The 576,716-nt window shown below is 41.5% G+C and overlaps 8 protein-coding genes and 1 long non-coding RNA gene across 27 annotated transcripts; 2 read left to right on the forward strand and 7 right to left on the reverse strand.

Moving 5' to 3' along the window:
• Positions 1–17,056: 17,056 nt before the first annotated feature.
• INHBB (inhibin subunit beta B) lies at positions 17,057–22,515 on the reverse strand. The gene is made up of 2 exons (XM_054209059.1): positions 22,113–22,515; positions 17,057–19,443 (listed from the first exon to the last, which is right to left on the reverse strand). Exons 1-2 carry the CDS (start codon positions 22,513–22,515, stop codon positions 18,668–18,670), a joined length of 1,179 nt encoding a protein of 392 aa, XP_054065034.1. The 3' UTR covers positions 17,057–18,667.
• A 787-nt stretch (positions 22,516–23,302) lies between these two features.
• On the reverse strand, positions 23,303–36,714 carry LOC128912348 (uncharacterized). Its single transcript, XM_054208061.1, has 3 exons — positions 36,497–36,714; positions 28,161–28,385; positions 23,303–23,990 (listed from the first exon to the last, which is right to left on the reverse strand). Exons 1-3 carry the CDS (start codon positions 36,712–36,714, stop codon positions 23,303–23,305), a joined length of 1,131 nt encoding a protein of 376 aa, XP_054064036.1.
• A 5,321-nt stretch (positions 36,715–42,035) lies between these two features.
• Positions 42,036–91,208, reverse strand: RALB (RAS like proto-oncogene B). Of its 3 annotated transcripts, XM_054210337.1 has the most exons (6): positions 67,765–67,900; positions 61,163–61,235; positions 50,289–50,445; positions 48,937–49,145; positions 45,961–46,138; positions 42,036–43,942 (listed from the first exon to the last, which is right to left on the reverse strand). In XM_054210337.1, the coding sequence occupies exons 2-6, from the start codon at positions 61,168–61,170 to the stop codon at positions 43,823–43,825; spliced, it is 672 nt and encodes a 223-aa protein (XP_054066312.1). In that variant the 5' UTR covers positions 61,171–61,235; positions 67,765–67,900; the 3' UTR covers positions 42,036–43,822. The 3 variants fall into 3 exon arrangements, with proteins under 3 accessions (XP_054066312.1, XP_054066314.1, XP_054066313.1); XM_054210339.1 differs by lacking the exons at positions 61,163–61,235; positions 67,765–67,900 and adding an exon at positions 91,056–91,208; XM_054210338.1 differs by lacking the exon at positions 61,163–61,235 and having other exon boundaries at positions 67,765–67,923.
• A 14,944-nt stretch (positions 91,209–106,152) lies between these two features.
• Positions 106,153–125,083, forward strand: LOC128913191 (leucine-zipper-like transcriptional regulator 1 homolog). 6 transcript variants are annotated; one of them, XM_054210335.1, is made up of 9 exons: positions 106,153–106,251; positions 106,702–106,898; positions 116,255–116,516; positions 117,260–117,339; positions 118,134–118,212; positions 119,792–119,838; positions 121,330–121,450; positions 122,360–122,546; positions 123,128–125,083. In XM_054210335.1, exons 3-9 carry the CDS (start codon positions 116,354–116,356, stop codon positions 123,570–123,572), a joined length of 1,122 nt encoding a protein of 373 aa, XP_054066310.1. In that variant the 5' UTR covers positions 106,153–106,251; positions 106,702–106,898; positions 116,255–116,353; the 3' UTR covers positions 123,573–125,083. The 6 variants fall into 6 exon arrangements, with proteins under 6 accessions (XP_054066310.1, XP_054066306.1, XP_054066305.1 ...); XM_054210331.1 differs by having other exon boundaries at positions 106,154–106,251; positions 106,702–106,963; positions 122,882–125,080; XM_054210330.1 differs by having other exon boundaries at positions 106,154–106,251; positions 122,882–125,080.
• Positions 125,084–127,549: 2,466 nt separating this feature from the next.
• EPB41L5 (erythrocyte membrane protein band 4.1 like 5) lies at positions 127,550–188,544 on the reverse strand. Of its 3 annotated transcripts, none has more exons than XM_054210327.1 (26): positions 188,408–188,544; positions 187,029–187,213; positions 176,190–176,294; positions 170,737–170,779; positions 169,528–169,606; positions 166,934–166,978; positions 166,561–166,613; positions 163,750–163,870; positions 163,264–163,351; positions 162,543–162,631; positions 160,967–161,036; positions 160,081–160,250; positions 158,809–158,915; positions 158,088–158,115; positions 155,616–155,658; positions 154,387–154,502; positions 143,748–143,914; positions 143,091–143,185; positions 137,785–137,913; positions 137,151–137,212; positions 136,395–136,505; positions 135,732–135,825; positions 134,712–134,789; positions 133,984–134,025; positions 133,459–133,592; positions 127,550–132,804 (listed from the first exon to the last, which is right to left on the reverse strand). In XM_054210327.1, exons 2-26 carry the CDS (start codon positions 187,206–187,208, stop codon positions 132,747–132,749), a joined length of 2,307 nt encoding a protein of 768 aa, XP_054066302.1. In that variant the 5' UTR covers positions 187,209–187,213; positions 188,408–188,544; the 3' UTR covers positions 127,550–132,746. The 3 variants fall into 3 exon arrangements, with proteins under 3 accessions (XP_054066302.1, XP_054066303.1, XP_054066304.1); XM_054210328.1 differs by lacking the exon at positions 188,408–188,544 and adding an exon at positions 188,200–188,319; XM_054210329.1 differs by lacking the exon at positions 134,712–134,789.
• Positions 188,545–191,160: 2,616 nt separating this feature from the next.
• On the reverse strand, positions 191,161–311,797 carry PTPN4 (protein tyrosine phosphatase non-receptor type 4). 2 transcript variants are annotated; one of them, XM_054210358.1, is made up of 27 exons: positions 311,635–311,797; positions 268,575–268,729; positions 260,111–260,218; positions 256,183–256,225; positions 256,007–256,085; positions 251,502–251,546; positions 251,217–251,269; positions 248,885–249,005; positions 247,679–247,766; positions 246,468–246,556; positions 240,439–240,502; positions 233,703–233,875; positions 229,571–229,639; positions 222,435–222,569; positions 220,995–221,153; positions 216,350–216,509; positions 213,282–213,365; positions 213,142–213,198; positions 211,622–211,778; positions 209,986–210,152; positions 208,476–208,566; positions 208,327–208,388; positions 207,401–207,547; positions 204,921–205,049; positions 203,279–203,427; positions 200,059–200,194; positions 191,161–197,821 (listed from the first exon to the last, which is right to left on the reverse strand). In XM_054210358.1, the coding sequence occupies exons 2-27, from the start codon at positions 268,710–268,712 to the stop codon at positions 197,735–197,737; spliced, it is 2,790 nt and encodes a 929-aa protein (XP_054066333.1). In that variant the 5' UTR covers positions 268,713–268,729; positions 311,635–311,797; the 3' UTR covers positions 191,161–197,734. The 2 variants fall into 2 exon arrangements, with proteins under 2 accessions (XP_054066333.1, XP_054066334.1); XM_054210359.1 differs by lacking the exons at positions 191,161–197,821; positions 200,059–200,194; positions 203,279–203,427; positions 204,921–205,049 and adding an exon at positions 205,155–205,769 and having other exon boundaries at positions 311,635–311,792.
• Positions 311,798–314,012: 2,215 nt separating this feature from the next.
• Positions 314,013–354,616, reverse strand: TMEM177 (transmembrane protein 177). Of its 8 annotated transcripts, none has more exons than XR_008467815.1 (8): positions 354,557–354,616; positions 353,819–353,998; positions 329,569–329,662; positions 324,739–324,842; positions 324,201–324,265; positions 323,200–323,299; positions 319,626–319,848; positions 314,013–318,044 (listed from the first exon to the last, which is right to left on the reverse strand). XR_008467815.1 is itself a non-coding variant. In XM_054209892.1 (3 exons), the coding sequence occupies exon 3, from the start codon at positions 351,205–351,207 to the stop codon at positions 350,272–350,274; it is 936 nt and encodes a 311-aa protein (XP_054065867.1). In that variant the 5' UTR covers positions 351,208–351,221; positions 353,819–353,998; positions 354,557–354,616; the 3' UTR covers positions 349,491–350,271. The 8 variants fall into 8 exon arrangements, 2 of the variants coding, with proteins under 2 accessions (XP_054065868.1, XP_054065867.1); XR_008467817.1 differs by lacking the exon at positions 319,626–319,848 and adding an exon at positions 321,622–321,765; XR_008467814.1 differs by adding an exon at positions 321,622–321,765 and having other exon boundaries at positions 314,013–319,848.
• A 52-nt stretch (positions 354,617–354,668) lies between these two features.
• LOC128912721 (uncharacterized) lies at positions 354,669–370,485 on the forward strand. The gene is made up of 3 exons (XR_008467731.1): positions 354,669–354,813; positions 360,126–360,211; positions 367,758–370,485. It is a non-coding gene; the product is annotated as an uncharacterized LOC128912721 (long non-coding RNA).
• Positions 370,486–398,492: 28,007 nt separating this feature from the next.
• Positions 398,493–440,138, reverse strand: MRAS (muscle RAS oncogene homolog). Of its 2 annotated transcripts, none has more exons than XM_054209421.1 (7): positions 440,038–440,138; positions 439,586–439,751; positions 417,043–417,253; positions 407,524–407,677; positions 404,019–404,118; positions 402,604–402,683; positions 398,493–399,439 (listed from the first exon to the last, which is right to left on the reverse strand). In XM_054209421.1, exons 3-7 carry the CDS (start codon positions 417,233–417,235, stop codon positions 399,340–399,342), a joined length of 627 nt encoding a protein of 208 aa, XP_054065396.1. In that variant the 5' UTR covers positions 417,236–417,253; positions 439,586–439,751; positions 440,038–440,138; the 3' UTR covers positions 398,493–399,339. The 2 variants fall into 2 exon arrangements, with proteins under 2 accessions (XP_054065396.1, XP_054065395.1); XM_054209420.1 differs by having other exon boundaries at positions 417,043–417,256.
• Positions 440,139–576,716: the final 136,578 nt, after the last annotated feature.

The raw sequence follows: 576,716 nt of genomic DNA on the forward strand, positions 1-576,716 counted from the left end.
AGTCTCCAGTCCTGCTTTCTGTGTCTATTTAAGTGTTAAGCTCTGTCCTATTCATTAAAGAAATTAATATATTCATGTTAAAATGAGAAATGCAGGTTGAGCTTTTACAGTCAAATTCTGCCATGAAACAAATAGTTAAAATCATCACCAAACACACTGAACTGTTTCCTTACCCACTGAAATTACTACTGTTTCTCAACAGTGTCTTCCAAAATACTATGCCGTTCCTACAAAAGTTGTAGGTAAAATCTGGGAGAAGAAAAGAAAGCGAAACATCAAATATTTATTTTAATTCAGTTGCAAGTTGCTTTCTACTTTAACTCGATCTCTTTGCCCTGGTCACACGTCCATTGTCCTCCTTTCCTCACGTGCTGGCCACCTCCAAAGGCAGCCTAGGCACATCTTCGCGACTGGGATTTTTAGGTTTTGTCTCCGTACTTTCTCTCTCGCTTTGTCATTTTCTCTAGGGCCAGCTTTGCTCCTCCAGGGTAAATCAGCCTGACTTCCTACAATCTCAGTCATTTTCTGGGAATTTTTGGCACTCCTTCAGCCTTCCCTCCACACATTTCTTCCCATGCAATTGCAGCACTTTTTTCCCCCCCAAAAACAGGCAAAGGTACAGTGTGGTTTCATCATGTTGCAACCCCCTCCTTCACTCTGCCAGTCTGAAAGGTTGAAGTCTTGGCACACCTTTCCTATGGAAATGTGAAATTCAGCCTTGAACAGTCATCAACACCTGTACAACAGCAGAAACGCACTTCTCTTCTTGAAGTCTTGTCTGCCCTCAGTCCCCATGACACCGGTCCTCCTTAATCACTTCCACTGCATCCTCTTTATCACTTTCTTTCCATCCTGCGTCTCCCCAATTCCAGTTTCTAGGAAGGAAGATTGCCTGGGCCTTCACTGCCTCTCCTTCTTGCTATAGGACGATGGCACAACACATACATTCAGGTCCAGCAGTGTAACTTCCCAACCAGTCTCTCTGCTGCACCAAGCAAAAGTCTCAGCCTCTGACTGACTTGTCTTTATAGGTGAGGAAGCTCAGCATGGATAGAAACACCCTGTTAGCCTTCTTGGAAGTGATCCTTGCTATCTCTCTTACCAGTCATTTTGGGCCATCCTTCCTGTATGATCCAGAGGCCTTTATCTAGACCTCAACTTCATCGTCCTAAATCCTCATACTCACACGAGGCCGTACTTGCAGATTCTTCCCAAATAATCTAAGATGCAGCCTTCCCTGAACCTCTGCACAAGTGTAACATAGACCCCTCTATAATGTCAGTAGGATAAATATGTGTCATTATTGTGTGTGCCATCATTTTATATACTCAGCTTTGATCCACTGGTCCCCTACAGTATTCTGCTGCAGAGATCAATGGATCATTAACTACATTTTGTTCATAAGCTCTTTGGGAAGGCACCATATTTTGTTGTCTGCCTGTGTAGTGCCTAGAGCAATAAGGTCCCTTCACACCATAGCAGTGTCGATAATATATACTCCCAACTGTGCTAGGTGCTATACATACATACAGTGACACGTAGTAGATTGGTGCTACCACTTTTGTCTTTGTTGTCTGCTAGTCTAGGTAACAGATGATTACAAGATAGAAGAATAAATGACCCTGCATTATATGATTTCATGTCCCAAACATTTAAAACCAACACATATTTGTAAGCAATTTGGCTGAAGAAAGCACAAGACACTACCAATGGAGGTAATCTGAACAACAGAAAGTACAGGCGCACTATCATCAGAGGAATAACTAGAGTAATTTGTAATATTTTCCAATAAAACAGAGATTTTTGTTAACCTGTATACTGTAGGCACCAAGATGTGGTACGATACCCAAGATACAGAGGAAAAAGAAATGCTCTTCACTAGGGCATACAGCAGCAGCCACGCAATACAAAAAAATTTGACCTCCAGTTTACCACTACGGGGAGATAATTCCCCAGGGTTGGGGTATCTACCCCTACCTAGTCTCTCTCCATGGGCCTCTCCACAATGGACTGTGGAAATAAGACACATATTCCTCTTACCTTTACTAGAGAACAATGATTAGGCTGCTTTGGTTTTGTTGCGGAACAAACATGACTAAACTCTAACCAGAAGTGCCACCCCAGCAGCACACACGCATACCCATAAGTTAACATTACCTTCCCAGTGATAATGTCCCACCCGGGGGTCAGAGACAACCAAACCTCAGCCCTCTTACAGGTTCTTCTAACACAGCTCTTGCAGACCACAGATCAGGCTGCAGAGGGGCTCAGAGCTGTGCTCACTGAAGCACCCACAGCCTACGAGAGACTGGGACCACTCCTGCCATGCCCAGCGTCGTCTCCTGGAGCGACTGGCCAGCACTGCCTGGAGTACGGCCAAGTAGCACATACTCGCTTTTCCCAAACTCCTCCCAAGCATGAGATCAACTTTTCATTCTTACCCAATGCATAGATGTTTGCCAGAGATTAAAATAAACATTGCTGTGCTTTCTGTTAGCATCAAATCACGAGGACTGTCAGGTGCTCATGCTTGATGTGGAAGGCCCGTCTGCAAGGCCACCTCTCCTCCCAGCTAATCTTTGTCTCAGTGTATTCTCCTTAGGATTTTTCATATTTTTCTGCCGCTGCTGTTCTTCCGTGTTACCTTTCACCCAAAATCATTACGTTGCAGTCAAAGACACCGAGAAAACCCTCAATTCAATAGTTCCTGTGCTGCAGGGCAGAGGTTAAAAGCAAACCCTCCTGGTACCCAACCCTTCTTAGCTGGCTGTATGAGACCTCCCGAGCTGTGCAGCAAAAACGTATCTGGGATTATCTCTGCCACCAGAGTTACCAGAGTTTTATTACAGTTTTTTTCCCCCCATTCCTGGAGGCAGGAGCATGAAAGGTCTCACACACTAGCAAGTCTAGCTCCCCATCTCCAGCGGCCTGCAGCAGAGGGTGTGACAGCACACCTCTGCCATCATCAGTTCTTGAGGAACATCCCCGTGGGAAAGGCACCTGAGTGAGCACAATTCTCTATTTGATGCTCTGATCACGGAAACAAAGCTTTTGATCTTCTTCACATCATGCTGGCTTTTCACTGTATGAGGGGAAAGAAAAAAAAAAAATAAAAAATCTTATCTAAACTGAAGCAAAAGCCAATTCCAGGCTGCCGCTTTCCTCAAAATACACACCTCTTAGGCACACAAAGATGTTTCACAAACACAGGCCAGTTTCTGAACCCATTACATTAACATTAAAGAAGAATTACTCCAGCAGAGGTAAAACCAGCGTAAAACAAGCACAAGTGGGATAAGAATCACACCCTTCATTTTAGTCTCCGTGTAGCCCTTTTTCCCCCCCTTACATAAGCCTCAACACTCCAAGTTCAAGGCAAATGCTTGCAATATTTCTGTGTTATCCTCAGTAATGTGACAAGAGTAATTACAGAGCCCAGGGAAGCTAAGTAACACTGCTAAAACAGTGGGTGGTCTAATGGCTTGAATGGCTCCTGTGCACTAACGTTGCAGTGGCAGTCCCTCAGACCCCCACTTTGAACCCCAGGTAATTCAACCGCGCTCTGCAACACTGGCCTTTTTGTCCAGGACATCTTGGCACCAGAGTCGCTTAGCTGTCTTGAGACGTACCCAAGTTCTTTCAGGTGGTCTGCAAAGTTAAGTCACCCTTAAAAAGTTTGTCCTTGGTACCCACCAGATCTCCTTCATTCTCCATTTCGGTTAAAAGCTCTAGGCAGAAGCATACAGATCATTTTGCAAGGAAAATCTGCTCAGAGACAGCTATTCCAGGTGCACAGGCTTTTGCTGAGTACAGCATTATTTGGGGTATTCTCTGGAAAAAAAAATATATCTACTTTTACAGTAAAAGAGCCATTTGCCATGTGCAATGCGCTGAAATACTTTGCCACAGCAAAGTCTGGTCTAAACATGTTGTTGGCCAATAAAAGGGGGGAAACACGCTGCCAGTAAACATTTGCGTGGTATGTCTTTGAAGGCTTCAAGGCAGACTAAATGGAATAATTGTGAAGACGTATTATTTATAATACAACAAATCTTCCCCACAAGATATAGGTCTCCATTAATCTAGTACCCAACTGCTTTTAAGTGCATTTTTTAATGTGTTTACCCTGCTAAGGGAGTTATGTTTTATTATCTCCATTTTGCATTTGGGGAATTGAGGTACTGGGAGATTAATAGATTTGCTCGAGGTTACATAGCAAATCTCCAGCAAAGCACAAATGCAGACCAAGTGTCCCAGATTGTTCTTCTGCACTGGATGTAGCCATCGATATGCCAGGACACATTAAAACATCAAAGGTATCTTGGGATGCGAGTTGTTCCTATATATATAAAAAAAGGCCCATCTCATGCAAGCAAGCAACATTGCATTGGAGTCAACAGAAGTTCATCTATTTACATGAAAGCTGAAGCAAAGTCTGGAGCTGTTATTGGAATATCCTCATTTTTCTATCCATCCAATGCATTTAACCCAAATTCACACATATCTTTTCGCTGACAGGACCTGCTGCATCTGGCAAACAACCTATTCACTGATAAAGATTGACTGATACAGTCTTACATTTCACATAATACCGTCTAAAGTCAGATATTGCTTCATGTCTCACTCAAACTTAGTGGAACTGCAGGGGGGTTCAGCTTTTGAAAGTCTGCCCGCATACCAAAGCTGCTAAATGTGGATTTGGGACCCTTACTGTGGTACAATGGCTTTCTGTATTGCGTGGTTTGGTTTTGGTCTTGACTTACGAGAAAAAACGGTGGCAATTAACATCTGAATCTTTCACAGTACTCTACACCAGAAGCCCTTTGGGTGAATGGTTTTACGGGATTCAGTAGGAGAAAAATCTCTCTCCTTATGTCCTCTTCGCCAGCTCTCCACTAAGTCAGCCTCCCTGGAGATGGGACCTATACAGGTCTCTAGTCCATAGTGGAGTTTGGGGAACTGGGAACACTGCAAGTCCCTCTCTCCTATTCCCCACATGCCAGCTCAGTCCCCTCAGTGCAACTGGAATGTCGAAACTTTCAAGAGGATGATGCTTCCATTAATTTCCAAGCCCCAGTTTAAACCCAAGCGTAAATGGAATTTGAATGAGTAGGGCTGATAGCAATGGGAGCAGGATAATCTGTGCTTCCAGATACCTACGCGTGCCCTTGTCAGCACATAGATGGAGGTATCATAAAACCTCTATGTCCCACCACAAAAAACAAAAAAATAGCAAAAAACCAACACCACAAAAAAACACCAACAAAAAAACCCCCAAGGGCTTTGCCTAAAGCATCTTGCCTGGGGAAGGTAGCCATGGGAGCTTAGATTATTCATTTCCAAGACTAAAAGCTCCCTTTGGTGCAGCGAAGTGAGCTGCACCAAAGGAATTCTATGGAGAACATGGGACTGGTGACCTGTTTCTCCTCAGCATGGACTATGGGCCCATTTTAGCTCACAAAAACATCAGTGGCATAGCTCAGTAAGTTTGCTCTGCAAGTCATCGCATCTAAATCAGTCTCATGACTAGAGCAAGCAAGATTTAGTCCTCACTGAAAAGCTGCCACCAAAGAGCCTATAAGAAGGTTTCATTTAGTGAGCAGCAAGTACTTTCTCACAGCAGGGGCAGATTTTCTTTTCCATTTAAGGTCAGGAATACGCACAGGTAAACAGCAGCGATGCACCTTTAGGCTGCTCCATGCCTCAGCTCACTTCGAATAAGGCTACCCCAGGGAGGGGAGGTGGTTTTGAGGCAAAATACAAGACTGAGGAACTCGGATATTATTATCCTTCTTCACCAAGGTAAGCCACGTGCAGAACATGATACTCTGCCTCCAGCACAGAGTTTGGGCTGCTCAAGACATGTTCGACATCCCCCCCTCTTAAAGATCGTTCAGTATCAAATGTTCGCCAGTGTTTTGAACAGCTAAACAATGAATTTTCCCACTGCCTCTCCTGCTAATGACGAGCGAATAAAGAATCCCCTAGGGAATTTCCCTTCATCTGCTCACGAGTGCCACTTCGCTAGTCACATTTATCTGACAAATCTTACAGATGGCTTGGCACGAGCTTGCAACAAGCACACCATCTTTGGAGCTGGGATTGGCCGCCCGAGCCACGCGACGCTTTCTGTGGCAAATTGGGCAAGCCTGCGGGAGAGCCCCATACCAGCAATCGCTACTGGAAAAATACCCCTAGCAAATGTAAAGCTTCATCCAGAGCTGTTTCAGGAGAAGACACCAATGAAGGTGATAGCATTTCCGACACCGCAGCCGCCCCACAATGAAAAGAGTCTCTTGGCACAGGCAAAGTTGTGCTCTGACCCAGACAGAAAGACATCCTGGAAAATGACTCCCATTGAGTCATTTTCCTGCTGTTATTGTGCTGAATGCCTTTCTGTTAAAGACGAATTTTCCCCGTTAAAATAATGGGGAAGAGAATATAAAGACCCATCTGCAGACCACATTTTCAGAGGGGTTTTTGTTTGTTTTCCAACATTGTCTGTGAAATGTTGGTTAAGTCTTTCGAGCTCTTTCCAGATGTGTACTCTCCTTATGCTATGTACCCAACTCCAATTGCAGTTTGAAAGCTGTTTGACTCAGGCAAACGAATAGCAGAATTTCAAAACAGCCACAAACAGTAAAACCAGGGCTTTGTACAATCCCATAGGTACTATAGATGGGACCATCCAAACACAGACCCTTCTAATCCACCAAGAAAATGCCCTTAAGACCTGTTCAGAGCCAGACTTAAACCCATAAAATCCAGGAAATTCAGAGATAAGCCTGGATATCTGGACTGATATTCTGTCCTCAGTTCACCTTACTGGGTAAATGTTAATGAATGCATTTGTTTATTCCCTACACTTCTATGCAGAGAATATCAACAATCTGATATTATGGGAGGAGGTGAAATTTTTTCTCCTGTATGTATGTGTGTAGGAGTTGCTCAATATAATTTATTCTCTTTCACAATAAGACTTTACAGCTCCTTGAGCCTTTCAGAGCTCTGAAGCTATGCAGGGTCTGTCTTGTAAAGCTTCGGAGGCCTCGAAGGAAAATCAGTTATTACAGGAAATGGAGCCGATTTTCAGTACTCCACAGCCTCCCTCCTCTGTTCATATTAAGCAGGTATTCCATCACAAAACATCATCCAGATGCATTTCACTGAGCATCTGAACCCAGACCCTCACAGGCAACACGAGACCAAGTTCCCCAGACCGAAGGACAACTGGAGCACATAACACCTCTGGAGCAGTGACTTGTGTCCACCCGCTGCAACAACCTGCGTAGCAGAATTGCCACGTGGATTACAAGTGGAAGAACGGCCACACCGGTCCACCTAGCCCAGCATTGAGTCTCCTGTAGTGGTCAGACAGCCAGAAAACAGTAGAAGCACAGCAACTACTTACGCTATTTCCCTCACATTTCTGCTAGCCTCCAGCTATTTTCAGATCAAGGTATTTCCTAAGCCAGATGTGGTTTCTAGCTACTTAGTAATCCTCCATGCATTTCTTTACACAAACTTGTCCAGTCATCCTTTGAATCCTAATAAGCTTTTAGCCTCCACAGCCACCTTTGGCAGTGAATTCCTGGTGTCCACTACCAGTTACACAGAGAACATCTCCTTTTGTTTGCTTTCAGCCTGGCTTCTTCTAGTTTATTTATTGACCTTAACTGATGTACTGCCACAGAACAAACAGTCCCTGCCCACCTTCTGACTGATGCTGCTGCCTTGCAGAATTCACTCCTGCCCCACCAAAGTCTCTTCTCCAGGCCAAGGAGTTTCAGCCTAATTTATTGTTCCTCACATGTAAGCCGTTCAGCTCAGCATTTTTATCTTTCTCTCGACTATTTCAAGTTCTGCTATGTTTGAGATGAGCAGTCCAGAACTGCTTGTGCTATTCAAGGTAGCGGGAAATATGGCTGAAGTATAAACCATCTCCTTTTCCTTTTGAGCTCCTAGTATGACTGTTTCACTTCACACTCAGGAAACACTATGCTTCTCATCTTAGAGGCAGTACAAAGTAGCTAAAAGGCTCATCCTTAGTTTTATAAGAAACCTGCAAAGTATCAGAGAAGTAGACTAAAATCTCCAGGGTCTATTCCAATAATGGGAAGTCTGGCGATACTTTCCAATGCTGAATCTTAGCCCTGGTGACTTGGCAAATTCCAGTTTGGACAAAGTTTGCTTACAATTTTTTTTAAATTGTATGAAGCAGTCTTAATTTGAGTTATAAAATTATGTACAGCCCTACTCTTTCGCCCCATCAATGGTGAATACCATGACTGATGCATACTTTGGGTCTTGCTACATTCAAGAACATGTGTCTGACCTTCCAGCTGGGCTCTGAGCAAAACAAGTCCCAAGGTCCTGACACTCTCAATCTAGATACTACAACTGTGAAAGGAGGTTACTGCAGAAAGGTTGAATAAAACCCGTAGCCACAGCCATCTCTACCCACCTACAGAGCACCATACATCTTTGCTACCATCAGCTGTTCTTCTCTCCCTGTCCCCAAAATACACAGTGCAAATAAGTTCAGCCTGAGCAAAGACTTCTGCAGCATGAGAAGGCAGATGTGTCAGAGACTCTGTGAAGTCTGCTGAAGGTTTTGCTATTGCCAGCTAATTTGATGTAGAAGATATGCAGATAGTATTGTGATGGGCAGCCCCACAAGCCCGTAGGATAGATAAAACTTCCAATTATGACAAAATTCGTCCCTGGTAAAAATGGCACTATTCCATCGAAATCAATAAGGTTGCACCTGTGAATGCCAGCTGTGAATTGAGTCCATGGTTCTCAAATGATGTAAAGTGCTTCAGGAGGAAAGATGCTATATTTAGGTGCCATATTATTGCTATGTAGACATTTTCATAACCCCTAATTATGGGGCTTTTTTTGCAAGCTCTGTAGTATTAACTGGATTGGATAAATATATAATTAGAGAGTGTTTCAACATGCACACTCTTGATGCTAGAAGCTTTATCAGCTCTTTCTTTCCTTCATGATCTGTTTTGCTTTTCTTTTAAAGCTGTTTCTATCAATTACGGCAAGATTTACTCAGAGCCCCAATAAAGGGTCACTGCAGACATCCCAGCGGAATAGAAGAGCACTACATTTGTGTTCCAGAACTCTTCTGTTTTCCAGAAAGACACCTCTGGGTTGTCATTGTATAACAACATTGCCAGAAGCTAAGCTGATCAGACAGAAAAGAAAAAACACAACAACAACAGAACAACAGCAACAACGAACTTTTTCAGATGTTCCCTGACCCCAAATTATTTATAGGCTAAGGGTTCCTACTCCAACAGCTTCAACAGAAGGTCTGCTGCCCAAATATTAGCTGGATCCTGCTCCTCTCTTCTGCCAGTGGACAGAAAGGAAGACCCAAGGAGGTTCTTCATTTTCTGCACGGTGCCAGAGATGCACAAATAGCTTCAAAGATCTCTAGATAGGAGGTAGATACACCCCTGCCTAAAAGAACAACCACCCTGACAAATTACTAAATTAGTTGACAGGGAAAAGGCAAGTTACCTTTTTTCCCAGCATCCTGCTTTGTCAAATTAAAATATACCATTAACATTTAAATCCAACTAGTCCTACAAGAGTGGGGGAAAAAAAAAAAGTAGCACCAGCGTTTTCCTTTCTAGGTGTTGATGAAGCCTGTATTATCATTTACTGCTAACCAAAAAAAGCCTTAAACAAATACACTGCTTCTCCCTTTTCTGATCAGACAAGGCCAATAAGTTATTTGCCAGATTCTTTCAGATGTGTTTATGAACTTTTTCCTCTTACACCAGCTTACACCCAGCGCGAATTTGAAAAGCTAAATTACAAGTATAAACAATTCCAAACAGAAGTTAATAATAGAAAGAATTAAGAACATTGCTAGAGTGACATGACACGGATGCTGTATTATTAAACAAACGGCACACAATGGTGTTATGACATGAGTCATAATGCCTGATGCCGTGAACATATTGCAGAAAAGAACAATAGCTTCTATCACCAGCTACGGAGGTACACAGAGCACAATATCGGGAGCCTGACTGCTGACTGATCTAAAGCAAGGGTTTTGTCTACAAGCCAACAAGGATAAATTCACACCTGGTGCAAAGAGGTGCAACTGAACGGAAGTTCACGGAGTTGCAGCATCTTCAGCTAGGCTCTGATATCGCACGGAAAGCGCTACGGGCTTTGCTCTGTGCAGTCCTGCAGCCTGTTTATGACTGTAATTGACTGGGGAATTCTGATTTGGTAGGATTTTGAATCCACTTTCCACAGGTGTGAATAACTAAATCTGGCCCTACATTAACACCAGCAGATTTTTAAGCCCAGCAAGTCACAGAGCACATCTGAATGGTTGTAATGTTCAACGTCACCACAAGAAAGCCTGTCAGAGACAGAAAACTGGTGGCCATCAGCACACGGACTTGTTTGCCATTCCTTTTGTTGTTATATCCAGTAACTGTGGACTGCAACTGGTGATGCTGAAGATTCTTGTACGAGTTGGCACATTCACAAGCATGGAATCAAATCCCAGAGTGCACTTACAGTATATGCTTCCTGTAATTAAAAGTCTATTTGTGGCACACAGAGTAGAAAAAGCTTTCATTTGGGGTAAAACTTAAACGTAGCTTTACTTTCCCTGCTTGATGCAGTAACCCAATTCGAGGAGATACGGTCTGGAAGCAATGTTGTCGGAGCTTCACATGTCTACAGTTGTCAGGGAAAGGGGGCAAGAAAATGAGAACAATGTAAAGGGAACCCACCTATAAATTAAATATAGGGCTTGATTCATTGTCATGCACTGTTAATGTAGCGATTCCGACCACTGTGGTGGGCAGCTAATATAAACAGATCTGGCTTACACCCTAAGTCTCTGTGCCTATCATGTAGCCAGCGAGAAACACTGTCCACTTAGATGGGGTCGACTCTGCCTGAGTGTCACGCAGCAGCTCGCAGTATAGGAAGCACGGCCCAACCGAGGATGCGTGACCAGAGCACTATGATGTTCTGGCTCTCTCTCAGCTTTTACAGCAGCACTCGGGACCCCTGGCAGCTGTCCTAAAGGCAGCCTCAAGGTTGCTCCGAACTGTGCTAAAGACCAAACCAGCTTCTGAACAATTTCAAAACAGGGGTTGAGCAAACGTGGTTTGCTGTGCTCTCTTGGATGTGGAGCTGGCTGGAGCACAGCCACATCTGAGAAGAGGCTGCCTTCTCTTCAGCCATCACAAGGGCACCTACCTACCACATACTTAATGGCAGACAACATACTGAGGATGAGATACTCGAAAGTCAAGAAATCTACTCAAACCAGTGGGTAGTTACCCTGCATTACCTCCAGTCTATCATCAGGGTCCCCCAAAATACATTTTATTACAGAGGTATTAATATGGTAGAAGTTGGTTTGCTTAGAGAAAGCCTTGCGTTTCTTGTCTGTGTGTGTTTACACATAAAATGCCTGCTCACCCATGCAAACATGCCACCCCAATCAAGCCAAACATACACAATGCATATAAAACATAAATAAATACTTATGAGTCACCGATAACCACCTCATAAATTACATGGTCTTACAAAGTATCACTGCTAAAGATAATTCATACAATTGGATACAAAATACACACATACGACTCTCATTAAGACAGATAAGAGTTGTTTGTTTCCTTTCACAAGGGCCCAAGACCTTAATTTACAAGGTCCTGAATTATTTTTTTTTAAGCTTGGAGTCCCACAGCTAGGTCAGTTCCAAAACCTGACCCAAAAACAATCCAGAAGAGACCAAACCTGATTACAGAGAACATAGTGAATAGGAGATGGGACACAGCAGGGTCCAGAAGTCCAAAAGCCCAGCCTGCACCAGCTCACAGGAGCTGGATCTGGCAGCATTTATAACCCTTTATCTTCAAATGGATGTCACTTCAGCATCCACCTCTCCTACCTCGCTCCTGCCGCGCTGCCCAGGACTGGCTCCCCCATCACCCAAGCGAGGAGCTGAGCTCTGACCGCAGGAAAGCGTGGCCACTGCAGCTCTTCCACAGCTCGTGACAAACTCTTCTGTGGGAACAGGCACAAGCCACCCCATCCGACAAAGCAGAGAGGGGCAAGATCAGCCCTGCAGCCTCCCCTCAGGCAAAACCGAAATGCCACTTTGGTACCACTTGACTGACACAGCCCAAACACGGCGTGTTTGTTTTGCTGACACATAGGTTTAAGTTTGCTCCCCAGCCACATCTTCTTTCGCCTTGGATACAATAGTCATCTTCATAGCACTTATTATAACATATTGCAGCAATAACGTGCAATTATCCTCAAAAACAAAGCAAAAGCTCAAGATAAAAATAACAGGCACTGAGCACACTTACCAGCTGGAGGAAGGCAGCGAGGCAGCACTAGCTGCAGCCCTAAAATGGCTGTGCTGTAGTAGGCTACAGCTGCCTCTCCCGGCCTGATTTGAAAGGCCAGTCTGCAGGAGGACAGGCGGGGACGTGGGTCCTCTCCAAAAGCAGGTCCAAAGTGAGAAGGAGCAGGCAGCAGCCAGGCCCCGCAGGGCTGTCGTTAGGTCAAGTTGTGCCTCACCTGGGGCCTGTGCACTTTGCAGCTGGGTTCAAGGATGGCGTTTGGGCCAGGCAAGAGCTTGAAACGCTCGGCACCTGGGAGGGCTGATCCTTTCGTTAGGGGAAGCCCATCAGGTGCTCAGCAACTCCAGCTCTCACGCTGGGTCTTCTTCCTTGATGGTGATGTCTGACCCAGGGAAATCAATACAGCTCTTGGATTTTCTTTTCGCCCTTTTTCCTGTTTTGCTGGCTAGGCCTACTTTGTCTTTGCCCACGACAGATTCGTACACTGACCCCTCTATCTCCTCGCTTTCACAACAATGTACCCTGAAAGCAAATTATAGTGGGGGGAAAAAAAAACACTTTCAAGGACCAAAAAGAGGGAACCGATGAATTTAATAAAAGTACTGGTGTAAAATTCTCCGTGGCAGACCATAAAGGTGGCAAATCTGATCAAGTGTAAGGAAGCTATACACATATCTTAGGCCTGTGATGGCTTCACAGCTCTCAGGTTGTGGCCTGTGTGTCAAAACTTGACATCTCTGCTTTGTTCAAGGAAGACCGGTTAGAGCTGCACACATTCAAGGAGGGCCTCTGTTGAATAGAATTGGCCAAATCAGATTAAAAACCCAATATCTATGATGAAGGCTGCAGGCTGCCTGCTCAGAGAGGTTCCACTGATGTGAACCAGAGGCTTCTTGCATGTGGTTAGGGCCTAAATTTGACACTGGAATTTAAAAACAAATTAAGATTCCCATGTAATATTGACTTCTTTTTTTTTTCTAGAGTAAAAGATTTTACAGCATGGAATGCTATATGCAGTGGTTACATGAGTCCAAGTAATTGTACCAATTATATAATTTGATATAATTGCACTAATTACATAAACACATAATAATGAAATATAAGTTATTCCAAGAGCTAAACTGGAAGAACATTAAAGAGCCTAAATCTGCTCCCACTTATTCTAGTACAAATCAGAAACAATTCCCCTGAAATCAATGAAGTTACCCAAATAAAATTGGCCCCTACCATTACAAGCAGCCAGGTAAATCCAGCTTTTGGTTGAAGGGCACCAACTGGGCAAGCAAATGAAAGCTACTGGGGTATTTTGTACTGACAGAGACTGCTAATTCCTGGACAAATTCCAGTGTTTGCAGGGAAATTCTCCCTGTGTTCATGACCAGATTAGGAGTCTTCTCCTCTTGTTCTGATCTGTCACACAGCATCTGTGGGTTTTGCTAAATCTTTTAGCTGCCGATGCTAAAGCAAAAAAAAAAAAAAATTTTTTTAGAAATACTGAGAATTAGCTGGGTGCAACCAAGAAAACCAGATTCAGGTATGTCTTTAGTTATATTGGTGCCAACCTGAATTACATCTGCAGATTTTAGGAGAGCTACCGCAGAATGACACCAGTATTAACAGAAACAGACTCTCCTCTTAGACAAAAATTTGTACTTCTGATCCATTTTGTAAAACTTTCTTCAACCCTTCACACTAGAAACCACCCCAAACAAAAATTATTCTTAAGAAGGATTCATTCGGTGAGGGGTTTCACTCTTCTCCTAAGGCAGGGGGAGCGCAGCAATTAATTTCAGCTGCTGACTTCATCTCTCATAAAGTACCAAAGCAAAGAAGGTAAGACCTGGCAATTTTGGAGCAGGTGTCTATTATGTGTGGAAATGCGTGACGTATGCAGAGTTAATCCACCAAGTGCTCTGTTGCACCACAGCGTGACAGTCACCCCATTCACACCATCCTCAGTAACACCAGTGGGAGACCCAGGCGCAGGGACGGGGGTTTGCCTCTGTTAGAATATTTTGAAGGACAACAATTTCCCAGCTGCAGAGATTGATTCTGCTGCATGATAGAATACAACGATTTAGCATTTATAGGACCAAATTCAAAGCCTATCAGAGACAAGGGAGAGACACGTAGTCACCTTGGCGGGGGGGGTATAGACCTGACCCAGATGGTTTTGTAGACACGGTACCTAACTTAGCATAAGGCCATGAAACTGGATGCTGAATTTTATAAGGATGGGAATGACAGACAGGAAAATAAAACCAAAAGTTTTCAAAAGCAGACATCAAGTTTGGGCATCTTACTTTTCATTTTGCCTGATTTCAAAAATGCAGGAGGTGGAAGCTGCAAAAAAATGGTGTTCCTGCAGCCCCCTGCAAAAAACGAGCAAGAGCAGTAGCTTTGTCACATCTCCCAAAAATCAAGCCCAAACTGTCTCAGATCGGTCCCTCAAAATTAAAGGCCTTTTTAAATTTTATTTCATTTTAGCCTTAGAAATCTTTTGACAGGTTGCCATTGGCACCAGGACTCAGGAATTCCTCACTGTGTGCAGGGTGCTGAGCAGTGAGTGACTCCACACTGCAGAAAACTCAAAGTGTGTTCTGTCCAGATTGATTTCCAGAGATTGTCTCACACAGAATACAACGACTTGGGAATCTGGACTATGGGTCTTCCACTCCCGGATGATGCCCCTCACACCATACTGATTCATGCTCTTCTTTCCAGTTCTGTTTCTGCCCATGAACATCAGGGCCAGAGCTGCAAATGGGGTGCAGGGAAGGAAGGGGAAGAAAACTGTGGAAGCTTTCTACCAAGGAAAGGGGTGTTCTTTGCTGGTCGTTGAGAAGAGTTCGGGATCCTGGAGCTGCTTGTGGGTTTGTGGAGGGACGCAGAGCACAGCTTGCTCTTGCTCCCGATGGCATCCTGCCTGCCTGCAGTTCCCGGCTCCCTGGGGCTGCGGGTCCAAATCCCACGTGGAGAGACTCTGGTCTCCTCCTGGGAGGGCCCACAAGTCTCAGTGTCCCATGCAGGGCTTGGCTTTGACCCCAGAAAGCAACGACTTTCAATTAAGAATGAAACCCAACTGGACCCAGCCTCCGGGGCCTTGCATTCAATGGGCAATATGTCTTAATATAACCCATTTTTAAAAGTGCAGCCCAGTCTTATTAATGAAGACTGTGTCATATTAGGTCAAATGTGCCTTCAGACTGATGGGACGTGTATTTGCCACTGATTTCAAGGGGAATTTATTGAACTTACCAGTAGCACAGTTGACCCAGGGAACAAAGACAGGGGAGAAGGCTGCCAAGAGATGGAGCAGGAGCAGCGAGCAGTGGCTTTGACAATGAACGTGCCGTTTGAGGTTGTGAGAAAGCTATGAAATATTCAAAAAATTTGGTCTGGGGAGCAAAGTTCTGCGCAGCAGGTTGTTGACACAGCTACAGCAAATTGCTCCTAGAGGTCTCCCGAAACAAAGCCATTTAACCCCAGTGTCTGGGTTTAGTGGGGAGGGGGGGGCAGGCAGAGCTGCGCCTGAATGTGAATTGTAACTAGAACCCATCATTAGTTGCAAGAACTTGCTTCTTCAACACTTTCCAAGTCTCAGGGTCAGATGCAACGTTTGCTAAGTCAACAGAGGTCCTTCTGTCAGCTTCAGCTGGCATTTGCTCAGGTCTCCAGGAGGAAGAATTTATCTGTGAAGATCAATGAAATCAATATCTGGATATATGCGCAGCTGATGAGAATTTCTACAAGTATTTTTCAACATTTTGGGGGTTTATTAGTTAAAGGGGACATGATTTAACTCAAAAACCCTCTCCTTGGTACCAACTAATTAGAAAAAAAAAAAGCGGTCAAACTTAGTATTGACGTCTTTTTCCTGGAAGTGCTTTCCACATTATTTTTTTTACCTCTTGTAACCGCTCAGGGAGTGACCTAGACAAGGAGTAACATTCTTACGCAGCAGGTGAACCAGGAACTGGCTGTGAAGGACCTGCAGGTATGTGGAACAGCGCTGCTCCCGCGCCCGGAGACCCTGCACGCAGGCAGATAGAAAGCAGCAGATGCTCACATGTGTAGACAGCAACAAAACTAGAGCGTAACATTTTTAGGATCGCAGCTGAGCTCTCAGACAAGGCTTTCTGCAATGACTAATTCAACTACGGTCTACTGCGACAGTTCACCGGCTGCAGCCGCATTCGGTCCCGAAAGTAAGCAAGTTTCTCCAGATGTTACACGCTGATAAAAAAAAAAAAAAAGCAGAAAAAAAAAAAGCACATCCAGTTTTCAATCTTTTTATTTATTTAAACTGTACACAGATGTAAAATACTTCAACAGCAAATCTAAGTGAAAATTGTTTGGTTTAAATTATTATGGAACAGAACCTAAAAGGAACTTTATTAAATAAACATAAAAATTGGATTTAAAGGATGCACATATTGTAATGTATTCTACAATAGTCTTTTTTTTTTTTTCACTCTACGTTCCATGTGCGTATGGTATAGAAAAGACACTGAATAGAACAAACAGAATCCATTTTGTACCCTGAAACAATTGGTAGGCCTCGTGAGGGATTGCTCAGTATGACTACATGATATATGATGGCTTTGCCATCTCATAAAAATTATAACTAATATGTTGGCCTCTTTGGTTCCAAAATTTATGTATAATACATTTAACTGTATTCATTTTTTGCTGCTATAAAAATAACATTTTTTTCAAATGGCAGTTTTTTGACTAATCATGCAACTAAATCAGTGCAAACATTAAAAGCAATCATTCGCTTTAAAAAAGAAGCAAAAGATTTAATTTCAAGTATAAAAAAATATAAAAAAGTCATATCATAAGTCCAGTTTTGTCTAGTATGGGTCAACACTTTAAATTGCATAGCTCATGCGGCACCTGTTTACCTAGATAGTGAGCAAAGATAAGTGCACTATCAAGTACCACTTTTCAAGGCATTGAAATTTGCAAGTGCTATTATACGTGCATTCAAGCAGTTTGCAAGTGCTATGCTGTATCATTATTTTCTGATCTTTATGGCCATCCTCGACACCTCCTGGTAAGGAAATTGAAAGCACTCTCCTCTCTTCTCCTTTCCAAGACTTGTTAAAACGTTCCTCTCCTGTTATTTAAAAGCACTGCATTTTTCAGAACGTCTCCGCTCTGTTACTGTCACTCCTCTTTAGGGTTCATTGGTTTAGTCGTGGTGGCGGTTGCTTGTTTGCTCATCCCCCACGTGACGTGCTCTTGCCGAGTCCCCCGTTGAAGAACACAGGTGATTGAAACTTTGACTTTTCTTTCTCCCAACAGTGAGAGATGCCAACGGTCACCACAGTCCAGATGTGTTATCGGATCCCCTTTTCCAAGACACGGTGGGAATAGCCATCCACAGGTCGCCAGTGGGCAGTTAAAGCATCGGATCACGCCAGCCCAGCTTGTGACTTCGCAACGGTCGGATGTTAGAAATACAGCAGTTGCTTACGCCTCTGTCCCCTTTTCTCTCTCTCTCTCTGATGGTACCACGCGATTCCTTACTGGAAGTGCTGTAGGAAGATGCGCGTATCTGTGATGTTTATATTTAGATAAATTTAAATTAAGAGGAAGTGATCACCTCCCAAGGCAGGTGTCCTGCAGCTTCCCATTAGACCTAAGAGGTGACAGTCGACTTTTTTTTTTTATTATTATTTTTTTATCTTTTTTTTTTATTTTATTTTCTAAGTTTGGTCATTTTCGACACCTGCGTGCAAGAATACGTCGTGTTCTCGCAGTCTGTGCTTTTGCCTGAGCAAACGGAGCTCATTTCGGTGTGACTTCACCGGCAGGCGGGGAAAACAGCTGCTCAGCCGTTCACTCGTACTGGCAGGCATTTAGGTCCGTCGTCACTGGTCACTGACTTTCTGTGCTCATGTCCCTTTTCCGAGCTGCCTCATATGTGTGTGTGTGTGTGTGTGTGTGTGTGTGTGTGTGTATGAGCGCGTGTTTGTGTGTGTGCCCACGTTTTGTGTGTGTGTGCGCACGTGTGTGTCTTTAAGATATTTCATAGCATTAACTTATAAGTGGTAGAATATATAAGTGTCCAAGATCCACAAACTGCCACTGTCCTGACACCAAAGTGAAATGATTTTTTTTTTCTTTTTTCTTTTTTTTTTTTGTCAAACTTTTCCACAGTGACTTTCCAACACTGATGCCTGGATACACAGTGAAACTTCCTCCAACACCATCTCGTACGGGAATGTTTCTCTCTCTCTCTCTCGCCCTCTCTCTCTCTCTCTCTCCCCCCCAAAAAAACACACCTTAAATCAAGCACAACCACATTCTTCCACAATCATATTGGGAACGTCCCTTTTCACAATGTTGTATTCATCATCAAAGTACAGCATTGACATTGTGCTAAGTTTGGTTGGAATGCAACAGGAGTTCACGGTGCCCGGGTTCAGCCCCCGCATTCGGTACTGATTCACGACGGCGGTGTGAAAGGAGGAAGCCGACCCCGGGACGCCGGCCAAGTAGGCCGGGCAGCTCCCTTCACAGTAATTCCCATAGTAACCTGATGGTGCTATGATCCAGTCATTCCACCCAATGAGTCTAAAGTCAATGTAAAACTGTTGCCTGCAACATAGATTGGTCCTGCCATCGCACTCCAGGCCTCTTTTCCGGATCCTGTGTTTGTTATCGGCGAGGCGGGCTTGCACCACTAAAAAAGGCCGGTGGGATTCCTCCCCGGGGTCCACATAAATTGGCAGCACTGAATACTCTTCACAGCCCTCACATTGAACATCCAAGTTCAGTCTCCTTTCTCCTCTCTCAAACAGAGCCTGGATCGCCTCTGTCATGGGAAAAGTGTGCCAACCACTTCTTTTGAGATCAACTTTCTTTTCAACCACATTCCACTTGTTGCTAGTGTCCGGGTCTTGGAAATAGACTTTGACTCTTACTTTTCGCCTGCTGCCTTTCTCTAAGACATATGGAAGCAGCTTCAAGTAAAGCCACAGGCTGGCTTGAACGACAAACAAGTTCTGGTTCCCTTCATTCGAGATGAAGAAATAGAGGCGGACTCTAGATGAGGCCAGATCGTCTGCAAGATAAGGAGAGATCAGCAAGATTAAGTCAAAAAGGAAACGTTAGCTTGTGTGCCATTCGGGATTCGGGGAGAAGGCTAGAGCACAGCGGACCGAGGGAGCGGCAGCAGGGCTGTGCCGGCCAGAAGGCACGCACTGAATCAGATATCCCCAATTTGCAATCGAAACGCATTGAAAAGGGACTTCCCACAGCAACGGTCATCACCAGGCTGCAGTCGGATGTGTCAGACCCACAGACACCAGTAAGAGCTCTCCAGAATATGGGGTTTTTCCAGCCAGCCCAGCTTTAAAGACGCTACAGCAGCATCTTGAAAAGACCAGCACTCGGACTCTGCTATCTCATCGGTTTAAGAATAGTTTTAACTTTCAGCTACCCGCCGATTCTCACGGGGACAGCCCTTTCAATAACCACTGAAACGCCAATGCCAAACCAGGGATTCTCTTTCGATTTTCACATATTCTCGATGCAGTTTAACAGAGAGGATTCATGAGACGGAGGGGAAAATATTTCAGTAATGTGCCTGCTTGTCCAGCACATCAAGCTAACCCCCACTTAGTCTGGTAGAATATCTGCTACTATTAATTGTTTCGATCTCTGCCTTTTCGCCCCAAAACGATAAACTCCCATACACGGCGAGGCAAGGAAGCGGTTGCTCTCGCTGTAACGCCGTTACTGGCTGTTCTCAATACGCTTTTCAATAACACCAGAATTAAAGGAGCGAAATTATCACGGAAAAGCAAATGTCACCAAATGTCTGACATAACCCCTTATTTGTAAACAAAAGAGCCTGCTGCATCAAATGTTTCAGAAATACCAGCGGCCCCACTGCAATTTTGTACTATAGGTCCTAACCGAATTTGGCGTAGGTGATAAATGTGCGAGCTGGCCTTTACGGCGGAGATTGTAATTCTGGTCCTTGAATGAAAGCCTCCCAATCGCTATTTAAAATTATTGCTGGAAAGGCATTTTCTCATCTGCCCTTATCTGTTTTCGCTTCTTTCTGTACAGTGCCAAATGTAGATTTTTTTTTCTTCCTTCTCTTTTCCTAAGAATCTTTATTATTTTTGCCAATCTCTGAATGGGATTTTTTGCATGGTCGGTGTCTTCATTTGTTACCCTACATGCCTTTCAAATGTGCCTCCAGGGCCCATTCGGTACCTTGTAATATTTCAGGGACAAAAATTTTCACTGTGTTTCCCTATGTTTTACATAAAGTCGATTTTGGAAGTGTTACAAAAGCCAGCAATTGATTGAATACTAAATGGAAGTACGAGCCCACCCCAGATCTCCCCAGAACAGCCTATTTAAAAATAATAAACCCAAACAGGTACCCTAAGAAAGCCTTTTGCATGTTAGTAAACATACAACTTCTTTATAAACTGTGGCGACAGTGACAGAAAAAGAACAGTACGGTGTTGCTGCACCGATCCACATCACTTGTGTTGTGTGAGATTGTGTGTGCCCATAAATTTTGTATGTGAATATAACAAGCATATGTATAATGCAACAGATCCCATAGATACTGTAAATGTATATGCCTTTGGTAAGTGGGAGGGTAGATAAAGAAGATGAGTGGGCAGTATACAGGATAGAAAGAGATTTATTTTGCGGACAAATGATATCTAGATGCCACAGGAAGATAGAGAGAGAAAAAAATGAACTGAGCGATGGAGCGATGAAGGAAAGGAGAGATGGGCAGATAGACAGGAGAGAGCTAATTTGCAGAGTGACGGTGCTATGGCCAGATGTGCAAAGTTCACAAGCACAGCGGCTGCCTGGATAAACTGCTGGAATGTTACGCTGAAGGGATTCAGTGACACATAACTGCAACGGCTGGACAGGACTGAGATGGCTGGTACCGTGGGGATGGATGGCACAGTTAGTAAACGGACAGATGGATGGACAGAGAGGAGACAGGCACACTTGGGAGGAGGCTGCACGCAGTGGACGAACAGACAAGGCCAACACTACAAATGAAAGCTAAATAAATGGGAAACGAATGGAAAGGGAGGACGGGCGAACGCAAGCCTCAACAGACAGATGCATGCAGTGAACCAGATGAATGTGCCGGGCAAGCAGATGAGGCAAGGGACACAAGAGATGGAGCAGGACAGGCGGAGAAGGGACAGTTGGGACACACAGGGACAGAGGCAAGCCATGGTGCAGGTGGAAGGTCCGCCAGAGGGAAGCCGGGGAGCACAGAGGCCACAGAGGGATGGAGAGAGGCAGCGAGGGGAGATGCAGGGCACAACCCAGGGGAGAAGCACAGGGACACAAGCAAGGAGGACGGGAGGGAGCTGGCAGGGCCAGGGCGAGATGGTGCGGGGCAGAGGGGAAAACGGATGAGGCGGAGGCCATGCAAGTGAGCCCGGCAGCAGGCAGGGGGACAGGCAGGGGACACAGGGGGTCAGGCAAGGAGGACAGGCAGGGGACACGGGGGGGTCAAGCAAGGGCGGTCAGGAGAACTGCCAGGGGTCAGGCAGGGGGACAGAGAGGGCGGACAGGAGGGCAGGCAGGGCAAGTGGGAGGCCTGACAGGGGTCGAGCCGGGGGACTGCGAGGGGTGGCGGCAGGACGGGCAGGGAGCGCGGCAGGGCAGGGGCCCGGGGCCGGCCCGGGCAGGGGCGAGCGGGCGGCGGGGGGCGCGGGGCCGGGCGGCGCCCACCTGTCTCGGCGAAGCTGATGATCTCGGAGACGGGGTCGTGGGCCGGGGGCCCGGCGCTCGCCTGCCCGTCCAGGCTGGGGATCTCCACGCGTCCGTCCTCCCGCACCTTGCCGGCGTGCAGCTTGCGCAGCGCCGTGACCATGGCCGCCTTGGGCACGGCGTGCGTGATGTTGGGCCGGTCCCGCATCTGCAGCCGGCTCAGGATGTGCCTCTTCACCGCCTCCAGGAAATCCCCGTCCACCTTGCCCGGCTCCTCGGGCCGCCGGAAGCCGCAGGAGGTGCATGTGTCCTGCGGGGAGCCGCCGGCGGGGGCCGGCGGGGTCGGGGTGGCCGCGGCGCCCAGCAGGAGCAGCCCGCAGGCCAGCAGCGCGGCCAGCACCCCCCGGCGAGCCGCCCCGTCCATGGCGGAGGAGCGGGGGGCCGAGCTGGGGGCCGCCCCGAAGCGCCGCAGGGAGCCCGTCTGCAGGCAGCGCCGCTCGGTGCGCTCCGCGGAGCGGAGGGGGCGGTGGCAGCCAAGCTGGGGGGCCGCAACCGCTCCGCGCAAGGGGGGGAGCCGCGGCGGAGGGAGGGGGGCGCCCGGGGAAGCGGCGTGTGCCGCCGGGGAAGGCGGGGGGGGGTGGGGGGGGGTGGGGGGGTGGGGGAGGCTGCACGCGCAGGCACCGAGGGCGAAGTTGGGGGGTGGAGGGGTGGGGGGGGGAACGGGGAGGGGGGCAGCAGGCTTGGCGTGCACGGAGAGCCCGGCTCCACGGGGGAGGGGGACGGCAGCAGGTGAGGGGGTGGCTGCGGAGCCCGGGGAGGGGGAGCCGGAGGTGCGAGGGGAGCCGAGGAGCAGGGGGAGGAGGCGGCGGACGCGCTGCCCCGGTGCCCCGTGGCGCTTCAGAGGGGCATCCCCGGGCGCAGCCGGTCCTGGTCCATCGCTCGCTTCGGCAGGTCCTGGCGGGCCGCGGAGAGGAGCTCCTTAGTCCAGCGTCATTGAGGGGGGTCAGGGGAGATAAACGAAGCAGATTTATATACAATCCAATTTATAGCCTGGAAGGAGGGGGGGTGGGGGGTGTGGGGGGGTGGGGGGGGAGAAATGCCACTTGTACCCCCCCCGCCCACTCCGCCCCCGCAAGACAACAATCCACAGGCCGTGGGTGCAGGTCTCTCAGCAGGTCGGCTCCGCGCCGCGCGGCTCGGTTGTCCCCCCTTCAGCGCCCGCCGCTTCTCAACGTGCCATCAAAGTTGACCCGGAGCATAGCTGGGGAGGGGGCCGGGGGCGGCGGGGAGGGGGTGCGCGGCTGGCAGCTCCACAGTTGCGAGTCTTCTCCCCCCACCGCCCCGCTTATTATTAGCGAGATGCTTTTATTTTCAAAAGCAGCCCCGCGGAGGGTCCGGAGTCCGGCGAGGATGATGCTGCGGCGGCGCCCGGCGCGGCCCCCCCCGGCCGCGGGCAGCGGCACCGCACGCTGCGCGGCCGCGGAGCGGAGCGGGGAATCGGCGCGATCCCGGCGATCCCAGGAGAAGCTGCACGGATCCACTCGGTCGGACCAGCTCTTCGGCTCGCTCCCTCGCTCGCTCTTTTTAAACAATATCTCCCTTGTTGGTGGTTTGGGTTTTATTATTATTATTGTTATTATTATTTTAAGTGTGATTTTTGTTGTTGTTGTTGCTGCTGCTGCTCCAGTTAATCTGTCTCTCCCTCTCTCTCCTTTCTCTCTCTCCGCGTCTTTTTGATCTTTCGCTCGCCTTGTGCTGGCTTGAACGCTGTGTTTTGTTTTGTTTTGTTTTTTTTTAACGCGTCTGATGTTCTCTCTCGGATCTGCAGTGGAAGGTCTCGGGGAAGCGGCTCGCTCCTCGCTTATCTTCCTCTGATCTCCTCCTGCTAATTTTCCCCCCCTGCAAAATCACGACATTGTGGCACTTTCTACTGAAACTTTTATACAGGAGTTAAAACCACGTGGGAACTCCAACCTATAACAGAGACGCCATGGGTTCCTCACTATTTAGGAGATTAAGTTAAGTCTTTTGCCCCCTGGGCTATTACAGTAACTTCCTGATGTGGAAATATTAACTATGCTGTTTCTTTAACTCCCCCCCCCACCCCCACCCCGTCCCCTCCCTCCCTCCCGGTTCCTGCAAACACACCCACGGCACACCGACCCGCGTCCCCCGTCCCGTCCCCCGGCAGGACGGACGCATCCCGAGCGGCAGCAGCCCCGGTGTGTCGTGTCCCCCCTCCAAGTCCCCCCCCTCCTCGTTGTTCCTTGCCTTTTAAGCACTTGAAAGAAAGTCATTAGAAAGTTTACCGTCGGGTTGGCTTTTGCGACGGGGCGGGTTTTTGTTTGTTTGTTTGTTTGTTTGAATGGGGCGGGTGGCGGGAGTTGTGTGCGTGTGCGCGCGTTTTCCGTGGGGCAGGAGGGACGCGGAGCCGGGGATGGGGCGGGGGGGCGGCTCGGTGCGGAGGGGAGATAACGGGAAATCCGCGCTCCCGTAGACGCGGTGGGGCAGCAGCTCACCTGCGCGGTGCCCCCCGGCCCCGGGGATGGGGGGGGGGCTGGGGGGGGGGGACCGAGCGGACGAACGTCCGCTCGGTCCCCCCCCCCCAACCCCCCCCCCCAGCCCCGGGGCCGGGGGGCACCGCGCAGATGAGCCGCGGTGGCTTGCGCGTTCCTCCGCGCTGCTCCGCGGCCGCTGCGCGCCGCCGCCGCGGGGAAGCCTGAGCAGAGGGCGCCCCCTCTGGGCCGCCCAGGGAAACGGGCGGCGTGTTGCCGGGGGGGGGGGTGTGCGTGTCCCCGGGGAAGCGGTGATGCTCAGTACTGGGGGACAGTCGGGAGCTGAGCATCCCTGCAGGGAACGGGGCTGCCGGCTGCGCTAACTACGTCTTCTATTTATTAATATTTTTTTTTTTCCTTTTAATAAAGAAAATTCTCCCTCCAAGAATGAAAGCAAATCTCAAGACCTTCCTCTTTTTTTTTTTTCACTGCGCCGAATGCTGGTTTTCAAGGGGCAGAAGCAGGACGCCCAGCTTCTGTGCACAGAGCCTTCTGTGCATTTCGGTTTTTAAAAGAAGAATAAAACTTCTTATATATTCCTGGACTGCACACACACGTGAGCTCTGTTAGTTGTCACTAATACAAGCAACACAGGAGCGGAAAGAGGGTCAACTGGAGGATCAGCTCATCGCTGCGATTTAAGAATGAAAGGGACAAACGCTGTTCTCATCATAAATATTTTCCTTCTTGTTCTGTGCTGCAAAAGGAAAGACGCTTAATGCCGTGCTTCAAAATCACATTGCAGTCCCAATCTGATTGTTCCTCTTGGTTTTAATATAAACACGGTCTAATTGCATATACAGCATTGTAAATCAAATCCTCAGTATCACTGGAGCTACCCTGATAGGAGATCAGCATTAGATAGAGTATTTCCTCCCTGCCAGTAACAGCTTTTGAATGGAAAGACTGGAATGTAAAAAAAGAAATAATGCTAAAAATCCAATCACTCTGACATCCTGTGAGCTAATAAGAGCACGTGAATGCAACAAGCTTAGTACTTCACAGTAATTAATTTGACAGCAAAGAGCTAACAAGAAAACAACAGGCAGAGCAGTGATGACTGGTTCACAGAGGTCACTGTCAAACAAAAAATAGGTGCAAACACAGTCCCTCTCGCTTTGAAAACAACTATTTCATTGCCCCAGTGAGAATGAAATGCCAAAAGGGACAATATTGTGTCTTTGGTACGGATGACAAACCCGGGAAGGTATTTCTAGTAGTAAAACAAGGTAGAGGTTTTCCTTTTTACATACAGTGATTTTTAATCATCGCTGTTACTCACTGCAGTGGCATGTTTTGGCTTCTTTTTTTTTTTTCCCCCCTCTTTCTTTGGGTTAGCCAAAGCCATTTTGCATATTCAAATATTGGGAAGACTTATCTTCTCTAGCAATAACTACAAACTAATACACTAATAACCTCTACTGTTATTTAAAATGTGTCCAACAGCATTCTAGAGGCAGCTCTCACAATGGACTTTCTCTGGCTTCCTCCTAGAGAGGAACTTAATCAAACCTCAGATGCTTTCGGGCAGAAGAGCCTACAGGGAGAGCAAACAGGGTTAAGAGAACGAAATGTGCCGTTTGATTTGTAATCTCGCTCAGGGAGCACGGCCTATTGACTGAGCCATAAAGCTCGGTTAATTTTAAGATCTCCTCAGCTTTCAGTCCTTTTCCCTTGGGCACAAACTTGTTGCTTACACATAGTGGCTGAACTATCAGGGGAAGGGTGGCTTCGCACTCCCCCCCCACCGCGCCGCGCTCCTCCCCTTCTCCCCTCTATTCTATTTGTTCTGAGCTCATCTGTGTGAGGATACATTTTCACACACACCTTCTCAAACCGGCTGCTATTCATCTGATTCAGGGTCACACTTTTCCATACATTAAATGCAGGGGAAAACTGGGAAGGAAATGGCTGGGATTTGTGCTTAATGGGCAAGCGCACAGTTAGCCCGGGAGCCCCGCTGTGAGAAGGTAGGGTATCGGACGGTATTTTCTGTAGAAACATCAAGTGTCATGACTGGAATCTGATGCTTATTAAAGCTACTAGTATAATGAAATTAGTATAAACTGAGATCCTCAGCCAGAATCAACTGGCTTGTTTTCGAGGCATCAAACGGCTACAACTCTTCCTCTATAACCTAGATATCTGCTTATGCACATTTATCTCAGGGGGGGCGGCAGACGCCCAAGTCACACTTTTGGAGAGGCCAGTCAGCGCAGCCCTGCGCCGTCCTGAGCCGGGGGGAAGCTCCAGAAACCGTGTAGACAGCGATGGCACGAGGCAGCTCCCTCACCTTTCTATGCTTCCATGACACCCTCAGTGGGACCATAACAATTTACACTAGCAAAGGATCGGGCCCCTCACACATTGCTCTTAAACCATTAATAATATCTATTAGGTAACCTTACTAATCCCTTTGAGGAAGGATTTTCTTTACTGTACCGATGGCTGAACTGCATAGAGCTTCATATATAAGAGGCCTGGTTTGCACTAGAAATGCTTATCCTTTGATAACCAGCAAATACAAGTTCTACTAGCACAAGCATCTTTTTCTGCAAGCATTTCCCAAATAAAATAGGCTATACTGGCAAAAGCACTTTTTTTTTTTTTTTTTTTGCTCATATAGCTGCATCTATATGGGGGATTTTTGCACGTAGTGAAACGCAATCTGTTTTAAATGGCACTTCAGAAGAGCATTGCTATCCTGCAGAAGTTTCAAGGCTAGACCTTGAAGTATAAACTTCTGCCTTGTATCTGAAAGCGCTCTTCACAAGGTAGCCATTGTCATCTTGCTGGAAATACAGAGAAACTGAGACGCGCGGTTACAGGGGCAGGCTGGGAGCACTGTGCTCTATCTGGAATTTGTATCCACGCCATTCTTTTGCCTCAGACGGAATTATGTATCCGTAATCAGACTGATTCCTCACTATGCATGAATACTTTTTAAACAACTGCAACAAAAGCAGAGGATGTTTCAAAAGCACCGTAAATCTGTAGAAGGAAAAGTCCTATTGAAAATCAAGTAGGTAAATGCTGTTTTGAGAGACCTGGACATTTTCTGAACTGGCAAAAGTAGACCTAACTCATGAAAAAATAAACCCACTAAGAGGTTAATCTGGCTCCTTTGCTTGTGCCCATGCTTCTTTAACTGAAAACTGCCTGTTAACAGATATTTGCCCTCTCTCGAAAAAAAGGGTCCTATTGTGAACACCGCTTGGAACAAGGGGCTATATCAGGCAGAAACAAAGTACCTGACCAAACTGGGAACTCCTCATCTAAAGCAGGTACAACTGAGAATCTGGAAGATGAGCCACAGAGAAATAAAATAGAGCCCTCAACATGTTTTGAAGAGCACCTATTGAATGCCAGCTCCTCGCACAAGTGTCAGGGAGGACGGGGACATGGGGCAGGCGGCAGTGCAGGGCTGCAGGGATCATACTCACAGCCTCAGCCTCCCATTCCCACTGCACCTGCTTTAATGTGGCTGTAGTCCCGCTCCCTCCAGCTCAGCTACCTGCTGGTGCCTCCCGGGCAGCATGTTGGCCGATCGGTCCTCTTCAGTGGCCCCTTTGCGCTCCGTGAAGGTTTGCATCCAAGCTCCCAGATTCGCTGTAGGGAACAAAGCGCAGGTGGATCTCGTGCACCATCATGAAGCAATGCAGTCAGGTACCTCGCCTCAGGCAGGTCTCCGCACAAAGCAGCATGCGTGCCCTTTGGCAAAGGGACTGAGTTCAGGGATCTGCTTCAATTTCCAAAGTAAAGGGACCGAACACCGTCGGGCAGATACCCCATGTGATATTCAAAAGCTATCCCCTGCTTGGTGACAGCCCAGAAGTGCTCTTGTTTTCCTCGCACAGTCTGTCCTCTGCAGTCCAAAGCTGTAGCCTTATAACCAGGCGGTGACTTCCTCTGAAGTTGCTTGTATTGACCTAAATAGGTTGGGGCGGGTGAGGACACACAGACAACATGAAAAAGCTGTGCTGGTTGCCCAACAAAGAAGTGTCTGCTTTGTGGTGAGCACTTTTAACATATAAGCACTTTTAACATACTGTTAAAGAACATGATTTTCATGTTTGTTTAAGTTCACACCAAAAGCCTTGCAAAGTAGCAAAGTGAGTAAAAATAAAATCTGCATTTAAGTGGTAAACAAAATAGTTAAAACTTGACTTCTCATAATTTGAACTCTCCTTACTGAGACAATGCATTTCAAAGTCGACTGGTGCAATTCTTCTATGCATCCAGCTGTGACTGACACATCTAATAGATCAGGAAAATGAACAGTAGGATGCAGCAACTTTAAAATCATCTCTCATGAGAAAATCAGTGATTATAAGGGGGTGGTGACAAGATGGAGAGGTTTCCCCCCAGTTTTAAATGGAGCTCAGAAGCAAAAAATCACAGGTACCTTTGCAATGCCATGGGAGAAATGGGATGCAGAAGCTCAAGTCATCTCATGATGGACAACCAGTAGCACCTGACAAGTACCTGAACATAAGCTACCTTCTCTTTTCTACAAGCAAGCAGCACAGTGTAGAAGCAGCGTCTACACCTACTGCCTGTGGGACAGGCTGCAGCCAGAAGACCTGTGCTTAGGCCTGAATTTCTTCCTCTTTACCCCATTTTCACCAGCTGTAAGTTGAGGATGACGGCATTCAACCCTCTGTAAACTGCTTTGAAATTAAGTGGAGAAAAACAGCGTACAGGAATTCATCCTCTTCATGGAGCTCGACACTAACCGCACGGCCCTGGTGCTATATGTCAAAAGTTGTTTTCGGTCTCTTCATACTTAATTGTCCAGTTTTGTTTCCATGAGTCTTTTGATATATCAAACCAAAACTGTTGACTGTTTGCACAAGAACATCAGAGTGCGTTTTTAAAGATGATTGCGATCTGGTTGACTGATTCACTCACTGCTGGGGCCAGGAGCAAGGGGCTCCTGTAACAGCACCAGAATCCCCCAGTTCAAGCAAGGAGGATCTTCCACTGGGGCAGAGCAGTAGCATTGCCACAGCTAGTGGAGCTCCGTCGATGTATCCCAGCTGAGAGATGGCCCAAGTGACTTATAGTCATTTGCCCAGTGCTATTTAGCCATTGAAGGCCTCTAGCAAGCACGTTCAGGATGTCTCACCACCCACGTTTGCTATGTTGACATCAGCTACAAGCAAGGTCCTCTGCTACCACACGCTGCTGATATTCCAGTGTTACTAGATTACATGAGAGGGTTATTAACAAAAAATTTGGGATCGCCTTCTGCCCTGCTCAGTATTAATCATTTAAGTCATTGCTGCCTGTCGCCTCATGAATGGCTTGAATGTGCCATAGGATTAAACCAAAAAGGACTGCAAACTCTATACAACTTGGGTGCTGACCCAATGCTGCCATTTCTTCCTAAAAGCCTGAAAAAGCACATACACCGTGACAGCTCAGGCTGCCCCCTTGACTGAGATGTCCCCTCAAAAGGGTTTTAAGATTATGGAAATTTTTCACTCCCTGGGTTACAAGCTGTTCATATTGTTCTGTTATCTCCCTGCCATGATCTCCTCAGAAGTGGAGCAGCTTATTAACACAGAATAACCTTAAAACTTCCCCACAACTCTTTGCTGTTTCTGAGTAATAGTCTCGCCCCCCAACATTTATTGCTGTGGTTTAGATCCTTACCAAGAGCATTATTAAGAATAAATCATAGTATGTGGAAATATTACTGTGAAATACACTGGTACTATTGTACAAGGATAAGAAAACAAACCACCGCTCCGGAGACAGCAGGAACAGGAGCACATGGATCATATTAAGCAGACTTGGGTCTACCAAACCTACACAGGTACCGGAGTGTTAGAAGGGTGCAGAGCTACAACAGGAAAGCGCGTTGTTCTCAGGTTTTTTGCTTAAAAGATGAGAGACAGGGCCTAGGGGAGGGGAATGCATGAAAAAGAAAAGGATGAACTTTTTTTTTTTTTGGCTACTCCAGATGGGGTTTTCCTCTGTTTAAATGCTGAAGGACAGAAAGATTTTAAATTAAAATCTTAATAAATATAGCCCTGAGGCTAGTAACATTATTACATCCAAGATGATTACAGCAACCAAGCCACAAAAGAAATATATATATATATATGTATTTATTTGAAGCATAATAAGCCTCAGTATTTAGTTAGAAGAAGGCTAGGCAGCTAACTGACTTCCAAACTAGTGAATTTTCCATTCCGCTCTGCTGAAAGGATAAACCAACACGGCACGTAATTTGCAGAGCTTGGTTTAATTTCTGTACAAGATAGCATTATTACTGCTTATACTTTATATATACACGTATAAAAATTACAGTTGCTCAGATCACGCGCATGAAGGTTGGCAGGAAAGAACCCCAAGTTTGCAATATGCTGTAGCAGGTATGGATAATTAGTGAGCTTCATTGTGAAAGAACACTCCAGGTCCCCCGGCTTGCTTGAGTTACGCATGCTCTCCTTGAGACATTTGCCTGTTTCAGTTGATCCTACTCTGATGACAAGGTACTGCACTTTACTTGTTTGTGTAGAGTTGTTTTTGGTGTTTTTTTTTTCTTTAATTATGGGAATATTTTAATAAAGGATACAGGGAAAATGCAAGGATACAAAGAAAAGGATACAAGCTGATAAAGATGATTAAATCATAGAGCGACTGCGGAGTGGGTCATGAAGTGTTATAATCCCCAACTCCCCTCTGCTTTCTGCCTCAATGTGTTAATGCATCACACTTTAGTACAGTGACACTTTCAGCCCTAGGTGGAAATTCACACATGATGAAGAGGTGGAGGAGGATTTCCAGATGGTCAGACCTCAGGGAGTGCGAAAAGGTGGGGGGAGGAAGGGAGAAACTGCTGAAGGGAATCGGACTTTGGTCACATCAGTAATTTCCAGCTGAAAATGGAATATTAAAAAAAACAAACCCAAAACCAAAAAACAAGCACCAATGATCCCATACCAGAGCCAGGTGCGTTCAGGTTTGGATGTTATGCGTGATAAATCCTTACCATCGCCGGTTATGAAAGATCCCTTGGAAATATTGGTTTATTTGTGTGCAACAGTGAAAGGTGTGAGCTTCATTCCCTTGGCCAAATTTCAGCATGGGTACTAAAGCATCCCGACGCAGACCCAATTAGTTGTTTTATTCTCCACAGCTTGTCTTTACTAGAGGTTATTGTAAAGTGGTACTTGCCCTGAATCACGCATGAATTTTCCCTCCAGCAGAGGCCGTATTTGGCTGCTGCACATCCTTTGGGACCCTCTTCTGCAGGGCCACCTCTCCAAGAGCAGCGAAGGGCACTGAGACAGAGAAAATGCAAGGCTTGCAGCCAGTTGGTCCCCTCACACCCCAAAACAGGCCCCACTTTCCCTTTAGGGGAGCATAAGGCAGCAGCTGCTATCACACAGCTGGACTCCTCTAACACGACCTCATTTACTGTGGCCTTTTGGGGGGAATGGGAAGGTAGTCATGGTCCAGAGTTCAAGGGGTCTGGTCCTTCAGGGTGAGAGGTGCTACGGCTGTATAAAGAATTAGCAATAGATGGTATTTTGTACAGCCACAGCTCTTGCCAGATGTCACGCTTAGGGGAAATTTGACATAATCAATTATTTAGGCATAACAGTACCCCTATATGTGTGTGCGGGGAAGATACTCCGCTCGTGACATAAATAGCAAGCATTAGGTACGATGGCTCACACTGCGCTTCTGAGGGCTCTTGCTTCATTTTCTTAGGTGTCCCTTGGGTCAGAGCATTTCCCCTACCACAAAATGGACACTAGAGATGCCAATGGTGTGTAGTCACAATAGAAAGGAATATTTTGTTTAATATCACCAGGATGATTGTTATTTACCTGTATTTCCTGGATGGCAACGAAGTAAATTGACCACAGCATGATGAACTACTTGGACAAATATCACAAGAAATGAGTTTCCACTTTGGGGAAATGTTTATGTCCACTCCCTGTCACTCCCAGTACAAACCATGTTGTGCATACAGGTCAAGAAAAAGCCCAAGGAGACAGAAGACATGGCTTTGCCTTATTCGACTTCTTCTAGTGCAACTTCAAATCCGTGATTTTAACTGCTGCTGAATTCCTCCTCACATTAATTGACTTTATATGTTAAAATCACTTACGTCATAGAAAAACGCAGAGAAACTTTGGGCATCTGATGTGGTAGTGACTCCCACGATGATCTATTCAAGATGTCCAGGTGCCTATCGCTAGCTTTAGTGACAAACCAAAAGCCTTATAAAGCCTGCAGCATCCATCTCTGACTTGAATCCTTTACAATGACTAGATGAACATCTCTTTCTTCCCTAAAGACTCAGTGCAGCAGGTGTTTTCAGTCTGCCCACCTTCCAGATCAGGTGTCCAAAAACACAGCAATAAATATAATTTTTTTTCTTCCCTTTTTCTAAAAGAGCTCAAGGTGGGTGGAGGGGATGGGCATAGGCTTTTTTTATTCGTACCTTAATTTAGTCAGTAGTCCAATGGTTCATTAGAGAAGAGCTGGGCTCAGTGCCCTTCCCTGCCTGACAAGAGTCCCAGGGAGCATAAGGCGGGTCAGGTCTCCTCAGAAGGAGCAGGCTATGGGGTGATGCTGGGACAGGAGCACTCTCCAAGCCTCCAGCTGATTTGGTGCGTGACCTAAGGGAACATGATTCCGTATAGCTCTCTACGTAGGCAGTTCAGAGAGGCAGAAGGCCAGGCCTCCCTGCTTCCCACCCTGCTAGCCAAAACATCTGGAACTACCTAATCCACATGAGACTAGCTTTAAGAGGACAGAGGCAGTCCCTTCCCTGGCATGGAGCATACCCTGGTAAGTGCACTCTGCTGAGAGAGGAGACATACACGCTCCCCGCGGTACAAGGGAATTGAGCCATGTGAAATTCCCCGTGTTCGGCACTAGCCTTTTGAGCGCTGAGCGTAGTATATACAAAACATCGCCACGCTGCCAACCACCCTGCCTTGCCCTTGCAAGAACAGACCCACGCTCTGTTCCTGGAAGGAAGCCAAGAGAGAGCCTAAACTGTGAAGCCCAAGGGATCCTCAGCCCCCAGGCAAGGTAGATTGAAGAAGCTGTGTTCCCCATCACTCGCTCAGGCAGCGAAGCAGCCTCTTCGGTTTGGTGGCTGCCATTTTGAGGTGGTGCATGGCACAGGAAGCTTCGCTATGAAAGGCAAAGATATGGAGTTTGTGGTGGCTGTCAAGAACAGACATTGCAACACTCCACAGTGATGCCCAAGACCTTTTGTAAGTCCCTCAAACCAAAACATCACTGCTGTTGCCATGCTGGCCATCCACAAAGCAATAGCTGATGGAGTCCCCCCAGAGTTCAAATCACTGCACGATAAATGCCATACAGATCCAGGTCTGGCCAAATAGTGGGCATTACAGAAGAGCAGAGAGATCCCGAGTTAAAGTTGCCAAGTGACTCCTCCCCCTCTCTAAGCGACAAGGCACAAACAAACTTGCAGGATTGAGCCTGTAGCAAGATTGGTTCCTCTGTAACTTATCTTCTGCCCAGGTAACAGGGCTGAATTTGTTTAAGAGTAGTGTTAAAGAACACTAGAAAAACACAGGTGTAAGTAAGGGTGGATTTAGACAAGGCAAATACTTAACTGTATGTATTAAGATTGGGAAGTAAACAAGTGATTGATAGCAGTTGATGGAGACTGTTCTTATAGCAGAAGTGGAAGAGTAGAATTGAATAGAAAAGCAAATAGAAGCAGAGTATTTGCCCACAAGAGGATTGCTGCTGTGAACTACTACAGGCATGCAACAAGGAAGGAGCAAACAGGTTCCCATCCCCGTGGCTGGGATGCTTTGTTATTTAGCAGAGAAGACTTCATCTTCTTACTACAGACTTTCAAGCTTTAGAGGCAATATTCTGGTTTTGGTCTTCTGACACAAAAATACATGCCTAGCACCTTTAATCGGGAAGCCAAAACTAACAGTCTTGTTAAGACACCTTTCCTACTCCTTGGGTTAGCTCCCAAAATGAGAGGAATCTCAAAGAAGCCTGTGACAGCCAAAGGGGAGAATCTGCCAGCACAGAGGGAAGCAGGAGTCACTCCATGCGTGCGTCACTTGCCGCAGCCTGTCTGGGTGACAGTGTTGTCAGCAGGAAAGGGTTACCAGGAGAGGTGGAGCTGCTTGGAAACGGCCTGGATGCCGCAGAGTTTTTCACCTTTCGCTTCCTTAGCTTTTCTGCAGCTAGGAACAGGCTGCGAGCCCATTCCAATTTCTATGTTCAGGATAGGTCTCTATCAGCTTGTTTAGTTCAAAGTCCTGGGGTTTTTTTTAGGAAGAAAGAAAAACAATAGGAAGTAAAGCATGCATCCCTTTGTCATAGACTTGCATTTCAAATGCTCCAAACCTATTTAATACATTGGACTTTACCCGATTTTTGACTCATGGGGAAGACTGTTTTCCTGGAACCTATATCCCCATTTCTTTCCAAAAAAGAAGAACAAAAGATAAGTTTTAACTTGGTGTTGATGCAATATTCACCCCACCCAGAACACTGTAACCAACTTTGAAAGCTCATGTAAAAAACATGAAGAGTAATTTTTACTTAGCTCTTGTTATGAACAATTCAGAGATAAGAAACAAGGCAAGACACGTCTCAGCTGCAAGTGTGAACATGATCTCAACGCTGCAACATTTTCCTTGCCTGGCTAGAGATGGGTTGGCAGCATGAGGTATATGAAGGTAGGTTACAGGTGACAAGAATGTAAAATGCCTATTATTAAACTAGGTGTAAGCAGTCTTGAAACTTCATTAGGGCCAGGGAATTCAGCCCTGGACATTGCACCTGCTTGATTATTCACTGGAAATTAACATTAAACAAATGCTGTAAACTTGAAGCTAAGTTGGAGAGGATTCAGATGCAGCTTTCCCTGCCTTCCGACTGGGCAGCGGATGCAAAGCTGTCTGTTTCATGGACAAACTCCACATGCTTCCCTCTTTCAGGAGAGAAGTGAAGTCTTCTCCATCACAAGTTTTCACCAGGTGCCGAGGATAGGTCATTTGCTGTCCTCCAACTGCCACTATATAAGAGTGAACTGCAGAACTGCAGTGTGTTAAAGGTACATTTAAGCACTGACCTATTTTTGTTCATTTGCCATGGGAGAGACATGTGGAAACATTGTGGTTTGATGGGTTTGATTAAAAATATGCTAATGAATAAAGAAAATTAAGTGCATCCCTTGGGCTCCTGGCAAGCTGCCAAGGCAGACACTGGGACCACCAACAGGGGGTCCTTATGCTTCAGCTTTTGCAATCCTTCAGATTCCTACTGCGGAGGATGGTGATCCAGCGGAAACAGGGCTTAAAGTTGAGTGTTTTGCGTGTCCTGCCTCCACTCCTCTCCAAATGCCACAATATTTGAAAATTTATGCCCCAGGTGCTGGAATCAGCAAGCACAAGAACATCTTTGTTTTCATTGAAAAAAAAAAAAAATACTTCTACCATCATTGTTGAAGAAAGCAAGCTTGCAAACACGAAGCAAGTGCACTCAAAAGGCTTGGAAACAAAAAGACTGTGAAAGAGAACTCCAAGTTCATTTTCTAAAGCATCTCATTATTTCTAAACCAAATGTAGTTTTGGAGGCCTGACTTATGGTTTTCAAGCTCCTGAGGCAAAGCTGCAAATGTGGCCTTTATTCCCACGCAGGAGAAGCTCTGCCTGCCCTCCTCCTTCCATATTCTTTTTTTTTTTTGGAGGGGGGGCCACAAATCAAAACAACTCAGAACAGGCACAGTGTTACCCTCTGCTCCACAACTGTTCGCTGCACTACCATCACTGCCTAAATGGATTTACTCAAGGTACCACATAAGAAAGGTCTAACCTGGCTGCAGGAATAGGTGAATCACATACTCCACTGCTGTTCCTCAGGTAGGAAGCAGCTCTCATTAGCAAAGTCTGAAGTGTCCAGCTCTCCTGGTGCTCATAATCCTTCTGTGGGTACTTGTTCTTTCCGTAGTGTGATTCACTCTCTGTTGACTTGCAGTCTTCAGAGCTGGAACAGGGTAGCTGACCGTAGTTGGGGATGCAAATGCCTGTCATCCAGTGGCACTACTCAGCACGTAAGTGGAGTACAGTCACCAGGAGTGAAAGGAAAGAAGGGCTCATAGTTAATTAAGCTGTCTGAACCCAAGTAGAACTAGGAATATTTGAAACCCTAGGGGTAAAGATGGGCATCCAAGGACAAAGAACCAAGTAGGCCTATGAAGAAAAGAAAACTGAGACCCCAGAGTAAGAGAGGTTCTTCCACACCCATGACCAGGGCACTAACTAGAAGAACAGTCTAAACACCAAAACCAAACACCTAGTCCACCCTGCAGGCATTTGTTCAACAACCTGGAAGATTTTGGTTTTTATAACTACACCTTGCATGCAGGAAACAAAGTTTTAACTTTGATTTCTGAATCCTGTCATTCTGGGCAAGGATACATCTATCAGGGAGATCTGTGTCTGACCAGGACCATCTTTCTCAGGTTCTCATCAGCCTCTCTAGAACTGAAGAGCCACACAAACTTTTAGGGGCAAAACTGCAGGCTATCTCAGGCAATGTTGCCATGATGGTTTTCATTTAGAAACACGAAAGAATGTGGCTATTTTCTAGATAATTACTCCTTCCCCCAGTCCACAGTTGTTTTCCTTGTTTATACATATAGAAGTGTAACGCCGTCATTTTGTGGGAAGGGTAATCACTTTACAGAACGCTCTTACAGACCACAGGTTGAAAAACACTCATCTAAACAGCAAGTTCAGTTTGTTGTATGTGTTTTCCTTTTAAAACAAAAACAGAGCACTATTAAACAGTAGGGAGTAACTTTCCTTGTCTCTCAATGCTACATGTATGCACAAGTTTGTCCTTGAATTCTGGTATTTGGCCTATGAAGCCAACATGCATAAAGCCTCTGATACCCTGAACACTAGACTTTAAAAACAAACTCTATAAACTCTGATTATATCAAAAACATGATTCTGCCTCAAAGCCAACTAACAAAGCTCGTTGAAGGGAACTTACTGTAAACTCTGGAGATTAATCAACTTTATCAGGAAGGCAAGTGCAAAGCATATGGTCCCAGTCTCACCTCAGCATTTTACCTCCAACCCCCTTCGGAGTTACAAGGCTTAAGGGGCCATTTGCTGGTATTTCCCTAGTAGATCCTATTCCCACAACAGACACTAAGCAGTTTAGGGGGAGGAGAGACTGAGGGGCAGGGGAAAAAAGAAAAAGAGACTTTTAAATGGGATATTCCCCCCCCCTCCCCCAATTAAGGCTTTATATTTCAAAGAAAACCCAGCATCTTTAGTCACCCTTAGAAACAAAATGTTTTGTGAAGTACTGCACAGACCCATGGAACAATAAGTATTCTTTCTGGCATGCAAATCAGTGCTCAGTGAGCAGAACAAACTTACACTTGCAATGCAAACTGGTTTAATGCCATAGAAATCGTAAAGCCACCATCCTCATGAGAAATTGGGTGTTCTGCTACACGCTAGAATGTTTAGGGAAGAATTAACATCAGCATTTGCATGCAAAAGGAAAATTTTAATTTAGAACAAGGTCTCCTACTGCATGAGAGAAGCATACGGCAGAGCAAGGAGAACAGAAGAATCTAGTTAGTGTGGATTTCTACGTGTAATTCAGGTAGCAGATTAATAGCAGCTACTCATATGCTCGTCTGAGCATGCTGAACGGCCCCTCTCCATGGTAGAGCTTCTAACTCTTAAAGCCACAAGATGGAGCCAACAGTTCTCAGGAAGAGTTGCCTGTAACCATCCAAGGTATCCTCAGAGCATTCAGCACACAGACCCACACTAGTTAAGTGTTCTGGTTGGGGCAGAACCCGGGCAAGCACGAAGGCGGAAGCCACGCTATGTATGCACGCTATGTATGTGCGATCATTCTTCAGTTTCATCCTGCTGCAACTTATGGAAGGCCTGTTCCTCACAAGCATCCACAAAGTATCTAAAGAAAGAGGTGCCATTCTGTGTGCAGCTTGTAATACAGCTGCGCTCAGAACCCTCTCCTGCCGCCTACACACCACTTTTCATGCTACCCTTTCTCTGCTGCAGAATATTTAAAAAAATTACTTCACTGGAGAGCTACGTAAACTATTGTGGCAATTTGAAATACAAGGCAAACACCAGGCAAGCACCGTGTAAACAAGATTATGCAAACTGCTGTAATCCTTGGCCAGAAGTCATCAGAAAGGGGATGTTCTGCTTCCAACTTGTACAGCTGTAGCAGGAGAAACGGCACCCAAAGTTTACTGTGAATCCCATTTCTATGCCACTCCAAATTAAGCAGAATAACAATGCAGTGAGTCTGTCCTGAACCATCCTGCCTCAGAGGCATCGCAGCTTCTCTGCTTGTTTGTTCATCTGCTTGTTCATTGCAAACCAACACAGGGAATGGAGTCTGGCACGCTCCGAAGACTAAGGATTGATATTTCCACACAATGTTTCTTATTCTGTTATTTGAGCCACAAGACTGAAGGAGGAAAGCAACTCTACCATCTACACAGCTGATACAAGCTGTCTGATCCAATTAGGTTGTGGAAAATTATCCATGAATGCATCAAACTATTGTACCAGTTCAGGCCCAGAACCATTCCTGGAAAGCCAATGATGAGGTCCTCAGCCTCCTCCTCCTCCCCTCCCTTCCCACAGTCTGCAATACAATCATGTTAGAGTTGATACAAAGGTTAGTTCCACACACTGGAAGTCAGCGGTTGCCTGGTTCAAGAATTTGGGGATTAAACATGCTTTTAGAATGCTGTAGAAATCAATAACAAACAATTATATCTGTTTTTCTTTTTATTATCAATAGTAATACAAATCAGTTGTATTAGCATGATAATGAGAAGTGACCAGTTTTATAGACATTAAAAATGTTTGTGCAAGTTAGAGACAAAGCTCTGAAGCTATGTAAGGAAAATAAGAATTTACATTGTATAGTATAGCATTCATAGTTTAGAGGCAGTTTTATTAAAATCTTGCAATCATAATCACTTCCTCTATGCTAAACCTCTTTCTTGGTGTTAGAGATAACACCTTCCCCTCCCCAGAGGAACACCTGCCATTCCCATGAAGTGTGGAGATTACAGTGAAAAATCATAGCGTTTTTGTTCCTCTTCCCTCCTTCTCCCAACTAAAGTCAACAAGAGGTGAACATTGCAACATATGCTTACAGCAATTAAAGAAAGCTTCTGTCTACATAAGCTCTGAGTTGAATTAATAAAGAGCATCCTCTTTTTGAGCCAGAATTGATAGACCTGTCAGCCCTAAGTACTGGATTAACACTTTGGAAAGCTTATAAAAAAGCTCTTGGTGAGCATTTAGTTAGATGTATTTCCCCCCCTACCTCTTACTACGTTTCAGACTGTAGCTTTGTGCCTCAGACCTATTCTTAACCTATTCTTAAGCATTATGTTAGCCAGGTAGGATTTAACTGAAACCTCAGATGGCTATTAACACCTTACTGAAATGTAATGCCCAATAAATATATGCATACATCTTTCTCTTCATCAATTATTCACCCAGAAATTGCTGTAGAGGCGTATTAGTCTGTAGAGAACATACATGGCACAAGTCATTGAAGACACACTTCATGTTGCACCTCTACTCATCTGAAGAGATGCACCTCTACAGAAAAAAGAAAGTCAAGTCTGCCTTTGCACTCCTGGAGTTTAACCTGCTTTTCATATAATGACTTAGGCCCCCATGATAACAGAGGCTTGTTTCAGATGTTTGCTCAGAAGACTGGAGCACTTGAATACTCACAGTTAAGCCACATATAGAATATTGCATATAGCAGTAACTGACTCCCTGACTTTATGTTAAGCTATTACGCAAGAATAATATTTGAATGCTTAAGTGCAAGTGCATAGTCAAGTCTTGCATGACTTCCAGCTTCAAATATCCAGTTACTTGCCCACAGCCATGCCCCAGAAAGATTTAAGAGCACATTATACTGATGAAGACAAGTCTTGCTCCTTAATTAGCTAACACACAAAGGCTACTAGAATATATCAGCTTCAATATAGCTTTCAGCTGCCTCAGCTACACAGCATGGCTAGCAGGCAGCCACACACCCCCCCTCTTGCCAGTCCTCCTTGTTTCATGTACCTGATCCACAAGGAGTCATTTAGATTAGAAACCAAAGCTCCCTTTGCTCCACTCACAAGAAACCCTCAAGTCCAAAGCAAGCATTTGTCTGCCATTTTTTCATTCACTCTAATCAACCCACCTGATGCTTATGTCCACTGATGTCCAGTGAAGCACACCTGGAAGTCATGCCCCTATGTAGAGGGGCATGCATTCAGGCACTTCCACCATGAGGTGGAGGCAACAGGATTCTAGTCTGGGGAGCAGTTTTATTGCCTTCCTGGTACAAGTCAGAATGCTTGTTGCCAACTGTTATGAAGTAAACAAGGCAGCTACCTCGGCTATCATGTTTTCAGCTGTAACTGGAAAGTTAAACTGAAGCTTGCCAGAAGTACAGACGAGGAATACTGAAAAGCTGTTGTATTTAGTCTCCAGGCCTAATCTTTCCGGAAAAGGTGACAAGCACAGGACACTGAAGAGATGCAGTATCAAGCCATGGAACAGCAAGCACCTTCTTCCAAGTCCACCTCAGTGGTGGAGCTTTATCAGTTGATAAAAAAATAAAAGATAACCTGAGTGAGAACAGCACATGGACTGTAAGCACACCAGTGGCAGACTCACTGTTCCGAGTAGAAATTCATCTGTCCTATCAAATACTGTCAGGTACTTTAAGACTAAAGAGATCAAAGGTCAAAGCACGCAAGTCTCGAGCCAATACAGCTGAGATGCTCATTGTGAGCTTTGCCGAGTTCATTATTCGTATAGGAAGGAAAGCTTATTCAGTTTTGCTAGACACATTTTACAGTCCCCCTCAGAGGGGCTTGACCTAGATAAGCTTGCACTGTGAACTCAACTGTTGTTTATCCTTTAGGTTAATTAAGGACTTAACCTTTAGGTCTCAACTAACACCAAACCTAAATGAGTTGTCTTCCTCCAGAAGCAGACATTCATTTTCCATATACACAATGTGCACTCAAAAATGGACTTTATCCATGTAAGCTCAAGAGGAAACCTTCTTGGTGAAGTGCTACAGCTCCAAGAGTCCCATTAGGTACTTAGGCTTTAGACACAGGCAATACAGCTCAAATGACAAGTTCTGCAAGCCAGCAGGCTCCCAGGCTGTGCTTCAAAACTGTATTGTCAAGCTGGCTTTGTAATACCAATTAATTACACTGTTCAAAGATAAATATTTCCAGAATTGGTTAACCATTCTTTCTGCGCATACAAGATAACATTAACAAAGAAGGAATTTAACTTGACAAGAATGAAGATTACAGCACCTTTTATTTAGTACAGTTTCCCCAATCCAATGAGTTGCCTGACAAGTTGAACTAGTTATGGAAGACAATGAGTTTGCGATAAGTCCCTGTGAAACCTCAGACCAACAGAGGTTCTGGTATCTACTTACTTTTTTCAAAGTTCAGAAATGGAATGCACAAGAGCAATCTAGTACACGTTAAAAATGTTTTTCAACCTCAAATTACAATACTAAGTACTGAACAGTATTCACTACTCCTTCACCTCAAAAAGAAACAGTATTTGTTAATTTAGTGCTGCAGTGTGCTTCATTGAACAGCCACATTGCTTATTCCTTTCACCAAGTAACTGTGTTTAAGCATCTGGTTAACAGGCAAGATACAGTCACTACTTTAAGTCTCTCTACTCCTTCAAAACAGAAGGCTGCCATAATTCATTAAGAGACTCCACAATCAGAAGAGACAGTTACTTCCCACAACAGTGACAGGTGTATTTTTTGGCAACTGCACTTAAACAGCATCAGAAAGCTCGGTTCAGTCAACTGATAAGAAGGTCTGCTAAGTACTGACTTCTTCCATTTCTAGGCTGGTTTTTGTTGATCAGTACGTGACCACCATTGCTTAACTGACAGCAAAACTCAACATGAGTCTCCATGTGCTAGGTTGCTGTGCATAAGAAACAGTACATATAAAATTAACAGTGAGTAACAGACACGGCAACTGCTTACTTCATTTGCTTTTTGACACCATACAACTCACTAGCCAGCTAATCATTGAGAGGTAGCATGTATGCCTCACCTATTCCAAGTCATGATTGTGTGATGTGACCCATCCTTACTCAAAGTTTTCATCTTCAGCAAGACAAGAGACAGATGCAGATGTCCCACTTCTCCAACATGATCACAAGTGTTCCAGTAGAAACAAAACCGATGAAATCAACACTTTCATTTTCACTATTCCAGTACCAGGGAGGGGAAGGATGATGGATGTAGAGTGAGTGTAACTGAGTCTAGCCACAATACATGGAAGAAACCCAGGACAGCATTTGAAGGAGATGGTGATAATAGTATTCCTTTTGAAAAAGGGATTACAGTCATTCTCTCACCCCATATCACTAATTTAAGGATGAGAAGACAGACCAGTGGGGAATGCATCTAGCCATTATTTAAGTATCAATTTTTGCATTGCCTAAGTAAATCTGAATTGAGTCCATAGGCTTGATTCATGAATGCTGTATTGACTTAACAGAACATGGAAAAATGTTTTGAGTCGACTCTCAAATGTCAGTTGTTATTTCTTACATGGAGTGTGGGGAGGAAGCTAGCAGATTTCAGTGTAAGAAATATCAGTGACAACTAACAGAAGATGGACGCTCAAACCCTTTACCAGATGTCATCTAACTTTTCTGCAGTTTGCAACATCAAGGAGGGCAGCAACAGTGGGGAAAAAGTGTTTGAACCTGAACAGCTGCGCTTGTTAAGGCCAGAAGAGGTTCAAGAGAAACAGAGTAAACTAGGAAGTTAATATGAAAGTACTTTGTATAACCAAGCAGAAGGATTGTAGTTCTGAAACTGTTTCTAGTTCTGAAAGACGGAGCACATTTCAGTTTAAGTAGGCATAGGTTTTGTTGGATACCAGAAATGGTTTCAAAGTTCTGTTTTCACATTTTGAAGGTGTGATATGCAAAGCAAAAGATAAAGGAGTCAATACAGACTACCTTTCATGAATCCAGCCCTATATCCTTAGTGGTATCTTATCCATGCCACCGGTAGATAGATATTTACAGTTCCCAAGCATCACAGTAAGCAACATCTTTCTTTAAAGCTTTTCTTGTTCTTGCCACTTTTCTTGCCATTCTTGTCTTTGTTTTCTGACATTTTCTTTGCTCTGATTTCTCTCATTAAATCAAAGAATACCTAGGAGGGAAAAATAAAGAACGATTAAATAGGGTCTGCCACCAGAAAGCAGATGAACACCACAGTATTCAGCAGCAAATAGTGAGTCTAGACATAGATCCCAGTGACAAACTCAACAACGTAATTATGTAGCATGTCAAGCAGTGGCAAGAAGTAGAACAGTCTTACCTGGCTACCAAATTGTTCAACAGCCCCATTTTAAGAGCTTTTTATTGAATATCAGTCTTGCACAAAAGCAGCATTCAGAGCTCATGAGAACATTTGTCTGTGCCTAGCAAACATTTCCAGGCAAATCACTCTTGTTAACTATGCAAAGCATTTAGTCCAGTCCTTTTCATGTAGATACAAGCACACTCTGCTGAGTAGTATTCTGCCTGTTTTATAATTAAAAAGCTGCAGCATACAAGTGACAGCATCAGGCACAGAAAATTCCCAGACTATGTTATAAGAAAGATTCAGAGAGTCATTACTCTGATGTTGTCTTCAAAATTCTAGCTGATTTCAACTCTGTATACACAATGTCTAGGTACATGCCACTTACGATTCAACAGCTGTTTTACTGCAGAGGGTTATTGGGAAAAATTATTTTTAGGATTACAAGAAAAGAGCTTAGTGGCACTCAATAGAGTTAGGCTTTTTTTAAATGGGGAACTACACAGGTCTTTGATACTTGGAAAAAAGACCACACTATTGATCACAAATAGTTTATCATTCAAAATCCTCTTAAGGTTTTTTTTATTCTGCTACAGCATCAAAGCACAATCATCACAATGGCTGATAACTTGTCTTAACATACACAAAACAGTACTTATATAGAGGATAACAAGTATATCACACAAGCTAGCTAGAGAAGACCTGAGAGCAAGTCTAGATAGAACACCATGCTAGTACACTCCAGACTCACAGCTATATTGCTGTTAATCCCAACTGCTCAGAAAGCTAGTCTAAGTATAAAACAGGCTAAGCATTTTCTAGTCACGAGACAGCTCATAGGCAAAAGCAAATCTAGGTATTCATGTTTTACTACATCACGCAGTTTACACATTTGAGTCTGACTTTCTAGTAACATTCCACAAGTCAGAATGCTTCTTTAACCAAATTTAAATTATGCCATATCCTTGATAACCAAAGTCAAAAGTTTCATATACTCTGTTTTAACCAAGAATGAGAGAAACAGAGTTCATACTAGATAACTTATGCACCAACAGCATTTCCATTAGTAAATTAATATAGGCTAGAAGAATAGGAAGCTGTCTCCAAGAACTCAGAGTACAGCTAGCCGCAAATGTTCTGTCCAAAAAGAGAAAAAGTGATTACCGTTTGTGATCTTTAAACAAATGCAGATTACCAAGCCACACCTCTGTAGTCCCTTAGGGGGCCCAACAGTAATTTCAGACCATCTTCTGTGGATTTGTGAGATAAAAAAGGCACCCTCTTCTTCAAGAAACCCCCACTACACACAAAATGAAGGGGAGGCTTGAATTGATGTTTCCTTAATGGGCAAACACTCCATAGTCTTAACTCATTTCTCTTCTGGAATAACCTACCACCAACACTGTTGTTCTTATCACAATTCAAAATAGTCTTAGCAGAAAACAAGAATGAAATCTTTAGCATTAGCCACACTATATGTAGCTTTGTAGGGAAGGTGGAACAATTTCTAAGTGTTTAAGTTTGCTATTTATTGCTGTTACAATAATAGGACACCCCCTATAAATAAAACAACGTATTTCAGGGAATCCTTGAACCCATTTACCCACAGTACTATTGGAAAGCTATTGGTTCAGGTACCTACAGTTAAAACAAGACAACAGCATTAACTTGTACAGGGTCTCTGGCTCCTCTAAACTAGGTACTTGCTTAAGAGTACACATTCTGCAGGCTCATTAATTCTGACAATCTAGGCTTTCGGAAGAACAATTATGGATTTGCTTTTGTCCTAGCAAGAGTCAAGAATTAGTCACTTGGCTATTAAACAAGTAGTAACGATCTAACTGACCAGATGTCATTTGTCTTACCTTATCTACATTCGCTCTAGTTTTGGCAGAGGTTTCTACATACTGCACACCCCACTCTTCTGCCTTACTTCTTGCCTCTTCTACAGGCACTTGTCTGCGCTCTTCCAAGTCAGATTTGTTTCCCACTACCAGTAAAGGGATTTTATCCTCTTCAGCCTTCACACGCAGAATCTGTTCCCTAATGCATCAGGTATTCAAAATAAAATATTTGTGTTAGGAGTAGCAACAAAACCCCCACCCTTATCAGAAGTGGATCAAGTGGTCTGCACATAACTGTTTACAACAGTACTTTACAGTACGTTTCCCAACAGTTGAACACACACTTTAAAATCATTTCAAATTTAACACGCTAATGCTATGGGGTTTAGACTAGTAAAAGCCTCACATTTTCAAGAAGGCAGTTTTACCATTTAATTAGTAAGTTTACTAACCACGCTCTAATATAGAGCTCTATGGCAGAAGACCAACTCACAACAGGAGTTCACACCTAAATGAGGAAAAGTGTACAAGCAACACATTTGCCAAGTTTCACTTTGGCATTCAGTCATCGATTTCCAGCCTACATCCCACCTCAATATAGGCCTGGGCAACACCAAGGCTTTGACAACACAGGAGGTTGGAAACAGCGTAAGTAGCTGGCAGACATCATTCTTAATGGCACCTAAACTTTACACAAAGGAGAAAGCTACTAAACAGTGCTGAATTAAAAAGCTAGCAGCCTTCCTCCTTCAAAGACTTCAAGAAAATATCTGAACCATCAGCATTAACCTAGCTATCGTCTGGCATTCTAAGGACCTATCAGCATCCAGGAACAGAGACATGTTGCATGTCAGCCCGAAAGTCTGTGCTATTATTAGAGTAAAACACAGGTTGAAACCAGACTGACACATGTTGCTGTCCGTCTAGGATTCTGAAAGAACTGTACCCGCCTACAGTTATTTTTAGACTGCTTCATTTTGTTATAAACAAGAACCAAACCAGGCATAGGCATGGTGCTGCACCTCCTCATGCCGTTGAGTTACCACACTACTTGAGATGCCTGCACTTTCCATCCACAAAATAACTGAATGTATGTAGAATATGTGAGAATCTAAAATACTGTTAACACTGAAGCAGACAATCTGCTGTTGCATTCAACCTGTACCTTCACACATTTTCAGATTACAGCAGCACCAAAAGCAAACACTGAATGCATAGCATCAGCAGGAGAGCTAGGGTTTAAAGACAAGCCCATAGTTCATTCAGTATTCAACTGCCTCTGAGTTTGAGACTTCTGGAAGTTAGAGGACCAATAACACCAATCTGCAGATTAGCCTGTGATGCTGGTGACTCATAATGCCCATTCCCCACTCCTTCCCGAGGAACAGTTTTCCAAGGAGCTGATTCTTGCATGGCAGCCAAACTAAGTATTCCATTTAACTAATTTCACTGTTTGTTAACTTGTAACCATCAAAAAGTAGAAGATTTTCCATCTCAAAGCTTTTAGGTCCTTCTAGAGCTAGCATTGCTTTTTCATTGTTTTGTTGTGCTGGAGTCTTGAATCAACACACAGGGAACCTAGTTACAGAAGTCTGACAAAAAAACCCACAAACTGCCAAGATAAAAACCCCTAGTCCTTTTCATCCAAAGCCTTAAGTTTAACCTTGTATTTCACTTAAGCACACAAGCCAAAAATCCAGGATGAGTACTTTCAAGTGTCTCATTTTTTCCCTGGTATTTTTGAATAATATGACTTTTTCCTCCATTTTATACTAGGAACAGTCCAAGTACTCAGTTTTGCAGTCCTACAAAACTTCAACTGTTTAGCTCCTTTAAGTGCTCCAGTTAGAGCAAACTGAGCAGAAAAGCTCTGCTTGCGCACCCCACAACTGTCAGCCTTCTGAAGTCTAGCAAAGTCACAGAAGTATTATGTGATAAAGGAACAATATTTTTATACCTCTTAAAAGATTATGCAGTAACCTACTACCGTTGGAACAGTATAATACAGTCAGAACCTGGACCAATGTCTTAGAGTGCGAGGGGAGTTTGCCATAGCTTTAAGAAAACCCTAGAAACAGGTGTCTACCTTAGCACCAGCATTTGCATTACCAGTTAGTCTCTCTCAACCTTGTACCACTGAAGCAAAGCAAACATAAGCCAGACTGATAGACAGCTTTTATTCTGGCAAACGTAAGGAACTCCTAACACTTTCCCTGTGTTTTGGCAAGTTTTACTTCAAGTTGTACAGCTGTCCTAGGGAATCTCTGGATTACCTTCTACACTGAGGCAGCAACTATTACCTAACAGGAGTTAGAACACTTGCTCTGAAGAACCCAGCTACATGAGTTCTGAGACGAGAACAATGGTTTAGGCTCCCCTTTTTTTTTTTTCTCCTTTTACACTACACAAGCAGTTTCTGTGCTTAGTCTGGTGCTGATTTTTACATTAGAACTGCTAATCCCAAGAACAAAAATGGAAGCATTTACTACTACTGCGTGTCTTTCTAGGAATACGTCTGCCTACAATAGTACTGCTTGTCTGCCAACCCTTGTTTGGCACCAAACCATACCTGAGAGTGAAGGCTAATCCTTCCTTTCCTTAGAGCACCTGCTTCTAGCAGTAAGCAATACAGTGTCTGAAACCTGGCCAAAAGGCAGACTTAATTCCAGAAGTACTGCTTTAAGATAATTAAACTTCACATCCACAAAGACTGGAAATTGGCTTGAACATACATGTTTTAAGAGTCCAAGAATCTGTTACATGCCTGAAGTTGCTGCTGGCATAATGTACTCATAAGTTGAGGGCATGAAGACAACTACAGCCAGAGGCTGGATACGGTGGTTTAAGTTACTGGTTACTGAAAGCAAAATGGCTGTGTTGCCACTCTTATTGACCAAATGGTAATGACAAAGGATAAAGAGTGTAGCTTTTAAGAAGAGTTGTCAGAGCAACATAGGAACTAGATATTTCCCCCTGCCTGTGAGAGAAACTACTTACCGGAACTCTGCTGTTGCTGTAAAGGATTCATGCTCTGTTATTGAGAAGACTAGAAGAAACCCTTCTCCACTGCGGAAATAGTTGTCTCTGATAGCTGCATAATCCTCCTGTCCTGCTGTGTCCAGAATGTCTATCTGAACTTCTTCACCATCTAGAACTACTTTCTTTCTGTAGCTGTCAGCCTTGGTAGGTTCATAGTCTTCTACAAACTGAAGAAGATAAGGGATTAGTGTTTAGAATTACTGTCAAATGGTATCAGTATTTGTCCATATCCACTCTTCCACTTCAGTAACACTTAAATTCCCAAAAACCTTCTCATAATTCAGTCAACTACTAAGTTCCATCACTTTTTTTTAATTCTACTATAAAAAACAAATTATTTAAGCACTTAATACATCAAAGAGCCAGCCTGCCTAGTCAAGAGAAACTGTCTTGCTACATGAAACACTGTTCAGCAATTTCAGCACAATGTAAAGGACAAAGATACAGTATAAGCTACTAGCAACCTGGTGGCATTATCTAGATCTCCTACTTCAAGACAAAGAATTTCAGTGTACTTCAAGTACAGCTATCTGAAGCTTCAACAGCTATAGATGACAGCATCCAGCTGTTGAACATGAAAGCCTGCTCCATAATTACATAGGCACATACTTTATTGATCAGACCCACAAAGACACTGCCAATTCAACTTGTAGTTCTGTGCTGACCACACATGTCCAACGTAAGACTCCTTACATTTCCACACCCTTTCTCTCAGACTCAAAGCACAACAAAAGGCTGTGCCATGATTAAGCTCACTGGCCTTCACTAATGACTGTGCCACCTCCTCAGATATTCACATCACTACAGTATGTGAGAACAGCCTACAGATAAATACTAACTTCTGAATTACAGGATCATGTATTCCTTCACATACTAGTCTGGATTGTCTGATCTAGCTTCCTGTATACCAGTACAGAAGAATTCATGCTATGACCATGCCTACTTCATATGTCTCTGCACTATTTGGCTCAGAATGAGCTAGAAGGCTTACTTCTGACTTCAACCTTAACTGACCCAAAAGAAACAGCAACAAAATTGAAGTTCATTGCCAACAGATAACAGCCTCTGTACACTCAAACAAGCACGTTCACATTCTCCATGTCTTTTGAAGACCATTCTTTCACTAATAAGCATCAATTTTGTCCACCTAAATATTCCCCGAGGGCACCCTTCACAGATTCCTATATTCTTCTACCACCAGTCAGGTCATCAGGTCTTTTGCTATTTACATTTAGTTCCCCCATACCACTAAAACAAGAAGTTTAGTAAGCTATATCTGTTGGTGCTTTAGAGAAGCTGAACCAACTTACCTCATCATACATAAATTGAAGAGTGAGTGCAGATTTGCCCACACCTCCACTACCAACCATAATTACTTTATGAAGGGCCAAGGAACTCTGGTTCTTGCTCTTGCTGGCAGCCATTGTCCTGCTTGCCACCAACGAAGTGCCAGGCAACCAATTAGATCTGCAGACAGAAGAAACACAGTCACCATCCATGACACCATGGCAGCGTGCAGGTAAAGCATCTCACTAGTACTGGAAGACCAGATTAAAACCTGTCCAGCAAGCCTGAAAAATGGACCATTTCCATGCACTGGCAAGCAAACCATATCACTGATGTCTAAAGCATGAGTCAGAACAAGGTATTAGAACAAGTAGAAGGCATTTGTGACAAAAGTACCATTAATAAAAGTGCCAAAGGTTTCTCAAAGCAGCTACTAGCTGAACAAGCTGTTCTTATTTGTAAACCCATCCTACATGACTGCTATCTAGAGCAGCCTCCAAAGAAAAAAAAAATCTCATTTTCTCAAACATGAAATTAAGTGGTTTTTTATTGTTCTTGTTATAAAGCTTTACACCTTCCTAAAATATTTCTTTAATGTTGATGCAGCTTACAACCTGGAAGCCGAGTTATACCTCAGATCCGCTTATAGGTAGAAAGATGACTTTTGATCTCCTCTCTATGTAGGCTAAGAAAAAAGCAGAGTTACACAGTAAATTCTGGCAGGAACAACTTGCAAAAGCTTCCAGCAGAAGTCTTACGACATGGCATTAGCATTTATTTTATATTCTTCCTGCCTTTTGATGCTGAAAGTCTAATGTACTTTTGGAAAAAAAAAAATCTTGCTTTACTGCAAGAAATTCTCAGTTCCTATTCTTCTCCTGATGTAACAGGGCCATAAAAGAGTAAGCTTCAACGAACAAGTACTAGTTAGCAAGCTTTTGTTTGTGTGTTATGCAAACTGAGTAATTAAGTGCTGGAGACCTCTTAAAAATAATACTAGTGGGTTTTTTAAGAGTAGCTGGATACAGTAGTTGTGACAGAAACACAAGCACCAGCTGCCACAACCTGATCAGCACAGAGCAGCAGCTCTAAGAACATCACACTGGGGACAAATGCAGAAGTAACCAGTACAAAAAGAGATGTGTCACCAGTCACAGTGAGAAAACACAGAGATGAGTACTCCAGACACATGATGGCTAATAGGGGATGCTAGGATAGCAACACATGTGTCCTCACAGAAGGACAATGAAGGGCCCCAGGTGTTCATATCCCGGCAGAGTGCTGTAAGGGGAAAGCACTATTCAGGGAACACTGCTATGGAAAGTGGCTATACCAGCACCCATTATTCCAGAAGCAACAAGCCAGCCATGAGTCTCAAATTTGCCTGGACATGATTAATTCAGAAAGGCACTGGAACTGCCACATCACACCAAGTTCTACTGTATGGAAACATAACTTCTCCCATAGGCCTTGCAGAGTACTATATTGGAAGAGCCTTCAGGCTAAGTAGCTGCCCTAAACAAAATTAACTAGGGACTAAGGCATTGTCAACCTACAAACACACTATTTGTTTACAGGAGTATTTGGCCTGGAAAGGACCTTTGGATGTTGTGTAGTCCAAACCTCTCCCATAAACTGGACTGCTTGGAGCAAACTGCTTTATGTGCCCTGCATTTTCAAGTTGACAATTCCATGACCAGTCTGGGCAACCTGCCCTGGGGTAAGTGATTGTGAAGATCTTTTCCCCCCTTGTCATGACCTGATGTTCCGAAAAGCAACAAATCAAACTAAGTTCTCATTGACTACTGAATACAAGAACAAACGTGCCAACAATCAAGAAGTGCCCTCAGGACAGTGTTTTCAAACATATGAGCAGCAGTATTTTGCTATGCAGAGTATTTTACTCACACCTGTTTGCTACACACATTTGGTACAGTAATGCAAATTAATCATCTTTAAGTGTTCATTCTGGGATAAACACTGGTAATCTTCTATATTATGTTATACATCAGCTCCCTCATCCAGGACACTCATTAGTACAGAAATGGGATGTGACAACTTGTACTTCTCAGATTCTCCCTGTAGAGCACAAACACACATTTGTGTTGGGAAACAGTTAATTCAGCCATCTCCCCAGATATTCCAAACCACAAAACGATTGCAAGCCTGATTTTTAGTTCTTAGTCACCAGATAGGCAAGAGGGGAAGAGAATAGAGCTCCCTGCCAGGGGAGTGTGGAAAAACTGGGAGAAGACACAACAGGTAGCATCTGAACTCCAGAAGCTGTTGCTGAAAGGCTTTCTTTGCTTATGGTCCACATGCTCTACAGATGATAAACTAGAATTCAGTTTGCTTGGACATAGACACCCAAGGTGTAAGAGCTACAGACTGACTACGTGATTACATGGTTTGGGGACTTTACATGTTCCAGTAATAACATAGCTTGCTCTTAATAAGTTGTAGAGAAATTTATTTTGTCCTAGATAAAGAGTAGTCTGGCTTTTTAAACTAGTAGACAAGCTGCTTTCTAAAGAAGCCAAGAGACCCTTAGCAGCTTTTCAGTGCTTTTGTTCTTTTCAGGCTGGATTTAATCTTCGATTATTCCATTAACATGCATCCTAAGGTTTTTGTAGCTGCTGTATTACCTAACATAAAGCTTTCAAGTTAAACATTTTTCAGGCAACACAAACTTAGTGCTGCTGCAAGTCCACTGTGCTATGCAACTACAATAAAACGATTATTTACTAACAGCCAAGAGAAAACAGCAACATTCTCCCTCCTGCCAATAGGGATACCACACCTTTACCTGGTCATATTAAAGGAATAGCTGCCTTATAGGTAAAATACTGACCAATTTGATTCAGTACAAGTTCATCATACAGGTAAGTGGAGAGAATATTTAAATTCTTCCTTCTCCATCCCACCTCAACACTGGCCAGTAGAAACTACAAGGTCAGCCTTCATACACAGTACTACCTGACTTGTAATCAGAGCATAATATTAAACAAATCCCATCCAATAACATACAAATGTACAGTTTTATTGCATCTAAAGCTAGCCCAGCTCTTAATGGCCAAGGTACTTGACTTTCCCTGCAGAGCTGTTACAAGTGCCACTTGAATCTTTTAGAGTATCAACACTACATGAACCCTCTGAATGCAGGAGTCTGCTGACAACACAACCCCTACGTTGTACGCCCTCAGTGAAGTCCCAGAAGCTTCACACAAGGCATCTCTTCTTCAGTGGCAACAGAGGGAGCATGGCCCCCTCCCACCCCAGAACAGCCAGGCAGCACAGAACAAGGCAAGGCTGAAACAGTGTGGCACAGGATTGATACAGGCACTATCAGTGCAGAAGTGCCAGTGTTTACAAGACAATAGGCTGATAGCACATCACTGGTTCAGAAAGGGGCACAGCAAGATTTTAATAGGAATACTCTAATAAAACAACAAGAGACATCATTGGAGCCAACTGTTTGTTTACTTGCATGTCCACCTCTGCAGCCCAAGAAACAGTTTACACACCATGGTTCAAAGCTCACATCTAACAGTTCCTTGAGGTTAAAAAAAAAATTAATTAACACAAGTGGAAACTCACTCCTCAGTCATCAGAGTAGACAAAGATGAATTTTCCTCCCATTCTGTAGATTAACCATCCTTGAGGCAATCAAGGCACTGACATTAACTCATCTGTACCTTACAGAAAATGTAGGCTTGGGAAATCCAGCCACCTCTCAAAAAAGTAACTGTGTCTAGAAGAACCTGTAATAACTGCAGTTGTTTTTAAAACACTATTCAATTCCCTTCAGTTTAAGAGAATGTAAATTTAAGGCCGAGAGTCTTAATACATCTGCTGAAGAGCCTGTACTGAATGAGTGACCAGACAAGCCACCTAATTCTGTGATAAGTATTCTCTCCTCTCACACATTGCTCTGCTGGGAAGTAAACTGTGCCCAAACAAGACTAACCTTCCTCTGACAGGAAAAGAAGCAATACAGTCAATGACAGTCAGTTAATATATTTAATTTCAATCTGTCATTTTACCCTCAGATTTAATGACACCACATCACACTTTGTGTGGCGTCATAAGCTGTAAAAAAAAAATTCTGAAAGATTTTTTTGGGGGGGTTCTTCTGGTTATAGTTCATCCTTCTTTGAAATAAATTGCTAAAACAGAGCCCAGGTCAAAGCATTTTTCAGACAGTCTTTCATCTTTAAAAAAATTAGAAGTAATTACCTCCTTCATCTGTTTTAAAAGATAAGGATTGACTTGATAACTCTGGATTTTTTTTATAATAGGTTACACAAAGCCACATGCACAATAGGAGCTTTGTGGTGCTAATGAAAGATGCTCTTCAGACCAAGAAATGAAGGTTACATCAACAGACAGGCTGGCCACATGAAGCACAGCGAGATCTACAAATCAAACCATAGTGGTTGCTAAAAAGCTGTTTTGATTTAGACTTCTGAAGATGTTTACTTGGCCATGGGACAAATCAAACCATGCCACCCTCAATATAAGAAATCTCGCCCTAAACTTACCAACTACTTCAGCCTTCCTTTGCCTCACCTGTTTAGATTATAACTTCTCAGGGTTAACTAAGGCCTCCTGCTGTAGGGAAACTTGCACAATGTTGTGTCATTCTAGGCTAGCCCCCCAAAAACTGAGCACTTCAAGGCATTTGTTTATAAACAGCTTCAGAAACTCCAAACTTAAGCATCAGGTTGCTATTTCTCCACCCTCAGCCTAAAGTTAAACAGTTCAGAAGACTGTTAACAAACAGGATTGGCTTACATAATACCAAGATTCAGAGACTATTACTGAATAACTACATGTATTTCAAACCAGATTGGACTTTTACATCCCGTTTTACTTCACCTGCATTAAGACTCCACAGTTGTTGAGTCACTTAAAGGAAAAAGCACTTGTCACTTCAGAAGAAAGGAACCCATTTTGCTACAGCCACACAAACACGTAGAAGAAAAACGAAACATGAGAAACTTCACTAAGTCTACCTGTTTTCCAGTAAAAATTCCATTACTGCAATAAAAAAGTCTAGACCCCTCCAAAGGCTTAAACTGGAAATGCTTCTAGTTCTTCCAGTTCACTTTGAGATTTAAAACTGAAATAAAGCTCTAAGTTCAAAATTGCTGAGATGAGCCCTTGTTCTCTCACTGTGCAGCTGATATCTTTGGACATTTCTTTTCATTGCTATCCTGCCACTGAAAGCAGCCATTCTTTGGATTTTAAAATGGGATTCTAGAAACCCTTAGTCCAATAGCTTGACAGAGGAGCTTTGTTAAACCCTTCAGATACCTACTTTTAAAGGAAAATCTGTGTATTCAGCCTATTAAAGGCCTAAATATGATGTCATCAAAAGCAAGCACAGAAAGGACAAGGTTTTGCAAGAATATTTTAGTGATCTTCATTTATCAGAATATGAATTGGAGGCTTTGAGGTGTTTGGTTCTGTGATATGCCTGCAAGAATGCGCTCACAGAAATTCCCTGGATCACAAAACTAATTAACAATCTCACTGAGCTATGAACTGTAAGAGCTCCTCAGCTGTTCTGAGGTTATCCAGAAAATATTTAAGTACTGAAATTCCATTAGCTTTCAATGGACTGTAAATGCTCCAACTGGTAATTCAACTATAAAAAAGTTCATTTGAGATTAAGTGGCATATTTAATGCTACTGAAAATTATAGGATATGCAGGCTAAAAATAAAAATGCTACTCTATCTTCTTTTGCCATGCTAATGTCTTACCTCTTGGCATGTCTCCAGTTATTGGTTTTCAAGCTAAACAGATATTATGATGTGTTTGGCAGAAATTCCCACTTGGGATATGCTTGTATCCTTCCCCATATACAGCTGGGCGTTTCTACCTTCTCAGTTGTGGCTGTAAGTTTTTCTGGGCCACACTTAATCAGATCAGGGAATTCATTCAGCTTGAGTTGTCTTGCAGAGCAGGTTGGGACAACAGTTTCACAGCCCCCATTTCTACCATGCAATGCTGCCATCATCATCCTCTCTCCCTTGCCCCAGCTGTTCAAGCCCACCTCCTCCTGTAGGAGAACCATTCAGTGGAGCTGACTGGGTCTGCCAGTCACTTCAGCAGGGTCACATGCCTCAATGCCAGTGCTGATGCAAGAGAAGAAAAACAGCCTCTAGGACTAAGGCCAAAGAAGGTAGAACTGTATCAGCCAAAAGGTTACTTACATTGCTGCAGAAACAGTAAAGTTTCCTGACCCTCTTCACACTATGCTCCTTAGACACATGTGCTGGTGCAGCAGACACGTTTCTGCAGTGTCCAGGCTGAGCACTAGAGTGAAACCCAAGTCCGAAGTTTGCTTTTGGTAATCAGGCATTTTCTCTCTCTGATCTATTAGTAGACTATCTATTAGTTGCACAGTTAAGGCCACTGCACAGGAAACTAGAAATGCATTTGGAAAACTTAATACTGTATAACATCAGGAAGTAGGGAGAATTAGTAGGGCAAGGAACTACCCAACACTGTAGGCCTGAAGGGTATGCTCTTTATAGACTGGATCCTTGTTGGAAGTGGTAACAGCCAGACCTCTAAGTGTTACAGGAAAAACTGCAGAATGAATACATTATTTACTTGATACACTGGAAATTATAATCTTATATTACACTAGTTTCAATCAATGAGAATTACTAATCCCACCCAAATAGAAGTTTATCTACATTCAACGACATTTGCTGACAAGGCCACTCTAACACCAGCTATACATACACTGCTACTTAACAGACAAGAAGTAAGCCCGAGACAAGTAAATTCATGATGTTGCAGCAATTTAAGATTAAATCAGAACCTAAAGCCAGACTATGACTATTCCCCATCTCCTACAAGGCTGGGGAAAGGATAAGCACAGGTTAAGGAACAGTTTTCGTTCAGGAATTATAACAGCCAGTTAAGATTAAGAATTCCTACTAGTGATCCTAAGTCTTCATACCATATCTTACTTTTCCACACATTTGCATGCTGAATCATCTTCAGCTCTCCTCTTAGATTAAAATTGTTTAATAAGATCAAGTGATCTCTAGAAGAGTGGACTTACTATACAAAGACTTACAGTGTCTGTCTGACACACACAGTTATAGAGCATAAAATCATGAAGAACGGGAGAATCCCAGATGTATCGCTACTTTATCCGATCATTACCCTAGCAACTTACAAAGTCCAGCACACTGTTCTTTGCAACAGACTATAGCTAGACTTGGAGAACCCCACCTTTTAAGGCCATCTTCTTGATTTGGGTCACTAGAATAGTGACCTATTTAGCTATGAAATACCTGTATATACTCAGCACATTGCCTTCTACCATCCTTGCCAAGCACAGCCCAACTTTGCTTATGAGTTTTCAGAGACACACATCATTATAGCTTAGAAAGCAAATCCAACAGCAGAAGGCATTTACTCGCTCGACAGAGTTCTTAAATATATGCCCTCTCACATCATTCAGTAGAAGAGCACTCTAGATTATTCATTATAAATAACAGACAATATAGTACGTGTTAGCTGCAATTTCAAGGTGAATAACCTTGCTCAGAATAATCATGATACCCAAGGAAAACTGGAACTAGATCGTATCCAAGGCTGCATATTTGAATGCAACCTTCAAAGATTTAGTCAAAGGACTCAGTCTGGTCAGTCTGAGCACCAGAAGAGTATCAGTTTAAAGCAACCCTTTAAACTAAAGTCAGATCTTATGCTAAACTGAAACACAGGCAAATGCATACATATCCCAGCTCCTAAGGACTTAAGTATCTGGGCGGTTTTTTTTAGAATTCCCTTAGAGTGGACAAAAAATAGCTGAGTAACTTGTTTCTGATCAGTAGCTAAGTGAAGAAGAAAAAGGACTCCCCCTAAATAGTACTTTTAAGGCACTGCAGCACTCAACAACAAGAAAAATTACATATATCTTTGTTTGACTAAATAATGGTTGCAACGGTCGTGATAACAGGTTAATAACAGCCAGGTAACAACTGTATCAAGATGTTATCACTGCATGCAGGCATCCCAACACAGTACTGTTCTGCAATACTGCAGCCACATGCAGTCCATAAAGCCTTGCAAATCATCTTAATTAGAGCTTGAATACAGACCAGTAGAATGCAAGCCTTATTTCTGCTGGTTCATTTTGGTCTTGAGGCAACTTTACACAGATCTGTATAAAGTGCTCATTTTATTACAATTATTCTATTTTTGTCACAGGCACAGAGGCATCTCCAGTTCCCAGACCAATAAAGCAGTGCCTGTTTTGCCCCTTAGTCTTTATAAATACAAATACTATTCAACCAACGAAGAGAGGAATCACGGAAAGCAGCATTAAAGAGACTATTAGAATAAGAGGACAGTTACACAAAAGCCTTTCCAATTTACTACCAAGTAAGACTATGCTATGATACCAAGCCGATTCCTGTTTCAAGAAAACACACACCTTATCTCAAAATTGAGCCCTGTAAGTAGAAATGCAACTACTTGGTTGTTCAGTAGTGCTTTTGTACAACTGCAGTCAGCTAGTCACCTATGCAAGTGGTTGTAAGTGGACAGATGACACTAGTCCAAGTATGTTTATACTTAATTCACATATACTGAATGCATACAAAACATTGTAAATACTTGCAAGAACAGAAGCTAATGGTTGACTCCAGTGCTGTTCCTCTTTATCTACTGAACCATATTATTCACAAGGTGAACTCCCCTAGGATATGATGCATGAAAATAGTCTACAGATTGCTGTACCCCTACAGTCATTAGGTGAGTCATCTCTACCCAGCCTTCCTCATGGAGGAAGGAGATAAACTGGCAGTTTCCCCTTCAGAATTCCTTATAGATCCTAATGTGGATCAGAAAAAAGAGAGACAATGTAATGGTGGGAAAACTGCCAATACTCCAGCATGCATCAACTTTCCAGGGAGAGTACCATAAAAGTCTGTGTTAACAAGTCAGCTGTGACATCGCCCAGTTTATATTAATGCTGCTATAATGTCAGAAAATGCAACTTATGACTCCACCAAGTCAGATACCTAACATGATACTGTGCCTCTGTGCCTTCATCGCTATTTGGAAGCTTGAATTTCTGCCCTGGATGCAGCTTCAGCTCCAGTGATGCTGGCAAACACACAAGGAAGAGAGAACAGAAACAAGGCAGAGAACTCTAGAATCAATCCTCCTGGTAAGCACCAAAGCAGTCTGGTCCCCACAACATTGACAATGAGAACAATCTCCCTTTTAGAGCAGTAAGGAACTCGCACAACAGGCATCTTTGAGGATTAAGATGTTACCACCCTTGAGAAACTTTATAAAACAACTTAAAACACTGTTTATAGAATACTCTGCCTTTTAGAGCTGGGTTACTCCATTCACTTTTTGCACTATGAACCAAGTGAGTGTGTCCTTTTAAGTCCACAGAAGGTGTGCAGCAACGGGGCCATGTTTCGTAGGAGTCTTACCTGTTCCAGTCTTTGAAGGCTTTTGACATTGTTTTCTACAGCTGGTATGCACCTTTGATATTAACAGCATGGCAGAATTGCAGTTTTAATCTTACACCTGTCATTTTAGATTCTAATAGTAGCCTTGCATCCTGCTTGCTTCATCGGGTGCAACCCACCAGCTTTGCCATGTTATTGTAGCATCCTGTCACACAGGTACCTGTCCCATGTCAACAGTGATGAACTAGATAAGCACAAAACATGCTGCTTCCCCTCCCTAACTAGAGGCTTCACTTCTCTACACCAGAAAAGACAGTTGGTGCATCAGGCTCACAAGAGGTAAAGTCTCTCAGGGAAGGTCCCAGTCCATCACAGTCCCCCTGAACTCCTGCACAAAAGGTTTAGCATTTAGATAAAGCTAGTTACAGGTCAATGGCAATGCAGTTATTAAAACTGCCTCACTGTTTGACGAATGGTACACAGAAGCATCATAGCTAGACAGTTTTAAAAAGAAACTACCATCCCATTTTCCATATTACTCAGTGCCGAGCAACTAGCAGATTGTACATGGTATCAAGCAGAATATACTCTTTATTTGAACAAGATAGTGTTACCTGAAGCAGAAGTCATAAGACACTAATGCCATTACAGCTAAAAATGCTTCTTCTGTAGGGAGATACCCAGCCAGACTTCTCCAAGTACTTTCAGGAAGCCTCTCGGTCTAGTATTAAGCCCCAGAAGACACACTGCAAACAGACTATAGAAGATCCAGCACACTGCTCTTACCCTGGCAAGAGCTTGCTAGGAAACCTGATAGAAGTCTGTTAACAAGCAAAAAGACTGAGTTAATACCATCAATCAGTATTACTATGCTAAGAGTTTGACACTGTGGTGGCAACTGTCTAGTTGCCTAATTACTTTGAGTGAATTATGACATCATTTCTCACGCTAGTCAATTAGGCTCACACCAGAAAAAAGTGACACTCATGCAACAGTTGTACAATAGCCTCAATCCCATTGACTTGCAAAGCATATTTCACCCATATTTCCTTTGAAATCTTATCCATGCAGGAACATGCTCATCTTTGATACATAGTATACACCAAGTCCACCAAAACACTGCTAAGAGATAATGACATGCTTCAGATGGTTAATCTATATGCAATTTTTAATCAGCTTTGAGAGTATAATAAATACAACAGGCAAGTCAAATATCTCAGCTTATGCAATGTTTTAAGTAGCACACTAGAGTTTAAAATAACTTAAGACTCAAATCCTACATCAGTACAAGGTTACAACACTGTTTCAGTTCGTACTTCTGTGGATAACCTGCAGCTGTATGACTGATCCACAAGGAAGCTGCCACTAGCATTGATCTAGCAAATGCCAACAAATACCAGTTCAGCCATAAGCATGCTACAGAGTTGCAGGATTTACTTCTTCATCGCTCCCCCAGAAGATGGATCTCACTAGATCATGCTGCCATCCATTTCACCAGTGAACTGGATGCCTGGAATAAATTAGAAGCCCAAACACTATTTAGTTTGGCTTGGGTACTACCAGCAGAAGCAACTGTATCTGTCCACACAATTACACTCCTTGCTCCTAAAGTAAAGTTAGTGTCTTATGTTCCTACCTCCATTTGGGAAAGTGTAAGCCACTGTTGGGCTCGCACTTGATGGAGGTAGGCGAGTAATAAACCCCTGCTCTGAGCTTACTCTTAACCATGGAGTTCCACCTCCCATGCAGCACCGGAGTATCATCTCCCTGCAGCCTCTAAAAGTACTTCCACTATTTTAAGTACTTAACTGAAGGGTTCACAGATATATTTTGTGAGTCACTAAGCTCCCTCAATCAGGCACACCACACAAGTGCCAAGCAGTGAACTTTTTCCCCATCTTTCGATCAATGCATTTGCATGACACAAAGCAACAATAGTGACATTTATTACTTCAGATAATTACTAGTTATCCGTAACTCAGCTGCTGTGTTAAGTTGCCTTTAAACAGATTTCTTCACTCATTTCCCCAACCAGAAAGAGTGAATACCTTACCAAGGTATTCAGCATTTACAAAAAGCTACCTTTCTACTGAACTAAGAACAAATGTTTTAAATAACAGAGGCATGTAGTTTTCCAGTCTACTGTATTCACATACTTCACCTCAATGCCAAAAGCAGTATTTCTATTCTTAAATGGAAACTGGATTATTACATCAGTACAAGGGTCACATGCAATTTCAGTATTCCTACGATAAGGGTAAAGTTAATAAAACTAAAAAGCTGTAGAGTTTCCCTTATGGGAGAAACATTATCCTTGGTCTCCCTCACAGAGAATGCTCTGCCTACCACTATAAAAGCATTTACAGCCACACATGTGTTCTCCAGCCATAGAGCCTCCAGAGTGCTGTAGAAGGAAGAGCGGCACAATACAACATGCTTGTTGGGGTGGCAGACTGCTAACTCTGAATCACTTGACTTCAGAGAGACAAGGACACGTTTAGTTTGGGACACTTCCCTTTATGACCTAACAAGTGACAGGTCACATGAAAATACAGAACCAATGCAGAATATAAACTACGTATTTATCCTTGTGTGCTCTTTTGAGACTTTTCCTCTCTCCACAGAGCACATTACCAGAATAAAAACACTACTATTCTGATACACAGCCAGCTCGTCTCATAGCTCTCATGACTTTCCTGGGAAGTCAGCACAACAGGGTCCTTCTGTACACTAATGTGTGCAGCACGGGGAACAAACAGGAGACATTGGGGGTCTGCATGTAGCTGCAGGGACCATAATCTCACTGGGATCAGTGAGGTGAGCTGGGATAGCTCTCATGTTTAGAGGGCTACAGTGGATGGCCAGGAAGGCAAGGCAGGCGAGATGCCCTTACCATAAGAAAAGCAGGAATGCATGAAACTATCTAGGAATGGATTATGAGCCAGTTTATGGGTCAGGATTAGTGCAGTCAGCAGATGGGCTGGACATGACAGTCTCCAGAAACGTATTCCAGCCTCGGCAACTCTACAATTCTAGACTGTGCCCCAGCAATACAATTGCTACAAGTCTTATTTGTGGGGAGTCTTTAGAAGTGGAAGGCATATTTGACAGCTTGCACAAGTGGTACAACTGAGCTAGAAAACTTACAGCAAGTCCTTCATGACTAACACTTACTTAGAAACCTTAACTAATATTTATTTACAAAAGTATAACAGGAGGCATGCTCATCAGATGATAGCTACTATTAGAAGACAGTTGTAAATACTTAAGGAAGGGAATCGGACAAGATCATTGCTTGATCCCTGTTTTACAAACGAAATTAAGATAAAGAGGTACATACATCTTTACTTTACTGTACATACAGCATCACCACCAGCCTACTTATGTCTAAGATTCTTTTGAATTAGTTTCCTTCAGAACGGATTCAACCCATAAAGACTATTTTGATTTTAGTTTGCCTTAAGACAAACTTAAAAATAAGTTCTCAATGAGATTGCAGAATTGTTTAAAAAATTAGATTGCTTCCTAAAATGTGTTTTGAAAGTGAGAAAGTAGAATGAGACATAGCACCAGTTTCAAGCACACATTCTTGTCTTTTGCAAGACCATTTCCTTAAATTGCTTGGATAGTCTATTTTATGATATGGTAGATAAACGCAGAAGGCTGCCATAAAAGTCAGTCCATGAGACTTCTTGGTGACTACGCTAATGAGAATTCCTTACCTACCCAAAATGGGATCTCACAGTAAGCCAAGAACACTAAATAGCATAAGAGTACCATCATGGGGAGGAGTTTCTTTCTGCAGCAGTGGTTTACTGGAAAGGCTGTATCAGAGATCACTACATACTTCAGAGTTAGTTCATTCTTTCATGGAACAGCTTCCCCGATTAGCAAAACCAGCTCTTTTCTAGAAAGCTAAGGCAATTGGCATGCAGCTTGATCTAAAGAAAACACTGCAAATGTCTGCTTTAGAGTGGTGCCCAAGACAGTGCCCTGCTGAGCAGGGTAGCACTAACCTTATAAACCAACTCCTTCAAAAAAAAAACAAACACACTTTAGTTAGCATTCTGCAATATGGAGCCCAGAATTTGGGTAGCTCCTACAATTAAACTTTTAAAGTGCTTTGTCATGTTTTCGGTACAAACCTGTAATGCAGTACTTTAATAATCTGTAAAATAGGGTTTGTTTTTTTTTTTTAAACCTGTGATTTAAACCACTAGCTTGCAAAAAAACTGTCATCAATATTAAATCTAAATTGGAAACATTCTTTAACATGGCCATCTACATCAACAAAAACATGCCCAAAGTTCGGGCAAAGTCTAGGTCTCCAGCACTCTTCTGAAGAATGATCTTTTTCACTACAGGTAAAGATACATACAGAAAGAGCTAGAAACTAAAGAAATCACAGCATCTGCACATCTCCGCATGTTCTCAGCTTTCTGGTTACACACTTTGACTTCAGATTAGTTCTGCCACATTCCAAATTTAAGAGCAGCATATTAAAAACTCCAGTTTCATTGCACTTTTAGTGGCCTGAAATATTTAATACTAATCACATCAACTGACAGCAACACTAATTCACAAAGTAACAGTTGACAGGATTAAGGCTTTAACAAATGCTTATAATCCCAGCACTGATTTTTCAGTCTCTGACTTGTGATCCTGCAAAGATTCCTAGTCAGGACTGCATTTCCATTAAGTCTCATATTCCTGTAATCAACTATTATTTGCTCCTTTCTCAACCACCTTGGCAAGCATTAAGAAGGCTATGGGCTCAAGGTCCCATATAAAACAATTGAAAGCAATGGCTCTAAGCAGGTACTTTGTCACCATAAAGATTTGAGTAGCTAGTTACGCAGCAGCCTAAATAACGTTCTCATATGTGACTCTCATTTTGACAGGTCTTGAAAAACACATTTGCACATCTCAAGCACATGAGACAAAACAGATCCTCTAATATTATTATTAAAGCAGTATTTAGAAGAACATGAAGAGACAAAGCATGAGTTATGTAGACTTATCTTGCTTAAATGACAAGACAACTTGATATTTCTGGGGCAGAGATGGATAAAAGTTGCTTAGTCCTGTTTAATGGGCTAAAAGGAGCTATCAAAAAAATGACTGCTCTTTGGCAGCTATTAATAAGTACTTTTTAAATATCTGCTCCATAGCCTCTTATCAAGAGACAGGTATCAACTGTATCATAGAACAAAAGCCCACAAAATTTGTTATTACCACTAGGAGAGCAAAACAGCCAAGACTGTTTGCTGACTTTGCCCATTCACACAGTAGCAGGTAACAAGCAATGAAACCTTATCACCACTGCTTGGTGGTGGTGCAGAATAATTCCAGAGACATGGGGGTGGTGGGTGGATGAAGAGAGAAAATCTAAAGAACTGAAGATTTTTGTCAGCAGGAGGCTACTTCCAAGTCAAGACAGACAGTTGCTACATAACCTGGCTGATAAATAGGACCAGCACCTTTCACGAGTCAATCACACAAAAGTTACTTGAAGTCAGGCACACAGGGTGTGAAAAGCAGCAAGCACGAGACCCACATTAATCTGCTTTTGTGGCCTCCCCAGCTACTGCCCTTTAGTCAAGCCCCTGGAGACCACTACTCCCATCCTGAATTGTTTACTCCAGGCACAAGACACCTACTGACCTTAGGCACTGCCTTGATACCACTATGTACTTGCATTCCCTTGAGTGCTTACTGCCTCCACTGCTGTCATCAGAAACAGGCTCCTTCAGTACCTCCACTAAGAGAGGCTGTTAATTCAGATGAATTAATTGTGTAATAGAATGCAATTCACTCAATCAGTAGGCAGTCACATGGAGTTCAAGTCTAGTTAATAAGAAATTCTGAAGTTGAATTTAAAGAGCAAGTATCCACTGCATGGAAAGTGAACAGAGTTTACACAGCAACAGGACAAGAACAAACTATGAACCAGATTCCCAAATCACTGTGTTAGGGCTTATTCTGCTACATCACTTGGCCACTTCCGCTCTGTTCCCAGGACAGTTCTGTTGCTTGTAAAGCCTGGATTCCAACGCTTCCTAGAGAAGCAAGCCATTTTATCCAGCATTTGGACAAATAATGGTGCTTAACGAGTTAAGTTGCTTGAATTAAAGCCTGAAAAAGAGGCACAAGATTGCAGAATCTGTATACCATTCAGAATTCCAGTGTACGCATCCGAGTTGTCTAGGCAGTGTCCCGTCATTACTGCCTTGATTTGATAAAAGTGTCTCAACTGCTCTTCTATCCAGATATCCAGTACCACTGCACTGACAATTAGAGACAAATTTGAGAGTTTTAAAGGGTGACCGAGAAAGGGTATTGTCTGGTCAAATTAAGCTTTCAGTTAAGAGTTTTTGTAAAGCATTCCAGCTACATCTTTAAGCTAGACATTCTTCTGCAGCATATACATAACACCAGTGAAAATAGGTCAGCTTCACTTTTCTCCAGGCACGCAAAATAGAATCAAGTTGGCCCACTCCAAAAGAGGTGTGCAATGAACAATTTACTATGAGAAATCTAATATAGGAAAATTATTTACTGAAGTAGTCAGAAAGCTTCTCTATTCCTTAAATAAAATATTTAATACAGGAAGTCAATGCAAGAACTTTTACCATGGTAAATTGATATCATCTGATCATAAGCAAAAGTTCAAGTTCAGTATACAGGGGCCAGAAATTCTTAAAGCAGTAGGTAAAACTTTTAGCCAGTCTGCTATAAGTGAATAAGCTGTAAACATGCTACTGCCAAATAAGATTGAGCTGTTGCTATTAAATTTTCAGCCTTTAAGCAAATCACTTGCAAGAACCACAAGTCTGGTTCCAGTTGTTAGTTCCTTCTCTCAACTTTGATAACTTCAGTTGGGGGGGTGTGGGGTGCATGTGTAGAGTTGAAGGCCTCTAAAGACAGACAGCTTTTCCTGAAAAACATGGCTCTGAGGATGCCCTTGAACAGACAGACACTTCCCTCCCCCTCACAAGAGAAACAAGGATCTCATAACTAGAGAAGTAACATTTGGACAATTCAACAAGCAGAAAGATACCCAGACTGCAGACTTAAGCTTTGAAAAAGGCAAGGCTGGTCCTAGTGTAGGTACAGTCTCCCTTCTCCCTTTCCCCACAAAAACATGCAGGGGTAGTCAAGACTAAGTCTCCTGTTCTAGGATCAGAACTGATTCAACAGACTCCAGCAAAATGAGTTAGGCCTCCACCAGCTGTTCAGGAAGCATGACTGGGCTGCTTTATCTCACACCCGCTCTCCCTGCCCTTCTCCAGGTAAGGTCACATTCAGGCACCACCTTTCTCCTCCTCCAAGATCTGCACTGGTAGGACTGCAGGGAGAATAAACAGAAGCACAGCAAGAACCTGGCTAGATAAAACAAGATCCCTCAGAAACAGCTGAGACCGATAGCATCTCAAACCCTTCATTTATCTCACAAGGATGAAATGTTATCACTTATCCCAGTGCAGCTAAGGGAAGGCAGAGAGAGAAGCCTGCACAGAAGGAATTTGCCAGTGAAACTAACATTCAAGGCCAGCTTCTCCTCGCCCTTCCCCTCCCCCAAGCCCCACTTGTAGATACAAGTCACAGCAACCGCCCAACGCCTGTGACTCCACCTCAGCCCCAGCACCAAGTACCCAGACCCAGGGGCGAGGGGCTGCGGCACGGCGGAGCCTCACCTCCCGTTCCGTCTCCCACGCGGGCCCAGGGACACTGGCGAGGCACCGCTTCCCCCCCAAAGCCGGCCGAGGAGCCGCGGCCCGGGGTAAGAGGAGAAGCCGCTGGGCTCTCCTCGCCCCGCACCCCCGGGTCACACCTCCCCTCCATCTCCACAGAAAGGGGGGGAATGAGGGGGCTCGGCCATATCCCCCGTCCGGCGGGCCCAGGCCCCCTCAGGCCGCGGCGCCTTCCGCCTCCCCTCACGGAGCTGCCGGGCCAGGACACCCGAGCTCCCCACAACCCTGAAAGGGGTCGCTCCGAGGCGCGCACCCCCCACATACACACCACCCCTTCGCCCTCACCTGAAGGCTAAGACCCGTCTCTACGCTGCGGCTCCCGCCCGGCGCCCGGCTCCGCTTTAACCGCCGCCTCCGCCGCCCCCCGCGCTCTCATTGGGATGCCGCCGCCCGCGCGCCCCCGCCGCGCACTTCCGCCCTCCTCGGCGCCGGGCCCGGCTCGCCGCGGGAGCGCGCCCGCCCGCCCCCGGCACCGCCGGCCTCCTTCGCCCGCGCGTCACGTGGCGCCCCGCCGGCCAATGGGCTCGGGAGGCGGGGCCGGGGTGGCGGTTGGCGCTGAGGGGTGGGAAGGGGCGCTGAGGGGAGGGAAGGGGCGCTGAGGGTTCTGTCCCGCCGTGGGTGTTGCGTCCCTGAGCGCGGCGGGAGTCGGCGGAGGTGGGTTCGAGCTGCGGGGGGGTAGTCCGGTCCTGCTAAAGGGGCAGCAGGAACGCTGCCCACCCTAGCGCTGCTTCTGCCTGCGAGGAAGAGGGGCCTGTGGGGAGCTGCTGTAACGGTGGTTCCCCGCCAGAGCCCGGCAGAGACCCCGGCTGGGAGGCTGAGCCCATAAACCCCTGTTTTGGCCCCAAAAGAAGTTGGGAAGGGCTCTGTCTTAATACCTGTATTGTAGTCCAAATTGTACTGACAGCTGCAGAAGTTAATAATTCTGAGATCAGAAGGCAAAGGGGTGGAAATGTCCCTGCTTTTCCTCATAAGCGTCAAGGCTTATGAGCATTTTATTCAATCATTATATTGTGATACTGTCATGTATGTGTGCAGTGCAGAGCAGTTTTAACTGCTCAGGAAAAAAACAATGCCTGTTGCTATAATTACTACAATTCTTTCTTCAAATCTTTTATTGGTCCCCAAATCCAAATTCTCTCTGTCCAATTCTTGCCAATCACACAGACATAGATGTCTTGACAGTTACAAAGGAAAACACAACTTTTCTCTCTGCTTTAATTAATTTGCTCAATTTTTCTAGCTTTAAGTGTTGACCGATTCTACACACTGAAGTTAGAGTATGTTTGATAAAATTCTACCTCCTAGAAAAAGAGGACTATGCATGATAACACTCAAGCTGCGCCAGGGGAGGTTTAGATTGGATATCAGGGAAAATTTCTACACCGAAAGAGTTATCAAGCATTGGAACAGGCTGCCCAGGGAAGTGGTGGAATTGCCATCCCTGGAGGTATTTAAAAGATGGGTAGACGTGGTGCTGAGGGACGTGGTTTAGTGATGGTTTTTGTCAGTGTTAGGTTGATGGTTGGACTCAATGATCTGAAAGGTCCCTTCCAACCTGGACAATTCTATGATTCTATGATTTTGGGAAATGATGGAAGTCATTATTACCACTGATCTCTGGTGGTTCGGATCCTCGGGGACAGGAGTAATAGGTTAAGTAGTGTTAACTACTGCTTCCACATCAGGCCTCTTTGTAGCCTTGTACGGAAGAGAAAGGGAAAGAGTTACCTTCTACCTCTATCCATTGATGGCTGGGTGAAATTGTATTTTGAAACTGGACAGCATAAAAAAGGCCTGTCACTTAAAATAAATGAAAAAAAAAAAGCAATCCAACTGTAAAAAAGTGATAGGTGAAACAATGGACTATTGCCAAACCAAAATAAAATGGAGGAGGAGGAATTGGAAAGAGATTCCCTATAATCTGTAATTTCAGGGTTGGCAAAAATGGCAGGAATTGTAAAAAAGATGTTACAGAAGCAGAAAAAAAGTAGGTGTGGGGCTTTGAGAAACAGCTGAGTACTTCAGGACTGGATGCAAAGGAAGCATCTTCTGAATTTCTCACGTCTTGAAGGAAAACAAGTTTTCTACGTTGTTTGTAAGTAAACAGGATTGATGTCATCCTTGCATCATCATCAGTTTCTCCTCCTAATTCAACAACTGCAAAACACTAGATTTTAGTTAACCCCTTAAGAGGAAAAGTTACTTTCATTTTTTGGGTTTGTTTATTGGGAAAGGTCCCGATTCCAGTAATTCTTCCCCTCTGGATTATAGATTGTATCAGATTAAGAACCGCATCAATATTCATCCTGCATTAGAAGCTGGCAGACTGAGACCTATTTACTTTTTGATGCCATCCATGCAGACAAGGAATAAGCAGAGAAAGAAATATTGCCAAGTGTGAAAGAATGTTGTTTTATAGCTAACAGTTAAATTACCCAAATCCTGGTATTTCTAGGATTATGCATGAATTGGTTTTGAGATAGATTTTGTGCATTTGTATGTAGTCCTAAAAAAAAAAAAATTAAATTAATTATAACTGTTGGCCATCTTTCATGTTGTGCAGGCAATGTGTTGGGACCGGTTGCTCTAATGTTCATGTAAGATAAATATTTTCAGCAAATCATATCTATGAGTTGAAACTACCAAGAACCTGGGAACCTGGGTCTTTTCAAACTGAACACAGTATTAGTCTGCTGCTCGTACCACACTCCTGACACTTCCCTTTCCCCCTTGCAAAAAAGAGGGTTGAGAAATTAACCACATCTATCCTGCTTCTGCAAATTGTTTAGGGGAAACCTGCTTCTTTGTAGTAATCCAGTCATGACAAAGAACATTTGTCTGATGCCACATTTTGAATCATTATGCATGTTGCCTGGTATAATCTCCATGGTAACCATAGGTGTTACAGATATATTTTTGCTTCAGTACTTTAGGAAGAAAAATTCTATAGAACAATTTAGGGGAGAAAATTCCTTTTCATTGTCATTTATATGGCATTTATTTTATTCTAAGTGCTTTGCAGACAATAAACATTCGCTTTCTGAACAAGTAAGATTTCAGTAGAGATGGAAAAATTTATCTCCAGCTGTTGCTTTATCATGCCATAATATGCTGTAAACTGCAAATTCTTAGAGACAGGGACAGTATTTTTGATGCATGCATTTAGCTTCTAGCCCACTAAGAATGTAACAGGGCACTCTGTGTCACTGCTAGAGTCATGAACAACAGTAGGTGTGGTGGATGACTGAGCAGCAAATATTTTTCCTTTGCAAAGATTAGGACTCAAACTTCCCTTCTGAGCAGTTCTATTTTATAAGTAGAAATATATTTTAGAAAGATGGTTAGCTGAAACAAGAATTAGCTGAAATTAGTTCTAGAAACTAGAGATGGGAAAGAAGTAAAACCCAGATATGTAGCTCTGATTTTGAAATTATTTTTTTTTAATTGTAGAAGTAATTGACAAAGAAAATCAAGGAGACTTGTATAAGGAATGAAATGGAAAAGATGGTAGTAAACCACAGACCTAGCCTGAGTGCAGCAGGGAAGAGGAGAGCCACGTAAACTTTATGGGATCTATTGATCGTATCCCTTGGATTACCATATCTGCCACTGCTGAGGGGAGAGAGGCTAACATTGCTGTCTCCCTCTCCCTTGTGATAAATTAGTGCTACATGGGACTGGCAGTTGCCTTGGCCTCCATGTTGGTTGTTTATGCCTGTAATATGTTTGTGTAAAACCATCATCTGCATACCCAGTTCTCCTTTGACAGTGTTTTATAGCATCTCTGGCCTATTTTTTTTGCACAAGTCACTACAGGAGGAACAAGGTAAGGAGTCAGTTCAGGAAAAATGTATTTGAGGAACTATAAGGCCTGGCGGGCTGCAAATGATGGACAGAAGGAATTCCCTGTTCCTGGAGGGAGTGTGTAATAGCAGTCTCAGTGGTAAAAGGAAAGGTATATAAACTGATGAGGAACTTGGAGGGAGGATCTTGAATTGCAAGGGAATCAGTGCTACTTAGGAAGTCAGTCTTTGCAGATTTAGTGATGTCATTTGCAATCTCTGGCAGTAACAGAAATAAGAGGCAGATTCTGTTCTCTGCAGACATCTGAATGCTGAAAAGGGATGGCTGCAGGACAGGTACCTGATTCACAACTTTTACCCCAGCCTCAGTTTACAGGAGACTGAGACAGGAACCATTGCCAGTAATAACCTCAAAGAAGTCAAGGGTCTGTGGAGAAAGAAGTGGTCCTGTCACATCTCCAGCACTGAGGCTGAGCCGGTAACATAAGAACAGGTTGAAGCAGCAGGGAAGTTTTGACTCTCTCTGAAGGAATTCTTAGTTACACGCAGCCAGTCCCTTGTAGCACCTATGGAGCACAAAGCAATGGTTCAGTGAAGGTAATCAGACCTGTACGTTTTTATTAATTTATTCAATCCAAAGTCACTGCATTTTTTTAATCCTACTTATTAAACCGTTTTTCAATCAAAATGAATACTAGTGTAAAACTGGGGAGAAAAAGAAGAAAGCTAATTGGGGAAAACAGAAAAAAAACCCCACTATTGGATCTTCTAGAATGCTGTGACATCCTTTTTGTTCTCAAAATACAACATTTTTTGTATATGCAGAATTCAGCTGCCAGAGTTAATCTAGCCTCAGATAACTTGTCAGAAGAGGTACATGTACATAGTGTGCATTCAAACAGAGTTTGTTCTAAAATGAAAATAATTTAGTCAAAGATGGTTTTCTCTTTGGGCATGGATAGTCTAACAAGAACTACATTATACAGATTATTTGTATACTTGAGAGAATGAAGGTGACCTTGCCATGATTTATTAATTTCAGCTCTCAAAAACTATAAAGCAGTAAACTAAAATACATGAGAAGGAAATGACAGTAAATGAAATATGACTGTGGTTTTAGCCTTGTAGGAGTTTATGGCATTTTGACTGTATCATGCACTTTATTTTTGTTACAGACAGCAGGAAGCCACGACACTAAAATAAAGTTTACAATCAAATCACCTTTCCATTTCAGATACCGCTGGGATTTGTCAGGATCATATCACAAGGTCATTTTTAAGGAGATTCTCACTGACATTTTGTGAGGTAAGGGATTTCACATTCCAGTTTTACAAGTGTTACACTTCTGATCATCACGATTATCAACGGCATGACAGATTTAGGGCCTGATCTTGGAGTCTTTACAGAAGGAGCTAAGTTTATTGTAAATATCTTGGTAGCCTAGAATCAAAAGAAAATAAAAGGTCTACAGAGAGTCATAAGAGATCAGGTAGTCTTATTCCATGGCCCAAAGGCAAGATCAGTTACATGTATATATTTTTTGGCATGCATTTTTTTTAATGCAGTGAAGACTGCAGCATCTTCATAGCAATTTATTTAAATATTGGATTAATTTATCATAAGAAAAAAAAAATCCACAAGTGTCACTTACTGCAGTTTAAGCATATTAATTAGTTGCATACTGGACATAGCAATCAGACTTTTTCTTTCATTTTACATCAACCTGCTAAATATTAAAAAAATTTTTTTTTCACCCTCAGAATGATTTTCTTCCTTCAACTAACACCTGTTTTTTCAGTTGTTTTTTATAGGTTATGTTTCCTAATTGCCAGTCACTCTTTTTCTTCTTTGGACTCTTTCCAGCTGGCTTACATTTCCTAAAGCGCACTGCTGAAGCAGATACATTAGTTAAAGCTTTACCAGTCGTGTGTAAGGTAGAAAGCGTACTTTAGTGTCTTACAGATGAAGTTGAATGTGATTATCATTATCACACTGAAGCCAGTTGCATAAAAATTGGAATTATTCTGGAAATAGATAAGGCAGGGGATTTTTCCAGAATAATAAGGCAGCTATCATTATTGAGAATTTAGCTCAGTGAGTTGAACAGTAATACCTTGTTGAATAGCTGCTGTTGAGATTTCAGCATGCTTGAAAAAACTTCATGCTAACAAATCTTCTGTCCCTTATTTTTTAATCAAACTTTCCAGACAAAATTATAGACAAATATAGTAAATTAATACTGAAAAATACTGGCTTTGATAGCAACCAGCATTCTAGCAGGGTGGGATCAATACTTCAGAAAGAAGACCTGTCAATTAAAATTACATGATTTTTAAGTACCTACTTTTGTCTGCAGTCTCTAATCAAGTTGAGATAACTCAGAATGAGGTTAAAATTTCCTTCTGCAAATTAATACAGAGCATTTTTCATGCAAACATATTCTTACGCCATAAAAGCACTTCATATTTAGTCTGCTATCTTAATTTTTATCAATTAAGTTTTCTCTTTTTAATGTTTAATTGCAACATCTATTGCAAACATTACGGAGCTTTGATGCTCCTTTACTGTTTAAGTGGTAATAGATTTTTTTTCCCAAGCATCTCGTAATTTGTAAGAGGTATCCTGGGACCTGAATTTTGTAATAAAGTTAGTTGTTGTTATGACAGTACTTTACCTATTCCTCAATGGCACACCTTCTAGAATTAACTCTGATATGACTCAGTGGCTAAAAAATCAGACTTTTCTTGCACCTACATCATAAGTTTACACTATCATGCTGGGAAATGTCAAATTAAAGAATGTCTGAATGTGAACTTGAACGGAAAGTCTCTTCTGGAAATCCAGGTTCTGTATGAAGTGGTTTGGTTGGTGAAACAAATGTCTACAAATTTTGTCTACCAAAATTCCTTTTCAGCTGCACTTTGCTAGAGGTTCTTTACTCCCTAAATTTAGGCAATATAACACATCATTGTTCATTAGCTGCTGTATTTCAATCCAGAGATGAAAGCTTTAAAAAGTGGCTAAAGTGGGTATTGTAGGAAGTCTGTAGGAACTTGTTCCACCAGTGAAGTATATGAGGAAGGTTCTATGTCTATGAATATGCTAACATATCATCTTGTTATGACATTACTTTATCCTCAATTATAGAGCTTGCTAAGAACACAGTACAGTCATGATAATATTGGTGCATTTGAGAAAATTTTCACTATTGAGCGGAATGTTCATGTGTTAGTTCACACAGCATTCTTCTCCAGAAAATACATGTTACTTGCAGTTGATAACCTAATGCAGTCTACAGACAGCCTCTCCTTTTTTTTCAAGTTAAATCAACAAGAGTACAATATGCTTTACATTAGAGGATTAAGGGAAGTAATTTCAAAATAAGCATGCATTGTATCCCATAACATTCTGGCTTCTGTATTGTCTTTTATCTTTTCAGTGAACAGTAACACATACTTAGGATCTGTCAAAAGAATGAGATTAACTTCTTAGAAAAGACTATTTTCTAGAAGATAATTATATGAGTAGTAGCAATTTACTGTTCAACATATAAATAGGTTAATTCATATTCAGCCTCTTAACTCATTAATAAATAAATTGTAAATAAAAAATAAATATATTTTATCTTCTGATGCAATTTACATTAAGCCTCATATTCCTTTGAAGAAGCTTGGGAGGACCTGTACTTGTTTGTGGGGTCCTCAATCTGCAAAAGTAATGTACCTTGGCCAAAATGTTAGGTATGGGACTCCATCAGACATTGCAAGCCCACAGCCCAAGCTTCTCTTCAATACCCAAGTTTTGTGATTTCATTATGATTTATTTCTGGAAAACTATAAAACAGAAGCACTGCATTAAAATAAAAACTGAAATAATTGCCAAGAGCCAGAAAGTTCTGAGTTCAGGCTTCTGATACTGTGGATAATGTGAGCAAGCAAAGAAGCAATATAAGGAGAAAAGAACCTTTGTGTGTATGTATGTATATAGTTTTAATTTAAAAGTTGAAGCCTTTGTGATTAGACACAACTAAAATCATGTTTAAGGGTCAGAAATGCTGCTTTTTCCCAAATTTAATTGGAGCTACACTGATTTACAGCACAGGCAACTGCATTACGTACTCAAAAGCAAATCCACCCATCGTTCTACCTAAACTAATTTCCTCAAAATAAATGTCTGAAATCCTAAATTAATCTGATATTTGCAGCCTAAAATAAATTGTTTGCTGGACAACAGTGAATATTTGCTTTTATTTGGTCTTGTCTTTTCCCTTTCATTACAGGGGCATGTTGCAAGCTGTGTTGCAGATTTTCTGCCCTAGAGCAGAATGGCCAAAAAATAGCTTTTTTTACATTTTTTTACTAACTGCAGTTTATTGAACAGTGCTATATGTTGACTTTCTCAAATCTTGTTTACTTTATTTGACATTATCATAGATGAGATCAGAATCTGTATATATCATATACTGCAAATCTGCTCTTGTACTACTGCAGTAGTAAGTTATGTTCCATCTAGTGAGAATGAAATTTACAGAGCATAGGAAGTAAGTCCAAGCTGTGTCTATATCTTCTAAGAGTCTTTGAGAACTATGACTGCCCTCAGTTATACAAACCACCTTTGTGTAACTTTGAGATCTTTAGTAAGAAGCTTTGCACAACCTTTCAGAGCGCAATAAATCAAACTTTGACTTTTCAAAATTACTATCTGCGTTCAGGCATGAATTTCATCGTCAAGCTGGATTTCTTGAAGGGCAACAACAGACCTTTAGCTTCATTTTTTCTGGTCATACTTTCAGTAGCAGAAAATGAATTGGTTTGATCTGGCTCATGTAACTATATGTATTCCCCTTATAACCCTTGTCGTTTTTTAAGCTTTTTCTTTTCCTGTGGCATAGTTCCCTAACATTATTTAATAGAATTACAACCAGGTCATAAGACATACAAGGCCTGCTTTTCCCCTACCTTTTTTCTTCCATACTGATTCCTATCTGTGAAAACATCTGCAAAATGCTAAATGGCAATCATTACAGATTTAAATTACTACAGAAATGGTCCGATAATGGAGAAAGTGGCCCATAGCCCACTTCTGCAGAAGCAGTGCACAATGCCTCAAAAGTAATGGGGAATCTTTCAAAACAGAAAATGTAGAAGTAGCGCAAAACCTACCTGTCTGATTCTAAGCAGCACCATCTGAGACATTGCTGTCTCTGAGCATTGGATTTTATGATGATTTTTTTCATGCTGTTTTCAGTGTCACTTGATTATTTTTGCTCTTTGCTCTTAGCTTTGGACAGTAATAATTTTATTATTGGAATGAGAGAAGTGATGAAAAATGATTAGTTAGGGAGACTATTCTAGAAACTTGAGAAATCTGAGTTGCTATAAGTGAGGTTTGGTGGTGCATACCAAATTAATTGTTGGTCTCAGGACACTTTGTATAGTGTAAAAATCAACTTCGTACTGAAGCATTGGGATCATCATTGTTTCAGTTGAACAGAAAAAGGAAGTAAACTCCCTTCAAGAACTGGCTTCTGCAGACGAGTGGTATCTGCATATACACGTTATAAGGGAAAAAATGTTTTTTTTCCCTTAGGCAGATCAATAAAGACTGCAGTCTGCAAACCTCAAGCTTAAACTCTTATGTGGGCCACTGTAAGTTAATTGATAAGGTTAAAAACTAGCATTGGTCATTTATACTGTCCCATAAACATGCCTGGTTCACAGAAATAGATGGATGATGCCAAGTAGATAATGTAAGTCTGCCCATGCAAGCTAGAACTGTGAAGGCACAGATACCACCAGTGTAGTCAATACAAATTGTCACATCTTTATGAGAGCTGCGGCTGCTCAGTGTGTGCTGTAACTGTTAGATAAGATAGATCACTCTTGCTTGTACTGTCTCTGGTTTAGAGAACTGTGTTCCATGCAAAATGGATCAGCTTCAACAAGGACTATACCCCTTGCCTAGCATAAGAGAGTCTTTGGCTCGCTATTTGTGGGTATTTTCGTACTAGATATGGGCTCAAATCACCCCAGAAGATGAGGAAGCTGAAGTCCGTTTTACTACATGCTAGAGAGATGCTGTATCCCCTGAGACCCTGCATATGAATGATGCATCTTCTTCCTGTGATTTGAAAGAAAAGGCTGCTACTCTCTCCTTCCTTCCCTCATGCAATTTATGGAGAAGGGGAGGATTTACAAGATACCCTCTTCCTAAGTCATTTCCTATCAGCTTCCCACTGAACTTGTTGGCTTGCATAGATTACATTCAGAGAAGGGATCTGAGAGTGTTACTGTAAGGGCTTAAGATGCTACTTTCCCCAAAGTCTGACCGGTCCTTTTGCCAAAGTTCTTAAGAAAGTGGTAGATGATAGTGTTTGTGACCTTAACTCTTCCATTTAACAGTTATAATTAATTTAGGATGCAAGACACTTAGGACCGCTAAGAGACAGGTACCTAGCTGGGAACAGGAAAAGTAAACGGAAGATCCAAAATGTTTAACAGCTTATCTTTTCTTGACAAATGTTTTAACCCAACAAGTTATTTCCTTATAAATTTAGAAAAGATCTTTATATAGAGCAAGCCTGAGATATTATTATAGTCTTGTGGCCCTTCCAAAAAAGGGCAGTCCTTCATGCTCTTTGGAGAACAAGAATGCTACGGATTTGGCCATTGTGGCTGAAGATATCCATTATGTCAAATGCAAAATGCAATAGTCATGTCACGTCCATGCTAGATTCAGCTTGATGTAGTTCTGCCTTTTCAGTTTCTTTTCACAGAGCCTAAGCAATGTGGCCACCTGCTGAATCTCTCTTTTGATTAGTATGTAAAGAATCTTTTGTTTGGATCAGCTGGGTTCCTTTGACTTCTCAGCACTGAAGGCTCAGCAACAGTTTCCTTGTGGCTTTTCTTAAACCTCTCCAAGGGTTTTCTGGGGATAATTTGGGAAGCTTTCAATTCAGGAAAAGATGTTAAAACTCAGTTCCTTTTCCACTTAGCTGATTTCTTACTTTGTTGTATGATACTAACTGAGATAGGTCTAAGCTGCCATTTCTAAATACAGTTTGAATCATGGCAGAAAGAGCTGCAGTGCTGCTCTGCCTGTAGAGTTCAAATTTCCTTAAACTGTGGGGCTCATCTTTAATAATTGGCTAAAAATGAGCTCATTTTACAATTCTCTCTAGAATTCCTTGCCCAGAGTGAGCTGTGATTCTTACAAAAATTTTCAGTACACTAAACTAGCTTTTCTGTCATTAAGTTTCTATGTATCTTCATGGAAGTTTTGTTTCTTAGTTCTTGTCATGCAAACAACGCAGTTAAAAAGTAGAAGCATGTACAGACTGCAGCATGAAAGAAATTCAAAACCTCTGATGGGGCACTATTTTGCAAATAGAAGTAAAAGGTTCACCTAGGACTCTTACCTGTGTTAGAACTGATTATCTGCATTAAAAGATAGGAATAATTGTAATATCATTCCAGAAGGCCTTAAGAGACCTCAGATAAATGAGTTTATTCTTTTTAAAATAAAATGGGATTTATTCAATGGCTGTAGAAAACAGACTGTCTCATTCACAGAATTTTCCAGCTTGGTTTAAAGCTGTCCTCATGGGGTTACTCCACACACAAGTTCATTCTGCCTTGTAGTTTAATGTTGGCTTTTGACATAGCTGTTGCATGACACAGGTGAACTACCTGATAATTATCAGAACTTGCTTCTCAGAAATAGGTGTAAATCAAAAGTAATCTTTCCTGTCAGTTCCCAAAAGCCGCAAGTGTAAAAACAAGTAGGTGTGATTGCCATGCTTTGTCCTCGGTTGCTGCACCTACAGCATCAATTTCACCAGCAAGTTTCATCTCCTCCCTTTTAAAAGCTTATAGTAAAAAGGGCTGCTCCACTTACCGTGTTAGTTTAATAAATCTGCAGCTGTCATAGAGGAGGATACTGTATGATTTTACAGATCTCAAGATCACAAATCAGCAAAGAAAAAGGTTGTGGAATTTATTTCTCAAAAAAGATGTTTTCCATATTCCTCAAGCTAAATATATGTTTTTTAGAAATAAGAAATAAGGCTTTTTATGCTTTTCCAGCCAGCTAATGGAGGACCATGCTCACCTATCCCTGTTAGAGACTTCACTCAGTAGAAAGCCATAATCAACAGGAAGACCAGCCTGGAAAACTGACCAATAAAATATCTGTCAGCTTTTTTTGATGCACATTCTTACTTCATCTAGCAAATTTCCAACAACCAAGCTTGCTCTGTCACAGGTTTGGATAGTGGGGAGACTCTTGAGTTGTTGCTAGAAGAGGTATGAAAACATGCTAGTCCAGATTAGGAAGCACTGACCAGTGGCCAGAGCTATGATACCTTAGATGGCACCATACTTGTGGCTACTCCTGGTCGTATTTTAGATCCACACCACAGATCTACTTCCTAATTGTATTTTGGTCCATGTGCCCTGTTAGCTCCCTGAGAAGCATGCTTTTGTTCTAGCATGAGAATTTGAGTCAGTTTTTATTCGTATTGACCAATATTAATGCTAACCACATTTTTCTTAGATTCCAAATTTTTGACTATTTGTCAGTAGAGTCTCAATGGCTTGTTGCTGCAGGATGTACCTCATTTGTACTCTCAATTCACCCAAGCAGCCATTTTCAGCATGCCAGAGACACGGCTCCAGTTAGTCAGGCAGCCAGAGCTTTCATTCAAATCCTAGTTTTTGAGCTTAAGCTTTTTCTTATAAGCTCCTGATGACTTCCAAATCTATGAAACTAATTTGCTGGCAGCCTTATTTTAGATATATTAAAAATGTTTTAGTTCCAGCTCTTATTCTGTTCCATGTACAAACATTTCATTCTAATTCTGCCAAAACTTTGCCAGTTTTGTTCTAGTTCCTGTTAATAAAATGCATAGCTTCCTGGTCTGCATCCTGTTAGTGCTGACACAGGCTCCTCATATCCAGTACAGGTTCATCCCCCCAAGGACAGGAAATGTTCTGCTTTGCTGATTCAAATCTGACCACAAATAATGTGGACTAAGAAATTTTTAAGAGGGAAAGTTTAGCTAAGAACATGACAGTTAAGAATGTAACAGTCGAGAGTTATAAACACGAAGGGAAGAAATATCAGAACTGGCTTGAAAGTCCTTTATAAATGGTAACAGTAATAGTAATGAAACAGACTGAGAATTTAGCCTAACATCAGCATTCTTCTTTGTATGTTTTTCCTTTCTAAGGTTTTTTGTTGGTTTTTGTTTGTTTGTTTGTTTGTTTTGGGGTTTTTTAATGTATTCTTGTCTGTATGACTTGTTATTTACATTGGTTGAGCATGTACCAATTTCAATTCGTATTATTTAACAAAGGTTTTACAAGTGTTTTTAGAGTTTAATGTTGCTGGTAATAACTTGTGTGTGGAGTCACCCCATGAGGATGACAGCTTTAAATCTGCCATTTAAGCTGCCATTTATGTCAATTTGTCTAAATGCTGTATGTGGTTAACAGTGGTTGGTTCTTGAAAATATTAATAGTACAAAAACTGCCTGTGGAACTAGCAACTTCTAGACAAGAAGCGAGGGACTACTAGGGCATGAGAGCCTGAACTCTGATGTTCCTTCCCAGGTCAGAATCAAATTGTCTTGGCTTAGGGGATATGTCAGTTCTGTGTATAAAGAGGGGGCATTGTTTTTCAAATTTTGTTATTTAATCACACTGAATATATTTGAAATTCACAAAATAACAAATGGTATGCAGTAGTTGTGCAGCTGAAAGGATGAAAGTTTTCAGCTTAGGATTTTAATGGGACATGGCATAAATATTTAAGTTGAGGCATAGAATAAAGAAGTGAAAACTGACCAAGTCTGCTTGATAAAGGGAGACAAAACAAAGACAGGTATGTCCTCAGGTTCTTAATTTTACAGCTCCCTTGAGCAAATTAGGAAGTCACAGTATAGGAGAGTGAGTTCAATCGGTGCTTTGCACACCCATGTACAAAATCATGGCTTTTCTTTCGTAACCTAATCTGAATATCTTTCTGCTTAAAAAGGATGGGTAAGGGATTTGGTGTGCTAATAGGGACTCTCTAGCTGATTTAGCATGACTAGGAAGGATGCTGTCCTTCCTCTGAGCTTGCTAATGATTATCAGGAAGTATTGCCTTCCTTCCCAGCTCCTATCTTGCTGCCTCTACAACATCCCCTGCCTTTACTGGCAGGGCTTCCTTGACAGATTCCAGCACAGATATGCACACACTGCTAAAAAAAAAAGGAGTCCAGCCATTTCTGATGGATGTAATAATCTTTTCTTTCTTCTCATCTTTGTATATCATACTTAAATAACTGCCATGTCTTATCTAGTGGTGAGTGTATTTTTGTTCGGAAGGACTGATCTATAATTAACTTTGTTATGATAATTATTACAGCAACATAATATTTTGGACATATAGATTAATTACAATTTTGGAAAGCAATGGTGTTGCCACTTTTGGGTTTGAAATATTCTGTATTAACAGATTTGAATATGTTCACAGTTGTAGGGATTTTTTCAGTTCTAGCTGTCATGTTCACGTGTTTCAGCCCCTTTTCCCACCGATGACTCAGAGGAAATAGTGTCTCCACCCAGTTTTTCACAGAGTAAAACATAGCAGTTCCCCAAATTTTTCACTGCAAACAATTGCTCTTATAGAGCAAGAATTTAATGCAACCCCAAATACTAGCATAAATATATGATCAAATCGAATTTCACTTAGCTTGTGACCTTGTTTGAAACTGTTGTGACCTCACTAGTATAGTGCCTGGTTCGGGAACCACTGTTTTATACACTGTTAAATAGCAGATGTGTATTTCTGAGTTATATTAGCAGCCTATAGCACAAGGCAGCATAGAGTCAGCATGTCCTGAAGAGCAGACTAGGGCTATTTAATGTTTGCATAATCTCAGATAATGGGAATGAATCTATTAGATGCAGCATTACTGGCCTCTTCTCCCCTTCAGTCTTCTTTGTATCAAGAGCTATGACCTTATTCCATTCCAGTGACTTCAGCACCAAATTTGGATTTACATTGGGATGACAGAGTAGAATTTGACTGCTATTCAAGGCAAAGCTAATTTGTATTGTAAAATTACTTCTTGTTTCTTTCTTGATCTTTGCTAATTTGCATAGAGTTACAGATATATATGATGCCTTAAAGGGGCATAAAGACAAACGCCCCTTCACTGTAGAGATTACAATCAACAATAAGAAATAAAAATACAATACAAAGAACTATTGCCAGGAGGCAATAGGTTCTTCCCATGGACTGTGCTTTCCTATGGGACGTGCATGCACTTAGTAATTCTTAATCTACAATCAGTCCAGGTTAAGTACTCTCTTTCTTTTAAAGATGTAAATAGCAACGCCTAGTGGATTAGCATAGAAACACTTTATGGAAGAAATGCATTTTAGGAAGGATTTGAATGAAGATAGCATTGTGATTTCTTCCAAAAGACTTATCAGAAAAGAATTTACAGCAGAGAAGAATAGCTCCTGCCTTTTCATCACAGTTCCTTTCTGAAAAACAAGTATTGAAGAGAGATAAGGAAACTTTCTTGTAGACTATTCCTATTATCAAATAGCAACTTCACTCCACCCTTCCCTTGTATTTGGCTTCTTACAGAGTGCCTGGAGCTGCAGTTTTGTTCCAAGACTACCCTCAGAAAAATCCCCTGCCATTATCAAACATGCTAACAAAGAAAGAAATGTATACTTCTTTCAAAGAGGAAAAATGTAATTAACTGCCATCTATCAAAATCAGAAGAGGTACCCCTTTAGCTTCATTGAAAGTTAATGTAGCTTTCCTGTGTTCTCTAACTGGCTGCACATGCTGAAACCAAGCCATGGACACATCCAGTAACACTTTTCCTCAAGCAGAAGTTTCAGCTGAGATATACATCAATCTCAATTACTTAGAGAGTCTCCCTGAAGATAAAGTACTTGTTTCAACTTGCATTTAAGTGAGAGCTCTCGGTTTTGATAATTCATACTTAGATTATGTTAAAATTAATCTGATATTGTAATTCTTTCCATTGGCTTTTAATCTTCGTATTAGCTCAGAATGGTGCCTCTTCCCACTAGCGAATGAACTTTGCTATTGACTCCAAGGACAACTACTTTGTCAGTCCCCATCAGCGCTATGCTTCCTGTACTGAAGGAAGATAGGACCCAGAACCTGCTGAATGTATTCACTTGAATAAAGCCTGCAAGATTAACCCATAGATACTGTATCCTTGTATGCATACAGAATTCACACTTACTGAAATTATTTCCGTAATTACTAGAAAATCATAATTCCTGCAGTTGTGCAGGGAGGTTGCGTCATGCATCATGTGCAGATGTCCAGAGAGAGACACAAATACAATACAAAGAATACAAATATAAAGAAATGTATTGACATACATTCCTTCTCAGTGAGTGATACTTACAGCAACATCAAGTGTATTAATATGATAGTCAAGCCCCAGAAGCTGCATGAGTCAGATCCCAGTTTAAGGACAGGCCACTGAGATGACAATCAATAGCAGCTCATTCAGACAAAAGCACAGTAACAACTCATCTGTATCAAGGTGCTGTTCTTGCACACTTCTGAGAAGCATGGGCAAGAAGCATCCTCCCTCTGCTCCTTCTCTTTGGGATGAGGCAGCAGCTTGCTCCTTGGAATTTCCATAGAAAAAGTGGTTCAGGCCAGACAGATTAGATTTGGCCAGTGGGCTGCACGTTGAACCATGCTGGTGAAGAATTTTCAAAAGTAATCTGTGTCAGCCTGACTACATCCACTGACGGTACTGTGAGTTTGTCCAATGCTAAGAGCTTTTGGAAATTACCATCTACATCTGGACACAGACTCTTACTCTATCCTCAGTCTTTGTGCAAACCTTCTCTTTGCAGTAGGACACTCTGCTCATAGCAGGCCTACACAATCCTATCTCTATAACCTCAAACACTCTGCAACATTATAAAGGAAACTGTCATCTCCTAAGAACTTAACACATATCTTATGGCTTTTGGAGTCATGAGTCTTTACTAGAAACAAACAGAGACCAGTATGAACAAGCTGAAGAATTACATTGATCTCATAATCCTGACAACTGTAGCCAGTTTTATTTTTCCTTGGTTACCTCATTTGTTGTCATGACTCTCCATTGTGGAACAGAAACCCAGTGGACAAAGCATGGGATTAAGAATTTAGTACCTTAACTGCAGCTTAACACTAGTTCCTACATACTGTGGCAATGTGGAGATGGTTGCACAGTATTATGAAGGGAATCATTCAGCCTTACAGTGCTGAGGTGGGAAAAGTGCTGTTTGTGATTGTGGTTGATACTGTGTTGCTACAGAGTAGTTTTACTAAGAAAAATGCTGTAACCTAAATGTTTCTGTCAGTTGGGAATACACCTTGTTTGTAAGGCTACAAGAGTCGAAGGAATGTCCATCACTCGAGTTTAAAAGGCACCCTTTGAATAAAACCAGGGTCTTGGCCCACTGAGACTGCGGCAACCAGGGCTGAAGGAGGTTGGCATTTAGATCACAGTAGCAGCAAAACTAAATGACAAAGCAGAACTTTAAAAAGTCTCTCAGATGGGAAGGTTTGAGCCGGAAAGGAAGTGAGAGGAATGGAGGGTGCTGCTTACTAAGGGGAAGAGATAGGAAACAATGATGCTATTGTGGCAGTGGAGCTGATGAAGGTCAGAGAAGATAAGCTTTAATTTGCATGGTTTCAAAACACTCATGCAAAGTTGGTGATTTTTTAATGAAAGATTAGGGTCAAGGGACATTGTGGCCAGGGAGTTTGCTGTATTTGTTTGAATTGTCATCTACAGTGCTTTAGTTTTTCAATTGAAAAAACAGTGCCTTCAGCAACTTTATGCAAGGGATATCTGCTTTGCATTAGACTTGCCATACGCCTTCTGAAGAATTAGCTATAAACCTGAAGATCTGCACTTTACAGGAAGGTCTGGGGAGGGTCTGTCTAAGGTATGGTATCTGGAGAAGTCACTGCTGGACACGGAACAGGCAACAAGGCTGTCAGGTTTAGCTCTCAGGAACAGATACTGAGAAGAATATTTCCACCTTGAATACATGCTTTTGTGACCCCCAGTTGAAGAACTGTGCCCAGTCTTTAACCAGACATGAGACAAGAGTCCCAAGAGTTTGGGACCATAGCTGGGTCTTGTGAAATTAATGGGGAGGAGTTCTACAGGGGAAACCATGTTAAGTTTCTTTTACAGAAGTTGCTTATACAAACCTATCTCCTAGGAAACAGTATTTGTCTATATTAACATTCTTTACCTAGTACAAGATATATAGAACGTGCCTAGGTTCACTGCTGTTTAGATTTCCCTCCTTTAGCATTCCTACAGCTTGCCAGAATGTCTGCTTCTGTAGAAACAAAGGTTAATTAAACACATCCGCCCATTAGAGCAAGGACTGAACATTACAATCTGGCCCAGAGCTACCTTCTTCAGCTGTCAGCACTGAAAGACACTTGGAACCACAAATTAGTTCCTCAAGCAAAACTAGTTTCAGCAGAAACTGCTTCTTTTATTGAACAGAGAAGTCCTTCCCCATATTTACAGTTTCAGCTTGTTCTTGCCTCACTGTACCTAGTTCCAGCAAGAAACATTCTAGTGGTTTTTTGCAAGTTGTACGATCCAAGATTTTTGGATCTTTACAGTGCCATAATTAACACATAATAAGGAATGTTGGAAAAAATGTACCTTGCCTGCATTGCTAACTCCACCTTTTATAATTAATATAATTGCAGGTAACTGATACTGGATGTTTTTTGTTACTTGTGGCATTTCTTACCTTTGTACCTTTCACTGTGTTTGCATAATGGCACTAAACTAGCCTACTCCCTCATTATACATCTTTCTTCACTTTCTTTTCTGTTTCATTTTCTGGCTGTAATGTATAAGCACCATATTACCACAAATGCTTTCTCAATTCTGTGAATCAAATCTACGTAATAATATATTAATTTATTACCTCTTCCGACTAGCGCTATGGTTGTACCTCAGTTTCCCTCTCACTGTTGTATGGGGAATGAAGGCAGACAGCATATACCTTTCACAAACATGTACTGTTACCATGCCTATAATCCCCACTGCTTGAAGAACTGAAATTCCTAAAATGTCTTCTTTCTGTGCGGAATCAACACAACAAGGCTGCGATAGACCTATTAAAATGCGGTGACTAGCAATGAGATTACTAAGGTAGGCAGGACACATCAAGGCTTTCACTGAAGGTAGGATCCTAAATAAAGTTAATTATGTAAAATAGCGTGATGTCTACTTAATCATAAAGGCTGGCTTATTTTCCGTTCTCTTTAGTAATAGATGGAGCAAGTATAACTGTCTACATCCAAAATTCAAGGCCCATATTTTGTCAGAGCTCTTCTCAAATACAATACTGTATTATGCATCCTCCATTCTCATTCAGATTATCTCAAAAAATTTCTCATTTTCTCAAGCTGACTCATTCTTTGTACCTATTAGCTGAATTGTTGCTGAAAAGGATTCTCTGCCCATGAACTGTATGTGCATTTCTACTGGTTTGGTTAGTTTTGATCAGACACACAGATCACAAAGTCTTCTTCCTATTTCCCGCCTAGAAGAGAACACCTAGGCACATTAAAATTTCAAAACCTGTTTTTCACAAATATTATCTTATGCTTGGTAAAAATGTTGAGCTTCTCAAACATTATTGCCATTACATTTTATAAGTTAATAATAGCAACTATGGATAAAAGGAGACATGAGTGAAGTGCCACAGAAATATTTCAGTTATTTGCATTGCTTTCTTGGGTTTGGTTTCAAAGTCTATGAAAGTCACAGAAGCGTGTTCTCTGTCCACTTTGTACTGGACAACTCCTGCCTGGTTTTCAAAAACCCCTTTGAAAGGCAGCATCTCTAGCCCTGGTAGATGGGCGCAGACACAGTGCTGTCTTGCAAACTGCTCACCACTTGGCATTGGGCCATTTTCTGAAGTCTCTGAGAAAAACACCTTAGTCTCTAACAGAAACTGTTGGAAGCAAAGTTGGAGCAGTACACTGGCCAACATTGGACAGCTGATCACTGATGACAGAGCCCTAGTGGCAAAGTGTAAAATACGCCAATAGTTAACATTTTAAAGAGAAGATAAACCCAAAAGGAAAACAACACAGTAAATTAGAAGTATTGACCCAGGAGAGGAAACAGAATGGCCTTCTTGGAACATCTCTCCTTGGCTTGTTACCTGGAACCTTCTGTCTAGCCCCCAGTTCAGTAGGCAAGATGTGACTCCCTTCTTTACAAGAACAACATGTTAAATTACTTTAGTTATTTCCATAAATACAGCATGCCAATGTTTACTGACTGATTTTACCACCTAGGAGCTTTATTTGCATCCAGCAATGAAGCAGTTTGAATTTTTAAGGTATTTTATTGTTAAATTGCAATTATGTTGGAAGGCTGCTTGCACATCAATGCCCTATTCATTACATATGGCAGAAGTCTTTATACAAATCTTGGGACTGACCACAGCCTTGTGCTGCTTGTCACACACACACACCAAAAATATTGTATGATACAAAGCATTGTATAAGGCTGTGTAAGAGACAACTGTGTCTATACCCAGGTTTAATAGGGAGCAAGCCACGGCAATATTATTTCTTCATTCCCTCTCCTGAGCCTCTTTCTATCTTATGCCTACATACATATTTTCTGGACCATTTATTCTTTCCTATATTGAAGAACACTATCAAACAGGTAAAATAGTGAAGATTGGAAAAATGTATATATGTCCTATCAGTATAAACAAATATGTGGACTATATCAGTAAAGCTATAAACCTGCTGGAGCATACCATTAGCCTGAACACGGGTACTATTAATTTAAACATGTTTTCAAGGATCACAGCTCTTTATGTACCGGTCTATTCAGAGATGACACAGCATGTATTTCAGAACTGCACTTCTAAGCAGATATTGCTTAAGACACAATTGCTCTTTTGTGCTTCAGGCTACATTTTCATCTAGTCATGACAGTGTAACCAGCAGTCTATCTCTTCCTTTCTGTAGGGCAATAACTATGCTCCATTAATTAAAGCTATGGGTATTATTAAGAGGAACTGCTGGTGAGAGTATGAAAAAGAGCATTGCTACATTGACAGCAAAGAGATCGCTGAAGGTTTTAAGTGTGTTCCTTATTTTTTTTGCAGAGATCTGCTTGAGTGTATTTTTAGAGTTCAGGATTACTATAAAGAAAACATATTCAGCAATATCTGAACAACAAAGACTGAAAAAGTCCTAAGCAAGGAAAACTTTCGCAAGTATTTCAACTGCTTAGCTGACTAAAACATAATACTCCAATGCAAAATTGAGAACAATTATTGTAATCATTTAAGGAGTTCATTCAACTTCAGAGTTAAGTCTGGTTTGATGATTAAAATACAGGGCAAGGAACCAGAAGACATAAACTCTATTTTCAGTGTTAGCACTGACTCACTGTGTGATATTAAGCAAGTCACTTAATTTAACTGCCTCACTCTTTGTCTCACCTGTAAAATGAGGGAACCTACCTCACAAGTTCTTTGTAAGAGTAATTAATTAAACATTTGCTGCACACCTAACATTTCTTGGATGTAAGGTGGTGGAAAATTTATTATTAAACACATGTATAAACAGGATACATGAACAGAGCTGGGTGGTTTCTATAAAGGAAACTCACATCTCTTTCATCTTTGATTTTTTTAAGCATGACAACAAAATAATTAACTACAGGAAAAACTATGGGTGAAGCCCTTGAAAAGACTTTATAAATTGAAAAAAAGCATAGCCACAAACTAGACAGACCAAACTATAACTAAGAATAAAAATACATTGTTATTCTTCAGTAAAGTGCACAATTAAAAGAGTATGGTGAATTTTTTTCTCCTATGATGTATAAACAAATTTACATCTAATGGAAGCAAATGGCAGCAGACGTAAATTCGGAGAAAGGAAATAATAATGTTTGTTTGAAAACCCACAATTTTTACTGAACTTATTGCCACATGACATTGTTGGAACCAAGATCTCAGTGAATTCAAGAAACAAACATTTATATGGAAATTTGAATATCCACTGTGATATTTTATGAACTGAAAGAGTTAAAACCCCCATATGTTGCACAGTACAAGTCAACTAATAGCTGATAGCCATTTAAAAAAATCTCCTAAGAAGCCTGTTCGATGGCAGATCACTCTGGACTTACTGACAACTGTATCAGAAGCACCTAATCCAGGTCACTGTTGGAGGCAGAACCCTGGAGTAGGTGGAGCAATAGTTGCCTCCAGTACAGCAATCTCGATGCTCCTGAGGCTAGACCGAACAGCACAGGAGCACAACTTTAGCATCCTTCTACTCTTATCATAACTATGTTGTAGAAAACGGCAGGTTTGTTCTGTCATAAAATTAAGTCCAGCAGCTTTTAACTGAAGAGAAAATTTTACCTCACAATGCAGTTTAGCAGATAACAAAAAGCAATGATTTTTACTAACATTGTGCTGTGAGCCTGTGAGTGAGCTGATCAAAACCACAGTGAACAAAAAAAAAATTGAAAAACTAGTGTGATTGATGACATATTCAAAGGTTATGTGTTTCTGTACAGTTGCTTGCCCCACAAGTTTGGGGAAAGGACACAACTTAATTGCACTTTTCTGAAGCAAGTTACTGTTATCTTAAACATTCACAAAAATATCACTACTGCTTTCTGTTGGTTCCATTCAAAACTGAGCGAGGCCTTTAGGTAAAGCATGGTCATAAACATTTTACAACTTTGGAATGAAGCTGGTGTTTGGTACTCTACCAGGGCAATACGTACAGGAAAATTCAGATTTTCTGTCCTTCTAAAAGCAACTTTCTAGGTTAATAAATAAATTCTGAAGTATCATTCGGTAGCTATAAATGCAAGCTGATTATTTACTTTCATTGTAACATTTTTTACGCTGCAAATTCTGGATCATACTAAGCTATTCCTACACTATAAATATATTATTGATATATTTTACAAGTTTCTACTAAATTAGCCTTGCAGAGACATCTAGACAAAACCTTAGGCCCTCCACCATGAGTGGCAGAGCCTTTAGCTCTGCATTTCAGAGCTAAAGACCAAGATGGAGAAGTGCAGAAGTAACAACGCTACCACCTCGGGTTATGTAGCTATACTATAAAGGATCAATGACTCAGTGTTCATGTTTACTTGGCCTGTATGCTTTAGGGATGAGTGGAGATTAGTGCAGAAAATTAGTTCTTTTATTCTCCTTTTATTTTGCTTATTACTAGCTAGTACTACTGCATTCATTAAGTCAAGCAAGATTAAGAATAAACAAGAGGTGCTTGTCATACAGCATTAATACAATGCCACATGCTCACACACAGCTGCTTGTATATACATTTAGCAGCCTTTTTTTCCTGTCTGTCCACAGCGAATGGATATGTTGCCTTGCACAGTACATGTGCTTTGGCCCTTTCCTACATCTAGCCCACACCTTTAATCCAGTCTCTACACCCTGAGAGCCTCCTGCATTGCTCCTGTCCCTTTTCTCACACCAACTGGGCCAGGAATCTCTTTTCTCTTCTCATTTCAGTGATGGAAAATGTCAGCGAGTTCTCCTTTCACTTTTATTTGTGTCCCTAACTGCACACACACGTACACACATAGAGAAGCGATCTTTCTCTCTTGCAATTTTACAAGCTAGGTAGATTGTTTGCTTTCATAGCTAATACTCACTGTGCTTAAAGGGTTGTTCGTCCTAGAGCAGCGATTTCTTAAGGAGTATGAATAAGGCAGGCAGGCGGACGATGGCAGAAGCAACTCCACTACAGTTTTACAGACCAATTCACCCGATGACTGTAGCTGGACTCCTCCTAGTGCCTCAGAGAGCTGCAAGAAAAGGGAAGGGCTCAGGATATGATATCATGCGCTCATTCTAAAAACAAGGAAACTGTTGTAGATGATTGAAAAACTAACAGCTTAAAAATCACTGAATGGCCAATAAGAGAAAATTACTTTTCTGCTTCACCTTCCCTACCCTCCCCAGGGAAAAGTTTTGAGAAATACAAATGACAAACTTAGAAAACAATATTTACATCATTATTAGGAATAGCCTAAGAGACATATAACAGCCAAGCCACCTCAGAACATTACTTAGTGTTTCCTGGCACTGTCTGTTGTCTGTGCTTATGTCAGGTCTTAAGCTTTGAGCTTGTTACTGGGTCTGTTCAGGCAAATACACCAGTCCTCGGCATAGCTGGCTCTGCAGCCACAGTTGGGTTTGCGTAAGCAACAGGGATTCCTTGTGAGTACCCTGACTTGTTTATTGCCTTTTTCAGCAATAGTAAAATCTTCTGAAGCACCTAAGTGACTTAGGAATCCCATTAATATTTTTTAAAGAAATTTAAGCAAACAGGTTTGTAAATCTCATGGAAAGTCAATGTGATTTTGTGCAGATTTGCTGAGGTAAGTTTTACTCCTTAGATCCCTTTCTAATTGCAAGCCTACTTTAGAAATAATAATCCATTTACAAGGCTATATTGTTATAAATTTATTTCCCTGGTCATCATTTACAGCCTTTAAAAAAGAAATTAACGAACATTTGAAGCAAAGCAGATGTCCTAACTCAGCACAATTGTTCTTAACCTGGATTTAGCTTTGAAGTTTGCTGTTTCTATTTTGGATCCAAAGAAGCACCTGCATGCCTGGAAGCTTGTCTGTTCTTTCCAGCTTTACCAATTGGTCTAATAAGTCACTCATTTTTCTCTCAAGTTGTCAGGATATTTTTATTTCTGTTATAATCCCATAAAACACTCTCTGAGGAAGAATTAGCACAGCCTTCAAGCACACAACATTTTTATGTTGTGTTTGGAATTGCTAAATTCTCTGTTATGGCAGTCATTGTCCCTGCCTTTCAGATTTCTTTTTTGTGTTAAAAATTTGCTGTGATTTTTTTTCATGTAATTCATCCCAGATTCAGCATTAAGGCCACCCATGAGTGCTATATTATAGTTTACCATCATTTTCAAGATCCTGTATTGGCTTTTGGTTTAATGACTTGGGTTTGGAGCAACTTTATCATATTAAAGAAGTTTGGTGATTGGGCATTTTATGTTTCAGTATTTGTCAGTATCCTTCTACTGAGTTGTACAACAGGGTGTTGCTCTTGCAGCTCTATTGTTTAAAAAGGAATATTGTTCTGCCAGATTTCTTGTTCAATTTGTGTCCTTTGTTACTGGACTTTTGATTTCAGGAACTTATTCTATATAAGAGGATAGTGGAAGAACAATACTTTATAATATAATATTTATTGTACACATACTGGTATTATCAATGCTTGTTTATCCAGTGGTGATGTGTCTCCCAAATAAACCAGCAGTAGTAGTAAAATAAACTGGAACACAAAACCATTTTCTTCATAAAGGGATTTTTTTAACTACTTGTACTTCTGAATCTTTAATTGTTCTGTCTAGTAAAGGGTAGTGACATCTCAAATTGGGCAAATGTAAGTTGTTTGTGAGGTTGAGGAGTGTGAATTAAGATCACTAACACATTCACTTTTGTAGAATTTGTGAAGTCCCTTCTCAAAAACTGGGATACAGTTTGTAGTTACATTTCTGTTTCTCTGCTTTCACCTTGATTTTTAATAATGCTATAAAACCTATATAGGTGATCACCTGGATTAGAGAAAATGTCCCACAACAGAGTAGACTTGTCACAGCTCCAGAACATTTTATTTGGATGTTTCATGTATTCACACACTGGAACGCAAATCATACTTTTAAATGTTTAGAAGATGAGGGAACTGGAACTGCTGCAGGGAGCGGGGGTACCTCTGGTCTGTTCCTACTCCTCTCCAGCCCTCTGACTAGGTTACTCTACAGCACGCATCTGGCTGCAGTACCTGGGTCATTGCACAGCCCAAGCTCTGAGGAGATGGGGTACTGCCGGCATCGTGCTCCTAATCTGAATCTGCAGGAAATACAACAGATGGTACCTTGGAATATTCCAATTGGGGATATTCTGAAGACAACACACACATTAGTAACCAGGCCTTGAGTCCAGACAGATGAAGCAAGCCTAGACTGACCACAGGCGCATTCGTGTTGATTCTCTTTTTGGTTCTCTACTGATTTTAACATGCATTTGACTTCATCCTGAATTACTTCAGTGCAAGCAAGATGAAATGCAGAATAACTGTGCGCAGCTCCAGTTCGGTTTGTTGTATTCCTGTTATTCTTCCTGCCAGAAGATCATCTTTCTCTTAGATTCTTGTGTGTTGCTTCCTTTTCCTATTTTCCTTCAGACTTAACAGAACCATGAAATAATTTTTATTAGAAGGAATCACTGGAGATCATCTGGCCCTTTACCCACTCAAAAACAGGGCTATCGTCAAACTTACGTGAGGCTGCTTAGCGCCTTGCCTGGTCCAGGTGCGAACACCTCCAAGGGTGGACATTCAATGGGCATCCTGTTTAAGGGTTTGACCACCCTGACTGTGAAGTCCATATGAAGTGTAACTCACGTTCCTCTGTGCATATATACGGTTGGGGTGTTTCCCCACGTTAACATACAGCATCTGGTAGTAAACCTGGATGGGAAAGTAGTTTGGAGCTTGGGAAAAAGGTGGGAGGGAACTACAATATGGGGAAAGGAGGAAAATCCAAGTTTTTAGTTTTATAGAAGGCAGTAGGAGAGACGGCGATGAGCAGGGGTAAAAGGGATCATGGCAGGGAGGGAGAAAAAAAAGGGTTGTTTCACAGGTCAGGCAAGGTCGTTTGTGGGAGGATAACTTGGATGATGAGAAGGCAGAAGGACCATAACTAAAATGGTCACCACCTAGATTTGGATACCTCTCACATCCCTAAATAAATCTTCAACAATGTGCCATAGCTAAAAATATCTTGCCAGTTCTGGCATGAAAGTGATTACAGGAGCTTGCAGATCATTTTGCTTTCTTCGGTTCCCTGTGCAATTTCAGTTGGATAGTACACTTCACATTTAAGACAGTGCAGATATTTTGGTCTCCTACTGTTCTATTCCAGAGAAAGTTGCCTTTTCATTAAAAGAGGTATGTCCTGCAGCATACGAGCACAGGCAACACATGATATATATACTGGAATTGTGTTTGTAGATAACTCCAGTTTCGATCACAATTAATTCTCTGGCCTAAAAGATGCTTTATAAACACATGCAAAGGTTGTTCTTCATGACAGTACCAAGGAGTTGAAGCAGTGATGAGAAATTTTAGTAGTGAGCACTATGAGGTATAAATTATTTTCCAACATGAATAAAAAGGGAAAACAGAAATTGGAGAAGAATTATTTTTCTTTGATGATTATTTAATTGGTCAGGAAAATTCAGTGTGACACTTAAAATTGCTCTCAGGTGTCCGAGAATAACACTAGCAGCAACGGTGTTTTGCAGCAGCAGAGAGAAAAGAGGAATATGGATGTGTGAAAAAAGGGAAAAGATCTTTAAGAAGGGTTATATGAGTTTGTGTTCCTAAGAACTAAAGTCTAGGTGATTTTGAATAGGAAATCACATTTAATGATGTAAACATGTTAACTGATGAATCCTCACAATACCGTTGTGAAGCAGGGAAGCATTATGCCTTGTTTTGACAGATGGAGAAACACGGGCAGAAAAGGCTAAATTCTTACCAGGATCCTTGCCAGCTTCTTTCAAAGTAATTTCCAAGGAAGATCTTTCTGCAAGCAGAAAGCTTGTAGCTACCAAGTTTCCCTCTGTTACTATGGGAGAACAGAGATGGTCATAGGTGTTGAAGCTACTGGCCTGGCCTTTTTTGGAGCCCTGAGTGGATTATAATCTGAACAGAGAACAAGCAGAAACAACCTTTTCTATATGATGACTCACCTTGCCAGAGGAAGATTAGTCAATGGAAATTTGTGTTTGCCTGTACTAGTTAGTAAATATGTACCCATCCCTGCATAAGGCCAGGGGCAAAGCACTAGGGCAGCGGGAGTGGAAGCCTGAGTTGAGTAGTCATAGCTTTCTTGCTGTTGGCACTCCAACATCAACAGAAGTAAGAGCAGAGGAGTCCTAGGCTGATTTCCAGCATTTTAACAGACCTTACGCTTGGAGGATGTCAGGTGCTGAGTCTCAGCTCTCTCATTTACCCTTTCTGCTCACGATCTGTGCAAGGCATACTCCAGCCCTTCCCCAAAACACACGCTCTTTTCACCTAATCTTGGGTCAGTACAGGACTGCTGATTTTTCCTAGATCTTTTCACAAGGGACATTATTCAGTCTAAAGCTCATGTAACTTTAGATTCATTTTGTACTGCTCTATTAATCAGTAAAGTGGTAATATGGTAACCAAAACCTTGTAGTAGCAAAGGTAAGTAGGGATTTAAGAAGTCATTACCTTCTCATTTAATAAACATCCGTTAAAATGCCAGCCCGCTTCTTTTTCTTCATTCTGGTAGTTGACCACACTTGCATCAGGCTACTTCATATGGTGAGATGTACCTTGGCTTTACCATTCTTTCCCAAAAGTGTCTGAAATAAAGAGACTTGATTATTTGCTAGCTAAAACACATTCAGTTCATTTTTCACTAATACTGGTAAGTGCAGTTTGAATGTTGTCAGCAACAGGGGTTTGGTATATCTGTGTTCACATCCTAAATGCAGCCTTCACAAGAGGTCCAAATAGAAAAATACATTGAAAGCTTTCTTCATTGTAACTTCTCTCTACGTTGAACTGTTGTTGAAACAAATCTGGAGATAAACGGGACCTCAACAATATAAATTTGTGCATGCTAGTGCACCTAAAGCTTCAGGAGTTTAAAACCTGAAAACTCTATCACATAAATAAAGGCTGCTAACACCTCTCTCTGAAGAAATACTTTCAATAATCTTGATGATCCAGAGGCTATTGTATACTCAGTGTGTTCACTATTCATTAATCGTAGGATGTTAATATTAAGTCCCTGCTTCCAGTGTACCTTGATGAAACAATAAATGGTAAATTCAACCCCCTCCAATATCAGCCTGAACCACTGGACCCAATCTCAGTGTCCCAAGCTCCTAATGCAATCTCAGCAGTGTTTAAATAATGTTCCTGTATCATTTCATAGCACATACATAGGCTGAGAATCCCTCTCTGAACCTTAGCATTGGATATGGACCTGCAACCGGTGTGTCAGAATGGGGGATGCCTTCGCTTGCGTATTCATGGTTTTCTTAGTTTCACCAAGGCCTACAAGTTTGTAGTTTAGCCTATTCGGAGAGAAAAGGGAAGAAAAAAATCCACTTTTTTAGCAAAGGGTTTTCTTTATCATCACTTCATACCCTTAACAAAACCTCCTGAGTTACACATCTTTGCAAAATAACAAGTGATATGTCTTTTCTCAGTCTGATCTCACTCCTGTGGCTTCCAGGTTTTATCAGCATCTCAGGTGAGACAGAATGCCTCCTGTTGCTCTCTTCAGAGTATTTGTCTTAATATTTGGCAATGATTTGCTCTTATTTGCAGAGAAGCCTCCCTTTTTATATATAGGCTGCCTTCTTTAGTCATATGGTCCAGCCAAAATACTTCAGCTCCATCTGCATAAATTGAATTAGTTGCTTTGTGGAGTTAGGATAGGAGTGAGAGACATTCAGCGATGACAGCCCTTGACTGCTTGATGTTGGTCTCTCAATTTTTGTTATTCCAGGAGAGGTGAAGCACTGTCCCTGTTCTGAGCAGCACAATAGACTGACATAGTCCATTTGGACTTTCTGTACGGACTAGAAAAACACTGAATGGCAAACCTAATACAAACACAGGCTCACAATACAAAAAAGTGTACAATTCAATGCATATATTATTATTTCTACAACGTGCATCTCATCTTTTGTAATAAAAGCTATTGGGATGCCATGTAGTTATTGGTTAGGATAAGAACAAAGAAGAGAGAGGAAAATATGACTCAGAGTGGGTTGCTTGTTAAAGAAACTCATTATTCAAGTATTAAAATAGGAAACATTGCAGAGAAAGGAAAGTTCTCCATTTAACTGCTCTTCACAGTTATTCTTAGTCATTGTAAGTTATCATGTATCACCTGGTCTAATTAATCACATCCTGAATTACCATGCATAAAATAAATGTGTTCATTTGGAGGAAGAAAAAAATTTATAGGGTTGTGTTGTGTGGTTTGTCCCCGTTTCTTGTCCATCTGTCCTGTGCCCCAGCTTCTCCTAACAAAAAAGGATATTATGTCCTCCTGAAAATAGGTAGCAAATACATCTTAACCTGTGTAAGTTTCAAAGTCAGCTCACCTTTTCACAGAAGATAGAAACACAAAAATAAAATTCATCACAGGTTATTTGACTCTTATCTAAAGTAATTTCATATATTCAAATTGCATTTCAACCACTGGGAAGTTCTTTAATTTAGTCTGTTTTTCACTGAATTGTCTACTTTGCACAACAATGTACCTTTTTATCTTCATCTGCTATATTCTATTGAGCCACTAGATGTCCCTCGTTCCTACACAAAGCTCCAGGTATGAGAAAATCCATGATTAATCAAGCAGGACTAAGTTGGAACTCAAGCGGTGTAGAAGCATTTTTGTGTTCGCAGCATGCAATGTTTTTCTGTAATAAATGCTGCTCCTTTGAATCATGCCCCTGGGTGTGATTCTGTAAATCACAGTAATTCCAAACACACAGCAAACCTAACTGTGTTTGGACAAAGTGTATATATGGCAAATACAAAAATCACGTGAGGCTGAAGAGAACAGATGAAGATGACATAGAGCAAAATAGGCTACAAATCAAAGCATCACAGAGTAAACTGTCTCATTCCATTCCCAACTATTCCCAGCAGCACTTTCTATATACATATGTTATTACAGACTTTTTTTGCTATTCATGAAGTAAAATGGCACAGTCTTTCTTGTCAGTCAGACTAGATCTTATTTATTTAAAGCACATAATTTGACTGCAATCTAGTTGGGGTATGAGTGGACCATACGACTATGTGGGTTTAGATAATTACAGACTAGCTGGGGAACAGTCACTTCAATATCAGACTGTGAATGCTGGGCAATGGAAAACAGACATGATACCAATAAAGACATTTGAGTTACACTGGTGATGGTGAAAGCAAAGTCAAACACTGCTCTGAAGGAAACAAAATGTTTCACCAAATAAATAGCGTCAGGAAGCCGCTTGCAACTGCCTACGAGCTGTACAACTCCATTTTCCCTTCCTGCACCCTATCTGCCTTTAGCAAGTTTCCTCTATGCACACAAACCTGACCCCCATTAGTTAATTTATGCCATCAGCACTTTGCAAGACACTGCCACAGAAAGTGCTGCCTCTCAAATTCTGTTTTGGAAACTCTTCCTCAGATTAGGACTCACTTCCTTAGTATTTTAAATTCATGGGCTGGGATAGGAAAGGTCACATCTAAACCAAAAACTGGAGAAACCTTTCCTCCGTATTAGTTTTACATTTTAAGTCATGTGAGTGGTGGAAAATTACATCTGTATAAGAAACAGGACTCTGATGGTCTTTTTGCTTCACCAAAATGTTCATGGCAGAAGGTCATGGCATTTCTTTTCCCAATTGTTTTTTAGATTGGCCCTGAACAACAAGGGTCCTGCCATTTTTCAGTAAGGATACATACAGAGGGTTCTACCACTTCAGTGCTCCTAGTCTCCTAATATTAATGCCACTGACTGAATGATACGGATTTTCGCTGGTAATTAAACGTCAGATCATGGTGCCTGCTCTCAACATTATTTACGCTTTTAATGCCTGATTATTTCAGGGGGAGCATAAGCATCTAAATGCCTTTGTAACTCTTGGTCCCATTCTTAAAAGATAAAGGGAAAAAATCATGCCGTTTTCAAGAATGTATTTGTTTGTCCGAGGCATTGTCAAAGCAGAGAGAGCTGGGAATGTAAGAACTAAAACCTACTCGACACGCCTATGGTCTTCTCTGCTTGAGGCCTTTGAACTCTTCTTCTGGTTCTCCCTCCGAAGCTGTCCTCAGTTTGACTCCACTGGAGTGAGCGATTGTTGAAGAGACGGTGTATACAATGCATTAACCATTTCTGGCCCTTCAATTGCTGCATTGTCTAGACCTGCTCAGGTGATAGTTAATGACAATCTTGCAATTAATATACTGTGTACTGGTGACCAGCTTCCGCTAGGCCATCTACCAGTGATACCAGAGAGGGTAAAATCCAAAGCTCAGTGACCACCAGTGTGAGATTTTCATTGTTTTGAGTGGGATTTGTATCAGGTTGTTATTTCCACTGATGGAAGGTAAACCATTTTGGAGGTAATAAATCTTTTAGTTCCATATAATCCCTGGTGTTCTTTCTAATGTTTAATAGCTCTGCTCTCACCAGTTATCTAACTCAGTCTGAAGCTAAATGGGTTTTTTACATAGGCTAATACGTACATTACACAAAATCTCCTTTCCCCTCCTGCTTACTCTTGTTCCTGGCCATCTTTTTAACAGGAAACTGAGAACTAAGAAATGGAGAGAACCGAATGACCTATTGAACCGATTTCACTCCACAGCATAGCTGACAGGAAAACGGCCGCCTCAGCTCAGGGTTCCAGGAACGGAAAACCAGATGTTTCTTGGCTACATTTAACAGATGATATTCCAGTTTGAAACAACATTTTAAAATAGAGATCCCAAGAGTTTATGTATTTCCAAAGTATTTGAAGAATGTAAAAGTGGAAATTTCTTGCCACTCTTCAAATAGTGCCAAGCATGCCTTTTTTCTTTCTTTTTTTCCCTTTATTGTTCCAAATGAATTTCTCCATTCCTGTGGCTGATAAATACACCAGAATATACATTGGTGCCTACATGCCTTAGATAATCAGATCGGGTAGATTAACACTGCCACAAACTTAGCATGTGACCTTGGGCAAATCACTTGATTTCCCTGGATCTCCATTCTCCACTTGTGCTACCTAGAGCTTGTAAACTTTCCACAGCGGTGTCTCTTTCAACTACCAGTATCTACAACAGCTAGCGCAAAGAAACCATAAATAAGAGCACAGCCCTAGGGCATTACCATAAAAGAGTTATTCAGTAAATGGCGACAGCACATAAAAGAAAGTGGGGGGAGACACAGGTTCTTTATAGGGTAATTGCAGACCATCCTGTCAGCTGTGGATGCTATAACTCCCAGAGCTTCCACTTTAATGGAAGGATGGAAGGGCAGAAGTGTGAGAAGACAGTAGTTTCCATCCTGTTCTCTGAATCGATTCAGGTTGCTGTGTTATTCAGCCATAACAGCCAATTTTTAATTTAGAGCATCTTCCCAGGGTGACCATATTATGCTAGGGCCATGGTGACCCTCAGAATAAGCCAAAACCAGGGAGAGCAGGAAAAGTATGCTGAAACATTCTTACCCCGAGCCTGCCAGGTTTGCCTCTGAGTACATTTAGCATGCATACAGGAACCCTTCTGTCAAGCATCACAGAATTAGTGTGATATTATTCTCATGCTACAAATAGAGAATTGAAGTGACAGCATACAAGTGATAACCAAAAATATACATTAAAGATCCCAAGTCCATGGAACTGTGCATTTCCCAAGAATAAGCTTTCACCCATATTTACACAATTTCCTTCTTCCAGTTATGCCAAGTAAATCACAGGAGCAGGCTGTGATAAAACACTCTAAGCACTTCCTTCCCTGGCTGAAACCAGAGATATGCTACCAGCCCCAAAATAGAAAATGCCTCAGCTTAAATTGATTACTAGCTCTCTTGTTGGCTTTGGTGGAAGTGAAGGTAGAGATGACGACTGTTCTGAAAGAGTTCTTGAACTTACCAGGTATTCTTAATGTTCAGAGTGCTGTACAGATTTGGGGTTGGGGGAACTGAAGCTCTTTACAGGGAAGAGAGTTGTCACCAACCAAAAAGGAGCAGAAGCACAAATTTCATGAAGGTATTTCCCTGATGTTCAAATGTATTTGCAGAAATTTCCTGGTATTCTCCCATACACTGCATTGATACATAACACATGTACATTACGTTAAGGCAAATATCCTTATTAAAGAGTTATTGTGGATATGATTCTATTTCACTAGAGTGAGATAATCACCAGTTTTTAAAATGCAAACTTAGTCCAAAATTGGTTTCTTATCAGAAAACTAAATACTTTCTGCAAAAAGTATTGACTTACTTTCACAAAATGCTGATTCTATGTGAAAATAATTGAGACACTTTTCAAATATTTCAAAATAAAAGCCTAATATTTGGGATTATAAATGATTGAAACATTCTCCAAAAATTTTAAAGATATAGACTGGAAACTTTAAAATGAAGACTTCAAATGTTGGCTTTTGGAATGAAGATAGCTCCTCGTTTTACAGCCAGTCATAGAAGAATTTTCTTGTGTATTTATAGAATAGTGCACATATTATAGCAGCCTTAAGGATAAAAACACTGGCATGTAAAAAAGCATTAAGGTCTATTATTAGAATTTAGTGTAGCCTGTAACAACACAGAAGAACTGAAGCTGGGTGCTCTTGGTCTTTCGTGGCCACAGCCTCTATGCCTCCTCCTTGTATTTAAGTTTCATAAATTGTTCAAAACTTTATCAATAGAATTAATAGCCAAAATATTGTTTCTCAACATCTGTTTCTTATTCTTCTCCCAGTTATGCTGGTGCAACCCTAAATTAAACTCAATGCCTTACCTGAAGCCACTCCAAATTTATGGCCATATAAAGAAGTGAACTTGGTTCTTTGTCTTTAAAAGATGTCTGTATTTGCAGCCAAATAAAATCATATACAGGTACATACTCTCTGGCACAAGAGTGCCATCCAGCGGTAATTCCCAAATCTGTATTCGCCAGAGACATCCCTGGAGAGTCGACTACCAACCAACCTGATAGCTGCAAATCCAAACTCCCAAGTAGCTATTGCTAGGCTGAGAGGAGCATTTCTGTTAAAGATTAATAAATTCTATTTTTTTAATCAGTTTTCCATATTGAAGTAGTTCAGACAACAGATGTAGATTGTTGCTTGCTTAAGAGTGGGAATGTGCTGATGTGGGAGGCTCCTGTGTTAGCTAGACTTGGAAGCAGTATGTACCACCTCTTAACGTACACAGCACCTCAGCTAATAAACTCTGCTACTTTTCAGCCTCCTCTGATGGCACAGCATTACCCAGTTGTGATAGGAACACGCCAATGCTAATGGGAGCACCCTTGCATGCAGCTTCTGGACACATCCTGTGCAGGAGACAGAGTAAAGAGCAAGAGATCAAGCTTGAAGCTGGTTTCAGGTGAATACTTTTCATAGAATTCATAGAATCTCTTAAAGGAAGGGACCTTTAAGATCATCGAGTCCAACCATCAACATAACACTGCCAAAACCACCACTAAACCACGTCCCTAAGCATCACATCTACACATCTTTTAAATACCTCAAGGGATGGCAATTCCACCACTTCCCTGGGCAGCCTGTTCCAGTGTTTGATAACCCTTTCAGTAAAGAAATTTTTCCTAATATCCAATCTAAACTTCCCCTGGCGTAACTTCCGTCATGCATCCAGACATCAGTCTGACTACTGGTATCTCTGATCTGCAAGGAACAGGCCCTGAATTCAGACCTTCCACTTCCTGGATAAACGCTTTACCTGCTTTAGTATATCTTTTTAGAGGGAACAGGCACAGCTGCGTTTGTGAAGACTCAGTCACTGGCATCCATCAGAGGGGTTTGAAGATTACCTCTTGAACTGAGCCGCTCTGGGGACTTGTTTGGAGTAACACATAGTTTTTAGTTCCTGATTAAGTTGAGATATGAGCAAGTGCCAAGCGGCTTAGCCCTGTTGAACTGGTGCAGCTCTGGGCACTTACAGAGAGGCTCTATACAGCAGAGTAGTTTATGTAAAAACATGTAAGGTGGCTTGGGAATTTAGGCACGATGCAAGGTCAGACACAGCTCACTGGGGTTTTTCACCATCTCTGGTTTAGATTTAGGAGCTCAAATTCTGCCCTAAACCCTTATGTTTTCGACTTGGCCTGTAGCCAATAAAATAAATTCTGGTTAAACCCGCATGTATTTCATGCAGATTTTACCGATCTACCTTATTCCCCCATCTGTAATGTTTTCCTTTGTAGTTAACCATATCTCTTTGCAATGCAGATGTGTGTGAATGATTATGAATGATTCATTGATTTGTTTGGCCTGATTGCCCACAGATTAAATCATTTGGTACAATGTTCCTGTTTGTGTTCTACATTCATGTTACTGCTAAACAAATGAAATTATCTGGTGTTGTGGGGTCACCATTGCAGGTAATACTTGCAAGGCACATACTTGCAAGGCAGAGAGCTCATCCCAACGAGCAGCCGTTTTATGCAACGGCCTCCTTGGGAAATGTAGATACAGGAGAAAGGATACTTTTATTTCTAGATAAAATTCCATTTTGATGCATCTCTTGTACTGGCACGTGAGATGAGATACCAAAGATTCAACTTGCTCCTATGAGCAATAAAAGAGGAGTTTCTCCCCCTAACCCTCTGCAAGAGAGCAGTGGCTGCATATAAAGAAACTGATAATTTTCCATGATTTCTATGGTCTTCTACTTCACATTTCACTCTGTTCAGGAATAATCAGGTGTGCACTAAAATGGTACAAATAAACAATTTTACCTAGAACTGGCCTAGCCCAAGTAGTCATATCCAAAATTATCTGAAATACTAAGGAACACAGAAAACAAATTCTCCACAAATGTTTTCCACTGAAGAATAAATACTTGGATGCTGAAAATGAGACTCACTTTTCAGGACTAAAACTAATACAATTTGACCTATCAATTTAGCGTGGTACAACTGCTTTGAGACTATGAAAGTAAGAGAGCGGTAAATCAGCTCTTTGTATGCTTTGTAGCAATCCTCATATTATAGATATGCAGTAAAATGAAACAAAGGGCCATTTATGTTTCTTAGTTCCATAGCAGATAAGCCACAAAAATATATCCTCAGACTTTTCCAAAGAAGACTCATTCCTTTTCTGCTAATGAAACCCATGCTGCAATCCCCAATTCATTCAAAATTTAAGAAAAACGCTTCAAGTCCCCCACTTCAAAACAAAGCAGAACCCAAAAAGCTTATTACCAGAAACAGAGACATTTGGTGCCATTGGGATTGATACTCTTTCCTTGCCTTTATCCCATAAATGTTTTGGCAGTCTTTTCTCAGGTGAGCTGCCTTCTCCTTAATAAGATTTTAGTGCTGGCTCCCCTGCACAAGTAGAGCAACCTTATCTTCTCCGTCATTGCAAAAGGCTGCCGTGGGCAACTGCAGTGACAGGATTAATACTGACTTGTTGTCCAAGGGAAGCTTTGGAGCAAAGGTGGGATACAGAGAAAATCACAATGTACATTTTCTGAAACCATTTCAAGGCTTGTTATTTAGGAAATAAAAAATGTTGATTGGAGGTTGTCTAAATTTAGTGAAACCGTGATACTTTTCATATTTGATCGGACTAGATATGAAAGGACAATAGGAACAATCGCATCTGTCCAGGGTGCAGACCTCAGAAGGATGAGCCAAAACAAAGTGCTCCCTACAGATACATAAGGATCTGCCATCTCCTGTTTCTAGCATGGACAATATAGGGACGGAAATAATTAGTTAATCTTCTGTTTAAATAAGGCGTTTGGGGAAAAGGCTAAAAATAAACACTGATTCATTCCTTGTCAGGGAAGTTTCTCCTGTCAATTATCACATTGTTACTGCTGTTTTTAATGTAGTCAGATGGTGAGATTGGCAATCCCTTCTGCAGGGGCTTCTGGGTGTTATTTTGTAGAGAATCTTGCTTGAAGGACTGATTACTGCTTTTATGGGAGCCAGTGGGAGTTTGGCCACAGTCCTTCACGCATGTTAATTTGAGGGACTTCCAAATGTTAGCTAATGATCTCAGAGTTCTTTTTATGAAAAATGTGTAGGTTTGTTTTGGGGTTTGGGTTTGTTGTTTGTTTGGTGTTTTTTTTTTAATTCCTAGCGGGAGGCAATTAAGAGGGTCTGGGGAAAGCTCTGCACTGTAGTTCTGGTCCATCCTCTCAATAACACCTGAAGTCCTAGCATAAGAAATTCAGAAGCATATATTGCTACCGTACTCTGATATATTATACATAATATATTATAATTGAAGGTATTCATATAACTGATACAGTCCAGGCCACATGCTCTGCACTGCCCAAGACAGGGTGTATCTCTTGGCCCCCACTTACGGTAACTTGAAAAAACAATTGAGCTCTTTGCTTTTTTAGGAGCAATACGAAGGAAGAAGTAGTAGCCTCCACCCGAACGCAGGAAAACATGTCAGCATGGAAAAGAGAGGCACGTGTGGGCGGGGGAGTTTCATTCCCGACTGTTTTATGAAGCCTTATGTAGCTGTAAAGAAGAAACAGAAAGAAAAAACCCCAAGCAAACCCTGTGGAAGGCGATGAGCAGAAAGCCAAGGACACAAGTCCGAGCAAGCTCTGGGGCTGCGGCTCTGAGGAGGGATCTTTGGGCTAAATACTGACTTAAAAGGGCTTGGAAGCGAGCGCAGAAACAAACAGCCGCCCTCCGTGCTCCCCCTTCCCAACGTCAACCCAAAAATAAGAAAGAAAAAAAAGGTTTTTTTCTGGCCCGACACAGGATTTTATACATCACCCGCGAATAACAGGGCCGTGCCAGGGCAGTGAGCGACTACGGCACCTTCCTCCCGGCCGCGTTCGCAGCCCGCGGCCCCCAGCACCACAGGCTCCTGCCCCCGCTAAGGGGGGCCGCGACACCCGCCAGCCCCTCCCGGAGCCCGTCCCGACCTGGGGCCGAGCCGCAGCCGGCGGCAACGCACCCAGCCGCTTCCGCGCCGCCGCGCAGGCTCGGGGCCGGGGCCGCGCCTCCCGCCCGCCTGGCCCGGGGTCGCCGCCGGCTCCGCCGCCCTCGGGAGGTGAGAGGGAGCCCGGGGAGAGGGAGGAGGCGAGCGGAGGCTGTCGGCTGCTGCCCCGGGGAGGGAGTTTCGTTCCCGGGTGGTGGCGGCCAAGCGGGACAGGCCTGTTCCCCGCCCCTCGGAGCGCCCCTCGCCTCACGCACTGCCCGGCGGCCTCCGGGCTGGGGGTGGGTGGTCTCGGGTCCCGCTGTGTGGCGGGCCGCCCGAGGGGGATCCTTCCCTCCTTCTTCTCCGGGGTTGGGGGTCTGTGTCCCCATTTAGCGGCTGGGATGAGGGGCGTGCACGGTATGGTGTCCCCCTGTGAGGTGCCTGGGCTGAGGGGCCTGCAGGGTGTCCCCCTGTGGAGGCAAACCTGAGGGGAGTCAGTGGGCACAGGGGGACTCCTGACCAAATACAGGCTCATGAGATTTTTCTTTCTTTTTTTTTCTTTTTTCCTTCATGTCCCATCAGGACCAAACCCCATCTGATGTGGTGAGCAGCAGCACCAGGAGAGGGGAAGAAGGTGAGGCCTGGCAGGGGTGCAGCAGGAGGGTGGTGGGCCCCAGCGGCACCTGCTACAGCCAGAGCCACCCTGGTGCTCGACAAGGAGAAGCCAGCACCTGAGAGGCCAGCGCTGACACCCACAGATGGGGAGCAGAAGGAAGGCGGTGAGGGCACTGACCCACTCTAACGCACACACAGCAGCACAGGGAACACTTAAGACAGCCTTTTGGTAAGCACAGCTGTAGGCTTGTACAGCTGTGTGCAGTTGTATACAAAGTTGCTTTCGTCTAAAGGTACGAAACAAAACAAAGTACATGAAAGGAAGGAAGCAGCGTCAGCACTTTGCAGCCAGGAGATCGCTGGGGAAAGGGGACCTGCGACTTCCGTGATGCTGCGCAGGAGGTCTGTGGTAGGGAGAGGCAGAGCTCTTCTGTCCTTGCTTCCAGTTTAGGAGATTCACCACCCTCCTTTTGCTCATTCCCTTTGCCACAATCAAAGAGCATCAAGCAGCAGAATGCCTTCTATCGAGCAAAAGACAAACAATGAAATGCAACCATCCAAAACCCAAGCCAAAGTGCATCTGGCTTGGGATGAATACTGGGCTACGTTAGCTGGGAGTGAGGATTTTTCAGAAAGCCAAGCTCCAGTCAAAAATGGACCCTTGTCATTCGGAGTCTGAATATGAAAACAGCTTGCAAAACATTTTTTCAGACTTCTAACAAAAGAGTTGGTCCTTCTTTTGCTCTGGTATCTAGGCTACATTGTGCAGGCTCATGCATATCACTGCTTTTATTCACATGAGTAATTCCATTTGAATTTGGAGCGACAACGTGTATGTGTAAAGTTACTCATATGCTTTCTGTCTCCTTTATATATTGAAATTATGTGGGTTTGGTTTTTTTCCATTTGGTAGTGAAGCCCAGTAACTGTTGGCATCAAGGTTATTGTGAACCACCACAGTTATTATTACTGTTTGCCCGCCTGACACCTTTGTTTTCCTTGCCAGACTAAAATCCAGCTATTCCTCTCTATGCAGTCTATTCCAGCTATGCAATTGTATCATCTGTCTTTATGCAAGCATCTTTCACCTGACTGTGTAAATTCATCTTCCCTATAAAAGATCCTTTCTGTACTCAGTTTTTCCTCCAGTCATTACTGACAATCTTTCCAGTTGTGCCATCTGATTCTTTCTCACGCAAGTCTCTCATGACTTCTCCCATACTGTGTAATCTAAATTCATACTGATGCTAACATGATATCTGGATGTTTTAATATTTGCCAGCTGGAACATTTTATTATTCTCATTGCCAAATGCCCTCTATTTCCTCCCTCATATTTCTTCAAGCTGCAGCTTCTGCTATTCTCATAACCTTGTCTGTCTTCTCTACCCCATTGCTCCATGTTCATCTAAGGGCAAAATATCTTGTGGACAAGGAAAACACATTGTCTGTCTTCCGTGAAGTGTGGCATTAAGTTGTAAGTGTGGCTGACTGTTTTATTAGATGTTCCTTTTTCTCAGTCAGGGAATATAAAGAACAAAGAAGTAAAATTCAGTGCATCCTCTTTTTCTATGGAAGATAATAGCTTTTCACTGATATACTCTCAGCTGTCAAGTATATACTATAGTACTCTTAATTCGTGCCTGAGGAGAGTAGCCAGACTGGGTAGCCACTGACTCCTTTGTCAACCAGAGTCTTTTTTCCTAACCTAGAAAATTTTGTGAATTAGCGCAAGTAGAGTCTCCCCTAGGAAATAAAGTATTTTGAAGTTGCTTCAACAGCAGGTCACGAGCTGTCAAGAAGATGCATTCAGTCACACCTAAGTACAGATTTATTACATTGAATCTCCAGGGCATCTACCTACTGTAGCATGAAAGAATCCAACTAGTAAGTTTTTCTGAAATTGCCAAAATGATGCCTTCTAGGAATGTTAAAAACTGCTATTTCTGGTGGGAAGAGGTGATGACCCATGTATTAGAATGACCTGTTTCCAGTGGTGACAGTACAGATTACTTCCAAGGAAAGGGTAAAAGGCCAAATACATCTTAGAGTGCCCTGTGAACATGGTTGGAGTTTCTTATTTCTTTTACCTTGAAGCGTGAGGACCAGGAACTGTATTTTCTCCCTCTGCCATATCAAGAACTTGAAAAATTACCCGTTTGTCTCAGCTAACGTCCAAAGAGTCATCTTGCTGCAGTGGTACTTCACAGGCAGGGTGTTTATCCCAGTTATATGGTAAGACCACAAGAGAGAATGAGCTCTTGACATGCCTATGGATGAGGTCAGCAATGAGACCTTAAATAAGATTTGAAAAGCAGATTAGATTTCTGTAGCAAATAGTCTATTAAGGACCAAAAATAAACAAAACCCATACACACTCGCATTTATTATCAGCATAAACTTCTGATCAGGCATGGCTGGTGCACTGGATTTATAAGTCCATAACATGCTGTACTTGTGCCACCTACAGATGTGTATTTCAGGCAGGTCTTTCTCAGAAACTTCAAAGCTGGGTTGTAGACAAATGATAAGCTGCAGTTCTGGAAGTCATAATTAACAGATTACCCTGGGAGATCTACTACTCAAAACTATATATTCTTTTTTCTTTTTTTTTATGAAAAAGCCCCATTCTTCTTAAGAAAAAACCCCACACAACAAAAAGCCCAGCAAATCCCAAACAACTAAAATTTTAATTTACTAAGGAAAATAAGCTGTGAAAGTAAGGTAATATAGACATGTTTATTTTTTGCCTGTAATACAAGGCTTACTTCAATACAGTGACAAAGGTGATTTCCTGATTCATATACTAGCGTTGTATATAAAGATGTAACAATCCAAGAAATATTTTAAGTACTGAATTTCTTTTCTCCAGAACCACCACCACCATTATATTTGGGAAATAGATTAAATATTTACTGTATCACCCCAAATCAAGTTGTAGTTGTTTACTTAAAAATGAGAAATATACCTAGCACAGAGAAAATACAACTGGATATATTTATACTTCTTTATTTAATATATTCTTATGTTTATTACTACTTAAGAACTCTTTGTAATAGAGATCGAGTAGTGCTACACAGTAATGAACATAAAGGATTTGTGGGCAAAAGCTTCTAGAAAAAAACCCAAAGAGAATATATTAATAATTTAAATTTTCAAAAATTAATTTTGCGATTATATGCAAACATATAAATTTATTCTGAAATTGTGAAATTAGAGCTTTAATATTAATGTGATCTGTATTGAAGAAGTGCGATATCTTACCTGCAGAGCTCCAGAAACAGGCGGACAGCTGTTCACAAGAGCATTTGTGATGCTCTCATCTGTTTTGCAGTAAAGGTGCCAGTGCCCTCGGTGGTCTGGGACTGCACACCCCAGAAGTAGTAGTTAAATATATAGGTGTACAGTATATACAAACTGTAATCATACATGACTCTTGTGGAAGAGTTGCCTCCTTTGAAATACCTGTTCACTACAAAAAGTGTTCTGAAGCACTGAAATATAACAGTGATAATGTTTAAGAATACTACCCTAAACCTGTTAAAATTCAAATAAGTTATTCAACATAAAAGCCTTTCTAATTTTCTGTAAATTTTCAGCATGTCCACTCTAAGCTTTATGAAGTCAACAGGGGTGTTATTGTTTTGCTTGAAAGTACCTGTCATTTTTCTGAACCCTGAAATCGGGATGGAGCTGCGTCCCCTGCTTTGTCATTTTACAAATCCTCTTTCTGTCCTTCAGCTTCCCCCTGTAAGAACAAACACCATTTTCCATCTCCTTCCTTTTGTCTTGACTACTTCAATTGTAAGGTCAGTCATGTAGTAACTGCATGTTTTACAACACGTAGCAAAGCAAGACCCTTATTTCAATTCAGAATTCTCATAATACAGAAATATTACAGATACCCTATATTCGTAGGGCCATTCTGTTCTTTCAGGTTGAAATTATGAAGCTGAGCATCTCTGAGAATTAGTTCCTGTATTTTGAAAAAATGAAAAAAAAAAAACCCAAAAAAACAAAACCCACCTGAAAAACAGTTCATAATAACTTGAATTTAGGAAATAATAAAACTGGAAACCTGAGGATACTAAAATTTACGACAGATAGTAAAGCATTGCAAGTAAATGCGATACACTGGAAAAAAAACCCTCTACTCTCTAAACTATTCTAAACAAAGTGGTTTTGTTTTTAGAACTTTGTAACTGCATTGCACGTCTTCAGTCAAAGTTTCCTCCTTATTCATGCAGACAGTCCCATTGGAGCAAACATTACAACAAAACCACCACTAAAGCAAAGGTTTCTAAGATAAGTAAAGTCAGGAATGTTATTATTTTTGACGAGCAGTAAAACATCAAGTTGTCCAATAAGAAAATAGAGTGTTCTGCATGGAAAGGTTCAAGGGTTCAGTTCAGAAAACTGTGTCATTAACAGAAAAAACCAAAACTTCCTACTTTCTTCCCCCCAATGTGAGTGGTTTCGTATCTCATTATATTTCAAAAGGCTCGATCCTTTTAAATCTGAAACTTCTAAGTATATTGAAAACAGATGGAAATGAATCAGGGGACCAAGGCAGAAAAAGGTAGGAAAAGGCTTTAATGAAGATCTATTTAAGTAATACTTTAAATCAATAAATCCATTTGTCTGAGAAACCACATCTAATAGAAATATAAATAATTATATAATGAACATATAAACTACATTTCCTGAAGTAATTCCTGTCTTTCTACATTTCCTGAATTATTTGTATTATGAAACAGTAGTGTGGCGCCATTAATTGATAAGCACTGTGCTATAGTTACCACGCTAATTGCAGCTCTTTAGGTCCTTGTCTCACAGCTCCTCCAGCCGTTTAACAATTGGGATTGATTGCACAGGAGCTATTTTTAGAATGAAATGGCAGAAGAGTTTGGAGAGCAGCAGCCATTTTTTTGTGTGTGCTACAGCTGTTTTTGAAAAAAAAAAAAACTTGGATAAAAATGTTCTGAGTTGTCTTTTTGGGTTTTTTTTTTTTTTAAATTCTGCTAAAGTTAGAGCTTCCTATTGGATAATTGGTCTTGCTTGCTTGTACGAAGTTGAAGCTGAGGTCAGTGTTGCGTGACCCAGAGGATATTGCTCAGTGACATTGTTCTCAGAAGAGCAGCAGTTTTTCGTTGGAAACAGGACTGTTAAGGTAGGCGGTAGATGAACTTTGGTGAGTCTGGTTCTAGAGAAAGGCAATGCAGGAGTCAAGTTTGTAGTTCAAAATACCAGTGATGAAAGGCAAGATTCAAGATCAATTTTGAAGGTTGTTTTTTCCCCAGCTCTGAAATGAAGCAGTTTGTTAACTGATCTGTTTAAGTGATTGTAGGTCCACTTCCAAGAATGCCTTATGCTGAGAGAGTAAATGGCTGTGATTCACAAGGGTCAGTTGATGCTCAGAAGGTGTGACTGGGAAGAGACACCCATTCAGTTAATCCCAGATTGGCCTTTTGTTATCCCATCCTGCTCGCCTGCCTTACAGAGTTCAGCTGGGGTAGATAAACAAGTGGACAGGATTTTGTGGCTAATCTACTATATGAAGTCAGGGCTGTCTTCTTCTCTGAGTGTTTGTATAATAGGAGGCAAGGTTTGTAGGAAGAATAACAAAGAGAAATATGTAGGAAGAGGAATAACCAGTTTTATAGCTGTGAAAAAAAAACAAAACTCAAGGGGACAAGCCCATTTTACCTTTGTAAAGTATTAATAGCAGAGACCTATCACCTTTTTGACATTAAATTATATCAATAGTAGTAATACCTTGCTACTGTCACACAGCACTGCATCAGCAAATTTGAATTGTTTTACTAAGGAGGTGTCTTTGTCCCCAGTACTGTGGAAGTAAATAGATGAATTGGCCACAGTTACAGAGAAGCTTTGGCAGAGTTAGGGAGTTAGGAATCCGTGTTTCATGTCTTCAGCTGCTTTTCCCTTTTCAATGCATGCCATAAAGTATTATGGACTTACACACCTATAATGCGTCACTACTTTATAGCTGCTAATTCCCCTGGAAAAGAGAAATGCACAACCTTTGTAAATGCTGCCAATCTTGCATTCTTTCAGACGAATCGTAAAAAGATTATACTTCAGTTTTCTGCAGTAATAGCTTACAGTACTGGTTTGCATAAAGAGATTAATGTAATTAATGCAATACTACTCTTATCAGAATATGCTGCAAGAGATTCTTTAGCATGTTTTTGTCACTAAATCTATTCCAGTCTTACAAATGGTAAATTTTAGAGATAAATTAGATCATATGCATTTCATATTAATATGAAATATGAATGTATCTTTTATAGCTTGTTTTACTGTAATTTTTGTTTTTCCTTAAATTATGTGCAACTCCCCCCTGGACTTCTCTGTGAACACCTGAAGAGAGGGATGCAGTAAGGATTCATCTTGCAAACACTTCCTAGGCTCACTTCCTTTGGGAATAAATAGCAATAAGTACAAATTTCAGATATAGTGAAAATACAGACCTACCCCTTTTGCAAATAGAATATTTAATATCTGAAGCATCTCACTGTAGCATGTTGTCTCACTGTAGTTATTGTGATTTCAGGAATCGAAGTAACAGTTAAGCTGTTCATATTTTATAAAGGCTGTGTCCTAACTTCTGGTATGTTTAACAGAGATGTCAGTAATAATCACAAAGATACTGGGCTACAGTTCACTTGGTATTTTTAGGACAATAGCAGTGGCAATACCGCAGAAAAGGCAAGCACCTGGGATAATACGCATGCTACAAAAAGCACTTTATACCATGTGTGGTACTGGCCCTGGTCATCTGGTGTTTCAGTCACCAGCTCAGCAAAGCTCGATGGAGCCAATCAATGTGATTTTTAAAGAGGGAGTTTAATAAATACCAGTCTTCATTTTCTGCCAGTATAGGAGGCTACTGCTATTCTGGCCTTGAGCTAGCTTTTGAAGCAGCATGCAGTGAGCGCTTAAGACATCTACACCTGAGCTAGCTCTGCAGACTCAGCTCCAGAGTATCAGCAGCTCCAGATACTCTACCTGCTTAAATGGTAATTTAAGGTGCAAAGGCCACCTTTCCTCCCAGATTTTACACTGGTACTTTGCTGCCAGGTACTTCCTACAGCAGGGGCTGTGTGGGAATGGCCACTGTAGGCAGCGCAGCAGGCTGTGGAGTGACAGAGTTTTGGATACACACCTTGCCTCTGCCCCTGGTGGAGCAGCAAACCGGAGCAGTCATGTACCAGCTGATCTGCCAGAGCCTTGAAGAAGACGATGGCATGAAGGGACAGTGAGGATCCTCGCTGTTAATGGGTGGAGGGAAGGATAGCTCGTGAATTTGCCTGGGACAAATCCAGGCTTTTGAAAACAAGGGAATCCTTGAAGACAGGAGAAAACTTTGAAGCAGGGGGTATGTGTTTGTGCTGCTTCATAGATAAACCTCTCCAGACAATGGGTGTTGGCACAGAGGCAGAATACTGAAAACTCTGGGAAACAAAAATGTTGCTTCCAGTGTAGCAGTGAAACAGAAGACATGCAGGATCCTGAGAGAAAAATAAAAAGGAAGGCTTATTATAGAAGTACATAGAAAAATTATTAAATAAAGGGTTATTTAGCTGGCCACCATTATTCAGCATGTTTATGGACATACAAACTGGTTTTACAGAAATCTTTTATAATATTTTTTTTTTCTTCTGTAGTTAACTGCTCATTTATCATTGAATCCAAGAGAACATTGATCTTTCCTTTTTATAGCACGTAAACTTTTGATAGCGATCTGGATACTGTGCAGTATCTCGGTACATCCTGCCTCATCCTGTAATCAGATATGCACAGGGTGAGCAGTGCTTATGTTGACCTTTGCTGGCATATATATAGCTAAATATAGTTTTATGCAATGAACTTCAAGGCACAGTTCATATGTCTTAAGTTATACAGTGGCAATACATATAGTAAAAATACCTGCATGTAGATTTGAGGGAGAAGCCTTCGTTTAATCTAAACTGGTCATTGCCGTATTTCTAAGTAACTGCTCTGGCCTAAAGAAATTTTCAGTTACCATATGTGGGAAACAATTTACATTTCAAACCTTACCTGGAAGTGGTTGAGGCTTTTATGCAGCGTCCTTGTGAATTAACCTGGGAAACCAAAAGATTAAGATGAAACCATCAGAGAAGATGGCCTTTGAGTACCGCACAGTGGCTACTTTGAAAAAGTGTTCATTCGGCACACATAGGCTGAAGACTCCGATGCATTAAGGTGGAAGTTGGTGGATGGCCCCAATGCCTGTGCCTACGCTGCTGCTTGTGATGTGAAATGGCCAGACTTTTTAATAGCTTTGTTACTCTCATCCCATTTCTGAGGAGATGGAGGGAAAATTTCCAGCCTTGTCACTGCTTTACTCAGGAAGGCTGTGGGCAGCAGCTGTAGTGAAAGTTCTCTATGGATGTAAATGGTTTTATTGCTCTACATCCAGGACAAATTTGGTATGTCTGCTGTCAGGTTTTTTGTTGTGTGGGTTTTTTTTTGGTTTTTTTTTGTTTGTTTTTTTTTTAATTATAAGTAAGTGTGCCAAGTAGACATACGTTTATCAGATTTATCTTGGAAATAGTCTCAAATCAAAAGAATGGATTTGGTGCACGATCATTATGTTGAGCTGAGAGTTACGTGACTTTATCCACTGGGATGATAAATACATGCGTACTTAAACTAGAGAAGTTAAATGCAGAAAACACTGGAACTGTGGAAGAACAGGTGTTACTTTGCAGTACCTAGGAGTTAATTGCGTGTCCATACTGACAGATTGTTACCTATCAGTTTCCATCCTAGGTCCTCAATATGGCTGGAATCTAGCTTTCACTTCAGTTACCTCAGACACATTACCAAGACAAATCCCAGAATTTGGCCTAGTGCTGATTTATTTTTTTTTTTTTTTTAGTACTTCATAAAATAACCTTCAAAACACTGGCCGTGATATATTTTAAAGAGGATTAATAGAGGTTGGGTTTGGTACTTCTGTCTTCGCAGAACACAGTGACATCTTGTGGCAAGTCAAGGGATAGTGTAATTTTTTTCCAGACGTATCCTAATTTCAGCTGGTTTACACATGAAAGTAAATAAATTCTGGACAACTACTAATGCATTACTTTCATCTGTAATATTCACTCTTTCAGAATTTTGTTTTAAGTACATTTCCATCGTGAAAAAGAGCAAGCCTTGGTTTCTACCATATTGCAAACGTAGAGTATTGCAGTTTATCGCTTCAGCTCGCTGATGTTCTGTGGAAAACATTCAGTTCCAGGAATGTACCTGCCCTGGTCTTGCTGATATAAGACTCTGAGAGTCATCATTGCAAATGCTTTACTTGAGTTAGCCTATATTATGGCCAAAATTGTCAAGTTGTTTTTGATAAGAATGAAAAGAAAACACAGTAACTTTTTATCATAAGACATGGACTTTTCTTTTTTTCTATCTTCTTTTAATTTTCCTTTTCTTTTTAAATCTGAAACTACTTTTTTGTCTTTTTACAGACCAAGCAGAGTTTAAGCCCTCTCCTTGATGTTCTGGGACCCTCCCCTGACATGGCTGTCCTTTGCAGTTGATATTTGGATACAATCCTGGTTGGCAGCATGAAAGGAAAAACTACACACTGTGATTGGAAATCTGCACCCCAGAAGAAGCCCACTCCCTGCGATCGATATAAACATGCTTGCATTATTTGCAGAGGATTTGTTTATCTGTATGGAGGGCGGAACACCACCAGTCTTAGGGATTTTTGGCGATACAATATAGGTAAGTTTGCCCCTTCTCTTGTATGCCAGGGTTAAAGAGATTCTACATCCAGTCATCATGAAATTTGGGATACTCCGTAGTTAACAGATTATCCCCATTTAAAGTCTCTCCATCAAAATGATGGATAAACTGGATTTTGTTCTTTGGGCAAATGGTGTGTGTTTGTCCTGAAAAGTTTATTTCAGTTCAGTTCCTTTTTTTTTTTTTTTTTTTTTTACCAGAAATACTGAATCATTTAAAATATCTTAGTTCTAGCAATGGATATCAAGGACATAGCTTTATTCACTCTTTAACATGGGAATAGTTTATGCATGTAAAAGTGCACAGAGGAAACACATGAATACAATACCTTGTAAGAATATATTAATAACACGCTATCAAATATGACACTGTATTTTTTGACGGAATGTATGATGTTCCCTGTTTAATTGTTGTTGCTAGAATAAAACATAAAATTCTGCTGGGGTTAATGCTCATGGAATAGTTGGGGTTTGATGTAGGTAACAGTATAGCATTAAAATAAAAGCAGTAACAAAATCAACCTATTACATTTAAGAAAAAATGTACATACTTAAGGGAAGTGCCTCAGTCTTCTGAACTAACAGAGAGGAAAGATGACAAAACACTTAATTTTCGCCCATTGACTCTGTCAGTACAGCCAATTCAAAGCTGTTCTTTTCACCTTTTCCCTAATGTTTATGTGTTGAGTGCACGGCGGTCTTAACTTCAACTTTGGTTTATAGTGAAAAATGAATGGGAAATGCTGGATTGCCCAAGAGATGCTCCAGAAGAACTGGAAGAACATTCAATGGTGGCGTATAAGGTAGTATGCAAAGATTTATATTGTCCATATCCTAATATTTTATTTCCTGCTATACAATGAAATAAAGTGCCGTAGATTATTATGTACTAAACCCAGAAAACACTTTTATGTCAGTACAATTATGGATGTAGCTGCACCAATGTTTTGGAATCTTTCTGAATAAAGTGACAGTGTTTTAGCTTTGCAGCAGTGTGCATCTCCCTGATTTCCTCAGTCAACGCTCAGTACATACTAGTAATACACAATAAAGACCTTGGCAGCACATTCTTTGACTTAGTTGTAACAGTTGCTCTGAATTCATTTGCATGATAAGCTACAGCATAAAAACATTCACTTAAGAACTTGCATAGAAGAGGGATGGGGAAGTGAAGGCAAATCAGAATTCCAGCTTTGCCTGTGAGGGGAAAGCAGAATTTAGGATATCAGGAGCTGCGACGCAACGAAATCTTTCTACAAACATATAGAATTTAATATTACCTGTGCAATGACTCCGAAAGCTCCAGATCCACATCCCTCAAGCTGTTCCAGATTGACAAGGAAGTGAGTGGCTCCGGAATGCCGTTCCCGTTAAAACAGCACACTGTTCATTGGGGTTTCCTACTGGGAGAGGATAAAGACATGATTAGAAGTTGGTGGCTTTTTGCAGTTGCCTCTTGAATTGTTTATAGATCATCATATGCGTTATTGTTAATTATATTTTGGTGATGGCAGCCTTTTCGTTTAAGAATTGTTTTAAAAATTATTTTTATGCTGTATGCCTACCTGTAAGTGAAAAATGTTTTTGCATTTCGCAGGGCACCCTGTATGTTTTTGGTGGGATGGTGGACTCTGCCTTCACGCAAGCAAAAACTCCTCTCTGGATATATAACATCGGTATGATACACAATAGCCAGTCTCTTCCACGGGACATTCCAAGCCTATAGGTACTAATAAAGAGTAAGAACAAAACTGTTTGCTGCTGCTTGTAACATAGCGTTCCCTAGGCTTTCCAAGAAGTAAAATGTGTGTAAAACCGTGTGCATATTTTCCCCCTAATATTAGGCTGTTAAGCTATCAAAGACTAGGCTCTTACTTTAATTAGAAATTATTTTATGGGAAAGTTTTATGTGTTTTAAGGTCTCAGAATTTCCATTCCTTCCCCCCAAACCCCCCAGAAGTTTAATATTTGATCATAAAACCCAATTATTATTATACATAATATTTTATAATATTTGAAGTTTTTTCCTTATGTTACATAAATTTTTAAAACTGAGCTTTTCGTTTTATTATGGAAGAAAGTAGATCAGTAAAGTATATCTCATTTTGTATTTTTACTGAAGAAATACATAAACTGGCAACAGCAATGATGGAACTGGAAAAAAGGGGGTATAATTAAATAAGAAGGTGGGAAATTAACATCAGCATTTCATAACATAGTTTGTGTTTTTCCCCTAAGAACAAACATTTGGGATCTTTTGAGTATGTGTTTTAATTAAAGCAGTGCAACATTTGAATTTAATAGCAACGTCATACACGATATATTCTCCTTTTGGAAATACTGTGTATTATAGTAGTGGCTGCTTATTTTGCTGTCAGATGGAGAGGGGAGAGAGAGAGAGATTGATTACTTCTTGAGCCAGTAAATCCTGTGGCAAGACCAAGATTTAAGTTTCCTGGCCTCTTTTGCTGCTTCACTGCGTAACCTTAAGTAAATGGGTGTTGTTTTAATCCTTTCTTTGTTTTACACCATTTGTCTGAAATACTTACCTGCTGAAAGAACGGAGATCCTCAGGTAGAATATATTTCATAGGAGAAAGCATCTTATTATTCACGGTGTTTATCAGTGAAAATTGGGAATTATTTGTTCAAAATTTGTTGCATGTCTAGTTCTTTCATGTTTATTATTTAAAATCTTTCCTGGCAAGCATAGCTTTTATTAATGTAAGCTTGCACTGCTTTCTCGTTCTACCTCTGATGCTGGGTATCTGATATTTCCACTCCTTCATGGTGATCATAGATCAGTGATTTTTTGACAGTTAATTGAGGACTACTTTTAAGGGATCTATGAAAAGGAGCAAGAAAAAGAAGGCTGTTGTCATAAGGTTTACATAAGAAATAGGAGAAGCCGTGTATCCATCGGTAAATCTGGGGATTCTGCAAGTTTGGAAAATGGTGAAAATCACAGATTATTTCTGCATTGTGAAATTTAGCTGTAGCAGACAGGAAATACAGTATGGTATCTCTGTGATTCGATATCAGATAAGGATACAGAAATTTTTTTTAAACTATGTCTCCTGTAAGTCCCTTGGTACTGCTGTCTTAGTGGGAGGCGGATTTCTTCATCCTTGTCAGTGGAAAACACCAGGATGAGATTTACTTGAAAATTAGATCTGTAATTTGAAAAATTATTGTTGGAGGAGTGTCCTCTTGTGGTCTGGGATATAAACTGCGCTTTATTAAAACAATCCCCTAGATTCCGCAAGATGGACAGAGTGCCGTAACGTACCAGCAGAGACTGAGGTAAGGAGCCAGGAAGTGGTGAATGTGTGAATCAAATGCCTGTTGCTTTGTTGATTAAACAGATTGCTTTGAAATATGTTCCCCCAAACAGTTCCAATCTTATCTCTTCAGAGACATGTGGCTATACTTTATTTCTTTGCACTTTCAATAACTAAGGCTTTTTCTTCGTTAAAACAGTGTTTAAAAATACTGCTCTGAAAATTTAAGTCCTATGTAAGAAGTTAAGTCCTCTCCTCTACTACTGCTTCTGTTTTTCTGAAATCCTTATCAAGAAAACTAATCTTAAATGGAATATTGCAACCATACATGAAGTCTGGGCTTTTAAAAGCAGCATTGTGAAAACAGATTGGCAGTCACACTAATAGATTTTGAAAAGTGAAGTGCTGCAGCATTTTTCATTTCTTCAGTCTGAACACGTGGACTCACCAAGACGCTGCCACTTCTAAATGAAACCTCAGTGGAAGCTTTTATGTCTTGGTCTCATGACATTGGTTCTGTATCACTACATACAAGGAATAACTTATTTTTTGCTACTGAAACTTCATCCTCACGATGTTACTACACTATGAAATTGCACAAAACATTTGTTAAGATGTGACACAGTTGCTACTGTGGTTATCTGTGCTTGGCAAAGGAGTCAAGAGAACGTTTGGGACTGCAGGGTCATTTTGCAGGGACGAAGCTGTTATATGGTTGCTGAAGTTTTGTTTATGTACGACAAACATGATGGAATTATGTATCAACTCCTCCTTATATATAGGAGTAAATGGTTTCTTGTAATTATTCTAAACTGAGTATAGAGAATGTGTCTCCCTCCTCCTCCTCGCCTGTCCCCCTTCCCAAAAAAAAGGGCTATTTGAGAAGAAACAACCAAAGAACAACAGAAGAACAAAACCAAACACTTGCTTTATATTTTGTTTCGGCTTTAGCTGGGCCTCCCCGGGTTTGGGTCCTCAAGGCTCAGCAGCACTGAAAACCGCTGCGGGCGCAGCGGGAACCACCTGGTTTCCTGCTGAGGGTCTGGGCATGGACTAGTGCTTCTGGCAGGGCAAAACCACACCAAGCGAGATGAGTGAGAGTTACTCTTGGGACTAATGTTTCCTCAGTGTGGAAAGGCCGTGCTTTATGGTGGAAAGGTCTACATCCCCCGTTATATTCCCAAGAGTTGCCCGATATATTTACAGCATGTCCTGACCCCGTGCCTAGGAGTAGCTGTGAAAGCGGCGCTCCTGATGTGAGTGCAGACAGGAGGAGGCTGCAGGCATGGGATATCGTGGTGGACTTAAAAAGGGAGAGTTGCTTAGATTTGAGAATGGTTTGTATTTGCCTCCTACAAACCTTCAGTGGTGGGTTTACGCTGTATTTGCAAAGAAGTTTAACAGAACCCAAAGCCATGGTTTTCATTACTTAGGAACATTCCCAAGATATTAATTTCTACTGAGATGCCTTCATCTGTTAACTGTTTTTTGTCTTCTTATTAAACCATTTCAGAGCTCAGCACCAACTAACAGAAAAGGTCACAGTGCTGTAGTGTACCGTTCCAGCATGTGCATCTACGGGGGATACTTCGGCATCAGAGGCATTTCACAGGAGTTTTGGACTTTCCATTTTGGTAAGCTAAAAGCACAATGAGGTTTTGATCCAGTGTAAAAACAGCGACTGCTGCAGGACAGCATGGCTTGCTCTGTTAAGAAAATTCTTATCAGTAGAAATGTTGTAAGTTGTGGCTTATGTTTGGCAGCGGTCAGTTGTGAATCCTGTCAATTAAATTAGTGCCCATCTGATGTGAATTAGACTGTATTATACTGGAAGAAGTTTTGCAGTATTTGCCAGTTTTAGAGCTGAAAATCAGGGAGAATGTTTTGTTTAGTATTCACTAAGTTCTTCAAGGATTACCAAAAACTTTCGGATGCAGCAGAGACCCTGACTTCAGCCTATTAATGCCATCTTTTGAATCTCAAATCTAGAATTGACCATGGGGAGCCAGACCTGACAGGAGATGGTTTCATTAGCATATTCATTACTAATCCGGTGGTTGCAAACCAGATGATTCCCAGAGACTTCCTAAATGGATAGCTTTTGTTATCTGGTGGCCATTCAGTTGCTATTTTGAAATGAATGATGGTTTATCTCATCCTTCATTCCCTCACAGGGAGAATAAGCACAGACATTAATGAGGGAATGTTTTTGTTGACTGAGTTTCCTTCTTACAGCCAGGAAATTATCTTTCCATGTCAGAGTTAATGAATTAACAAAGCCGTAGGAAAAACTGCACTGTAAATAAAATTTCCATGGCATCTGTCATACAGCATCTGACATTTTCATTAAAAGTTTATTTCAAAACTGATTTTTTAAATGCACTTTTTCAGTGTCAGAATTTAAGCAGTTAGCTTACATTGTCGTAAGCTTAGAGCAGAAACCCTTATTCTCCAACAGAATAGTTACTTTGTTCTTGAAACAAATCCCTTCTCGAATGCTAGGGTAAATTTGGTACATCTACAAATTAATGTTTTGGTTTCAGATACAAGAAAATGGTTGTGCATTTCCACCCCATCTCACCATACTGGCCCAGGACCTCGGCACGGCCACTCAGCAGTGGTTTATCACACGGGCATGTACCTCTTCGGAGGACTCATGGGGCTGAGTGAACAGAAGGACTTATGGAAGTGGGACTTTGTAAGCAGCAGCTGGTCCAACATCAGAACAAGGTAAACTATACTATTTGTTACACAAAATTAACACAGAAAGAGAGAATTAGTCCTACCATTTGATAATGCGTGCAGGCAGAGAGGGAGATGTTGCCCTTTTGGTGGTTGTAGGAACCGTTCAGATCAAGACATAGCACCGCTGGATCCCTGGGGCTCCAGTTGGCTTTGCTTGGAAGAGCTGTTGGCAACGCGTCGACGCAGCTGTCAGCAGTGTCATTTTGATGTCCCAGTGCAGCTGTTCAGCTGTCATTCTCTTGAGTCAAAAGGAAAATAGAGGCTAAAATCAGTGTCAGTTTTTTGGTCTCCCCTTAACTGCTGGTTTCTCTTACCTTTAGCCAAGGACCTGCTCCAGTGGTAGGTCATGCTTCAATAGTCTTCAAAGACTCTATGCTGATTTTTGGTGGAGGGATTTCAAATTCCTGTCCTAATGATGACCTCTGGAAGTATCATTTCCATACGCAGACATGGAAGAAGCTAAGTAGTGCTCCAAAGGCAAACTTTTCTCCTAAAATGTATCACAGCATCTTAGGAATTGGTGTTGATTTCCAATCTACCTCAGATTTCACTAATACATTCCCCAGCCATTGGAAGAGTAAGCAGAAGGACCATCACCAGCTGGTGACCATCCCAAAGCAGACTCATTTTTGCAACTACTTCCGTCACCAGCCTGCATACCGAGCGTTCAGCAACGAGGAAAGCAACGCCATCGAAATGAAAACCTTTAGCTTGCCTCTGGAGCCAGGGGGCTTCTGTGCATTTCAAACCACTTCAGAGGCAGAACTGGACCCAAACAGAGCAACGGGCATTTTGTCAAAGGACAAGTCTCGCCGTCTCTTTGTCTCTTCAGAAAAAGAGACACTTGCTGCTGCCCAGACTGTGGGAGAAGAGGAAGGAACCGACTGTCAGCACGTGACCGCCGCGGATGAAGTTAGCAGCGATACCAATGTGCTGCTGCTCATCGGGGGTAAACCTTTGTCCAGCTTCTCCGAGATCTCATTCTGGCAAATGGAGTTTGATAGCCTGTGATCGCTTCGATTGCAAAGCGAAACTGTCAATTTCCACCAACGTGCCAGTAGGTGGTAAACCAACTGCTTGCAACTGCCTTCAGTTTCCTATCAGCACAAAACAACTTTAAACCTTCTCATATTTGCTGTGAACAGATTTTTTACAACGTGAACAACATATATTTAAGTCACAACTTGCATGCAAGTTGCCATTTCTGAGAGGACCTTGTTGGAATGCTGCTCTTTTTGTTACTTTTTCTTCTGGTCAGTTAATACTCTTTCAAATTGCAGTGGCTGATGCTGCCTTGAAAATCAGGACTAGAAGTAACCCCTGCAGGCTCTATAACTGCCGTTCCAGGTGCAAACCTTGCTCATTCTGCACTGACATAAGAAATAAATATCCACCCATAAAACTGTATTTAAATCAAGTTTGTGCATGTTACGGTCAATGAATCTTAATGGTCACATTTTCTAAGACGTTTAAGATTTTGTTTTCTTCAGAGAATGTTCTTTGCACAAGGTACTTGCAACATGAGACGGCCTATAACAAAGAAGAAACCCAACGGACAAATTAGCAAGTGAAATCTAGAAGATATTCAAGGATTGCATCAAACCCTGAAGAAGTGAAGCCTCGAGTTCCCCTGAAAATCATGTGCAACATCAGACCAGAGGAAGCACATGACACCCGGAAGAACAAAATAGTTGCCCGGCGAACGGTAGTGTAATGACTGAGCGCAGGATCAGAAGGTTTTGAGTTTCTATTGGAAAAAGAAAGAGGAAGGCTTGACAGGAACGGCACGAGACACAGGCTGCTCTGACTGGTAACCCAGACTATAGTCATAAAGGGATTTCTGCTTTTACAACTCCATCTCCCTCTGCTTTGTCAACATAGGTAGTGTTTGTTACACACTTCCCCTCTATACTCGTACTTCCTGAGTTCATGTATGGTTTTGATTTGTTGAAAAGAAAAAGTGCCTTTTTTTTTTTTGAAAGATAATATTGTCCAGCATTTCAAGCATTTATTTCCATAGAAGTTAATAAGATAATGGCCCTCTGACTGAACTTCAGCATTCTGTAAGAAGAGATGCTGATGTCTGAAATCAGTGGAAAGTGTGATTTAATACTTCTGAATATTTGAAAGTTCTGAAACTTTTCAAGTTTCATAGGAATAATTAATTTTAAGTGAGAGTATTTACAGATACTTTCATCATCTCTTCACAAGTAGCTGTCACATGAATTCAACAGGAAAATTAGAAATGAGTTCACAAAAAGCAACTTAAAGAGTTCTTTGGACCTTCTGCGACCTTTGTTTGGAAACAGAGAGGACTGTGTGCTGCTGACATATGAATAAAGCCTGCTGCATTTCTGATCAGCGTGTGCTTGTTTTCTGAGCTTTCATGAATTTAAAATACGTATTTACATTTTCAAAATGAACAAAGACCTTACCTTTCTGAACAAGGAACACACTCCCGCAGGCCCCGGTCACCTCCTGGCACTTCAGCCAGCCTCAAGGGCTGCCCAGGCTTTGAATTTCTCCTCCAGGAATGGGGAATCGCCCACTTAGAGGAGCCCGGTAGGAAAGGACTTCACAGAGCAATAGGGCTGGGCTCGTACAGAGCACTGCGGTCTTAAGTCAGCAGCAGGTTTGTCTTTTGCTGGCGGACATGTCTGTTTTGGCATTAGCCAGTGAGAGCTGCTGTAACCTACAGACTTTTATCAAGGCTTGATGAGGGAAGGAAATTTAACTGGAAAGGGCAACAATAAACCAGTGATTTTCCAAGTCACATGAAGGCCTCCTGGCAGGGACAGGTATCCTGGGGACATGCAAGAGCCCCAGGAAAATGCCATCCAGCCTCCGCCATTCCTTTCTTCCTCCCCCCCAAAACTCTCTTCCCTTTGGCAGCCCCATGAAGGGTTTAACATTTACTTGGAGCCAACGCAGGCAGGACATGAGCCAGCCCAAAGGTGATGGCTTGGCACAGGGAAGAAAAAGCAGCTTGCAGAAGGTGCCCATCTCCCCTGGTTCCTCCCCTCGCCTCTGCCGGCTTGCCAAGTCAGGTGGCTGCACCAGCGCCTTCGGCACCACTCCAGCTTCTTCACCCAAGAGATCCTAAGCCTCTCAAACCAGCCCGGTGGCACAGGGGCCCGGCTGCCCCCAGCCCCTGCACAGGACATGGGGTGCACAGGAGCTCGGAAGGGGCTGTGGCTGCAGAGGTGGGCTCAGGGCTCGCTTGCGGGAGGCTGAGCCGCAGCTAAGCCCCGATAATACTATGGGAGAGAAGGGAGCTCCAGTCCTGGAAGCGGGACTGTCCGCTACAGCAGACTCCACTGAAGCCATTGGGGCTATTTCTCCCCTTGCTGACCCAGCTCTTTATAAAAACAAGGGCGAGCTCAAGCTGGAAGGGACGAGGTTTGAGATGCAAAGCTACTGCAGCCTGGCACCCCGGCCCTTCTGGGCACGTGTGAGCCTCGGTACCCAAGACCGAGGCGCACAATCCTTGCTCCTACCACTGTATCACGTTTCCTGGGCCATCTTCCCTTTCAAAACTGAACCCGTGCTAGCAATTACACTTAACGGGGGTCTCGGAGCACCCCAAGTGGCCTCACTCCCGTTTTCCTGGCACACTTTTATCCATCGCAGTCACCTTTTCACAGGGGAAGAGAAGAGTCTTTGTGGATGTGGTTACGCTATTTCTCCATAACTGTATCAGTTAATGAGAATTCATCCCGTGCCCAAGTGAGTGACTAAAAGCTGCCGCCATCTGAAAGCTCTGTGGTGGCCTGCATGAAATAATGAATGGAATTACTCCAGCTAATGGCAACTATTTAGAAACAAAACAAAAGACATCATTTTTGGCTGGGCACAGACTGAAGGGGCTGCCACTGAAGCTCGCTGCTTTAAAACGTCTCTGAACAAAAGGGAAGCTTGCGTATGTATCTGATAGGCCCACGGTCTAATTCAGTCCATAGAATCAAAGCAAAAGGATGCAACGTTCTTTTGTAATCTCATCGGAGACACGAGATGCACTGTTGTATCATAAATCATACAGAAAAGAGAGCGAATCTATCAGCCTATCTCAACAAACCGTCTTTAATTACCACTGTTTCTGAACATTAAAATGCATGAATAGCAGACGGATTTTCTTTTAAAATGCAGACATTTAAAGAGGGTTTTTTTAATTATAAAAAAATATCTATAGCAAACGTCTTTCATTGTTTTGAGTTATAAATGGATTTGAAGAATAATTCAGCGACTTATCACTGGGATCGTAGTTTGACCTACACAACAAATTATGCCACAAGGGAAATTCCTTTCTATGAGCTTAGTCATTAGGATGGAATTATTTCCCTCCCTTTTGATACTTTCCGAAGTTTATTAATTGTTGAGAAGATGATCATCAAATGGTTTGGTTGCCCTTTCCTGCCTCCTTAAGCATTTCACCAGTCAGGGTTTGGAAATTAAGTTTCCTTTAAACAATCGTTAGCACCACTGTACTGCAAAACATAGACCAATCCCCTACTGGAAACAGAAGGAAGATTGCCCCACTAACCCGCACGTGCTTTCGAATGCGTGTTGTGAAATTACACTGGGAGGTTCAAGGTTCCTTTCTGGACACACACCTTGGTACTTGGATTTTCAAAACCACTGAACACCCGCCAGTCCTCCTGGACAGTCTCGGCTCTTCTGGAAAGAAGGCATTTAATTCTTCAGCATCTATCTGCCAGTTAGATGCCTTCTTAAGTTACGCTTTAATTGACAACAGATTAAGTTTACAACATGGCCTGCAGTTTTGACATCCCAAATAAGTTTACAAATCTCTCTCCAATCCAGGTACCCTTCTCTTTGTTAGAAGCTGCCAAGCGACCTTAGCATAGAGACAGGTCCTGCCGAGACCTTAGCGTAGAGACAGTACCGCCCCAGAGACCCGCTGAACTGAGGCCAGTGAGGGCTCAGCAGGGAAGTGGGGAAGCAGGCGTCTGCTGCGCACCTTTGGCTTTGATTTCAGGAGTGCAGTAGCCCACCGGCCCCAACTGCACAGCCCCAAGTCCCAACCAACCCACCCGTCTTTTACCGCCACCCCAGCATAACACAGCTGTGCTTAAAGATGACTCTGCGAGACTTTTGCGCTGACGTGGTATATTTGAGACAGAACTACAGTATAAACATTTCAAGAATGTGTAGTGGCCTACAAATCACAGCTTCTTGTTCCCATGTACAGTTTCAATACAGATCTCAGTGCAGTGCCCAAAACAGTTCATACATCGCTATTGTTGTGAAACAGAAGCTAGAGGGTACCACTTCGCTTTATAAAAAAACAACAAATAAATTATACATTGAGAGCTATTGCCAAGCTTCACATATAAAAGGTAAAAATACAGTAGTTAGTGTGGCTTTAACCAAAAAAATTCTAGCTAAAAAAATATCCTTACGTATTTTAAAAATAAATTTGTCCAGTTATAGGTGTGTGTGGGGCGTGTGTGTTTATGAAGCAGAGTGCTCAAGCCAAACAGTAAAAAGGAGGCGAGTTTTGCAGGAGAACCCCGCAGCTCCTGCTGCGCAGGGTCCCAGCTCACCGCAGGGGGAGCACCCACTCCCCATCTCCAGCGGGCGCACACGGCCACGGCAGCGCCAGCTCTACCTCCACTTGAGCGGGGTGGGGAGGGTCTTCTACTAGTGTCTACGGTGCCAACACTCAGACCAAACACGCGCGGATTACACCTGCGTCACTGGAAGGCCATTAGCATGGATTATTTTTATTTTTTGGTATAAAAAGTTATGATTGTCCAGCTGCATTTGAAAGCTGTGACATTGCCATGTCTAACAGCTCTATAATTGTACTACAACTTTCCAGACTAACGAACACTCTACGTGCCCAGATAGAGCTTTAATTGCCAACTGGCCGGGAAATACAGCTGCTAACACTTAATCTATGGGAGATTTGGGTTGTACCAGAATATGTCACAATGTGAAAAATATATCCAGTGCTGCCTGTGAAGGACACGCTGATCTCAACAGTTCACCCTTGCTTCAAGAAACGAGAAGGAGCAAGGTGCGGGCAAAGGCGTAACAGGCAACGGCTGAAAAATAGTGTGTGGGAAGAGACCCAAACGTAACTGGACTGTTTCACCCGAGCTCCTCTTCCAGTGCTGCAAGTTTTCTTGCCAAAGTTGTGGCCAAAAGATTGTCCAAAACATAGCTTTTACACCACTCTCTGGCTTTGACAAAGTATACATGGAATTTAAGTTTAAAATTGAACACATTCAAGCTGATTCATTAACCATGACTGATTACCAGGGAAGCAGTCATTTTACGTCGTACGACTTGCCAATATTAAACAGCATTACCACTGAACTAAGGAAGGGATTCCCTTAATTCAAGTGGAAGAGGGCCTGAACTCCCACATTTTAATATGTGTTTCAAAACCTTGTAAGTCCATTATTGGCGCTCGGCACGTGCCGCCTCTGGGCTCTTCCCGTTGGACTCAATGGGCGAGACTGAAACCCAGCTCTGAGATCCAGCATCTCCCTGAGATTAATCACTTTGAGATACGGGGTGGGGTTTTCTTGTTACTCGAAATGTTAAGATTTCTATAAAATCTTTTACTCAATCACTTACAGAGTATAATTGGAGTAAAATCACTTTTACTTTTAGATCCAATCACTTATGGTTTTAGTTTAAGTTACCATTTTTTAATTATAGAGTTAAAAAAAAGCATCCATCTCTGATCAGCATTACGTGCGCACACAGCAGAAGGGTCCAAGGCCAGTGAAGGGGAACAGGCTGGGACAGGGGTTAGTAAGTCAGTAAGTCAATAGGGGATAACTCTCTTAGGGAAAAAAAAAGACTTTTTTTTTTTTTCTTTAAACCAGGGAGCTGGCTTTTTCCGAATGACTGTAACAGAAGATGCATTTATTCATTCCTGTCAACTCTTAAAGCTTTTAGGTGGTCGGCAGACCAGCCAGCATCCCAACAACAGATTCATACAAAAGTTTTATTTATAAATCTCTTTAAATAAATATAAAAAAAAACAAAAACCTTTTAGAGGATAATTGGACCTTACAGCCAATCAGTCAATAGTATGACAATAGTAAGAAAATCCCCTTTTCTCAGTGTCACACAGGCATTAATTAATACTTCACAACACTTAACTGTAGGAACTATTATACCTATTTGTGTTTGATACGCAGGTGATGAGTAATGCTCTGTTACCTGTTCGCCAGTCGTGATACAGCACGATACCGCTAGTGTTAAAGCAAAATAGTGATGCCGAACTACAGGATGTTCAGGCACGCACCTATGTGTCTGATGAGACCACATAACTGCGGCGCCTTAGTCCCGCCAGGCTCCCTACGTGAACAGTGATTTGGGTTAGCTAAATAAGCTACGTTGAGTTAAATGGAGCGAATATTTGCTCCACATATGAAATGTCATGGGAAAGAGTTGGGTTTGCAGCCCCAAATTGACTGGAAATTGCAAGTCCCCAGTGTAACAGTTGAAAATTTTGAATTTTTAATTAAATTTTCAAGTATTAGTCCTCTGAAGAAGAGGAGGTTGAGGAAAACCCTTGCCCCTCTCAAATTTTTGTGTGTGCGCACACATCTGTAAAAACCACATTCCCTTTCAATCACTCCTATCTCGACCACGCTGAAATAACAGTTGGCTACTTGGAACCATGTAGATTTTAGGGGGACACACTCACCACACATGTTATTTACTTGCTATTTGCTGTATGTGATTGCTTGGGAGGAATCTAAGGATGGTGTTGAACACGCAATGCTGTAAAACTGTAAACTCCCGTTATTCCGCTTTTGGGAGAGATTCAAGCTGACAGTTCACAGAGCTCCTGAACCCAATGGGAAGAGTCAAATATCAAACACGCCTTCAAGAAAGCGCTACTGCATTCTGTCTATTTACAAACCCAACACATGTAGCTGGCGAACGCCAGCTCAGCTGCTGAGCAAACAGATCAATAGCGAGTGCCAAGTTTCCCCACACAGTCCTGGCTTTGTGCTGGAAGCAGGCTGTTGCAGCCGTAGCTTCCCTTTTCCTGCAGGAACTTTGCTAGCAACTGCATTATTAATCCAGACTAAGACATTTGATAGTTGAATCGGGAACCTTCTACGTTTTAATATGCAATAAGGCTCAGACTTAAAAGTATATATATAAAAAAAGCCAATATTCAACTGGAAGCAACAAGGACAGACCTGGTCCAGAGCATCAGCTCCCCTCTGGCTGGGGAGCGGGGAGCCTGCCGGCGCTGGCTGGGGCAGGGGGGGACCTGAAGCACCTGCCACCAGTATTGACTCCTGGTTCTTGAGGCAACGGCTGCACATCATTGTCTGCAGAGAGCCGCTCTGGTACGTGAGCCCTGAGAGCTCCCCGTGGTTTCTGTGTTTCTCCATTAAGGCCTCGGTGGTTTCGAGGAGTGGCAGTGGGCCATGTAAATGCCACGTGGCTTCTTCCCGAACACCCTCATTCAGCATCTTGCAAACAAGAGCACCAGAGCAGCAGTAAGGACACCCAAGTCTGAAAGAAGCAGCCCAGCCGGTCACCAGCTTACCTGCACAACCCACACTGCTTTGGTCCAAATCTTTGTCTACACTGAGAGACGTGCGGGCAGCCGGTGTGCAGAAATGAAGTCGTGCAGACAGGTTTCAGAACCTTCACATTTAAAATTGTTTTTAAGAACCACATGTATATAAATAAACAGCAGCACTATGCAGAAAACATCCTCCAAGCCCAGTCATATGTACAAACCTCTTCCTAAGAAAGAAAGATCCCAGCTGCTTCATCTGTGCTTCCCTGCTGGATGTGGAATTCATCATCTGGCTTCTGTATTTCTCCTCGCTCTGACTCTGCATTGACCTTTTTCGCAAGCTGCACCCCCAGGGTCCATGTGCTCACCTCTGCACGTCCACATGAGGGTCCTGCTGCCCAGGGCTCAAACGATCTCTGGCACATCGTATCCTGTACTTCACCTGAGCACCAAAAGGCCTTCACCAGCTCCGTGGAGCATGCTCTTGCAAGTGCTCCAACCTTCCTTCCACAAAGAAGGGAACTGCTTACAGGAGCTTTTCATCTTTTTTTCCTGTTTTCATCTTATTCTTTCTATTCTTTGTTCCACATATAACTATTCGATGACACTTGGAACAGGATTCGGGGTGGTGTTAAGAACTGATCTAGTTGTACCCTCATGCCGCTAACATACCTGGTAAGTATTCCCAAAGCACAGCACCTGGAAACAACACCCAGAAACAGTATAGAATAGAAACAAGAAAATTATTTTTCTTCTTAGTCCTACATGACAACAAAACTAACCAATAAGCAGTTCCTGAAGTAAGCTGTACTCACACCTTCACTACTCCAGCATTTAAAACATACATACCTCCAGTCTAAAATGCATGTATTTGAGTCATATAGGAAATGAAATAATCGGTGTCAAAATGTGGGACCTCTGCTGTGGTCTGCTAACGATATGAGCTGTTTGGCAGGTTAGTCTTCCTTTCCCTGGTTGCAATGAGCAGCTCGAATCCAGTCAACGTAATTGGTCACTGATGGACTAGATTTTCATTCTTTCCAGGTACTGTAACGAGGTGCAAGGAATATTTTAAGGGGTTTAAGGCCAAAAAGGAGAGTATGTGTTGGTGAAACGAAGGAAGGAGAAGGAGTAATCACACAGAAGAAAACGTCCTTGGCTGTATGTAACAGTGATCACTACCGTGAGCCACCGTACACAGAGTGACCACAAGGTGGCCCTACAAGTTCTCCTAATCTTTCCAATATGACTCTAAGAGGTCAGGGACACCGTGCTGGGAAACTACACACCTAACATCACAGCGAACACTCTCCTTTAACACTTGAGAGGCAGCACAGGGTAAGTAAGACTAAACCTAGTGTGAGCAGAACGCAACCAGATTCTGTTCCTCACGTTCAGAACTAGCTCCAGTGTGTTATTCCACTTCTTCTGAGGCAGAAGATCAAATGTGCATGTGGTTTTATATGCCGTTTAGACTGTAATTCCAGTTAGATTGCAATTAATGTAGAAGTCTCTTCCTGGATCCTAGTAAACCAGCTGGCTGTTTGACTCCTGTTCAGCAAGAGTTTGATCCCAAGGAAGCCTTTCAGAAGGATGCCTTGGGGATATGTTAGAAGATTGGAGTTTTTACAAGGTGGGAAGTGCAGAAACTCCTTCTTCTAGAGTTCAGTGGTGAGTAAACATTTTGTTCTTATTGTAGCATCCTCAGTGACTGGGCTAAAAGGGAAGGAAAAAAAAAAAAAAAGAAAAAAGAGGTCCTGTAAATACACTCCTCCAAAAAGATCTGACATAATGGATTAAAAAAGACAAGTATTGTTCCAAAGAGCCTTAACAGCTGTTCCCCGTGTAATTTAACGAGACCAATGGACAACCTGCAGAAGAGCAAACTGAATCAACATCACACAGTGCAGTAGCATCGTTGCCATCTGCACCGTAAGAGGTTCCCTGAAAGACCTGACCACCACTGCCATCGCACTGCCTCACCAGCACGGCAGAATGGAATAGGAAGGGGAAAAGTTTCTACAGATTCTGTTCTCCGACTTCCTTACAGCTTGGAAATAACTGGGGGACATTTCCCCCCCTCCCAATCCTCCGGGAGATACTGAAACATTGTAAAGAGATTTCTCAGAAAATTAATCTGTACCATAATTTCAGTCTAGTACTAAAAGGTGTTAGCAGGTGAAGAAGGAAACTGACGTGAAATGATAATTAAAAATAATTAGTTGAGAACAGAACTAGAGTTTATAAACACAGCAAAACAAGGCACTGTGTCTAAATGACCACTGTAACTATTGAAGTGGAAGCAGTAAGAGCACGTACTTCCTTCCCACTCTACATACACTTCTGAAGTGAGAGCTGAGGAGACCTTACCTCGCAAGGACTTCGGATGTCTGCTGGGACGCTGGCAACCCAGCTGACGACAACAGAGTCTCCGCGCTGCCTTTCACTGCCTTCACCGCCAAGGCAACGTCATTTCCCAAAGGCCCATTGGAAACCAGTCCAGTCTGAATTGGGGAGAATGAAACAGGAAACTGAAATAAAAACCTGCCAGGACAAGACAGGCTCATTTTTCAATATGGTTTTTTTAGAACAGTAAAAACTGAGGTTCATTGAGGTCCAGGGCCGGCTTCACTAAATGCACGTTCTTAAAAGAAACTTTTATGGCATTTACCGGAATGTAATGCAGCAAAAATGAAATTTAAATATTAACAGGATATGTATGTTGTTTGATTTACTCCAGCTGAATTAGTCTGTTTTAGTTTTAGTCTGGTATGGGCTTCCAAATTATTACATTTTACTATTTTACTGGAGCTCCTGTTTCTTAATCATGACAAAAGCTTTCTTTTTTTTTTTTTTTTTTTTATGTTGTTGTTAAGGAATAGTCAAATAACTTACTGGCACTATCCACCTCGGCATTATTGTGGGCTGGGAAGACACCTACAAAAAGCAAACAAATGCTCGTTAGAAAAGGTTGGAAGTAGCTGAGAATATTCTCAAGACAACATTGCCTCCCAAAACAATACTGCCTCCCCAGACCATCTCGGATACTTGTCCATCACTAGTCTTTGAACCATGCGAGCCATTAGCTACAGACGGTGTGACTTCAGACTGAAAGGTACGTGGCAGCCACACAGCACACAGCCAATACCCGCTCACTCACAGAAACTCACTGGTAGCAGTTTCAGCACAGCGTTCCCTTCCAAAAGGCAACTCAAAGTTTATTTTTCGAGTATTTATTATATATATGTATATACACACACATATACTCTCTCTGTGTGTATACATACACATTTACGTGTAATTTCTGAAGTAGTAGTATGCCCAAAAGCCTGACAAGCAGGCAGGCACTCGCAGATGTACTAAAATAAGACCACAGGCTCTTGTGGCACAGATACAAATTAATCTTCCGATTTCTTCACTTCCATTCCAAAGCTGTAGCTCTACATCCCTCGGCCAGTCACCCCACGAGCAGGGGCACACACACAGCGATCCAGGTCAGTCACCGCTTCACTCCCCTGCAGCAGATCCAAGCCCAGTGCACAGATACTAAAGCCAGAGGAGAGTTTCTGAGTAAAAACCATTGTATGCGTGAAGGAAGAAGTTTGGTTTTGAAATACATTTACCCGAGGTGTGGCTTCTGTAAAGTCAATTAGATTCTCTGTCAATGATGTTAAGGAAACGTCCTGGTCATCTGGAGGGCTCTATGGAATAAATCAATTTTGAATTGAATTCCCAGTAGTAACCACATAGGTCTGCTGAATAATATAGTGGCTTCCCAAGTTATAGACCAGTGTCCTTAATGAACACCATTGTTTATCATCAGGTCTGTTTTCTCAAATCTTTCCATATGATCTTTGTTAATAGCCTTTTCATTTCACTTATTCTCATGAACATACTGGAAACAGTCATTGCCATGTAAGCTGTGAAACTGTCCCATTCTTCGATGTGAAGATGGGGTACACTGTGCCATTCGACAAGGTCAGTGAGGTCTGTGAGCTCAGTGTTTGAACACAGAGGATGAAATTGATAATTATTCAGTGGGATCAACTACATATTCCTGGCTTAGAGGGACAACAGCTAAAGGGGATGGTGCTTTAGTGATCCAGAATAACTCCTCAGTCTCCTGAAGTACCATCAGAGTCCGATGTTGGATTCCTCTTTCTTTTGGAAAGAGACAAAGGCAAGCTGGCCCCTGAATTACTGTGTATATTTCATGGAGTCCAGTTAAAAATTACCTTACACTTAAGGTAACCAGATATCCTGTAACAATTAAATATTTCAATTTAAACTTTTCTCTCTGTGGTTACTTTGATAGGAATTGCCTATGTCAGAAATTTCACCCCTGCAGTCTCTTTCATGGAGCATCAAATCATTGGGATATAAGGGGCTCCCCACCAGCGTCAGGAAAACGATCAGAAAAATAAGTCTCAGGGAAAGAACCTGAAAGGACACACAGAAATGGCCTTTGGCAAGATCTGTACAGTGTCCCTGTCTGCTCCAGAAAGCACTCTCTGGCATTCCCCAACGCCTGGTATTCACCGAGTTAGGAGGGGCACGCAGCAAGGGCTGCTGTGCTTGCCTGGAGGCATCAGTAGCTCAGAACGTGACACACAGAAACCTTCCAGGCTGGCAGGTGGTGATACCTTTGAAACAGCCGCCTCCTCAGCTGCAGCCAGATTAGCTGGAATCAGCAGGTCCTCATGGTTAGAGGCAGCGTTGTCCTCATTTAACGTGTTACTGAAAGGAGAAAACATTCTCATCAGCACACTTCTGGGACAGCATGGAACAGTGCTGCTTCCCTGATAGCTCAACCCAACAACTCAAAACACCAGTTCCATGTGCGGCAGACAAAGGCTGATGTTTGTATGCTGAAGTAAACGCCTTCCAACTACCTTCACTGGTTACTGCTCTCTCTCCTAGTTTCGGCTACAGCCGTGTACAGACCCAACAGTACCAATGTCTTCTGTCTCAAAGGAGCTTCTTCAGCCCTTGTTTCTAATTCACCTGAAGCCTTCCCTGCCATCCTCTTATCTTCCTCTTTAGAGCCAGGGGCAGCAGGACGTCAGATATTTCAGTCATTTCAGAAGATGAGAGAGATTCGCGTACTGCTTGCTAGGATACTCACCCCGAGGCCTGGACTACACCGATTAACTGTTGCAACAGTCATTAAAGATGCATCGCTAAACCTGCTTAGTTAGATTTAGCCTAAAATGCTCAGAAATTGTTCCTCATCTTTTCAGACCTGTTCACGATAATCTCCACCTGGTTCCCTTACCCCAGAAACACATTTCTCCTGAATCACTTACGGAACAAAGGTGTTTGAGGCAGGGATTGCTTTCAGCAGCTCTCTTGGGTCTTGAAATACCGGACTGGTTGTCGGGGGACTACTCTGTGTTTTGCCTGGTGGGAGAATGTTCCTGGCACAAAATAAAACAAAAAACAGGTACAACCTTCTACCAAAAGCTTTTCAAGAACCACTTGTTACAGCATATTTTTGAGGTTGCTGATGCCCATTTTATTCGATATCCCCACATGCTCTCTGAGGTCTGACACATGGCTCATCTTCACAAATGGTCAAGAAATCACATGTTGTAACCCTTTAAGTTTTCCAATGTCTGAAATCCCGCTGGAACTAGCTATCATTTGAGATTCAGTAATTCTCAGGAAATCAACTGCCTGTGTCAGGTTTTTGTACGCAATTTTTTTTTCCTCCACTAGAAAACAGCTACTGTGAACAGACCCAGCCCCTCTCCCGACACTGAAGTTATTCCCAGGTCAGAAATAACTATAGCGATTGAACCTGCTGTTGGAGTGACGTTTATCAAATTAAAGTATGGGAGAACACGGAGTACCTGGATTACCTTGTATATAATAAAACTTAGCAACTATAGTGCTTGCCAGTTTTTGTTTTAAGAACACTTTGCATTCACCAGGTTAAGCTACACTACACAAGGTAAAAACTCAATGATCACCGAGCCACTGAAAGACCACAATGACCTGCAGGTTCTCAGTGCCGTACTTGGGTAAACAGATCACATCTTTCTTCCAAATCTATTCATTACCTGGCAGCAGCATCCTGAATATTGGAATTCTTGACACCTGTCAGGCTGTCTTCTCTTACGACCTGAGAGGAAAACATGAACAAAGATGTAAGTTTCTGATACCTGTTTCCATCTTGCGTCAGTTCTGAAATTCACAGAAGAGCTGAACGCCTCCCTCCGAGCACAGAAGCATGCTCTTCATCTGCTGCTCAGGGACTTAAAACATCAATTCTATGTGAAAGCTTCAGTGCAGAAATAAAAATAATTCACCAACGTAGCCAAAATACCATTATTTGATACAGAATTTACTAGAACACACTAGATGCATGGTCTTAGTCACAGAATCGCACAATAATTTCTTGGTTAGAAGGCAACCTTTGGAGGTTACCTGGCTCAACCACCACTCAAACCAGAGCTTGTTCCAGGGCCTTGTCCAGTTACACGTTCAGTACCATCAAGGACGGAGATTCCTCTTTGGGCAACCGTTCCAGTACTGGACCACTATTACTGTGAAGGAAGGCCGAAAGGTCCTTACTCCACCTTGGATTTTGGCTCTTGGAGCACCTTATCTGCAAGGCACCTTCTCCAACACCAGGCAATTGAGGAGAAATGAAAGATTTGAGAACATCACAGTCCCTATCGGTTGAGAACTCACCTTGTGCCCTGCTTCTGCCTGGGCCTTCAGGATATTGCTTTTGATATCTGCTGGAAGCCATGGCGCTGCTGCGATTGGGCTCTCAATTGCATTGTTCAGACATTTATCTGTCAACTTCACCACCTCATCCTCAACATGAAAAAAATCGTTATTAGAAGCAGTTCCCACATAGAAAGGTCTGGCCTGATGTTTATTAACATCTCTAAGTAACAACAAGGCCCTGAGAGAGAGGAAAGTCAGCAGATTTATACTGAAATGAGAAAGCAATTTTTTCCTTTATTTTGGAACTCAGTTGTAAAGCCACTGCAAAACATAATGTAAAAAACGCACACTGCTTAGAAGCGGAGACGCAAAGTGCTCTGCTAAAAATACAGCGTGCAAGAACTGAAGTGGACCCTAAATCTGCAGCCTAGTTTACTGATAGATCAATATAGCGGCCACCATATTATATCATATCAGTATAGCCTAACTAGGGGTTGATAATTTACTCTCAAATGCAAATTTGGAAGATTTTTACCTTAAAATCCACGTATAAATTAGAACAACAGTTTAATGTGCTATTAGCTACATCTCCCATCACTGTTTATATCAGAGCAAATGAGCAGCCAGATACATAAGATGACAATTAAAAATGAGATACCTTTCACTACACTATATTTCATTATGTGAATTGCATTTCTTAATTATAAAATGTTAATTAAGCATTCAATCTACTAATTGCTATTTGATTAGTAACAGAAGCTAATTAACTGAGTGGAAACTAAACCTTGTGACCTTTCTTCTCGGGGTATGACTCAGCAGGGGGAGACAGAGCCCTGCTTTCGCCGTATGCCACCCTCCCTGGCTAAGGCAGGCTCTCTCCTCCTGCAACACGCCCCGGCGCAGGCACAGTCCTGCTGTATTCCTAGTGGCAGGAATTGCAGCGTGTCCAGAAGGAATGAAGCCCAGTGCACAGAGACATCGCAGGGTGAGAAGTTAAAAAGAGGTGAATACCCATCCGTCCCCCCAGCTCTCCATCCACTTCCATCTTTTTTCATTCCTTGGAAACACTAGTGAGAACCTCTAGGTATTTGGTCTTTAGAGAAGGGAAAAACACTTCCTCTTCTTGTCTCCCTCTAAATCACTTTTCCAGGTATCCAAATAGGAACTCAGGAGACTAAGGGAGAACCGTATTAAAATTTTGACCCCAGTCAGCACTGAATACAGACATCTGCAAAATCTTCAAGGATCATCGTCAACATAAAATATTAGGAGGACCAACAACCAGTGTTGCTGATGACTATTGTTAGCAGAGCACATTCACGTAATTCATGAAGACTAACAAAACAAATAATTATTAAATAATTAAGTGGTTTTATTTTCGAGACGCTGCTGGAATTGCCAAAAGTCTGGAATAATTATGACCGAATTATTATTTGTACAGTCACCCTACCCAACTGAGATAATCCTTAAATCCTTATGCTGGACCTCACTGAACCGGATATAACAGTCCCTGCGCAGAATTTTTAATGCATTATTCCAGTACCAGTGATACAGTAAATTTGATTATTTTAACTGAGCACATCAGTACACTGGTGCTTTAAGGACCATTTTGGGGTTTTATTTCCTCTCCGCTTCCTCCACCTGAACAACCAGTTCAATTAGGTCACTCTAGTCTATTAGCGATTAGATTCCCAACTTTTAAGCAAGCAAATATTTCCATCAATATTAAAGACACATTTTTCTCCTTTCCATTTTGTGCTTGAAAAAAGCATTGGTGTTTTATTGGTTTTTTTAATGGAAAAAACATGTAGCTAGAGGAGAAAGCATTTGGCATCACAAAACATCTAATTTACAAGACATTTAGTTGTTCACATAAAACAGTAAAGCTGTTAGGGTTTGTCAATATTCTAGCTAGTTACGAATTTTTATTGTTTCCATGCACTAGACAAGCTATATTTGTACTTTATTCTTCAATCAAAATATGGAGCTAAGCTGTGACGTAAAAAGGGAAGGAAAGATTAAAGGCAGCAGCAGGGTGTGCGATCCCAACCTTTGTGCTTTTGAGCAGTGCTCCTGGTGCCACCGCAAATCACTTCGTACAAAGCAATGGACTTTAATACAGGCACATTTTGGACAAACTTCCCCATGTTTACAGATCACAACAAATTCAGAAAAATAAAACCCTCACGTCCTTGCATTTCTGACTCTGGAGCAGACTTTGAACACGGGCGAACAGGGTGAACTTTTTATTGTTCATTTCACTTCAGAAGCTGATGAAAGTGGAGCGTCGGTGTATTTAAGAGCTATTTGCTCTCTTTTGTCAGATCTGGTCACTGCACCAGCAAAAGCTGGGAAAGGACAAAGTCGCATTCTTCCATCCCAACAGATTTTGGCAGGGAGCAGCAGTGAAGAATGAAGCCATTCATTACCCCCTTCCCAGTTCTTATTCTAGAAAATTTTCTCTTTTTCTCTAAAAGAATGCAGGTAACTAGATAAATGTTTGCCTACCAAGTCAATCAATCAAAATTGACTGATTGCAAGTATAGAATTATGTAAAGATGATGCAGGCTGGCCATCTCTGACCCTGATGGAAAACAGTTAAAGATTTTTCATTAACAAAGCCGAAGTGAACATTTCATCAACATTTGACAGTGTCACTTGGGAAGTTCAGGATGCAGCTCTGCTTCATAAGCAGAAAACTAATGCTTTCCCTCGATGCATTTTACTAAACCTTTTATGTGCTGTAACTGTTTCTACGCAGGTTGGTATCTCATACACTGGTAAAATTTAAGGGAGGAGATGAGAGATGCTGAAATTTGCAATCACACGCTTTCAGAGAGAACACTGTAACACTGTGTTCATCTGAAGTAACAGCAAGCTCCAGGATCTAAGCTCATCGCAAGGTTTTACTGGATATATCTCAGTCCCAGTCAGTTCAGCCAGAAGAAGATGCCATAAACACCTCTTTTATGAGCAGATTAAGAGCTGAACTGGGTGCAGGAGGAGAGCCAATTTTGTAACAAACACTGTAAATGGAAATTTATATTTTTTCTAAAGCAGCCTTCAAAACAGGAAGCAAAGTGGTTTTAATAGTTATTCTTAGGTCACTCTTTTCAGGGCTCATTTCCAAAGCATTAACTTTCGTCTCTAATCGCAACTGGGGGTGGTCATTTGGTGCTACCATAACATATATGGCCTTGCAATTTGAAGCAGACAGAATTTAAAGTACACAGAGACAGCCTCTAATCTTTCTCTACCTTTGTAAAGTGACTCTCAAGTGACCTCTTGGTAAGCTACATCACAGGCTGAAAAGCTTTCTTCAATCTTTTCTACACAAGGAAAATCACTGATGATTTATGTTTTCATAATACAATTTGCACTTCCTTCTTGAAAGCTGAAGTCTCTTTCACCCAAAGAAAGAATCACGCTGGCATACTGTTGATCCATACATCATGTATTTCTCAGTTATGCAAACGTTCTTGCTCTCTAATCACATTTCTATCACCCCTGTATCTGTAACCTCTAATACCCAAAGTTACTCGGCACCTCACACGACAGCAGCTGGATAACCGTGACTGTACCGTATTGGCAGCTGTTTGTTAGATTAACCTGTTACAGAAACCTTACCGTGCTTACATTGTATCAGCCACCATTTAAAAACCACTAAGACACTCCTGCTCAGTTCTCTCCATTTAACCAATTAAATGTTTTTTTTTCCCCCCCCTCTTTGTCTGAAGTAAAATAGAGCTCACCAGGCAAAAATATTCTGAAATAAACTGTGTTCATTTGCTTTAGTTTATGCGGAGCCAGTGTTTCGGCACAGCAGGACCTATCTGACTAATCTTCTTAGAGACTCGGTAATCTTTGTAACGCGCTCACCAAGCAGAGAGGTGCCCAAGGCGGCCCTGACCACAGACCTTAAAGGGGACACGAGCAAAGAGCCTGCTGCAGCCCCAGGCACTGCAAAGCAGCAGCCTGCTCTCACATGGAGAGGGGGAACAAAGACGCAGGAATGGGCTGAGCCCAAACACGCAACTGCTAAACACCTCTCTTGCCACCTGGATCATTTTGCTATTGAGGGAGCAAGAAAAATGATAGCTGCTTCACCGAAAGTTAGATAAATCCTCGGGCCTCCCTGCAAGGGAGGGTAACGCCAACAGAGATAACACTGCCAGGTGTTTCACTCTCTGCTTGTTCAAAACGCAATCAAGCACCTAAAGCTTTAACACAGGGGAAGCAGAGTAAGTTGTATTTTTATCCACACACACCCCCCTTTCTAAATGTATGATTTACAGGCAAACCTGGCAGAAAACCTAAATTCCAAATTTTTTAAAGCTCATTAAAAAGAAGAATATCCTGCCTGGGTGCAGTTGTCTCATAATTGGTGAATCTATGAAAGTTCACTGCTGTAAGATTCTGTCCCCTCCACCCGCTCTAGCAACACTACGTATTTTCACTATGGCTCTAACATTTCTTTGACCCCTTCCATGAACCTATTTAACTCACTATTTAACAACTTAAAAAATGAAACAATAAAACCTAACACCTTAACAAAAAGTTCAAAATAAAAAAAGGCAAAAAAATTTTTGTTCACCATTTTGTAGGCTACATTGTTTTACCAAAACATGTAATGATTCCTGGAGCTGACAGAGGAGAGAGGGAAGCTGGGTGAAGAAGAGCAAAGAGGAGCGAGGGAGAAGAGGGCCCTCGCCCTGTTCAGGGCACTGAAGCTCGTACTTTGGCTCAGCTGCCCGTGGAAATGCAGCCTGACTTGCTCAAAAGGATTTATGAGGGCACAAAACCAACCACATCACTCCCCTCTACGTAAACACAGACAGCACTAACACCTACTTCAGAGAGCAGGTAAAAACTGGTTACTTAACAGGAGGGATGGATCACCGGCAAACTTGACTCAAAATAAATTGTCAAAACAATGTTCTGGGAGGGTTACCAAAGGCAACTGAAAAACACCAGGAAAGCAGCTCACCCCCTCAAAAAAGAGGGTGAGCTATACAACGCCATACAGTTAGTAACCTACAGATAAAGGCAACTGAGGAACATTTCAAGCATTTATGCCTTTTACTCCCACTGATTTTAGAAAATTTCACCAGGCTGCAGTTCGCATACATGCACCTCTGCCCCCCAACTTTCTGTCACACACAGGTTTATATATAACAAAGCATCTGTATTTCCTTTACTAACCCCCAATATTACTCACTCGTATTCTTACAAATCAAGCAAATGGACCAAGGTAAGCAAAAGACTTTTCAGAATGATCTGAACAAAACTCAGCGACTCTGCCAGGAGGAAAGAAGCCCAAGTACCTGTACATTTATGTTTACGTTGGGACGCTCTGTTGGCACGGGGCTGCTGCACTCTGTCTCCAGCTGTTTCAGCTTTAGGAATGTGTCTTCAAACACTGAAAAAGACAGAAAAACATATCATCTCTTGCTAATGTCACCATAGAGTTATTTGACTTGTGACTTGCATGCTTCCTGAACACAAGTTATATGGTTTTAAAGGTGTGGAAATAAGCACAGGGATGGGGGAAGCCACTTGCTCAACCTTCAATGCACCTTTCAAGCCTACAGACTGTATGTACCTAATCACAACCCTCTGCACCCCTGCAAGTTCATTTACCCAGCCATCCTCACAGCAAACAAGCAAGCAGCAAGAGTTAATTGCTGAGATGGCTGCACTTCATTTCACTGTATTTGTGGCAAAAGTCAGACCCGACAAAGAACTGTGACTTTTCTCTTATACCTCTGACCTTGGAAATAAGCTGCTTCCAGCTGAAATGGGGAGACCTGACCAGCTTTGTTGTCTCAGTGGTGGGTAAAACCGTCTTTATGCATACAATCTAAGGGAGCTGTCTAAAACACTTTTGGATTTTTTGAAAGAAACAACCTCATAACAACCTAATCAGTCAACTTTGACCCCACGCATCATGATAACAGGGAAAAATCTGTAAGTTTGCTTACAATCAGAGTCTGCTTTTTCACTAGCAGTTTCCTTTGTGCCAGGATGAGGGCAATTAATAGCCTCTTCTGAATCTCCTGTTGCCAAGCCAACAACTGGACGGCCTACGGCATCATCAACACAAGTTTCTGGCAACTCCGTGCTGTCTAGCAAATCAACAAGAGGTACGCTGCAAAGGCAGAAAGACGGGCAGAGATACACAGAATCATGTTACCGCTCTTCCTGTAACGAGAAAAAGCTTTAACACACGCAACCTCTTTTTTCAAGCCGTCTTCTGGTAACCAGACACATTCTGTAAGAAACGTTTTAGGTAACTAAAAGACATTGGCTTTTTACATAGGATTTTTACAGGAGAAAGAAGAATTAGGGGGAGAGAAGTTGACACTGTTCACAAATAGTTGTTTGTACAGCACTTCACCCAACACTTGTAAGCAGATCAGAGGGCAGACAGGTGCACAGGTCTGCGTTGACACTATGTTGTGGTTAGGCATACCTAGAACTATTTCCAGCTTTATTAACTTTGGCAGAGACATGAATGAAACCTTAGCAGTCACAATATCTTAAGTGAACCACAGCATGTACTTTGTGCCCCGTCAGGATCCCTTGTTTCACCTCCTTTGCTTCCTAATGGAAAAGTCTCCTTTTTATTTTGTCCGACCATGAAAACAGAAAAACAATTACAGTAACAAAAGTTGTATTATGATGCTTATGTTGTACAGTCAGGAATCTCATCCCTCTCTTCAAAGTTCAGGAAGAGCCAAAGCTACCCTAACAGCAAACTGCAACAAATATGGAAACAGCAGCCTGCGGAACATGAGGGTTAATCAGACAACTTGTGCCCACAACTGCAGTCTGACTGTCACCCATTGCAATCAACAATCACACGCGCAGATTGGTTGCAATATTGGTTTAAGAAGAAAAATCTATCCCTTTTGAAAGTCCTGTCCCAAATATGAGAACAATGACACCACGCAAGTACCCGCCACAACAGAACTTACCCTTACACACCGACCGAGATGCTCCCTACTTGACAGTTCAGACCAGCTTCTCCCTTATCACTACCGGGTTAATGCCCCACGCCTCCCTCCAGCCCCTGGAATTTGGAAGCAGTCCCCTGTTGTCACCGGAGGCTCCAGGAAAAAACTCCTCCCTCCCGCTCAAGCACCCAAAAGAATCTTTCCAATGTTAAATATATACCTCTGAAACAGATTACAGGATATCACCGTTTTAGTGCTAATAATGTACGAATCATCTTAAGACAATTAATTGCCATGAGGCAAATTGAGGTCACTTGCTTGACTCTCGTAAGCAGTGGAATAAGAAGTTACCAGCAAAGAAAATAGCAAGGAACTTTTCAATATCCTCTACAGCCTCTCTGTACACCACTAAGGGGAAACGGCAAGCAACAGATAGTCTTGCAAAGGGGGAATAATGGATAAAGAGAACTTCAATTATTAGAAGTAATTCTCTTGGAATTGGAGATTCTCTTCCAATTAAGGCAACAAAGTGAGACTGAATCCTGTACCTTACTGTCAGAGGATGCCTATGCATGAGAGTGAAAATGTGTTATAATATCCACATGAAGCCAACGCTTTCCTTATTTTCTGACAGTTTTCCGCAAATAGCCTCCCCAATGTTTAATATGACAACCAGTATCAGAAGTTCAGATTTTGCCTGCAGAACAGAGGTGCTGATGCCATGACATGCTGAAGCAACTAGGTATAAGCTCCTATGAACTCCATCTAAGACAGGTGATGTAGAGCACCACTAGCGCTTCTTTATACTGTAATCTTCTAACGCTTTTCTTAGCATTGCAGCAAGTGGAGAGAAAATAAGTGAAAAATGAAGTTTATCTTCATCACAAAATTGCTAGGATAATTACACTAGCCTTTTTTCTCCTCCATCACAACTGCAGGAACATTTACTAGACAGACAAGACAGTTGATTCAAAAACCTGCCCGCTAGAGATAGGGGCAGTCTTGAAATCTGGTGGTGCATTCAAACAGCACACCCGATGTCTAGTGTTGCTCCAAAAGCAGCGTGCTGCTTACGTAAAGGTGAGGAAAGTCTGTAGAAAACCTTATTGCCATTTGTGGCATGGGACGGAGGATTGGCAGAGGTAGCAAGGACAACTGGGCTGGGTCCCTGCAGCTTCACCCCTGCATCACAGCAGGACCTCAGGGAAGCTAAATGAATTTTAGGTAGACTCAAGAGAAGCCTCCTAATCCAAGATTCAAGTAGAAACTGACCCCATTTTGCCTTCAGACCCACTGAAAAACCTACTCAGCCACCCTGAGACAGGCAGTCACAAGAGGAAAGTCATATTAGGGAGACCCTCAGCCACTGAAATTTGCAGGCCCAAAAGATGAGTTCCCCAAAGAGCATTAAATTTCTCAAGGCCACCCAGATTCTTCACTCTCTTCAGAGCATCCCCAGGAATCACCCAGCAAGCTTCATAAATGGCCAGACTACGGAAGTAAAACGCACAAGATCATCACTTCACAAAATTTCTGACTTCCCTTACAAAACACTGATGACCCGGCACACCAATTATAAAAGAAAAATAAAAGGTTTCCCAGGAAAAGCAGGACTTCTGCAACAGTCAGCATGCAGAACTCCAGAATGAAATGGGCATTAGATTTCCACGTTCCTGCACTTACCCTCATACAAAGAGATATTTGAACTTTACGTTAAAGTGACAGGCTTTATGTCTTCATAATCAACTTCTATCAGCATATTTTAAGAAATACTCCAAGAGAAAAGCTGATAAATGATACCACGAGTTCAAGCCATACAGGTAATTATGAATGTAGGAATAATCAAAGGGTTCGAGTGCATGGAAAGGTTTGTCAAACCGCTAATAAATCACACAGAAGTAGTTACATGCTCAGAGAACTCCCACAGTTAAGGGAGTTAGCTACTGCATTATTTCTCCTTTTGCCTGACAAATATATTGATATTAGTATGTTCCATACAGCATACAATGCATAACATGACTGAGAAAGCTGTCAGTTACAAAGGGTATGCTTTATTTTTTTTCTTTCTTGAAAAGCAAAACAATACTTCATTCTAGTTTGTGAAATACAATCTGCAAACTACAGGAACTATCCAAGTCTGCTGCAAAAGAAAGAATTCTTTTGCAAGTAATCTATTTGAAACAGCAGGGAGCACCACACAAGCTACTTTATTTTTGGCAAACTGGTAGTGATACACAGTTTCTCACACTGACTCTGCAAGGTAGTATGATAGTATGAAATTCTTTGTTCCTTTCCTTCATTTTGCGCATTCAACGTTGTACACCTAAAGGTAAGAAGAGCAATAAATTTAAAAGCCTGTCACCTTTTCAGATTTGTTTTTTTTTTTCCTCTAAACAAAAATGCAAAATATTCAGAAAAAAAGAACTTCCTTTTCTTTTTAAAGTGAGGAGAGCAACAGAAAAAATCCTGGGGATGTATGATCCTGCAAACGAAGACTGTTCAAGTGCATTCAGTTTCTAATCAAGCAGGCTGAGTCTGCTGAGTCCCACATTCCAAGACTTCTGCTGTCTCCCATTTGCTTGAAGATAATTCCAAATACTGCCATAGTGTAATATACACAAGCCAACAACTACAGGAAAGGAAAGAAAACACCCTTAGGAAAAGGTGCTGCCTGCAGAACCTTTGTGGATATTAAGCAAAGATCTGTCATCACCATACTCTTCAGAAAGACATCCATGTGTTTCCTAAATGCTGTTTCTACATTACGTGACCTGTCCCTGTAAAAATGTAGTTTGGCGTTGGTGGTACGAGTGTGGTACAATTTCTTTGTCTGCTATTGAGAACTGTCACTTACTTTAGTGGAAAACAGGATTCTCCCCAAGTCAATGAAGTCCCGCTAAAATAAACCCAGCAAAGAGCAAAACTGACCTTTGGGATGTATGCAAGATTCAAAGCCACATAGCAACAGCATGCAACATATACCACACTAACCCAAATCCATTCTAAAGGTTGATGGATTTCAGGCAACCAGCGTTTCTTGCCCTATCCTGAATCTGAACTAGTTCTGCTGTCATGCAAAATAAATAAATAAATAAAATATACAAAAACTTTAGCCACAGCTTTAATTACCAAACTTGCAGTTAATCCCAGGGGAGTCGGTGACAGTCAGCACGCTGCAGGCGGCTGGGGCAGCCAGCCCTCTACTCAGCACTGGTGAGACACCCTGGAGTGCTGCACCCAGCTCTGGCCTCCCCAGGACAAGAGGGACACACTGGGAGTGCAGCAAAGGGCCAGGAAGATGACAAATGATCTGGAGCACCTGATGGATGAGGAGAGGCTGGGAGAGCTGCGACTGTTCAGCCTGGAGAAGAGAAAGCTCAGGAGGATCTTATCAATGTGTATAAAAACCTGATGGAGGCAGTGAAGATAACAGCCAGAGTCTTCTCAAGGGAGCCCGGAGACAGGACAAGAGGCACAAACTGAAATAAAGGAGATTCCACCTAAATACAAGACAAAAACCCGCCTTTTTTGATGTGAGGTTGGTCAAACACCAGAACAGGTTGCTTGGAGAGGATGTGAAATCTCCACCCTTGGAGTTACACAAAACCTGGCTGGCACGGTCCTGAGCAACCTGCTCTACTTGACCCTGCTTTTAGCATGAGGGTGGACTACATGATCCCGGAGGCGTCTTCCAACCTCAACCATTCTTTAATTCTATGATAGCTACGCAAAACTTCCCTGATACCTGAGGAGTCAGCCACTACTTGCAGCAGCTTGACCACTACTGAAAGCACATCTGAACTTAAAACTCTGCAATAAGAGTGACTTGTTATTGCAACAATGTTCTTGCATTTTAAATACAAAATGCAATTTTAAATACATATTCCTCCATTCAAATTATCTCCCCCACCTACACAGAAATTATACGATATTTTAAAGTTAAAACACCTGTTCTCATTTGCATATTCTTATGCAACTTTATAAATAATAAACAAATAGGTTTGCTTTGCTCCAGAAGTTTGCAACATCCACCTTGCAAAACCTAAAACTAAAAATAGCACAACAGATTGCTCTCATCACCTTCGTAGATCCTACAGATCTTTAATATGTAGCCTGCATAACCTTTTTTCTTTTTTTTTCTTTCTTCCTTCAAGCACAGTTGTAAAATAGAGACTCTCACTTCATTAGCAATCCCTTTCCCCCTGTCAGATGCAAGGGTGAGGAGGCCAAAATATCTCGGGCAATATTAAGTTATGTCCTAGCCGAGACTTACTTTCTTGGTTCCTTGGGGCTGGATATCTGAAAACAATGTTTTTGTATTTCTGGGCTCTGTGGCAATTTGAAACTTGCTCAAACAATTTAAAAATCATTCAAACACCTTCTTTATCATAAAAGCCAAATATAAGTGAATTTTAAAAAAGTGCTCTACCACAAGTTTTCCTTTTTTAATAGGAAAAGAATATTGCAATTTAAAAGCAGCTAACTTCAGAAAACATGTGAAAACTCAGTGTTCAAGGGTAAAGGTAGTTCCTTCACGTTGGTAAAGGCCCCCAAGAACATCAGTGAGCCATGAAGCTGGAGTCTTAACCTCTGACTTAACAATTAACCTTTTGTATCATATAGTAGGACTGGTGTTTGTCAGTAAATATTTCTGTTTCGGTTCGACTGGAACACAGCAGCAAAAAAGACATAAAATTTTCTAGAAAGCAAAAAAAAATAATATATTACTCTTTGCCTTTTCAGGAGTACTGATAAATTTATTCTTAAAAAAATTAAAATAATTCTATTCCATTTCCAAACAAGACTCTTCAGAAGGCGACTTGTTAAAAAAAAAGAAAAAAAAGAAGTTAGTTTTCAGATCAACAATCTATCTTTTAAATACCTTTTAAATAATCATGATTCAAAAGGAGGGGCAGTCACATCCACTAAGATTTTGGAAACCACATTATAACCCATTGGTTGCTTGTGCAGTTTTATTACAAATGTGATTTCCTGGATAGCTCTTCAAAGTTAAACCCAGTTAATTTTTTTTTCCCCAATCATTAAGAAAAGTCTTAACACAATTAAAAATATATACACTCTTTTCAATGTAAGAGTGATGGGTGGCTTCCGGTCTATGTTATTTTTTTCTGTAAAGGCTAAATACCAACAGCACGATATGCAGAGCCTTTGTAATGAAAGCTTTTTTTCCCCCCCTCTATAGTCAGCTTTGGGTCCATTGTCCTTATCTCAGAGACAGCTCAAAATGTAATTTTCCAGCCTCTGCTAGAAAGCAGTCTCAAGCTCCAGAAAGGCCCACGTCTCAGAGACTGGTCATGGTGGTTTGGACAGCATAGGTACCAGCACCGCTATGCATTCCCGCATTCTTCACATTGCGCTCATGGACAAAAGCGGTGTACTGTCCCTCCGCAGCGCGGGTCCTCGGCGGGGCCCACGCGTCCCACGGGATTCCAACACGTTGACAGCGGTCGGCAGCATCAAAGGGCCTGGATCGTTGGGGAGCGGGAGGGGGCACAATTAGTACACCGGTACAGATGAGAAAGAGGGTGGGAAAGTAATGCAAAGGTAAAGACAAGAAGATTGATGTGAAAAGGCAAGGAAAAAGGACATTGCTGGAAGGTAAACACTGAAGAAAAGAGGCATGCAAGTATACGTGTACATGACGACACTGTCAAATAAACCCCTTTTCTGGGCAGTATCATGCGTATTTTTGCAGAAGTCTGAAATGACAAGTTAAGCTCTCTCATGTATACACACATTGTCTCCACTTACCAAATGGAAAGCACTTCATATTTCAAAGCACTTCACAGAACTGAGCAAGAACCATGAGGGTTTTACAGAGAAAATAATGTGATGGGGGCACAGGCCTCCCAAGCACACAGGGCATTTTATTTGCAGGAAGCTGAAAGGGTTTAAGTGTCAGTTCTAGATGTACACCTGAAACAAGCATCTACAAGTAACAGTAGTTTTCGAAGAAAATGTAGATTCTAATGCAAGTTAAAAGAAAAAGAAGAAAACAGAAACTCAGAAAAATAAGTATTACTGTGCAGCAGCAAACAGTAGAGCACACACAAATAATTCACAATTTTAGTTGACTAAGGGATTAAATACTACTGAAGAAGCTGATTGTAGCTATACCTGATTTACATAAACTCAGTTGGAAAAAGAACCATTTTAAAAAAGGTCACAAGTTAATACCTTGCTTTCTAATTTTGCATATGAAGGCATAATGGTTGGTAAATTTTTAATTTTGAATTCTTAAAGTCAAAACCACAGAAATGCCGTGCGCAGTTATGGCTAGACTATACCACAGCTGGAATAAAGTTCTCCAAAAGCTAAAAAGAGCAGCAGGGGAGAACACTCATCACTTCAAATGGTGTTTTGAAAAATATTTTTATGCAGGAGCCCTCAGCTAGAAAACTGCAAGGCTTTAGGCACAAGCATCTCCAAGGCAGCAGGGATAAGCAACTTACTGAAACAATTGAATTTTAAAAGACTTTACAAAAATGGACAATGATCTGCTAACTGTTGATTGTGTTGTGCTGGGATCCTTCACTCCTATGTTTTAGGAGAGGCTGATGCAAGGTACAGCCGGGTATTAAAGTGCTTGGAAAAAAAGCACTCTCTTATAAACTACTTGAGCAAGGAAATTCCTAAAACAAACTTATTCCTTCAGTTTAATGTAAAACTCTCTATTTAATGACCCAAATCTAAACAAAGCAGAAACATTGCTGCTGTTCATCTAGAGGGGTGTCCTGGACACCCCCCAGCTCAAATCCCACCTCCTCCTGTTCCAGACAGCCGGGTTCACGCTCCAAGCCCTGCCACAGCAGCCAAGCAGCCAGCGCAGGGGTTGGAAGATCACACATGTTAAGGCAGGGAAGCAGAAAAGCATGCAGGATTCACACAGCGGTAAATGATTAACGCTCAGGGATAGTCCTCCTTTAGAAAAGGGACAGGATTTATATAAAGGTCACCCAGGGGTAAATTCAGAGTTTTGGTTTTAACGAAACATGCTGAGGAAGTGACCCGTGAACACTGAAGGCTCCAGTCCTCAACAGTTTATTACATTATTTTCCCATTTCTCTAATTTAAGCCGTTAAGTGAAAGCTACATCCACTAGCAAGGAAAAAAAAATAACAAAAATTTCCTTATTCTGAAATAAGGAAAAAATTATTAAACCTTTGTCTCCTGTCCTGTCTTAGCACAGGAACAGCTTCTTGAGAAAAAGATAAAGTTAGAAAGATACTGATTGTGTTTTAGGCTTCACAGCATTGAAGCTAATATTCCAGACCGTTTTCAGACCGTTTTCCAGTACTGCTGTCAGTACAGTTTTCCAGTACTGACAATTTAACAGGAATTGAGCAAAGAAAAAAACAAAACAAAACACTAAAATCCTTCCTGTCTGGCAAAGTACTTTCTACAATCTGGCACAACTGCTGTTGGCAGCTGCAGCATTAACATTTTAAATTAAAGGAAACATTGACATTAGGAAGGCTCTAAGCTGCAAGGTAGCCAATACAGGCATCTGCCAAGCAGAGCACAGAAACTCATGAGGTCGGGACCTTTCTTCTAAACCCCTTCAATCCAACCATCTACAAAATCCCCAGTCTAAAAGATTTTGGTGTTCTCAACCAACCCTTGGCAAACTCTCTCTAAAAGAAGACTATTTTTCTGACAGAAAGCAAAGATAATTCATGCAGAAACAGGCCAATTAAAGACAGTAGCAGTTGAAAAGAGATCTTGTTAGCAGCATCGAGACACCAAGACTTGAAGGCACAATAGCAAAGTCACAGCCCCCGCAATAAACACGTATGTTCTGGCATTTATATTAACCTAACCCCACTTCCCATCTAGGAAACCAGAATGTAGTTCAATTGCCGACTCAGCTCCAAACTGTTGTTTTCTTCCTACAGCTGGATTTGCCTTTTTATTACAGGCAGTACTGTTTCCAGAGAATGCATTAAAACCTCTCTGCCAGAAGATAACTGCCTTCGATAATAACTGATATGTCTCTCAGAAACATAACACATACGCAGTAAGTCCAAGCACTGCACTCTCGATTAAAACGCATCAATTGCCAAGAAGCTTGTTTTCTTTATGGCATACTGTTTTGCGTTACATGCAGGTATATTTTATATTCACTCCCACTCATGTATAGGAAGGCTACGTACTGCGGCAGCTGGCACGTAAGCTTAGATTCCTTGACAATGTTAAGACAGACAGGCTCAAGTTCTTAATCCTAAAACAGGCGTACCAAGACCAAAACTGAAACAGATTGGAGACAGAGTCCTCTCTGTGTCTGAACAAAAGCAGCGAGATTCCAGTAAGCAAAAGCCTTGCAAATACTAGCAAGAACGCTAGCACGAATCAGATCCCTGAGAAGAGCTGTTTGGAGCAAGAGTCAAACATTTCCACCAAAGCAAATACCGGTTTCTAGCACGCATCTTGCAATCAAACCAAAAGAATAAAAATAAAACCATATTGAGAATGCTGAAGAACAAAGAAACCACCACCTTTCACCCACCACCATGGAAGGAATCGAGCGATCAACAGGATCTCACCAAGACAAGCACAGATTTCAGATACTAGATAAATTAAGGGCAAAAGAAAGAAAAACAGCATTGATCACATGTTCTGATTGAAACTTCAATAAAATGCAACATGTAAAGCAGAATTACCATCCCCCTTATAACCAAAATCCATAGAACTAAAAGTCTTTAATCGATGATTTATGAAATTAAAGTACCTTTGTCATTGCACTGTTAGAAACCACTATCATCTACTTTTAAGAGATACTAAAGCAAAGTAGGTTCATATGCCCGACAATGGGAGAAGGACCTTTTCTCTTGAGGGATGAAACTTAGCTTAGGATAAGAGCTTTTCTGTCACTCCATTCCATCGCTGCTGCTCCTGGAGAGTCTCGCAGAAACCAGAATTACCATTCCAGGATAAGCCATACTGTCTTTGAATGCACAAGAAGCTAAAAAAGTTAAGATGATGTGTGCACAAGTACTGGGTTGATGTATGTCAGTTTTGGTTTTGAAACGCCTTTGCAATATAGAATTACTTCAAGAAAAGATAAATGATATGTACATTTATCTTCAAACAAATCATTCTTGTCTTGAGATGCACCTAATCAGTAAAAAAAAATACTCTGATTACATGAAATCAAAGCTCTTATCTTCAGCTTGTGTCGTTTCCTCAAGCTCCCATTCTACCCAAGATAATGAAAAAAAATCAGCTTGCCCATTTCAAAAGGTTCAAAAGACAATTCACAAGGATACTGGTTTACAAGATTCTGCATTTTGTTGAGGATAAAGGTAAGTCCTTGAGCCCCACGATACCAAGCAAAGGGTTACAAGGAGTGTTATGGCAAATGAGATGGACCCAGCTCTCTCCAAAACTCGAAAATGCTGTTCCTGATTTAATCATTTCCTCAGCCCCTGAAGAAATTTTCTTTTGGTTGGCAGTGACTAATGCTGCCGTCGTCACCTCCCCACACTACATTCACAGCAATAAATCAGCTGCATCATCACTAACTTGGCTGTCAACTTACGTTAAAGATATAAGGATGGCAGCTTTTTTAAGTGCAGATAAAGAAACAGACCCTTGAATCATGCATAAGCAAGCAAAACTCATTTCCCAGCAAAGCAGAACGTACCACTTCTTGTCTTGCTGGCTGGCTCCTGGGCTCCTTGGCAGGTTTTCTATTTCCACTAAGACTGGGGCAGAAGGAACCACGGTTAGGACAGGTAGGTTTGGGTTTGCATTCCAGCGCTTTGGAGACAGAATATAAACAAGTAAGTTACTATACACACGTTGATGAAGTGATGACACATAGCAAAAACATGTCACCACTTCTCCTTAAGCACAAAGCTAAAGCAGGGCTGTTGTCTTCCATTACTTCCACAGCACTGGATGCCTATGCCCAGTCTTTTCCAGTACTGCACACAGTACTGGGATCATAATGAATCCAAGGCTGCTCAAAGATTTCAGTAAAACACTAATGGCTGGCTGTTTCCTTTTTAAATTTCTGCAGTAATGCTTTCCTTCTGTAGTAACTCTGCAGTAATGATTGGCACCTTTGGGTCGCAGGCCTTTGGACTGCCGTTTGAAACATAACTGCTCTTAAAAATAACCCAACTGCTTTTGCATAGAAGGCAAAAGGTTGGGCAGAGCAGCAATCTATCAGCAGAGATTGTGTATTTTAATATTAAAACAAACCATAATCCCATTTCCACCAATATGTGACCCTTTCTGTTGCACTCTGCATCTGAAATGCTCCAGAAAGACTGTGTCTTTTCAAAACCCAAGTCCTGTTTTTCTGATGCTCAGAAGGAGAGTTACTTTACACTAACGTCCCTTTTCAGTGAAACAAGGTATTCTGTGTACAAGTACTGAGGGGACAGGTGTGTCTGATTTCCTTCTCAAACTCAGAAAACAATGAATTTTTGCTAACGATGTATTCTTTAATTTGGAGGTGCATTCCCCTCTTTCAGAGAATAAAATACTGTAACCAGGAACCAACATAGGTGCTGATGAATTGTGCCCCCCCCCTTTTTTTTTACTGTTACTTAACATAGAGAATTAATGTGTTTTGAATAATAACAACTCTCATACAAAGGTACTTTGTGTACCTATGAAAATCTGTAGCTATAAATAGCATAGTTTGTATAGCACTGGGGCATGGGGTATCTTCTTTACTCCAGCTAAATTAACCAATTATCTCACTTGTAAATTAATAGTAATTTCTTGGCATGCAATTTAGTAGTTAACCATTTGTAACTTTCAACTGGTCAATCACTGGATTTTAAGAACGAATAACAAAATCGTCAAGTGTGTTGAAATACGTGAAAATTGCCTTTAAAAAGAATGAGAGACAGTCCTTACTTGTGATCCATTAGTTTGGTTGATGGCAGCATTGTTTGCAATACTGAAAGACAAAAAGCATTTAAATCAGAATCAGATCGACAAACTATTTTTGCAGGTCGGCAGAACTGCAAGGATTTTCAGAAAGAAACACAACATCTAACAAGGATCTTTCCAAAGTGCTTAACGACTCTCAAAAGAAAACTTAAAATCTTGTGGTTTAGGTCAGCTGCCTTACTCTAAGAAACTAAGGGTATCACATTAGTTTTTATTTGTTCAAACTGTAGTTTATCTGTAAATCATCTGGTTTTCCCTCTTCCTGTCCTAAACCAGTTCAGTTTAGAAAGTCTGCCTGATTCAGCAGTAAGGCGGGGCACTTTTAAAGCAAAAATGATATGGTTTTAGTTAAACACCCAGCGAAATGTGGCATTGTCGAAACCTCACCTTTGTGCTTGTAGGTGCTATGTTTATTTCATAACTAGTACTCTTCTGATTTGAAGTTTCACATCACAAAGTTTATCAGAAAAATTCATGAGTTTCTCCTGCATACAGCCTCTAATGGACTGAATTACTGCTCCAGAGTCTTAAAAGCAGCCATTCAAAATTATATGCACAGCAGTTCAGCGCAGCATTAATAATAATTTTAGATTATTAAATATTTAATATATTTAATAAATTAAATAAGACCCATATCCCTACTGCTGATGACTTCTGAGTCTGCAAGAGACATTTCACATTTTTGAGAGACTTAAAAGCATTAACATGCTGCACAATAATTATGCATTATAAATCTCATGCAAAGCAAACTTCTTTTGCAGACTTCTGATCTTTTAAAAAATGGTTCCAGTCTCCTATAACCCATTAATCTTTTGATTTACAGTCTGGACAATAGCCAGCCAACCTGGCAAGCTGACAACTCAAATAGATTTCTGTATCTACTTCAGTGATTCTTTAGAATTATTTTACATAAATACTATAATGTCAAGACCAAAAAAGCTGTTGCTTGTCTGTTTCCCAACTCCACACCCTCTCTATAGAGAGAATGTGGAGGCTATCACGGAATAGTGCACCTTAACAGAAATATTAAGGAACAGCTTCTGGGTCGCACATTCCCCTGTGTTGAGTTAACACAAAAGAATGGAACAACATACATCTTTCATGATGCATTTCAATGAGCAGCGCTCGAGTGTAGAGTTTCAGAAATGGCATAGATTGCTCTGGCGACTAACGTAACAGTGCCACACCTAGGTGCAGATCAGAAGGCTACTGTCTTATCAGAAGGAGAAACTGCCTATGAAGTTTCTCTTCCCACTCTCAGAATGACCTAAGCAGCGTGAAACTCGGAGAAGGGGCATGACAACACAGCATGACGAGAGTAGTAATTAATCAGACAGTCACATTTTGCATGCAGAGGTTCTTTACGCACTTTAATAGCACCCAGTCCTGAACAGCACTTTCACGTTTCATAAAAAGACAAGACAATACAGACGGTTGTAAGGATAGAGAGACCTCCACTAAAGTAACTGCAGACTTGTCCCACACTTCTAGGCTTCTCCCCGTATCATGCAAGAATCAACCCTGCCGCTACAAACAGAAAACGTGTGGTTGTATTAAGCCTGTCGTTCTGAAATGTTATTTTGGCATTCCTTACTCAGCTCCTGACTGTCAGGATCTTAACATCTGTAAGTATCTACTTCTTAAAAATATTTTGGTTGCAACTGATCATTGCAATGTTCACAAGTTATTAGGGCGGTGGACAGAAAGCAGAACTGAGTGATGCTGTTCTTTTGCTACCAGGTTAGTTCTTCTTAGCCTGGCCTCCTCTCTTCCCTTAAGGAAGGGTATGAAGACTGAATGATTCAGATTCATACGAGCATTTTACACCGCAACAGCAAGTGTACACATACAGAAAGACTCTACGTATAGAAATAAAGAACCAAAAGGCCTTCCTCTCAATGTTGGTCATGAACAATTTACTATAAATATAGAAAAATAAATACTTGGGTATTTATTTATAAAAATAAATGCAAGTATAGTACAGAATACAAAACCATCAAAATATTTCAAACATTTATTTTGCTGTATTTTCCCTGCCTCTGAACTTCACTTGATGATGTATTTCAGTCACATAGCCAGAGCAGGCAGGTCTCAGAACTAAGGGATCCTCACATGCTTTTACCTGATCTCTTTACATGGCAGCACACAGAACAGCGGCTCATATCCCGTAAGAATCACAGCTAGTCATGAACAAAACATCTTTGCTTCATAGAAAGCAAGTCTGGCAAAACCTACAGTGTGACAGCAACACAGGAGCTTCGCTTTGAACAGCAGGTTTTATGTAAAGCAAACAAACACAAAACCCACAGCAAAATCACAGTTTAGAGGTTAATGTGCTCTACATTTAACTAATCTTATAACCCCCTTCTGCAGACACATGCTCAAACACAGGTGGCAAACATCAAAGAGAAATTTAAATATTGGAATGCATCTTACCTTGTTTCTTCAAGTTTAGCAGAATGTGCTGCAAAAATAGAAAGCGTTAATTAAAATTAAATTTGTAATTAGGTTGTCAGTTAAATATTAAGTATATAATTAATAAAAATAGTTTAGCACTGCCTAAAAGTAAGCAACCAAAAGAGCAAAAGTTGCACGTACCCCATGCATAATGTGTGAAAAATAAAATTCTAAATTGGAAAAACAAAATAAAATTCTGCAGAGCAAACCGAAGAGTCGGATTTAAGCAAGTATCTGAAAGCATGCATGGAGGTCACACTTGACCTATGCAAGAGTGGGAATAAGAGAAGTTGAATATCACATTCTGTTGGGTTGTAACAACAGAATGCAACTCCTAAGAACAATGAAAAAATCTCAGTGGCAAAAATTTCAAACTTGATTAATAAATTTCAAATATTATCATTAATATATGGATCCTGTTTTCCCTGGATCCAAGTTTTCCATCTTCACACAGACAACTACTGTGCAATATTTATGGATGTTTTACCTGCCAGGCAAGCTAGAACGACATGCTTTGTACACAAGCTTTCTCTGATAAATATATGTGGTGTCCCAAATAAGTCAAAGAAAACCTAATTTTGAAAATTCAACCGGGGGGGAAACAACTACAAAAGAATTCTTACATCATATCTTTAAAGGATATGATTACTTGATTCTCACAGTGGATTATACTTCTCAAAATGGAAGGTAAATAGTTTACCTTTCATTTGTAGTGTTCGTCTTGAATATCTCTTGCTGGGCCTCCTTTCAAAGGATGCTGATCTCCTGGCTTTGTTGGTCTTAGTAGTTTGGTATTCTGTTTTCCCACTAACAATGCCATGTAAAAGTACAAAATAATAAAATAAATCACTTATTTTTAATGACAAAATACAGACACTGCTCATCAAAACATCACATCTCTGTTTTATATTCATAGCTTAATAAACAGATCTCAGTTCTGTTAAAAAACATCCCAAGATTAACACTTCAGAAGTCCTTTCACAAAAAACGGATGGAGTTCTATGAACATCCTAATCTGCACCCCATTTTCGCAAGACAAAAAGCTAAAGCTTAAACATTAAGTTGCTGGAAAAGCATGTTTGCTCTTTGCATATTTCTGTGGTCTCGCCATTTGGGAGAGATTGAAAACTCTAGGAGAAAGTAAAGCTTAAGGTATGTTGCCAAAGGTCATAGAGAAAGATGGTAATAGGAGTAAAAAATGGTAAAAGGAGTAAAAAACAGCATCTAGATGCTCTTGTTCCCAGGCAAGTCTTTTTTCCCCAAGTTTGGCCAGACCCTGCTCCCAAAGCAGTAGCAGCCTCATGTTCTGCTGACTCCTTGGTACCACTGATCCTTTCTGAAGCAGAGTTGGATGGTATTGCTACAGTTGCTGGAAATGGAAGCAAAGTATAAGCATAACGCCTGGGGTCCACGACCCACCTCCTTCCATGTGTTCTCACCAGCTCTGGTGGGGCAACTGACAGCATCCTGCAGACTAGTCTGGGACCACAAGCCTTTCAGAAGTCTGTTACATGCACTGGTAGCACCTGACACGGAACGGGCATTATCTTAGGTTTCTGAAGCACTACCAACACTCATAGAGTCAGGAACTCAGTGGTCAAAAGACTTGCAATGTCCCCAACTGTGCAAGTCAATCATCCATCCTCTATGGTTCATTTAAAAAAGGGTGGGCTTTCAAGATGAAGTGATCTATAAAACACAATGTACTATATATGCTATGTAAGGAACAGAAATCTTGAGAAACCTTTGGTTTCCTACTGCTCAGACCAGAATCACCTAAAGATAAATCAGAAAATGCAGGGGGAAAATACATATGATTTAATAAAACCAGCAATGCAACTCACTCGGCTTGCAAGTTTCGCTGCTCTGTATGTCCTAGGTGAATGAATACCAAGTTCTCTCCTACTTCCACACATAATCCAGGAAAGGCAAGAAACGACAAGATATGTGCTAAACGACAGATGACACTGACCTGTATCGGAATCGGGACCCTAACCGAATGAAGCCTGAGCGACTTGAGCTTTTTTGGACAGGACCTCGGAGCCGGAAGAAGGCGTGATGTTCCACTGCACATTTCCACAAGTGTTTGCAGGCTTTGGGATGATCCAGTCTAAAGACAAAAGTGTGCTCCTGCTCCTTTCCCTTAAAGCACACAAAGCATACAGACGACTTATAAGGGGCTCGAATAAATCAAAGTTACAATTCAATGCAAGCCAAATAAAATTTGGGTTTTATGAGTACTAGAATGTATGTTTAAAAAAAAAAATTGAGGCAGAAAAACCAACCTTTTCAGAAGATTTAATGAACAACAGCTCCATTGTCTGAAGTTGGAAAGGGCTAGAACCCATACACTTAACAAGTCAAACCTCTGAATAACTACAAATTAAAGACATCATTATAATAGGAAGGTACTTCTCAATGAGGCTAACATGGTCTTGCTTCCACATCTGATTTCCTCAAATTGTAAAAATGTGAGCATTGGTAATATCAGCTCCGAGATTTATTCCCACAGGAACAATTCTGGCATCTGCTTAAGGAATTAATTCCACTAAATGTGCTATCTGGCCTTTTTTTCCTTTTTAAACTTTCTTGCAAAACAAGCACACTATTTCCAAATTATCTGGCCTACACTAGTTTCACAAGGTGTTCCCCTTTTAAAAACAGGGTAAGAAAAAAAAGTAATTGAGCCTATTTATCTTATACATAAGTCCCTTCATTCCTCCCCTCCCCCAAGTCACAATCAAAAATCTTGCAAGGCACCCACGTTAATTCTCAAAACTTAAAGAAAGAGATCAGGAGTATGTAAACTAGTACTGTATAATCAAGACTAAGATGTAACAAAACCGATAGTTATCTACCTGTTCATCATCTTCAACAACAACTAGAGTGAGTTTGTTCTTCTTGAAGTCAAGCCGTGTTATCTTTGGCCTGCAAGATGAATAGAAAAAGGAGGTTACATCTAACTCTCTTAGTAACTCACTGAGAGGTATGTTCGACATGCTGGTCCAAGCCTCTCTACCAAGCATTTTTTTTCTGGTTTTGTGGGTGTTTTAAGTTCATGCAGTAGGGCTTGATTATACTGTGAATACCAATGTATTACTTCAAAATTTAACACTTGATTAGAAACCTTAGAGATAAGAAGTCAGCAACTTCTAAGGAGATAATTCTATCAGAATATCAGAACAGTAATAATAATTATCAGAACAGTAATAATAATTACTTGAACTGAAATCAAACTCCACACAAATACTCCTGCTTGCCTACTCTTCCACAAGCCCACAAAAATGAACTCAAAAAGACAAAGGCAGGCCAAAATAATTCTGCTTTATTAAAGAAATGTAAATCACTGCACAATATATCACAGATCAATTCCTATGATGACTGTTTCAGAAAATCCCAGCCAAAGAGAACGTGAACATGACGTGACACAACAATGCAACTACTTCCCTCCCTGCCCACCAAAAAAAATACCCAGAATTGATGGTGGAGGGACAAGACACACAGATAACAATTCTGCTACAAAGTCAGTGTTTTTCTGAGAAGTTTATAAAATTGGACTGGGCTAACCCAAGCTAAATACTCACACGACGAAATTTCACCTCATCACCTGCCTACTCATTCTTTGTATACAGTTTTGAAAGACTGGATGGGAATTACAGAATAAAGCATTTTAAAATCCATAAACGCTTGCGTACCCAGAGCCAAAACACCTTGTGTTTTATGCAGTGTAAAGCCCTGCAAAATTTCACCAGAACGCTTCTGAGAAACTGTGGGGTGTTATTGAGGTATTTGACAGATAAAGCAGCACACGTTCACAAAAACTCAAGGAAGCTCTATATCCCCTGACTATACATAGATCTGGTTTGGAGAGGGGAGAGGGGTATTTGGGCTTTTAGTTTGTTTGTTCTTAATTAGTCCTTATTGATGGGCAGAAAGGGACATTTCTGCCTTTTACCGGGCACAGAAAGACATTTTCTTAATGAAAAGCCTGCCCAGATAACATTGTGTGTTAAAACTACACTAATGCTATTGCTTCTGCCTCTTTTTCAACAGTAAGGTGTCACGCTTGGCTATAATGCCTGAAGAAGCTTCATTTCACTGACTGGGTGCATACTCTATTTCCAAAGCAATCTAGTGCAAAAGACAACAACAAACACAATAAAAAAATGAAAACACCCCAAAGTTATTCCATCTTTTACTTGCCTCTAACATGTTACACATATACAGCCTATCATCATATCAACCATAAATGTTAAAAGAAGAAAGAATATTTTTTGACACCATGAAAACACTCACAGGCTACAGAATATTTCTGCAGGCACATAGTATTTATGGTGCTCTCATATCCCAAACAAATTTTTTTTTTTTTGCTAGTGCAAAAGAAACAAGAGTAAAAATCTAAAATATGTTTTAATGTACGATCAGAGAGCTTACCAGAAAAATAAACCAATCTTTGTGTCCCCTTCAAAGACAAGAACTCCTGTAGGTGTTAGTCCCAGGCTGTAATCATTGCCGTCTCTTGCCTAATTGCCACAAAATAAAGATTACGTTCATTTTGGTGTTCGACCCTTTATCCACATTACTCCAATGATTAATGTAGCTTATTTTCCCAATGTTACAATTAAACACATATCTGCTTATTTTATACAACAAAACTCTCCTGTTTCAATGATCTTATGCAATGAATTTTTCTAGTTTGCAACCCTTCAATAAGGCTGACTAAAGTGGAAAATTAAAGTTTCTTGATTTGTCTGTGTAATAAGGACCTCCTTGTGGAGTTCTCTACACTTCCTTCTCCACAGGAGATCTATTTTTACTTGTAGTTTTTCAGTTGGTGGCTGACTGGACCACAGCCAATTTTAATTTAATTACTATGATTTTCACATAGCTCTTAGTCTAAACACAAACCACAGTACATATTGACACACCAATCACATATTTAACACAGAGTACATACATTCGGACTAAAGTTATACCTTCTAGAAATCTATACTATAAAGTGGAATGCTGAAGAAAAGCCAGGTCGCTTGTTTCACAGTTTAGATTAGAACAATATTCCTTCCCCCCTCCACCTTCAAAGCAAAAACAGTGTTGAAAACTGGGACAAAGCAAACATTATAATTTCCAAAGGTCACCATGCTGTGGTTAAACATACCTTGACTATGTGCATGTCTACACCATACATTTCCAGCCACTTAGCTTTGTTTAAGTAGTTAGTTTCAGCCTGTGCTGGTGTTTGCCCCCTGAAATAAATTTTTTGCTGTTAGGTAGATGCCTGAAGAAGCACACAAAGGAAAAACTGGTACATGATGAAAGAGGAAAAGAAATCCCCGAGAGTTTGTGAAAAAACTAAACGCTGCTGACAATTGTTCACTTTCATGAACATCAAAGTCAGTTTTGTAAGTTTTAATCTGAAACTGCTGCTGCAAAAATTATTGCATTTCAAGATTCTGCCACCTCATTATTGTACACAGACCTTTGGAAAGCCTCATTTTTCGTATTAAATCCTCTTACAAAATATGACAGAATCATTAGAACTATGTTTCTGAACAAGACAACAGAAGAAGCGTCAGCTAATACATTCTCTTCACAGAAAAATCAGTGCAAACAGCTGGTTAGCATGCACTGGAAGATCTAGTACCTGCATTCCTTCCACTTCTCAAAAATGGCGAGTTCCATCTCTTCAGTCTGAGTGGGAACAAACCTGAACTCAGACACCAGTTCAGGGACATGTTCGGCAGGATCATAGTCTCCCAGTTCAGCTATAAAAGAGAGGCGTTGTTAAACAGTGTTCTCAATAAACACAGTGGATATTAATTTTCTAGCTAATCTAAAACACTAAATTTATTTTTGTGTTTCCCCTTCTCCTCCAGTCTCCCCAATATTTGAAGTGTCACCTTTTTTGACAGGGAAATTACGGACACTGAATGGTTCTGCTGTCTGCACAAGAGCTTTGCACTGATTTTTAGAAAGTGCTATTGGTATATTTGTTAACAAGCCTCCTATAAATGGAAGTTAATATCCTTGAAACTCACCTTTTTTCTTTCTTGTAGAACGTTTTCAACATTTTTAACACTGAAGTCTTCACTGAGACAACAGCTAAAGTTACAATGGAATTTTGCCCTAAATTATTAAAACAAAATCTCTGGAGATTTGTAAAAAGGAAAACCAGTTCTGACACTTTTCATAAAACTATTTGTCCATCCTAATAATCAGTTTCTGGTTTTATGACTATAAATCCCCCTGTCCTGCTAAAATTACTCTGTGTCAGGGCACAATCATGCAGCTGTTATTTGGTGCTCCCCCTTTCATCTAAGGACATAATAAAGGCCCCAGTGGGTCAGTCAAATGGCTCACCTAGTCCACCGCTGCATGCCCAACAGGGGCAATACGAGATGCTATTTAGAGAGCATACTGGAACATACTTGTCAATGGGTGTGTCACATCAAAAGCACAACCTCCTTTTCCCACAGATGCTAACAAGCCCAGCTTTTAAAGACTGATGTAGGCCTAAAACGCTCAAAGTCACAGTTAGAATCTTCTATAAAAATGTCCTGATTTTCAGAGTCACTAAGCGCTTGCTCCTTCCACTAATTTCAAGTGGCTTCTTAATGTTCAGCTCATATCCAAAAAATGAGAAATAATTCTATAACTTGAACTTTGGGTGTCTGATACAGGCCAATAATTGTCTGAAAAAAGAAACTACAAGTGTTCATGTAGGAAAAAAATAGTGTTATCTTTGGGAAGACCTGTAAAAGTCAAATAGATACACACAATATTCCATAGGACAAAAACTACATATGATCTAAAAACCTGTTTCTTGGAATTCTGAATGCTGCAAGCATAATAATAGTCTCTTTGCCTCCTCCTTTTTTTTTTTTTTTTTTTTTTTTAAATGCTGACTGAGGAAGTCTGTAGTTCTATAATAATTTACTCCCACTAAAACGCCTGCCTCTGTTGAAAGGAATGCTGTCAAAGCCAGCTTAGGTTCCAGCTGATTTAAATAAAAGTACACAGCTGTCAGACAGTAAGATTAAAGCCCTGCTACGGGCCTCATTGTGGAAAGAGGAAAGAAAAGACCAGCACAAAAAGCAAAGGATATATGGCCTAATTAGATCACTTTGTTTTTCCAAAAACTTATCCACTGAACCTGTATCTTAAGGCTCTAACAATGCTAATATTTTTGACTATGGAATGTATTCTAACTGTTTTCCTTCCACACAAAAGAGCAGGTTAAAAAGGCAGGCACCTTTACAGTTTAATCTCAACTCTCTACACCTACACATCATCAGGGCCATTAGTAGTTCCTGCCTGAAGAATAAAGTGTGTTTTGGAAAATACCTGTAAAAGAATTTCAGAGACAGTCCTGTTACCTAACTCCGGCAAAATAAGTGCAACAACGCATTGGTTTATAAGATGAATGTTGTGTAGAGAATTTGTGCAGCTTAAATGCATGGTACATTTCCAAATTCCCTCTTCAAAAAGGACTGTACAACAGTTTCACAGCAAAGGTTTTCTTATTTTTTGTAGACTCAAACTGGGTTGAATGAGGCCACATAGCTATATGCTCCAAAAAGAACCCAAAAGTCTAGTCTAGCAGGCATTTCTAGAACTTCAAGCCTCCCCTCTTTCTTTTGGGAGTTTCCTTGCTTGAAACCACAGAAAACTTCACATTTGTTAACCCTCATCCAAACAACAGAAGACACTGGCCGTGAAGACCAGTGATACACGACCTACGCAAGTAACTGAAGGTCAGACCACAGTTCTCAGAGAAGCTGTGGATGCTGGAGTCTCAGCTGGCAGCAAAAATCAAAGACAACTCTTCAATAAGAGTCTCAGATTATCAAGCATAGTGCTGAATAGCTGAGAAAAAATATAGTATGTCAAATCTTTTGGTTGAAAAATGATTTGAAATAGCAACAAGTGTAGTTTAACCATAAATGCTCAAGTATGAGCATGAGACGTGGGGCACTAACGTGTTCCTACAAATAAGCTTAAGTCAAAAGCTGGGCGGTGTTTATACATAAGACTTTTCAATTGAGTGCAGAAGCAAAGTAATTTTGTATCTGATTTGTACAATGAACAAAACACATGGCAGAAACTGCATGATGAAAACAACTGAACTGTGTTACTACATCAAAGCAATTCAGGAAGACTGCAGGCCTCGTGTCTTGCATGAAAGTGGACAGGCTTGCACATAAGCACCTGAGAAAACAAGTTTGGGGCAAAGCTGTTTATATTTAGAACCTCCTTGTTCTGTTTCCCTGAGGAATCAAGTAATTTTCTACATCCGCTTTCAGTAAAATTACAGGCAGAGCGCGCTGTGTTTCACATTGGATCACTAATGTCTGGGCAGAATCTATTTTCTGGACATAACAAGGACAGACTAAAAGAGGTAATAAGAGCCTACACAAAGCTGTTCACGCAACTTCATCCTTCCCCACCTACTCACCTTGCATGTTATAAGCTGCCAACTGGACGGCTGTGTCAAAAGGACATTCCAGTCTGCCGTAAGAGAAACACTTTGTTAAAACCTTAGCTGACACTATTAGTAGACAACTCATATACCCAACAGTGAGAAACTGCAAATGTTTCAGATAAGAAGTGACAAGGATTAGTAGATTTTCAGCAAATTAACAAGAGATAAGCACTACATTATTTAAGCATTCCTCTGCTGCTACTCATGCATACAAAAGTATTACCTTAGAGAAAAAATAACATTATGTCACTTAGCAAAACTTATTAATTATCCAAATATAAGTTTAATAAATCCTGTGCTAAACACACTGTAATTGTTTAAAAGATTGTTTATTGGGAATACTTACTTTCCACTAAGAATATCCAGTTTTAGCTGCAGAACAAATAAATACCTATAGGATTAAATAAGAAAGAAAAGTCAGTGATTAATAGTTCTAATGCATTACTCAGCCAAGAGGAGGAAGTTAGACCCTGACAAATACAAACATTTTCTGCTTTTTACATGGGTTTTCAAGACTGAAGAAACTGCATTGTGATCTTTGAAGGCTTTATCAGTTGGGTTTGTATGCTTTGCACACATTTCAAACTAGGTAAACCCAAAACTAGAAGTTGTCGTAAGTTGAAATACAGTGCTGCGTGGAAAAAGAACCAGGATACCCAAGTCTCATTTATTCTCTTCTGATCCTACTTAGGCAAAGAACAACTTGCACCTTCTGCATTTTCTTCCTTACTCATAAACATATCGATCTCGTCAGAGAACGAATATTTCCAAGTACCTCAAAAATAAATGTTCCTAATATGAACTGCTTAGTTAGAATCTAACCCAGAAAGCTGACTGCAAAGTGACAAAAAACTAAACAGTAGGCTGCAGCCTTTTCAACTTGTTTACTCTTCAGAGCCAGCTTTCCTTCACTGCCTTGCTTATTCAGTGCTCTTCATGCTTAGAAATTGGGCAAATATTGAATACAAAGCTCCTATCCCTTTGGTGTGCAACACCAATCCTTCCGATCCAATACCCACAAAGAGTAGCCCTCTTGCTCCGCTATGGTACACAGCTTTCTTTTAACAAGAAAAGAAGTCGTCTCATCAACTAAAATGCTGGCATCTGCGATGGCATCTAGTTTGAATCCTACTATGGATAAACAGAAGCCTTACGCACAAAGCCAAAGACAATGCTTCTGTTTCAACGTGTGCCCATGTCTCCTCATACTCACACACATAGACACGAAACAGATGCAGGCATTTTACCTACAGGTTCCTTGGAAATTCACAAACACTTTGACAAACCATCTATTATCCAAAGCCTTTTGAACACTGGCCCCTACATGGGGAATAAATTTGTTTAGTACTTACCCTAGATATCAAAAGAATGAGCACTGGCCTCCCGTATACAGTGGGTGTGACCAGCCCATGCTTATCAGCCACACAACACTTGCAAAGAATTCAAGCATACTTCCCGTGCTTAGGCTGTGATACATGACCTCTGACTGGTGGCATCTGATGGGAAGCTGGCAGAAAATGTGAGCAAGCTGCACCTGTGGAAGCTGAAAAGGGACTTCCCCAGGTGTTCTGCCGCACCAAGAAAAGGTGGAAGCCACAGAAAGCCCCTGCTAGTGACACCTATAACCCATAGCAGAGCTCCCTTCCCACTGCTTCTTTAAGGCATAAAATTGTCTCAAGACAGAAGAAAGACTTGCTGCTCTCCTGTTCCAGGGGATTAGCTAAGCAGACAGACAGGGTTTAAAAGCCCTCAGGTTTTGGGTCTGCCATGCTAAAACCTGTATAGCAAGGTCTGACTGGCAGAACTCAGTCAGGATGGATGAAAATATTTCATAATTGTAGATACAGATGTAGGTCTGAATTATGCTTGTGGTTACTATTTTTAAAGACAGTTAAATGTTTATTCAGAAACATGAATGGGGAGGTAAAACATTCTTCCCAGATCAGCAGGAAAGCATTAAAGAAGAGCAGTTATAACATTATGTTAACACACGTAAGTATGAAGCTGCACAGGGTACATATGGCTGTAAGGAGTAATGCTACTGTAATCTTCCTGGTAGCACTCCCAGGGATTTGGCTAAAGTGCAGATCGAAGACCCACACAGCATAAACCTGAACAACAAATAAATGCACTTCATGCTCTCACAAATGGCTGAGGGTATGAGGCACCTACAGCTATCAAGAAAACATAACAACTTCATTTTCTCTCCAAAACATATCATCAGCAGAGGTGACAACGCAAAGAAACGCTGCCTTTTCCAACAGATTTATACTACTGACAGATGGTAGGTTGTGTTCTCTTTCAAAGCACCCCAAGTATGTCTCAGTCCAACATCACATGCAGCATTATGAACGGATTTGTGAACTGCTTTAATCAAGAGAAACTGCTGCTCACCTGATACTACAATCCTACACATGCACTACTGTCAACTCTTATCTCAGCATGGTAGTAAAATACTATTTTCCCTTTGCATAAGCTCTGCAAAGACCACAGAAGTAACGAAACGTTCACTGAACTTATTCTTGCCAAAGAGAAGCTCTAACTTGCAATTCAACGCTTTTCTGCTGAAAGAGACCGGATGACTGCATACAGTTGAAGCTAAATGCAGCTTAAGAAGAATTAAGAGAGAGGAACGATGTCTGTTCTCTTCAGTAAAAACCTCTATCCATTGTGCATAAGTGACTCACATCAGTTGCCAGAATTGCCTATTGAAAAATGGTGCATCAACTAATATAGAAATCTAATAGAAACTAATATAAATCTCTGTATTAGAGCTCATTTATTTCATGAGAGCTACATTAGAAACATTTACAAAAAGCCAAGTAAGCAAACACCTCTAAGGAATTCTCCAAAACATCATACAACTGTTTAAATGAATACCACAAAAACATCTTCCTGGCCTTATTTGCATACCTCATTCTCACACAAAATCCCCCTTACCTTGTCAGCTCTTCACGTAGATTGTTGGGCTCTGATGAGTAAAACTTTACACGAAAATGCAGACAATATGGCGGGCCAACTGCAAAGCAGAATTCATTCAAGACACAGTAACAGTTATTGGATGAGACAGTTTTGGTTTTTTTATTACACAGAATCACATCATAAAACTTGACTGATATTGGCTCTGTCCTACCACAAGGTCTTAAGGCAGGAATTCCTTTGTGACAGGGAAATGCATGAAAAGCATCAGGGTGAAAGGACACTTAAATAAACGCACAAAATAGTTTTATATGTTACAAGTCAATCCAACAGTTGTATCACATTAAGTTGATTTGTCTTGCCATAAGCAAACGAATCTAGGTTAATCCCTATATATAAGGACTCTATCCATCACCAAGAATGCTGTGCATCTTGGCTCTGCAGTTGACTAAACCACTAGGCACTCTGTTGGTCTCTGCAATGCACTTCCAGGGCTCTGAGAAATACCCACTGCTGACAACTCAGGCCCCTTTAATTCCACAGAAGTTTAGATATATTTTAGCAGGATTTAACAGACCCTTCTGTGAAAGAATCGTCTTTTCTGGAAGGCAAAGAGTTAATTCAGCAAAAGGATGGATTAACAGTTCTTTAAAAATGTGCAGCGCTCTGCTGAATCTTGCATCTGACAGGAGGAATTTTCTCTCTCTCAGTGCTTCCAAAACCTCTGTTGTATTAACACAGCACCACAAATCCCTGAAGACTTTCCACAGCAGAGGGCAAGGAAGCTGCTGAACAAAAATCAGCTGATGTCACAGCTTACCCAAGGACGCACCACTGAAACAACCAGGCCACACTAAACCCTTCTGCAGAAGGTAAGGACTTGGTGGACCAAACATAGATTTGGGCAACCAGGACTGCCCCAAAGGACAGAGCATCCATGACAAGTTTTTTCCATAGTCAGGATAACAATCTATAACACTAAAGCATCTTCAGCTACGTTGACTCCATTTAAGCCATAATTAATGAGCCTCTAACATGTTTAATTAAGAACATTAAAGTAATATGAGCTACAGAGGGAAGCGGTCATTAAACAATCAGCAGCACCATGCCAGGTTTTTGTCTCCAGGTCTTGTCACCCCTCACAGGACACTGTCCCCCACCACCCATTTCAACTCTGTGCCTCTTGTATGTTCATATGAGATCCCAAGAGAAAAGGGAAAGCACACTTACTTTTAACTTGCTTTTTAATGCTTTTTGTGTTGTCCAACCAATGCTGAAAAATAAATTACTTTCATTGAATTATCAATAAAGAAATCTCACAGAAAGAACAAAAAAGGAAAAAAAAACAAACCCCACCCTATTCATTAGTGAAGACCATCTTGGAATAGCAAGTAGTTCGTTAAAACAATCTAATCCAAACCTTTTACAATTCACAGCTCTCAGTGCTCATCAAAGATCCCTTCATCTCAAAGTTTGTAATGCAAAAATGTCAATTTTGAACAACAGAAACATCCTATAGTACCTTACTTAAAGCCAATCTTCAAGAAAGCATTATCTACTTAAAAAAAAAAAAATAACGTACTGACAAGCCACTTTGATTACTAAAATTTTCATCCTGTTGAAACAAACAAACACTTAATTCACACATTAGTAGGTCAGCCAGTGACAACGTGCCAGAGAGGCACAAATCATAGCTGGAGACTCTGGCACTCAGCTGTGATGTTCGCTTGGGGTGGAGAGGAGAGAAAAATAAATATTGTTGGCTTTCAGGCATTTTATTTAGATGACTCAAGTGCAGTAACAGCAATGGTGTCTATGCCTGAACATAAGGGTCAGCTCTACCTAATTCTCCAAAATCTATTCACAGGTGACATTTTAGCAACTGTCACATGGGAGGACAGAAGTTACTACCTACTAATGCTAATTATAAGCTGTATGTTAGACATGAAGCCAAAATAATGGCTTCACTTATACTGCGCACAACAACATGTAAAAAATAAGCTACAGATGGCAGGCTGAAAGAAACATCTATACATATACGCTGTGCTTCCTGAAAATAATTGCATATACTCACACTGGTGAAGAGTTTATACCAGAAATTAAAGATAAAGCTGTAAAGCTAACATGCAGCTAGCGGTAGAGACCTAATTCCAAGTGCTGTGTATAGTGAATAGCTCCCTCCTCCAAAGGAGGTGACTCAGTTAAACAGTAAACACGGCGCCCTATTCAACATAATTGCATTGACTCAACAGCCAGATAAACTGCCTAGCATGCCATGCCCTGCATGGTTCGCAGCACCCAGGTAACACCACCTCATTTCATCAATCCCAAATGTCACCTCGCAACTCATACAGATAAATTATAACCTTAGCAACACTCCTTTCGCTAAACTACGTGCCACAAAGTTCACAGTGGGCCCCACGGAAGGCAGAAAAGCAACCAGGGATATGAGAAAGAACCGGTATTTTCAGGTCGCAATGCCAAGTGCAAACACATTCCTGCCTTTATAGCAGCCCTGCCTTCTGCAGAGAGTACGTGAAGTCAGCTTCTAATACAGCCAGGACATGCAGCGATCGATACATTAGCTGTAGATCAGAACAAGCGAAGCATCTACTGCTGCTGTGCATACAGCTGAAAATGCTGTCGTTGCCTCCTAAAACAAAGTAGCTACAGAAAGCTGTTTGAAATGTATCAAATATATATATTTTTTAAACAAAATAGGAAGCTTAAGGAAGAATGAAGCAAATATTTATGTCAAGTTTGCTTACACTACCAGAAAAATGGAGTTGAGCAATTTAATTTCTTTTTGCGTCTTTAAGAAAATGATATAATCTCTCTTCCTATTCCATAAACTCACTTCCTGGAAGAGACAATTTACTTACTCCTTTCTCCACCAAAAAAATATATTAACTACCTACTTGTATGCTTGCAGGTGATTTACATACAGCAATGGCAGAGAGAGCCGTTTCTAGACTCCAGGACTGGCTGTGCACGCCTGTTTCATCTCCCTCCTGTTTTCTCTCATCTCCTCCACATTCCATGGGAAGGCAACCGAGAGGCCCGCAACAGGCACTGATAGCGTTTTACTCTGCTCGAGTCTTACCACTGCTGCCTACAGGAGCCCCAACTGAATGGTGAGGGTGTGTGTGGAAGAATGGAAACAGAACTGCTTTTAAATGGAGAGGGAAAAACAAAACAAAACACAACACAAAAACACCCCAAAAGCATGGACACACAGAGACAACAGACATCAGGAAACTTAAGATATAGTCCAAGTGATTAAAATGGAATTCTAGTGGACCTGGCATGAAGTTTACATTTTGATGAGAGTTTGCTCAGCACAGTCTACTGCTGAAATCCAGAGATAAAATTTGCTAAACAAAAAGCAATATGAAGAACAGACTGCATGGAATACTGGAAGTCCTTACTAAAACAAGTTTGCTGCTTCAGAAATTAAAAAAAAAAACAACAAACCAAACCACACAAAAAAACGCAAAATCCCACCAACATTTCAAGAAGGTATGTTAAACAAGGGGTTTTTAGTAGAACAGTGAGGCTAAATGCAGTCCCGCGCTTTATGGCATTAATGGGTGCATACTTAGTGCAACGCTATACAAACAATTTTCAGCATTACGCACCACATTAGATAAAACTGGCAGACTAACAAACTGATGTGTTGTAAAATTCCATTTAGAAGATCAAGGTTTTGATGTTTGCAACCTGTTAGGATTAGAAATTTGCCACATGTTAAGTGTTCAATGCCTCCTTACTAGAAACATCTCTCCAGCATTGCTAGAGGGAAAGCCAAACAGCCCAACAAGTTAACAGCAATCTTTATCTTTTGTGTCACTGGACATGCTGTGCTGTTCATTGTCAGCCTGAATCAAAGTTACTCAAATTAACAAAAGCCTGTTCCCTTGGCTGCCAGACCAAGCCTGATCTACAGTGGACAATCTTGCAAGTAACTCCCTTTGCCATCTCCTGCCCCTTACTTGGAGGGGGGGGGGAAATACATTCCTAACAATCAAACTAGCAATGAACACAGAAAACACAAGAAAACAACAATTCTTCCGCTTCACAAATTATTTCAAGAACTTCTTTAAAGAAGCTAGCATCTGAATCCTAAAATCCAAAATGTCAGGAAGAGTTTGTATTATATGGGTTCCCCCCACTGCCCAGTACATCATAAACTCAAACACCTAACTACTAATCCCTTCAGCAGCTCAAAAGAAGAAAAAAAAGCTACCCTTCAGTTATTCAACATGAATCTACTGAAAACTCATTTCTGGTTAAAACCAGTAGAGAATTTCTCAAATCTCTTTTTAACTACACATTGCTAGTTTGCCACTTTTTATATCACCAGGTGCAACTAGCCAGTAAGGCAATATACTTAGATTCAAATTGGGTAGCGGAAAGATTATCTCCTTCAGAGCCAGCGGACAATTCTGTCCACAGTAAGGGACTGGATTCTAACGCTGTTTATTTAACAGGTCTCCTGAATAATCTTTGACAAGTCACTTGATTAGTCTCTGTCTTTGTTTCCAGATGCAGATTGTGTTTCTGCTAGAATGTGCCAGCTCCTCTTTGCAAGATCGGCAGCCATCACAACAGTTCTTCATTTCTTAAAGCAGTTATCTCCGGCTGTTATGTTCAGCTCTTGCGGCAAAATGCAGTCTTTTCTGCTTCTTTATACAGAGCCTATCATTAAAGTCCAGTTTAAACAGATTGTTATCTCTGCTCTGCCTCTTTTCAGTCACACATAGTTAAGAAAAGGAAGCAAACTAAGTTTGAAATCAAAATTACTTGTACCTACTAGATTGTTTAGTATCAAATGTTCAGGTGCTGTCTGGACTGGAAGTAACAATTTGCTGGACATAAGCCACTGCTGAAGCAGAAAAAATTAACTCTTATTTCACCATTTCCCCAAGATGAAATGATATTATTTGCTAACAGTAAGAGAAAAAAGTTTACCATACAGATACTTTCACCAGTTATAACTAACCCACTGTGAACTCCTATGAGATCCCAGAAGCACATGGAAATACTTCAGAAGCCACGTGACAGAAACTGAGTTAGGACGCCTAAAACATACAGATATTTTTTTTCCTGAAGCAAAAAAATAAATGCAGTGGAGTCATTCACTATCAATATTCAACATCCTAGACTGCACATGCTTAACACAGCAAACATGATGTTTATAAATATAAAATGGTATACAATGGGCTGGTTTCTAATTTCTGTTGGTAGGAGGTCTGCATGTTTCTGAATGACATCCCTCTGTTAGTGTCACAGTCTTTTCCTCCTTAGTATTCAATGTCTCTGTTCTGAAAAAGGTTTAAGACCACTTGCACCACTGGAAACTGCAGCCCAGCAGCAGCTAATCCCACTAGTCATGACGTTCGCTTCAGATGCTGAATGCAAAGTATTGTCTCAGAAGAGAATGTTCTCTACAATTTCAAGCTAAGCATAAAACTCAATCACAATAATTTTGAAAAGAAGCCATCAGGTTATAAGTGTGCTTTGGGGTGGACAACACTGTGTCCAAAGCTGTTGGCTTCTTGCAAAGATTCAATTTTAGGGATTTTTTTGCTGTACAAAGCTGTAACAATTAAGATGTCACCTTCAAATTGTTCTGAACATAAACCCTCACAGAAGTAAAGGAATATATGTCATTGCCTCCATTTTGTATGCTGACCTCGAACAAATTCAAGTATTTAGCTCAGTAGCAACTGTCTGTGCTTCCACTCTGCCATCCTAATCATGAAATAATTCTGAAGTGGACTTGAAACACAGAAACAATGAGGTCCTACAATTAACAAGTAAGATTGATATACACAGTATGAAAACTCATATCTCATTCTACCTGGGGGTGTTGGGATACGTGAATACAGGTTAAGTTACAGGGATGCAGGACAGAGACAAAAAAATCCACTCCTTGTCTAACACCTCACTTAACTTGCCACTATCCTTGTGGGAAGTATTAAGTACTTGTCCATTAGAAGTGTCTATATAAAAGTGCACAGCCCACAAGTGAAAGAACCATGGTTGCTTCTGACAAGCAATGCCCTGCCTCTGTTTTCATAAGCAGTTACAGACTCAGGCTTGCAAGAATCCTCTACTCAAACTGTCTGGTACATACAAACACACCTATATCCTCCCAAACATTTCGAGCTGCAGGGCTGAATCACAACCAATTTGAGCAAATCAAAGGTATACCCCCCTCTTGCCAAGATTATTTCCCAAGCAGACATTAACAAGATGACTTTTGCTGATGAGAAAGTTGATGGCATTGGCAAAGGAAAACTTTCTCCACTCTGCAGAACAACGAAGGGCCAAGCACACACACTAGTTTTGCCCCCTCCTCTCTGCATTAGCAGCATCAAGAATTTCTACACAACACGCCAGGCTCTGGGGTCGTACTGGATCAGCCTGTCTATTGACAACAGAAGGTGTGACAGGAACAAGTGAAAAACAAGAAAGGAATACACAACAGCACTGTCATATGTTTAGAGTGCTCGAGGTGGAATTAAACTTGGGGTCACAGATTAACACATCACAGAGCTTCTGCACAAAACTTAACTCAAAAAAGGCAGCTTTCGTATAGCATTTTTGTCAATATTAGAATTTAACTTTTAGACTATAGCTTGGAAAACAGAAAAAAAAAAGAGAGCACTGCTACTCACTGCCACTTGTGCGGAATCCATGAACCTTAATCCAAAGTAGTCGCTTTCTATAAGGTCCAGATGATACATGATCTGTTCAAACAGGAGCTGGCCTTTGGCTTTTTTCTGGAAATACAGAAGGATTTAGTACTTAGCAGGTAGATTTATTGTAGCATCTACTTTCTTCTAGGCATACTTTATGTTGTAATTCCGAATGTAAGAGAATCCCAAAATTAAACTCCTGAAAATATAAGGTGGAAATTATTTTTTTTCTTTCATATCTTTGATGTCTGTTTTTCTGGAAGGCAAATGTATACCCCACAAGAAGGACACAACATCCTTAAAGGACTTGCATAATCTCCTTTTTTGGAAAATGTCATCACTGGCTTGCACAAGACCAAGAGAGTTAAAATGTCATTTTATCATTGTCCCTTTTAGGCTTTCCTTACTCACTGAAGTTCAATAGAACTGGAAGTACAGCTAGAACAACTGCAATGACTAATGCACTGGAAAATTTTCAGAGCAAAGTACAGTAAATTGCTTAAGAATTTACTACTGCTTGATATCGAGGCAATTCACCAGTTTTGAAGCAGGTAGCAAAGTATATTGAATTATAGCATTCCATTAGCAAGTGCTTTTAACAACACACAGGAAATAGTCTGGGACAAGCAACTTTAACAAATAGTACTTAGATAATGCATTTAACAAAAGTGAGTTTGTAAAACTCACTTGTAGGTGCAAAAAGCCACTGCATATGCTCATGCATAATTTATGAAAAAACTTAGCTTTAGCCCCAAGTAAACATCATTTTTACAGTGATGATCTAAAAAATTAAACAGTTGTTTTTGAAGAGAAGGCATGTAAATAGCACCGGGCAGTTTCCACACAACATACATCTTTCATGCTATGAACTCCTTTATAGTAATACACTGAAAAAAAAGCTTAGCAGTAATACCTGAGATGCCTAAATGTAATAAAATACGTTAATAAATTAGTAGGTCAAAATACAAGTTACAGTGTTGAAAAGAAATATTTTCAAATGCAAAGAAATATTTTCAAATGCAGAAAGGATTTATGCTTACTCTGCAAGCAATTTAAGGATTTCTCCATTTACATAATGCTATCATCTTGCAATCTTTTAATAGTTACACGTTCACAACCTGGCAAATGGGCTAACTTTCTAAGCATATTTTACAGTAAGCTACTAATTAGCAGATTTAGCCCACCCCTTAAAATTTTGGGCCAGCCCGAATTCCTATTCTCAGAAATAATCACCAAGTCATATCCATGTAAGAAAAGCAGCATGCATAATTTCTGACACCTTCCTCTACCCTTATCTTCAAATACTTTGCAATCATAATCACTGGTTTACTCTATGCTTTAGTAAAATACAACATGACATTTCGCAGTCCAAAGTAAAATCTCAGAAGTCTGTAAACTTAACGTGCCTAATCAAGTTCTCCCACAGTTATTTATTCCCAAGTATTGGGGAGGTAGGGGGAATGGAAGGTGATTAGATCAATGGGCAACTTCACATGGACACAGCATCTACAAAACGTTGTATAACAAAAATACTGAGATGTAGACCTCATCAAACTCGTTCAGGGCAAGTTTCTTCTGTTGACTTCAAGAAAAAGTACTTCTCAGGAAATAGCAGATTTATTAAACACCAGCAAGACTCTCCTAAGAGAAGCCCTAAGGCAAATCACCTACATATAAAACCACACATTTCTTCCATTATTTGAGTCTGTAGCCTCTTTCTTCAAACAGCAAGACATTGAACTCAGGAAATTTTCTCTCAGCACAGGATATCTTCTGCTTAAACAATAAGATATACTAATATAAGTGAAATCAATTCAGCATTTGCAACAGCAAAACAAGAAAAATGTTTTATTTTGCATGAAGCTTCCTGGACCTGGTCTAAAACTCGAGGAAAATCTCCTCTTATTGGACAGAACATTTTACATCCTTCCAAATTCGTCAGTAAGTCATCTCTTAAAACCGTAATTGACCAGTTATCTCAGTTAAATTCCCTCCCAGGGACAGGCAATGGAGCACTTCAGCTCACAGAATCACAGAAACTTCAGAGTTGGAAGGGACATCTAGAGATCATCTAGTCCAACTCCCCTGCTAAAGCAGGATTGCCTAGAGCACATTACTCAGGACTGCAATCTCCAGAGAAGGGGACTCCACAACCTCCCTGGGCAGCCTGTTCCAGTGCTCTGTCACCCTAACCGTAAAGAAATTATTTCAAGGCTGGAATTACTACACATACTATTTCAGACTACCAACAACCAAAACTTATTATTGTTCGAAATTCTGCAGTGTCAAATTAGTTTTGGAGCATGTTCACGTTTTTGGTAATCTCAAAGAACTCAGAGATCAAGTGGACCCAGAATGACTAATGTGGGAGAAAGTCCCTGAAAAATAGCAGTGGAGCAGCTGTGGAAAGGTTTGCAGGGCTGCTGGCTGTTTTCTGACTTAAATCACCAGGGCTGTCAACATGGAATTAATTATGCAATACTTTGCATATGACTTAAACCATCAGTTGCTCTACTTGGTGCGAATCAGCAAAAGTTTAACACGTGCTTTAATGTTAAGTTCAAATTCTTTCTTTAAAGCCTTACTAAAGTCCTTCCTCCTTATATTGAAACAAACAGATGCCAAAAATTGCATTACTTTGTAACAGATCAGTTTTTAGGAATCAAAGTTAATTTCTCCGTATTCAATAAAACTGTGATCTCAAGTGTTTCAAAAGACATAGCAAAGACACGCTTCTATTACCCCGATGGTGAGAAGCTAGCCCTAAATCTGTAGTGGCAACATTAAATTTAAATGCTATTTTTATCCTCCTGCTGCTACCCTATGCTTTTATTTTTCCTTTCCTTTTTTTTTTTTTTTTTTTTTTTCTTTCCTTGAAGCAGAGCTCAGGTTACTCTCAAAGGACAAATATTTTCAAGCTGCTTAATGGTCACCGATGAACTATTAACGACTCCACTCACAAGCAGTCCAGCCAGTGGCTGATCCTCCCTTCAGGGCACAAATTAAACTCCTCATGGGTTTGTAATTCTGTAAAACCTGACTACTTGATTTATACAGTTTGCTCTACTCTGTAGGAAGCAACAGGAAACATCTCACAGCAGGAGAATCAACAACTGAAGTGAGAAACTTAAATAAAATACATCACTTACGCAGGGCAGGGCATGTAGTGGTTTTGCCACATTTTGGAATGAGATAAAAGCATCTTTTGATTGCTTTGGTATGAATCATGTGTGTTGTGTCCCCGTCCTCCCCCCCCCAACCGGAAGGGATGCTCCCAACTATGTCCTAATGACATCTCCCGCCACTCTTAATAACTGCAATTGCTGGCTGAGTGGGTGTTACAGAGGCTGGACTTAACCCCAGTAACTCAGCAGCAAGAACGGGTAAAGCCAACTCCAGTGTTCACTTCAGCGAGGCTGGTTTCATCGTCCAGGATAAGGCGATACAAAAACACTCGCCTTGGCTCAGGCATCTGAGTCACTGCCTAAAACTAGAGAGGCAGCCTGTATACCCTTTTCTCATGGTCTCAGAGTTAAAGGTTATTTCAAGGACATGCATTCAAGAACACAAACCAGCAACTCGGTGCTGCAGAACTCGCCTGCCTGATGTAAAAGCCATTGTCAGTACTGGCAGCAGCCAGAACAGACCAGCGCTGGTGAAGCAACGCGGGCTTACAACAGATGGGGATGCGAGCCTAGTGCTGGGCAGGCACCTGCTAAATGGCTGACTTTTTAAGGTTTTTAATCAGGTTTTTAATCACAGCGAAGTACTTCAAACCTTTAAAACTTGAAAAAAATAAAACTAAAACCAAAAAGCCCACCTAATGAATTTGCTATCTCAAATGCTTATCAGAAAAGGCTTTTTCTCCTCAATTTCTTTTCTTTGTGAAGAAAAGGAGGCTGCTATATAAGATGAGCTCTGAAACAAAGAGATAAATAAGCTTTACTTCACGGGACTTACTATCCCTTGTGTCTTTGCAGCTGTACTTTTCTATCAGAAGATTTATTAAAATTATGATGTTAATATTGCGTATTAATGATAATTATGAGTAGCTATTGCCTTTGGTAGCTACTGAAGGGCAAAATCTTTCCTTCCTGGTTTTTATCAACTCATGAGGAGGGTTACCATTCACATTAACACCAGTTTCCTCAGAAAGACCCCATTTACTCCCCGGAGAGGCCAGAGACCCTATTCAGGACTTAGAGATACACAGTTGCCACCTATGCACGTTTGCAAACCCTGGCAGTGCAGGAGCAGATGACCCTCTCCATTTTTTATGAAGTTAATCCCTCTTCTCCCAAATGACACGTTTTGAAAAAATAAGCCATGAGAAAGCTCCAACATTGAGCCTTAAAGAAAAAAGATTTCTTCTCAGTATCATGAAAGCAGTATCTGCAGTTAACACCATTAACACCATTTGCTGGAGAATTGGAGGGTTAAACCCCCTTATCTTTACAAATGCAATGTTAGAAGTACACATTATTTGCATCACCCTGATCTTCTTATGGCTTTAAGTACTGACCTACAAATGGAGTTGCTCCTCTCCTCAAACTCCATCAATCTTCCAAATAACTTTTACAAACTCCCCAGTCAATTTTCTCCTTCATCTAAAGATGTCACTGGCAGTGAAACACCAATTCTGCTACTCTCTCTGGTTTATCCACAGCCTTTGACAACAAGCACCATATATTTTTTGTGCTGAGTAAAAAGCAGGCTGCGGAGAATAATTTCTACCTCTGGAGACAGAATTTACCAGTTCCTCTATTTACTCAATCTCTCCCAAATATAGGAAGATATGCATTTGGGATTAAACATCTTGTTCTGTTATTCTCTGCAGAAAGAAAAAGGCATCTCCCAAAAACCTTTATAGAGAATTGATGTCAATATCCATCATAACTGTACGTTTACTAGAATACTATCGAGAAGGATTTTAATGTACTGTGCTCAAGCTTGTTGACCCAGTACATAAAAAGATAAAGATTCAAAACATTCATACTTGTCAGTTTGTTTTGCCAGAAGTCTTATTTTTCCTCTCCAAGAAAGTTTATCTCTTCTGGTTACACACTTGATCTAATACATTTCTGAGTCTATTTTGTAGTATTCTTTCTGATACAGAATATATCCAAACTGCTTGTTCAGCATTAAGCTTTAGAGACTAAATACCTCTCCCCAGTATATTCAAAAAACATTTCAGCTTTATTTGGTGTTCCACCTGCAGGTTTCTCAGGAGCAGTTTTGGTTACAAGCACGTGAGAATCTCAGTCTTTGTGCTCTTTACAGGGGCAATTCAGCAGGAAAGCAGGGCTTCAGACAAAATTTGCTGTTATGCTGCGAGTTAGGAATGCTAAACCTTCGGGCAACTAAACCAGCCTGCAGCACCATCCCCAGAAACACTGCAGGCCAAACAAATTACTCTGATAGCAGCTGCAGCTCGCTTCCAGCTGCGCCTTTCCTCCCTCTCCAACCCAGCCAGGGCATCGAGCACCACAAGGAGCCTGAAACGCTCAGCTACTGCTAACCCAAAACGACTGGCCTCCCAGCACAACGCGGTACAGGCAGTCTGTGATTCTGCTGCTGCTCAGAAGCGATGAAACAACTCGGCATGTACTATACGTGTCTTACATTCAATCTCAATATGCATTTAAATCTGGCAACCCAGGAAGCACTGGATCAACCTGAGCTACAGCTTGGGCCCCCTTACACCACACAGACAGCATCTCTGCTTTGTAACACTCAGCTCAGGATTGATTTTTCCAGTTTCAGTCCCCTAAAGGTCCTTCAGTAGTTTAAGCAAATAGTCAAAAGAATTTCAGTCGATTAAGACAAAGACCATATGGGAAAAGTTTTAATCCAAAACTTTATAGTCTTAACACACACACACAAGCAAATGTTTATTTACTTCTTCCTTTTGTCAGCTGAGATTTATTCTGAAAAATTTAAAGGCCAGCCTTGAACACTTAAGTTTATTCATTTTATTCGAAGACTGATTTTCCAACATTTTTAGCATTACTAAAATTTTGTTTTTAATCAGCATCTGTGGCACAGACAGCATTCTGTATTTCATATTTACAGCTACAAATATTCAGCAAGTAGCCACAAATATTCTACAAGCTTTTTAAAAAAACAGGATTATGGAGTAAAAACAACTATCACAATACATCTCTGCTCTTGTAGTCAGATCAACACAGATCATCTCCCTCCACACAAAAAGCCATCAGCACTCGTTAACAGTTTGCTGGCAACGTTTTTGGCATTCCAGATAGATGTCTTAATTTCATTTAAAATAATCACTACAAATACAGACCTTTTTATCTTATTTTGTAAGCATTACTCCAAAACTGTAAACAGCTTAGCTAATTCCTGCTATTCCACAGAGCTCTTGGACTGGCTTATATAAAACCTTGTTTTAATGATGCTTCATTATAATAAGGACAAAACCATCTCATTTTGCAATCTCCATATTAAATTTCATGTATGCATAAATAAGGAATATTTTAAGATGAAAAACCATCACAGAGCATCCATTCTCGTCATTTGTGTCTTTCACCTTATACCGCTAGGAAGCTTTTGCCCAAAACTTAGGTTGCACATACAGAAACTGGAATACAATTAACACTCTATTATCCATGAGAAGATTATGTAAATTGTGGGTTAAGCAGGTTCAGGTTTTTTCACCAAAACACCGCTGGCTTCCACAAAGTACAGTGCTGCTTCTATACAACCCCACCCATACTTACTATCTGTTGCTATTGTAAGGCTGACCTTGTTCACCCACAAAAAGTTATCCACAAATTTTAAAAAAGGTGCATATTCCAAGTGTAACCCTCTAATTCAACTTATATTGTTTATCTTCACATTTTTCCTATTGGTCTAGGTTATCTTTCCCTCTCCCAATCATTACTATGAATAGCATAGAATTGACTATCTCTACAATAAATATTAAATTTTTTTATCTTTTGATTTAAAAATCCCCTGGAGCCCTTCAGTACTCAAAACAGCACTTTATTTGAAATTCTTGACAAACATCTTTGTTCACAAGTTATTTCGTAAGCTGTTGATGACTCCAATTAAAAACAGCTTTCAAGGAAAAACACTGCTACCACGCCCTCCTCCTCCCCAACCTGTCTTTCCCCATGAACCATGACCACCAGAAAAGCCAGTATTCCAGCTGTTGATGGGTTCCCTTGGGAGCCCAGATTGGTATGACTGAGCTGATGGAGTCTTTGGGCACTAAACCAGGGCTGTTCATGGCTTTTGAGAATTCCAGAGGTGCAGTGGGGGAAGATGCAGTTTAGTTTCGCGTGGGAACAGGATTAAAAGTAAGATAGGGGATGTCAGCAGAACAGAGTTCTTGTCCTCTCACCGTGCATACCACTAAGCAAACATTCCACCCACGAATCTGAAACAATTAGAAGAAAGAGCACAACCCAACTTTTGCCCAAAGTTGAACTCAAGGTAAGTTAACAGTAAAACGGCATGTACGACAAACAACAGCAACAGCAGCACAGTTAACAGACATCATCTATTTTATAAAAACTTTTCATAGATTAGAAAAAAAAAAAATAAGCTACTCAGTGTGTCACTAAGCACATAAGTCTGTCAAAATCACTGAGTGCATTTGGACAAATATAAAGCTTCAAAAAAGTGGTAACAGAGGAGGAAAACCACCAGGTCAAAACACAACTTTAGAATCTGAGGTGAAGGTGGGGAAAAAACCCCCACACCTTTCGATCTGCCACAAAAGAACACTGGTAACTCGCATGAAGTTCATGCCTTCCATTTTAAACATACCAAAAAGACAGTAAATAGCGTAAATAACACCAATATTCTTTGGTCATTGACATGGCTACTGAACAACCAGATTCTTAAGAAGACTGCAGTCTACATACTAAGTAGGACCGTAGCTTTGATGAACAGTTCAAGTCAGGCAATTTTGTAATTGAAAAAAAAAAACAACCCAGAAGAAATAGAAAAGCAGACAGATTAAGTGGCTTGACAGACACCATAGATAAGATCAGTGGACAAAAAGCAGAGTTACTGCTCAAATCCTGGCTCTGTGTTTAATAAATTAATCTCAGCCGCATCATTTGCAACATGTCCCTTCTGTCTCACTGTCAATATTTGTAAAAACATCAGTCTTTGCTGCTTACAAAGATTCTGAAACATGTTTGGCTTACATGACAACGTTCCCTGTGGTTGGGGTTTTTTTTTTTCCCCCCTTTTCTTATTTTTTTTAAATTTAAACAGAAATTCAGCAATCTCAGATTCAATTATATGAAGGACCATAATTCCAGAATACTCTTCTTTCAGTAGCAAATTCACTGTAAGGGTACAGCTCAACAAGCATTTTAAGCAAACATAAGCCTGATATCACCTCTAAATGCTTCTTCACCACATTTGGGGAGCACATGGGGAACCAGATTGGAGAATTGCTCCAGCTGGAAACTAACATAACAAAATTACACTGATTATTTTCAGCCACAGCATTTTCTTGACTTAGCTTACTGCCTTGCTGCCAAAAAAATGTTTCTTCTGCCAAGGGGTATGTGAAAACAAGGACAAATGCAATAATGAAAGCAACATCTTTTCTTCCTGTGGCAGCAACAACTTATGCCACTGTAAAGTATTTATGTAGCCATGGATTAAAAAAGGTACGGCATTCATTCCTGCCAAGACAACTCTTTCTCTGGCTGTGAAATAACCTGTTTGCTAAGGGATACAGTCTTAAGAAACACTTTCTTATTTATTTTTTTAACAAAACAATTTCACAGAACTTAGGTAGACAATGGGACTATGCACAACTGAACTGGCAGACTCGAGGGCACCTCTTTGAGGTAACAATAGTTCATTTTAAACCAAATCTGCTGCCAATAAAGTAACAGAACCAGTCTTGGAAAAGGCATTAGCTCAAAGAGGACGATGATTCTCAGCTCAGAGGGACACAATTCTCAAGAAAAGTTTTTGTAAAAAAAAAAAAAAAAAATCTATATATACACACATACGTATTTTTAACTTAGCTTTAGATTTTAGAAAGCAACATTGTTTTACCAGGATTTTGTACACTCCATTCATCCCCCAGCTCCCGCTCCTTTTTTGTTTTCCCTTTAAGAGTTAACCCCAAAATATGAATGATGCAAGTGGAGGCACAAGAACAAACACACTAAGGAGCCTGAAATTAAACTTTTAATCTACTTTTAATTTATTGTATTTTAATCACCAAAGGAAGAGGTACATATCATCCACTGATGATGCACTGTAATTACTGCATATAGCTATATAGATTTAACATATTTGTTTACTGTTACTTGTAACTTAGATGTCCACAGACAAGGCTTTATGTTACCTTATAAAAAAAAAGCAAGAGGGAAAAAAGTTTCCTTTAGAAATAAGTAGTTACTACTGCATCCTGATCTAAGTTTTATAGCCCAGATGGCAGGTCATGACACCTCTTCAGGTTTTTATTTATGCTCCTCAAAGCCTTAGAAATGTTGTTAGAGGCGCCAGGAATTTGCCTACAGAGCCAACTCCAGCTCCAAAGATCACTGCTCTGGTTATGTGGAGACACCAATTTAAACTTGAGTACTTTTTAAGTGTAACTCTTGCTATAAAGTGTTTGTGGGCATTCCTGGCCACAAATCAAACATCCTAGGCACTAAGCAGCACTGGATATGTTCACTGCACTGTTTCAGAGGTGCACAAATTAGTTTTACTGCCCTCTACAAGCACCTATCTCTATAGTAATTTTGGAAAAAAAAAAAAAAAAAAAAAAGATGCCAAACTGTTTCTTTAGCTCTAGATTACTTTGGGTTCTGGATATCACAAGAGTTACTTCCACTTACCATGTCAACAACACCGCTTAATACCCTAACAAGTTGAGCCTTCTTCAGACTACCTAACATTATAAACACTCTAGAATTGTGCTTTAAATAAGAAAGGGATGAATGAAAAGCCATTTCAAGAATGGCTGCCCCACACACTCTTTCTAGCCAGCAGCTCCAATGTCTGCGCAACTGTTAGTGCAACCAAAATCCTACGGAACTAGGCAGAAGGTCTCACAGACCCACAGCTTCCCAACTCAGCTACGTGAGCTCAAAACAAGTTGGTAGCAACTATAACACATGGTAATGGAAAAACAGAGCACATCACTTCCATTCCTACTGTTCATCCTGTTGGCGAAAAACAGGTATATAATTAAGCAGAGCAGAACAGACACGTGTATATTAAAGGGAGCTTTAGAAATGTAAAACAGTGGCTAACACCTCACTCCCAATAAAGCACTATGCTATGAGACAATCCCTGCTATATAATCTGCCCTGAGGAGGGGAAGGAAGTAGAATTCATCTCTTTCCTTCCCCTCTTAAGTTAGCGTTAAAAACTGCATCCATCTCTGACACAAAATCAAGACAAACAAAACCCACACAGAAATTACTGCCAGTACTTCTGCTCATCCTTCCTCTTCAAGAAAGTTACACTGAGAGATTTACCTTCCTTCCCAAGATACATACATAGCTCACTGAAAAGCAAATCCAATGCATCCGAAATGTCACCCTCTTTAAGTTAAGCTTTGGCACAACAACTACATTAACATGCTAGAAAGAGTTCAATGTATAAGGTGCAATGACTTCTAACAAAACACTCTCTAGTTTCAGTGAATAATTTCAGTACCTTTTTATGACCAGTAACTTAGTGGACATCAAGTCACAGGGTCAGTTGCTACGACAAATAGATATGCCTTTACCTAACTTCTAAACAGCAAAGAGCACAATCAGATCGACACAACCCAAGGAGGTTGAAAATACAAACTTGCATCACTCGTACCGGTAAGTCCACGCTGACATCTGTTCCATCCAGCAGCGCTACTCGGCAAGTAATGATGGATTTTGCATCCCCAGCTGCAGGGATGTGGGTTGCAGCTCTTTGGGCCTCTCTTAGCCGTTCCTTTTCTGCATGCTTACGCATAGACCGTCGTCCAAGGGTTCGACGGAAAAAGCTCAGCATCTTTGCTGCAAAATCCAAGACAGAAAAAGGACTTGTTAGTTATCAAGGCCAAGTTGAACTGAGCTTTGAGCAACCTGGTCTAGTGGGAGGTGTCCCTGCCCATGGCAGGGGGGTTGGAAATAGATGATCTGTAGGGTCCCTTCCAACCCAAACCATTCTACGATTCTAGTTTTTCACAGGAAAAAGTTCTTAGAAAATGCCAGGCTTTGATAAAGAACTGTTAGAGACTCAAACAGCTGTTTGACTTCTTTGGATTTAAATACCCAGACTCTTGGACTACTTTGAAAAAAAAAAACAACTCAGCTCAAACCTTCAGCGATAGTTGGGGTGATTTTTGGCACAACCTGAAAGTACGTTAGGGAGCTAAAAACAGTGACTGTGTAGATCTCACACAACTAATCGCAATCTTTGAATAATACAAATGCCACCGCACTCCTCAATGAGAGGGTGATGTTCTCTTAAAAGCTGGAAAGCGACTAAGAACTACGTACCACCAGCTATTTTCTTGTCTGACATACTCGCTGCCTTTCATCGGGGAAAAAAAAAAAAAAAAAAGTTACGAACGGCCCTTCCCGCCCCAGAACTCCGCTGACAGACTTCGGTGCCTCTCGGGGCTTTGCACGGAGAGGCAGAGCGCGCCTTTTGGGCACGGCGGTTCCCGTCACTCCGCGGCCACCGCCGGGCAGGGGAAGGCGGCCTCCGGGAGCCGGGCGACAAGCCACAGCTCCGGTGGCCCCGTATCGCAACCCAGAGCGACGCACCGGGATGGGGGATTTAAGCGGGGCGGGGGCCGTTCCTTCCGGCAAGGAACGGCCCCCGCCCCGCTCAAATCCCCCATCCCGGGTTGCCCCGGCCCTTACATAAGGCCCCGACACCGGCGTCCGCCTCAGCCCCGGCCCGCATTGCCTCAGGGGTCGCGCCGCGCCCTCTGCCCCCTTCCCCCCAACCCCCGACCCTCGGCGGTGGCCGCGGGTTCCCCCGCGCCGCTCACCTGAGGGGCGGCCCCGCGGGCCGGTCGGCGGCGGGAGCGGCGGAGCCGGGGGCGGCGAGAGTGCGTCCCCGCGGCGGCTCCTCAAGGCCCTGGGCGGTGAGGGAGCCCCCCGGGAGGGGGCGGGCCCGCGAACATGGCGGAGCGATGTGGGAGGCCTTTAAACGGGCGACGACGCGGCGTCCATTTCCTCCCGCCCGCCCTTACTCACCTGGCGGCTTCCGCTGCGACTCTCTGCTGCTGGGAGCAGGCGGCAAGGCGGAGGAGAAGGGCGTCAGGAAGGCAAGCGGCGTCCGGGCGCGCGGTAAAGAGAGCGCCCTGTCCTTCACGCCACACAGCGGCGCCGGAGCCCCTTTAAAGGGGCGGGCCCCGGTGGAGCAGGGACGCCCCCGCCCCGAGCCAGGTGGTTTCGCCCAGTGGAGGGGCGCCGCAGGGGGGGCGGTGCGGCCCACGTGCTGCCCGGGGGGTGGTGGGGGGGGTACGACCTGGGGCCTGGCGGCGTGAGACCGGCCTGAGGGGGGCACAGCGGGCGTGAGCAGGGAAGCCGGTAACGAGGCGGCGCTTGGATGGGAGCCTCCGGGGGTGGGTTTCAAATGATTTCGCAAAATTTCTGAATTTTTTGCTGTCACGGAGTGTAAGTTTCCCTCAGCGGTTCCCGTCAGAACTGCTGTAAGAAGCCCTCAGCTAGCCAGCGCCAACAAGGCACCTCAGGCAAACGCGTTCTGAAACCATTAAATTTAGAAGAAAAACGCCTCTTTAAGCACGGCCTGACAGGATTAACTGTAGCGATGTATTAAATAAAGCAGAACTATCCACAAACTAGCACTGTTAGTGTTAATCCACTGGAATAAAATTACTAGGACAGACTATGATGACAAAATGCAGTTTGTAATAGAAAATCCTTTGGAAAGACAAGTACAGTTAGTCCCAGTGAGCGATATTTTTATAGTTTTTCTTACTTGTTCCTCCAGTCTGAGGGGAAAAGCCCCACTCATTGGCATCAGTCACAGCAACTGCAAAGGGCTGCACCTTGCCGCATTTTTTGAGTACGTAAATATTTGTGTTCGAGCATCTCCAAATAGAAAACCTCACCAATGACATTATCATCTCTGCTTGCAAGGTCTAGTGCCAGCTAACAGAGACACTGCTCCAGCCTCCTTCAAAATCACAGGAAAACTGGGAATCCAGCCTATCTAACAGCCTGAGAAAGCGGAGACTTTGGCTTCTTATTGGCACCGCTTTTGCTAACGGTAATGCAACCTTTTCTACCTTCAGCTACGAAATCTGGGCTGAGATAACCAGTCACTCATCTGCCACGCAGAGGAACTGGAAAGAAACACCCCTTCATACACCGACAGGGCAAAATCAGCTGCAGGTGCCTGAATATACATTGAGTTATCTTGATGTCGTTTGCTGAAATAGCAAACAAACAAACAAACCAACCATCCTGCCAGGTAATTGCCCAGTATTTGCTGACAAAGCAACAGGCTGATTTTAATGTTAAATGTTAGTTATTTTAGCACCCCTATGTTGGCAACAGACCAACCCTCCTACCACAAGCAGAAGGTACAAGGCAAGCTTGGGGAAAGGTGGGATTCGGGTTCATACCTCGTTATTTACTCAGGAACACAATTCTCAAAATGGGGGAATTTAGGTATTTGTTATCAGTGGAGCAGGGACTATACTTGCTCCCGCTAGTCTGTCATGAAATACATGTGGGAGCATGCAATAAAGTTCCCAGAGGAAACATACAAAATCTTATTATATTCAAAGTGAAAAAAAAAATTATGTTGAATGTTTTCAGATATCCGATTAATTCTTTGTGCAGGTCAACTAACTGATCATTTGCATAACAAGGATGATTAGTTTTTAGTGGAGATCTCTGTCACGTAAATGACATTGCATTAAGTCTACAACAATTTATATTTTCCTATTTTAGACAAAGCATTCTGGAGAATAAATTACCTGAGTCTTAGAGGTTGACCCTAAGTTTTCTGTCCATCTTCAACCATTTCCTCAAATTGAGCTTCTTTTCGCTTTGTCACCTACAAGCTCCCTTGTTGCCACCAAGAACTCCGTTATTCCTAGCTGCCTTTCTGTAGCTTCAGTGACACAAACATTTTTGATCGTTTTTGCTTTTCTACTTCACACCAGCCTCTTGCTACTCCTTCCTCACTATTTGCTACTCAGATACAGTCCAAGTAGATGCCCATGAAACTGGTATCTGTCTGTGACTTGTCTTCTATCCAGTCTTCCCATTTCAGCTTAAGCAGATCTCTTCCTACTTAATATCTCTCCTTACTCGTGTTCTCTCCTTGAATGCTTTTAAATCTTTTATCTTTTGGGTTTTTTTTTTTTTGTTTTATCTTTTTGTACTTCAAATCCAAACAGCTTGTCCTCACTTTAAAGTCCTAAATTAATCAGTCAAATTAAAAACATATGGGGGTCTCTCTTTTCTTAGACTCTTAACCCTCCTGAGACTTTTGTCTTGCCTCCTAAAGTCCTTTCATCTTCTTTTCCTACTTTTGCTTTGAACATCTCCTCACTTTTTGGCAGCAAATATTTCATCACAAGCTTCCATCTGGAATTCTTGTTCTTCACATCGGTATTCCTCATGCTTTTAGTTTTGTGATCAGACTATAATCTCTATTGAACGCTGTCTCCAAAACACTCAGGTGTAAGAGATATTAAATAGAGTTGTTCTTCCATTAGAGAAAAAACTGCAGTATATATTTTCAGATAAAAAACTTTGGCTGATATTGTCATGCTTCTTCTGTAGCCAAGCAATTTAATTCCTGATAATTTAGCATCCTCTTCTAGTGCTCAGTCCATAGGGCTGTATTTACGGCATAAAGCATCAAAAAGTAAAACACAAGATGAACATTATTTGGCATCAGAAGTGTACTAAAAGTAGCATAGCAAACCTGTGTGTACAGTAGCAAGAAAATCGCAAAAAAATTAAACTTTAAATTACTAAAGCACATCTTTATTTTGCAATTAAACAATTAAGATCCACAAGTAAACTATATATATATTTTCAAGTCTGTACCTAGACAACTATTTGTCAACTGAAATTAAATATATCCACAAAATATGCATAACAGCATTTTTTCACATAATAGAATGAAATTTTACTTAAGACTAAAACAAGACTTGTTAAATGTTATTAGCATATTTATCCTGGGAACTGCTGGTTTTCGGTAGAAGTTAGTGTATCATTTTAATGGCAAGAAATTTAATTTTATCAAAATGAGGACAAATACATAAGGCCCTTTAAAGCATACAGTAGCTGCAGTGACAAAAGCTGAATTTATTTTCACATTGTCCAGTGTTGACCAATTTCAAGTTTCCACCATTTTCAATCAACCACCCCGGCTGTTTAGCCAAGATGTTGCATTTAGATTTTGTTTTTTGTTTTGTTTTCTCCCCTTCATGTGCTTTTAAACAAATTTATAGGCAAAAGTCTACCTATGGGAAGAACCCTCCCATCCCTCCAACATTAATAAAGATACACAAGAGTTAGTCTAAACAACAAAAGAGCTATTCAACTCCGAGATGATTTACTTCACACTTGCAGTCCATCATTCAGCAGTATGAAACTGAGATGAAATTTGACAACTAAAAGCCACAGCTGGAAATGCAAATTAATTACCAGAAGTAACTAGCAAAAAATATTGCCACCATCTGATTGTTAATAATGATCTAAATAATATCCTTCCCTTTGTATTTACACAGAGTATAGCACCTGTTACAGAAAAACCCCAAATCTTACACAAACAGCCCTGCCAAATTGACTGGTTAAAATGGGATCGCTGGTAAACGAACCAAACCAAATGGAAAACAAATCTGGATAAAATAAACCCTTTGTTTTCTTACCTTGATTTTCCTGTAAAATTATTAAGGGTTGTTACTGAGATAATTGCACTAGATCATTTATAGTCTAGTCTTTGTGGATATATTCTAGTTAAAGAAAACAACAGCTTAATGTAAACTGTTTAACCCTTTCACTCGTGTCTCAGGCCCCTGGCCTAGGAGTAAAAGGGTGACAACTTCTTTAAAATTTGTTGTGCATTATCTTTAGTTATCAAAATTCAAATAAGTTAAGTAAAAAAAAAATACTGATTTCCAGGTAATTGATCTAATGTTAAAAATAATGCTTAGCAGAAAGATTTACAGTAAACATAGCTAATTTGCAGCTAGCTGAGAGAGATCACAGAGATAAATTTACAAGTACCCTGTAGTTTCTATTTGCACCTTTTTTTTTTAAATGCAAGCTTTATATTCTTTTTAAGACAGAAAAATTAAGATGATAGAATTATTAATATCTTCTTAATAGCTATTTTCTGAATGTCCCTCAGAAATGCATGCACAATAAACCAGAAATTGTTGGAAAAACAGAAAGCATTCGTACCAGGGTGTAATCCAAATCATCTCTGTACAGAAACCCATTAAGCATCTCTCTCCAAGCCCAATTTATTTTGTCCAATAGTTCAGTCAGTAGTAAGCATGAGATAAAGTGCTACTATTCAAACATCAAAACATTAAAAAAAATAAAATAAAAATCACCCTTTAAAATGTTTAAGCTTGCTAAATACGAAACAAACACAACCAACTAATTGTCAGCCAGTCTGTGAAACCATAGTTCATGCTACAGCAGACTAGAACGATAGATATTTTAGTGGCTTTTTTTTTTTTTAAATGAGGCTACTGGTTCAAAGAAATCAAAAAGTCCCTATTTATTTTAATTTACAATGTCAGCATTCTTTTTAAAAAGTGGCGTTATCTTAATTTTTTTACCATTGAGCTCTCAATGGGCAAAACACGCCAAAGCCAATAGCCAGAGCTTACAGCTTATGCACCAGTTAAAAGCTTGTAGCTGGAAAAGCCCTATGAACTGAGAAGATGCACACTCGTGGTAGCAACCAGCACAGACATAAAATCCAGTGATAACAAACTGGCCTCCTTTGCAGACTGCTAAACCAAAAAATAGAATAAAATAAAAGTTTCAATTTATAACTGCAGTGAGAGAACAGAGACTGGACAGAACAGTTATACTGAAACAAACCAACCATTTTTCCCCTTGTAACAGCTTCCCAATCACCACTAATTACAATCCCTGCAATGCCATGCAAGATCCACGTCTAATCAATGAATGTGTTTTTACCAGATTCTGATATTGGATCCTAGCACTAAAAGTAGCAATGGAAAAGAGCGTTTTGAGTCTCAAGGCAAAAGGTGAGTACTTAAATTAGCAAATACACTCAGCCAACTGGGGACCTGAGATGTGAGGTACAAGAAGACTAAAATGACGTTAAAGGGCACCATTCCTGTACTTTGTGGAAGACCAAATCAGCAAAATTTTAATTTGGACCATAACCCAACCCCTCCCTTTATCCTCAGGGCTGAGGGTCTTGAAGATTGCCTGCATAGTGGCTCTACAGTCAAAGCTACAGCATACCTACTGGACAACCTGCTTGCACTTGGAAATTGGTGGATCTGTAGTTTTTCATGCTCATGCTAACTCCCTGAGCCATCAAACATCGCCCACCCACCTGCACACACACTGCAGAAGCATAAAAATATCACGTAATTCAGCTCCACAGCACACCTGGAGCTCCATCGTCTCTATGCCAGACCTTCCCCATTTCCCATCTCCCTGGGCAGTGCAACTGCAGCAGGTTTGCTGCATTTTTGGCCCTTCTACAGGTACCGCGAAGCTTTTTGGAAGGTCGACAGGGAAAGTTGCTGGCTACACGGGTTCCATAACAAACTTCTCATGTTCCTTAATCTCCCAACTGCTTTCTCACCCTTTCTCTAATAGATGGTGTGCCAGACTGCAATCAGATATTCTAGAAGTGTTACTGCTTTATCTATATGGGACATAAGCTTTCAAGATTTAACAGAGAAATGTGGAAGAAATGTCACCTAGCATTAAATGTAGAGAAAAGAAGAAAAAAAAAATCAGGCTTTCTCTTTTTCATAACTGGGAAAGAATATATAAAAATAAAATGCGTAAAAGCAGCATTTTACTGCTTAAGACTTGCAAGTTATTTTAAATACCAAATGGTTCCAAATTCAGGAAAAAGCAATTCTTCATCTTTCAGTTATCTGGTATATCTAGAGCAGTATTTCTCAAAGTGGATTGGCTGACAATCTGGAGGTGGTTTATTAAACAATACCTGCATCTTATTTCATATTTAGCAAAAAAAAAAAAAAAAAAACAAAAAGCCCCCGCAACACTCAAAGCCCCCGCAACACTCAAAGCCCCCACTAGAGCCCCATGTCTTTCTACTAAAAAAAAAAAAAACCAAAAAACCTTCAAATCCACTTTAAACAAGAGATGGCAGTGGTAGTTTTCAATCCGAACCTAAAAGGAAAACAAAAGTCTTAACATTATACATTGGCACAAAATTGTCATAATATTGCTCTTATTTACAATGAAAACTTTTTTCTTTTTTTTTTTTTAAACTGGATTTGTATCATGGAAGTGTTACAAACATACTCTTTTCCACACCCAGCCAACATTTTTCCTAATCAAATGGTATGAAAATAATTATTCATAAAATCCAACAATCATAACACCATTCACATATAGGTCTATAGGTCATTATGTCTGAAAGATACATTCATGTTTTGTACAGCATGAAACATACAAAAACTTCTTTAAAAAACTCTTAAGGATGATACAGATCTTCATAACCCAAAGTAAAATATTTAGCAGTTTCGCTTTTTTTTTGGCCATATAAAAATATTTTAAAGGCCATTTATACCACAACAGGTAGAAACACTTGAATGAATGATTTATGGGGCAGAAAGGCTTCAATGCTCTTCTCTTTCCCAGTCAGTTTTTGGTTACCACTATCCTGGCTTTGGAGAAGCCAAAAAGCCACTGAGTTGCTGAGGCCAATTATCTAAGAATAGTTACTTTGTTCCCATTTTTTTCCCCAGTGCAACTAGTTAATAGACACAAATCTGCTTAGGTCAGTGCAAGGAAGATTTTGAAGAGACCTATTATTCTTGCCTGTGTTTTGTAATCGCAACAATAATGACAGATGACCAATAAATATCCCACACTTAATTGTGGTATAAATGGGTCTTTTGAACTCAAACTGCTTTGGCAACTTTACATAAGAATATTTAAATATGTGACATACCAACACTATATGTTGCTATAAACTTCATTTCTGATTTCCCCCGGAAAAAAAGGGCAAATGCTATTTTCATTCACAACCTGACTAGGAAGAAAAATTTTTTAAATATAATGGATGAATTATTTTAATTTTTAGACAGTAAGTGCTGAGTTTAAAATAACCTTCCAACCAGCCAGCATCTCAGCTAATAATCTCGTCACATGGAAGTTAAAGCTTATACTTTCCTAAAGAAGAATTTTCTTTTGTTCTAAATGGCTTAAAATAAAACTGAGATTAAAGCTACCTTATTACTCTTTTTCACTTCATCAGATCCAGAGATTCTTGAGAGATTCATTTTTCACTGAGGGATAATATTGATTTAAGCATCAAATCTAGAAATATAAGTAACAGGGCCACAGGCCACCTAGTACTATTTTGTTTTCTAAAAATATTTAAAACTCTATCTTCCATTTGGCATTGTGGTTCACGTTTATTACTAAGTCGTAAGCCAGGATTTCACTTCGCCTGAATCCTTTTTCACTTAATAGTCCACAGCTGATCTCTTTCAAATGTCCATAGAACACAGTATATTATATAATATAATTCTTCAATAGTTAAAAATTATTTAGTGTAGAACTTTCCATTTTAATTCTATGCTCTATATAGCTTACAACAACATTTTTCTGGATAAACATTTTCAGGAAACCAATACAATAAATTAAAACTTTTAAATAGAGGGCACAAAGTTATGTTGTCACAGGGCAGCCAAAGAAGTGACTGATTTTTTTCTTACAGTATATTACACTGGACACCTTGCTTCTGACTTGGTTTCTCCTATACCCTAAAAATATTTAAAAACTGGGACATTTACGTATCTTTAGAATGAGCTCAGATACTGTATCAAACAGACGTTTCTTACAAATCTTCTACCTACTAAGAAAGAAGCAACACATACCAACTGGAACAATTTTGCACAAGCATAACAGAAGGTGACTGGGGTCATTATGGAATTAAAATAAAGTTCTGGGACAACTTCATAGTGTTCTCCTCCCTCCCCCCCCCAAACAATTAAAAAAAGAAAAAAAAAAAAAGAAAAGAAGATAGACCTGTACGAACATGGCTTGAAATCAACTATGAGGGCTTAGGAAGTAATTGGTTAGCGGATAATGGAATTAAATCACATCTGATTGTAAGTTCAACTTAATTATCAGTGCTATTGAAGAGTTATGTTCTAATCAAGTAAGACAGCTATTCTCAATAAAAGGATAAAATAAAGTATCAGCTTCTAATGACCTACCAGCACTTCACAGTAAGCTGCTAGTAAGTTACTAGTTGGAAGGAATGAAGGAATGTGTCAGATTTTTCACATAATTACAATAAAGCAGCATACAATGCTCATTCATTAAGTTGGCAGAGGTGCTTTTGCTACCGAGAACAGCACTCAGGTACTTGTATAAGGAAAGAGGGAACGGTATTTCCATGACCCCTTGCGGTAACACATTCCAAGCACCAAGGGCCGTTTTTAAAATCTGAACCCATTAAGATAAATATGACAGGACAATACCACCCCCACGGAATCATGAGTGCCTTTCACTGGATGTACGCTGTAAGTCTCAAGGCACTTAAGGGGTTAAGACATAATGCATGCATTAGTTCCCATCACGTAATCTTACGTCACACGAATCAGAATACACCAGTGTATGACACACAAGCTGTGTCAAAGAAATGATGTTTATTTATTATTATTTTTTTTAATTTTTTTTTATTATTATTTTGTACAAGATGCTGGTAAGTGGGCGGTATGCAGCTACTGCTGGGTTACCACAGACTCCAGCTTTCCTCTAACAACCAGCTGGTCTCTAGTAAGGGTGTAGGACAAAGTGTGCTGCATCAGTAGGCAGTGTGTACCTATCTAAGTATTGGCAATATTGCTAATGTCGTAAAAAACAAAACAGTGAGAATCTGTACATAGTAAATAAACCTAGCACTGGAAAAAGACCATGGCTTAGTGTATTTTTTCATTTGTTTTTCATTTTAAGAGACATGGGTGTAAAACAGAGTGAAATAATTCCAAGCCTTGTTTGTAGCAATTCAACCAGAAGCGCAGTATATGGCACTACAATGAAATATCGTAGATTACCCTGAACACAATTAGTTCTTTCAGTTTATGGTTTGTTCGGAGCAAAGCACGAAAATAAAGTCTTCAAACAGATGAAGGTTAGAAGAGTTTCAGAGACTGATTTTGTTTCAACATAAAGTGCAACAGTGCTGAAGTTTTCAAAGTCCTTTGTCAATCCTTTGCTGTACTTCACTATCATTTCCTGCAAGCAGTATTATGGCACAAAGAATGCTGCCAGTTCCTTAGAGAGGACAGGATTCCTCAACTGATATTCTAGGTTTTTAGCTCTTTACTTATGCAGTGATGCTTGTAAAGGTTTAATAAATCCTTCTTCATACACCTTCAAAATAGCTTCACATACAAATCTGTATTGACTCTGAAAAGGAAAGTAGAATCAGTAAATTGAAAAGAAACGCAATTGAACCGTGTCATCTGGAAACAGAAAAGGCCTCTAAGATTTCCCCCATCCCATTCTCTTGACAGGATTCAAAGTTAGTTTAGGAAACACAAAACAACAGGAACTTTATATTAGAACGTCTTGTTTCTCAACAGAAGAATGGGATGAATGTCACTTTGAAATATATACCAAAAGTCATAACCACAAAACCAGTACTATTATTAAAACATCACCTATTTGGTAATTTTCTGCTCTTCATTTCATTGCTGAAGATTCAAAGACCTGAGGTTTCCATGCACTTGCATTTAGAAGCTATTGTTTCAAAGCACTTTTTCATAATCACATTAATTCTGGCATGTTACTGGCACCTCCCTCTCAGAATTTGATAAAAAAAGAAAATTGTTCCACGTTTGAAAAAGCCAGAACTCCAGTTTCTCAACATTATATACTATCTAACTCTGCAATGTATGCAAGTCTAGCACCTGCGTACATAGAGGCCACTAATATTTTGTTTTAAACAAATAATAGCTAAAAACTCCAACAGTAATCAAATTAGAATATAATGAAAATAAATTTAAATAAAATCGCGGTTTTGTAAAGCCCCACAACTGACACTGAATAGTGCATAACGGTGTATAAACTGGTCAGAAAGCTGGCATGCCTGCCTCTTGTGTGTTGTGGAATATCCCTCTCTCTGCAGTAATTAGTGATGTCAGACCTTAAATTGGTACAGTAACAGACTTAGTAACAGCATCATTATTTACTGTATTGTTGTATGTGCATTAAAGTATTTAAATTTGTACACATTTGTGTCAAATACTTCTGCCTCCAGTGCCTCCTGACGGAGGCTCTGAACTCCCCTCACACAGCAGACGCAGCAGATACCCACGCACAGGGCCATCTTGTGGACACTGAGGGAATCTTTCAGGAGATACAAAAACGGGAAGAGTGTGCCAAAGGAGAAATTATAATAGCTAATATTTATGAAATTTTTTTTAAAAACCCACTTTAGTCTTTTATTATCCCTTCTCCCTCTGATGCAGTAAAAACCTGCCTTTCACTGAGGCTTGAAAATTCTGGTTTCTCTAAGAAAAATGAGAAGACCAGAAGATACTTAGCACGTGCCGTGAAAAAATACAATTAAAACCTTTACTAATAAAACTGTGTTCCTCTCTGTGTACGCTAGAGAGAGATATTCTATTCATACCGTATAGTCATCGAAACAGCAAGGGCCATCCTTTACTATATTTTAATGTATCATCATCTTCCTCATCCTTCCTGTGCTAGTTGAATAACACAGTGTTTTTTTAAGTGGAACATGAATACTGGACAGCTGCACTGAATGACAGATGACCAAGAAATGGAGACCCTAAATACTTTTTGTCAGTCTGAAGACTCTGAAGAACACAAAATGTTTATTCAAATTTGATTAGAGGAACAGCAGCAGGGACATTAAAATTACTACAATGAGTAACTACCGTCAGGTAACCATGGGAGAGATTTGATACTGGATCTAGTGCCTTTTCTTCTTCAAAATACTTTCTCTTTAAATGCTATATACTACAAGTAAAACTATACAACTGATTGCTAATTAAAAAAAATAAAAAACCTGGAACTGATCAAAGCTTGGAACAACCAAGGCTCCCTTTTTTTTTTCCTTTTGGAAGACAATACAACTCCATCTTTTGACCCTGTTCACATATTTTCTAAAAATGTAAATGCAAACTTCTCTCAGAGATATGCAACACCTGACTGATACAAATAAAAAGTTCTTAAATCTGTTCTAAAACTTTTACAATTCTGAAATATAATACATTCAAGCAACATTGCAAATATCTCAAAAAAGCCGAACGTTATAGATTCAGGAAAAATTCTAGCATCTTAAGATATATCAAATGTGAAGAGAGCACCAAAAGAATCCTGGTAGCAAGTTACTTTTTTTAGACTAAATACACTTAAAACTACTTTGATATATCTTGCATCAGATTTAATTACACTGATTTTTAAAAATACTATTTCACTGATTATTTGCCTTTAATTGAGGCACTACAGGGCAGAGCTATTCCTGTCTGAAGCCAAGGCTGCAGCTACACTGAGTAAAGGTGATCTCTTTGCCATATGACCAACAGCAAGTATATTAAAAATCCATCTAATTACATGACTAGATAATAGGAAATTATTCTTCTGCAACATAGAACAGGAAGTATGATACTCACAGGTGTTTGGATCATCATGGCTCTCTGATCTCTCATGGTTCTTACAATATCTAACGGATAAACAGGCTGATTGCACTCAATGAGACACATAGCTGTCTCCATAGTGATAAGAACTCCCGTCCGTCCAATCCCAGCACTGAAAAAAACAACAAAAAACCCCAAATGAAAAATGAAACAAAGTGTCTGGAACATAGTTCGTACTTAAAGACCTTCCTCCTAAAGGATTCTCATGACTGATCGTTATGATTCCCATACTACTAGGGCAGCGGTTAAGACGGATTGATTCTATGCCAGTGGAAGCCACAATCCTGCCTGAACCGAGCGAAAAACAATCAGTGCAGAATTGTCAAGCCTTGAAGAGGGACTGTCTTAACCCAGCCATTCACTTGAGCAGAATTTACAAACATATATTTATTCCCATCATATTATAAATCATACTAATATCTAGAAGATAACAAAACACAGATACTAGCGTACACTGTGCATCTTGTGTCAATTTGACCATTACTGGAATAACTGTTACTGGAATGTTGGGCTGATTTCATAAAACCATGTTTATGTTCTTGAAGTGATCCATACCTTCATATTTCAGACTAAGGAATAGAACAATTACTAGATACCTTTGGAGGATGACAATAATGATAATTTTCTTAGTATAAAAAGCACAAGAGAGATCTAATTTGTGTAGATTGAAAAAGAATACCTAATAGCAATCCCTTTCAAGACAAGGAAGAACCATAACATATACATCTTGGAATGGCAAAAATTTCAAGAGAGCTTATATGAATCATTGTTAGCTTAAAAATAAAAGAAATATAAAGATTTATCTGCCTTGTTTTACATATACATACACTTTTCCACAAGTAGCAATCCTCAAAGACTGAATATTTCACCTTGAACTTGATCATCAGTTTCAAATTAAAATCTTTCATATTCACTTTTGAATAGAAACCCAATGATTCTCCATATTTGAATACAGGACCAAATTGATATTTTCAAATGCCAGCATTATCTAAACCCATACAACTAGTATTTTAGTCAATAAATGAAAGCGTTTGCTTCTAAATTAGTTAATATAAACATACCAAACTTTGAAACTTACTTCTTCTGATTTTGACACATAAGCTCAAATTAAGCCTGACCAAACCACTACTTTAAATCTTTGCCCAGAAGGTGGCATTAAAGCTACTATATGTTTCAGCGATGTCATGAGAATTGTACGACAAGATGTAAATGTGCTGGTTATATATAATTATTCAATAGCATTTTGTATTTCTGGAATTTATACATGTAGAATTTATACGCAGAACGCTTTATCAAATCCAAACAGGAACAGTATCTGTCAAAGAACCTAATGACTCATTTTACAACTTCAAAAGATTCAGAGAAGGGCAACAACAATGATGGAAAGTGTGATAGTTTCCATATGATAAATATCAGGTAGGATAGGACTCTTCAGCTTTGGAAAAGGAATCGTTGACTGATGGAGGGCAACACTGAGACAGGACATGAAAATCAAGAAGGGCACGGACAGGATGGGTGGCTCACCGTCTAGAACAAGAATTAGAAACTGTTTGACTAAACTAGTAGGAGCCTTCTAAAAATAAACACGAACACAAGCTTGGAAACTAGTGTTTTAAGTAGTTTAACCTAACAAAAACCTATCCAATTTCTTAAGGTTTTTGTTGCTTCACAGTCTCTCTGGTTTTTTTTTTTTGTTTTGTTTTTAAACTATTATTGTGTAAAAGTGTGCTCTACTAGCTACTCGGATTCCCCATACTAAAGCTGGTGGCTTAGTTCTGAAAATGGCATTTTACCATTTTATTGCACTAATGCCTTGTCCTATTACACTGAACAGACATTAAAAATAGTGTGCACACACCATATGGAAGAACCCCTGGGCTACTTCAGCTTGTCTCACTGGTGGAATTTGGTTGTACTTCCCAACAGCCACCAAGTTGGGCAAATTAAGCAAATTATGTTGAACTGTGATATATCCCTCTCTTCTTCTGTGAAGCATAAAACTGTTATAAATGTTGGTATTGAGATTATCAGTGCGGAACTGAACTGACATCTCATTGAGATGAAAGAAACTGTTCATACTCTCCGAATTTGTTGTTCAAGTGCCTCTTGCAGACTTACACATTTTATAGTGTAAAAGTGTATTTGGCTGATATTTTCACTATTTGTTTACAAACCATATCAACCAAAAGTATATCAATAACAGAAGGTGAGAAACAACACCATTTAAGATGGTGGCATTCTGGTACGGTTTTCCCTAGTTAATAAGATTCACCTTGACCAGCATAAAGCAGAAGGGAGAGCAAACCCAATTAAATACAATTTCTGACACACAAAGCGTTAAAGAGAGAAAAAAAATTTCTTCATCTTCTGCAGTAAATGTCTAGTTTACTCGTAGATTAGGTAGTCTTTAAATTGATTTTATCTCTTAAACGCCTCATCTTGCCTCTGAAACAGGAACGATGCACACCTGACTCAGGAACACTGACTGTCCGGGTATAGCACACGTTCATTTGAAGATATTTGGCATTATGCGTTATTATAGTTTACTAATTAAGTATTTTAAAGGATTAATATTTTGAAATTTACTATAGGAACGTAGAATGCTATTAAAAGCTACTGCATAAGAAAATAAAGAAAAACACATCTCACGTGTACATAAAAATCCAAGTAACAGTCATTTTAACGCAGGACAAAAGTAAATTGTTGAGAAAAATGGGTCATCTTAATGTATGTATCAAAATATCATGTAGCCTAAGGCTGCAGACTTGAGAGAAAGCATCTTTTATTTGATCACTGCATATACCACCCATGTTTTCTGCCATGGGTTATTTATACAACTATTACGGAGTTTTGTACAATAGTCACCATGAGTAAAAGGTTCCTAAGTATCCACTGCCATTTCCCTGAATTATTATATAGACTGTTGGCACAAGTATTTAAAGTAAACAAAACCAAAAAAAAAACCCGCCAAACCAACAAAATCCCTGCACAGATCAATGCATGTAGATACTCAAGCTTTTGCTTATTGAAATGTGATTTAATTTTAAGTAATTGTTTCATTTAAATGTTGAGTTCTCCTGTCATCCCCAAAGCAGATAGAACTAAATGTTTATTTCAACAACAAAGCACAGAAAAGCTATTTGACAACAAATAAGTTCAGTCTGATGATTTAACAAAGTTGGAGAAAAATGGATACCTGCAATGAACAACAACAGGTTCTTCTCTGCCAGCCCTCTTCTTTCGCACAAGACACACAAAGTCTAGGAAATCGCTGGAATCATCAGGAACCCCATGATCAGGCCATGCTATATACTGGATTTGCGTTAGTTGGCGGCTTTCCTCTTTCTAATCAGAAACATGAAGTTTATTCCAGGGTAATTCAGGTCCCATTAAAAAAAACCTCAACCCCCCAAACCAAGCCAAAAATAATAAAACAAAACAAAATTAAAAAATCAATGGTACATTTACAGCAACTTGTACCCATAACAGAAGTGGCTTCAGGCAACTAGCAGCACTTTATTAGTATTAATCACTGCTCAACCTAGATTTTATAATGACTTTTTTCTTAAAAACAAAAAAGGCAATCCACAAATGTTTACTTCTTCAACAGGTTAAAAAAACTACACGCCATGTAATAGCAAACAGTCCAAGGATACCAATGATCTACCTGAACACTAGATGTACAAGAAGGTGGTCAAATTTTTAGCAAACAAATTTAACAGAAAGAGGTACTATCTTACTAGATCAAATGACAGAACTGGGTTAGGAGAGGAGAGACAGGACTTTCAGACATAAAAGCTTTCCTTCAGACTCCGTGTGAAGACCAGCATTGTTTTGGCTTTATCTGCACCTCTTAATTTTATCCAACATACTATACATAAGATGCATGACGACTTTGTTTTCCACTCCCTCCTGTCCCTCGCTCTAATATCACAAACATAATCTCCCTCCGGTTAGTGGAGGGGACAGGCCACATCTTCAGTGTAAAAGCAGCATTTCAAAGAACAGGAGTTACCACACTTTAAATAACCTTTAAGCACAGAATCATTTACAGAGGTTCCACTACTGATAACAAATGAGCAATTGTCTCAACAGGGAATGGGAAAGGAATTTTAACTGCAAATTGACTAAAAGGCAGCTCTATAAAACTGGCATCTCATCTGGTAACCCAAGCAGTGAGAAATGAGTACGTGAACTAAATTCCAGATACTAATTTCCAAACACTTCTGAAATTGAAATGCTAGCTGGGGAGGCTCTGAAAACTACACATGCCCTGAAAATCATGCAATGCGTGTTCAAGAAGGTCCTTGTTTACATGTAGTTGCCAATCCCAATTCATCTTTCTCTCAGCAGGATTTATCTTCTATCTACTTGCACGTATTCTCCGAGATGGAATTATTAAGAACTGTTTACCTCTAACAAGACAGACTTTCAGTTGCAATAATGAAATACCTCTAGTGTCTCATGTTTTGAAAACACCAAGGGAATAACAAGTTTCTCAACTTCTCTAATTACTCTTTTTTTTGGTCAGGGCATGAAAGACACCAGAAAAGACAAATAATACATCTTTTATGTGATTTAAAACCAAATAATATGATTATGGAAACTGAATCTTTGTGATATTTTGTTAAAGAAAGGTTTGTTACCATTCTAAGGGCAGAATTTATACTAGGTAAGTACATGGCAATATGTGTAGTTTTCTGAAGGCTCCTAGAAATAAATGGTCCTATTTATGTGGATATGCCACTAAGCTGAAAAGAAAGTCTGATTAAGTAAGTTTTAGCTAGTCTGTGAGGATTCCACACATCAATACTTAAAAACGTATATTATGATTTTACCTCCAGATTAGTCAATGTCATTTCTCGAAAGACATAAGCAGGATTTCCTTCTTCTGAATGGCAGGTAATCTGGAAATTCCCATAGGATGAGCTTCCTGACGGCTCTGGCCAGTACTGATGGCATTTAACCTAAAGTCAACACATTTTTAAAGATGCCTGTGTTTAAATTCAGAGTATTATTTTTATACTCTCTAGTTCCTTACACTTTTGTTCATTAAAGACTATTTTGATCATTTTGCAATCGCTATTAATTTACTTACCAGACAGTGTTACCTAATTATTGGTTATAAAATAAGGTATCGCAGAGATTTCCTGGTTCTCTCTTTTCAAGAGGACACGTGCACCAGGTCTTGAGGTTAGTTTAACTGAAGATAGATGCCTTTAACGTTTATTACAGTTTTTAAGAAGTGTATCTATAAATATTCCATCTTAACACTTGATTGACAAATATGCTTTATAAATGTTTCTGACCTCCAAAATCCCAATCTAATCTTCTCAAAGCACATTTATATAGGAAAAGAACAAATGAAAAAAGAGGCAATAAGCAACAAAAAAGTTGCTAGACTAATGCAGAAATTCGGGGGATGCAGATGGTGGACTTGAAAGACTCTTGATCAAGTTATCAAATGTGAATAAAAACTTCAAATGCTAAGATTTTCAGATATATTGCCTAAACGCCTAATTACCGAGGTCATTTCAGCTCAAGTGTACTTTTGTTTTTCCAACCCACCTGGCGATTCTTTAAGAGCAGCCAGATTTGCAGACTTCCTGCTCCACTGAGACATCCTGGCATGCAGTGGGATAGTGATGTCAGTAGCCTCATGATCAGCTTTAGAGCAGGGAGTCTGCCTATGGGTATAAGACAGATAAGTCCTTTTATTTCACTATTAAGCAGCTCTCCAAAGAACTCCACAAATATGGTTACTGAAGGGGTGGGGGAACCTCAGAGAACTGCTATTGCAAGTCTGTTCTTAGCAGATCTGCAAAGAAAATTCAAATTAAAAGGGCACTTGTACTGAAATTCCCTCTAATCATGCTTATTTGGGAGCAGGCAGCATCACGCTAACATTGAGTCACTGAAAAATGGTTTAAAAATGCTGGAACTCCCCTTCAATTATTTTAATTATATTTAGAGGCCTGGCCTCCCAGCAAATATATGGTTATTAAAAAGTTAGAATGTATACAGACAGCTGAACTTCAGTCCGAGTTGACCAGAACACCCACAACCTACTATAAATCCACCTTCAAAAGAAATCATGATTGCGGAGAAATTCCACTGAACTATTACTCCAAACAGTCCTTTCTGTCCACACACTCATCCAGGCAGTGCTGCTGTGAATGCTCCAGACTAAAACCCAGTAACTCTGGAATTACACTGTGTGTATGACTAGATTTGGTTGCTCTGCCTGTCTCCAAAGGACAAAGCTGCATAACAAACAAAGCTATACAGAAGAAACTGTAGCTTAAAAAAAACCCCGAAAACAAAAACCACACACACAAAAAAATGCAAAACCCAAATCCAAACAAACCACAAAATACGCTTGCGGCCTTTCACAGGACCATACACAATTATTTTTCGTAATTTATAACTCTGATTACTTTATTAGTAGCAGTCTATTTTTACACATTTTTATACGGAAATGACTTAAAGGACAAAGATTCCTCCATATGGTTAAACAAATGTTTATAGCCACAGAAGAACACTTTATGAAAAATTTTAGATTTCAAGCTTATCAAGGCTTCTCTTAAAGACAGCCATCCGGGCATGGCATTTTAACACTACAAAGGTGTCTTAGGTTGCCTTAAAAAATTAATCTCTCTACATATCGAAGAGCAAATCTACAAAAACTGATGAAACTTCTTGGAGTTCCTTCACTTGAAGTTTAGAGAAAAAAAATCCTATGAAGATAAATTCTAGTTGTTTTTTACTTTACAAAAAAAAAATAAAAATCAAAGAAGCCTGAAAGTATTTTAAGAAATATGTGAAGACTTCAGTGTACTTCAGAACTGAACAAAGTTTAAATATTAGCTACGTTAACAATATCAGAAGGTTTAAAATGTAACAGTCATCATTGCAATGGTACTAGGAATGCACCGTCCTTATGAAAAAGAGTCATAAAATCATAGAATAGTTTGGGTTGGAAAGGACCTTTAAAGGCCATCTAGTCCAAGCCCCTGCAATGAGCAGGGACATCCTCAGATCAGGTTGCTCAGAGCCCTGCCCAACCTGATCTTGAATGTTTCCAGGGATGGGGCATCTACCACCTCTCCGGGCAACCTGTGCCAGTGTTTCACCACCCTCATCTTAAAAATATTTCTTCCTTATATCTAGTCTTCATTTACCCTCTTTTAGTTTAAAACCGTTACCTCTTGTCATATCATATGCTATAAAAGTATATTCCTCTAATCTTTTAAAGGCTAATCACTAACAGATGTTTAGAAGATTATGCAAGCAGTATTTAGGGAAATCTTTTACTTACTCTGCCCCGTTCAACTTGAGTTGTTAACATTACAACCATAGACGAGCCCTGTTCCCAAGTCATCTGCCAAAAATCTGGACAAGTGTTCGGTAATGGACCTTGACAAGCAATGTACTGGTTTATTATTGTGGAAGAAGGGATTTCCATCTAAGAGAAGACAAAGTCATTATTTTAATTCTTAAAGAAAATGTAAGTCAAACATCAGACATTTAGTGTTTAATAACTAATACATTTAAAAAGCATCAACTACATTAATTCTATTTATTGTAAGTCAGTAAGTACGGATTGGCACAGGTAAATTCTTCAAAGTGTTTCACACACAAAATTATTACGAAGATCCAAGTGCACTTCACATATTAACTGACAGTTATGTAGTTGCCATAATCAAGATTAATGGTTGAAGAAAGAAATGATAAACCAGTTGGCAAATAATTCACGTGCAAATGTTTCACACTCTGTGGGTTTCTGACACTAGCTTTTAAAATAATGATCTTGGAATTTAATTTCTGTTTTTTGTTCCTGAAAGGAAAAATAAGTAGCTGTAATTTTGTTGTTAGTGACAAGGGGAGTAGGCGGGGGTGGTAGGGGAAAGACATAAAAGAAAGTGCTGCCAGATTAAACTTTATTGATGTTGAACACTACTGCCACAGTAGTAAGCAGAAAAGAAGACTTCATTCTTCTGGTAGAAGGCTAGCTTCTCTTAGCTTTTTTTCTTTTTTTTTTTTGGTTTGATTTATAAAAACAGCGCCACAAAGCATTATCAAATAAGTATATTTACAGTAAATTTCAAACCATCTGACTACAAGTTTATCAGCCATTCTAGTCTGAACTAGATTTATGAAAATGTTATTTTTTTAATCAACTTCTCCATTATAAACCTGCAAAATTACTTAATGTCAGAAGCTCTTTTAAAAAATATTACTCACATTTATATAATTTGCATTGATGTAATCTTCATTACTTTTTAAAATAACCCGTGTAGCATCATCTGAAAAAAATTTTAGAAAGATGTTACTTATTTACGAACCACAGTAAAATACTTTTAGAACACACATATACAAACACACATACTTACAAGGCGAAATGTCTCTGTATCTATTTTTGGAAATGTTTTGAGGTAATCTGGCACAAGACATTGTCATTCCAGGCTTTTTCCTATACAATTGCTAAAAGACAAAACTGATGGTCAGACCATAATAGATGCAAAAGACCCGTTATTATATTATTTGCCTAGAGGTACTTTTTAGAACATAAACTACTGAGCAATGGTAACTTCAACACACATGAAAATATTTTTCAAAAGAAAGCACTACCAATTTATTTATGCTGTGGGATCACTGAAAATAATCAAGACCTCATCACAACTTGTTTAAAGACAAACTGAACGTTAAACTTCAAGCTTCCATAAGAACACTGATCCAGAGACAAGTCAATGTTGTACACTGGGAAGGGAACTGACTGACATTCCTCATGGTCATTTGGGGCAAGCAGATTGTATTGTGTATAGGCATCTACCTACATTGCAGCTGTTTCAATTTATTATTTTTTTTCAGATGTCCTTCTGTATTTGAATAACTAGAGTGAATCCTGGGCTACCTTGTGCTTTTCCTGCACAAAATCACCTTTGAGAGGTTCCTGCCCTCTCATGCCTTAGCCATGCACTGCCACAACCCTCTATCAGTGAAATTATCTGGGTTCAGTAAAAGGCATTTTAAAAACTTTGAAATACTGAACCTGTTTGGGAGACTGAAAATGTATGGCTAAAGAGGGATTTTAAATCCCTTTGAGAAATTTTTTTCTTTCTATATATAACAATATATTTCACCAAAATTGTTAAAGAACAGTATATATTTTATAAATATACGTTGTAATACATAATGCTAGGTCTCCATTTGCTCAGGAATTCACGCTGCTGTGTTTTACAAATCTACCGCTTCCTGCTTTAAGTCACTTGACCTCATGCATAAAAGATGGAGTATCAGCAAGGCACAAGTGGAGGAAAAAGAAAGACTATAGCTATCAGCAGCTTAGGACCCCACAGGAACTGCACTGTTCTTTGGAAATATGTCATAAAAAAATCAACTATTTATAAAAGATATTGTTACACTAGCCCTTAGGATTAGGGTTTTATTTTCTATTGGTAATTTTACTTTCCCTCACTGAGACTGTCCATAAAATGTCAACAGCTCAGCGGTCATTCACTTTCTACAGGAACTTAGATATGGAATGAAGGTCTGAGCTCAGAGCATGTATTTTGTTTTACATTTTTCAGTCTTCATCTCTATGGAAGTATTTTATTAGCATAGGTCCCTGATAACCACAAAAAGCTGTTAGTAATCAATAAAGCTATTTATAACAAATTACATTAAAAACTAGTATTAGGATTATTCTATGCCATAAGTTTGCACATACAATACATCATTGGATTTTTTGGGGGGTTATTTTTCTTTTGAGAGTGTAAGACAATTGCTTTGCTAAAAGATGCCGATTCCAGTGAAATTTAACTGAAATCTGCTCTGCTTAAAATAATTACTATCCCAAAAGACTTGGAACTTGCACACAGCTACAGGCAACACAGTACTCACATCAAACTGAGCCAAAACAGTTCCCGTGATGAGCCCCTCTGCCAGCTGAATCATGGATTCCCTCAGAGCATTATCATCTTGATGGACACCATCAAGTGGAGATTTCTCAGGGATGTACTGGAAATCAGGCTCGCTCTCCAGCTTTTCTTCCACAACATCATAGACAGCTATAACAAATAACAATACGAATGCTCTGACTGAACACGCTGTTTGACAAGTAAAGTTAACTCTAAGTCATCTTTTTAAAACAGCGAAAACCCCATGTGTTTCTCCTGTAGAAAAATCCCCATTTACGAACAAACTGATGTTAGTCCCCATGAGCAAGGGCAAGTAGCCTTTACTGATCGTTACAATGCATGACAAAATGAATTTTTTTTGTTTAATAGTAATTTTAGGTGAAAGCACATCGCTGACTGCTAAAATTTTGATCAAAACTCATGTTATACCATACCTTGTCCGATGTAACTCCCTAATCTCAGATTTCACATCAGGCCTCTCAGGTCATTATAGTTGCATTTACATTTTTACTTTTAATTCACTTTAAACTGATTTTAGGCTCCACTAATTAGGGCAAGATGGGCAGGCCAACTGAGGAAATGGCATTAATATATGCCATTATAATGCTGTCAATGCTGTATGCGTGCCCAGCCTATAAATAAACTGAAAATATGCATCTTCTACTATACATAACAGAGACATACACTGTTTGAAAGCCTGTTTTAAAACGATATCCCATGACCATGAAGGAGGAAAGTGCCAACTCCTCGCTTCCACAACTCATATGTTTTTTATCCAGAATACCAAGATAATCAACACACAATCAGAAACTGTTTTAGTGAATTTGTAAACAAAGTTAAGAATTTTATCTGAAAAAGAAAGCAAGCGCACAAAAGCTGCAAGAGAACTTACACACAGAATAAGAGCACAAGTAAGTGGGGAGTGCAAATAAGTGAATAAAGGAAAAATTGTTTATGAGGTGGCTGAGGTACTCTCCTAAAGTAATTTCAGTTATTCCGATTAAATATCATTATTCCTCATTATGCTTTTTCCTCCTCAAGTGTATTATAATTGGGATGTGCAGCAGAATTAAATCCAGTGACCATCTGCTGGCAACGCTTTAACAATGTATTTCATGACTATATTGCACAAGCTGTTATTGAGATTGCATTTTTAACACTTTCTTCTATTAAGGCTCCTCAAGGAGAAATGTTATGGAAGGATTTTGCATACATCGGCCTCTGAAGTCATCCAAACACTGGGTGTTTGGCGAGGGGCTTTTTCTTTGTTTGTGTTTGGTTTTTACTTTCTTTAAGGGAACTAAGAGCAACCTTAGAAACTGCATTCGATATCCATATAGCTTCCTGGACATTTTTATCAATGAGAGAACAAAACTTAAGTTACCTCTCCGTTAGAAGTATTTGATCTCTGACTTCCCTGTTAATTTTCAACACTTATGCACAGCTAATGGTACGTACAATACGCTGTGTTGCTGCAATTCCTTTTCAAGCAAGGGAGCTCTTACAAAGACGTTAAGCATTCCATCTCAGGAAACAAAACGGAGGTTAGAAAATGAAAGCAAGGTCTGGATTTTTTTTATGTTTTATTTTTAAATTATTGTTATAGACAAATCACTCACCATTGGGTCGAACTAGGAGCACAAGTTCCCCTGAGTGTCTCTCACAGCTAGCTTTAATAAACATAACAACTTGATCATGGGTATGTTCTGCTATATCCCTGCCGTTAATCAGTACAACCTGGTCCCCTTCATTCAAACGAGGGACACAGAGATCAGCCTGCAAGGAAAACACACAAACAAGCTAATCTGTAAAACAAGCCATTTCCAATTTCTCACCTTAAAATAGCAGCTTAAAGTAACTATACTTGGGGACTTGAATCCTAAAAGTCTAGTTGCTATGGTTGCTGCACTGTATTCAAATGATAAATTTAAATGTTACACAATACATAAGACAGTGCCATTCACGTGAACTAATTAATTTGCAACTGGGAGGTGACTGTCATTGTAACATGTCTTTTGGCAGCTGTTACTCCACTCCTCTGGTTGAAGTAGGAAGCTCCTCTGTTTGAATCGCATTTTGTATAAGCAATTAAAAAGCAGGATGTTCTTATCTTTGAAGGGAAGGGAATAACATGACAGAGCCTTGTCCAAATCAATTTCACAGGCTTAAATGCTTCAGGTGTGAAATACTCTTGTCATTACAGTTGCGATAAGACAAGGACCGAAAATAGTGCACAAAACCCAGTAAACCCAGAGAGAGGAATCTGGTAATAAAAATCATTATTATAATCATAGTCTAAGCATCGTTGCAGAAAAGAAAGAGCATGTGCCATCACCAAATATCTTCTCCTTAGAGAGTGGGTGTCTAAAGCATTCAGCCAAAATTATGTTATTAAATATTTCTGAGATAATAATTAATAGGGACAAGAACAATGTTCTTGGCAAACATTTTAATAGTTTCAAATAGTCAAAAAAAAAAAAAAGCTGTACTTCTTAAATGTTAGCAAATAAATGATTCACTCTACTCTAAAAGGTACAAACAGAGCTGACTCCAGTCAGCTGAATACCAGGTCAGTATTTTTGGCAATCAGCTGACAAAATATTGTGCCTGGTTTGAAGATGGTATTGATAGTCACTAAACACCAGTAACAACAGACAATCAGACCTGATGAATGATTCATGATGTCTGATTTTAATCTAAACCTTGGCTTTATTCAGCTACATCTGTCACTAAAATAAGAGAGATTTGCTACTTTAGCTATTTTTAACATACTAAAAGACTCTTTCAATACATAATTTATGTGAAATTCTATGAATGCCTAAATTAAAATTTTAAAAAAAGTAAGTAAATGTATTTTTAGGATAACAGCTCAAGAAACAGTGCATACTGAACATCTGTAATCCTGTAATTTTCAGGAACTGAATTTTGTTTCAGTAAGAAAAAAATATTTTTGAGGATTGAAGAACTTTTAAAAATATGTTATATAGTCCCATTAAATTTTTACTGTGCTTAATTTGCTTTGTTAGGATAATATTATAGCACAAACTAATTTTCATAGGCAGCTATGAAATAATTTACAGTTTTGAATACACAAGATACACAGATATTGCTACCAAGTTTGGTGTTTTTGATAACTTACAGGTGTTCCTGGAGCTACCCTGGACACTATTACCGGCATCTTCTGATCATATCCACCCTTTAAAAATAAATTAAATTAGTAATAAATCACAAATGTCAGAAAATAATCTTAATAGGCATAAAGAGAATAGATGTAGTTACCTTTACATTGAAGCCAAACCTTCCATTTTCATCTGGTTTCATTCTGATCATAACAAGATTGTCATGGGGGACACCACCATTGGGCTAGGAAACAAAAGTGATATTATATTAATGTACATATTATTCATAGTTAGACTTTGAGGATATTGTATGTAATAATTTTTCAGTTTCCTCATCAAGTAATTGCTCCTGGACACTTGAGAAAACATCAAGTAATAGTGCAAATGTCTTATCTTGAGTTTCACATAAAAGGGAAAAATTACACATTTAAAAGCCTTGGACATAGCTAAGTTAAAAGTGTGTTCTGTCAAAGAAAGCTCAAAGTAAGAAACAGTATTAGAAAAGACTAGTTGCCTTCAAGCAGTCTTAAGAAAAACAGTTTACTAAATAGAAGCTCCGTAAAATTTGTTTTAATTAAGACCACAGTGAAAAGCCTGCAGTAAGAATGTAGTATGATGAAAAGTTAATTGGAGGTATACTTTTCTTTCTATTAATAGCAATATGACGGTAGTAAGCAAGGACAAGTTTGGCAACAAAATTTTGGTTCCGTATGCCCTGTTCCACTTGTAGTGTAGTGGAGTACGAGATGTGACACACGCTTTGCGCTGATCAAGCACTATTTTAGCTGTTTACTTTCTGGTTTCATTCTGATCTCAGTAACACTGTTAAAGGAACTACCAATAAACTGGAGAATACTAGATACTTTCTTAACCTGGAAAAATCAACTTAGTGCCACTGAAGTGATTTTTAATTTGTTCCCATCAATATTTATTTCACAGACTGAACATTAGCTAGTATTTCTATGGTTTCTATGGCGAGGATGCTAAGTATTATTAAAGAAATTTGTTTCAAGGAAGTTTTCAATGTTACCAGTTACAGCCAAAGCATAAGACTCACATTCAGAAAAGACGACAAAAAACTATTAAAGCAAACATTTCTACATGTAAAAAAGTTCAAAACCTGCAGGTTCAATAGGTAAAAGAAATTTGCTCAATTTGGCTCATAAACAGTTAACTTAATTCTAGATGTTTTAAGTTCTTGGTTAAAACAAAACAGACCCCCCAAACACATTCATAGTAACAAAAAATGAAAAATTTGGGGAAGCAGAGGAAAGTAACAGTGTAAGATACATTAATGAGAAGGAAGCCTATTCATATGCCAATCATTTCAGCCTGTTCACCGGCACGGGAGACCAGACTTGGGCTCCTGTGCAGAATGAACAACAACCAAGTGCTCACCTGCAGTGTTTGGCAACTTTCGTGCCATTGCATACCCCAGACAAAAAGGGAAGAATAATTTCCTGCTTTATCAGGCCACTTCGATCAGCAGTTTATAATAAAAACCTGAAGAGAGCACTGTGTATCATCATTACTCTGTTTGACTGAAGTACTCCTCGCCACACCTGTTTTCAAATATTTCTGGACATTCTTGGACTGGATACTTAGGAATTGAAGATGGAATAAAGAGTTATCATTCCCAAACATGTCCTACTACCTTTCTAAATAGACTCTCCATAAATACAACAGATGAAGGAAATTCAAGAGCTAAATGAAGTCAAAATGGTGAGGGGTTTTCCTTAAAATATTTGAGATGGAACAGCATGAGAGACTTTAGTGGTGCAGAAACCTGAAGTGCATTCTGGTCAGAAAAGCAACTTTGGTAAAAAAAAAAAAAAAAAAAAATACAGATTCCAAATCCTAAATTTACAATTTCACAAATTTTCAGAGTCATGCTGTGTTCCTTCTTCTCGAATACCCAAAATAGAAAGCCACCAGCAGACGAAATTAGATCTTCAATTACAATAGTGTACTGCCTTAAGCGAGGCTGCATAAATGTGGCCCGTTGGCTCACAGCAGACAATCACGTTGACAATGCACAGAGGAAAAAAAGAATCTCATTCTCACGCAGCTGTGTGGGTTTTTCAGAACTAAAAGGAGTGTAAAAAAACAAAACACCACAACTGAAAGTTATTTTTGTCAATTTGGTAAAGATAACTGAATACAGAGCAGAAAAACTTGATGAGCAAAGTAGCGTTATCTTTCAAAACAGAACAGTACTTTAATACGGCCCAGGTAAGCACTGACAGAAGACAAAGCAGTCATAAATTTTGTTTCATTATTTAATGAAAGCAAAATTTTTTACATTCCCAAAATGCTCATAAATTTACAAGTTTCACTTTCACGTGTTTTATTAAAACGCCAGCTATGATATTAAATATGGGGTTTATGGGAATCTTAACGTTGCAATGAGGCCTGAGAGACCACCCTAGGCTTAGAGTTCAGAATGCAAATAAAAATAAACCAAGGGTATTTCTAAGATGCCAATTTTGAGAGCTGACTCATAATTTTGAATGTCTGACATTGGCAAAACTGTTTATACAGTATTTGCTACATCTCGATGTTAAATAATTTTCCTATCCTGCAGAACATTTCTTGTCCCACATCAGTACCAAGAAACATTCAAAAACTTATGGAAGGAAAAAAATCACAGAAGTGGTCAGTGAGATCTCACCTCATTCAGACAATAATCCACTGACTAGGTTACTCATCTAGCACGTGCTTGCGTGTGGAAAAAGAACTTTTGCTCAGATTTTTACATTCCTTGTCACAGGTCTCTTGGTAGTGTCTCTTTCTTGGAAATTCTGATGAGAAACGCAACCACAGATTCAAGAAGCCTCTCCTCACAAAACTGCTCTAAGAGATTTTCTGATAAAAGCCAGATTAAACACCAGTGGTAGCATCTGTAACGTCCTCTTTAAAAGTGATGGTAAATGACTTCTCAAAGAAGAGGATAGTTAGAAATTTCTGCATGTGCTGAAATGGTAATGTTCAAAATGTTTGCATATCCATCCCAGCGCAGTCATTTGATGATAACTGACCGAGGACCACTCCAGCAGGTGGCAAAAAACAGTCAGAGTGCTAGCAAAGAAACAGTATGTACAACAGAAATGCTCCAAGGTAATGCACAAACACAACTCCTCTCTGAAATGCATGAAAACTAAGCTCATGAAAGGTAGGACTATTATTCCAACAAAAAGCAGAATGGTCAAACTGGATCCAAAAACTTACTGTGGATTTTTCAGGTGATGCGGGAACATCAAATGTTTCATTAATATGGTTATCCAGTTCTTGCTGTGAATGCGAATGATGAATTTGGTTCCAACTGTTCTTTTTAAATTGTTTGGGTGGTAACGCAGGAGGTTGCCCATCTATAGGAGTCTCTTGAGATCTAAATACCAAAATAGAAACATGAAGTGGAACAATCATGAGATATTGACAGTTTTTTCAGGGTTCCAAATAAACTCCAAATGCTAGACAAAATGCAAGTGTCTGAGAGATGAATATCTGTATGTATTTTTAGAATCTCAAAAATGTACTGTGGTGTAATATATTGGAAGTGTATGTCTGGACACGTTATTGCTTTTTTCTTGACAAGCAATTGTACACAGAAGCAGTAAGTTCATCTTCTACACATGATTTTTTTTTTTTTTTTAAATGTTTTTAGCACTCTTAACCCACTTTATATGGGAATATTATAAAATTCACTGTATTTATACTCTGTACTCTTGCTAAAAAAAAATTATTTCTAAAATAGATATGCCACTTAATATGTTTTCCTCAGTAAGAAAATCAATTAGTTTGCATCTTAAATTAATGCCTGCAGTTTAAATCCTAAAAACAGGCACAAGCAGCATAATAAAGTGCTCCCACACTGGTTTTTGGCTTTTGATTTAAAAATAGGAGGAGTGCAAGTTGAAGACGACTCAACTGTCCCCCTGCATTTATTGGAAAAGCCCACTGAGATGCCAGCATTACATTTTAATTTTTCAATTTAAAAGTATATGTATGCATTTCAAGAAAACTTTGGTTTTCCCCCCTCGAACATATTCCTCTTTGAAACATGCACAGCTTTGAAACATTTGTAAAAATGGCATTCATTGCATGCATTTTTCAGTTGAGTTATAACGCCATTACTGAAGATGAAATAGCAGAAAGTTCTATTTCTGTTTTAGGTCTGCAAGCACTCTACTGCAGATTAATAAAAATGTTCTCTGTGTTTATGTGTAATATGGATAATTTCCTTTATTAGTCCTTTTGGAATAAAAGCTTAGCTGTATAATTTGTATTACATAAACGTATGATTCATCTTTCATTATATGGCTCTATATTTAAGAATTAAGAACATTTTGAGAGGCCCAAAAGGGCAGTTAGCACATAGTTCCCATTAACTTCGTTTGAATGCCAGTTTCTAAATACCAGTGAGGATACATGCCTTCCTCCCCATGAACCACATTAAAAGATATTATTAAGTAATTTAACGACTTATGACAACAACCCACTGATACTAGTGGCAAATCCAAAAACCACCAAGAATGAAGCTACAGGTTACAGCTACCAGAAATAGGTGCCTCCGTTCTTTCTTTCACTCGCACCCATGGCCCCTTCCTCGAAGCGCTCCGGTGCTCCTCCCTTGGCTAAGGCAGCTTACCAAGCAAGCAAAAATAAATCGGCTTTTTGGACAAGGCTGGGTAGCTCTCTGCCGGTTCAATAAGGTGAATGGTTCATCACAGGGTCAAACACCGCGCAGGGAGGGAAGTACACTCCCAGAAGCCAGAAATAGGACAGTGCCCCTTTCGTTATCAGCAAGCTGTAGCGGTAACTCATAGCATAACATCTCTCTAAAAAGCACGGGGAACCATGTGAGTTGTCCTACTGTATTTAACTGGCCCAGCCACAGTAAACTGTTCGCAGAGTAAGACTCTCATTATGAGACAGCATAACATTTCAAGTCACTGCAAGTTAGAAAACCTAAGGCACACATCAAATTCCACACCGTGTAATTTGGTTCTAGGCAATTAAAGGAAGGCAGATCCCGAGATACATGTTTTCCAATAAAAACAAAAAATTCAGATCACAATTGTCTACAGTGATTTCAAATAAAGGATGAGCCTCTTTCAAAAAAGATGAAAATTGAATGGGAAACGGAACACTTCACTTTGAAAAACCACAAGTTTTCCATTTCAGTTTTAAAAAGAATAGTCTATTTTCTTAGAAAACGAAATACTGATAATTTTTTTGGCCAATGTATGGAAACAGTACATTTGAAAAGATCCTAACAATATTTCTTTTGTATGTTTTTGCTTAATTTCGACTTTCAGAAAATAGGGTTTTTTCATGCAGTGTTAAAAGAAAAAAGAAGTACCAATTATTCAATATCTGATGTCTGAAGAATCTCATGTTCAAAACACACTAGGGAATAAAAATAATATTTCTTAACAATTTTCAATGCAAGTGACAGTAAAAAAAAAAAGCATCCTTATATTTTATTTTTCAGGATAAGCAGCTTTTCTAAATTAATTTTTGTGGAGAAAAGGAAAAAATAATGATTGCCAACATTTGCAAAACGAATTTTCAAGGCAGCTATAAATTATTTAGACATTGACTTACAAAGGTCACCCAGAGCTTTTTAACTGCCTATATATTTATTCATTCAAGTCTGGCCAGCACAGATTATTCAGCCTTTTAAGTGAAGGGCAACATTGTTATGTATTTTCCTGCAAAAAATTACTCCTGAGAGTTTTAAACTGAATAAAAAAGCAACAGAAAACATGAGTAGAGACACAAAATAAGTCCTTCTGATGAAAGTAAAAGATGGGATCTTATGTTTGACTAGATGTCTGTACATACATGTCAACAAACACAAATAAATTCCTACCAAACATATAAACTTATAGAAAAGATTTGAAAAGTTACTTAAAAGCGCATTTTAGAAGCAGCAATGCAAGTACTGTAATATATTAGCATAATGAATTGTGAGAACTAACAATCAAGCCCTGGGCAAAAACTTCATTGCTTTATATTTGCCCAGTCAGCTTTGAATTTCCTTATGAATGCTTAGACAATGGCAGTGAAAGCAGCCTATTTTGCAGGCAAAGCAGCCTCTGTTACTGCATTCAGCAATTTACATAACAATAAAATAACACACAAACCCTAGCACTGACAGGCTTTGGGTATTTTTGTTACAGATATCCGGTCTGGCATTTTAATATAGTAAGCAAAAGTTTCATACTCACCCCCATAAATTTATTAAACTAACCATGCATCACATGCTTTTGGAATTTAAGGTTATAATTACCTCAGGGAACTACAAGCAGAAATCTCTCAATTTAGTTTTGAATAGCACATGCGGATGAAAAAAAAAAGTGGAATTCAAGGTTGTATTAGCTGAGCCATAATATCCCTCCGAACTGCACTGAAACTCTTAATTTCTCTTGCTATGTTTACTCCAAATTAGCAGATGGACTACTCAAATTTTTTTCACTCTGAAAGGTCAAATTGTTTAAGAAATAGCTTTTTGGACTGTAAACCAGTTTAAGTTATATAGCTAATATGAACTTCATGACTACTACTTTCTTGCGTAAATCTCCAACCTTAAATCAATGACATCACCAGAATCTTTCAGAGGACCCTAAATGAGGTTCGTGTATTTTTGACAGTCAACGTCCTCATTCTTAAAAATATCTTATGCTAGATATCTATATTGGGAGATTAAATTCCACTTTTAAGCTTCCAAAAAGGGAAAAAACAAAAATAAAACCCCAAAACTTAGTGATGGAAGAGCAGTAGTTTTCTGCTTGGGCAGAAAAAGTACAAAATCATGAAAAAGAACAGCCATAGTTGCATAACTAATTTACAAAACCACTTCCTCACTTTTTAAGACTGATTTCTATGGTGACTTACACAAGAAATCAGTTGTTAAATAAACAAAATCCCAAGGACACTCAGGAACAACTTTTACAACTTCACTTAGAGTAAAGGCAGATGAATAAACGAGAACATTTAAGAATTTTGCTTACTTCACTGTGTCACTCTACCATTCAAGTGTTTCTCATAACTGACTTCAGTTGGAAGTCTTGGAACAGAAGGAACCTGACCCTGTGTGGCCTTTGCAGAGTAAAACTCTAATATGAGAAACGATTGACAAGTGTTCCAGTTAAGGCTCCCTTCCCATGTCAAAAAAGCCCACAAAAAAGGGGATTTTATATTATTAGGCCAAATTACTGTTTTATAACTCTGAAAGCTAAATAACTAGCTGACGATCAGATGGATGACTACTGTACCCTATCATAAAAAGCATCTTGTGTTATTTAACAAAACTTTGAAGAGTTTGTCTTCTATGACCCTCCCCAAAGTTACGCACAGTTCTAAAAACCGAAGTTACAGTCCAAACAAGGTTTTAAAATTGTGTTCAAATACCTTCCCGGAGTAATTTTTCCTGAAACACATGATTTGTTTATAAACATGTAATTATGTATTTGTTATTTTATAGATCTCAAATGGTTTTGAAACCACTTGCACAACTTCTTTGCTAACAGAGATTATACAAAATTCTGAGGGCAAGTTTAGCATTATGTGTATAGCTGCATATAAAAACATCCAGTGACACTGTTAACAACTATATTGTGCACCTTTTTTCCCCAACTAATCTGCACTCTGGCCAAAAGTTATTGAGTATTTCAAATCTTACTTCTGTCTTATTTAATTTTCAGTAAAACCTATACTAATGTTCCCTAAACGACAGCTACGTTTTTTATTAGGTTGTCTGGCTTTCCCTGACCCAAACATTTAACACTAAATTCTTAATGGCGAAAATTTCTGACTTATTTTCAGAAGCCCCACATGCTACCATAGAGTAACAACCAAGAGAACTTACGGTGATGATTCCAGTATGATGCTATTAGCCTGGGTGGAAGATGGAGATCTGTGATTTACAAATACTTCACTTGGAGAAGTGTGAACTACATGGTCCACTAAATGTCCAACTGACGAGGGTCGTAATCGGGCTCCTTCTTGAGTGAAGGCAGAGTTGCGACTAAGAGGGAAAGCATAGCATTGCAATGTGAGAAGAACACTGTTATTAATCTACATTTCTTACACCACTACAAAGGCCTGCTAAAATAATTATTTATTCTCAATGCAAGCATATGTTCATATACATATTTTTATTAAATAACTTAAGGTTTCAAAAATCACTGAAACAATTATATTGTCAGATCAACATTCTATATTTCATTATTTTATTTTTAAAAGTGTTCAAAAATATTTTCATAAACACTAAATGGTTAATTCTTTTAATTTTTTTTATTTTTTTTTAAATTAAAGAAGCCTGACAGTATTATGGTTCAATGAACAGGGTACTGGACTGACAGTCCAGTCAATGAGAAGAAAAATGAATCCCCAAGAAGAAAAATCCTGGCTCTGTTCATGGCAGAATGTAACCTGAATTCATTGAGGTGAACATTTTATCCCCTGCATCTTCTCCTAGAAAAATCACAAGCTTTGCACTGAGGATCTTTGTGTTTCTGTGACCCAAAACTTTCCCGTTTGAGAACTAGCATAGTGACATAGACGTTTTTCTTAAAATGCTTTGAAACACACACGATTAAGTTATGCTATACTATAAGCATCATTATTATACAATTTTTGCAATAACTTTTAAACGCTGCAGATATTTACAACAACCACCTTTTGAATAATATGCTGCAATGCCAAGGAATCTTAAAACCTTCTGGTTTATGCAGTACAAAATTGGATAATACCAATTCTTAAGCCAGTTTTAGTACACTGCGAAAACTGGTTATTTTCCAAAAGAAATCAGGAATGATTTTTCACTAACTGTAAACATAAACCAGAAAGCTCTATCATGTTAAAAGTGGGAGCTTTGAAAGGAAATGCAGAAAAATTGAGGGGAATAAACCTGCAAGGATTTCTGATTACGTAATTTCCCCCAATGTTTTAAGAAGCAGTATTAACCAGAATCAATTACTTCTAAAATATCACACAGATTTTACTATCAGTTTTTTTCTTAGCCAAATGTATAATGTACTTTTAGCTGTGCTTGAGAAACTCAAGCTCTCTAATTTAAGGTAGCATGCTACATCTTACACTTTTTACAGATCGAGTGAGAAGCACCTAAAATTCACCCCCAAATAGTTTCTCTTATCTGGAGCCAAATGTCCCAGAGAAACATTCAGCACATAATCTGTGAAGTTTTTTGTCTCTGTAATGCATTAATCCTTTTACTACACAAGTGGGTCACTCGCATCAGAGGTAGACAGCCACTTTTAGGAAGAGAAGATTCGATGCTACTTACTGATTTGGGGTTCCAGGTGGAGACCGTGATGGTAGGCTCTGTGTTTCCAACCTGTCATCAGACAGTGAGTTCCTACTCACTACTTCCCAGTCCATCCCACTCATTAATTTCCGTGCCAAGGGTTTACTGGGGGATCTAGAAGAAGAAAGTCAAATGACTAACCAAAAATTATACGAGGTGAGAACAAAACTACATAAAATTCACCACAATGACACTGTGGATTTTCTACCATAGGAAACCCAATTACACGGACAAAAGTAAATGTAATAATGCAAAAAAATATATTTACATGGGCAGTTCTGTATTTTCTCAATATATCGTACTTCATTTTCTGTACTTTGTACAAGGAACATCAATGAAATACAGTCATGAAGTACTGTTGGCTGGGAGGGAGACAGATAGACTGGAAGAGGAACCCACTAAACTTCACCAGGCATTTCTAATGCCTCAAAGAGAATCTGACTGTGACAGAATAGCCAGAGAGGTTTTTAAGTTCAGAACTTAAAAATAAAAAACAAAACAAATCAAAAAATCTCTTAAGTTTATTCAGCCAACTCAGGAAAAACTAAGCAGTGCAAACATGACCCCATAAAAGCTCCCGCAGACTTTGAAGAACTGAAAGTGCGGTAATCATAAACATGGCAACAGAGCTGCTGGGTTTTGTTTACTCATCAGGGATTTCCATCAAGGTGACATGCTTTCTTCCAGAATGCGCTTTGTCACCTTTAAGGCAGATGCAATCATCCTATTTAAACTTCTTTGTGGGTAATGAAACTTCATTTGGTTTTGCGCCAGAAATATCCTTCAGGATAAAGGTCATTATTGCCAAGTTTTTTTTTATACAGAAGGAATTGTATTTTCTACTCGTTGCTCTTTCTCAACATGGAGGAATTTTTTCTTCTCATTCTCCAGTTATCCCAGGATAACTACAATCCCCTTCTGCTGTTTCTTTCACCTATTTCTTAAGCACAAATGAGACCATACTTGCAATCTCTCATGAAATAGTATATTTCCCTTTTATACTGGAAATCATCAAATGAATCATCCAAGAATTGTGGTTGCTTTTTTCTTAACATCACACGGGATGGTTCAGTCATCCTGCAACTAAACATACCCAGACTCTTGCCGTTTGTTGTTTTCAACTGAAAATTGTTCATCCAACAACAGAAGTTATTTTAAGCAATTCTTAAATACATTTCCTGTGTATTTTGTGTTAATGGGTTTTTACTTTACTTCTACTACTTTGATGGTGCTACACAGTTCAAATTTCTCCTCTGTCATTACCCAGCTCTCTCTTGTTCCAGTGATAATTTCATCAGTCTTTTGTGTCATGATCATTTCATTCCCATTTGCCTTTACATTCTACCACTATTCTCTACTCTCCAGCTTTGCACAATGAGGTAACAACATATCATTGCATCAGCATAACTCCTCCATTTCTTTCCCCATATCCCAAACTAACTTCTGCCCTTTGCTGTCCTGGGGACACATGGTAACTGCTCTTTATCTTCATCTTTATCACCTTACTGATTTACTGAAAGTGCAAGTCCAGAAAGAAGGAACTTTGAGAAATAAGGGAACTAGCCACACACAAATTACATCCTTCTGAAAATGAGAACCTTAGTTACAAATACATTTTTGCTTCTCATGGAACTTAAAACTTGATGCAAGCCACCACCCTAAGCAGACTGTCCTCAATATTTTCAAAAAAAGTCTACAACAACTACAAGCAAGCATCGTATCAAATAATTTATCTTCACATGCAGAAACACAGTAGTCCTACTGAAGTCAACAGTGTTTGTTTGATCCTAAAGGACGGTGATCTGTGTGTGGAGGGTTTATTTTTGTTTTTATACCACCAAGCAGTTCGTAACATCTATTGCACACTGCTTTGCTGCTCTAAAGACTTACTGAATAACAGCTGAGAAATTTGAGACAGTTAAGCAAGACGGGCAGTTCTAAATGCTACTGTCTCAGGTCTTATTCTACCTGTGAAAAAAATCTAATAGCATATTGATATTTGAAAACAGGGAAAATATCAATTACTTAATTCCTGAGGAAAAACACATCCAGTTTCTTAGCACGTATTTAAGCAGTATTAATTTGATTCCAAAAATAATTAGCTTGATACCATGTCAATTTAAACCAACATTTAATTTTCTGTAATTTGTATGTAACTGAGCACCTCAAACCACTTAGATATTTTTCTTCACAAATATTGCATGTTTGAGCAGTTCCAAAAAGGCAAAATAACAAGAAACCAGCAGAACTGAAATGTCTATCTAATGTTATCCATTCATTATTCTTTTATTAATCAACAGTATCACTAGCTAGACTTTGATGATAGTATGCTTGCAGCCAGAAGATTAGCACCAAGAGGTGGTTTCTAGTAACCAAAGAACAGGCAGAGGGAAAAATGCAAAGGAACAGAATATGTCCAATGCTAAATTAAGTAAACACCGGACTACAGATACAGTGTTTTCTGACAGACATGTCAAGGCAGCTATTGAACCTTATTTACCTTCAGTGAAAAAGCAGCAAGTGGAAAATAGGAAAGTTGGTGGGGTTTGTTTCGTTTGTTGGTTTTTTTTCTTTTGTTTTTTTTTTTTTTTTTTTAATGTGCAACAACAGTGAAAACAAATTAAATTACAGAGACATAAAATTATATAGGGAGGTGGAAAAAAAAACAAGTTTTTCCAAAAATCACATTTTTGACTGCTTAAAAAAAAACCCCCCACTGTATGGTATCTTAAGTCATAGTTTGCAGCTACATTTTTTGAAATACTTCCTCAATCTATGCAACAAATGAACACAACTCTAAAATGAGAAAAAGCATCACCTTCTTCCCTATCAAAAAAATCTAATGTTAAGAAAACTCACCTTTTACTGTGGATAGGGTCTGATCTTTCAGAAATAACACCTTACTACCATGATAAACAGCTGCAGCGTTTATCAGCAAAGGTTCGTTTCAATTATTTTATTAACAGCTCTAACCTCAGGGTCCCACCCACTCATGTTTGTTGCCTCCATTTCCTGTATTTGCAGAAATTTCAAAGAAAAAATTACCACACTGCAGCACTGAACTTCTCAGTGGTGTGGCTTTATGATACTAGTTCCCCTCCCAACACTTCTAAATCTAACAATAAGTTATTTTTTTATTAACACTTAAGATACGTTCTGAAATATTCCTGCAAATTTCTCCTCTATCACTAACTCTTTAAAACATTCAAATAACTTTCTCATGCCAGAGTGCAGCTGGAGACGGGAAGGGGGAAGTAAGCTGAAAAAATATTTTGAAATGCTTTGATAAACTTTGAAATTCTAAATTCCATGTTTGCCTGCTCAGTCTGTATGCTTCTATTGCACCCCAGCACAGGGCACTGTTAGTTAACAGAGTAAACTATTTTCAGATTTAATTTTTGGTGTATCTGCAGAGACATTTCTAAAAAAGCTGGAAGTCCTATCTATCTGAGTAGGCGCAGAGACCAAAAACTTTACCCTGCCCCCAAAAATCAAGAACAGTCTTATGAGGTGTGACACTTTGTCAAATACAAAAAAAATGAGTAACAGGGACGAGCAACAAAAAAAAGCATGACAAATTATATTAGCTCAGCCACAGTACACAAAATCTTTCGAAGACAGAATTTGGTTTGCATCCCACACCTGAAGTGCTAAATTCTCGCAGGAGCTGGGAAAGAAAGAGGGTATTGTTTAGGAATACAGGTGGGAATCTTTTCAATCATTTCTGTCCCAAAAAGAAATATAACCTGGGGCCACAACCTTGTTTTGTACTTTGACAAGGAGGACAGGGAATGCGTTTCTCAGCAAAACTGGCAACAACTGCTTCAGATTGAGAGACAAACTGTATACAAATCTGCAGATGCACCACAAACAACATATGCAATTTAAAGCAACCGAGGAATTATTTAATTAAACTGAATAAATGCACAGGTTGAAGCAAAAAAGGATTTTTGGAAACAGAGATTGCAACTTAATGATAGGGACTTTGCAAATACAAATGACTGACTGAGATACCTGCTCACTATCACACAATGCGCATAAACTACCTTGTCTCAGCTCCAGTACTGAACTCGTCAGAACTGAACAGAATTAGAATATTTTGCAACGACTCCAAGCGAGAACAGTGCTCTTTAAGAAGTCTCCCAATTGATGCCTTGATCTAACTTTTTCCACTTTTGTTATCTACTTTCATTTTTATTATGCTCCTGGGAACTCTCACAGGTCTTCCTGGGTTGTGAATATCCTGCAACAAATGAGGCCTAGAGAACAGCTATAATGAAGATGGAAAAAAATAAATCTAAACAACTGCAGCAACACTCTTCTAAATGCTGAAGTTAGTGCTGCACGAAGATTAAGAAAATAGCATCTAAAAAATGTATCAAAATTATTACAGACTATCTCCTTCATAGTAATAGGTTCCATTTTTTAAAATAAATTTTTAAATGTTTCTATGATTTGTGAAAAAAACCCAAACCATGACTACTACTTCAGCTAATTTTAAAGTAGAAACCTGAGGACAAACAGCTAAGCCTACTAATTGTAGGCTGCTTGTTTTATTCAAACGTCTGTTAAGAAATTTTATTTCCATGCTTTGTGCTCTGTATCTATGTTCTGCTCAGCGTGCAAAGGCTAGACGATCATTACTTGTGGCAATCACCACTTCCAAATTTAGAATAAATAGATCACTCAAAACATCTCAATATAACTATCAGTGTTATTTTCTTACAATGAAAGGATTCAAAATTTGCATAGACAGTATTAGCACAAACATGGCAGTCTCTAGTTAGATACTGATAAGAAAACAGTGTACATTTGGACAGCTCTAGAAAAAAAGATTTTTTTTTAACTGATCTTGAATAAATCTTCTGATGTGGTAATAATAAAAGCAACAGCAATTATTTAAGATTTTTTACAAGTCCGCTTAATTCTCAAGGAAGACCTGACTATAATGCTAGCATGGTCCTGGTTTCATAGCAAAAGGCAACCAATACGTATTAGAACTTTCAAAAGCAACTGAAAAAAGCCTATTGCTTGACAGTTTAAAAAGCTGTTCAACAATACAGTGACTTTGTCTGAGGAAGACACACTGAGAAACAGAAAGGCAGGTTCCAGGAACAAAAACCACATTATATCTGTAAAACATTAAAAAGCAAAATTTATCCTCTGTATGAATACAAAAGGGTAACATCTACTCAGTATTTCAACTTGAAATGTAAATGTTTAGAAGACAAGGAATTAAGGATAATGTTCTTAAATTAAGCTTCCTGAACCACACGGTGTTCTAGAAATGTCTTATATTTCAAGTTTTTTCACCCTTGAAAATACTAAAAAAAAAAAATAAAAATCTTTAAAACTGAAAATGCATTAATTGCACACTGTGATAGGGAGGAAAAAGGAAGAAACAGACGATCTATTAAAAGGCTTTTGAGGTGTATTTGTTACAATAGGCCATTAATTTCAGTTCACTGATGTATGCATGTATGCCTCAGACATTTATCAGTCATTAATGTTACTGAACAACTCAAAAGGTGAGGATGAATGCCATATTCCTTAATCTAAAAGCAACAGCGGAAAATAAAATTATTGAGGACAGAAGAGCCAAGTATTTTATTAACTAAAAAAAGCCAAAAAGACTTGAGAAAACATCAGAGCAATTCTAGCCACGGCTTTCAATTTTATTCAGAGTATATATCACAAAATACAAGTGACCCCAGCACCACTTGTTCAGTTTTGAATCAAAGGGAAGAGTGCCATCTACTGAATAAGAGTTTCTAAAATGATAAATATCCTCCTGAAAACCAAGTATCAGCTTTCCTCCACCCTACTTACTTGGAAGGAATTGTCAAGTTCCGAGTACAACAAAGAAAAATAGTTTTTATCTGATTCATAACTGTCATTTAAATAAATAAAACTCAGTTGTCACAGTGTTGAGTCTTCTGAGTACTAAAGAAGTTGCCCCAAGTAAAAATCTAACCAGATGCCCAAAGTGAATTAAATAGAGTAAAAAACAATTCTACAGCACACAGAAAAAATTGGTCTTACAGAAATCTTCCTGTTGAACAAACATGTCACAGCACTTCTGCCCTCAAAGCATTCTAATATGGAGCTGGGTATCTACACTGTGCCCAGCTAAAAACTCAAATTATGTTATATTGCACAGGGGGAAAGGGCGGGGAAGTAAATCAAAGCAGAATTAATCAATACTCTGAAAAACAGTGTTTGCAGGTACTTGAGAAAGGCTGCTGGGCTTGCTACTAAAAGTCTGCGAGCGTAAATTTGAACTCCAGAGTTCCTTAAGGGTTAACTATGCTAAAAGACATTCCCCATCTCAGTAAAAGTATATGCATAAAAAAAAGCACAGAGCAGGCCTCCCCACTTGTAAGGATCCTTTCTACTAATGATCTAAACAGATGCAGCAGCAGTTTTACTTTTGAATACTGTGTCATAATTTCTGAATGAAGAACTAAATCTATGTCTTGAGTGTTTTTCTTGTAACCACTAAACCCCTCAGGAGTCTGAAACACAATTAAGTAATAGATCCCATGATTAGCCAACTACTCTGTGACAGAATACCTTCAGAAGCAGCTCACTCCGAGTCAAATTTTTCATAGTAAAATACCTCATTGGGACTATAGTGATGATAAAGGTGTTCTCACCAAGTCAGGCATTCACAGTACTTTATTTTAACAGAAATATGCATGTACAGTTGTAGGTTGTTATCAAGGATAAAACAAACCAAATAACTCAATATTTTCATGGAATGGAGACCGTCCTTTGCAATAAAGACAGCACAAAGAGGGCTGGTACATATAACAACAAACTGCACAGATGGAAGGCAATTCTGAATTTTTAAAATATTTAAAGGCGGAAATATTAAAGAATACCCTTATTAACTTTTCCATCCTAAGATTCTCCGCCATTTCTGGCTGCCTCAGAGAGACATCCTCCCATATAAAAATTAAACTCCTTAATATGGTTAAGTCAAGCCACCAGCAACAGTCAACAACAGTTGCTCTTTATTTTACATTTTTGCAAACAGAAAACAATGATCCCATAACATCTTAAGAGATACAAACAGAAAACTTACTCATCCTATAGGAATGCAAATTGCTTACCTTGCAAATACCCTGTCTTTATTTGCTCTTTCTTTACCATACTGCACGGACTGGACCTCTGTTCTCCCACTGGAAAACAAAACAAAACCAAACCACTAAATGCAACAAACTTAGGATAACAATTTCTTGCTTAAAATTCAACCATGTCAACAAAAAACCCCAAAATTCTATTTTCAGTCATGCTCAAGCAATTGTGCTAACTTCAGTACACTGTCACTTTAGACAGCATTTGGGTAAGCGTAGGTCATCTTTCCCATTAGAGTCTTATTAATTTTAGGCATAACATAAAGCCTCTCTCTTCTCTTCCTTTTTTTTCTTATCCAAAGCAGTAAGAAAGTTCTGCTTGGATCTTTGGATAAGACGACTATAATCCTTCCTGTCATAGCCACAACCAAAGATTACAGCATCTCCTCCGTACTCCTCCTAAACTATTCCCTGAATTGCTAATAACTTAGTCGCTACTTAGTTCAGCAAAATATCATAAAGAAATTAGATAAGCACATCAGGATTGCATTCTTCTACGCAACTTGTCAAAACCAAGATTAGAACTTGGGAACTTGCTGACTTTTCACATAAGACCATGTGTCTTGTGTCAAAACAAAGATCCTTTATAATATTTAATAATTTCTGTTTCCAAAAAAAACCACAAAACAAAACCCAACAACAAACCCTCAACTTTTTCTTTTGAGCATCTACCAGCAGTTAAGAATTGGTGGCAAGATACCAGCAAAACTCCCTCTTGCAGCCACTTCCCCATTTATGACTTCATACCAAGGCACAGATTCAAAGGATACATGTCCTGAAAGGACACTGATACTTAAAATTCTGCTCATTTCTGTCCTTTACCGTCCTGGTTTAAGGTAAAACAGAACCAATTTTCTTTTCAGTAATTTTAACTTTCAGTTAAGTCTCTTCTAACTAACTGCACTCTCTGAAATTCTAAATCTGTCATTTGTTTGGTGACCAGCCCAGCCCAAACCACAACACTTACAGAGACATTTACACTCTGAAATCAAAGAATAATTTGCTATTTTCACATTCATATTACAGATGTACTGGATGTGTGAATGCTGGAGAAATGGCCCAACTGGAATTTCACAAAATTCAGTGAGGGGAAATGCAAAGCCCCGCACCTGGGGAGGAATAAGCCCACACACAGGCTGAGGGCCAACTGGCTGGAAAGCTGGTTTACTCTACACTGGTGAGACCAGATCTGCAGTGCTGCATCGAGTTCTAGGGTCCCCCAAGTCAAACAAAGGGCCATGAAGGTAATTAAGGGTCTGCAGCATCTGGCATAGGAGGAGAGACTGAGAGAGCAGGGACTGTTCAGCCTTAGGGAGAGAAGGCTCAGGGGGATCAAATAAGTGGGTATAAATGCCTGAAGGGAGAAGCAAAAAAGACAGCCAGACTCTTCTCAAGGCAGCCCAGAGACAGGAAAAGAAGCAATGGGCACAAACTGAAAGATGAGATATCCTACTTAAACAGAGTGAGGGGAAAACAACAACAAAAAACCCCACACAAAACAAGGAATCTTTTTTACTGTGAAGGTGGTCAAACACTGCATCAGGTTGCTCAGAGATAGTGGACGGTCTCCATCCTTGGGGACACTCAAGACCTGGCTGGACACAGTCCTAGGCAGCCTGCTATAGTGGACCCAGTTTGAACAGGGCATTGGACAAGTGTCCAGACCTGCCTTCCAACTTCTACCATGCTGCAATTCTAAGAAATCTCTTTTCAAACCTGCTGCCTGCTAACTTCCTGGAGTTACACATTTTTAACTCTGACAAGCAGTAAGTCATCTATATTTCCTTTATTTCTTTCCAATAACTCTAACATTTTATTTGCCTTTCTCTAATGGCTACTAATAATTGATTTAACTTTTTCAGAGAACTAACTACAAAGCTCCAAGGCAGTGATAACTTATTTATGTTCCTCCTCTCTCCCTGTGTAGATTATTTTGCATTTTTGGACACAGCACTTGATCTACCATTTTATTGCCTACTCACTCGTCATTGCGACATACCACCGAAACTTTCTCCAGCCAACTTCAGCTTTTACTACAAAAGCCTGTATCACTTCAGTGGTAACCTTTGTTGTGAAGAACGGCCCTACTTGTTTCCCATCTGGTTAAAATAGTTGCTAATACACAATAGAATTCATCATATTTGGGCAGTTTAACTTCTCTAATAAGTGTTTGGTGAACTTTGAAAATCCAAAAACTGCGTACAGAAGTCAGATTTTCTCATCCGTAGTCTTCTTGATCCCTCCTTGGAAGGTTTTTGTTTGTTTGTTTGTTAAAAAAGATCTTACTTTAAAATTTGCTGCATTAGAATCTTTTAGGCCGACGAAAATAACAGACTGCATAACTCTTAATAGTTCAACAATTTAATGTCTCTGATTTTTTCAGAACTGGCGATAATTCTGTCTAGCCCTGGCAGTTTAGTATTTTATTAGTTCGTTTTACTCATAGAAATGTTGGCTAGAAGTCTCTAGTCCAATCTCCTGCTAACACTAAGTCGTGTCTGTCCATGGCTTTGTTTAGCCCAGTTTTGAAAGCCTCCAAAAACAGAGATCCCACAACCTCTCTGGCTAACTTGTTCCAGTAAGGCACTGCCCTTCTAGAAAAACAAAACCCCCCAAACTTTTCCTGGTATCCAGCTAGAATCTTCAAGGTGAAATTTGTGGCTCTTGACCCTTGTTCTATTACCTGCCATTGCCAGCGCAAGTTTGGCTCCATCATTTTTGAAACTGCCCCTGAATAGCTTTAGGCTTGCCACTGAATTCCCCCTGAGCTTCCTCTTCACCAGATTAAACAAACCCAGTGCCCTTAACCTCTCCTTGTGTGTCATGATACTACTATTATGCTGCCTTTAAACAACTCTCAAACTACTTGCAGAAATTCTAGCCTTTTGGCTGCTTCATTAACTTTAATGACCTTCTTCATTTTTATGCAGTTTCCCTTTTTCATCTTACATTAACATAAGTTGAATGTCATCATCAAACAGCTATTCTGTAATAGTAACCACAATGATTCAAATTCAAAATCTTTACAGAAATGAAAAAGCTCCCTCAAATTCACTATAATAACATTGAAGCAAGTTTCAAACACTGATCAAGATCACAGAATGCTGTTTCTCAAATGGGTGCTGTGAACACTGGTCAAAAAAACCAGATGGTATAAAAATTGAGCCACTGAATTACTTTCCTCTTTATACATTTATGCAATTCACAAGTGTAACAGAAATAGTCTGTTATTGTGTTTTCTAGCTTTTCACCATCTCTCTTTGTACGTCACAGACACTGTTGCCATTCTAGACAGCTGATTAGTAGTAGCTCCATTATTCTCTACTCCAGGCATGATTTAAACCATCAGCATTCTGCATTACTTGCAGAGACAGTTAACTCAGTTACTTAACTAAGAAGTTTGGGGTTTTTTTATGAAAAGCATAAAACACTTTAAAAAGCAGCACCACCCGCTCCATCATTAGAACAGAAATTATACTTGGGGATTATAGTTATTCCACAGGATTCTTTGCACCTTCAAGATTTTTGCCTATTATGTCAAGTTTATTCTTAAAAGTTATGGACTTAATTTCATCCATATTTTCTAAACTTCTGGTTTTGGTGCAGAGCATGTATGTCTTCTGTCTCCACCTAGTTGCCTATTTGTATGCATCTAGCTTAAGTGGGCTTTATACTTGTACAAGCTTCGTTTCATTGATTTCTATTTGATCTTTATTTAGGTCTGTTTTGTTGCTGTAGCTGCACACAAGATCTGAGATCCATCAGTTTTCAAAAACACCAGGCCAAATACTTTGAAGTTCTGAGACAACGTTTTGAAGATAAACATAATGCAGCAGGTAAGCAGGCAAAGACATCCAGCCTGTGAGACAATCTCAGAGTACTAGCTCAATAATGACCGTGAATAATTCATTAATTATATGTCCAAGATATCCTAGAAAATTACTGACAACATTTGAAACTTTGGTCAACAGGGGAGGGGAACAGATGCAGGATTCACAAGCTATTTGTATTATGGCATCTTTTAATATAGATTCTAAATTCCCTATGGTTATTGATGAGTTGCCTGTTCTCTTATGTTCGTTCCCATACATTTCAAATCAGCACTTACCAGTACCGGAACTTGGAACCCAAAGTGAAATAATGTGCAAAAAAGTTCTTCTGAGGGGGGAGTGGTCTGTCCAAACGGAAGAACGTGTGATGTTCAACACAAGCTTTCCACAAATTCTTACATGCACGGTAATTCACCATATTGAATCCCAGTAATGTTTCTCTAGATTCATGCTAAAAATAAGAAAAAAAAATAAATGTATTTCAGACAAAAATTATTCCCAGGTAATTCTGAAATTAAGAAAAATACTGTTAGCTTTGGGGTTGGTCGTTTGTTGGTTTTTTTTGTTTTGTTTTTTTTTTTTTTTTTTTTAAATTATGCTTTTAGAACTGGTTCTCTAATTTTACATTAAATTTATGTATTATAAACCCTTTTAAAATACCTCGAAATTTTCTTTAAAGATTTTTTTCCTTTTTTTTTTTTTTGTCCCCAAATGAGCCTGCTTAAAGGTTAACAGTCTGTTTAGTAATATTGAAACAAGTCTAGATGGGAAGAAATGGTCCCAAAAGGTAGGACCCAAACTACACTAAAAAATTTCTGCAATTTGAGAACTCAAAGACATCATGCTTCCCTGTTTCAAGATTACAATTAAGACAAGGAATTGTCATGCACATGTGCCAATTAGAGATTGGGAACAGGTATTGATCTCAAGAGCAACTGATGTACCTACTTCTAAATGATTAATTAGGTTCCTGGTGAAAGAAAGCAGCAAAATTGCAAAGCAAGCTAAGCTATTCTGCCTGTTGAGGGAGCTTGATTACAACCTTTGTAGGTCAGAAACATCATCAGCACTCTGCTTTCTTTTTACAGTACTACATCCTCCACAACATTTAGCGCTTAGCACAACCTAACTGTTTTCACTCAGTAGTAAATTCCTTTTCCAAGTTAAGCTTTTGCTGGCCTGCTCATTTTTAGATCTGCTGAGATCATAGAATCTTCATGGTTGGAAAGGACCTTTGAGATCATCGAGTCCAACCATACACACACAAAAAAAAACCCCAAACCCCTACAACCTCTGCCACTAGAGCATGCCCTGAGATACTGGGGCACAGACCTGCAACTCTTATCTCAGTGTTGTATTTGGGAAGTCATCGTGACTAATGGCTAAGAACAACACTGTGTTTTCATCCACAAGGCAAATTTAGGGTAAAGAACAAAATGGATTTAAAAGTAAACAGCAAATTCTGAGTATGTATTGATGAAATTCAAGAAATTATACGCAAGAAACTAAAACTTGGTGTTTTACTTCCATTTACAAAAATTACTTGTCTCTCCTAATTTTCAAGTATTGCCAACTGTTCCCTGTATTTTCTAGACGTGTTAACAGAAGTACTTAAAAATTAAAAATCACAAACAAGGTAACAGAAACTAAGCCCATTACTTATTCAGTTAAAAAAGGCTTTATCAAGAATGTAAATGTACAATAACATAAACAAGATACATTAATATTCTGCAAGAGAGCAACTATGTAAAATTACAAACTGCCTCATCTGGATCCAGTAAAGGACAAACCAGCTAAGATTTTAGATTCCAGCAAAAAAGTTCTCATGATGTAGCAAACTTTAATACTCTATCAGCCTTTTATACTGTTGGAAAAGAGTTTGACAAGTTGTATGAGCTGATGATCATGCATTTTCATGTCACTCAAAGCATTATATTATGGGTTGGTGTGGAAAAAAAAAACACCCTGCTGTTTCCCCTAGTTTGTATTCCAGAGAATGAGCTGATCTGATTCTCATGCCACCATCTGATCACTAGATCAGGCATGAAGCATGAAGGAGGAGCTGGTACTGCATGAAGGAGCTGCAGCTAGATCAGCTTAATTGTAATGCGAAACAGCACTTTCACAGGAACTTGGTGTGTTACAGCTTTAAAGGTACCTTAACAATAGTTCTATTCATAGCCTTTAAGGCTTTCATTGCAGTGCAGAGTGAACTGATCCTCAAACTCTACCCTTCATCTCAATTAGAGCTAAGAATCAATCTTTAAGGTAAAGAAGAGTATAAGATACTGGCTCCTAAGTGCACCCATCCTTTTCCTATCCATCCTTGCAGGTTCTGTAATGTCCAAACGTAAGTTGGGCCCTTGAAATTCATCTTCGCTAGTGACTCTGGGGTGCAAACCCTGGTTCTGCTGCTGTCTGGTAGCTGGATTTAAAATAAGATTGCCCCTGTTTTTCCTGAAAATAGTAGGCTTGAATCAATGTAAGCTCAGCGTAAGACCCCACGGCAACATTTGTAATACTTCAGCCAAAAGCACATAAAATAACAGGATGGTTATACTGCAGCCTACAAGAATGTTTTTATAGCACAAGGCTCCAGGAAGATGCCGAATGCTCAGTGACATGCCGTATGACAGTCACATACAGGTATTTCAGGGTTTTAGGTCTGTTGAGACAGTGTGAGAAGACCGTGTCAGGGAGCCACAGTTGGATTCTGCTCTGAAATGACTATCTTACTAATTGTGTCCATGGTTCCTATTAGAGAGAGGAAAACAGTCTGTTTGCTGTGGAGGGGGAGAAGAGTGAAGCAGCCAGAATGCAATACAGGCGATGAGGCTCAGGGCCCAAGTGTGAAACTACAGGTAAGCCACATACCACCATGTAAGTTAATTTAAATCCTAACCTTACAAATGTACACTATGTTGCAGGCTACCTACAGAATCCAAGAAACACTGGAGGGATAGAGCAAAGTAAAGTCTAATTCATGTTTGTATTTCCTTTTATTAAAAGGACAAAAACCCAAACAAATAAAGCTGAATGGATATTGGTGGCCCTCTCGCATACAACAGCTCAGCCTTTGAACATTCACCTTGGGTGGGGACATTCATTCACACCCACCTTTACCTGACTTGAAACAGGGACTTCAGAGCAGATCTCTTGCACCCAGAGAAACTGGGTTGAAAAACATATTCTCCACTGGGTCTCTCTCTCTTTTCCTAAACAAAGAAAAATCCCAGAACAAAGCAAAAATTCCCTACCCCCATCTCTGACAGAGACAAAAAGACTTGCGCTTTGTAAGCGGCGGATGCTCCAGAGACTCAAAATATTCCACAAATAGTGGACAAAAGTCCTGTGAAAGCTTAAATGCAACACAGATTGTGCCAAGAGTATCTGCTCTTCCCGCAAAAAAACAACAGCAGAAACTTCAGTAGGATCGGGCAACAAACACCTAAGCATCTAATGAACGCCAGTGTTACTTAAGATCAAGTATGTACTCTAGGCAGATAAAGCCATGTATCACCTTGTCATTCTAGCCCAAGATCTTTCTGGAAGTCAGTAAGAACAAAAAATTCAAAGCACAAACTTCAGATATATAATCTATAATAAAAAAAATAAAATTCATTTTGGCCACTCACAGAAACCAGGTCCTGGTCATGGACAAAACCTATGATATCGTTTTGTTACAGACTCAAGTAATTTTTCAGCGGACATCTGGACTCTAAAAGAGCAAAAGAACATGCTGAACAACTTATTTGGCTGTTGAAGAATCAAGACCACTGAAGTATGCTGGACAGTATTAAGAGTTTGATGCTATTGACATTACAACAGCCAAGGGTTCAACTAACTAAAACCAGAGAAGTTTAGGGAAACATCTAGAAAAACGAAACTACTGAATTATTCCTCAAACAGCTTCAAAGCACATAAGGGAAGCAGCACATGAAACAGGCAGAATAAAAAAAAAAATATAGTGAAAAAAACCTGCCATTGAAGTTACGGCTCAGGGGGCTTCTAATGTCGGATGAAGAAGTCATGCACATAACATTATTTTCCCCCCACAAAATCATAAAGAAACAATGGAAAGAAAATCTACTCCAGTGGATGTGTGCTCCAGCTGCATAATTGTCAGAATACACAACCAGCTTCCATTCAAGATTATATTATGCTGCCAGTGGGAAATGACTGACTTTAAACTGCTTCATCTGACTTCCTTTAAGTGATTTATTTAAACACAGATATAATCTATTGAAAGTACACAAATAATTCTTCACTTATGTTGATGCCTCTAAGCAATGCCAAGTAAAGGAATAAATTTAATAGGCGATTAAAAGATAAGGCATTTGCACTTTTGAGGACAGTTGCAATTAAAAGCTCTCAACACTCATTAGTTGTATTTGAAAAATATCTGTTCAGGACTACTTAAAAGCATATATAGCCCATCTTGGAAAAAATAAATACACTGGAAAATCCCTCTCCCAAGTCCACTAATTTAATATCCCATAGGAACTCAGCTTTGCATCCAAACAAATACGGTTACTCAGCTGTACAATTCGTTATATATTTACACATGGCTTTGAAACACATCATCAGCATAGCGTGAATGTATTTTCGCTACCATATCATAAATTGGTGCTTTTAAATACACACTCAAAGCACTAGACCAGAGATATTTTACATACCAAATATGCAATCACTGAGTCACTTCACCTAGTTTCTGCTGCCTAAAAAGTGCCATTGAGGCTCCTTTTGTCATTAATGGGAGTGAAAGCAAAAGTAAGCATATACCACCAAAGAGCAACTTACTCCATCCTAAAACGTACTGCCAATTCATGCAAGATGTTTCACCCTTTGCATGTGTCTAGTTACTATAAAGGAAGTCTAATTATTAGCTTTCGTTAACCAAGTATCATGAAACAGAAAATATGTTCTTTTAACCTAACCGAAGCTGAATATAGGTGAGATGAATCGTATCCTACGAGTCTACTCAGGGAAAGTAACTCTGGAAATAATTTAAATATTAGGTTTGATTAAAAAATTAGTTTAAGTATGCCTTCTTTGGAAGCCAAATTTGAGCTTTGATCTTAAGATATTCATGACTTGGAATGAATGAAAATGAAGTTCTTGCCATCATTTTTCATCTGATACATAGAGTTTAAAGAAAAACAGTACAAGGCTTTTTAATTTCTTGGCTTGGATAAGATGTCTCAGAAGAGAAATTACATTAGCTACGTATACTACATTCTGATACAAGTAACAATATGCAGAGTATTAAAAAGCAACAGGAAAAAAAACAAGGTGAGAAAGCTATCGTTATACTACCTTTAACTATATGCAGATTATTTTTTTCTGCAGAAAATAGAGAAAACACTCAAGTACAGCACCCAATCCAATGTTATATCTAGGTATCTCAATCTTCAAGGTCCCGAACTCTGCTATTACAGCCTTTTCGTCAAGTTCTGATTTAAAAAACAACTCCAGTTCATAATTTCTGAATTCCAAATAAAAATCCAAATTCTCATCTCAGATCTACATAGAACATGCCTGCAATTGTAACGGAAGTTAGACACACTGGTATGAAAACAAAATTTGACCCCTGGGCTGTCAGAGATCAGTTTGTGGTTGAGCACTAGTCTATAGCTCCTGTGGGGTATTTAAGAAATACGTGTGTCACGACAATGAAATATTCCCTTCCCTTTTTTGTATCATTACCATTTTTCTGCTCACAGTGCATGATGTCTGCTCATGTTGACAGATACTCCTGTTTATTTCATGTAATAGCCAAAGTTAATTTCTTTCTACACATAATTACTCCCAAATCCTCTAACTCCTGTTACCCTACTTCTGAACTGATAGCTACTCACACTGCTCCGAGCACCCAGGGTTAAAACTTCTGCTGTCAACTAATACACAACCCAGTGTCTGCATGTGGTCAGGTAGTTCCATTTGGGAAAACTGCAAACTCCTGGGCCTCATTTTAAAGGATCTGCTTTGAAGATACAGAGTTTGACTCCTGTTTTCAGTACTAGTACTAGTCACCAGCCATTTGCCTGATCTGACGCAACAGGTGTTTCCTCCTTTTATTTTTCTTGTTTAACCACACTATCTCTAAATCTAGACTAGTTCTATAGTACTCAGGATGCATTTCTGCCTGGAATCCATCTTTTTTATCTTGTCAGTAACTCTGCATTTCAGGTCTCCAAATCCTTTCAGCGGTAAGAACCGCACAAAACCTTTTAACCAATCTGATGAGTTAAATCATATAGTCATATTTTAAATTAATTCCTCCATCTTTCCCCAGTGTCTCCATCATATGTCTGTGATGGGTTTAGAATAATCTCTTGGAGACACAGAACAATCCATTTCTTGCTGAATTAAATAAATACTAAATAATTAAATAAACGTGCAGTGGTCCTATGGTGCCTTACAGGGTACCAAACACACACCACAAGCAGTGAAACATACACATTCTTCACAGAAAGCTTCGATTTTTTCCCCAACAAATTTAGAAATAGGCATAAAAAATTAACATATGTAATTTTAAAACTGCAAAGACATTCTTATCTCATCTGCTTAAATATCAGTAATAAAGCCAACTTGTATTGCTACATCTGAATAATATAAATCAGCATGTTTTAATCAAACATTTACTTAAAAGCACATATACAACTGAAGCAGCATTAAGCATTACCTTTAATTTTAATTTGGTTTCTTCTGAAATTTAAATTTAATATTGATTTATTTTCAATCTGTTCAACATTTTTTCTTATATAAGCAGGTTATATTTCCTGCCCACGAATGTAGAACTAAATGTATTTAAAATATAAGGCAAATCAAATAAAAAAGCACAATGTAATGGCCCATTTGAGAACTGAAATAGCCAGAATGTTGGTGAAACTGGACTTTTAATTGCAGATAAAGGCAAGAATCAACATAATATCAGTCAGTACAATGCAGACGTGCAGTATGGAGAAATTCATTGCTCGCATTTTTTGAGGTGAAATTTAAGACAGTACTCACCAATTCTTTCCTAAGTTGAATAAAAAACTGTTTGCACTTAAAAGAAATTTTTACAATCTTCAACCTAAATGAAAAATAAAATCACAATATTTAAACACTTAATACACTGCATCAGGGTTAAAGGCTTAAATACACCTACTGAACATATACTTTCTAGAGAGAACAGTTTTAATTTCATTTCCATGAAATTTCCATACACAAAAATTAAGATAGCAAAGATTATACAAAATAGCTTGTATAATTTGACATTTATAAGCCATATATTTATGTTATCTACCAAATTCACTTGTTTCCGTCCTGAACGCACAGCAGTTGCTAATTTAGGTATCTTTCCCCAGTTCCAAAGTCCAAAGAGCTAGTCTATCCCCAGGTCATTCCAACCAGAATGGCTGGTCTTTTCAAAGACCGCTTTCATTATCCCTTAGAGTATCAAAAAATACTTTGAACTTCACCTGATTCCTGAAAGACATTCTTTCTCTATGTTCTTACATGTCTTTAAATAAAACCAGAATTTGTTTTAGTAAAACAGCTAAAAGCCTGTTAGCTAAAACAGCTATAAACCCAAAAAAAAAATCATCACACTGCAAGGAGGAAAAAAAAACATTTTAAAATATCACATGACAGAGAAAAATCAGCCTACAGATCTTTTCATCTTGCAGGTTATCTATAAACATACGAGATGCTGGCAGTAATTCCAGGCAATTTTGCATGGTCACTGCAACACTAGTTATGCTAACTGGGAAAAGACAGGCCATGTTCCCATCAAAATCTAATTATATACTTTTTCAAAGAAATGCAGTATTAGGATAGTACACATCTTTATTAAATATCCAGGAGTACTATTTTGGTCAAGAATAAAAGCAAGTTTACAATTGTAACAAGAAAAAAAACGAGTAACTTCTATGACGTTGAAAAGGAACAACTGATATGATACTGCAAACTATAGAACACTAAATGCAAATGCTGTCCCACTCAAAGGAGATTTCGCTGACCATTATGAAACTCAAAGCAAAAGAGTATCTAGATCACATAGTTAACTTGCAGGAAATTACACAGTGAACTCTTCAGGGGTTACAGTCAACCTTTTACACAGCATGTTTATACAGAGCACCCTTACTAATCTGAACTGTCATCTCTGATGGTCCCTGTACTTTGAGTTATTATATTGGTTTGGTAAAGCCATGAAAGAAAGAAAGAAAGAAAGAAAAAGCAACAAACAAACCTAAAACAACAAGAAAACATAACAAAAACCCCAAAACAAAGAAAAAAAAACACATCAGTGAAGACAGTGCTACAATTTTTGAGATAAGCTTATTCATGAAGAATATACAGGGACCTCAGTAGTGACTGGGATTACTACTTGTATATGAATTCCCTTGTTGAATAAAAAACCCTGTAGACTATGAAGGATGAGAAGCAGAACATTAACAGACACCTAAATTGGATATCTATATATAGAAATTATCTTAACTAAATCAAATGGAGACATTTTTCTCCAGGGGATTATTCAGAGCAGGAACCTAACTCGGATGTCTTAATTTGTTGAGAGAGTTCCTATCTCAAATAACAAATGCAGTTTGTGAATATTAGCCTTTAAATTATGCTTACTTAAATCTTTTCCCATTTCCTTTTTCTTTCCTAGCTTTGCCATTAGTTACAAAAAAAAAAGGAAAAAGAAAAAAGAAGACAACTGTTATAACCGTCCAGTTTTATTTTTTTCCAATTCAATTAACAAATTGTTGCTGTTGAAGTTAGTTTCTCAAGGATCAGAAACTATAAAGGGGGCTACAAGTTATCTACTGAAATCAAATTATTCCACTGGCAATGCAGCAATTTTCTTAGCACCTCCTGTGACAAACAATTGCTTAAGAATAATTAGGGATGGGTCCTAAATTTGTTGGAAGGGATAGACACTACTGATTATAGCACTCTGACTGTGGAAAAAAAACAGAAAAAAGTTGTATTGGACTATTTAGGTTGCAGTTAACCAGAAGCATGTTATCATTAATTTTCCAAAATTTTGGGGTATAGGGCAATTAAAAGAACAATTTAATATACACCTTTTCTATAACAGAACTGCATGCACTCAACAACATATCAGATTTGCTTAGCATGCCAACAGAAAACCTGAAAATAAATTAAATTATTCCATTTATAAAAACATTCTACTACCTTTTACTCTTTTTTCCCCTCTTCTGCTAAAAAATTACTGCCTTTGGTGATTTACAGACTCAAGGAGAATGATGAGGATGAAAGCTGTACACGCTGTTTTTTAAGCTCACCCCATAATATAGGCAGAGTGAGGTCAGCTGCCTCTTAAGCCTGAAACCACTTGGAACAGACTCAAAACTGTAATATTAGCCAATAAAGTCTAACTCAACCCATAAGAGCCACCATTCAAGTACAAAGAAATGACTCAGCAAAGCTGAATCTCAGCTATTTTAAAAAAATACAGCAGATAAGAGCGTTCATATGCACAGCTAATACCCCGCTAGTCATTAAATAAGAATATCCATACTCGGCCAAAGCAAAAGGCATGTCTGCCTATGTTTCCTTTCTCTGACTGTCGGCAATGGTGCATATTCAAGGAAAAGGGTAAGAACAGGCAGGCACCAGTAATATTTTTGTGGTATGATTTTCCAGTCTCCACTCATCTCAGACGTCCTAAAGCATAAGATGTATCTTTTTAAATGAAGAAATACTTAAAAGTCCCAGTCTAAAGCGAGGACTGTGCTCAAACACACGGAGGAGTCTCATGATATCAAGCACTGGTTCTCACTAAGAACTTTATCGCCCCAACCCTTGCCAGTATGGTGATAAGGCAGGACACAAGCAATCCAGCAAATTTCTTGACCAAGACTTCTTTGACACAGGTTCTGGACTAGGGAAGATGCTCTTGGTAGCACAACTCACAAACAAGGAAGGACTATCCAGATTTAGTAGTCAAAGACAAACTTGGCTCCAGCAGCTGTGAGATGGTGAAGCTAAAGATCCCGAGGGAAGCGAGGAGGGATACAGCAGACGAAACAACCCTGGAGTTCAGAAGAAACTCCAGCTTGATTCAGGCTCTGGCAGGCAAAATCCCTTGGAAGCTGCCTTTTGGGGCACAGGAACTGGGGAGAGATGGCCGATCTTAAAGGACAATCTTCTCAATCCAGAAAAACCCTCATGTGCTAGAAAACATGCAAGCATGGGAGGAGGCCAACTTGGATGAACTCGGAACTGCTGACTGAGCTCAAACACAAAAGGAAGTATACAGGATGTGGACGCAGGATCAGATGGCCAAGGAGGAACACAGAAGTACTACCTAGGCGTTCAGGAATAAAACTAGGAAATCCGAAGTGCAACTGCAGTTGCAACTGGCAATGAATGTGAAAGGCAACAAAGCTTTCCAGGGGTACATTGACCACAAAAGAGAGGCAAAGGAAAGCGCGTCTCCCCTGCTGAACAGGTGATCTAGTAACAAAGGAAAGACTGAGGTACTCCATTTTCTTCTCCTTTGGTCTTCAAGGGCAAGATCTGCTGCCTGGATTCCTAGTTCTCTGTGTCTGGTAGCACCGTTTGGGGAAAAGAGGAATTACCCACAGTACAGGAAAAGCAAGTTAGGACACACTGGATAAAAGGCAGTCTCCTTTGTTTTACCTTATTCCTGCCTTGCTCCCTCCTGTTTCATTTCTCCCCATGATCATAAAGTTCATAATATGCAATTTAGATATCATATCAAATTAAGAGGGAGAGGGCAAAGACATTTTACTTGATTCTTCTCTGAGCAATATAGTTAAAACTTTATTTCTTCCCACATACACGCATGTCTATCCTCTCACTTGTCTCAAAACTCTGCTCAGGAGTACCGAAAAAAGGGATATCTAAACATTCACTGTAGCCATAAAGCACTGGGAAGACATTACACAGCTCCGGTTTCACAGGAGCAAGAATAAGCGGAAGGAAGAAGAAAAAGCATCAGTACTGGTGTCACCGGAGAGTCTGAATGACTGGATAAAAAGGAAACGCAATACGTCTACTAGTGAGCTGTATTGGGTTTTTTTAAAGATCAATTATGTTAGTACTATAGTCTTCACTGGAAGAAATTAATATCCCTGACGTCAGCTGATATGGTTGAATACAAAGAAGAACTGTTTAGGTAATTACACACACATACCCCCCACACACTAAGAGTTCAGATCAGCATGCCTGGCATGCAAATAATATGAAGCAGAGCTCACAGAAACCTCTAGCTTCCAACAGGGACATGTAGCTTCATTATGACTTACGTTGTACGTTCTCAGTAATTTACTGGTGTGTTTTATAGAACCTATTTCTACTATAACTGTTTTCAAAAAAAAAAAAGCCATAAAACAGTCTGAATTGAAACCTTCCTGATTATTACAGCATTGCATTTATAAAGCAGCCTAAACCCAGAAATGGCTCTAACACTTCAAAACTCTTACCAGATGAAGGGTATCTTTCTTAGGACTTGCCACTATTACAAACACAGGTCTGACTGACTAGTACAGTAGTTCCAGATGTATCATTGCAAGATCTGGTTTTAATTTACCCAGCTAACCATGGAAACTGAAAATTTACATACTCCTTAATTGCCTCAGACTTACTTTTCTTTGAATGCTTACAGGCAAAATGTTTACCGTGATCAATTGTATCTGGCTGTGGATAACACTTATGTCATAGCTTGCTTACTTTCTCTCCAAAAAATCTACTAAAATTTGACCATTCAAACTGTTTCTCAACATGGTAAACCACAGAATACGTAACATCCTACAATAAAACTTGAGACTAAGCTCAGCGCAGAAAACCAGAATGTCTCAAAAATTTATTGGGTTGAAGATCACGACTGGTTGAACATCAAAACATCTTGAATCTCTGCAAGAGAACTTACTAAGAGAAAACCGGTCACTGATTAGAGATAATAGATCTTACCCTGTGCTAGCAGAAAACAACAAAACCCCAAGGATTTCAGCTGCCCGTATCAGTTTGAATTCTGAGAAAATGACCATGAGATGATGGATTTCAAGATCCTTAGGGTGGTGAGCTCGCTACCCTGGACTTCAGGTGAGAAGACTTCAGTCTCTCGAGGGATCAGCTTGGTAGAGTACCATGGGATAAAACCCTGGAGGGAAGAGGGGGCCCAAGAAAGCCGGTTAATATTCAAGGATCGCCTGCCCCAAGCTCAGGAGAGATGCATCCCAACAAGAAGTAGTCAGGCAAAAATGCCAGGAGGCCTGCATCAATGAACAAGAAGCTCCTGGACACATTCAGACACAAAAAGGAAGCCTATAGAGGGTGGAAGCAAGGCCAGGTAGCCTGGGAGGAATACAGAGAAATTGTCAGAGCAGGAAAGCTAAATACCTGATAGAGTTAAATCTGGACAGGGACATCAAGGGCAACAAGAAAAGCTTCTGCAGCTATGTCAGTGTTAAAAGGAAGACAAGGGAAAATGTGGGCCCTCTCCAGAAGGAAACTGGAGACCTGGTCACCTGGGATATGGAGGAGGCTGAAGTGCTCAATGACTTTTTTGCCTCAGTCTTCACTGGCAATAAACGCACGATTTTGATCCTTATCATGAAAATGGTTATCTATAGATGAAGAGATGACAATATCCTGAGCGCTCCACCTCAGTTACCCTCAAGTGCCACACCTACATTACATTCAACACATGCAGCCCAATTAAGTTTATGTGACAAAACAGATAAGAGCAAACACTTTCCAGGTTAATATTTTATGTTCAGTTGTCTCTTTAAAGACTGTGAGCTTGACCGTAACACTGGCCCTGGTTAATTAAACATAGTGCAAGCTAAAAAACTCCTGAAGAAAAAAAATGTATTAAAATTCATTATAGTTTGCACCACAATAATTTAACAGCGCAGCATGCGGAACAGGACAAAACCCCATCATAAAATTACCCATGCAACTACAACCAAGTTTCAGTCTTTTTTAAAGCATGTGACACTGTTAGCGGTAAAAATATGTTTTGAAATACCAAACAAGACATTGGCTTAAACAGCTGTCCTTACCACTGAAAGGTATTAATTCGTACTCTGTTCTTGAAAATTAGTATTCCACCTGACATCACTCCAATCATTATTTCATTGTTACTCTGATCCTTTAAAAGAAAACAGAAAATTACTTCAAGAAAAATATAAATATCTTTGAAACCTCATATATATTCATTCTCATCTTCTCTCTCTAAATACACAAATACCATAGTAAAACAGATTTCAATTAACATGGAAAGAAATGTGTTTTAATAAGACATGTAAGAATTAAATTATTCATTCCTATTTAGGACAAGCCTGAATGTTTGCTCCGAGTTCTTTATAAGCTACCACAGAATTTTAATTTCTTAAGTTAGATCTTCTGTCTTCCACCAACTTCGAAGAAATATAAAATATAGAGTATTCTAGCAGTTTATTACAAATTACAGCACTAATAGACTGGCTTGACGTTAGCTACACTAAAAACAACCAGCAACTTAAATTCCTACCTGAAAGGAAATTGCAATCTCAGAACACAGAGAGCAGAGATTCTAAAACAAACAATATCGTAAGCATATTTAACCAGTACATTTCTCCTGAAATATCTTTGCACTCTAATCAAACACCTGCTATAGATCTCTCAATATGCGTGCAACAACAGCAGGATACAGAGACCAGTGAAGTGGGGTACATTTCGAATTCTACTGCAAGGTTCTCTAACCTTGGGGAGTAGGACAAGAACATTTAATAAAAATAATTATATTCAGAGGCTTTGCAGAAATGGTAGTGCTGTACTGACAGGTTAAGATCGTTTGAGTGAAGACTTTGAGCTATTTGCTTTACCAGATAAAGCTGACACTATATCAAATTATAGTACGCTCACCTTACATTAACTGTTCATATTACATAATGATTATTATTTGTAATTTTGTCCTAATCAGATCCTTAAACACCAAACGCACATTCAACAAGTACATTTTTCTCATTCGCTAGCAGCCAACTGAACTGGCATTCAGGCTGACAAGGCTCAACCTGAATAACACACGTATAACTAAGGCCAAATTTAAGCAAAGAAATAACCTCACTGAAGTAAAATAGTGGCTATTGAAATTGGTACCTAATAAGATAATATTATTTTCTTTCCTTTACCTTGTAAGCAGCAGCCTGGAAGGCTCTCTAAAAATAAATATTTATTTTTCCATAAATCTCAAAGGAATCCATTTTTACATTACTAGTTCATCCAAACTTACCCTTGCATAGTGCAATTCAACTCCATAAAGTTCTAAGGTACGTGCTGTATTGAGATAATTGAACTCCGCTTCTGCAGGAGACAACCCTCTGAAAGAAAGAAGCTAAATCAGAAACATCCTAACATAACCCCCCACATCAGGCTCCCAAGTGAGCTCAAACAGAAAATCTGCATTCATTTTACTACTTCTACCCCCACCCTGAAATCTGAATTTCCTTTCTCACCATAAACAAACTGTAAGCCAAAAAAATTTAACAGAAAAAGACTTGTGCTTCCACATAGACAAAGTCTTGACAAAAGTCCACAACACAGTTTGCAAACGTACATGTTTTATTTCTAACGCATTGCATCATTTAAATGTCTGTGGGGCTCTAGAATCTGGAAATTACTTATGCAGTCCTGCATTTTGTATTGATAATAGTAAATTCTCTCCAAGGCTCACCCTTGAAGTTTAAATTACCATCAACTTACTTTAATTTCTTTACCCTACACCTAACAGAATTTGCTATGCCATTGGCTGAAATGTAACATAACATTCAGTATTTTCTAAAGTCAACAACATGCCCCAACTAAGCAAATGTATTTGGAAACAGCTTACATTTTGTTAAATTAACTGTAACAAAAAGCTCTGAAGTTCTAAATACCGAGGAACCATCACTGAAAAAGTACCACAATGTTACACACTGAAAAAAAAAATATTTTCCATTGCTTCATCGCCTTTTCCTCTTTAGTAAAAGGTCACAGACTTGCACACAGGAAAGAGCAGATACCGAAGAAAAGGACTTTGTTACTTCTAAGTTAATGCTTGTTTACTGGTGAGAGCACCATGAAAACAAAGGCTTTATGCACAAAGCATTCTCAAAGACTGAAAAAAACTCTTAAAGAAATTATATCTTGCTAAATTAACAGTCTATGTAATACACACAAATACTGTTTTCAGTGTACCTTTAACATGTTCATTTTTTCACTTATTTTCCCTGTCGTTCTGTCATAGATATTCTATCTGTGCAGAGTATCAATGGTACTTATTATACAGACAATCTACAAAAAAAATCACATTAAATGTACTCTTAAAAAAAAAAAAAAAAACAACAAAAAACCCCAGAAACCTTTAAGACAAAATACTCATTTTTTTTAATACAATAGCACAGCACCAGCAGTCAGGATTTGACAAAGTCAGTCAATATCTTCTGCTGTAAATCCTTACATGTGCTGCTGATGTAATTTTGCTATTTCTTTTTCAAAGTCTTGAGGCTGGCTAGGGATGAAAGAATAGTCTGAGAGGTAGCCTGGCAAGTTTTCTGAATGGTTGTAGTCTCCCAGCTCGGCTAAAATATTAAAAAGAGAGGTTATTGTTTATCACTGATGTACTTGGCATTGTGCAATGCCCCCAAATTCACAAGAGTCTGCTCCCACATACTTTATGATCTACAGCAAACAAAAATAGAGAAGACATTTGAAATCCCCTTTTCCCTTTTGAATAAACAATCACGTTCTCAATGAATACCATGGAGATCATTTAAAGAGAGCTTTGAGTAGGTACTTATGAATGAAGTTCATAAAGTGCTTAATTTTTAATACACAAATTAATTCATAATGCTGTCATAATGGCTATCACTAAAAAAATACACTTCAAGGTATTTGATTTTTTCTTTTTTTTTTCTTTTACCTTTGCTTGCTTTCATGTGATTATGCAATATATATATTTTTAACACTACAACTGCTATTTCTTCATTAAGATCTGCAAAACCCATCAACTCATTCTGTACCAAGATATATGCAGAAGCATTAGAAAAATATTTTTTTGCACATTCAATTGTATGTATGGGAAAAAAGTATGCATACATACACCTACATTGAAACTACTAAAAAGTGCATTTACACAATTTCTAACACTTTCTTAAAATGAGTAGGAAATAAATTAAAATCACGTTTATTGTCAGAGTAAAAAAAACATACAAACAACATTTGCTAAAAACACAGGCTTTGAGGCTTTTTAACTATAATCCAAAAAAAAGGCAGCTTTAAGTATCTGCAATCCATGTAATAGATCTACAGTGATAGATAAGTAACATAACACGTGAAAACTGGAAAGTTCACAGCAACACAGCACGACGTGAGGTCCTGGGCAGGGCTAGTAACACTTTTATGGGGCACGGAAGAACTGACAAGAGAGATGAAGGCATTTACAGAGCAGGAAGATAAGCCAGGGAAAGGGAAGGTAGGAAAGAAGTCTGGGGGGCACTTGCATTGCCAGAATCAGATCCTATTTTAAATAATCTAAAAATTGGAAAATGCGACCAGGTAAAATCCACTACGGAGAACATAGGACTGTCTGAGATCTACCTCTGCTATTTACCTATATTTATAAAGAATCCCAAGAGCTAAGCCCAGAAAGAGTTTAGTAATAGGCACGTACAGAGAAAATCATTACACAGAGATCTGCACACTGAAGAACTTAGGGGCAGCAGGAACTCATACATGTATATGTAAGTACAACGCACTGCGTGTACCCACCACTTCTACAATATTTGAAAAATTAAAAAATTGCATTCCTAAAAGCTTAAAATGTTATAAACTTTTCATAGTGCCTGCTTCATTATCAAACACTTCATCTCTTCTAAGGCAAAACCCGAAGGCATGACAGCACTTGCAGTACATTTCTATTTCCAAGTAGCTGTTTCCAGGGTTCTGTTTAAGAGAAATTGCTCTAATTGATTGCTCTGGAAAAAAGTGATCACTTATCAAAAATTTGCATAAAACATTACATTAGCATTACTATATGTTTTTTCCCTGAAAATATTAACACTATTTCTCTGATATGTACAGACTATACATAGTACAAACTGTAGACAGAAGTATCTTCAATAGCAGAAAAACACATGAACATAGATGGATATACCAGGATTGCTTAGAAAACTGAATTTCTGATAATCACAAATTTCAAGAACTAGGTGCTGACCAGTCTCTTGGTTGGTTCTTGTGGGCTTTTTTTTTTTCCACTGAACAATATAAGCTTATGAAGGAAAATGGGGTAAGAGGAAGAGGGCTAAATCTCAGTCTTCAAGACTTATCTACTCCCTGAATGGCTTAAAACTGGCAACACGGGTATTGAACTTTTTGGCCAGATATGATCAGAATTCCCTTTTCCACACCTATTTGGAGGTTCAATGTATGATATCTCAAAAAAGTTTAAGTGTCTAAAAAAATGCTGTAGTACATAGTTCACATAAAAAAAAACAAAACAACTCCTCCACACACTTCAGAACAACCCACACAAGAGGGTTGTTTTGTGGTTTATTTACTGCATGGGTTTAAAGAAGGAAAGAGTTACCAGTATTTTTTCTATATCTAATTCAGCAAAACATGCTGGGGGAGAAAAACGAATCAACCGTATTCCCTTAATGATGAGAAAAGTACCATCATGTCCACAAACATTACAATATAATGCTATACAAACTACATTCTTTAGAAAATAATCAATGCTACTTTTTATATATTTCAGGACTAACATGTACATGAATAGTAACTATACTTACATTGAACAGCATAGGAAGCCAGAAGAGCAGCAGTATTATAAGGACAGGGCAATCTGTTTTGTTTTTAAAATAAGAAACAAATAAAATTACATATTTCACATGAAATGTGGTAATTTTGAAAAGCCTAATCTTTCATAGTCTATGAACAAATTGGACAGTTAATTATTATAAACACACTTCTACTTGCATAAACAGTAATTTATTTTAAATATACTTTTGTTTTTGCAGGTAAAATCCCTCACCATTAACTTGTATTTAAAGTTTAACACAAGAAAAATGTCTTACCTTCCAGTAAGAATGTCCTGTTTAATTTGCAAAAAATACTGGTACCTTAATTTAAAAAACAAACAGAAAACACTATAATTAAAATTATTTAATAAATTTACATCAATTTAATGCATTTTGCTTTCAGTTAGTGCAAAACTAAAACTTTACATTTTGCATGCTATTTCTTAAACTCCTATGGGAAAGAAATTAAACTGTGGTTAGTAAAATAATAATACAACTTTGTAAACTAAACTGGTCGCAGTCTATGAAGTTACACATTGTATTTCACTAAAAGGCTGCAAATTTCACATTCTACCTGCTTTATTTCCCAGTATTTATGTTGCACTTAAAGTTTAAAAGAAGGGAAAAAGCGCCTTCATAATGAATGAGGGTGAACAACAGAACTATTCAATGCAGCAACCAAAAGTTAAAATTTGCATCTGTGTATGAAGGTACCTTAATAAGCATGATTTTTACTCCAAGTAGATAAAATTATTCACATTGAGTATTTGATATTACTCTGTTTTCATTTCAATGAAAAGAATTCCTCTTAGTAATTTGGAATTACATTCTTAAATAAAAGTTGTGGATTCTATTATGTCAAACGCCTTCCAACTGACTTCCCTCGAACTTCTGAAGTTTTCTTTAATTATGATGTGAGAAAAGCTTGGTTTAGAAATTCATCTCATCTTCCCATGCCCACTCTTTCAAGTCAGGAAGGAGACGGAAACAGCAAAAGGAACAGATGAACACTTTAAAACAAGAACTATTTCCCACCAAACAGTGGCGCTTAAAAACCCCAACAAACCTGAAACTGCAAACAGATTTCCCTCTAAATTACTTCCTTTGTTTCTCCAACAAAACCCAAATATTTTGTTAACATCTCAGAATGAATCTTTTGTTCATTCAATTTAGTTCCTTCATATTTCACTCAAAGGTTTTAGACAATTTCATAGAAATATAAATGTTTACATCAAGCGTCAAATCACACCTGCTATAAACCTCCACTGACCCAGAGCCTGCAGTGGGGCACCAAACAAGACTGACTGAGATGGCAGGATGTTAGCACAACCTTGAACTTTCAGCAAAAATCCCTTGTAACGGAGCATAAAAGCTGCTGCAGAATTTAGGTTCTAATGCCTTTTTATTTAAAAAAACAGTTTCACTGAGTGGAAAATTTAAACATCATTCCTGTTTATAAATTTATTCTGTTTTGGGACCTCCTACATTATTATTATTATGAAAATAATCTGGTTTCCTTCTTGTAATTCCAATTTGTAGAGAGTCAGCCATATCCATTCACTATGAGAGCAGCCCTGCAGAAAAGGACTTGAGGGTACTGGTGGATGAAAAGCTGGACATGAGCCAACAATGTGCGCTTGCAGCCCAGAAGGCCAATCACATCCTGGGCTGCATCAAAAGAACCGTGGCCAGCAGATCCAGGGAGGTGATTCGCCCCCTCTACTCTGCTCTCGCGAGACCCCACCTGGAGTACTGTGTCCAGCTCTGGAGCCCTCAGCACAAGAAGGACATGGACCCATTGGAGCAGGGCCTATAAGAAAGCTGGGGAGGGACTGTTTGCAAGGGCATGTAGCGATAGGACAAGGGGCAATGGTTTTAAACTAGAGCAGGGTAGGTTTAGATTAGACATTAGGAAGAAGTTCTTTCCAATGAGGGTGGTGAAACACTGGAACAGGTTCTCCAGAGAAATGGCGGAGGCCCCATCCCTCAAGACATTCAAGGCCAGGCTTGATGAGGCTCTGAGCGACCTGATCTAGTTGAAGATGTCCCTGCTCACTGCAGGGGGTTGGACTAGATGACCTTTAAAGGTCCCTTCCAACCCAAGACATTCTATGATTCTATTCTATGATTATCAACATTGATCAAAATTACTTATCAAAACCACCTAGTTCAAATTTGACTGAAATGAAACGTTAAACCCAATATTAACTTTCACTAAGAAATTAAAAATAAAATATAACACTTTATCACACATAATATGACTTCTCATAATTGTGCAGTCTTCAGAAAGTGGATTAATTACCACCTTAAAGACTGCCACAAACATTTAAAAGTATACACACAGAAATCCAATCATTTACAAGCTAAATATAGTGGAGAGGTAAAACATTCCGTGTTTGAAAGAAAAGGAGGAAAATAATTGCAAACTGACAAGCAAAGATGTTAGCCCATGTGCTCAACTCCTACAAAACCCTCTGGAGGTTCTAAGGTATTAACCTCAAAAAGTTAAAACTGAGACAGTAGTCAGGTTTTAGACACCTCAAAATACTTTTTCATTTTCTACCTTAAAATGCATATTGAAACCAAAAAAGGGACAGATAAAGCAAAATTTCTTTACCTGTTAAAAAAAGCAATAAACGCCAAGTTAAATTTATATATTAAAAGGATACGCTTCACATGCTTAGCGCTTGAGCATCTCTTCACAAATATACTGAATAAACCAATTTTTCCTGCAAAAACGTAGGACAAAAACATCCCGTGTGTGCAGCTCCACTTTGATTTTATTTTACTTTTTTTGGTGTAATGCTTTATTAGAAATATTCCATGTTACTTAAGGGACCTCATGATTAAGGAACACCAAGCAGAGTTCATTTTCTATCCACTGTTTTCAGCAAACAGTGAAGTTAATTGCTTGTTAGCTAACCACCCCAGTTTGAACATGGAAGCCTCGCATATTATTGAGCAAAATGGGAAATCAATAGAAGTGTTAGCAATGTAGATCTGAAAAAGCCTGAACAGCAAATTCAGCTAAAACAATAAATGTGGCATTGCATTACAATGTTTTCATCTTCCTTATATATATATACACACACATAGAAAAGGGTAAGACAGAGCTATTGCTAACTGGAGTGAATGTTAATAAGCAAGTCTTTCTGCCCTAAGCAGAACTAATGAAGGTCCATTTCCGACCAAGTTCCTAAAGCTACACTCTTCAACACGAGCTGAGCTCCTGCTGACCTCTTCTGACCTGGGGCATTCATAACCTGCCTCCCTATCACAGATTCACAGAGGTCTAATACGCAAGCTTGTACTGAACCTTTCCCTGACACCTATTCATACTGCCTCATATGTTGACTCATTCCTCTGTTTTCATGAAATTTATAAAAATTGAGCATCTTCCAAAAGTCTCATCTTGAGCTGGAATTGTCAGAACCTTGTGCTTTGGTTTTTTTTCCTTTTTTCTTAAAGGGGTGAATAATGATTATATGAAAGGACCCGTATTTGTGACATGGCATCCTAACTTCACTCCAAAAAAACCCATGGATAACAACTCCCTCTTTATAATAATTCCAAATACAAATGAGTTTTCTCAGGGGCAATTAGGCCTATTAGCAAAAAAGGCAGAGCTGACCTAGATACAGCAATCATACATTATTCTCATCTAAATGGACGTTGTATTTATAGCTTTGTATTTACACATAACGTTTAAAGCAAACAGTTCTCTCGTTTCTTTACTGTTTACTTCATATTGATCAACATTTACTGTTTCTCCCATCTCCTTAGGAATATTACATGTTGTCCTTTAATTCAAATACCACATTTTTCATTATTCGGATATAGTAAATTGCCAAATTTTCTCAGAGTAAATATTTCAAGAAAACAAAGCCTGATCCAGAATCTCTGGGACTCATTTTAGTAAATTCTGTCTGCATAGATGGGTGCAAGATTTTGTCCAAGATATGACAAATCAAAAGAAATCATAAACAAATGTGGACTCAGATTTTCACAGTTTTGGTACTTATGTTTCTAAAGCTATCCTTAATGATTTAGATATTGGGTTTTGAGTGGGGCTGACCTGTTTTCAGAATGGCTGACATCCAAAAATTCCAATCTGTCAAATCATGCCAGTTATGTAGAGTACCAGAACTAATTAAGAATAGTGAAAATTTGAGGCATTTCTTCAGGGACTAATTGCAACTCACAAGCCTCCTATCTTGAGTCACACTGAGCATTTTCCTCAACAGACTTCAACACACTGCTGTCAAAAAAAGCTTACATGCTTCAAACTAGGACTACAACCATACAAACAGAGATTAATTTTATTAGTGCCAAACAGAAAACTGGGGGGGGGGGGGAGGGGGGTGGAACACACGACAAATAAAAGAACGCAGAAAGCTCAGGAACTTTTTAATCACAAAGGACAACACAAGTATGGATAAAGTTAAATTTGTACTCATTGGTGAACAGTGGGCTTAAGTTTTTCCTCTCTTCTCTACTTTCCCTTTTCTGTTTCTACTTGGTAGTATTTTCTTCAGGTAGTTACTTCACTTTGCATATAAATTTGTAAATTTATTCACAGAGGCTTTTTGCTATATTGATTTGGTGCAACTGCATAGTTCATATCTGTAATTATTAGGCAAAAATTAGATGCTTGCAAATGTGACACAAAAATGATTTAAAAGAAAATTTCCATGTTATACCTTAAAAAAATTAATGATAGCTTTCCCCTTAAATATAAGCCTTCTAGAAAAATGTTTTATTGATAAATTAACTAGACCTACCTTGTATACTCTTCTTGGAGCTTGTTTGGGTCACTTACAAAAAACTTAACTCTGAAGTTCAAACTGTGAGGCGATCCTCCTGCAGCCAAGAAAAGTTATTTCTAATTAGTCAGGGCACCCTGGAAAAACAGCATAATAATGATATATGAATTGACCAAATACATACATGTACTCACTTTTTAATTGTTTCCTGATAGGTTTGTTTGGATCCAACCACCTCTGGAAAGACACAAATTATAACACCAATTTTAGAGACACAAAAAAGTACAAATTATAGCCTTATACGCCAAGTAACTGTTGCTTTTCTATTACTTTTGACTTGGTGTTTTACCAAAATGTCTTACTGGCATACAAAAGTCTTCTTACTGATTCCGGAAAGACACTAACATTATCATCAACAGTTGCAATTGTTCTTTTTTCCCTGAGATTAGTCTCTGTTGTCCAGATATCTGTCTCTTACAGTGCTAATTTGACTATGAACTGGGTTCTTTGATTGTCACATGAGCCTGAGAGGTTAGAACTCAACCATGGTGTGTTTAACAATCTTCGGGTACTCTTTACACTGATTATCTAAGGTGAACTAACTGTGGCAGTGAAGAACTATGAGCTGGCTAATTTACTCAACTCAGACGTTAATTTGCTTAAACTAGTTCCAGTACTTTTGACTCTGCATTTTGCAGGTGTGACACATCCAGGGAGTGTTCCCACTGGCTCACAGATCCTCTTCAAATTGTGAGCCTGAGTGTCATCTCTGGTAAATCCATAATTGGGATCTTGGAAACCAGAAGCTCAGCGCTCAGCTTAATGGATTAAGGACTACAGAACAATTTTACCAAACAGCGCCCAGTCTTGATCCTCTCTATGGGACATCGCTGCTATGGGGAAGTACAGACAGATCTTTATAGAAATCAAATTTCAAGGAGAAGTATTCTTTTCAGAAAAGCCCCACAAGTGGTTTAAAACACTCTCCAACACCAACCCAGCAGACTCTGCACATACCACTGTAGTTCAGTTAACTCATAAGTCTATCTTTGTTATAAATACTGTTCGATTCCTCATCCTGCCTCACAATGCAAACCCACAAACCTCAGGAAACAGTTACATGGCCACAATTCCTATGAAGTGACAGAGGCCTAACCCTGTATGGCATACAACTACGTCACATTTATCATGGGGCTTGTAATATTTTTCATGTGAGGGAGGAGGAAAACACACAGAGGTACAGTACCTGAGCTGTCTGACACACTCTGGATCTGAAGTTAGTTCTGAGTCATTTTATTCATTTTGAATAACAAACAATGATGACTACATCCAAATGCTCTATCCTTGTAGTAGATGACTTAAGAAAGGACTCTTCAGCCAGGGATACATGTCAATTTTACACAAGAACCTTTCAAAACATGTTGAAAGATACTTGAGTACCTTTAAGCAAGGGGTTATGATCCACTATATCTAATAAATACACAGATCTCATCTAATCCTGCAATTATTTTTGTGTTTGGTTTTGTTGGGTTTTTTTGGTGGGAAAAACTGTTTGCAATTATAGTTAATCCAGAAAACCTGGAATTGAAATGCCTAGCAGAAAAGCTTCTATTTACATTTCCTTCTGGCTGTTAAGATCAATTTGGTATATACTAGTATAGCTCAAACCACAGAAACATAACTTTTTTTTTTTAAACCACATTTAACAGGCAACATCTATTGGATCCAAATGCAAATGGTGATTTTCTCTCTGGGAAACTGCAGAGGGTTAAACCACTCAATATTGTAAAGAAGCTGAAGTTGAGAACTTTACGAATCAAGGTGCTGCTAGCACGACGTGTGATCCCATTTACATCCCAGTGAGTCTGAGAGGCAGGTAGACTTGGGGATCCATCCATTTGTACCCCAGTCCCTTGGACAGTAATTTCGGTACTCTCTCCTCCTCTCGCGGGCGCTCCAGCACCCACACTGACAGTACTCGCTGCACCCTCACCCCCACTATGCACCCTCACCTGCTCCTCAGCACTGCTTCAGACACCCACAGCCCAAGACCCTCGCCAAATAAACCACTTCAGCTCTATACAGCAGCAGTGATTTCTTGCATTGACTTTTACCGTGGCATTAATATTACAGAAAAACATAAAGCTTGTGCAGTTTTTGAAATCCATCTTTAGGCACAATAACAGAGACTTCACATGCAATTAGCAGAATCCTCCTTTCCCCATCACCTTTATCATCTGACACCTGCTGCATTGAATATATCTTACTAATATTCTGCTGTGTTATTTCACAAGTAACTAGAATATGTGAACCTGATCTGTTTTCTTTGTCCAAATGAACCAAGTGTAAAAAGTAAACTGATATCAAAACCTGAAATTAGTCAAACCCTTAAATTCTTCAAGCTTACATGACTAATATAGGTAACATTTCTATTTAGCTCTGATGCATTGTTTTCATGGCAACTAGATATGTGCTGAAAAGCCAAAATATTTAGAAATCAAAGTACTAAATCTTTAAAGCATGTGCTTATATCAAATAGCTGTGAAGTCATTCTTTTTTCAGACAAACTCTTAACCAGATCCTTCTATTCTGCTGTTGTATTCAGCTGCTGAGAGATAAACTAAAAAAGGAGATCTTAGACATCTAAGCTTTCGAAAGCCAAATAAATGAGAATCAGAAGCACTACAAATTTCTGAATGTTGAGTAAAATATTGAGTGATGTTCAATTAAGTACTTCTTAAACAAAGCTGAAAAATAATTCAGTCTTTTCTACAGCATGCCTATGTCTTTTCAGCCTGGAAACAAAGTTAGAATAAAAAGATTAAATGAGGCCAGCTTGCCAATGACTTAACAGAACCATCCACAAGTTACAAAAGAAAACTTTGTTAAATATCTACAACTGTGCTATACAGCTTTATTCATATTAATAATCTTAATGTTACCAGAATTTAGAAAAAGAATATAATTAAGAATAATTTGCTCTAGAGAAGAAAGAAACATGGAAGTAGTTCACTGCTTAGGCAGAAGAAAAATTATGGCTGTATTGTGACTTCTTTCTTCCTCTACGACATTAAAAAAGACATTAAAAATAAGTAAAAAGAAAAAAACCCCAACCTTTTAGTAAGATAAAAAAGAGCATTCCTTCTATTTAGAACAGTCACTCTTGATGCTAAAACAACAGTAGACCAAATCTGCACTTGCCAAAGAAAGTTGCACTATCTTCTGAAATTCACCTTCGTTACTGAATCATTAACACTTTACAGCGTCACTTATCTCTATAGATCACATTCTGCACATTTTGTGAACAAAAATTACTTTTGACACATAAGTTGGGAGATAAATTTAGACCCCATCACTATGACATGCATATAATGGGAATTAGGTAAAGAACTGTATTATAAGGAATAATACTTAAACTGCACTTTTAAACAAGTATTGAACATTTGATACCTGTAAAAAAGTATTCAAGAATTATTCTTCAAGCAATCATGATTTCAGCAGTACAGCTATAACTATTGCAGCCACTGCACATTAGAGCTGTAGATATTTGTTTCCACTGGTGAAATATAAAGTGATTTACAAAGTTTCAGTCCTATGGAATTCCCTTTCCATTAAAGTGCATGAACTATTATAAACACTCATTTTCAAACGAGTCCCTTCTTTTTCCTCTTAAGGTGATAAGCAGACAGCCCATGTCAGATAGTGCGCTATATGAAGCTCTGTTAAAAGATCTACCAGCTATCTGGGCTAGAAACAGAAACACCATACAGGACAATCTAAAAACCCCTTATTTTTTTGTAAGTCCTAATGAAAAAAAAAAATTAAAAATACTTAACATGACAATGATCATGCAGTCTAGTAAATAGACACAACAAAACAAACAACACCCCTTTTAAGGAATTATTTAATAAAATCTCAACATCTTACTCCAAACTTGTAACTGTTTACATTTAGTTTTATTACAACTGCAAGGTGATACTGAACTACTCGAATGAGACAATTGGAGAGGGTGGCAGAATATTGCAATGGCTTCTATTTACTTTTCTTTACAATGATACAGGGCACAGTGACAAACATGACCATGACTTATAAAATTGTCTTTATAAAACCGAATAAACTTACAGGGTTATCAGCAGATTCATCAGCCAACTGTAAACCAAAGTAATCTCTCTCTGTCAAATCAAGATGCTTGAAGACTACATCCAATAGAACTTGTCCCTGATCATGTTTCTGCAGAGAACAAATACATAAATTGCTTAATGAACAAATATATAATCAGACACACAGACTTCAGACAGGCAGAGAACATAAACATTCTTTCAGATGTGCTCTAGCAGCCTAGATTTTAAATACCACAAAGTGTATCCCAGGAGAACTATTTTTAAATGAGTTTCATCTCCCTTTTTGAAACATATGTAAGGAATTATTATTTTTCCTCTTTGTCATTTTCTGACAGTAAGAATTCTTCACTTCTTAGCTAGCTACGTGATTATTCCTGAAAGCCAGTCATTAGCCAAATTTGATATTTAAAAGGAGTACTGAAAAAAAGAAAAGAGAAAAGGCTAGGATTAGACAAAGAATTTTGTAGCCTTGTTTGGGTCACTGAATGTAAAAGTACAGGTCTGTACAAGTTATTCTTACTTATTTTATCTCTGAATCTAAATGAACCAGCATATTGAAAATATTTCCAAAGTTAAATGGCACAGTCAGATGAAGAAGCCGAATATCTAACTGAGAAGTCTCATTTCAGTGTGTTCTCTTAAAGATATTACTTCACTTTAAATGAACTAATTCAAATGAACTGAATAACAGTAACATAACTTTTCAGAAACAAGCGAACAAACTTTATTTATACTACAGGGACAAATCTTACCCACAAAATGATATAAAAAGAATCTGTAGCTATTGGTGCCTAGCAATCTTTTGCCTAACCTGAAAATACTGCCAACACAGTAATTGAAACACCAAGTGTGCCATTATGACAGGACTCCATAAGTACATTTGGTAAAATCTGAAGGGAGTTTCCCAAAGAAATTAAAGTGTCATAGCTTCTTGAAGTACAAAAGATGAGGAAAAATTCTGCAAGAACAACTGTCAAACAATAAAAAAATGATGAAAGAGCTGATTGATACATTTTCCACCCAGATATTCTACCTCTCTGGCACTGAGCAAGCTTCTAACGATCTTCTAGGTGCTCAGTATTATTGATAATACAGTGGATTTGATACATCTTGCCTTGTTTACTGCATGCAATAAGATATTTTTAAAGTTTTAAAACAAAAAAACCTGCTGTTCTGCTCCCAAATGACCTCACTTCTCAGAGATATTATACAAGTGTTTACTTTTACAAGTGGGATGACTGGAGGGTGGCTAATGTGACGCCCATCTACAAGAAGGGTCAGAAGGAGGATCTGGGAAACTACAGGCCTGTCAGCCTGACCTCGGTACCAGGAAAGATCATGGAGAGGATCATCTTGAGTGAGCTCTCATGGCAAGTGCAGGGCAGCCAAGGGATCAGGGACAGCCAGCATGGGTTTAGGAAAGGGAAGTCCTGCTTAACCAACCTGATCTCTTTCTATGACCAGGTGACCCACCTTCTGGACACGGGGAGGGCTGTGGACGTTGTCTGTCTGGACTTTGGTAAGGCCTTTGACACTGTCCCCCACAGCATTCTCCTGGAGAAGCTGGCGAATCATGGCATAGACAAGTGTACTCTTCGCTGGGTTAAAAACTGGCTGGATGGCCGTGCCCAGAGAGTTGTGATTAATGGGGTAAAATCCTCTTGGCGGCCAGTCACCAGTGGTGTCCCTCAGGGCTCAGTTTTCGGGCTGGTTTTGTTTAATATCTTTATCAATGATCTGGATGAGGGGATTGAGTGCACCCTCAGTAAGTTTGCAGATGACACCAAACTAGGTGAGTGTGTTGATCTGCTTACAGAGGGACCTGGACAGGCTGGATCAATGGGCCAAGGCCAACTGTATGAGGTTTAATAAGGTCAAGTGCCGGGTCCTGCATTTTGGTCACAACAACCCCAAGCAACGCTACAGGCTTGGGGAAGAGCGGCCGGAAAGCTGCCCAGCAGAAAAGGACCTGGGGGTGCTGGTGGACGGACAGCTTAACATGAGCCAGCAGTGTGCCCAGGTGGCCAAGAAGGCCAACAACATTCTGGCTTGTATCAGGAATAGCGTGGCCAGCAGGAGTAGGGAAGTGATTGTGCCTCTGTACTCAGCACTGGCGAGGCCTCACCTCAAGTACTGTGTTCAGTTCTGGGCCCCGCTGCACAAGAGGGACATTGAAGTGCTGGAGCGTCTCCAGAGGAGAGCTACCAGGCTGGTGAGGGGTCTGGAGACCAAGTCATATGAGGAGAGGCTGAGGGAGCTGGGCATGTTTAGTTTGGAGAAGAGGAGGCTGAGGGGAGACCTCATTGCCCTCTACAACTACCTGAAAGGAGGTTGTAGAGAGGTGGGTGTTGGCCTCTTCTCCCAAGTGAATAATGACAGGACCAGAGGAAAGCGTCTGAAGTTGCAGCAGGGGAGGTTTAGATTAGATATTAGGAAGAATTACTTTACTGAAAGAGTGGTCAGGCCCTGGAACAGCCTGCCCAGAGAGGTGGTTGAGTCACCATCCCTAGAGGTGTTTAAGAAACGTCTAGATGTGGCACTTCAGGGCATGCTCCAGTGACAGAGATTGTAGGTTGTTTGGTTGGACTTGATGATCTCAAAGGTCCTTTCCAACCATGAAGATTCTATGATTTTACAGCCATTAAAACAGAACTATGTAACTAACAGGTCAAAAGAAGGTTGCAAGAGTTTCATTAATATCCACGTGTGGAAAAATCTACAAATCACATCCAGACATTTCTTAACATCTAAGAGCATTCTATCAAAAGTCATTTTGATAGAAATTTCAGTTCAGTTCAGCTGAAATTGCACTGAAGTTGAGTAAACTGTCAAAACCACTTACTGGGGGCTAAAAACTCCAAGAAGCTTGATAATTTATTTCATAGTAATAAAAAGAAATTAGAAAATAGCTATCAAAAAATTATGCTTAAAATGGTCCCAGCAGGACAATCATAATCATGGCTCTGTGTATTTAAGTTGAAATTACAAAAGGCACGTATTTCAGGTCCCATGTAAACTTTGCTAAGTTAGAGTGATCTAAGAATTGCTATATTTACTTTGAAAGAAGATTATTTTTTTTTTTAAATCATACAGAGACTTTCTTGATGTTTAACAAAATGGAACAGCTACTAGGAGCACCATTGTTAAAAAGTTCGCTACTGAAAAATTTACTTTCCAATAACTAAAAACAATCAAAAAAACCCCCAACCCAGATGTTAACATAATAAATACACAACAGTAAAAATGCATAAGGCAATTTTTACGTACAATCCAAAAACAGTCATTTTTACTAAATTAGGAGTTTCTGATATAATTTGAAATAAACCAGTAATCAGTACAAATTTTTCAACACATAAAACTAATTTTAAAATTACATAGCAACACTAATTGCTTCTTGGCACTTTTCCCCATGTAGATTTAAATCAGAACTCAAACTAAGAACTTATGACGGTAACTATCAGAAAACAGGAGACGTTTGGAACCCAAGTTTAGGCTTACATTTACCACTGCTGACATGTTACTTCTTCAAATAATATGCAGATATCAATTCTGCTGCTTTTTTTCCAATCTAAACCTGAGACTTTATACTGTTTCTTAAATATCTGGATAGATGTTTCCTAATGATAAAAGATTAGAACTTGCTGATCAGTTTGAATTTAGTGATACAGAACGTCATTTCACGACCACAAGGAAGGTATTTCTCCTGCAACAGAGCAGCAAATTTGGTAAGAGAAGACTAGTTTCAACATGAAGCATTTGTTTTGATCACAATGTTTTACTCTCAGTGCAAAATAAAGATAAGCATCTAGTAAAACCAGACCTCAGTTTAACCTGTCTCTGTTATTTATATAATGATGTTGCAGCTTGCCAGAGCAGGTGAAGGTCACAATCCTGCTTGTTATGAAAGGTCCAAAATATTTGCAATACTATCATAACCACTGAATAGCTGCTATAAATTATAAAAAGCATGTAACAAGTTTCTACTTTTGCCTTTTTTTTTAATAAAAAAACCAGAACCAATAAATGTGGATTAGCATAAAAAGAAACTTGCCTCATTCCTACGGATAAAGTTAAACATTAATATTTCTTCTTAAAACAGGGAATAATGGGAAATATATGAAAAATGAGAACTACTGCATAAAACTACAGTAGTTAGATAGGAAACATATCAACATTTTTTCTGAATTGGAATATTAGAATGTTATGTGTACTTCTTATTAGTCATTGCTGGAGGCAAAATGTCTAACAAATTTTGGCCTTTCAGAACAAATCTGACATTAACAGCAGACATCAATATATTAACTGCACTTTATGAAGTATCTACCATTTAGTGGCTAACATCTAGTACCACTAGATATATACACATTAATTTCCATTCGCAAAATGATTGTTAGCTGTTTGCAAGCATTCCTGTTTGAAAATTTAGGAAAAGATCTGCAATAATACAGGTTTAATAATAAAATGGTTCATGTTAGAAGGGACCTTAAAAGATCATCTAGTTCCAACCCTCTGCCATGGGCAGGGACATCTCCCACTAGACCAGGTTGCTCAAAGCCCCATCCAGCCTGTCCTTGAATGCTTCCAGGGATGGGGCGTCCACAACTTCTCTGGGCAGCCTGTTCCAGCATCTCACCACCCTCACAGTACAGAATTTCTTCCTAATATCTAATCTAAATCTCCTCTCTTTCAGTTTAAAACTGTTACCTCTTGTCCTGTCATTACACTCCCTGATAAAGGGTCCCTCCCCATCTTTCCTGTAGACCCCCTTTAAGTACTTAATGCCTGCTTACCAACTATCACTGTCTTCCCAATTTATCTTAGTGACATTTTGGTTTCGTTGCTGGCCTACAGAACTGGCTGCATCTACAGCAAACACCAGGAGACATTGCTGGCGTGTCAGTCCAAACAAATCTGGACTTCTGATGACGGAGGAATGGGATGACATGGCCCAGGCTTTCCCGGAGGGGGTCAGACGGCTCTGCTGCTCACACGTCTGCAGGAGGCTGCACGGCTCCTTCACCAATGACAACACTGGAACCTCTCCTCTCCCACCTCACCCCAATACTTGTGCTGCAACTTAAGCAAGCACATCCCCAAACAGCCAGCACTGCACTACTGTCTCCTTTCATTCTACACCTTATGTGAGCACTGCAAAAAGCTACCTTGTTTTAAAAAAAGTTTCCAAGCAGGTTATTCAATTTTTTGGTCAAAGAAAAAAGGGAATCAACTAAGTAAAACTGAAGATTAAATTATTGAAAGTTTTCACTTCTGAAATTACAGGGGGGTTGGTATAGGTTTTTTTTTTGTTTTGGTTTGCGTTATTTTACAGATTTTTAGGTTTTACTTCCATTAGAGTGCAAATTCATTAACTTTGAGGAGAGTTCTGAGACAATAAAGGCTGCAAATTGAAACATTTGTCCATGAGCGCTAACCCACTAGCCTTGGTCACAGAACAACTCATCCCAGCTACTTCAACTTAGTTTTCCCCTCTAGTTTCATGTGATCTCTGTATCTATGTACTGGCTTTCGGGGAATACAGTTAATCAGCCTGCGTGGAAAAGATACAATTTGAGGTGTTTAAACACTTAATTAAAAACAATTAAAGCAATTTGATCTTGAAGAAGCAGGTTTATGGTAATGCAAATCATCCTGATCATGTTATTAACTCAAGCGAGCCTCATTTCTTCCAGCTACACGTTCTCTGAAGTATGCTCTTCAGGGTCAAAGTAGGAGTTCTTCATTTGGTAAGCACAGCATTTTATAGAAAGGATTTCTACTCTGCGATCATATGCACAGGTTAGTTCCCACTGATTCTTCTGCCAGCAACCAAAATAACCTTTGTCTGGCTACAATCCACAGGGATTATTTGATTTGATTTCTTACACTCTGTACAAGGTAAGGCTTAGCACAAAGAATGCCTATTTTGCAGATCAATGGGAAAAGCTGGTTGAAATGTGAACTTAGAACACGTCACATAAATTATCAAGAGACATTGTCAGTGATCATTACTTTGCTGTTGGAGAAGAAATAGCATTTGAGTACTTTTTCATTAATACAGCACTGCATACTCCAGATGATTAAGCTTTACCATCATTAGCATACAGAATACCTATTGCAATCACCAGGAGAAAAAAACCTTGCTAATTTACTTGATGTTACCTTTGTTCTTCCTATTTTGAAAACAATTCCATAAATATTTATTGCCAAGTATTGTGTCAACCACAATAAAGTAAAACACAGCTATAAACCCTGAAAACCTGTATACCATTTGGTTAGCATACATTCGCTATGATTGAATACTTTATTCCTCCCTATTTTTAAAAATACAGATTGAGGCTAAGACCTGAGATCAAAACATTGAGCACCAAGGAACTTTTTATTCCCTAAACTCAGTTTTAATAGACAAACTTGCAGGCTGATCTGTATAAGCAGTAAAGCGTGATCCATGCAACTAAAATATTTAGTACACTAGGGAGGTGGTGAGAACATATTACGTAATTTTTTTCTTGGGAGAGAATGAAGAGGCAGTTAAGGATTTATAACTAGTGATTCTACTCTAGACAGGCAGTAGGCATTCTCTAACAACATACAGCTTTTGAACACCTAGATCAAAAAGAAGCATAATCTCCCATACCTACTGTACAACAATTATTCCGTATTTCAGCCAACGCTTATAAACAAAGAAAAAACTGCAAGACAGCTATTTTAATGGAAGATTCATGCACCTGAAGGGAAAAAAACCCCACATTACAATTTCTCATGCACTTTTAATGCTTTGTGTCCAACTACATTCTGCACATACTGTTTTTTGGCAGGCAGTATAGACTGGGAAACTGTTAGCAATGATAAGAAGAGATACAGAAGAGCAGGGGAATATTCTTGAGACAAAGGAAAAAGGGAAACAGAAGAAATTATCCCAGACAGGAAGTGAGGCTTGATGTTGATAAATTAAAGTCTTTGGTCATCCCTACCCCAGCTCCATCACCCAAAATTCCCACCGTTAACCACACAGAAATCCCAAAAAGTTAAACAGCTCCTGATACAACCACAAAAATGCCTTAAGAGAACATCCTAAAACCTTCCATCTTGATTGAAATATCTAAAACAAATAACTAAACAAGTCTACTTCTAAATCTTACACCATGCAACACTGGATCCTTGCAAATTTTTGCTAGGTAACAGAGATTTTGCTCCTCTGATAGGCAGCTGCAGGCTGCACAGGGTCTAACCATCTGACTACAGAGCAGAGAAACACAATCGCTCTCACAAATCTACCCTAAAACATTCAAATGTATCAATATCCTCACTGAACACTGGATATCAGAATTCATTCCAATTACTGAGCATTAGAACTTTTTCAAATAGTCCATATTAAATTTGTTCACATAAATTTGAGAACTGCTTGTTTCTCCCTTGCTTCCCATCTGAAGTCCCACGGTCTAATTTGATATTGAGCTACTCCTTCACACCATTCGCTGAAGTTCAATTTCCTCTTGAAAAATGCTAATATTCATGTCAACTCAACTTTCACCATCACAGTATTCAACCTTTCTCCACATAAGTCATGAATTCTATAGTTGACGAGGTAAAAACTGAGTTCTCCTGTCCCAGGCCATGCAACAGTTGCTTTCCTGTTGAGTTCTGGTTCTTCTCACACAAAGATCACTTTAAATGCTTTAATGTTTTCTTGTGAGGTCCTTGCCTGTTGTTTGTGTTTTTTTTTCATCAAGAAGTTGAAAGAAATGGTTGCACTTGTATGAACACATGCACAAAATCACGTACATTTTCATTTTAACTCCTTATCAAGGATTACTGATTAGAAAATCTGATGAATAACCTATTTTAAATTCCAGGCTCGTATGTAAAAGTTATTCACTTTTCCCAGTAACAGTCCTCAGCATTCAGCAACCAACTTCGTATTTTCTTTCCTGACATCCTCATGAGAGCATTAGAAGGTAGTGAGTTTAAGTGAGGGAAAGCATAGGACAAGAATATAATCTGCAAAAAGCAAAGAGATACTTTAAGATGATAGCTGTAGCCAAATATAACCATCCACACGACTAACATAGTCAGCTACGTGAGAAGAGTTACCATTACACCTCACTCATGCTCAAAATGCAAAAACCAGAACAGAGGAAAACAAAAGCTCACTTCTTATTCAACTCGGCGGCAAAACTGCTCTCCGTTTCTACTATACAACTTTAGTCCATGAAGAGAATTACTTGAAATAAATTATGCTTTGTATATTCAATTTTGAAATGAAGATGTGTTAGTACTACAGAGGATACCAGAATGACTAAGTTCACAGTGACTTAGTATGTACGTGTACAAACTTGCCTGCCTGAGCATAACTTCCCCTTCTCTTCTGTACTTAACACTATTTTGAAAGTCAAACTCTAGCCATACAAATCCAGCAAAGGAAAGCAAGCTCAGTGATATTGATTTGCAATAAGCAAATTACTTACATTAACTCTGAAAGCTTGTACAGTGTTATCCAGGAGAAGAATGTTGCAGACCACCTCTGTATGCTGCCTGTCTCGTGCCAGCTCAGATGCTCGTACATTGTAGGTTCTGCCAGCAGGCAATCGGAAACGTGCGGTCATTACTGTCCACACAGGGTCTTTAGGCAAAACAAAAATAAAATTTAAAAAGATCAAAAAATGCAAAGGAAGAATGTCATACTTCAAATAAACGTCAACACACAGCAAATCCTTTGTTAAAAAACTCCATTACAGACAAAAGAAAAATGAGTACTAAATTCATGGCATCCAATAACAAAATAATGTCTTACAATTACAACACAACCTTATTCCAAAATACTCAGTCCTTTACCTTCTGTCCATTGTCCACTCCCTCCATATTTTAAGGTTGTTTTGTGGGTTTGTTTTTTGTTTGTTCTGTTTTTTTTTTTTAAATATTCAGAACAACATTTTAACTTCAAAAAGCATTGGAAATGCTAGGCATCACGGCTACTAGGCTCCCAATATTAGAGGCAATTAAGTAATTAATTTCAGTGCAAAATAGCAAAAAAAATGCTTACACAAAAAAGCTTTATAGAGAAAAGGCATGAAGAAAAGAATAAATACACAATTATTTTGATGCATTATTCTGCAAAGCCTATGCATTCACTGTATAATGATTAGACATGAGAATACACAATAATAACAAAAACATTAGCATTGCCTTTTTTTTTTTTTTAATAATTACAACATTAATAGATAAAGTTTATCAAACTACTGAATCTTCTGCCTAGGTCAATTTGATTGGATTTACATATCTAGTTTGCAAGCACAAGCAATTCTTATTCTCCAAATAAGGAACCATGACCAGCACGAGCCTACGCCCGACTGATAAATCAAATGCAAGAATTGAAATGTGACTTTCACTTTTCAAAACTAAGATGCTAATGATTATCATGCAACCCCAGTCCAGCAAGGTACTTATGTGCACACCTGATGTTATTAGCCCTGTCCAACAATACTAGTTACCTTCTTAAGTACCTCACAGTATCAGGGCCTGTGATTCACTTAATTACACTCTAAGCAAACTATTTCTACATCCTCTGACAAGGGTGTAAGCAAACAAAGTTTCATAACTTAAGTAGATAATACATTGAGATAGAAAATTAAAAGACCTTAAAAATAGTGAAAGAAAACAGGTATTCTCAAAACTGAATATTCCTTATTCTGCAAAAACTTATTAAGACTTCAAAAACATTTACACATGTGCTTCCTATTTTTTGGGGGGTGGGTGTGTATCATAATAAAAAAAGGTGAATTCAGCAGAGGACAGCAAACGTCCCAGCAGTGATTAGAGAGCTTCCCTGGAACATAAACAGGTATCTGTGCTCCAATACACACAAATGAACACAGGTAACAAATAAAAGATCAACCCCCTCCTAGATGATAGCCTAGATACTTAGACCCTCGTGGGAAAATGGAAGACCAAGATCCAAGCTGCCTGTAGCAGGAAGGGCCAGGACTTTGCAGTTTAGCCTTCCACCCTCCACCTGCAGCCAACCTCCCAAGGGACCACCCTAAAAATCCCTGAGGTATTTTGCTTTTCTAGTGCATGTCTTCAGCTCTTTCAGCATGACCACACAACTCAGACACAAAAAAAGTCTTTTTGTTGGTAATCCATCCTTGCAAAATGTTTCAGTTTTGACTTAAACAGCATTTTCAGAGTAAAAAGTATTTGTTTCCTTACCAGACAGCTTTTTTTTTTTTTTGGCTACTCAGTCACTCTGGCTTCAGAATTGTATTCATGTAGATTTACAGCAAGTTTATTTTTGTTTTGATAAACCAACAGGACAAACTGAGAAAAGATAAAGATACCAGATAAACCCACCAGCTGCAAGCTAAACTCATTACTTTCTCCTAATGATAAAATAATGAAAAATTGTGTCACAAACATTAAAACTCCAAAGTAAAGCCTAACAAGAAAGTACATGTTTGAGAACCCCTCATGAAGAGACTGCTTCTGCTATGACTTCTACAAGTCCCAAAAATAAAAGGCAGAAGAAAACCTTTAACAGCGAAGAACAGGAACTGAACCTCCATATCAGTGATCTGAGCCAACAACTTAATATTTTACAAACAATATTTTGTCACGTAGACAGAATCTAGAAGTCAATCACCTTACTAGCCACAACAGCATAAAGATCAGCATCTTTATCAGTGCAGCTACACAACCAGTAACTACAGCCAAGACTTTAGAGTGGTATTTGCCTGTGAAATGAATCAAAGAAGGTTTCAGAAAAGCATGCCATTTGATTAAAAACAGTTTATCCATACCACAGAAGCAACCCTTAGACAGGCATATTTTACAAGGATTTGAATAAGTGACAAATCAACCAAGACACAGTGAGGGTTTATCTTAGAGTCCTTTCCCACGAATACAAACACCAGTGCACAAAGTAGGGCTGTTTAGTTTCCAAGTAAGTATTGCGGTCCTCACAAAACCATTTGGTAGTGAGATAGGAAGGTTTAACTCAACAATCTACAATTTTGCAGCAGTAAAAAAAATACAAATAGATTTGTTAAAGGCCAGAAACCATCATGCTTTAAGGAAAGAAAAAGACAAATCTCTCCTTTGCCTCCTGTTCTCTCCTTTATTTTTGTCTTATTTGCTGATCAAGACCAACAGTATTGCTTCCTTCCTCATCACTGCCTTAAACTAGACAGAAAACTTCTGGGTTTCAAACGGAGCAACAAATTCTTAACAGTGAGCAAGGAGAAAATCTGCTCTCAGCGATCCTCACAAATCCTTTAATACCAAGCAACCATTCAGTGTCCTTCAACAGGCCCAACCTGCAGATGCAGCAAGGCTCTTGCTGTAACACAGATGATCTTCACTCCAACCAAACAAAAACACTGAAGAGTCACCGACAGTGATTTGGGTCTTTCTCAACGTACGTACATGAAATGGTCAAATTCAAGAAAGAAGACACTGTATTATGAGGTCGCTAAGGAAACAGGACCAGATATATTGGGTCATAACAACAGTTCCTCTAGCTGGCAGACCTGAAGGGCAATGCCTTCTCACTCTCTTTACAGAGGGAAGAGAGGAATAGGACACACACATAAAGATATTTCTCACATACTGTTCCCACAGTCTGGAGTTTATCACCTTCCTCGTGTGGAGCTCATATTCACATCATGCTGGACATCAGTCATTCATGAATGTTGTCTTCATGGACTTAAGAAACCATGCTTTGAACTTTCAGGTTAGGCAATGAAGCGTTATATTTCATGTCCCACACAAAATACATAGTAGCCTGAACAGCCATCTTGTAGTAGACAAGTTTCTTTCATGAAACTAAGAGGCTTTTGCAACTACAGAATACAGTTTTACAACTAAGTATAATAACTGAAATACTTCTACCAAAATGGAAATATAACAGCCATGAAAGTAACAGAGGAAGGTGACAAAAGACAGACTATTTTCTGCAAACCACATGCAAAGTTACTCTTTCCCCATGTGTCGGCAAAGAAACTATGAAAGTATGTAGAGATTATGTTAAAACGCCTTCATCATCACACGCTCTCTCAAAAATACTCCTCCTAAAATCTGCCAGGGCTACTACACTTAACTGCTTTGTGGCCAATCATGTGTACAAAACCCATATTTAAACCTCTATCAGCACATGTACATACAAAAAGGACACAGTTGTTAAGCGCAGACAGACCCTGCAATTACTGGTCATACTGTGACACACCTGTTTTACAAAATAATTGGCCTCGAACTGTATCCATAACATCTTTACTACTCCTTTCTTCCAGAAATACATGCACCAAGAACACAGACAACAATATTTCTCCTGACCATGTATTGCCATTCTTGCTGTACATTTTGAAAACATACCAGCAAAACAGGGAGACGGCTAGCTATTGTTTATGAGGTTGTAAATCATAACTATCTGATTTCCCAGCAAATACTGATATATAACATGACAAAGCTGTTAAAAATTCAGCTACATTGGTTGCAAACTGCTGCAACAAAAATATGGTATAGCTAAAGTTAGTATGGAACAAATAAGCGACTGACTTCAAGCTCCAAAGTAAAATCTGCAGCCTCAAAAGAAATAGGAGTAAAGATAAAAGGTGAGATTCAAACCAAAAAAGTTTGAGAACAACTGGTTTAAACAGCAGCTTAACTTAAGCAAGGTACTACTGTGTGTGCATATTCATGTCATGGACAGTACCATGGGTACTTACACTAGAATCTTTCTATATGCAATTGGATTTAAATTGGATTAACTTTTGTATGAGAGGAAGGTTTCTGCTTACAATTTTTCAGCGTCTTCTGCAAGTATGTAATATTTAGACACCTGAATTAACAATCCAAAGCACATGCTGCTACAGCAACTGGAGAAGGACAGAACTTGAGCAATGAAACTCCACTTACCTCTCAGGTCTGTGGAGGGAGTAAGTTGAACATTTCCTGCCTGAGCTCAGGTTTCAAGAGATGAGGCAATTCTAGGGAGTGTTCCCTATCAAAGGGCAGAACATTCCTGGGATACTGGCTTGGTTAGGGCATTAAAGAGCATACAGAAGCTTCACAAATGAATTTTCGGCATCCTCTATTCTTTTATGAAAATGTAGACAGCAAAACGACAATTTGCTTGGGCTTACAATAAACTAACCAATTTTAAGCAGCTTAAAAAATAAGCAGTTGGTTAAGAGGGTAATTAACTGAAATATAATTTATCCAAGAGTGCAACCGATTCACTGACTTGAAGTAAAAAGTTCTTTTAAAGACAGTTCGAATCATGTACTGTACACAAAGACAACCACCTTAGCACAGTATGCACATGTGCGTGCGAGGACGTGAGAAATGCCATTTTTCATGGCTAATCTAAAGCAGCTAAGAAGCTAATGCATTGCCAGATTTCCATTTGTTTAGAAGCCGGTATTTTAGCAACCCAGAAGGCACGTATTTCCACTGTAGCCCACCTGCTGGTTTGGGCCCAACACAGTACATGAATTTGCTACACAAACTGAAGAGATGGAAAAGTAGGACAGACTCGGACAAAACCCACATCCTTATAACGTGCTGTAGCTTGAATACATTAAATAGACTGCGGACCCTATGTTTACTACAATTATCCAGACAATCTAATTAGGAGGAAAAAACCACTATTAAAAGCACAAAGACAATTTTGAAGGTTTAAACAGAGTAATACAACATACTGTATTTCAAACAACACCGAGTTATACCTAGAACCCATCTTCATACACATTTATTGAAAACATGTTAGTGAAACTGCATTAAATGTTTTAACCAAAACCAGTTCGAAAATGGTAAACATTAGTTGATTGTGCACTCTCTTGAGGGAAGTCTGCACTAGTCCAACAAGTGAAAGTTCAAATTTTTTATCTTTCAAAACTTTGTTTTGAAAGCTGTGAAAGCAACTCTGATGTAGCACGCAGCTTCAGGCCATTCCTTATGAATAAAATCAGAGTAGAAATGCATTTTCATTTAAGTGAATCAACCCATGCACTACAACCCTGAACTCATTCCAATGATTCATACTTCATTCATTTCTTCCTGCTTTCTGCTGACCAAACAATGGAAAGTATCCATAATTCTTGAAAGCTGATATGTAAACTTTGGGTCATTTCACTTTGTTGTCACCAGGTGCAAAGGTTCAAGCCAGACTTGAACTAGACTTCTAGCCAGGCAACAGCATCATTAATGATCCTGGGCTCTATCGAAATCTTCTGTTTCTTTGTAAGTTTATTAATTATGTGTAATTCATACTCCTGTAAAGCTATCATATGGCCACTTATTAAACTCTTCCCCCAACTTCCACTGGAAAAGAGGGATATCGCATTTTTCCTGTCAATCAACTGGGACAGTTACAGTGACTGCACAATGTAACTACAGACACTATTTCTTCAGTGCTTACTACATTCCCAAAGAGCTGTCAAAGGAGAGCGCTGGATACAAGGAGACGTTGGCATTAGAAGTTAGGAAGGTAAAGTTTCCAAAACCTCAGCAACTTCTCTTCACTGGTGGGTGATCAGACTGTGCTCTCGTTAGCCCAGATATCTGCATGGGGCTGGCAGCTCCGGGACTCCAAGCTCACCCCACTCCTTTGTCAGGGCATCCCACACCCTTCTTTACAGCCTGGCCCTGGGCAGCCTCCATGCTTCATATGCAAAACTGGTACACGGAACTTATCTAATCTCCAGCTGCTTTTATACATTCCCTCAAGACTTCTATTATCTGCGGGCACTCTGAGCTGCTTGATTAAATCCCTCACAGATGCAAGAAGTATAGAAAAGCAAAAGAAATTCCTATCTGCAAGTACTTCATTCTTGAGAGCAATAAAGAGCAACACACTCACATGCCCACAAAAACGTCCATAATCTCACCTGCATTTCATTGAATGAGCTACTCTTACATCCTTCTTTTCCAAGAGAGAAGAGACAAATCCAACACAAAAAACATTAATTCTTAAACTACATCTGACGGTTCCTGAAAATTTTGGGCCTGAACTTCAAGAGCCAAGAGAAGAGAATTTGAATTTAACCTCTCTCCTCAACCATCAGCTTCTCCTATACACAAGCGAGTAATAGAGCATTAATATTCTATCCACTTATTCAGGTAAGTTTCTAATATCGTTAATTCATCTTGTTTTGTAAACATGAGGATTTCACAGGGTTTACTGTGGATTTCAGTACAGGTTTGACACCTAAATTAATAATTACTCTCAGTTTAAAAATTATTTGAGAACTTCTTTTTAAATTAAAACCTCCTTGGATAACGCTTTTTATCTACTTCTTTGGATAGAGGTTTCAAATTTAAACTGCTGTGTGATATCAAGCAAGATTTTCATGTTTTAATCACATCATTACTAAGGGAGACAAAGGTTAAAGGCAAAACACCTTGCTCTGTCACTCCCAGAATTTCATTTTTTCCAACATAAGAATAGTAATTAACAAGTGTTCGGTCCCTCTACACAGGATAGTGGCCAAGCTGTTAGAGAAAGCTGGAGAACATACACCAGAACACAGCAAATTAGTTTGGTAGTACTGTAGCAATCTTCTCTTTCATCTGAAAAATAAACTATTTTGATAATTGGACAATTCCCTCCTTTGCTCCTCCCTTCCCCCAAGAACAAGAGCATAGCTAACAGAAAAGCCTATTATAAATGACACTTCTATCTAATTAAATGTCAATACTCATTATGCTTGAACTGTATGCACAACACTGCAGAAAAGAGCCTCTAAAATTCAGCTGCTCCCTTTCTCTGCTTTGGGTCTGAAGTAGGACAGAGCAGGAAGTCTGGTATCTGCTTTTCTTTGCCCCTGCATGTAACATTTCAGGAAACACAAAAGCAGCAACATAAAATTAATTAGTTTGAGATTACAATATTTACTGGCACAGTTTAGAAGTAACATTAATAAACAAAGTAGTTCTTAGAAACCGTGCCATCAACACTGCCAATTATTTTGAATCTAAAACCTTTATGTCCTCCCTTTCTGGGCCTAGTCATTTTTCACATGAAGAAACTCTACCATGTTTGCTATGCAGGACTCTAGATTAGATACAGACTGAGAAGATATTAAAACAATTTTTGGAGAGCAAAAAAAAAAGATACCAAAAAAAGACAAATAGACTTACAGATTCCAAACAGTTCAATATGTTTGATTTCAAACCCATTTTTAAGTTTCAAATTTATTCTTAGTGAATACCTGCCCACACCGCATTACAACTGGCAGCCTGATAAATGCACTGGGTTTCCGTAGCACATCCTTTCATAGTAAATCTGATCTCTTTTTTCAGTTTTGACCAGATTTCTACATAGGCAACGGAGCTTCATCAAGGCTGAGGAAATATACCCAATACACTAGAAGTCTGCAGCTAAGAAAAATCTAGAAGTAAAATAGCCAGACTTTTTTTTTTTTCTTTAAATTCTATCCTACTTCAGCAGGTTCAACCCATTTCCCTTTTCACTGCAACAGTCTTACAGGTCATAATGTGAATGAATGCAAAGACAACAGAAAACCTCCTTGCAGCTAGCTCCTGCCAGCTCAAGGCTGAGTACTCACTGGCCTGATGGTAACAGTACAGGACTTTTGCATCACTTCCAAATGATGCAAAAAAAAAAGTCCAGAGTCTACATGCCTTTAGGAAAAGACTTCATATCGAGTGCCTGTGATTATTCACAACAAATACAAACCCATCTGTCCTACAGGTGATGGACTGAAGCCACAATCAGACTTGAAACATCATATGAATTTGTGCAGCCATATTGTTTCTGACCTGGAGACCTTTAATTTGCAAGTGATGCTCAGGGGTAAGGGAAGTTTTATGAAAAAATAGTCACACATAGATTTGATCAAGATGTGTGAAGAAGTTTATGTGAGGTTTCAGAGATTATTTTCAGCGTAAGTCTAGAAAGTTTCTTTATGATAGCAATAAACCCATACGCACCACAGCGAACCACAAAAACACACCTATCCCTCTATTAAGCAATAAACTACAACTGATCTTCAGGAGTCACCCGGATCGTTGTGCAACCACTTTATAGAATGGCTTAGGAAAGGTGTAATATGGTGTGAAGAAACAGAGAGCAGGCAGCTGCAGCTAGAAATGTCTTTAAGTAAAGGTATCGGTATAGTTTAAGGCCTGTAATATGAAGACAGAAGTTGATGGCAACCACCAGCTACAGCAGTGGCCGGCTCATGAGCCAGTGAAGACACACAGCAGGAAGAGCCCCTGGGTGCACAGCTGAGGCCACTGCACCGCTATATAACCACTTCAGCCAGCGTGATGGACAGCAAGGAAATGTGTGCACTGATTTAGCAGCAGCCCATGCTCCTTGAATAAGCAATTTAGGACGCAAAATGGCAAAGCTAGTAGGGAAAAAAATTAAATCTAACTATTAAAAAATAATAATAATAAAAATGCACACCAAACTGTGGAAGGGCAAATAGCTGAAGCAGTCAGAAAATGATAAAGCTGCCAGGAAAAAGAACTAGGAAGAGGAGTACTGTTTAAATATCACAAAATGGTGAATGTAACTACCCTTCTATATTAAAAAAAATTATAAATTAAACAAATATGCAAATACATTGATAAGACGTAAAACCACCTTGTTTCCTAGTACGCAACTGTCATGATATTTGGAGGCATTTATAATGTGCAAAGATTAGTAGGAATAAATAGAAAAGTTTTCCAAGTGAGTTCCACCTCCAATATTTTAAACTCGATTATACCCACAACCTGCCCTTGTTTGAAAATAGCCTTAAAAATGGTAGCCCATGACCCTCACACAGATGATTACCACATCTAAGTCTTCCCATTCCTGGAGAGGTGTATTTCTTATTCTTGGTTTTATGACTCAATGCTATAATAAGATGTAATAAATGGAGACTATAATGAAACATTACTAAAATATCTTCTTGATAGAAACTTCTCAAAATAAACTTGCAGTAGTTTTAAAAATGTGTTCTTAAACTAGTTTAAATAGATTTTTCATTAAAAGAAAATTCTGGCTCCCATATAACTCTAAGATTAGGAAGCCTAAATATTTACTCACCAAAAGAAAAAAGGTCTGAAATCAGTGCAAGTTCAGACAAACTAAAACCAGAAGCACCAGGTGATAACAACAAGTTAGTATTTCATATCTTGCTTAAGAAAGGGAAAAAGAACCCAACCCAACAAACTCAAAAAAACCCCAAACTTCTTACAGTTTTCCTCAGAAGTATCAAGGAGTAAATAAATTTGATTCCCCTTTGCTATATGACTCCAAAAACAATTTCTTTACCTATTCAAAAAGGAGCTTACGGTCCTCTACAGGCCTAGTAGAAACCAAAAGCTCTTTAATATCTAAAAGGAGCCTAGTAATCTTCAAGCCTTTAATGACAACGTACAACTGCCTGTATTGTATAGCTAGAATAACCTTTCAGGACACTAATAATTAACAGCTCTAAACTTAAGCAACAGCCTGACTACACACACTGAGTCAAGGAAATGTGGCAAGTGAGAGTTCAGTTTTGATTTCAGCTTTTCCATCTACAAATAGGAGGGGTTTTTAACACAATGTAAGAAGCCAAAAAGAAAGAAATTACATGTAAATAACAACTGCTGGTCTTCAAGAGTTGTATACAACTAAGCAGATAAAACTGGGGTAAAACAACAAATGCTGAAAAGTTACATGTTCTAACTTGGTGTGACTGTAAATGAACAGAAGTTCCACATCTGGTACACCGTACAAGCCTCAACCACAACTATCTGAGAAAACATACCGATGGAGAAAATCTGTGGGCTAGCTATTAACCACTTGAGCAGCCACAGATCAATACTGCTGCACGCAGCAGGATCTTCACGTCCAGAGCACTTGGCTGAATTGGCAGCTTTAGTTCCAGCCGTGGCATCTGTGTTGTGAAGCCTTTGAAGCTGAAGGCAGTCTGAATTGAAAACAAACTGGCAAAATTCGGAAAAAGCTTTTATTCTACTCGTAGCCAACTTCAAGTTTAATTTTGGCTGGCACTAGAACTGAAGTATTAGACAGAGGGAGGAAAGTTGTCTCTGTATATTCTGCTCAGAGTTGCTAAACCTAAGCCAAATTATCTTCAATAGACTTAAACACAGCAGATGCTAATTCTAAGGCTGAATATAACCAATTGGACACTTTCCATCAAGATTAGTTTTTAATCAGAAATGCCATTTCCACAAAATAAGAAATATTCATATGGAAAATTTCAGTTTTGCCAAAAAACACCGATTTTCCGCTGGAAACATTAAAATAATGCCTGTCTGGCTACCTGCCTGGAAAACGCTTGTCAACTCCACTTCCTCCTCCAAGAGGACAGAAACCAAGGGAAGTCTTCTAGCAGCGCTGCCCAGAGAAGTGACCTCACTCCATCCGTGCCCCTGGCTCTCAGCCGTGTGCCTCACACTCCTTCCCCGAGCACTGGGATAATTCAGCCTCTCCCCAGCTTTTTGGCCCTGGAATATAAGAGCTCTTCGCCTGCTCTTGGGGTGTGCACTAGAGAGAGACCCCAAAGCGCTTCTGGGCACTAGAGCAAAAAGCTCTCCATGCAGGGCAAGAGCAGCTTCGCTGATGGACCTGCCCAGTAGCAAAAGAATCATCCTATTTATATCATCCCAAATTTTAAATTCTCCTTTTATTTATTTATTATAAAGAGCTCTCACATTTTTACAACTTCAGCCCAGCTCAGGTAAGTATTTTTCTGACTCGCCTCTGCCTCCTCTCAAAGATTTTCTTTATAGGAAAGAATTTCCATTTTCAAGCCAGCTCAAGAGGACTAGAAGTTTAAAATTATTTAAGTGAATCTGGCAATGAAAATATCACTCATGTTCGAGTGATTAAACAGTTAAATCTGATAATCACTCACCTACTGTGAAATTTAAAAAATACACAAATCATGGTTTTGGGATCTTAGTTTCTTTAGCAAAGTCGCTTAAAGAGCTTTAAGCTCCCCAGATTTGTAAATTGTACAAACCTACTTTGTAAAAGGATAATTTTCAAAGATCTTGACCTGAAAACGACAGGATGATTCTATCTGTACTTCTTACAAAGTGAAACTCAAAGCCAAACCAAAAGTTTTCCAAAACTGTGGCATACTGACCTCAACAGTCGCACCCCATCAGGGGTTATGACATGACAAAACTTTAAGGCCAGACTGCAGGTTCCGTGCACTTCTCTTCATACATTCTGAGTTTTGTAAATTGTTAAACTGTAATCAATTTTGTACATATACGAGTAAGAAGAAAAAACACTGTCATGCGTATTTCTAACAGAGTTATTTCCTTTTGGGATGCACTTCCTTCTTCTGAAATTAAATTGATAAACTTACAAAAAGCATATAAAGCTTCTTAAAAAAAAGTATTGGACGAAAATGTAATGCAAGAGGAAAAACAAGATCAAAACTTACATAAAAAGCTTATAATTCTCACGAGGGTTCATCAAAGTAGACTCCTGAAAAGACTTTACAGTTTTATTTTTTGTTTCTGAATATGAGTGATTAGTTCCTTATAGTTTTGTTCCTTATAGAATTACACAGTAAGATGTCGAAGTTTCCACAAAATTAAAAATTAACTTAACAAAAATAGCAGACGTTATTAATGGTGCGAAAAGCAACATCACACTGTCAAGGCTAACTATGAATATACTGCAACAACAACAACAAATCCCCGCATTTCCACACCCAAAAAGTAAAGGCACAAAGTTGTAGGTACGCAACTGGAACAGGCACAAAACCTAAGAATTATTTTAATGCACTACAGCACTAAAATGAAGTCACACCATGTCACCCAAGCAAAACTAAAATTCAGTGACAAACAGTGTATTTATATACTATTAATTTCAGTCCACCCAACTGCATCTCAGACCTTTAATTACAAGTTATATTCCTTTTACTAACATAACAGTGAATTATTTTCCAGGTATAGGGTATACGTTTTCTATATAAAAAATATCTAGTGTTATTGCTTTTAATAAAGCATCTGACTGAGAAAAATTATCTGGCCGTTTCTGTTGGAGCTGAAAACTTCTAAAACCAACTGCCATTCAGAATCAGAAAGAAGCTTTCATCATTGTTGGTTTGAGATTTAATTAACTCAATTATTCTATAATTTACTGAATTTATTTTTAGTAGGAAAATTACTTCTACAATCACCTCCAAAGCATGCATGTTCTGGAAGACAACATAGGCTTTAATGCTTCTTTATCATATTGGCTCTGTTCTCAACTAAAAACAAAGCAATAAAAAATATCATACCTCCATCTGGAATAAAACGTGGAGAAGGAAAAATGAACACACACATGCAGAGTTAGTGTGTGCTGAAGTCAAAGAGCAACAGGCTATTAAAAGGAGAAAGTACTACAAAATTATAGAAGGCTATTTATAAGCCTTTATAATGTCACACTACTATTTATCACACTACTGTTTATCACACTGCTATTTAGGGTTTCTCTCACATATTTACTGCTTTTAAGTAAGAACGAAACCCTGAATGCAATTTAATCACCTGGGGTCAGACGAAGACAGGGTCTTCAATTTTATTTACTTACTTCTTTGCTGCTCCTGAGAACTTTCATCTGGCCAAATAGATTTCCTGATAAGAAGCTAGTACCTACCTCCTGCCACAAACCAACACGAGAAGAGCCCATCAGCCCTGGCGATACCTTGACAGTAAGCAAATTATATCTTATTCTTCTTTGTAAAACAACCGGAGTTCTGGAATTACCCTGCTAAAATATTTTCTCTGCCAGTAAAACCGTAAGATTGTTCAAATCCCCACCTTCAGCCTCTTCTCTGTGTCGCAGTCCGCAAGCACGCAGTTACCATGCCTCAGCTGAGAGGCTGGGGAAGAGTTCAGTTTTGGGTTTTTCCCTATCAGAACCATAAATGCCAACCTGATCATAGCCACAGCCCAATACAGAAGTCCACACGTCATCACAGCAAACCTTCTCAAACTTGTGTTATGAAAGATTAACCAATTTTATTTGGATTTTTTTTACAACAAAGCCTAATTCTAAGAAAACCATGCTGACAGAGGTGGTTATACATATCTAGTCACTAAACTTTGGGTAAGTGAAACATAAATAAACTATTCCACTACATTGCCTGTAATTGACATCTACTTATTCACAATAAAATAATCTAACTGTAAACGTTAACTGAATGATTAATTTTGCTTTATATGCAACAATGAAGCTCACACTACTTGTGCAAAAAAAATTACTGTTAAAAGTGAACACGTTATTTTACTGTTCAACTGTATACTGGAGAGACTGAGACATCCTGGCCTTTAACAATCTTTTCCCACTGTTTTAAAACTGAGGATATAGCATTATTTTCTCTTTGAAGTCAAATGACTGAAGCAGCAGGCTGATTTAAGAGCCTTCTATCCAAACTAATTCACCTTCCAGCATATAACAGCTTTACAAAATGCTTAGCAAAAAAACATTTGGATAGTCTCTTCCACTATACTGCAGTTAACAGATACTATGGTAACTGAACAAAACCAGTTATAATCTGCAGGCTGGTAGAAACCAGAAGTTTGCAAGGCTGTTCCATCTTTACTGCAGTCAGTTCTCTCTGCCCCTCGGTGCAAGCGTGAAGCTCCAGAGCCCCAGCTCTGCTGAGCCAGAGACTGCACAAGGCAGCAGGGCTGGATGGCAGATTTTAACAAAGTCCCCCAGTGCTCTCAGTTCTCCTTTGATTCTACTGAAAAAGTACTTTAAGTAATAAATGATTATGCTAAATGTCTATCTGTTTCAAATTCGTAACAAGCATTTGAAGCATGCGGTAGTCTATGCAAACCCGACAGCAGAGATCTAACACAAGGCTTAGTGAGCATGTTTTCAGCAAAGTTGGCATGCTACAAATGCCAGAAAGGGATTTCACAGTCAAAACAAAAAGGTAATGTAAATCTGCAAGAAAAAAACCCAAACTTATCCACAATACAAATGATTTCCAAAAGCATGTAAGGAACACACAGTTTAAGTAGCCAATCTAGCGACAGCCTAAGCAAGAGTCACAGTATAAAACTCACCCTGCTACCATATTCATACCCCGTACGAGGGGTGGAATTTTGTCTCCAAAGCTATTTGACGAGCATCTCAGTAAGACAACAGTCAATGTACTTCTATGATAGCAGTAGTATTTGGAAATTCAGTACAAGCGATTATGTAGACAGCTGACATTTACCCAGAAACCCCTATCAAAGACAGGGTAACTCCACACAGTCAAAACCAAGCATGGAAATAACGCTGCAGTTCTTAAATCTAGGAAGTAACTACTTCCTCAGGTGTAATTGTGGTCCATGCCAAACACAGTACAGAGTTCTGCCTGGCATTTCAGTTCCCAAGGATCCACATGTATAAAGTGACCCATACTTCCAGTGTGCACTGGTATGTGGAGACGTGAATCTCTGACAAAGGAAACTGTGAAATTCCTCCAAGCCCATGGAGCCAAAAAGATTTAATCCTTTTGACAGAAATGATAAATTTAAGTGTCCTAACAAGGAAAAGATTTGCAGATTGTACCCAAGTTTCCCAGCTTCTTGTCCTTTTGGTAAAGGTGAGAATCAAAATCTTTGCTGTTTTCTATAAAAGTAGTGGAAGAGAAACTGCCAGCAAGTAAAATCATCGCTTCCTTAAATACCTTTCCTTTGAGGCCATCATTGAACACTTTCTGCTCAGCTGCCAAGAAGTCAACATTTTGGGACAGATTCATTTCCCTCTTCTAAAACGGAACAGAAGCTACTGTGGAAAAAACCCCCACCTCTCAAAATACAGAGCAAAACTGAGTATCTGTGCAGTGTCTCCCTCTGAATAATACCATGTGCAGAGACTGTCGATGGTAGAAGGAAGGAACATCTAGAATTCAACTTGGTGTCAACAATCTCAAAATTACGGGCACCCCTTAGAAAAAAGTTCATTAGATCAGATGTGATTAGTCTCCACTAGGGCTAACTTCCACAAATGAGAAATCATACCTGTAAGATCAATTCAGTAATCAAACCTCAAAAATAATGAATATGAGGTAAGCTTTATGAAGAATCTAGTTTAGCTTCCCAAAAAGCTCTAAAAGAGCTTACTCCACGCATTTATGTTTTATTTAAAAGAAAATGCAGTTCTAAAATTTCCCACTACAATTCTTGCTTATATTCAGAGTTCAGGAAGTCACAATAAAAACCTACAGCTCAGACTTGCAGAGCAATGAAAACAAGTTACAATAATGAATATTTAAGTTACTTTTATGAATACCATTATAGAAAACAAAACAAAACAAAAAATCTATCAAGTTGAAAACATAAACAAGAAAATTTTCTCAATATATTTTCTCATTTTATAAAGACAGTCTCTCTTGCAAGAGCCCTTCTTCTATGAATATTTGACATAAAATGCAAGATTTTTTGTCTTATCAAGTGCATGTTATGATGCCTGAAAGAAATAATAGATAACAGTGGATAGTGGAGATAGCACATCATTCAGTTTATGTTTTCAGACATTTCAATGTGGCTACTAATAGCACTTTAAAAGTCATTAGGCGTCATTAGGCAATTTAAAAAAATATACTAATTAAGTAGTCTTAAAATAGCCTGGCTCTTTTTCCTGTTGTTTTCCCTGGAAAGGCAGGTACAAACACAGGTCAGATTCACAAGCCGATGGTTACAGATTCACAGGTTGATGCAGTAGCCATGCTGAAACCGCAAAGATTTTTTTTATTCGTGAAACCATCAGTTCTGTACCATTCTGCTCCTTCAAGTACTTCAGTCTTCTTCCATGTCCCTTCTTCACTTCTCAAGATTGTAACAGTCCCCCTTCTAACAGAAGATGGAACGGCAATAGAAATTCCCAAAACGTCCCCCAAAACCACAGAAAACCAATGTTGTACCACCTGGAGGCAAGACAAAAAACTGTAGCCAAGAAACAAGAACCATGCCCAAGTCTGCTCCCAAGCTTAAAAGAGAGATGCCAGGTACATCTATAGTCAGAATAACACCACAGGTGTAAGATGCCTGATGCGCTCTGCTAAGATGCTTTCCACACGGTTATAAATGGAAGGGATGGATGGCAATATCATCACCTACACAGCATTAGCAAAAGTCATTAAAAGGCTTTCAAATTTCACAGATTTTAACATGAGGTACAGAAAGATTCCAATACCATCAGAAAAATCTGTAAAGGACCTGCATAGTCAAGTGACTTCCCCCTAACAGTACCCCAGATGCACAAATTCTGAGTTAATTCTGGGTTTCAGAACTTAGCCCTGCCTCATTTTTCTATCTTCACCAACAGAATTAATTCAACGCCTGTAATGTTTAGGGACGACCTCCTTCAAAACAAGACTTTCAGGAGAAGAGAAATCCCTGCAGGAAAACTGATTAAGTACAAGTCTATTCTCAACATGCACAAACATGTTGACAGTGACACAATACAGCTTTCCAGTAGCTAAGTTTTCTGATACAAAAAAAGAGATGAGAACTTACAGTTTCTATCAAGTGTGAAAAGACACTCAGAAGATAAAAGATTACATTCATTTTTTCTTTAAAGCTAAAATATTGTACAGGAACAGTCTAACAACATACAAATGAATCCATGAAGATGGCATTAAAAGGTGACGCGCTCTCCTGAGTCAGCACACCTGCACTGCTCTTCTTGGGCATTATGTTTAAAAACTCTTTTCATTCATGTGCCTCTGCAGTCAGGCTCAATCACTTCCTTACACCCCCTTCTTTAGGCAATCTTTTATAATTAAACTCGACTTCCCCAAACTATTTGCTGCCTTCTGCATTACATGACAGAAAGTGAAACTTGTACCTCATACAGAGTGTCGCTATTTTTTTTCCCTTGGAGGCAAAGACATGGTATCATAAAAATTATGCTATTGTGTGACTTCTTTTATTGTAAGACAACATTAGTAATACTGCCTTGGACTGTTTATTCCAACACTTTTCATTATCTAGAATTCATATCCTTAAAAAAGGAATACACTAAGCTAAAAAGCTATTTAGCTAAGAGCTAAACTATATTATCTTAGAAGCACAGTTTATTTATATTGCCTATGAAAAATATTATTCCTCCCAACTGCTGAAAAGATAGGTTCTCAGGGTTTAGATAAGAAAATTTAAGGAGTCCCATTTAATACCACTATAAAGTATAAAACCAAATGGTCTTTTGTTGTTGTTGTTGATTTTAGTTAATTTTTCCATGCTGTATCAACACTAACATTACCCTAACATTCAAAAAACTTTGTTGTTAATATGTTCTAATGGTGCTTTACAACAGGAATGCAGTCTAACATTACTGAAGCACTTCTGAAGGCATCATCAACAACATCCCGGAATTAAAAGGCTGAAGAAAAGGGACATATGGCAGGGTATGGAATGTGCACATTAACAAAGAAACGAAGTAACCAAGTTCTTCTATTTTCCAATGTCTATTCATGCACACTTTTCGCTGCCGGCAGCTCTGCAGCTCAGCCCAGTTCCCCTGGAAGCAGCTGCAGGAGCCACAGGTGAAAGCCACAGGAGCATTGTTCTGCAGAGCAGCATCTCTCTGCACGGTCATACCGTGCTCAGCTGAGGGCACAAAGCTCTTCTTTGCACTCCCACCGATGTTCAGAAGCGATATTCTCCAAAAACAAAGACACTACTATTACACAAGCACTAGCCGTATTCAATGACGGGATGCGATTACTTTCTAAATAGCAACATGTTCTCATCAGAGCATCACAGATCAGATTCATTCCTTCTGGGGGACCAAGTCTTTCACTACAAGTACTTTAAATAAGGACTTTAGGAAATTCAGTATTTCCAAAAGGGACAACCCAGAATAGTAAGGCTTATGAAGATGCAGAGTGCCAAACTAAAACCAAACCACTAGCCACTTAGTTCAGTTTTCCCGATTAAGTCCTTCCTGATATAGGTAGTGGATCCATGACAAGATGAACAAGCTTGCCATATTACAAAGAGGCAAAAAAACTTCAACCCATGAAATAGAGAGGTTCCTTTTCCCATTCCAGAATAATAAACCTGGGAGCAGATATAGAAACTGCATTCTTTAATAGTATACAAAGGAGAACTGAATATGTTACATTTGCATTACGATTATAGGGAGCACTCTAGCTGACGAAGTCCATATTATCCCTTCTGAATTCCAGCCACCATACTGGCATTAGCAATACTGACTTCAGAACAAGGACACTTCAGCAAGTATCTGTGGCTATGGGTTGGCAAATACTGACTAGTCATCTAGATGCAACCATTGAAGTTGTCGAAAGGGGCTACCAATATCAGAGTTCAACAGTCTCAGAACTGTCAGGAAACCAAGTAACACCAATACCATCCTGGCTTACTGTGAAACTTGTTGAAATCTTCCGTGGTAAGGCACGATGCATATAATGCAATGGCATATAATTTAGTCCCTAGATCACAACAAGGAGAACCCGGTGACCCATGACAGAAAAGATTTCTGTGGCTCCAGGAAGTTGCAGTGTAGAAACACACAGATCAATTGGTCCCTTTACAGCTTTGTCGGTGGTGGAAAAGGTCCTCTCCTAGCAGGTCCAAAGCTGGAGACTGTTCAAGTCAGCGAACAAAAGAGATTACTTGATTACTTGAGCTAAGGCTCCCAGGAACGCTACCCACCACTTCTGAAAACAGCGGGTAGCCAGTGCCGTGCACCATGCGTTAGTTGATGGTGGGGTGGCTCAGAAGGCAAGCCAAGCAATATCTGAGTGTTCTTCAATTCTGACTATTCAAAGAAGAGAAATGAAAAAGCTTGTCCCTTCCAGATTCAGGAGCTGGTGTCAGGATGCTCCAGCAATTTCTTAAGAATGAGCGTGATGTTATGTGCATCAGCAAGAGGGGCAATGGCAAAAAGTTCATTACCTTATGAAGTTCATTACCACTGCCTTATCCTTTTGAAACGTAACTCCCACTCTCCAAGAACTAGCACAGCATGTTTATTTACCAGAAGGTGACCCAAAAATCTCTCAAAGAAAGAGAACTTCTCAGCAGCCAAGAGTATGAGGAATCTACAATGCCCATCTGAGAATGCACTGTTCTCAAACTGAAAGCTGGAGCCCAGAGAGCAGAAATCCCTGCTCTTTAACACAAAACTAGCAAGAAGCTTGTGTCTGCTACCGACAGGCAGGCAGACTGCTAGGAGCTATTCTGATTCTTTACCAAGGATGTAACATGAGATTTATTAAATAACAGACGTGTCCATCTGTCCTCTGGAAGGATATAAAGAGAAACGCAAATTAGAATTTCTTCACAGTGTTAGATCATCTGCCTTTCTCCAAGAAAATCTGCTGAAAAAAAAACAGAGAGAAATGAAGAGGTGCCAACTAGACTGAACAAGTGCTGACAGAGCTCATGAAAGTGCAGAAAAATCTCATCTAGCTCTCAAGCAATCCAAAATAAGTAACTGAAGAGCACAGATACCCAAACGTACAGCTTATGCATACTTTCTGGTGGGCTTTTTTTTTTTTTTTTTAAACAGATATATGGGCTACACAACATGGACATCTCTCTGGCACATGGTGGTCACTACGGCAAAATAACTATCGATCAACGACCACTAATATTTTTGCCACTATATATTCTATTAAGTCATTTTGTGAACTTGCTCTTACACTGTTCTGAAACATGATACGGGGAGATATTGGTAGCTGGAGCAGAAGTAGCCATGCCACCATTACATGGCAAGTTTTAATAATACTGCAAATCTGGTTCTTACATCTCAGCTTGCAATTCCATAGACTGTTGAATTTTTAGTCTGAACCACATGGGATGGGAAAGGTCTTAAAATTATAGTAGTTTGAACATTCATCTGAAATTCAGTTTTGTAGTTAGCTTGTTTTCCTGTTTTGTTGGCTTCACTAAGAAGCTCCTTTTAGTTTTCTATTAAATATGATTGATAGAGAATTTAAGAGAATACAAAAATCGCTTTCCAAAATAACTATATCAGAGTTAAGGGAGATCAGAGAGCCTTACTGAAATGCCTGTTTTCAGAACACTTACAGATAAAAATGTGACATCTATGGAAAGTACGTAAAATCTAGGCAAGGCAACAGGGTAGAAATAGAAAACTGACTATTTGACAGCAACATTTAGGTAAAGAGAACAAAATCACTATCTCAATTGGCAGCAATTCAAGAAAAATATTACCTCAGGAATCCAAGAGCAACTCCTGAATGAAGATCATGCCTTCCTTTCAGTAGGGAAAAAGAGAACAGCATTCAAGGGCTTATGTAAAAGAGTGGGCATATTATCGGCAGTTACCAGCAGTATGGAACAGATACAGGCTAAAAAGACATTATAGGACTACTGAGAATAGGAGGAAGGTGATGATAAGAAGTCTCAGGGAGAGGAGAGCTGCCAGCCTTATGACACGGGCATCAGATCCTCAAGTACACAGATAATAAGACCTTAGGATGTTTTGGGAGAAGGCGTAGAGATCATGGGACATAAACCCACAAAAAGTCGTATTTGTTTACATTTTACATGCCATAGAACAATCTGTTTTCCATTTCTGATTTGGGGTTATACTTCTAGAGACTGGAACTAGAACAGTTCGCCTTCACCAGGGCAGTTCATCAAATCCTGGTATTAAAGTTTGGAAAATGACTTATTTACTGGAAAAAACCCTAATACTGAATGATCATCTGTAGCCTCAGCGAGCTCATGTTTGTTTCGGTGCAGTAAGCTCAGATTTTTGTTTTACTTTGTGGTTTGATCTTTGAAAGAACTAAAGATTGATCCTTTTGTCCTAGAAACAAATGGAAATTTTGAAAGTCAATGATCAGGGTTATGATGATCAGAAAGAAGACAAGAACAACACAGTGAACTACAGCTCATATGATTGACCAGAGGGTAATTAATATCATTCCTTTATGAAAGGACAACACAGCTGAATATCAAAGCTGAGCTGTAGAAATCGTCTCAATGGTGTGTATCACACTGTTAAACAATGACACTTTTTTTCCCAAGGAAATAAAGGAATAGAGGGAACATAGTTTACATGAATTTTTAACAACAACAAAAAGATATTCTTAGGTTAGCTGAAACATTTTGAGACTTAAACACATGCAGATGCACCATTACATAGAGGTTTGAATCAAGCCAGAACATCTATTTACCCGGCACCATAGGAGTATGCAAAACTGGATTTAGATGTGAATTCATATTTCTGTGGGCCTTAACCTAGGCTCAGATTTGAAAATGCCCAGCTTTGCAGGTAACTTAAATTTAGATGTATATTTCACCACTTCAGAATCAGTTTAAAACGTGTAGAGTAAAACAAACCAACCCCCCACAAAAAAATGCTGCTATTAAGAAGTTGATTGCCTAATTGACTGACTAATGAAAGTGCATCTCTGTAGACTAAGGAAAAGGGTGGGATTATTTAGTTCATTTGTTTACAGACAAAGAGCGTCCTGTGATTTCAGGGACATGAAAAACAAACTTATTTGTTGTGAAGGTATCTGGTCCCTGCTAGAAAGACACTATGAAAGCAGATAAGGTTATATTACATCTTTTTTGTTGCCAATGATTCTACCAAAATGGCTTAAGTCTTTAAAATTTCATACTAAACAGGTATCATACTGTGCTGCCTTGGAAACGACTGATTTAAATAATTCTTTTGAAACTTATATGTATCCAACTCCAAGAGATTATCAGTCTAAACCTCATCATAATTATTTAACAGGTATTTCCAAATGATGGTACAGGTTTGACTAACGATGCCCACCCAAATGATTTAAACAGGAGGTTTTCAACATGTCCTAAGGATGACAGGCTCCACCTCCTGCGCACACTGAGAAATGGAGACTTCTGCTGATGTTGTTATTGATCACCTATTATACGAAAGAGACAAACAAGCAGCTTTGGAAAATATGTTAAACAATAAGGGGGAGAGGGAGAGAGGTTAAGGGAAAAAAGCAGCAGAGATCAGGATTTCTAGAAGTAGGATGTGATCAAGTCAGAGACAATTAGACTTTACTCTGATGAACTCTTTGTTTTGACATAACCTGGCAATGCCAGCTAAAGCAACATTCCCAACCCATTCCGGAGCCTGGCCACCAGTTTCCAGCCTTGCATCATCCTCCCCCTACTGCTGACATAGCCATTTGTACAGCCATATGGCAAACCAGAGTGAGGAATTAACAAAGAACGCAATTTTAGCAAAATTATTTTTCAGTCAGACCAGTTCCCCAATATGGTTCACTGTGCAGTGGCATAATCACTACAGCAGCACAAGGAGGACAGCAGGTGGCCATGAAGGGGGTTGTCCTGGTTCTCATAGGAATAGTTAATTTTCACAAGGAGCTGGGACAGGACACAGGTATTCTATACCATGCCCAGTATATATCTGAGGAGCTGGCATGGGGAGGGGACAGAAATCACTACTTGAGAGCAGGCTGGGCTTCAGGTTCCAGTGAGCAAGTGGTTGTGCAGTAACTGTGTTTTGTATATTCCTCTGTCAGTACTAAATTTGCTGTTTTCCTCTTTCCTTCACTGTTCTGGTAAACTGCCTTTATCTCAACCCATGAGTTTTGCCTTTTTCTTCCGATTCTGCTCTTATTCCAGAGGGGGGTGAGGGGAGCAAGCGGCCATGTGGTTCTTTGTTGGTGGCTGGGGTTAAACCACGACACTGGGAAGCTGCTTCTTTCATGGTCAAAAACGAGGAAAATGGAGTAGAGTAACCAGCCAAGTGAAAATCATTCAATTTGGTAAAAGCAATTTCAAGAGAAGGATAAAAGAGTGGAACATGGTCAAAAGGTGGGGAAAAATGTAAAGAGAAATGCAAACCAGAAGTTTCAGATTGTGTTTTTACTAATTTGGGGTGGAGCATGATCAGATGAAACACGGTGATAGCTAGAGTAATTGATGAGGTGAATTATTTATTTTTTTAAAATGATGAAGCTAAAGGAGGCATTTCTTGTGAAAAAAGTCTAAAGAAGTCAGCAAATTAAAAAGGGATGAAGAATGATGATAAATGGAATAGAAGGAGATAAAGATGCAAAACCAGAGGGGCAATCATTTACAAAGAGAGACAACAACATATTCTTCGTTGAAGCACCAGAGACCAGACATTTCATGTACCCTCTACCACTTCCACAGCTATTTATGGACTATCACAAAATAAGTCTGAATTTAATAAAAACCAAACCATACATCAAATCTAAGTTAACTTCCACATGTCAGTGCTAAAATAATGGCCGCCTTTTCATGTTTATCCAAATTGCTTTCTGTAAATACCTGAAACTATTGCATCGTTTCTCTACTTATCTGCTACTGTCCCCCCTTAAAGTCTACTGCATTATTTAGGTCCCTTTCACCACAGAATACACAAGGACTTGCATACAATACAGCAAACAATGACAATGAAGAATAGTTGTGAAGAAACAAGTGGCATGTGATTTGTTTTGTGGTGTCTGAATCATTAATTTGTATTTTGTTTCAGGAGGTGCCAGGGGAAAGATTAAGACTGTAGTGTTAACACAGACGATTCTGAAAAGGTCAAGTTTCCTAAAACATTATGAAAATTCAGTGATAAAATATAGCCAAAGACACAATGGGAAAGGGTGATGGAGATTGATGGAAAAGCACTCTAAAAGGCTCCCTGTACCATTTCACCTGAAGGTGGTACCGTGTCTGGTGTATCAAAGAAAACTGAATTGTAGTTTATCAATGCACATAGAAGAGCAGTTTTATTGAAGCTGTACTTAACTATAAGAAGGCTTGAACAGAACACAGACTCAAGTGCCAGGTCTGGCCTAAACACCTCTTTTTGCTTGTCCTTTACAGAGGTCTTCAGAAGTACAAGGTGCGTTAATACAATCCGTAATGAGCAGCAGGATGCATCATACTGTGTACTGGTGAAGGACTTGCATAGAACCTGGTATTTGCTGCACTTTCTCACTTCAAATTTATATACTCAGTAGGCGTACAAAAAAAAAAAATCTCATTTTATCCAAGGATCTCAAAGAGTTTTACTGGGAAACAATATTTCTCATTTATAAAGGAGTAGAAGGAGATGCAGAAAACTGAGTAATTTGCCTGTCATTACACAGTGAGTCAGTGGCAGCAGCCCACACTGGTCATACATCTCTCGCTGTTCTTATCAGGTACTGGCATTAGAATAAGGTCTTTTATAATAATTACATGCCATATGTATTAACATGATCCTCACAATTTCAAATTTATGCTTGTTCTTTCTTTTGCTATGAAAATGAACACTAAAGCTTATACAATGCGCTCTATTTAAAAGATAACACTCTAGTGGCTTCCTTTTTCAGTCCAGTACTTCATTGCCTGAAAGACACTGGAAATGCTTTTGGGTTTACCGTGAACATAGGAAAATAGTTACATCTTCTACAGAATGAAAGCTACAGCCATCAGTACCCACATATCAAAACCAAACAAAACCAGGAAACTGATTTATAACCAGTTTGTACGTGGCTGCACCAAGGAAGGTTCATTGCATACAGGACTTGCATCTTACACTTCCAGTTATTCATCACTGTCAGGATTACTGAGTTCTGGATCTTTAATCTGATCCAACCACAGCATTCAGGTTCTTATCTGCAGCACGTGCCGTGCCAGTCCTTTTGATGCAGAATTTTTCTCCCCGTGGTATGAAAAGTGACTAGTACGCTGTGGGGGGTGGGGGGAAAGATGATGACAGTACAGATGAACAAGGAACAGCAATACATAAACAAAAGATAAATTGTTAGAAGAAAGGTTAATTTATGCAACTCAAAGAAAAAATTTCCTCTAGTTAACAAGCAATCTTTAAATCCCACAGAACTTGGCATAAAGTCTATGATCCCCTTAGCATATCATCTTTGGCACACAATCACACAAAGCAGCTCAGGAAAGACTTCATCAATGACTTTGGCAGACCTTTCCAGAAAGACTGACTTCCCTGTTGTAATTGGTGCTAATACACTTTTCTACAATTAGACTCTCTGTAGCAGACACTTTCACTTAAGTTTCTTGCTGCGTGTTCAGTTTTACTATTTGTCAGAATATTGCTGGAGTCTGGACTTCTAACTCACAGTCATTTTTTCTTATCCTGTAGATGTCCAAGTCCAATTAGATAAATGTGTATTGAAAGTAATCATTGTTACTTTTGCCAACAAAAGACCAGGCATGATATTCTGATGTACGAAAATACAAGAGAGGTTAAAGATGTTCTGTTATGAAGAATCTCATGCCAGTGCATCTAATATAATTGGTATAAAACTTTCAGCTCAGGCAGTAAAGGGTGGGGTAGACAAGGCCAAGTTGTAGCTGCTTGATGATGTATCTCCTACCTGAAAACACCATGTAGCTGTAAGGGGTGGACTCCAAAGACCTGCACCGATGTCTAGTTGTGGGTAAAGCAGAAAAGAAGAAACAGCAGAAGAAAGCTATAAAGCAGAATCTGCTTCTTCCCTTCCAAACTTCTGTCAAACCTCTATCACACCCTGGCTACCACAGGGGATCATGAGAAGTACTGACATGGTGGCATTGGAATTAGAAGGGCAAAGGCAATTAAAATGCAAGAAACAATCTGCCTCTAGGAACTGCTGCAGGCTCCCTACAGGTTTGTGGAGCTGCATCACCTATACATATGCTCTTAAATTTCTCTTCTCAACAGTAAGGGCCAAAACTTTTGCAAGTGAAAGATTTAACGTATTACTATTACTGTTCAGAAAGGTTCTCATGTATGAACACAACTCTTAAGATGCCAGTGAATGTACACATTCCTCTGAAAATACAAAGTATTAATAACATTCAGAATAATTCCATTTAAAAATACACTTAGGAATCTGCATAGCAATAGAGAACCTTGCTTCAGAGGGTTTACGGTGCTCAAGGGATGTATTACTGCTACAGTCAATGATAAGAGTTGAGGAGACAGAGGTTTAACTATGTGTGGCTGAATTAACATCTTCTGGAAAATGACTACACCAGGCATTTGGTGTACGTCTTGGAACAGTAATTGCTACAGAAGAAAAATACTTATACACAGTAGCCAATGTTTAACTGGGCATAAGAAAAGGAGAAGTATTAAGATCCCTACGTATTTTTAGCTGCACCTATCTAGTAGACAGCTTAGTTAGTTTGAGGTTACAAGTTGTGAGATGTCTTTCAGATGGCAAACGAACTCTTCAAAACCATTTAACTATTTAGAAACGTAAGTTTTCTTTCTAAAACAAACGCAAAGATTAACATTGAAATAATACTTTAAATTTACTTTTCAGAACTGCTGTAAGTGCTTAGGAGTCAAAGTCATACAAAATTTTTAACTATCCCATGAAATACATTCACTTCCTTCCTATTCTAATTTTACATTCTATACATATTGATATTTTATGCTTTCATGTATTTTGATAGTTAAGACATTTAAGGTGCATAAAAGACTCCACAAAATCTTCTTCCCCAAGAAAGAAAAAAAATAAAAGATGCCTCCCCCAAAAGCTCAAGACAAATCACTTCAGATGTTCAGGTTTAAATCCAGTTTACTACAAATCTAAAACATCTTTTTCTTCCTCTTCTCTTTTCTGCTTTCCTTCTCTAACATAATCCAAAACAGCACCCATTTATTCAACAGTAAGGGTGTCTTTATTTCACTTTAGAAGAGAATTCAACCAAAGTCAATTAGACACTCAATATGGAATAAGAACATCCACAAGAACAGGCTTGGAATAACGATCTTGCTTATTAGCAGAAATTCCTATGTAGACAAATCCTGTGCATTTTTTTATATCATAATAGATCTGATACAGGTAAGCACTAAACACAAGCAGAAATCCTAAAGGAAAGGCAATTCAGCATTTAACTAAAATGCATAATACTTTGAGAAATCCTGTTGGTATATATAACATATATAGACATACAAACCATCAAAAGCATTCCAAACATCCTTAAGGTTTAAAAAAACATATGATCAGCTCACCCTGGCACATTGTCAGCACTGAAAAACATGTTTAAAGCAGCCAGAACAGACCATAGAGTAGATGTATTAAAGCCTTTAAAGGATGTCTACTCCTCACAACTATTAAAATTACATTAATTGCTCAGAAACAAATTAATTTTTTTTCACCTTCCTGGCTTCTTTTTCCAAACATATATAAAAAAAAGCATACCAGACTGATAATCTTGTTGCAAATGCTGTAAATCTGAACTAGGACACAAATATTAAGAGCAAGCTGCAATTACTTGTATTGCCACACTAGGACAGTCAGATCCAGATGTTCCTGTTGATCAGCCTTTTGTCTGTCCTAATAAGGCACTGAGTAGCAGCATTCTTTTTCAGAGAAATGGGGACAGAACTAGAATTTCTCTTATTACCTCAGCTTGTTTCAGCAAAAATCTCCTGAAGTAAGAGGCCATTATATCAGTTTGTTGCCATGAGCTCAGTAAATCAGGATATCTACCTATAACATAGGTTACTGTAAGAACTAAGTTTCTAATATTTATATTAAAATTGTAAACATGTCTTATGAGTTGGAATACGATGTATGTGAAAGGAACTGGATTCCTTTTAAAAACAAAGACATTTCAGAACTCACAAAGAATGTTATCTGTTTCCAGGTGTAGTCTCATACAAAACGGTAAAGAAAGTCTGGAAAACAACTGCACAAGAGAAACTGTCTAAACTTTTAAGAGACTGATCTATTTCTTAGAAAACAGTTTTCTAAATACATTTTAAAAACCAGGCTTTTATGTTCTACAGACAGTAATGAATTTAACCCTAGTTTACCTCGACAAGTTTACAAAATAACATGTAAAAATTCTCCACTGAAACTTTTGCTCCAGCTTAGGGAAGAAATTTTTTACAATGAGGGTGGTGAAACACTGGCACAGGTTGCCCAGAGAGGTGGTAGATGCCCCATCCCTGGAAACATTCAAGATCAGGTTGGACAGGGCTCTGAGCAACCTGATCTAGTTGAGGATGTCCCTGCTCATTGCAGTGGAGTTGGACTAGATGACCTTTAAAGGTCCTTTCCAACCCAAACTATTCCACGATTCTATATTCACGGTCACCCCTAGCTGGTGCTGTGGGTGAAACTTAGTTCTCTTCTGTTATCCAAGCCAGTAACAAAAATCATCAGCCAACACAGACTGTGTGCAGAAACTATTAGGTACATTCTGCCCTGACAGTAAACCACTGATAATTATTCGGTGGGTTAGCCTCGCTCCTGCTTCATATTGGGAGCTGTTACTTACATTACCAGCAACATTCCCAAATTACTCTCCTACTTACCAATTCATGATTCCTAAAACCAAAGAAATGTTCTTATGCCTTAAGTACTTGATTTCATATTATTAAATGGTATCAATTCTTTTAGTACTCAAATCTATAAATTTATCTTATTTTCCTTACAGGATAATCCAGTCCTCTGAAATACTAAAAAAATTCTCTAAACTATGTTATCTACAGTTTTTAATAAGAAGAGATATAATTCTTGCACCAAGGTTATTAATGAACGTAATGAGACAGGATTAATTTCAAGACTGACTTTTGAAGAGCATGACTAATAATCTCTCTCCATCCTGTTGGCTGCTCTTACAGTATAGCCATTTGCAGCCTTCTCTTTAGTCAGCTTCTGATCCAATTTATGCTTTCTCTACTAATCCCAGTAGTTTTCACAACCCCTCGTGGAAACTATCCAGTCATTTACTGAAATTTAGATAAGATCTACCTCATTCCCAGTAACACAAGTGTAAATTCAGGCAAAAAAAATAAAAAAAAAATCTTTTTTTGTCATTAGTGTCTTCAGAACATAAGAACAACATTTATTCTTAAAAATTTAGTTAGAAAACTATTTTCTGAAAACATACATTTCTTTTATAAGTTTGGACAATTTCTATACTCTATCAAACAGGCGTAATCCACTGCAAAAGTACAGAAATTGCATACAAAGTGGTTATACACCAATTCAGCAGAAGAAGATCTTAGAAGGTAAGTGGGAAGGAAAGAAAATATTTTTAGTAGGTCATAAGATACAAACATAAACCAACTATGTCATGCTGTTGTAAAGAGGGAATTCCTCATATGAGGGTGCTTAGTCAGGCACACAGCCCACGGGATTGATGAAGGTCCTCTCTCATGCTGCTCAGTATTGCAAAAGCTCAAATGGATTCACTCTTAAGCTTCCAAAAAAAAGACATAGATCAATTAAGAACAGTCAAGAGATTGCCCCAGTACCAAGCAGCACCAAAATGAAATACCTGAAAAAGCACAATAATGATAAAGCAGAAATAATTCAGATCACTTAACCTAAAATCGCAAAAATTGTATGTATTCAAAGTTTTCAAGCACTTTGAAACACAATTTTTTCTCCATATATAGCTAATGGAATATTTATTAAGAAGCTTAAGATGTAACACAAATTAGATATTATTTTTTTAAAATTATATGGAGGAGAGCAACATTCTCACAGACATACTGCCCAGGCAAGAGAAAAAAGCACTTCTGGAAAATGAATGATTAGTACATAATACAGTAAATGAAGTGGTCAGGGAAGAATTTAGTCCAAATTTAGGACTATATTTTTGTCTCTGAGGTAAATTTCTAACCACCTGTTCTATAAACAGAGCATAAGGAACCTCAAGCAGTTCAAAACAATATTCAATCAAAGGGATTACACGATAGGGTGGAGCTACGAAACACAGTGTGCTGTATCAAGCAATAAAGTCTTTGTTGCTCCATACAAATAATATATTTTAATACATCCATGCTTCAGGTCTTCTGGCAACTACTTGCAAGAGCTAGGAAGACTGTTTCTTTCCCAGTCTTCCCCAAATCTCTTATCTATTTCTTTTCTCTTCTGTTTCTCCTTGCTGCATTCAAAACAAGTAACATGTTTTTCTCCTTTCCACCATTACGTTTGGGATTGACTACGTAAAAGTAGCAGTGCAAGAGGAGACGGATAATACCCACAATGGTTTCAAGAAAAACATGAGGTGTCTAGTTCGTCTTGCTTACTGTCATAAGCTGGGTTTCATAAAGAAGCAGAAAACCCGCAAACCTAAAAATACATAGGAATGCTTGCTTTCAGACAAAGCTTTTTCTGACCCTTTACAGAACCAAGTTTCCCTTACAAAACCATGATTTTTAGATGCCCGTTATTACTTCTTCCACTCTGGCTCGTATACCAGTTAAATACCAAGCATCTGCAAGAACACAGGAAGGGCCAGAGTGTGTTTCAGGAAGAAAACCATGTTTAATAAATTTCAGACATTAGGCTTACAGATTATGCCAGCAAACGTTCCATTATCTTGTTTCTGTAAATGCTGAACAGCCAGGGAAATTAAAAGAAGCTTCATGTTGCAGTGACAAAAATAAGATAGGTTTTGGTGTACCTATCAGTCAGTTGAAATGCAGACATTAGCACACTAACTTTGTGGATGCTTGAATGACATAAGTGTCAAGATGAAAGCAGCTGACTCAAATGCAATCTGAATTAGACAGAAGTGGTAAAAGGAAATGGGGAAGAACTTTGAGGAACCAACAGAAGTTCTGACTTCACTTCCTTTTTTTTTTTTTTTTTTTTTAAGGTAATACGATGACAGCACTCAAATCCTAAATGCATATAATTCCAAGTGACAACATTGAACACTAATGGAACTGCAGTTATGACGCTGTCTGTGCTACCAGTCTTACTCCTCACCATGATCTACCATACCTCTCTTCCCCTTCATCACCACTAAAATCTTTCTCAAGGTGCAGTGTAAGTTTCACCTAAATAGTCTGTCCACTCCATACATTAGGAGAGGGAAGGACTAGAGACAGGCCATGCTTCCCTAGCTCTCCACCTAGCTGAAACGTTTCCCAAGTGCCAAAACACACATATACCACCAGCACCTGCTCATGCAACAAGGTAGATGAGGATGGGACTGCTGGTCTTCATCTCACAGTAACCAGAAGGATGGGTGGAAAGCCTCAGCACCAGTTGGTTCACAAGATGAAATTCCACAAAACGGTTCCTAACACCACCTCATGCTCCTCACACAGAACCAGCTTGGCTGGTAAACAGGAATTAGGAGATTGGGGGGGTAGGGGAAGGCTACTGCCACCTAAAAGCCCCTGCTGGTAACATGACATTGTTTTTCAAACTATCAGCAACAGTAAAAAACAAAATGCAGAAAAATCCATTGATCTCTGAGTACTCTCCTGACGACCAGAACAAAACACTGTTCTCTTCTGGATGTGCTTTCCACCCAAGGTGAGAACAATACACTCTTACCTGACAGAAACTGCATGTAAGAGCTGCCCAAAAGCCACAGCACTCAAAAAGGTCCATTTACAAGGCAGTAAGCACTACTGAACAGAGTGTTGTATGTCATGGCACGACATCTTGTTATCAATTTCAGACTGTTTCCAAAGAAAAGAAGCACCAATTCTCTAAGCCTTCTAGTGTGCTGAAACAACTTCCTTCAAGACCATTTCACTTTCTATAACCCACCTTAAAACTTCAGGATCAAAAGGACTGTTACAGCTGACGTAGCCAGAGGTGTAATGCAAATACCAAAGGCTGGAAGTACTTCCAAGATAACCCTGTACTCTCACAGGTTGGTTACTTCTGTGGTCATTATACTCAGGAAATTGAGCATTTTGGAGGAGAGGATACGCTTTGCATTATATGAGTTGAACAGACAAAAATTAACGCAACAACTCCATTCTTTAAAGTTTTCTTTTATATTTTCATTACAATACAGAAATAAGAGACTACACTTAACATGTGGTTGACCTTTGAGGAGAAATCCACCAGTGGGTACTTCACTGACAATCTTTGCACAGAACTGAACATGCAAATTAACATGAATAGAGCTTCACAGAAAAGATAAAAATTACACTGTTTTGGAACGCTGAATGTAAATACATCATTTTCAAATGAAACCGTCAAACATCTTGTTGTGGTGGTAAAAACCAAATCACTATGCAAAATGATAATACAAGAAAAGTCAATTGTATGTTTCTAATAATAAATGCTCTTGTGGCTTTTGAAGTAAAAAAAAAACTCTTGGCTGAATTGAAGCATTGATTTCTGTAGTTATTTATGTGCAGTTCCTATTAGAATTCTATTGAATTCCTTGAATGTTGAATGGAAGTGCTTTTGAAAACACACACAAAAACTGTTAAACAAGGGACAAAATAAATGGAAAGCCTAGCGTTGCCAAAAAAAGTTTAAAAAGTCAACAGAACATTTCAGCATTTTTTTTTTGAAGTGCAAGCATGTACGATGCTGTTTGGCAGAAATTATTAACTCTATTACAAAAAAAAATATACAAAATACGTTTCCCTATCACTTCTGAAGAGGAAGCATGAACATTGGTATTTGCTTCTCAAGTATTATTTAAAAAAATCTTGGGATGCTCTTCAAATATGTTCTATAATAAAACAGGGATTTACTGTTACAGAATTTTGCCCACTGCACACCAATATGACAGTATGTTATTTAGCATGTGTACAGATACCTCTGAAGGGTACAATAAACACTAATTATATTATGGACAAAAGACACTTCTGAAAAGGTAATTCCCTACTGACTATAGGCCACATCTGTTAACATAGCTACTACGAATACATATATTATAAAACATTCTCTGCAAGTGCTAGAAATACATTGAAAGCTTGAGATCCGGGTTGCTAATGCTCTCGTTCATATGCATTAATTCATTTTTATACCATTATTCATAGCCTTTGAAGCATCTGCAGGGCAACAAGATATCCCACCAACACTGGAAGGAGATGAGTTTGTTATCTGACGAGGAACTATACCTCAACTTCAAAAATGTTAGGCCTTCAAAACACAATTTGTTTTCTATTAATTGTACATTGCAAAGTGGGCTTCAAGCCCATTCCCATACTTTGGAAGCTACAACAAAAATAACATTAATTTGTTTTAGTAATAATTAGTCAACTTTTTTTTTTATTGTAACTTAGATACAAAGGATTATTATAAATGCAATGAACAGCCACTAAGAAAGGCATCTCTTCCTTTCAGGAGTTTTGCTTTAAAGTGTGTCAATGGATTATGTCTTAGTGTTAGATGTTATGAAAATAAAGATATTTATACATGGCCAAAAGAAAACGTTTCACTGTGGCTTTTTCTGAGCTCTAATTATAGTTATTCAAGTCCAATTGGCTTTCTGTTTGCAGCAGAAAAATAGCAGCAAAAAGAAGTTTACCTTCAGAACTTCTGTATCAGTCTATCTTTATTTTCACTTAAGACTACAGCTGTTTTCTCATACACTTAGAATGGAAAATAATGAACACTTCTGGAAAAAAAAAAAATCACATCACAGAGTGCTCTTCCCTTTAGCGACTTAAGTAGTCAGTAACTTACTTTGAAGCAACTTAAAATTATTATAATAGCACCACTTGGTACACATAAGGATTCATTTTTTTCTATTTTTCCCATTTGCTCGTAGCACAGTAATTCTGTTGAACTATGGCAACTACTTCAATTTTGGGGAAGCCACTGCCAATTTGCAGCTACACATTTTTCTCCCTAACATGACGACATGATTTGCTATCACACACTGCCCTCAGACGAGGGATGGATCTCTGGTGATATAACACATCCCAGCTTATTTTACACAACTGCTAGAGCACACATAATTGTCACAGCACACCAGGTGCAGCAGAATGCAAAATATATTCATAATGAATATGGAAGACTTGAGTTTAAAATGCCTTTTGCAAATACCAGAGTCATGACAATCATTTCCCAGAACAGTTAGGATTAATCTGTTTGTCTGGAAGATATAGCAAGAAAAAAATAATACCGTAAAGAGGTGGGTTGAAAAAAATGCTTACATCAATGTAGCTTAGAATGAAAAAACAGAGATTTAACAAAGTAGCTTTATTGGAAATGTAAGTTCTATTCAAAGGTGGCTATATGTTATCTGAAGTTTCAGATGTTAATCAGATTTCTCTTTCAAGCTACTCTCTCACATACCATTTCATTAGTACAATTCCTACAAAGCACTTTTATTTCTGTTTTCTCAGGACTGTGTATGTTGTTTTCAGTGCCAAAGAAGTTATTATCTACATCACCCTTATTCAGAGAGGGATGCTCTTTATGAAAATCCTTCTGCAGAAAACATCTAGCATTAATGAGCTGCACGCAGAGCTTTCCTGTAAAAGGAGGAAGAACATATGGGGGGGGGGGGGGGGGGGGCAGGGCATGTAGAACCAGAATCATACAAAAAGGAGGCAATGCCTCTGCTGGTAACTACAACTGAGTCTTTTAATTGCTTACTTCAGTTTTATTAAATAGCTTATAGCTATCTAGAGAATTTCTAATCTTTCATTTAATTAATCTCAAGAATGAAGTTCTCCTGTAGGAATTTCCTCTTGGAGGACTTTTTGTCAGTTGTTAATTTTCAGTCTATTTTCTAGTCTTCCAGAGAGGAATTGTGTTCTAAGTGTAACTGTATATATCCTTAGTGGTTACCCATGCCTCATTTTCTTACCCTATCTCTCCCAGCTTTTTAACTGGCATGGTTTTGAAAGCAGAAATATTTTAATTAATATATTTATTACATCTATTATTCAATTCAATAAAATCTTCTTAAGTATTACAAAATCTGAAAATTATCCAGTTTCTGCAACCACAGGGATGGTGAAAAGTCAAAAATGGCTTTACAAAAAGAAAGCCCAGAGAGCATCCACCGCATTCTGCCCCTCCCCAGACACACACTCACACCAAGTCACTTCCCCCAGCAGATCTGAGAGCTGTAGAACAAAGGACTCAAAATCTATACCAGGAGCTAAGGGAAAAGACAGTATCACCAATGTCTTAAGTCTCTAAAGTAATAGCAAATCTGTTAAGTGAAGATGCCAAAAAAATTGTAAGCAGATCACACCACACAGGAAAGCAAAGCAAAAAATAAGTTTTCCCAACAAAGATCTCAAAATGAAATTGTTTCCTTAGTCACAGACATGAAGTTCTGAAGGTTTAAAAACAAGCTGCTTCCAAAGTGAGTAGCTTATGAATTTGACTTATATGGTATATTTTAATTTTTCATAAAATGAAAACAGAAGCAAAATATCAATTAGTGAAGGGTTAAAAGAGTAAAAAAAGTAAAAAACTCTTACCACCATTAATGTTCTGTCCCTCCTTACCTAGTTGCACATATAGTGAACTTGAGAAGAGATGTCAGAAGCATGACTAGAAGCAACTGTTAGCCCTATACTGAAACATCTAAATCAGTAGTCTAATTCAAGCTCACAGAAAACAAGCCCAAAAATATCCAATCAATTTGGAGGTACGACCCCATAATATAGTGACTGATCTATTTGTTCCATTGTAGTGTCACTTCTGTATTTCAGTTTCCCTCTCCTGTGGTTGGGTGTACCACAGTTATTTCAGTAGAAGCTTCCCATGAGGTCATAAGATTTTCTGCTACTGAAAACCAAAAACATATTCACCTTCCTTTTTAATTATGTTTTTCAAAATCTTCTTTCACCTCTTCTCCATCCAGACTTAGACAAAGGTAATACATCCCTTCAGTTTTAAAGAGGCAGCCACATTTTAGTCTTTTGAACCACCCCTTTTTCATAGGCATTATATCTGGAAAGGTCCTTCCAAACATTAGATTTAAACGGATCAGCTCCACAGAAAGCAGGTGCATTCAGATGATCTAACAGGATGCAGTATCTTCTTACAGAGTCAACACACAAGCCAAAAACATAGTAAGTGGGGAATTACTTGCAGATTAGGATTCCCAAGACTCACCCATAGCCTCATTTGCACTCAAGTACTAAAAACAGACTGTGGCATCAATCATAACAGCAGCCTGCCTCCCAAAAAAAGCCCAGAACCTCTTCCAAGGAAAGCCTTAATAGCAGCTCACAGTTTGGAGGTTACAGGCCACAGTGATTTAAAACTCAAATGCCAAGTTCTGTAAAATTTTATTTTTAAGAAGTCAAACCACTTGATACACATCTCTTCCCCTGAAGTATACCTTTTCCAACTAGGGACACTATATAAACTCAGTAAAACATTTAAAAACAGTACTGAAGCTGTATGCAGTTTAGAGACACAATAGAAAGCTGGCATATACAATGCACATATACAATCCATATGGGGGAAAAAACAACTTACAATGCAGCACATCGCTGGTCATCAGCACCGGCCACCTTTAACCCTATTCACACATCAGAAGACAAAAATATATCTCCTTACTCTTTCAGAAGACACTAAAAACTTGTTGCAAGTATTAAGACAGACAAATGAAAAGTGACGTGTTAATTTTAACTCTCTCCAAAGCAAATTTTTCATGGAAAGACTGCAGCTTTTTCCCAAAAATATTTCTGAATTCACTGACGAGGTTCATAGTAAAACTGTGGGTGGTTTTTTTTTTTTTTGGGGGGGGTGGGGGGGAAGGGGGTGGGTTGGGGGTGTTAAGCAAAAGCATTGAATCACAGTTGTAAGATCTGGGAAGCATATTTTTCTGTCCTGAGTGAAATACATCCCATTTTGGATTTTTTTTTTTGTTCAAATCAGTTATGATAAGAGCTGTAAGTTACAAATGAACATGTTTCTCAACTTACAACTATTTGACATGGCTCAGGAAAATATAAGGCAAAGCATGATTGAGAAATTATCTGTTCATCCAGACAAAACTCTGCTAACCTGGGCATTCAGAGAGCATTATTAGCAATAACTCTTCTGACACTGACTGGTATATTTCTACGTGCTCTTATTGAAAAGGTGGTCATTTCTCTACCTAAAGGACAGTGGAATTAGCAACATTTCTATTCAAAGCTGAACTATGAAGTTAGTTCATCATTGTATCTCTACTGGCACAGACAAGAGGGAGCACAAGTTTCTGCTATGTCACACTTGATCCTCTTCTTTTAAAAACACAGCTTTACCAAATCCACTTGCTTGACTCTTTTGCAAATACCACCTTCCACTGCAAAAAGAAAACACAGAAATCTTGCTTCTTAGCCTTTTTCCAAGACAAAGTATGTTAGCACATCCCTATGAGACAAAAGAGACACAGCAGGCTCTTATCTTTTACCAGCTGCTGCTTTGGTTTATATGGAGAGCTATCTACTGCAGCTACAGTTTCAATTTCTGGTTTTAAACCTGACTGATGCCATTAAAAAAAAAAAACAAAACCAAACAAAAAACAAACAAACTAAAAAATGTTAAGACTCATCTAAGAATAATTTTCTCATCTGAGAAAACACCTTTTATGTAACTTTCATTGCGCTCAATAGACACTTAGTTTCAGGGCAGGGCAGTACTGATACAATTTGTCTCTCATTTCTGTCTTTTGCAACAGACACAGAACATTGTTTGGGTTTTGGTTGTGTTTGGGTTTTTTTTTGTAGAGTAGAGAGAGGTTGGTATACAAATGCAACAAACTGGCCAAAGAACTCAGGAAAAGCTAAAGTACACTCAACTGTCTTAAAAGTTAGTATCCTTTTAGAGACAAAATAAGTGAGGATCATTTGTTTAACCCAAACACAGTTAACTGGCATAAAGCCAAATCAATTTATACTGTTACTCCTAACAAATACCAAAACAGAGCTTACATTTAAATAAATTTTTTAATTAGTTTATGAAAACTATCAAACAAAATAGCAAAATTATACGCAACTAAGGTGCCCAGACTGGAACATCATCTCCCCAAAAGCACTAGTTAGAACAAGGTTTTTAGCATTTAATACCAGATATTTAGCAATTTTTAGTTTAAAGTATAAATCCCAGGTTGATAAAAGAACTGAATACATCCTCCTTCAATCTAATCTACACCATTCTAATTAAAAAAAAATCCAAGTGTGAAAATGTTAATCTCTAGCAGCACTACATTTGATTTTCATTTGAAGATTTTGGCTTTTTGGTCATGCAGAATAATTCAGTCATTATTCTCTCAGCTAGTCATCCTGCAGAAGATAAGGAATACCCAGAAAGGCAATATAAGAACACACATACCAGAGGAAGTGGATTATCAATTTTCCCCTCCTAAATCTTATGGATGGCCTGAAAACTCTTAAGTGGCAACTGCACTTCATTCCCCACTCAGTGAAAATATTTACCAGAGCATTCTTCATTACAGATCATAAGTACTCATAATTAAAAGACTGTTTATTTTTAAATGGATATTAGCCATTTCCCCCTTCCCCGTCTAACTGTATAGATGGCAGTATCTCATAAGCCACGCAAATGGAATTCATTTATCATCCAACAGTTGCCTTATAACTTGTCCAAGAAGTAATTGCAGTGTGAGACAGAGAAGTGTGCCAAGAGAGCTCTAATTGCATCACCCTACCAAGTCTTTTTTGAAGGTGCATAAACTGAGAAAGGAGAAGCTGGTTCCATTCTCACATTTCAAACAAAAATTCATCTAGTTATGTTCATCTGACCTACCCAAGGAACTATGTGACTATCAGCCGTAATATTCTGTAGCATATACTGGGACACCGTGTGTACAATCAGCACAGACTTTAGTACACTGTAACCCAGATGACCACAAAAAGAGCATATTCTTGTAACCTACATCTGGACATCTAATTCTGGTATGTCGACACATCAATAAAACTTCTGTGTACACATTAACTACTGCAAACTTGAAGTAAATTATCTTGTACATGATAAATAGCAATAGTTTTCTAATAATTATGAAATACTCCAAAATAAGAAAGGAGATTTTGAATATGTACCTGCACATACGTTATTCTATGAAGGCTTTCAAAAGCCTACATAAAATTATTTTTGTACCAATTGAATGGATTACAAGTCCTCAAGGAAAAACAGCCTCTATTCTCAAACAAGCGTATATGAACAGCTGGCCCAGATGGCAAAAACCTGCTGTTGTATTACCAGGCCACTCTTGAGGTCTTTTGGTTTTGCCTCCTGCTCAGGCCATCCTCCCCCTTTTTCTTACACCTTCACAGTTTTGTCTTTCCAGTACAAACAATTATACACACACTCAAACCATTTTCACAGTTGTTCAGACTGGAGCACAATAAAACCCATGAGAATTTTGTCTGACCATTTTATGAAAAGTGACAGCACCAGAGTGAAAGTGTGGTATTTAAAAAAAAAAAAAAAAGCACAGTTAACCATCTGCTGAAAGATTCTCTTGTTTGACCATTTTTATAATTGGTGAGAATGGAAGCAAGGTGACACAAAAACAGGATGTGAAGGCATGGGATTCATGTGATCTTGTACCAAATTTAAACCCAAACCGAGGAGGAGCAGGGAGGGATGAGGCAGAATCATGATGTATCAAAGGCTCTAACTAATGGTAGTATGAAAACCTAAGATGACAGACTACAGGAACACACTATTTATCAATTTTAGAAAAATAATCTAACATTGACTTCAACAACAAAAATGCATGCACACACCTACTATCTGTTTTAATTAAGTTTTGGTCAGAATTTTTAATCCATAATTTTCAGAAGACACTTAATCCAACCCGTTTACCTTGTCCAAAGCTCTAGGCTGCGACGAGCAATCCATTCCATCTTTGTTTCCCATCTACAGGTTAGCTTATGGGATCAAGTGAACCATCCTGAGTATGTTCCCCTCCAGTACATTCAAACTTACAACTTCCAGCCAGTTCTCCAGAACATGCTTGTAGAGTACACATTCCACTTTTTATGTGTGAACATAAATCAATGCACAAAACTTCCATGTACGTTCAACAAAACATTCATAAAATAACCCACCAAGGATAACAAGACCCTAGTGATACAGACCCCCCCAATGCTGATCAGTACCTTTCAGCAGCACTAAGGTACAATATGAAAACAATTTCAAACAAAAAACAAGAAACACCTCTTTTTCACAAAATAATCATGTCACACACCATTGTATGAGGCTGTTACTCTGGGCATCAACCCTGCAGCTCTGCGCACATGCAGCCTATATGACATGCCACACAAACACAAAGGCTAACAACAAAACGTACAAAACATTCACACGCAGCAAATGCTGATGATAAACATCGGCCTAGTGTCTACAGAACCAATGTCTGAGCTCCAGTTCCTGCACAGTTTTGTGTAGGTGGATCCCTCTGCCCAAAGAGGGGTCACTGCAGGATCAGAGCCAAAACAATGTACCCTGGGTATTAACTTACCATATATTCCTAATATGCTAATGGCAGTAACATGTAAATAGTACTCCATGAACTCTGTTCATTAGTAGAGCTCATCCACTTCATAGAGTAATTAGAATTACTTCCAAGATTACAGGATTTTGCTTTTATTCATGTTTTACCAATGTAGCTGCTAATAATAAATTAATTCTAGCCACAGAAAAACAGTGTAGGTTTAGCTTTCCTGCTGCTACACTGTAAGTATACCCAACCCTGAAAGTATTTTTAGCAAGGGTGTTCAATCAATACTGCCATGTACAACCCAAATTAGACATTAGCAGGACAACAGAATTGTAAAGCATGGCAACAAACAATACAATTCATGGAAAATTTTATGGAACAAGAAATAAACATGAAACTAAACTCCAAGTAGGTGAACCTGATTCCAAACAAACTTAACTGCAAACAGAAGAAAAAAGTACCAAAAGGTAAAATATTAATGCATTTCTGCTTTTGAGGAAAATGTATTTGTATTTCAATGTTCGATCTAACTTAAAAGACCTACAAATAAAACCACGAACACAATCTAAAAATACCCAGAAACTGTAATGACAACAAAATTACCTCAAAAAAAATCAGACCAACAGTTACATTTCTGAGTTTATAAACGTGCCTGGGAAACATACAGACACACACTTACGTATTTGTAAGCTTATCACCCAGAATCATATTTTACCAACATGGTGCAAGCCAGAGTCATGCCAATATGCAAAAACAACTTTTTAGGTCAGTGAAGCAAGAAATCCATTGTCAAGAAAATGGCATCCATAAGATTACGATACTGAATATTTTATGTTTAGGCAATGAACTGGAAAACTTTTCTAAGACAGAGATATCTAATAAGAAAATAGTTTTACCAATTCTCATCTAATTCATTCTTCTATTCCTGCAACACACATTTATGATGTGACAAGCTCATAAACGTCTGCATGTGTGTGAACACACACCAGTGGCTCCCAACATTACAGGGCTGTTATTTGCCAACAAGCAGCAGGCAAACATGTGCACTCACAAAACCCCCTTAACCATTCAACACAGAGCTTAGCTCTGGGCAAGAGAAATGCCCCATGGGTGAGAAAAATGTATGTGCATACTCTAGTCTGACAATTATTCTTCAGCTGAGATCCATTAGCACTTCTGTAATACACAAATCACATAGAAAATTTTCTATCTCACAGTTAAAAAAAATTTATAACAGCTTGGCCACATTGAAGTCCTGGAAGGGTATAAGTAGCAGCACAAAGTTCACTCACGTTTATTTTACATCTGAACGACATATATTCTTTGCATAGGCAAGCGGTGGGAACATTTCACCTACACTGGCAGCTACCTAGTTTTAGCAACTAGCTCTTGGAGATTTTTGAAAGGAAAAAGACGTTATTCCTCTTCCAGCCGGTGCTTCAACAGTACACACGCGTTAACCCATCACCAGGTACACCCAAAGCCTCTGTCGCATATAGACACACGCGATTATACAAGCCTTCTGCTTGCGGGAGATACTAAAAATGTACCAGAGGAATGCAACGCCAGCGCTCAAACCCATTTTCCCTGCCCATAACCAGGGCAACGTGCACATGTGCCTAGAAAGCACAGGAACGCAAACTTTCATATTAAACATACCTAAAAATATATATTTTTTTTTTAAATAAAAATCCGTTTCGGGCGTTCAGCTGAGTTTACAACATTTTTTTTTTTTTTTTTACAGACCCCAAAAGGCCCCCACGACCTGCCCCCGCCGCTCGCTCCCCCGAAGGCTGTTTAGGAGCCCTCTCCGCGGGCCGGGGGTCGCTTTCAACAACACCCCCCCACCACCACCACCCCCCCCCGCCCCCAAAAAAAACCAACACCCTTCGCCAGAGCGGAGCTAGATCTCCTCTCTTTTCGGAGGAGGGGGCAGAAGGGGAAGCCCCCACACACACACACACACGGCCCCCCTCCTTCAAAAAAGCTTTCGGCAGAGCCGCTCTCCGTCAACGGCGACCTAGGCGCGAAGTTGTGGGGAAGGGGGAGCGGGGCTGAGGCGGGGGGAGAGACGTTTTGGGGGGCGGGGGGGGTAGCGGGGCTGAGGGAGGGGAGAGCCGGGCTGGGGGGGGGGAACGGGGCTGAAGGGGTGAAAGCCGGGTTGAGGAGGCGGGGAGCGCGGCTAAGGCGGGGTGGGAGTGGGGCCGAAGCGGGGAGAGCCGGGCTGAGGAGGGGAGGGGGAGCCGGGCTGAAGTGTGGGAGAGCCGGGCTGAGAGCGGGGGAGCGGCGGCGCCTGGGCCCCCACAGCCGGCGGGGGGTGGTGGGGGTCCACAGCAGAGGAATGCGGCGCGCAGCACGCCCCCCGCCCCAGCCTCCTGCCGCGGCCACCCCGCTCCCCCCAGCACGGAAACACGGGCGCCCCGGCGGCCGCCTTACCTTCATATAACAGCCACGTCCTTCCAGATGGAGCGGGGACGGCGGAGGGAAGAGGCGCGGGGGCTGCGCTCGCCGCTGCCGCCCCGCGACCCCCCCCCCCCCAAAAAACAAGCCCCGCGCGCGCGCTGTCGGGCACGCGCCGCAGACTCTCGGGCACGCGCTGAGGGGCGGGCGCGCGCGCAGCCCCGCACCGCAGCCCCGCGCGCCGCCTTCAGTTCCCCCGCAGCCACCGGCCCGGCCGCAGCACCGCGAGCAGCGACAGCGGCCGCCCCGCGCCCGGCCGCAGCGGCGAGGGCCACATCCTACTGCGGCGGCTGGGCCGAGGGACCGGGGTCAGGGAAGAGCTGGGGGAGGAAGGGACGGGGAAGCCCCAGTGTGTGCGGGGGGGAAGGCGGCGGACCCCCTCCTCCGGCCTCTCCTTCCCCCCTCTCCTCACAGCGAGGGGACGGCGGGGCAGGCGGGTGCCGCGCGGGCCGGGGGTCCCCTCACGGGGCACGGCGCCGCCTCACACACAGCAGCGCGGAGCCCCGGCCGGGAGGTGGAGGGGAGCGGGGAGGGGAGGGGAGAGGAGAGCCGAGACGGCGGGGCTCTGCAGAGGCACCCTCCCTGCCGGCGAGTGAGCGAGTCTGTGGGAGAGAAGGGGGACGGAACAGCAGCCTCCTCCCCTCACAGCCGCCCTCCCGCCTCATACGGGCAGCATTGGCAGCATAGCAACGAACATGGCGGCTGCGCAGTCACCCGGCGGCGGGGGGGAGGAGGGGGGGAACGGGAGCCAGGTCATGAAAACTCGCGAGAGTGGAAAGGGAAGTGTGCTCTCCTTTTTGATTGGCCCAGCTGCTTGTCAGTAAAAGAGAGAAAGCAGGGCTGAGAGTCCACCCCGCGGCCTGATTGGGTGAGTCTACCGTCAGTCAAGGGGGCGGTGCTCCACGGCCGTCCGTGAGCGTGGATTGGTCGCCTGAGCCGTCGGTCACGGTTGTACGCTACCGGGCGCTGAGCTCTCGGCCCGCCGCGGTGGCCGACACCTCCTGCCGCTCTGCCCTCGCTTGGGGGAAGAGATCGCTCCCGAGGGGGGTTGTGGAAGCCCCGGGCTGCTCTCCCGGTCCCCGCTCCCCCATGGGATGACCGCCGTCAGCGCAGGCAGCCCGTGGGGCCCGCGGACGGCGAGGCCCGGGGAGAGCGGGAATCCCCTTCCCCTTCAGCAGTGGGGCTGTGAGGCGGCGGGGTGTAACTTCGGCCTTCCCCGTCTCCTTTGCTAGTGCCCCTGACGGGGGTGCAGCTTGGGGACCCCCCTGTGGAGGGTCGAAGCCGCCCTGGAGGGCAGCCCCGGGGCCGCAGCGGGGCAGCAGGCTGAGCCGCGGGAACCCAAGAGTGTAATGGGAAGGCAGAGCTGAGGGAGGCATTTAACAAGGGCAGTGAGCTACCGCTTGCCTCAGCAGCAGCAATAATGTGCTTCAGCGACATGTGGATAATGTGGCTGTCAATTTCTTGGGGCTGGCTTGCAACTGCCAGGCTGGGGCGATGACCCTTAAATGGCAGCATTGACATCAGGGCTGCTGGGTAGTCAAAATCCCCCACGGCAGGAGGAAATGAGCCAGAGAGGGGGAAACGGGGCAGTGTTAATGAGGTAGCCCTTGGTCTTGACCACGTGTCCAGCCAGCCTCAGCCTGCAAATGTTCTAGAGTCATTTCTGCCTCTGAGTCCTTGCCGGAGTTCTCCAAGGTACGAGGTGTACGGTGCCTCTTGGGCATGTAAAGATTTTCATACGTGGCCCATGGGAAGATTGGCTTTGCAAGACTTGGTTTAACACAACTCAGTCCTTTCATGTATTTATACTATGTGTCAAAGGGTTTGGTTAAAAATGTCTTTAATGTCCATTTATTAAAACACAACCTCTTGGAACAAGCTCCTTACCAAATAACAGAGATAGAGTATATGGTTGGGAATGAGTTCTTGGATTTCACAACTAAATTCCTAACCATAGCAAGATACAGAATAATACTAAGGGACTTTGCATGTACTCTTCTAATTAGGAAGCTTTCTAAAATCTCATTCTTTTGATGTTTGGGAACCTTCTGTACGGTTTCAGCCTGAATTGTTCTTGTGCCAATTTTGTTCTTTTCCTTAAATAACCTTTCTATCTTTTAGTGGTATTTGCCCCCAATTATTTTTAAGAAAGCAGTTACACCCTCTTTGTTTCAATGGACTAAATAATCCAAACACTTTTTAGCCTCCTTTCACTTTTCCTGAGTGAGTATTAGGACACGCAGGATCTCTAGTTGTCTCATCTTCTTTCAGAACTAAGTTGAATCGAGGGTTGGAAGACTGAATTAGGGGCAGGTAGTCAAGCAGGAATTTTAGATAATGCACAATCTCTGGAAGACTTTTGAATAATAGACTTTTTAATTATTATTATTAGAAAACACTCAAAATGCTGTTATTTAAACTTTATTAATGAAAATCTATAAATAAGACAAAGTTTGAAATGTGAATGTTTCCCCTGGATTGAACAATTCCTAGGCCAATGATTTCATAAAGCCCCAAAATAACACACACAGCATCAGTAATGCCATTCCTTATTGTGTCCACGTTGTCGCAGCTCTTCTCAAACACTTCCATAGTTACATTGACAAACTGATTGCGGTGCACCTAAAGACATCCAATAACTGCATTCTGAACTACTGCCAGCCTCTCGAGCACTGGACAAGATATATTCTTCTGTGCATTAAAGGGATTCTTGGCTGCAGAGTTGTCTTGGTTTACTGATAATTCTCTTTCAGATCATGGCAAATTTATTCACAAATTGCATAGATGCATTTTAATCCCTTTGCACATAAGCTTCAAAGTCTGCCTCTCACATTTTCGTATAATTTTCTTCGCTTGAGCCTGGTTTATATCAAACATACAGTTATGTTCAATTTGAGAATAACAATAATTAATACATTACTTTATACAAAGCATGTAATAGAGAAGCAATCCAAACCACTCAATGTGACTGCAGAACTACACAACATTTGTTTGGCAAATGTAACCTTAAGCTGTTATGAAAGGATATGTTTTGCTAATCTAACACAAAACTGGTGACACATACAGATATTAAAGGTTCCAAAGTTATTTCCTCGCAATACATTATTATTCCTATAATTCCTTGTTTACAGAAGGCTTGATTCAAAGCCCTAAATAAAGGCAGTGGAAGATTCCCACCCTGCGCAAAGTACTTCAGGTCAGGCCTACATTGCAAGAGCGCTAAATGTTTTAAAAATAGATATTGAGACAAAGTTCTCCAGCTCATGCTCTTACAACATCAATGGAGCAAAATTGCACTGCAGGATGTTTGCGTACAGACTTTGTTCAGGCCGTATAACGTGGAGCTCAGCAGAGAACTTACTTTGCAGAATTCTGATTTCTGAGTTACGTGTTATATACCCTGACTGATCACTTGCCAAAATTATGAATGAGAAAAAGCAAACTGAAACGCACTCTGTCATTATTTACTCGAAAGAGAGCACGTTCCTTTCATATGTAAAAAGTGCATTCAGCTCACTTCTCTTTCAGCAGTGGTCTCTTTTATAAAAGAGCAAGTTTTCGTCTACAGTCTGCCTGCGCATATAAGCCAGGAAAGCTGCCTTTTGCATAGATGCTTCACATAGCAAGAGCTTAATTTTCAAACCAGTGCATGGGGATTTATCTGTACTGGCGCTATGCATTTTGGGGAGGATATGATGTCTCATGACTAGCAATGTCCTGCTAGTAAAATGCCAGTATCTTAAACTATTTTGTACAAGTTAAACCCCACAGCTCTCGTATAAACGTAGGAACAAACAAAAGCTTCTCCTTTACTTAATAGATCTGTGGTATGTGTTTGTGCCAAAACCCTTATTAGTCGTGCAAGACCTGCCAACCAGGCTGTGATAATTTATGTGAGGGAAATGTATATTAAAAATGTGAATGGGATTTTAAACCTCTCAGTGAAATACCATGCAAACTGCTTTGTTGCCAAGATGACATACTTAAACACTGCATTAAAGCAATTCAGGATGAATGACTCTCACCACAGGTGGAGTTTAGCTGGGAAAGGGGCAGGAGACAAGGCACTTAACACTAAGATCAAGCATAATGTATGTTTAATAACGGATACCATTTTCTATAAAGTGGGGTCCTGATTCAGCAAAACACTTAGACATACACGCCTTGCTCATGTAAACTTCAGGGGCACAGGCACAACCTTAAAGTGAGATTGGCCAAATAACCACGTGGAGTGTTCCACCGATCAGTGTGAATGGTAGGCAAGTTTGTGCTTGAACGTGGCTTTGGTATCCCTGTTAAAATGTAGTATTGACATAAATACCGAGCGTGCTTGTTCAGCGGTGTCCTAGGTGAGCTATGGGGGCAGAATCACGTCGCTGTTTGGGGCAGGAGCTAACTTTCTCTTTACATTTGTGCAATACCTGGTGCAATAGGGCTCCACAATACTAGTTGTTAGAATACTGTGAAATAATAATTTGTGTTAATAAGCTTGCTGCAGCTATTACCCAGTTTGGAGGCTGGTTGTATTTCTCTTAAAAATATATTTAAAAGATAACCCTCTAGGAATACACTGAGAATGAAAGCTGATGGGAAACATCAGTACCTACAGTCGCTAGACCACATTTTCCTAAATCCTTTTTTCTCCATCCAGCCTTCAACAAACTCCTTTGCCTTTAACACGCATCAAAGTAGCACAAGGTTGCATTTTTAGATACCCACTGCAAATACCTGAGCCTTTTGTGAATGCCATCTGTGCATTTGCACTTGTGGAATACTGTTATTTTCTGCTTCTGCCAAAAGAGGAATAGGAAGAACTCTGGCAAGTTAAATATAAAACCATAATAAAGCAGGCCAAAAAAATATTTTGAAGCATAAGAACTTTTCCAAATACATCAAGAACAGGAGATCTGCCAGAGAACATGTGGAACTAGCAGGCAACAGAGGTATATCAGAAGCACTCAAAGAAACCACAGGAGAAAAGCTAAGTACTTTTTTTTTCTACCACTGTTCCTTATGGCAGACTTTGAGGCGATTGCCATAACAAAATCTTTTTTAGGGGCACAATCAGAAAAAAAAACATTCACAAAACCTAGTATGTATGGTTTTGGAGCCAGTCAGTAAATTGTACAGTACCTGCCTGCCAGGGTTCTAAAGGAACTTGGATCTGAAATTGCCAGGCTATTAACTGTGTTTTGTAATTTATGGTTTGGAGTGAACTTTGTTTGGAGGACTGGAAAGTGGCATATGACATTCCAATTTTTACAAAAGGCTTCAGGGGAAACCTAGAAATGACAGACCAGTCAGTCTAACATATGGCTCATCACCATATAATGGGAAGAGATTTAAACTGCAAATCTGGTAGTGTTTTAAAAATGCCAGCAATGTCAGCAAACATTGATAAAGAGGAGCTGGCTTATATAGACTTTCTATAAACATTGGGACATTGGAGTCCCTGTCAGCTGTAATCCAACTCCCTGTTGGAAGAAGACCAAGTATGTACCATCTTCTGCTGTCTCGTGCCTCCTCTCTTTCTCTTCCCAGCTTGCCTTTTCTCTCAGTCTGATTTCCACAGAAAGGAAATCCAAATGTATGGGACAGAGGGAGACAGAGCGTGTTCAGTGTATCTTCCCTGCCTGAACAATAAGGGGACTATAGACACGACATAAAAAACATTTAACATGCAGCCTAGATTAAGCAATCTTGTACACAGATTTCCCCAAACATTTTCACAAAGCACAAGAGGGGAGCTCCTTTTGTGATCAGTAACAGGTAAATGATCACAAAGAAGGGAGTAACCAGTGAGATTCCAAAGGGCCCTATGCTTTAAAACATGCTCACCAGTGGTAAGTGAAACAGGATTGAATAGTGAGATGACAGTGGTTTCCGGTGATTCACAATTATTCAGGAAAACCAAAACCAAGACTTCTGGCACAAATTAGCAAAGAAAAAAATCACGATAAAGACTGAGTAGGTGATAAAATAGCAGCTACAATGCAATGATCACAGATGTCCATGAGAGGAGAACAAAAAGCTTCTCTACCTGTGCAATATAGTGGGCTCTAAACTAGTTCATGTCAGTCAGCAAAGATACTTTGGAGTCACTATGGACAGTTTTCTGAAATTGTTATCTTGGTGCTCAGAGAGGCAGTTGTGACTGATAAGAAGAGAATGAAAAAGCAAACATAAAATATACTACTACTTTATAAATCCTCAGAAATCATGTTCTTTCCTTTAATACAACACAAAATTCTGCTTATAGCACCTCGACATGTGGTAGCATCTTAAGCATCAGAATAACATATGAAAAAACACAAAAGAGAGTGACCGGATTTATCAGAAAGATGGAGTGCCTTCTAAGTACGACAGGTGAAGTACTCTGGGACTACCTGGAAAATAGACGACAAATGGGAGCAATTACTCATTTCTTATAAGAACTAGGATGAATCTATTAATATTTTTTTCAGATGGAGGTGTAAAACAAACAAATGGGAGTATTACTTAAACAACATCTTCTTAATTGGGGTAATTCATTGTCATGAGATACTTTAGATGCCAAAAATACTAAGGGCTGCAAGAAGTAACTAGACAAATTAATGGAAGACTGCTTTCAGAGAGATGGGCAGAGGCTCCAATTCTATCCTTAGATTGCCAGAAATTGAGATGGTAAATAGGAGGAGAAATGAAACTGTAACTGCTCTGTCCTTATATTTCTGCTATAGGCAACTGCAGGGCACCAGGTTATCTGGACCTTTGGTGTGACCCACCACCTTATATTTCTTATACTACAGCTGAAGCAGAAAGACGTCTATCTCAGACTTTTTGCTTCCTATCATATCCTGTGGGTATTGAACATGAAAAATCCTGATAAAACATTTTAAGGAATGAAACATCTAATGAACATTTTTAGAACCTTAAAAGGGATTTGATCAAACTTTTGAGATGAGATCCACAGTGATCTTATTTTAGGCAAACCACTTGCATGGATATAAAGCCAAAAATGACCATTTAATTAGACCTCCACTTTGACTTAGCCCAAAGAACCTCACCCAGTAATTTCTGCAGCGAGCCTATAACTTTGGTTTGAACTATGTTGCATGTTTTAAAATAGTTTTTGCCTTTTCTAGGTCCATCATTAAGCAATTCAGCTAAGAACTGCCACCAAAGCCACCTGGCTTTGCAACTTGACAGAAAATTTCTGGAGTATTTGAGAAGAGAAAAAGAAACATTCAAAAAGCAAGAGAGTACTGGTGACCTCAGTTTCTAAAGAACTTGTTCAATTTTGTTATCAATTTCTTTCTGTAGTGAAAAGAAAAAAAAATTAAAAACCCAATGAGTATTTTGAAATGAGCAGCTCAGGCATGCAGATTCCAGGTCCCCAGGCTTTAATTTATTGTTTTTCTCCTTCTGTAAATATCTATCCTGAGAAATTGCTCTAACTTTACACTGACCTGTATCTGGCTGAATTCTAGGTAACTTTCAGGAACGTAGAGAGTTTTCTTTCAAAGCTAAAAGTCAGATAGCAGTGATTCTAATACAGATGTCGTATGTGTGCAGCTTGCATTCTGTACTCAATGCTATTTACATTTCTGTTGCTAAGATCTCCACTTCTGAGCAAAGGCCATGACATTTTATTCTCTTAAGTTGATGCAGCCTGTGTAGATAAGCAATACACATTCCACCTCTGTAAAGAAGTTGCTTTTGTTGGTTTTGTTTCCTTGATCTGCAAGGCAAGCATTAGAATGAGCTCAGGCTTTGAGATGGGCAGTTTTCATATTTGAGGTCCGTTTCAAGTAAAACATTGGGAAATGTTTTGAAAAACGCAAATACATATAAAAGAAGGGAGGAGAAAATGGCTGCTCTGTCATCCCTTCCCGTTTGGTTGCTGGGGATTTAAAAAAATAATGTAGTGTTTGGTTACTTTGGCCTTTCACAGGCTTCTTTACAAAAGTTTGTACAGAACTACTCACTCATCTGAAACACAGAGGAGGCCGTATGTCACCTCTCACTGCTCCGCAGTTTCACAGTTGAGGTTTTGAGGTCGACATTGTCTGCCAACAGCAAGCACCAGTGAAAGGTTTCTCCCCTACTGGTAAGCCATAGCCAGAAATGCAACTCCAGTCCTGAAAACATCTTTCTTCATTGCAATATAACATGACATGTTTCAAAAGTAAACGTTCTTTACAAGTATCTCTAAAGAGAAAAATAAAAGAGTGTTTATTGACTGTTGTGGTTTGCTTTTACCTTGCATTAACCATCTATTTGAGTGTGCAGTACAGAAATTTTGTACAAAGGCCAAATTTGACCTTTCCTAAGAAAAAGACAAAAGATGGCACAGCACCAACTCAGCTAAACAAAACATATGTGCAAACTTCTTCCTGGTACACCCACATTCTGGCCTCCCTGCAAAGTAATTAAAATTGTCAAGAGAGATTTTTGACCAGTTAAGTTCTTCCAGGAACTGTACAACTCGTTCTGAATTCTTGATTCATAGAATGTTCACTTTCTGGCTTCCTGAAGTAGTTCCGAAGTTCATGTTATAAATAGCCAAAATGATTAGAAGGCTTGGGCTGATTGTATAGAAATTAGCCAGATTAATTGTAATAAAAACCATCACCATTTACACAAAATTCAGCTCACTGCATTTTCTAACAGGGTGAAAAAATTTATTTTCAGATCGAGACTGCAAAAATGTTGTATGTGTTCCTTTTTATTTAAAAATATAGGTACCCTAAAATAGTATGGATGGAGATGCTTTCACAGCCACAATATTGGCTTGTGGGTTAGCAGAGGCATAGAAGAACAGAGAAGCCAATACAGGGTGAAGTGTCAGCCCTATGGACTGCAGTCTGCATTGAAAATAATGAAGCATTGTACTGCATTGACATCGCTATTCTACCTGCACCTATCTTGCTTAACCGCAAAGGGACCACACACTGAGGACAGGATGGCTTCATCTCTCTGGTGACACCACCAGCAAGGCTACCAATTACTTGCAGATTTAATGTGGCTTTTATCTGATCTATAGCAGGTCTGTAATGTTGCCCACAGCTCATGAAATTTCCTTATTATCTAAGAATCTTAGCTTTCAGGTACTACTGTTATAAGCAGCCATAGTACTGATGATAAGAATGATAATGACGATGTTTCTAGTCATAATAGTTGCAGGGACTTGGAAATATGAAAGTTGAAAAAGCTAGAAAAAACAGAATGCAAATTAAAACGCATCTGTATTTTGTATTTCACAATCTTGGAAACCAACTCTTTTTTGAATGCTTGGCTTTACCAGTAGAGTTGCTACTGATACTCCCAAGTTACCTTGAGGACAAAGGAAAGCGCACATAAAGTAATTCCTCTCCACTTTTAAGAAGTAAAAACTTGGAGCTCTCCAGCTCCAGGCTCTGTCACTTACTGGACTGCTGTGAGATAGTTTTTCAGTGATGTCTGCTGCCCTTTCTTAAGTTCTCAGAAAACAGGGTAGTTATCCTGATTCCAGTGAGCTTTTGTTCATGGGATCGTCCGATGGGACCCCCAGTGGTTCAGAGGAACAAGAAAACATCAAGTAACGAGGGGCTGGACTGAGATTAGGATAGAGCTGAAAGGCACTTCAGGCGATGAGCTCGCAGCCTCGCTGCTCGCAGGCAGCACCAAGGCAGGAAAATGAGAATCCCCCCACTTTACGCCTTCCAGTTGGGTAGTGGGGATGAAGGAGATGTTTAAGATCTGAACACATCTCTATCTTGCTTGGAAGATTTAGCAAGGACAAATACAGAATGGGTAACTCTTGAGTCTCCTGCCACATACTGGTTAGTGCAACCAGGCTAATGTGGATGCTTCTGTAATTGCCTGCTACATGTGTGTGGCAATATACAGAGTCCTCATGAATTGCAAAGAAATTTTATCTCAGATAATTTTGGATTAATCACAGTGTTCTCTAGAGGTGCTCTTAATGAGTGACATACTTACCTTCTACTTTGTATTCCTGCCCAAGGCAGCACATTTCCATGCCGTATCATGAGGAACTAGCTCTGCAGCCCCATCATTAATTTCATAGCTGTCTCCCTCCTCTAACAGCGGTGCTTCTGGAGGGCTCTCCACTATGAACTGTGCCTAGAGGCAGATTCTGGTGTACAGATTTGTGCTGCTTTGTTCACCTCCCCATAAAATGCTAAAGACATTATGCACATGAAAAAATCCCAATAAAGTTTGAAGAAAATAATTATAAAACAAGCCTTCTATTCTATACTCTGTTAAGTTCATGGTTATTGAAAATTAAGCTTTCTTATCCTTTGCCATGGATATTCTACTCTAATTTGTTTATAAACAGGATAATAAGGACATTCAGGAAAAAAAAATGTTAAAAATGTAACTCTAAGCTTTTTTTGCTATTTTTAAGTAACTACACAGAGGACATTATATTTTTCAGGACCTGCTGAGATTTGATATGTCTCAAAAGCTAAACCTTTAAATCCCAGATTAAATCTGCAGAAAGGCCGCGAGAACAATTCCTGCTTTGCTTGTGCATTCCCAACTTCCCCGAGCCCCACCAGGTCTGGCTGCGCTGCCAGTCCAGAACTAGTCCTGAGCCAAGTCCACTCTGAGCCAGATCTGGCTGCGGTGTTTCCAGTGCAACCAGCCGCTGCAGCAACACCGGCACCCTTTGGGTTGTGCAGGGAATGAGACAGGACAGAATTTGGGGAACAGTAGCTCTGTAGTTACACTGGAGACAGCATTAGCATGAACGGAAGAAACGCAAAACTGATGGTAAAGCAGGTGAGAAACACCCTTGAAGCGTTTTGCTGAATGATCTGGGGAAGGGAGCATCCCCTGTCCCCAACAGCTGACATTTTCATCCCTGCCATGCACAAGGGTTAATGGCACGTTTCTGCTTTGCGTTTTTTCTGTTATTTACCCTTTCTCCACTAGATGCTACACTGAGACCATCAAACATTTATTGAGTCAAATAACATAAATTTGAAGACTCGGCACAGAATAAAGTGTTTAAAACATAACAGTGACAGCATCGCTCTGTTTATGTATCTGTGTGGCATGAAGATGGGACTAATGCATCTCACATTGGAGTAACAGCGCTGACTTCATCCGAGCTTCTTACTTGGTGCCGCACGGAAGAGGGATAAAGCAATTCTGTGCATCCTGGCATTATTACTCACGTGCAATTGTATCAGATAATTACCTGAATGGGTGAAATGGCTTACCAAGAGAGTGCCACAAAATCTAAAACTAACTGAACAATACACGTCAATACAATGAGGTAGTCCTTTTTTTCCCTTTATATCTGAGAAATCCAAAATCACATACTTAACTGGAAAAAAATTACGGTAGACGAAATTTTTAACGAAGCTTACACTTCAAATAATATCACAGATGATAAACATTATTTTTCCTGACGTTATAGAAGCCTTTGACCCAGGCAGCTGGGGAAGTGCTATCCAGCGTGGCTCCCACAGAGCCTGCCAGCCTGGTTTTTAACTTGGGTTGCAAATTGCGCAATACCTTCTAGTAAACAACCTGGGATCCTCTTACCTTTCAGCGAAGGCGGACCCGACCGAGCACTTCTGCACAACGTTTCTTGTGTGACAAGTTTACTGGATAAATGCAATACAGCCTGTCTTGGAGTCTCCACCTGGACAAAGAAAAGCGAAGTTCAGAGACTGTTTTAGCAAAGTAAGGTCTTCAGAGTTGTGTCTCTATCAAGTCTCTGGTAACCCAATATTCCTCGAGGTCCGCTTATTATATATACCTTGACATTTGTCACACTATTCAGGAACGCACTGTGTGCTACAGCCCAACTGCTAGCACTTTTATTGTTTCAGGAAGGGGGCAAGTATAATTTGGGGAAACTTCAATATGACCTGGTTAAGGTACAGCATCAGTGACATGCGTCCTTTCCAGCAAAAATCAAAATGTGGCTTCAAAACACCGCTGTGTTTCCCTGTCTTGCTGTAACATGCTTTAATTTGCTTATCTGAAATTAATCTGGCACAAGAGCTGGAATAGAAAATGGTGTCTTGTTAAAGCTGAATAGGGCCTTATAGAAGTAAATATTTACTATTCAGGAACCCAGTCTGTTGCTGATGTGATGAACTTCAAAATATATGTGATCTGCATCAGCTGAGGATCAAGGCCAGATGCTCAGCAAACTGTCATTGAGCCCTGGCCTCCTTATTGACCATTCACAAGCTCATCTTCAAATTAGTATAGAGAAAGGTGGATTAAGGGGGGGGGGGAAACACCACAATTTTTTTTTCTTTATTCTAGAACATATCATAATGCTTAGATCACTTTAGCTGGCATTATTCTAAGCTATGGACTCTTTACTGTGTTTCAGGCCAGAGATTTCATTTTGGCAGAATTTCAGGTAATGCTTCGCAGTGAGGTATAGGAGACTTCATCGAGGTCAGGAGAAAAAGATTCAGAACTAGTAGCTGTTAAATTTACAAGGAAGAACCCTAAATATTTTCTAGTTGGTTACACTGAAAGGCTAGTATTAAAAATAAATGCTTGTCATCTGGTACTTAACTTACCTATTAGTTTCTCCGAAGAGCCGAAAACAAGCACAAAGCCGTGCCACCAAGTAGGTCATAATTCTCTGAAAAATCAAACAAAAGGCCATGACCTAAATGAAATGGAGCTTGCTTCATAACAAACCTAGGTAAGAAGGGATCTGCTGTTGATAGGGATTCATCATGCTGAAGGGAACTGTAAATGGGAGCTCTGCGGAGCTTCTTGTCTCTTATGGGTGGGTTTGTCTTCAGCTCAGGTCAGTATTGATTGAAAACTGTTATTCTGCACAGTCTTTTCAGTGCCCAGTGACTTTATCTCGGGATCGAATAGTGTTCCCAGCGGACGGGCAGCTGCATCGAATAAAACCACCACTAGATTTGAAATTAATTTCTAATTTTGCTGTCAGCCTTCCAACAGAGAGGTCACGCTGGGCAGTAGCCATAAAGACCAGAGTATCTCCTGGCCAAGCTGGAGGCATACCCGGGGCACAAGCCATGGGGAAAGGTGAATGTGGCAGGGCAGCAGGTGGTTTTCAGGTCATCTTTTCAAAATACACACCTCTGGTGGTCAGGCAGAGGACTTCAGTCTTCTGGATGCTGGTGGAGCAGCACCATTTGCAAGTAGAAGAACGGCTCTGAGGTCTCCCCTGTGAGATGTGATTCCTGGCAAGTGAACAGCCCAGAGAGAGACCGTCATTGTCAGAGATGGCAAACGGGCTACCTCCCCCACAGCCCTGCCTGCCCAGTGCCTCAGTAAGGCTGCGGGGAACTCCAGGCAGGACCAGAGAGGCGGCTCCCGTGGAGCCAGACTGACAGAGAGACACTATGCTCCATGACCAGAGCAGGAGTGGGGTCAGTTGACAGCGTGACTCTTACGGAATTAGTTTTGTGGCACGTTATTGCCACAAATAAGGCAATATTTGGGGGAGGTGGGAGGAGTGTGAGTTTGACGGAGTATTGTAAAACTTAAAAGAAGCTTGAGGGTGCAGGGAAACGTTACTCTTTCTCTGCAGGTACTAGGAAACAAAGCAAAAAATATTCCCATGTTCCCTTTCCTCCACTGCCAGCTTCTTTGGGCAGTGTCAGAGCATTTGCAGGTGGAGAAATTTTGCTTGCTAAGGAAAACTGGGGAGGAGGTATTTAGTTTTCCCACGTCTCTGGGTTAGAGCTTGTTCTCGCTATTTGTAAGGAAAACCCCCAAATCTTATATAGGCTTTTTTGCCCCAGTTAACCACACAGAATACAGCAACAAAACCAGAGCGCCTGACCCTATGATAGAAAATCTCAGCAGTCTTTCGCTGTCTTTTCTGTGTAACACATTAGAGACACACTGAACTGCTTTTGTGACACCTTATCTCATTATCCCCTCTTGCTCCCCCGATCGTGCCTTTCTCTCCCAATTCCACCCTGTCTTTTGCTTACTGTCTTCTTGCCTGTAACCTCTTGAACTCAGATCAGTTTTTCCAGACTGAGCAGATGTAGGGCTGGTACAAGATCATTATTACTGGATTCATCCAAACACTGCATCGATCCTAATGCATCCCCCTGCCTCCACTTACCACCCCTCCAACCGCAGCCTCTGACACCACCTCCCCGGATCTTGTTATACTTTTCTCCCTCCCAAAATTTCCACCTTTTGAAAGGTGGTGGTTCCTATCTGCCGTTTCTGACTCTTTTTGCTGTCCTTTCTTGTGGCCCTGAGGACCTAGTAAGGCACCTCACCCATGTTTTAGGGAAAGTAAAGAATCTCTAATGGTGGGGCAGAGAAGGAAGTAAGGCTTTGCACAGGATGGCTATGATGTGACACAGCTGATCGAGCAACCATTTTACCAATTGCATTTGAAAAACAAATTTGCTGGCTGGTGGATCAAGTGGGTAACACAGCAGTTGTATCTTGGGGACTTGGAATATGTCCTTATGTAGAATTTGGAACTGTGGGAAGTTTCAGATTTCAGATCAGAAAGGCTCTTTTTCATGTCTGCCTTGGATCAGTGGCTTAATAAGAGGACAAGACAGAGTGTTTCACCCAACCCCGAGCAAAGGAGGCCGCTCCCCGGGTGCTGTCTCCCACCACAACATCGGGGGATAAATTACTCCCTTAATTTCTGCTCCCTTTGCAAAAGCCGGACTCCCCTCCCTGCATCCTTCGTGGCGCCGCAGAGGGTGGGATCTTGCAGACAGGATGCGCTGCCATCTCCCCTTTCTCTCTCTCATTGTCGGGTGTCAAAAGTGATCACTTCTCACACTGCCGAAATACCCGGTGGGGGGCATGTGGCAGGTTTCGGGCTGTTAGAGGGCAGGCACTGAGGCAGCTGTAGCAAATGACAGATTTTTATACACACCCGCTGAAGCACTGATAACGCTTCACACATGGCATTTGATACAGTAATGGAAAAATCAATGCCAGGATCACACTTTCACCACACGTGCAATAGCTTGTTGCGCACATCAGTAATTACACTTCTCGGCTTCTAACCCAAGGCTCACAACATTTTTCCTGAAGCTTTTTGTCATTGCATATTAGTGATTTGCAAAAGCTGAGCCTGAAATAAAAAGGGATTTTTATTTTTTAATACAGTGCTCAATTAATATGCAGTAATCTGAGCTCTACAAGACAAATTTACCAGCTACAGTGGGTGAAATTCCCTAGGCGGACGGTCAGATGGACTGGTCCCTGTGGCCTCCTCTGGCCCAAAATCCACTAATCCCGGAACAAGCTCTATACAGAGAGATGCCCAGAGCCCATCGCTTGTGATCTCCAACTTCACCTCCCTCCTCGGCAGCAGGAAGTGCCAGGCCAGCTCTGGGCTGTCAGCTCCGACACGCCGCAGTTCTGCCAAGGGGCTGCGCGTCTCCAAGCCCAGGGGTCCGTCCTGCCAAACGCTGTGTAGGGGTCTGGCCAAATGGGCCTCCGACCTATTAACTTAATTTGACAACTGTAGGCCGGTTTTAATAATACTTTTAATGCAGCATGCTATGCCTGGTAAAAGTAATGAAGTCTTAGCCAATGCATCATTTAATGCTGTTAAATTTTTGCTGAAACTGCCAGGTTGGGGTTTGGGTGGGGGTTTTTTTGTTTGTAACAGCCTGAACAGCTTGGGTTTGCTTTAGTGAAATAAAGAATTATATCCTGCTGGAATAAAGTTTAAACATCTTTTCTGAAGCTGAAAAATGGCATAACTTAGGTCTTTTCATTACAAACCGATGCAGGTAATTCTTGCATGAATACCCTCTCAAGAGAAAATATAAACAGAAAAACTATATTTAAAATGCAGCCACGCAGACATTCAGCAAAATAGATGCATTTGTGCTTTTACATCATGCGACCTACAGCTGTTACATCTGAAGTGAGCAACACAAACCATCACTTACTGAAGTGTTAATGGTAAAACTGCACACAAGAACTGTGACGTGGCCTACGTAAGCCCATTTTGGGGGGGTTAGACCTGCTTGGGTACACAGCGCGAGCTACCCCAGAGCTTGGTCTGAAGGCGCTGTGTCCTTCCGTCTCAGCCTGGAGGCTGCAGCTATTTATTCCCGAGAGCTGCCAATGGCACCTCGTTTTCCCCTAGAGTGAGGGGAAAAGCAAAGGACTCCTGCTCCTCAGAGGAAGCCAGGTACTTGCAAAGCAACGCTTTCCAGAATGAAGCGTGCTGAGGGAAGGGAGGCAGCGTGGGGAGCCAGAATACATCAGCCGGAGGGCACATACCAAGGATAGAAAGTAAAAAGGAAAGTGGAGAGAATTCTGCCTGTTTGAAACTCTTGGTCCTTAAGGGAGATGCTAAGATTTGATACGGCGGAGATCAACGACTTCCTAGAAACAGAGAACGTTTGTGTAGACAACATCAGGAATAACACTGGAAAAGAACCACCTGAGAATGAGGCATCTCTCAGAGACTGTTTAAGGGTAATTCTCTCACCTTTAGAGCAGCACTGTAATGCCAGCTCTCAAAAATGAAAAAAAAAAAAAAAAAAAGAGAAAGAGGAGAGAGGAGAGCAGGTGAAATCTGGAAAAGTGAAGTGATAAGAAGGTTTCAAAACAAAAGAGTAATGCCTCTAGCAATGAGGTGTGAATGTGAGCTGAAGAATGAAGTTATGCTGTTTCTACAGGTTGAAACTTCTGTCCCAGAGGAGGAGGAGAAAAGTGGGTTTGCCTTAACCTTCAGTGTCCTGTGTGATCCCAAGGGAGGTTTGCTGCCCATGACACCCAGCTGAGGTGCACTGTCAATGTATGGTGGATGAAAATCCCATTCACATTATTTCCTAGTCAAGTGCTTTATTCTCCCTGTCAGAAAAAGGGGGTCCTGGAGCTGTAACACCAGCCCTGCACCAAATGTCTGCACTAAGGAATCATTTCACAAGTACCGTTTTTTCAGAACTGTTGGCAGATGAAAAATGTGGACTCAAAAATCCATTCTTACAGAATATCCACTAAGTGGATTCATGGCTGATCATTCACATTTACCGCTGTCTTCCGGAGGGATGCTGTTCAACAAGCTCACCGGATGGTACAGCTAATTTGTAAGTCAGTATTTCAGCTTTTTCACTTACAGCATGCAACATCATTTTCTGCACTAGGAACATCTTTAATTTACATACTCGACATCATCAAGCTGTTGAGGTGTGACCATGTTATAAAACCTACATGATTCTAGTACAGCTTTGTGTAAACATTATTTATTGATTTGCTCTACAAGCCTACGTCAGCACAAAATAATAGCAGGCAGACATGGCAAATCAGGTTTCTTTAGCTTAAAGATCAGTCACAAGATCATAATCTTGTTGCTGTAAAGACAGTATAGGCTCTAAGCCCATATTTTCTGTCTAAACATATCTGCTTCTTGAAGTCATTTTCAGATATTTACAATGCCAGATTATGCTCGAATTGGACATATGGAATGACGTCATCTGGGATGATGAAGGTCTGCAAGCTTTGTTTAAAGCAAAGGTGTTTTAAGAAACAAAGCAATTAGCGTTGATGTTTCTTTTCCAGGAAAACCAAAACATACAGCTTTCTGCATGTTGCACCCAAATTACAACCAAAGCCTCAAACCACACACAAGCAATACAACACCGGAGCAAATATCATTGTGAATAATTTTACATATGTATCAATACAAGATATCAGAGTGATCAATTCTCATACCCAATTCCGAAATAAGATTCCTGTGCAACTAGTCGGTTTTCTTGCAATCTTGTGTACCATCTAAAGATGTCTCCACCTGTGCTGCCAGCCAGCTGCAATAGGCTGTTACACAACTCAACACATGCCCCAGTTCGGCCCTAAAACTGGTTCTACCCAGCTCCCAAGATTGCATTTCTCTTGCGATCAGTAATTTAGTACTTGCGATTTGCGCTTAAGGCTTCTCGTAACGTCCTGTGCCTGTACCTTCAAGGCGTCCGCTACCATCGTGGTCTTCTGCTCTTGGTGGCCTGCGCTATAATCCTCTGCTTTTCTTCAGCAGACTTCAAGGCATGGCTTCCTGATAAAATAATGAATGTTTTTATTAGCACAATCTAGTCATGCACACATCCCTGTTCTAGGGTCACTGGCTAGCTCGATGTACTGAAATAATGGTCCGTTAGGAGTGTATAAACAGAGTGTGATATAAATACATACAATGCTTTCTTAATGACCTGTTATTAATATCTGTTGGTTATGGCAATATTACTGCTGTGTTATCAAAACTGCTTTACAACATATGCGAACTTTTAACCAGACATATGGGTTGATACAGTCTGGAGAGCTCTTTGAAGTCAAAGGGTGAATAACTGAACCAGCTTAACTTTAAATCCTCTCTGAAACCACATATGTTATGGTATCAAACAACTCCAGTTTGCTTTAAAATGATGAGCTTTTTGGATCAGTGCAAAAAGCTAAATCTAAAGAAAATGTTATTACTCTTTCACATTCTATTTTTCTCCCTTCTCTTATATACGCCTCATATACATCTCCATGGCTCAGAGCATGGGTTTTTTCAATGCCTGTCCAGAGCTTAACAACGGGATGCCAGATTCACAGCTATTTACATTGCCTGACTCCCACTGCCTGCCTAAATGTCAATTATAATGAAACAAAGTAGAAGCATGGCGGGGAGATCTTTTTGCAGTGAGCTTTCTAGATTATTGTGCCTTGTTTTTCATGGGGGTTCGTCAGCTTTCATCGCAGAGTCCAGTAATCAGTCTTGTCTGTCTTTTAGATACTTCCACCAGCAATGTGGTCAGTTTCTAATCAGCTTTTAAACACTTAATTGTATCCATTCTAAATATGTCTTGTGTATTGAAGAGAAAAGAATATTTAGGGTGCAATTAATACATGTGTAATTCCGCAGAGCCCTGCAGAATATGCCCGTCGTTCAGGCTGCTGCGTTATCCCTTCGTGCCGGTCCCAAACAGCCTCCCTGTGACTAACGTTGCCTCATTTACAGACACACTTAATATCTGCAGCTCATTATCATATTTAAACTTCTGGGTGGCTCAGTATCTCTGAAAAATTGGACCTAATAGCATTCTACACAGAAAAGGATATAAGTACCTATTAACCTGTAGCAATTTAGCACAGCATTTATAAAGGTATGAATAATGTGCACAGTCATGCGCATGTTACTAATGCAGACTGAATTATTCATTGCAAATCTGGGCAATATTTTTATCAAATACTTACTATGGATAAATGTTTTCTTTATTCAGTACCTCAATATATGTTTGAATGATGCTCTGCAAATGATAGGTCATGCAAATGTTGCACTGAAATATTGGCACTTTCCTCCATTGAATAATTATTTCCAAATCAATTTCCTTAGGATAAACTATTGTTATTTATTCATTGAGCTTGGTTCTGTCTAGGCTAATAAACAGACATAGTGAAGTACTTAAAATCATAGCTTCAGACATGCAAGCTCTTGCACACAAGTGGATTTCTGCACTATTACAATATTTCAGGGACCAAAATGGAGATAAAAGAAACATAGGAAACCAAGGAAGAAAAATGAGTCAAAAGTTCAAAATATGAAATCACTGGTTATATATTGGTTGGTATGTCTTTACTCCACTGACATTGTTTAGGTTGGTTTTGATCTTTCTCTGCCCTTTTCTTCTTTTAATTCCTGACCGCACTCCGTCTGCCATTACTTTCTTATCTATCTGTTTAAGATTGACTGTTTATATTTGCTTGTTATTAGTCCCCAGTCTCTGATCAAATGCTCTGCTTGCAGTACTGCAAACACACAAACTCTACAGATATTTCTGCAGCCGTGCAAATGTTCTCCAAGACATAGCCCCGCAACACAGGTGCTGCTTTTGTCATCTTTGCTTTGACTTTCAAATACCAACACACAGTCACCCTGAACAAAATTCACCTTTATCACCAATGGCCAAATGAGGATCACCATGGCATTTTGTGGTGCAAAACCTTATGGACAGCCTGTACTTCATAAGTTTCAGGGCAAGTATTTCCCCTTTTAAATTACAGGCTGGATGTGCATACCGTGAAATAAAACGTGGCCAGACAGTGATTCCCAGTTCCTGGAGACACAGGCTGACTTGTGTCCATAATGATCAGAGCTCCCTCCCTCTTAGGTCATGCCCACAGTGCATGATGACCCTTCTTGTTGTGAAACATCATCATCGTCATTATTACTATTATTATTATTACCACAATCATGGCAACAACAAGGAGCTGGATTTGTTTCAGTTCAGCGTGTGAAATAATGCCTCCAGAGGGAGGCTTTCACAGGATGGTTGTGATGTTGGCCTGGTGTGTGGTTTGCATGAATGTGGGGGCTCGGGGGGTAGCCCTGGCCAACCAGTTAAGGTGACGGGAGCTACGCGTGCATCTCAGAGCACATCCTTCAGGAAAGGAGCTGGCGTGTTGTGAGACCTCCCTGCAACACGTCCCAAAGCATGGGATGGCGGCAGAGTTGGGAGAGGCAATTCAAAAGCGTGTTCCTGAGCCAAACGAAAACGCTGGTGCAGAAGCACCCTACAGTGCTATGCACAGATGTTACCCTCCTGCAGCAGATCATGCTCCCTTCTGCTAGAATGAAACGCCATTTGAAAAACAGCTTCTAGCTCAAAATTGGCGTTATTGCTTCCTTGCAGTGATGAGGCTTTGGCAAACTGTTTACTAGCATTACAATATCCCTGTCTCTACACAATCGTACTTAGCTTTGCACTTGTGTTTCCTGATCACTGAAGCAAAAGAAAAGAAACGCATAGAACACATGTACACATTGCTAAAAAATAATGCAGAGTTACCTGTTAAATATGTCTCCCTTGTCCTCAAAATAAAAAAAAACAAACAGAAAGCAAAGTCATAAAACAGGGGCTCTGTCTACTCTGCCTGCTACTTAAACTCTGTCTTGGTCTCTGATCATATGTAAAGTCAGATATTTATGACTTTGTCGGTTTTCTGCATAGAAAAATCTAATTTGTAACTACTTTTAAAAGAAAATTTTGGTGCATTGAGAAGGAAAAGACAATGGCAGCACAGGTCTTGGCCTGATGCGATTCCCAGGTGATGCTGTTGCAGAGATAGTGGATTAGGATATGATACTCAGGCCCAGTGACAGCCATGGCAAATGGTGGTTGTCCACCATAGGGCAATTTTGCATTCACCTACTTCATGTCTTTTAGACTAATAACCATGGGAATGTTTTTTTTCCCACATTTTTATTTACCGCCACTCTTCTGCTATTGCCTTACTCATGGAGGCTGCAGCAGTTACCATCGTGCAGTAGGACCATATGGCTTCAAGATCAGAAACAAATTTGCTAAACTCTGTCTTTCCTATTTTAATTCTTATCTTGATAACGAAACACCAAATGAGAACAGATTTCAGCCTAAGAGAGGAGATGTCAGAATGATTTTATATCTTGTCACTAGGTAATGATTCTAATGGTATCTCTTACTTAGCTGCCTTCGTTAATGACTTTATGGTGAGAGCATGTTTCAGCAATTGTGACCGTGTGGAATACTCTATGTTCTGGGGCAAAAGATTAGCTTAATGAGGAGAAAGCCAATTTCCTGAAGAAGTGCCTTACATAGTTCCTGCTTTTAAAAGAAAGTCTGTAACATGGACAATTTGTCATTAAAAGGTATAAAAAACACTTAACTTCACGGTTTGGTGCATTTATAGCACTCCTGCAGAGGGAAGAGAGAGCTGAATAGATTTTTCTCACCTAGTAATATAGGTGGAAATCTGTCCCTCCAAGTCCTTTTGCTCAGTAGAGAAATGCTCATTACCAAGAGATGATGTTCATTACCTTGTGTTCAAGGAGCAGACTATCACTTATCTTCTCCAGCACTTCACAAGTTTCAGTAGATTTTTATTACACCCTTAGGAGGACCTTTGAAAATGTGGCCCACAGACATGAAACCCTGTGACAGAGCTTTGATAAATGCTCACATCTTTCAAATAAAACATGCTTTATTTTGTTATGGGCAAGTATCTTTAACTTCAGTAGTCAAGAAGTAATAGCAACAACAGGATTTCAGTAAGTCAACACTACAGTGCCGCAACCTTTACCAGACGTAGAGAAGCTGTAGAAAGGAACAGCTATGAGCATTAGGTCATCTAGTCCATCTTGCCAACAAAGGATGTTTCTCTACAGCCTCGGCCAGCAAACCTGGTTATCAGGCTTGCCAAAATAAAAACTGGCAAGAGCCTTGATACCTGATGTGCAAAGAAAAGAAATGAGCACAAACCTAATATTTACTTTGTCTGCATCTTTTTCAGAATTTAAGCAGAAAGGCTACAATGTCCTTGAATGTTTATCCCCGGGAAAAAGCTGCACTGTATTAACTGTGTCTCAGCACTTGACAATTTATGCCATCTTGGATTTTTCCAGTAAGCTTAAGCACTGTAGTGGAAAAAATTCTACAGGGAAGGTTTAATGTTGGTTTTTTTTTTCTTTTTCCTATTTACTAAATATAAGATGCACTATTCACCAGCCTACATCTGCAAGTTATGACAAGCTTACCATAATATAAAAAGACTGTGAGTTTAGGTAACAGAGATTTAGCACATTAAAAGATTATAGGTTTAGACAGTCTCAAGCTCTCTCACTGTTCTGCAGCAAAAACCTTCTGTCACTGAGCTCTCGAGCTAACAAGCCTTTTCCAACGCAACCATTCTACTTCTTCTTAAGGTGACTCAGAATACATACTTACATAAAGGAAGTAGATTATGCCCATCTACAGCCATCAGAGAAGCATCCCCAAATAGAAGATATCCTCATCCTCACACAGGAATGAAGTTACATGAGATACTTTGAAATTTGCATGGCAGCAGCCAGCTTGGCAGCGAATACTTAACAGGGCAAAATACTTATCCTATTAAAAAAATTATCTTTGTTAATCATAGAATGGTTTGGGTTGGAAGGGACCTTAAAGATCACTTTGTTCCAACCCCCCAGTGCCAGCCACCAAACAAAACAGACCGAATACAATACCTTTAGGCTGATGGTGAACAAAACGCATTATGCTTTGAGGTCAGGGGACTAGCCTGACGATTGCCGCTCTCCCCAGCCTGTGCCAGGCTGGCATGTACGGCACTCTGAAAATCCAGGTAGGATGGCCAGGATGTGGTAACTGCTCCCCTGCTATACTGGTGTGACAGCCACTGCTCTGCTGCTTTGAAAAGGAAAAAGGACATCTACTGGAAGTCTAGTTGTATTGAATATAAACCTGCCAGTCACCTTATGTAATAACCATGAGACCAAATTCAAGAAACAGGAAGAAACGTATAAAATATTCATTATTTGTTCCTTGTCAGCTAGTAGACCTTTCTGGTTAGATTAGCTTAGCTTTTGGGACAGTGAAACTGACTACCACTTTGGAATCTATTTAAAATACACTGGTGCAAAATTTGTGGTGAGATAAATTCATGTAACTCTGCTGATTTCAGAGGAGCTGTTGCGATTTACGTCAACCGAGTTTCTAGTCCATGATTAAAATTTGTGACTTGCTTCTAACATACACACTCATAAGTGGAAATGCGGTTGTAATTTCTGTATTTTAATGGAAAATAAATCTTATAGGTGATTTACGTCCTATAGACCCACAGTAAATGTGCAAAACATAAATAAAAGGATGGATATTGCATTCTTTTAAAATAAATAATTCTTCTTATGCCCGAGCTTACATGAGTTGTGGCATCACATGCTGTGACTTCTCTTCACTCCTACCCTATCCTATCACTTTTCCTTAGGAAATCTCAAAGTTCTCAAATACCGAATAATTAAATGGTTGTGGGAAGCTGTGAGCAGAAAAATTTATTTTCCCAATGCCAAGATGCTGTTGTCAGAGCATCAGTAAGAAACAGAACATGTTAAATCCATGTCCACATAAGAAAACCTTAGAAAAAGTGCATATATCCTTTCTTATTATGCACCAGGTCCACTTGTCCTTTCTGATGCCCCTCTTGGATAACTCCTGCGTTGCCTCTTGGATAACTCCTACCCATTTATGGTCATTGCCAATAAAAACTGAGATTCTTACTGGACACAAGTCAGCATTATTCCACTACAAATAGTGGAGTCATGCTAGTTTTCATCACCTGAAGATCCAAAAAAGATGGAGCTTATGGCTGGGGTTACGCAACGTGGCTTTTCTGGTTCTAGTCTTCTATGATTCCTTGAGTCAGTAAATAAAACAGTGATCAGAAAATGAATATCACCATTTAAATGGAAATTTATACTCTTCTTGCAAAAAGCTGCTTTTGAAGAGAAGTGGTCAAGGGATACCAATTAATGAAAAGCTGGTTCAGAGACAGAAAACAAAGAATAGAAATATTTGGTCATTTTTCTATGTCACATAAGGTTGATTGCAAAATACCCCTATGTACCATACTAAACCCAATCTGATTTGCTACATTTATTAATGAATGAGTAAGGAGAGAGTGGTGAAAGACAGCATTTTGTAGGCAGGAAAAGTCAGCGGACCAGGAAAAAACTTCAATAGAGTTTGACAAAACTAAAGAGTGGGTCTGCCGGTGAAAATCACCATAAAGAAGTATATGAAAATACACTGCTGAGCTGAAAGAAGGTATTAATCCACAATATAGGTTTACAAAATCTTACAGGATTGCTTTTATATATGACCCAATTTTTGTTACAAACATATTAGCAGTGTTATGTGGCAATTAGTCCTAGTCTGACATAACTGTCCTACGTGAGATCCAACCTCAGATCATGCAGCTTTCATTTGGCCACCAGTCACGACTTACCCCTAAGCCTTTTCCTCTCCTGACTACATAAGCCCAGCTCCCTCTACCTCTCCTTACAGATCTTCTGCTCTATGTGTCTGATAACCTTGGTAGCTCCTGCTGGACCATTCCAGTTTCTCATCATCATTTTTGGACTGAGAGGTCCCACAAAGGGTAGTCTCTGTTGATGGACAACCCCCAAAATACATGGGCAGCTGTCACGTAACTACCCCCATCAGTGTGTTTCCCTTCCCATCCCACTTCCACCCAAAAGCAGAAAGCAAATTAAATGTTACAAAACTTTAGGTCAATAAATACCAACAAAATTAAAACTTCAGCCTCTGAATTTTAGGATGGCCTGAGGGAGAAAATATCCAACAAGGACAGTGCAGGTGGAAGCAAATTTCATTTTAAATATATTCCTGAGGGTCCTCTGACAAAAGGCCTCCACTAAAGACGTGCTTCAAAAGGAGTTCTGGCAAAATATACGGCACCTCTTGTGTAACTTGAAAATTACACCTTACAAAACCAGTGAACCTGGTCCCCTTCATTTGATAACCCCCCATTATTCTGTCAGTGACAACAACAGGGATCTATGCCCTATGAAGGACTGGAATCACTTTGTTATCATTAAAAGATAGACGCCTCCATGGCAACACCAGGCAATTCTTAAGGGCCACTTCACAACATTTGAGCCCAGGAAGACAAATAACATCTCCAGCTGAGAATACCAGGAGAGACTATGTCTATTTAGATTAAAAATAGCGAAGTCCAGAGGAGAATCACCCAAAGCGATGCTGAAAGGGTAGAGAAGCTAAGAACACCCTTGACTTCTGCAGACAATACCTTTGGCAATGGCATAACAAATCTGTTTCAACAGTAGTTCTCAAACTATTTGTTTTCTCTAATGGTTTAAGCCTCTTCCTGGCACCTCTGCACACGTTCAATGAAAAAAGCTAGTATGCAGCTCTCATTAAACACTGAAAACTGTGATGCATGCTGTGCCCACCAGATCCCCTGGGCTGCATCCATGGAAGTTATAATCGTGACATTTCTTCTGTTCATACACAAAGATGGTAGAAGGGGAATAATTGCTACTTGAGGTGAAGGAGATCCTTTAGCCAGAGTGATTGAATGTTATCTTTTAAAATTGAGTCAGGGGTTGGATCTCAGCAGTCCAGGAGCACCGTAATGTTAATGCCAATAAACCTCAGCAGGCTCTTGAAGATGTTCATTTGAAGTGTGTAGTTATTCTTCTGAATCCCACTAAATCCCCAAACCAAACCAACCAAACTGTATAACCAAAGCAGCAGGGGACTCAAAGTTCAACTCTAGCGCTTTTAGCTGAGCCAAAAAGTCAAGACAGTGGCTTTCAGCCTCATTTTCAAACTCCCATCTTGCAGCTGCATATTGTCCTCTGATCCTACCTTTCACAGCACAGGGATGGGAGTTTTCTGCCAGCCCACACGGAGCTCAGCCAGGCCCTGGTCCGGGGAAGCTGGCAGGCTCTGCTCTCCAGAGGCTCTCCAGAAGTATCCCCCACAGTCTGGACAAAGGTACTGGTTCAACCTAAGAATCACCATATTAGTCGGGATGTCAGGTTGCTCAAACGTTCTCTCCTATTCCTTATGTCGTTCTCGCCAAAACCACTCAGATCTCCTGTGTTATATAGGTCATTCCTATGGCAAGTGGTTAGAACTGTATTTTACCAAAATAACGCAGAGTAAGAACAAACATAGAGCTGCCAGAAAATAGTATACTCATCAAGCCTACAGTATCATTGTTTGGCCAACAGATACCACAGAGCAATAGCAATACTGGGCTCATCATTTTTTTTTCCATTATTCATAGAATGGTTCCAGTTAGAAGGGACCTTAAAGATCATATAGTTCCAACACTATATGTTGGACTCATAGGCAGGGACACCTCCCACTAGATGAGGTTGCTCAAAGTCCCATCCAGCCTGGCCTTGAACACTTCCAGGGATGGGGCATTCACAACTTCCCTGGGCAACCCCTTCCAGTGTCTCACCACCCTCAGAGTGAAAAATTTCTTCCTAATACCTAATCTAAATCTCCCCTCTTCCAGTTTGAAGCCATAACCCCTCATCCTATCACTACATGCTCTTGCAAAAAGTCCCTCTCCAGCTTTCTTGTAGGCCCCCTTCAGATACCGTAAAGCTGCTATAAGGTCTCCCTGGAGTCTTCTCTTCTCCAGGCTGAATGTGAATGAACTCAACATTTAGGCTGGCAGGCCATGGGTAGGCACTTTGCAGGCTTAATAGAAATCAAAGTTCCTCAGTCTACGTACTTAGTGTAGATGTACCAGAACCTTGTGTATGTTATGTTATAGTACTAGGTTGCTTAGATGGATTTTTCTAGGGATTGTTTTGTAGATGAAATAAGGCATCTGGGTTTTGTTATTGTTGTTAATGACCCAGTACAGGCTTTCTGTAACTCACAAACAAAATAATGATACATTGGCCCAGAGTTCCATTTAATTCTTATGAAATGTGTTTTTCCAAGTAGAGTCTCCAGAGCAACACTAAGACTTGTACAAATTAAGGCGTGTACATCTGTCAGGGGTCACTTAGCGCAAATACAAATTTTGGTCTTGGTTTGAACCACATTTTTCATCTCAGCCTACCCATTATACACTCCTCCTGCTATACCAGAAGGATCCCAGTGCTATTCCTCCAATGGTGTAGAGCTGTCGTCACTGGCTGCTTGTCCATTGGTCTCCCTTAGCTCCTGGCTGGAGCTGTGTAGGAGGATGGAGGAGATGCTGTGAAGGAGCTATACTTAGCTCAAGGAGGATTCTCTAGGAATGGATGCTACTTGGCACAAATTAAGAGCACCTTCCAGGGGCTTTTCCCCTCAACTAGGGACAGAACATGGTAGAAACTTTGGATCTACAGCCAACTGTCTGTTTGCCACTATTTCCTTGAGTGGCAAACTTGGCACAAATAAAAATCACACTTCTTAGTAGAGGGTGGTTCAAGTCTTTCTGAGGAACCAGCATGCTGCTACAGGGCCAAAGCTCACTGGGCGAAAGAAAATGTCTTGGTTGGTGAGACACCTTCTGCATATGCCTTACACCAGGCTTCAAGCAAAGCCAGGTCTCTGATGGGAGGTTCTGGCCAAATCCCATTGACTCAAATGGCATGCTGTCCATCTGTGGTAACTAAATAATTCATAGTTGCCACAGTGTGGAGACTTCGTTCTGGTCTTATTAATAGATGACAGCAATCTGGGGCCAGTTTCCCTTCCCCTTGGTTAGACTCCCAATAATCAAGCCCTCCAGCTAGTCATTAGTTTTCCTACCAGCGTGGCCTTGGCACTTAAAAACCCAGTAGGTATTACGAACAGCGGATGTAACATTAGCTGAACCAAAGAATCTCAGCCTGCAACTCAACACAGCCTGTTAATTCCAGGAAAAGCAGTCATGTCCTCAAAGTCTATGTGCTTTGCTGAATTCCTGAAAAAAAAGTTCCCTTTCAGAGAGAATGTCAAGCACTATCCCCACTGGGCAGGAGTTACTCAAGCACATATGCTCACTGACTCCCTGCCAGCGCTTGTGTGAGTGACTGCCTGCCAAGAGGTACACAAAGTTCACATCTGACACACAGAAGCTTACCTAGGATGTTCCCTGCCTGAGAGATCTCTGCTCTTTGGCCCACAATATTAGTTATTATCATCAGAAAAGGGGCAGGGAAAAACCCCTGAATTTGTGATTTTCCTTAATTTATTTATAGGGACATTGAACAGAGCAGACTAATTTTTAAACTAGGGAGTCACTCTTTCACAGCTGACAGCCTGCAAACTCATCCACCAACCTTAGGGTGGAAGAACTTCTAATAGCCGAGTTATAAAACGCTTGATGAGTTTATGATGGCATGATGGATGCACACATTAAATGACAGCAAATAAAACAGCTGCAACATGATCTGTATTTTACGCATTGCTTTTCAGGGAACATATTTGTGCAACAGGATATTTATATTGCATGCTCTTTGATAGCCTGGATGGAGACTGACTTAAAGGAAGTTACAAAGTGCTAAAATACTGTTGTAAAGATGAAAAATTGTAAGAGACACATGAGGTAATAATATTTCTGTGCCACAGTCTACGGAAAGATATTTTTTTTGGATCATAATGAAAAAATTTAGCATCTTTTTGCTCTCAACCTATTTTAATAGCAATAAAATTGCCCTTTTTTTTTTTTTCCTTTCTTTTCTAGGAAGCTAACATTAAAAGAAAAGCAAAGGCAAAATAAGACTTGAGAAGTAGGCAGAGGGGACACTGTTCCACACTGCTGAAAATAATCTGGTCAAGAAGAGCTGGATTAGTGCTTTGTGGTTAGGTCATCCACCTTGAGGGATTACTTGGTTTCAGTCCCAAGGAGTTAAACACTTTCCACATCAGCTATAATGAATATATGATGTAAATGTTCCTTGGATTGCATGATACAAGCAGACCAGGCTCCCTCCTGTTTAACCTGCTAGAATATTCTTCCTTTTGCCTCTTTCCCTTTCAGACTCACAGTTCCCGCACTTCCTCCCACACCATGACACAATTTAACCAGTGCAGGGATCCCCTCATCCATCCTTGCCTTCAACACCCTCCTTCAAATAATCTCCAGGAGATTATGGTTTAAACCTACAAATCGTAAGCCTGAAAAGACGAATTAGCGCAGGTCTACTTCCTCAACATGCACACTAGCGTGTTACACAACACAGTGAGCACGGTGTCACCTCCTCCAGCCATGTGTTAAAAGGACATCCCAGCTGCACTTTGCGATGGGTTTGATGCAGTGTAGCTTCGGGCGGCTCAGAGCACATGAACAGACCCATCCCCTCCGCAGATCCAGCAGCGGGGAATGCCTAGATGAGCAGGGTTCATCACTGGTCGGCACCGAGCAGCACGACTGGGTCCCTTCCAGACCCTTGTTCAATTCTGCCAGCCAAGTAACCAGAGGTGCTCAGGCTTGGGTGATGCATGTTTTGTAATTACAAATTTCGTATCACTGCATCAGTCATGCCTTCTGTAGGTTTTAGACAAGCACCTCTATTGGATTTGGCCATCTATATTGGCTTTACTTATACCATTCAAGGCAAAACTCAGTAGAAACTTTTAAGATTAAAACCAGAGCAACACCATGAAACAAAAATAGAGTGCTGTAGGTCTGGGTTTTTGCCAAAGGCTTTCATACCCACAGTTTCAGCTGAAGCCAACATGCATCTGATACCCATAAAATACCAGATAAGGAACAATTCTTTCATACCAGGCAGCAGATTTGAAAGTCCAAGATGAAAACGTTCAGTGAAAGGGGCAGGAATTCTGACACATCTGATCCTACAACACGCACGCAAGAGTATTTTGCAGGGTTCAAAGCTGCATCAAATCTGTTTCCAGTCTCAGAATAAAAGAAACTTCAGAGACAGCCATGATGTAATTTGGGAAATTCGTGCTTCAGGAAAACTTACCTTTAGGTTCTCCAGGTAACACTTCTCCAGTGCAAGCAATTTTGTATCTGGATCACAGAAACAGAAAGTACAGGTACCAGCCAAACTGCTTGTTCGGAACACGGCACCACATCTGGTCACAACATGGCTAGAGAAGAAAATGTACCTATCTCTAGCCAGGTTTCAGCCCAGATTTTTTCTTTAATACTCACTGAAAGAAATCCCAGATATGTAGAAAATCCCAATTACCCTCATTCTTATTCTGTTCTTAGACTGAAACTTTTGCATTTTCATGGCTCTACAAATCCAGTTCAGCTGCTGGAAAGTTAGGAAAAAATTTGTAAGAAATGTTTTTACAGTTAATTTGCAATTGCTAAAGCATGACTTTAATCTGCAACACAAATTATGTTCTGACCAGGAAAGTAAGAGAAAATGTCTCCCTTTTCTCCTGCTGCATAGGTGTAAAGCCAACATACATATATTAAGCTTTCATTTAGCCACCTGCAACTATGCCATAGCCATCATCACATATGATACAAGTGAACACTATTAAGGTCTGTAAATGGTGATTCCAAGCCAACTACCTGGATTTATAACCTCTATGAAATGATGGATCCAGCATTTCCTTTTATAAGGTGCTGCCATGCTCAATGGAAACTTGATCACTAAAAAGTTCGTCTCGTTCCTGATTTGACTTTTTCAATATTCCCTATTATACCTTTAGATTAAGTGGAAGACTGTGGAAGCAGAAGGGAAAGAAGTGTTAGGGGATGAACACAATTTTCCAAATTGCTTAAAAGAATATATATAAAAATAACCTTTGGGATCACTGGCTTTTATTTTCCTATCACAACTTCTAACCATCACACAGGCATATAATGAATGTCTGAACATTAAGAATTTATGTGTGCTGCCTTAGATGAGCATAATTCTCAACTATTATTAATGAGGAACTATAAAACACACTTCAAGTTTTATGCCTAAATTACATGAAGTTTCCAAAAACCATAAATACATCTGTCTATGGGTATCTACAGAGAATTATATAACACGCTTTTAGAACACAGTCGCCGACGCAGTGGAGCTCATCCCATATGAGAAAAGATTTTACACGGAAAACTTTCTACAGAGCAACTCTTCCCCTGCTCTGTTTTCTGAGATATTTATAACTGCCTCTAGTCTAGTCAGGAAATTAAGAAAAAATAAAGTTTTTTCAAAACCAGCATCGTTATTTACAACATGGCTTGATCCTAATTTTCAACCTTCCCTGAGAAACAGATCTAGTGTTCCATTGTGTAGTAATTCATTTGTTGTTTAAGAATGAATATAGCTTTACAATAGTAAAGCAGATCGTAGTTTTATCTTTACTTTCACATTTGTTAAGCCTCTTTATAGTTACAGTTGAGTGATTTACTAGTATTCACTTCTGGAAATTCCACTTATAGTTTTCATATCACAAATTATGGCTTCAGTCTCAGCTGATTCACATTGATAGTGATATTTGTGGTAACAGAACTCTGCAAAATTCCATTTTCTCTGGCTGGAAATAAGCAGTAGCACAGGCTTTTTGGACCAGCATACTTGGTAGAGCCAGCATGGTATTGAACTGTCACATGTTGCTTAGTGAAGCAGCACATGTTGCTTAGTGAAGCAACACCCTGTTGCTTCAGGGAACCAGCACATTCGGTTCTCAACTCCTCTAAATCAGGGGCTGCTCCACTGAAATCATTGGTGGCTGCGCAGTAACTGCCTCCAGTCCAAAGGAGCGTGGACGAGGAATTGGTGTGGATAAGGGAACTGAAGCAGAAGCTTTTGTCTGGGGGGTGTGTGTCTGTGTGTTACCTGGAGTACCCGGAATATGGCTGCACACAAGGAACTGGGAAGTGACGGAAAAGGTGACTACCTGGGGATGTACTGAGCAGATGGAGTTTTACTGTAGTTGACATGGTCACAAAGACGCTACTCAAGAGCAGCTAAGTATTTGTGCATACTGCCAGGACTGCAAAGCTTAGCCCTATTAAAGGGATAACCCAGAAATCAGATGCAATTGGTTACAGAAGTCTATTGCAATTCTTGTGCAGTATACAGCTTTGTAACAACATCAAGATATAGAAAATTTATGCAACACAGCGTTATTTTCCTTGGTTTTTCCTAGGCTTTTCTTCTGCATTCCAAACCCCTCATCCTTCCAAAAGCATTCAAAATATTTTTTTTGGCAAAAGCAAGTAAGTGTTCTTTTTCATCAGACAAAACCCAACAGATCCCTCTGCTTCTGCTCAGTGGCAGGTGATTAAAACACATCTATAAACTCCCCAGTGGAACTCGCAACACAAACAACTTGAAAAGACAGAGGTCCCAAAGCCAGCATCCAGTATCTCTATATGGCAGCACTCAGGTGTAACACATGTGCCTGAGCTAGCTCAACATTGGTACAAGCAGCTAATGCAACATTAGTTGTTATTTCTCAAGTCACGGTATGTCACCTAGCCATAGAAGTAAATGAAATTCCCTGCAATTTTCAGGAACAGGAAACAAAACTTCTAAGGGCTCAAAGGAACTAGCAACATCTTAAAATTGCAAGAGGCAAATTAAGATCAAAAGTGAAGTGGGTGCCATAGGCAACGAGTAAGAAATACATCTTTCATAAAGTAATGCTAAATGGAAAATTCAAAAGCAATAAAAAAAATCCTTCTTCTTTTGTGGCAAAACAAGAACAGAAGGTTTTTAACCTCAATTTTTCCATTTAGTCAAAGGCATTTGTCGTTGCAAAACCAGGTAGACTAAACCCAATACAACAAAAGAGAAGTTCAAGCTGCTGTGGTCTTTGGCTACTAAGTACTGTAAGAGCAGGCAGGTAGTGCAAATGAAAGTGCAAACAGCAAGTGAGAGCTTAAAAAGTTCATAAATCTTGTTTGAGTGAGGTGAAGCAGCTTGCAAGATGAGTCAGCAGCAGCAGAGGCAATTAGAGTAGCAGAGTGAGGGGAAATGAAAAGGAACAGAGAATGAAGAAACAACAACATTCCCACTGGAAAATTATTTCAGCAAATGATAGAAACAAAGCTACCAGAGGTCAGCAGGTCTGCACTAAACCACGAGACAGTTACTAGAGAAAAGTTGTTGGGATACCGCATATCCTTTCTTAATGTTCCCTCTGCGAGAACTGCTGGAACCGTGAACCTGGGATGGGGCTCACAGTGTCTTATGTTTTCTGAGTACCATTAGTCATCCTAATGAGATCTGCTGTTTTGCAAGACATCTACAGCAGAATTAGCTTGGCCACACACGAAGGAGGACACAGCTTCACCTGTTATTCATTTATATTGAAAGAAGCTGTTAACGCCTTGACTATGTTAACACAGTAATGCTCCTGCAGACCAAAGTAGCTAGCGATTCTGAGTAACCAGATTCAGACTAGAAAAAGGCCCAACTTCCAGATGATGGAAGTTCAGCCATAAAAAAATAAAATTAAAATAAAATAAAATAAAATAAAATAAAATAAAAGTTCTCTAGGAAGCATGATTTGGGGGAAAATTCTTTTTTTAAACCATAGGCCCAATGCTCATTGTTATACTATTAGGCAGAGGTCACATCATAGTAAGTACTGCACCAGCAGATAGTACCACAAATGGTTCCTGCAGTAAGGAGTACCGAAAGACTAAGGTGGGGGGAAATAAACATACACCTGGCTGTGTTTTCTAGAGAGCATTTTTGGACACAAACTGAGTTTTTGAGAGCACTCCTTCTCTTGAGATTGGAGACCAGGATACATCATGGCAAACTTGGTCTGACTGAGGAGAGCAAGAGCTCCCAACTGCAGAGGCACTTCAGTGTTCATTTCTGGCTATGAAGCTTAAGAGTCTGGCTTGTCCAAAAAAATCCTTTTTTTTCCAGATGGGAAAGACAGACTGACTTCTAGCCAAATTTTAGCAATTTTCTCCACTTTACAGATTTGGCAGTTTGAGCAGCTTGAACATACTCACTTCAGCTAAACAAACCGATATATTCTCAGTGAAAGAGAAGCCCAGCAAAACATCCATAAGCCATTTTTCAGCTCCTTCAGATTTAATTTGTCTAACATACCAATTCCTAGAGAATAATTATATTGCTTTTCTATTCTTAAGTCTAGTTTTGATAACAACCAAATTCAGCTTCCCTTTCTTCCTGACAGTGTTCTCCTTATTCTGAGATCTTAATTATGTCTTCCTGCATCAGCATTCCTGTGCTTACCAGTGTGTTCTGCCTTTCAGTTGTATACATTTCCAGCTGAGATGAATGAAATCAAGGAGGAACTGGTGCATGCACGGATGGCAGGTTGTCTGCAACTTAATCATTTTTATATTCATGTAATCACACCTGCTACACAAAGCTTTCCATGAACACGAACGGATAACAGTTGCAGGATATGGCCCACATACTTGTCTCAGCGTCTGCTACTTGCTAGGAATTGCATTTCCACATAGTGGAGATGCCTACCGTTGTTTTAATGATGCCCACAATGGCTGCATATAGCAGTACTCTCTCTGGGATGGATTCTCTGCATTTCTTCCTTTAATGAAAGCTGCCTGTGATTCAGTCATGATGATTTGATTCATACATTTTAATTCACTCCCACCCAAGCCACACTTTGTCACTGTGGTTGTTTCACAACTGCTATGGCCAAGGGCAAAATGACAGCAGTAGGCTCACTTTCCAGCACCACCTCTCCCAACACCACCAGCTTACCCTGGCTCCACAGTTTCGCAGTCAGCTCTCTCACCATCTTCTCTGTCAGGTTCTGGAAACCACTTTAACGTCAAAAGGGGTGATAACAGTGCTCTACTGTAGTAAAAAGTGCTGTTTTCTAAAGGACTGCTACACTTCAACTGAAGCCCTTGTGGCAAGACCACAGGGGACATTCTTTACTCACGTGCCACCTGGGTGGAGATTTCTCTCTTGGAAGTCACCTCTCAAGCTCACTCTTTCTGTAAACTGCAAGAGGAGCCAGATACCCACAGCAGCTGATCCCGAAATCTCTAAGTCAAATGACTTCTACAGTTTGTCTTCAAGAAAACCGTGTAGCTCTCAGTCTTGCTCTATTTCTGACAGTTTTATGGCTTTGACCGTTAAACAAGCTGAAGGCATCTCCATGACAAGAAACCACCATTTTTAGGATAGGGAAAGAAAGACGTGAGCCAGACCCTGCATTTCTTGCACGCCAGTGGGAATTCTGAGCAAAGCACCTAGGTAGCTCTTGTCTCTTGCAGCATTATTCACTAAAGCTTTATGTAGCAGCAGCATTGCATTTATATAAAAATTAAATTACAAGGATCACTTTCTTTTCAGTTATCTAGACAATTCAGGATAATAAAATAAATAAACCAGTCAAGGAAATATCTCTTTGAACTAGATTGTATATAAATTTAAACTAGCAACTCATTTTGGTCATTTGCTACTCATACTTCATCCTTTAATCACTTTATCAGACAAGAAAGAGAGCTTCATTTTTGTGGACAATACCCGTTTTTATGAGGGGTCATTATTACATTCACGCCTTCACTTCTACAGTTTCCTGTCTTAGACTTCTTATATCCATATCTCCTAGCAATTCCCTTTGCTTAGCATTTTCTGTTGCTTTTCTACCCCAAAAATTGTGCGGTCTGCCTCATCTGAGCAGCGCAAGAGAAGCCCGTTAACAAGTTTTCTGAACTCCTCAGAGTTTCAGCTTCAGAGCTGGGGGAGACTATAACGCTATTCACTGACGCAAGTTACATACTGATTCACTTGGGCTCTTCTGGGCCATTGAATGAAGTTGCATTCCCACATCAGACTGTTCTTTGCATGGAAGAGCACGAACAACCAATGTTTACACCTTTAATTCTGTGGTGCTTGCTTCTGTCATCCTCCCAAAACTAGACCATTTCTATCACCAGTATGTGGAACTCCTGTTTGATTTCATCGGAAGTTCCACCTACAGGAAAACATCTGCAATATTATAAGACCTTGCATAAGTATTGCCACAGCCATATATTTGACTTTTGCTAGTCTTACTTGCCAAATAGCATGGGTGATCTTGCAAGCAACAATTACTTGGCAACACACACACAACACAAACCTTTTCCAAGACAACTCACACATTCCCAAAGTTCAGGGAAATCTTAATTAGCAGTTGTGATTTCAACTCACATTTCCCTTATACTGACAGTACTATGCTTCCAGATTACACAGATGGCGACAGAATAGGAGTTTGACTATACAGAGAAGGAGATGTATAAGCCCTCAGCAAGAACATCTTTTTGGAAGGTAAGGGCATATGTCTTAATACTTGCCAGCCCTCCCTTACTGACACCAATATGCCACAGCAAGTTCAAAGAAGGGTAAATCAGATACAGCATTTACAGATACATGGAGCTTCTTGGAGAATCCAGATGTAAGAGTAAAGCAAAGTGCACAACTGCAAAAACCATTAGCATCACTGGGGTTTTACAACCTGAGAACGTTAAATAACAGCACTAGCTGCAGGCACCTTGATGAAAAGCAGCAGTAAGGAGTGGTAAGAGGCAAGCAGATTTCTTTAATTTAATTTTGTTTAAACTGCTACTTATTGTAAATCTCAAAGAAGGCCTCTGTTTCCTCTCTCCACTCTATGTAGCAGCAGCTCCTTAAACCACATAAAACAAGTAGGCCAAGATCTCTCTGAGAACATTTCATGGAGCTTAGACTTGTCTGAAGGAGTAATATGAGGATGAATTGAACTCACAGGCTACTAAAACAGGAGTTGTATTCCAATCTTGAGCACTACATCACTCAGCCAAAAAACCTTTATCTTGACCTGTTATATTGGATTTACCTGGAAGTGAAGTCAAATAAATTTGACTGAAGCTTTGAAAGCGCCCTGCCTAAAGGTAAAGTCTCCTTTTATTCCACAGACTAGGAGATTTTGTCAAACTCTTTCACAAATATCACCAGAAAAACAACCTTAGGCCCTACAGCCAGAATGCACCTAAGAGGCATCTCATGACTTGATACTTCAAGGATAACCGTGATAGGTGGTGGTCCAGAAAAACATGACACAGATTACTTCAGCAGAAATCCAAACATCTTATATATATGGCTTCAGCAACGTAAAGCAACATCAGTACCTCAGCAGACAGTATGTAAACTTTATGTCACCGCGTGGTTCGAAGGGAAAACAGAACTCAGTAATGCTTTGAGCAAACACAGGCATGACAGTTATTATTGTAGCAGATGAAGAAAGGACAAAACCAAGGCAGAGAGGACACTTGGCGCATCTGTGACTGAGAAGATATAAAATAATAGAAGTTTGCTGTAAGACTGACAATGGAGATGAGAAGAGGAAAACTGCTGTGATGTCACCAGGGAGGGCTACTGTAATGGCTGTGACAGAAGCATGGAAGAGAGGGAACTACAAAGTTTGAGAACTATCGTCTTGGAGATCACATAAAAGGTCCCATGTGAGGCTATAATGGAAAGTTTACTGCCTGTACACTGAAGACCTTTCCAGAATATTAGTAATCCTGGGCAAAGGCGGATTCTGCCAGACAAAACCTTCTTAGGCTAGTCTGAAACAGGAGAGAAATTTCCTTTGGCAAGTCTTCATCACAGACCTCACCAGTATCTGCACCAAATGCCAGACTTATTTCTTATACCTTGCCTTTTTTGACATAAAAGGTGACATACCTCTATATGCATTTTTAAATTAAACAAAAATTGTACCAAAGCAAACAGAAAACCCTCTCCTGAACACACTTATCCCACCTGTGAGAAAACAGCCAATCCATGACAGACATGTTACGTACCACCACTGGTGGGAAACATTCAAGATATGCATGCTACAGTCATCACAACACGTAGAGAGCAGAACTAGATTTAAACAAAATGATGTAAGTGCTGGTAATAATCTATCCATATTAGTATGAATTGCAGCATAACTAGCGTGCCCTACTGAAGAATGGTGATTGCAGCATCAGAATTCACATGGCGCAAGAATTTACACAGAACAGAAACACTGTGGCTTGGTATTTATGTAACAGCATGATACAGACTGCCCAGTTTTTTAAACATCTTTGGGTTGTTCCATAGGAGGAATGGCAAACATACATACAAACACCCCTGTTTAAACGATAAACTCTCCGTTGGACTTTACCCTTTCCATTTTCCAGAGCAGAGAAGCAGAACTTCTAGATCAGTATCTCAGTGGTCTTGTGATTTGAGATGAACACAGAACGGAGCACTTGTGAAGCAAGTCTTTAATATTTTAAGAGAGAATTCTTTATTCACAGAATGTGCAATAACTTCTTCCAAACTATATGCAAAAATAAACCATACAATTCTAATGAAGATACAGGAAAAAAAAAAAAAAGGCAGCACAGCAGTGTTCCAAGAGAATACGTAATTCACAAGTTTAAAATTCAAGCTCTCCCTTCCTATGCCTGGAGCTCTCTTAAAATATTAACAATCAAATCTCTTCGGTAAGTGTATGGGGTATACTTTATTCTGAACCAGTGCCTTGGGAAAATGTTACCACTCGGGGAATACATTTTCGCCCCTTTTTTGCCCATCAGACCACGAAGAATCCTGTTGCGGGACAAGATTTTATCATAAAATTCAACCCCACCTCTGGCGTAGTCTTTGGAAACAGTAGCTGCCTTTCTGTCAGCCTTGCAGTCTAGGTGATAGGTCATAGCGTCGTAAGAAACGTAATAGCACATTAGTCCACCAGCGGCAGTTATGAGGTTACAGATGCTGCGAAGTATCACGGGGCCAGGAGATAAACCCAGAAGTAGCTTTATACCTCTCCCACAGAGAAATGTGCCAGCTAAGCAAATTGGAGCCACAACCGCGCTTGCTAAAGGGCTGCCGTTCTGCAAATATGCAACTTCTCTGGCAATGGCAAACTTCTGAGCTTTAAGTGAAAACGTCAGAGCTTCCTCCAAAGCAACACCTTCGTTGCTCTCCCAGTCTACTGCCTTGCCATTGATCACAACAACATGGTTGACTATTCCTTTTTTATCCTCAGCTGTGCTATCAAAGTTAGGCGGGATGCCCACCAAAGAGCCTGCAGGCAGCCAGGGGATTCCAGCACTCACAGGGTGGAAGCCAGAAGCTGCAAAGGCTCGATAGGAGTCACTGGACTTCACATCAGTGTCTTGAAGGACATCCTGAAAGACACCACGGAGCCTCTGTGAAAGCTCAGATGGCTGCCCCTCTGACCAGCACTCATGCAACAGTTTGAATGTCTGCTCAGGAAACACATGATAGGAAAGGTCAGCGCCAAACAGTCCCACGCAAGAAATGGCCAACAAAGTGATCTTGCGCTTCTTTAACCACACAGATGCCTTCCGCAGGAACTGCACTGCCATAGTCAAATCCTAACCTGTTTACAACACAAAAATCAGGAATTAAAGTGTGCATAAATCATAAATGGGTCTCTCATCTCTGTAGCATTTAAAAAAAAAAAAAAAGGCAAAAACCAAGAGAAGCAGCAGAGCACGGAGCACAATAACCAAAGAAGCATTCTCTCTTTTACATTAACAAAACACCTTTACAGAGAAAGTCATACTCATTAATTTTTCAGCCTTGGAACACAGGATGATTAATACGAAGAATTAACTTCTCCCTCTCCTCCAGTAAATCAATTTACTGTGATAAAGACAATAATAAAGCCACCATACTTCCTCCTTTCCCCAGCAATCAATACACATTCTGTATTTACCCTAACATGCTTGTCTAGTCCTTGCCAGCCAGCACAATCCTACTGTTGCACTCCATCCACTACAGACACAAACTACACATATAAGGCAAGACCCAATGATTAGATTAATCTATGCTAACCGTCTCTTACAGTAGAGCTCCAAAAGTTTTAGTCAGTAACCTCATACTAAATTCCGTAACTTGAGCTTAACTACAACTTCCAAAATAGGATTGCATTTTGATTTGAAAAGTTCAGGAGACAGAATTTTCCTTTAGAGTTTGTTCTAGTGGATAGTCAACCTCACTATTAAAACCACTATTGGTTCTAGCTTACTCAGCATAAAGCTATTTTCAGAAAGCAGCATGCTTTCAGTGGCTACTTCTAAAAATTTGTCTCTGACATAATTTCTCTGACAAATAATACATGCAATCCAGAGACGAAACTGGAACAGAAATTGTTTCAGGGCAGACAACTATGTTGTGACTCTTTAAATAAGCAGATAAACTTAAAAACTTTCCAACCTGCCAACTCCTTCAGTTCAAGAGTCCCACTTCCCTTGGGGAGTATCAGTTCCTTTTACAGTCCACGCCATATGATATGCTCTGCCCAGGAAAGCTCCCATCTCTTAAAATATCCCATTAACTACAGAATTCTTCTCTATAATGATGCTACTATAAAGACATAAAAGTGAATTAGGCACCTAAATCCAACACACATCAGTGAAAACTGGATGCCCCTGGTTCCATTTGCATCTTGTAACGCCTATTCTCTCAGGGCTTTAACACATAAGCTTCAGAGAATCTTGCTGCAGCTGTTGAAGACATCAGTATCTCCAGCTGTCCTTACAGGAAGCCGAGGTGGCAAGAGGAAACCGTGCTTTGATACAACAACCAAGGTCTTAGTGTAGAGTACCATCAAAGGTGGGTTTCAGCTATGCTGCTGGGCTTTGTAGGGCAGCAGCTGAAACACAGACATATGCTCTCTTCCACTCACGCTGAACAAGAACCTCCCGCAGAGGAGCAGAGTGGACAACTGGGGGCTGTAACATCGTAAAACAGCACCGCATGACATGCCAGGATAGACCAGTCATCATCAACAGCAAATGAGTATTAACCACAGGGAAACAAAAAGGGATTAAATTAAAGGCGGTGTTTTAATGATATGTTATTACTACTCCTTCCTATGAAGCTCTTTCAGACTGTAAATTCATCAGGGGAAGAATAATCTTGTTTAATGTTTATACTGCACTGAACACATACTGAGTGCTTAATAAAAACAATGATGCATGTAAGTATACAATAATTTAATATGTATTTCTTAGTGTAATAAGTGGTGGTATTCTTGCATTCTGCTGAAGACCGGAGGTGGTGATTTGTCTGACAAAATTATTTAAGAAAAACATGCTGAAGAGCCAAGAGCTTGGATGAAACCCAATTTTGGGAGAAAACCTCCTTGATAATAGAGCTAAAAACCAGAAAATTGTAATACTAAACCCAAATGACCTCTTTGGAGTTAACGACCTCTCGGCAAATCTGGTAGTCTAGATCTGATTGAAAAGGTCATGCCATTTATGGCGGGGGGGGGAGGAGAAGGAGGGGGGCAGCACTTCTAAGGGGATGATTGTATGAAGACTATCACTTGATCCACATGTGAAGCTGAGCCAAGGACTTCCCAAGTTTCTCCCACTCGTATTAGAGACAGCCCTCTCGCTCGGACTGGCTAACAGACCTTTTTAAGATTAGGAACACTGGATGGAGAAACCACACCAATGTGGGGAAGGACAAACCATGCTGAAAACCAATCTACTCTACTCTCTTGCATGACCAAATGGTGCTTTGCCAAGCACACGGGATGCTGAATGCTCCTCCTGGTCAGTGACTCGGGATGCCAGGAAGCACGCCTGGACACAACCACGGGCGAAAAGCAGGAAAGCAGGCCAGGAAGCGCTGTGCTTATCCATATACTTCTCCTCAACAGCCATAATGGCAGGATACACCTGAATGCATTAACACTAACTTTTTTGCGGCTTCAGTCACAAAAATTTTAAGAGTTGCTAAGTATTTTTAAATTTTTTTTTACATTAAATTATCCTTTGTGGAGGCGTGGTTTCAAACCTTTGTGGCCGACCCCTTGCAGCCCAGGCTATGCTCTTGACTGGATGACACCCACCAGTCCCACCGCACGCCTAACGCAAGAGTAAGCAGCAAATGCCACAGAATATTCACTTTCTCGTAATAGTCAACAGTCACCAAAAATAAAAAGAAACTTGCCCTCAATACCTTTTAGCATTTGTGCTTTCAAATCTTCCCCGCGGGTCAGCACGGACTCTCAGCTCCTGCAGAAAATCCCGCTGCAGCCCTAATCGCATATGGCATCTTTATTTTCATTCATAAACTTTGTGTGATTTATGTACGAGGAAGGCAACCGGAAACTTCAAGGCAATTTATGCGGACCATATCCTGAAAAATTAATCATTAACTTAGCTCCCATAAAGCCACAACGTTTACAAGGTTGGTTTCCCTCAAATGCCGAAACACTATTTATCTCTGTGGTATTACGGGCACTCATTCTCACTGATGTCTGAGAATTTTAATAAAGTTCAAAACGGGGTTATCTAGGCAGGTTTTGTCCTAGCCAGTTGAATAAATTTATTTTCTCTAATTACGTCTAGCCGAGGGGAAAGCCCAACTTAAACCAGTATCAGTCAGGAAGCAGGACCCGCCTCCAGGGCTCAGTACTTCAAGGCCTACTTGCCGAAAAATAAAAATATAAGAAAGTGTCGGGGGGGGGGGGGCGGGGAGAGCGGCTAAAAATGGCTTTACACGAGGGACGGGTGAAGCCCCGACCGGCCCCGGGCTCTGCGCTCCCTGTCCCGCCCTTTCCCTCTCCTTCCCTCCCCCGCCCCGCCATGCCTCGCCACGCCGGGGGCGCTGAGGGACGGTTTCAGCGGATCCCTCGCCTCAGGCAGGCCGGGCCTGGCCTCGCCTCGCCTCCCCCCGCCCCGCTCCCGCACGTACCGAGGCTCCCGGCGCCGCGGCCTAGGCGGGGCTCCAGCGGGCCGGCCACCTCCCCGCTTCCCTGCGGCGGGCGGAAGGGGCGGGCGGCGACGCCATGACGGGGCTGGGGGGGACGGACGACACACGACAGTCCCCTGAGCGCGGAATGGGGGTTGCGGTCCGTGCCCTGGAGTAAATCGGCGGCAGGAGTCTCCATAGCGGGGAGATCCCATCCCTATTGTGAAAAAGAACAACACGGGCGCCCTGGGAAAGCCCCGGTAAGGCCTGCCCGTTCTTTGGCAGCGCCACTTGGCTGTGGTGAGGAGGGCAGTGGGTGACGGAGCAGCAGCCTGTGGAGAGCAATGGCCTCCGAGGGCACGGCTCCCTCACGGCCGTCCTTGCAAAACAAGGGCAGAGAACAGCTTCGGGCCAGCTAAGGATTTTATTTGTGTAGTGGATAGTAGAAGATTGGGTTTTGCCTCACCTGTAGGAGAGGTACACGTTGGTGCTCGGTGGGTGTTTTAAAATGCCCCTTTGCACCAGGCAGTCATGAGGTAACCATTTTTTCCACAATCCAAGTGGAAACAATGCTTTGCAGTGGGTTGAGAGACAGCAGAATAGAAATAAAAGCAAGCCATGGTTATTATTCTACTTAGAAAGATCTATCAAATTAATCTTTCTTTGTAGCAGCCCCCGAATGAGGCATCTCTTAGCAGTGAAGGTTCAGCTTATAGACCTTTTAGCCTGAGATTTGCTTTCACTTAAAAGGATTAAGATTGTAAACTGGATACTTAAGAATTTTCATTCAAATTCAGGTATTCCTCCAGCACTTATGTGAAAGTACCCTAATGAAGATATTTATCCCATCTTTTTCCTACTAGATGATATCCTGCATTTTAGGAATGCTCGTGCTAAACAGGCCTGGCTAGGCACAGCCAGCATCCTTCCCTGTTGTGAGCAGAGGCTGTTAATGACAACCTTGGTTTTAACTTCCAGTAAACAAGTTGATAATTGCTAAGAAAACACTCCTTTGGGAGAGGGCATGATTCTACCCATAGGTTATGGTTTTATGCAATGTGGCAAGACGGGTGAATGGTTTGCTGCTACCCAAAGGGAAAAGTCAGAGGAAAGATCCCACCTCTCTGTCTCCCTCTGAACCACTTTTTGCCAGATCTGGCACCCATCAGACCCTGTTGTGCATTGTTTTTTACTCACTGTCAGCAGAAAACATAGTTACCAGGGGAAAAAAGGGATCATTTTCTACCAAGTTAGCAAGCTGAGTGGGATCATTGAAAAGGTGCTGTAACAAGGTGGGAGGCAGCCAGAAAAAAAAGTAGAGGAGAGCTTCACCTCCCCCTTTATATCATCAGAGAGCTGTTATAGCCATGGGTCTGCAGCCTCAGCATGTAGCTTCATCATGTCCCAAAACTTAAAATTTGCAAGTTGGCATTGATAGTCATACTTCATGCAGACATACAAAGAAAAAATGCATGCAGATGATGATGGACAACTGGAAACCAGACTCCTCCCTAACCAAAACACACAGTGTCATGATGGATTTTGAAAGCCTGAGAGTCACTAAGACTTACTTAACCTACTGTTGAATACGGAGGGAAGGTTGGATGGGTTTGTACAGCCTGACTTTCTGAAAGGTGCTTCTGGCTTCTTTACCAGCTGGAGGTGTCTAGTCTTACGCAAAAACTCAAGAGGCTGGCACAGCATTGCATTCGCTGGTTTCTCTTAATGAAAGAGAAATGGTTTCTCTTAAGAGCTTTATAATAAATATGCTTGTGAAAAGTAGAGACCCCAACTTTACTAATGGCCATGTTGATATGATTCTGGTTTCAAGAAGCAGCTGTTACAGCAAGGAAGGTGAAAGAAGACTGAAGTGCACACCAATTCTGTTGCATAAGCACATCGTTATAGTCAGGGATCAAGGGACATAGACCACTTTTAAATTAGCCTGCTAGGTGGTGCTACAGGACATGCTCTAAGTTACTTATTCGGAGGTATATTACGGTTCTGTCTGATGTTTTACTAGAAGACATATGGGTGCTTACCATCACCTGCCTCTCTTACAATTTTATATATGAAGTCTTGTTGCTATGTTAGCAAAAAGGTTGATTTTTAAGTACTGAACTGAAAGTCATTGCCTTCTCTTAATGATTTGTGTGCTTCACAGTCTATTTTGGTTATGTGGTCTCCAAAGTAAATGTGGTCAGTGAATGTCCAGCAGTCTGAGATATATACATTTCTTCCCTCATCCTCTTCTTCCTCTATGGAGTCCAATTATCTGCTGTTTTATGCAAGTTTTGGGGTAATCCAGCCTCCAAACATAAGCTTTAACGTAACGGAGGGTAGCACGAAGAGCCTTGCAATTCTGGCCCAAGTGTATGCAATGTCACGTGTCCCAAACACTTCTTCATGTAGTTCAGTTCTTGCAGGTGTCAGATGAAAGAGACACTGCAGGATTCTGGGACTAAGAAAACGTACTGTGTGAGTCTATGAGCATAGAGTAACATTGGTAGCAGGAAGAGAGAGATTATAAAGTCTGCAGGACAAGGATCATCTGCTAATTATCTACGGAAACAATCATGAAAAACAAGGGACTGGATAGTGTAGACATTATGAGTTTCTTCAAGAGTGTTTGTCTAATTAAAAACATGAGGATAGAGAAGAAGTCTGATGAATTGCAGAGGAAATGTTAGAGCAAAAAAGATGCTGAAGTGAGATGTGTTGGCAGATGTGGGGAAGATCTTCTTGTGAAGGAAGGGCATGACAGGTCAGCCTGCTTTTTCGTGCAGCTGCCTGGACCGCTTTTCAATGTTGCTGAGTGCGGTGCTTCAGTAATGAGTGGTGAGTGTGTGGAGGATCACTGCAAAGCTCTTAAGCAAAATGTACACCTAGAAAGTACCTGTATTAAGGTGGCTTACAATGACCTGTGCTGGAAGTACTTCCAACTCAGCAGGAGGCAGCAGACAATGGACTGAAAACTGATGTATTAAGCGACCATTAAGGTTCTTGACAGGTGTCAAAAGGCCAAGCCTGTTCATACTTAAATCATCATCTTACTGCACTGAAGGGGAAGAAAACCTTGTGGCAAAATGGCTTTCCAGCCTGTCACGCTGAGCAAGTTGCACATATCCATATTGCAGCTAATAGCAAAGTGACAGTGGGATTGAAGCGTACACAGCGTTGAGCAAAAGCATAAAGGTGCAGCTGTTGAGATCTCAACAATTCCACTTGCTGAAAAGGGAAGATACTGGCCAATATTGATAAGATTTCCTTGCATGTCCCATTCCCACTGCTCCTCTTATAGTTCCATCCCAGATGGAACATTCATGTTGTCCATATGGGATACAACTGCAATTTTTGCCTGTACTCTAGGGCACTCTAGGTTTTGCTATGGGCTCTCTAGATAGCACAGGTTATAATCCACATTTTCCTTCGCATTAAGGTTTGTCTGGAATGCCAAAAGCTCTGCCAGTCTTATGCTGATAGTCAAAGCCATGTGTAAAAAGTACTAGGATAAGAAATTGCCTGTCTCCTTGTTAAGCCTTTTCTGTAGAAAAAGATGATCTATTCCCAACTATTTGTCTTATTCCTGGGACATACATATGTTCTTAAATACATACCTTGTGCAGCCTTCTCAAGAGGGGCGATATATAGACAAGTATAATAAAGGATGAGCATTCAGAAACACAGCTGTGGGAACAGAACAGGGAATTCTATTTCTGGTCTCAAATCAGACCTTCAAACCCCAGTATTCAAGGAGAAGTGAAAAGATGGCTAGTTGTTTTATTGGGATTGGCAGGTATATAGATCAGAGCAATCAAAGTAAAACAAAGAGTCTTTTTCTTCCCAATGTACCACAGCTCAGAATTTGTCAGGGATCAAAAGCCAGTATTTTAGAAGGCAGCAAAGAGGCTGTGAGGCATTTGGCTGGCTACATGACTTTGCGGGACTGACTTCTGTTTCCACTCAAACACCCTTGGCATTACATTTTGAAGTATTCCTCTGCTGGTCCAGATCTGCCTAAAACTCAGGCAGGCTCTTTGTGGTGGCAAATGTGGGAAAGGGAAAACATGCAGGTGATCACGTTTTTATTGCTTTACTACCGCATTTTCAGATCCTGGGACTAATTGTCCAAGCTCCCTCATCTCTAGCTGTGTGTACCAAAAGTTGGTGATAAAGAGTGAGCATCCTGTGCAGTAAAAGAGAAAATCCTTCTCTCAAAAAGGCCTCCTTAAGTTTAATCGTCAAAAAAAATCTTTGATCTGAATATACTTTGTAATCTCTGCTGAGGGTAGCAGACACGTGTCCAGGTTAACATGGATGCTGGTGGAAAATCTGGATACCGTCAGCAGAGAGCTGAGAAGCAAAACCACTTACAGATTCTGGGCAAATCAATTCATGCTGAACTCTGTGGTCCTGCACGTAGTCTACTGCTATTTAAAACTGCTTTGGGTCTGTCCACATGATGCAGACAGACCCTATACCATATTGCATTTAAATTGCCTTGGGGTCTAGTTGTATTACAGACATCATTGTGATGCCGTTTGGTGAAATCAGAACAAAACTCACAAACTTCATTGTCTAGCCTGGGATTCCTTGCCAGTGCATACGGGCCAAACTGGTAACCAGGACACTTGTGCATTGTCAATAACTAATATAGTCTTTCTTTTCAAGCACTCTGGTCCTGCAATTAGCTAGCTGTAGTGAAAGGAAGGTAACTATAGTGAATTAAGTTGTCACATGTCTTCATAATACAGCTAATTAGTGCCATTTCCCTTCAGAATAGGAAGCAGCATGTCTTGGGGGGGGGGGAGGATGCCAATTTGTAGAGGCAATACTATAATATTTAACAGATTTAATCATACTGTCTAACCTTGGTAATATTTACAGTACTGCAAAGGTAATGATATTTGACAGCAAGCAGAAACTAGGGCTGTTTCACTGAGTCAGCCAGCCTACGTGGTCACCGAGCACTGCTCCGTGGTGAGGGTACTTTGCAAACACTGTGATCTTCCAAGACTCGCCACAGATAAGGATGTATTTTCTTATCTCATTAGCAGCTGTGGAAGGTACAAACAGAACATGGGCTATTCTGGCAGGAGAGGGTCAGGACGCAGAGACTCTGTGGACCAGGTCTTTGGATTCTGTTTTGTGTTGTGGAACAAAACTTTAAAATGTTTATAATCCTGGTCCAGAGGTAGACTTGGTCCTGGCTCCTGCTGGCAAGACAGGGAGGCAGAGCACAATTTTATTCAGAGGATTTCTCTGTGGTGGAAATACCATGAAGAAGATTGTTATTAAATATTCCATTTTATGCCTAGCTAGAATGATTCATGGGAAGAAACATACCTGGAACAAGACAACGTACAGGTCCTAGGAATAAGTGTATCAATAAATCAGAAAGATTGGCTGTAACACATACAGTGTTCTCTCATAAGCAGTATCTGACAGTGTTGATACGGATGCAGCTCCCAAAGAATTGCAAATATATGCTTTGCTTAAGAGAAACAGAATGGTGGTATGGTTCAATACTGGAGATGATGTGCAATTAATTTCTTTCACTTGTTCTCAACAGGGCATGACTTTGTACACCAGACCTAGTACATGTCTGCTTTGGAGGTTATCAACCTGCAAAACACAAAGACAGTATCTAAAAATCAGGTGGGCATCTTTTTATCTTTTTGAATTGCTGAACTTTTCATGCCCTCAGACTGATTTCTCAATAATCTTGACTGATCACAGCAAAAACTCCAAGAAGGCTGTTATCTGCTAAGGCTACATTTCAGAAACAAACCATGGTTATTAAACATAGAATTTGTTGGCACCTACAGAGTCATTGAGAAACTAAAGCATGTGATTCATGTCTTCAGAGCCTCAGTAAAGCATATGCACAAGTCTGGGGTCCTTTTATGTAAGGATGTGCAAGGATATTTCTCCTGCCTCTAGTAATTTTAACTCTTAAGGATCAGATTATCCCAGGAGAGGCTGGGCAAAGGAAGTCAAATCAGTGATCCCATAATATTTTCAATGAAAATCCTCTATTTCGTGCATTTGAAGCCTATGAAAACAGTACATACTCCTGGCACAAGCACAGACCACAGCTTCCACCCTGACACAAGTCAGCTGAGAAGACACCCCCATTCTAGGGGAGAGTTATCAATAGGAATAAGTGGATTAAATGAAGAGGAAATGCAAGTTTAATATTAAAGTGAGATCTATTTGGAACATATTGAATGAATACAGACCCAATCGGTTTAAGACGTAACTTATTTAGTGTTATAACCAAAGCCCAGATCCATGTCTGTACTGTCTAGGGAAGGAAGGCTCATGCTCATAATAGAAGGGAAAGTTACATTCTGTTAATGCAGAAATCATTTTCTATCACCACTGGAAACAGAGCAGTTTCTTTATGTTTTCCTAATGAGTGTGAGTTTGCAAAGTGATTTGCTGGAGAGCTGGAGACTCCCAGTCCCAACCTGTGGAGTTTCTAATTTAAAAAGAAATTCTATCGAGCTACTTTTTTTTTTTTATTCCACTCTCAAAGTGGCATCTAATTTTTTTCTCAGTTAGAAAATAGTTAATAAAGTTAATAAGTTAATAGTTAATAAACTTAAAAAAAGGTCATCATGAGAAGATGGGATCACGTATAGCTGTAGCCCACAGAATTTTTTCTTGGACAGCATGTTTAACTGGAGACAAATAACAGCTTCTGTGTGGGAGCTGATCAAGCCTTATGAGGAGCGTGTGAAGCAGGGAGCAGCCACAGTAAGCCAGAGCTGTTTTCTATAAACCAATTGCTCCGCTGAACCAGGTGAAATATGCCTGCTTTGACACTGTGGTATGTGTCTGTGTGTAGGAGGCAAGTGGTCTGATCCCACACTCTCTTCTTGGGGAAAAGCAGAAGACTTTTGGCCACTGAACAGTCTGTGTTTCTATTGCAGCAGTCACTTAAAGATCTTACAGTACTTTAAGAAACATTATTGAGCTGTTGTTCAGACTGCACAGATCTCCGAGACTAGGCATCTTGCAGCTTTAAATGTGACTGGATCAACTTGTGTGTGCTGCATCCTTGCAAATGAATTAAGTTTTGAAGAGGTCCCCTCTCAGCTAGAAGTCTAAAGGCATCAGTACCATCCAGAGAGACTCATTCCTGGTTAAGTAAATAAGTTTGATCAGGAACGGACAGGTTTGTTTACATAGGTTACTAGCATCTCTTTATTTAAGTACTAGCTTTCCATGTCAATAGCTTTTTCAGGATAGTTGCTGAAATGAAGTCTGGATACCACAATATCTAGTGTTGCTCCAATTATGTTGCTGGTGATGTCTGATGAAGTTTACACTATATATGATTTCCTATAGCTAGCTTGAAGGGTAAGCATTCTATCTGCAAAGGTAAGCTCTAAAGAAAGATGCTGTGGATACCTTTCAAAGTTAGCATTGAAGACCTACACAGCTGATGCAGCATCCAAAGATCCAGTTGCCACCTACAGTCACTCCAGAACAAATTTATACATCATCCTCTAAGAGCTGCCTAAAACTGCAATCGTATCCCAGGTCTGAATACTAAAAAGTGAAATACCACAGGTTCAGTATCATTGAAAGTGATAAAGCATGGTCATAGTATAAACAGTAACACTTCTGTATTCTTTCATATCCACTGAATAACTCTAGATGAGGAGAAACTTCTGTGAAATCCCCAAGACAAACTTTAAGCCAACCAGCATCCTGCAAAGGGGAATGTATGTTGGTTTACAGAAAACAGGTTTTTTTCCAAAGAGGCTCTTGTTTGTATCATTGTCTTATCAAGAGGGTGTTACATCCTCTTCAAGTCTCCTCATGAGATATTAATCGAATCCAAGACAGAAACTGTTGTTTTCCCCCAACTAAAGGTATTCTCCAAGTTAAAAATAAAAACAAGGGGCTGAGAAGGTCTGTGGACTCTGGTAAGGATAGCATGCTACGTGCAGATGAATAAGCGTGAAATACTGTGACAAAGAATATGCAAGGTAGGAACCTTGCAATTGTTAGACCATGCCTGAAAAAGCCTATTATCACATTAGTTTGCATTTGTATATCACAAATCACAAGGGAAGACACAGGGATAACACTTCAGAAGACTGCGAAGCTGATAATCCACCTTCTGAAACAGAAATTGTTAAATGCCAAGAATGGTTTGCACTCATCAGAAGTAGTCTTCCTACTAATCTGGAGTTGATAACAGTGACTGATCTCACGTGTTACATCTGGAGAATCACATGGGAGCCAACAAAGCAGAGAGTCAATCAAGAAGCCAGAAGCTGCATTTGGAGGAGCAGTCCACGTTATCCATAAAGACAAAGGGAAACTTATCATATATTATGGTAACTACTTGTTGGTTAGCTTGCCATAGATAATTTAGTGCTAAAAACAAAGTTGAGAGCAGCCATTTCAAGTGCAGTAGATATCCAAGTGGTTTTCAGAGAGCAGCTTCACAGATGAGTGACAACATCTAAGAACCAGGTGAGAGTGAGTCATGGTGTCCTCAGCTCAAAAACAGAATAAAATTTTAATAAATATATCTATTTCTGTCGTATTTCTTCATACAAAATAACAGGAGAATGATTTAAGCTTAGGAGAACTTACAGAACAGCACTGTAACCAGCAAGAGCTGATGTTAGTTTACAGATCACTTTGATATTCTGATTTGCGGCACACAGACATCAATATTTTATCGACTGAAGAATAACAGGACAGGAAGACTGTTACTAAGTACACTTGCAAAACTTTCAGTTACTTATTTTTGCTTTGTGCAAAGGAGCAACTAGAATGAACAGTTTATATGGGAACATGCATACAGACAGAAACTATAACTCAGGGAAAAGAAAAAAAATAATTAAAAAAAAAAATCAACAAACTTGTTTGTGCACCAGGGCTGTCCACAGTAACATAATAGGTCAGTAGCAGTGACAAAAGCTTCATTTGCACAAAACCCAGCAAACCAGGAAAAAAACTAAACTTACAATTTCTTCTCTGTGTTCTCCCTTTCTTCCAAAACAGCCATTTGATTTACCAGCGAGTTCTCTGTCTGCCTTAAATCTCCCCCAAATTAATTGATTCCTCTCATGAACCAGGCCACCTGAGCCTTTTTTCCTTCTAACCTGCATATTTGATAAACTTTGAGCACCAGTTCTAAGGATGTAATCAGTGGCTAGTTAGTCATTTTACAGAAAAATCAAGACCTCAATTGTATGTTTACTATTGTTCGTGTAGAGGAAAGAATCTAATAAAAACTCTGAACCTAAAAAACCCTGTTTGGTTACTAACAACCACAAGGATAGTGTGGTCCTGGCCTGTTTCCTACCCAAAAATCCCCAGTGCCTGAAAGGTTCAACCTGATCCTTTCATCTTTTCTTTGCCTCTACTATTAACTGCTGTATTTCTTGCTTTATTCTGTAAAGCTGTCTATGGTACAAAATGCAGGCAATGTGCAATCTGAAATAAAGCTGCATATTGCACAGAGGATGCCAAAATTAATAGCTTTGAATTTTAATGAGGAGATGCTTGATTTCTGTTCCACTGGGATTGCAGGGAGTAAGTTAATACTTGTGAAAACAGGGGAAAAAATAAATAGAGCAGCCAACATGGAGTTCATCCATTTAAATGGCTGTAACAAAACCTGGCTGCAGTGGACCAAAAAAAAGCTTTCAGTTTTTCAGAGACTACATGCCTCAGCTCTAACAACCTGCATTCCCAAGTTATTGTAGGTCCAGGCAAGAAATGTCAGAAGGGGTTTGTTAGGGGAAAGTTTGCTGCTTTCAGGTCATTTTAGAATCAATCTGTCTGGGCAGATCGTGCCAGACCGACACCACCAGCTGAGCATTCATGCCACTGTCTTCACCCTGCCCAAGTACCTTAGGAGTGACCTAGAGAGACTCTTTCTGCGGCTTGAAAGTCTGTGCTGAGCCCCTGCTGTCCACAAATACTGTTTACCATCTAGTTGCAAGACTTGTTTTGATTACATGTGCTCGCAGTCAGGCTGTGACTAAATGGCTATTGGCAAAGGTATTGAACTAAAGCCTAAAAGAAATGGAAACTTTTGTTTGAACTCCAGTGGGCTTTGGATCAAGCATAAAAAGAATAAAAGCTCTAAAGCAAATAAGGCAAAACTTCAAGTTTCCCACCCTGTCTAGTCTCTTGTAATCAGAGGTGACGATCAGGATTGTTCAGCTGCTAGATGCTATTACATGCTATCTCAAACCAAGGTAATTAAAAGACATCTTTTGAAAAGCAGCAGAGAAAAATAAGTGCATTTGTGTTGACATAATGAGTTCTGGATAAACAACACATAGACCAGTTTAAATTCAAAATCTTTCCCAGGAGGTCACTAGGATTGCACGTGCACCCAGTTATGTAAACTGGGTTTTACTCTCCTTCTTTAAGCAGAAGAGTGATCTGCTTAGACTTGTCCAGGTAAAGAGACTTTTTTCCTTTTGGAAAACAGACTGACCCCAGTTCTTCCTCATGCTGATCTTGAATTAATACTAGTTTAAAGTAGCTAGGGACTTTACGCAACAGCCAGACATGGTCAGAGCCCTGAACACCTCTTAGCCAATGATAGACACGAGGCTCCAAACGGTAGGTGGGCCAAGTAAGATCACCATGGTGGGGGAGCATGAAAAGAAATGCGATTACCTGGTTATTGTTGCATTGTTATGGACAAGAGTGGTTTCAAAATTCATCCTGAATTTCATCTCCGTATCCTCTGCTCGGCAAAGAACTTCTGTTCAGGGGGAAACACCTTACGATGATTTAAAAAGTTCTCCCACTTCAGTCACCCTTTACTGCACACATGCCATCTCGCTCTTTCAACCGACCTGTTGGCATTTTACCTGTCCCCTGCACAAGTGACCCCTTCCCCACAGCACCGGCTGCTGGGCTCTGTACCACACATGCCCATTTCCACCAGCTGTCAGCCAGCGCTCGCCACCAGCCCTCTGAAAACAGGCAGCAGCTGCAAGAGGTAGTTCTAACCCTCCACCTTTTGGAGGTTTCCATATGGCACTGTGAAAAGAGGCACCAGCACCAGATTTTCCTTGCCAGGTTTCCTGGTGTTTTATGATCCAGTCAACAGGAATGGGTATCTCTGTGTTTCCCAGTTAGCGATTAAGAGAAATGTGTCTGCTTGTGGCATGGCCGTTGACTAGCACATGTGATGAGAGTGCAGGGTGGAGCATCAGCATGAGCTTAGCCCCATCAGTTCTTCAGGTCTGGTTTCATTTTGTCACCCCCAGTGACAGCATTTTACACACTTACGCAGTGAGGGATGTGATTAGTTGTAGTTAAGGAATTTGGAGCAGTCCATAGGGATTTCTACCTGATAATTATTCTTAGGAGAAAGGCTTCAGAGCATCCCCTGTGGGCAGGGAGGGAGAAAGGGCAGCTGGCAGAACTCTGTCCCTTGCCATTGTTCACCCACCAAAGCTGAATCTGAGCTGGTTCCCTGTGAAGGGCTGTGGGACAGACACTCTTGATTAATTTCCACTCGCCTTTTCCCAAGTGAGTTTCTGCTTCCAAGGATGATGAGGAAATCATTTGCCTCAGCAGCTTTGTCTGGGAAGTGCTGTCTTTCGCAACCTTTAATTTCTCCTTATTCAAATGAATTGCTTTTCATTTGAATTTAGCTTTAAATTTGGCTGTGCGACTGGTAAGAGCTTCTCTGCAAGCGCACAATAATGTATCAAACCACACCTCTTCCATCCTTTAGTGTCTGCACAATAGCAAGACCTGGAAAGCAGAAACACTGAACCATTTCAGTCCGGGAGTGTCACTTATTTCTCTAGGAGAAGCCTGCGGCATCACACATATCATATAAGTGACCCCATTTTTGAAGGCACAGATCACACAACGTAGCTCATGTAATTTGCAGGCTCAATGCTTCATAACAGATACTTTCCTCCAGGGACTGTTGCGGGAAGATGTCAGGGTAGAGAGCTGTGTTTCGGTCCTCTGTTTTGTAAAGTTTTGTGCTAACCCAGAAAGTTTCCTCTCCTCCCTGAGCAGGAATGCCAGTTCACTGTAAATCTGTTCTTTACAGTCCTGTACCCCTCTGTACCTCTATTTGACAGGTGATGGAAAATGGTTTTGGAGTGGATTCTTCTGATTTCACACTGTACTCTGGGAGTCATTATCAGAGAGCTTATTCAAGCATTGGTAAAGTGCTGAAATAGAGTATGAACAGATCCTAAAAATGCCCTCTGGGTTTAAGAGAGCAAAACATCAACACATACTATCTAAACACAATTATACAAATGATTGAAATTAACTGTATGGGTAATTAACAAGTCAAAAATTAAAAAAACTCCTCTCTATGCCATCCCACTGCTCCGTGTTACAGTACCTTGCTTACACAGTAAGCCTGCACAGCTGAGAGCAGGTAACATTAACCGCTTTAAAGGCCCTTTAGTAGGAGCAGAGCAAAACCCAGGTAGGAAGCCCCAGTTCTGTCTGTCTGAAGGTGCTGGACATTTTAAGGACGAATTCTGAAGCAGAGAGTGCCATGTCTTCTCACGGAGATCACCACACCACGCTTTTGTATGTACTCTGTATAACTGAACTTTCCTGGAAAGCCTCATCATTATTTGGAGAAGCTCCTGGGTATAGTAAATGCGGCAAGCTGTCACCCTGGGAGTTGCTCACGAAATACCAAGGTGCCTGCTGACTTGTAGTGTCCGTTGCCTCAGCTTCTCCAGCGCTCCTACCATCCAAGGGAATGACGGACACAAAAGTGTAGTTTTGAGAGTGCACACTGTGCACTTCCACTCTGATTGACCCCATCCACCAAGCTTTTTGGTCCTAAAAAATTCACACTGCTATAACCTGAGTAGTGGGCACAGGGTGATGTGCTCTGCCTCTGGTAAGTAGGACCAGGACAACTCCACTGTCTTCTTGGCCTTCAGTCTGGATCCTTCTGGGCTTCTTTTAATATCTTTTGGGTGTTACTTGGTAAATAACTGAACTGGACCTAGCTCTTGTGCAGAAATTTGGGAAACTGTATGAACGCTTCTGGCATGACTCCCTCTAATTTAAAATTCCACGGCCTTATCAAGAGTCCAAATTAGGTACCAATAAATAATTCTTTAACAGAGAAGGGGTCTGCAATTCTGATAAAATAGCAAGCAAAAAGTGCAAAGAGAGATCAAAGTGACCTCCCTTCTGTTTTTCCTTGTAGCTTAGAGAACAACGCATCTCATCCCACTTACTGCTGAGAACCTCCCTCATGGATTGCCTGCTTGGTCACACCACGTCCCACATGCACAAAAACCCAACTCCCACCCCTGACAGAGGAGGAGAAACACACCCAGCATTTCTTTACCAGCCTGTCTCCAATCCCAAATTAATCCTGCCTGGACATCCCGCCGACTAATCAGGTTTACTGACTCAGCTTTAACAAAACCTCGAGTAGAGTAGAGAAGGAGATGAGTATCCACTTCATTAATCCTCTGCCTGATCTCCTAGTGCACGGTTCCTTATAAGCGAGAAGGGTCAGGCACACTTTGAAGACATTAAGCTACAAGCCATTTGCAAACAAGTTTTCTCTCTTCCTCCAAACAGACAAGTGCTCAGCACCGCTCAGCATCCAAATTCAGGATAATTATAGTGACCTCCCAGCTGTCACTGACAGAAGTGCGGGAAGGCGGATTATGCACATGAAGTTCTCTACAGCTAAAGCCACCATATGTACAGGTTTCACTGGACACATTTCACAAAGCCAACTTTCTTCAGGCTGAAAAAAAGACTTTGGCCATTTGTCCTGAACTTGTGTGTGTCTGGAACCCCTCCCAGGCTGGCTGACGCTTGGACTGGAGCCATGAAGCATCCTCAGGTCCTCTGTATGGTAGCTTCAGATATGCCTGAATCACCGTGTTTGTGCCACCCATCTGCTGGGGCACAGCCTTGAAAATCCAGAAAGAGAGGGGGGCTCAAACTTAGCACTGTCAGCCTTCATCAGGAGAGGGAACTGAGAACTCTCTCCTGCCTGCAGCTCCCATGGGCAGCTCCCAGCATGGGCAGGAGAGGTTTGGGGCAGGAGGTAAGAGCCCGAGCTCTTTGGCAGGAGGCTGCTTCTCCAGACAGGAGGTGATGTCCTGCATCACTGCTGCGAAGTGTGCTCGTGGCGAGGTGTGGGGAGGCAGCTCTGCCTGCACAGCCTCCCTGGGCCACTGCCTCTGTGGAGAGCGCCCCATGCTAGGGCCTGGCAACCACAAAGATCTCAGGAACCACAGGTTATTACAGCATTAGCTAAGTCTTGCTTAGAAAATGCTTTCTGCATTTTCTTGGAGCTCAGCTACAGATTCAAGAAGGTTTTTGACTGTAACTCTTGGGATTTAAAAGGCAAACTGAATTCTTCCAGTTCCAGAGATTCACAGGAGATGTCCTACAGACATGTCATTGTAAAATGAGATCACCTCCCCTCATCACTTCTCCATTGAAAGATTCAGGTTGGTGAGCCTCAACCAGTTTAATTCACCAGGAACTTCTTGAATGCTGAGTCTAGAGAAATGTTTGTTTAAACTTCAAAAAAAAAAAAAAGAATGTACCCTATGCCAAGGAAACTGAGAAGAAAATAAACAATTAGAACATGCAGGGCTTGACTTTTTCCCTCCAGTGAAACAGCACAGACATTTTAATAATTAAGCAGTTTCATAATGTTTGTAGAGGGAAATGAAAGTTCATTGCTTCTGCTGTATCTATAAAGGCACAGGGCAAAGCATGAGGGCTTGCAGAGTAGAAGACTCAGGGAAGGGAAGGAAGAAAAGTGATGATGCTATAGGGGTAAAAGAGCAGATCTCTAACTCCCTAGGTAATATTTACAGTACTGCAGTGGGAGCTCAGTTAAGGAAGGAATGAGTCAGAGTTTGGGACCTCGTTTGGTAAACTGATATTTTTGCACGTGACAAACTTGGGTGAGTGTGTGTTGGAGTGTGGTTTAAGAGAGACCCTTCAAGCCTGACCCAAGAAATGCTGGGTTGGGCAATTCTGACTCATATTTTAGGATCACTCATGCTCTAATTTGAACCAATGGGAATTTTTTTACTGATGTGAATGGGAACAAGATTAAGCCTTTGCTCCATTGAGATTCCTTTGCAGAATGTGGGACTAGGGTAAAGTTAGCTGATGCTTATTAGAAGTATCAAAATGTGGCCTCCAAAAGCAAGCGGTCACATCTTCCCCCTCCCTCAGAAAAAGTATGTGAATTGGGAGCAACACACTTATTTAGTTTCTTTAGACAGATGACACTTGAATTAAACTCCTTCAAAGTTAGGAGGATTATTCTGCCTTTGTGTCTGTGCAAGAGAAAGGCAAAGTTGATTCAAGACATACAGAGCTAAGAGATTTAAACTCTGCCAGTTCCTACAAAGTGTTGAAATTGATACAATAAGTCTGGAATTGATTTTTCCTTGGATGCTGCAGACAGATCTCACAGATGTGTTGGTGCCTGCTCTGTAAATGAAGGAGTGACTGTAAGATTACAGATAGCTGGTTTGTACTTGCAGCATTTGGGAACAAAGAGGGGAAAAGAAATCCAAAGCACGAGCAGCAGATAATACGAAAAGCAAGGAAAACACAGAGCACTGACAGCTATAAAGCAAATTCAAGAGCCTGGTCCTACCCCTTAGTGGGAGTACCACACTGCTCAACATCAAATGGACTGAAATAAGACAGGGCATGGGTGGGGAAGGGGAAGGAATTAAAATCAGCGAGATCCCAAAAAAGACTGGTAATGGAGGAAAGTTAAAATTTATCTAGCTTTGTTTTTCTTATATAATTTCAAGGGGTTTTTTTCATATAATGTGATAGAGAAGCTATTGCCAAAATAAATATTTTGTTTTCAACAAAAGTGATGTCAGATCCCAACAAATACCTGTTGGATACAGAACTGTTTTGTATATTGCGTTGTTCCCCCACTGACTTTCTCGTATTGCTACGAAGGATTTGCCTGTCTGAGCGCATTGACCAGGATAGCCCCTGCAGCAGGGTCAGGTGTGGTCATGCTGGTGGACAACTGCGTCTTGTGACTTAGTCCCACTTAACAACCCAGCTATGAACGGGCACGGTGGGAAGCATCGAGCTTAGTCCTCGTTAGATCCTCTCCTGTCCCTCTCAGCTGGATAAATCTGTGCTTGGCAGAGTAAGTTTCTGTGTGCACATTCTGGTCTGGAAATAAAGATACTTTACTATAGAGTAGGACGCATAGGAATAAACCTTAATTTAGTAGAAGCTGGCTCAGCCCCTCTTCCATCCAAAAAATACAAAACAACACGTCACATTTACTCTTTTTTTTTTTTTTTGGCAATTATGTTTAAAGTCCAGAATTCACTGCATTCATTAGTATTTTATAGCATAGAGTAAGAGGTACTCTTACATGTTTGGCAAGAGTAGTTGAATTTGTGTGACAGGCTACCTCATGGTTTCCACAGCAGCAAATCCACTTCAAAAAAGTCTGAGGGCATAACCACAGAAAAAAATAAGTTAGCACACCTGAAAGGGGTGAAGCACCCATAGGTGGGGGCTTGAACTCAGACAAGCCTCTTACATTGGCTTGGCTGCTGGAGCAATCCCAATGTGGAACCATCCCCTTAGTAGCAGAAGAGCCTTGTCCCAGGGGCAGCCGTGAGCTTTCTGCTGTGAAACAGGATGAGGTGACAAAGCTGTAAGGAAACACAGATTTGCTTGCCTTGCAGCCTCGGTAAGTGAGATTCTGCTTTGATTGTACTGCCAGATGTCAAAGCAATGGTGAATTACCCACCCGAGCTAACTAATGCGGGGGGGAGGGAGGAAGTGTGAAGTGCTGACATGTATAAGCATCGTATAAAATGCACTTGCTCTGTAAAGAATAGGTCCCAAAAGGCCCATAGCATATGCGTGTACCTGCTTGGACGACGAGGTCTGTACAAGGACGCACATGCTACTTCTGGCACCGATACTTCACCTCGTAAGAGGGGACTTACAGTGAAAGAGTATTTGGACATTTCTGCTGTAAGCATAGAAATATATTTGGGATTGGAGGAAAGAGAGGTGGTAGATGAGTGTGGCTCACAATGTTCACTGTGTTTAGGCTCCTCGCAGTTGTGGGGTGGGAAAGGGAGGAAGGGGCTGTTACTGCTGCTCTGAAGGGGGAGGAAAGTGGGGGAACAGAGACCCAGAGGAATGGACTACTTGCCCATGGTCCCATCGGCGACCTGTGGAAATAATAGAGATTATAGCCCACATTAGGAGGGTGCCTTCTCAACTAATAAATTAAGGGGGATGGGAAGAAAACCATGCACGGAGATGTCAAAGCTCAAACGATGAAACCACAGACCTGTTGTTCCCATGGGTTCGTGTACAGGCAGAGCTCCAGCGTGGGCTCTACCAGGTTTAGGAAGCATCACCTCCCTCCCACTCTTCCCTACACCCTGTGTGGCAGCCTGAGGTTCTTAATAGCATTTATCCTCTCCACTCATTTCATGAAATCTCTGGACACTCAATACATTTCAGGTCTCTGTTTTCCTTCCCCTGTCAACTGGTTTAAATTTGGGTGATGCACCTGAGAGCGACAGGATCGGGAGGAGAAGGATGTCGATGACAGACGGTGCTGTTGCATAAGCCTGTTTTCAAAAGGAAATGTGGCTAAAAGTTGAGTAGTCTGGTATTTTATGTTGTTAATTATCAGAAGACACCGTCAAACCTCTACTGATGAGAAGCACGGTAAAAACGTGTTGAAATAGACCATGGTTTTATCGGCACAAATATCAGCGTAACAAAGTAGCGAAGCTAAGATTGACTTTTGGTTGTTTAATTTGGCTATCAACATAGCTTTTACATAGGGGAGGGATCTTGGTTTTAGTTAATTATTAAGCAGGTTCCCTTGCTGCTTGATCACCTTTGTAGAGAGATTATTGCAAAGATATTGGAGAGAAATTTTGAAGCCTCATGACCATGCTATTTTTCATGCCCTAATTACCTGGCCAAAATGCTACTCTCCACTGAGTCAGTCTTTGCTGAGATTATTGGAAATGCTTTTGATTTACAGTGAGATACGAATTAGCCAGAATGTATCCTAAGGAGAGAGAGAGAATGCTATTTGATATCATTAAAAATGAGAAAGAGAAGCTAAAATAGCTTTTGTCTGTGGCATAATACTGTTCCCAAAGAATTGTGACATCTCTGTATGTCCCAGGGCTAGAGAGGCATGATGTTTTGATATTTACTCCCTTCAAAAAAACCCATCCCTGCTAACAACCTTTTTTTTTTTTTCCTGGGCTGTAATAGCTCCATATCCACTTTGAATTGGTTGAGAGATACTGGGAGGCAAAGTACTCAGTAGGGGACGTGGAGTCTTTAGAGCATCTCTTTCATCAGGGGTCTAGAGATGCTGGCAGTGCAGGGGTTAACCTGAGGAAAGTGCTGGGAAGATCCGCACTGGGGGAGCCTTGAGGACAGGGAGGGATTTACTGTGAGCTTTGGAATATGTTCAGTATAATTATGCTCTGGAAATGGAGAGAAATGAATAAATATACTGAAAAGCAAGAGCACGGAGGGGATGATGAGAGCAGCAGGAGTGTGGATGCGGTAAGGATGCTCACCATGATACGAACCCTAATTAAGAGTGGCAATACTATTACTTCTGCAGCAGGGTCCGGCGGCTCTGACAGATGCTCCCCGGACTCCCACCTACCTGCAGCGGGTCAGCTGCCGAGTGCTCGGCAGCCCCTGCGTGCGAGGGCCGGCATCACGTTCCCCTGTGGCCCTGCCCTGCCCTGCTAGCCCAGATCAGGACCATCACATGCAAGTCGCCAGCAGGCAGGATTGCAGCTGCGCTGGAGGATTTCAAAGCCCCAAAGCTGACCCTCCACCCCAGCGCACACACTTTGTCCCTCATGTAACACTTTGGGCACAGTCTGCAGCTGTGAGCAGAGCACCAACTGTTCTCATTGCATTACCAGGACGCAATGAACGCCGTGCAATATGCTGAGCTGCCCCCATTTGCTTGCCCAAAAGTAGGAGGTAGTGAAGAACTGGGACCAGAACCACTTTCTCTGAAGAGTTTGCAACCTGGTGCCGTAATTAAAAACAGTACTGATTCCAGCAAGAGCAGCTCTCTGGGTGTTTGACCTGAATGTGGGTGTTGCACACATGATTGCTCAGCTGGACTGCCCCGTATTCTCTATAAAAACGTCCCCCAGCAAAGGGTGAATTCCTAGAGGAATCCATGATGTAGTGTGTTGTTGTGCGTGCAGGATGTTACAAGCAAACAGGCAAGCTGAGATGCCGGGGTATTGAACCAACAGTGTGAGAGAGAGCTGGGGAGCAAAGGAGGATGAGCACAGGGAGGAAGAGCTGGTTTGAGTAGTAATGGGAGTCCCAGTTTCTCGGTGAAGCCTCACAGTCTTCCTCTGCTCTGCCCTCCCTCCCTCCAGTGAATATGGGGTGATTTACCTGCAGTACGATGGAGGTGGGAAGGAGAGGGTTGGTGCACCAAGAAACCTGGTGGGAAACCTCTGTGGAGGCCTTTCCTGGTCAGTACATGTAGCCTGTGAAAGGGAATACACATATATCAGGGAGTGCAAATGTTACCTGTAGAGGGAAAGGGTTGGTGCTACCGGCCCCAACAATATATTTATTGCCCAGCCTCTATCAAAGGTTTGATCATACCACTTCAGGGGGACATCATAATCACCACAGCCCCCCTCAACCCCCGACTTCCATTTCGTGTGCAAGACTGGGGAAAGCGGGGAGACCCCAGGTTTGTTACAGGTCCCCTCCGCCCTGGAGCCTGCAGCTTTGCATCTTCCACCCAAAAGCTGTTGGCAGTGTGATGCTGTCCCAGGGCTGCCGGGGTGAGAGTCCCTGTGACACCGGAGGTGTCTACCAGCGTCACCGGCGTTCATGCCCGTTTCCTGTGCCAGCTGCCAGAATGCACTGCCTCATTTCAACCAAAGGGCAAATGAAGAAATAAGAAATCTAAATGCCATGGCTGAAAGAGAAACAGTGATTCCCAGCAAGACTCGCAAGGCTTTTCTGCTTCGTATTTGCTTGGGTCCGCTCCCCTCATAAAATGGGCAACAGCTAAGCAATTGGGGAAGAGAAAGTAAACAGATTACACAAAAATTTGCATCGAGGACTCTGATTTGAGACCTCAGTGTCTATTTTAACTTTGTTTCATTTGCTTCCCCTGATTCCTTCAAGCATGTTGCCTTACTGAAGCAGCCGTAACAAGGGACTTGCAGTGGGTTGGGAGGCTCGTGTTTTTTCCCTCTTTTGGAAATATTTCAGAGCCGCCATCTGCCAGTTCCCACCAGCCCGGGGAGCTGCTCTGACAGCGGATTTACTCAGCATCTCCCTGCTCAGCACCGGGACTGCAAAAGGAGGGGACAAGGGAAGAGCTGTGCAGGGCTCGGGAGCAGAGCTGAGGGTTGCAACTGGTGTGAACGCTTGTGCTGAAGCAAAAAACCACACCAAATGGCTTCTCTTTCTCGTGCACGTGAAATTGCTTATTTGCTCCAGTCAGTAAAAAGTAGAGATGTGGTTTATTGCTTTCTGTGAAGAAGGGGAGGATGGTGTGGCTGCGGCACAGCCACCTCTCCAGGTCTGGCGAGATGTCCAGGGCCAAGGAGAAGCAAAGCTGGACGGAGAGCCTCCCAAGGGAGCAGCATGCTGTAGGGAAGGGGCTGCTGGTGGCTGACGCGGTGGTGAAATGACAAGAGATGAGACTCACAACTTAGTAATTTCATGCATCTTAATTGTGCCAGAGCAATGGATAAATAGCATAACACAACAGAAGCCAGTACTGAAACCAACAAGCACCACAACACTCTGAGTTTCTGCCGTGTTTATAACGCACATGAGCAGAGACTCTGTTTTGCAGGAGGGAATGCCTCTGTTGCACAAGAAACGCCAGAAATCAAATACTATATCCATCCATCCAAGTATTTGTTCTAGAGGAGCTGTTAGTTATTCACTCAAGAAATGGAAAACTACCTTACATTTTCTCCGTACCCCGTAAAAAGTGCTTTTGAAAGGCTTGTAGCAATATGCTAATGGAATACACTACTCCCAAATATTTAGTTACCAATTATTTACCAGCTTACCAAACCGCACAACAGCTTTACCTAATACCAACAGTAGGCTGACCATCAAAAAAGCTCATAGTGTTCTATATTTCAAAGTTTCCCCTTGAAAGTTTTAGCCGAACTCCAAAGATTAAAGCAAACCTTTGTGCATTTTTCCCTCCTGCCTGGGAGGTGATACTCATTTCCCCCTGTACTTCACATTCCCCAGGGCTGTCACCTTTTTACTGCTGCGTGAACAAATCCAGGCTACACCTGATCTTTTAACATAGTCCTGCATCCAGATTAACAAAATTATCCTAAATTATCTGTGGCGCAAATAGCCAGCTGGTTGCTGGTGCTTTGGATCTAGGGCTAGCATAGGTGGAGCCAGAGTGGATATTGCTGTACCCAGGTGCTATACATGCCACAGCTGAAGCACAGATAGCTTTATTTCCAATAGGAGCTGAGACTATGCATGCTTTTAAAGTGGCAATATGGCTGCATATGGTCAGAGACTCTAGGTAAATGCAATTTTTAAATCGCTTTCTTTTTAATGAAACTTTAATGCTGTAGAAATCCATGGAGGAAAGAGAGAAAAAGATCTTAGCAGATACAAGGAAAGCTCACTTGTGTTTGATCTGTCTCTTGTACCCTTTGGAAGCAGATACATTTATTTACAGCACAATCTCAGCTCCACTGAAGTCAGTGGGAAGTCTGCCACCAACTTCACAGGCAGCAGGCGGGTGCCTCCGAGGGGCGATCGCTGCGCACACTTGCCTCCTCTGCTGCAGAAGGAGCCACTAATGTGTGCCCTTTGGCTGCTTGCTGCGCTAAACCCATTTATCTGAACCATGACAGCATAAGAAGCAGTTTTAGTGATTAACCCACTTTTGCTGCCATAAAACTAATAAAGCTGCTTCTTTTTATTTACTAGGGGAGGCTGTTTTAAGTTCCCAGATGCTCAGTTGTAGGGGGGAAGGCGAGTTTTGCGCGTTTAAAATGGGGTATTGTATTCATGTAAGGAACAGGAGGGGAAGGAAACACTGAACGATCCTTTCCCCGCCTGAAGATTGACAGGCTGGCAGCCTCCGAAACAGAAAAGTCTTTGTTTATTCTATCATCACGGCCACAGTGCCCACAGCTGTCAGGTCCGGCGCTCCCATACTGGCCAGCTCATAATATCAGGAAGAATCACTGTGCCCAAGTCATCAAGGACAAGCTGAACAGATCCACCAAAGCGAGGTGCAGGAGCCAAGCCAACAGGTCAGGTCACGTTTCAGGCAGCTGGTAGCTGAAGGTTGGGAGGTCCTGGAAATCCAAGAGGGTGAAGACGCTCTACACATCTATAAGGCTATGGAATGCATCTTCAGGGAAAATAACAGTGCAAGAAAGCTATTAGATGTTACGGGGTGGGGGGGCTGCAAGGTACTGCTTCTCTTTGAAGTGGATTAGCAGTGTTAAATGTGCACTTTGAAGATCAATAATAATCTGAAACTGTAATGTATCCCACCTCCATCCGGCCTTTCCTGGCTGGGGGTGATGAGCAGCAACTCCTGCCAGCAAACCGTGTGCGGGTGGATGGAGAGGTTGGCGGGTGAGAAAGTGCTAAACCATGGGCTTAACATTTTCATGGAAAAGTCCTGAGAGGTGCCAGCTGGAGTTATCCCTGCTGCACTGGGAGAGCAGTGGTGGGCTGGGAGATGGGGACAAGCAGGGAACACTGTTCTTCAAGTTTGATAATGTGAGGCCCTCAAGGCACAGCATGTGCTATCCTCTTGATTTCTAGCAAGAGCATTTCTCATTAACACCTACAGGGAGTAACAACCCCCTCAGGGCCACAGAGCCCACCTTCCCCCTGCTTTATAGTGCTGAAGAGCACAGGTGATGCCTGTCAGCTTTAGGTGGTGGCCACCGGAGGGGTTAAAGGCTGCCCAGCTTCCCTGGCCAGCTCTTTTCTCAGCTCCGGTCCAGGCAGACCTTGAGCCAGCTTCTAAACAAAAGAGCTTTGCCCACAGCTTCCCTCAGCCAACTTCAAACTGCAACTTAAACAAACAGTCCCCGGCCGTGACTCAGAGCAGTGCTGCTGCCGGGCACGCAACCAGGACCTGCCCTGCGCCAGCTGCCGTTTCGGCTAGTTGCAAAGTCCCCCTTCTTGCTCCTGGTGTTTCCTGATCCACGAGACACATCTCCTTTAGCTCCTAGGAACCACGACAAGCACCTACTAGAAATAATAGCAAGTCTTTGCTCACCAAATAGCTACGCCACTGCACTCGCTGCCCCTTTCAGCGTAGCGTTTGCACCCACCCTGCTGCTCTTACCCTCTATTCCAGCTGTGGGACTATGGGCAAAACTGGTCTATGAAATGTTGCTTTGAAAGCATTAAGGTTATTATTGAGATTGGGACCTTTCAGAGATGCTGCAGCAAGCAGGCGGAGGCTGGGTGTTACGCTGGGCAAAGGTTTGCATTGCAGGGGGCTGATGGGTGAGAGCTCTAGCAGAAAGGCAAGCCTCGGCCACAGTTGCTGGCCCTGAGCGAGCCGTTTGTGGTACTTGCTAATAAAAGAAAATGAGATAATCATCTAAGTGGAGCAATGGAACAGGTAATAGCCCTTCTAGATTTGAAACTCTGGAAATGCGGAAGACGACTGGTTTGGACCCTCTGTTGTTCTGCCCTTGTTAGCTCCAAGTGCCAGCAAAACTAACGAAGCCGGCAGTGAGAAAGCAGCTTTATTTGCAACCGTAACTGGTTCTGAATTGCTTGACAAATCTAATAGTTTTCAGCTGACTCAGGCAAAGGGGCGAGCTGTGAGCTACACTATGGAAATGCTGACGTGAGATATGAGAGCGTGAAAAGGAGACAAACGTGTTATAAACCTTATAAAAAACCCACTATCATTTTTGCAAGGGTTTTCAGGTGCCACTTGGGTGCTCACAGCAGGGAGGAGGAGACTGAGGAGCACCGGTAGTACTCAGGAATTCCTTCCAGGAGCCATGGACAGGGTCACAGAAACAGTTTGCCTAAAAGCAGCTGGAACACTGCTAGCTTTTGGGCTTTGAACCCAGGTACAGAGGCTAATGATGCAATGGAAACAGCATTGCACCGCCACTGAAATAAGTCTTCCATGAGCAGCAAGCCCGTCGGGGATTTGAGGTCCATGCTCCCTGCACTGTCCCACTGCAATCCAGCTCCTTGTTGCTGTTCTCTGGGACATCCCAAAGAGCACACCCAGCTCCTCACCCCTCTCTGATTTCTTTCGTTTGGGCCCTTCACTCCCTCACGTGGCCTCTAAGCCCACTTCCCAGCTGCCTCCCTGCCTTCCATCATCTTTTTTGCCTCTTGGCATGTCAAAAGCCAGCACAGGATGTGGCTAATATGAAGCTATGCAGGGCTAACTGGCAGACAGTTGCCACCAAGCAGGAGTGATGGCCCTCACTTTTCCCTCAGTAGAGGCATTAAAAATTTTTTCTTCTCTCCAGCCATGGGTTTCTGTACTGAGCTTATGGAAACTTTTCCTCTCAGAGGCGTCCGTCCGTCTGCCTAATATGTTTATATGGACAAGATTACCACGGGCAGACAGAGAAACAGGCAGAGGGACTCTATTCATCTTAGAGAGCTATGTTAAAAAACTGGAACACTATGTTTATGTATTCCTGAAAAAAATGAAGAAATCTGTAATAAAAGAAACGGGGTTTTTTACTAGCGTCAAAAAAAAGATTTCTGGGGAGCTGACAGATAGCAAATAGCTTTATGTGCATCATCAGATGTCTGGCAGGTGCCCTTAGAGAAACAAAGTCCGTATTTCTACGTGCTCCGTACACCCTTTGGGAGACGCTTCTTCCTCAGACTGACATTTTGGTTACATTGATTCCTTGAGGCATTTTACAGGAAAACACAGCAACATATTTGATTGTTCAGGAGGTACTGAACTTTACATAGATGACATTTGGAAACACAGAGAGCTCACGCCTGGGAGCTCCCACTACTTTGAAAGAAGTAAAGCTGCAGGACTCAATTATATAGAAATATAAATTTGGTGTAACAAAAATACCAAAACAGGGAGAGAAGCTGGTGCTGCTGGGTTGTGCCACCCTTAGCTACAAAGTGTACTGGAAGCTCACAGTAAAGACACTAAAAATGAAGGACAGAGAAGATGTTTTGCTGTGAAAGCCTGTGTGGGGAGAGCCACCTTCCTCTGGCTGCCCAGAGCCAAAGTCCGAGAGTGCCATTGGGATAACATCCTAATGAACGTGAAATGTAAATGTTTTAAGAAACTCAGGTCGTTTCCAAGGTCCCAGTCCCAACAATGAACACAACATGAAATAATCTGCCATGCATTTTAGATGATGCCTCCATTTAACAGGCCAGGGCTTAAGCAGCGTGTAGGGAAGCGTGGGCATGGAGACATTACTCCTCGTTAGCCCCCGCAGAGGAGTCGGTGTGAAGGAGAGAGGGTCCAAATAAGAATATGCCACGTATGTGAAAAGCTGCCGAGTCAGCCTCTACCCTGTCTTTAGTATCATCAAACCACAGAAGAGAACCAGGGAGATAACCTGTCTCCCTCTGACAGCAGCAAAGACAAGTACATGCACTGCCAAATGCAGTCATGGGAGAGCTAGAGCAGCACAAGGAGATGGGTAAGCCAAAAACCCAAACCTGCCGTAGTGAGAGCAGCCCCTGGGAGGTGCTTCATGTTGTGAATGTGATGGTGAACGGCCTTGAGTGGGGAACAGGGGTTACAAATGTGAGACCTCCTCCAGTGGAAGAGGAGAGATTGCCACGTTGGCCAACTTGATCCGGAAGATGAGCTATAACCCGGGCAAGATGCTGGAGCATCCAGCTCCTGGTCCTGCACTTGTTTAACTGACCACTTGGCTTTCGTTTGCTGCTGATGGGAGAATCTGGCATGCAAAGCTGCAGCCTGGGGAAGGGCCAGCATGAAAGGGCTTCTTTGAGCCCGGTGTCCTCCAGCAAAAGCCAAAGCTGGGCATTGGGCCCCATCAGCTGCATTTACCCCATCAGACCTGGGAGCAAAAAAGAAGGCATAATGCAGTGCCATGGATTTGTGGAAACTGGAGCCAGAGGAGAGAATCTCAAGTATAAAGTCAAAATATGACAAGTCTGTGTAAAGCATCAGTTTCTCACTCGCACACACGGTCTCTCTCATTTCTGAGTACATCTTGAAATATATTCTCCTCCCTGGAAAAATCTTGCCTCACTTCTTCCCAGCCAGAGTGTGCAAATGGGTTTGTGAACCTTAGTACATCATTTACAGCTGCCGTAAATCTGGAACAATGTACACTATCAGATGTGCAGGTCTCATTTATAAAGCAGGATTTATGATTTCACCCCTTAGATCTGCAGATGGGTTTTATTGTGATTTATGCCTGTGTCATGAAGGACCATATATAAGAATTACCTGATGTTATCGAGGGACCTATTCTTTTTGGCCCTTATCTTTCTTCTGAAAGCAGACACTACTTAATCACTGTTAGCTATATACTGAGTGCAGGGTCCTCTGTGATTTACCCATATCCCTGTTTTCAGTATTATTAGCTTGTGATGTTAGCACTAACCCAACGAAATACTCACAGCACGTGCTGAATTGCAACTATATATACAATTTATAAATAGCTCTTTGGTGACTGTGTTGGTAAATAGAATTACAATCTTTTTAAAGAAGATATTACATCAACGTTAACTGAATGCCGGTATCAAACTGAGGTATGAAAAAGGCTCTTTTGGTCCTCCAAGTAAAACATTTAGGTTTCCACTATTATTGGCAGAGGCTGCACCTCAATAGCTTAAATTGTAGGGAAAAATTCCCATTTCTGAGACTGGTGGAGGCCGGATTTCTGAAAGCATTCGGCCATCTAATCACCACGGATTTAAAAAGGCATTGAAACACTACAGAGGGTCTTGCCTGGAGAAGCAGAGGGACACCTAGTAAAATTTCACAACACTCCATGCATTAGGCTCTCGTGGTTTTCACTGGACCTGGGTACCTAAGAGCTTGTCAGAATGCCACTTAGGTTTCCGCATGTCTCTTCTGGTGCTGCTGTGCCCTCAGAAATCAGGCTGATAACCTGTTCTTCCTTCAAAACTAGTAAGTCATAGGCTCCGGGAGATGTTTTGGTATCTCGTAGTCCTTGGAATCACCTTTGATGGCTTGGGTCTAACTGCATGAAAAAAGATAACCCCTGCCTCTTAGGTGGATTTGAAACATCTGCAGCAATTGCTAGGAGATGCTGCAGTGTTTCTGTAAATCTGTTTACTCTCAAATATACTAACAGCCAGGTGAAGGCCCAAAACATGAAGCTCCAGTGTTGCATCCTATTCTGCAAGTGCTTCTTGGCCATGTGGGTCTCATAGTCCTTTTCTCTGGTTTTGGTCCACGGGAGATGGGGAATTTCTCCATTCAAAAACTCAAAAAAACCTGCGGTGAGACACTGTCTTGATGAGAGAGTTCTTTGAATCTCTTTCAGCCATGGGGTGAATTAGCCCTTGGCTTACCAGTTCTTGCTGATCCCAGCACTAGGAAATTATACAAAATATGGCATTGCCGCTGCCATTCCAGCGGCTGCGACTCTGTGTTATAAGAGAAGGCGTGTTTGTGGCTCCATCTCTACAAACAGGTCTTGGCAGTGATTAGGCTTGAGTCCAGTCTTGGTCTCAAGCGCCACAGACCTACCATAAGGGCAAACCTGACGTCTAATCACACGCTCATTTATATGAGAGGATAACTGCAGCAACAGCCTTCCTCCCCCTTCCACTTCTGCCTCGGCAGTAAGAAGTGCTCCCTGGGAGGAGGTTGGGGCAGTCAGAGCGCCAGGCCCTCGGAAAGCAGCAGGCTGTGAGATGCCACTGCCGAACCTCCTCCCATGTGCCCTTTCCTTCTGCCTGCTGAGAGCAGCGGCCATCTGCAGTGCTGGACCCTTTCAGGGCAGGAGTTAAAGTGCTTTCAAATAGCATTTTCCTCCCCATGTCCCCCAGGCCATTTGTGAGAGCAAGGAGATAGGGATTGCAGGGAGCACTTTCTTACTCACTAAAGATTTTTTTGCCTTGGAGGAGAAGAACTTACCAGGCACACATCCCCACTCTTGCCTTGCCTGCCATGATGGTAACTTCTTCCTCTCTCACGGAGGAAAAAAAAAATCCAGCAGATTTCTGGAAACAAAGTTGAGAATTTGGGTCATCTAAAAGATTGCACAGAGGGTATCAGGGCTGGGTGGAATGGTTCTTTTAAATTAATTTGTCTTCAGGAAGTGACTCTTGCCATTTGAATCCTGGTTATTTTTTACATCCACACCAAGGTATGTGATGTGCCAGGACTTTGATCTCGATTTCTTGCCCAGAAGCCGCAGAGGGTGGGATGTCAGGCACCGATCTTAACTTGCTGTGAACCACGTGTGGATGGGAGCTGCGAGGAAGCCCTTTTAGGAGCTGGAGAGTGGCCTAAGCTGCCTGTGTAGGCACAGCCGCTTTGTCCGAGGTATTCTTAGTGCATGCCTACCAGGCTGAGCTGCTACAGGGATTTAGGGAAAGGAATGCTAAATTTCTGGATCCCAAAGAGCAGTAGATGCACATGACATGCTGAGCAGCTCAGCTTGGACGGGATGGCAGTACTTCTGAGACCCAGAGGTCGCAACGACTGTAAACATCTGGGGAGCTTTTAACAGGGAGGCGCCTTTAGAGTTTACACATCTGAAAGTCTGTTAAATGCTGAATAGGGGGGGTTCAGCATCACAGTATTAGATTTGGGCACCTCCATCCCACTTTAGGTTTAAGTCCTTAAGTGGATCTTGTTCATCACCCAAATTAACTTCAAGAATTTTCTTATTCTATGTCCAGCTTCCCAATGATATTTCCATTTGCTTTCAGGTTGACAACCTAAAGCATCCTAATTTAGATCCTTAACCGCTAAGTAAAATATATTTTTCACCAAAGCAAGTAGAAAACTTAAAGGAGGTATAGGTTCTTACCAAAATTTCAGCTTTCAGCAGTCCTTGTTATATCCATTTAAAAAAACGTGTAGGCAGAAGGCTTTTTTTAAAGTGAAATTAATTTCTTCTTCAAGCTTCTCTAATTCAAACAGCAATTTAAGGACTATAAAAATATGACCCATTGCCAGTGCTTTCTATCACATCTCACTATTTTCTCTCACACACAGGAATTTCCAAACAAAAATCTCAGCCCGAGAGGAGCATCTCAGATGACGCAAGTGCATGAAAACAAGAGGCTGTGATGCTCAGTGTTTTGTAGCTTTCTAAGTGGGCCTAGAAACATTTACAGCCTTAGCTAATCACATTACATTTGCTTAATTAATGGGAAGAGCCTATGCTCTCAAGCTGACAGGCTTTGATAGATGACTACAGCTGCCCTGCCTTCCAGCAGCATGTGTGAGTGCTTAATGGGAATAGGGTGGGGGACAGTAAGGGATGCAAAGCAGTGAAATAAATGTACTATATGTGAACGGCGCTCCAATTCATACTTACTCTGCACCTGAGATGGTCTCAGACACCTTCATGTTTGCCCTACCTGAGGCTGTGTGGGGATCTGACCCACCATCGCTGCATGGAGGGGGCACCCCTTTCTTTCCTTGGCACAGCTCAGACCATCCCTGTGCCCTGGGGATGCTCCCACCCACCAAACATCGCTTTAGGCAGCTTGAGAGAACCTTACTGTAACAAAGAGTTGGCTATAAATGAGAGCTAGAGGACGAGGAGAGCTGCAGTGATTTCCTAGGCAGGGAAAGAGAAAGTCCGCTGTAGACGGCACAGAAAATCATCTGCGTTTTTCAGAGCTTCTCCTGTACTTAAATCAGAGAAACAGACTTGTGTCTTGAATTATCTGCTCCATTCCTGTCCAAATGACTTCTCATGTGCTTGCGTTACGGTACACGAGCCTGAAACACATGATATAAGCAGCTGCCAGGCCAACTGCTCTGATGATAATCGAGCCAGTTGTACATACTTTCGTACATCATACCCCATCGCATCCGACTCTTACTCACCCTGTTACCAACTGCTTCTTGTCTGTTTTCTCCAGGAAATGGACTTTATCAGTGTAATTTGCAAGAAACCCTCCTGATCCCAGCAGGGGAAGTAATACTCTCCCCCACCTCCCTTCCACCGCTTTCTTCAGGGCTTTAAGTTGCGCAGCAGGGCCAATTAGGAATTCAAACCAGGTAGAAAGTGAATATACAGTAGCAATAAGAGCCAGTGGCATGATTGATGATGCTTATACAAATGCTTCTGGCTTGAAAAGCGGTGTCTGGGTTGATTCCAGAAGCTGTGTCTAATTTCAAAAGGATCTTCTGGAAAAAAAAAGTAAAATAGAGGGTTAGCAGCACATGCTACAGAAAGCGGCTTCCACAGATTATTCCATCCCCAAAATATCAACCAATTACTAAGAGCAACGCGTGAGAGAACTAAGAGCTTTTACTCATACTGGTCCTCCTGCACACTTACTGAAATAGGGATGAGACTTTTTTATCTATGGGCTTCCCAACAGTCAGAGTAGCATTGGTCTAAGGATGGTTTTAAACTTAGCTTGTTACATATATTAGGAATAATGGCTTAAAACTATGAAAACCTGAGTGGCTATTAGCCACAGTGAGAAAGCAAACACTGAATTTCCCACTGATTCAAATGGATCTGTGCAATTTTGGGAGAAAACAAAAGATTTTCTTACATCAGCCTCCGATTTTTACTGACGTTTGCTAGCAATGCCTGTCTGTGCGTTTGTGCACGGCTTCGGCACAGTTAAACCAAAGCCCCTCGTTCCCTGCCTGTCCTTCCTCATCAGTCAATGGCCCCTCAGTACTGTCCTGGCGCATCCCCTTCTGCCAACCAGGGCAGGAAGGGAACAGAAATTCTATGGAAAGACGTTGACCCAGATTTACCCTGGAAGCCGCCAAGCCCAGGAGAACAGAAGATGAATGCGGGGCGGGCGTCGAGGAAGCGTGTGGACCTGCCAGCTCTCCAGCGACACGGGCGATGAGCTAGTGGATGTCTGGGTATCTGCCAGCCTGGGCTGCTGGGCATCCGGAAATCCCGGGCAAAGGCAGAGGGACACTGTGTCCCGTGCACAACAAGGCTGATGCACTGGGATGTGTCTCCTTCCAAGTGAGGCTATTCTGAGCAGTTTGGGATTCTTTAAAACACACTTTTGGAACTGAAGGCATTGTTAGGTTTGTGCGTACAGGCTGTAACAGGACTGGGAGAGCCCCGAAGGGTGCAGAGTGAGCGCACGGGCACGGAAGGGTGGTTAAGATGGAACAGGGGAGCCAGAGGTCTCCACTAACACTTGGCACTGAGACAAGTATTTGCACAACCCAACCTGAGGCATTTAAATGAGGTGTCTAATTTAGAACTGTGGTCTCCAAAGGCCCTTGTGTATTCATTGGAGAGAGGCAGGCTTTCCTGAGGGGTGATCCACAGCGGAGCCTGCACTACTTCGGAGAGGAGCCCATCTCATCCAACAACTGCAGAGGGAGCCATGGCAGTCTGGAGTCCTCACTTGCACGCCTAAGCCAAATGCACAGAGTTAAATGCCACACAGCTATCTGAGAGGGAAAAGCCGTAGTGCTTATGTGTTTAAACAGGTGCCTGGATGGAACAGGACATCCCTGGCCCTAGGCAGAAGACCCCTAACCCGCATTGAACTGTATCCTCACGGTCCAAGAAGAGCCGCTTCCTGCTGGGTCATACAGTCAGGATCGCTGCTGCTGCCCTCATCCTAGCTCTTGCCAGTGGTGTAAAACATGATTTCCCTTTATCCAGGTGTCTGAATAATACTGGGATGTGACTGGCACCTACTGCCATCAGTCTGTTTCCTGGACTGTGTGGTGCAACTGGTCCATGACTCAGAGGTGGGTGTATCATCCCTCTGAGTAACGTTAACTGTGGTAAAACATGGGGCAGCCTCCAAAGTCTCACCTCTTTGAAAGCTTTTGCTCCTTAGGTGACTACTGTTTCATTGCCTTTAAAGTGGGGTGTATTCTTAGCATCAGTAGAGCTCTTCAAGCAGGTTTAGGGTTTTCAGGGTGCTGGCTGTTCTTTTATTTTGTAATTACCAAGTGAGCTGCAGTCAGATGGGTAATCACCGATGCTTCGTTTAAAGCATTGTTGCATGTGGCAATTCATTGAAAAGCCCCAGGGAACTAGAATAAGGTTTTTATTTTAAAAGCTATAATCTCTAGGACACACACAATGTTCTCTCGCAACCCAGATTTGTCACAGCCGGCTGCTATGAAGCGCCATTCTCTGCTGTAAACCATCTTCAATGCATTGTCATTATAATTGACAACAGATTATTTTTTTTCAAGTGACACTCGAGGAGGATTGGAGGATGACAGCACATGACTGAGTAAAATTATAGTCAGGGAAACATAGGAAGAGCCGACTCTTCCCAGAGAGCTTGTGGCTGTCAGGCAGGGTTTTCTTTTTTGTGTCTGAAATGGGATTAAGTCAAAAGGCTCATAGATTTACTGCCATTTGTGCTCTGGTCCTTTATAAAAACAAGTAAACCAGTGTCTATTTTGAATACACTGGATTAAGATCTGACCTCACATTCTGCAGGGTTTGGGCATCGGAGCTAGCCCGTGGCAGGGCTCGGTGTGCACCAGAGGGTCCGGGAGGGTGGGCAGAGCTGCCCACGCCACTGCCCATGCCACTGCCCTGGGGTCTCCAGCGCGGTCGTGAATGAGCCCCTTTGGCTTGCTGGGATCCCCCCGCCTTGCAGGCTGTGGCGTGATACATACAGGGCAGGTCTCCAAATTTGTTTTTTGGGTTTAAAGAGTCTCTCTCCCCAACTCACATTTCAGACAAGCAGTGTTAAGCTCTTCTTTGTCTGCCTACCACCTCCCCTCCACCTATAAGGTCCCTCTACTCATTCAACTGACGGAGATTCCTCTTTGTTGGGATGAAGCCCCTGCTCCGCTGCCACCTTACAGGCACGGCCCTGAGCAGCAGGAGTGCATTTTAGATCCTACGTTCAGAAAGGCTTCAGCAAAGAAAAAACATTAAATGCCAGTAAGTCTTAAAGAGATGGAGAGTCAGAGGCAAAAACTACACCACGGGATGTTCCAGAAAGGTGATGCAATGAAGAAAGGCTCTTATACCAGCTCTGGTGGATAATACGGAGGGAAGATAGAAAGGTAGTGTTAGAGGAGTAGAGGCAATGGAGAATGAAGGGCAGAAAAGGAGAAGGAAAGCATGAAAAGAAAAATTATCTAAGTGCTGGTTTGTGGAGACCTGGTTTACTCTTGTATGCTGCAAAGTACAGATGCCCTGCTCGAAAGTATCCTGCGCCAGAGATTGCAAAGCAATTTTCTCTGTAATGCATGCATTTGGTGAGCACTCTGGATTATGTTGTAATGGCCTACCGTAAGTCTCTTAAGCATAATTGAGTGTACATTTAACTGCGATGGTTTTATGAGGGTAGCAGGTCAGATGGACTACAGCCCCTCTGCAAACCAAGCCTCTTACTCTACTCAGCAGATATTACTTGTGCTAGGTTTTAGAGATTAAGTACACCTCTGTTCAGTTTAGCATGGCAAAAATGCAGAAAATGCTTGCCAGTAGGCTACCTCTGCATGTCACTGTCCTTTTTATGTGGTCTTCTATTGCTAACCCCAGTGAAGACGGGCTCCTTGACTGAGCAGGGCACTGCGCAAAGCCAACAGAAAGGTGATTCTCCAAGCACAAGAACGAGCAAGGCTCAGAGTGCAGGTGAACAAAAATAAACTCCTGTTTAAAAAAACCCACACCCATAAACTGGCAAGTGATTGATTTACCTGCATACGTATCTCTCTGCCTTTTAGAAAGATGTTAGCAGATGGAGACAGGAATAAATTATGTAGCAGAATTGAATGTTTTAGGGAGAGGTCATTTCTTAATTGAAATTGTCCAGTAAGAAAGATGGCTGCGAATTAAGGCATAATTGCAGAGCCACCTGACTTCAGTATGAATAAAGAAGCTGGTCACAGCTTTTCTGTCAAAATGATTACTGAATTCAAAGTTATTGGTGAAGCTGGCATTTTTTGTGGAGTGTGTGTCCTTTCACAGAAGCCCTCTCCGTTTCTGTTATTCGAAGCCTAACCCGTGCAAGCCCTCAGCCACTTCTTCCCCTCATGGTTTCTGACCGAATAATATCTGATTTATATTTTGGCTTTCTTGATGAAAAGTCAACATTTTTTCTGCATTTCTCTCCGTTGCCCTCCCCTGTCCTCTGCCTATGAAGGGAAAAGCAGAGAAATAAAGCAGCTACAGAATACAGCCTCCCAGTACTTCTGAATGGACAATGTGCTTTAGCAGTGACTGAGGGCTCCTTTGAAACCAACAATAAAAGCATCTTTTCTGTCGAGGAGCACAAGGCTCACAGGGGCAAGAGACTTCAATGACACCATTATCTTTCAGGCAATTAGGACTCGCTGGCACAATCCAGCATTGGTACAGGCACTGTTGTGATTGCACTGCGGTGGCTTAGTGAAACATAGACTGCTGAGATTTAGGAACATCATAAATCACTTTTAATCTCCAACCACCGTGGATAAAAATGTACTAACACAGGCATAATCGGAATTCACAGGCATATTTTCTCTTTTGAAAACATATGCCCGGGAACATATGCCCCTCCTCCCCTCGTCTGCCCGCGTACACGAGCCGTGTAACGCTTATTCTCCTGCTTCTCTCCTAAAGCGCTTGCAAAAACGGGTTTGAGCCTGCCAGCTGCCTGTGTGTTTGCTGTGTGTTGTGGATTATATTTTAATGACATACCCTAAGCCTCTTACGCTCAAACGAATGTGCTTTTAACTGTCTGTGCGTTAGTGCCGGTTTATAAGGTGGAGGGTCAGCCAGCGTATGCCCCGGCATCTCTGCCAAGGCACCGTCCAAGAATTTTAATGGCGCTTTCAAAAGCCTCCCGTTACGCAAGGTGCCCTTAATGGAGAGTCCTCCTGCCTCTGAAAGTTCCCTCTTGTTGCCAGACACAATGAAACGCGAGCCATAGTCTCTGCAGAGAGGGCCGGGATTTTCTCGTGTCGCAGCGTGTAGCTGGGACGCGGAGCGCGGCTCCCTCCGCTCTCCTGCCACGACCAGGGGGATTCATTTCATTAGTTCAGAGAGCTGTTCCAGAGGGAAGGGAGGTTATGTAGGTCACCGATTCATCTCTGCTGCCTTGCAAAAAGAATTCATTATGAAATTTCACTTTAATTAATGCAATGCACCAGCTCTTAATAGTATTTCATCAGGACATCTGGTAAAAGCACATTAGCTACAGTTTAATGTTAAGATATAATTGAACAGAACTCCTGTTGGAGCTTGGCTTTTGCAATATGTTTCGCTTCTACTTCTCCTGCAAGCTGCCGATTAAAGGAATTGTGGGACTCCCTCGTCAGAAGGTGATGGAGCCTGATCCAAAGCCTTTTTGACTTAACAGAAAGGCTCCGGTTAACATTCACGGGCTCTGAAGTGGGTCTCTGAGGAACAAACCCAACATCCAACCTGTGTTTACATACCAGGTACTACTGGTACCGCCGCCGATCTATAGTCTTGAATATAAAGTAACAACTCTGGTGTTTAGTTCCAGTTGTGTTTGAAAGGCCGCCGTCAAAAGGTCTTTATAAACCATTTTCTTTTGGCTTAACTTAGAGCTTTTCCCTGTTCTAATTTTGTCTCTACATAACTGTGTGTTTTAATACTTATTTGATTATCTGCCCGAATTAATGTCAGTGCAGCAGCTTTCCAAACAGCCGTATTAAATATTAACATCCAAAGGGGATTTTTCAGCCCTTAGTTTTACAACGGTCGCCTGCAGTATGGATGTGAGATCTCAAAAGATTTTACTTAGTAAGTACTAGGTTATGATTATTTAAGTCTAACTAACAGGCTACAGAGACTTCGGAAGATTAACATATGTAGAAAAATTTTGTGAACTGTTTGAAATCTTCTGTTTGATTTGAAGCTGCCGCCTCCACTTCTCCTTTTCTCTTTTTGGGTAAGTGTTTGAATAGCCAATAATAAAAAAAATCCACAACTAATGCAAGTGCAGATTGCTTAGGTTCCCTTTTACACTTCCCCCTTTCGGAAATTTTTTTACCATTGTTTTTGGGGCAGGTTTACTCCTAATCTTTGCTGAGAAGGAGCACAAAGGACTAAGGTGTTAGAGAAGCTTTTTCTGCTGTTTAGTTGTTCCTTGGGTTATTTTCTGCACCAGTAGGAAAGAGAAGGGGGCAGGAGGGATCTGGAAAAAAGTAGTATGTCCTCACCGAAATCCCCAGCGGGTTCCCAGTGGTGCCCAGCACCCTGCTGGACCCTGCACACACGTGAAGGCGTCCCAAGGGCGTATTGACCTCCCCATGCACCCAGACGCCATGCGGCTGGCTGCATCCAAAGGACCGCGCACCACTCACCCTGTCTGCGTTTGCTGCTGGACATTGTCACAAGGGGCAGGTGGGACCGAGGGAGAGCGGTGGGACAAGGCCAGTCCACGTGGTAGGTAAGGCCACCTCTCGTCGCAGATGCTCTCCTGGGTTCCAGCCTGTCTATAGAACAGTAGATCATGACACCACGTGAGAACACAAAGTGTTCCTGTCCTCATCTGGTCAACACAGGGGATTCATTTATGGGAAACAGCCAAATTGCCCCAAAGACAATCTTAGTGATACAGCTTGGCGATGAATTTGACCCTGTCCTTGAAGCTGCTCTGTGAAGTAGCCACAAACCCAAGCCCACACCATCAAATTCAAGGCACAGGCTCTCTCCAGGGAGGAGCACCAGCTGTGTCCCACCTTTACAGAGGCTGTGGGAAAAGGCGGTTGCAGAGAAGAGGCAGCTGGGCAGTAAAAGATGCTCTGCCATAGCCAAACTGGCTCTCCAGTGATATTTCAACGCTACAAGTCCCATACTGGTCACAGTAAGAGGAAGCGCAACTGAGACCATTGCTAGGGCTGAAGAAGCCTGCAGTTTGGCATTAGTTGGCGATAAAGTATAGGAAACATATAGGCAGCCTTTCTCCCTGTAGGTCAGGCTGATGCTAACTCTGGCCCAAGAAGCAGAAGTAATTTATTCAGGAGAAGCATCAGTAATATTATTTATACATCCAGTTCTGAAAGGCCTCTGGATGCTAAGAGGAATGGCCACAGTGTCGTTAGATAGCATCGTTTGTTTGTTGTCCCTTAGGACAACATCACTAAGGGACCTGTTATTTTAAAAATAAGCATTAGCCTCTCCCTTGGAAACTTGAAACAGACACCCAGCTGTGGGCTCACACGGCTTACGCTTGTTGCTCACGGGTTTGTTCTCCCAGGGTGGCCCATCGCGAATACAGTCACTGGTGTTGGGGACTCCGTGGGACAAGCAGGATTCAAGCTTTTGTTCTGTAAGAAAAACCAAAGCAGTTAGGTAAATAAGTCCAAAGGCATTTTACAGAGTAAACTTTTTTTTTTTCCCTAAATGAAGTAGAACTTGTGACCTTTTCCATTTTTATTTTATCTCCATGATGCGATAAACTGAATCCCAAATTAGGAAGGAGATGGAATTTTTAGGAAAAAAACCCAACCAATTGAAAAGACTGGAAAATACACTGCTTCTGGAAGCAGCCTGTATCTAGTCGGTATTTACAGTTTGCATGAGGGACTGAACCTCTCAGGACAGCTGGCCTTAGATGTCTTCTTTCAGCATTTAATATTTATCTTCATTTAAGTCTATGCTAACTGTAGTTTCCCAGCTTGATGCAAATTGAGCGCAAGTCCCAGCAGCGCTAGGTGTTCGGGCATCTCACCAACTTCAGCTCTTTCTTTCTGCATGCTTCAGATCTCTGCGCTCTCGTTTCTGCAGCCTGTAGAACAAGATCTGCTGCCTCTGAGTGTCCTGACTGAAAAGTGGTTGGATTGATCCATCAATGCTGAATCCTGAAATGAAAAATAGTTAGTGCCACTTCTCTATTCTTACAGCAGCAGGTGTGAATTTTCCCAAAATAATTCTTACCTGTTGGAGTAAAACCACCAGAAAAGTAGCAGAGGATCATCTCTGACTTTAAGTATTTCGTGCTGTTGGTGTGACTTCTCTTCCCCATGAAACACCTTCTTCCAAAGGCTGCCCAAGCACCCCCCCGTCAACACACTAACCCTTCTGGCCAAAGGAAACAAAGAAACTTCACCAAGCTGAGCAAAAAAACGTGGGAATGAAACTCTGTGACCAGCTCTGTGGGAAACTCAGTGCCAGAAACAGGCTTAAGCTCTTGTGAAGGTTTCGAGATGGGGATGAGGGCAAGGCAAGGCAGGAAGCTCCCGGGGGAGGGCGGGCAGCACCCTGTCCCCAGCTCACACCATTGTGCTTTGTTCAACCTCCACAATTGTGCGAGCGGAGCCCGGCGCATCAGCCTTCACTTTGAATTTCCTGCTTTTTGTCGGTTCGCATCCCGGGAACTGTTGTTTGAAACACGGCTCTTATTATGGGGCTTGCAGAAAAGAAACCTCTGCCCCATAAGCATGTGCCCAGGCCTTTCAGCGGGTTCCCAGCGCCAGGGCTCCCGCTTTAAGGGGACATGGGCTATTGAGATACAAAGAGGCATGCCAAATACCCGGCTGGTTCTTGGGCTGGTTAGGCATGACTACGGCAGTCGAGAGGAGCTGCCGTCTCAGAAGCGCCACAATAACCACCTCTGTGTGCGGCAGTCCGAGGACCAGCTCGTGACTTGTTCAGCTGGGCTGACTCCTCAGCAGAGATTGTCCTAATCACAGACTGTACGATGTCTCTTACCCAGATTTGCAGAGGATTTGGCTTTATAGAACAGGCTCCCAATTCACGAAGCTCCTCCCTCCCTCTCTTGCTCCTGCTCTCTTAGTGTGCAAATCCAGGATTTTGTCTGGGTCCCTCCTCTCTGGCTGCTGGACCTGACCGCATGCCCAGTCCGAGCTCTCAGGCTATGTCGCATGCCCTGGTCTGCATGAGAGAGACCTGGGGGGGAGGATGGAAACCAGAGAAGTAGTAACGCTTGTGGCAGGTCAGACTGTTATGTTGGGCTTGGCATGATGTTGCTGGTCCCCCAGGATTCGGCAAAGGGAGCCTTGAATTCAAAAGAAATAAGAAAGCTGTCCCAAAATTGCCTGAAGGATTGGGGGATTTTGCCCGTCTCTGCTCTGCACTCGGCACTGCTGGACGTCCCCATCTCTGTCGGGAACACTAACCCCGTGCTCACCCACCTGATGGGTCTCCCTGACTGAGCATGAGCCTTCCTGCCCCGGCCCCCTCCCTTTGGCGCCACACACAGCGCCCACACATTTCTCCTGCCTCGGGAAGTCTTGGCCTGCCTGACCTGCTGGCCACTTACCGGTGACTTCTTGGAGCTGAAGGGATTTGCCACAGTAGTGAGAAATGCCCCCCAAACCAGGGCATAGCTCCCTGCTGCCGCTCCTTCTCTCTCCTCATCATGGGCTCCAGCACACACAGGGTCACCTCCCTGCTCTGTTCTGCTGCAAGCAAGTCCCACGTCGTCCCAGAAACTGTGTCTGTGAGATCATCTATGAAATATTTATTCCCCTTGCATGCAGGAGAAAAAGAAGCAAAAAAGCCTGTATAATATCGATGGAATCCCTGATAGCCAAATATTGAATTATTTACAGCCTAATTGTGCAAGTGATACTCATGAGATCACTTAGGCTGCAAGATGCAATTAATACATTTCACAAAATTGGTGACTTCTACTTCAGACTTTGTTTTGATGCATCGGTGAGTGCCTAAAAACCAGGTGAGATCACTTTGCAGGAAAAGAGCTAGAATATCCACAGACACTTGAGTATCCACAGGCTTTTCTCAGAGCGCTGCTGTGAAATAGGAAAGGGCACTCAAACCGCCATGGGCGCAACTAGCGGCCCGAAAATATGCATCTGGAGCCATTTCAGATACTCGGGTGAATCTTACCTGGCTGCTAGCTGTTGCTTCGGAAGGGCACAGGTCTCCCATAGGTCTTGTGTTACATCTGAAACTCCCAGGCAAACGCCCTGGATACCCTGAGGCATCTCAGATGGCATAAAATACATGTACGCAGGACACAGAATTGAGCCTATGTGACCGCTGGCCCCAGCAGACCTCACAGCACAGGGAGCAGTGACCAAGAATTGCACCGTTCCCTGCGGCGTAGCATCCTTCATCTCCTTCTTACTGTAGTGCCGGACACGTAGCTGTAATGGGGTACTTCACGCATACGCTAAAGGTCCTTTCTGCCCAAGGGACAGCAGGTAGAATGGAATGGCCATTGAACCCCAACTCACAGAACTTGGATTTCCAGACACGGAGTTTTTCTGTCCAGTCCCAGGTACATGGGTCGATGTGGCAGTTGTCACGGAGGCTCGGATATTCCTCTAACGCCAAACTTCTCTCAAGCCCCCTCTCTCTCATTAGCAAATACATATCTCAACCCTGACATCTGGAGTAGTCCACAAGTTGTGTCTCTTAAAACACTCTTATATTCTGTACTCCTAATTATAGTCTACCCTTAGCAGAGCTTTGGGGGGATCGCCTCATTCCCAAGCACTTCAGTAGCATTCAGTGATCATCCCTTGAAGTCGCTGGAGCTGAGCAAGGCTCTGGGCAGCTGCTTTTGGCCTCAGGATGGTGACAAGCCAAAAAAAAAAACAAACCCCGAAAAGTCTGAGCCAGTATTACAATGCTGTCCTCTCTGTGCCTAATAATGCTCATTTCCTCTCGAGACGAGACACATCATGTATGTCTAAACCCCTCAGCCTATCCCAGTTTACAAATTCTGGTACAGCTGTAGTTTAAAGAGCCAGCCAAAATTAATTATGAGAGATTAAGGAACAGAGCAACGTACTGCAATGCCCTTTTGTTAATCTGAAACATCTGACCCAAACCAAGCAATCTCAGCCCCTCATTAAGCTCCTGCTTGTCTCGTTCACCATCTCTAGCATTTTTCTGCTGAGCACCATCATCTGAACGTGGTTTACTCAGATGTACCCGGACCGTCATTCAGCAGCTTTGCCAGCGATAGCGGCCAAGAAAGCAGGTTTGTAGGTAGCCCACCACCTGTAGGGCTGCACGGTTGGGATTTTTTTGTTTGTTTTTATTGTTATCATCAGGCTTTTGGTCCATTTAGATTTGGCAGGTAGGGAAGGACAGTTAAATCCCCTGCTCATGCCAGAGGAAAATGTATTTATTTTAGCCAGGTACTTTTCCTTCTCTTCCTTCCCGCCCCCTGTTCCTTAAATGAGAGACAAAGACAGACAGACAGATACGACTTTGCTTGTACAATAAATGCCACACGTCTCAAAGGCCAGTAAGAAAACAAGCCAGTGTCTGCTTTATAGGCAGAAGGACCCGAGGGATGAAACAGCAACACGATTTACCTGGAGGCAGCGGTACAGCTGGGATGAGATCCCAGGTTGGGAAGGTGAATTATGCCTTTATAAAGACAAAACTTACGTAGCTTAAGAATTTTTTTTCTTGTTTTACAAATAGTATTCAGTGCCTAAAATGAAACAAAGCAGGCCATTTGGTTATCAAATACAAGTGAATTTGTAAGGTTTTACCCCCTTCTCTTTTTGTTTTATTTGTAGGTGTCTATTGAAAGAAAGGTGAGGCTATGGCCAGCTCTCCTTTCTAAATTCCCGTTTAGCAGAAGAGCAAGCAGTTTGCTGTGACACAAGTGAATGCAGATTTAGCCAGGGGCTGAAGGTGACGTTAGGTCACTTGGACCATCAGCTCTTTGGAATATGAGCCCCAAGTGCAGCCTTACAGGATCCTCCTTCTCCAGACTGCCTCTGACCACAGCAAAGAAGTCCCTTTCCGTTGGATGCTCCATAGAAAAAAAATAAGCCACCCACCAACATGGTTGGTGCTTTTGGTAATGTAAATACCACCGAGCAGTGTCTCTCCACCCAGGTCTCTAGGTGCTGTGTATAGCAGGGAAAGTGATTTTGGTTCACTAACAGCCCTGAATATGAAAGGGTGAGTTAAATGGCAATAGGCTTTGTATCCCTTCACTATTTTGAGCACCCTAGACTCATAACAGATGCGATCCCTGTTGGAAAACGCTATAAACAAGTTGATGAACGTGGAAGAAAACAGGCATACTTTCCCCATTTGCCACTACCCATATTCAGTTGTTAATCTGCTCCTTTCCCCTCCTCCCCGCATTATTCTGCAGTATCTGTTAGTCGCTCAAGAAGCTGAAGAAAACAATTAAGATGCTTCAGAAAAGCAGATAATTTCTCACATGCAGTGCTGAGTACCCAGCAGATGTGACTCAAGATACACACATGCTGTTTTCAAGCAAGTATTCCCAAGGGTTTAGATAAAAATAATAATAAGGATGAGGGGTTTCAGCAGACATCAGGTTATTTTTTAAGTGGAAGGGCTCTAGGGGTTATTAGCAGGGCTCCCTGAAAATGCCATCATCTTTTTTGTGGGGGGGATCCCATAGCATTCGTTGTGTGTAATTAAATAATAAACTAATAGCCAGGCTAGACAGGGATTCCGGCAGGAAAGCAGTAGCGGGGGTTGCAGCAAACTGGCTTGGTTGCACATATCAGACACATTCCGATTTACCAGAGGTTTTCAAGGCAGAACAAATTAGATGCCTACAGTGAGCTCCTCACCCCCAGAAGACAGTGGCAAGTCTCAAGAGCCAGGATTTGACCCGTATGGTTTTGGTCGCCACAGTTCAGCCAACACGGGAACGATACAGTGGGAGAAACGCTGCGATGGTCCAGAGCCAGATCTCAGTGGACACAGGGTGTTGCAACTTTACTGAAGCCTGTGGCCCACATCCAGCGCAAGAGTCCGTGAAAAATATTCCTTCCCAATATCCACCCCCTTAATGCAGCCCCAGCATCTGTCATCACACAAAAGGGGACGGAGGCATTGGAGCCAGCCTTACGGGAAGCAGCTTGCTGAGCCAGCCGCAGACATTTGCCATCTTCTGGCTGTGATGAAGACTGGACAAATTAGGAAAATGTTTTCATTAGCCGCACTCACCTGAAAAATAATCAGCAGCCAACTCCCAGGTGGCCTGGCAGAGAGTCAAGAAACAAAATCTGGCGGCAAATGGATTGCAAAGACAAACATAAACAACTAAGTCTGTGATGATCCGCCATCTTGAACACATCTTCAATATCCAATACCAGGCTTTTCTGCGCTCAGACACACAAATCTCAGGCATTCATACTCTGCCAATATTTTAAGTCATGCCCATAAAGCATATTTGAGTAGGATTCAAGCTGATGAAAAGCAAGTTGTTACTTTTAAAGGGGTTTGGTGACCCTGTGAATGGAGCTGATGGCTTCACTCCAGCAGATGACAATCCATTAAATTAAAGAAAAAATTGCCACCGCAATTCGTACTGCCAGCAAAAGTGTGAGAGAAAATGTGGCCCCTCGAGGATGTGCAGAACCATATTTCTGGTGCCACAGATGGCGGCTTGAATGGCTGCAGGTTTTTTGCCTTGACTTTTCATAAGGCATAAAGATATTTAGCCTCTGCTGTTTTCAGGGAGACGTTTTAGATATACTAAGCTTACGAAGAGACATATCCCACTTGAGTAATTTTCAAAACACCTCTTCCTTTCAAGTCACCAACTCTCAGCGAAGGGGGGAGAAGAAGAAATGAAGAAACATTGAGCCAAAGCCCATAAACAGACTTTTTTTGTGTGTGCAAGATGAGCCTGGGAAAAGCAAAACAATTCATCTACCCAAGAGCGGCTTTGCAGGGAAAGGTTAAGGAATAATAAAGAAGGATTTAGATCACACCACTTTACACACATTTATGAGGGAGAAATTCAACACCCAGATAACAAATTCAGTTCAGGTTTTACTTCCTCTCTCTCTTTCTTCCCCCTTAAAGATGACATACCCTTCCATTTGTAAATTACTTTAATTTAAATACTTCCAGGTTAACAAAACGCCTTAACTTCGACATGCCCCAAATTACAAAACAGAAACAAAACCTCTTGACAAAGGGTAAGGAAAAAAAATAATCCAAGCCCCAACCTCCTTTGCTAAGCTGGAGTTTATGGTCTGTGAGCTGGCTGCCCTCCAGAGTCTGACACAATGTCTGGAGTACCCAGAGCAGCTGGAATTCATTTTCTTCCTCCAAATCTACGCACTTTCATATGAAGTCGTGTTTTGGCACTGCCGCGTAAGAAAGAGTTCAGTGCAAAAAATCTAACCCCGGCCGTGTTTCTTTGCAACCCAGCACTCGCTGGGCAAACAACGAAAAAGAAGAGGACAAAAAAAAAAAATTAGAGAAAGAAAAAAAAAGAAAAGCCCTTTCCCTTCCCCCACACATACACAGATGACTGTACCAAACAGGGGGGCTATTCATGGCTGTTCAGAAATGGGTCACAAGGAGAAATGTTTGCAGATAAAACCAACACTTCTTTTTTTCTTCCTTTTTTTTTTTTTTTTTTTTTTAAATAAACATCATGGAGGCCCCTGGAAGGCGCTGGGGATGTTCGAGAGTTGAGGTCCTGCTGATCCCTTCTGCCTCCCGTTTGCGTGGCTCCCATGCCGACCCCAACGCGCAGCCCCACTCTGGAGGGGTCCGGACCCCCTTGAGCTGCCTCCTCCGAGCCCGAGCCGCCGTGGGGAGCCTGGGGGGGCAGCAGGGTCGAGCAAGTGTCGTGCTGCTGCTCCTCGCCTGGGTTGGCGGTGGGTCAAGGGGGGAAAAGGGAGGCGTCCAAGGCACTCCCAGGCAGTCCCGTCACAAAATTACACACTGGAGTTTGTGGGAGCCTGTGGCTCTGTCCCCTCGCCATTTGGTCTTCTTCTTCTTCTTCTGGCTTTTCTCTGGGATCTGTTGCCTGTTTTGGGAGACAGAGAGGAAAATGAGCAGGTGGGACACAAGGCTGGGTTGGACATCAGCATCCAGAACCACAGGCCGGCAGCAGAAGAGCATTTTGGCATGCATATGTAGATTTGCATATATATATCTCCATATACCCTTCTACCACCATGTGGCTTTTCATGCCACAGAGCTAACAAGACAACTGCCCGCTTTTTTAAAGAAGGAGGAAAGAAGCCATAAGCCAACATTAAGGCTAATGGCAGGGATGTATGTCCTGCCAGGGCACTATACCTCCGGTTGCCCTGGGTGAACTGCTGCCTCCTCCCCTGCCAGAGGGCTGCTCCGGGAAACAGGGATGCTCTAGGCAACGCAACGTCATCCATCACCCTGCTGCTAATGCTCATTAGGGAAGAGGATGAAAGAGATACGGAGTACACAGAGAAATAAATCCTCCTGGAACGATCTGCTTTCAGCCAGCATTGCCTTTGGCCAGCTGCACTGCTGTGGACTTGGTTATGGAGGGGGGTTCAAAAATAATAATAATAATAGTGAAAAACCAGAGTCTGCTGCCGATGGGGCTCTGGCGTCCCCTAGAAGTGGTGAAGAGCACCAGGGCATGGAGAGTGATCTGAGCCCAGAGATGTCCCTGGCCATCTGAAGTCACAGCCACCAGCAGCAGGCAGCTGAGAGCCCTCCGGCACTGCACCCCGGCAGCCCCCAGCGGTCCGGTGGGTCGTGAGCGACCTCAAAAATGTTATGTTGGGGACTTCCACCTTTTCATCAAGACGAGGCACTGCCCAAATGCCTATTTGCAACCGTACCAGTTTGCAGCAGCCCAGAGGTGCAAATTCAACAGCAGGAGGCTTTGTAGTTCAAACAGCCCATAGGCAGCCCGTAGACTTAGATTTTATTGCAAGATAAACCATACAAACACCAGCAGCTTCCGTAGACTCAAACGGTGTCTAAATAACCAACCTGAGAGTCTGAATAGTTCAAAAGCAGCCTCTTTGCTATGTAATATGCCAGGCACTAAACTGAGTGTTTACACCAAGTTACCCAGACCAGGACGAGACATAGCTGGGGGACAAATCATTATGGCTTTAGTCGGTGTTTTTCTTACAGCCTCAGCTCCCAAATGCTTGCAACCACCTGAAAAACTCAGCTTTGACTAATAAGATTTTTTTTTTCAGCGAGTATGAAGGCTGGAGGCATGAAAAACAAAACTTTAAAGCTCAAAACTAGAAAGCTGAAATAAAAAAAATACTTTAAAGTCAATTTGGATAAACACTAAGCGGCTGCAAGCTGTTCACAGCATTCTGGAACTGTTTTAGATTTCCAGAAAACCATGTCCCGTGCCCGCTCAAGATTTCTGCTGTGACAAGTCCCTGTGTACGCGCTGCTGCAGCACAAAAGCAGTATCAAGGAAATGTAAAAGATCTGTCGGGTGGGCTCAAACACCCCACTCCCTTCTGGATGACTTCCAGATAACAGCTTCTTGCATGAAGCTAAATAAGCTGGGCATCAGCCAAGTGCAAGGAGCACAAACGGTGCCAACCCTGAACGAGCGTCCTCGCCCTGCAAACTCACACGGGCCCTGAGGAGCCTCTACTCACGTAAAGCAGTCAGGGAACGACACAGATGTTAGGGAGCTGTAAATTTACATTTTATTTGGAAAAGGTCATTTGAAAAAAAGAAAAGCACTACTTGGTGGGTGATGCCATGCCATGGCTGCGGACTGGACAGTTTGCAACATCCAAGGACCGAGCGAAGCTGCTTTGTGGGAAATGGCCAGCTAGATCGCGCAGCATCCCTCCGCTCTCTGACTTAACCTGCCCGAGTTCAAGCTCCTGGGAACATCTCTGGTGCCCCTGATGCCACGGAGGGTTTCACCTGGCTGGCAATGACTTTCACGGTGACCACTCGGGGAACGGAGGTGCATCACCTATTTTTGAGGTTATGGAGGGCATTTTCAGGGCCTGAATTTAGTGATGTCTCATTACAACACTCCTTCCAGCCTGTCTGGAGTTGCGTTATGTAAAGAAAGCAAACAGAACCTTATCATCTTATTTTGGCTATGTTTTTTTTTCTCCCACCAGAGTGGAATAGATGGTGGTAAGAGCTCACTGTAACACAAAAGTAATATCTAGCCAGAGCGTATGCTGAGTTACAGAACAGTTGGGAAATATCTTGGGACATTTCCAGCTCAGCTCTGTAGTTCTCCAAAGACTTTCTGCCCCCTGCTTTTGAGACATGTGGGAAGAGTGGGCAGTACCATCTGCTTCTGATGGAGGCTGACTTGAGGCTGTGCTAAGATAGTCATAAGTACAGATCCACTGTGAATAAATGCCTCGTGGTTTAATCGCCGAGTGAGGCACTTTGACTGCATGGTGGGGAGGAGCATGATTTCAGCTCAGCACCCTCCCAAAACACGAAAAACGAGGGCCCAGAAAAATCTGGCAGGCAACTGGTGCCAGAAAAACAAATCTTCTCTGAGAGATTTGAGGTTATCAGCTGAGACGCCGAGATGTGCGTGCAGCTCTTTTCCTGCAGGGCAGCTGGGATTTTGGAAGGCGGTCCTGACCTGCCGGCAGCCGGAGCAGGGGTTCGCCCGGAGAGCGGGCGTTTGCCAAAGCGAGCAAAGGCAGCTCATGCCAAAACTGGGAACAAACCTCTGCAGTCTGAGGAGGAAACCTGTGGCTTAGCCATTAGGTCATGCTGTTTCTCATACAAAGCGGCTTAATTTTTTCCATTTAGTGAGCAGAAAATGTTGGAAGTCACCTACAACAGTAGAATTTTGTAGACTTTTGTGCCAGTCCTTTTTAACCTCTGGCAATGTAAGACCCTGAGAGGACAGAGCTATGAAAACCCAAATTACTGGTGCAGAGCTTTTAAAGCTGACCATTATAGTCGGCTTTGCACTGTTCATGGAATAATGTATTTTCAGCGTGGCCACAGCTAGTTCTCGACCTGCCTAGCACTGATGTCCTGCAAGGGTAACTAAGTCCTAGTAACATCCCTCACAGATACAGGACGAGAAAGTTTAATAAACCCTAGAAATCTCACACCCCCAACCAAACCACCTGACCCCCGCTCCCCAAAAGTTGGTTCCTGGCTTTCCGGACCAGGAGTCCTTCAGGTCACATCCACGAGCAGTGAGCAAGTGAAGAGTTTGCAGCTTACCTTATTACCCTCACGAGATCATGGAAGGCCTTGTCAACGTTTAGAGGTGGGTCCTTGGCGCTAGTTTCTATATAGGGAATCTGGAGGAGAGAAGCATATCACAAGAGAGATTAGTAACAGCCTACGTGTTGGTAGCAAACCAGTTTCAAAACGAAAAACCCTAAAGGCTGGAGAAATCGGGTGCCTAAGAGACTGGGGAAATACAGGTAAACAAAGTGTTGTCATGACACTGCTATCAACACCCTCACGCTCACCGCAAGGTCAGCAAGTGCTAACAAAAGGTCTGGAATAAACACCGGGCAAACCAGCTGCTATCAGAGCTCTGGGTTTGGGGAAGAATAATCACAGACTTCATGTCGTCAGATGTTCTCTCCCCCTAAGCTGCGCTTGCAGACAAGAAAATAGCCGAAGGTTGTTGAAAGAAGAGCACTTGCCAAAAATTCTTGCTTGCCACATTTTATTAGGACTACTGCATGAATATTTCATGACTACAATTCCCCTTCAGTGTAAAATGATCTTCTCCTTCAAAGTCTGACAGCCAGATGGGGCCTCCTAGAGTGCTTGTCCAGCACGCCGGCAGATTTATAAAACTGCCTCTGATAAGATATTTTCGTACACGGCCTTTTCCAAAGCGCGCGCGTACAGATGGGTGCAACATGCTGTGTTGCAGTTTAGGTGTCCTGGCTCCTACAGAAATGAGATTCCTCGGGGAGGGGAGGGAGCGAACCTGCCCTGCCAAACTCCCATCATGGCTTGTTTAGAAACACCCCACAGCTTGCTGTTTCGGCACAGCAAGCTGCCAAGAGGTCTCAGGCTTGTTCGCCTTTACCTTTCCATTCAGTTCCTCCTACGGGAGCTGTTGTCTCCCTCTGGGTATTCAGGGCTGCTGGCATTTAGGGGTGATTAGTGGAGTATTGTGTCATCTACCCCCATCCAAGACCAATTTTTGGCCTAAACTCTGGCATGAATAATGCAGAGCTAAGATGGTGGGGCAGATTTAGATAGGCTTAACAAGCTTATAACTTCATTATCTTTAACAAGCTCACTTCCTACGGACACCTGGGTATATTTCCCAACGCCTGACTCTGCTTTTTCACTCCGGGAGGGTTCACTTTCTTCCCTTATTTTGAACATTCCACATTTGGCACCACTTATAGACACCTTGTACACGCGGCTTCGTGACGGCCGCTGCTTTGCTACAGCCTGGTGCACAGCAGAAGTTCTAGTTTCAATGATGAACTGGCCCTAATGAAAGGAAGCTGCATAGCTACTACTTTGGAGTAGTCGAAAATGTAATTGCAATTGTTCGATTGTAAGAGAAATGCTTTAATTCAGCTCTTAATGAGCAGAGAATTCAATTCCGAATGCCTGTAATGGGACTTACAACAACCAATTAAACAATTCCGCAAACTTACATTATGTTTTGTTGCCATTTCTCTTCCCTGTTCTCTTGTAATTTTCCGTAAGTGCATTAGGTCAACTTTGTTCGCCACCAAAATCATTGGAAAGGACTCTCTGGAAAAAATCAAAACCACCACCCAATTACTAGCAGACTACAATAAAAAACGCTGAGTATAAGTTTCACTTTCTGATGCTGACATCATCTAACATTTTCAGCTACAGACATCCCACATATGTTTGAAGAAATATAAAGACCAAATGAACACACATCAGCCCCCAGACTGTGCTACACATATATTCATATTGTAAAAATTTACTTGACAATTTGCATGCATCCACATATTCATTCTTATTTGCAGGGACTTGGTGTCATTGTTTTTGCAATGATAATAGCTAAGACTGAAGATACAACTAGATGAAGACAGAACTACAGAATTAGGCAGGAAATTAACTAAGACACAGAGACAGATCTTGAACAGGAGAACTGAACTCTCGTAACAGTCAAGGCATATGAGCAGCTGCCTATCTTGGCAGCTGCTAGTCACTGCAAGGTAACGAGGTATGGTGGAGGAACTGGTGTCTGTTCATGTCCTGGTGGACACTCATCCACCAAGAGCAACCATGCAGGAAGAAAAGACAGACTCTGAGAGAGCTGGCACTTAGGGGGGCATCTCATGGGGATGACAATGTCTGGGGGCAAAGATCCCCATCAGTTGTTACCCCAAGTCCAATTGAAAGACTGGCAATGGTAGCTGGAAGGAGGCTGGAGGAAACTGAATAGTCTTGCTAAGTTTCTAGATGCTATTACCTGCTTCTGTTCCTATAGCAAAAACCTGAACAATAGTCCTTTTCTACCAAAACCATCTACTTCTGTAATAATACTCAGTATTTCTTTAACTTTACTGGGCATGTAAGTGACTGTCTTTGGACACTGCCTGAGGAGAGACCCATCTATCCACAGCACAACCAATGCAAGGCTCTCCTGACGAGGTGTGAGGGTCACTAGAAATCCCTGTAGCTCTGGTGATTAAACAGAGCCAAGGTGGCTTGTGCCATGGGATGTCCTGGCAGTGTGGCCCTGCCCACCTCAGCCCACTCCCATGTGGCAGCCTCTCCTCCGGCTGCAGAGAGCAAAGCCGTGCTGCAGGGCCTTTACCCACTGCTAGGAGGGAGGAGGTCCCTTCTGATAACTGACAGTTATTGCAATGTTATTTTCTTATATTTAACTTTAAACCCTCCTAAAATGATTCCAGTGTTCTCTGCTGTAACAGAGCTGATTTTATTGGGATAAGGAGCAGCTGGCCATACTCATTTCTGCATAAAACACTTCCCTGAGTAACTCTGGATTTTCAAACAGCGTTTCTGTGTCATTTTTCATCGAGATGATAAGGGCTCCATCTTCTCTCTGGCACGTTGCCCCATTGCTCTGGCTGGAAAAATACCATACTGCACTCTGCATTTTAAATGAGTCTTACAGTTATTCATTCTGATAATGTGCCTTTGATTTAATTTTAATACCTGAGCATTGATATATCTTGACTCTGATCGTTCTGGAGCAAAACACTTCCTTTTCTGGATTATATGATTCCTTTTTGGCTTGCAGCACATTGATAAGAAAGGGACTACATTTGTACGGTATCTCTTTTGCCTTGTTTACATCAGGCATAAAACTCTGTGGGGACTTTGTTCCCTGTTGCAGGGCGTACGATTGCTAGTTGGACAAAGCTACTACAGTTGGAAGTTTTACTGTAATGAACATTATGGAAGGAAATAGGAGAAAAGCTTTTGAACAGCTCTGCTGAAGCGGCAGCCTGCAATTCCTTTGGATTTTAAGTTGCCAAAGCTGATTGCTGGCTTGAAAACCAGAGCGATGCTCTGCTCCCAGCTACCCGCGGGTCTGGCAGGACGGTTTCGTTATTCACGCTGCGATTTTCAGAACAAGCTCAGGTTTTGGGCGAAGCATTCAGCTCCTCGCGCTCTGCGCTTCGGTGGCGTTGAAGGGGGGCGGAGGGGGCGGGGGGGGGGGCGGAACAAAAACAACCTCCCCAGCCTGTTTCACTTCCTGCTTCTCACACGCCGGCCCCGCTGCTTGCATGGCATACGGAGGGGTAAAAGTTTCAGTCCAGGGCAAAACAATGAATACCGCATCTCGTTGTCACAAAGTTAAATTAGATAAAACCGACAGCGGTTTGGGGCAGACTACAGGACTACAGGAAGCGCTGTCCCGTCTTCTTCAGCTTTCAGAAACAGATTTAATTTGCCCCAAGCTGAGCTGGCAGTGAAGAAAAGGCTGGCGTGATCTGGGAGGCAGTCTGAGCGACTGACATTTTTCTTCATTTAGATGAAATCAAAGGGTGGGTTTTCCTTTACTTTTCACTTTTGTGGGCTCTGCTTCAGATGCTTTACTGGCAGAGCTGTCAGCTGTGAACCTCACATGATACGAGTCCACCCTTCCTGTGGGGAAGTTATTCAGAGCTGCAAAAGGAAGCCAGCAACGAGGCCCGAACCCTCTGGTGGCTTTTCTTGATGACTTCCATAATTAAAAGCCATTATGAATGGAAAAACTAAGTGTTTCAAAGCTGCAGACATATAAGGGCTTAATTCACACCCCACCCAGTGAGGACGGATTCATCGCCTCTTGAACCAGGATGGGAAGCGGGAGTTATCTTGGAGATAACACCCTGGCAGCTTCCCCTCGCTCTGTCAGGACGCATTTGCTTACCACGATTAAACTCTCAGCGCTGCCTTCTCCCACGCTTGCAGCAAGGAGGGGAGCGGGTGACCTCTCCTGCTTTCTCCCCAGTCACGCAGAGATGTTTTGTTCATTGAAAATGGTTGCTGCAGAACACGACGCGTTAAATGCGTCACACCCCTTTGTAAGAAATACATTTCCTTACAACGTGAGGCGTTTTCCCCTTCAAGACACCTGTTCACAGCCCCGTATCATACCTGCAACCTGGTCTAGTGGGAGGTTGTCCCTGCCCGTGGCAAGGTGGTTGGAACTAGATGATCTTTAAGGTCCCTGCCAACCTAAACCATTCCATGATTCTATGGTCATGCAGGACCTTCTAAGGTTTGTTTGGCACAAATGGAAGCCAGGGAAAGGAGGATGCTGCCAGGACACGCTGAAGGATTAGGGTCAAATGAAAACTTGCTGACTCCCTGCTGGTGTTCCCCAAATGCCTGCACTGTGCACAGAGCATCCTTCTCCCTCTTCAGAGCCAAATGGGTTACCTTCAGAGGTGTCTGCCTTTCTAACACCGCTCTGTCAGACTGTTCTGGCAGGAGTTTTGCCCTTCCAGACCCATTTTCACTCCATCATAACACTACTGAACTTTTCCACGTGGAAAGCACTACATGCTTATCAGAAGAGGTAAAACACTTCTTATTCCTCGTAGAGGTCACAAGGATTTGCCCTAGGATACCCGGGGAGTAAAAAGCAGGGTGAGAAGTGCAACCACCCCCATGGCACAGTGTCCAGGGCAGCGGGAGGGGGGACTCAGGCTCCACAGCACCCACCTGTCCTTGACTCTGAGGATCAGCTGGTGGAACCGGTCCACGTGCTCGAAGCTAGCCTTGTCCGTCACTGAGTAGACTATAAGAAAACCATCTCCAGTCCTCATGTACTGCTCCCGCATTGCGCTGAACTCCTCTTGGCCCGCAGTATCCAGAACTAGGACAGAAAAAATGAAGGTTTTTAGTTACTGTGAGGACCTGTGGCTGCTGTTACTGCTATGTGTCCTACATGGCCTTTCTGCCTCCACTGGGCTTGGTCCTCTCAAAGGCTGCAAGATTTGACAAGAGGAACATGGATGGACAAGGTGGTTTCTTGTTACAAACCAAAACCCACTCCCTGACCCCACTCATCACCATGTGCCTGTGCTGGGAGCGGATGGAAGGGAAGAAGACTACATGGATTTTACTTTCCTTTTCCAGTACCAAATACCGACCGCTGAACTTGGGGAGCTGCTCCTCTGGCAAGATATGGCTCAAAGTGTTTCACAGCCCTCCATCTTTCCCTCTCCCAGCTTCCTCTGTTCCCCACATGGAAAAACCCAAGACTGGAAGAGTAAGTAAATGCCAGTTTAAATGTTAGAGACAATCTACAAACTGTGCAGTGAAGCAAAGCTGGGAGACAACCCAGAGTAACAGCTACAAGCATTTTCCTTTTCTCAATACCTGGGTATTATTTTTACACAATTATGTGCTTTCAAAGCAAGACGGTACAGCCTTGAGGAACGCACCTTAAATATTTAGTCCCAAGTGGTGTGCTGATATTGAGAAGCTAATTAAAGCAGGTGAAAAAGCTTTAAGTGACTTGCATATCCTATACAGCAATCCTGTTTCTGTGCATTGACAATGCCTAGATCTATGTTCAGTTCCGCAGAACATCCCAGTTGTGGCAGGAACCCAGATGGTGCTCCCCACTAGATTAACCTCCTCACTAATATGACCATAACTCTCTAGTTCTCCATCACACTGCCTTGTTGGGGGTCCCATCAGCTACATCATGGACCATATGTGGAGCCTTCTGGGTAAACACCACATACTGATGCACATCAATTCTTGGGCCCCAGCTTTATACACTGCCAGGATTTTGGCTGGCAGGAGGAGGGTACATGAGGGATTCATGAGCTTAGGTTATGCCAGTACAAACACAGTGTTAGCTCAAAATGCATCAGCTGCTCAGCAGTGATAGTCCTAATGCATCGTTGTATCCTAGAGGCAAATGCAGGACCTTCATGATGACTGGGAACGCTTTCACATCCCAGCCAACTGGGCTGGGTGGGAAAACTGTTTCCACCTCCACTGTACAGCCACAGCGTTAGCATCTGCTGCCCACGAGTGATGGGGAAAGCCCAGGGCACCAGTGGATGGCGACTGTGGCAGGAGCGTACTGCTGACAGAGCAGCAGGGCTTGATACGGGTTTTTCTAGTCTGAACAGGCTCACAGCCCTAGCAAGGTGTTCCCTGTAGGGGTACGTACTCAGGCTGTCCCAATTTCCAGATGGGGCCAGGATAAAGCCCACTTTGCTGCCAGCATTACTTGCTGAATCGCACGGGTGGCCATGGGTGGACATGCTGCGTGTCACAGCGCACCCCACGCCTTCACTATATGTCTGGAGGAAAGGTAGCTATGCTGGAGGACCTGGAGACCCTACTTGGTGACGGCAGACCCTTTAAAGCATTCAGCCTCATTCGTTCATCTGCCTTAGCTGGTCTTGAACATCTGTTTCCCTGAGCCCTTAAGGTGAAAAGAATTTCTAGGCTCCTGCAGAGACCCTGAGATTTAGGCTTGTTTGCCAAGTAGCTGGAGCTTGCTGGATTCATAGCCTCTTCATACCCTTTTATCCTGCTTCCCCCCCTCTAAATCTAGGAAAAAAGGGTCTCAGCTCAAAGGTATCCAGGCTATTCTTAAGGACTGTACAAAAAAATTATAAAAAGAAAAAACAAAACAGAAAGACAACCCAAAGACACTGCATGTGCTGGTGAATTTCTATGCCCTGGGCAGAATTGCTACCATGGAACAAGGCCAGGACCGCGTGGCTAGGACGGAAGAGGAAATTAATCCTTCCTACCCGCCCAACCTGTAAGGAGAGGCTGGGCTGCCCTCATCTGACTCCTGCACCAGCCGGACACAGCATCAGGGCAGGGCCGAGAGCTGACAACCAACACATGCACACACTCCCTTCCCTTCTCCAACACACATACCCAACTTGTGGTGGAGTGGGACAGCCTCTCACAGGGGGCCAGGCTCTCTTGCCCTCCCTCCCCCCGAGACAGGGCAGGTGCCCGAGCGCAAGCCGTGGGCAGGAAGGTGGAGATGGATGTGCCGTATCCTGCATGGTAATTTGCTTAGGGACTTCCCCTTGCTCTGGCACATTTGCAAACCTCCCATGAAACGCATGAGGAGCATCCAGCTCTGCTCCTGCACCCATCAACCCATCCCTAGCTCTGCCTCTCCAAAGCTTTCCATCGCCCTGCTAGCGGGTGGGGGATGAGCCCGTGGGGGGCTGTGGGGATACCCAAGAGACAGCACAGGGCTGTGGTCCTGCCACTCCTACCTCACCTGGATCTTGGCCATGGCATCACGCTAAACACAGGCAGCGCTGCTGTGTCAGCAGCTGCTATTTAAAGGGAATTCACTTGCAGTGTTCATAGAAAGGTGAGCAAGTCCAGGCAGCATTTAAAAATGGAACTTTGGAAACGCAAGTAAAAGACATGCAGCAGTGAAGGTTATGCTTAATCTCAGATGGGTTGTTCATGCGAAGTTAAGCATCATGTGGATGGCCAAAGAAGGTCCTTGCTGTAAACTTTAAATGTGCTCTTCATAAAGACAACCCCCCCCCATCCTAACCCTTCTGTACTACAAGAGTTGTAAACAAACAGAGAGAAGAGTGCGATCTGGATCCTTTGTAGGCAGGACAGGACCACATCCTGGAACGCATCAGCACCGAAAAAGGGCCACATGCAAGTGGCTGTTCTCCTGCTGTAATCCTGTGCCATACAAGCTTCAAGAAGACTCTTATCTATAGAAATGGGGAAGTAGCAAGGAGAAACCTTGGGAAGGGGAAACTGGAAAGGTGATTTGACTGGCTTCCCAAAGGGGTGAGGAGATTTAGGATGTCAGCCAGCATTTGTCTTCTTTTAAAATCCCTGTTTCTGCAGACAGGATGCCAAAAGACATAGAAATAATCATGAGCAGAGAAGAACTCTCCTCCCCTGGTCCATTTGAAAACCAGCAGTTGCCTCTTACTGGCAATTGCCCCACTGGCAGCGCATAAAAGCCAGTGTGGGAACAAGGCTGGCCCAAAGCGCAGCGGGTTTCCCCTACCTCATTCTTCCAAGAACTGAAATCAAATTCATAGGCTGCGCAGCGCATGGTCAGGGACTTCCAACAGCAAATTTGGTGAAGTTCCCACAAACATGATAGAAGAAGCAGCAAAAGGGAGCATTAACAAAAGCGTTTGAGTGAAGAATGAGGAGAAGCCAAGGACTATGTTTGACGTAGGAACAGACATCTAAAGAGGGCAAAGCCATTTTACAGAGCTATCATGCAATCAGCTGGAGACTAAACTAAGAGCAATTAGGCTGTGAGAGCCCAGCGGGGAAGTCTCTTGCTTCGGCAGGTAAGAGGTTGCTCAGCAAAGAGATGCCCTTTTCCACGTTTCAGTGGACATGAGCCTGACTTTTGTGATGAACTCCTTGCTAATTGAATCTTAGAGCTCCACGCACCATTTTCCTCTGAATCCTGATGGGTTAGGCAAGAGTGAGGCTGCTTAGAGAGCACTTCTGAGCAGACACAGGAGCCCAGGAATACACAGGAACAGAAGCACTTGGTGCTTCCAGGTATTTTATGTGGCAATGTCTCCGTAACTGACGGTGATTTGAGTGCCCATCCAGAGACACAGACATGTAAATCTACTATGAAATCTGAGTCACGCCATTGCTTTTTCTAGAGCCTAGGCTGGATTCAGTTCAGATTCAAATGCAGCATTCCCAGCCTTCGGGGAGCTCAGATCTGGTTGTGCAGGTGCATTCTTCTTTTCATACCTAGGCAAAATTCCCTCCTACGTCTTTACCCTTACATTGCTGGGCAGCTAGGTGTATAGATCAACTGAAGTGAGTTTCTCCACTGTCCGTGGCACCTAAGGGGCCAGAGATGATCAGACAGGCAGGTTAAACCCATTTTCTGTCCTTCAGCCCTTGGGTTTCACTGCCCAAACCAGGCACCAGCAGCCTGTTCCAAGCAGTGATTGCACATTGCTGCAGCCAGTCCTGAAAGCAGCTCAGCTTGGAGTGCCTTGGCCTCCAGCATCCAGAAGAGTGGCTGTGTCTCAGAAAGCTCAGGACAGGAAGCGGTTATTTGTGCCTTCCTTGATCTCATCCTCAGAAAGGAAAGCACAATGTGTATAACTTGATTTTTGCAAGCCGTCTCTGTTGAAATCCCTTTGGCTAGGTATGTGCAAGCCTTTGGGGCTGGATGGATCAGAGGGCAGAAAGAAACCTGGGTTCACATCACCAGGGAGAGCAGCAGCACAAAGCAGCCTGACCCCAGGCGTCTTCTGCTTCTATAGCTTCTTAATATGAAATACAGGAAAAATCCCTGGAGCAAAGAGGAGAACTGGGAATGTGGCACTGTCAGGAGACCACAGGCTACAGAGCCAGGCTCCTCATGGCGCTTCTCTCACCACATCTTGCTTTCGTCTTGGCACTGCAGCTCCACTTCAACAGGTGGGGCCGGAGAGAAACTCCATCCCCAGCTGCCCTGCAGCTTGGCAGCTAAGCTCAAGGGAAAACTTAGCTTGAATTGACAAGTCAAACCAAAGAGTCTCAGGCTGAGGAAAGCCATCCCCACAGCCTTCATCCTCCTTCCATCAGCAGCGCGGTGGGAGAGGGCAGCCCCCATCGACCACTGGCTTCAGATGGAGAACTGGTATTCTGGGTGCTGAGCAGACGGGGCGCAGGGGCCACAGCTCATATTCAGTATTCCCACACCCCAAGTCACTTGAAGAGATATGGGGTGCCCATACGGTGGGCAGGGCGAGGTAGATTCTTCACTTGGCCACTCTGATGCTTCTGCTCCTTCTCAGACACAGCCACACTGCCCCTGGCGTGAGAGCTTTCCTCAGGGAAAAACACGCGACGGGGAAACACTGGGGCTTTTATGAGCCCTTCTTCTGTGCCCTAACTAAATACACAGATGTTATAACATGGAAAACCCGAGTACTTGAATTCTTGCCCTTTCTTTAAGAAAAAAAAAAAAAAAAAAAGAGGGGCTTTCAGAAGAAAGGCTTCCACATCAATAAACAGAATAAAGATGGGAGCCCTTAAAGAAGCTCTTTCTCTAACAAAGGACAAGTATTCAAAGCCTTGTGTTTTCCATGTTGCAACATCAAAATTTTCCTGGCAGGAAAAAAATCCCCACAACCAAAGACAAAAACCCCTCTTTCAAGGTTGCAAAATCCCAGCAATTAGGGGAGGGAAAATACTGTACACACAAATAAAAGAATGAAAGTATAAACTTGATTTGAATTTTAATTCTTTCAATGACGCGACCCGAAGTTTAAATAGAGAAAAAAAAATAAAAAATAAAGTGAGCTGCAAACCAACTTTTCTGCTTCCAAGTCTGAAGTGACCTTTGATCTCTCTCTGGCCTCCTGGCTGAATTGTTCCCAAGCTTCCTGAGGAGAAAAGCAGAAAAGCAGGCAGCCTGTCCTGGGATGACTAGCAGCAAAAACCCTTGGCAAAAAGGGATGGATGGGAGACGCGGGTGGAAAGGGCAGAGAGGGAGCCCGGGGGAAGGAACGGCTCTTGGTGTTACTCCACGGGGATGCACACCAGGGCTGTGCAGATCTAGCCCAACACAAGGGCACCCAGGGATTAAGAGGGGGACTTGGGAAGAAGAGAAATAAAATGGAAAACTGAAGCTCAGGAGCAGGAATACAACTTCTAGGCAGTGAGAGTTTCATCTAAATCATACCGGGGAAGGCAAGGGAAGAGGAGGGAGATCACAGCCTCCTTCCACCCAACACGCAGGCACAATTCCTTGCTTTGCTGGTACCAATTGGCACAGCCCTACCGACAGCTAAGAGTTTAGTCCAATCCATCAACGTGCCCAAGGCATGTGCTTGTGGCCATCTCTTCCTCTCCTCTTCCTCGCCACCTTTTTTATCTCTGCGGTTCATGAGCCATAAGGAATTTTGAACCACTGGGAATTTTTTGCCATATTAAAGTATTCCACTTTTGGCTTCATGCCCAGATTAATAATTCCAGACTGGCATTTTGCAGCCACACCAAAAGAAATCCTCTGCTAATTGCTAAGATAGCCAGCACACAGAAAGGAGTGTACAAAATTAATGACAGCAACTCAATTGGAGCAACAGCTAATCAAAGCAGATTAACCCTGGCCCCCACTTAATTCTGACCTGGTGTGTCTATACTGCACCTGTGTGTGAATGCATTTAACCAAGCACATCAGTGTGCTGATTTCAGCATGGACAGCTGGGGATAAATGAAGATAACGTATGCAGAGAAAATTGGAGGCTGATCTTGAAGCCTCGTTGGGGTGGCAGCAACTGGAAAAATGGGCTAGCCACAAATTGCATGTGCATCCCTTATTCAGGTTAAGTGCCCTGTTCCACTCTACAACACTTGTCTTCCAAACACTGCATTGATGGTCTTTATTGCTAGATTTACGCCAACTTCATACGTATTTTTGTGTAGCGTTGGACTTGAAGACACCAAGCACAGGCCCCACAATCTTCTGTGAGGCAGGGAACTATCATAGACTCTTCTTTGGTGAGAAAATAGACACAGAGACACGCCCAAGCCAGAGAGCAAATATGTGAAAGAAGAGTTTGAATGCAGGTTTGGCTCCAAGGTCTAAAATCTGAAATAAAAGCCTATTCCATTTAAATCTACTTTCAACGAGACATTTCAGCAAAGGAAAAGAAAAATGCAAGTCAAACATTTCATCACGCTGCCAGTTAGTGCTATTGAATAAATGTACGTGGAGGTCTTCGTGGAGGCAAGCCAAATGCTTTATGCAAGCTGGCTAGCACAAGGGTTTTTTTACAACATAATGCTGGTGCGGATACCAAATGCTAGAGACGCTTTGTACAGAACTGCTCAGGCAACAGCCTGGAAGAGGGTGGGTTGTGTTTTCTTTTTTTTTTTTTTTTAAATTAAGTTGTTGGATGCCAATGTATTTTATTTTTTTTTTAAGAACTATTTCTGCAAACTTAGAAACTTATGGAGCCCCTAACACTATATCCTCACTTGGTAGTCTCATCTTCTAAAACGAGTTCCTACTTTGGGGGTGGGCAGCTGCTTCTTCCCACCAAGCACTGCATGGAACATCAGCTTCTAAAGGATTTGGTCATAAAGGACAACTGGAAAGTCTAGAATTTATCATGATGCATCTTTACCCTTCCTATCATGTTTGTCCCTAATTTTATACCATAAGTGATTCATGCAACCACCGTGTAACCACAACAAGAGCAGCTGTCCAAGTACATGGTGACCTCCAAGAATGGCCTAGATCCAAAGCCTATGATAGAAAGCTGTGGCAGAAGACACGTGTGATAATCTTTATGCCCTGTTTCTACTACGCAGACGGTACAGGCTCACATGCTTTTCCAAGCAAGAATATGGCTTTTCTTCCGAAATTCTGGTTGTTCAAAATCTCAAGCGGTAGGAAAGAGAAGGAGAAGCTGCAGTTTCACTTCTGTGGCCGCAAGACATCTGTGGGCACACAAACTCTGAAAGTCAGAGATTCCCAACATGCCATTCGAGGCCACAGCTGAATTCAGTTCAGCCCGACTACAGCCACTAAACTCCATCTGAGCAAAAGAAAGGCTTTTTCATTAAAACAAAGGGTTAAGTTTCTGCTTGTTGAAAAACAACCTCTTTCTCCACTCCCACTCAAGTCTGGGTTGTTTTTTGATTAAACAAAAATTCCAAATATTCAGTGAAAGATGCTTTTTCTACTTCCAAATAATTTACAAAAACCAGGCTGTTTCAGCCAAACCCAACGTTTACAGCAGCTGGTACTGTTATATCAGAAGATGGGGCATACCAGCGAAGATAAAGGTTGCTTGTTTTAGAGGGCTGGATTCTGACTAAAAAGAAAGAATGGATTTCAGTTACAGTGGGATTGGATTTTTCTTTTATACAACACTGTCATTTTAAAAGTAAAAGTGTACATTGGTTAATTGAGAGCAGGTATCTCTGATGCAGATGACAGGAAGAAACACATTTGGGCACCAATTTCACAAATATTCCCTCATATCAGATATCAACTACTAACATATTTAAATGAAAAAACGTTGGCAAGATTAAATTGTTTGGGTTTTTTTAAATACTGAGTAAAGGCTGTTCTTTAAGGACCTTGGGGCCATTTGTACTCACTAAATTGGATCTGATAAATCCTTAAGAGTGCAATGAAGGTCTCAAGTGTCCAGACCGAGCTTAAGGTCTTTACAGCAAACCCCACCAGCTTCCACGTTCCACCACTCATGCCAATTCCCCAGTTTTCTGTCCCCACACACCAGTGATACATACGCAGAGACACCAAAGATCTTGAGCACCTTCAGGACAAGAGGATGGAGGTAGGAACTCGCCACAGGTGAGGTTAAATTTCATTCAGTTGTGTTAGTGGCCACCCACATGCACTTGGGTAACTAAGACACAAAATATTTGCTTGCTTTTATGTACTACCTAATTATTGTATAAAGCCAAACAAAACTTATAATATTAACAGCAATATTCCCCTTATGGCTGTGGTCAGTCTGACTCTTGCAGCACAAACTAATAAGTTGCAGTTTAGGTAATACAGGGCTTTTTCCTCACATGCAGAATCAAGGTTTTTTGGTTGGCTGCTTTGGTTTTTTTTTTGTTTGGTGTTTGGTTTTGGTTTTTTTTTGTTTGTTTGTTTGTTTTAAAAAAAAGAAAGTGATTTTTCTTCAAAGAACTAAAAGATCTTGGCTACAGCAGCTCTCCAGGCTGGTACCCTACCCGTCTTTAAATTAAACAGATAACTAGATATGAAAACATCATGCCTGAATTACAGGAGTTCAGAGGTATTACAATTCTTCACTGTCAGTGGATGACAGTTTTGATTAAATGTTCTTTCTGGTTATAACCCTCCTTCAGTTACCCACTCACTGTTATTTCCCAGGGGATGAGCCTAACCACAATGAAATATCATTAGCAATAGTCACCTCACAGTGCTATAATTCATCCTTCGTAGAAGCCCACCCCGAATGTCTATGATGATCTGTAAGTTTTCACACTCTGGCAAGAAATGTTTGTGTGCAGAACTGGAACCAACACAACTGGAAGCAGAAGCTTTGCTGGAGGTCAGCAGGGGACCACGTGTCGCAGCTCACAGGCCAGTTTGCACTCAAATTCCTGGCAGCCCACGGCAGAGTAGAAGGGACACGAGGGCACAACAATGCTGTGGGAGGCATTGAGGTCTATTTGCACTTCTGCTCAGCTGGAGGGGAAAGGGGACCACGAGAGTAACTTGCTTACCATCGAGGATTGCCCATTGCCCGTCTATTTCCGTGTGTTTCAGGTAGGAGTCTTCAATAGTTGGGTCATAGTCTGGCACAAAAATCTTCTGGAAAAACTGAATGGTGAGAGCACTCTTCCCCACGCCACCATCTCCAACCACCACCAGCTTGTACGTGGGGAGGTTTTCGCTGGGAACAGCACTTGTAGCCATGCTTCCAGTGTGCTAAACCTGCTGGAGAAAGAGATCATCTCCGATCACTCATTAGCAATTAAAAGAGGGCAACGTGCACAAGATGGTTTTTACCTGCTGCCTAAGCAGTGAGGACAAAGGCAGTACTGACATCCAGCACCTACCCTCCACAAGAGCTCTACTGCAACCCAGAGCCATCACTTAGAAGTGTAGACAACCCCCCCACTGTGGCTTGTTTGCTCCTGCCTTGTCTACAAGGACTGCTAATTGCCACCAAACGCGTGTGCAAAACTTTTATCATCTGAATACCTTTCCTATAGGGACTGGGCCCATGCGGCCATGCCAAAAATCACCAAAGGCCAGGGCAGCTGCCAAGTTCCAGTTGGCAGTGACCCAGTGCCATTGAGAAGCCAGAGCCTTGCTGCTCTTCACTGCTTAACCCGGTACAGCAAACACTGAATGGTGTATTACATCCTGGGGCCAGATCTGCCTGCAGAACTGGTGGTGATGGATGAAATCAGAGTTAAAGGCCCAGCCCTGGCTCTGCCGACAGACAAGTTTTCAAGTTTGAGAAATGAAAACAAGAAGGCAGCAGGCCAGGAACAACAGGTGGTTTTTGGTTTGCCCCCCCCAACCCGCCTTTCTTTTTTTTTTTTTTTTTTTAATAAAAAAACCCACCCAACCCTGCTGTGGCAGGAAGGCTGGTTTCTGCGGCTATGACACAGTCGGAGAGGCAGGAGAGCAGCTTCCCCTGCAGCCCGGTCACACCGCTCCCCTCACCTCGGCTGAGCCGCGGAGGAACTGACTCTTCAAAGAAAGAAGAAAAAAATTCACTGGCTGCAACTGGCCAACGGCACACGTATGTGGAGAAAGGAGAAGAGGCAGCCATTGCTGAATGGCCCATTTCAACACTCAACAGCAGTGACCGCTTATTTAAGAAGCAGCCAGGTGAGTGGTTTGGTATGTAGACTGCAGAAAGCAGAACCCTCCACCCACCTGCCACACATGGGCAACAGCGATGCTCACTCAAATCACACGGACAATGGGTGGCCATCTCCCAAATCTGAATAGCCATTGCATTTTCAGGGAGGTCTTCAGACATTAAAAAAATAAAATAAAAAAACTCCATCTTAATGGAGTTTTGGCTCAAGAGAGGGCAGTTGACTTCCTTGGTATCGGTTTTCTTGATGCAAGCCATCCAGCACGGGAGCAGCTGTGGTGATGCTTTCTGCAGGCACCTTTTCCCATCCATTTTGGTTTTCCCATCCATTTTGGTCTTACTTATGCCCTTCTGGCTGCAGGCGCTGGCTGGGGTCAGCACTGAGGGGGGACAAGGACTGCTCTAGACTACCTGCTCTGGGGAAGCCCCCATAAACTGTCGGCATCCCGATCTGTATCCACACTTCCCCACACAAGCTTTTGGAGGCTTTCCCAATAACCATAGGAATTTTTCTTCATTAAGAAGAGGACTTTAACTTGTTTGTTCTCAGAGACCACCGAGCAAGGCCGATGTGCTGAGTGCCACAGCTCACCCAGGTGGTGCTCAGGAGCCGAGGCTGCAGGGCTGCTGCTTGCACTGTGCAAGTTAAGCCACCAAATAAAATAATTTTATTTCAGCCTATAGTATAGAATATATTTTTTCCCAGAAATTCTTTCATTTTGATATTTTTCAAATAAAACACTTCAACTTTTCATTTCCAAAGAGGCCCAAAGGCCAACGTGGACCATTTTTCAAAAAGACAAGAGCATAACCCCATAATGGTTTGATTTCATATTGAAGAAGATACCAGCTTTCCAAGTTTATTTTCTAGTTTCTCTAATCCCTTTCTCCTAAATCACTAGTTCAGTTTAATCCAAAATACTGAACTATAAAGGCACTTGCCTGGGGGTCCCACATTCCTTACTGTATACTGGAGACCTCATCCTTTGAGAAAAGGCTTTTCACAGTCATTTCACAGCTCTTCTAACCAGCTTTTCCCTCCACTACATACCCACCTTCCCACACACGCAGGCAAGTGCGCAAAAGAAGACAAAATAAAACCAGTTCTGAACATTCACATTTGAATTTAAGTTTTAATTATGGGAAAAACATCCTCAGGCCAAAGCAGCCTGTGGAATTTGAGCCATAATCTAAAATATAACTTATGAAACTTGAGTGATTCACGGTATGCTTTTTCTGTCCACAACGTAGGCATGAGAACAAGGCTTCTTTGCTACTTCTTGCCTCTGATCACCATACCATAATCCGACTAGTGCCAGCAGGACCCAACTCTACCTATAGTCCCACCTACAGTCACAGCTCAATGCCAAAAGAGAAAACACCTCCATTTTTTAAATGAGGGAATCTCCTCTCCTCCATCCTTCCCAGCACACATTACGTATAATAAAGTACAGCTTGCACTTGAGGAACTTTTGCAAACACAGGAATAAATTCCCATATGCATAATCTACATGTTGTGCGGGTTAAATGCCTTGACCTCTGATTAAGGTCACGTACTGGATATTTCTCCTTGAGCCAAATGTATAGAAATTGTCTTAGTTTCTCCTCTAAAATCCTGTAAGGGAGAGAGAGGATGATCACAGAGGTGAGATTGCTGAGGCTTTTAAGAACTGCAAAGGCCTCTCGTCCAAGTTGAGACAAGCCAAAATTTTCAGAGCAAGAACAAACATGATCAAGTCTGCTTGTTTCTACACCATCTTTGGAGCAATTCTTGAGAACAGCAAGAATTTCCACTGCAAGCAACAGCTGCTGGACAGGGAAAAGGAGACCAAGCACCAGCTGACCTCCCAACCAGTCTTATCGCAGTTCCTCACCGTAATTCCAAGGAAGAGTTCCTTACACGCATTTTTGGGAGAGTAAGCAACTTTCTCATACTTGCAAGGTCACACATCAATAGGCAGAATGCTCAACTGCACAGAAACCTACAAATTTCAACTCAATTTCTCATTTTTGCTTGGAAGACCAAGTTTTCTTTCAGCATAATCCTGCTTGGGTCAGCTGATCCTCACAGGCCCTTTAGTACAGAGACCCTGGCTAAAACCCTGTAACCCCCAACCCATCTGTCAACAATTTTTTCGCTGTGCCTGTGACCAAGATTTCACCCCATCCTTCTTCACACGGCGGAGTGGCTCCAGCTGGGCAATATGAAAGGCCGATTGTTAGTGACATGTCGAGGGACAGGCCGCGGATGTGAAAACCATACTCCATTTGTGCATGATTTTTGACCTTATCGCAAAACCACAAGCTACTGCTCGGCAGACAAGCATTACATTTTCATTGACATTTAGCACCAGCCCCTTTAACTCGCTCCTCAGAAGCCTCAAGCTTATCTTGCATGAAATGCTCCCCAAAGTACTAGGATAATACGTAGCCCATTGTACAAACTGTGAATCTGCCCAACACGCTTATGGGTTGAATCGGGGCATTTGCTTCCTGTCTTTTCCAGAAGTTTGGTCATACCGTACGTCTATGCAACCAGACTGAGCTCGGGGAGAAACAGCAACAACAGAACTCAAAAAAAGTAATTAAAAAAAAAAGTTAGGCACTGTAGGCTGGTTTGTTGAGCAAAAACAACATGTATTTTAGGTGATACTAGCATGAACAGATGAAAACTTCTACTGAGTGTCAAAAGGCAGCAAGTTTAGAGCCTGGGGCCAGGCTCTTTTCAGTGGTGCCCGGGGACAGGACAAGAGGTAATGGGCACAAACTTGAGCATAGGAAGTTCCATCTAAACATGAGGAGGACCTTCTTTACTTTGAGGGAGGCAGAGCACTGGAACAGGCTGCCCAGAGAGGTGGTGGAGTCTCTGTCTCTGGAGACATTCAAAACCTGCCTGGACGTGTTCCTGTGCAACCTGCTCTAGGTGAACCTGCTTTGGTACGGGGGTTGGACTAGATGATCTCCAGAGGTCCCTTCCAGTCCCTATCATTCTGTGATTCTGCAGGGCTGTTTCTATGACACCAGCAGCCACTGGAGCGGCAGCACCCAGCACACACTGCTCGGCCGGGCAAGTGCCTGCTGGGTACTGTCCCTAGCACACCGCTGGAGGTCCCCTGCAGTGATAACTGCCATTAAACTGCCCTAATTTCTCACGTATTTGCTAAGCAGGGTATTCGTGCACTCTGAACCCAAAAGACATGCTCATGCCCAAAGCCAGACAGCTACACTCTCTGTCAGAGAGCCGTTAATGCTCATGGAAACGCTCCTCCTTCTACTGAGATGGCAGGTCCCATGGTCCCAACATGCAAGTGTGTAATGCAAACCCCCCAAAAGCCAAGTACATCAATCCCTCTACACCTCCACCTGCCCTGATAACCAACGCAAGATGACAGCTCATGGCTTGATGAGATTATCATCTAAACCAGCCAATAAATCAAACCTTAAAAACAACATATGTCACCCCCTGGAAAATATTAAACACTCACAAAGGTGTGCAGAACTTCTGCACCGGCTGGTTACGTTACTATGGGCAAGTGCACAAGACTTGGGCTCATTTTCATGTGTTTTTGGCAAGAGTCCTGACACAGTCATCCTTAGACAGGAGCAAGAATAAGCGTGTTTGCTGGAGATCTGACTGAGAAAAATGAAGCACAGACGTTTTTATCTATTGTCTGAATACAAAGCAGCATGTGGTAATAAGCTAACAAGCTCTGATGGTAATCATCTTACAATTTATATAGTTGTTTATTTTGAAGGAGCCAAGAGAAGGATCCATACCCTACGCAGACAAATGCCGTCAGGGCTCTGGTTAAGTCACTGGAAGGAGGCTGATTTATACTGGTGTCTTCGTACACAACAGCAAGTTCTGTGTCCTGACAGTACAAGCCAGTAAGGCTGAGACAGCCAGAAATCTGGCTACTTCTAGGGTAGGTGGCAAGGAAAAAAAGAGAAACACTGACCCACGTGTCACTGAGGTTGAGCCTCCTCTGCAGAAAGGGTTTCTTACGGAGGCAGAATAAACTGCATAAAACCCCATTTACCTGTCTGGACATGGGGATGGAATGGAAGGGCTCAGCTATCCTCCTTGGAGCAGCCACAGAATATAAAAACACCAAAGATGAAGAAATTCAGCTTAGTTTGTGTGATTAGACCCCCAAGCCTCAACATACAACAATAATAAAATCGACCCTAGGTATTTGATATTCGATGTGCGAGCACCCCTATCCCTGGTTTCAGCTCTGCTCTCCTGGAGGCACAGTTCCCAGGGCAAAGCCGTTACAGCAGGTAAACGAGCTCAGAACCAAGCCCTGGATTTGCAGGAGAGGTTAGTGCAATTAAAGACACACGGGCTCCCTAACAGAGAAGCTCAGTATGACAGTGATTTACGGTCACCACGGCAACATGCAACACAAATTGCTTAATTCTGTTATGAAACCTCAAGAAAAGCTGCAGCAGGGTCTGTGTGGGAACCACCAGCTCCCTCCTCCTCTGCTGCAGCTCTCCAAAACTGACAACTTTAAGGAGCCTGTGGCCTCTATAGCAATAGGCTGAGATTTAGCATATACTTATGTACGTACACTGGCCAATTCCATCAGCCCATGGCCAAAGGAATTTGCCTATCATCGGCTTGCTTTGGTCCATGGATAGCTCTTCACATACATCCTGCCAGAGCTCCGCGTAGCTGAAGACACCAACCTCACCTGAGGCCGAGGAAGACTACCAGCGACTGAGGCTGCCAACTACTCCTACGGTTGCAAATAATAACTCTTCCTCCAGCCACAGCTCACTCGATTACGCCCTTTTACCCGTCCACTTTGCAAGCACTAGCAGCTCTATGCAGTGCCTCCAGGGTTGAAACTCTGCAAGATCTGAACACTTCCCTCCCTGTTCCTCTTGCAGACTGCTGGCTGCAGCCACACAACCACCACGACACACCCAGAGACGCTCGCCAGGTACCAAAATAGTTCAGGCTTTTGCATCTCAGGCAAACCCTTGGACAGGGAGCTCCTCAGAACCCTTGAAATATGGGACATGCCCATTTCAGAGGCAGCCGCCTCCCTTGAGTCATGCTGATCAGGACCAAATGAACTTCAGGAATTTCTCCCTTGAGCTGGCATCACCGTGTCCCAAAACTTCAAGAGCCAAAGGACCTGTAGGTGTATGAACAACGACCGACAATTATTATTATTAAATGAAGATGATTAACTCTTAGCCAGGTTTCCTCCAGTCTGTGAGATTTCCTGCCTGGTCAATGCCTCAAAAAGGACACACCAAGCAAAAGCTGGACCACATGCAAGTCTTCAGTGGGAAGTCAGCATGGAAGAGATCCATCATGTGGGAAGCCAGAGCCTGACGCGCTTTGTAGTTCTGGCATTAAGTCGTTCAAAACCCAAGTCAAATTTCAACTCTCTGAGGTTTTCTAAAAAGGAGGATCCTGCCAGGTGAGAGCGCTCTTAACTCCCATCAGCTTCCAGGGGATCTGATGGAGCCCAGCACCTGGCAAGACCTGCACAGGAAATTACAAGCATTTCCTTTTGGAGCAGTGATCAAAGCACTATCAGACTGCTACTAAAGAGGAGGGGGGGAAAAAAAAAAAAAAAGTTGTAAACCAACTGTTGTTTAAAAATAAAATACTCAACCCAGTAACAAAGAGTTGCAACCGGTTGGGTTTTCAATTTAGGGGATGTGGTAGTGGATCATGGAAGTGGCCTCAAGAATTCTCCTCCAGTGCAAAAAGATGCTGTACCCCAAGGGCTGTGCTCCCTGATCTCCTCACCGGCTTCCCATCCCAGCCAGACTTTTTCTCCTTTTCCACCCAAGATTGCATCACCTCCCCCACCACACAGATGCTGCTCGGATTTACTCTAAGAGAAAGAAAACGCACCAGGGGAGTAATGAAGCACTTGAGATTCACACAAAAGGCAGCTAAAGGCAGTAGCTGCCTGATGAATACTTGTTAGTTATTTCAGGAAACATGGAATTATAGTCTGAACAAATAGTAATAATAAAAAGCCACGTCACTGGAAATTGCTTAGGTGGTAGGCGGCCTCCCCCGTCTCCCCCCGCCGCGAATCCTTAAACGATAAGAAGGAGCCCTTGCTGTAGCACTGAGCAGCAGCTTTCCCATGGCCAGGCTGGGCTCGGGGGCTCACTCATATTTACTTGGAAGCATGTGCTTGTCAGTGTCCTGATCTGTATGTAAGTGCAGCACAGAATGCGTCAATCATATTGACAAATGTCATCCCAAACATACTCTGCTTCCCTCCCCCAGCTCCTCCTCCACCTCCCACAACAGCTCCGTTAATCTTCAGCCCGTTTCTCTTGGTGATGTAGCGCCCTTTTCAACATACGTAAGAAGATTCCTGTCACTCTGACAAGCTAACAGTCAGATGCAGAAGCCAGATTATTATTATTTTTTTTAATTAAAACAACATTGAAGTCAGATTTGGGTCATCTGTACAGTTACAGCCCCGCTGCTATCAGTCTTGTAGGAGAATCCAGATATGTGACCAGAAAGCAGCTTATGCGAGATCCATTCCTGTATCACTCAGACCTTGATTAAAACTGTATGGCTGCCAGTTTAGGGGTGTCCACTGGAGGCTGATCCAAGCCTTTTGCCAAGGCGTGAAAGGAGAGCATCCCTGCACAGTAACTGGGGCCCGAGGAAGCGGATGGCTCACCTACTTTTACTTCCATCGCTTCTCATGTGTTTAAATCCACCAGCCCTTTCCCTACTCATTTATTTCCAAAGCTCTCGGGAGACATCAGAGGATGACAGATTCCTGCATTACTCTTGAAAATTCTTTGCTAGTGAGGCCAGGAATGCCTCTCCTATGTTATCATGGAACTGATGAAGCTGACCTAAACATACTGTAGCAAAAAATCAGATAGCCAAGATGTTCCCCTGCCCTGCCCAGCCAGAGATAACACAACAAGAACAAATTTACAGTGGAGGAAGCGGCTTCGAATTCCAATAGCTGCCCTTCCTGCTTGCACAATCCCTGGAAATGGGCAGCTTCCCTCCTACACATCCCAGCCTGCTGACACGCCAATAAAAAGACCCCAAATCCACTGCCCTGGGTGGTTTTGCTGCTCTTATGCTGCTCAGCAAGGTTTCCAAAGCAATAGCCCAGTGCTGCGCCAGTGCTCTGTGTGCAGCCAGACGCTTTACTGCCTGCACGTGGTCCTGCTGCTGGCGACGCAGCCAGATGTGCGTGGCACAGCCAGATGTGCATGGCACAGCCCTCCTGGCCTCGGCCAGCGCCGCCTTGGGCAAGCGGAAGTGGTCCATCTGATGAATTCATGCACGGCAGCACAGAGCTGTGGGGGGATCCTGAGCAGCACCAAGAACTGCCCACCATGGACTCCAGCCTGCCTTCCCCACCACGGCCCCGCAGCCCCCTGCCAAAACAAGGGGCGGTTGATAGTATCCTGACCACGCCGTGCACCCACCCCTCCACCCAGCTCCTTGCCGGCTCATTGCGCTGTGGTCTTATGGACATCATGCTGTGCACGGGGCAGGCACGGCTGAGCCAATGCACAGACTTCATGGCACCTACGGTTGCTTTGGAGATGGTTTATGGATAGAAAGGGTACAGGGCCATCTCATTTCTGTCACACTTCCACAAATCAATCATTACATTTGGCTCCAAGTTTCTCTTTCAGTCAGGCTCAATTTGGTATTTAATGCTTTTCACATCTCCAGTGTTGCTAGCAGATGTCTTTTGGGATGTAAATGGCTTTTTAAAGACACCCTTCCCTCCTGGCAAACACACTCTGCATCTCTTCAGACAGCTCTAAAGAGCTGGAGGCTGTAAAGGTCCCTGGTAATAGCATTTCCACGAGGGGATAGGTGAATCCTATCAAGTCCTAGGCTGATGCTCCCTCTCTTGGGGCAGAAGGTGAGAAGAGTAGGGATCTCCTGGCTATTTCCAAACCTATGCGCTCTACTGCAAATGTCCAAAACTTGACCCATGACTATGTCCTTTCTAGGCAAAAAGGAATATTATTGTCTCTATCCTATGGGAAAAAAAAAGACAGACCAACCATTCTCTCTCTGCATTGTAGTGTTCCCTGGAATTACCTGTCAGCTGTGGGGCAGCACAGATGTTTCTGCAACGCTTCTACACCCCAGGGCACAGGGCAGGCTTGTAGGGTGCTCTCTCAATTTTCTCAGGCTCCTGGGCTGAGGACAGTCCTCCTGGCTCCCAGCAACCCATTTGATACTCATTTACAGCTATAGAAGAGCACAGAACATGCTTGTCTGTGATGCTGGTGCTTTAGTAGAGCTTCACCAGCATGGGCTTCAGAAGATGAAGGAACAGCCATCTCCCAGTTTTAGCCAAATAGGCACTTGGCAGATTTTAGGTAGAATTTCATGACCCTCAATCCCAGAATCGTGCAGAAGGCTATTTTCCAGGCATTTCCCAGGTCCATGTCATTACTCTGTCACTTGGAAGACTCCAAGATCTCATCACTTGCCCGGAACCATAAAAGTCATTTTTTCCAGGCTCGTTACAGTGTCTGCCAAGAGCATGAGCCTCTTATTTACGTACAACATGCTGGGCAGGCATCTCTGTACTTGGCAAATCCAATGGGCTTGTCTGAAAGAGGAGTGTGGGCAGAGCTCAGGGCTGGGTACCAGCGTGAGGGATGGGATGGGGAGGATGCTGCGTGGCCCCCTCCTCTGTCCTACACGTGGTGACGCACGGCTCCACGAAGCCACAGCGTCCCCGCCTGAGGACAGGGTGCACATACACCACCAGCATCCCAGCCATGTGCCAGGCCAGCCCCAGCGCCTCTTCTCAGCCTTTCTCTTTGGCAAGCTGCGCGGCTCTCACCTCCCTCCCTGCTATCCTCCTCCTGCTCCCTGCCAGCCTGGGCAAGCCCTCCTGGTGGCAAACGCACACCTTGACACTCAGACCAGCAGGCAACTGGCCAAACCACCCTTGAGGAACAGAGTTTACCCATGCACGAGTCAAGTCCTCCCTCCAATCGAGTGCATTCATCCTGCCAGCACCAGAGAGAAGCATCCTGCAAGGATACCCCTTCTGAAAAGAGGTACTGGGGTCTCGGCCAGTGTTGCTCAGTACCTGCACTTTGCTGTTGGACGCTCAAGTTTCTTCTTAGCTGTCACAAGTGGACAATTCCATATATTGGAGAACAGCAGCCTGAAATCAACACATCTTTGAAAACACCCTATGGGTAGGTTGACCATAGGTCACCCCTGTGGGCACCCCTTACCCCCCAGTTTCAGCACGGACTGGCACCAGGATACCCTAAGCCTGTTCCTTCTGTGCTCAGTCTAAACCCTCTGCCTCAACTTTTAAGTTATTCAACTTACAGCCGCGTGGGAGCATATATATGTACATTCATTAACACTTCCATTATGCCCCGTGGTTTGGCAGGTGGTGCTGCATTATGGATTTAAACAGTGCCAGCAAGTGAGTCTACAGCACTTCACTCGATTAGCATGCTATGGGAAATCATCCCTCAAAAGTGTTTTGCACTGTCGTGAAGCACCTCCGATGAACGAGGCAACAGCAGGGCTCCAACCACCACTACCTCTGTGCAATCACATCAAAATTCACTCACAAACTTCAGGGAAAGACAAACCCCCTCAAAAATCAATTGCCACATGAAAAGGAATAGCAGAGTATCTCCCCAGTTAAAGGAAAAGGGAGAGGCACACCCTCCACTGCCATTGCCGCAAAGCATGTTTCACACACACCAAACCATCTGCTTTTGCCCTGTGAACTGTTTCTAGCATTCACATGGGAGAAACACACCACACACGGCTATACTCATTTCAGCACTCAGCCTTCAAGGTGCTCAGCCTCCCAGTGCCCCACGCCAAAGATGATGCCTTCTGTTGAATCATCAGGCTGGCGCTAACAGATTTCCAGAAACTCTGCAGTCAGATTCCCCGAGGGGATGCCGTTCCAGAGGGATGAGGATCCGACCTACCGAGGAGCTCCCTCCCCACATCAATGTGGACAGCAAACACACCACTCAGTATTGGCAAAGGGGCAGATAAGGACCTCTGATGGGACAAGAGGATAAAACATTGGTTAAACACCAATATCACCACATTGCTTATCATTTACTGGGGCTGGACACGCCCATTTTTCCTTAAACATGAGTGGTCCTACAAGCAGTTGGAGCTGCAGTGGTACAGACAGCTGGGTCCCACAAGTGTACAGGACTTCTGCTTTACCTGGGCAATGGGAAGGGTCTTTCACTGATAAGGCCACACATAAACTGAACAAAGCAAAGCACCTGGGCAGTTTCTGAGTCTAGACTATTGAGGTCACATCAAGAGTTACTTTCAAAGAAGAATCCTTGGTCCTTGATTAGGTCTTCCAGAGCACCGTTTTGGTTCAATTACTCTGCTCTCCTGTCTGAATAGGTTTCCTTGCTCAGAGTCTCCTGAGTTTGAATCCCCTACAGATATTGGCTGAGAAGTTTCATAGAAATGTTTAGGCTCCGCCTTCAGAGTCCAGGAAGATCTGTTTTTGACTTCCATCCACCACACAGCTGTGAAGTACAGCTATCCCGCTGCAAAGTCACAACGGCGTCAAGACATCAAGGTCTTTTCTCAAAAATAGTGGAATGCAGCATTGTGTTGCTCTGACCTTATGGTAGATCTCATATGCCATTCCTATGCCTGCATAGTACCATTACTTTTTAAACAGCAAGCAAAGAGCTGTTAGCCTTAGTCCTGGCAACTCAGGTAAATCTCTCATTTGCGTCATATTTTATATACCAGACTCACAGAAACAGTGAGAAATTTTCATTTGGCCCTTCTTGGAACTGATGGATTCTCCCTAGGGGACATTCACTCCATGTAGGGGTCTTTTTCATATGCTTCAGTACATTCAAGGACACTGCAAAAATAAAATTAGAACTGAAAGACAACTATAGATGTCCTTATGTTTTATCTTGACCTTGTGAGCTATAACACAACATGGGATGGTTTACCCTGATGGTGTCTTGACATGTTTCTGCATATAAAAATCTCTCTATTAAAAGCACAGATAGAGAAGGCATGGATTGCAGCCACTTGAAAAAAAAAAAAAAAAAATAAAGCCCCAAAGCATTAAGGGCTGGTAAGGGACAAGATTACTTTCATCCTGCCACAGCATGTTTCAATTTAACCACTGCATCTCTCAGCACTTTTGGTTCATATTCTTTTACCACACAGAAACACAAGTTTGGTATACGCCCAACCGTAGGAAAGGGAAATGATATTTTGGGTCATCAGCTCCACCCACCGTGTCCACCCACCCCTCCACTCCACAAGGCTTTTGAAGCACACTGGTCTCAAACAGGAGCGAGAGCACATTACCCCAGGGTCAGGAGGGCCTGGGGAGCCGGACTGCTCCTGAGGTTGGGAGGCATTTCGGGAGCTTGTTGGGGCCAAGAGGCTTTGTCAGCAAGTTCTTCACCTCCTGCTGCCCATGAGGACACCCTGCCCAGGACTGCCTGCACCTCTGCCCCCACCACGGGCTCTAGCAGGCACTTCCTCACCTCCTTCCCCAGCTCCTCACTCACTGCCTTGGAGGTGGCAGACCTCCACCTACTGCCTGAGTTCAAAAACCCTTCACCGCTTTGGCTTAGACAACTCTTCTTTGTCCCTTCTCACCTCTCAGCTAGACCCGTCCACCTCTCTGCAAGCCTTCCCAAGCCCATGTGAACTGCAGCTACTGTTATTTTTCTCTATTTTTTTTTTTTACCCCAAAACAGATGAGGCAACCTGACCTCCAAACCAGAGAATTGCTCCCAGTGTTTTGTGCGGCAAAAGGATTTATTCTTATGCTGCACAAAACCAAACAGATGCTTCAGGATATGCCTAAAACCACAATTTTTCTGCTTTGCTTCGACAACTTAACATTTATTCCCATATTCTTGTGAGGCTGGTATGTAAACAAGAGGGAGTGACTTGCTGTGCTCAGGAGACCTTAGCATAAGAGTTGTATTTCTCTGCCCTCCCGGATCCAGTAAGTCGTCCTCCTGAGGTTCAAAGAGTTTCTGAAGCTCATAATTTAAAAATCTAAGGAATAAAAATGGGTTGCTGGAGATCTTTACCAACAGAAAAGTAGATTGAAAATGTTCTGTTATTTAATAATTCAAATCTCAGTCTGCCAAAACAGACTTGCCACATTGCAAAAAGAATAAGAAATTATATATCCCCTTAGCTAACTTTGCTGATTAACATGAAGGACTTTTCACGCTCTGCAGGCTTTCAGTCCAAGTCAAACTTTTGAAGCTGGACTTAATACTCCACAGGTAAATCTCATGTAAAACAACACTTGCTGCTCACAGGACAGGGGTGATGCAGCACCTTATCAGCATCTCTGTGCGGCATGGAGCCATTCTGCAGAATGCGCAGAGGAAACGATGCTCCACAGAGCATTTTAACAGAGCATTCAGTATCTCTTCAGACCAGACCAAACCTCAAGAAAAACAAATGGTCCGCTCAGCTCCTCATGCCTGCTATTTTGCCTGTTTGCAGATTAAATTTGAAAGCATCCACAGCATGTGGAGGAAACAGAGAAGCCTGTCTCCCAGCGCTCTGCCGTTGAGCTACAAAATATTTTCTGAGGGAAGAGCTGCAAGTACTCATTCAAGTCCAGCTCATTGCGACGGCTCATCGTAACCTTGGTACTTTTCATCCAGAGTTACAATCCTTCACTGGCTACCACCAAGGTTTCTTCAGGTGGAAACAAAGCAGGACACGCACAGGATGGGCTCAGGCGATACTTGCTTTCTTCTCCAAGGATGGTTATGTCAGATGTAGACTTGTGGCTAGGCAAGTACCTTAACAGCGAGATCATACGCTGCTCTGAGAGCTACAATGACAATACTTCATGTTACACTGTTGTTTCACAAAAACAATTCACAACAGCTTGGGGTTTTGCCAGAGCACTGGGGCATGTCTCCTCCTCCTCCATGGCTAGCTGGGGACTCATCCCCACCAACGCTAGCAGCCATCAAAGCAACCTCCAGCCTGCAGCTTGACAGTGAGCACTCCTGAGCAAAGGGATTCCTTCAGTGATCTCCCCGTTCCTGGTTCATCACCCCAACCCAAGCTCCGTGAATACCCTCGATGATTATTTCTGGGATCGAGTGCCGGGTATCGAATAACTTCTTCCCCATGAGTCCTACTTTATAGATAGATGTCCCCCACCCAGCAAGTCTTGTATGTACACTGGTGGCACTAATACTTCCATACCAAGTATTACACAAGACATCAGCTACATATTTTCTGAAGATCACAATCTCTACTAAGTTGCCAGCTGTCTATGCAGACCACTCAAGAGCTATCTGGGTATGTTAAGTACAGATGACAGACCCGGTAACAATGTCTGGATGTGCCTGAAAGATTAAATTCCATCTGCATCCTGTTACTTTTTACCATTTCATACCTTTTTGGAGTCTTTCTGGTGTCACAACAACCAACTGGTAAAGAGCTTGTATCACAGGCTCACAAACTTACAGAAGAAAATCCTTTAAATGCTTTTTTGGAGTGACCAGGTGCCTGGAGACATGCTACAGTGCATGTTTTAGTAGTTCTTTAAGTGGGAAGGCCAGTTCAAGAAAAAAAATGGATGAGATTCCCACTACACCAATGTCCATGAACATCCTTTCAACTTGGGTTGGGTGGGTCTTTGTTCCAGCTATTGTATATCAGACTCACCACCAGGCTTTGTGCTTCCAGCAATGCAAATAACTGATCCCTATTCAAAAGCTCTTCAGTCCCTCTTAAGATTGCAAGATGAGCACGTAGTTGTTTCCACAAATCAGAACCAGCCTTGCACCATTACAGCCTTTTCTGTTTTCCAGTGTACCCTTCAAAAATATATTGAACATGCTCATATTGATACTGATATGACCAGTTCTTAAAAAAACAAACCAAACAACAACCAAAAAAACCCCAACCAAAAAGCCCAATAAACCTGAAGATTTAACTTTAGTAATTATTTTCTGCTCACTTTGAAAACTCCTCATCTCAAATAAGAGGGAAAAACAGTGGAGCTGCAGAGCACCTTGCTGTTACCAAATCTGCATTTTCCGGGCACACCGCGCTGTCTGGGTTTGTTCACAGCGAGGCCGTCTCCATCCTCTGTTCTTGGCCCACCCAGCAGTGAAATCCCAGTCCCAGTCCTTCCTCCACCTGCGACCGGAGCTGAGCCATGCTGGCAATCAGCCACTTGGAAAGGTGAATTCACAGGCACTCTCAAACAGAACAGTATTTCATTAAGGAACTTTTAGATAAACGCCATAAGCGAAGGAATCTGAGCCCTGGCATTTCTGTGTCCCTATCAGGCTCTGAATGGAGAGCTCTGGCAGCTTGTACCGCAGCAGACCCCGGCCATGCTCCTCTTTGGGAGCACAGCTCTTTAGAGGAGCGGGCAGAAGCCAAGAAAAGCCCAGACTCTGCCTGCTCCCACCCAGGGTGCACGTACCTGCTCATGTGGTGCTGTACAGCATGGCCAGAGAGGCACAGGGACGTCGCTCTCCTGGTTGTGACCCAGAGCTGAGTAGCAGCGACCCCTGGGAGGGTAAGATCTCTGCTGCAGCCCCCAGCTTGGCGAGCTCCTGCCCCAGCCCAGGGAATTCAACAGCACTGAGTGCTCCCAGGTTTTTCAAGAAGAGTATTTCACTGTAACCAGCACAAGGTACATGATATGGGCCCCGAGCAAGGCACAGCGTGACTTATGGATGACTTCAGCGGGCTTTAGTTTGATCCGTAAATCCTCTAGACACTTCACAAGAGTGTTGCTCAACTCCCGCTGCCTTCAGCCTCAAAAGAGGTAGACATAAATACTTAGCATTAGCATAGCTCCCCATGACTCATTTTTTCTCCTTTTTAAATATAGCATCCTATAAATGTGGATACATTCTGAGCAATAAAACTCATATTGTTACTGTTCACCATGCAACCAAAACAAAAAATTCCTCCTGTCAGCTTTGCGACAGCTTCCTCCCCCAAAACCAAAACATTGGCGCCCCTCACAAGGCCAGGATGGAGCAAGGGTGGCTATTCTCCATCAGGGAGCCCAGGCAGCACAGGGACACAGTAGTAGTGGCAGCAGATGTGGAGCCAGCAGCTGGGCAGAAGGCTTCATCGTCAACCCAACCACTCACATCAACTTTATTAAAAAGAGCAGAGCTGGCTCTGGACACAGGAAGAACCGGGATTTGCCCAGAGGAATGGAGTTTCGATAACTGTGAAGCAGCCTGTGCCTGCACTGGGGAAGCCAGGCTTGCTGAAGAAGTGGTGGTGGCATCTTTAGTTGGTGGATGCTCCCCATTCCTCATCTTCCCCCAAATATATATCATCTTCCTCCCTCCATCACCAGGCTTGAGCTTTCCTCCTTAGAAAAGCCAAACCCCACATTGTTTAGCCAAGGAACTGTCCCAAGCGCCAAGGAGGAACCTGATGGGAAGAGCATCAACCAGAGCTTGGTGGTTTTCATGGGAACTGAGATCCAGTTTCAGCACCCTCCTGCCCATCCTGCTGCACTTTCCTGCGTAATCCTGCATGCTGTGTTTAGCTTTACTGAACGCTCCCATTCCCCAGCAGTACAAGTGAGATAAATAGTAGGTCCCTATCTCACAGGTATGTTGCAAAATAAATAGATTTTGCATTACAAGCGTCACAGGAATGCTTTAAAAATTGCACAAGTACCAAGATTAATCCATCACTGCTGAACAAGAAACCCAAGACTGATAGCAAATTAAAGTCTTACCTACACAAACAAATACCGGAGTATGCAAGACTGTTTTCTTAGTTTATCTGTTTCTTCTGATAACCGTGTTTGCCCTGGTGACTCAAACTGCCGCAGTCACAAGTTGTTTGAATTCAGTGCACCAAATCATGTCTGCAGAAATGTATGTTTTGTTCTGTCTACAGCGACGGCCGAGACATCAGTCATGCTCCTAGCTGTCCTCAACACATAGCTGAAAATACATGCTCACGTCCATCCTGCTGTCAGGTGACTGAAGAATAGACAGTTTTACATCTTGAACCTCTCTAGTAAGATTAGCCATGAGAATCTATTTTCCACCATATTTTTCTAATCATTTTTTCAACCTCCTTATTTAATATCTGAAATGAGCAGAGTGGCAGAGCTGCCACGCTCGTCCTAGAAACTGTCATTTTAAAGACGTGATAACAGAAGCCTTTTCTTAAAACTTCCAAGAGTATCTGTGGGTTAAAAAGCTGATTCCTGTTTAAAATCATGACTAAGACTCTTAGGAATCCAACTCCCAAAGTCACACAGGTAGTTTTGAATATGTTACCCTTTTAGAGTAATTATGCCATCAAAGTTCCAGTCAAAAGCTGATGAGCGTTACTAATATATGCCGATGGGTGAGCCTGTAAGTGAAGGACCTTCTTGCTTTATTCACACTCCAGTAAATCAGAAAGCACACCAAGACTTATTTTCACATACAAGTGTAACAGACCTGACCCCAGGAGACACTTAGCAGGGTTAACCCACAGCCCAGGGAGCAGGTGTATTGTAAACTGCCTGCGAGCTGACGCGGTTGTACTCTGTTTTGCTGAAGATGATGGAAACTTGGAGCAGCTGTTGGGTCTTCAGTGGACTAACACCAGTTGCTACATAAACCAGTGGTCTGGCCCACCACATTTGACCGTTACAAGTCACCCTTCAGATGCAGGACAGTCCCCAGGAAGTCCTCAGTGACACTCATATCTAGAGCAAGAACAAGGGAGATGCAGTGGGAGTTGGCTGGGAGACCAAGCAATAACCAAACACAGAGAAAGCAGGGATCAGCAAACCATTTGGGGGCATTCCCTCCACGCTTGAGAAAATACATCGAGATTTTCCCCTCCATGAAATAAAACACCTACTTCAGGTACATTTAGCAGGTTAATACGGGAATGAGAACTGTTGTACATTCAAAAGAGAGGCTTTCTATGAGACTACGTGGAATCTGCAGCAACAAAGAAGGCTTAGACAGTGGAGGGCTGAGAGGGATGAAGAAAGATTAAACCATTTTTACCACATTGCATAAAGTCATATATTTGGTACAACATTCTTTCTAGAAGCAGACCTTCTGAAAGAGAAGGCAAGGCAGGCATTATGTTATCTAGGAGAAGGTGAAGGGGTGTCAGCACACATTTTAAGCTGCTCTATAGTAGTAATAGAAGAAAGTAGTTCAAGATTTTAATCTCAAGCCCATCAAGGGCAAACAAATTCTGAGGCAAACAAGATTTAGCCAAAAATTAATTAAGAAAGCCTCATTTGTAGAAGCACTAAGAAATTCTGCTGATCAATTCTGTCTGGAAGAAAAGCAGCAGGAAGGGGTGAATCAATCCCAGAGTATCTCAGATACTTAGATGCCTTCTGAAGTATCTCGGCATTTGCTATATTTGTGCTCCCAAAACATCCCACAAAGAAAATTCTACTACCCCATTTTAAAAAGAAGCAAAGCAGGCTCAATGAGAGGCAGATTTGCATTTATAGGTATCTATAGGAGTTGCTGACCTCAGCCTACCCGCCTTTGGGCGGTCTGTGTCAGAAAAGACACCTGGGGGCAGGTTTTCCATCTCTTCAGCTACCTCTAGCCATTGGACTGCTCTCCCTGATGAAACCTATATGTCTTGCAGCACTATCCACCACTTACTGAAGAACTAGTGGCTGAAGCAGTAAAATTAGCAGGAGACTCAGTTATAAGTACAGCAAACTACTTAAAAATATCATTAACCTCCCCCAACACTGCCCCCACCTCTTCCCTCAATCATTATTTCAGGAGACATATTTTTGCATAATTATTTCATCATCTAAGAAGAGGTGGCCAGTTTGCCATATCTCTATGCAAGATTTCAATATGTATTACTCCTCCGCTGACATTTTCTCATATATATATACACATGCATGCATGGATCAGCAATTGCTTCACCACATTCTCAAACGGAGAATGAGAGTCATAAATCTCAAAAAAATGAATACGCCAAGAAACTCAGCATCTGAAGTTACAGCTGTTCATTTCTTCTCTTCGTTCAGAAAGAGCCAGTCATGGCTTATTGCAGATGTTATTGAAGTTGATGGACTTGCTCTAGATTTACACTGGATACAAACACTCAGGATGTGACCCACTGGAGCGTTGGACCTTCATTCCCCCATGGAGAAAGATACAGCCAGTGACATTCAAGTACAGCAGGAAGGCTGTACTCCCCTCCCCACTAAGTATCTTCTGTCAAGTCCCTCCTGTAGGCAATAACAGGAGAAGCATAACTCCACCAAGGAGTGGGCTAACGTTCCTCCCATCTGCCAGTCCCACGCTCATTCTGTTTTCACTTGGACCAAATCCTCCCAACCCCTTCTGCTTTATTCTTCATTAAACCTGGGTGCCTCAGACACCAAGAATAATATCGTTGATCTTTGAAAGGTCACTTTCAAGACACATTTCTGTATCTTTTAACACCACTTCTCTTCCTCGACCCTGTCTATAGTACTGCCTTGGAAGCCTGAAAATGAATTCCATATTTTCCATATTGAACCTGTTCCCTCAGCCCTGATCTACTTATTTATGACAGTAAAAGCTTATGCAAACACCACCACCACCACGCAAAAACACTCCCCTCTTTGTTCCTGGGGATTCATGTTAATATTCTCCATCTCCAGAGCCTGCAGTCCCCTCTGCGTCGAGGGCTGCATGTTCCCACACTGAGGCGCAATCCCTCCTGCCTCCACCTCTGCAGGTAAAAGAGGTAAAGGAATGCGCAGTCATGGCAAAGTTACAATGTGGAGGCAATGGCAGGTCCCACGTGTGGGGGCACCACATCGCACCATATGCCCCATGGAGGCTGAGTGATGCTGGAACCAGGAATGACAGCATCACAGAAGCAGTGCAAAGCAAACAAACCAAGCAAAACCAAATCAAGACTGGTCCAGTTGAAATCTGGAGCCTAAAGCTTTCACAAGGCAGACTGATTCATCCTAATGAATTGACTCACCCGTACCCTGTCAGCAGGGATGCCCAGCTTGGACACCAGGGGAGGTAGGTAGAGGCTCTTGGCTTGAATCCAGCCACAAAATTCACACCCAAATTTCACACCCAAAGAGGGATGATAAAAAGGAAAGGGCAGAAATGAATGGAGCCAAACAGCTTTCCCTCCAGAGGAAGGAGCCTTCCAGAATTAAGAGCAGAAGGGAGTAGAGTTTCTGCCCTGATGGTCTCAACAGTGAAACACCACCCCAAGCATGTGGCACGAGCTGAAGGCACACTCAGGTCCCAGGTACAGGGCACCGTTTCTGTCTGCAGTTAAAGAGCTCTAAGGGTCCACAGCACGATATCAACAATAATGATTGATCGCATTCGTTTGTCCTTATGTTGCCCCTGTGTACTACTTTGCCAGTGACAATGCCAGCTCAGGTACAGGACTGGCCTCTTCCTTCCAGGCCCCAAATGCCATGTCTCCCCCAGTGCCAAAAAAAAAAACATGTGGAAAAGGAAAAAAGTCCTCTCTAACCAACAGATGATGCAGTTTTATCCCTCTCTTTTGTTAGCCTCAGTTCCAGTTTAACAAAAAAAAAAAAAATGAAAATCACCCAATGCAACACATACCAAAAACTCCCCTCATGAAGAAGGCAAGCTTTGTTTCTGTAATTCTTAGTTCCTCTGCAAAAAATTTTGAGCTTGTGAAAACACCCACCAAAAAACTTCAATAAATAGAAACTGCCTTTCACATCATTTCTGAAAACAGATGCTGGGCCAGCTCTGCCCCTGGTGCAGCTGCTCTGATTTGGGAATCATGCTGGTGGGGTGTTTGGCCCCCTGCAATCTGGGCTGCACACTCTATGGTACAGGATAATTCCTGGAATAGAGGAGCAAAATCAAAGAAAGTTAAACAAATTGATGCAGGACTATAATACAAAGAACACCCACTTCCTATACATGCTATTATTTTTAAAGAGATGCTGACAGCTTTGTATTTTCAGCCTCAAGTACACAGAAAGAAATCCTAGCTCTATTAGGTAGTCCAAAGCTATGCTATTGAGAGGTGGTTTTTTTAAAGCTATTACTTCATAATTTCCTTGCTACACCCTTGTTCTCTCTCTTATCTTCTCCTAGTTTTCCTTCAGTTAATAGACCCCATTTTTGCAGTGCCCCGACAGATTCAGAGCAACAGAAACGCACCTTTCATAAAGAAAAATAATGACAGCTGACCCATGCAGCCTTAGGCCTCTGAAATACATCTCTCTTGTGCAGAAGAGGCCTGAGCTAACTGCATAATTTCATGGTGAAAATTCAGAAAGCACATCTATATCTAGGTATGACTATAAAGCTTGTTCTTAGTACCAACTGTTGTATGAACAACAGTTTCCAGGTAAGACATAAATAAAATGTTTCCAGGCAATAGCATCACTTTAAGCCTGCCACCAAAATCCAAACACAGATGATTTAAGATGATACCTAAGGAGCTGGTAGCTTAGATTTTCACACTTTCATAACATTAGACAACTAACGTAGAAAAGTGCCAGGTAGCGCAGGCTGCAGTTACCTGTGCTGCGGGGAGAGCCTCACAGGGGGGTCAGTACTTCACGGGGCACTTTGCTCTTCTAACAAAACCCTGAACCGCCAAGGCATAAAGTCATCACCTTGACAGGGAGGGTCACTAGAGCAGCCAAATGCAGGATGCTGAGACTGGTCCACCCAAGGTCTAACTCTTAACTTGCTCCTCAACTTGCCGCCAGCATGGCTTTATCTTTGTTTCTCTGTCTGGGAAGCAGGGTTTTCTAAACAGTGTCTCTAGAGATCTCGAGCCCTTTAAAAAAGAAACAAAGTTGCAAATTTTCTTTCTAATCCCAAGCAATCCAAGCACAAGAGCTGAAAAGTCCTTGTCCTTCAGCCGCGGTTCAGCTTGTTTTCTTAAAAGTAAAGCCAGGAAAAAAGAGTACCTCCTCCTCTCCCTGTTTCTTTGTAATTAAAGATACCATCTATATCTTCCTTCTAAAAGTCTAGTAAATAACTCAAACAAATGAATCTGGAAGCTTTCACAAAGTATTTAGTGGTCCAAAGCAGCTTCAATGCAAGATAAGAAATCTTGCAATACGCAGATCAGAACACGCAACGGGTTGGAAAGTAAAAGATTAGCGTGGCTCTCAATCTGCTGGGGGGGAAAAGCCCCCAAACACAACAAAAAATCCAGCAAAACGCTCAATTTATAAAGACCTTTCATTACACAGTGTAATTCGAGAGTTTACACAGTGTAACTCAGTGACCTCCTCTCCCCACCACACACCCAGAAAAGACACGACACCCACCGCGGTCCAACCATCGCTTTCCATATTCCAATTTTCAAGCATTCAGCAGGGAAAGAAAGACACCCCCCCACACACACACCACCCCGCCCCAGGACACCGAAAGCCCCTTGCGGCACAAAGCCACCGTACCGTCCCGAGCCCGGCCTCCGGCGTTGCTGAGAGCGGCGGCTCCGCGGCGACAGCCCGTTCTTCCCGACACCGATCCGCGGGCAGGGAAAGCGGCGGAGCCCGGGGAGCGCTCCTCCTGCCGGGGGGGCTCATGCCAGAGCGGGGCACCGCATTTCAGCGGGAATTACTGGGGGAAAGAGAGAAGGGAAAGCCCCGCCGCCGTCACCGCCGGGCGTCACGCTGAGCTCCCCCCCGCCTCCCGCGGGCTTTTCACGCGTGGAGCCCCGCACCTCCTCGCGGGGCTACCCCGCGCCCCCTGCCTTCGTGGGAGGGGGAGAAACCAAAAGAAACGGCCATTTATTGGGTCGGGGTTTGTTTTTTTTTTTGTTCCCCCACCCACCCCCAAAAGCACCACCCACCCCCGAGCCCTCCAACCCCTGCCACCCCCCACCCCCGCCCCAAGCCCCGCTCACCCACGGCCGCGCCGCCCTCAGCGCCCGCCCATGCCCGCCGAGAGGCGCCCGCGGCCGGGCAGCGCCGCCGGCCCCTGCCCGCTCCCGCCCCGGCGGCCGCGGCCGGGCAGCCCGCACCCGGCCATCCCTTATATCGCCGCGGCGGCTGCTATAAATAGCCCGGCCCCGCCGCCGGGGGCCGGGCCGGGTGCCGCCAGCGGGGGTTTCTCCTCGGCGGCGGGGACCCGCCATCACCTGCGGCTCGGTGGCTGGCGACCCGTTTCTCACTTTTTGGACTCATTTTTTACGCCGCTGACCGGCGGGCGCGGGGCCGGGGAGCGGCTCCCGGGGGGGTGCCCGGGGCTCGCCGACCCCCGGCGCGGCAATGGGCCCGTCCGCCGCCGCAGCCGCGTTAAGGTGGACCGCGGCGGCGGGAGCGGGCGGCGGCACCTTAAACCGCCCGGGCGGCCCGTGCCTCCCCTCTCCCCGCCCGGTACCCCGGGGGGGTTGTGGCTGAAGGGGAGCGCATCGACCCCCCGGGCTGCGGGGGTCTGTGCAGCCGCAGGGGGGGAGGGGGAGGAGGAGGAGGAGGAGGAGGAGGAGGAGGAGGAGGGGCAGGAGAGTAAACAACCGCGTCTCTGAGGGCGCTGCTTGATGGACGGGGCAGCAACCGGAGGACACGGGAGCCTGCAAACGGAGTTCACGCCACATGAACGCGCCACACGCTCTGCCATTAAGAACCAGCTACTACATGCATGCTCTCACATACATAGGAAGCCTTACCAACTCTTATCACAATAACATAATTCGTGTTTATTACAACAGGGCTCATCCCAGACAGGACTTCAGGTAGCGGGTACTTTTCCTACTTCTTCTCTGCACCCTTAGAGCTGGGAGACAGGAACAAAGCGGTGCTTCACATCTCACCTGCTGACTCCTTTGCCACCTCACACCTTCCCCTGACAGGAGCAAAAGTCCTGCTTCTGCCTGTGTACTTGCTTATTTACACACGCTGCTCTCACAGAGGACGCAAGCAGTAACTACGTGAGAATAATCCACGTGAGTAAGCACTGATCGGTCCAGCTCTGAGCTGTGTCCTGCCACAGGAGCATCTTGGTCACAGTCCTGCAGGGTGCTCAGGCACCTGCCAAGCACCCAGAGCATCCCAGGGGGCTGCATTTGGGCATCTGCTAATTTACCTTGCTGGGTCAGAGCCCACCTCCACACCAGTTTGCAAAACAGATGTATGTGACTTGAACTGGTTTTTACAGACAAGTGAACAGCCCCAGCTCCCCTCCTGTGCCACATTAGCATTACATGCACCCCAGTACTCCTTGAAAATGTCTACCCAAGGCAGTCTGGCACCGTACTGTGGCCTGCACAAAACAAGGGAGAGCCTCCATGCTGCCTTTACCGCGTAAGAAAGAGGCAGAGAGGGGCATGCTGCCATTTTACAAACAAGATACACCAGTCTGTGCCTCAATATCTGCATTGGTCCAGCGGCACGGAGGAGGTGAGAGGGAGCAGACCCACAGCATGCCTGGCCACAGTGCCCATGCCGGCTCGCCCTGCAAATTCTTCACTAATCTTACCCCATTTCGAGACATGAGAGACATATCCAGGAGAACCCCCACAGGCTTTCCCGATCGAACCACGGGATGGAGGCATTTTGTTCACATGAATCAACAGCTGGGTTTGTAAGACACATGTTTGTCAACGGGAGTCACAGGTTTGCACGTGAGTTTGGTGCAAAACTCGGCTCCTCTGTTGGTTGCAAATTTTCCTTCCGGGACAAAATGGTCTCCTCAATTTCCTGAGGGCAGACTTTGGCAGCAGCTTTGTGCTGCGCAGCGATGGAGGTGACTGGCTATGAGGAATCTGTTTTTCTGCTATCAGCACATCTTGCCACGAGCCAGGGCAGCATTGGCAAAGCTGCCATTAAGCGGTACCCATCAGTGAGTCTAGAAAAAAATCAGGTTGTTTATACACCTTCGAAGGTATGGCAATGTTGTCACTAAATGCTGGGGACAGAGCAGTCCTGGGATGGGTGGGCCAAAGGTTTCAGGTTTAGATCTTTAAATCTGAGCATCCAGCTTTGTAGTTGGGCATCTTAAACAGATCACGCTTCAGAGCAGGCGCATTTCTGCTTCTGTGGAGATAGCCGTATTTCCAAACCAAGTCCAATATTCAGACACCCAAACCTGAAAATCTCTGGTGCATTTCATACCGAAGGCAATAACATTTGAGAGGAAAAATCCACGGCCTGGCTCTGCATGTCAGGTCTCTGGGGTATTCCTCAGTTCTCAGTAGCCTTCCTGCTCATAAAAAATAGTAAAATTATGTGAGGAGGAAAGCCAAAAACTCCTCTTTCAATTCCAGCCAGTATCTGGAGCAGCATTAAAATTCTTGTAGTGCGTATTAGTTAACAACATTGCTAAAGGGGAATTGCTGCTGTGGTTGAGCACTTACACAATACAACTCCTATTTAAGTGCATTTTTGTATCCTGCTGAGTCACCCCAAGGAGCCCTCAAACAAAACTTCACGTTCAGTTTGACAGCAAAGGCGGTGGCATGAAGACCCCCCCCTCCCTTTACCAGCTCTCCCTGGGGGGGGACGCGAGCGCAGGATGGGCAACGCTTCAAACTGTGGAACTTAATACCAAGCTAAAAGAAAAAAAGTGCCTTAAAATTTCAGCCAACATTTCCCCCCATACAGCTTTAAGCACACGACATTTCCAGTCTGTTTCAGCTTCACTTAACAGATTAAAGTGACCGTACAGTCTCTGAACTGCTCAGGTCAGACTATACTTCAGGCGAACTGTCTCTAAATAAGAGGATGCATTACTTATATAGCATAATATTTCACTATTAGGGTGAGTTGAATGTGGCTGTTTATTATCCCATATTAAAGCTGAGCAGGTTAATGCAGCACGAGCCTCTTGGCTTGTTTTGCTGGCAGCTGCCTTTCGGGCTGGCTGGGGATGCTTCCCTTGCCCGCCCCTGGCACGCCGCACGCCAGCTGAGGTCTGCAGCACAGGGGCTCGCACAGCACGGCGGCCAGGCAGGGACTGTTTGCACAGTAAAAAAAAAAAAAAAAAAAAAAAAAGCAATGTTTTCTCTGCGGGAACAGTGCATCAGGCAAGATTTTTGTCTGTAGAAGTTCCTGCCAGTGCCACGTAGCCAGGGATAAGAGGTCACTGCAGAGAAGGCAGAGGGTGGAGATGGGATCTGAGGGCACTCGGTGGCTCTCCCATGAGCTAACCCAAGGCGCTGCGGGCACCACGGCCTGGAGGGCAGCTGGGCTGTGCTGGAGCAGGGAGCTGTACCTGACTGCACCTTGCAGAGATGCATGCACCGTCCTGCACCAGATTGGATCTCACTAGAGCAGAGCCCCACAGCCTTGGCCTTTGGTGGTGAATTTGGTGAAGAGCACCAGGAGACCAAAGCCTGAGCCCTGCCTGATGGCTCAATCTCAAATGAACTGCAAAGGAAAAAGTTGAGGTGCTCCTACAACATGCCAGATGGCTCCCAATCTGCATGAAACCAATACAATAGCTTTACTGTAAGTCCAGTTTGTCAGAGGTAGCAGATCACTCCGTCAGGCTATGGATGAGGAATATTGCTGTGCATCTATGGACTAGGAACAATGAAGCTGTAAAAAAAGACAGCTTAAACAGCTGAGTTTCATTCCACTGAATTTCTGTGTGGTGCTTGGCACGGGCTACGCTAAAGCTCCTTAGCAGTAGAGGACATCTAGTGATATTCACATGCAACTACATAAACCTGATAGAAGTTCACGTGTGACCACTTAAGAGCCAGCGTGGCTAAAGATGGGATATGGTGTGGCTGGAACAGCTGCAAGAGGGCTGGCACAGGCTGACCACACAGCACCCTCTATAAACAGGTCAGACAAAAAAACTACTGAGAGGCTTTTTACACAGAAAACACACACTGAGGGCATGGACAGACAGCTCAGGGGAGCTGGTGGTGCTGCACCTTTTAACAAGGAGACATTACAGGGAAGCCCAGCGCTTTTATTTCTACAGCAAAGACCCTGTAAGCAGGGATACAGAGATTAAAATCAGTAGTTTTCTTTCAGCAGTCTTTTGCTCTTATCTCAATTTGCCTTTCATGTGACTCACCCTGAGCACACACTTTGAACATCAGCCTCAAGATCAAGATTTTTTTTCCTCCGTAGTACAAGAGATCAGCCCTTTCTCCATACCCTTTTGCAGCCTGCCGCTCCTTGTTTTAGGAAGGATACATAGCATACTTCCCCCCTCCAGGTTATTTATAACAGGGGCTTCTCTAGAAATACTTTTCCGGGTGTATTCCAGGCCTACGATGAGGAATTTGGCTGCAAAACAAACAAACTGCCCATTTGGTTTCTAGAAAGACAAGGATCAGCAGAGCTTTATAATAAAAGATCACACTTCCCTAAGGAAATAGACTCATTTTATCTGACATTTCCTTTGACTGGGATTATTCCCATTAAGATCACCATTAATTTAGGAGTAAGGGCTTCACATTTGAGGCCGCACCATCTTGCAGTTATTTCCATGTCAGACGCACTCAGTTTACAAGTGTTGAGGAAAGGTGGGACTTTATTACTCCTAATAAAACGTAAGGAAAGTAAATCTCTGCCGGCCAGATCAGATCCTTGGGAATAGCTGTGCAAACGGCTTAGCTGCCTGAGCTGGCTTCAGCTCAGCAAACAGGTCTGATACAAGATCTGGGCGGTACCGGGCTATTAAAAGATGGCAGCACAGAATCACAGAAGCATAGAATTGCCTAGGTTGTAAGGGACCTTTCAGATCATCTAGTGCAACCATCAACCCAACTCTGACAAAAACCACCACTAAACCATATCTCTAAGCACTATGTCTACCCGTCTTTTAAATACCTCCAGGGATGGCGATTCCACCACTTCCCTGGGCAGCCTGTTCCAATGCTTGATAACCCTTTCAGCGTAAAATTTTTTCCTCATATCCAGTCTAAACCTCCCCTGGTGCAACTTGAGGCCGTTTCCTCTTGTCCTATTGCCTGTTACCTGGGAGGAGAGACCGACCCCCACCTCGCTACAACCTCCTTTTGGGTAGTTGTGGAGACTGATAAGGTCTCCCCTCAGCCTCCTTTTCTCCAGGCTGAACAACCCCGTCTCCCTCAGCTGCTCCTCCAGTGCAAGCAGAGAGTGACCATGGCATCAGTGAGTAGCCAGACAAGACTTTATCCCTTACAGAAACATTTCTCTGGGCTGAATTACATACCGAAGGCCCGAGCCTGGACACACTTGCAATGAGAACTGAGTATGAATTTGGTGCGCAAAGATACCTACTCAAAATGCAAAGGATGGTATCAAAAGGCCACAGGGACATGGGCAAAAGAACAGAGGAAAAGGCTGTGTTAGCTAAGACGACTCTGCAACAACTGTTGGTTCTTGCGCCCTTCGTGCATTTATGTTATTTATCAATGGCCTCTATATTTAGCAATCATAAGACCAGAGCGTGGAGCAGCCCCAGCTCCTTGCTGGCGAAGGGGCTCCCCGGAGGGCAGCGGGTGGCTAGCAGAGGCTGGCACAGCTCTGAGAGCTCCACGGTAGCTGCTCATACAAGGCAGGAGTCATTTCTTCGGCACACTGAGTCATTGTAGGAAGGAGACCGAGTCTTACCCAATTTCCGAAAGCAGAACAGCTCTAAGCTCTCTTGTGATGAAACAAAAGCTGGCAGAGCACATGCTGTTATGTAGCAGGCAGGGACGCCACTTGAGACACATTCAGGAGGTCTTCATATAAGGAGCAGTAAAGGACACTTCAGAGGCTGGAAGCTGTTGGTGTTGAGCAGGGAAGGCACAGCGCAGCTGCTTCAGTACTGGAGAGCCGCAAATTAATGTATGATGTGAGTTTTAAGGCAGAGGAGATGAGGAAATCAATGACCCAGACAGAAGGGGAGATAGTGCCAGATGAAGCCTGATGACGACATTTCCAGGCAATTTGTTCACACTGCTGGGTGAGCTGCTTGTGGAGAGATGGAACAGATTAGAGATGACTGCATGCACTTTGCCCAAGAGCAAGATTGTGAGATTCACAGTTCCAAGGGCCTCGGTGGCTGTGCTGCCTCCATGCAGAAATATTAATAACGGATTCTCTTAACTATCAAAGCATTAGCTCCAGCTGATTTTACCATTTCTGCATGTAAAAAGGCAATTACTTTCCCTCTTAGGGATTTCATCTGTGGGATGTACAACGTTACAGTCAGTTACACGTTCACTCGCAAATACAGTCTGGTGAAGAAGGCAGGCTCTCAGGGGAATTTGATCCTGCAGGGACACATTTCAATCAGAACACTAACAAAATTTAGCTATGAAAATCTTATTCTAAGAAATATTGTAATTGCCAAGAGAATGACAAGGGCTTCTTACGTCGTGCTGGCAGTCCAAAAGCAGTTGCGGGGCATTGACCCGCAAAAATCTGATGTTGAGCAGGAAGAAAAACTAGCAAATCGATCTAGTTAATCTATCTAGTTAATGTTCAGGTTTCTGGTTGGACATTCACGACATGTCAGGAGCTCAGGCAACAGAATTAAGCACAGGAGTGCACAAATGGCCTGGACACCGTCTGCGTGCTGCAAGACGTGAAGACAGGACACGGCAAGTGGGAAGCAAAGTAACTTTTAGTGTTTAAATTTTAATGATCTCAGGTCCACACATAGAAGGGAGCTTATCTTCGTGGAGTGCTTGAGCTTTGGGCAGGTCAGTTCATCACAGCACCATGGAGCTCCGGAGCATGCTGTGTATTAGCCTGCAACTCCAAATACAAAGCAGGGAACACACATTGAAGAATATTATACTGGGAGAGCTGCAGCTGTTGGTGGCTCTGTCACATTCTTCTCCAGCACCTCCCTACAAGTTATTTATTATTCCCTAGGCTCATTTCAACCATCTTATCCAGTGGCCTTATGCATCTTTTGGGCTGCTTCAATATGGTTAGAACATAGGGGAGATGATCACCCAAGAGAAGACGCAAGACAGGCTCAGCATGGAGACTAAAAACACTGAAGCACAGACCCAGGATTTCTCAGCTCTCTGTCCTTGCATCTGGAGCTTATTTCTGCTTCTGCTGCAGACAGGCCACAGATGTATGTGCAGCAAGTGGGTGACTCTGCCCACGCACTCTGGAATTGGCAGGGCTAGTCTGCCCTTCCATTTACTGAGGGCAATACCTTGATAAAGCAGTTGAGCTTGTAGTGGCTGTCAAACCTACACTGGGGCAGGGACCCTGCTCTTTACTTGGCCTTATTGGCTTGTATGCAGAGCAGAACGCTGTAAACAGAGCTATAAATACTCCTGTGCCCACTGCATGCTCGAGGTCAGAGCAGATCAGCATCGCAATTCCTTCTGGCTTTAAAAATAAGCTATGAATCAATGTATTCATTGCAGGCTGAGTATCCCTGGAACAAGGCTGATGGTGCTGCTCCAAAACATTGGCATTCCGGGCAACAGCACTGTAGAGAACAAGGTACATGGTAGTGAACAACACAGAGGAGGGCACAAAGCAGCCTGGTTCCTAAAACCCACCTCTGGCAAGAAGGGATTCAGCAGGACACCTGGATGCCAAACCTGGAAATACCTGTTGACTCGAGGAAATACTTATAATCCTCTGAAAGACACTGACCTGTCACGTTATGTCTCAGATCTCTCTGCTGCATCTCAGCCTCCATGGTCTCCATGTGAAACTCACTTTATCAGCTTGTAGTCAAGCAAACAGGATAAGAATGGGAGCTGACCTGGAATTGGAAAGCCAAACCTCAGCCCTTGGCAGGGCAGCAGGACCTCACTGCCAGCACATCAGTTACCACCCTGCAAGCCCAGAGAATGCAGTAGTCAAGAGGGCAGGATGCATCCTACTCAACATTGCCAAGAGCAAGAGCTAACGCTCTTCAAATTCCTTCAAGCCCAAACTCCCTAAACAGGGGAAAGGGTTTGTATCCATAATCCAGCTTTAGATTAATCCCGCCTTAGCCAAGCATGTGAATGAAGGTCCATCATCCCTACATCCTTGATGGGAAAGCCCTGTAGTTACACCTAGAAGTGATACACCCTCTGAACCCACCTTGGATGTCCCCTGCAGTGAGACACTTCTCTGATTTCTGAAAGACAGTTTTATGTGGGAAGAACAACTATCTCCAGTAAACTCTTGATGCTACCGTCCCAAAGACTACTGTAGCCAATGAAGCTGGTAAAGGGACTAGAGAGCAAGTCTTATGAGGAGCAGATGCGGGAACTGGGGTTCGTTAGCCTGGAGAAAAGGAGGCTGAGGGGAGACTTATCACTCTCTACAACTACCACAAAGGAGGTTGTAGTGAGGTAGGGGTTGGTCTCTTCTCCCAAGTAACAGGCAATAGGACAAGACGAAATGTCCTCAAGTTGCACCAGGGGAGGTTTATATTGGATATTAGGAAAAACATTTACGCTGAAAGGGTTATCAAGCATTGGAACAGGCAGCCCAGGGAAGTGGTTGAGTCACCATCCCTGGAGGTATTTAAAAGAAGTGTAGATGTGGTGCTGAGGAACATGATTTAGGGTGGACTTGGCAGTGCTAGGTTAATGGTTGGACTCGATGCTCTTAAAGGTCTTTTCAAACCTAAACGATTCTATGATTCTATGATTTTTGTAGAAAAGCATTTCAGAGATACTCTCCCTTGGATTCTGATTCATATTGCTCTTCTCCCCCTCCTTACCAACTTTACAAGCATTTCTGTGGCTGAGTAACATTTTTGGTCCACTGCCTGTTGCAATCAAGGAAAACCTTTCTATTGACTTCTGGGACAGCCAGGCCCAGCTATTAGTGAAACATAAAAGCATTCGAACTCCGCACTACTGGGACTGTGTGTGTAAATGGCATTACTTCCCTCCTCCTGTGGTTGCTCATGAGATCAGGACACAAAGGCAGCCTGTCTTTTGGGACCCTTCCTTCCTTTAGAAGCCTGTTTGCCTTTCTATCTCATAATGACAGTGAGAAATCCTTAAGGGTTTTCTAACTCCCATTCCCCAGCAGAGAGCCCCAGCAGGCAAAGGCTTTGTCAGGCAGCATATTAATGAAACAGAAAACATGACCTGAATTTTTATAGCTTGTACTTAGCAGGTCATTTGCTTGTCATGAAAAGGGACATTTTGCATTGGTTGCCAATAATAGCTTCAGAAAAGCAAGCACTTAGCTCTCATGTTTAATTCCCATGAGGAAAAAGGGGGAGAGGAGACCCAGAGCTGCTCCCTATCCCCCACCCCACAGCGGGATATTCAAACTATCCCAAATTTAGTTGCAGGAATGGGAGTGCTTGTGTGACCCCGGTAGTGAAGTGCACACATGTGGCTAAGCTGAGCGCCAGATCCCAACCAAGAAGGGTTTCTCATCCTCACATCCCACACAGCAGCAGCCCAGATGAGAAGCTCTTTGCAGAGCAGAGATTGCTGTTTTCCTGGAAGGCCAACACTGTTCTGGCTGGTCAAGTTAGCTCTGCAGGTCAAGGCTGGGTCAACAAGACCCAGGCTAAAATTGTAGTATAAAAGTGCCCCAGCTGTGGGGTGATCTTCACAAGCTGGACAGCCAGGCCTCCCTCTGCAAGGGGAACAGTAATGCACGCAAATGCCCTCAGAGATAAGGAACGTGTTCTTAAACAATCTCTGCATACAAACTAGCACATGTACTAGCTGCAAGACTGTATGGGGCACAAGAGCCATCTAGGACTGTGCCAAACACGAATCATTAGATGAAGTGCTGATAAGCACTTTCAGTCTCTACAGAAGAGACACAAAGGCACATTTCTCTCCTCACCTCTCCATGACCATGTAAGCTTCAACTAATAAAAGGGGTTGGGATGAACCTCCTCACAGGACCTTTGAGCACCTTTAGCAGCTCCTGCATTGGCCGAGAGGTGAACAAAACTTTCTTACTGATTCCCAGTACTGTGTTTTCAGCTGTGCAATATTCTTTGTGTCTCATAGAGAAACCTTAAATCTAAGACCAAACTTGTTTGTGATTTCCACTCTTTAGAAGGGAAAAACTTCAGAATTCCATGTAAAACTCTAGAGACTAGATAATCTCTCTAGTCGGTACAGACTGCTTTGCTCTCCACCCAGTATCTCAGTGTTTTGGCTCAGCCTTACACTTCCTGTTGTCCGTGTTGCCATAATCCTCTCCAGGACCTCCTTCTTGATGCCTTCGATTAGCTGAATCACTTCCAAAGAAGCACGCTAAAGACTGGGGAAGAAAAAGAAAGCAACACTACGATATTGTTTCCAGCTCTCTCATGATTGCCTGTGCATATATCCAGTATCTTCTCCCCATCCTTAGACCCCTTTCTGAGACTCTAGGTTGTGAACATTTGTGCACTGTGGAACATGGCAGGGTCACAGAATGCTGGAAAGGTATATTGGAAGGGACCTGTGGCAGGCTGTAGTTAAACCTCCTGCTCAAACTGGAACTTATTGCCAACACTAGACCAGCCAGCCATGGTTTTGAGCCCAGACACAACTGTAGCGCATTAATTACTGCCTGCTGCACTCTCACGTATGTGAGCTATGTGACTGTTGGTCAATGGCAACAAAATTGAGTCACAATATTATTTCATGAATTCCTTCTGTTCCTACTGCTTTCTTCTAAGTCTTGCTGTCATCTATACTATTAATGAGGTCATCTATACTATTAGTGAACTGAGATCACATGCCCATTTTTCTGGAGGGCATATAAAGCTGAAGGCCTGTGTTTTCATGCCCTCACCAAATAGTAGTACCGTAGCCCGTCATGGATCAATGGGGCTGTTGTTGAATAGCCCTTCGCCCCAGAGGAGACAGGTGTCAGAAAACCATCCTCACCAAGAGGTAGACCCTACCCTCAAGAGCTGAAGCAGCCCAAGCATTGGTGAGGACACATGAATGCATGAAGTAGGAGCCAGGAGTGCTGACATGATGCTGCTCTAACACATGTAGGTCCACATGCTTCATCATGCATTTATGTCTCTGACGGACAACTCTATACATCTTGTCAGGCTGGTCTGACTGATGCCTTTCACACATGAGCCATCAAACCGACAGACCTGCCCCTGTACAGGGTCTTTAAGACCCTGGTATCCAACTCTATTCACCAGGGCAGGATCATTGAATTACTAAGTGCACTCAGTACAGGATATTTAATAAGGGCATGAAAAAGCTACCGAGAAACAGAGATCATGACCCTGCTTCTGCTAAGCCAGTTTAATTTTAGAATAAAAAACTCTAAAGAAAAATTTGAAGGGACTTGTAAACATGGATAGCATGGCTCATCAGATTAATTACAGGACAGAGTGCATTTCAAATATTGATCTGGGTCTGGAAAGGTTTTAATAAGATTAGTTAGGAGTTACTAGCACAAGATGGAGATATTAATCTAGTTCATAGCTTTGCTGAAGTCAGGGAGAGAACACTAGAGAGAAGTGCAGCCCTTTGAAATCCCCAAGCAGAAACTACCACAAGCTCTACAAACATCAGTAAATCAAACCTCAGAGGGACTGTTATCTCACTTCACATATGGAAAATGGGAAAACAAAGGCTCTTTGCCCCACTGTTTTGCAAGTAGTTGATGGAAAACCTTCAAGAACAGCAAATTTTAGAAGACAACCTACTCGCACCTCAGTGAATCTGCCAGGCATTAGATCAGGTCACAAACTTACACTACTTACTCGAAAAAGGACTGTCTTGAAATGGAAAGTCACTAAAATTGCCATCATGGCTGGTACAAGATTGCTTCTTTCTCAGTGTTTCCTGAAGGGGAGTTGAGTTTGGAGCAGTTTCAAAGACAGACTAATGATTTCAGCCTGAAGAGTCACTGCTTGCCCAGCATCCATGCACCACGTGGAGACCTTATGGGGATGCTGCTTGGATTGTGCTACTCTTCATACTTCTTGCTGCCAGTTTCTAATAAAAGCGAACTATTTCTTTTCAGAAGGAAATCGATAATAAGTTGCCTAAGTGAGGAAGTACCCAGCCTTTCTCCTGCCATCCCCTTGCTCACAAGGACTGGGTGGTGTTTAGGAAGGCCATACATTTTTACAAATACCTCTTTGCAAGAAGCAAAGCGGAGGGTCACAGGCCTTCAGTGGAAGTCTCCTGATGAAGGCACCTACTACTCTAAGAACGTCTGCTTGAATATAGTTGCATGGACATATGCAAAGCTGCTTGCACATCAAGGCTCCACCTCACCCTTGGCATTCTGCCACTCTGAAATCCATTTGGATAAAGGATGTTGCTTGCACAGGTTTTGATATCTGAGGACATAATCTTTTGAATTCTGCAACAGTCCAGGTTCCAAGGAATAATACAAAGGGTTTGAGCACGTGGGGGTTGTCTGCACTGACAAGAAGTTAATTTGACGTAAAGAGATGCTTCAGCATGCTTTAGTAATTCAGATTCTATGCTAATTCAATCCTTGGCCTCTTTTCTGTTGAGAGCATGTCACCAAAATTTCTAGTATTCCATATCAGCCATGCCCCTTTAGAAAATAGAAGCTGCCAGCTCATTTAAAAACCAGCTGTCAAGTAATGTCAGTCTGTACTTAGATCCCAGCCAAGATCCAAATCGTTAAGACTAGAAATAAAAGGCTCTGAAGTGGGCTACTAGCTAGGACCTATCCATTCCCCCTCAGCTGTGCAAAGATCATGAGCAGTTACGTGATTTGAGAGCCTGAGCAGCATTTCTCAAGCAGAGAAGCCATAGAAAAAGAGAAGTCCAAGTGTCATGACTCAAGACATATGAGGAAAATTCAGTCACCCAGAGGAAAATTTCTGGGTCGCAGGGACAGTGAGACCTAGTTCACCCATGGGCTGTGGAAAGTGGTCTGGGCCATTCATGAGAGATTTTCCTTTCTTCTGCCACTAGAGGATGACATAAACAATCGAGTGCATTGCATCATTGCCTGGAAGTAGAGATCCACTTACAGGAGGGGGAAATCTAAGACTTAAGAGAAGACGGTCTTGATATGTGACGGTATGCAGGTGTTGAGTTTTAAAATGTTGCAACGAAAAGAAAAAACTCTGAGGAAAGCTGAACATGACACAGCAGACTGGAAATAAAACACTTGGAAGAGTACAGACTCAGACACAGAATTAAGGGATGTAAGGAGATGACACATCACGCGCACTTCAGTGATGAGAGAAAAGCTACAAATAAAAATAAGCATTCATTTGTAACTTATACTTTCCTTTGGGAGCGAAGAAAAAACAAAAAAGCCTGACTCTCAATTGTATTGAGGGAAAAACCATTTGATTGTATTCCTCTCTTAAGAAATTAGGCTAACAAGAGATTTAGATTTGAAAGGAAGAAAGATGATCCTCTTTGCTTTCAGATTAAATACCTAACAATGGCACTTCTGCCTGAAGTGCTTAAAATCTGTGGAAGTGCTCACATGTAAACTAAATCCACAGGAGTTATATCTCAGAGGCTGAGACTGCACAGGCTGGGTGAACACCAGCAGTTGGATTCCCCCTTCTCCCCAAAGTCTCCTCTCTTTATCACTTTTTCACACCCTTTTTCAGCTTTGATGTGAAATCCCCATTTCCAGGATGTGTTCTTGGAAGCCCACAATCTGATTTTGGGAGCAGTTCTCTATCTGTGATAAGCTAATTCCACTGGGATTAAATATTTCAGTTTCATTTTTGTGCTGGGAGCTTCTATAGAAGATTTACTTGCCAGTTTTCATGCCACCAAAAGATAAGGAAAGTATCACCATGACAGAGGTCAATTTATACTCCCTCCATATAGAAGATACTGGGTAGGATGAAGTATGGCATATCAAAGCTGCTTGAATCTGTATGACAAATCCAAGCATTTTCTTATTATGGAATAATCTTAATTTACAAAGGAATAAGAAATATCAAGAGAACAATTTGAATCGGTTTAAGTTTCCCAGTCCCTACTAGCATTCCAGAAGAGGCAGTAGAAAACCCAACCCCTAAACCCAATTTGTCTGGAAGGTAAGCTGGGAAAACAGGTAGTAATGTCATACCTAACCAGGGATTTCTCATTTACTTTTTATTCTGTTAACAATAACTGCCCCCAGCATGAATTCTGCAGCTATGCAAGATTCACAGTAAAGCCACCAAGAGTTTACTGGGCCAGGGAGGAGGGAAGCCTCCCAGCTGCACCTTTGATATCTGGAGTCACTCCACCTGTGCCTGGAAAGGCTAAAGCATCTTGACCATATCCTTTTATACTGACGGAAAAGCTCCAAAGTTGTACATAACTTAGCAGTGTCATTTCACTGTTAAAAAATACATCTTTGATGCAGTTTTTTCTCTGCTTACCAGATTACAAAAACATTTATAGAAGCAGAGTTCCTTCTCCAAGTGATAGAGGAGCCAATGAGCAGAGGTGATATGCTGGAGCTTTGTTGTAACACCAACAAGGAGGAGCTGGTGGGGAACGTCATGCTCAAGGGCAACCTTGGCTACAGTGACCCTGAAATTGTGGAGTTCAAGATCCTTAGGACAGCAAGGAGGGCGCACAGCAAGCTCACTCCCCTGGGTTTCAGGAGAGCAGACTTTGGCCTCTTCAGGGATCTGCTTGGTAGATTACCATGGGATAAAGCCCTGGAGGGAAGAGGGGCTCAAGAAAGTTGGTTAATATTCAAGGATTCCTCCAAGGATTCATCGGTCCTCCAAGCTCAGGAGCGATGCGTTACAACAAAGAGGAAGTCAGGCAAAAATGCCAGGAGCTTCTGGACAAACTCAAACACAAACAGGAAGCCTAGAGGAGGTGGAAACAAGGACAGGTAGTCTGGGAGGAATACAGAGAAATTGTCAGAGCAGCCAGGGATCAGGTTAGGAAAGCTAAAGTCCATGTAGAATCAAATCTGGCCAGGGATGTCAAGGGCAACAAGAAAAGCTTCTACAGCTATGTCAGTGTTAAAAGGAAGACAATGGAAAACGTGGGACCTCTCCAGAAGGAAACAGGATTACGTGGTTACCTGGAGTACCTAGGCTGAGGTATTCAACAATTTTTTTGCCTCAGTCTTCACCGTCAAGTGCTCTAGCCACATGGCCAAGTCACAGCAGGCAAAAGGCAGGGACTAGGAGAATGAGGAACCACACGCTGTAGGAGAAGATCAGGAACCTGAAGGTGCACTAATCCATGGGACCTGGTGAGATGCATCTGTGGGTCCTGCGAGAACTGGCAGATGAGGTTGCTAAGTCACTTATCCATCATATTTGAGAAGAGACAGCTGTGATAGTTAGTAACCTGCAAGGAATGTGTGACTTTGAGAAAACAGAAAAGACTTGTCATCTTATCTCCTCCCTACATCTACCTGTCTGGGAAGCCAGCTGCAGTGTCTGTCCACCTTTTTGTTGTCAAATAACACCAGCTACTTAGTAGGAGCTGGGTTTGGGCACCGAAGTATAAGCAAGCACCGCATGAGCTAATTTGAGGAGCGAGGAGAACGGAAAGAGAGATCCTGGCTTCCAGCTGTTTTGTTGTGTGCTGGCTCATTCACTTGGTGATTTATAATTTGTTGCTGGTGAAACAAACCAGAGCTCCTGCCCATTGCTGCCACATGAAGAGCAATGGGGAAAAGCTGCCTCTGTAGGCTGGCTGTGACACAGACCTTCCCATTGCTGCTTCCAGGATCGGAGCACATTTGCAACACACTGCTTAAAGGCTGAATTTGACACCATCTTTCCTTTTAAAGAAGCTTTAAAGCCACTTCTTTCAATTTAGCAAGTATCATTACTTTGAAGAAATTCGGTTCTCAAATTCAGATTGTAAAATTAATCTCACCATTTCCCCCAACCTCTGTTACCAGCTGGAGTAAAATATCCACGCTGTTTCCTTGATTAAAAGCTTGTTGCAATCAGCAATGAATGAACAACTGTTCATAAGGGTAAAATTGAAACGATCCCTGATGTGAGCACATGAGCTGTTACAAATTTTTCCATGCTGAGCTTTCAAAATAATTATAGTAACCCTGCATAATTCGGCTTAGGCTTTATTGTATTCCACATCAAGTCAAAACCAATAATGGTTATTTTTAAAAACCAGCGATATTTCTCCAGTACAACTCACCCAAATAGAATCAGTTCTCTCAGTGGGTTTTCTCTTCTTCAAAGAAATGCAGCGTGATTTACGGCTACACAGAAAATTGGCCCATTGATGCAGTCCTATCGCTGGTACCATGAATAACAGGCTCCGCTGTCAGAGATACACCTAGTTAAAGGTAGCAGGTAGTTCACACCTAAGACAGCCCAAGCTTTCCCAGCTGCTCTCAGGCTACACCCTGGATAAATAATTGCTTCTGTTTTTTCAGCTCTGGTCCTGATCTTGCAGACAAAAGCAGCTCTGCCAACCGGCTCCCAACAGCCACAAGCTGGATCCTAACAATTCATAAGAAAAAGGATCAGGTCAGAGGCCCGTGTCCTGAGATTTAGCTGGACAAAGAAAAGGGATCAAGAATTATATAGCAAAGGAGAAAGATCAAATTAAGCTGGATTTAAATAGACTTAAAATGTTGTCAGATACAATTGACTTTGAACTGATGAGCATTGAGTTTGGGGAACAGGAATGGAGACTGAAGAAGATAATCCTCTTATTACGCTACTAAATTGTTGGTGGAATTACTGGGTGAAAGTCCGACTCGTGAATTGATGCGTTCAAATATTCCCCATTAACAGAAAATCTTATCCCTCTGGAGTTTACCCTAGCAGGGAATGGCAGTATTTGAACAACTTTCTGCAAACTTAAGCCAGAAAAGTTTCACAAAAGAAATAAGGCAAAGTAGTCTAAACCAAAGTCAGTGTTTATCATTGGAACAAATCCCTGGTGGCAGGGTGGATTTCCTCCCATTTGTGCTTTTCCGTGAAGACAAGATGCTTTTGTATAAGATCTGAAAAAACCCATAGTTCTCAACCTTAAAATAGGGAAGTTGGTAAAATTAGGATCATCTGAAATACAGTGTTGTTCCTTCATGAAAGACTTCAGTTTTGAAATAGGTTTTTGTATTCCGCCAGCTACAGAAGTAAGGCTTTCAGGACACCACAGTCCCAAGGACAGAAAAGAAAGATCCCCCAAACAATTAGACTGCCAAAGCCTGGGGCTGATCCACAACATGGGGCTCTGGTTCAATCCCTTCTCTGTCCAAGCTGGTGAAAACTTTAGGAGCAGGTACATTGGTCCATGTGCTCCTCATTTGCATAATATAAATGCTGCAAAGACATTTCTTTAAGGTGAGCAATAGTTATCATACTGAAGTTAGCAAATTAGTAATAAATTCATTCATTACATTTATCAAAATAATTTCCATTACAAAAGAGATCCATTTCAGATTTGAGGAACTGGGCAAAGGGGAAGTGTGAAGAGATTCCTCATCAATTCCACATGGTATTAAATGGCCTGTGACGTGCAGATGATTGTAATACATGAGATAGTGGGCATAGACCTTATTCTTTCCAGCTTTAGATGTCTAGGGAGTAAGATTAGTGAACTATGTGAAGTTTAAAGGTAGATACACTATTACTAGCCTAACAGGGACAGTTGAACAAGACCAGACAGATGGCTCTCCTTCACTCTGAAGTAAACACAGAGATCTAAGTGAGGTTTCTCAATTAACCATTTAGTTGTCAGTAAACATGCGAGGGAGGAATTGCCTTCAGCATGAAGCACACACTGATGTTTTACAGAATCAGGACCCAAACCGAGACTAATACTGTCTGTACAGTAACTCATTAGCAGATAACGGTGCAAAACAAAACTTTGCACTTGCTTACCCACGATGGGACAGCCATGCTCTTTGGATCAGGAGGGAATCCCAGGGATTTTCATCTCTGTATCAGGCCCTACACCTTAGACTTTGCCATAGCCCACAGGCTTCAGAGGAGCTAAACCAAGCCCCTGAACGTGGATTACAATGTTCATAAAGTGTGGGTCCCATCCTGAAACCATTCAAACCCAACAGGCATCAGAAGATGCTACCAACCCTAAGGTGCTCAGTCAGAGTCTACAGAGGGCTTAATTTTACAGATTATTCCTTACGTAAAAAATGCAGACACTCAGGTCTTCTTGCTTTTCAGCCTCTGTCCTGCCTGAAACAAGAACGCTCCTTTTTTCTAGCTGATTCAAAAAGCAAGCAAGTGAGGACACTAAGTGGAGAGTCATATAACAACATCCTCCTGCCCGAGGCAGCTTGCAGGTGGCTCTGGGTGGAAGGCAGCTCCCCCGTTCAGCAGGAGGCCAGGGGACAATACCTCAATTTTAGTGGTCATTGGAGCTGCCCAGGGCCAGACCAAATAGCAAAATGGTCACACAAGTGTTCACACATGTAGCAGTAGCACTGTGGACCTCCAGACAAGCACACTAAGATACTGCTCGAGTTCCGTACAGAATAAATGATCCCCTTGCCAGGCAGTGTGAGCATTGTAACCCTTGTTCTTCCATGTTCCAAGCCTCGTTTCTTCATGCTATCTCAGTGCTCTGGTCAGCTTATTGTTTCAGTTTATTCAGTGTGACATTATAAGACATAGCATTGACTTCTACATCTCATTTGAGTGGTGAGGATCACTGTGCTGTTATCAAGGGGAATATTTTTCAGCACCTTCTGGTGGTGGAACTATGAAAGGACCTTGGGACTTGCATCAGCTGGGGGAAAATATGCCTTTTTTTCATTGGTAACTGGAGCAAAGTGATTTTGTAGAAGAACGTGGAATAATTTACTTAGTTACTCTGAAAAAAAAATAATAAATTACATCCATATTAGATACCAGGAAGCTGAAGGAGTACCCTGATATCTGTTTTGGTTTGGTTTTTTTTTTCTTTTTTTTTTTTGTTTGTTTTTTTAAATAACTGGCCACAGAGATATATATCATTTATTTTCTTATCCCTGTTTTTTGGCTGCTTTGCTACACCATCTGTTTTCCCTGCAAGATGTGACAAAAACTTTTCTGTAACCTGTCCTGCTGCCATAGAGCTGAGATAGCATAAGAGGTAGAATAATAACAGTCTCAAGAGTAAACCACAGGTTTTTCTCCCACAGAAACAGTTTTCCCAAGGCTATTATCATGTCTGCAAACTCTCCTAACCATGTTAAAGTTAGGCTGCAAACAACTTTTTTTTTTTTTTTTTTTTTTCCTCAGAGAGAGATCTCTGTCGCACATAGGGCATTTGCAACAACGCTACTAGAAATAAGAGCACGGTCTGACAGAGCATTCAATTATTCATGCGTTCACAAGTACAGGACAGGCAGGCTCACAGCCTTCAGAGCTGCCACCAAACACATCACTGGTACTGCCCGGCTCCAATGCCTGTCAGTGCAGCATCTGCTGGATGCCCTGCACCCTTCCGCTAAGGAGCCAAACCTTTATTTAACAAAAAGCTATGGAATTCCAAGGGGGAAAATCCCCAGATACTGAGAAAGCTGCCTCAGCTACCAGAGACTTCATGGCCCCCTCCCGCAGGCTCTTGGGCTGTCACCACCATGCCAGCTCCTTCCTCTCAGGGAGAGGTCTGTTAGGAGGCCAGCTCATGAAACATTTACTCTGCATCAATGTCACATGCTGTGCACTTTTCTGTCCCAAGCTATAAAAAATGCAGCGTGCCTCCCTGCTTTCAGTTAAAGGGAATGGTTTTGCAGTTAGCTGGTTAACCTTTTCTTCCCCACCCTTCACTTGAAGATCACTCCCTGCTGCTTTACTTTAAGCCTGCAGGAACCCAAGTGTTTAAGGCAACTTGCAGTAGCAAAGCACTTCTGTTGGGTGAACTTCCTTCAGAAATGACTGGGCTGGTAGGGACTTCTGTGAGCAGTGAAGCACTGACAGGGACACTAGAAGTCTTCAGCTGAAGCCTGGGGCATACCTGGGTCCTCTGGAGTGCAGTTAGGAGAGGTGGAGATGTCTTCTCTTGGGCTTCTCCGACATACTGTTCATCCTTGATCCAGTTTACCATTAGTAAGATGAGGCATCAAGGTTTATCATTCCGCATTTCCCCTCTAAAAGGGAGATTAGTTGAAGGACCCAAGATCTGCACAGGTAGCTGCTAGGTGGAATGTGACCAGGTCTCCTGGCTCCCACGAGATTAGCAGCACAAACCACTGCAGACAGAAAGCAGGCCCTGGTGGGTTGAAAGGCTGTAGTTCACCAACTGAAGGCTGAATGATTGTGCAGTAAGATGCAAGAAGAGGTTATAGACTATCCAATGTTAGCAAGGTAATTTTTATGGGTAAGGAAGCTTACCTAAATTCTGCTCTGCCAATTTCTAATCTAGCTGGAACTTGCTATCCTAATGTCTCAGGTCTCATCTTTGAATGGAGTAAAATATTAATTAGTGACTGTATTAAGGAGCCTTGATGGAAAGGAAACTGCCAGGTGCTGCAAACATGCAGAGCACAGAAGCCACCCCTGTCTGGGATACTTTGAATGAGAGCTGCCCCGGTCAAGGACAATCTTGTATTGCCTGACTGCACACTAATAAAGACCACCCATGTCTCTGGCAAGGTCTCCAACTCATAATGACAGCAAAGGATGAGAAGCACTGCCCATTGTAGGGTTAAAATGTAATAGCCCCTGTATAACCATACGCTAGTTACTTCCATTGGTGCTGTGCCACTGAGCAGTTCTGAAATTGCTGAAGAGAAGCTGTGCGTCTGTAACGTAGGAGCCAAATAGTGAGCAAATCTCCCCCCGCTGACAGAATCAAGGCAGTACTGTCCTCCAGGTATGAGCTAGAAAGTCAAGAGAGATCCAGCTTCATCTGTTACCTATTTAAAAGCTAAAAGTAAGACTCATATGGTTCACAGCACTCAGACTTGTTCATATTTAGGCATTTTTCCCCCCAATCAGTTTCTAATCAATAGTTCATTAACTGTCTGGGGCTATCAAGTGCTAATTTACATGCAACTTAGCACTTATTTTACCACTAATGAGTATAGTGCTACAGCACACAAACTAAAAGCAAAACCCAAAAGGCTAAAGAACTTAGGACTGCTTGAAAAACATTTCCCCCCCTGGCCCCAGATAACATGTAAGGCCTTTAAAATGGGCACAACAAAACTTCCTGAGAGCTGGGACGGGGAAACAATAGATTCAGCTCCTACTTTGAAACTTCCTACTTTGAAAAGCAATGTCTGAGTACAGACTATGTCAGATTGAACTCACTCGGTGGAGCCGCACTCAGGAGGGCCAGGCAGTGGGGTAGGATGGGAGCTTAGACGCCTCAATCGGATTTGCTGAGGTGGAAGTGAACCAGCCGTGTTTTGTGCTAAGGAATCTGCAATTCAAACAGGAAGGAAAATTCTCTTTCATCACAAACTTCAAAGTGGTTTTCAGTAGTCTCATTGACTGGCTTATTGATTCTGCCTTTTGTTCTCAGAGGAGAAAGAAAAGTCCAAGAGAGGTAGCTTGCCTTAAGAAACAAAAGGCTGTACACTATGGGTCTCATTTAAATTCTCTGTGATTATTCATTATTTGGCAGCTTGTTTCAAAGCATCTCTTCAGCTATTTTATATGCCTTCATTTCTAATGCTGTCCACGATTATCCTGTAAGGTCCTGATCTCCTAACTCAAAGCTTCGCCCATGCAATAGAACTCAAAGGAGCCTGTCTGTGATTCTTAAATGTTTTAACAGCAAACTCGGATGGGGGGCTGCAAGTACAGTGTACTCCATGCCAGCCCTTGCTGCATCCCACTACCTTCCACACAGCCTGGAGACGGCTTGTTCAGGTGTGCTTAGAGCATGAAAAAAAGGGTGCTTAGTAGTTTTCAGGGAAGACCACAGACATCTTCCCCTCTTCATGCTCTGCAGAACAGTTTCCAGCTCTACTGGGTACCCAACTGCAGGTTCACCATTATCTTGCCTCTCAAATGCAACAGAGATGTAGCTAGGAGAGTTCAAGCAGGTAGTCCTTAGTCAGGTAAGCATGACAGCATCTTCTGCCTCTTCCAATATCTTCCTCATCTGGTCCAGACGTTAGAATAGCTCCTCTATGATTATCCCACTTGACCCAAAAGACCAACATCACCTGTGCATTTTTTTCTTGCAACTTTCAAAGCCAAAGGGAATTTCCGCTTTGCTTATGCAGAAAGACAAGTATAATGATAAGTTTTCCACATATCTGTTGCACATAGAATGGTGATTTATTCAACAAATGTCTGGGAGAAGTTTAAAGCAAGAAGAGACAGGGTTTTGGTCCAAAGAGGAGCCTGACTGTTGCCTTCAGATCCCATTCCATGCTTATGAAAGCAGTAGTAGAGAAGTGACTTGGAAGTGCAAGGCAGTTCCTGAGAGGTACCTGTTCCCACTAAAATACTAGACCTTCTCCAATAGCTAAGCAGAGTTATTAAAACTGTGAATACAGAGTAGTTTTGTGAATGACAGTTGTAAAGTTTGCTCAGTGGCAGCTTCTTTAACTAGGATCTCCTATGACAACAACTTAAATATCTCCATATTTGTCCTGGTTTGAGGTAAAATAGAACCAACTTTCTGTTCAGTAATTTTACTTCTTAGCTAGGCCTCTTATAACTCTCTGAAATTAACAGCACTCTCTGAAATTAACAGAACGAAAACTGTTCGTTCTCAGAGCAACAAGACCAATGTTTACAGTTTGTGCCAAGGAACAGTATGCAGAGAGGCTCTTGCTTATGCTTATTGCTATAACAACCAAGGTCAGCTAATTTCGTTATTTGCCCCATTAGAGGGTCGGAAATGGAAAACCGTAGAGGGGTCCCACCTGTGGGGAGGAATGGACAGGACAGGTGACCCAAAATTGACCAACAAGGGTATTCCATCCCATCTGCCCCATGCTCAGTATAAAAGCTAAGGGATCAAAGGTTCAGGTCTCTTTTTTCAATGGCTGATGTCCAAGGAGGACCCTGTCTGTTCATCTGCCTTTTATCCCAATCCGTGGGTTCCTGACTCCAGCTCTGGAATCCAGTTCCCACCCATCACTGAGTCCAGTCTGGGACTTCCCCAGTGGCTGCTGGTGACATCATTCCGAGAGCTTGATGTAGTTTTGTATATATTGTATCTATTTCATTATTTCCTTTTTATTTTATTATTAGTATTTCAGTAAAGTAGTTTAGTGTCTTCTAAACTCGCAAATCTCTATCTCTCCTCCTCCTCCCCATGTGTGATAGGTGGGGGGAGAGCTTCTGTTGCTGGCCATCGGCCAATTTGTCCAAAACCACGACAATATTCCTATCCATTAAATAAGGTTTCACCTCCCATCCATTCCAAACTTTCAATTAGGAGCTGAATCTACATTTTCAGCATTGCAGTGACTAAAGTAGGTGCATGAAGGTCCTAATTGCACATTACTTCGGAAATTGTAGGAGCCATCTGCAAGACTGACCCCTCAACCCTGTACCTGGTTTAGGACAATGCTGTCCAACTGGGGCTTGAGTTCAAGGTCAATTCTAGTTGCAACTGGTGACGGTTTAGTAAGTGAAGCAGGCAGAAGGACCATCTTCTCTGGGGAAGGGGGGAGAGGCTGTTTAGGCTCTGGCAGGTTGAAGATGACATCCCCTACCCCAACTATTCCCACCTTGTGAGCAGCACTAAGAGTAGGAAAGTCCCAAAACATTAAATTCAGGTTCCTAAGTTTAGTAGTATTGGCTGTAGTTTTTTTTTTTTTTTTTTTTAAAAAAAAAGGCACCCAGGAGGCTTTTCATCTAGAATTATTTGATGGCAAGTTTAACTGCAAACTGGCAAGCCTCTGAACTGGATATGGGTACTACAGGGCAGCATTCACAGCATGAAGATGAGTGCGGAGCCTTGCCAAGTGCAGCAGGTAGGATGGGTAACAGCTCCAGTAATCACTTTGCCTGCATTTATTAGAGTTTAGCACCACCTAATGTGTGAGTGCTTCAACTTCAAGCACTTCCCAGTGCAGGCAGGATGGAAACAGCCTAGCTGGAGCTAGAGAAAGCCTGTGGCATCAGTAAGCACTAAAATTTAATCTGTTGTCTACTAGGGTCCTTACTCTTCCCTTATTAGGGGAGAAGAATTTAGGAAGAGGAGCAGGCAGCTCTGCTGTGAGCACACCTGGGACAGCTGAGAGGCAGAAGAGCAGGGAGTCCAAGTGACTATGCACAGCTCAGACATACAGGAAAAGGCCATTTTTCATTCAACCGACAGATACAGCTGGGAAGAGTTTGCAGCCTTCTCCCGATTGTTTTCATGCTGGATATTTGACATTTGTAGGCTTAAAAATGACAGATGGCCACTCCAGCCATTTCAGGAGCAGCAGCTGGCAAGGGGACCTGCAGAGGATTTTAAGACTGCTCTGACTCTGGGATCAATTTGGACTCTCCAAAAACTGCAGGAATTGCCTTAGAAACTGTTTTGCAGGGCTTGAGATGAAAAAAGTACTTGTACTTCTAGATTAAAGCTGCAAGTGTAATGATATGCAACACCCTGCAGGAGCACAGGGCTAATTTCCAGAATCCGCTTAGAAAAGGACTGTTTTAACACAACTATTTCAGTTGAGCTCTAGTGGTATTTCTACATTTCTAACTTTTCTTTAGCCTCCAAAGATCTATGCTTGGGAAAATACTGCCTCCAGTAATACTTTGGGGAAATCAAAATGAAAGAACCAATAGATAAATTGTCTCTTCCTTCCTCCCTTTTTAAGAAAAATGCTATTACAATTAGGATACACAGACTACAAAGATAACTGATAACTTCAGCAAAGCAAAATAAGAAGATTAGAAAGAACTTGGATTTCTGACACATTTGGATCTAAATACATAGAAAGAAGGACTGAAGTGCTGCCCAGGTTTGCCAAGGCTCCCTGTAGAGTACCTGGGGAGAAGGAAGCACCTAAGAGAGACCCACAGCAGCCAGCTCTCCACCACCTCTTACACGCAGCTCCTACTTACAGCTGAGCATCTCACTACACTTTTCTCACAGAGTACAGAGAAAAAACTCTTTCTGAAGCCATACGTTGAGCTGTTGGGCCTTTCTTAAAGCTTAGCACTTGGGTCACATATAGTGCAAACAAATGTTTTGGCCTCTGGCCTGGCTAGAAGCCACCCTTGGCTACGGAAACTATTATTTTCTTAACATACTATATCTAAAAAGCAAAGCAGCCCAAAGCTTCCATCTGCTTCTCCCTTGTGACTGGGAAAGGACATGAAGTAGGCCAAGACGACAGCTGCTTCTCAAAAGACCCCGCAAGGAGTGATTCTGGGCTCAGGAAATAATGCCTTAAGATAAAAAACCATCAGGGTGTCAGGAAAATGGTGAGACCACATCCTGTCCAGCCTATGTTGATTTTTCAGAACAACCCATTCAGAAGGCAAGCCTACCAATATCCAGGCACACTCTCAGTTTTACCCTGGGTAGGCATCCCTCAGGACAGCAGAATGCTGTTTTCAGTCGCAAAAGCCGTGTTATGAAAGTGCGCAAAGCTCCGCATCCCCCTGCCCAGAGTCATTTGTCTTCACTCGTTGCCATTTCACGCAGTCAGGAGCCTGGGCAGCTCAGCACAGCCCAGTGCATCTCTGGAACATCTGGAGATAGTGCACTAGCCAGAGCCTCTTTCCAGCTAATGGGGATTCCCCAGCTCCCATTGAAAAAGTAATCTCCTTTGGGCTCCCCGAAGTGACACAAGGCAGCCTTGTTATGATCATGAAGTGGGCTCTGGGTTTAGCTGGGAGTCGAGCCAGGATAAAGAATGGCGTTTCAAATAAATATAGAAAGTGTCAGCCATGGCAGTGTCATTCTAAGTCAGCTTAACAAATGGACCCTGAGTAACCCCCCTGAAAGCAACAGCCTCCTCAACCAAGTTCACTTGCTGGCAAAGTGACTCAGACATAAAAAGTGTGCTTTAAAGCAATTGCAACACAGTGGCTTACAGGACTGTGGCTTGTAGCATCTGTATTACTTGGTAAGATTCAGTGACACAAACTTGAGAGATTTTTCTCCCCAAAATCATTACACTTGGAGTCATCAGAAGCTTTAAAATTAACTGACCTCTTAGAGTATATGCTGAAAAAATAACACTTGTCTATTAGACTAGTGCTAACACTGCAGAATATATGGTGTGGTAACAAATGAAAGGGAAGTTTCATCTTTGTTAAATCCAAAGTCAAGTGATTTTTAGCAGGCAGAAATTAATTAACATCTCTACAGATAATTATCTCTGTGTGCAGTTATGGTTCCCTATATTCCTACCTCTTCAAAAAGTTTGATCCAACCTAATAGTAGGATAATTCAGAAGTCCCTCAACCATTTAGATCTTGACAGCTCCTGATTTTCAGCTAGATTTCTTATAAATATTTTGGTATTTAGAGGGACTAATCAGTCCTAATCAGACTAATCAGTCCTAATCAGACTAATCAGCAAGATTTTAAGTCACTTTGCAAACCACTTGCAGGGACAAGGCTCTTCTGAGATGCAATGCTCTAGACATTTTAAGTCATTGATTTTGAACACCTTACCACAGTACATGAGAAAAATTTCTGTGTCCATATACAGCTTGTCTTAAGCATAAATAATTTTGTTAAGGGACTAGTTGTAACATGTAGGAGAAAGCTTCAGCATTTCTTGTTTATACCACAGAGAAAGCATTATGAAGTTTCAACCTGGCTGATTTTTTTTCCCCACCACATAAAACAAGAGGAAAATCTACAAGTGAAAAAAACCTTTGTAGCCTACATCCTTTTAAAAAGTTTGGTTGCCCATTAACAAACCACTGTAGTTTTGTTAGTCTTTTCAATCAACTCTAACTACTATCCTTAAAAACCAGGACTGTGGAACACCACTCATCAATATTACAGCCAGAACCAAATCAATTAATGGATTTGTAATACAATATTACAAAAGCAGTTAATAAAACTATCAGACCAAACAACACTGGCAAAATTCAAGCAGAACAAGACCAGTTCTTAAAAATGCACTGGACCAGCTCAGAGCATGTTCTGCTCACCAGCCTAAGGTGGGAGGTGAGTCTTTCCATTCTTACTGAAGTTTCACCTTATCGAAGCTTTTAGTGAAATATTAAACAAGGTCTCAAGAAATACATTAAAGTTAAGGTGTTACAGGGCACATCAATAGTCTGGCGCAAGGTTTGCATACCAACTCTGCCTGCGTTTCCCAGCTGGCAGGCTCCAAACCAGTTCTGATTCAAAGTCCTGTAAAATACCTCCATGTATTGCTCTGTACATCACTGTCTGATAGCACAGTCTGCAACTTTTCTTTATCTTACTATAAAAAGGGGCACCCACATTTGTGCAGGAGTAGGCACACTCCCGGAAGATCCCATTACAAGCCTCTTTTTTTTTTTCCTACAACCATCAGAACCCCAAAAGCACCACCACAGCGATCAATACCTCTTGCTCCAACAGCATCCTCTGCAGCCCATGGCCTTCCAACATGTTCTGCCAACATCATCTCCCAGTGAAGCTAAAAACAAAAAGGGGAAAACAATGATAATAATAAGACAGGCAAAATCCATGTACTAAGGATCATGATCATATAACACATCCCCAAGTCCTCGAACACTTCTATCTCCTCCAGGTACACAGGACCATTTACCTCCTGGAGCTTGTTTTCCCTTGTTGAGCTCCTTCCTGTTAGACCCTCCCTGTGCATGACACACCCTCCAAGAGTAACACAAGGTGAAGCTAATTGAGATGTGATGGTCTATTAAGCCTCCTTTAATTAGTGTGGGATTACATAGCTCATGAAAAGAATTTAATAAAATGGTGCAAATGAGAGGAATGTTACAGAGAAACATATGACCTCACTATATTACTGCTTTGAAAAAAGAAAGAGGGAGGGGGGAAACAGCATGAAAACTGGATTACTATCTCCTTCACCCAGAGCATGTTATCACTTCTTGCTTCAGAACAAGAGAGAAAGAGACTACTGCAAAGCCCTAGTGTGAAGGGGAAGCTCATGCCCCATACATAGAGGTACGACACCTATAGAAGAGCCAGATTATCACTGTGTATCTTCTCTTGCAAATTAAATGTACTCCAGACCAACTCCCCAAAAGTTTGAAATACAAACTTTTTCCAACACATAGAAAGCCAAGTATTCTTAAAGAAAAGAATTTGTGTGATCTCTTGTTTAAGGCTTTTATTCTCTTCTTGCATCAAAAGAGAATCTGGAATGGAGATGAACTAGAGAGACTTCTCATTTATGCTATGGCTGTAGATGCAATTGGAAATGAAATTATGCAGGTACAAAACTGTGCTCATTTTACTCTCTGTACAAGAAAATGGGATGTAAAATTAGGATAACAACCTTTAAGAACAGCCACTGTGAATGCAGTTCAGCCCAACTGGTCTTTAAAAGAGAAAAGTTTTCCTTCAGAAACTATCAAATGACAAGGACTTGAAACTTCAGAATAATCCTAAGGAAACTGCATCAGTGTGTTGCAGAACACCATGGCCTTTAATAGCAGCGTGGTGGGTTGGTTTGTTGCTGGCAGTGGCTGGAGACTGGAAATCTTAGTTCTCTGGATCGCTACAGCCTGGCTTGTGGGGAGAGAAACCTGCCCATTGCTGCCCCTTTCAGATGGTCACGTGGAACGTGAGTCCTGGTGGCTTTGGCACTTATTTCCTTAGCATTATGGCTAGCATTACCAGTAAGTGTTATGATTAATATATTTGGCACATGGAAAATGGTACCAGAATAAACTGACAGTAATACTGCCTTCAGTCAAACGTAGCATCACTTTGATTTTGGGGGTTGGAAGGTTTAACTGAAAGCAGAAGTTGGTATTGCCTCTGTATAAGTGAAATAGTTCAACAGTATATTTTTCCCTCCCCACTTTTATTTTTTCCTTGTAGTACCACTTTTAAAGGCACAAGTTAATAGAGAATTTTTTTCACTGTTAATTCTGTATTTAGAACTCATGATACCGGTAAAATGTAAACTTTCCCAGCTCAGGAAGATTACAGACTGAAATCCTATAGAAACACAAGACATTTTAAGCCACTGATATCAGCAGGTCTTTTTTTTTTTATTTTATTTTTCTTAATATACTTGTCACATAACACACTTTTTAATACTGATTTAGCAACCCCATCGCTGCACCTCCAGTAACGAGGCAGGAGCACACTGTGCCAAGTGCTGTATAAAGAGAAAATAATTCCTAGCCTAAAGAAGTATGAAGTGCAGTTTAGGTGAAATATCGCATCTCCCCTTCCCTGATGGTTGTTGTAAGATGCTGGGAGTTGGCAGCGGAGCCTGGAGCAGCCCCAGGAGCCCCCGCTCCCCCCTGCCAACTGCTGCAGCAAATGCTTCTTTCCCCTGAAAGGGCTCTTGTCTCTCAGGGCTGCCGTTCGCCCCCTGCTCAGCAGTGCCAACGAAGGTGCGTTGTACAGTGTAAACCAGAGGATTTTTCTGTGCTGAATATTAGCATATGGCTTTTGACATCTGGTCCTCTAAGAGCGATAAGCTGCCAATCAGGAGACATATTGGGTACAAGCATATTTTTATCACTGCCCTTACTAATCACCAAGATTAGTCCCTGCTTGGCAATTGTGACTGGCGAACACACTGAACCTATTCAAATATCCTCATCCATATTCATTTCCATTTAAACAAATTAAATTCTCGTGTAAAATAATCCTCAAATTCTCAAAAAAGCTGTTTGTTTTTCTACTTAGGTGGCACGAGTTCAAAGACATCCTGTTAAATATGCATAATTTCTTAAGAGCAAAAATTACAGCTTTTAATGTTGTTTGCCTTCCACTTCATGAAAATCTCTTTTAATGTCACTAGAGATCTTTGGAGCCTGGACAGAAGTTTCCTTTTCCAGTCCGGGGGGTAGAAATGTCATCATTTTCAGAGCACAGCTGCTGTGTCAAGACACATTGGCACACACAGTTTGAATAACAAAGACTGAACTCCAGCAAGCATTTCTAAATCTCCTTCGATTAAAAAAAAAAAAAAAAACCCAACCCCAAAACCTCAAACCTAAACCAACAAGTTATAAATGAGAAGGACTGGATAATCCATCCACCCTGAGTCTTTTGACTTTTGGGGAAGGAAATGGGTTTTTCAGAAAGTGACCTTCAGCAGCTAGTAAATACGCATCAGAGGAGGCCACTTTTCAGCGGTTGTCTCTCAGAGGTGAGAGAGAAGGACATGAATTTTAAGCAGAGATTAATCTAACGAGCCATTGTACTAATAATAAGAAAAAAATCTTCAAGCTAAACTGGATTGTTTCAGTGAGTCAAAGGCAAATGAAATTGAGAAGACGAAATAAAACCAAAAGTGAAAAGAGGTAAGATGGATTTGACTGAATTGCTAATTGGCATGGAAAACTTAGCCCCTCATCACTTGAAAAAAATAAATTGCCAGAGAACAGAGACTCTAAGAAAAACTTCCTGAAGACAATTAACGTAGGAAGGAAGAGGTGAAATGAACCAAGAAGAACAGGTATGGCTATACAGGAATAACTTATTTGGGTTTGCATATATTATGGGCATGTTCTCTTGTTGCATCATGACTCACAAACCTATGGTTCAAAAGATTTTAATATTAACAAAGACAATCAAACCTATCCAGAACGATTTGATACGGTTGGCTCCTTTTCCAGTTTTCTGGTAATGTGTCATCTCTATTTCTGGTATGTGGTTTTGGTCATGCTCTTCGTTTAGATACAATTTTTTTCTGAATTTATTTCAAGATTTCCCTACTACCTATAGGCAATAGGTAATTTTGTTCTAAAAGTGTTTCGCTGGCTTGACTGTGACAACTCATTCAGAAGATCATTCTTCATTAGGAACATGGGTATCTGTATTTGACCTTACATTAAATATTTATAAGGAACAAATTAATTGTCTGGAAGAGTTCTTTCTTTGTATGTTTATAAGGGTATAAATATTCCTGATGAACAAATGTTGGATCATAGATTTTCAGGCTCTGTACTTTTTTGCTACAATAAACTGTAAAACAGAATGATAACAGAATCCCCTAGATCAAAAAGGCAGACCAGATGCCATCCTAACAATTTCCGTGTATCACCATGACCTTATAAAAATGACTCAAGTTGGCAAATCGCACCAGCGTGAGAACCACCTGTGATGTTCACTTTCTGTTGCTTTGTCTTTGTGTGCATGGGAAAGAATAACATCTCATTTTGCAAGCAGCACATCAAAAGGAGATGGTGATTCTGTGGTCTTCCAACTGCCCTCCCAAGTGCATACTTTGATGTCTAATCAAGGGTCAGTTTATGCTCCGCTCTTTATTCTGGGTAAAAGCACTAATAGAGACTCTGATCTTTTCTTATTTTTGCAAAATGTATGAGATTTCACATCTTTGAAACTTCTACTGTGTCAAACATATTCAAACAGAAGAAAAGAATGGTAGAGATACTTATCTTCCTGAAAACTTTGCTTCTACAGAAAACCAGGATAAACTGTACAGGTTCAAGTCTATTATTTCCAGATTATTCCCTGGCGGAGCCTCCTGGAAAACATAATGCAGTTTAGAAAATATGTTAGAGCGACATTAGACACATTTCCTACACTCTTTAACCTCACTATTACAGAGTAAGAAGCACTAGATAAAGTTTGCCAAAACTTAGCATGAGCCAGAGCGCTGGAGGCAACTGTGTGGCATATTGCCCTACATCCCTGAAATCATCTATGGAGCAGACAAAGGCTGCTCACCAATAGTGGTAATGAATGCTTAAAAAACAATACATTTTCCTTGTGCCTCTCCCAGATCCAAATTAAAACAACAGCTCTATAGAACAAAAATTAATGCCCCAATTTAGGGGTTTTGCTGCCTCTGAGAGTCAGGACAGGCATGAGTCCTCCTTTAGACAGATCCTATCACCTTCTTCCTTGACCGCTTGCTAATTTCTCTGTCGTGGCTTTAAATGCGCTGGTCTATGAGAGCCTTTGCAGGCTGCAGCAGCTCACAGGGATGAAGGCAGGCTTGAAGGCTGTGTTTATGGGTTGTTAGCCACTTGGCAGGGCTGTGCTCAGCGCAGGTCCCAGGGATGCGGAGGGGGTGGCAGTGCGGCAGCAGCACCGCGCGATGGCACAACACACACGCGAGTGTGGCTGCAGCCTCCTGCAGAGCAGCAAAGGCAGGGAAGACTGCCTGCTTCCTTCCCCTGCTTCAGCTGCAGAGTTCACTAGGCTACTAAGGGGATAAAGCTAGTGAAAAACATAAGGAAATTCAATTTTCCTAACTAGGAAAGGAAGAATACCGCTAAGCCTGTCAGAGAGGTGGGGGAGCAGTGGCTGCTACATAACGCACGTCACAAGTGACCAACAGCGACGTTCTGGATTTAAAAGTAGGACTGAAACCAGAATTAGCAATTTTGTCCCCTCTTTCATAAGGGCAAATCTTAAGAGCCTGTGTTGATCCCTCCCCTCTATCGGACCTCCTAGCTGGGAGAGAATTTGCTACCTAAATGACTGTTGTTTGGTGGTTAAGGCAGGGAGGTTTGATTGACAACTGGCACTCAGTCAAGCATTATACTAATCCTATCAGTCTATTGATAGGCAGACGGACAAAAAGGCAGAGGGAAGAAGGGAGGGAAGGGTAGGTATTATGGAAAGCTAAAAGCCAGTGGCTCTTCAAGCTCAGTGATTGGAAAATAGCTAGCAAGAGAGGTAGAACATTCAACCAGAAAGTCTTGAAATGCTCTTGCTTTTACTCATGGATTATTTTTTTTACCTTGCAGAGAGCAAAGGTAGAGGGCATCTGTCACCAACCAGATTTACTTCTTGGCAGAAGGCAACACCACAAGAAGAGTGATTTCACTTGCCTCCCCACTAACCCTGAGACGGTCGAATCACGTCTGGTTTTCATGACTTCTTATAGAGACAAGATCTGCACATCAAAGATAGCCTTGCTGGCTAATTGTTAGCAAGCTAACATTTGTTAAAGATGATCAAGGTGAAATATTTAGTACTAAGTAAAATGCAGGACTGTTCATTCTGCCTAATGTAACAATCCATTCCTGAAGCTTCTAAACATTTAATGAAGTCCCTCTTCTCCTTCATAGTTTAATTTTTGTGAAGAACTCAGTTTCCAGCAGAGTGAAACTGTGAGGGTCAAAATCAATGGCTTCTCAATCATTTAAAATATAATTAAGTAGGTACAAGAGGTTGAGGCAAGTTCTGAAGAAAACTGGAGCTCTGATGACCACACCTTGTGACTTCAGAAGCTCTCCTAGCCCCCAAGAGAAGCCAATACTATTTTTGATCCTGACGCATGATCAAAGCACCAGAGCCCAGTGTCACACTCCCCCAGTGACAAGCCGAGGGCTCCTGTTTGTAGGGTGCATCATTTTTCAGAGAGCGTAGTCTTCCTTCCACATCCCCACGGATTTACTGAGAGATCAGATAGGAACAGCATGCAATTTCCGCAACTGGCACTGTGACGGCAGGGAAGTCAGCTCTGTTGCTGCTGTTAATCTCAAAGCCTGTGCGTGTACCCAACTCAGTGCTCCACTACCGTTTTCCATACGTGAAGAGCCGTGGTGCTGCACACTCTCTCTCTGGGAAACGAGACTTGTTACTCTCGGTAACCTTTATCTCTGCGTGACATTTGAGCTGCCAGGAGAGGATGGCAGCCCTTTCATTCCTGTTGCTTGCGCCTTCCCTTGGCAAAGCGTCAATCAAATCTGGCATGTGCTGCCTCTGCTACAGTTCTGGCATACTTCACAGGAGGCACAAAATTACAAGGTTTACAGGATGCTTTATCACTGCAGACAGTATTTTCCTACACTGCCTCCTGTATTCCTCTCCAGTTAGTATAAAGGAGCGCAGAAGCTCCTATCTGCTTCTGCTGGGCATGCAACTGATCCTCTCACCTTGCTCTCCTTAAATTCTTCGGTGACCTTGATTTCACACAGATCACTAAGGCTGCTGTATTTCCTGCTTCAAGGCTTGTCTTGCCTATCTGTGCCAGGACTGAAAAGCTTTCAATTCTGTCTTTTCCTTTTTACTAAGCCCCAATCTATTTTATTTTTTTTTTAATAAAAGTCCCTTCAGAGTAAAACCTTCCTTTTTTTTTAAAAAAAAAAAAAACAACCAAAAACCACAACACCACCCAAACCAAGGATGATATAATGCAGGTATTAGCAGGGGACTAAACTCTGTCATCCAGGAAATTCCTTTTACTCTTACATTTCTGTGCAGATGACAAATCTTTGTCAAGCTGTATTGTAATTGGACATTCATCCCGAATCTGAAATTTGCTCCATCCAAAGTACAATGAACTCATTTTAAGTTCTTGAGCCCCTCACATCATACTCAGGTTTTCTTTCTATTAAAAGGGACGAAAACTCATCTGAACTACTTCAATTCTGCAAAGCCGGACCTGTATGAAAGCTAGTGTGGCGGGCTCAGATGGTGAAATGGGACAACATCCTAAAATTTTGGGTTGATAAGAAAGCTTTAAATAAAGTTACAGTAAATGGATAGCATGGTCCTTTTACACTGCATCCCTCTAATGTGTGCGGAGTGAAAGCTACTGTTGGTAGGAAAGGCAGAGTCCAGCTCTGCAACTGGAGGCCCACTGCTGTGTGACGGATGGGCACTGCAGGTGTTCCACTTCCCTGTCGCAAAGTCTTGTGTGGCCTATCAGATACAACTTTTAGGATTATGATGATCCTGCAAAAAAAATAATCAGAGCTCCTGTGAAAGATTTTGGGGTTGGCTTCCCCCCCACCCCTCCACAGAAAGCCCTGAGAACAGTAATTCAATGGACCTAGTAAAAATATACACATTCTGTTTTGTCCTTTCTAGCACATGCCACATTGGAAACCTGTACCTCGAAATTATGTTTCATTAATAGATTCACACTTTCACAAAGCTAAAACTCAAACACAAGTAGCTGATACAATGAGTGTTCCTGAGAAAGTCAATAATGACAGAAAGAGCATTAGAGATCCATCTCAGCTGGTACTACTCATGTTCTGGATTTTTTGTCTTGAAATATTTTGTTATTTTAAAGCCCCCACTCTAAAGCCAAACAAGCTTCAACTTTCACTTGCTTTTAAAGTTCATTTTTTGCAGCTGTAAAGAGAAGCTGTAAGAATGTGACCAAATACAAACTAAAAGTAACAAGACAAAGCAAAATGCAAATGGAAGGAAGCCAGAAGGGATTTGCTTTCAGAAACTACTTGTGGGATTTTTGAATGGCTGGAATTGGCAAAGCAGCCTCCAATAGGGAAATGCCAGCCAAGGCACTACGAACACGTGCTCTTCAGACAGTTGTGTCTCAGAGCAGAGATCCTTCAGGAACAGGCACGGGAGGGCTCTGTTTGGAAGGGAAAAGCTCTGGTGGAAAGCTGACATCTTGGCAAGTGAGGGGCCAACCAATCCAACCTGATTTCCCTGTCTCCAGAGGCCACCCACTGATTTGCTTTGGCCCCACCAAGTGAAGGGGCAAGTTGGTCTTTCACTTTACATCTCCAGCAACAGGACTGCAAGGACCATACAGGTCCAGATCAGTGCATTGCCTTCCCATCCACATGGGCAAAGGTTTATTCTTTCCCTTTTTCTGCACCTCTCCCAGAACAGGCTCCCTGGGATAAAATGAAGCCCAATACAGTTACTCAGACTGCTGCTCTCTGACTAGTAAAGAAAACCCCAGAGGAAATTCTTTCTTCTGACTTCTCAGACTACACTGACCATCGTTTCTAGAAAGCTTTGGTGGCATAGAAATAGCAAAGAAGGAACAAAAAACCCACCTGAAACAGAGAAAATCCAAGAAGGGAGAATAATTTGGTGATCTCTTCAGGAAAGAGAGGTGCAGTTCCTGTACAAGATCACCATGTTGATGGGTTAGAAAGGTCCATCCCTTTTTTTGGCACTGCAGGCTGCTTTTCTGTTTTACCTCAACAGGAGGCCTGACAGGAGAACTGCTAAGACAGACAGTAACTAAAATACCCAATCTTATTTTAAAGTCTCATGAATTTCAGGACCTGATTCACAACATGTATTTGCCTGCAGTTGGTCACGCTTTTTTCTGACATCTCTAGGTCTGATCTTCTCCTTTCTCTGCTCACTTTGAAAGTTGGGTCTCTGCTTTCTGCTTGCAAGCTGGGCTCAGATCCCCTTTGTCCCTTATCTTTATGCCTCCTTTCCCTGCCATAAAATTGTCCACCTTAGTCCTAAAGGCCGTAAGCGAGACGCGGCACAGGCCCGCAATATCAAACATTAAAGTTTAAATAAGCAGATGTCACCATTGCAGCACATGGCAACTCAGCCCCTAAGCAGAGCAGGAGCAAGGTATACAAGTAGGGCTGAAAATAGCCCCCAGTCACTGATGCTCATTGAATCTCTGAGGCATCGTCCCTGGAAATCTTTCAAGCCATTGCTGTAAAGAATCTGCCTCCTTCCCACCTGCTACAGTGTGAAGTATCTCAGCAGAGCTTCACTGGCAATGAATATTACCATGTTGTTTTGAGCCTCAGGCCAGTGCTGTAAAGGTCAATGTAAATAGCTTCTTAGTTACCCCTGAAAGACTCCGATAAAGCACTGCAATAATGAAGTTGCTCTCATTTGTAGCCTCTTCCCTTAGAAATTCAGGCCAATGTACCAGCCTGCCGTAGAACAGAAATGTCACCGACACCCAGCAAAACTGATGAGCTCTTCATGATTCTAAAACAATTCCAGCTTGTCCCATGGTGACCTTCACTGATAGCCCCCTCAGCCTTGCTCCCCCTTCCTTCTAAAAAATGGCAAAAGAATTTGGCTTAAGAGTTTATAACATCTGGATTTCTTGAGAAAAGAAAAATCCCTTCCTTTCAGCATAAGAGAAATGCAGGAAGACCAGAAAATGCTGTCTCTAAGGGAAGGCCAGGAGATAACACGCTATGTTGTATTGCTGTGCTGAGTTTTAGCTTCCTCTTGAATAGCTCTGGGGTGTTTTTTTTGTTGTTTTGGGTTGGGTTTTTTGTGTGTTTTTTTTTTTCCCCCCCTCTTTTTTTTCCTTTTTAAGCTTCAGTGGTGGGATTTCTATATTTATGATCCAATTATGGACTATGGGAACCTACCCAATGGGACTATGACCCATTAAACTAATACCCAGCATTAGTCACTGAAAGAAGCCTGGGAAGTTAGCCACAGAGCTGTTTAAAAAAACAAACCTGATATAAAGTCACTGAGTCACTACTCAGAGCTCTAAAGTGTCTTTTTTCCCCTCCTCTTTTCCTGAATCTTACTGCCAGATAATTATGTAAGAACAAAAATGCTTATTTTACAAAGCATGAGGAGCAGGGAAAGGCTTTAAGGCCTGACTGAGGGAATGCCACATTGGAGATGCCTCAGGTTTTTGTTCTTAAAAGAGAATTCAAACTAATTGACCTTCAACCCACCGCAAATGTTTAATGCTTAACATTTAACTTTATAACTGGGGACTGAAATACAGGAACTATGTTTATCTAGAATCAGCTTTTTTGAAATGAGCAACTGATCTGTTTTTATGATGTGGGAATGGGAAAAACTAAGGCTGTTGCATTTGGGGAAGATTTGGATACCTCATACAGAAGGCTGGTATGTATTAATGTGAACAGATACTTAGCAAGTCTAGGTGCAAAACTGGCTCTTTTATATCACTGGTTATTCCTGCTTTTGGCTGCAAAGATTTACTGGAAGACATATCCTTTTCAAGGTATTTTAGATACTGCCAGTTCTAATGCATACCAGAAAACAGAATGGCAGATATATGGAAAATAAAAAAAAAATTATCAAAAGCAGAAAACAATGCTAGTGTAACATTAAAGGTATTGCTTTTAATTTTAAAACACTCAGGAAATGTGATATATGTGCAAGTAGGACAGCTAGAAATGTTATACAGTTAAGAAAAAATGGTTTTGTCAACATTTGGACAAAAAAGTAACAAAATTTTAATGAAAATAAACTCTTCATCTTTCTGTAGCTCCACATAGAATTAACTCTACCATGTCAGGCCTGCACAATACAGTATCTACTAAATATAACTGTCTCAGTGCAGCCTACCAATAGATTAATACTTGTCTGATAACACCCTCCTACAGTCCCCCAGATGTGGAAATTCTAGTCCATAAAAGTATCCAAGACAACCTGTAAGGAAACAGTAAACTCCATGTGCATTGGAGACAACTAAACCTGCATGTTGGAAAGGCCTTCGAACCTTTAAGTCAACATCTTTAGGTCAGACTCAAGTCTCTGGTGACTAAGCCCTGTTTGGGATTTAGGCCACCGCTACTCAGGTGACACCTCTATCACATGGGGGTTGGAGTGTAGCAACTGAAGCAAAAAAGTAGATGTTTAATTCTGTATACTTTCCCTTTCAATTTCCAGTCCTCCTCATTTTCTGATTCTTGGGCCCTTTTGCAATCAAACTCAAAACCTTTCAAAATGCTTCCAAACCCTTTATTTTTTTTTTTTTTGTTGAATTTATATTTCAAAAATCCATGGGAAAATGCTGACCTCACATAAAATCTGATAGTACTGCGGGATACATCTGAAGAGGACTGTAATTCCACAAAAGTTAATAATGAGATGAATTAGTCCTAAATCTCCGACAGTGATGCTAAAGTAGGCTTCATTAATGTTAGTGACTGTGATTAATGGAGTTAACAAAGCTAATGAGGTTTATTTACTTCAACGTATAGAATACTATTTGTAGGCTTCCCAAACAGCAGCACGATGGTAGCATCTAACAGCATTTGATATGTGCAAAGTGATTAAAAAAACATTTGAAATATCTTTTAAGGAAGGAAGAGAAGATGAATGATCTAGTTTAAGTAAAAAGGAAGTAAATGAGAACAAATAAGTGGAGCTGAGTAAATAATTCAGAATGAATAATTTATTTCATATATTTAGCCCTACTTTTTTGCTCATGAGATCCACAGAAGTGAAGAGATTTCCTCAAACCTATTTATCATACAAACTTGATAGCTTAAAGAAAGCCTACACAACAGCAGGACCAGGAGCATTGGAAGCTCAGGCTTCATCATGAAGGTGTGAATGGCTGGGTAAGTCAGGTTGTGTTACTTCTGTTCTTTCATTAACTAAACTGACAAAGATTCCAGCACCAGTAATTCTCAGCTTGACAGATAAATGCCAAGTATTATCAGTATTTATTGTCAACCCTAAGAAAAACTCCTGCTGTGATTGGAGCCTAATGCTTCAGGGTATTTGCAAATACACAACAGAAATATCATGTTTGTCCTCAAGGCTGTCTACACTAATGGGGTCAATCCTAGGATGCCATCAAATCCTATATCCTGGTTTGCTGAAATATATCCAGTAAATCCCTTTTCTCTCTAGCTCAATCCCTCTTTTGAATTCTCAGTTCTGCTCAGTTGCTGCCTGATATACAGTGCAGCATATCTGGAGCTTTCACCCATTCCTCAAGCCTCCAGCTCAAGCAGGACACTGCCAGCAATGCCAGAACTCCTTTTTCTGATTTCTGTTTTACACCTCATCTTCTAAATCTGCTAGAACTAAATTAAATGACTTTTAGAAAAAAAAGCAAATAAATATGCACACTGATCCTTTGAACAACTCTTCAAGCCAACCTGAGATACACTTATGCAGTGCTTAAGGGGGAGAAAAAAAAAGCACCCTAAAATCCCACAGAGAATAACCTCTAAATCAACCCTAAATACCAATACAAACTCAGAGTCTACAGGCTAAAGTGCTAACCCTCCCGACTCCAAGGTGACACTAGTGGTAGTCCTTGTGGCTACAGCAGTTTTCTTGGATGAATTAAGATACAGAACCCTTGGAAAAAAGGTGACTGAGGCCTACATGATGTTGAGCATTTTTATTTACCAGCGATGCTAGTGAATGTTGATGCTCTCAGCATCTCTTGAGCACCGGGCTCAATAGATATACAGACAGCGAGAGGAAGCAAGGAAGTTCCTGTAAATACTCATCCACACAAACCTTGGAAATTCCCTTGTTAAAAGTGCATGTGCACATAAAATTGGACACATATGGCATGAGGATGTAAAAGGTACATGGGGAGAGTGAAAACGAGTAATGGAAAAAGCATACTGCGTTTGCTGTATGGACTACATTTATAGCCACAAATCATAGAATTGTTTATGTTGGAAAAGACCCTTAAGATCATTAAGTCCAACCATTAACTTAGCACTTCCAAATCCTCCACTAAACCATGTCACTAAACACCACATCTGCACTTCTTTTAAATACCTCCAGGGATGGCAATTCATCCACTTCCCTGGGCAGCCTGTTCCAATGCTTGACAACCCTTTCGGTGAAGAAATTTTTCCTAATATCCAATGTAAACCTCCTCCGGAGCAACTTGGGCCATGATTACCAACAAACGATGACGTGGTCTATTTGGAGAAAAACTAGAACAAATGCAAAACAAAACCAAAAAAAAAAATCAAGGCTTAATTGCATCAAAATTTTTCTTGTTCCAGCTCACCCCATTCTAAACTATTACCTTCCAAACAAATATTAAAGCAGTCAGACATGTTTTACTTTGGTTTGAATCAAGCAACTGCACTCAGCTATCTGAGGTGGGTACTTTTCTTATAATATAAATCAGAACACATTGAAATCAATGGGAGAATTCCCTTGGCTTCAAAGAAGACAGGGCTGATTGCCTGTTATTAAAGAAACTGCTTCATTTGCTCTGCACATGTAAGCCTACCCCATCTCTGCACTGTGGGAACATTGGTCAATTGACCTCAGATGCCAGGCTGCTTCTCTCCTTGTACATGACGTACCTTTTTTGGTTGAGGGATAGTGCAAATAAATAATATTTTCAGGTCATGTCACAGACTTCTGAAGTTGTCCTGGTAGCTATCAGTTCCTCCTAATCCTACCAGTTCTTGCCTGGAGCACAATTAGCCTGATAAACAAAGGAGGTGTGAAAAAATCTAAATTTCCCGTCCCTATGGAAAATTTGAGTTTTGAATCAAATTCAGCCATAGTGAAAAGCATTTCTTTTTTTGTGTGAAAACCTAAAAAAATTCCCATAAGGAAATTTCTGAATTTGTATTTTTAGGTAGCTTTCATAGTAAACTAAAATGTAATTAAAAATTTCAGAATCAAGAGAGTTTTCTTCCCAGATTTCAATGAGATTTTTTTTCCCCTGCTTGATCAGTTTCGTAGGTTAGCCGGGAATATTAATGATCCCAAGGAGATCAGCGTCTACAAGGAGCTCTGCAAGGTACCTGCAAAAGCACAGGTGGGACTGATGGGCTGTACTGCTGAGGAGGAGCTTGTGTGGGGAGGGATGATTCAGCCTCCCAGACTGAGGCACCTACATTTGGTGTCTACATGCACATGTCTAGATGTGCACTAGGTGCCCAAGCTCTCACTGCAGTCAATGGGAATGGGATTCAAGTGCCAAAACGTATCACAGGAGAAGCCCTAGTTTACCTCCCTGGTCTCCACATGCCACTTCTGAAGGCCTTGTGCAGCCCTATGTCCTGGGTCATACCTCCCAGGCCCACATGGATGTCTCAGATACCCTGGAGCATTTCAAATAACTCTAGATGTTAGTACTTTTGAGCTCAGGCTGCAAGTAACCACAGTGAAGATGCTAATAAAATAGACACCCTATATTACATACATTGCTTCAATTGGTAAGAATGGATAAAATAGATTAACACTACCAAATGCAAAACATCTCCATTCCCAGCTCCAGCCTGTGACTCTCAGATCTACACGGGTGATAGAAGGGAAGCGTTTGGCAAGGGGGGTACGAAGAATCAGCATTTCTAGAGGTTTGCTGTGAGTTTTCTACTGTAATTTGGGATTGCACTGGCCCAGTCTGTGATAAACCAGTTACAATACGCAGGGACACAAAGAAATGACAGACAAAGAAACAAAGCACAGGGAAGCTAAACTGTGATTTTCCTCCCCTTTTAGTCCCTTTGGGATGAATTCACTGTTAATCCACCCAAAGCATTATTAGATCTCCACCAGCAGGTGTTTCTGATGCAGCAACTCAGGCCACTGATGTCTTTTGCACTGTCTGGAGGCCCTGCCATTGCCTGTTTACTTGCAAGGCTTTTTTTTTTTTTTGAGAGAGAGAGAATCCCTGGCCCTGTGCCCATTCTCCCTTTATAGCTTCTCCAGCAGAAACGTGTTGGAGGTCATTGTGAAAGGAACTGGTCAGAATAGGGCATGTTTAATAACATATTTCAGAAAAACAGGCTGAAGTTTTTAAAAAGCAATCCAAGATCTGATTGATTTATCAGTGTCTGTCAGTGAGCTTCTGCCTTCCATGAATCTTTGCTAAGACAGGCTGCGCACGATTTAAGGGACAGAAGCTGTAGGCAGCTCCTGAGATTAGTAATGAGAGAAATTTCTTGGTCAGTTTGTGCAATTTTTCTCTCTTTTTTTTTTTTAGGAGGTTGAAGTAGAATGAGTTTCCTGGCCTCTGCTGGAAAATCACTCATGGCCCACCCCACCCACAATAAGGCTTCCCACCATATTTCCCCCGTAGGAAACCTGGTGCTCCTGGCACTGCTGGCCCTGTCATTCTCATGGGTCCTTGAACAAGGTTTAACATTGAAATGCAACATTTCATCTGGTGAAACATGCAGCAAAACCACATTGTGCGTTGTGCAGATGCTTCTCAAGGAATTTACATGAGCTTAATCTCGCTAAACTCTTACAAGATCCTACAAACTGCACCATAGGGGACTTCTCTGCTGGCAGCCTTTTATATTAAAACCACATCTTTACAGAAAGCCTTTCATTTGAATCCTTAATCACACGAATGAGCTGGCTTTTTATTATATTTTTTTTTTTTTTAACACTGTCAGACAGCATAGCATCCTCTTGTCCATCCCTGCCCTTGGGGACCACGCAGCTCAGCAGAAGCACAGTGTAGCAGGACTCTGAAATGCAGCCTGTGCATCTATGTTGTCCTTGTTGGAGGATGGGTTTCATGGCAATGACACTTTGTTGTAAGGAGTCAAAAGGATAGCACAGATTTCAGGAGCCAAGAAAGTGCTAATGAGAGCCCTTGAAACCCCCAGTAACTTGGATGAAAGTCTTGTCCGCTTTATTCCCCTTCTGTTACTTAACTAAACTTTCTACCGGCTATAGTTGAGCAGAAAGGAAAAAGCTGTCTTGGTATCTGTAGCAAAAAGGGTTTTCTGATTGAGTAGGAAAACTGGTGCCTTTTTATGCAAAGTGAAGCCCTTCTGGTTGGGTACAACCTTTTGCTCATTTTGCAAAGGGAGGAATGAATCCTCCAGGTGCATCTCAGTAGCTCAATGGAGCCTTAAAAGGTTTGGAACTTACTCCTGCATGCAGATTTTCTGAGAGACTCCAAGATAAGCATCTCCCTTGTGATGCTTTTAGGTAAATACTCAGAAGAGCACAGTCCACTGGACTGCATCCAAACCTTATTCATTTGGCACTATGGTTGTGGCTTATACATTTTGAGCTGGGTCTGATGGTTGATGCTGAGCTCTTGAAAATTTGGCCTTCTTGTGACTTGCCCAAGGTCACAGTGGAGGTCAGTGGCAGAGACGAGAAGCAGACTCAGATCCTGAAACAATTTGATCCTGGCTATTAACCAAAAAAAACCATGTTCGCCTTCATTAGGCACATAGTGCTGAGCCCATAGGAGGTATTGAAGATAAAAACTGAAGCAAGAGATCCCTTTTTGGATCTGATTATCTCTAACAGAAAATGAAATGGGCACATATATACAGAATCTTCTGTTTCCTCTTACCGTTTCATCTGATTAAATGAAAGCAATGTGAGAAAACCTGCCGTAGGCCACAACATCTTTTAGGTCTGTGGAAGGAAAAAAACCCTTATAGCTTTTAATGAGGTCATGAGATTTTACCCTTTGTAACCACTAAATCCATCACTTTGCAACAATGAAGATAATTTATGATTGCCTCAATTGTTTCTTTTATTTATGGGACATTTTTAGTATGGAATTTAATCAAAGAGATTAAATGTCATACTACCTATTACCTTGCTGTTAAGATATTAATCCTATAGAAAGACGTATCAACCTCTGGATTAATCACAAAAGGAAAGAAGTATGATGGCAATGCAATTGCTTTAGGATTCATGATTTTTTAACTTATTTAATCGGGGCAGAAGTCGAGATGTCACCGACTCTCGTAACATACTTGTTGTTTTTCAGAATTAAGAAAGGATATGAAATTAAGTAGAGTTAGGCCTTGATTTAACAGAGTGCTTAGCATACACTTAACTTTAATGTGCTTACCTTGACTTCAGTGAGACTTATGCCTGTGCTTAAGAGCTGTATAAGGCAGGATTAAATCACTTGCTTAATTTTAAGCATCCACTTAAGTGCCTTTTTGTAGGTTGAGATTCTGTAAGCTAAGTTACATATTTGACAGGTTTGCCAGCTTAATAGTATAATTTCAAAGCTAAGGAAAGGAATAAATATGCTGCCTATATTTATATCACATTCTCTATACAAAATGGTTTCCCAAAGTCCTTTATGAACCATAAACTGAACTACATTTCAGCAATTGATTTCAAAGCCTTTTCTACTGTAAGAGCATAGCACTGAGAAGAAACACGATGAGAGAGAGCACAAAGACAAAAAGTTCAATATACATTTGCAGGAGCTATTGTAAATTGAGGGGGAAATCTGAGACCACAAGAGCATAGGAACATGGTGTTAATTTGTAGTTTTAATCTATTGATGCACTTTTTAAAAGACCTGGGTCAAGTTAGCACACTGTTCCCGCAGAAGCTATTTGCCATCACAGAAAGTAATGATCATCACAGCATTATTAAGAACAAAATCTCATTGGTGGCCTTATCTGAGATGCACTTCCATTACAAGCACCATGTTCTTTTCACTGAGAAGCGAGTAAACACGATATTGTCCAAACCAGGCACGGGCAAGCCCATTTCACAGGCATTTACTGTTTATTGCACCAGTGATGTTCTTTCTGGATAGGTCTAGTTTTCTAGTCCTCAGATCAGCCAACTTACTGCAGTTTCCCCACAGCTGGCCAGATTTCTTTTTCAGAAGTTGTTGGGTGGGTCACTGTTTTCACCAGGCCTCCTCTCAGTTCTACACTTTGCTTCTCTCCAGATAGCCTTTTTCATCTGTGCTGACCTAGACTCAGACAAACGTGGCCTCTTGGAGATCATGCACAAAGAGCTTTCAATAGCACCTTCAGAAAACAAGTCATCTAGCAGCTGCCTGAAATGTAACCTATGGATTAAAATTTTCCTGAAAGTATTGGTACCCAAAGTAAGCTTTGTATGTGCATAAGTGGTGCTAAATAGCTAATTGGTTTTGAGTCAAGTCTGACAATGCCACCTAAGAACTCCACTACCAAAACCTCGGGAGCCCCTGTCCGCTCTACACCACATCAGTAGAATGACCTTGTCCTGAGGCCTTGGAGTTAACAGGATCAGGGTATAATTTTTAAGTGAAGGCCAAAAAGAATTATCAGTACCTGTGATATATATTAATTAGTGAATCCCCCAAAATTCCCAGGGAGCGGGTAGGAGTATTTGAAATGTTTTCACATGAAACAAGACTGTGATATACCACATCTGTAATGGCTCCTGTCACCATCTGCTGAATGGCTGTCCGCTGAGGATGACCTTGACATTGCTTTAGCCCTTCCTAACATCAGCTAGGTCAAACCTGACTGAACTAGAGTTGAAAGAGTAGTGAACAAGTGCTGCCTGTTTGCAGTTTCACATGTCCCTCCCTGCATAGACTACAAGAGAAAGGTTTTCTAGGACACAGGCCAAGAGACTGTCTGGCTTTACTTTGGCTTTCCAGCCTCATTAGGGCAAGGAGCACAGGGACTATCTTGCCATGTCATCCAGGAAATGCACAAAAAGCCTCAACAAAAACCATCATCTGGCAACAATGAAATATTCAAACAGGTTTGCAGATGACAGTGCCTGTTTCTGACGGGAGAATATTGTTTGGGAGAAGTTATTTGCACAAGCCAGTGAATGATTGATGCAAGGCCAATGAAAGATTGATGTGTGAAAACACTGAGCACATCTGCCCTAATTGAAAGTCCTGGGTTCCCCAGGATTATGGGAGGGGAAAAAAAAATCCTGCCTGTGAGATTCACACTGTCATCCTGTCCTCCGGAAATTTTCTAATCACTCATCCTACCTCTTATTTTCATGCTGATAGCTCCTTGATGCCTCCATCAAGATTATCATGGAGTGACAAACCGTGCATACATAGAAGACTTGGTAAGAAGTCAGGCTGGAAGCAGAGTAGTCATGGAAAAGGAAAGCAGTAATGTGAGGGGAACCAATGAAGAAATCCAGGGCTTCTGGTTTGTCCTTTAGCATCCAGCTCACTAGCCAGTGTCACAAGTGTCATACAGATCTATTCTGCTGTTTTATGACCAACAATTGACTACATAGGTTCAGGAGAAACTCTTATACCCTCTTATGGTCCTTGATTCCCCTGTACTTAATGTTTAAGAAACTCAGAAAATTCTAATATCTTGAAAGTCATGTCTACACGCGATCTGCAATTCAGACATGCCAAAATGGCATCGGATAGATTGTTCCTGTAGAATTCTTTACAGGGACAGAAAGATATAATTCAGGGATTTATCAGATAAAAGGCCAATCTGGACTCCCTTTTGGAATTCAGAAGGCTTCACTATTTCCGAGGTTTAGTCACATAGAGCTTGCAAGCTTCACAGTGACATCTCACTGACAATATAGCCAAGATGTGGCCAGTTGAATCCCCCTCTGAATAATTGTGTTGCCTCTCACATGCAGCCAAGTCACACCCAGTACCTGCCTTCTAGTACACACTTGACACATAACAGCACATTATACAGTGGTATATTCCCAGTCTCCTTTTCTTACCACAGTCTGAACTTCTCCCTTCAGTGCTTCAACCTCCACTCCCTGACCTCCTCTAACAGACACCAACATCAGTGCCCTTCTCAGTGCATGGATTATCTGTCACCTTCAAGGCCAGGTGCACCATTAGGAAACACCAGTGAACCTTCCCAAAAGCATGAAGTCACAAGCATTAACTCACAGCCAGGGTTCACTGACAGTTCACAGCATTTCTTGCAGCCAGGATCTAATTAAAGAGAGTGGAATGTGTTTAAAATATTTTAAATCTCATTGTTTTCCTGCTAATTCTGCTGGTGCCACAGAGCACCAGCAGCTAATTAGTTAATGATACTGCAATAATAGGCACAAACTGAATCACTAGAAAGCTTCAGTCTCACCCTGGAATGGATTTCTTTGCCAATATTAACAATACTGTCCTCTCCTCAGAGTTACAGGACAGTAGATGGCAAGAGACATGGTTCTGAAGCCTGGAAGGGATCTATCCTTCCATAAGGTGATGGTGTATATAGACTGGTCTTCCCTAAACTTTGTAGACTTTAAGACAGAGAGCAACAAAAAATAAACACAGAAATAATTGCATACATGATTTTCTGTAAAGTATTCAGTAATCTCAAATAATTAGTTTTTTGAAAGCTACTGGGAGACTTTCCTGATATCATTATTTGATATCCGGTAATGCCTGGGAGCTGTGTATGAACATTCCATCCCCAGAGCAGACACTGCACAAGCACAGAACAACAAAAAAAACATTTCTGGTCCCAGTGATCTTTCACTGGACACACTCTGTCAGACTAAATCTAAATATTTATATTAAATCAGTTTTCCCCCAAAGAAGCCCATACACAACACCCAGGGCTTCAAACTGAAGTGTTTTTCTGATTACTAAATGCCTCAAGGCAGCTGTTCATTTCTGTTCTGCTAGCAAAGTAAAAATAAGGGGGTGCAGGGTCATGAGAAGGTTTAATCTTCATTAGTCTGTAACATGCACATTATATTCTGATCTAGGGAAAAAGTTTCTATTGAGGTGGCATTAGGGTGACATAGCTGTCACCGAACTGGTTGATTTGGGCACTGAGCAAGCACTGCACTGCTATATTCTTGCAGTTCAGCAGAAGTACTATTTTTTTTTTTTGCATAGTCAAATAACAGAAAGTGACTTTATCCCTTCTGCTGGCCCTTCTTTGAGCAGGGGGTTAGAACAGAGTCCTCCAGGGTCCTTTTCCAACCTCGGTGACCCCATCCCATCCATGGTAAATGCCCTGTCTCCACTCTCTAAAATAGGCTTTCCCTTCCCAGCATCTTCTGGAGCCCCCATAGCTTGGCCTCTGTCCCAAGAGAGCTCAGCCTTTGATTTTTCCTGTCCTTCAGGTCTCTTATTTCACAGGTTAAAATCAGAGGATTTCTTTTCAATGACATTGTTTTTGAAGAGGCTTGGGGGTGTCTGAGGTGTTGCTGTACCAAAGGCTATGCTTGTAAAAATACTTTTGGGAAGTGTGAGCTATCCCTGCTCTCCCAGTAAGAAAACAGCAGTTCTGTTTTAGGACTATATTACGTGTTGTTTTTACACAGTAACAAAAAAGGGAGGACTGTCATTGTAACATCTGCTCCTGATATTGGACTGTAATGAAGTGTAAATCCAAGCTGAGTAGGCTATAAATTGTATTATACCATTGCTCCTCCTGACCCTATGCTCAGCCAAGTTTTCCATTACAAAGACCCTATATTCAGGAGTTTATATCCTGGCTATAAAAGTTTAGTCTAAGCTGAAAGTTGGCATAAATACCATAACTCCAGAATGAATCTTTTTTGTAAACTTGATAATAGCTTGTAATACACTTCAACAGCATTTTTCATTGAAAAAAAAATGGAGTGTTTAAAACACTTCACCCTCCATGGAAGCAGTTACCATTGGAATTGCCTTCTTAATAGGCAGAGTGAAATATTGCTTCTAGTTTGTTTAATCTGCAAAGGAAAGGCTGGGTTTTGATGCCTGGTTTGGTAAGCTGGGAGGAAAGAATCCGATTGATTCCTTTTTCTTTTTTTACAATAGACTGTCACAATGATTATAAACTGCTTTAAAAGATTTATAAGTTCTGAGCTAGTTCTAACTTTAGTTATCAATAACACAAAAACCAGAAGCAGTATATTAAAAAAAATTCTATTTGTATTTTTAAAAGACTTTTCTCCCCCCTTCTTTCCCACTTGCATGTTTCCACCCTTTAAATTTTCTCATTTCAAACATTTAAGTCAAATCTGTTTCTCTCCCTTTCTGATTTTTAGTTCAGTTGATTTGATCACCTGAATGCCATATTATTGTCCCTATTCTCTGCACAGATTAACATCACTTGAAGCACCAGCAGATGGATACAAGAATTCCACTGTTAACCCATGAAGAGCAGACACCACCCAATCTCTTCTTGACAAAAATGGGTTCTCAGGAGCATTTGCCATAAAAAAAAAAATCAAAATCTGACCAATAAATGAGTGAAGGTAAATCACAGACTGTTGCTGTGGATGTCCCCAACAGTGTCACATTAAATAACTCCAGACACAAAGTGGGCTCATATTGGATTAAATCCAATCCAGGCCAGTCTCAGGGGCTTTGCCCTGGAGCAAGACGTTATTTCAGCACTAATCACCTTGGTTTCGATTACTTCATTTTGAAATTCTCACCCCAAAGCTCCTGTGATGGAAATCCTCCTTGAAGGAAGCAGCCCAGGATGTAAAGCTGTTTACAGGATGATCACTCAAGCAAGAGGGATGCTCAGGGACACCAGTTTTCCCTGTCTCTTGCTTACACATGTACCTCTTGTAGAAGGAAGCAAGAGGTGTATGCACAGCTGACAAGATAATCCCCCATAAAAGCCTCCTGACTTGATAAATATCCTCTTCTCCCAGGAGGATGCATTGTTTCTTTGCTATTTTGGACTAATGAGTGCTGATTGTGATACAGATCTTAACATGACCTGGTCAGCAGCCAGGTGAAACTCTTGTCAATTTTTTTCATGTACACATGGAAGAGGCAGAATTAAAACCTTCCTGATACCTAATGATCCACAAGGTAAGTGGGAGGAAAGGGGAGGAGGAGTGATTAATCTCCCACTGTTTAGCATCACCTCATTCTTTACAGAGAAACACCTCTTAGCATGAGAGTTTTATAGATTATATTGTCATCCAACACCTCAGTATGCACATCCCTGATCCCTGTGGGGAAATCTAAGGTTTCCTGCTCAGTAAAAATCTCCTGAAGTTTTACTCCCTGCAGCACACAGAGCTCTTTCACACAGTATTTCCACCTGGGCCAATGCAGCTCTGTGCAGGCTCCAGGCTGGCAGCACAGCAAGAGGAGTATGAGAAACCCCCACCAGGGATTTGAACTCCATCCTCTGAGCTTTGTTAGGAGAGCACGGATTTGGCTTCTAGAAACCTGCTATTCATGCTGGGGGATGTAGATGGCTCAGCAGCACTGAAGGAAGGCACTGCCTTATGGGGCAGCCCAGCTGGCTCTCCTTATGTCTGAAGCATACAGTCTGCTACAGTCTCTGATACTCTGCAAGGCTGACAAGGACTGATAGCCATTTGACATATAAAGTATGCAAAGGGAGGTGATCTCACTGTTTCCTGACTCTTCAGTGTCTGTAGATACTTCTTTTGCTGAGTACTTCTGTCTTTAGTCCCTTCCCAAGATAAAAAAATTAAAGGAACAAAGTTTGCAGCAATTGGCATCATCTCTCTGCAGCGTAAGCTTTAAAACATGCGGGGAACAAACTGCCTCCAAAGATTAGAGTCCTTTGTTATTTACTTCACACAAACTCTTTGCTCTGGTGTTTTGCCTCCTCCTTTAAGCAGGGTTATTTCTAATGTCATCACACACTTAAGGGCATGCTTGCACTGCTAAAGAACATGGTGCAGCCTTATACTAGGTAGCAGTGACTGTACGGAAACCAGGAGCACGTACCTTGCCTCTCAGGCCAGGTAAAGCAAGAGGTGAACTCTGCTAAGCTGCTATTAGCACCCTAACAACTCCAACGGTGGCTCTGGATACACTCAGAGATGGACCTCTGGGTCAGGTGTTTTAGAGTTCTTGCTTGGGATGCCTCTGTGAAAGGGGTTGTATCCTCCTTATCAGATCAAGCCCAGTAGTGGCCAGATGTGATGCAGTGAGAAGGTTATTAGACAAGAATCAAAGATAGATCTACAGCAAATGCAACCCACTGCTGTCTCTGGCTACCTGCCCTGACTGCATCCCAACTGACTGCTGGAGTAAGAGGTGGCTGTGCACACCCTTTTCCTTGGATCCTTACCTGAGGAAAGAAGAAGCCACAGGTAGTCCCGTGATTTCCTCCTGTCCATCCTGTGGGATGAGGTCTCGTCAATACACGTCTTCCTCACTGCAGGCACACAAAGGATGGGCTTTCTTCCTTGTCCCCTCACTCTTTAGTAGCAGCTCCTCCAGTATTCCCTGTGCTGCTGTAGTCAGTCCTTCCTCCCCACTTCTCTCTGCCTTGATATCAGGGAGCAGCAAGAGCAGGGCTGCTCCACAGTAGAAGACAAACTGGGAGCTGAGGAAGAGCACAGCATCAGTGGTAACAGGGTCTACCAAGAGCTCCAGATAAAGCAAGGTGATACAACAGGTCCAGGGGCCTTCCAAGGAATCCACATAGGAATAAAAGGAGACAGAGACAAGGCTGTAGCCTGGGTTAAAGGTCCAGCCACGAGACACTGCTGGAGACAAGCCACCTACACAACACAGGGGCAAGTCAATCCAGAAAACAAGCTCTGTAGCAGAGCTGAAAATAAATACATCCACAGCAAAACTCAAGGAAGGACTGACATCCCTGGCCTGAGATTAAATAGATCCCTTGGGCCCAGGGGAAGGGTGTGGATGTGGGTCCCAGGTGAAGCTGGTCAGGGTCATTAAGGCCTATTAATGCCCTGACACCTAATTACATTTTTCAGGCTGCTGGGACTGCTTCTCCCTCTTCTGTGCACTGGGGTCCCAGCTAGTGCTGGGACCTGATGGTGATATTGCAATGCAAATAACAAAGCGGTTAATCTGTTATGCGAATTAAATTCATGTCAGGTGCTGCTTGATGGGTGCCCACACAACCTGCCACGAGGAGTGCAAGCTGCTAATTAGCACCCATGTTGGCTGGCAGGGTAAGGACACCAAATGTGTGAATGGAATACAGAGAATAAACTACCCACGCTGGGAAACTGCGAGTTGACACAGTCTTTTCCATGCCAGGTTTTCTGTGGACTAATAACAGATATCATCAAAAGACTTGGGAACTCACAGTGCTGTAGCATTCCTGATACAGGGGACTGCGAACAAAGATGTTGGTTAAAAAAAAAATATTAAAATTTACAGGCAAAGGTACCTTAAGAGACAGGTGCAAACTACATAAAACCACTTCGAATTATGTAAAAAAAAAAAAAAAAAAAAAGGTAACACAAACAAGAAAAATGGAAACTAAACTGTTTTGGTCATTTACATTGGGTTCTCGGTTGCTCTGTAGCCTGACTCTGCTGGCGATATGGGTAGATTCTGAGCTTCTAACTGTATTGATTTTCTTAGCAGAAAAAGCCTACGGTTATCTAAACAGTTTAGTTTCTTGCTTCTTGTGCTGAATTCATTATTTTCTTTCTGCCTGAATATAATACTTTACTTTGCACATGCAGTGTCGATCCATAACCCGAGCAGAAATTGTCCGCAGAATCAGCTAACAGTTGAGGCCGGTGCGTGCTCTGGTGATTAACAGATCAACACTCCCACAACCGACAAAGATTTCCATTAGAGCTAGTCAGAGGGGCAATGGGCCAATTACTGGTGGTGTCAGTGAGTGCAGTTCCTAAATTTGGCCAAATGTCTTTATTTCTGGAGCTGTGTTCAGCCTCGCAGCACTAGCAAAATGTACCCTTTGAAGATATTTCCCACCAGGGCAGCTGGTACTGACTTTGCTGAAATGCTTTCAGTGCTTTCATCCCAAAAACAGAACAAAGGAGAAACAAGAGGAGTTTCCAGGTCAGAAACATAATAATTTGCATACTAGGTCATCCCATCTGTGTCGAATCCCTTTCATACCTGAGATTTCAGAGGGAGGTAAAAAATCTCCTACGGGGACTGGTACACACAGAAAACTTGGCTCACCGCATGCAGCATATGAATGAGATGTGATTCCCCTGCAGCTCAGGCCACCATAAATCACCGGCCAAACTACTGCCTCGGAGAAGTTATTTGGGGCAGAGTAAATCCATTTCTCTGGGGAGGAGGTGTGACGGAGTGGCAGAGGACGTGACACTCTCGTGGGCAGAAGCGTTTCAGACTCCCCAAACTCCACGCAACAGCTCTGGCCCTGCATCCATCTTTTGTCTGCGCTGGAGCCAGAGCTTTTAGGAAAGCAGATTCTGGAGCTGAAGGCCCCATGGTACAGACCACAGAGGGGATTTGGCTGCCGAGCAAGGCATGTAACCCTGAGCAGCTCTTCTTTGCCCCAGGAGGAGGCTGAGACTTTTTCAAGTCAGCTTCTGGTACTCTGTCCTTCACCTTCTACATCTTCACTATCCACCGCAAACTCCTCTCCGTGACCAAGCAGACCGTTGCACGCCTTATGCCAAATGCATAAATGGTGGGGACTGGCCATGCTTGGGTGCTGCTTGCCACCCTACTTCACGTCCTGTGACCTGCGCCTGCTTAAACACCAGCGAGCAGCCACCCCATCTCAACAGGCCTTGGCCACCTCTCCGCTGGTGCCAGTGCCTGCTGTAACTGCCATGGAAGAGCCCAGCTTGTGAAGCATCTCTCCTCCCAGCCAAGGCACTTGGAGGCAACGTTTTATGGACTAATAAGCAGATTCTAGATTAATGGCCAGAATCCTGCAAGGCTGGGGAGAAATCACCACAGGCTGTGTAGGCCGAGCCGGGGCGGGCTGCACTCTGGCTACTGGTGGGGAAGAGTTATTCTGCTTTGCGTGTGTGTTATATTCAGGGAGATATTAAACTAGCTCTCTTCCAACATTGTCACGGATGCTGCTCTGATCTGCTGCATTAAGTAATTTGTGCTTCTCCCCCAGAAAAGAATTTATTTCCTCGCTGTGCTGGTGTCAAAGCTAATATTAGCGACTGTTACTGAACCATTTTACATCTGCTCTAGCAGCAGCTGCTCCACAGGAGGGTGACTTGACAAGAGGACAGGGCAGAGGAGAAAAGTCACATTAGGCACTTAACAGGAGGGGTGGGAGGGAAGGGCTGGACACTGTGGGACAGCAGGAGGGGGGCACACAGCTCAGAAGCACAGGGATGCAAAGGAGGAGATATAAATACATTATAAACAGCCCTCTTCCAATACGCATGTCTGAGAGCATGAAATGCCCCACATGAGAAGGGTCTGGTTGTGTAATTGTTACTGGGGAGGCCTGCGGGGATGAGCCAAATTAGCTCTGCTCAAAACCTGCCTGGGAAGCAGTCTGGCAAAGAAAAGAACAATTTGTGGATTTTCTTTTCCCTTGTGCTTTTAAAAACACAAGCTCAGACCATCCTGGTTCTGAGACAAATACGTCAAAGTTCATATTTGCACTTCAGCAAAATAAAGGGGTCCAACGGCAGCTCTGCAGCCTGGTCATCCCAGTAGCTCCTCAAGGGGGACAAATTGAACTGGGGGGCATCTCTTTGCCGGACATTAGGGTGAGACAGAGCCCAGCTGGTAGGAAGTGGTGCTGGTCTGCACGGCTCACAGCGGGGTTGCAGAGCTTTCTGCCAGGGGCTGTTCCCACACTGCCCACACAGGGTACCTGGTGCTGTATGGCCGATTGTAGGAGCTCTGCTATTAACTTATTTCAATGACATGAAGGGACTTTAAAGGGATACGGCTCTTGTGTTATGTTCTTACCACATTTCAGTAGCTCAGCAGGTGGATGCTGGATCAGGGCAGATGAAATGGAAAGCCATTTGGTCAACAAGCCAAGGATTAAATTGGGAAATTCAAGAGTTTAAGAGTTAAGTATTTTTTTGGTCCACCCTAAAGAGCCAGCCAGGGTGGAGGCTGTAATGGCGTCTCTGGTGCAGGGAGGGGACAGACCGGTGGAAAGCAACACGGTGGTCACTCTACACCCAACCTTGGGAAGAGTCTCAGGTTTCGCAAAAGCTCTAAATGTTTTTTCTTCCCAGATATTAGGGATTTGGAAAACTTCCCTCCCCCTGCAGTGTTCTGGCCCCTTCCACAGGACACTCACGCCATGGCTGCTGGAAGCAGAAAGGCCCCATGGCAGAACGCGGCCTTCGACAGAAATTGCATTTCCCACTCTACAAAGCTTTGAGATTTCAAAATAAGTTTTCCTTCGGCACAGGGGTGAAACCAAGAACCGATAAGAAACTGGTAGCGTTAAACCCTGCATATAAGTGCATTTTACTGCTTCAAATCCCGGAAATGCTGACGAGGAGAGCGGGGTTTGCGCCCCTCGCCCCGCCGCGCCGGCTCCCAGCCTGTCTTTCGGCGAGGATGCTGCAGGGGGTGCTGGAGATCGCAGTTTCCCTCCGCACCCCGCCGCCGCCAGCCCCACCGCCGGCTCCAGCAGTATGTGCTGGAGACTTGTTTACATCTGAAAAGATTTATTTACGTTGTAAAACTATCTGCTGGTGAATAGATGAAAAGAAATATGTGAGGGAAACCATAATCATTTAATACTTATTCCGTTTATTTTCTATTCATTTAGCAATGTTGGCATTCTCATCATAATTAAAGGGAGCTGGGTGGCTTTCTAATGCTTTTCCACATGTGTTTCCTCCTTCCCTTTGAAGGTGCTTGGCAGATTTAGGTCATACGTTTTCTTCCTATCGCGCAGCAAGGGGAAGAGGGAAAAAAATTCCCAGCACCAATCTTTTCTAATACTTCTACATTAGTTCAATCCAGCAGAGGTTTGCTCTGCCTCAAGCTAAAGAAAATCTATTAGGCTCTTTAAAGAAGTAAGTCAAAGGGGATGCATCCAGGATAAGGTCAGGCAAAGATGTGCACAGCAGAGAATGATAGTGCTCAATATCATTGCTTTGGCTGCCAGGAAAAGTTCACCCCACGGGATGCCAAACTCCACTTAAACTTGCCTCCTGTCTTCAAATGCCTCTGCAAGCTGGAGGCAAGTGCTTTGCACTTTTTCCTGGTGCTCGCCTGAGGTAGGTGGGAAACAAAAACTCAGATGCCCTATCCCAGCAATGCAAACTGTGAAGGGGTTGATGCTGGAGCCATCCAAAAGTCATGTTGCTGCTGTCTTGTGGGCCATTTTAGAGCGTGCTTTATAATATACTCATATTTAACAGCTAATGTTAAATTGTGCAGATCATCAGGGCACATGTTTAATTATAAGCAAATAATTTGTGGTTAAGATGGGTGGTTAGACCTGTATCTTTGCACCCACGGCTAGGGATTGTTTGTTCAGTCTAAGATAGCGTCAGAGTTGCCGGAGGTTTCTGCTACACTCAGAGACAGTTGCATCCAGAACAGTTTCAGAAATGAGAATCCTTCAGAGTGTGACTCAGCCCACACAAGACACCACCACTCTGTTGAAGGTCCCATCTGTGCCCGTTGGTGGTAGCAGGGTGTGAGGGCGACAGCTGAAGTTAGACACCTCATGTTGGAGGGAACAAATCCAGAAAGTGCTGCCGAACTGCATCCCGCCTGCTTTTTTTGGAGTCTGGCAGTTGATGCCGTTGCGAGTTCGGCATCAACCTCGTCACGTCTCTCTGATGCTGTCAGAGCCAGGTACCAGTGGCTGTTCCTGCCTTGGTTTTGGTAGAACCCCAAGAAGAGGAACAGTCCTTTTGCCTGTCTGAGGAATGAAGGCAAGGAATGGGGATGCAATGCGTACCTTTCTGCCATTTCTCCTTAGTGTGCTCTGATAGAGCTCCACAGGAGATTGGGGCAATGCTCCTTTCAAAACACCCAGCTTTGGCAAGCAATGCTTTTGCTCCTGCTCCTTTCCTTTGACCATCCCTTCCCTCTCCAAATCTTGGAGCCCTTACACAGCTGCCTTGTTAGATCTTTAATGTCCTCTGTATTTCAGGTGCTACCCGTGTGCTTCTAAAGCACCGCAGCCAGAGAGGAAAGGGGAAAACTGGTTTCCTTTTGAAATCCTGGTCTGTAAAAGCCTTTTACGTAGCAGCATGCCAGGAGAGAAAATATAACTCCAAAGAGGCAGAATACGTTTTAGAAGTGATTTCACTTTCCCCAGTTCAGCAGCTCTGGAGGGCTGGAGTGGGAGGATTCTGCAGGGGGGAGGATAACCCGGGGTGGCATGGTGCTGCCTGGCATCTTACAGTCAGCACCAGTTTGGACACGAGCTCAGAGTACAGATTGAACTCTGCATGGTCGCTGTGGACTGATAAATTAAAGGCAGTGGCCAAGAATACCATAAACAGTGGTGGCTGAGGGGCCTGTCCCCAGTAATTTGATTTATCACAAATTGGGATTTCCAAAACCTGAATCCCTGAAGTGCTCAAGTCGCCAGGAAGGGTTTGGAGCGGCTGTTGGTTGGGCAGCCCTGGCAGCCACCTCTAAACACACTGCCAACCTCCTGCCACCACTGGAGTCATCAGCCATGGCTTGGGGAGATGTGGAGAGCTGCTTCGAGATGTACGCAAGGTCCGCTTCTCGTGCAGCCTGACTGCAGCCACACTGCCACTGCCCTACTGTCATTATTTCAGCTGTCGAGCTCTGCTAATTGTTCTCCAGAGGAGTCCGATGGCAATGGGGTGTGCTTTGCTAAGATAACGGCAGTTATACTAGCTGGGAGCAAATGACAAGGGCTATCAATCCTCATGCTTCAGGGCACAAACTGAATACCATTTCAGGCGAGGAATAAGCCTGTGCAAACTGTTCTCGACAAAAACAAAGGCATGAAAAATTCACTTGCTTCCTTACAAACTCTCAAGCCCGGGTTGGGCCTGTTAGGATATTTGCAGTTTTGGGGCACAGGAGGGAAGTTAAGCCAAATCCCAGCATAGTAGAATTCCCCAAGTCCCTGTTTTCCCTGTGTTTCCCATGCTGTGGCTTTGGGAACAGCTGTGGAGTGGAATGGGTTTTGGTTTGCAAACCTGGCCCTTACCTGGGAGCGATACTGGGGTGTGAGGGGGAAACTCTGTGCGGATAGCAGTGGAAGAGTCAAAACGTCGACTGGCAGCGCTTCTGCCCTTCTCACCTCTCCAGCTTGGCTCATAAAATCAAAAATATCCATTGAATCATGTCAACAGCAGAGGGTACCGTAATTGCCTCTGCTTCCAGACAGCAGTTCTTATTCCAAGCTGATATCTCCCAGCAGCTAATTCCAGCGTTGCTTAATCTAATAAACTACAGAGAAATCCCAGTACCTTTTAAAAATCCTTTCTTTGGAGATAGCTGTATCTGATTCTCTAATAAGGATTCTATTAAGGGGAGCCTCTGCTGTGCTTTGTTAAGGAATTGATGCAATTTGATTTTTATTACATGAACAGAGTAACATGGATAGTAGCTGTCTCTGATACAAAGAGTCAGTGCTAAAAGTATTGTGCTTCCTCATGCAAACCAAGATAAAGTAATTAACTTTATATTAAAAAAAAAATCTCTGTTGAGATCTGTTCTGCATAATTCAACACCTTGTGCCAATTAAAGAGAACTTCTTTGGAAAATGGTTTAGGCTGTAATTTTATACGTCCTCAGATTTGTGTGTGAATATACGCGGCTTTATGAATGTTTTGATGGGTATAATTTTTCTTGTAGAGTTTATACATTTATTTGTTTTTATTCAGAAAGTGAGACTTTCTAGAAGAGCTCCCGGATCAGGCCTAAATGTCAGACTTGCTGTCCCTGGCAGGGACAGAAGAATTCCTGCCCAAAACAAGAAAACTCCACCCCACGATCCCCCCTTCTGCCCTCCTCCCACCCCACCTTCCTTTTCCAACCCCTCAGCGCTGGCCTGGGGTTTGGATGGCAGGACCAGGGTGGATTAATTGGCACAAGGACTCTGGTGGTTCACTGGTGCGCTCCTTGGTGCCTTTCTGCATTGCAGGGAAAAATTCTGGAGAAATTTGGAAATACCGACATGAACTGAGGACAAGTTGGGAACTGGCTGTGGACCACTGAGGACATCACAGGCCCTTTCTCCTGTTGGCCGCACATGTGTTTTTGCCTCTGAGAGGATGGTTCCTTCAGGCCCATCAGGGCAGCGGGCAGAGGGGTGAGTCCTGCACCGTGTGTGCGTGGCCAACCTGCTCCCCACCTCTGCGGGGAACAGAGCCTGGAAGGGTGAGAAAAGTCCTGAGAGAAACATTCAGGGTAGGTGGAAGTTGCCTGTCACCACTGAAAGCCCAGCCTAACGCAACAAACAGCCCATGCTGCTTCCCTCTGAGACAGCTAAGTATTATTGTTAAGAACAATAAAAATAGGTGAAAAATATACAGTCAGAACAAGCCATTTCTTGTTATCCTGGGATGCAGTGCATCAGGATGGTTACTTGATTGATGTGGCTTCCTCAGAAGAAGTGGTGAGGATGGCTGTGATAAATAAAGACAGTCAGTATTGGCAGCAGTAAAAAAAATCCATGGCATGGATGGATTAGGCCAAGACCAAGAGATTAGGTGGTGTGCAATTAACTATTAAATAGGATAAATACCGTAAACAGTAGGTCTAAGTTTTTAAAGGACAAATTGTCAAATAAAGGTCAAAGTGAGAAGTAAAGACAGTTTCTTCTCTCAACAGCCTGTTACTTACCTGGGATGATAAGCTTCACATAAGGGTGTCTCAGTTAAAAGGATAAAAATTAACAATCCTCTAAAGTAGACAAACTCACTCACTGAGCCAGTCAAGAGTCTCATTTCCCCTTTCGTATCCTCAGCTATGTGGGGGCTATAAAGTCACTTATGCCAGTGTTAGGAAGCTAAGCTAGAACAGCAACTGACATGTTTTAGCTGACATTTCTTGAGGCAGTTTGAATTGTCTCAACTAACATCTGGAGGCTGCCCTATCGGGTTTCACTGTGGTGGCTCCCCATGCCACAGATGGGGACTCTGACACTCAGATTTCTATCCCAGCATTTGGGCTTTCAGTACTTGGAAATTTCCCCCTGCTTACATATACCTATCTATCTATATCTATATCTATTTATACATCTATATCTATCTATATCATCTACATCTACATCTACATCTATCTATATCTGTATCTAATTCATATCCATATCCATATCTATTTGCTCCTATTTCTATCTAGATATAGCTAGACTATGGTTAAGGTTTTTCCTAATATTAATTCCTCTATTACCATAATATTTCTAAGTGGCCCTAATTAAATAAGATCCAAATTATACACTCCATACATTCCATTACAGTTATTGACAGTTTTTTTGAGTGTTTCTCAGACATTCGTGTTTCACTCAGTAAATTTTACATGGAGCCTGTGACTACTGATTAATCCAGGGTGCATCTTTTCAGTTTACTTCCAAATTGCTTTAAAGATGTTAATTGGAGCAGAGGCCAGTACGTTCCTTCACCAGCTTTTCCTGAGCAGTTATCGCTGTACCCAGGATGCTCAGCACAGAGTATATGAATATACACACATGCTCACTTTAAATAAAAGACTCTGACCTAAAGAAATTATATATTTAGACAAGTATGACATGCAGTGGGTGGAACAAAATTAGAGTCGTCTTCACTCCAAGCAGGAGAAAAGAGGGAGAGAACTGAGACACAAGTATTAAATAACATTAAAAGAGTTTTTTATAGCACAAAAATGAAATTGCTTTCAAAATTCTAGAATAATAAAAATGGTACAGCACCATAAGAGTCATGTATATTTGTATTGGGGTACCTGTAGTAATAGATCTTATATCTGTCCAGAAAGTGCAATATACTACCCAGCTACAAAGAACTTTTACACTGATACAATTTATAAAATGGTATTGATTTAACTCTTGCAGTAGAAAATCATGTCCCCTGCAAGTGAAACAAAGAACAGATGAAAAATTCTGAGTAGACCAAAGAGTGGTTTGTAGGAGAGCTTGAAACTACATTTAGCTCTTCCAGAGATGCAAGAAAGCGATAATTTGGCAGTTCCGTTTTATTTTTTCCTAGACCTTAATATTTAGGAAGGAATCTGCAGAAAAATCAACCCACCAGTGAGTTCATTTATGAAACAATAAGGACTGTTAAAACTAATCCTGTATATTCTTTTAACCCATCTATATGATCCAAAGTGTGATGGTTTCAGTTGGGATAGAGTTAACTTTCATACTAGCAGCTGGTAAAGTGCTATGTTTTGGATTTGGGAGGAGAAATAGTGTTGATAGCACGATGGTGTTTTGGTTGTTGCTCAGCAGTCAAGGCCTTTTCTGTTCCTCATTCAGCCCCACCAGCGAGTGGGCTGGGAGGGCACAAGAGGCTGGGGGGGGACACAGCTGGGACAGCTGACCCCAACTGACCAAAGGGATGTCCCATACCTTGTGATGTCATGCTCAGCATATAACGCTGGGGCAGGAAGAAGGAAAGCGGGGATGTGATGGCCTTTGTCTTCCCAAGTAACAGTTACACGACGGAGCCATGTTTTCCTGGGGATGGCTGAATTCCTTGTTTTGCTTTGCTTGCATGCATGGCTTTTGCTTTACTTATTAGCCTGTCTTTATCTTAATGCATGCGTTTTCTCACTTGTACTCTTCTGATTCTCTTCCCCATCCCAACCAGGGAGGAGTGAGTGAGCGACTGTGTGGTCCTGGCTGCCGGCTGGGGTTAAACCATGACACAAAGACAAACAGAAATCTCAGCCACAGAGGCTGCTTAGCAGAATCTCATTATTTTCTCTTCCTGTTATTAATCAGTTTAGTAATCCCATGAAACCAGCATGTTTCAGTTGGGCCAGAGTCAATAGAGGGAAAGTCATCACTTATAAAATGGATGCAACTTCCCTCCTGCCCCATCAGACTGTCTAATTCTTTTTATCTAATATTTGCTCTTTGGATCAGGACAAGATTTTTCTTAAATCTTGGCTTGCTTTTTTTTTTTAAATTATTTTTCTATTATTTTTCAAACCAGCCTGTCAGTCCCTATTAAACAAGAGGATGAACTTCTGGTTACGGCTCTACCTTGCAAGTCAGTAAAACTAAGTGTTGCCTCTGGCGCTGCAACAGACTAACTGCACCTAGGATTTTTACTGTATTTGTTAAACACTTTTTGTTGTTGTTGTGTTGTTTTTTTTGGTTTTATTTTGTTTGTTTTTAATATAGAATAATCATTGTGCTACAGCCTCTAGTGAGAATTAAAAGTACAAACACTTCAATGTTATTTTACTATTAGTCCTACATATTTCTCCTTGTCTGTGTTGGAATTTGGGCTGCTTTATCTGTCCCTGTATAATAACCTGCTCCATGAGCATCCTAGCTAGCGTAGAGAGTTTGTTGTGGATTTGCGTCTTATATTCCCAGAGCTCTACCACAGTAATGCCGCAGTGCTGAGACCCATTTTTTTTTTTTTTTTCATAAAATTCATTGGACCATCTGGGAGGTCTCTTTTGCTAAGTCAAAATTGCTTAAAATTCTTCATAGATTCAGAGTTGTGGAGGGGAAGGACACACTATAGGATGCACAGGCAGCGCCATCACATTGCCTTTTCCTCCTTTGAGATCTGAGCAAAGCCAGAACAACATCTGCATGCAAATGGATGCAGAAAGGCTGAGTTTTAGGGCCATATTCATGGGATTACAAGCTTAGAGATTCACTGGGCACAAACATTCATTGTTGTGAAGGTCAGCCAATGTGCCCATGGATAGTCCTTCAGCCCTAACAATATCAAATGATCTATCAAATCTACCAAAAGCCCCTTTCACATGAGTGGGAATCTAACCACTGAATTGGTTGCCTTTGGATGTCAGCTTTGTGACCTCTTCTTGCAAGAAGGTGGTGTAAAGAGTTCTGTATTGCAGAGGGATGTTTCCTGGGATACATATTAAAGTTATGTTAATTATCCAAAGCACCTGGGGATCCTCGGAGGGAAACTGTTGAAGAAATGTAAAGCCTCATTTTTTTACAGAGCATTAGGAAACTTCCAAGGTTTTCTTGTCAAACAGGAATAGCAAGGTTTTGATTCCGAACTTTCTAAAGTGGCCTTTAATAAGCAAATACTTTAAAATGCGAAGGCTATTGACTTACGAACATTTGTAATCCGCTCTCTGTCTGGGGAGAGCTGTAAGCTTCTTCATGCAAACGATGTGAAGAATAGTCTAAAGCCATAGATGGAATGCACCAGGGTAAGCTTTTTAATACGAGAAGCACCAATGAGCTTCTGAAACACATTTTCAATCTTTTTTTTTTTTGAAAATGGATTAGTTGTCTTTTGTTATTTTTAAGCCTTTTCTAGAGATCAGCTAGTGGCACTGATAAATTATCCGTGGAGTTAGACAATCTCTGCTAATTCCAAGCACCCTTTTCCATCAGGGAGATTGGTCTGAATGGAAGGTGTTACTTCCCATTGACACGATTTTATGAAAGATTTCCTTATGGTAATGTACTTGCTTCACTTACAATGCATTGCTTTTACATGGCATGTCACGGTGATGGAAAAGAGCATATCCAGAGATGTCACACCAGGGATGTAATGCAGTGAAAAAACCCCACACATGACCTCCTACCCAATATGCACCCCACCATGGTCCCCTCCCCACACTTATTTATATGAGAACTGGTGTATTTTGAATGCTAATACTGAGACGGATCTGGGACTACCTTCTGTCCTGTTACAGAAGCCAGCTGGATTACCTCAGGTATTGCATTTTAGCAAACAAACTTAACACACAGCATTAAGACAGTTATCAAACCGTCAAGATTATTTTAGGAATTAATTTTGACATCCCGCTTAAAACATACCTCTTCTTTTATAAAGGGTGCCAATTTCTACTGTAAAATTAGTATTGTCAGAGCAGACTGTAATACCAGATTATTCATAAATCCTGTCTCTAGCAATGGCTGATACAACCTGCAAACACAGTGCAGGAAACCCCACAGTAGTTAATTATGGAGGAGACTGCCCACAAAAGTTGCTTTAACCTCTGCTAGTTAGAGGCTGCCTTAAAGCCTGAGGCATGTGAGTTTATATCCCTTTCAAGCCTTCTATGTTTTATGAAGTCCTTCTCAGAGGATTTTCTGGAGACTAGAGATTTTCTTGCCTAATGAATGTCCATTCTTTCCCCAATACAGTGACATTATTGACTTCTGGGAAGAAGCTTCCCAGGATACTTGTGCAGCAATAAGAAAATTCCTTCCTTTTTGTAAACAGTTAATAAAATTGTCTTGCTTCTAGAGAAACAAAACATGAATATATGTATGGTGTATATATAACGCAGTCATGAAAGGTTTATTTTTAAGTTGCCAGAACATTAAAGATAACTAGCTTTCATTTAATTTTCCATGCTTCAGAAAATGTGATATATTATATGGCCGATCAATGAAATAATTTTTTTTATGGTAAAAGGTCCTAGATTATTTTGGCTGATGCTGTTATTATCCAATATCCTCCTCAGGGAAAGTCTTGAGCTCTGAGCAACCTTGGATTTTTGTCTTTCTTTTAGGGAGTTCAGTTGAGCTGAAGCAGTAAAGGTGAGTATTGACTCAAGAAGTAATTTTGCAATGTTGCACAGCAGAAAGGGTAAGTCAAATTTCCAAAGACTGTACTCACATAACTCAGATTTGGCTTTGGATACTCATCAGCCTGTTCACAGCCCAGTTGTATCTTGGCTTAATTAGCTCAGCAATCACAGTTACATAGGAGCATTTTTGTTGTTATAACAAAGATTTCAAAGTAGACATCCTGCCACACTAAAGGAGATGATCTATGGCAAGCTGTGAGCAAGGACAGCAGCTCTGCCTCTTACTTTTCTTAGTTGGGAAAGGTAGAAAAAAATAATCTATACAAAAGATAGGTAGAAGTGCAAGCATGTCCCCATTAACATACAGTGATCCTTCTGCCTATGGGCTCAAAGTAAGAAATGCCATTTTAAGAATGGGAAAAGAAAAGCCAGATTCCAGCTGCCAGATCTGTCTTCCCACTTTTTTCATACTTGACATTTCCCTTAATTCTTGAAACCAAGCGAACAAATGCATATGTACTGCAAATGATCTCATGGCAACTTGAAATCACAAACACGTAGGTAACCTAGCAAGCAGAGGAAGCAGCTAACCCTGCAAGCATTTGATATTAGAGCAAAACCACATTAGCAAATTGCACCTGGATTTTGTTCCATTATTCTGAACCCTTTAACCTGGAGGGCTACTATCCAAGAGTTTGATAAAGCACAACGTGCACAACTTTAATACCACTGTTAGGCTCTTATCCACAAAGTGCATTGCCCATGCACACCAAGGTATGAGTGCTAATTACTTTTGTTAAGGCTTATATTTTCATGGTAACTTAATGCAGCTAATGTTCAGGGTAATTCACCATGTTTCAAATACTTAGGGCCAGATTTGACATTTTTCTTTATAGTGCTAAAGCTACTGGAATTATGTAAGGCCAAATAATACCCACTGTGGCATTTAGACTCTTCCTCAAATGACTTGCACAGCGTCTCTTTGAAGTCCATAATACAAACAATATCTCAGTGAGCTGCAAGTTTTGCTCCCTGGTGCATGCAGCTCTCTCTATGAGCTGGCACAATATTCATTCTTTCTGGTTTTTCCTGATTTTTTACAATTGTGATGACTAGAAAATGGGATTTTTCCTCCTCTTTATGGTAGGATTCTTGGTATTTCAGGGAATGGTGGAGCAACGTCTCCCAAATCATGAAATGTCAGCATTTTGCTTTGCCAGGACAGTGCTCAGGAGTTGCAGTTCAGACCCATCATGTTCCTTCTCTTCTTTCATGGCCAGACTCCCAAGTGTGATTTCATTTTCCAGGGTGACCGGAACCACTGTGGGAGGCAGATGATCATGGGAGCCATGTGGCTGTGGCAGCACGGTGTCACCTCCCTCCACAAAGATGTGGACCAGTTAAAGGGACCCCAGGAAAGTGGACAGAGAATGACCAGAGTTTTAAAAGATGTGAGGTATTTGGGGTATAACCTGATTTGGGCAGTCAGAAGGAAAAGAGAGTGAAAATGAAAGCACAAGAAGAGTCCCTGGAAATCCTAATTTCAATCTTTTCATGTGTATAAAGCAAGAAGTGCCAGCTTGACACGTCCATCAGGGATATATTTCAGTTAGATGTCAAAGGACAGAAATTTATTATGGTAGAAACAAGTAGGCGAGGTTTTATAGTCTTCATCACTAAGGACTCTTAAGAACAGGTTGGTTGAATATAGGCTGGTTTAAAACAAAAATACACTGAAGCTGCTTTGAGATGGGATAATAGACTTCTTTGGGTACCTTACTGTGAATCTTTTGAGAAAAATGAACAGTTTAACACTCTGTATCTTCCCTATTCCTTCCTTTTTGTCAATTAATGGAAAACTGAAACTTCTGGAGAAAACTGAAATTTTCCAATAAGACTGTTGTTCATTTTGGACTTTTTGATTTTTTTTTCATAGTCAAATTGAGGACCAAATGGGCAAAATTAGTCCTAAGGATTCTTTTCAAAGTAACTTAGACCCTAATTGAACACGGTAAAGTGTCTAATGTACTTAAGAAATTACTTCTGTAGTATAAACACCATTAAAGATGTAGTACCACACAGAGGTGCTCTGCAGTCCACAGGATCAGCTTTTGGTGATTTTGAGCCTAAATTGACCCCGGTTACTGCACTAGTCCTGCAACAGTGTGTAAATTTTTAATGCAAAAAATACTAACATTGGGAAATGCTGTAGCTTTCCATTTGAAATAGATTTTCAGACAAAAGAAACATCTCAAATCCTCTGGATAAGGAAGAAGTATTGCCTTCTTCAGTGTGCATTGAGCATAAATATCTTGCTAAAATCTCTAGTTCCAGTCCGTGAAGGAGCAGTATCTTACGGAGTGTGAGAGCCTCTGAAGCAAAAGAGATCAAACAGGCACGCTTGTGCTCTGATCCAGCTGCAAGATCAGCAGTTTTACTAACCCATTTCCAGTAAGCACATTTAGTGAAGTTTCACAGGAAGTCCATATGGGATTGCACGGGCTTTACAAATGGGGAAAACGCAGGGGAGAAGATGATGAGGAGAGCAATGAGCTGAGAGAAAGCAGAAACAAGGGTTCAAATAAGGATTTGTTGCATTTTATTTTACCACACAGACATGTAATTGTCGTGGAAGTACTTGGGCTAACAGACATGCAAAAAAAATAGAAAAGAGAAGGGGAGGTGTTTTCTGGCCTGTTTGTGTGACAGAAGCAGTCCCAGTATGTAGCCTGCTTGTGCAGACCTCTTTATGAAATGTACGTACATTTGTAACACTTTATATTTAGTTTAATAATTTATCAATGGTTAATATTTCAAAAGAGTAAAGTAGAAAATCAGATAAAATTTTTATACCTGCTATTAAAAGTCGAATGGAGCATTGAGAGACAATCCAAGCAATCATCCCCCCCAAATCTATCTACTGAATCAGGCTGGCTTTGAGCAAAAAAGGAAACCTTACGCTTTTATTTTGGGCTGGGTGTGAGTGTGTGTCTGTTGGTCTCACAGCAGCAATGGCCTCTCCCAGTCATAAACTTTCAGCTGGTCACCAGCTCTTGCCAAGTCTAAAAAGACCCCAAAAGACCTTGATCATCTTTTCTCAATTAGTTAATGGCTCCTTTTACTGCTGTAGTACCGGATACATCCAAGGCGTGATCTTTCAGCTAGTGTAATGCTGAATCATGCTGTTTAAGCCTCTGCTGCTACTAATATCAATGGCACTGAACTGATTTGTAGCATTTTGCTGCTTTGATGGGGCATGGGATAGTTGAGTGAAAGATCTCTAACCTATTCAGCCATTATCTTATGAGGAAACTGTTGCTCCTGACATAAAAAAATAGTAATACAAAAATAAATTAAAAAGAAAGGAAGGAAAACAGATAGAAACTCCATAAACTGCTTAAAATGTTAACTTAAGCAATATTAAAAATAGATTTTAAGAAGTTTTAGAGGCTTTTTGTTTGGGGTATTTTTTTGCTTGTTCAATAAAAATGGCAGGAGTACTATAATAACCAGTATGGTATTTTATGGCAGGTTTAATGCAGTCTAAGTGCATTAAGGAAACTTTCCTCTGCTTTTTTGAAAAAGGTCTTTCCATTTTCTTTTTCAAGGGAGACAGTTCACTTTTTTCCAGTTTACAACTTAATGCACTGACTCAAGCACATGGCGAAGAGCAATTTGCTTAGGAAGTCAATAGGCTCTTACTATAATAAATCGAATCAAACCTGTCCATTTTGGTGGGAACAGAAGCTGGGCAAAGACAAGACTATTGCTGCAGGTACCTGTGGCTGAAGAGGAGCACAGGTCTGTGAACTAGCAAGCAACCCACAGCCATGGTTGACATTAGATTAGATTAGATTAGATTAGATTAGATTAGATTAGATTAGAAAGCAACATAAAGTAGAGTAACCAAAGAAGATAATTGGGGAATTGTATCTAAAAAACCTGCACGACAGCTAAAAAGTGTTTAGTTTTATTCTCAAAAGGTAGTGCCTTTTGTATTGTGCAGGGCTTCTGAGAACCTTTTTGTGGCATGCTGAAGCAAACTGACAGTGATCTGGATTGATTTACACGTAAATGGCTATTCACACCCCCTAACTTCAGGCATATTTGCTATGTAGTCAGTGGGGCCTTGCCTTCTATGATTCAGCACACCCAAGTTCCCTTTCTGCTTCTCTCCATTAGCAACAGAAGGAGCCACGATCTGTCGCTTGTGCGTGAAAGTTAGATGGTGTGACTGTGGCCTGCTGTCTAATACAGTGTGTGCACGGCATACAAACATTGTTTTCTCTTTTCTTCCATCCAAATAAAGTTTTGTATGTGTTAATTTCTGGAGTTAAAACTGCCGTTTGTGGCTTTTTCTGAACGGTGGGTAAGCAAACACGTGGCCTTGTTATGTCACATGAGACTACCCTCATTTATTTTCATGGAAAGGAGAAGAGAAGAAACTCAACATTACACATCCTGAGTCTTTGAGAAGCCTTTTTGTCTCACAACATCCATGCACACAAAGGCAATGCATCCTGCAAGAATAACAAAGGAAATGGCTGAATTGCTGTCATGTTGGTAACAACTAATTCCCTTTGTCCCTAACCATGCTAGTAATACACATGCTAATTCAGTAAAGAGATGATCTAAAATCCTTTGATGTTAATGTGTCTGTTTCTATTGACTGCAGCAAGTTTTGTATTAGGCAGTAAAGATTTTATTTCTGCATGCTGCTTGCTTAACTGGTCAAACAGCATTTATTATTACATGCCTGTGAGGGAAAATGTGCCATCTTCTCACTAGAGCATTTACTAAGTTCAATCTCTCATGTTTAATTATTTACTAGTGTTGTGTTTTAATAGTCAAAACCCAAGGCTACCAAAGAACTCTATCTGAAATATAATATTACATGGAGAGTATTTACTTAAAAGAATCAAATTCCGTAAACTTTAGAATAGCAGTCAAAACTTCTAGCTATCAGAAAGAAAACAGGAATTATAAGTGCACCAAATTGTTATTGATTTAACATTAGTCATTATTTTGCATTGTTCACATCTCTAATATTATTCAGAAAAAAAAGTTTATTAATTGTTAATGCCAACTATGCTATTAAAAAAAATAAATCTGTGATTTGAGTGAACTTTTTTACTGAAGTTTGAAGGATATCTTCCAGTCTACTTACTTTAAATATTTATGCATTATAGACTACTGGAGAAAAAGAGGTTCTCGTATTCTTTTAGGATTAAGAAATTTTTCACAAAAGGACAATAAGAAAGAAAGGCTTAATTTTTTTTCTAGACTTAGCTAAGAATAATATAAAAATATTACAGTGGCAAATCCCCAAATGGTAAAGTAATAAGGGGTCACATTGGTATCATTAAGAAATGGGATTAGTGCCTGGGATATTGTTTAGTTTGAACAACAAGATAGAGTAGCGTTTGCCATTCCCCAGAAAGGAAAAGGGCACGTGTGTATGTCCATGTGTGTGGTGCCCACAACCAGCTGGTATCTATCAGTTCCACTGGACTCAATATCTTACCCCTGGGATAGAAAACTCAGTAAGGTGTCACCTCATAGTGATGTACCAAAGGGTGGGAGAGAAGGAACTCAGAGGTTTTATCACCTTGAAAAAGGAGGGTCAGCTCCATCCATCTGGGATCCTGAACATAAAAAGAGTTCCCTCCGTGGAGAAAAGCCACCCAAGGAAGGTGTCAGGCACAGCAGAAGACTCTTTTGACCTCTCTGTGGAGATACTTTGAGCCAAGAGGTCCCCAAAGGTCCGATGAGGAGAAGGCATGGCAGCGGTGTCACTCCAGGGTAGAGAGCACAAAGTTGCAAGAGGTTTCTCACTGCCAGCTCCTGTCACATCACATAGCTGATGGGGCTCTGGGCTTGTCCTTGCCTGGAGGCTTTACAGCTGCAGGTAAAATGTATAATTAACCTCAACAGCTCTGCCTGAGGATGCAACAGTGTCATCGTAACTGGTGATGTTTGGGGTCCATGCAAGATCCCCCCTCTCTCCATCACACATGTCAGCAACCACCTCAGGGTGGTCAGGTCAGCCTTGTCACAGAGACCAGGCAAGAAGATAAAGCCAGACCCACTAAAGAGTCCTACTCAGGGATTTCTGGAATTCAAAGCACTGCATTTTGCCTATTGGGTAAATTCGACTTCTTGACACACATAGTTTAACTTATTTGTGGTTAAGGATTCATTTTTTCTCTTGATAAGACTCCCAGTTCAATTCTCCATTTAGACATTTTGTATAATTAATGTTTTTGCTGCTGGGTTTTGAATTTTTTTTAATAAGCTCTGCAACTGTTGACATAATTTAGCAATGTACAAATTGCTTGTAACAAATTGTCCTAAGACAGATGTATGACAGAAGACCTCTTTTGAAGGAATGACCTTTCTGCAGTAAATAATAATGTTTTCTTTCCTTCCCTTAGCACTAATTTACTATTCACGTAGCAACAAGTTGCAATTATAAAACATAAATGTCTAAACTTTTTAGGGAGCAGCTCTGGAATGATGAAAAGTCAGACTGTTGGTCATTGTTGTAAGTATTGATCACTATTCCTTGAGGTGTAGAGTACCCTCATTTAATCATGCTAGTTACAGTGATACCGAAGGCCAAGACTATTCAAAGTGTATGTGTGTAACAAACAACAGTGCGTGGTGTTCAGAGGGCATTAAATCCCACAGTTTTGGAGGGAGAAGAGCAGCAGCCTTGCTCCCTTGCTTTGCTCTCTTACTTGTCTCACCCGCTTTTGCCTGTGGCATTTATTTCTCCATAGTAAGACTAAGCCACGGCTAGAAAGACTCTCCTGCAATACTGACTCTCAGGCAGGTGCTTGAAAAACCTGACTTGATTCTCATTTATATATGAAAGCTCTGTTGCACTGCTAGAAGCATGTAAATCACAGCAAGACCCATCTTTGACTACTGGTTTTGATGTAAATTGCTGCACATAAGCAAGAAATGAACTAAAGGCTACAAAGCAGCCTTTAAAGAATGTTCTCCAAGAGACATTTTCAATTTTATGTTATCCAGAAAACACACGTCCCTTTTACCAAATCCCCAGCTGTGACAACTGATATGGTAGTCTGTGAAAGAAGGCAGATGATAGTTTCTGTGCTATTAGTGTCCTTAGGTATTTAGAAGTTGGCAAAGAAATTCGCACGTGGGGCTCTATTTTGGCATCATCTATGCTTGAAGCTGTATGAGTCCCTGTGAACATTTGATTTCACCACATGTTTCCAGGGTTGGAGGTGACAATGAGGGAGATCATGTTTAGATGATGGAACTTGAATTTTTTCTCTCCTTTCAATCACTATTCTGGGGGAGGAGGATGGGGAAAGGCGCTTCAGTAGATCATGGTTTCCCCAGAGCTCTGGATACACTGATTCATCCTTTGTATATTGTACTGATAGTAATTTGGCTGCAGTTTCATCCACTGTTGCCAGTGGAAAAACCTGACAGGCTTTCCACAAACCTGGGGAAGATATTAGCGCAATCTGGAAGAGATTGCTAGGACACACTGCTTAGAGACAAATTCAGTCCTTGGTATGTTCACAGCACTGGCTGTGAAGAATAAGAAACCACGTGTATAGGCAACAGGGAAGAAGAAAATGTTAGCTGTAAGCTAAAGGAAAAAGAGACAGAGAGCTTCTTCCAAACAGTGAGAGAAAACCGAGCAGCAAAGGGGAATCCCTGTCTGCTGGCTGCTCTGTAACAGTCGGAGGTGGCAAAGATGAGGTCTTACAAGTTTCTCTACCACACACAGAGAAACTTTCTTGCTGCCAAAGCACATTCAGCTAATTCCAGGTTTTCTGTGCACAAATGAAAACTTTCACTGTCCTAGGCTCATGGATCCAGCATCCCTCTCCTTACCTCTTAGCTGTACTGCCTTCTCCCTGGCTCCCTTGGTGCACAGGCACCAAGTACTGCCCATTTGCATCCTTCCCTCAGGCCTTCTAATGGCGATTTCTTGCTGCTGGCCTCACATCAGCTGGCTTTCCTTCTGGCTCTTCACAGCCCTCTGCACTTTATAGGAAAGGATTATTAGCACTATGCATTATTAGAAGCTAATAGCAATATTCTTAACCCATGTCAAGATTAAACATAAAGAAGACTAAAACTCAAAGACTATACCATCTGGCTAATAGTAGACACAGTGTTTACATTGTGAACGAAATAAATTCTGAGCAGTGGTAAAACATTAGGCATTAACACCCTAGCACTGTGCAAACTCCAGTCAGCAAGCGCAGGAGGGACAGGAGGAGTCAGGGCAAGGGCCTTTTTGGGAATTTGGGGCAGTCTAATTTAGTCTGTTAAGCAATGTGTTTGATCCATTACCTAAAACTGTGACTACAAGTCTCATGATACCAGAGCCAACATCCCCACTACCAGAATATTCTCTGGAAAAAAGCTTGAACCTTTCAGTACAGAACTGCAGGCGCTCTAATTACTGGAGTAATTAGATTCGAGTTAAACACAAATATCAGGTACAATTCAGTTTTGCATTTGGTCTGAATTTTTGGCAGGTCCCTCAGCTTGAACTTGTTCACCTTTGATACCTGGAGGTATCAAATGGCTCATGTGAGTATGCACTAAGCCCTTGCTTGGCCAGACTTTTTTTGCCAAGGTCCTAAATTATGTTCCACTGCCCACTTCTTCTCCCCTTCCTCTACTTTTTGTAATGTTGAGGTGGTGCAGCTATTTAATATTAAACTTAAAGGCAAACAATTTGTATGCATCTCTCAAAGGAGAAGGAAGAATAAGCAAATGCTCTATTACGATTGTGTGCATTTATATTTGATAAAAATGGTTGCAATTTATATGCAAATTAAGTGTGACTCAGCCTCCTGGCAATTTGTCATTAGGACCCTCAGCATCACAAACCATTTATGCCCTTACCTAAGCAGCCCTGGGCCCATCTGGAGGCATTTTAGTAAAGGGAGACCAAATTGTGCTTTAAAGGGTCTCACTGGATCATCTTTTCTTATTCCTAAAGCTGTTTCTGTGTGGTGCTGCTTTTCATAAACTCTCCTTTCCGATAGAGGCCTAGTGATAAACATACCTCGGCTTTAAAGCACAGATCTGCACAGCTTTTTTGCTATACTCAAAATGAGCTTGGGATTGAAAGCTTCTTCTTGGCCCACAAAAGAGCTGCCTGATATTACTACATCACTCAACCCTCTACACTCTACCCTTTGAAGATGGCACCAAAAGCATGAGTACCACTTCCTGGATCTACTGTAAACTGCATCTTGAACACCGTCTTGATTTACTTGTTTTTTTTTCATTTTTTCATGATGGCTTCCTGCCCTTACCCTACTACTCCCCTTATACCTCCTGTTTTCCTTTCTGGCTTCCAAAACAAAAAATGAGGAGCATGAAATGTGGGCTTAGGAAGGGCTCTCAAGAGATGTCACAGAGAAAAAAGCAATCATGGCAGCCAAAAAAAAAGAAGGAAAGACAGAGGAGACCAGCTCCATGGGAAGCCCAAAAGTGAGAGTTACTAATGCAATACTGTCAGTAACAAATAACCCATCCAAACAATCCAAGAAGCTGATGTACAAGGAGCAGTAATAACAGAGCTCTTCTCTAGACTAGATTTAATTTTGTTAAAGGATGGCTGGAATTAACTCTGGTTAGATAATGCATTTGTAAATGCTAGTATAGGCAGTCTGCAAACATTTATTCCAGGAGATGAATGTTTGTGGCTTACTGAACTGGCTGGCTAACACAAGTTAACTGGCAATCAATTATAGCAGCGACATACTGTGACGGGGGGAACCCAAACCACCCGTGACTTGGTTTATTATTTGTGATTGTTAATGGATTAAAAAGTGAGCTCTTAAAGAGGAGATGAAAAAATATGTTATGTGTTTTAGACCAGTTATTTGGTGGCCTTTGTATTCCAAATAGCTTGCAAGCACAGGCAGAAGGAATCTTTGCTTTGTACAGATGAGGAAATCAGAGGAGGAAATTAGTTTTTATTATTGGCATTGTCATGCCAAAAGACGGGTCACTGAAAAAACAGTGGGCATTTTTCAGATCACCTTATCTTCCCAAGGAAGAAAAAGGCTATTAATGAAAGAGAAATTAAAAAATAAATCAACATATATAGGGAGCCTTGTAAAAAATATAATTATAGCATGTCATTTATGATGGGAATGAAAGTTTGCAGCTGTAGAATTCAGAAGCACCGGTACAAACATTTCAAAGTCAGCGGCAAGGTGTTATTTATTGGGTTGTTTCATTTGAATTAAACTCACTTTAAAGTTCCAGAAGGAGCGCTCACACCTACATTTTTCATCCAAGGTTTTGCAATTCTGGGTGACATTCTCCTTCTCCTCTCCCCTGCTCTCCACCCTCCCAGAGATGAGAGACTAATCCTATATAGAGCCGCCATAGACATAATTGAACCCCAGGGTGCCAGAGCAGTACTGCTTTGACATGAATTCCATATAAAAGTGTTTCTGTTACTCTACATTTATGCTGTCTGTGGAATTTAGGGGTGATTTACAATATTGATTGATTACTATCTATCTTCCTTGCTATTCTGCTTTGCATTCCACTTCAGAGAGGCTGAATTAATCACTGACAAGGCTTTCAGTCTTAAAGGTATATCCTGAAGCCACATCATTTTACGCACATATTCTGGTAAGACGTTGTTTTCTAAAATTACGTTTTTCATAGGATCCAAGCAGTCAAACTCATGGACCTCTGGACAAACTAAAATAACTCTAAAAAACAACAACAACAACAAAAATCCACATTAAAATTTAGTTAATCTAAACTGATTTTTTTCTCATAAACCAAATTTTTTAAAAAAATCATTCAGGTGTATCTTAAATGGAGCTGCTTCTATTCTGGACCTCCCTTCTGTAATTTTACAAATAAAAATGATTGATCGAAAAATCCTGGGAAAAAAACCTCTTAAAAATTACATTTTTTTTTTCCGCTGAAAAAATTCATCATGGTTTATGATAGCTTCACCCTCCCAGATGATTTTAAGCATATTTTCACAATCCAGTCTAAAGCAACTCAAGCTATTAGAAATCATTTAACAATGTCTTATAGATAGCATGCTGGTTCTTTGGCAAGGCATACCATATGGATTTGCTCTGTCCTTGCAAAATCACCTTGGCTGATCAGTGGCATTTACTTGTTCTACAAAACCTGCACGTGTTGCTACGCGTGTTGGTAGTAACGTACACTACGGGCTCGACCCAAAGCCCGTCAGAACCAAGGGCTTCCACCATGCTCAGTGAGATTCAGATCAGGCTAATAATTGCTCATACTTGTGTAGTAGTAACAAGAAAGGTGAGTTTATGGACTGATTATCACCACTGATAACAAAATGCTGCAGTGTCCTGCTGTTCATCTTTCTCGCATTTTGTCCCTTCTGCGTTCATTTCTCTTCCCACTGTGGGTGGTTTCTGGTCTGGAGCGAATGGTGGTAAACAGGTAGGCTGCTTCTGAATGTGAGGCAACTCCCTTTTCTAACCTGTCCCATTACATTTCTGCATGCCTTTAATCTGTACGGATTGCATGGCATCAATGGCAAAACTGCCCTTGGCTTCAGCAGACATGGGGTTTTATCCTTCAATGCTGAAACAGTTCTTTCTCCTGATGCATTCCCATACACAAAGGCTGTGTTTGTGAGACAGAGAAACCTGAGATTTTGGTGTTCCCAAAATGCAGGAATAAAAAGCCGTTTGTGATCAAAGCAGGAAATAAATCAGGTACTGTCTGAACCCTCAAATCCTTTACAAGGTCTTGTTCTAACCTGCCACTGTGCAAATAAACTGGATACTACAAGGAACGGTTAGAAAGGGTTGAAAAATGAAGCTTGGGGAGGTAGGAGAGCTCTGGGGTATTGTCATTCATGTTGAAACTCAATCAGCTGTGATGATGTTTAGCTGCCAAACACTTCAAGTATATTCCTGAAAAGCGGCACAGTATAAGGATAAGATATGACTTGCAGTTCTGTCTGGGACAGAAGAATTTTGTGGTGTACTTCATCCCAGAAAAAGCAGGTAAACATCTCTGAAGTGTGCATTTTGCACCAGTGAGTGGTTAAGAGGAAATGACTGGCATAATTACAATACATGCTTTGTGCTATTAAGCCAGACAGCCAGTTGACTGTGTGCCCCAGGGCTGGTTTCTAAGCTGTCTCTACCAAAGCGGAAACCAAACTTCAGTTTAATTTTATTTGACTTGTAGGATCTGGTGTGCATATAGTTTGGCAAGAGCTAATTTGCTGGTGAGCAGCTTTTAACTTTTCACATTAGATTAGAACGGGATGCGCTCTAGAGGTTTTGGATGATTATTCACTAAACAAACAAGAAAACAAACAAAAATGTGTAGCATCTAGAGCTGAATTGTTGCAGAGAAAATTAAATTTAAGAGAAAGGAGAGAATTACTAAGAAGACAAGACTGGTGTGGGGGGTGAAACAAATACGTGGGGCGTATAAGTAAATGCAATTTCATGTAGTGCTTTATAGATTTTCTGTACAGTTTAGCAGACAGACCTATAATATAATTATGTCAGTTTGTACTCTTTTTGTGGTGTGCCCCAACAGTTCTTCCAAGAGTTGAAGATGGTTGGGAGGGAATTTGGAAAGCACTTGCCTGTCGCAGGAACATATGTTGCATTGACTAAAGTGGGACTGTGTTCCTGAGTGTCTTGTGTGCTTTTAAAATTTAATATAATATGGTAATTTATTATATCATCTGAATTTATCAGAAGTGACACAGGCTCCAAAGTCACCTGTACATTAGACATTGAACTAGTATATTAGTCCTCCCATTCCCGCTGTGTTCAGCATCTCCACTCAGGTATTCCTCAATCCCTCTTATGACTCTTTGCCATCTCACTATAGGAATTATTTTACTCAATGCCCATTCTCCGCAAAGGCCCTCGTCAAACTCGCCACCATGCTGCCCCCAGCTCCTGTGGCTGCCTGATGTCTGCCTCAGTTATTTCCATCTAAGTGGTTTATTTTTGTAAATTCAATCTTTCCTTTTTTATTGTGTCGAAATGGCTATTCCCAAAGTCTCAAATGTCTTTTTGACCACATTTCAGGCCTTCTGGTCATCTTAATGCTCCTTCTCAATTGTTTTTGACAGTGCCTCCCTAAAGATACGTTTTCAAGTCTTTTGAGATTCCTCCAATCTCTGGGGGTACACCCCCCCCCCAGTGTCACAGTTCTCCCACTCACTCAAACTTGTTCAATTGCCATTTTAATGGAAATTATTCCAATCTCTTTTCACTCCTAGCCTGTCTGCAACCATACCTCCTTTCTTTCACATTGCAGGTTGGTCCCTGTCAAATGGCTCAGGATCAAATGGAATGACCAAGCCCCAGTCTTTCCTGCAAACCTCCTTTCACTCTCTATGACCTCAAAGAATTAATGTTGTTGGCAGTCTTTGCTTCAGTTTTCCCATGACCAAATCTTGGATCAAAGAGTACGCGCAAGGGCGTGCGTGCACACTTGAACTTTCTCTCACGTGGGTGAGAACTGGATGACAACATCTGTGAAGCAATGGAGAGACTATTTTTCTTCAGTTGTTTTCAAGTACTGATTTACCAACTCTGAAAATACAAGAGAAAAATTCAAAAGGGAAAGACAGATCAGCAACTCAGGGGAGTATAACTGATTACATAAACAATTTAGACTTTTCTGTTCCCTTTGATTTCTGCAAGCTCATTTTTACCTGTGTTTTATTACAAAAGCCTTTCCCATTACTTGACTATTTGTAAAGCTTAGATTCAATATATGAAATCTGCAGCCTCTCTTCATAGATAACATCACTGACAGCTCAATATATTTTTCCCCTTTGGTGGAAAAATGAAATGAGGAAAACTTTGGAGTTAATGAAGAAAACACAATGGATATTGAACAATGAACTGCTTTTATAAATTAAAAGTTTTTCTTGCAGGAAGGAGAATGGTATACGCACAGTTCTTGACGCATTTTAAATGGTCATAGGACTTTCTTGAGGACTGCCATATGCTGTTATTCAGAGCCGTAGTAGCAGTGATTTAATGTGCTTTTATGAAGTCAGGCTGTCTATGCTGAGGCAGTGATGCCTGATCTGATCACTATAGTTTACTGTTACAGTAAGTAAAGGGCTTTTATATATATACGTGATTTTCCAGCCATGGACTAACACCAGGTTATCTGTGCTTGAGGAATTACAGTGACCTTTGGGTCAATGGGATCTGTAGTAAGTCACAATGGCAGGATGATTACGTTATCCATAAGTTGTTTCTCATAGATGAGCATCATTTGGCTGCACGTCTGCTAGAAAAGACGAACCCACAAAGCTGCCACCAAGTCTCTCAGTTGTTACTGGTGTGGAAAATAGTGGGTCTACGCATGCTGAGCAATTTTTAAGACTTGGCATTTCTCCCAACATACGTTATCACTGCTCCATTGCACATCTCCAGGTTAAGATCAACTCTGTTTTATTTTCATTTTTCCCTTTCGACTCATGCTATGTTGCTGCTCAGCCCTCATGACCTTTGGCAGGTGAGCACCACAAGATTCAGTGCAGCATCTGTGACAGCTTTTGGAGGACACTATAAGGAGTTGTGAACTGAGATGCTGATAACATCCTTTTCTAGTGCTATTATGCAGCCTTACAGGATCTGGGCTTTTGGCAAAACTTGGACTAACTTCAGTACAGTTGTGAATTTCTCCAGGGGTTCTCTGGAGTTTGGAAAAATCCTCAGGGAAGAATAATTATCTCATGGAAACACTGAAATTATTGTGTTTGGGTATAAGAAATGCTTTAAAGACTGGACATAGACTGCCATCTCCATTCCCAATCCCAGGTAACTACTCTCAGACAGGTAAATTGACCTACAGTTTTGAGGTCATGCTGAGTTCATCACTTGAGCCTTGGTTAGGGGCTGCAGTCAAAAAGCCCTTCTCTTTTTGCCCCTTGGATCTACATTTTTTTTTATAAAGCCATGGCGGTAGTTGTGAAGCTGGATGTTTTTGATGCTCTCAGTCTCACTCATTGCTAAAGAAAAACTTCAAGCAACACATAGCTGCGCAACCCTTCCTCTGGACTATAGGTAAAGGCTAACCAGTCTTTGCAGCAAGACAATTTTCTACTCCCTAAGCAGCGAATCCTCAACATTAAATGGCTTTGCACTGACAGAGCCCTGTAAAGAGATGCTCTTGCAGAAAACAATCAGTCCCAAAGTGTACCGTGAATTGGTGTGGCAAGCTGCCACAAGCAGCCCCTCATGATGCCAAACAAATACTGCTTGTCTGAAAAAAATATCAAAAAACTTTAATGCTATGACTTCTTGATCATACAAGCTGTCACTTAATCTATTAATACATGTCCAGTTATACATCATAGTGCAGCATGAATCAGGACACCTCTAACACTTCCAGCGTCCTGCATAGTATTCTCAAGATTATGGCCCTGGTGATAAGTCTTTTGTTGGGTATTTATTCATATCTATACCATCCTTAGATGTAACATCCCTTCCCGAGCACTGTCAGCAGCATTAACCAGGGCTGAATGAAACACGCTCAGAAAGTGCCTGTCTTTGGGATACTCTTTGGACCCTCACAGTCCAAAATGGATTGAGAATTCACTTAGCCGCTTATTCCACTGTCTCCTGCTGCTAAGCTCACTGGAAACGTGGCCTAACCAGCCATTTCTGCTGGCGTCCCTGTGTGGACCTGAAAAATAAGTGCATAGACATTTTTGTCAGTGAAGCTGGTATTGAGAAGTGCTGAGGGCACGCTGTCGGCATGGATTATACAGTTCAATTTAACCACTCATTGAGCAGAGATTATATTTTCTAGAAAAGGCACAGGCAGAAGCATGTGGTTAGTCTGCATGTGAAGTGGCTGAAATTGTTGGCTGTTTTCACTCCTTGCTTCTAGGACATAGCAATTTAGGAAAAGAATACTGAAGCTGAAAACCTTAAGAGTGTAAAGAGTCTAGGGCTTTGTGCCTGCATTTTAACTTTGCTATAGGCAGAATTTTAGAGGAAATTGCTAAGGGCTATTGGCCACATAAGTATGTAGAGAGAGAGAGAAAGCAAGAAGGTGAGAACAAGTGCAGTCAACCATATACCCTTTCCTAACAGGAGAATTTTGGGGGTCAATTTGTGAAGCAAAAGCTAAATTCTGAACGTACTCTAGTTATTCTTAAGTGATGCAGTACAGTGAGCAGCCCTCCCAGAAGCATCTATCTTTGCTAATTCAATCAACATCTACACAGAAAGGAGTTTCTCTATTGACTGGTAGCTCAAGATACTTTGATTCTTTTTAGGACTTTCAGCCATTTTCACCTCTATGTTTTCTTATTTTCTGCTTGTGGTTTTAATCAGAAAGATCAGCCCTGTGAGAGGATGCTTAATTGAGAATAGTAGTGAGATAATGAAAGAGGCCATTTGTCACATCTCTTGTTGCATGGTTGCTGCTTCCCTTGACGTGCTTTCCTAGGGAGGAGACAGGCTGCCCTTCTTTCATGCTATTCCAGCTCTGCTCATTTTGCAAATGACAAGCTGGTTTTACATTGTCAAGAAGCAGAACAACCCCTTGCTGCTGCTTGAAGCCATGCCCAAGGCTGAGCATTTGTGAGTTGCTTGTGTGCAGGGGATTGCAGCAGTAGCACTGCCACAGCTGGCAGTGGGTTTGTGGGTGAGTTATTAAAACCTAGATGACTCTGGCTGTGATATTCCCCCCAGGTATGCTGTTTTCTCCCCAAAACTGTGGGTTGTCCTGATAGTGGAGTCTAAATGCAGTTGCTTTTCATGACACCAGATGAAGGAATACTGTTGGGTGGCGAAATAAGTGCAGGACAAAGGAAGGTCAAAGACAAGCTTTGCATTGCATTATTTACATCAGTGCTGGGAAAAAAGCCTCGTGGGTTGAGAAGGGGCAAGTGGAGATTAAAGGTGTGCATTAAAGATTCTTGAAATCAATGAGTAGGATTCCATTGACTCCTGCGAGCTCCAGATCAGATCTGAACAACCATCGCATAGCCACTTTGCTTGTGTGGATTCTCTTTTTCTTAAAAAAAGAACCCTACAGTGTCAAATACAGCCCTTCTGGAAGAAATACCAGAGCTTTTACAATTCTTCTCCATGCTTGCTTCCCATATAGTTGTTTTTTTTTTTTAATTTCTCCTCTTGCTTATGGATTTTTTCCAATGTGTCTGAAAGAATATGGATTTCCTCACAAGGTTTTATCGGTTGGAAAAAATAATGGATGCCCAAAAGGGAAAAGATTTGTTTTGTGAAATATAGTCTTCTAATTAAGTGCGTGATGGAACAGAAATACACAGAGTTATCTTGGGAACATATCGTTACGGATACTGAAGACTTGAGTGTGGTTGTATTCATTTCCCTGTAGGTTCCCTATAGCTTAACTGTGCACTATCTGATGCCAGTGCTGCTTAGCTGCAAACCCTCTCCTCCTAGCTGGAAGGGTTCTTACCAGAATTAGGGAAGAGTACAACACTGGGGTGCCAATAGGAAAAGTGCTTGCTGGAGGTCCTGAACTTTTGGCAATAAACTAAATCAAATTCTCTTTCTACACATGGGGTAGCAGAAACAAATAACAACAATAAGACCAACCCCTTGCTGTTAGACAGAACTTTTCATAATGAAATTTTGAAGTCTTTTAAAAAGAAATCTGATTTATCCACTGGGAAGCCAGTCCAGAGAACGATGATATGACTGAGCCTGAGTCCAGTCAATGATCGGACTCAGTGGGTCTGAGATGATAACTCAGATCTCCCCACCTGCAGGGCAGAAGCCTTTAGGCCACTCTGCTGGGAAAATGAAACAACAGACAGCGATCATGTGGAGATGGAGAAATTATTTCTTAGTGTCTCAGGATTGTTTATATGTATATATATGTGTGTATGTATGTGTGTGTATATATATATATAAAAAAGCTATTATCTAGGAGTAACACTGAACAAATAATCTTCAGACATGTATTTTCCATTATTACCATTCGTGGATAGAAGTATCTCCATGTGAGTTGCAGTGCTGTGCTGTCCTGGGCCACATCCCACTGAAGTCAGTAAGATTTTTGGAAATGACTATGCTGGTGCCTGTCTGATGAATGTAACTAAACACATGAGATACAGTCTGAAAAATCATAGGGAAACCCTATTCCTTTCTCCCTTTACAACCAGAGGCTATCAGCTTGGTGACGCCACTACAGAAGAAACTAAGAGGAGGCACTGTATGTAAATGCACACAAGGCATCTCACTTTTCCCTGAATAGCTGAATGTGGAAAAAGTAGCAGTAGTCAATGGGTTAATGAATCATAAACTAATTCTTGACACCTCCAGTGACAGAACAAATGAAGATTAAGTTCCTTTGGAGAATCATGATTTTCATTAAATTTATGAACTTCAGGACCGATAAATTCTAATCTCTAATGTCTCTACATTATTCCAAAGCTTCTTGATGGGATAGAGCTCTTATAGGCAGGCAATGAAGTGATTACATTAGATAAATTGGGAATAGGACAATGATCTCCTGCACACCAGCTATAGCAGGGCTCTTGTGGACTGGATTATCCTTTGGATGCACAAAAGGGGTCAGTATCAGGTAAATTAAATGATGGGCTGCCAGAGGAATTAATAACTATAACTCCCAGCTCAGATGCAGAGTCCTCTAAAGGAGCAGCCTGGTGCATTCATTAGTTCCTTGACTTCTTTCCAAAATCCTCAGCAAAGACAGTGTCACCACACGGTCAAAAGAAGGGCAAAAGGATGAGATGGGAGATTAGCATAGTTTACTTCAGCAGTTGCATTTCTCTGGTGGGGAAAAAATTCCTGAAAAAAAATATTTAACTGCAAGCCTCTCTGACCTGTTAGAACTGAATGCAGGCATTGCTCTCTGCAGCAGTTCAGGAAGCCCCCGCACCTCCTAAAAACCATGATGTGGGCAGCTCCCTGTTCAGAGCCTGTTTTAGGATGGGATTATAGAAAGTTGTTTGCCAAGCTTCCCTGGAAATTCAGGGCAAAGGATGTGTAAATGAAGGGGAAATCATTGTTTTGCCGATCTGGGTGAAATGTGAGCTAATTACTCATATCAACCCTCTCATTCTCTACAATCGGTTTCTGTAAAAAATGACTCCTGAAACCGGCTTTTTTTTCATCTTCCTTTGCTTGTACCTCAACAAAAATAAAGGATCATTTTACTTGCTTTTAGTGTGTATCCATTTATGCACTTTAATAGCTTAAGAGAATTTATTTATAAGTGAAAACCCTTGGACTGATGGCCGGAACTTTTAATCATTTATTCTGTCCTTTTATTGGGCACAGATCTTGCATGGCCTTTCCACAAAAAAAGCTGTGCTTTTAGGGATCTCACTCAAACCCCTTTGGACTAGCCGAGCAGAGAGACATGCACAAAGCTCAGCTAAGGCTGCGTGACTGGAGAAGCGGTGACCACAGGCAAGGGACAGGATGGAGCTGCCCAAAATATGCTGCAAATGCAAAGAAAAATGACTCTGCAACTAATGGTACATGAGGGACTTGGAAATGGAGAGACACTTTCTACTGCAGAGACCTCGGTGTGTCTTTTAGAGAAAACGGGGACCTCAAATTATCTGAGGTGCTGAAAAAGTTTCCATTAAAAAGCAGCTGGGGAAAACAGTGTAACTCAGGGAGAAAGGGTGATCGCAGCAAAGACAGCATCATGCTGTGCTGCAACATGCCACATTTGGAGCATTAAGCCCCAAACACACTGTAAGCCTTGGACACAGCGATACACTGAAGTAGCGTGTCTGTTTTTGGCAGGGATATGAGAGCCTTTCTGCTCCTCTTGTATAGCTTTTGAAGCAGCAAAGTAATGTGAATTTGCTTGGGCATTACTGTTCAGAAAGAAAACCGTTCTGTATCGCACATAAGGCTTCCTGCAACACCTTGGATTTTCTCTAGCGGTGCCTCATTTAATCACTGCCCAAAGCCAGCTGCAATTGCTTCAAGAGGGAATTGCCTGCTGGATCAAAGTAGTGGTCCACCTAATCCCGTGTCCTGTCTCTAACGGTGACTGGCTGCTTCAGAGAAAAGAGGGGAGAAACTATTCAATAGGCAGTTACAGGAATACTTTTTCCAGGGATCTGATAAGATCAAGCCACCACATAACATTTCTGGTGATGTGAAAATAAATAAAATTAAAAAACCATCCGGATTATCAAGGTAAATGGAAGAACTGACTTAGAGATAGTGTGTGAGAGAGGACGTAGGAAGAAAGAACAATACTGGAGAAACACATGGGGATAGATGTGCTACCAGGGGGCATTTTACTAATATGAATACTCCCTTTAGCATTGTTATCAGGACAACAGATGGTAAATCATCAGCAGAACATGAAGAAATCAAATAACCTTCACAGCTCAATTGAGGCTGTGTCTGTAGTAGTTGGCTTTTCCCAAATAGTAGCAGCGTACTTGTATATATTTTCCTTCTCCCCTTTCTGCTTTGGCTGTGTAGATTGTTATTGCAGGCAAATTAATTTCACTCAGGTGAGTATCCCTACTTAAAGAAGACGGAACGATCAAGGTACTGCTCTAAATTGGAATTATCATAGAACCATAGAATGTGTTGGGTTGGAAGGGACCTTTAAAAGTCATCTACTCCAACCCCATTATTACTTTAGAATTACTGGCGAGGACCATCCAAAAACCAAGCACATTAGTTTATCTTTGTAGATAAGCAATACAAATTAGTGAGACCTGAAAATGTCTCCATTTTGTTTGGATTGCTCTTGAGCCCATCATCTGTTGATGGTTGAAGACTGGGGGCAATCTTGGTTTCTGTGAGAAGCACAACCTGGATGAGGTTTTCAGTTCACATGTGGCAGATGAGATCTCGTGTCTTGCCCTACCTTGGATCATGGCAGACTCCCTACATTTCTGCCATGTTAGTGCACAGTTGAAACACGGTCCCCAAAAGAAGCATTTTTCATTTTTGAATCTTTGGAGCAACACTGGATGAATTTTTGATGTCTCTTCCTGTATGACCTGAAAGTCTAAGAGTAATCTATAAAAACCCCTAAATAATTAGGCATAACATTTGTAGGTCTGTTATCATTTTATAATAGAAATGCCAAATCTATGTGTACTTTAAATTGGACTTGACAGGATTGATGTTTACATCTGAATTTAATTTTGTCTATATTGTGAGGTACCCTGAAGCCATTTTGGCAGAAAACACCATGACCGTATAATGATAATCACGTATGGTTGGAAGGCACCTCAACGGTCATCTAGTTCCTCCCTCTCCCAAAGCCAGGACCTATACCTGCGGGGTTTCTCCCAACTGCCTCTTAAAACCTTCAATAACGAGCACTCCCTGCTCTTCCCTGGGGAATCCATTGCAGAACAGCACACTCCCTACATTTATAAACATTTCCCTAACATCTGAAATCCCACCAGAGTCCCTGTGCCTAACGGCTCCTCCTGGCTAGACACCACTGAAGACACAGGGACATAGATGGAATTAGGCTGTCTGGAGATGGCTCTGTACAGCCAAAATTATCTTATATAAAAGCTGAAAGAATCAAATAGATCGATGGACTTTTTAATGGTAATTTACATGCATAGAGACTGTACTGTCTGGACACAGAGGACACAAGTCCAGGTTCAATATCTTGTTGTGAACTCTGGGAGCAGTTCAAATTACATCTGATATGACCACATAACGATATTTGGAGAATTCTATATGGAGGTTAATATATGAACAGCTCTGGCTGAACACATACTTAAAATAAAGTGCGTTTTAAAGTGATTATTTGCCCTACAATGAACATCTCGTTCAGGTAGATAAAAATGCCCTGAAATTCAGCCTTTTCCTCTGTAGATTATTAGCATTTCCCCTTGCCATTCCATAACTTTCTTCACTGGCTGTCAGCGCTCCTAGATAAGCTGGTTTCCAAAGGGTGTGGGACATGTTGTACCCATACTTTCTTCCTGGCCTTTTAAGAAAGTGGGTGGTACCCCTGCTACTGCTAGTGAAAAGTCAGCTGCAGTCCCAAGGAGCATCCCAGAAGCTGGCTTGGAGATGTGAGGTATGTCCTCCAACACATGGTCAGTCACTGTTACTGCATGGGGAAAACCAGGGAGAAGCGCAGGGTTTGGTTGTGTCCTCTGGCCTTCAGAAATAACTCTTTGTATATTCATTTCAGCCCAGTCCCATTTTTTCTCCTCTAAGGCTGAATAGTTCACATGCATTTCATGCTTATGCTGCAAATTAAACTGGGGAAAGGTTTTCAAACCAAATAACAACTACACTTCAAAAGTTTAAGAACAGCATCGGAATATGTGGCTCTTTCTAATCTCAGGTTTTCATGCTGTTTAAGTCAGCGATACTCAAACATACCATTAAATAAATGAAGGTCCCATCACATCCCCTTCTATTTTGTAAGCCCTGAATCTAACTGCCTCATTTCCGAATCTGACTGGGAACCTTTCAAACTCACCTGCAGCAGTCACTGCATCATTTGTTGGCATTATTAAAAGAATCTTCTCAAAATAGAAAAGCAAGCAATGGGGCATCGTGTTTCATAGAACTGATCTTTATCTCAGAGATTTTACAATCCAATTTCCTTCATGCATTCTCTGCTCCACTGGGGCCTTTTATGTGAGGCATTCACTAGAATAACAGTGCATTTCCATTTGTATCTCTTTTGTTGCACATAAAAGCTCAATTAGTATTCCAATTCACTGTCAGCCTGTACCTATTTAATGAACTTTTATCCACTTCCATGTTCCTTAAGTTTAATTAACTATAACAGAGCTAGTAGCTTAGCATTTGTTAAATGCTTTTGGAATTAAAATATTCTTTCGTTGAAAGTTTTTATCAAAAGTCCGTAAGCAAAAATCTCTGAGTCCAGTCTGAATATTCTAGTATTTTATTGTTGCTTTGCAGTTTAGTGTAGGACCCAGTAAAGCATTATGCCATAAGTCATAAGAGATGCCCCATCACTACTTTCGCGAGGAAAGGAAATGGTGATACGTCTATCGGACTCACTGTCTGGAACCTGTAGGATGTACACTGGAAAGGCGATTTGCTGCCTGCTGTGTGCCCTGTTCCTCCACCCAGTGGTAGCTGCAGTTAACTGGTGGTTCTCTTCTGTAGGTGGGCTGAGATTTTCAAAGCTGCTCGGTAAGAATTAGGTGCCTAAAACTTCCAACATTTTCCAGTTCAGTAAATAAATATTCAAGTTATTTTTAAATGTACTTGTTTTAAAAGCATATGGCACTGTGTTTGTGTTCTTTTCCCCTGAAGGACCTCTGCAGTCAGCACGTTACAGCAAAATCTGAGAAAAAAGAAGGAAGATATTTACACCTCTGACAGTGAAAGAGAAGATGCTTTTTGCTATGATTTATAGAAACCAACATTAATCTCTATTGCTTTATACTATACTCACAATAAACAGCTTTGGAGATTGATTAAAGACTCCGGCTGCAGCTTTCATTCAATTTCAACAGCTCTTTTTACTCCATAAACTCAAAAGCAATAGAGATTATGCCTTAAACAAAGCCCATGATATCCATCTCTAGGAGCATTTACTATTTTCAGTGCTTTGTATTAAAAGTTATACACGTGTATGCGTGCATGTGTAATTTCAGGCTTTTGTTACAGAGTGTCTTCCACAACAAATGGAATAACAAAATCGGATAAATATGCAGTTCTGGACCTCTTGCGTCTTTTCTTCTCTTTTCCTATTCCTTTGCCCCAAGCTTGATTGCTGATAACAGACATATTGCCCACTGCAGGTGTTTTTCAAAACCCCACACGAAAGAAAAGCAGCTGTGTCCAGCCTCAGCAACATTTCCTTCGCCTCCCAAGGCAGTAGAGAATGGTTTTATTACTTTGGTACTTATTATGCCAACACCATGAATTGCATTATAAACTTTAGAACTTTTTGCCTTCATGTCCTCTTGTTCTCTATTACTGACTCCATCCTCAATGTTCCTCTTCTTTGTCTTTAGCCCCTTTTAAAAAGCCACTTCTGTACTAATTTTGAGAATTAACTTACATTCTGTTTCTTGTCTTCATCCACGCCACCTGCTCCGGCCCCCCTGCTCTCCAGTCCCATGTCTACCTCTGTGTTCTTTTCTTCTCCTGGCCAAAATCAACCTCTTTTTGGACTTCAGCACTTTGTTATTTTTTTTTTCTTTTTTTTTTTTTTTTTTTTTTTTCACAAACACTGCATTCTAAGTTACTCTGTCTCTACCTGAGAAAGGTCTTCAGCTTTGGTCCTACTTTATAGTCTCCTATCCAGACTTTTTCAGAATCCCACTCCACAGTTCTTCAGTGCAGTCTTGTCTTATGCACCTGGATGTCTATAATCCCCTCTTTTCTGGACTTTCACCTGCTGTTCTTTAATCCCTTTAATGAATAGTTATAATGAAGAACATACGCTTCTTGGCTGCAATGTTAATCTATTCACATCCTCCTCTGCCTTCCTGTCGCACTCCTGCTAACTCATCTCATTGACTGTGTCTCTGTCCCAGCATAATGAAGATGCTTAATGACTGCACTACCAATTCACAAATTTTTGCCTGTATTTAGCTGGTCAAGGTGCTCCCATCACAGTCATGTCTGCTGTGGTAGGCTTCCTACAATCTCACAAGATTCTTCAAACATCCCTAGAACCCCTGAGATGAACATCCCTCTTCCTGAACTGATATATGACTAGCATCCATTTAATTTCTTCTCTTAAAATTTGCTTCTGTCTTTAACACTTGAATATCCTGGATGGCAAGAGAAGTTGGTGGCAAATTTGGCAGGTCCTAGGTTAGGACCTCTCTCTAGAGAACATCACTAATAAGCAAAAGAATAATCTGAATTTCACATCTTAAACCTTCTCTACTTAGTCTTTTTAAATGGAATCTGTAGGAGTTAGTTAGAAATTTATGGTTCTAGTGCAAGAAACTTCAGTGTGATGCTTGGATGTCCCTTGAGCAGGGGTAAACTGAAAACGTCGACTACTGGTTGAATTGACTTCTGAATAAAGTGTCTTCTTCATCTACCTTCTTTCTGAAGGACAGTATACAACAGAAAAATCCTTTCTGTTACACTTCTGCTGACCAGCGTCCCTCTTAGAAGCATGGCACAGGCAGGCTGATGCAATTCTTTGAGCAACTGCACCAACGCCTTTGATGCAGAATATAAAATCACAAAAGAACAGTTGTATCACCACTACTGACATTACACATGGAGTTTTGATATTTGTTCTGTACAGTGTATGTGGATGTAATCTACACCAGAAAAGCTACTTCAGTCAAGGGACTCTCCACTCTGAATCCTTAGAAAACTCACAGAACGGAAGGGGTAATACTGTGATCAATAGCAGGAGCAGTACTAGCAAAAATCTAGTGTTTTAAGGACTCGGCCCTGAATGAATGGAAAGTGTTGGATGACTAGAATAAAGATAACTTTGTCTTGTGATAGGATTGCTTGATAAATCAGAACCATATATGGATGGATTCTTCACCTATCAGTATGGGCTGAAGCAGAGACCTCCAGAAGCCTGTCCTGACTGTCTGTACCCAAGCTGGGAGGAGTCTATTAACTTGTGCTACTTGTAGGGTCCCTAGAGCTGGATGCTGGCGAAAAGCATGATCATGCCTGTGAAGCTACTGTATTACATAAAGGTAGTCAAGGAGTAGGATGTTTCTATCTATTAAATATTAAAGCCACAGATAACTGTTAATAAGAAAAAGCCAGTTCCAATCAGGCTGTTGTGAGATATGGAGATGCACTATAGTTAGAACTAGCAGGAGGGGGCATTCCCAACACAGTAATTTGTGGGTGCGTATTGGAAGAAAGCCTTTTCCATTGCACCTTTCAAAGCAATTTATTCTATTAGATGTGATCTGTGCTATTGAAAGTGAGCTTGAATATAACATTCTGCAGAAAGAGAATACATGATTAAAAAACAGGCAAGTATGAACCACCTCCTTCCCAGAACAAACCCAGACAAAGGATGCCGAAGGCAGTTTGCAGATGAGCTTTCCAGGGACCTGAGCAACAGCTTGCATGGATGAGCACAGTGCCTATGTCCTGCTCATACCTGCAAAAGGACATTTGTTAATTAAATAAACCCCCATTGCACACAGCTCTGTTTGATTATTATCGGCGTGCTAATTTTGTCATTAGGAAAAATAAACAGCACATCTTTGCCACCTGCCAGATTTTGCACATTCAGACTGGTCCTTTCTAACAGCACTGGCTGCCTGGCAGGTGGGCTCCCACTTGGCTCTTCCTCCGGCAGCTTGCTCGGCTCCAAAAGCGAATCAGGGTCACACAGCTGCAGCAAATTGAGTTACAGTTATCCAATAAAGCCCTAGTTAAAGGGTAACCATCTAGAAAGATGCTGGCGAGGTTGATGAATTTGGATGAACTTGCATGTGTGGGGAAGAGCATGGAAGATGTCCAGGTTTTGCAGTTTATTTACAACGAAAGAGTATGGACCAGATTCCTCAACCGGGATAAATCTGTCCTGCTTTATGATTTCAGTGGTGCTCCAGAGGGGACATCCCTCAGAGATTTCAGCCCTGCCACAAAACGAAGCGCAGCTCAGTAGATAAAACCTGAGCTTAGATCTCCAGAGATGTGGGGTTTGTTTCTGGATCCAGCACTGACCTGTTGTGTGGTCCCAGCCAGACCAGTGCTTGTTCATTATTTGTCCTGAGGCAGTGTGGCACGGAGGCTCGCAGCCCATTTGGCTGGGCACCGCATAAGCATCTGATGAAATGACTCCCCTGCCCAAATGTGCAGAGGGAAAATGAACTAGCAGTGATCTCTCTGCTGCTGTGTTCTGCAAGCTCTGTAAATCAGAGTGTAGGACGCCTGGCTGTGCTATTTGTGGTGTAGTACATCCTGTCCTACACCTGATCTGGATTATCCTCAGGCACTAGACACTTGGTTTTCGAGGCAGCTGCATCTTTCCCATTGAGTGCACCACTTGGAGTCTCATGAAGGGCTCAAGTAACATATTCCAAGTAGGCACCTGAAGTAATCTGCTTCTCCCCTTGGTGAATGCAAATAATTAACATTAATTAGAGCTACGCACATGCATTAAGAGCAGACTCCGGCACTCTAGGGAAATTTTATTTTCAATTAAGTGCCAAAAATACTTTAAAGGCTGATAGCTCGGAAAACAAAGGGCACTTCTGTGCCAAGATACCTGACTTTGTTTTAACCAAGTCTGCTTAGAAATTAAAGGCAAGGGCATCATATCTAGATGGTGTTGCCCACTGAGCCAGATCTTTCAACAGCATTAATTAGCCTTGGTGCAGCTTACAGCTAGGTTGTATTTTTAGGCATCTGGTAGTGTTTCTGCATGTCACTGCACCGTAATGTGAAGATGTGCTGGATCACTCACTGAGAGGTTGAAAATCCCTCAGTACTTGGTAGTGCCATGACTTGGCAAAGGCCAAGGACATTGATAGTTTCAATAGCTGACAAAATGCAGGGAGATGGACTCTTCCAGGTACAGAAACTAAGTTGTATTACACTTGCATTCCTAGAAGCTCTCCCTACCAGGGCAGTATAAAATTAAACATTAAATTTTTTTCATTAAAAAGTCCTGCATTTAAAAATTAGCAAATGGCAAAGCAGGGCAGCCTTGTAACCTTAGCCACCTGGTGCTTTTGCGTTTTGATAGGCTCTTCTTGTCCATAGTCACGTTCTCTTATTTCTCTGAACACCTGCCTGATTGGCAAGCAGGATGGATGAGGCTCAGAGGACATGCAAATGTTTGACGTTTCTTATTAGCTTTGTCATTCAGCATGTGGCCCTATGCATTATTTACTATGGCTTCCCTGAAACTCTTAAGGCAGAATCTTTCTCTCCCTTATGGACTCTTTCATGATGCTCTCGCTGTGCAAGCTTCCTTCCAGACAATCTGGTGTTCCCAAGACTGTGGTGAGGTACTTAAATTCTTTCTTTGTAATGTATCCTGAACATCACTTGTCTTTCTTATAAAGCACCTTGAGATTGTGATGCTCGGTGGCATGACTTGGCCATAGCCCATTTCAACAGAGCCCTGTCCATCCCATGGCCCGTTCCCGGGGCCAGTTAACAGGGTTATATTGCTTGGCAGAGTGTTGGAAGCATTTTCCCAGTAAAACTATGAAAAGCCTATTGGTCAGAAGTAAAACGGACCTTTTCCTAGCGGACACAAGGCTTGCTTTTGGGAGCGGGGAGAATTTAACAGTAAATCAAACAGAGCTTGTAATCTGTTGACAGCACCATTTTACATTAAGACAATGTTAGGAGAGAGGATTTCCAGATGCCTGGGTTATTTTCTGCTTAAGGTGGTGCCCTTATTTAATTTGTCTTTCTCTTTTTTTATAGTAGTTCATTTGCAGCACTGAGTCATGGTGCAGAGCGAACCTCAGCAGAAAAAGGCACTTGTTAATGCCAGGATGCATTTTAAGCAAAGCTGGCTAACTCAGAAGGGGAGTGCCTCATACGGAACATCTTTGCGCTGACGAAGGGAAGAATTAGGTATTTTCTGCGTTCAGTCACTCCAGATTGGAAGGAATCTGTGATGCCAGAGCGCGGCTGGCCTCGTTGCAAATGCCCTGGCGGTGGTGCCAGGGAGGTGGATGGTCCTGCCTCCATGGCCGGCAGCGGTTACGCACCGCCGGCTCTCGCGGAGCCGTTTCACCTTGGCACGCCGCATCCCGCAGGAGCTGGCGTACCGCCTTGCCAGCCGGCAGCCGGCCACCTCCACAGATGGGCCGGAGCGGTGGTGGTGGGCCAGGGGGATACACGTGCACATCAAATTGCCTTCCCTCCCACCACGGTGCAAAGCCTGACAAACAGCATTGTCAGTAATGAAAGCTGTCACTGGTGAAGATTTTCTCTCGTTATTTGCAGTTCACGGTGTTGGTAAGGTTATTTTCAAGTCAAGCAGTTTTTCAACAATGTATGTTTATGCAAGATCATTTAAAACAGTAGCTTGTCACATGCTTTATATTCATGGAAACTTCAGAGAGCACTTTTTAAAGCCCGTGCAATCTGGATTTAATTTGCATTTTAATTAATATTTCAAATGAATTCCTCAGCCTCGTTTATTTATTTATTTGAGCCTTCGAGAGCAAAGACCCTATCAAAGTCCTGAAATTAGGAGGACTGGGATTTCTTTGAGCACAGCTTTTATTTGGCCATACTGTCCAAGACACCCCTGGTTAATTTTTAGTGTTGAACTGAATTATCTGCTCTATAGCTTAGAGTCAAGCTTGTCATTTGCTTTATGGCAGAGGCTGGAACAAACTCACTTTGCAAGAAAGAGGGGGAAATGCTTGAATTCCTCTTAAAAGGTATACAGTTTAAAATGGAGTTTTAGACACATGAAATAAAAATTTAAAAAAAAAGAAAAACAATCTCTATCTTGTAAAAATAATGAGGTCACATGTAGATGTTATGGAAAAATTAGAGGCTACATTTCAGGAAACCATTTAAATAAATGCTTAGCCTTTTGTTGGGTAAAATGCTTAGGCACATAATTCAGATTAGACAGCTGCTTATGTTTCAGTGGTTAAACAAAGCAAACCAAACTAAAAATGAAATTAGTTTCCATTGAAGCAATCAAAATTTCAAATATGTTTTAAATTTATTGCAAGAAAACATATTTTTTCAACTCTCCCAAACTGAGATATTATTATTAACAACACCAAATAATAAATACTCAGGGTCAACTCTGAGTTCCTTGTATCGGAAACATAAGTTTTGTCTTGGTTGGCTGTATGCCTGTTATAGGTGGTGAAACAGTTAATAAAGTGATGCACAGCTAAGGGCTGCCCACGTGCATTCAGTGCAGAAATTGTAGCACTGAGCTCTAACAGTTCTTACTGCCTGAAGATTTCAAGGCAAATAAGCAGGAAATTAGCAATTAGGGAAATTAACTTTATTATCCCTATATTAGAGTCAGAGAAACTGAGGCAGGAGGCAAATCATCAACTGTTTCAAAATCAGTGGCTGTCTATCAGCAAAGCTGGGAAGAAGACATCCATCAGTTCAGCATTGATGAGCACATCTCTGGCAGAAAGCCAGACCCTGTTCTTGATGGGGAGAGCTGCAGGGTGATGAGGAAAGAAATGAAACTCCACTAGTGGCGGGGTAGGCAGCTCTGGGGGTGCAGCAGGGTGGCTTCTTCTCATGCAGGTGGGTCTCTGCAGCATTTGTGGCTACTGCCAAATGTAGCGAGTGCCCTGAAACCTTTCCCCATGGTATTTGGGATTAGGACTTTAGTGAACACATTTCACATTGTTTTGGTTTTTGACATATTTGGCTTTCCAGACTTGCCTCTGTTTATTAAGGAGATTATTCAAACTTTTATCCATTTGCAGAATGAGTTTGTAATCCTCTGTTACAATTTTTAAGCTTCATACTTCTGGAAGTGCCACATTGCAAATGTGTAACTGTTAAAATAGTCCACCATAAATTAGGTGATAAATATATTCAGGTGCCATAGACTTTATGGTTGTAAAGCCAACAGAACACACCTCAGTTAAACCTTTTTCCCTGACCAAAACAAACCAACCAACTAACTGAACCACCTCCCCAAATGTTGATTGCATTTAACCCAAACTCTTTTCCAGAACATTTTAATTTGCTTATCTGTTTTTCAATAGTCAAAGGATCAAGTTTGCCATTCACTGTTCAATTTTCTCTGTTAAAATCTGCTAAGAACATTTGAAGGTAGCTGACTGTGTCAAACACATCCCATAAATGCTCTCAAAGTGTGAATGCTTTCAGGGACGGCGAGGAACAACAGGGCTCCAACTCCTCTTTTAGAATCAATGCTACCAGCAAAGCACAAAATTCAGACTTTTATAATTGTAAGAGATGCTGATTTATAAGGTAAGTTAGCGTGAGATTATGGTATCAAGAGATTTTCCCCTGGAATCAATTCAGTTTTGCTATATGCATGCGTGGTTTCTTTCTTTCTCTTTCTTTTTCTTTTTTTCCCCCCCCAGTCAGCACTGTAACTAATACCAGCTAATACCCACCAGAACCTTAAGGAAATCCACCTTGACAAAAAGCGGAATTAGGCAAGATGAGGAAACATGTGAGCTACTGCCTTTGAGCAACGGGCAAAATGTTTCCATAGCTACTGAGAGCAAAGCGCAGGGCAGGACAGAGTGAAGGTGGGAATCAGTACAGCTCGTGGTGGTGCTCGGAGCCATTTCCAGCATGAAAGCTCTTCTTTTCGACCTCATACTGAACAACAAGGATTATGAGGCAACGGACTGGGATTCAGAGCGTTTAGAGAGAGGAGGATTACCTTTTGCACCGACTTCCACTCTGATCCTAAAACTTTCAGCATCTCACTGTTCCTCCCTTCTGCAGCTGTAAAACAGGGATTTGAAGGAACAGGCATTGCCTTTCTTGCCAGTTTATAGTCAGTCCTTCTGCTTGTTTCATGTTATTAACAGCTCCCAGCACCTTCCTCCTCCAACCATGCAGAGGTAGTGGAATTAGATGCCAACCATAGCCTAATTAGAAGATGCTTCCCAATTAGGCCACTTTTAAATTTTGTGAAAACCATAAGCACGTTAAAGAACACACACACAAAAAATGTGACAAAAAAAGGAAAACATTTATGATTTGCTTACACAAAACAGAATGGAATGGGTAATATGTCACTCTTCCTGTGTTCTGAAAATAATCTGATTATTTTCTGATGCTGAAATTGCACTAATAGATTCTTGGCAGACAGTTATATTTCCCCATAAGGATTTTTTTTTTTTCTCCATGTTTCTCCAACATGCCACTCATTTTTCATATTCATTTATACTTAGATGTAAACAAAGTGCCATAAATTAATTCTGTGTGCAGTTAATTTTTCTGGTAAAATATGGATGGATGAATGAATACGTCGTCTTCGTGCATTTCAATTAAGAGCCTTCAATTAGTTTTAAAACCCATGGCGCTTCTCAAATGCTGCACTATTTCCATTCAGCAGCGAGGAAACGCCAGCAAATTATAGGCCTGAGGCTGTTAAAGCGGGGTCCTAACAGACCCTGCTCCTTCAGGTAACCCCAGTGAGAGTTCAGAGGACTGTGTGGAGGCTCACAGCTGGAGCTGATGAGCACCTTCAGGACAGAAAAGTGAGATTTTAATTTATAAATGTGTGCAGTTTTCAAAGCGGGCCCTCGTGAACGCTGTATGAACCACAGAGAGATTTGTGTGGTACCTGGTGAAGGAGATGTGGGAGGCACGCGGCAGGGGGGACGTTGGTGCTGGCAGGAGGGCGAGGTGGCTGGTGCAATGTGCGATGCCTTCAAGATGGAAATGTGCTACTGTCAAGCCGTGTGTCATGGTTTGAGAAAGTTGGTGCAGAGTGGTCAGGAGTACACTGCAGGGCTGGGGCAAAATTCGCTTTGGTTCTCGGTGCTTGTTTCTGCTGCTCGTTTGGGTTTTGCCTATTAAGATCCAAAGCCATTTGGGACTGAAATTGTCTTCTAGTGTGTGGCAATATATGCTCCCTGGTGCTACAGAGTTCTTGCATGTATGAGGGCGCTAGTATAATATGTATAATGATAACTTGCGGTAGTGTCTATTCCTGAAAGTTAAAGGAGGAGGGATTTTTCACAGAGAAAATCCCTTAAAGAATTATACTTACTAATTTAGAGAATGTCCCAAATCTCTACCTAGTGACTTTCATGGGAACTGAGGGAGGCCCCACCCCTCTCTTTGTAATTGAAAGACTGTTTAAAGAATTTAATTATTGTGTGCTATAGATATCACTACGGCAGCAAGGAGAGATGGATCAGGACCACAGGGAGCTGTATACATGCTTTTGTTTGCAAAACTTTTTTGTATTTTGTGAAAAAGTCAAGAGCTGAAGGAGAACAAATAGATGGATTTGGGGATATTTTCAGAGCACCCCTCAAAGCTTGAGACACCGCTTGAGAGAAGCTTGAGAGAAAGCATGAAAATTCTGGTCTGATCATTGAAGAAATAACTATTGAGCGCTAGCATTACGGGCTGGTTGGAGGCTGGAAATGACATTTTGGGAGGGAATGAGAGACTGTGGATAGGAAAGTGTTAAGTTAGGAAAGACTTTGGAAATAGAGAGAGAATCAGCTTCCTGTGACAGAGAGGGAACAAGAAAGCAGCTATGTAAAGTAAAGTTGTCGCCCTTTCTTGTAGTATTTCTGGATATCCAGCCTTGATTCTCACAGGTCAACGATCCATGAGGACAAGCACAAGAAGCGCTTCATGTGAGAAGGGGGTACTGGGAGCCTCCTGGGATCTGGGTGCAGAAAGGCACTATTTGGGTTTTTTTTTTTGTGTGTGTGGCTGTGTGTATGTTGATCAGTCTCCAGATGTTTTGCATTCAGGTCACACGTAGATGGAGACATTGGATAAAGAACCTACAACAAACACTGTCCAAATGAGATCTGAGTTGTTCTAATATATCTGATAAACGTGTCACAGAATGATAGTTTAATTTGTTTTAGAAGATATGATCATCCCAAAATATGGTGCAGGGCAAGATGACAGTGAAGCACAGGACTTACAGAGAGAAGGTCAGGAGGTCATAATCTCCTCCGAAGGAAGGAAGAACTGGAAGACAAAGAACTTTTATGCTAGCGTTAGGCAAACAAGAGAAGGACAGGAATACGGTTGATTAAGTTGTGTGCATGACTGTGAGTTTCAAAGTGACACAATGTCAAAGATGAGTTTTAAATAGAGAATAATGGTGATGAGAATAATTAATTGTTGACAGTTTACGCTGCCCTTAATACGGCAGCAACATAACTGGAGAGTCATTTCTTTGCCTCTAGTTTCTGGCGACTTTTAAATCTTTGCTGCCAAAGCACAATGACAATCTGACCGACTGTAGTGTTTGGAAATCTATTGTTACTGAAGCACAGTAGCATCTAGAAATCCTTAGTCAACCCAGCCTCACTGCAATAGGCATGGTATGTTTAGTTAGTCTTTCAGACACCTGGCATTATTTTTTTAGTGAGTGTTGCAATGAAATTACTGGATGATGTCATCTCTAATTTTTTCATCTCTAAACTGGAGAATGATCATTCCATCTTTCCCTTTTCCCAGTTTTACTAATATGCTCTGTAATGCCGTGCTATTTGTGGGTGCAGTGTCACACGACTGAATTTTGACAACTGCAGAGATATCTGTAAAAGAGTAAAACTGTGAAAATTAGAGGGTATATTTAAAGACATGAGAATGATCACCCAGGCCGAGACAATTTTCATCTCATAAAGAGTAATAATCATAATCAACTTGGTAACATTGAGACAAGTAACATTAGGAGTTATGAAAGAAAATGGGGAACAGTTTTTTTTTCAGCTAACAGGCTAGAAAAGACTAGATGAAGGTGGAAGAAAAATGTCCTGCTTTTCTTTTTTCTGCTTTATCCCCATTCAACTGATGGATGCTTACTGGTACAAACAAATATGATGATGCACCCTGTGCAAAGTTGTTGCACGTAAGAATAATTAAACGTAATTTAAATCGTAAAAATAACTAATTAATGTCATTTACAAAGTGCTTAAGCAATGCGCTTATGCAAATCAGGCATCTTCTCAGCAAACGGCTTCTTCAATTGTGAACGTTTCTCCCAGGCTTTCACCAATTAATGCTTAGCTGTAATAGGTCCCCTTGGGTACATGGGCTTTCTTGCACAGAGGGATTCAAATGTTCTTCCATTTTGTGCTGCACTAGTTTTGAAGGATCACCGCTCTGTTTTCGTTTCCTTTTAAATGCCCAATTTCCCTCCACAAGATGACTCTCCGTATAATACGGATGATATGTTACTCACTTCAGTCTATTTTTTGTGTGAGCAAGCTGACTTCCAAAGTAGCAGGTGCCTAATCTCTTATCAATGAAACTACACGAATTTTCTAGCAGGTGCCACTAACAACACTGACCCTGTGCAGCAACATGCTTATTGCATGGTGGCATTGGAAAGACGTATTTAGGGGATTTTTTCCACAAAAAGAAAAGAGTGGAAAGAGCATCCAAGGCACTTTCCCATCAGAGCAAAAAACTACATGTCCCAGTAGGACAGGAAAGGAGGGAAGATGAAGTCATGAACTGTTCACAGCTCAGGGTTTTTTCCTGCCTTCTGTCTGTGTTTTGGGCCAGGGAAAGGTACCCACTCTATAGTTACAACAATGGTTTTATGTCATTGATTCAATCTAATACGCACAGTTACTTTATTACTATGACTATCATTGTTATTATTAATTTAAGTTTGTTATCCATGAGATGAAAGCGCAGCAACATTCGCTTGTACAGCTGTCTGGCCAAAGCTTTCTTCCTTTAATTTCACTGCTTTCGCCTCTGAAATGCAGGCTCCTAATTATTATCCTTAAAGGGAATGCTGCCAGGAAGGATTCACTTTGGAGATGGCTTGCCTTATTGGCAAGGCAACTAAGCCTGGCAGTGAAGGCTGTCAAGAGGAGAGTGGTGTGTTTTTACCGAGTAGGAGGGGATGACAGGGAGAGTCCGCTGTGCATAATGTTGACTGAGAAAGGCCATGAGAGAGAGATGCTCACGTAGCGGAGAGGATTTGCGGTGGAAAGAGACAGGAGATCAACAAGGCAGTGAAGGGCAGCGAGCAGGGGCGAGGGTGGGGATGGCAGCACAGCAAGGGCAGTTACGAAAGAAAGGAGGCTCTTCTGAGTTTGCAAGAGAGACTGCTCCAGCATATTTTTATTCTATTCTGTCTTAAAAATTACTGAAACCTCCTTGTGTGGGATTTTCTTCAGGTTACCAGCAAAAGTCTTAGCCAGCTTCATTTGTTTGCAGCAACTGTACCGTCTATTCTAATCCAAAATTCCTTGTCACCGTATCTAACACAGGAGCTGACACAGAAGGAAATGGCGTGGTGGGAAGAGGGGAGGCAAAGATGCAAAAGAGAGACCATGCTTCAGGTATAAAAAATATGAGGGAGGAAAGGATGGTAAGAGAGTGAGGGGAGAAGGGAAAAAGAATACTTTGGGCTGTGAAGAAGAATGACCATTACCACTGAACACTGACAGGTATCTTTCCAGGTAAAGGGCTACAAGTGAGAGTCCATCTCAACCATTTAATTTCCACAGCAGAAGAGAGAAATGAATCAATTTGGACAAAAAGTAAGACATTTCACTGCTCTTAATTTATGCTTCATTGAAAGGCAGAATAGAAAACAAATTAAAAAATCATATTTCACGAGATAATATAATCCTAAAAAGTTCTACCAAATGTTAAATACCTCATGTTTATACGCACTTCAGTAAAATAAGAGCATAATTTCAGTGTGATGCATGTCAGCTTTCATGACTGTAAAACCGGAGCAGATAAGGCTCTTACCCCTGCAACTCTTCCCTTTCACAGCAGGGCAACTGAGGCACGAAGAGATGATGTCTTAGGTCTTTCAGATCTTAACTTCCCCTGAAACCAGCAGGTGTTAAATTCTGCACCACCTCAAAGAGACTGGCGTTAAATGATTCATTGAAGACTGCACAGCAGAAATCCATGGGGAAGTAAAGACTTGAAGCTGGAAATCTCAAGTCTTAGTTTACCACCTTAAACAGCAGAGCATTCAACACTGCTGCTGAAGCTGAACTAAAGTTTCAAGTGTTGTGCCTGCTCTCCTTTAGATTTTTCAACAAACATAATTTCTAAACTGTAATTAGAGGGGATGAACCTCTGCTCCGTAGCATCAGTGGAATTCAATAACCTTTGGCAGGATTGCTCATCTGTAACCGATGTCAAACCATGGCGCTCTCTCAGATATATTTTACTTTGGCTTAATTAAAATGTACCTTCCTTTAATGGTATAGAAGCCATTTTACACACAAAACTCAGTGAGTATATTTACTCATCTTACTAAAAAATGGATCAAGCAGTCAGTAATGGCGATATAAATCCTTAGAAATTTTACAGAGCCTTGCCATATTTTGAGATGTGTTATTGAGACCTTTGAATTTTTCTTACAATAAAAAATATTGTAACAATAACAATTACTGGCATTTTCTGTTAAACAGAAGAGTAAATGAACTGAGAAACAGCTTGAGAGAAAAGTAAATGTTCATCAGGCAGTTAAAGCATATAGGTATTTGTTCATTTTCATGTACATTCTAAAATATCCAGGCCCAAGAAATACATGCAAAATTCAGAAACCAGGGGACTGTCAGACAAGGTCCAGTAGTTTCAGCAAGGAGGAAATTGAAAAATTGTATAGAAAGAATCACATTATAATTAACTATTCAGGAGCTGTGAACAGGGACAATGTTAGCCCAGTAATATATTGTGAAGCAGTTATCAGGAGAACTGGTAATTTGTTGATGCTCAGCGTTTGGATTTTTTTGGTACTGCATTAGCAGTTTTCACTCTGACCTGTTTTCAGAACTGACCTATTCATTTTTTAAAAACAATACCATTTCATCTGGAAAGGGTTTTTTTCCCCTTAATTTCCTTTTAAGTGTGAAATGAAGCATCTCTTTTGGATGTTTGCATTGGAAGCAGGATGGTAAGAGGCAACACCCATGATCTAGACCTAAATTTAGCCATTTACGTCGCCATAAGCTCATGGGGGCTGGCATACAGCTCCTGAGGAATAGGCTTTGTGCCAATGAGCTTAAATATTACCATATATTTCCATTTGAGAAATAGCAACGGCTAATAAATATGCCAGAGTGTAGGGGCCTCTTTCATATATCTTAGCTGGATTGGAAACCTTTTGAATTTTCATCAGGCTTGCAGTCATTTTGCTTGTTACATTCCTTAGAAGAGTCTCCCCAATAACCTTCAGAGATGCTATTTCTCCTCGCCGGGCATTACCTTGAAATGACTAAGTAAGAAAACCAGATGGGGAAAAAGCACTTCTTCCTCTCTGGGTATTTTGTACAATCAAATTGCCACTTGTGGGTTCTGGAGGACTTGGCGGACAGCTTGTTAGTTCTCGCCACTTTGCAACAGTCCTTTGCAATGCTGGAGGTATCTTTCATTCTGTAGGACAGAGCAAAATGATGAAAACTGCTCAGTCAGTTTCCACCAGACTGGGTTTTTTTTCTCAAGGGAGCAGGGGTGGATAGGCATGCAACATTGCTTTGGGCAGGGAGATGGAGCCTCAGCCACCGGAGAGTAAACTGTCTGCAACTGAGGAGGGGACAGAGTCTATTTCCTCAACAGACAGCAGGATCTCATTTCTGGAAGAGGACAAGACCGTGATTTCCCACTTGTTCTCCAGTTCCAAGCTACACTGAGTTTTATGGAGCAACAGTAAAAAACAGAGTAAATACAGGTGATCCGAAGTCAACCTGGGGTTGTTACCATAGTGTTTTCTGTCTGTTTGAAAGAGCCTGCTTCGTTGGCTTGTGTCAGCAAGCTTTTACATCCAGACGCTGGCACCAGCAAGTGACTCCATAGCTACTGGAGAAAGCAGGGGTTCTCCTGAGGATGTTTCAATGAAGGAGCCTAAATAAATAGTGTACCATTGTCTGGATGAAAAACATGTCTCCAGCATCAAGGAAGATGGCTGAAGGACTGCTGCCTCCTCACAGTCCCTCTGAGCTGGGCTGGGGTCCCCACCAGTGCATGGCAGATGCACCGCCCCATGGGACATGGGGAAATAAGCAGGTGGTGGTGGTGGATTTCATCAGGGACAAGACATCCTCCTTGGTGGCTCCTCACTCTTTCTTTTCTTCTGTTCCCTTAGTCTTGTATGTGGCATTATGGAGCTGAAGATGAATCAGGGCGCTGTACTAGAAATACGTGAGGTGCCAGCCCCAGAAACAGAAGGTTAGAGGGAGCTGGGCCATCAGGGGAGCTTAAACTAACCACTTAAGGAAAGGAGATGTTAAGCCCACAGCCTTCTCTATCTTCCTGTATAAAGCCGAGCAAAATAAATACTGATAATAACAACAGTAAACCCTCCATACGGAGAGCATTTCCCAGTTTACAGTCTTCCCAAGTAGAAATGCCCTCAAAGCCTCTTTGTTGAGATTTATATGATCTCGGATTCTCACGTAAATTTGTGCTTGGTGACCTGGCAGCAATCAAGGAAAAGAGGCGCTAACTGGGAAAAGATCCCGCTTTGCTTTGTTTAAACGTTCAACTTGTGCTGTGAAATTGCATTTGTAAGAGAGGAATAAACTCTGAAGCCCTTCAGCAGAAATGGATTTCACATATTTAGTGGATGCCTCAAGGCAATTTCTTTTCTTAATGGGATCTGAGCACAGCTTTAATTTTTCACATTTTATAAGGCTTTTCCTTGAAATTACTTTTTATGTGGTTCCTCTGTTAATGGATCCTCCACAGCGAGGCAAGAGTAAGAGAAAAAAATCTTCAGAGAAGGAAAAAGTAGAATCATACTGGGAAAAAGTCACATAATAAATTGGAGATTACAGGCAATAAAACTGTCTTCCATATTTTTCTTTGATAAATGCTTGTCCTATCTCCTTTAGATTTTGAAGACATTAAAATATCGAGCCAAATTTTGTTTTTTTAAAAGAGTATTTTACTAGCAGGATAGCGAGTCACAGCAACTATTTGCTCACAATATTTAATTGTCCCTGGGAACTATGGCAGTTCTGATGTGATATAGTATTGTGCTCCAAGGCAGGAATAGTGACCTCACCTGAAAAAAACCCAAAGTGTGCAGACCCTTTGCTTAAAATAAGACAAAAACAGATGAACCAGTCTTTCAGAGAGTTTTAAGGTGCCCATTTTCTAACAGCAGAGTAATTATGGTGATAGCAAAGGCAGAGCAGGATAATTTTTGTTTTCTAGGAGGTCATGCACAATAGTTGAATTTAATATAACTCCTGGAAAAAGTCCTTAGTTATTATTGAAGTCGTTAGTCTTTTCTGGTTTTGCCACTGGCATTTTACAACACTGATGCCATTTGATATTGGAAGATTTTTTTCTTTTAATTCAGATGAGAAATGATTTTACAAATAATAAGAATATAGATAGCGCTGTTATAATAATAAGGGACTTTTCTGAGATACCTAATGTGACAAAGATACCTTTTATTTTTCTTAGAACTAATTTTCCCTTAAAAAATAAAAATGTGCAGAAGAAGAGTCCCATTATTGATCTGGAATCCAAAAGAGTTAGTTTCTAGTCACTATAATTGACAAAGGCTTTTACAGCTCATTAACTGCAAGATTATGTGGCACAATTCATTAAAATTCTGTTTCACTGAATGCATTTGTAAACACCTTCTGAGAAGTTTATCACTCTTTGCATAATGCTGAGCTTTCTTTCAGCAGATACATTTCTCTGCTGCTGTTCACTGATATAAGAGTCTGGAGTAAGTTATGGTAAAAAAGTGCTATCTTCTCACAGCAAAGGAAAAAAAAAGGAATTGTGTTGAGAGTGAAGCGTAACAGATATTAATTAAACATTGCTATACTATTTCCTTTAGACCACTGTATTTATTAAACCTCTCATTCCATTAGTTTGGGACAGATTTTTTGCAAGAAGAGTGTGAATTTTAGTACAAGCGTGAAACAAAATTTACAGGACAAGCCATATTTATTTTTCCTCTCTCTGCAGCAGAGGAAGAGATCACTGCATTCCAGCCAGCAAAGCCACAAATAATCTTTCCTCCCCTCTTGCCAAATAGATTTCAATTCTCTTTCATCCAGAAGCATTTATCCAGGAGAATATCTAAACTATTTCTTGCAGCTCTATGAGTAAATAAGTCTTGTGCTCACAATACAAGCTGGGCAAAAAATGATGAGAGATATAACACAGTCTGAGAGTAGAGTACATTGAAGCGTAGGCAAGTTTCCCACTCCCATTCTCATTTTAGCATCAAGGACCTACAATCACCGCTGCTGCACACGTCCACATTTAATCATAATTACAGCTTATATCTTTCACATATGAGTAGAGCAGGTGCTCATATGTCTGCTGTTTTGTGGATATGGTCTGTCAAGGCATGGAGCAGATGAGCTTCCAGCAGAAAGAGATGGAAAGGCACGTTTTGTGCATTTTATAACATCAACAAAACACTTACTATGGGTGGGCTTCACCTGATCAAGAGCATGTACCTGTAACAGAGCTAGTCATATTAGGCTCCCTTTTGTCTCTGCAGAGGATTGGTCCCCACAATCAGCAGAGGCAAGTGGGAATTTTATTTATCAAACATCTGTCGATAAATGTACGCTAAACTCCATTTATTATATTGACTAAATTTGCCTTGACCACAAAGTCAAGCCAGCATGATTGTTTCAGAAACCACCAGCTACTTTGTGGACAGATAAAGCTGTCAGAGGACACTCTCAAGTTCTGTCACCTTGGTGGGTCTCCAGTCCCTCCTCTCTGTGCCTGCCTGGATGCTTCTGCCATCACTGTCATTCTTTCTTACCCTTTGCTTTAATATAGCTGTGCTGGCAAGGTAAGATTTGTTCCCATATGAGACCTGATTCGCTGTGTTATTGTTCTGTTCTCAAGGAAGCAGAACCTCACTGAATTTATGGACTTAAAATCAGCTAAAAAGTAAGGCAACAGGTCTAATGTGGTGAATCTAAGACAACAGCCTTGTGCCATTTTACCAGAATTTTTGATACAACTATGATAAGACACCAGAAGACAAGGCGGTACGTGCTGCCTGCTACCGCTGGCTGTGGCTGGGGCTTGGTGATGATTTTATATTGAGAGTTTTATTATTGACAGCCCTAGTGCTGATAGGGCCGGTTTAGCTAATTGATATAAAAAATATGCTTTTCTCACATACCTGTAGGATTTATTTGATTCAGGACATGAAAACATACCAGTTGGGCTGTTGCTTTCATTCAGCTGTGGCACTGAGGTAGCAACTGAGATAAAATGTCTTTTTGGTGTGGATAGCTTTAACACAACACAAGTGGCAAGATTTTGGTTTGTTCTGGTACATTTGTGTTTTTCAATTAACGTGGTGGTACAGACTCTTACAAATAAATGACTGAATTTTCTATTTCAATGCATGAGAATCTTTTTCCTAAGGTAAGGTGCGTCTATTTTTCCGTACTCTGGGCAAGTACCATCTGTGCATTTGTAGATTCATTGGCGTTGGAGATATTAAATGTATATATCTGTGTGTGTCTGTGCACACGTGCGCACATGCATGCATGTGTACATGTTCAAGTATGTAGGCTACATTAATAAATAAATATGATTGCATGTGTATATCTGTTACACACTTAAACTGACAACCCTGGATCTTTTTAAAAGAAGCTGTGGGTGCTCAGATCTGCTTAACTCAGTGATCAAATTTTCAGACATCACTGAGTTGGTAGAATTAGCAAGACTGTCAGAATAAGTGAGCATAGCTGCCTAGAAAACTTAAAACGCCTGAGAAGAGTGGCAAATCAAAGCACATGAGTGACAAACTGAAGACAAGTTCATCTCCTGGTCCCTTTTTTATCTTGACTGCATGTTCTTCTCTTTCGTGTTTGTTTGTCTTGCTCCACAGGTTGGTGCAACTGTTATAATTAACTTGGCTGAAGGGGTTTACTGCCAGCAGATTAAAATAATCTTTCTTTGTTTAAACTTCTCTCCTTCTCCTCTAAGGAAAGGAAGAACGATTCACGAAAACAAGAATGACTTGAGGAATGCAAAAGCAGCTAAACTGTTGGAATGAGGTGGACTCTGCCCTTGGGCTTTCTGCTCTCTTAGGGTCTATGCAGACAGCCTGACTTTGGAAACAAGCACGCCTCTGACTTTTTTCCTTAAAGCTGGTGATGAGACAGAAGGAAGAGGGGAAGGAGACTTCACTCCATCTTCTCTGCTACTGGCTGAAATCACAGGACAATAAAGGGAGCACGGACATGCCAAAATTTGAAGGTGATACAGGCTGATGCTGAAAACTAGGTTGAGAAAATTATTTAGATACCTAATTCCTTTGACATTACTTTTCATGATCTGGACGGGAAGTCACTATGTGCTGCAGTAAAGGCAAAGCTGAAGGAAAGCAGGCATTGACATTTCTACATTGATCTTGTCTGATAACTAAGTGAAGACAGGAACCAATCCAACCTTGGTAATGTTATTTATCTGTCTTTCAGTGCAACAACAGACTTGCACAGTCAAAGTGAAAGGAGCCATAATCAGGTACAGTTACCTGAGATTTTCCTGGAGAAATGCTACTTTTGTTCCACATAGAAAAAACACGATGTTTAAAGTACCCTGCAAGCTAGCAGCTACTGCTTAAGAGATAAAGATCCAGTGTTCAAGTCCCAAGTCTGGATCATGCAGAGGAGGAATTTGAACTGAGATCCTTTACAACCCAATAGAGTATCCTACTTACCGTGCTATTCTGGTCAGGCTTTCTGTATGGCAAACATTGCAAAGCTTTTATTAGCTGCTGAGGCAAAATACATATGTAAAAACAAAAAAAATCACGCATTAGGAAAATCTTTTCCAACATGAATCTGAAGGCTCTACTTTCAGATACTTGGAAGAGGAGCCGGACTCTATTTGATAAAGCAAAACAGGAGCATGGACTCTGAGGTTTGTCTCCCAGGGGCGCGGAGACAGATTTAGAATTCATTGCAGAAAATATTTTGTGATTTGACTCTTTTTTCCAATGTTTTAGTTAAAGCATCCGAAGAAGATTCTGGTATTGAAGTGTCTCCTTTCCATTGGTATTTTCTTTTGCATGGAAATGGTGCACTACTGAAACAGCTCAGGCATGATGTATTCTGGAAGAGTACTTGAGAGACAGTAAAAAGCTGCACACTACCAAACACCAACATGACATCTCTGAGTCAAATACTTTTATTTTAAGCATATATATTTCAAGCTCCAAGGAACGCTTTGTTTTATTTTGATGAAAGTGAAAATGACAGGAAAAAAACCAATTTATCGACAGCTTTACACATATGCATTCCTAAGACTTCCTCATCACCTCTAGTACCAATAAGACTGAGGAAGCCAAGAGTTATCCGTATGAAAATAAAAATGCTGCTAGTGAAATGCTTATCTTCTCAGATTCCTTGTTTACTGGGAGCTGAAGATATGGTTGATAGAGCTGATTGAAATCTAGCTAGTTGGCTGTTCACACTCACCTGAGATTTCATGGCTTCCACTTCAGTTGTCTGTCAGTGCTTGCTTGAACCTTAAAAAAGGTCAAGCTTTGCAAAAACACAACTCAGAGGCAGGACCCTTGATGCTTGTAATTTTCAACTTGTCAAAGTAAATATGGTTTGTATTGTATTTATTTTCTGAAATCTGAGCAGACAACATTCATTCTTTCACAAGGTGATATAAAGCAATTGGGCAATTGTTTGAGAGATGTGTCTTTTGAGGGCACGGAACTTTTATTTGTAGGTTCCTCTCCTCATACTTTTTTGTCTCTTCTGTGGCTTAATTGTAGGGTCTGATCCTCCTCTCCAGCAACGTTGTTACTCCCATATGTCTCCATTGCTGTAGATGAGGTGCTGCTATCAGCATCACCATTAGCTAAATGAGCCCAGAGGCTTTTCCCACTTCATTAGTAAAAGCAGGTTTAAACTACATTGCATTTCTTTGTTTGCATTTTCTTGCTTTCAACAGCAGGCTTTGCTTTTGTAACTTGTCTTCATTTAATATTAAAACAGCCTGGGAATACATTTAGTTTGATTATAGTACATTGGAAACCTTCAATAGGATCAGTAGCCAGCTGAAGTGGTGTGGTGCATTCCAAACATCTCTGACGCTGCCTTAAGTTTCCCAAAGTCAGCTTCCTGCACAGCAAGACCCAGGACTATGGTGCCACCTCCCACCTCCCTTCTTTCTCTCTGTTATGTCTGTTTATGGTCTTTAGCTGTAGGGCTTTGCAAAATAGATACAGCCATAACAATACTTTTGCTATTCTTGACTGAATGATTTTCTTCTGGGCAAATACGGCATTCATGAGCTGGCAACAAGTATGTCTTTTCACTTTCACAGCGCTGAGGGAGCAAGACATTCCCTTTGTTAGTTTATACGAAGGCCAGGCCTTTCCTAGTATAATACTTAGGTGAGAGAATTATCCTGGATGGGCACTTACTCTCACTTAGTCAAAGTTTTTCTGCTCTATATAAAATAATTAAAGGTTTACATAGTAGAGGTTTTGTACTGAAGTCTTCCTTCCTCCCAGCAAAGCAAACCAGCTATTAGCATATAGTGTCTCTTTCCCTTAGTGGATATTAAATCATTAGAAATTGTTCCACTTGATGTAAAATACTTAAATAACTCTCAGATTAAAAAAAGGAGAGAAAAAGAATCAATATCCCAATGCTGAATGTTCTCCTGGAAGGCAGTGAATTTAGTTTAAATCTTGCTTTACTGGGAAACTTATGGCAGAATCAGGAGCTGAACCTGGGTTTCTGAGGGCAGAAATTAGGAGACACGACAAAGTTCAATTAATTTGATTTTACAGTCACCTTGTAGATAGACTTATATCAGTGTGGGTTCCTGCCAACAATTAAGGGTCTCTGTGAAGACATTTAGTCCTGTAAAAAAAAATTAATGAAATTTTCCTGACTCTTCTGGAGTAACTTGTCTATTCCTTAACTTACTATTGGTGACATGAGTCACAAGACGTACAAAAAAATAAATTAGTGGAGAACATGGCATTTGGGCAGGAAAAGTGTTATCATAGTGATTATGCTCTGCTTTATTTACAGTATGGAGAGCAAGCATGGAGTGTACTATTTATTTAATTTAGCTGCACAACAGAGATCTTTTTAAATCAAGTAGTTTTATAGTCAAGCTGACATTATCATGAACAAGAACTGATTGTCTTGGTTAGTTTAAGATTCTTGCTTCAAAGCCAACCATGCATTTAACACTTATCAACAAAATTAATGAGCAGACACTGGTGGCCTCTGAGGGACCAAGATGGCAGTTCTTTCAGAGCAGAATCCCCATAAAACAATATGTAATGCCTTCCTAACTGAAATAAGAGTAGGATCTGAAGCCTTGAAAACTGAAATTGTTTCAGCTTTGAGGTTTAAAACCTTAAAACCCTTCATATTGATGTCTTCGCCCATACAGACAAGACTGCCTGGATGGAAATACTCTTCTCCAGATGAGAAATTTCAGGGTTGATCTTAAACTGAAGAGTACAAACTGGGCTTAGTCTGGTGCAAAACCAGCTGGGGGAATAACTCCATCCTTTCATGAACAGACATATTTCCTCTCAACTCCTTCATCAGCTGGAGGTGAAGCACAAGTGTGTTCCCCAAGTATGACATGAAGCAACTGCACTTACACTGTTTAATAAGCAGAGGCAACACACAGTGCCTGGTAGTGCGCACATCTGCTCTGCTTTCCAATGCCAAGACAATGTACTTTATTTAGTTACTCAATGCAAAGTTCCAGACAAGTATTATGGACACAGATATGGTACTGTGTACTCTTTATCTCAGAAAATATCTTGATATAACACATGTACTAATACCATTCCCACCACTGTATTAATATTTTCTGGGAAGATGGGACACTGTGGACAGCAGCTATGGTAAATGGCTATCCCTAGATAGGGGTGTAATGTCTGTGGTTTTGTAATGAGAACTTATCTCTGATTTGCCTGATAGGCAAAGGTCTGTCTTTATCGATATGATGACCACAATAATGCAACACAGTTTTTTGAAGGAAAAAAAAAAGTTCTTTTTTTTACCCTCATTTTCTCCAAGACTAGAAACGCGTTGAGTAGGTTTATGGATGTACTCTTTGGCTTTGGTTTGAGGCTGAGCAGATAATGTGGATATTCTGCAAGGGGTGTAACATGGAGACAAACACTCCTGTGAATCTTGAAATCAGAATGTAAGATTTTATTGCCCTATCCCGTGTTGGAAGTTGCTACTATTGCAACAGATCCAGCAGAAGGGAATTTACACCTGTGCTTCAGCTGTTCAGTTTGCAGTCTGGTGTCTTAACACAAGCTCACACATTCATCAGCAGGTTAAACTGAGATGCCAGGCTGAAAACTGGAGCAGCTGAAATGCAAACACATGCTCTCTTCCTGAAAACCCACTTTCTTCCTACTCTCCACCTTGCCAAAGCATTTCATCAGCCCGTTCTAATTCCCCAAATTTCTTACTGGCTTTCTGGTATTGAGGAAGTGGAGCTGAATGCAGTGCTTGATAACTGCACCCCGGTCTTACAAAGAGATATTATTTTTCTTTCAAAGACTTGAAAAAAACTCCCTTCTCCCTTGATATCTCAGAGTTATATTCTACCTGCCCAAGGTGAAACTCACCTAGTAAGTGATTAAATAAAAGGAAAATCTTCTTCAGTGGTATGTTTGGATTCCCTTCTCCACTGCCCTGATTTTTTTAGGTGTAGTTCCAAGAGAACCAAACCCCTTCGGGGGACCAGAGCCAAACCTGTAAAACTTCATCACCTTGCTCAGTGGTTTTCCTGACACCTGCCAACAATGCAGAACTGAAAGACGACAACCGATTGCTAGGCTGCCTTGACCATGATCAGGTTTTCAAGGTAATCAAGACAGAAGTGTCCCAACAAGGCTGTTAACTGAATCTGCAGAACATTACTGACCTGGAAAGAACCCAGACTGATTTTCAGGTGGAGCTGTCAAGACCAATTTCCAAGTTCCTGCACAACATAAAGTCCTCTTAGGAATACTCTTGTGGAATAGTAGAAAGAAAAAGAAGGAGAGAACTGCAAAGAAAGAAAGGGTTGTATTGTATTTTACAGTATTCTTATCTGCTGCAGGCTCCACAACTCCTTAAAGCTACTGCAGAATAATCTGATGGGAGATACCCAGCTTTTCCTATCCATCCCTAGACCACTTAAATCCCACTATAAATTTGGTACGTTGCAAACCTTTAGCAAACTCTCTCTGAAGTATGTAATGAAACGTATAATGAAAATGAAATGGACAGTAGCCAGCAAGTACAAAAGCAATCTGTCACTGCAAGTCATTTCTACACAATCCTAAAATGTTGCACACAAAAGGTGTACTATCAGTCAAAAGCAGAGGAGCTTGAATGTAAAGCAGCCCTAAGCTTCTTTGTACCATGGGTCTTTAATTAGAACCTAACAAATGAATATGAATCTGGAGGAGGAGAACTGGCAGGAGAGCACCGCTGACGACACTCATCACAATGAACAGTGGTGTTTTGACTCTATGGGGCAGATAAAAGGGAATGTGTGTCCTTTGTTTCTATAACAGGATGCAACACGCATTACACAGACAAAAAAAATCAACGTCTGTGACTTCCAAGGCTCAATTTCTAGAGGGCACAAGGTACAAATGAAAAAGTTCATAGGAGACAATGATCCTACACTTAGCCCCAAGTCTGTTTTCTTTAGAATTAGAAAATGCTGTTTCAAAAAATGACAATACAGAAAAGCCTGCGCACAAAAATGAGGAGATAATGAGAACATAGGAGACTAGGAAGGATTAATATTAATCTGGTTCCAGTTTTACATTCATGCTGACGTTTTTTCCTGAAGATGTCATTCCCTGAAGGAAGGCCAACTTGAACTCAGTAACAGAGTTTTTCTGCATCAGGAAGAAGAATAGGTAGTGTTTCAAAACATTTGAGATGGTCACATTATGATTGTTTGCTCAAGGGACAAGGCAGTTTGAGCTCTTGGTGCAACATCCCCAGGGAACTCAGGATCCCTGGCGAGCTGGAGCTGGGATGTGACTCAGAGTAGGGAAGTGGCATCGCTACTGCGCGTGGCATCAAGAATATCTTGAGTTTCTGCTCTCCCGGCATGTAAGACTCACTGCAAAAAAACCATGTCACAGCCAGAATGTGGGTTGTGCAGGGGGAAGATCCTGTTGGACCACAACCTCTCTCACCTCTTCTTTTGAGAGAAGCTGGCTGAAGAGGTAGTGACTGAAAACTGAGGCTTGATGACTTGGCTAGAAATTTTAGGTTAACTCTAGATTAAAAAAGCTTGTATTCTTTCATTGAACTTCAAATCCAGTTGGGGAGTTTTGTTTTAAAATATGGTCCTGTGTCAGCCAGAATGTATAGGCTTAATATAAAATAATCACGACATGAATTTCTCCAACTTTCACTGTGCTCTGTGAATTTTAATGACTGTGACAGTCTTTTGGCCTTAGGAACGTATTGGCCAAGCTATTAACTCTGATGTCTTCTATAGCTGATCTGCTTTGATCCAAATGAGGAAGGTGTTTTAGCAACAAGATTCTTTATTGCCAGAATTTCAAATATTCAAACAATTTACTAATTAAAAGATCTTTGAAAGAAAATATTTTTCTAATAGTTTTGAAGATTCTGTATTTCAAAGTTGCAGGAAAACTGTTTCTTAAAAGATGAAATTCTCACTCTTCAAAAAATGAATACAAATTAGGATTTAATCTGTTTTGGGTTTTTTGTTTTGTTTTGGTTTGCTTTTTTTTTTGATGGGTGGAAGGTAGGGGCAATATAATTTCTTCTCTTCTGGCTTCACAAATGTATTTGGAAGGTACTGTGGAAATGAATGAAATTCATGGCTTGTTGTGGATAGAAAATTTATTTATCTTTTCCAAGAACAAGATCTGCTCAGTTCATCTCACTTCAACCTGGCTGACTGAAGTTACAGCTGTGACTCACAACGCTTACTTCAAGACTTTTGTATCCCAATTTAGGCACGGACCAAAGCACAAACCTGACTTCAATGATCCTTAGAACAAATCGGGGCCTTGGGAAGCACGAAGAGTGTGTGAGGATGAAAAAAACCCCGACAGTAAAAGTGAGTATTGCTTTTGTGCATCTTCAAAGTGATTCAGACCCAGATAGAGGAAGACTTGAGTTGTTACTCTTTTCTTTTTACTTACACGAACTCAGTCCTCCTGCTGACCATCTCACAGAGCTTCATGCCTGCTGTGAGATGTTAAAAGGAGAGGGAAGGGGGGGACCAAGCATTTAAAAAATACAGAAGTTGTGGACTGCTGCGGGAGCCGGTTTGCAGCTCCAAGTGCAAGAGCCACGGGCTTAGCAAAATTCAGCAGCTCTCAGAAAGGAGCCAGTCAGCTCTCTGTGAAGGCCTGTGGCTGTCAGATCTCTTTCATGAGAGGGATGTGATGGAAAGACAAAGAGGGAGCATGAGACAGAGAAATTGAGGCAGTAGTACAGGTCTGGAGAGCCCTGAAGGTAGAGCAGGTCAGTGTTGGCAGCTCTCTCCTGAGTGACTCCTATCTCCATATGACTGGAGATAGGAGCACCGACATTAGGAAAAGTCCCTCGAGGAAATATTTGAAGAGGAAAAATGCAAGAATTAAGATTTCAGCTAATTTTCCTCCCTATGTATATAAAATGGATAGAGAAAGCTGGTAGGGAAGTGCTGACAAAGCTGTAGTCCTTGAGGGAAAACTAAACTTGAAAATTTTTGATATGATACTGGAAGAAAAAGTCCTAGCTCTAAATATACTGTGATCTAAGATACATTTGGTTGTGCAACATGTTTTTGTTCTCTGGATTAATCCAGCCTATTTGCTGCCTCTGGGTACCGCACCACAGGCTGCGGTCCTGTGGGACCACGTTGAAGACACTTGTCTGTCTCCATGGAGTTTCTGAGATCCTGGAGGTGTATTTAGCACTTCAAGTGTGCTTTGTGTGCCTTCACATGCCTCTGTCCTCTCATCAGTTAAAGGGCTTGCTGAAAACAGCTGGTAGGAAAAGAACGCTACTCTTTTGTGTTCATCTTTGACAGAAATGAAGGAAACTATGATTAAAACCCATCTAAAGTGTTTCACCTGTTTCACCACTTTTTAATGAAAAAATCTATAGGAAAGCTTCTTCACAAAACTTACAAGCTGGATGGAAATAGCTTTAGACAGCTGGTAAAAACAGGGTTTGTAAAAAGACAACCACCCAGGACCAAATGCCAAGGTAGAGAGAAACCTCTCACTGCTGTGAGTGGGCTTTTTCGAGCAGAGGTGGGTCAAATCATAAAAATCAGATTCAGATCTCATAGGAGACCTAGCCCTTTTCAGGTATTCTTAAAGATCAAGCTCATTTCTGGTTGCAGTATCATCCTCTTCTGCACCCGAAGGCAGAACCGAGAAGCGGGATTGCACCGCAGTGTCACAGCACGGTAGACAAGATGATGCCACCCCTCGAGAGGAGCAATGGAAGTCGACGGGTCGCAGGGGGTGTCAGAGCAGCGCTGCCCACCAGCCACGCCAAAGCGGGGCAGATGCTGCTGCCTCCTCTTCAGCCAAAGGCAAGGAGAGTTGGGATGTAGGATTTACTTGTCAGGTGTGTGGCTGAGGGGAAAAAATATTTGGCGATTATGAGGGAATGATGAAATTCCACAGCCATTTCATCCTTCGCAGAAAAAAAAAGAAAAAGGAAGAAAAAAGGAAATGCCTTTGATTTACAGTCGCCCCTTCTCTTTTGCTACCCAGTAATGGAGCTCAGTGAGAAAATAAGATATTTGTGCAACTATTTTCTGCCTCAAAATGAGAAGGTAGCTCCGAGTGCCTCAAATACTGTTGCTGCCTTGCAACAGCAAGTAGCATTTCAGTGTACTCATTTATAACTGATGGGAGGAAGCAAAGAGATAAGAACAAGCTCTAATATTTTATTACCCTTTCCAATCTGATTAATCCAATTTAGTCTGAGGAATGTAAAGAAAGAAAATAGCAATTCTTTGTACTCCTTTCTAATTTTTCATTACAAGTGCCTAATGAATGTTAATGAATTAATTTTCAGACACCTCTCTAAAGCAAAGTATTTTTGCACCTGACCTGCCCACACTGAGAAAGGGAGGGGTAAAATGACTAAATACTATAGGTCTTTTATATAAATCATTTATATATATCTATTATTCATTTTGCAGGCAGCTAAAAAGGTTCAACAATTAAGTCTTTGTCAGAAATCATTGTAATTGAAATCACAGAAAGTAAAAGAGAGTACTGTATCCTAGTCCTTTAAACACAAGAAGAAACCTCATCTATCTGTGCGTTATGCTTTCCTCAGTCCAGCTTCAGAAAGTAAAAGTAGAGAGTTTTTTCCTTTTAAATTTGAAAATTTCTAATTAGTACTATGTTCTACATTATAGGGACACTTATGAATTAATGTGGGTTAGAAATATTAGTATTTTTAAATTAGCCTACACTGGAAAATTGCCAGATTTAGGGTGGCAAATCTGTCGCATAAAATGTTAACTTGTTCTCATGCTTTTTGGGTACTGCTAATGTACACATAGGCACATACATATATATATATACACACACACATAAATAAATACTTGCAGTGTCGGAATGTGGGGTGACATCTGACTGAATGAATCTCTTCCCTCTCTTATTTTGCTCATCCCTTGGTTAAGATAGGAATGCATAAAATACCATACACCTCTGGCTTGAATTAATAATACAACTAGTACACAGACATGACAGTTAAAGAATTTTAAAGTAATAAAAATAATTAATAACTTCAAAAACCCTCAGTAAACATATTCCATTAATTAACAGAATACGCCAAGAGTTCTTATATAACTACAAAGCTCTGGAGATATAGTGTAATTTCATGCTAACTCTTCTTGCACTGCTTATTGCTTTAAAGTAACTGTATCACTGAAAGTATTTAAGAGAGCAATTGCTCTTGGGGATGTAAAAATCCTTAGATGTTTGCATCTAAATAAACTGTCAGCCCCATTAAAATAATGATAAAGGCACATTATCAAACAAGTGGTAATTAGAGTGGTGATTCTTTCTGCATGAACAAAACCCCAAAAAAGTATTAATTAGTGATTAATATCACCTGAGATTGAGCTGAGCCGATATTAAATTTCCATGCTCAAGTTCATGTTATATAGTATATATTTTGCCAATTAAACAGCTTAGACTGGTACAAGAATTTATGGACAGACACTATAATGATTTTGCACCAGAAATGTAGGTTTATATATTTTAAACCACTGGGCTACATTTTATTGCTTTTCCCAACAGAGAATTAGAATAAAGCAGTTTCAGCCTCCAGAAAGATTATCAGACCTCATTTCGCTCTTGTTTTGGCCCAGGCACAGAAAGACAGCAAGTTCACGAGGACTCAATAAGGCTCAGGAGCTTCACAATGTTTCCTTTCCGCACTGACACGGCCTGGTGTGCGCAGTACTCTGGCTGCGGGAGCCGTACACGTCTCTTGAACAGCTAGAAGCTGTTCCTAAAATCACAGTCATCTTGTTTGTTTCCTACTACTTGGTAAAATATTTTGCTTCACATTTTCAGGCTTTTCTTGGCAAAACCACTAGATGAAGAAGTGCTCCCTTTTTGAAAAAAAAAAAAAAAAAAAAAATTATTTGCCTGCATATTTGTGTCTCACCATTCTGGGTTTTCCAAACTCATAAAACAATTGCTGAAGACCAGGGGTGGCGTGAGGGAATGATCTAAGCTGGCAGTGGCATCTCATGCTGACAGCCATGTTTTCATGGTGCTGGTTATTGTTTTTAGCAGTGGATGAACTATGAACGTTTTCCCAGATTGAATGTTCCAGTATTTTGATCAGGGAAACAAATCCCACAAAGCATCTGCAGTGATTTCTGCTAGTCCCCAGCGCTTCCTTCGTCCAGCCTGGACGGTCTGACTGACCATCTTCCCTCACAGCTTCTGGGCATCCTTCTTTTGGCCTTGCCTGGAGCCAGACGAAGGAGGAGCATGAAAACAAACAACAGCCAGGCCAGAAACACCCGACTGGTGCACGCTGGCATCTCTGCTCACTGCATTAAGGACTGCAGAGAAAGCAACTATTTGGCTCCATGTCTTGGTTTATTTCATCTACATTTTTCTTGAACTCTACCATTACCACAACAATGGTCCCTGGCTGCCTTATCTCTGGGCACTGATCCAGGGACCATATTTGCTGTTCAAGGCACAAACTGCCTGTAAAGCTCGAGGGCAGCAGCAACCTCAAGACCACGATGTCATCCGACGAAAGGAGGAAGATGGAAATCCACACCGTGCGTGCATAGGTTATTGTCTTGTGCTGAAACAATATTGCACGGTGAATCTGAAGCTTGGTGCATGTAATTTTTTCTGACAGTCCTTGAAGTCCCTTCAGTCAAAGAAGCTTTGATGCAGTTCATCTGATATCCTAATCTCTCCTATTTAGGCAGCAGTTGCTGCTCATGGGCAGTACCGCAATAACGCAATTGTAAAGGCTGTGCTGGCTCTGTGCTAAAATAGAAATGAGACCAGCTAAATTGTAAAGCAGGCCCTAATGGTGTGATTTTGTGACTAATACAAAGAAGTCTTTGGGTACAAGTCATCACGGCTCCTAATTCATAGCACAGACATGACAACGTGAACATATTTCTGCTAGAAACTGTCACTGAGGTGTCACAGGTTGGCCCACCACGGCCAATACATTGTGGAAAGGCTGCATCACCTTGCGTGGTGATCTCCTTGAAGGAAAAGCACTGCTGGCTGTGCGCATACACCTCTCCCTCCTGTTGGCAATTCTGAGCTCCTAACCTGGACACAGGGTGCTTCAAGAGGGCATGGGGCCATGCAGACAGATGGGCAGGAGGATCAACACGCCAGAGAAACGGGATGTGTTTCAGGGGTTGAATACTCATCCAGGGATGTCACTACAGCAGTTTGGGCTGGGTGCCCATGCATGAGATCGAAGGGATACCCTATTGTCTCACCACTGCAGCACAGGGCGTGATGAATTAGGCACTTAGCATTTATATGGTGTTTATATGGTCCAAGCACTGTCCCGACACTACCTAATTAAACAGTACAACACCCTTTCAGAGAGAAGTATGGCCTTCACTTCACTGATGGGAAAACAGATGGGAAAAATTGTGTGTTTTGGCCATCAGCATCAGAATTAGGATTCTGCCAGGATCTCCCAGCTCCCTGCCTGGTGCTTATTTCTTTAAGCTCATCTACGCAAAAGGCAGTGCGTGCTAGTCTGTAGTTGCCGAAGGGGAAATTTTGTTTCTAGGGACTTGTTTCTTTGCAAGTTGATTTCTATTGCCTGCAAGAAACATTTATTGACCTCAGTGAAAGACAAAATTTTTCCCCGAATTCTCTGACCATACCCCGATCCGTGCCTTCCGTGGTGCACAGGTTTGCGTTTGATCATCATGTAACAGAGGCACTGATTTTCATCCATGCTCAGTTTACAGAAAAGGCTAAGATGCTTCTCTGTGCATTTCTCCCTCTCTGCCATTGCAGTGCTGGACAACTCAGCAGACTGTTATGTTTTTTGGTTACAGTATCTACAGACAGACACGAAAGCAGTTTTTAATGGAAATATTTCTCCTTTTTGGGGAATTTTGGAGTTAGAAGTGCAGTCTCTGCGTTGGGCCCTCTTTCATTGAGAAAGCTGGCCAAGCTGACCGAATCACATCATGCTGCAAAACCAGGAGTTGCAGGGGGGGAGTCTTTACTGCCACAAAGTTGTTTGCTTACCGATGTCACTTGAGCCTTACTGACAGCACCACAGTTGAGGACCTGGCATGTGTTAGGGTGGAGCTACGTGGAGCTGGGCTGGCATGGAGAGCTCAGGGAGTCCAACGCTCATGTGTCTCGTGCTCGCTTGCCTGGGCTCTTCCTGCGTCCTGTCCAACAACCATCCTCCCTGCTGGCCCCGGGGACACCTGAAGCCTTCACAGCAAGGACATATCTATGTATTATTCCACCTCCCTGGGAATGTCTTGTAACCCAGCAGTCCTTAAGAAGAAAACATCTGAGGGGAATTTCTGTCCCTCTGGTATTTCAGTCTATCAGCACAAGAAGGAAGTCATGGGAGAGAAAGGGCACAAACTTTTTAGAAACTTCTCCTTCCACCCACAGACTCCTTCCTGTGGAGTAAATGGGCACAGACTGGTCCTTCATGTGGGAGATAATGATCAATATTTAGCTAGGAGTATTGATGAACATTATATTTATTATGTGAGTCTGTAAAGCCACTTCAGTCCCTGTATTTAACTTATCACATTTAATACAGCAGGAATAAAAAAGCCTCCTCACACTCTGTTCTTTTCTATAACAGGCAAACTATAATGTTCTTTGCTCTCATGCTGCTTCATTTTCAAACACAGCACATGTAAACAAATTTAGCAATAAATTATGCATAAGTGTAGTAGCAACAAATATTTCAGGGAGCTAACTGGCAAGTTTGTTCTGTGAATATGAATGATAAATAATTGCTTTATTTGCTTAAACTAGCTCGAATGCCTGTTTAAAACGCTTGGCATTCCACACCTTTTCAAGTAAATGACAAAATTCTCTGCATTATCAGTGGGGCTCAGATTTTATCCATGGATAGAATAAATTAGCCATCATTTTAATTTTTATCCCCTGAATGAATTAATTGTAATTGATTGTTTTTCACTGATTCAATTTCCTTGTGATATACATCTTATATTGATGAGAAATCATTAGGGTTTTTCCGCCATAAGGCCTAGTGGAAGACCGCTGCATCCAGCGTTTGATTTTTTGATTTCTCAGCATTATGTGATGTGAGTCCCTGAACTATACAAATAGTTTTGTTTTTTTTTTTCCTGAGGGACTCCTTAAGATTTAATTACCCACGGTGTAACCACAATCTTTATTTCCTGTGAGAAACCGTTTGTCCCTTGTCCTTCTCTCATCCACAACAGACGTCTGTGGGTGGACTGCAGAGACATCACCAAGTGCTGCTGCAGAATGGCTCTGTAATAGGGATTTGTTTACTGTCTTCCATCCTGAGATTTGCCCCTCGTTCACCTGGAAGAGGCGGACTGCTGTCCATGGCCCCCCACACATCTGGGCTGGAGAACAGCCAGGGGTCCATCTTTTGCTGCTAGCGTAGTCTATGAGCAATTTAACTCCCCGTTGCAATAAAGGTCAGCAGCCACATTATCAGAGCTGAGCAGATTCAGCCTAGGGCCCGGGTTTTATTTCACCTTTCCAACACACACAGGCTGTGCGATGCCATCAAGAAAAGCATCGGCCATTCAAAACTCTTTTCTTCCCCAAGCAGAACCTTCCTTTCAGTGAAGTGCTAATGCAGGTACGGAGCACCTGACCCACTGTTACTGGAGAGTGGCAGCAATACAAATCCCCTGCTTATGAGTTGATTACCTAATCAGGTGGTTTAAAGGACCCATCTCAGCTCACCGAATAACCGTAATTTCTTGGGAGTGAGTGAATTGACATCGATATCTCCCAGAAAATGAAGGACTGAATATATAGCTGAGGGAAAAAAAAAAGAAAAAAGAAAAAAAAAAGATGATTGTGCTACTTCAGTACATGCTACTGGGAAGGACTCTTCCTGTTCAAATCCACAATTTCTTAACACAGTGGAGACTTGAAACAGTTAATAGTGAAATGTATAGGAACTGCAACTGCAAGCTCCATTTATGTTGCACTAAAAATAAGCAGGGCATGATGACTCTCCTTTGCCACAGGAGGAAAAGTCCCATGTTCTAACATGAACGAAGACCACAAAAATTTGCTTATCCATTGGAGGCATGGAGGTACTTTAGGGATTGGTGTAACGTTTGAAGAGAAGTGGTCTCAGCAACAGACTGAACAAGTGTCCGATGTCCATACAGGAGTGGCATTTTCTAAAAGCCGCGTGATAGGAGATAAAATACACCTTCCAAAAATTTTCATGAGGCAAATCTCAAACAGTAAAACATGAAAATTTCGCTAGGGTTATCTGGTGAAACAAAAACTTTCTGATCAAATATATCTTTGTCTGCATCCTGGTGAAGCCTAGATAATGATCCAGCACAGCAATTCTTCCACAAGTGATGTGGCAGTGTATGAATCTGCCTGGATGCAGGTCTCACCTCTTTTCATTTTATGTCCTTCACAGATGGGAAAAAATAGCACAATCTTTTTCTAGCACCTCTCAGCTTCTGGAAGCTTGGTTTTATCCCAACATTGACTAGAGCAGCCTCTCACAACAGGAAAAAAATGAACCTTCTGTACTAAGAACAGAGATTTGCTGGTGTGTGTTTTATCACACTCTCAAGATCAAAAACAAGGTGATGGATTAATAGCAAAATAACTCAGATTATCCAGGCTGAAGCAAACTGCGAGGTAATTTGGGCATTTTTTATGCAAAACACTCGATATCTCTAGATTTACATACTTGATTTTGCTGCTTGCTTCTGGTAGTTGATGACTGCACCCAACCTAAATCAAATATTGATTGTATTCTGGCTTTGCAAATGATTTGCCACTGATAAAAATCATCACAACTTAGTAAAATTAATTAGCAGTTTGGTATTGCAGCTCTGTGTCAAGAGGAGAGCTATGTATTGATAACTCTTTCTAGAACTGCACCTATAGTTTAGAATTGGAAAAAAAAAAAGGAATTTACTCAAGGTCATGGACAAAGCAATTTTTACACCTTCAGGCTTTCAAATTACCAAAATCCCTCCTGTCCCTTAAAGAACCGAAACCAAACAGACATTAAGATCAGAACGGAATATCACAATTGTCTTTTTTGCCAGAGGTGGAATAGCACCTGATGAGCTTTAACGCCTGTAACATTTGAACCACAGAATGTGCTTTAAAAAGATACTGGAACCTGATTTGGAGATTCACAGGAGTGGAAACTGTCTTATATCTGTAGCAGCCCCATGATTACCGAAACTGAAGCTAGCACACAAAAAGAGAGTAAAATTCATAGATCATTTCCTTTTTATGATATCAGAAGACAAAAGGCATATCAAACACCTGCAATAATCTGCAGTGATTTCAGAAAAACAGGAAGAACAGAGTGGGTCTCTGCACATTCTTGTGCAGGGTCTATTTCTGACAACCCATTATAAAGGTTTTCCAAAAGGCACCAGGTTGTAAGCTGACCAAATGAAACAAAACGTAGTTGTCTGGCTTGAAATGACTTTGAAATTTGGAATAATAATAACTCAGATTCTTAATACAACATGGATTTTCTACAGATATCCAGGGCTGATTTTTTTCATCTTTGCATGTAGATCATTGCCCTGAAATTTATTTCTAGTTCATCAGAAGGGAATTTTGACCTGTAGCTCGGCACAATTTTAAGGCAATATAGATGTTAAATTAGAATCAGACAGACAAGACAGAGCATCTATTCACACAATCCCACTACTTCTCTTAAAATTTTAACGGGCACAAGAGGTCACTCATTTACCTCCAGACCACATTGCCACAGGAAATGGTGGAGTTGCAGACATACTGCTTTTTTAGGGACTTGCTGGGGAAGAACACTTCACATGAAAGCATACCAATTTGTGTTTCTCTTCTTGCATGCAAGCGGAAAAACTTTTTAAGAAAGTGCTTCAGAGCTGTTTTGGCAGAAGAGGGAGGGAAAAGAGTATTTGAATAAAAACAAGAGACCCCATGAATAAAAAACCTGCTGTTAGATGTGGGAGTCTCAGGTTCAAGTTCCTGAGCTTGATCAGCCAGAACCTATCTGTACCACATTCAGCTTAGGGGCAGGAAGGGGGAAAACTGCAGCCTCCTGCTTATCCTGGCATCAAATTCTCATTCTCACTTCTCCTACCAAACCAAAGAAACATTCTCAACATGGAAATGTTTTTCCGATTAGTAGATTTCCGTGAAAATGATGCTTTTGAACAAGTACAGTGCCGCAACAAAAGCATTTGCTAGAACGTTTCCAGTAAACACCACTGATTAGCTGGCAAAATACCAAGTTTGCTTTTTAAGAGAGGAGTGTTCTGATTAACATGTAATTTTAGTGTTAAAAAAAGATTTTTTTTTTTTCTCTCCAAAAGAGTTGCATGCTGAATTTCAGTTCCTACCACGCTGATGCTGTAAACTGGGTACTCAAGTGACAGCATTCTAGTTGCTATCATATCATTTCACTTCTTTCTGAAGGATAAGAGTAAAGCTGAGGCTTTCAGATAATGTTTCAATTACCTGCAACTGAGACAAGGGAGCTGCGGCAACGGCTGGCAAAGGAAGGACATCATTTGCTTCAGGGATTGCTGTTAGCCAGGGTATCCGAGGGCCTTATTCTTCAGAGGAATAGGAAGAATTCCTCTTATTGCAGAACAGTTTCGTGCCTGTAAACTTCATTGTAGTCCTTTGTTTTTCATCAACTCCAAGCTATGCAGAGACCATTAGTCCAGTTTAGGAGCACAAGGGGGTGCCTGTAAAGTTACAGCAGCTTTTAAGGTGAGACACGTTCCACTCTGTCTGCGAGCACTTGAAAGTCCCACAGAGGTTCTTTAAAAGAACCTTAACCATGCCTTTTATTTTTTAAATGAAGGGAGAAAACAATTCCTTCTGAGGTGACTGTAGGAAAAAATCAAGGCAGGCAGAGTTAATTCTGTGAAGGCCCAGGAAATAGCTTCCCTGAATAAACTAAGAGGAAAATAGTTTTGAAACACAAACTATCTATCAGAGAGCTCCACATGTACCTAGGGCACTTATTTGTGGCTAGGGAATAACGCAGACTGGCAATTTCTGCCATGACAAAAACAAAAAATCAACCAACCAACTAACAAAAAAAAAAATCAGCGTAGAGATAGCAAAATCATTTAGCTTTTAATCTAAACCCCAGAACTGCATAAGCCCTCCCTCCACTCCTTTTCTCTTTTTGTAGGTGCTTCTCTGAATCCTAGCCTGGAAATGCAGTATTGATAGAAAGCGAAGGAGCCCTCCCAAGTTTTCCCAACTGTTTCTGCCCCTCCTGTCCCCCCACACCTCACAGCCCCCATGGCCTCTCAGTCTCCGTATTTAATGCTGCACCCATTGCTCCAGCAGCAGCCTTTTGGGGCGGTGGCTTTGTGCCAGCAGCTGGTTTCACACCTGAGGGCAGTAATAAACTGCTTCTGGCTACAGGTGAGTTGGTACAATCCCACATCACTCTGCTGAAGCGGGAAAATGTTATTATCTCATATTGTAGGTGAAGAACAGCTTCAGGAGCTTAAACCCAGGTCCCCTAACGTATGCAGGCATTTTTTACGTAGCACAGTGAGGTGCTTTGCACTTTTAAAGGTCCGAATGTAGTCATTTGTGAAAGATTGTAAGCTGTTATGTGACAAAAGAGAAGATGTGTCTCTTCTCACTGCCCAGGAGGCTTTTTAAAATCGCTTGAGTTCTTCCTTCCAGGCTTGTGTTCTTAGGTTGACTATAAGATTGAGGAATACAGAGAAGGTGCACACATTCATTGAATTTGCAAGAATAGCATTTCCTCCTAGAAATGAGGAGAGATGGATTTTAAATGAGTGGCCTTGCAAGTTACAAGCCTTAGGAATTTAGCTGTTAGGAACTTAGCTGTTTCTGGAGGAACTAGGGTTATGCAAGGTCAGAATGAATCTGAGAGTCCCAATCCCAAACATTTTTTTCCAATTTAAACAGTGTTGCAAGAGAAACACCTTACAGAGAGGCCAGGGAGGCAGGGAACTACGCTCTTCACCCGTAGAGAGAAACTAAACAACCATTTGAAGGTCACTGCTTATTAGACCAATTGACTGAACATTAAATCAGCAGGGTGTTAATATCCAAGGATTTTGGCTCCAGTCCTACAAAGTCCTTATGCCAGCTCCAGGTAGGTTTTCTGTGCCTGGAACTTGCTTCTTCCTTCCTGTTATTTCTTTGCAAGGCAGCTAAAAGTGTGAAGGACTTTGCTGACATCACACTTTCTTTCTGGAATCTGTTTTTTTGTAGAAGTAGAAGTTTTTTGCATAAGTTCATTTCAAAGACACTTCCAGGGTGCTTCCTTCAAAAAGATCGTCAGCTCCTCCACAGGGGATACTCCCTTCTTGGAGATCAGCTCTAGGAACAGGCTGTCAGACAAAGTGTCTTCAGTCTGAAGTCACTTCTCCCCAGATTCCACTCCTCAATTTAAAAAATACAACAACCACAAACCAAACAATTTGATGTATCAACTGGAAGCAATACTCTCTGCCTGACTCAGGGCTGGCTCTCCCTCGAGGTGGGAGAGCAAAAAGGTCCGTTGTGTGATTTGTGTGCTATTCACCAGGCAGGGCTCCGGAAAGGGGAGCTCCAATCATTCAGCCCTGACGCTTATTGCTCTGTGTCCAAATAGCCGAGACAGGCGGAAATGCCAACGCTTGTGTAAAGTGACATGTGAGAGAAGCACGACCAGACCTGAGATACCTGGCTGTCAATTTGGTGTGTCTGGAAATGCCTCTGTGCTTATCCAGTGCCAGTTAGAGAGCAGGAGAGATAATGGTGTGAAACTTGCTGGTCTGGAGACTGTATGAGCTATCACCAAAGTCCAGAAGGAGAGATGAGACCTGTGCTGGACTCCTTCGACAGGACAATATCATCAAACACAATTCTAATTTCTGTTGCTTTTTTATAGCCTCAGCTGCCAAAAATGCATTTCTTTGTCCTCCTTTATTTCCTTCATTACAAAAGCTACCTGGACAAGCTTACCCCAACAGTTGCCCCCCCGACGAATTTTCCGATCCTGCAAGAGTCACTCTTAAAAGAGGACTGGCCTTCATCCTCATCCATTGTGGTTCTCTTTAGCTATCAGAAATTGTAGCTGTTGTCACAGCTCTGTTAGTACTTTCCTTGTGGTATCAGTTTAAAGATCCCACCATTCCCTCACAAATCTGATGCCTCAGGCTCTGATCACACACCGAATGACAGCTGCTGTCCTAAAGCACTTATGATCTATGTAGATGAGACTTGCCAGGGGTAGAAGATAAACTCTAATTTGACAGAGGAACCAGGCAATAAAGTCATCATTTAAAGACGTTCAGTGCTTTACCAAATCATCCAAAGACTTGAGGTCCCTGGAAGCAAAACTGAGTAGGTAGATTCTTCAAAGGCTCCTCTGATGATGGATATACGTGGGCCTTAGATGGAGCCCATGAAATCACAGCTGACTGTCTTAAAAGCTAAACCAAATTTGTCTAAGGATGAGACAGAGAACTGCCAATGGAAATTAATCATTTTCCTGGTTTCAGCTGGGATAGAGTTAATTTTCTTTCTAGTGATTGGTGTGTTTTCAGGTTTGGTATGAAAGGAATGTCAACAATGCATATTGTTTTGGTTATTGCTAGGTGATGTTTATACTATTCAAGGACATTTTTCAGCTTCCTATAGAAGATGAGAAGGAGCAGAGACAGAACAATGGAATGGCCAATGGAATATTCTACCATAGATGTCATGCTTGGTATATAAATGGAGGTTGACTGGGGGGGTAGGAATCTGCAATCACTGCTTGGGACAGGCTAGGCAACAAATTCACTAAGTGGTGAGTGTGGCTTGTGTTCCATTATTATTCTTTCACCATTATTATTATTATTATTGTTATTTTCCTTTTTCTGTTATTCTATTAAACTGTCTTTGTATCAACCCATCAGTTTTTTTCCCTTTCCTTTCCCCTATTTTTCTCCATCTTCTCCCTGCCCTTCTTGGGGGAGAAGATGGAGAACTGTGTGAGTGGCTGCGTGGTCCCAGCTGCCAGCTGGGGTTAAACCATGACAAGTGGTTTCCATTGCGAAAACCACGTGGTTTCCCAGGTCTTTGCCTGGTACTTCCTTTGTTTTGGCAGTAAATAATAGCAGCAACAGCAAATTTGCTTAATGGAAAGAAATTATTTTCAGTTCTTCATCTCTGATGATTTTTGTTTTGGTATTTTCAACAAAGGAATGACAAAGTAGCAGCCTGATCTCTGAGAAGTACAGTATTTGCCATGAGAAATTTTGTGAAGTTTCTTCCATGTCATCCTGGTATTTAATAACACTTTGGAACTCAGGCTTTCACTTTTTCACTACAGCTCAACTTCAGACTTGAGCTGTAGTTCAGGCATAATATAATTTCCAACTGTGATTTTTTCAAGTCCTGTAAAAAAAAAAAATTTTTTTTAATATATATATATAATGTTATTTTTAGGCATCCACTTGCCTCTAAAATTGCTGTTAGTGATAACTACTCCAGGACATAACTGGCCAGGTGTCTGCAAACATTTTACTGCCTGTCAGGCTAACTTGGTTTCACCATCTCAGGAGAACAGCTTGAATTCTAACGAAGAGTAAAAGGGACACGATGAAAATGCTTGTAGAACAGAGGATAAGGCTTCTACAGGTAAACGAATTACCTTTTGTCTTTGGTAGACCTAATTAACTAGAGTAAAAAAAATCAGAACAAATAAGTAAATAAATAAATAAACTAACTCTCCAAAACCCAACAGCAGATTGCTACATTAGCATGAATATTTCATGTCTGATGTGAGGATGCCCACACAGAATTTTATTTTGTTCTGCGGTTTGCTGGTTGTCTTAAGTAGAAAGTAAAAACCATCCAGAAATTCTACAAGGTCTTAGCTACATGTCTCTGTTCCTTGTATTTCAGGCAGGGACTGGTATCTCTCGCACATTTCGACCAGCTGTGTGCAATGTGGAGTGGAAAAAACAACTGCAGAAAAAAAGAAGCCATTTCCATTTGGACAAAAAGCCTAAAAAAAGATCAAGCAAAGCTCAGCCCTGTCAAGCCTTATCAGTAATAAGAGGACCTGACAGCGTTTGGCTTAAACTTGTCCATTTTGGGCAAGGATAGTCCGTTGTTTCAACAGTTCTGAAAGGGAGGAAGTGGCACGTGCGATCCTCTGAGGGCTGTACCACAGCTCCTGTGCCCGTTATATGTCAACATACATTAGGTTTCTTTTTCTGCTGGGAAACTGCTGTCAGTCTGACGGCTCTGTGTGCTGACATTTATGATATTAATTTATGATATTAATAGTGCTTCCGGGGGACCTGGAAGGCTGAAGCGCTTTGTTGCATGTGATAATTTGGGGGACAGAGTGGAGGTTAATGATCAGAGGGGTTTGGATGAGGTGGTTTGGTGGTGGCACCTTGGTTGTCAGTCTCCTCTCACCCTCCTAACCCTTGCTGTTCAATTAAAGCCAAGTGGAGTTAATTCACCTTTGGCTATGCTGTTGTTACTGGATCACAGTATCATGGAAAAGCAACACTGGTAGGGAAATTGAAGTGCGGGTGAAAGGCTGTGATCATTGTCCTATGGAATTTGCTTTCCAAACCAACTTCCTCTTAGACTGGATGGCAGCCTCAACAGCCCTGAGCTGACCATGTATTATCCTCGTGAAGCCACAGCCTTCCCAGCCAGGAAATTGGTCCTGCCCTTTAACAGGCACATTTGCCTCTTTGAACAAGAACAATAATAGATGTTTTAGAAGACTTGCTTCCTTCCTTGTTTCCTTGTTTCCTTTCCCCTTCCCTTTCCCCTTCCCTTTCCCCTTCCCTTTCCCCTTCCCTTTCCCCTTCCCTTTCCCCTTCCCTTTCCCCTTCCCTTTCCCCTTCCCTTTCCTTTCCTTTTTTTCTTTTTCTTTTTTCTTTCCTTTTTTGCTTCCCTTCTGAAAACCCAGCCTGCTCTGCTCTTTCATGCAGCCCCCAGGACCACATATTACCTCCTCTTACCCACCCACTGACTGCAATGAACTTCAATAGCAATGCTGTTATTAAACAGGATTGCAGAAGTCCTTTGAGGCTCCAGTACGGATGAAGCTTTAGTGTTTTGTTAGGTTTACTACGAACATGCAAAATACACATTTTTCAAGAGGAGCTAATGATTCTATGTTCACTTTTAACCCTCTTTAACACCAGTATAAAGAACCTGCAGGTCATGGAGAGTTTAGTCATCACTTTTTCGTCAACAAGCTGTTTTTTCCCAGCACCTCAAATAAAAAAAAAAAAAAGACTGACAAAATGTCAGACATGCTTTTACACTAATAAATGACAGAGCCAACACTCATAAAGCAAAAAATATATATCCTTTGCATTCTGGAGGCAGAAATCCTGCCAATTTTAGTTGAGGACTTGTCTGCTTAGGATTTGAAAAGTGAAATGATGAACATAAATTACATAGACCTTATGCTCAGCACACTCTACACATGTGATCAGACTTGACCTTGTAGTGCTCCCAAGCCTCTGAGGGCAGAGGAGAGGTTTTTAGAAACACAGGTAAGAGGCAGGTATCCAACTCCCCTTTTTCAGGGATATTTTGGCTTTTTGTTTTGAAAGATGTTTTATCAAGTGACTTAATTTAGTTAGAGAGAGAATCTTTGATGTTTAAGATCTGTTATTAACTTGATCACAGCTTCCTGCAAACAGCAGTGTTACAGTAAAACAAAGAAAAGATTTAGAGCAGGAGTAAAGAACAAAATGAGCACAAATAGATAACTATCAGTCAGGCATTTTATGTGGAGAAACGGAGGGGACACTGAGAGGTTCTTTGACAAAACATTCACAAAACAAAATAATGATATAAAATTGAAATAAATTACAGTAACAAAAAGATATACCAGGAGAGAAAAGGCTCAACAAATCTGATGACTGCCCTGAAGAATAATGGAGACAAATCTCATTACAGATTTCATGTGATGTTATCTGCTATATCACACATAGTGCGAGCAGAAACACAGAATAACTTTCACCAACAGTACTTGTATATTGTTATGTTTGACAAAGTACAGTATTAGGCAGCTACAGCCCGAGTTGGTGAAATAACTAGGTGGCTATGTTCACTTGCTCAGGCTGTATTAATTTAAAAAGTTAATAGCAAAGTTACAAATCGTAAAATTGCAGAATAATTTAGTTTGGAAAGGACTTCTTGTAGGTCAGCTAGTTCCAACTCCCACTTCCCCAGTGCAAAGCAAAACTAACTTCAAATGAAAGGATGAAAAAAAAAAGGAGATAATTCTGTTTTGTTCTAGAGGATGCCTAGACGTGTTTTTCTTGTGAATTTTTCTATGACCTCTATTTGTAGCTCATTTTCTGCCATTTTCTGAGGCCTCCTTGCTGCAAGCCCTTGTACTTCAGACGTAAATCAGGTAGACTGTACCTGACCGTTAATATTTAACACAGACTTATGGGAAAGGCAGTGACTGAAAGTGACAGCTGCATTTTACCGGAGCGAAGGTTGTGAAATGACACCAGGGACTGTTTTTTCCTTCTCTTAGTCTTAATTGCCAATTCGCTCAGCAAGTTTTTTGTGTAATATCTCTAAAATAGAAGGATAGACCTTGAAGCAAGAAGCAAACTGGAGTTGTATTCAAAGTGGCAGGAGAATGGCATATTGTGAGGAACAGAGGGTTTTTTATTATCACAGGAAGTATTTTGTGTGTCCTGTCTGATTGTGGCTTTGATAGACAGGCAGCTAGAGGCCATTTGATGGCAAAGTTTATGTCACGAATTCTCCAAAGAGCTTGATTCTGCTCAACAGATCTGGAGAGCCTGGTCATTGGAGATGCTTCAAACGTAGGGTACTCCTAAGACCCAGCTTTGCACATTCGTAGTGCCTTGGTAGAAGCTGTGAATTCAGGTTGGTGTAATCCTTACATGCACTTGCTGAAACCCAGAGCCCTTTCAGGAAGGATTCCTGGATCTCTCTTACCGCCTTGCCTGGGTGTTGCAAGAGCAGATGTAGGTGGGTGGCTGAGTCAGGACGCACCGGTACTGCAGGTACGTGCACCTCAAGAAGTACCTGAGGTTCCCCCATTTCTTTCCTAAGGCGTGTTACCTGGCTGGCCTTCAATCTCTCCCTGAGAGGGTTCCTGCAAACCAGTCTGGCTAGCTGGTGACTTTAACGCTGCAGTAGCCTCTTAGGCATGGAGCAGATGCAGAGTGCCTAGCTAACTCTGTCACTACTTCATTTTCACTCCATCCTTTTAAGCTTTATGCCTCTTTTACAGATAGAGTTTTCTGTGCAGAGAAATGAGGCAAAGCAGAGGTTAAGTGACTGACTCAGAGTTGCATGCAGAAAGTGTAACTGAGCAAAATATTGAATTTTCATCTGCTGATTTCTATTCCTGCACTTTACAATCAGATCACCCTTTAAATTCAGTTTCAAATGGGAAGAGAAAAGGGCTGAGGGGTTTCAAACATTTTCTTATTATCAATCATTCACATATTTCCAAGCCTGAGAAAATAACATGTGGAAGACAATTCAGATTGGCAGACATATTTTCAGAAATAGATACATGATGTCTAAACTCTGGCTCGCATGACAAATACACCCTTGCTACAAAAACCTGATAGAGACTTTTACCCTCCAGCGTCAGATTTTGACCTCAGGCCATTCCCAAGAAGGTGTGGCATTGTCTCACTGTCTGTCAGCTTCAGGTTTGCTGTACATCTACATTTCCCCAGGTTGAGAAAAGCAAGCCATTGGTAAATGTATAAGTCCAAAAGTTAACAAACAGAGAAATGACACATGGCATATAGTAAACAATGTTGACCATTAATTCTGAGATATGCTTGATTTGCTACAAACATGATGAGCTTATTCTTATAAGTGATTTGGAGGAGGGATTTGAAAGCTAGATTTTTCACTGCAGAAGATAATAAATGGGAACAAAGTATGAATAATAAGGAGCAGAGCAAACACATTCGGAAGGATTTGGATAATTCATTAGGGTAGGCCTGAGAATAACAAATGTATTTCAATGAAGACAATTATAACGGAATCCAGAATCTTCAGAGATGACCCAAGAGATATCTTACAAAGTTGGCAGAAAAAAATAAATCTCTATTGAACCCTTGCTGCGAATTATCCCTGTATTTGTTATTTCAACCATGAATCAAATGGATAACGTGACATCTACAGAGCTCCTCTCCTTGGAGGCTTTACACGATGGTCAGGCTTTTCAGAAGTACGCAGCACCACAAGCAGGGTTATGTTTTAGGAGACAGTCTGCTCTCATTCGGCCATGTGAAAAGCAAACATAGGGCTGCACTCAACATCAGAGTTTCTTTGCATGCATAACTTGCTTCAGTCCTCTGCTGAACCAGGGCCAAAGGTATCAATACATCTTGCCTAGGAGTATACTGGTGGAGGCAGCTTGTTTTGAGTTTCAGGGCATTTTTATCTGTAAAACCAATGCCTACTCTCCTTGTAGGGAGAGATAAGTGATAATTTCCTTTCTTAAAAACTGATCTCCTCTTTTCAGACTATGGGAATGTTCTAACAGGAGTCTTCTCCTGGGAGAAAAGTCTTATTACACTTTAAGAAAATACCTTGCATCCAGTGAATGGCCTGTGTAATTACAATAAGTCAACAAAACTAGATTCAAGCCAATAGTTCCAGCAAACATCTGTGCTAAAGCCAGTGTTCAAAGAGGCAGGCGAACACCCACTGACTACAGCAGCACTGAATATCATCAGGATGAGAGCAGCAGTAAATTATAGCCTTCTGTGAAAAAAAAAAAAAAGAGACACAAACTGAAGAACTGGTATGAAAATGATGAAGACAGTGCTGTTTTGCAATAAAAATAAATGTCATAATAGTACATAATTTTGACTTGGAGTCCAAACACTGCTCTTTTAAATTGGTATAAATCAAATGCATTGTATGTGCAATTGGCTGCCACCTGGCATGGTTCCATCCTCCTTTCTTATTTACAGATCCTCCTTGAATAGGGAGCTGCTTTTTACAGACTATAAAGGACAAACTGCTCCTTGGGTCACGCCTGTTGACATACAGCCCTTCTGAAATAGCTGACACATGCCACTGTGTAATAACCAAAGCTGTATTTTCTGGAAGGATGCTGCATTGTAATGCCAGCTGGCGTTTTACAACCTACTTCTGGACAGAGAATCAGGTTTTCACTGGGCTTCCACCCGCTTTATGCACTTCAGACCATTTAACTTTCAAAGTTCCTTGTCAGTGAATCTTCCCCCTCACATTACGGCTTCCATAACTGGTAAATCCATTGGTTTCACCAAAACCTCATGGTGTACAGCAGCAATCGGAGTGTGGCCTCCAGCGAGCTTTAGATGTGGCAGAAACACATGGGAGCAAATCTACAACCAGAATGAATTGCCTTTTTGAGGAGTGCCCAGACATTTAGTGAAGGCTAAGGGCTACTACTCTCATGACTCCTTTGCTGGCCTACCGCTGAAACTTTCTGTATGCACGTCTTCCACAAGATCTCTCCATTTACCATACGCAATTTGGTACATCTGTTTCAGAGTGAACTTTAATTACCCACTCAGCATTTTCTGCTTGCTTTATTTTTTTTCTGGATGTTTTTGGATATTTTCATTAAGCAGTTACAACAGGTGAAATAAATGATCACCCTCTATTAACTTATTCTTTAAAATTGTTTTCCATTTTTAGCTGGTCTGTTCTCAGTCTGTTTGCACTGCTGGCATGGATTCTCTGGAAGGCAATGGCTGTGTTTCAGGAGCGGAACATCAGAGATTCTGTTATCTTCTTCCAGGGTGATTCATGAGGAAGGGCTGCTGTGAGGCTGCTACAGTTAGGTGGGGGCATCATAGACATAGCACTGGAAAAAGAAGCAATGGCATGGTAAATAAATGTAAACTGAATCTTGCTTTAAAAGGAATTTAAATGTAAACTCCACCTCCCCATTCTTTTGTGGGTACCCTACCAATGTGAATATGAAAATAATATCTGGCTTCAGGGATCAGTTTGCCTTTTGAAATTAAGAAGCGCCCCCCCCCCCCCCCCCCCCATTTCTTTCTTTTAAACAAGTCCTGGTCACACATGATAAGGCATTGCCAAACACTGATGCAAACCTCTGACATCTACTAAGGTATTTACTCACAAGCAATTCATGATCACCAACTCAAAATCTTCCTTTTCTCTATATCTGGCAGCACGTTATTTGACAGACAGGTCATTTTGAAAAAAAAAAAAAAAGAAAAAATAAGACTAAAGGACTTAAAGTAAAGGAATTTATGTGCACAAATGGCTCAATGTACCTAAAAGGCCCTACAGCACTATCACGACTGAATTGTATCACATACTATTATTGTCAATTGTTGGTGAGAAAATTGTCGGTAGACGTCAGAACTTCTTTACAAAAGTGTTACTGAAGCACAGAGTTAAATGAAGAGGGATATAGAAACAGGTGTCTAATTTCAGTTTAAGCACTCTAAGGTATTCTTACCTGGCCTCCAGAAGCCACACCGTAGTAACATGGGTCCTCTTTAAGTCCTGACAGCCCTGTGTAGGTATGCCACATCAAATGGCACTAGATGCCTGTTTCAGGCACCTGAATTCCTCTTTTGGTGTTTTTACCAAAGTTCACATGAAAAAACTCTGACAGAGACTTGAAATTTTGTCTTTCAAATCCGGGTGAATAACCAGTGAATAATATTTCTGAACAGGAAAACTTTGTATTGAAACATGCTATTTATGAGTACCTGGTTTGTGAGCTGATAATGTTCTTTAGATGGATTTTGTTACTCATCACACATGTATATATATGTAAATGTGTGTGTATATATATATATATACACACACATACATCCCTAAGTATATGTATATATAGGCACACGTAGTTTTAAAGCAAGCTGAATAAAGACAGCAAGCTGCCATCAGTCAGTCAAGAAGCTTTCCATCCACTACACAGATCTCTGCTGTCACTTATACAAATTGAGTGACTGATAACAGAAATAGGTTGTTAACTGCTCCCATAAGCTAGTACTAGAGAGGGAAGGGACCCTTTTTTTCATGCCTTGCAGATAAACTATTGATAGCTTTTGGCAGCTGAGATGGTGTTGAAGGTCTCCTTTGAAATATTCTTTATGATTTTTTTCTGCTTTGATTAGGAAGTGGCTTTTTCAAAGGAAACTTGTGCATGTGGTTGCCCATTCTTTCACTATTTCTGCAGCCAGAAAGTCTCTTTTCCTTTTTCACAAGGTCATTTTCCTTTCTACTTGTGTTCAGAAGTGTTTGGTTCTCTCTCTGTAGGGAGATCTAGCTTATGCCCTACTGCCTGCCACTTTTCTGAGCCTGATGCCTGGAATTTTACTTCCTTTCTTGCCTCTCCCAAAACCCAAATGCCAAATACTTACCTGCTTTCCACAAGGGGAATGGAGAACACAAGACCTCCCAGAAACCATGACTTGAGCAATATCTGACTCCAGCCGCATTCCCATCTAATGGTGAAACAATCTCTATTCTAAGTTTAATTGTAATTGTTTTTGTGAGTGTCCAACTGAGAGGCAAATGCAAGCCATTATATCAATGAAATATAAAAGCAAAGTAATCAACAGTTCAGATACTGGTTGTTCTGCGTCATCCTTCTGCCACATTCCTGATGATTCTGTGAAGATCCTGGAGTGTCCAGGGCTCTGTTTCAGCCTGCCCAGCAACAGGGCATGCAAGCTCTTTAATTTTATTTGTTCTATCTCCTTTTTATAAATGAACATGTTTGCATGACAGATAGAAAAAAATCACAGAAATATGGTCCAACTGGGAAGAAACTACAGCTCTAAGATCAAGTGCTCTTGGGGATAGCATCCATCAGGTTCTGCCATTATCTGCCATGAGACCCAAAAGCTGCCAGATATGGGTTAATTCTGTGATCTTTTCAATGTCAATTAAAACTTTCCTAGTTCTGGAGGATGAAGCCATTCTTCCTGCTTATCTCGCTCCATTGGTCTGAATCTACTGATGCCAGACTTTGTTTCTACAGC

This window comes from Rissa tridactyla, chromosome 7 (assembly GCF_028500815.1).
Source record: "Rissa tridactyla isolate bRisTri1 chromosome 7, bRisTri1.patW.cur.20221130, whole genome shotgun sequence".
Lineage (NCBI taxonomy): Eukaryota > Metazoa > Chordata > Aves > Charadriiformes > Laridae > Rissa > Rissa tridactyla.

Excerpts from the sequence above, each read along its gene's own strand:
- MRAS (XM_054209421.1), bottom strand. The coding sequence starts at position 417,235 with ATGGCTACAAGTGCTGTTCCCAGCGAAAACCTCCCCACGTACAAGCTG. Across the intron at positions 404,119-407,523 it reads ATCCTCAGAGTCAAGGACAG|AGAGTCCTTTCCAATGATTT; the intron begins GTGGGTGCTGTG and ends GATTTTTTCCAG. Across the intron at positions 399,440-402,603 it reads GATCTCGTGAGGGTAATAAG|GCAACAGATCCCAGAGAAAA; the intron begins GTAAGCTGCAAA and ends CTCCCAAAACAG.
- LOC128912348 (XM_054208061.1), bottom strand. The coding sequence starts at position 36,714 with ATGACAGGCATTTGCATCCCCAACTACGGTCAGCTACCCTGTTCCAGC. Across the intron at positions 28,386-36,496 it reads TCACCTATTCCTGCAGCCAG|ATCCCTGAACTCAGTCCCTT; the intron begins GTTAGACCTTTC and ends AAATTGAAGCAG. Across the intron at positions 23,991-28,160 it reads TGCCCGGGAGGCACCAGCAG|GGGGGGAAAATTAGCAGGAG; the intron begins GTAGCTGAGCTG and ends GTGATTTTGCAG.
- EPB41L5 (XM_054210327.1), bottom strand. The coding sequence starts at position 187,208 with ATGCTGAGCTTTTTCCGTCGAACCCTTGGACGACGGTCTATGCGTAAG. Across the intron at positions 134,026-134,711 it reads TTACAGAAGCCACACCTCGG|GTGTCTTCCCAGCCCACAAT; the intron begins GTAAATGTATTT and ends TGCTTTTTGTAG. Across the intron at positions 133,593-133,983 it reads TGCCGAGGTGGATAGTGCCA|ACTGGACTGGTTTCCAATGG; the intron begins GTAAGTTATTTG and ends TCCCCAATTCAG.
- LOC128913191 (XM_054210331.1), top strand. The coding sequence starts at position 116,354 with ATGAAAGGAAAAACTACACACTGTGATTGGAAATCTGCACCCCAGAAG. Across the intron at positions 121,451-122,359 it reads GTTTTGGACTTTCCATTTTG|ATACAAGAAAATGGTTGTGC; the intron begins GTAAGCTAAAAG and ends TTTTGGTTTCAG. Across the intron at positions 122,547-122,881 it reads TGGTCCAACATCAGAACAAG|CCAAGGACCTGCTCCAGTGG; the intron begins GTAAACTATACT and ends TCTTACCTTTAG.
- TMEM177 (XM_054209893.1), bottom strand. The coding sequence starts at position 351,207 with ATGGCAGTGCAGTTCCTGCGGAAGGCATCTGTGTGGTTAAAGAAGCGC.
- PTPN4 (XM_054210358.1), bottom strand. The coding sequence starts at position 268,712 with ATGACCGCACGTTTCCGATTGCCTGCTGGCAGAACCTACAATGTACGA. Across the intron at positions 222,570-229,570 it reads AAAGACAGGGTATTTGCAAG|ATCCCCCAGTAAACCCTTGG; the intron begins GTAAGCAATTTG and ends TTCTTCTTCTAG. Across the intron at positions 207,548-208,326 it reads TCAATGCAAATTATATAAAT|ATGGAAATCCCTTCTTCCAC; the intron begins GTGAGTAATATT and ends GTCTTCTCTTAG.
- RALB (XM_054210337.1), bottom strand. Across the intron at positions 49,146-50,288 it reads TTCAATTTATGTATGATGAG|TTTGTAGAAGACTATGAACC; the intron begins GTAAGTTGGTTC and ends TATCTTCTTCAG. Across the intron at positions 46,139-48,936 it reads ACAGCAACAGCAGAGTTCCG|GGAACAGATTCTGCGTGTGA; the intron begins GTAAGTAGTTTC and ends CTGATGCATTAG.
- INHBB (XM_054209059.1), bottom strand. The coding sequence starts at position 22,515 with ATGGACGGGGCGGCTCGCCGGGGGGTGCTGGCCGCGCTGCTGGCCTGC. Across the intron at positions 19,444-22,112 it reads CATCAGCTTCGCCGAGACAG|ACGATCTGGCCTCATCTAGA; the intron begins GTGGGCGCCGCC and ends CTTATCTTGCAG.